Source organism: Bombus flavifrons, chromosome 9, assembly GCF_040668555.2.
Source record: "Bombus flavifrons isolate JBK064 chromosome 9, iyBomFlav1_principal, whole genome shotgun sequence".
In the NCBI taxonomy this organism is placed as follows: domain Eukaryota; kingdom Metazoa; phylum Arthropoda; class Insecta; order Hymenoptera; family Apidae; genus Bombus; species Bombus flavifrons.
This window is the reverse complement of record NC_138450.1, coordinates 10,019,413-10,567,595: the sequence shown is the minus strand read 5'-3', so window position 1 is coordinate 10,567,595 and position 548,183 is coordinate 10,019,413. Positions and strand designations below refer to the sequence as shown.

General features: G+C 40.9%; 18 protein-coding genes across 35 annotated transcripts in view; 9 read left to right on the top strand and 9 right to left on the bottom strand.

The window, feature by feature from the left end:
- Positions 1–786: 786 nt before the first annotated feature.
- Positions 787–44,263, bottom strand: DAAM (disheveled-associated activator of morphogenesis-like protein). Of its 5 annotated transcripts, none has more exons than XM_069119531.1 (12): positions 43,591–44,263; positions 13,128–13,235; positions 6,139–6,447; positions 5,825–6,049; positions 5,149–5,746; positions 4,793–5,067; positions 4,381–4,713; positions 3,819–4,294; positions 3,181–3,617; positions 2,764–2,891; positions 2,521–2,691; positions 787–2,436 (listed from the first exon to the last, which is right to left on the bottom strand). In XM_069119531.1, exons 2-12 carry the CDS (start codon positions 13,167–13,169, stop codon positions 2,170–2,172), a joined length of 3,261 nt encoding a protein of 1,086 aa, XP_068975632.1. In that variant the 5' UTR covers positions 13,170–13,235; positions 43,591–44,263; the 3' UTR covers positions 787–2,169. The 5 variants fall into 5 exon arrangements, with proteins under 5 accessions (XP_068975632.1, XP_068975631.1, XP_068975630.1 ...); XM_069119530.1 differs by lacking the exon at positions 43,591–44,263 and adding an exon at positions 33,131–33,545; XM_069119529.1 differs by lacking the exon at positions 43,591–44,263 and adding an exon at positions 15,043–15,177.
- Positions 15,292–68,511, top strand: LOC138183019 (organic solute transporter subunit alpha). 2 transcript variants are annotated; one of them, XM_069119534.1, is made up of 6 exons: positions 63,047–63,270; positions 65,144–65,339; positions 66,172–66,403; positions 66,612–66,768; positions 67,197–67,337; positions 67,668–68,511. In XM_069119534.1, the coding sequence occupies exons 1-6, from the start codon at positions 63,180–63,182 to the stop codon at positions 67,865–67,867; spliced, it is 1,017 nt and encodes a 338-aa protein (XP_068975635.1). In that variant the 5' UTR covers positions 63,047–63,179; the 3' UTR covers positions 67,868–68,511. The 2 variants fall into 2 exon arrangements, with proteins under 2 accessions (XP_068975636.1, XP_068975635.1); XM_069119535.1 differs by lacking the exons at positions 63,047–63,270; positions 65,144–65,339 and adding an exon at positions 15,292–15,788.
- On the top strand, positions 44,869–48,794 carry LOC138183020 (kinesin-like protein KIF6). The gene is made up of 13 exons (XM_069119536.1): positions 44,869–44,943; positions 45,003–45,121; positions 45,210–45,284; positions 45,367–45,409; positions 45,595–45,696; positions 45,771–45,892; positions 46,191–46,307; positions 46,363–46,494; positions 46,990–47,124; positions 47,331–47,427; positions 47,506–47,661; positions 47,736–47,958; positions 48,023–48,794. Exons 1-13 carry the CDS (start codon positions 44,878–44,880, stop codon positions 48,772–48,774), a joined length of 2,139 nt encoding a protein of 712 aa, XP_068975637.1. The 5' UTR covers positions 44,869–44,877; the 3' UTR covers positions 48,775–48,794.
- Positions 48,900–55,648, bottom strand: fs(1)N (female sterile (1) Nasrat). Its single transcript, XM_069119527.1, has 15 exons — positions 55,429–55,648; positions 54,862–55,348; positions 54,490–54,785; positions 54,112–54,416; positions 53,396–54,049; positions 53,065–53,319; positions 52,687–53,002; positions 51,293–52,621; positions 51,018–51,223; positions 50,718–50,856; positions 50,351–50,628; positions 49,906–50,271; positions 49,486–49,833; positions 49,260–49,413; positions 48,900–49,205 (listed from the first exon to the last, which is right to left on the bottom strand). The coding sequence occupies exons 1-15, from the start codon at positions 55,631–55,633 to the stop codon at positions 49,009–49,011; spliced, it is 5,535 nt and encodes a 1,844-aa protein (XP_068975628.1). The 5' UTR covers positions 55,634–55,648; the 3' UTR covers positions 48,900–49,008.
- LOC138183018 (uncharacterized) lies at positions 55,971–61,384 on the bottom strand. Its single transcript, XM_069119533.1, has 3 exons — positions 61,290–61,384; positions 57,405–59,487; positions 55,971–56,642 (listed from the first exon to the last, which is right to left on the bottom strand). The coding sequence occupies exons 1-3, from the start codon at positions 61,290–61,292 to the stop codon at positions 56,299–56,301; spliced, it is 2,430 nt and encodes an 809-aa protein (XP_068975634.1). The 5' UTR covers positions 61,293–61,384; the 3' UTR covers positions 55,971–56,298.
- Positions 68,512–80,613: 12,102 nt separating the features above from the next.
- Positions 80,614–85,920, top strand: LOC138183138 (uncharacterized). The gene is made up of 3 exons (XM_069119728.1): positions 80,614–80,992; positions 83,516–83,593; positions 84,408–85,920. Exons 1-3 carry the CDS (start codon positions 80,822–80,824, stop codon positions 85,314–85,316), a joined length of 1,158 nt encoding a protein of 385 aa, XP_068975829.1. The 5' UTR covers positions 80,614–80,821; the 3' UTR covers positions 85,317–85,920.
- An 841-nt stretch (positions 85,921–86,761) lies between these two features.
- Positions 86,762–89,807, top strand: LOC138183070 (delta-like protein C). Its single transcript, XM_069119606.1, has 7 exons — positions 86,762–86,938; positions 87,497–87,600; positions 87,718–87,874; positions 88,278–88,400; positions 88,655–88,785; positions 88,896–89,172; positions 89,257–89,807. The coding sequence occupies exons 1-7, from the start codon at positions 86,802–86,804 to the stop codon at positions 89,594–89,596; spliced, it is 1,269 nt and encodes a 422-aa protein (XP_068975707.1). The 5' UTR covers positions 86,762–86,801; the 3' UTR covers positions 89,597–89,807.
- A 12,925-nt stretch (positions 89,808–102,732) lies between these two features.
- Positions 102,733–104,079, top strand: LOC138183415 (cyclin-dependent kinase inhibitor 1C). The gene is made up of 4 exons (XM_069120288.1): positions 102,733–102,791; positions 103,053–103,277; positions 103,507–103,668; positions 103,828–104,079. Exons 1-4 carry the CDS (start codon positions 102,780–102,782, stop codon positions 103,951–103,953), a joined length of 525 nt encoding a protein of 174 aa, XP_068976389.1. The 5' UTR covers positions 102,733–102,779; the 3' UTR covers positions 103,954–104,079.
- A 5,335-nt stretch (positions 104,080–109,414) lies between these two features.
- Positions 109,415–111,471, top strand: LOC138183196 (tetra-peptide repeat homeobox protein 1). Its single transcript, XM_069119822.1, has 3 exons — positions 109,415–109,458; positions 109,778–110,035; positions 110,725–111,471. The coding sequence occupies exons 1-3, from the start codon at positions 109,447–109,449 to the stop codon at positions 111,007–111,009; spliced, it is 555 nt and encodes a 184-aa protein (XP_068975923.1). The 5' UTR covers positions 109,415–109,446; the 3' UTR covers positions 111,010–111,471.
- A 622-nt stretch (positions 111,472–112,093) lies between these two features.
- On the bottom strand, positions 112,094–113,551 carry LOC138183195 (E3 ubiquitin-protein ligase RNF12-B). Its single transcript, XM_069119821.1, has 3 exons — positions 113,534–113,551; positions 112,794–112,976; positions 112,094–112,527 (listed from the first exon to the last, which is right to left on the bottom strand). Exons 1-3 carry the CDS (start codon positions 113,549–113,551, stop codon positions 112,102–112,104), a joined length of 627 nt encoding a protein of 208 aa, XP_068975922.1. The 3' UTR covers positions 112,094–112,101.
- A 4,398-nt stretch (positions 113,552–117,949) lies between these two features.
- LOC138183253 (uncharacterized) lies at positions 117,950–120,609 on the top strand. Its single transcript, XM_069119926.1, has 6 exons — positions 117,950–118,012; positions 118,247–118,495; positions 118,644–118,724; positions 118,815–118,871; positions 118,953–119,070; positions 119,408–120,609. The coding sequence occupies exons 1-6, from the start codon at positions 117,950–117,952 to the stop codon at positions 120,607–120,609; spliced, it is 1,770 nt and encodes a 589-aa protein (XP_068976027.1).
- On the bottom strand, positions 119,164–126,272 carry Nep5 (M13 family metallopeptidase neprilysin 5). 3 transcript variants are annotated; one of them, XM_069119942.1, is made up of 17 exons: positions 126,126–126,272; positions 125,479–125,551; positions 125,244–125,341; positions 125,081–125,134; positions 124,948–125,005; positions 124,521–124,711; positions 124,201–124,438; positions 123,847–124,099; positions 123,493–123,769; positions 123,267–123,422; positions 122,896–123,131; positions 122,712–122,821; positions 122,561–122,619; positions 122,431–122,479; positions 122,171–122,357; positions 121,732–121,908; positions 119,164–121,263 (listed from the first exon to the last, which is right to left on the bottom strand). In XM_069119942.1, the coding sequence occupies exons 1-17, from the start codon at positions 126,136–126,138 to the stop codon at positions 121,090–121,092; spliced, it is 2,403 nt and encodes an 800-aa protein (XP_068976043.1). In that variant the 5' UTR covers positions 126,139–126,272; the 3' UTR covers positions 119,164–121,089. The 3 variants fall into 3 exon arrangements, with proteins under 3 accessions (XP_068976043.1, XP_068976044.1, XP_068976045.1); XM_069119943.1 differs by lacking the exons at positions 124,948–125,005; positions 125,479–125,551; positions 126,126–126,272 and having other exon boundaries at positions 125,244–125,318; XM_069119944.1 differs by lacking the exons at positions 124,948–125,005; positions 125,479–125,551; positions 126,126–126,272 and having other exon boundaries at positions 124,525–124,711; positions 125,244–125,318.
- Positions 126,273–129,374: 3,102 nt separating this feature from the next.
- Positions 129,375–134,706, bottom strand: LOC138183624 (uncharacterized). Its single transcript, XM_069120839.1, has 3 exons — positions 132,190–134,706; positions 131,929–131,988; positions 129,375–130,321 (listed from the first exon to the last, which is right to left on the bottom strand). Exons 1-3 carry the CDS (start codon positions 132,199–132,201, stop codon positions 130,097–130,099), a joined length of 297 nt encoding a protein of 98 aa, XP_068976940.1. The 5' UTR covers positions 132,202–134,706; the 3' UTR covers positions 129,375–130,096.
- Positions 134,707–135,989: 1,283 nt separating this feature from the next.
- Positions 135,990–144,452, bottom strand: LOC138183622 (NPC intracellular cholesterol transporter 2 homolog a). 2 transcript variants are annotated; one of them, XM_069120838.1, is made up of 6 exons: positions 144,399–144,452; positions 143,684–143,823; positions 142,576–142,686; positions 142,303–142,487; positions 142,139–142,222; positions 135,990–137,261 (listed from the first exon to the last, which is right to left on the bottom strand). In XM_069120838.1, exons 2-5 carry the CDS (start codon positions 143,766–143,768, stop codon positions 142,139–142,141), a joined length of 465 nt encoding a protein of 154 aa, XP_068976939.1. In that variant the 5' UTR covers positions 143,769–143,823; positions 144,399–144,452; the 3' UTR covers positions 135,990–137,261. The 2 variants fall into 2 exon arrangements, with proteins under 2 accessions (XP_068976939.1, XP_068976938.1); XM_069120837.1 differs by lacking the exon at positions 135,990–137,261 and adding an exon at positions 141,674–141,920.
- LOC138183621 (serine/threonine/tyrosine-interacting protein) lies at positions 140,646–141,664 on the top strand. Its single transcript, XM_069120836.1, has 4 exons — positions 140,646–140,723; positions 140,798–140,949; positions 141,044–141,232; positions 141,306–141,664. Exons 1-4 carry the CDS (start codon positions 140,706–140,708, stop codon positions 141,505–141,507), a joined length of 561 nt encoding a protein of 186 aa, XP_068976937.1. The 5' UTR covers positions 140,646–140,705; the 3' UTR covers positions 141,508–141,664.
- Positions 144,453–144,916: 464 nt separating the features above from the next.
- NLG-4 (neuroligin 4) lies at positions 144,917–413,961 on the bottom strand. 3 transcript variants are annotated; one of them, XM_069120833.1, is made up of 14 exons: positions 413,229–413,961; positions 357,412–357,791; positions 355,253–355,699; positions 353,907–354,082; positions 255,552–255,905; positions 251,778–252,087; positions 250,969–251,176; positions 249,460–249,714; positions 211,269–211,420; positions 191,785–191,912; positions 151,315–151,648; positions 150,702–150,965; positions 150,049–150,211; positions 144,917–148,958 (listed from the first exon to the last, which is right to left on the bottom strand). In XM_069120833.1, exons 3-14 carry the CDS (start codon positions 355,498–355,500, stop codon positions 148,809–148,811), a joined length of 2,742 nt encoding a protein of 913 aa, XP_068976934.1. In that variant the 5' UTR covers positions 355,501–355,699; positions 357,412–357,791; positions 413,229–413,961; the 3' UTR covers positions 144,917–148,808. The 3 variants fall into 3 exon arrangements, with proteins under 3 accessions (XP_068976934.1, XP_068976935.1, XP_068976936.1); XM_069120834.1 differs by having other exon boundaries at positions 211,269–211,417; XM_069120835.1 differs by lacking the exon at positions 150,049–150,211.
- An 11,243-nt stretch (positions 413,962–425,204) lies between these two features.
- Positions 425,205–482,030, bottom strand: LOC138183619 (uncharacterized). 8 transcript variants are annotated; one of them, XM_069120825.1, is made up of 14 exons: positions 481,859–482,030; positions 479,214–480,334; positions 477,075–477,317; positions 440,856–441,005; positions 438,912–439,106; positions 438,145–438,230; positions 437,353–437,549; positions 437,117–437,234; positions 436,646–436,885; positions 435,254–435,411; positions 431,509–431,624; positions 431,225–431,429; positions 429,873–430,340; positions 425,205–429,473 (listed from the first exon to the last, which is right to left on the bottom strand). In XM_069120825.1, the coding sequence occupies exons 2-14, from the start codon at positions 479,440–479,442 to the stop codon at positions 427,382–427,384; spliced, it is 4,497 nt and encodes a 1,498-aa protein (XP_068976926.1). In that variant the 5' UTR covers positions 479,443–480,334; positions 481,859–482,030; the 3' UTR covers positions 425,205–427,381. The 8 variants fall into 8 exon arrangements, with proteins under 8 accessions (XP_068976926.1, XP_068976927.1, XP_068976928.1 ...); XM_069120826.1 differs by having other exon boundaries at positions 479,214–480,233; XM_069120827.1 differs by having other exon boundaries at positions 479,214–480,160.
- Positions 482,031–492,765: 10,735 nt separating this feature from the next.
- Positions 492,766–548,183, top strand: part of Nlg3 (Neuroligin 3) — a 223,406-nt gene continuing 167,988 nt past the window's right edge. Inside the window, exon 1 of the mRNA XM_069120995.1 lies at positions 492,766–494,778. Within this exon, the coding sequence (XP_068977096.1) occupies positions 494,391–494,778 (388 nt within the window). The 5' untranslated portion in view covers positions 492,766–494,390. The remainder of the gene's footprint in view (positions 494,779–548,183) is intronic.

The window sequence follows — 548,183 nt, the reverse complement described above, 5'->3', positions numbered from 1 at the left end:
AAGGCCAACAATTACGTCTAATGATGCCCTTGGATTTTTCAGGGGACGCGTTGAACTGCACTCGATAATTCTCATTTAAAAAAACGAATTATGGGCTTCGATGTATTGTGAAATTTTTCTTCTGACGGTAATGGCACCCGATATAGAAAGTCCTTTGACGCGAAAAAATAATTAAAAGTTTATTAATTATCGCGCAGTTTGAATTTAGACAGGACGATATAAAAATAAGTCAGCGGCCTAAATTTTTAACGAATGCCCGAACATCGTTAATATGGTTAGGATTTAGTATTGAATTTTTTTTTATTTTATTTGCTTGGTTCTCTTTCTTTCGCTTTTCTTTTTTTTTTTCTTTGCCACATTTAACGTAGATTCTTCTATTCCAAGATTTGACAAGTGTTATTCGAAATAAAAATTCGTACTTCGTCACAAAAATCAGTTTCTAACTAACCGTACATAAAATAATAATTTACAGACGTCGTATAGATAATAACAATTCGTAGAAAACTATTTCCATATGCTTCATATTCGATAACATGACGACATCTATGGTACTGCAGGGAAATCGGTATTATGCTTGTCCTGCGGACATCGTATTGAAGTTCACTCTTTAGCCGTCGGTAATTTATCAGCAAACGGTATTATTTGAATCACGGAAGATTAATATCGAAAAAAGAAAAGAAAAAGACTGAAATATTTAACGAACGAAAATTGGAAGTTGTTTCAAATAAAAGAACCTTTATTTGCTCCCTGACCAATAAAAAAAAATTAAAATTAAAAAAGTGCTAGTGAAGATTTGAATTTCACGTTTATTCGGTATATTTTATATATATATATATATATTAATACATGTGACATTAAGGACGCAGTAATATATTATCGGGCTGCCGCCATCGACAAGAATAGGACATCGATACTGAATATTTACAAAAATACAAAAGCTTACAAAACATCGACTGCTATACAACGAACTCTTGTCTAATCGTTTCGCCTTCTCTGGTCTACACATCGAAAACTAACACGAATTCCATCAACGACTCGGCAATTATTAACGAGCTTCTAAATAATCTAATTAATGATTAGGTCCTTTTCTAAAATACAAAATCAGACTTGTAGGTTTCCCGAGGCTGAAATAGAGTTGCAAGTATGCAATGGCCCTCTCTGGTATGTTTCTCAGTATATAAAAAGAACACGCTGTTCTCAAAAAGCATCGAAAATTTCGGTAAGAATATTCGTCGACGTATGAAAATCGAAGTCTTTTCAAAATTGTAACAGGTCTATCGTTCTTAGGATCGCGTTGCGTTTTCTCTCTGTTCGTTACCTCTCCTTGGTCCGATCGCTACGATGTTCTTTCGTCGAAGTTTTGCAAATCACTGCCGTTAAACGCGGACTACCTTAATGAACAAACGCATAATGACTATATACAGAAAATTATCGCGTGATACCCTTGCCTGACTCGTAACACAAACGCTTTTTAACAATGTACAAACTTGCGTTCGCTCAGTTTTTCGATTTTGCAATTTTTATGCAATGTCGCTTAATTTTAATCGACGTATACGATGATAAAAACACAAAATTCTATTTGGTTATCATTATGTAAAAAAAGAGAAAGTATCGAAATTGAGTGCGCTAAAGCATCGTTAATCGTACGACGCTTTGGTCTTGTCAATTTAAAGATTGCGTTCTCACACGATTTCGTATTCCTGGATATTTCCTTGCCGTATTTCTAACGCGACATCGAACACAGTATCAGATATGTGCAGGAATAACTGCAAAAACGAAACATGAGATTCGATTGAGAATATAAGGTGTATACAATTTTCAGAATTTATGATCGAACAAACTTCACGAAACATAATGCACCAAACGAATTACGATCGGTGAATTAGGAAGACTTTAGAGATAATGAATTAAAGAGGAATTACATCCGAAGATAATACTACGTAATCGATGAAGGAATTTACGAAAAGTAAAAGTTTCGTAGTCTTCATTTTGTTATTCTATTTACACGTTTCGTACTTAACGTATCCGTTATTTCGATTCTCTCCTTTATTCCTACAGGGGAATTGATTTCCTTCAACGCAACATTCGTGTTTCCTTTCTATCACATATTGTTTAAATCGTAAAATGATTCGAACGACGTTAACGTCACTAGCAATTTCAGAAAAGATTTCAATGTCTTTCCCTGGAATCTTCTCTGTGCGCGCTGTGTCTTCGCGATTCTTGGCCGCTCGGAGTCACAGGTCTGCGCTTTGATCTTTTAAATTTCGCGATATCCTCTCCGAAAACGTCACCGGTTCGAAGAGCCGATATCAAATCATCGAATTCACCCTTATTGTCGTTCTGTCCATTGCTATTGGCTTCGTTCTTTTTGCTCAAGGAGATACTGTTCAATATTCCCTCGCGAGAATTCTTTCTTTCCATTGTCCTCTTCCGAAGCTAATATAAATTGTTTCAAAGAATAAGATTACTCAAGGATTAGCGCAGAAGAAATACAACGCGAGTATCTCGCATTTTACGTACCTCTTGTTCTTGCTTTGCTCTTCGTTCTTCTTCCTCTATCTTCTTCCTCATATTTTCCACGTCTTGTCTGGCTTCAGCTAACGCCTGTAGGAAGTTTTCAAAAATGCCAAAGAACTCGTCTGGCTGCACGCCTGCTGAATCTTCGCCAAACAGCCTCACTGCTCGGTCAAACTATTCGCAGAAATTTCAGTCAATGGGTGAAAGAAAACTTGGCAATTGTATATAACCAGTCTAGAAACTTACTCTGGTCTTCATATCTTGGAACAGATCCTCCGCTTCCGCTAACCTACATGTAGCCTGTGCCTGGAAATCTCTCATTGCTGGTAAGAACATGTCTCCTTGAAGTACTTGAGACTGACCACGGTGGAATTCTAACAAAAAGTCGATAAAATTAGAGCAATCGTAAAATATAACATTAGGTTGTCCGAGAAGTGTCTTTCTTTTACAGACGCGTCTTTTACAACGACGCATCTTTATACAAACATGAAACCTAATCTGTCGAACGTTGTGATCTTTATTTTGATAGAATAAAATCGGTCATACGTAATTCGATAAAATAATATAAAACGGGAAATGTTGTGCGTCCATTATTTTCTTATAAAACGAAAGAAACTTTTCGGACGATCTAATAGTATTAATCAAGGCAATCACGTAGCATACCTATTTCCCTTTGAACGTCCTGAAGACCATTTTTCAAATTAGCCACCTCTTTCTGCAGATCAGCCATGCTAACTCTAGCTGCGGTTCGAACATGAGGCATATCCTCCTCGATATCCAACACCTCTCTAAACCTAGACTCAAGGATTTGAACCAAATAGTGCAGCAAAGTCGTGCCTTTGGAGCAAGAAGACTTGGTATCGACTAGACGATTCAAGGAAGCTAAGCGGAAACCGCAGGCATTCCCGCGAGCATTTCCGCGATTTACGTAATTCCCTAGAGCTAAGACCAATTCCAGGAGCTTTCTAAGTCGCCGGGACCTGGCCACCTGTCGACTAGCTTCGAGCACCGCACGCATTCTCGGTGTCAATTCCGCAATGCTGGCAGCGAATTTCTTTTTGTAGTGAAGAGATCGTAATCTTTGCTCGTAATGCGGCACTCTGAAACGTGGATATCAGGAAATATCTTTTTAGAATGTCATCGAGTATTATCTGATCAAGTTTTATACCAGCGCAACGTATATACGATACTCCGTTTGTTTCGTTTGTCATAAATATTCGATTAAACGTTTGGTATGCATCGACAAAAACGTTATTTCTGGAAAAGAAAAGATCAACGATAGCAGGTATAGATCTACGTACTTGGATATTTGGTATAAGAAACAATCGGCCCTGTTCTGAAGCTCTTTCTGATGTATGTCTAAGAGAGCAGCTTCTTCAGACGATGGGATATACTTCAATAGTTGTTCAACCATGTCTATGTGCAGAATATTCTGTTGGTCCATAGAGAGGATGGTTCTAGTGATCTCGTTGTCGGACATTTTCAACTTGGACAACAAAATCGTGCAGTTCTGAGCTCTCCTCGAATCAATCACTGACATGGTCTTCTTGTTCTTCCCTAGGGTTCGCAGATCTTCGATCGAACCCTCCGCGGACACTCCGTTCTTTTGATAAGCGCAAAAGATTTTATCGATCGATTCTAGATCCATGACGTTATATAACTTCGTGTCATCGAGTTCCGACCATATAGTGCCTTGCAACTTTTGCTCCGGTATCTTCGACCAATTAAAGGACTTCAAGGGATTGCTCGGTTGAGGAACATTCTTGATTATCTCCACCTGGATACGTTTAATTCTTTTCATTATTCAATGTACTGCGGTAACTGAGAAAGCTGGCAATTGTTAAAGATCAAAGGTTATCCTACCTTCATCGGAGGAGGAGCTGCGGGCATTAGGCAAGGAGGTGGTGGAGGTGCCAAGGGTGGAGGCGGGGGCGGGGGTGGCATTGGTTTGGCTTCAACCTTCTCAAGAACCTCGTCCTCGACGATTTTAATCGTCGCTTTCGCATCGTCCGGTAAGCTTCCGGAAGCTACCAATTGTTCCAGCCTCTTCCTCTCCGATTTCTCGTTGTTTATCTGTCGAGATAGCGTCTCGACGTTGTCTTGCAATTCCGAAATCCTCTGCTTCGTCTCTATATGCATCGACGTCTCCTTCTCGAGGCGTTCTTTCACCCTTGCCAAGCTGGCCTCTATATCTTCCTAGAAAGGTAGGTCAGGTCACGGATGAGAACAAGAGCGGACAACGATCTCAATTTGGCAAGACAAGACGATAAATTACTTTCTCTTGTGTTCTTAGATCTAACTCTTGTTCCTTCTTGGCTAGTCTACTCGACATGTCGGAATTTTCTCGCTCCAACTCCTCTGCCTTCTTCCTGGCCGCCACGAGTTCTTCTTCCTTTGCGAGCAAATGAACAATTTCCTTCACGTTGATCTCAATCGGCGCAACGTCGGGATTCCTTGTGACACCTGTATCATTTCCTTCTGACTGGAGAACGATTTGTTGCACGATCCGATCGAACAGTAGCCAGTGTTGAGGATGGGAGCCATAATCGACTGGAAGTAATAGAGAAATAACAGATAAACATCTTCCTTTTCAAGCGAGTAGTACGAGAAAGTGAAAAGAAGATATCTTACGAGGTAATAGAAGACAGTGTTCCAAAAGACTCAACAAATGAGGATACGCAGCGGTATGACTGAGCTTCCTCCTCAATAAATCGAACATCGCCGTAGCGCTCTTCGTGTCCACGTGTTCCTTTTCGAACTTCCTCGCCAACTCCTTCTCGTCTTCGTTTCTCACCATTTCAAAGAAATCCAAATGCCTATCTAACGTCTCATTTTCATATTTTCTAAGCTTTTCGATAATCGGTTGAATACCGAGCATCAATAATTCGTATCTTAGGTGTAACCTAAACTCCAAAGTCACTTGACCTGGTCCATAATTCAACACCGCGTTAATGAACGACATGATCGCCGTCTTCAGAGACAGATTGTCTTTGTAGATACCGAAGTTCTTGTCCAAATCGTTTATAATACTTTGGAAACGTGTTCGTTCGGAATGATACTGCTGGAAATGTAGCATAGCTTCCAAGACTTTTCGATGACCACCTGGAACCAGGCAGACAGCACCCAGAATTTCGAGAACGGATATCTTCGTCTTGATGTTTTCAGTCGCCAGCGACTGGGATATCGTATTGATGGCAGTAGGGTGCGCCAGTACGTGTGCTCTTCCATTCTGCAAAGACGATTAGAATTTTGATAGAACTTGTTGCTTAAAAGTGTTCAGTGATCAATTATTACAACCTAATCTTACCGAATTGTTCATCAACGCCTTCAAACACCCTATCACACTTGTATGAAGGTTGCTGTTAGCTGCCTCCGCGTCCATAGTTCCAAGAACTTGTAACAGAGCATTCAATCCATCGAGTTCTATAAACCTGAGGACGAAACTATGCGGCTGCGTCCTCAAAGCGGTCTTTAGGGCTTCGGTTTGTCGCATCTGATTCGAAACTTCTTCGCCCTCTTCGGGAAAAGGACTCTGAAATTAATAAGTTCTTCATTAACACAAATATTAATTCATTAGTTATCTAGGAAATGTGCACAGATGAAAAATCGCGAAATAATTACACTAGCTATCGTCTTCAGTCTGTTGATATAATCCTCGGGATCCCCGCTCAGATCTGTAGTTCTGAGTCCACCATTCTCAAGCGTGCCGTTACCTTTCCTGGAGCAATATATCTGCCACTTTTTGTTCGCCGGAAGTGCCAGAACCGCCTGTCGGTTGGCCTGGGTCAGGTCCAGCTCGTCGACCAATTCGAGGAACATCTTGTTCAGTTCTTCCTCGGCAGGCATCGGCAGGGTGGGCGTCATTGCTTGAAGCGTGAGCGTACCCGTGTGCTCCACAACGCAATACGTGATTTCCGGTGGCTCGTCATCCTGTATATAGAAGAAACATAGCCATATTTTCAGTCAGCTGTTACAACCGCTGCTTTCATAGATAATCATTTGGTTTCCCTGCAGGCTTGTTTTTGCAGGATACGAGAGGCAAGATGATGAAGATGAAGATGATGATGATGATGATGATGATGAAAGGAGCAATAAGACGGGGAAGCAATTGTTACTTCGTTGCCGCTCAACGCGGAAGGATTTCATGGAGACGTTATTTTAATAATCGCACAGGAAATGCTAAAAATTGAGAAAAATGTCACGGAATTGGGTTCGACCTGTTTCGTTTAAACATCGCCAGATATTTTTGACTTTCCGTGAAAACCGATTGGGAACGAAGACGATCGAGGGTATGTAACCAGGTCTTGACCTTATTGAAGACGAGCCTCGGCATTAAATCGCGGAGTTGGCTGCTCGTCGAGATGCCGCTGTGAACCAACTTTACATGTGTACAGTGTGCGTGACCGTCGATCAAACACGAGACGCCTTTTATATCGAACTTGTATCAAATATTTTGCATAAAAAATATTGTCATGAACTTCGATACGCATTAATGGTATGCTATATTTATCAAATTATTACGATGTTCGAGTTATACTTTGGTCCAGTTCAACCTGTATTTGCGATCCTCGAAGGACCATTAACTTCGTGCACTGTACCATTCTCGTGCCTCTCTCGCTTGGCTCGAGCAGTCAGAACCAGAGGCAGCAAAGGTCAGGGGACCGGCTCAGGCACTGGATTCCTAAGGTACTTTCACACGTGACTAGGAAATTACCTATATTCACGTACCAGGCCGTCGATTTATTCTTCGCAAACATCATGCTACGACCGAGAATATGCGTGCCATTTAAAATATTTATCGTTCGCTGAGCAACTTCGTGCAAGCTTATGGTTCACGTGATGTATTTTTCACATATTCGTTGTGTTTGACCGTTATCACGAAGCGATAGGGAAAACTGTGTTAAGACAATAGCCAGTGCGAGAAACTAAGAATATTAGCAGTGTTAACAGTCTGTTGACAAGAGCATCATCAAACTATTTGCACCATAGTTTACATAGTCAATTCCGCATTGCTGTGGAAATGCAAAGATTTATCGTGTAGATAGCAGAAATAATTACTCGGTTTTTATTCTAAGAGCAATTTTCTCAATATAACAATCGAAATTTTCTCAATCCGCTCCCAACCAATTTCCCGATGGTCCAACGCTCAACTTCTTCAAAAGTCGCTTGCAACACCCAGCATCCCTCAATTCGTTTCAGGTTAACGCTCGCGGCGCGTTCACGCGCGATACTAGCACGTGAACGCGAAATAAGAGGAGACGCCATAAAGCGTGACACGCGACCGCCTGCCGGCACGCACACGTGAGTTTCAGCGTAAAAAGGCGAAGGAGGTCAGCCAGTTCGGAGCTGGATTCGTCGAGTTTACGCGACAGACTCCCTCCAACGGCCACCTTCCTCGTAGGACGAAAGTCTATCCACCGTGACGAATGCGTCGAGTAAATAACATGGATAGATTCCTCGGCGAAAAATCGAGATGGTAATGTATCGCTTGGCTAGGGTTTCTCCGCTTTGAGCAACGCGGTTCATACGGTGTTCACACGTAAGTAGATTTATCGTTTGAGAACTGCTGAGAAAACACGCGGTAACCTGTGACAAACTTCGTTAAACTCCTTCGTATCACAAATTTTATTGTTACTAACAAAACGATTTTCTTTACGAACTTCTTTAAACTTAATTTTCAAATTGGAAGACATATATCGTAAATCATGGTTTGCTATAAAACCTTTATCAACTACGTTGTCTTTGGTCAAACAGAAGATAGGTTTAAAGAATGTGATGTGTCACGATTACGAACGACACTCTGGGTGAAGGATCTCGGTCGATCGCTGGAAAGTCCGACATCAACGCGAATCCCAGTGTCGATCACCACCCTGCTCGTAAACGACCACGTGTTCAACGTCCGCACGTAATAAACTTTGTTATTGCACTATGTTGAGAAGATGATTATAAAATATAACCCGACGTTGTACGGAACGCAAACGACCGCTGAATGCAGTTCCGCGTCCTACCTTCTCATAAGCATATTTTTCCTCCGGCATCTCTCTGTTGTAGCTTGATAACAGGCGTAATCCGAGGCACGATCTTGGAAGCAACGTTATAACTGTATAAAGTGACCCGATTTAGCGCAACCACGTATTCATCGGCTGCACGCGATGTGATTTATAATCGGTCGGCTTGAAACGAAAGCGAAATATTATACGCGCTCGTGTCACGAACTCGTCTCGATGATAACTTCCTTGCAATTTCCAGGGATCTAACCTTAGATGAACCTTGCAATGTAACTCACCACCTAAGCACGTCGAACCAATTGATTCGAATTTACTGGCATTGCACTTGGCAAGGAAATCTATAGATTTTGTTTTTGTTTCACTGTACGGGTTGCCTTCCGGTGGAAAGGGAACACGTAAAAGTACCTCTCGCGCAGATCGTTTCAGGTTTAAGGACACCCACGCCCGCGTGGGCGAGTAGGTTGTCAACGTAACACGGAAATTAAGCGCAATGAGATTTGCAGATATGGCATACTGTCTACTCTTTATAGGTCTCGTAGCATGATCACGTGCTAATACTTGTTGAAAACTAGTTTCATCGTCGATAGATACTTTTTGTAACACACGATAGCCCAGGAAAAAATTACTCGTTGTGGTCGGAGAGGAGAATAAAATCAATATACGGTGCGGATTAGTTTGCAAATGCTGTAGGTTTTTAAAAAAAAGATTCAGAATCGTTCGAACAATCGTGATGTAATTTCGAAAGATCGCGAAAGAAAGTCATTACGCCCGTATTCTATTCTGCATCTTGAAGAAATTGCAGAAGCTTCGAAGCAAATGGAACAGATGGGCGATGGGAAACAACGTCGGCAATCGAGTTGCTCTCTGCGGATAGCACATACGCTTCTTCGGAAGCGTCGAGTTCGCAATAAACCGATGAGGTTGAAGTGGCTCGGAAGCCTGGCAAGAAATCCCCTGGGACGTGATCGCGTCAAACCCGCCGGCATTAGCATAATTTTTTCCGTTTCTCGCCGCGAATAGATCTTCAAGCGATTCTACGAACTGAATTTCTTGTCAAATGATGCTTATACGTCGCGGAACAGACGATACTCTCTCGTTCGAGTCTACTCTACAGCCTCGAAGTTCGCACGAGAAATGCCGATCTAAACATCGTGGTCGTGCGGTTGCTTACAAAGGTAATTTAAGCGTCGTAAAACCGAAAAATGTGGTCGAATTCTTCAAAACGTTACAGAAGAGTAGAAAATTGTCTAGAAACGAATCAAAAACTTGTAGCATCTGAAACAGAGAAAATGACTTGGGTAGCCTACCATTTTGCAGACGTGGAAGGAACGAAGATACCATAGATACGAAAGAATTTTAAGAAACATTTTCCCGATGCGTTTACGTTCGCCTTCGTCGCGCGTCATCCACTGCATATAACTTTAGAGGCAATCAGAAGTAGACGACTTGAACGGTAAGAAGAATGAGCGATAAAATTGTTAGTACGATCGACGAATAGCGAAGAATCCGAGACGTCAAAATGAACAACGTTGAGACATGCAAATCGAGCAGCAGGCATGCGAGTCCAATGTTCCCCTAAGAAAAAGCCCAGTGAGGAGCGCGTTTTCATCGTTTCTTACGCTTCCGTTAGCACCGCGGTAAGCGTATATATATGTAATAAATTCCAGTATCGTCGATAATTGAAAGCGTCGCCGCGAAACACGTAAAGAACGCTGTGTTCCACCAGTCACACGCGATACCGATCGTTTGTAGACTTTCCAACGCGCCGCTTGCTACCTTCTATGGCGCATTCCATCGGATCTCTCGTTCGACAGATCTGCCGCTTGAAAAAACGACTACAGAACCTTCGAGGATGCTGGAAATACGATTATGTTCACCGTAGAGTATCAGACCCCTTTTCCTCTCTGGACACGCCCTGTAGTACTACGGAACCGCTGAACAGGGTTGATCGGCATAATGGAATCTACGGGTCATAGGATTCCCTCAAGGACGACTGGATGGGAATCGCGATGGATTCCTCCTGGAAGTGGACACACGTTTCTTTTTTTTTTTTTTACTCGATTCCAAGGAACAACGATGTTATGGTCGTTCGTGAAATACGAAAGAAGTGTTCTCGAATGTGGATCTATGGATATGGAAGAATCGTCGAAAAACAAGAATACCATATACTTTCTGAGCTATTAACTTTGAGCCAAGTTTCCTCCTTGCTTTCTACAGTATGAGCATTTATGAACCGAAGAACCAGTGCCTTGAATAAGACGTCCATTATTAAATTAAAACATGAACTATGAATGAGTTCGTCATTTGTCGACGATATCTGCTATCGAGTTATCGATCCTACTTATCGCAATTGTGATATTTGAAAAATCTCTCGCTGGTATTTAATATAGGAATATAAGATGAAAAAGACGCGGATTGTTTCACAAGATTGAGGTCGATGCGTTTCTCTTTATTATAATGATTTGGGTCCTGCGTTTAATCAATTGGCCATCGTCGCTGTCGCTCTTGCGTTTAAAGTTAATTACGTTGACCGTTGTACCGTGTCAAAGAGGCGAAATAAATGCATGAGAAAGTTCACTATCTTCGACTACAGCTTCGGTCGTCACGTCTTTCTATCGCCCAAAAAAGTTACGTGTCAATTTTGTCAAGACATTCCAAGAAGATGAAGGAATAAAAAGAATTTAATAGTTTTACTTTAAAAAAAACGTAGAGACGTAAAGTTTAGTAGTGCAGCAATAAACAATATTGACAATATATTTCGTATTGCAATCTTTTCTTCTATCTTCCTTTCTATTCTTATCCTTCTACTCTATTCTAATCTATTCTTTCCTTTCTACTTTAGTTTGGAATATACCTCTTAACTATAAAGCATCATCACCGCGCGATCTTCTTGTCACAAGAAGAAACCACTTTTTAATCGATCAAAGTGCATTCGAAAGTGGTCATCTTCAAGCTTCATCGATTCTCAAAAGGAAGTTGAATTTCCTTTATCGAGGGGGACATCTGTACCGTCACGGGTCACGCAGTCAAAGACCCAGGATGTCTGGATAATTTGTATGAAGAAGATGCACCGGTTCGTGACAATGCGATCTCTCGTTCAAAGTATTTTGAACAGACATTGCACATATTTTTCGTCGTTGATTCGCGCCCACCTTGCGATGACCACTGAATTATTTATCACTTAACGGAGACAGGGAAATGTATAGTTTTGATTTCACATGGAAGCATTGGTGTCAGGATTTATTGAAAATCCTTCTTGTCAGAATTACAACGTCATTTGTCGTTGCAGCTCATACAGAATAGCAAAAATTGTCAACGACAGAATAAAAGCAACATCTTTCGTTTATGATCGTTCATTCCTACATAACAATAAGAATTATACGAATTTATGTTGCATCACAACGTAATGAGATTCGTCGATCTGAACATAATAGAACATCTCGCGCGTTGAACGCATCGAGTAACGCAGGGAATCGTTTCAGCATCTAATTTTTAGCAGCACTTCCGGCGGCTTTCCGGTTCAGAAGAGATCGTGACCGATTTATAACTCATTTATATGCCATAATTGCATGCTCGTCCAGAATGCAAAGAAGAAGCATCGAACTTTGCTAATGATCCAATCTTCAACACTTTCGATTCCGATACCGATTCGCCTTTCTCCTTCGACCAATTCCTAAGTTTCGTATCAAAATTATAGCTTAGATTCGCGTATGCGATTAATCCGATTATATGCTTATCGCGATTTAAAATTTCTTTAGACGGTGTCACGAGCTGTTTACGGAACGAAGAAAGTAACCGGTCTCTCCTCGACCAAATAGAAATCCCAGTGAAATTATACGGACACGGTCGAGAACGTTCCCTTTCGGGATCAAAAAGTCTGGGAATCTCGACGACTCGAACACGCGCTGGCAACGCACACGTGTTGCTTTTGCATTGCAGATGTCATCCGAGAATGTTTTGCATTTATGGGTGTGTGCCTGGCACGATGATTTAATACGGCATCATCTCTCTGCTCGTACGGGAATGCGACCGATCCAAACGAGTCATCTTGACGCGACGAAGCATCGTTTCGACTCTTCGGAAAAGCGCCGTCTCTACGTGTATTTTGTTCTCGTTCAAACTATTCTACCTTGACTTACGCAACTACTTCCTAATGACAATCTGCTTCGTAGAAGTTCAGGTAATCAGTTCTCGTTTGCTAGTTACCGATTCGAGCGAATAGAATGCGGAACCGCATTTGCGGTAGGCACGAAATCGATTCTCGCCCGCCGCGATCCACTAATTGTTCTCGTTCAAGCGTTTCGTTATGCTTCTATTTTCCAATTGTTTTTATTTGCAAATATTTGCGCCGTAATAATAGTACCGTTTGCAGAATGGTTAAGTAGGATTAACGAAAGATTCGTTACGCTTATAAATTGGAGAAAAGTTCTTATCGTACGCGTTTCGCCGAGAAAATATGAAACGAAACACATATAATTTTTGTTCGGCCAGCCGATAGACAGCTCATCGGCAAACTCGGACAAATTATAGGGTAACTCATAATTACTGTAAAGACTTGTTTGGTTGGATGGAGTTTCTAATTGTAGCAACTCTCGTTCTTACCTGAAGGCAACCGCAGAAAGACTTTTTCACCCGTGATGGCATCGTCTGGCAGCGACCCACGAATTCCTTCAAGGGCTGTGGACTCTTCACTGGACAGCTCGGAATCCTCTGCAAGTCAGAAAACGTCCCAATCACTTAATCGATTCGCCGATAAAATGTCACGATACTAAATTTTCCAATCGATATTCGGACAAAGAAGTTTCCTAAAAGATCGGACTTACGAGCTTTAGGAATCGCGTTTCGTCGTAAAGACGCGTCTGTCTAAAACGAAAAACATTGCCTTTCACTCGCTTTTGTCCAATATGAATTCCTACGGTACCAAACGTTATAAAAAGAACAGGTAGGGCAACTTGTTACGGAACCCGAACGTAATGCAGCTCTTGTATGACAGCGTCGTAACGATGCGATGATTGGTTTGTCATTCGTGTTACGCAAAAATTCATTCTATTCCTCATCGTAATTACGACATTTCTTTCAAATTCTAAAATTACCTAACACAGTCACAGATTTATGCTATGCACCGGTAATTAATCCAACATAAAATCACTTCACGAACACCTACTGAAAAGAATCTCGAGGTCCAACCGTCCTGTCCGGGTTCCGGGCAGGGCTCAATTTCCTCGTGTTGGTTAGTGGACGACATGCGGCTGATTCGATGATAACACTTTTATTTCTCCAACGAAGGATAGGAAGGCCGAAGGCGACGACACGGTACTGATCGTAATGGAGAGCGCAATTACTCGCGAATTTCACTTTTGCACGTTCAAAGTATGGGCGCATCAGAGCGCCGGCGAGACTGCCTCTTGGCTGATGAGCCGAAGAGTCTCGAGCCGACAACGAGGTCGAGTCAACGAAGTCCCTCTTATCGTACCGTCGAATTTCTTATCGCCACGCACGGAAAAATAAAGAACGCCGGCAATTTTTGCTAGTGGGTTATCGTGCAGGTATATATGAATATGTTTGCGGTCTCCTTCGTCAAAAAGAATTGATAAACGACCATTGTACAGAAGCAAAAATAATGTCTGGAATTCTCCGATAGAAAGTGTGCCTGTGATGTACCTTTGTAAAATTTGGAACAGTAACCTAGTGAAAGATAAGAAGCGACAACTGATTATTGACTTTTACCCGATGACTGATCGTTTTCAGCAAATGGTACAACCTTATCTCACGTCTGTTATCACGTGCTATGCCAACTGCGCGTCCCAGCAAAATGTGCCCAGACGTTGGGAAAACATCAACGGAGAAACTCGAGACGCCGAGTTGCTCGAAATTAATTATTCAGTCTCTTTTCACTCTTACTTTATTGCGTATCGATAATCTAAAAAAATGTAGCTTCTATAGTCGCAGCTACTTTTCACACTGTCGTGGAAATTTATGGCTGTGCCCACTATCCTCGTTATTGTATTTTCACGATATCATTCAACGACGAATACGAACATCTACACCTTAATACCTTTCTCTTGGAAAGCATAAACTCCGGTTAGGCTCGACGATCCAGCTAGGTTTTCTCAATTAATTCAGCAGGTCTGCGTGTGACGCATAGACGTTACCATGTAGCCGAGGACAGCATCGTTCCCTTTATTTCATGGAACAGCTGTTGCCCGAGGTAATTGTAACCTTCTATGAGCCGTTAGCTGGAGCCTCGTGTAACGAGAATGTTGTACACACATAACCGTCGTTCGCGAGTATGCGGCTACTCACGATGGTCGAGTATCGTGGCAACGTTTCGTGACGTGCAACATTATCTGCTTTGCGAAATTCATCTTCCCTCGAGCGGAACCCTTTGTGGAAATCCTATGTCACCGATGGACTCGATTCTTCCGTCATAGAAATCGCTTTCGTTTCGCGTCGTAGTTCGCGTTTCTATCGGAATGCGGGTCGATCGAAGAAATGGAAAAAATATCGACGGACTAACCTGCTAACTGCTCCGTTTGAGGAAGACTTACTGGCACGGATATGTAATACGTATGTAATGGGAATTCTTCGATAACTGATAGTTTGCCGAAGACAATATTTACGATACATACTTTCGTGAACAGACTCAGCAAGGCTACACGATTTAATCTACGCCTAAATCGTTTCCTCGTAAGACACCGAGACACGCCAGCCTGTCACGGGTTACAGATTCGCAACTGTAAATACAAATAGATCAGTGGTTCTCAAATTGCGACACGATTGTGCAGCATTAACTATTGCACGATTCAGAAATGTAAATTATATTTGATTTGACAGAATAACTCAATCATGTACAAATATCAGAGTAGACATTCGATCTAAACGAAGTGAAATCCAAGAACGGATTGTTGGAAGAATATATCGAAGATGAGACCCAATTTGTTTACATAATCGCGTCAGTGGTGCAATGAGTTTTGCAATCGCAATTTCTGAAGGAAATCATGCTCGAATAGTCGATTGAACGAAAGAAAATCGTGAAATGAATGACGAACGGTCATGTAATCGATGGCATTTGAAAGGCGCCGATTAATTCTGCGCTTCATTAATCGTCCGGATACGAGAAATGTCGTTGAGTGGGCCATAGAAGCGGACAGATTTTCACCGTAGTATGGATCGCATCCTGGATAAAAGGTGCCTCGAAAGCGCGGGTTCCGTCAATGGTCGTTTCGGCCCGCATAAAATGAGGCCTCTGCGTGCGGAGCACAGGTAAACTTTCGAGTTTCGTCTCGCGTGAATCGATGCATGGGACACGTGGTAATCATCGCCTCTTCGATTCGAAGAAACGAGGGCAATCATGGAATCCATGACTTTGTTATTACAACTATTACCATTAACTGGTAGTGGGAAATCTTGGTAGTGCCGTGGTGAGTTTACGTTAAAAATAAAGAATATTTACATTGATAAATTAAATATACAGGGATATTCGAGAAATGGGGTCAATTTGTAGATTTTACTCAAGCGAACGCAGAGACGACTGAACGAAAAGTTAAAAGGTTTAATTAAATATACTTCTTAAGCAAAACGACGCAAGCGATAGAGCCGATCTTCTATCTTATTTCGTTAAATAAAGGAGCAGCTATATGAATGTGATAGCTGAGTTTCATTGGAGAAAAAGGCGTCGTATAAGAATACAACGCTCATTGAACCGTTCAACTTTTTCTTTGGTTTTCTAGATTCAGCGTGGATAATCTAATATCTAAAAATTCGAAGCCTAACCTATTTAAATTGATCGAACGATGTACAGTTATGAACAATGGCGAGAAATGTATGTCAGCCAGATTGAAAATTGGATTCGCGCACGAAATGTCTAACAGTTGACTGGAAACAGAGTTTCCACGGCCATTTTCTCTTCTTCTCCCTCGTTCCTTTGATCGTTGCCAAAAATATACACGGCTTCTGGGAAGTAGATTCCATCTAGCGGAGGAACACGTTGGAATTCAAAAAACTCGTACAAGAATTTTCGTGCAAATGAATGAAATCGAACACTAGAGCCATTTGGACTTTGTCGTCTCTTACGAAAATAGAATGCGTGACGCTGGGAATTTATTTCATTTCGATATCATTTATAATATTGTATCGATAAAGCGGTATCGATTAATTGGGAACGTGTTATCAAACAGTTATCTCGCGATTACGTCGCTTCAACCGAAATTTATACGTTCCACCGTGAATTCCAATGCTGATTTAAGAGCTTAGAAAACAGTCGATTAAGGAATGCCTTTCGATTATGTATCACGCGCGCAATTATGACATTAACCTTAGAAGAGAAACTCGCTGGTCTGAAGATTCTAATTTCGATCGGAGTCGGGAGAGCCGCGTAGTATTTCATATGTTGATTTATATTTAGATAGGACGATGCACAAAGAGTTGAGAGCAGCTTCGAATCGGGTTATTAAACGGATGTGTCTACGTATCTCGAACCGATTGCAACGTGATTCACGTGGTGCCTAGGAGGATAAAATTGCAAGAAGCCATCGTCGCTGACATGATAATTTATCAGTGAAAATAAGACAAGCGTCAACATTTGCATGCTGCAATGATTGAGATATAAGTCTTCAAAAAACGGGGCTTTCGCCTCAAAGAAGATAAAAGATAGAATCTATATGAATATAGCGAGTTTTCATTTGTTCGATCATTAATTCGCATTTCCTAATATTTCTATTAAACAAGCTGAGCTGGTCGGACAGAAAGAGGACGAGGGAATAGCAAAACGAGCTTCGAATCTCACGGCACCGGTTATCCGGTCTCGGTAGCTATTCTTCATGACCTCCCGCCACTAGAAATCTCGACGTTAAACACTCTCGCGTGATTTGTCATCGTAGATCGCCTCGTGCATCATTCGAGAATGTTAATTGCGAACGGCTTCGTGAGACAGGCTGCACGAGATTACTCTTATTGCGCTCGATACACGCGTTCGAGGATGTACATTTTCAGAAAAGGAGAACAAAAGATACCTAAGTACGACTTAATAGAGCTAAGATCCTCCTTAGTCTCGTCATCGTCGTGTTAATCGTGTTATGATTGCTGCAATTTTGCAGCAATTCAAGGTTTGCTGAAGTGATTAAAAAACGCGGCCGATTATAATTCGAGATACGGAAATTTCCCACATTCATAGAAATGTACAGAAGAAATCGTAGGATCAAAATTGTAACAATTTGTGGAAAGTCTAAAAGCAGCTTTCCAACGCCAGAAAGGGACATAAATCCGATGATTTACGGGATGCTTGGAAAGAAAACGAACCAGAATGTTTGAGTCTAGCCTGAATTTGACAGCTTCGGTGATCGATCTACGGACACCACCAGATATTTTTGCACCGCTTTTTTTAAATGGACTACGATGTGTGTGCGAGGCGTGAAAGATAACTTAAAATGGTGACCATGTTGATGTTGATGGGAAAAAATGTTCCAGTGAAAGATTTTGGAATTTAAATCTATTCAACCAAGGTACATAGTTTCGTTTCGTTCCTCAAGGAAAACATGTTTATGGATTCGTAATAAGATATTTTCGAATGGCATTTGAATGTGAAAGTTTGTTTCTGAAATGGTAATTTCAGTAACTGTTTCCATAGACAGCTATTAGCCTAGTGGAATATTTGTTTCTGTCCGTGTGAGCGCTGTTTATGCGTTAAAATAGTCAGATCGATAAATTTCAAATTGATTGATCTTTCTACGCCAGGAAACAGAGACTCTTTATTAAGTCTTTTTATTAAGTCTCCTTATTGCTATTCACCTTTAGTTGAATGTTTCATTTCATAGCCCATAAAAATGAACGTCGGTTTGTAATAACCGGCACAATAAAACCAACACTTGTATCTGATTAAGTTTTTACGACGGAAAGCCACGAATTCCTTCCTATTACGATTAGAATACGAACAAACTAGGCCAAACTCCATTCAAGAATTCGATTGGATTCCCTTTGATAAAATAAACACGCAACAAAATTCCGTTTCTCTTCAGGAAGTAAAACACGGATTGTTCTCTCATTTCTAAGTAAGAATTCCCGGTGTCCACTCCAGAAGGATCGTGTGCAAAACAGGGAGAAAGCGAGGTCTAAAGAACCTATTCTTCTACTATGTTAAGTGATTGCGATACCCGTTCCGGATATGGAACGCATCGATCAATCGGCGCCGATAAGGGAGGGCACCCAAAAAGTTTCACTCGCCGAATATCTTCGGTGAGAGTTCGGGCTAAAGAGAGACACCTGTTCGACCGGGAGAAAGAACGAAACCGATAATTCAGCTACTTTTCAGCGACCATTGTTACATACGTTTCACCATGCTCGATTGCTTTTCCATATATGGAGATACCTGGGAACACTTTCGACTCGACATCTCGCCCTGCAAATTTCACAGTGTTCCCTCATCGAAGACAGGAATATCTCAGAGTCTGAGAAAAATCGGAAATTGGACTTCTGTACTAAAATATGATTCATAGTAAAATTGGTCGAATCATTAGGCAAGGACAACGGCCTGGCGCAAAGTATATATACGTATACATATATAATTTGCACTCGGATGCGTGCACAGAATGCGAATAGATGCGCAGCGTACGCAGCGACTTGCACAAGGAACCGTTCAGATGCGGGCTTCTTTTTCTATCTGCTTGTATAATTTTTAATTAGTCGCGGATGCGTGCGATGGTGAATGTACCTTAACGAAAATATCGCTTTTTCCTCGTTCAAGCATTCTTATAAATTGAGAGAAAAGACGAGATGATAACATTAGTTGACTTACTTAGTGCTAATTAGTCTCGTATTTTGTGAGATTTAATTACCCGTAACCGTAGCAGATTCGACAGAGACATTATATCTGAGCGACGTAAATCGATATATCTCTATAACGAGGAAATGAGTACACAATACTTCGTCTATCGTATCTTCTCCTAAGGTTCAGTCTGCGTTTTCACTTATTTATGAGGATCGTAAGAGATTCTCATAGTCTCTCTTTCGATATCAGTCGCCCCATTGTTAATAATCAGAGCCAGAGAATCGCGAGTAGGATTTCTCCTTTCGATTACGATTTCCATAATCTGCTTGTATAAATGTAACGAAAAAAGAAAATTGCTCGCGCAAATCGTCATTCTAAGGACGATTAAACCACATCAAGATTCCGCAACGCACGATTTACGACAATAGTGTAGAGCAAAATGTGTCCAAGATCGTCAAACGATTGGATTTTCAATCTTCGTGATTCATTAACATGGGCGCTTTCGAAATTTTCAAGAAAAACTGTTATGCCATATATACGACAACGTCGCAAGAGACGCAAGATTTTTAGCATGGCAGTTCATAGCAATTTAGTTATTGCTGCGGGTGATTCAGTGGTTGTAGCAGGAATCCACAAGCTTTGGGTTGGAATATGCAACTATCGAAGCGAGCCCCTGGCGATCCCGCCGGCAAAAACGATCGAGCCAGACTTAAACCAGTCGATCGTAACGAGGTAATCGCTAAACATCTAGTCAAGTTGCGTCCAAGCTGGCCAGAATGGTTCCGAAAAAAGACATAGAACGCGATCACCGACACGGATAACTACATACGTTTGCATATACGATTATGTAGCGGAGTGATTTTCCTATGAACGGTAAAATTCAATATGTAATTTCTACGACGATATCATGATCCGTACGGCTGTTTATTAATCTAGTTGAAACACGATTATCATCGAGTTGTCAATCCCTACCAGGTGAACGGGTAACTTTTAATTGACGGAAGTGAGCATCGATTTGTGGTATGCCAAGTGATTTTTCACGGTGTAAGAACCACAATCCAAGATCATCTATAGAACTTTACGTTTCCGGCTAGCTGCGGAAATGAGAACAAAAACAGTAGAAGACTTACATAGGAGCACAAGCGCAAAGGAATTTCAAGCGCAGTTTCCAAATTAAAACGATTTTCAATATCGAATTTGAAAACGAGACTGTATTTTTTACACATTCGTAAAGTTGTTTTGCTTGTTCGATTAATCATTTATATAAATATTACAACGTTGATCACAAGAACATTACCAGATTTATCTTGCCCATCTTCTCCAGCACGGTGTCCATTCTAGCTGTTGATAATGAACCACTTCCTGGAAAGGAATACCTTTCGGATTATGTCCGCAATGGGATGATGTCTTGCTCGAAGCGTAATCAATTTTTTTTCTCAGACGATCAAGATTTTTCCACAAACACTGATAAATTACGCATATCCTGTATCACGGATGGAGCTAAACCGACGCGATATGTTCCCTTAATAAAGCGGTACACAATGTTCTTGCGAGTAATTTCACCAGACTTCGATTTCATTCGCTATCACGGAGAAATCCTGCTTCTCGTCGCTTGGAAACTTCTACGAAGCCGGCTCCATGAAAGAAACCACTAATCGAATTAATTGATCACGGAGATTCTGCGGTGGAATCGGAACCCTCGTTATTCCTCCAGTCACTATTGTCTTGAGAAAAGCTTCTCATCGGATCTTTCTTTCTTTGCAAGTTATCTTAACAATCTCTGCTTGCCATTGACCAAATATTATCCCGTTTCTTTGTCACGACATCATTTCCTATTCGAAACACCAAATCGAATCGGTCTTCTTCTAGTTTTCTTCGTAATCTTTTTTCACCATGTCTCGTTAATTTAACGAGCAAGTTCAAGGACCGATTAAACAAAATAAAGCCGGGAAACGAGTTTGAGGCGCGACGTCTCGTCGTGAGCATGGAACGCGAGAGGATCGCGGCTGCGGAACCTTCTTGCTCGCGATTGTAGGTTGAACTGCCAGGTGAAAACACAACACCTCTCAACCTGCACAGGTGCACACAGAGGCCTCTCGGCTGGCCCCTGAAAGGAAGGGGGGCCTACTTGTGCTGCGGGGACTGTTCAGCACGGATACCTTAATCTTTGCTTGACCATCCGACCGATATTGTTTGACATTTTAATATGCGGAACTAACATTAGAAGAAATGAGCAAATTTCAAGAACCTTTGGAAAATTTGGTAATGGGATACTTTCAGAGATTCGCTATCCCTTGTATCGTAAAACTAGGGGAATGATTTTCTTTGAGATAAACGATTCATAGGTGTCAAAAAGCATCCGACAACTTTACGAAGAAAAGGTTTTGTTGCAATTGGCGTGCGCGATACGAAAGATAAAGCTTTTCGAAGATGATTTTATGCCCCCCTCATTTTTTCTTGGCCGCCGAGACATTGATTAAACGAAATTACATATACATGCAGTTCGCTCAATTCGATATCGGACAAAGTTAATACCAGGTTTAATGACACGCAGGTTAAAACCTTCGCGTCGATAAAGTTTTATTGCTCGACCGAATACTTTTCTCTCGGCCTAAAGCTTTCGACGCTTCGAATGGAAGAGACGTTTCGAGATAAGTTGGCCGGGATGGGCGTGAACGACCCAAATTTTACGCGACTCGGCGCTTTTGGAGTTTTTGCCTTGCTGTCATGAATGAATATTTATACGCAGCCGAATGCAAGGTAATATGTAATTTGTCAGCACGGTAAATGTACGCGGAGTTACGCGGGTTCGAGGGAAAATGCTTTATGAAGCATCAAAGATACCTTCCTAAATATCGCTTTTACTTCAAAGGAACATGTGCACGTAATTCTAAATACGAGTGGAGAACGTGCAGTACATTTAGGCTAAAATACCAACAGCTAGCAGTTCTTTCCCTTTCTTGCATTTGCTTGTGCACTTTTCGGTGATAGCTCTGTTGCCTACGAAGCAAGATCTGACCAGCTGGCCGCCATATTACGAACCTACGCGAGAAGAGACGTGTACGCAAGAAGAATTTGTAATTTTGCGATAAGTTTCCTGTTACCGCGTGATATTGTTGAGAATTCTGTAAATTCTCTATCTGTACGTCTTTTCGAAAAAGCAGAGAAGAAACGTAAAGGGTTTTTGAAAGTGCAGTCATGAAAAACGCCAGCCAAATCGGGAAATTTGCAGAGCCAAAAATGAAAACGTTGCTGGATGCAGAAAAGGTACGAAAATTGTTGGCATTTTCTCTTGGAAGTTCTGTTCGTTTCCGTGGACTTTTGGTAGTCGTGCTCGAGTACGATTGCGTGTATATTGTACTTAAACGGGCAGCAGGTGGAACAGGAGGTAAAAAGCGGCCAACCAATAGTCAGTCGTGGAAATCGCGAGAGGTGTACGCGTGCCACGTGCTTTCGAGTCACGAGAGACATAGCCTTCCACGGGCTGGAGGAAAGATTAGGGAAAAAAACAAACAGAGCTTTGTTCCTCGTTCGAATTAGGATGCTGAGGACAACGATGTAGAAAGAAATCGTCCTTGTTTGCCTGTCTGCCGACAACCTTGCAACGGAATGCATTCTCGTCTCTTCTCGCTACCGAACGACTGGTTTTTCTGCAGTAAAACGAGACGCACGAACGTGATCACCAGATTTTTTCCTGTTTCCACGGGGGAGGAGAGTTCCGCCGTCGTGCTCGATCACCGGCCTTGAGCACATTCTTCGTCGCGGTGGTCCTCCGAGTCCTGGCGACATTTCAATCGAGTTAATTCGAATCCAGTGAACGTCGAGTTTGCAAATTACGCTTTGAACACACCGCGAACTGCAGATCGAGGTTTATTGGATCCGAATTGTCGGCATCGTTCGTTTTATCGCTCGTCAAAGTGTCTCATGAGCTACGGAACGCAATGTAAATCGAATGATTTAGCATCTACATGATCATTGCGTCTTTTTACAAGATCGAGAGCAAGATCGAGAAACACAGCTTTGAATTATGACGGTCCATCTTTTTTTGAATGCTGCGATTTACACGAATCGGTATTTTTGTATATTGCTTTAACAAATACCATTTACAAAATGCTTGAAGTCGAGCTATGCCATGTTATACTCTGCGTTCTGACAATAGGAGAAAAAAGAGATAAGGAGAAAAATTTCATAGGCATATTCCATCGTTCAGGAAGACAACGCTTGTAAAGCATCGAAGAGACGAACGGTTGTAAAGTCGGCAGTATCGGCCTTGTAACCAAGAAAGAGCAGGTATGTACTTGTTCGCGGAAACGCAGCACACCGAAGGTAGAAATAGAGGAAGGTTTCTCCGGCTCGTTTTCACCGGTAATGTCGGTAACGTTGTACTGGTCTGCGCCTTTACGCGCATTCCTGCGATAACACGACCAAACGAGTCGACACGATCGATTAGCAGCAACGCCATTAACCATCGTCGGCTCGCGTAACCGAGCCTCGCATTTCCATCGATATTTGAAAAGTGTCAACCATTCGACAAAATTATACGCAAATATTGTATGTCACAACGTTTGGAACATCGAAAATATTTCGCGGGCATAGCGTATACAGAAATTTATGGTCAATGGTAGAATCTACATAAGTCTGAATGACCGATCAGAGAAATTGAAATTAGTCAGAATGATATTTACGACAAAATAGTTCGACTATATTTTAGATTTTCAATTAGACGAATCTCGTTAGTACTTTTGCGATCGATTAATATTTTTATTCGGTACTAACATTATAAGCTACGAAAAGGTATATGTATTTTTTTCGAAACCAATAATTTAAGCGAATATTTTAATTCTCAGAGGATTAAAACCAGATTAATACTCTATCGATAAAATAATTCCTTCCTTCATGTACGCGTTCCTGTGGCTCCACAATTAATGACGCAAATATCAATCATTACGACTTATTTTATCGTTCGCAGTGCAAAAGTATATGGAAGTAGAAATCGGCATCTAAATCGATATGGAATCGTTAAGAGAGTTGCTTAATGATGCCACCATATCAAACAAAAATTATTACGAATGGGAATGGCGCATTTTGCTACCTCGATTACATCGATCGTCACGATTATAGTCGCATGAGTGTTCGCATATTGCGTTTAGTATCCTTATAGACTCAATAAGAAAGAATGCTTCGCATCCATACGATACGTTTAATGCAATTGACTGCACACGTCAGGCGTAAATTGAAATAGAAAAATAGAAAAATTGAAGGTAAACACGTCCATACAAACATCTGAATACAATGAACTCTTAACGATCAGCCTAAGAGAAATTGCATTTGTCAAAGATTTTCCACGCTCACGCACCAACTGACTGACGGCAATAACCAATGCTTGTTTAAATTCACAAGCGTTCACAATTCGCTTGTGAATGCTTATTACGCGTACCTCGGTGATTTCAATGACCGCATAGACGCGCAATAAGACTTGGAAAAACATGCACAAAGCGGTGCAATGTAAAACACGATTCTAAACAATTTAACGTGGAACGTGTTACGGAAGAGTCGCATTTGAAAAGGAGATAATCTCATAAATTTCCAATCCACGTTTCACCTTCCCTTGTGCAACTTAGATGTAAAGGACCACCTACTAGAAACACGAAGCAATCGTCTTGAAACCACAATCTTAAACACGCGTGAGTGGTACAGCTTGTTACTTAAGTGGTGCACTTCACGTGCTTCAAAAGACCACCATATCCAGCCAGATAAGGCGATTTTCAAGCGGAATGCGTAACATAAACTTTTGAAAAGTAGTGCGTTGTCTTCCGGTTAATGTGTGGCCAATCTCGGTTGATGGCACCGTGTATATCGCTTAGAATTTAATTATATCTTCATTCGCTTTGCTTCCCCTATATGAATTCGAAGTTGTTCCAAGTTCTGTCTACAGCTCAACAAAGTTCTCCTTTTTCAAGTTCAGCCTTCCATTATAGGTCGATTATATACATATGTACACTCCCCCGATACATGCGTATGTATTTCGAGGTCCTAATCGGTGTCAACTACTGCACGTATCGACCTACTGAGAAAGACCCGTTAAGTTGGACCTCCCTTCCCCTCTCTTCATCTTTTTCTCTGTCTATCTTTTGACTTTTAGAACACCGAACGACTCACTCTACTACGCTGCATCATTATGCCATTTAAGCGGGAAAATCGCCAGAGTTCGCAGAACTTTAGGATGATTGTAATTTTATTTAACCTAAGTTCTTTAAGAATTCGCAAGATCGATGGCGATGCTAAATATTAATGGAAATAACGTTATTCAGTGAAATGCATTAAACGCAGAGTATTTGAGGATTTACGAGACTGAGCTACACTGTTGTATCGAGCGTGGGCGCTCAGACCGTCGCGTGGGCTCATTCAAACATTATTTCGTTATTCCATTCTCGTCTGTGCTGATTTCATGGGCACCAAACGTCCGGCCAGCCACCTTCGTGACTTTTCCCAACTATTAACCATTTTCTGCACGTTCTGGACCTTTTGTCCAACACGATGCTTCATGGATAAGATATTATAGATTTACATATGTCAAACAGACTGTTATACTGCAAAGCAAACTACCGTTACTAGTCTTCGTACTTTTGAAGTTCGCGAGAAAAGACAGTTACGTTCTAGATTATCCAGTAACATTTATACAATTCTTACGGAAGGTCATCGATTTCACAGAAACTTTGAGTGATTTCCACTGTGCTTACAACAAATCCAGAGATATTGATTATTTAAGCAAGAACTTAGGTGTACTTATGTGTATGACAACGTTCAGGGAAACACGGTCATGAAATATTAACATGAAAATCATAGCCCGCAACTCGAAAGAAAATGACTATAATAAGCGACAACGGCAGAGGAAGCGTCACAGAAATAAGTATAAAAAGCTGCTCGTAATTTCAAGATATTCGGGTCGCGAACTTAAAGGCCGATCTCGAACATTAGACGTTTCTTGCACGTTCGTTGTTTTTTGTCCGACATATCGATCACACCGATAGGTGCAATGAATTCAAAAGGGACCCATTTTCGAATAAATTAGAACAACTGATAAGGTCCTCAGTCCTATTTTACGTGGAAGAAAATTGAAAACATTCCAAGTGAGATTCCTTGACTTCAACTTTGCGGAAATATCATAAAGATTATTCGATCCTTTTACTAGTAATAACCGTGACACAGCATATATATGATGCTTGATAAAAATCGTGGCACACTGACCTCCAGTAGTATTTTAGAATAAATTTACTGGGGTCCACCGACGGTAACGGTGCCCGATTCCGATGCGGGGAACACATTTTCGATTCGATAGGCGTGCTGAAAGGTCGATCTACGAGGATCTACGTGATTGTCGCTTCGTTGCCATTGTTTTCGTGACTCGCCTTTCTGCAACCGACTTAATTACGATTTCATGACACGTAAGTCGGTGTGCAGACGACACTATTTCGTATGCACGTCCAGGAAAAGTCCGGAATATTGTTATCAAATGGCTACAACAATTTACAATAGTTGATATTTGATCCGATGAAACTAAAGCTTTTAACGAAATCTCCTTGGAGAAATCCATCTTGATTATACATAACAGAGAGGAAGTACGGTTTAAAATTCAATGCCTTTTATTCTCCTTCAAAGCCATGGACTGAAGTCCACTTCCGAGGCGTTCTTAATTAGCCTGCGAAGTCTAGTAGCCCGAAGCTCGGTCGAAAGAAATCGGAACACACGACAGCATGAAACATTTCCATGGCCGTTATTCCAGCAACATATTGCCTTTTCTCCGATTATCTTGACGAATCGTCGAACAAGGTCTTTCGTGACAGGGGTGCGCGATGCGACGGAATCTAGACCAGTTCCAGCGAGCAGATCGAAGAAAATCACACGAAAGAGACGTGTGAATATGTAGATTAATCGGTTGTTTGCGAGCAAAACCAGAGAAGGATAGGAGTGGTTCGATTCGCGCGCTACTCGATTACTCTCTTATCTATCGTAGTAGGTTAGTGGGCCGTAATTTTTGCCGCATCCTACTGCGATAAATCGTCTATCTTGACCGGCCGATTTTTCGCTTCGTTTCCTCTTGTTGCATTCTTTCATCGTTTCGAGGAGAAACGAAAATTTCACGCATGAAGGCTTACCTAAGAAGTTTAACTGGAAGGCGGTCTTTCTCTAGTACCGCGGTGTGCCGATGATAGGTTGCACCGTAAGATTAGACTAGTCGCTGATAAGCTCTTCAGGCCGTAAGTTCGCCACAGTCATGCCAATACAGCGTTATCCTCGCCGCCAAATAAGAAATAACAAACCGCATCTACCGATTCGTGTTCGGCAATGTGGAACTGGCGCGAGGAGGAACTTTCGAACTTGAGATGATAAGCTACTCTCACGGCGGGGTCGTCCATAGATCATCGTCGCGTGTTCCTCGATTTGTTCTATGTACCGTTGGACTTAAATGCCAGGGTTAAGTAACGCATACTCTCACGAGAAAAGATGAATTTACGAGTGAACGCTTACTAAATTAACTTGTTCTATCCACGGTCACGATTATCCAGACGCTCGGCGTACTTGTACACAACCACGCAATTCGCATTTATCAAGCCCACTTTCTAACACGTTTATGGAACTCGACGATATGTAAATCTCGGGCTTTATCAGAATATAGCCGAAGCATTCTTTACATTTTATAAAAATTCCTATCGTTCTTGTAAAATTACGAGCTAAAATCCTTCAGAAATTCTTCACGAAGCTCAATGCTGAAGTCATCTAATGCTTATAATCTTCTTTTTTCCTCTTTCGAAACGGAAACACCCTACTGTAAGCTAGTCTATCTCCGACTAACTTTCTTCACGGTGTTCGCACGAAATACATTCCTAATTCGCGGCTGAATCTCACTGGTGAGTCACTCGACACACACGAACAAGGACTGGTGCTCCTCGTGGGTGGAGCACGAAACCCTTAGGCCCAGACGAAATCAATAATAGCACGCCTCCGCGATATAGAACGCATAGAGACAAATTCGTCGTACAGTAAATAAGAAAGAAACGGAATGAGCAATGGTGAAATTCGAGCAGTTACCTCTAACCTCCAAGATTGATCTTCGCTTAGAACGTACTGACATCACCCTATGGTGATTCGCGATCGATCGATATTGCCTGCTCACGATTCCAGCTCAGCTCCGGAGATGATTTAATTAAAAGAACTCGAATGACAAGGGCCAGGAGTCGATAGTGTAGTATTACCTCTGTTCCCCTGTCACTGGATTGCTGCCAGTATATCCGAGCTCCTGTCGGATTAAGCGAATAGGAACAGCTGATACTCTGGCAGTGAAGCTTGCCTAGTATCGTGTTTGCGTGTTTCGAATTGGGGCTTGCTCACATCATGAGGCTATATATAATAACGAAATAATTAACTCGTGGAGAATGAACAGGTATGGGTAATCCTGCGCTCTCTGATGTTCAATGTCAGTCCATTGATTGACGTTCGACTTTCGATGTAACTGTAAATGATGAATCTATCGATATCCAGTGATGCAAGTATTTGAATAGGAATACAAATTTATTGCACGAAACGAGAGAGAGAGAGAGAGAGAGAGAAAAGTTCATTCAGACAAATCGTTGAAAGAACAGAAATCAGATAAAGAAAGATTTATATCCTTGCAACACAAGTCTTGTTTCAATAAACGAAGCCTAGCCACCAAATTCGGATAATTTCTCTGGTTAGGAAGAATCTATCGGACAATCACGGAGTCCCGTCCCTTCTTCGGATTCCCCACGACGACGACGCCACCGCGTGCAACATCTTGGCACGAGTTCAAGCATTCGTTATTCCTTGCACGCTTCACGGCTGTCCCCTCTTCATTCCGCTTCTTTGCGATGTGGCGACCAGCTAGCGACGGTCTTTTTCTTGGTTATCCGTATTTACGATTTTAGGAGACACTCACAACGACGAACGGAGATCGAAGAGAATATAAGAGAGACAATATTTCGTAAAAGAACTCGATTAAATCCCATAATTAGGCGGTATTTGCATTCTAATCGTTACTCGTTTGAGGAAGTTTACAATTCTTCGTTTTCTGTCTGAAATGTTTCTTCTTTGATTACTTTCTCAACCAAGTATTAAAGTTTTGTCGAATTTGATCCACCAAGATTTATATTACAATGTTCTGAAGACGCTTTGCTTTCACTTCGTCAGCTTTGAGATAGCTCGCAAGCTTATTTTACTTTATATTCCGTAAAAGATAGTATACCTCAAAATCTGTGAACCTGGTACTGCAGATTGGTAAACAGAGTTATACTTAACGGAAGCCATTCCCTGTTACCTAATTAATCCAATCGTTTTCTATCGGCCCGATAAAATTGTAGTAGAAGAGCGCGGTGGAAGGGAGGAACGAGTAAAATTCGGGCCTGTTCCGCATTTTGACAGGTGAAAAATTGTGAACGCATTCTTGCTTGCCGGTCTGCTTCGAAAGAAGGCACGAGCACCATCATCTTCTCTTTGTCGATGAAATAAAAAAAAAAAAGAAATAAAATAAGATTAACAAGGGAACGAAGATTGCCGTTCAAATGAGGTGGTCATTAAGGCGATTGCTTATTACTCATGCCAGCTCTTTTTGCGACATCACATTTTTCACCAGCGATTTCTTCGCGTGCTAAGAAAAAAAAAAACGGTTTACGGTATCCTGACGGGCCGAAACGATAGCGCTGTTTATGCTATCAGCTCGAGACGTTACCACTTTCACAATGTGTCTTAGACTTTAGACTGTCCAATGCCTGTAGAATGACTCAAATTAGTTCAAAGTTCGTTTTCTATAATCTCTTCCAAGTGAAGTCCAAATGAAAATTAACGAAATTTAAATAGATACCGAGCTGTTACAGCGGTCTGGTCGGATATTTAAGACGACGGGGAACAGCAAATTAGAAATAAGTTTACCGTTAGAGAGTATCCGAAGCGGCGCTCGTTCGTCGTAAAAGCAACGCGAACCTACACTTCATTAGAAGCATGGTTATTATCGTGGCACGTAAACCGATAATTTATATCGAAAAGAATCACTTCCGTGTTGCGGAACATCGTCATATTTAATTGTAACTCTTCGAGGTAAGTAGGAGCAACATTTCACGTATAGCACGTTCGTTCCACTGGTCTCGTGCCGTCAACCAAGAGAAACTCATTCATGATACATGATGCTCTTGACATTTAACGATAAAGAACGTCCAACTGTTTGCCCTCTTCACCGCTACTTCTACCTTCTGGTCGTGTTTTACCAAGCCACTCGAACATTTTCGGTAACGCCAGACCTTCAAAGGCTATGCTTTATCTCTCGTGCGATAATACTCTTATCTTGCTCGCCATCTGTCTTTTAGAGTCGCCAGAATTTCTAAATTCCATAAGAAACAGCTGTGGATAACAAACGAGTGTTTCGATCATTAATTTGCAACTTTCTTCGAGGTAGTTAGGGGCTTTAACACAGGAAGCAATAGTATTTATGAAAATTTATTCGTTTGGAATAGAAACTTGGTTTTTGTTTAAATACATAGCTATTTTGTTACAAATTTTGCATTTTCCTCGTTCTAATAACAGACATAAACTTCAGCATAGACTGAATTTTATTAATGGATAGTAACGTAGGATTAACATTTCCTCTAATGATTTGTATTTAGTTCGGAAAATAAATCGCTACGTACATCCATTTGTCTAACTTTTTATTGTTACTTTATCGTTACTTTGACACGAATGCTGCACTACTTCTTTGCCGATAATGTTCGAATCTCCTTTCCATTCCACGTATTAACCTCAAAACGTTAATTTGCAGTTAGACCTAATCACCTGAGCGATCGGGAACTGTAACAAACCTTTCTCTAATTTCCGATGTTATATGAAAATAACACGACCGACATCAGGACCAAACTCACTAATGAGAACCAGTTTCGGCATGGTAAATCCATAGGGAAACAGAGAATCAGGGTCGACATTATAAATCTATTAAACATTCATTCATCTAACCTTGACTGTGTCGAGGTGGGAAAGTGGTTTAGACAGCTAGCAAACTTGTACTTTCCACGTCGATTTCCTGAAACAAGAAAATGTGCTCCTAATAGAAGAAGCCCTCGACGACGGCTCTCGATCAAGCGCGCGTAAATGTCGATAGACGTCACGGAAAAAGGGAAGAAATTACGACAATTCAATTGCGTAAACCATGGAGGAAACGTATGACAGGTTTTTTCGACAAGCATACTCCATTGGCATTAATTGAAATCGAGATTCTGATCAGCAAAGTATAATTGACTAATTAGTTATAATTTTTTGAGTTCGGCATTGAACGAAATGCGATTAGAGTATGTTATCCTCCAATTTATAATTCAAGATCTGATTATTGTTCTCCGTTTCGAAACGGAATTTTCCGGGAGATCGACCGAACCACCGCGTCAGTCATCTGCACAACACATAGGACCCTTCCAAGGACATAGTGCGCTGAAGACTTAATGGAAGAAAGAGCACGAGATTTTAAAAAAACTACTACGAATCGTCTTACACAGATTCCACACGAAACACACAGACTTCGGCAATAACTTTCAGACATACAGTTTTCCTCTATTGCAAACACATACTCAATTATTATTTTTTATTTCCCTCTGCCGAACTTGAAACGAGTAGTAATTTTATTCAAATCGATGCACCATCCCGCAACATTTCCATTAAATTCCTGTGTCAAGATAAAATGTAGCAAACGTTGATGCTTTTTAAGCAAGGCCCGCATTTCTTCGTTCCGAAAGTTCATTTCGTAATAGCAAATCATGTGCCGGGACCGGCTAAATGACAAACGTTGTTCTAGCGATGGTTTTCGTAATATCCATGAGGGAAATGCCATTGCAATGTATGGAAAAAGAAATCGGTTTGAAATCCCGAGATACCTTGCCGACGATCTATCAGCGGTCTTCGTTTCCTGCATCGTCGAAATCAATCTGATGTCCAGTCACTTTCATTTTCATGCCTGAACACGACCCGAAGAGAGATAGCGCAAGAACGTTAATTAACGCAACATCGCATCCCCGTCATCTTCCTGGTCCTTGAGTTACGTAAAAACAAGAAGTGACTTGCAATCGACGGCGACACCACACAAAACGGAATTCCGTGTTGCACGTGTATCACGTGTCCGCGCCAACTCGACAACGCGTCAACGATACTCGCCACATCGAGAGGATCTCTGGTGGTCTAGCGGAACGCTTCGAAATGGCTCGTCTAGTGGTGTATTGCATCTGACTTGCGGTATTTTCCGGTATGACAGCATCATGAAACTCGATGATGCTTGCTAGATACAGATCGGTGACTCGTACACTTCCGAAGAGATGTTACCATCGCTAATCATACGCGATTTATTTCAGTAGCTAATTGAACCGTTTAATTCAAAAGTGATATAGATAGAAAAAGTTAATTGCTGGATAATGAAAGGAGAAAGTAAAAATTCCGTAAGAGGCCGCGTGGGCGATTCTCACTTATCTTGTTAACCACCGAGAAACTAATGAAGATACGCTTACACAATTTTTGTACAACATAGAATGAAGCTGCGGTTCGAGCTGCGATGTTAAACCAAATAGGCAAAAAATTGACTTGTACCACTTTTACATTAAGCAATTCAATTATTTCCACAATTTATATAACGATGTACAACGATATTCGCGCTTCCGGCTTGGACTCGAATCAAATTCATAATAATTTTTCGGATCGCGCCGATGAAAAAATGATCCACATCCTCCGGTCAATTGGCCGACTGCTCAACACGGATAAATTCGTCTATATTAAAAGATAGCCGACAAAGGGTGTTCACACTTACGAGTCAGCGGGAGTGGCGCTCGTGTGACGGCGCGTGCTGGTCGATCTCAGCAAACGACATCTTTTAACGTCGATTTCTATTGATCCTGTGCAGCTGATGCTTCCAATACATGTAGTTCACGCTCAAGCGTTAAATGTCCTCTCGAAACGCGCTGGAGTGCGGTTCACTTTCAACGACATCCCTCTTTGACCAGATCGAAATAGGAACGGGGAACTGCCAGAATCTGTATACACAAGATCGATCCCTTCGTCTCGCAATATAATTCCCTTGATCGGAACGAGAGAAACACGATCTTCTTTGCTACTCCACTCACTTGCACACACTATTGACAATCGATTGAACGGTATATGTTTAGTAATTACGTAAACGTTAGATCGTACGGATGATTCACGAAAATGCGCGTTCCGAGTTGGAAGATTCCACGAGGAAAGATCTCGCAATTCTCGGCAGACGCTGCTCGTCTACCACAACGGGCACGAGAGCGTCGACCACGTGGTGGAAGAAGCGAGTCTCGACACGACTCGAAGGAGTCTCCGGCGAATTCTGCGAAGTCTTTGTGTGCGTCTACAGGCACGTGTGTCTGCGTGAAAATGCGTGTTTCTCGCGTGTCACGTGGCCCTTAAGGCTGGCTCACAAGGGGCAGAAGCGTGGAGACCGAAAGCCATTGTTGTCGTCGCGTTAGCATCGGGTCTTGCTGCTACTGCCTACGCGAAAGAGTCGTCGATGGAGGGTAGTTTATGGCACGGCACCCCATAGGGGACTGGAGCCCTCGTACCATGGACCAAACATCTGCCCAAGTCCCCACCACTGGCTGCCCTACCGAACACCGCGTTTCGACCAGCCGGGTTATACCCTTCTTTTTTATGCTTTTTCCTTCGGTACGGCCCGAGTTTCTCGACGTTTTAGCCCACGCTTCTTAACCGCATGTTCGCTCGAAAATGGTAAACAGAGCGAGCGAGCAAGTGAGCGAGCGGAGTACTTGCAACCGAGCGTGTGTACACGGTGCAATTTGCGTGGCGATGCGTACTAGCTAATGCTCGCGGGAAAGGAACGCCGAGGGCAGCGATGTCGAAGCGATTAGGGCGGTTCCAGAGATGCATAATGCATACGCGTTGATGCATGCCTTCTATGATCGATTTCATGGCATTGTTTTAAGCGGGTCGCGTGTTTGTAGAGCGCAGACTGCACCACCCGAAGATACGTCTCGATCCAATGCAAATATCATAGAATCGAATAATAATAACTATTGGCCCAGCAAGGAGAATTATATAAATTGTTCGATGAGTGTGGAGTTTATTCTGATGTGAATGAACAATTTCAAACATCGAGATCTTGCCGGAAATGCAATGCTAATTTAATGCGTCACCACACCCTATGTTCCAGCGGCGTTCATGCCCCATAGCAACACCGTAATTAGGATTGTTTCACGGTTTATTAAGGACGAGTCGGCCACGCTTTTGGGTGCGCCATTTCGTGCCAACACTCCGTTCGTCGATAACGCAAAGCGTTGCCTTCCGTGAACCTGTTCGCAACTTGGAGCTATTTACTTTAAGTGTAACACACATGTAATCCGCGTGCAATATTTTTTCATTAATTACCCGCAAACATTGAACCTTATTCGTGAACAACGTTTTCGTTCCAAATAACAAATACAACCCAGGAATCGCAATATTTCTTGAGTATCTCGATTCGTGTCCGTCTTTGATTACTCTTTCAGTGATCGGTACGCGCAGCGAAAGGAAACCAACCACTAGAGTCTATTACAACAGCGTGCACGCACGCAAACGTCGCCGCGTTAATTATATGCGAGCGGAGAAAGAAAGAGTACGTAACGCGTGCATAACGATTTTGCGCGACGATCGGCACGCCGATGACGCGCGATCTAGCTGCAAATTGCAGCTGGTCGCAGGAGGGTTGGCTCTACAATTGACAGCAATTGACGACAATTAGGGACAGGAACGATGACAGTCGTGATTTCGTCGATGAACGGGACGACGCGACGCGAAGCTGTGGAACGCCTTCGGATTTAATCCATGCCTCCGACACTTTCGCTTAACGAGACCGCGCGCACTTTAATGAAAAGTGTAACTGTATTCGAATCACAGTTTCACTCGATTCAAATTATAACATAAAAACAGGATAAACGTTATAGCTAATTATCTAACGTTTCGATTATGATTAAAAATCAACTGAATAACGATTCTCTAATTGTTTAAAAAGGAGAAATCCAATGAATAAACTCAAGTTTAAAAAATAATAACCATCGCAGAGTTGTAACAAAGAAAAGAGTTTAACGAGATAATTGCAGAGCTTTTGAATGGAAATTCCACGATTTTGCTCGAAATTAAAGTATCTTTGAAAACCTGTTAAGGCATTTATGTCGATCGTTTTGCTAAAAACTGTCGTACTGACGTGGTCAAGTATAGATCATGGTTGGCGGCACAATTATTTCTGTAACTTAGAAGGAGGAAAGAGAAAAAAGACAGTGGCGTAGAGCCACTGATGGAATATCTTCATCGAATCGAGTTGTAACAAGGACATAATTTCGAACGAGACTGGATGAAGTAAGAGGCGAGACCACCGGTGTCCTTGATGCCAGTTTCTCCTAACAAGGGTTGCCGGTTGGTCTGCTGAAGTGGCTGCGCGACCAAATGAACATCCCATAAAGGGACGCGTTGAACCTTTCTGAGAAAGTCCAGTTGGGATTCCAGGGGAGGAAGAAAACCTTAGGGACGCGATATATGCGTGGCTCGATGAGGCAAAGAAGGGAGGACAGTTTTCAGGGAAGAGAAACGTCCAGCCACTCGAGACCCTCTGCATTTTCCTCTTTGAATTCACAAGAAAGCTGAAAATTATACTAATTTTTATTTAAATAATTATACAATGCTGGGAGAATGGAAAATATTTTTTAATCTCGTCGTCTTTGCGTTTTTGCCTTTGTCATTGTTATTGCACTACTGATTACGAGTGGAACTCGAAACATCAATACGTACTACATATTGATTTCTCATTCACGTGAGTCATTGTTTCGTCTCGAGAGATTTGCACACGTTCGTTTCACACCTTGAAGGGTGTTTGACGAAAAGATTAGCCGGTGCTCGTATACCTTTCTCGTCTAGTTCACAATACAAAAAGTTGCAGTTCAAACTCCGAACAAACATCTAGAACTATTGATCAAATTAAAATTAATCATAATTTCTCTTTTACACTCCCGCCTCTTCTACTAGCATTTTCACAATGGTTTTAGATTAAAAAAAGACCTGTTTGTAAATGGACAGCTGCATATATTTTTCGGTCTTTGTTCAGGGTGGTCGGAGCGTGAATCAGGATTTTAATATCCAAGTTATGCGTCGACTTTAAACTCCTTATCGTCCCTTTCCACAATGACGTCATTGTCTCGACTGGTTAAAGGCTGCGAGCTGCAGCGGCGTGTGCGCGACCGCGACTACAATATTTTGGCAGACGTCGTCGTCCGGGCCTTCTGACTCACTGAAAAGAACACTCGACCCATTATGCACCGGTCCATCCTAAAGCCTCGTGCACACGACGATGAAAAGTCACGTAAAAGCGGTGGCACGCGAGCACCAGACGCGATCGATAACTCGCATGAATGAATCACAAGACTATTACGTGCCGACCTTAACCTGGCTATATGGTTCTCATGGAATGCCGAGGAAATTCCTTTACACCTTGCCGTTGAAAGTATCATTTGTAACGATTTAATTACACGTGTAACTACCATCTTGAACAATTCGTGTGAAAACGATCGATAGAATCTTTCATGGCACCGAGGCACCGCAAATGTGGCTCAATGTCAAATAATCATTGGAGGTAACCCACTTCTATACACCCGCATCGGCCTGACCGTCGATAACATAAAAAGCGTCGTAAATCACACGAACAATTGCTCTAGTTACAACCCTATCCCATTTGTATGCCGTTGTAAATCATATTTGGTGAAGCGGTTGGTTTAACGCGATTGCATCGAATTCGCTGAATATTCATCAACGAGGATAGAATTTCACGTCGTCTCCATGACGGTATAAGCGACGATAATAGAGTAATACAAAGGGATATCGAGTCGGTGCTGTGAAAGAACCTTAAAGGTATACGATATATTCGCGTAGGGAGCTGACAGCTGTGCCCGATAGTCCACATGGCGCTCTTTGCTCTTGTCTGGATGCAGGACTATCGATTTTATCGTGTAGTTTCGCTAACGAATGGTTGGACGGACATTGATTAGAAGGCAGCAGTTTATCGCTCGATAGTTATTGACTCGTCCTGTTCCTTGCGGCTAGACTAGAACGTAAGAAGAGGAAGAAGCCTCATCCGTGCGCCGTATCCATAAGCGTTGATACTTCGATCGACCATGTCTTAACAAGTCATTTATACGCAGCTTGTCTTACGGATATTATGTATATCCGGAGTTATTATTCCATCTTCCTGTTAGGTAAAGTTGATCAAACGAAAGAATATAGAGTAAACGAAATTGTGTTTATGACTCGAGTAAAGTAAAGATCCTTAATTGAAACTTTAATGAAGCGTGCCTGATGCGTTTGCCGTTTTGCGATACACAGTCCGGCTAATGCATCAGAACGCAAGCAGAGCGTGACGAGCGCAAATCTACACGCTATACTTGTCTACTAATACGTCTGCTTCCTTGTCCAAGCCGTCAACCCAACGTGTATCGCTAACTCGCAAAGACGACGAGATTCAAGTGTTGCAGTCATATCGCAAGGTTACCAGGGGAGCAGAATCGTAATCTCAGAATGTACAATCGTTATAAATATATGGCGGAGCAGAATGTAATGATACAGAGGAGAATATTCTCTACCCTAAAATCCTCTTAAAGCTACCTTAACGAATGAACGACTACGAGCTGCAGGCGCTTTAATTGGTGCCGCGATGATGAATGGCACAGTAGACCGAGCCCCTCGTGCGCCAGCTATCTCCAACCTTAAACGACGTATCATCCGGAAATTAGAACGAAACCAAGGTTTATCGGTCGCGAACAAAATCTTCGAGTCCTAAAATTCGCTAGGATAGGCTAGCTTACAATTTGTCTGCGGTCTTCTATATGTGGCGCTCTTCTTGCCGATTATTAATGATCATTCGACCGTTTAAATTAGAACGGGACGCGGATCGTTAATTAATGACCGCGACGATAGGTTTGTAGGATGTTGATGAAGCACCAATGCTTCTCTTCGGTAGATCAAAGAGAATGTAAAGTTTAATATAGCTTGTTCCTGTTTAGGATGGACTTAAAAGTGACAAAAATGAACAAATGAATATTCACGTACGAATTAAAATTCAGGCGCGACGTGAATATCCTGCGGAGCTTTTTCATCCTATTCCATGTGACGAAAGTGTTTTTCCATATTGAATAAAAAAGTTATTTAATAACGAATTCTGTTCTAGTCGTAAATGTTGCGCAGTGGTATTAAAACGAGAAATATCTAGTGTCGAAAATATGCCTTCCGTTTTTGGAAACAAATATCGGAACTTTCACTGGCCAGAACCACAGTTGCTTACCAATGATCCTACTGTTGCATGATGCTATTGTTTCATCAACAATTGTTTCGTAATTGGTTGATGCGAACCGTGACAATACAGGTTGTTTCAGGTGTCTGCCGATTGTATTGACTTAATGAGAATATGACGAAAGTTTCCGATCTTGAGTTACAAATTAAGATACGTATTTCCCCATGGATTGTATCGATTTTAGCAAAATTCATCAAACCAGACAAACATGAAATACAGAAAATATACCTACAGTCAATGCGATATTTTACGAACATACTGTGTATATTTCGAAGCTATATTAACAATAAAGAAATTCCCAAGATGGCACACTTATGAGAGGAAACACGTGTTACGTGGTAGCTACTCTAAATATTTAGAAACCGTCTTTGCATAGGGCGGTTCATGGATAACGTTTTGTTAGGTTGCCATGGGAAAACGTTTTCTTCTTCCACGTGCTGTTTTCTCTTCGTTTTTCATATTAATTTTCCTCGAGGCCCTGTTATTTTCAATATTTTGGAGAGAAAATAATGATATTACGTATCGAGCTATTATAGTTTTATTGGTCGCCCTTAAACTTGAATCTAGATCTTGAGGATGACGTCAGAGCTATTGGAAACGGATATTAGAACTCACAGCCTTGTTAATAGAGGTACACACACGTACAGCAAGTTCCTTTGTTTCAAGTAACAGTATTCGCAGCTTCGTATCTAGCAGACTGCAGAACGTACAAAATTCAGAAACTCCTGTCGTTTTCGCCGCATGGAAAGTTCTCCAATTTCGGAAATCTAGCTAATCAAGAGGGTAAAGTACATGTAACGAATGAAATTTTCATTCAAAAATGAACAGGTTTCGGTGAAGACACACAGGTATGTCCGAAACGAATTCGCACGAAGGAGAAGGGAAATTGGGTCGCATTGGAGGATCGATTAAAAATAACAATAAATTTCGGCGTACAGCTGCATGCAGGATGCGGTGGCGGCGTTTTGAGATGTTGGCAAAGCGCTCAATAACACGCCACACTATTACGGTAACGCGTGTATGTCCAATTCGATGTACAGTTAGGTATGCGTTTGATAGCACGTTCGACTGCGCGATCGTAAAGAACAGTAAAAATCGTAATAAGTGCGCTGTGGACCGTGTACTTCTCCTTCTCGTATCGCAACCGTAATTCTCTCCCTCTCACTCCATCTCTCTCTCTCTCTTTAGCTGGGCATCGGCTACCGTACGCTGTAAGTTGCATTAAATTCTCAACGAGAGAACGCAGCCTTCACTTCGGCCAAGGGAAAAAGGAAAATCGAAAGCCGGAAGATTCCTAACGATACCGGGACTTGTTTCTTCCCCGTCACTGGATACGTCCAACGATACGTGTCGTTATCTAATGCAACTTGCACAACACTGACAGAAACACCAGAGAAACAAGCGTGAGTTGGAAATGTTAAGCTTCCGTTGGTTGTGAGTTAATAAAACTTTTTGACTGATACGCCTTCTTTCAAACCTTTGATATAGGCGAACAAAATAGAAATCGTGTTTGATATCGAGCGTGTTTAATGACTGGAACTTTCTCTATGTACGCTCACGCAGCTAATCGATGATCATGATTCGCGTAAATGTGTGTATATGTTAATTATTCGATAAAAGACCAGGTTTGTGTAAGTCGAATTGCCCGCAGAATCGTAACGAGAAAATTTCTCGCGCACCTGAATCATATCGATTATTTACAGCACTGATAAGACAAGCGAAGAGAAATGAAATATACTGAAAACTACTCGTTTACTGTGGGATTTATCTCGATTGCCAGATTAAATCAGTTTTGTCGCAATTAAAGATAAACGATAACCACCAATCGGAACGTTTGTTCCGCACGATTTCTTCCACGATATATATAAATTTCCAAGATGATTGCATTATTTGTGTTGCGTGAAAATGATTGCGATAGGCATAGATTATGGACTTAATCAGATATACAATATCGTCGTTGAAACTGCAGTAAATTTTCGATTTGATCATCTTTCGATCGGTATCATACGATATAGGAAAGATCAAAAGGCGCGTGCTGAAATGTGTACGCACTGCTGGGATAATGGTGTCCTTCTAGACGTTGTCGATGGGCCGATACAATGGCAACGGGCACGAGCCTACGTGTACAACCCGTGTAGGTAGTCACTGACATTTTAAAATGTCAGCGGGCCCCCTCGTAATGCGCTGTTTATCATTTGTGTTACTTGTGAGTCGTCCATATAGCCGATACATATACCAACATTATGGAGATTCGTTATGGAGGTGCGATTAAAATTCGTGAGCTCATTGTTTCTCTTATCACTGTATGAAATAGTCATTCTGGCTGAGCGTTGCAAAAGCTTAGAAGAAAGTTCCTTTGCTACCTTTATATTTGCATAAAATGGGATTAGGAGTCAGATTTGTTCCAAATTTGTTATTTATCTCTTTGAACGAATTTTGAATACTTCATGTAACATACTGCCTAAACATACCTGGTAAGTTATTGAACAATGAAAATGTGAAAACGTCTGAAAGAATTTAACCTTATCGCGCAGCCAACGCGAGTCGTTAATCCTGAATAACTTGCAATTCTTCTTTGTAAGAATTCAAGATTAATAATGTCTGGCTTCTTAATTCCAAGGTAGGCAGTGATTTTTACGTCGCACAAGAACCACCGAATCGAATGAAAGCGCCAGTCGAATGCGTTCGTGGGACAAAACGCACAATGAAGATTCCTTGTACGCGTTAATGAAAATTGCTGCACAGTTGCAGAGAATGCGATTGGCGTCGTGTTGGTGTACATATATGTATATGTCGTATCTCTCACAATATCAGCAATGAAATAGAGTTTACCGTGTAATTTCATCGCTTAACCAGTAACGAAAACTCCTTTCCAAACGTAAAGTGCGAAGAGACGGAGAAAGCGTGGACAAGAATTTCTTTATCTCGTCCACCTACTCGTCTCGTTCGGAGTTTTTATAGTAGTTGCGTCGCGTTGCGTAATCCCTTTCATTAACAATATATCGTTCACTGAACTCTGGCAGCGTTCGATGACTGCAACTGCAGCAACGTGTATCTATGCTATGTTTTTCAATTGGAGTAGAAGCGTATCTACCGTGCATGAAGTATTCCATAAATGACGTTGCGCTATAGCATTTAGGAGTTGACATAAATCAAGGGCTCGTAACAGGTACATATATAGTAACGCGAAAATTACTGGTGCTCGACTAACTCGAACGATTTCGATTGAAATAGTGGCCCACGGTCGTGGTCAATCCGCATAACTTTTACTCCGATGTTAATTGCGCGTGACGAATTAAATGAAACGAGATTTCAGCCGGAATAGAATAGCCTTCAAGGTGGTTCGCGGTCGCTTTTACTCACCGCTAATGAACGATCCATATTTTCCAACGTGTAACAAGATTCCGAGAAACATAAACACCTTTCCTATATTTTTCAGAGCGACGGCAATAAGAAGTGATGAAAAAAGCAGAAATTGGTCTATCGCGATCGCCTATCGTGATCACCGATCGTGAAAGACTCGGAACGATACCTTTCATACTCTCCACCGATTCTTATTACCGAGATTATACATCTATTCATTCGTTCTGATTGATGTAACGACTATAATCGTTGCTCGAATGTCGGTGTTGGTGTTGCTGAGCGTCGTTTAAATCGCCCTACTACTCTCCATCGGTTCGAGTTCTAAATTTACGACTTTCTCCAACTATGTAACGTGAACTCGAAGCATCGTTTCGATTTGTCTGTTCGCCAAAGACATTGGAATTTATATGCACGTGCTTCACACTCGATAAGATTAAGATAGCATTAATGTCCTCGTTAATCTATTCTAACGCTATTTAAAATCTCTTTCATTTTGGGACAATACGAGTTAATTATTGCAATAAGTACCTACTTTGCACGACTATAAAGCGGAATGCTTCAAAACACGATGAAATGTAGATATATTCCATTGCAAAACGGTATAATTGTATATTACGTACATCCACGTTACGTGTGTCAATTCGTCTTCTTACAGTCGTTGACATAGATTCTTTGCTTCCTTCGTCATGTAACTTTTACAACTTGCCACGTTCGCCGATGTATTATGTATCTAAACGCGTCTCGCAAGACTTGTTACCGACACTTGTCAGGAGACGTCCGTTGAACTTCGCGAAGAGTAACATTCTCTAACGACCCTGATCCTGTATGCTTAAAAGTCTCCGTTGAGTCGCACCAACTGGACTGACACAATTGACGCGGTGAATAGGGAACGCGTAAATCTTCGTTACGTAATTCCAGTTATTCGGTTACCCGTATAGCTTCGCGAAACCAGGATAGAAAGAGTCCTTTCTACCGTTCATGCGTCCAAGCGTTTGACCCCGTGAATTCTATGTACCTCGTGCATACTATCCGTTGAAACTCGGTTGATCTTTGGTCGACCGCGATCCAGGACCGTGGAGATCTGCGATGTCTCTGATTTACACGGAGTAATAAGATGCAATGACTCGTACATCTTTTCTGTTCTTCGAACAATCGTGATCGCACGATACATATATTGCATACATCATCGGCCACCCGATTATATGCATAAATCTCTTTTTTTAAGACACGTACAATTATCTGATTTATAATATCGACACAATGACAGCATTCTCTTTCGCCGATATTTGTCCTTTGGTTATATTTAAATTAATTCAAGTATCCATCGATTTGAACATCGTCCAAAGTATTCATCGCTAACCGAACTACAACTGGAATTAAGTCTATATTCGATTGTAGTTACGCAAAGGATAACTACTTGGTGAAAATGACTTCTTTAATATGATCATCGCATCAGAGATTCTTTATCGCTACTTTACCCGTTCTTACGATTCTACTCCGAATTAGCGCAATATTTATAAGATCCAAAACTGTGTCATAAAATAGTGGAATCTTACCGAGTGTTTGGCGATCCCGAAACGTCAGGATCCGCTAGTCGCGTCGGGACACGCCGATCAATAGAAGAGCAAAAGGCACATGTCCCGGTAGCTTCTCACGCGGTGCTGCTCTCGAGCTTGGTGGTCATGTCGCATGTAAATGTCGGATAATCGTTCCTCCAACGACTACCTCAGTATCGATAATCGACGATTAACCTCCCTCGTTGCTTCACCGATACATCAACGTCTTCCTTGAACTTAGACGAATCTTTCTTAATAACAACTTCTCTCTCAACTCCGGAAGTTAATGAACAGTATCGTCGGGGATGATCGTAAAGTCGATCGACATCGATGATGCACGTTGAGCTCGGCGATACGGGACAGATCGTGATCGAGCGGAAAATTCACCGATTCACTAGTCAGAGCTAGAAGTTTCCATGAAAGCGCGCGATGGGTGCGCTGCTGGTCGTCGGCGATGACGAACGATCAGACCGACGACGAGGTGCAAACAACGATTCGCATCGTGCGAAAAATCGCCAAGTTCGTCGTTGTGACGTGAACTAGCGTGTAATCGCGTGAATAGCACAGGGATAACGACGTCGAACGAAACGACAGGGATGCGAGGAACAGCGCGAAAGCCGAGAAAAGTCGGGACACTGGCCTGCCATCGGGTAGACCGACGACCCGGTGCGGCACTCTCAACGCGGCGACGCACTGCGCCGACGTCGCGACGACGACGACGTCGTCGCCTAGGCGACCACGCGACCTCTCGCTCTTCTCCTCTCTGATGGACGAAGAGGAAAAGGAGGAGGAGGAGGAGAAGGGTGTTTCGATCAATCGAACCGGTGCGACTACGTTGTTTGGCGAGATATCGATACGTCGAAAGGGAGGAAAAGACCAAGCTATGTTGCGTTGTCGGTCTTTTTCTTTTTGTCGTGGAAACACAAGCTTTCTCGCAGGTCCGCCGCTACCTTTTTGCCGACGGATGGTCCGCTTTAACGTGCAAATGCTCGCCGCTTTTGTCGGCATACTTGTCGCATTTTTATTGGTCTAGTTTCACGGCTCGATACCTCTTGACTATATCTGAAGCTTTTGGTAGCCTTGTACGTTTAGTTATTTAAATTGATTTAAATAAGAAACGCTGCACGTGTGAGAAAGTTTTTTACTATTTTCCACTTTCGAGAATTCAACAGCTTGTCACGTTTTACTTGTTTCTTTCCTGAATTGTAATACGTATCTATAGGTATTCGATAATCGATCACCTGTCATCGATTCATAGCCACAAAACTGCGGGGTTATACGAACGAGATGGTGAAAAATTCTATCAAAGTCTACGCCAGATTGAAACCAGAACAAAATCGGAAAAGCATAGTGGTAGATATCGCGATAGCAAATTGAAATTGGTTTTATAAGATGCACGTTTTCTTCCAAAGAATTATCAAGTCTTGCATCGTCCCAAAGAAAATCTCGAGGAGGATTTCTTGGTTCTAGTTTCTCCAGTCCAAAGAATAAAAGATTATCCTGACAATCGTCCCGAGTCTTGGAATTTCTCGTGAGATATTACAAAAATAACATTTTGTCATTGTCGGTAATATGTCTAAAATCTGAAGTCTAAAAATTGAAACATCTGAAACTTTCAGCTTTTTCCGAATATTTGAGGAATCCGCAACGCAAGAAGACGTGTTCGAAAGTGTTGCACGATCCGTAGTTGAAAGGTAAAAGAATCGTATCGTTCATTAATGAATTAGGATGCATTCCTCGAATATTCACTTAACTATGCAATTTCTTTTATTAAAGTGCTCTCGATGGTTACAACGGTACCATTTTCGCCTACGGCCAGGTATACCGAACAATAAATCGATAGAATCGATAAAATGTGACTCGAGTAAAACATCTATTTTCTAAAATTAAGTCGTCTATCGTTGTCATACAATTTCAAACTCGTACCACATCCTCGAACGTTCTATCCATGAAACCTCGATCGAGGCGAGCCTCTGATATGATTTTAAGTCATGAATTTTGTAGACCGCCACTGGGAAAACGTACACGATAACCGGGAGTCTGGAGAACGAATGTCGTGGTATCATACCGAGAACTTTGCAATTCCTGTTCGACGCGATACAAAAGGTTGCGTTTGTTGGCTATCAGATGTTACATAGGTACGCGCAGAGAACCCTATACCGCCCTTAAATTTTATGCAGCGACCGGAAAACGTGTACTCCATCGAGGTGGCATATCTGGAGATTTACAATGAAACCGGCTATGACCTGATAGATCGGAAGCACCAACGAGACTTCGTGGTTACGAGATTGGAAGATTTACCGTAAGTCCGGGTGACGTAAATGGTGGCCTGTCGAGTAATGCGCGAACACGGATACGAGGGTATTTCGTAAAAACCAGGGGGCCCCCCTAAAGGGAAACAACCTGCTCGACCCGACCGATCAAACATGATTCCGACAAACTTCCAATATGGAGCAATCGTGCGCAAGGTGCAACCGTGTTATCTTCATATCCTCCTTGTCTTGCGCCACGTTACGGAGGATTCTCTTTTTGTTTTACAATTAAAAGTAAGGGAGAGTACTAAAATTTCTCATCTATTGGAAACTGTGGACGCGTTTCAGACGTATCAGCATTCGAGAAGACGAGGCCGGGAAATTACACTTGAAGAATTTGACATTTTATTGCGTTAAAAACTTGGAGGATGCATTCGAATTACTTGTGCTAGGCGATCATAATCGGTAAAATAATCTCGTTATATTGTCGTATTGGAAAAAAGAATGTAATTCTTCATAGGGTTACCGCCGATACACCGATGAATCCTCAGTCATCGAGATCGCATTGCATCTTTACCATCGTAGTTTCTACGAAGAAGTTCGGCGCTGAACAATACAAGCGAGCGAAAGTACATCTCGTCGACCTAGCAGGGTTCGTATGCTTTCCTCCGTCTTGTATCGACTGAAGGTACAAGGGTTAGAGATATTACGACAATTGATCAGCTCCTAACTGAAGACAACCATTAGAAAAATTCATTTCAGTAACAAATTTTTAATTGAGCATCCTAATTAAAAAAAAAAGATTACCAGTCTTTTACATCGCTCAAGGTCATAAATTTATTTTCATAAATTGTGGGAAAGTGAGCTGGAAAAGAACACGATTAAACACACATTTGCCGACTGGTGCGTAATTGTGTAATGATATCTTTAAATTCCTTTCACAAATTACATCTCTATTCCAACAATGTTGTGGAAGTGACATTTTTGCGATTACGTACCAACATCTCAAATGCATTAAACGTTGACCTACTTGTCAGCGATAATTTTTCCTACGCGCACCATCGTGTCGTGCTTTCTCATTGCCATCTGCGCCCGTGCTGGCAAATTTTGTAACGGTAACCGATTTTTCAACGTGAGATCTCCGTAGGTCCGAACGTGTCTACAAATGCTCGATAACTGGCACCATTCTGACCGAGGCGAAGCACATTAACCTGAGCCTACATTACTTGGAACAAGTCATAGTGTGTCTGGGTCAGGAGAGCGCAGGTCACATTCCTTACAGGTGCTAAATTCACTCAGGGATTTATATCCGACAGTATAATTTTTCATCACTTAAATAATATGCGGATAGCGAATGAAATTTTATTGTTCTCTTCTGACTCACCTTTTGTTTTAAATTAGAAAATGGTTGAACTGTAGATCGTAATAAATGATAAAACATCTAGAACCCTTGTTTAATCATGGAACTTTCGTTGTTTCCATTTTTAGGAATTCCTTACTGACGTCGATTTTGAGAGACAGCTTAGGTGGAAACTGCCTGACTACTATGTTAGCGACCATAAGCCTTTGCGCTTTTAATTTAGAGGTACGACGCGATTTTTATTGCCTCATAATCACCAGCGCATTTATTTAATTGGATATACTCTTATCTCGTAATTGTCAGGAAACAGTGTCAACGTGCAGATTCGCTCAACGAGTAGCTCTCATTAGGAATGACTTGAAACTAAATTTGGAGACAGACATTCAGAGTGAAAATGCGTTACTGAGAGCGGAGAATGAGAGACTTAAGCAACAAATCAAAGCCCTGACGAGGCAAACTGTTCAGTATCTTTATCAAAAATTCAATTTAGCTTGTAAATTAGGTTTCAATTTGTTTTGATATTTCAAATGTAGATATCTGAAGAGCTTACAGCTGCAGATAAAAAAAATCTCGACCATAAGATCGGAAGCTTTTTAGAATCAAATAAACAAGTCATTTGGGATTATAATCCTAAGAAAGTAGAATATTGTTTCGAAAGTTTCAAGCGAGCTTTCGAATTGAGCAAGGATCCAAAGTGTTACCTGAAGAAACTGGAATATTATAAGGATCTGGTTATTCAAAGAGACAAAGAAATTTGTATCCTATCATAATTTTATTAATGTTTCATTATTTATCAGAAAATTTCTTAACTTTTTAACAGCATTGTTGATCGATAAAATGAAAAGGGAAAGGAATCAACGATCGACACAATTAAATGATGATAGGTTTACAACTAATAATATCGAGAACGATAATCAAAAAATGATACAAAATTCCCTAAGTAATCGTTCACCGTTGAAAAAACAAAAACGAAGACCTAAAATTAGTAATGAAACCAAACCTGATTGCAGTACTAATGTCTATGATAATGATCCGACATTGAGAAACAAGTCAATATCCATTGATACATTTATGCCAGAGTTATTGCCTTGCAACATCGTTAATTTAACTTTAAGTGATTTAACCGAGGATAAAGATCAAGCAATTGATCAGAGAACAGGTGATAAAACTGATGACACGAATCAACAGTCCTTACGCAAATCTGAAAGAGGGCAAAAAATCGTTAAGAAAAAACATAATCATAATAATCAGATAGAATCAAAAGTGAAACAGCAGAGTCCTGTTGAATTACCAAATGCGAAAGCGAAAATTGTAATTCAGGAAGCTTCATTTGTAGAGGCAGATTATTCAGCTCCAATTTATCAAAAGTTTTTAAGCTTCAGTGCTAATAATCCAGAAAACCCTTTGATTCTACAGGAAAACAAAGCAGAAAGGGATGATTTCGAGCGAAAGTCTAATACGGAGGCAAAAGACAAACAATTTGAGGATTCATTGCCTTTGACAGGGGATCCGGAAATAGACGAAGAAATCATAGCGTTCTACAAAGCGAAACGATCTGGAGGTATTTACTAGTCAGTTTTTCAAGATACTGTTTACAATATAAGAAGTCATAATAGAGTATGCAAGAATGCAGTATTATTTATCGAATATACTTATAATTGATACATACAACTAATTATAATGTAATACAGTTTTATAAAGTACGATGAATATTAATTAATTTTAACTCTCGTACATACATAGCTACAATAAATAATCTTATAAGCACTAACAACGTTTTTAATATTAATTCTTTGGCAGAAAACTTCAACGTTTCGAGCATGTTAACGTTTCCATATCTAATTTTTCGCCGTACATTTTTGCTTCCAAAATTGTTAATTTGTTTTCATAGATTAAACTCAGACAATATCGTTTCGCTAAATTAGGATACTTTCTAATCTTAAAGGTAAATAATTTATTAACGTTCAATCTTATACTATCCTTATATAGGAAGCCTTGAATACCTGAAAACAAATCTCCCCTTGTATTTATTATATGAAAAATAGTTTAATAATTACCTTTATACTCATAAATTCGAAGATTCTTCCTATTTTCAACGAAAACAAGCAGTGTTTCGATCAATCCATCGAAATTAAGTATCGTAAAGGATGTTGGTCGGTGTGCCTTTATTGTTTGAAGGATCCTTTTTCCTTTTACATCGTTATTAAAGATCTACGTAGAATATAGGAATCAAAAAATTGGAAGGCATGGTTTATTAAGTATTTTTTCGAAGATTTAACTCACAAATATACGATCCTCGCTAACATCTTTGTCATAATACAAAAACATTTCTTTCTCAAATAATCCAACTTTGAATTTCAGACTTTCTGAATTTCTAGCGTATTTCCTAAGATTTACATTGGCAGAACGATTAACGTTATATTTACTAGCATTCTTGCTAGCCAACAATATTTGATCTTTTTCGAAAATAATCTGAACATTATCATCGTCTACCAGAGACGAAAAAGGCTTCTGTATTTCCTCGTTCATACTTCTAGATGACTGCAGCCGTTCGTTTTTGTCAATTAACGTCAAAAATATGTCTTGATTTATTTTGTTACTGTCTATATCATGGCCAAGATTTAAAACGTGCTAAAATTTTTAACGAAGCATAGATAATGATATTTAATCACTTTTAGTTCCAAATATAGCACTAAAACTTACCCTAAACTTGTCATCCTTTAGCTTCCATAGATTTGTAGGACTCCTTCCACAAGAACTTGGTCCTGAAGTGAGAAAATATAGAGCTTGGTCATGTTTATAAGTGGTCCATTGTTCGACCACTCCAAAATCAGATATGTTGACGACCAACTCGAATTTTGTTCCAGTAAAAGAGTACATGCGCATGTGACAGGTAGTGTAGCTTAATATTATATAGTCGAAGTCATCCAGCTCGAAATGGTGGACGCTAACGATGTTGCTGTGAAACTTGATGACTTGCAGATAATCAAACGCATTGAACTTGTAAATTTGTTTCTCAGCGTAGCGTTTCAGCTCGCGCAAGTCCTCACACATACTATCCAGATTTGCCTAAAAAGAAAGCATAAGCGTTTGCACAAATTTTTAAATCATTAATACCTCAAAGGTTCATTGAAAATGGTTTCCATACACTTTTTTCCGCCAATACGTCGTTCATCCCTAAATGTTCCTTTGCTAAAGTATTTGACAGCTCTGTGATGTTCGTGCCGTTTAACATATCATTTCCCGATGCCCCTTTCTCAAAGTAAACGTTACCAAATACCACCCATTTACCAGAGATAAACTGTGATACTAAATTGTTGGTCGTGACCGCCACCGCTTCCCAACGAGCCGGATCTATGCCGTTCAGGTAGCCTAACACTCGAAGACTCTGATTGAGAAATATTGGTCTTTCGAATATAAAACTGCCTAGAAAAGTAAACGTTTTACAGAAAATGACTTATGTATAAAATCATTTGTCGATCATCTCCTCGAAACGTTTGTCGTCTATGTTTTACCGTTTATAGAACCCTTCGAATTCAAAGGTATAAAACTTTTCGGATCGATGCCGTTAATAATGTGAGCATTGAAATTCTGTCGAACGTGAACATTCCCACGAAAATTAAAGTGTCCTGATATTTTCTGGTCCCCAGTCATCTGAAAACAAAAATGCTATTAGCGAACTGGAGGAATTAATCATCAAATAACCTAAATAGATCTACTTGTTCCTTATAGAATCATGTCTCTTTTAAATAAAAAGATGGAATTTCCAAAAACATCCAATACATTAATAACTGATTGATTTGAAATATACATACCATAAAAGTGTTGTATTGAACCTCCTGTAAGTTTACATCATTGATTCTTCCCAAAATTTGCATTTTATCTACAGTAATATTGTCACATTTCAAAAATTCTATACTTTGTTCAGTGTCCAGCGGTATTAATAAATTCATATCCAAATGGTTGAATTTCTCTACTTGAATATCAGATTGAAAATTGACATCAGTAAACGTGGTAGTACCTGCGATCGAAAAAATACATTTTCAAAACATTTCCAGATGTAATCCAAAATAATCGGAATTCCAGTCACCTTCGATATAATTAGGTCTGTTAAGGTTTAGAACATCATGATGCAAGTCATTTACATCGATTCCCATAATAGATTTCGTTGTGAGGTTTGTCCAAACTGCAAGATCCTTTTCTATTTTTATACCATCTCTAAAAATAATTTTTGATTTAATAAAGAACGGCTTGTCTATGAAGACGACCTTTTCTTGGAATCTTTTCAGATCTATGTCATTCAATTTGTCCTGCACTATAAACGTATCATTAAAGATGACAGTGTTTTCGAACACTTTTGTGCCAGAAACTGTAAGATTATCCTTGTTGTTAAACATTATCATGGTTAAGAAGTGATCGAAATTTTTTCCCTGGATTAATCCATTCGTGTAAAGATTTTTTATAGTCACATCGTTAAGGAAGCGAACATCTCCGTGCAATTCGTAGCTATTGTTTCCTAAATGTTTGAATTTCTTTATCAGATTATAGAATGGTACATCACCGATACTTCCGGTTGTATTGAATTCTTTAAGAATTGTCACAGAACCATTGACGATAACAGGACCTGTTAACACCTGTTCTTTAAAGGGGTCTAGAATATTTTCTATGGGATGGCCATTCAAAGCGGTTGCCTCAAGTTGATGGCAAATAATTGTATCAAACATTTTATGTGCATTGATTACTATATTTGTCTCGGATTTTAAAACCGTATCAAGTACACGTTCTGAAAAATTGAAGCCATTCATTAAGTCCAAAATCGTCAAATTCTTAATGACAACATCTGACTTGAAAATCACGGTGTCGATTTCATCTTCAGTGTACAGATCCGCCAAGACATTTCCATTAAGTAACTTTGTAATAATCATTCCTGTTACTTGAAGAGAGTTTAGAGTTTTGCTTCCATTAAGAATGCTGTCTAAAGTCGCACCTAATCTATCGGTCAACAGACTGATCTCATCCAGCGACATTCCATTGATAAATGTCACGTTCAAGCGATCGGTTTCCAACTGGTCGATGGCTCCAATATTCGGAGACTCTAAATGTTTTGTGAAATTGGTGAAATCAAGACCATTAACAACCTTTGGTGTTATTTTATCCGCCAGTAATGTTTCCGTTATTAAATTTTCAAAGCTAACGTTTTGAAATATTTCGTTCACTTTCTGATTAAAGACGTCGAATGAAACGTTGTTGTTTAGTCCATCAAAAGACAACTGGTCTACAATAATTGGAGACTTAAACACAATAATCCTGTCCAAGCAATTGTTGGAATTTGTATTTTCCTTGAAGAAAGCTTTTAATTTCTTCATAGCCCCAAATGTCACATTTCCAAAAGTCACGTTCGATAGTATCTTTGTTAAATCTGAAACGATACATTGTGATTAATACACGAATATTAATTACCGATAAAAGAAAGCGAATTCATACTTGGAAAATCTTGTACTGTATCCAAAGTCGCGAATTCATCCAAAAAATGTCCATTAACCATACCGGATGTGATGGTAACATTAGATTTTATTCCGACATTCTTTAAAAATGTCTTAATCCCAGTAATTTCAATTTCCTTGTCGGTTTTTAACAATAAATCCTCTAAATTTAGTACACGTTTATTCATAAACAATGTGTCAAATGTAACATTTCCCAAAACATTTAAGTTGAAAAACATCACATCCGATGACATCTTTGAAGTTTCGTTCAACATTAATCTATCTTCCATACTAATTCCTGATATTTCGCCATCTAACTATAGTTGTAAAAAATTTGTACAATACTAGAAATACGCCTAAAACTTGACCAAAAACATACCCGGAATTCTCCATCAATTTTTACGTTCTCGAAGGTAATCTCTTCCTTTAGAATGTTGTCCTTATACAAAATTACGTAGTCTTCGAAATTTACGTCATTTAGAGTGGTTACATCTTCCAATCGTGATAGCAGCATCGAATCGAACGATTTAGTACCGGTTATAATCACGGAAGTATCACTATCCTCCAAAACATATTCTGTTGGATACAAAAGATTATTTAGGGTACCCAGCTCAAAAATATCTGAGATCAACGTCTGAAATCAATATAATTGTTACATCAAACTAAATATGCCACTTATATAAAATTGTATATCTAGCGTCAAATTTTACCCCTTGGATAATAGTATTTCCAGGAATATACATTGTTCCGTGTTTCCACACAATATTCTTCATCAATGTTGTCCAATCAATTCCATTAATCGCAGAGAAAGAGAGATTCCCGTTTACTTGAGCACGATTTATTTTATAAAAATCCACGGTACTATAATCCACTATAGAATCACCAAACTGAATATACTCGATAGGAATACCATTCACCGAATGAACTGTCAGATCTTCAGCCTCGATGGAATCAAAGACAATTGTTTCGTTAATGTCATTGATGGACAGCGCAGTTAAATTTCTCACATACAAATTACCAGTAACATTAATATTTCCAAATATCGTGAAATCCGAATCGGAAAGCGGATCCGTTAAATTGTGTTCTACGGCGTTCATCAAATTCGAATCGATTTCATCGAGTTTTCGGCTTACGTTTTTCAATTTTTCCGCGAAACTGTCTGCGTCGAATGTCAGATCTTCTTTCGTTAAAGTCGTTCCGCCTATCGTGATCGAATGATAGGTCACGTTATCAGATATAATTGCATTCGTGGCGTTTACTGTACTAACATTCCAAACTCCAGTGATTACAGGATTCCTTAAGTAACTCTTTTCGAGACGTGCCTTTGTTTCATCGAGAATCCTTTCTTGATGATTCAACGAATCCTAAACAGGTATTTCGAAGATCTGTAATTTTTAAATATTCTAAGAATGCCTACGATACCTACGTTTAACAAAGATTGCAAGATCAGCAGTCTTTCAATACTGGATTGAATCGGATGTTTCGTGTTTTTCAACTGCACGTTAAGTTTTACAATTTGATTACCCAAGATGAATCCATACTTCGGAAGTGGTGTAATCATGGATAGATCAAACTGATCAAGGATATTGTTAGGTAACGAGATTCTTTTGAAATTCAGGCCTTCCCAGGCAAGAGCGATTACTGTGGAGTTTTTCAGTTGAACCAACAACAATGACTCGTTTCTATACGTATCTACATTTACGTTTGTCACCCATGAGATTTCTGAAACATCTGTAATACACATCAATTAGTTATTCAGGGAGAGAATCGCGGTAATTCAATTCTTTATGGAATTTAGTTTTACCAAAGTTGTGCTCAGACTCTGTATTGAACTGGAATTCACCATCTACTAAGTGAAAAAGGCCAGCTTCCGGTCCAGAAGTCGCCAAAAATTGAAGATAACCGCTCTCAAAACAAACGAAGTTTTTTAAATTATACGATTCTATCGTCTGTAGGTTTTGAAAAATACGGCCCTCAGTAGTGGGTCTATATTCATAGAGCGAGATATCATTCATGCCTTGAACAGCGAGTGAACTGCTTTCATAAATAGGACATATTTGTATACCAAACGATATTGGTACAAAGAGCCTATCATGAAACCTATACCGAACGAATAATTCGGATTAAATGTATGGATTCAGCAATTATTGCAAATTTATATCGTACAAATAATTACCAAAAGTCGAAAGTATTGATTGAAAAGTCAATGATAAATCCATACACGTCGATGGATGTTTGCAATCCAGAATGTAATTCGTCGTCATTCAGCAGCAATATTTTATATGGCTTTTCATGTTCAATGAACTTCATGTCTTTTATACGTTTCTGTACTGACCACGACCAAAAGAATTGAAAAACATTTCCATCTTTTAGTCTGTACCACCGTAACATCTTTCCACTGTTCGATTCTACGCAGAAAACGACCGCAGCATCAAGCTCTGAGTGAAGGTTGATCACTCTAAACGTTAATATAGTATCTTCCAGATCAAAAATAATAGAATCATAGACAACAGCCGTATCCCGATTAAGTTTGTAAACGTAGAAGATAGATTTCTGAACCCCAAATAGATAGTTGATACCATTTACGTCTAGAGATTGCCAATTTGTCGCTGTTTCTGGTAAGTTTGTGTATTTACGAACAAAGATATCTGTCATTATGAGCTCTGGAATGAAAGGAAACTGTCGTCGGTATTTATGTTTAAAGTTATACGCGGTTCAAACAAAATAATGTCTTGTACAGTACCTTCTCTGTTCCCTGCGCCTGTATTGAATTCGTATTCCATCCAAATTAACGTTTCATTTTCAGAATTTCGTGTAATTCGTGATAAATTGATATCCGCAAATTGATGTGGAGTTTTTAAAACATGGTTGACATCCCAGCAATTTGTAATGTTCGCACAAACGAAAAGAAATAACCAAAAAGTAGGGTTATGAATTGACGGGGGCATTGTAACGTTGCGACTAGATCGAATGATCTCGGAAGGGATACTCGTAACAGTCGATCGTACGATACAAAATATTTTGATCGCGATTGAGTTCACACGCAGTGGTTCTCAGAATACAACAATATTTATATTTTACTGGGACACTAGAACGAGTTAATGATTGGAAATAAATTATGATACTATTTCAGTGATTCGTTAGCATCCATGACCTCTCTTCTTGAATAATTTATCAACCTATAGGTTTTTCTTCATTTGTACATGCTAATTGTACACTTTCACAAGTATGTAGGTCAAACACAATGTTAGTTGCTCGTTTTCTTTAGAGAAAACGTTTTATTCAACATATTATAATACAAACAACGTGCATAAATAACTACGTGTTGTAAAACCGTGTAACGTAACAATTATCCTTGATGTTTTATGAATAGATAATCAATGCATCGTACACCAAATTGTACCATTAAAAAACGTACTAACCATTTATAATTTGTTAAATCCCTTCATATCCCTTTCAACAATATATTACATTTTCCTACGTATGTACATATCGTTTAAACAAAATTAATCATTACTTTGATTTTCAAACGCATCATCAAACTTGTTATTTTCAGAATGCGACAAACAGCATGTAATTCTAAACTACGAGTAACTTCTGCTACCGTTAATGTCTAAGGCACAGTAACTGATAAGAATCTCGTTCTGTCACCAACTTTTGGCGCAAACCTCACGTTGATCTTTTCCTTGTCCTCTTCACCGACTTCGAGAAACGAATTCCAATCCACCAGGAAATAGAGACCGCTCTTCCTTCTCGGGGGTAGAGCAGTGTCAGGTTCTTTGGTCGTACCACCGAAAGACTCCTCTAATGCCATCAGGTTCGAGCTGGCCGTGGTCGACACGGTGGTAGAAGAGGAAGAGGTCTCAAGTGATATCGATGTGGCCGATTTTGATTGATCAGAAGCTGCTCTCGCTGAATCTGTCGTCATGGGAGTGCTTAAGGTGGTATCTGCCGATTCTGTTGACAAGTTCCATCATGAATTCGGGTTTAAATTTCGTTCGACGCTGTTCCGTTCGAAGTGTGAGTTGTAAGACTGAGAAATGTTGAAGTTGAGTGACGTACTCTGAGAATTGGTAGGAAACCGCATGCATTCAGATTTCAATGATAATTTGCAACAATAACATTGCAGATAAGAATGAATATTATACAATGAGATAGGATATGATGTATCGTTAAGAGTAAATGTTCCGTTAATACATGGTAACACGTGTACAATGTACACAGAATTTCTCTGTAGCATTAGTCACGAAAAAGGAACATTAGCACTCTATGTATAGAGTATTTCTCACAATTAGCAAGAAAGACGAACAAGCGAATGGAAAGTGATAGACCTCGGACCAATCTGTAGTTTTCATAGATCTTTTCCCAGCTATTCCTTTTGTGGGAAAGATCGGCTTTTCTTCTGCGCGAAAAGAAGATTTAACATAAACATAGGCTCATCAACGTTGTTAGAACAGAAAAGGAAAGCAATTAAGAACGTAGTAAAAAATGTTTTGCTATATCTTTCGAGTAAGTGAAAGATGACAAAAAGATGCATGAATACGAGTCGAAAATTTTTGGTACAGAATTAGTAGGGATCAGATAGTCAACCAGACCCTCGTCTAATTATTTTGTTATACACGTTAATTAATAGATTTCGAAGTTTCGTTAATCCCTGAACGATTTTTTGAACCCAAAACTCCGTACCACCCAAAACGTATATCATAAATTTCTTAATACCAGTCGTAATGCTCGAAGGAGAGATAGTTTGTTCCGTAGTGGTAACAGTGCTTGCTTCTTTCTCCTCTTGGTTTTCTTGCTGCCTCTTCACTTCGTTTCTGACTTGTTCGTTGTAGGTCCTGATGATCTCTTCAAGTTTCAGCGGATCTGGCCCGTCTTTTAGAATCTTTGTGGTCTGCAGCAAATCGTTCGCCACTTTTTTAACATTCTGAATGTTAGCCTTGCCCTCCTGCACCAATTTCACAGTATCCAGAAGCTCGTTGATCTTGTTTCTTTGTTCTTCGTTATCCACAGTCGCTTCGTGTGGTTTGAATACATGATACTTGGATGTCTCCGTCGATTCCATGTCTTCCATAGAATTTAACACAGTCTTGGCTAACTTTTGAGAATTAGAGATTAGGCCTATGTTCTCCAAAATCCCTCTCATGTTGTTCGGTACAGCTTCGATCACGGATCGAGCCTCCGTAGATGGTTTCACTGATTTCTGTCTTCGATTGTCATTGATGCCAAGTCCAAATTTAGCCAAGAACTCCTTCATCTCTTGATTCTTCACGCTGGAAGTAGGCAGAGGCTTGAAGTTTGTATACGAGTTCAGATTTATTGTCGTCTTCTCTGTGGTGCTGGTCGTGGGTTGGGCCAAATTCGAAGTTTCAAGACCGAATTTTTTGAACAGCAATTGAACATCCGGAGTTAGATTTTCCACGCCTTTCTTGATCTCAGATCCGGGGCTTTCAAAAGCGTTTTGGTTGACAATCGATACTGCGTCATTTCCAGCAGAAATCATACTGTGAATACTATTCAGATCTGGAACTTGTACTTTGCTCTCAAGAATATCCTTGTTCTTCTTATAAACATCTTCAACATAGCTGCTATTAGTTGGTCGTAAGCCAATCGAAGCTAACAGATCCACCACCTCTGGTCTCATTGGCATGGTGGTTGTAGTAGTACTAGTAGTAGTTGATGTTGTAGCGGCTTGACGAAATCCTGCAGAATTCAAGGAATACGTGGAACTATACTTCACTTTCGAAGACGTTTCGGTAGACATGGGTGTCACAAAAAGGGTAGTTGGTTTTTCAGAACTCGACATCAAGTTTTCCGCAGTACTGGTATCTCTCATTAAGACTTCTGGTCTTGATGTCGAAGAAACAGTAAGATGATCTTCAGGCTGTACGTTAATAGTTGGAAGAAACGGTATTTTGTCGAGTTTGGAAGGTAGAGTTGGTTTCATAATGGTACTCGGCGGTGCGTTGTAACGCCATTGACTAGATGTCAATATATTCTGATTCACTTTGGATCTTTCTAAGTCGATAGCAATTTCCTTAGAAGCTGGTTTCGTGGTAGGTTCATGGGTAACGCTGGTGCTATAAACAATTTCTAATCCAGTGTCGTTGCTTCCACTATTTCTGTAAATTGGATATTGCCTCGTGGTCGTTTTCTCAGTGGTGAACGCGTTTTTCTGAAGATTCTCCAGGTTGAAAGTAAACCTGATAGGCGTGGAATCCAGTTTCAACGATTCCTTTAAAGGCACCTTCGTACGCACTTCTGAGTACGTGTCCCTGTGATTTTTATAATGATTCTTCATGGTAGTAGATTCTTTCGAAATGGTCTTATAAGAATTACGATGTACTATTAAATTCTCGGTAACTAATCTTTCGGAATTCTCTACGTTGTTATTCTCTTTTTTCGTTTTCCCTTCGTCAGACTCGTTTTTACCATTTTCTGATATTAAAAAATCAGGAATTATCTTCGTCATTGGTGGTTTCGTGTAAAGGTCCCTTAAGTTTCCAGGTGATTCGTTAGCACTGTAAGGGAGGACAACCATTAACGCCCTTTGATACAAATCCCTGGCTTTTTCAAATTTTTCTTTGTCTTCGAATTCGTACAAGTCCTGGGACGTGATGTTTTCCAGGATATTCACTATTTCTTGTCTAGTTAGCCTGGGCAGACTGGGGTCATCGCGAACCTGTCTTTCGACTTCCTCGATCGTACGGTTGATTGAGCTCTCGATCTCGAATCTTGACGGAAGTTCATTGTCCTGGCAGTGACCTAGACTGAAGAGGAGCAGCAAACAGAAAACCGCGAACTGCGCAAACAATTATTGCATCGATTAAAGTATCATCGCTATATTATTTATTATACGAAGAATTGCAAGATGAACTACGATTAAAATTTCGAATGCCAATTGCATTCGAAGAATTAACGATTCCACGTTATTAACGCACTTTGTGGTTCGCAACTGCTTCTCGGAATAAATTTTACACGTAATCGCTGACTCGCAACGAATACAGAAATCTAGCTCATATTCGCGATCACTTGTATCATTCCTTTATTATTTAACAATTCCCTTGTTGAAAGTCAATTAATCAAAATTCTTTCTAAAACATTGTTAACATTTTTTCAATCTTCGTCGAGAATTACAATTCTGTTACAGGCCCATATAAATGATTCTTAATGAAATAATTATCGAGTTTACGTAAGATGGATATTGCTCGCGCTTTTTTCCTTCGAACATCTAGAAACGATTGCAATCAGTTGAACTCAGCACCGTGTCTCTTTCATATTCATAAAACAGCTCTCGCAAAATATCCTTGACTTATTTAGCCGATCGAGAAAGTCCAATAACCTGGTTATGTTATGCAATGTAGTACAAAAATTGTACGATTCCTGAATCTGAGAAAAATTATATAGAATGGAAAAGAAAGGTACAATTTACATGATACCGTAATCGTAATTTCCGGCAGCGCTTGTCATATCGCTGTGAGATGTAACAATTATCGAAAAAAATTACTACTATAATAGACGCTGTATTTTATAACATGCCACCGCTGTTACTTATATTATCACTAATTGTTATTAGAGGTGTTGAGCGGCCTGGAAACGTGATTTTGCTACATTCGTTCCTTTCGACTTCTAGAAAACTTTCTAGATAATTTTTTATGTGCTCGTTTCTTGAAACGACTATTATTTTCCGGCCGATTTCCGGCTAAACCGAGTTTAAAATCTCACAAAAATGGTTCAAGTATTTAGACTTCCCTGGGATTTCGTCTTCGTGCATAAAATTTAATCGGAGGAGAAACCAGGAATAACTCGAAGTTTTAAAAAACTGTACTTGCTGTATTTCCATTTCACAGCGTTATAAGTATTTCGTGTAATGGAAAAAGTATTATGTGGAGTGATTGTGTTAAGCAGTGAAATTAGACACGCTGGATGATTTACGATAATGATCTTCGAAGTCGAAAGTCACTTTCGTCTTCGATGACGTGACCCTTTTCACGCGTTAACACGAGCTTATTGATCTTGTGATTTTCACGTATGTCACTTCGAACAAACATTTCTATAAAGAATATACCGTCGTTTTCCTTTGCCATATCGAATCGCTTAAAATTTATAAACACTAACAAAGATATTTTCTAAGTGTCATCTATCTCATTTGGAATTAAATTCGAGCAATAGTAAAGTGACTGTCACGTATCACTTATTCAACTTTCAGTATTATTCCATTAATAAATTAGTAACGACATGCGAAAGTACCGTGACATACAATCGATATCTTTTTATGTAATCAAAATGAGTAATATGTTAGAATTCTCCAATGATTAAATTTAAATTTATTGATTTATTATTATCATTAGCGATATGATCATTTACTTAGATCAAGCTCGTGTAACCATGAAAGCGGGCTATTCATCAACAGCTATCAGAAAATTGTTACGAGGATCTTACTGATTCTTGTTACGATCATTAATAAATAATGTTAAATAAATATCCCATTCAAGTTCTACAGACACTCGGAAGTTTTGTACTATCAATGAATGGTGGAAACTTCGATTTTTCACAGAAATTATTTTTTTCAAACAACAACACTAGAACCGCCGAGGAACTTACCATTACGGCAACCAATCGTCTTGGCACGCAGTTGACTACTGACTGAACGACTAAGGCCTACTTTCCAACTCTCTCTCTATCTCACCCGCTTATTTTGCTTCGACTGTCCTCCTGCACGCGGCTTTGGTTCATCTATAGATCTGAACGTTGCAGGTGAACCCATCACTTGTTTTTTCCCTCCGCTTTTCGGCACCTTAAACAGTATACGACAGTGATCGAACGATGCACACGCTTTCTTCTTGTCGCTGATATGAAATAGAAAGGCTGGCTTGATCTTTCATTTTCAAGGAGAAAGAAAGTACCGGGCAAGATCGGTAGTCATGTACAATTCGGGATGAATGAATATTTTGAATCGACCGTCGTGCGCTAGTTCGCGTAAAATGGTGAATCATAAGTTTGTGACTTTTAGTAGCTTGGGAAAAGCCTTCTATGGATTTGTTGGGTGAGAGTTGTCAAGCAAAATATGATTTTAATCTACTTAAAATGATAAAAAAATTGATCGACTGAGTTTCTTCAGTAAATATATTGACATTAATAGTATACAATTATAGACTAAAATTTAATTCGTAGCTTCGATTTGAATTGTGCTTGTATATGTAAGTACTTTGTCAGTTATCCCAGATACAAAAAGTTACATATAAACATACTAATTGTAAGTCCATATATACTTTGAAAAAAGATGCTATATCGATAATATTGTTATACGACGTTACCGATTCAGTATAAAAAAAGAATATAACGTTAGTAATTGGAATTAAGATTGAATTTAGCTATTGCATTATAACCACAGACGAGACATAGAATAGTTATAATTTGATTACACAGAACTTAGTCAACGGTGATTCTACATACCACGAATGGTATATACGAAAAAATAGATGCACCATTTATCGGTAGGTTACCATGGGAGAGCTTCGTTTTAGAAAATATGCATATACCATTTGCTATAAAGATAGTTGCCTGTGTAGAAGTATGAAATATACATATTTACTATTTAACGTAAATTTATATTATTTCTGACAAATCAAACAACTCATGAATTTTCACATTTGTCAAATTAGTGACACTTCCTCATTACGACTTAATCCTGGCCTTTTTTTATATATTTTCCTTCGTTCGTTAATTAAATTATATTTATTCATTTCAAAATATTATTACATACTAATATTTATAATAATTTTGTATGTGCACGATAATATTTTATAGTAACCTGTACATTTTAAAATATGTTATATGTATATGTATTTATATTTATTTCAAATACACGTAATAATAGTTTTACATTCATTCAATGTATATAACTATCTCGTATCTTAAAGAAATCCAGAATGGATTCTCAACGCGCGGGATCCAATGTGATAATAGGTCTATTCTGTACCTGTGCCATGAGTATCCATGTATAATCTCAGCGGCTTTCACTTTCACCAGAATACGATATGTATACATTAGTACATACATGCATATGATTTCAATTTTTCAGAATTATTTAATCCGAGGTCTGGGCTCTTAATACTTACATAATCTTTGGAAAGTATGGAAAGAAGTAACAGAAAATAAACGGAAAGAGAAAAATATAAAATAATTGTGCCAAGGTGTGGTCGATGATAAGAAAGATAGATAACAAATATCGACAAAATACTGCTAAGCACAACATTATTGATTTTTCTGCCCATTCGTTGTAACAAATACAATCCAATAGAGGTAAAAGTGGGGAACTCACTCTCACTGCTCGCCAGTTAATGCGGCTTCGTCGCTCTTGCCGTTTTCAAAACTCAGTCGCGTCAGTTCACCTCTCCCGTTGACGAGTTTTACAAGTAGAAGTCCCTCGAAGAAAAAGGGATCGAAAGTGTGAGCTGAAACTGCGTTGCAAACGGCCCCCGCATTTCCAAAATGGAGATTGAATTCAACAATTTGGACAATTCCTTCAGGAACCTGAGCTGCGATCACAATTACGTGCCCTCTGCGATAGAGAACATAGAAAGTAAGTTTTTTCCCGTAAAGGTCGATCTTCTATCAATTACATAATTTTTTCTTCCTTCTAGACTGGTTGATGTTATTTAAATGTCAGTGACATTTTTCTATGTATCGATAACTATGTAATTCGCCTGACTGCTGTTTGACGTTAATTTTATATCATTAATGTCGACGATATCGACTTCCTGACATGTGAAAGTTTAAAGGAGAAACTAAAACTAAAATTTTAATTTTAAATTGCAACATTATTTTTCTGTATTTTAATATGATTTTATTGATGGAGAGAAATTACGACGATTTAGCTGAGAAGCATGACTGCATTATGGTTGTTAGCATCGTTAAAGAGTAAACCACGAAATATTCTGAAACAGTACGCAAATAACATTTTATTATAGTGTTTCAAACAATGCTTCGCGTCAAACACGAACACGTTTATGTAACAATTTTCATGAAAATAATTTTCTCTTTGTTAAATCCTGAAAAATGTCTGAATTTGTCTTTAGTCTTAGCATACAACATTTTATCGATTACTTCCAATAATTATACATATTGCAACGCTTTATTCGACCGAATTGACGTCGAACCTTTCACGTGCTCTGATCTACGGAGCATGCGCGGAAGCGATTGCGTTGGTGAAAGTTTTGCACGAGGATTGTAGTATATGTTAGGTTAAATATGTTAGTACACGGTAAACTCGGGAAACTTCCTCCTAAACGATTATTATGTATGACCTGAGTACTAACGAAGAATACTAACGAGGGTACAGATTCTTCATAGCAACAATTCATAGGACATAAATTTCAGTTTAGAAAATGTTCATCGAAATGAAGATATCCAAATAATAAATTACACAATGGAAATTAATAATGTACACACTTTCTGGAAATTACATATTTGACCAAGCCATGGGATGGTATTCACTTTCGCTAATATGAAAATAAAATCTATCGTTGATATAAAATAAATGAATAAAATTATTTCTTTCTCAATTCATGCAGTATGAATAAGAAAATGTCATTCGCACAAATATTAATTAGTCACGTTATATGGAATTAGATATTTTTTGTTGAATCTTGTCCTCCAATCAAGCTGGGGGTCGCGAGGCAATCTCCTTTTATAATTGCGATACACTGTACAGATGTAGCACTGCATCGTATGTAGAAATTTATAACACAGTACGATTCTATATTACACTTAAAGATTGCGTAACGAGTATCCTTAAACCTACTATATTTTCTAACGTATATTTCTTATATAAAAAAACCATTTTTCCTGTTTGAGAAATCACGTCCGAGAAATCATAGAAGAGAATCGTATTCCAATTTCCGAATGATAATATATCGTACACTTTACTGCGTAACGTCTCTGTAACAGCCAGTTTCTTAATCTTTATGATGCAAGAAATTCTTAAAGAAACATAAAGCTACCATCTGATATCTAACCATTTGAGTGGGAGATATTGATTGACCACGTTCTATGAGTCCATGAACTTTTTTATCTTATGTTTTTCTAACACGTCTAGCAAATCGCGTTAAAATTGCACTATCAGATGCTGCGAAAATAGAACCTAGTATTTGTAATGTGTATCCGTATCCTATTCCAGGTCAATCATCCCTGTTTATTATCTAAGTTTTATAAGCTATTATCGTTTCCATTATGATATAGCTCATATCAACTGCAATGGACAAATATGTGTAATCGTTATTATTATCATAATGCAAATAATCATCTTGAATTTCTTCTAGACGTAGAAAATTCTATTAATACTTTCGCAATTCTTTGTTTATCTGAACAAAATTTGCTGTATCTAATGGCTAGTCAGAAGCATTGTGTATTAATTTTTTATGTCATATTCTATACCTACTTTTTTCCTTTTTTAGGTTTAAATGTGTTTGGTATAGGTTTATTGAGCTTTGGTACCATACTCTCCACTATGACGCTATACTTCGCCATGGATGCTTTCCACAATATTTTCTACCAAAAGGAAACAAGATCTTACAAAACGAACAGTATTATGATCCTCTCAGTGTATCCTATAGCAAGTGTCTGTAGTCTTACAGCTCTTGGAATGCCAAGGTAAACGAGTTCATTTACCATTACACTTCTGTCCATTGAAAAATATTTAAAAATAGATAGATTTTTAAAAATATAAAAACATCTTATACTTAAAGTATCACTTGAGGCTTTGGTATAGTAATGTACGTGTATTGAAAATCGTTTTATAAGCCGAATGAAGATGATTCTTCGCACTATAAAACTATAAAATGACAATTTTTTATATCCATCTTTAAAAAACTACCAAACTCGACTTTCTCGAAGACGAAATAAATTTCCTATCAAAAATAGTTAAAAAAAACTTGAAAAGTGATAACATAACGTAACATAAAATAGGCTAATTTTAGCTGAGATCCACAATAAGATAAATCGGAACGTCCAATTAAGATAAATTTAAGATAAATCAGAAAAGAAAAAGGTGAAGACGCGATCGAATTTCGCACAAGAGACGGAACAAAGGGGTAGTACGTTTCAGACATTCTTTTAACGACCATAAAATAAAAGAGCAGTTCCGAGTCCCAGCTAATGATCTCGATTTTCCGAGATAATCCCTGCTTCGATGGCCGTGTCACACCTGCGCTGTCGATGTCTAAAATTTGATGGGTCCTCTCGATAATGCAAACGAGGCTAGGACACCGACACGAAAATTCCATCATCAGGAATGTCCATTGATATTTTCAACGTGTTTCGAACGCATTTATCACTTCGTTAGGGAAAATCTAAATTTTCAATTCGAGCGTGCTCCGGTACAGAACAAACTGCACTCTGCATTCGTGCATACAAATAATATTTGAAATGATACGCAAACTATTCTATATTCCGGCAATGCTAACAATATTTTAATTATTTCTAGGACTCAGTTGCTATCGGAAGCTGTAACTCAAATCTTTTTAACGATAGCCCTGTATCGACTGTATCTGTTACTGGTCTACATAGGACGTAAAAAGGTCACAAAGACGCCACCATTAATATTACGAGTTGGTCCCTGTTGCTGCTGGCCCTGTCTGCCCTTTCCAAATCTTGAAATGACCGACGCTAATTTGTCCTGGCTCCGACTACTAGTCCTGCAACTTCCTATTATTCAGGTTATTTCTTCTTTTCCACCTTGACTTTTTACGCTTGTGCTCGGAACCGTTCTCGTCTCGTAAAAAGTATTTGCCTGAGCTCGTCAAATGTCCATTTCTTAGTATCCACGAAGGTTTGCGATTAGCATTCGTTTTTTTAAACATCAATTAGATCATTCCGAAGAAGTGTACCAGTGTATTAACCAAAGTTTGTGTCTATTGGTTCCAGGGACTGATTTATTGCATATCTCTCTTTATGTCGATCGAAGAGCCTACTCTCGCAACGCAATATGGGATTTATCTCCAGCCATTCACAGTGATCAGCATATTTCTGGGAATATACGGACTGACTGTTACCATGAAGAGTCTACAGGAAGTCGCTCCAGGTAAAAATTGTGCATACTTAATTGAGAGGACGGCTCTCCAAGCATAATCTTTCCCTGCTATCTCTCTCCAGTGAGTGAAATTATACAGAAGGACGATTATAAAACAATTTTTAGCCATTTCTTCGAATCATATCCTTAACTTCGTGTCCCTTTGAAAAAAGCACTCCACAATTTTTAAACTCGATTTTATAAGTTGAAGTTACATGTTATAAATTGTCGGCCGTTGTGAGAAAAAACGTTAGCTTCAGTGGATACGATAATAGAACCAAAACGATTCCCTTCTTTTAAGGTTAGCAATTATCGCGTGAAAGACCACACAAGTAACTTGCGAGGGAAAGCAATTTCCAAGTTCTTGGAAAGTCCCATTGTCCCCTGCTGTCGTAGTGTTGATAGATATGCTCGTTTTTAACTTGCTGCTGATTTCATAGAGGCGAAACTACACCGCAAGACCACAGTATCCCAGATGGTTCTGCTATTTTCAAAGCTACAAGCGTTCATCGTGAAGAGCCTACCGCAAACAGGCCTATTTCCTTGCAATCCACCAATTACGCCACAAATTTACGCCAATGGTAATACTTTTTTGTATTCTTCGTCTGAAAAACCGACAATAACAAATACGCGTACAATTTTTTAATTTTTTACTAAATCGTTTAAAAAAAATCACCGCGAAACTAAAAACATGAGATACTTGCGTACAAGTTGGACACTCTACGTGTAACATTCGAATTCTAAGAAAGCGATCTTGAATATGAATTCAAATTTCCTCGACGGCGAGCAACAGCGCAACTGGTCTGAGAACACATGGAGCACGATGAAAGAACACGAGGCTCCCATAACATTTCCATACGTGAGACCAGATAAAGAAACGAGAACTGTTACTTTCTTCTGTCCGATTTCAGTTACCTACAATGCCTTGATGCTAATCGAGATGCTGTTGCTCTGCTACGCGGCAAGGTACGTTTATTACGTCGATCTGGAAAGGGAGGAAGAAACGACGGCGGTTGAGGCGACAGATCGGTCCAAAGACAAGAGCATGGAACAAGCGAACTCGACGAATAATAACGAGGCCAACAGGCAGCCATCAGCGTTGACTGCGTGAGATTTCCTCCTCGATATCAGCGACTTTACGAATTTCGTCTGTGTCATTTTTACCTACAAACTGATATTTCGTTGTTCGTATTTGCTCAGCCATTTGTTCATTAATTTCGATTGCTTACTCAAGCCACGGATATATTTGATAATTAGATTCTATTTGAAACAAATCGTGATAAAATATTAGTATATATTGTTCCGAATCTGAAAGTATAATTAGAATTTATGTAACGTGTGAATGAGATTAGATTTACAATGATGATAGTACCTGCGTGAATAAGTAACTTGTTACAAAAGATACTGATTAGTAAATAGCGTAAGATTCTTTTTTATCTATACACATCAATTATCCTAGAAGAGTTATCAAACTGCGTACTCCATTTATTGGTAATTGCTATAGCGAGTAATAGGAGCATAGGCATTCGACTATTTAGATTTGTTTATGGGCGCTTAAATTCGATTGCACAAAATGTATGACGCGTAATAACCGCGTTCTCGAAACAGATTCACGAAGAAATAGTATAATTTTCAAAGAGAAAGTTGGTCCGAGCTGGTAATCCATCTTACACAACGGCACTTTCGCGAGTTGTATCGTAAATACTTGACGTTTCAAGAGTCATCTACGTTAGGAATCTTAGGAACCGTATCAGTCGCTAAAGAAATAATACGTTGTAAAAAAGCGGGGAAAAATTCATGATCAAGTTACCAGAAGCAGAGTCCCGAATCTTGTCCAAAATTGAAGGAACCTCTTGAGCCGCGTTGCGATTTCTTCATCGCAGCGCCTTCTTAACGAGGCCTACCGCAGTCTCTACACACACGTATCGATGTCTCTACCGCGGAAGAAACAGGAGCTGTCGGCCAAAATATGAGATCAACCATACGTCGCCGTGTGCGTGAATTCAACAACCGTCGCTACGCATTATCACGTCCTACGGACGGCTGACAGATCTCAGGGGATGCTCGACCAAATGACTTGCAGCCTGCACTCACTTACGAAACGAGGTTGAAGGGTACTCGAGCGCTTTCTGGAGAGAGAAGAAGCACTTCGATGTTCTAACGCGATATTCTCCAAGAAAGAAATCGTTTAAGAAAATGTGTGTCGCTCCATTGAAACGAGACGCTAAAAGAACTTTCTGTGATACATAATTATCGTCATGTGGGTAGTCCGCTTAAAATAAGTGGTCGGGGCCTATATTTTTTAGTTTTAAAGCTATGTATTCAAAGAATTCGAATACAGGTTTCTTATTAGCTCGATGAAAGACGAGCAATCGTTGTACCCCTGCTGACAAACTCCTCTTCTATGAGAGACGAAACGTAACGTCTTCTAGACCCAGACGTTATATCAAAGAATCAATTTTCAGAGTAAGTAGATGCTCTTTCCTATAGCTGAACAAAGGCAAACCTTTTTCAAAGTTTCATTTTCACTTCAATACGTTCCTCTTGATCCTGTTTATAAATAATTTATTGTTCGTAGAGTGGCCTACGTAGAATATTGACACACGTGCAGCTGCATGAAATTCCTTCTAAAGAAGCAAAGGACTACGGTAGCTGGAGAGATAGAACCATGTTAAGTAAAAAAATCAACATTAAGAACTCCGGGTCACGCATGATGGGACTTCCTATTCAGAACGTGCATGCTGCCAATGCTTCTCTATTATATATTCTAGAAAAGTATGTTTTATCGTAGCTCTCGAATTGGAAAATGTATCGCTAATTGGATGCATTTGGTTCTATTTTGTGCTCGTTTACTTTTTAACTTATTTTGTTTATATTTTAGATTTGTGTAATTTACATAACATTTCGTAATTTTTCCAAAATATGGAATAATTTCGAAACATTATTGAAATAAAGAGACAATGTACGAAATACAGGCGATTACAATGTCAGAATAACTGCACAAAATGCATAAGTTTACTTTTTCAGAGATGAGAGAATACGACTCTTTGGATTTGTATCCAATTGCTCAAGGCGACTGAGTGGTTTTGAATTCCTCATGGTTGAACTTTGCTCTCCTCTTACAAACAGGAAATAGACTCGTGAAACCTCTTGTACGAAGATTTATCTATCAAGAAATTAAATATTGAAACAAGGTATCGTAATACGCATGTTTGGACGATTCTTAAACCTTGGGGAAGAAAGTGCGTTCAACATACACAGTTCCAGACAATTTTCTTCAAATTATTGGAACAAAAAAAAAGGGAGACTACATCTATCGGAGTTATGGATTTAAGACGGAGAGGAACTAGCAGGACGAGAGTGGCGAAACAAAGTTCGAAATTCGAAGACATCCTCGAGTCCCAAAGATCTCTCGAAAGAGACGATGTCAGAAAGAATTATCACCGGCGTGCATCAGGAAGTGTCCCATTACATTCGAAGCGGCACGGCGATTTTTCTCGTTCTACGTTTTCACCACGGACGATCGATTGTCACCAGGGTGGCGGTCCGGGTTTTCGTACTACCAACAGAAATGTAAAAGGGCCGAATATTAATATTCCGATAACGTGTCTGGACGTATCAGCCGCCTTTGTTTCGTTCCTGCTCTCTTCCTTCGCTTCTCCGGCGGAAGATGAACATCCTCGAGATAAGAAATTCCACGAAGACTTCCCTTCCACTTTATTATTCCTCGTCGCGCTCATAGGTTTTGCCGCGACTGCTTTTACCTGGCTTCGCAACTATTATTATAGGACGTGGCAAGTTTCACGATGCACCACGTACAAAGTGAAACAAGCCGCGTTTCGCTCGGTGAATCGTTACAGAGCAAGACCCTCTTGGAATTCATGATTTCGAAAGAAACGTTCCTTCCCAGATAGGCTGATGAAAGAAGGAAATTCTTGGAAAGATATCTAGGCAAAGCTTCAATCTTCTTACATGCTTTTCACTAAGGTTCAAACGTGCATCTGGTTTAATCAAGATCATAAACGATACACAAGATCTTTCTGCTGAAATACATTTCAAAAGATTACGAACGTTCAATTAGGGTTAACTTTATTTAAAACGACTAGTCTCGAGCTGGTGGTTCTGTCGCTCCATTGATCCTCTTTTGGTCGTTTGAAGCTTAGCGTAAACTTCAAATCAGTCTTTAAAATCTACACTCGTTCACGGGATCAGGAACGAGAACGAAATCAACTAATGGCAGGACGGAATCATTAAAATTAGTTAGAACGGAAATTTAATCGCGATTATCAACCACAAATCGCCTTCTTGCCAGACGGCCAGACCATAGAGCAAGCGAACATCTTAAACGAGTTCGTGAGCATGAAGGGACGTGACACACCGCTCCGAAAGTATATTGCGTGCCCCCTCATTTTTTGACCGATTTGAGGGTCTACTGCCTACCTGCAACCTGGCCCATCGAGCCTACAAAATGTTTTCTATCCCTTTCTACCCCCCCTTCTGTCCTTTCCCTTCGCCACATTTATCTGCCTGGTCTCTCCTTTTTTCCTTTTCCTTTCATCGCAGACCTTTTTCCTCGGAACCATAATCATGATCGAGCCTCGAACGTGTAATAGATTTAACCGTTTCTTTCGGGTCTCGTGGTTGTAAGTTCGGTTTAAGGGTTGAAAGAAATCCCTTTGACTTGCACGCATCTTCGATCGTGTGAATTATTAGCTTCGTTTTTTAAAGTAAAAGTTACTCTTCAGAATTTTCTTGTAAGGTGGTTTATTCGCGTGATCGACGATCTGTTATTTCATCACTCAATTACGGTGTTTCGTATCGGTTTATATAATTAAGAAACCGAAAATGTTTTTAGTCGTCGTGATGTTAATTAAAGATTCTTAAACATCCCAATAAAAACTCTTGATGAACCCTAGAGAATAATAATGAGATAGTAGAATTATATGTTTTGTAGCGTAAGAAAAACGGTCGAATTACATTTAAGTAGGGGACATCAAGGAGAGATTGGGAATCGTAGCGCCGTGATTCCGAAATTGTTGATTGGTAATCTTCGGTGAAACTAATTAAGGCGGCCGAGCTGGATCCACCGTCCAAATTGTTTTCTATGCCGGCTTCCCCTCTGTCTCGACTAGATAGCCTTGGGGATCTTTTTTAGCCGTAGAACGGCTAATGAAAAAAAACGACGCGACAAGATATTTTGCGACCTAATGAGCTGGCATAGCGACTCTTAACGTAATTATCTTTATGATTTATAATAAACGTGCACTCGTTAGTCGGATATTTCTCTCTGCGGCGCAATTTATGGATTCTTAAGAATTTTACTAGCCGCTCGTGACCACGCGAAACTGAAGCGTGTTCTGGAAATAACGGTGATTTAATTGCCGAGTTTTACGAATAACGCAGCTTCTAATGCACAGAATTCTTTTGAAGAAACCAAAATAAACTTCCACGGAGATCGAAATCTATTGTTCGTCTCTAAGTCGAATTTGTTGCGAAGTTTCTCCGATTCTCGGTAGGGAATTCCAACAAATTCGGCAGGTCTAATTTTATACACGCTGGTATAACAATGCGGCATTGTTTGCCAAGGGTGTAAAAGCCATTCGGAAGAAACTTGAAAATCATCACACAGAAGAAGACTGTTTATTTTCTTTTCTTTATCTTGCCGACTTAGTGCCTGGCAGACCCTAAGATTCCCACAAATGCTTGCAATAAGAAGGTGTTCCTTCAGAAGGCGAACCACAGTTTCTACTCAGAAAATCGCCGAAAATGTTACGTCTCCTTCAACTGTGATCACTTTAATGGCCCATAATCGCTACTTTCAGAGTATCAAAAAATTGTCGCATGCCGCCTCTTCGACGAAGAGCTCAGCCATCGTTCAGAACAGCCACTCGAGCGAAAGAGCCAGGATAAATTTTTTCTTCTTCCTGAAAGAATCGGTTGTAGAAAATTCGGCGTGGCGCGCAACAAGAATTTCCAGATCCTCGAGAAGGACGCGTGGCCATCTGTGGCGTGCGCGCGCGAGAAATCGGAAAACGCTTTTCGAGATCGTCGACATATGGCACGCGGGCCAAACTTATCTTACGGAAAAAACACGCGGAGGTGCAGCCTCCGTCGCCTGCCGAAAATGTTGCGGAGGTGGAGACGAACGAGGCGGTTGCCTCTCAGTTCCGATCCAGCGATGGATTCGACCGGCTTTCAAACGAAAATTAAGGTTCTTCTTGGGGTTAGAGAGTACCTGGACCGATTTGATGCGGATACGGTTTAGAAAAATTGTAACAGATGGTAACCTCGTTTACCTCGAGTACAACGGTCTTCGACTATTCGTAAGTTAGAATTGCTAATACGTAATTTATGCTGTAACGTAATAATTAAATTGCGGCTGCTTGTGTGAATTTATATTTTCGAATGAATACATCAATAGGAATGCAATTTATACAGAAATTTATTTTGTCTATCAAATGTCGCACTACGTTTTGGGTATTTTATGTGTCTAAATATAGTGTATATTTTGTGCATTTTCCACGTCGTTAAATTTCCTATAATTATATAAATATCCGCAATCTAGTAAGAATTATTTGATAGATACCACACATTTTTTAATGTATTTTCTCACGAACAAAGTTTGAACGCTAGGATTTTCAAGTTCCTTCTGTCGAATAAGGGTCGTTTTGGCAGGCCACTCTGGAAAACTATTCATCATTCATTTCAATGGGTTTTGAACATCGTTGTTTTCTTTTTAACTAATCAATCATGCGAGGGTGGAATTTCGAAAAGCGGCTGCAGCTAAAATTTCATAATTACTAGCATAACATCGGCAAACTAAAAGTGCAAGTACGTGATCGACCGGTTTATTTACTTCATATCCGCCGAATCTCGCGATATCGGAGATAATCGTATCAAATCGTGTCAAGTGATAATTACAAGCCTGATCACTGTGATCAAACAATTTAATTCAGAGAGTATTGATAAAAGACATCGGCTGATGAAGTGATAAACCGACGTCTAATAGAAAAAATTCTCCTTTATGTGCTCTAAATTTTCATGCCTATCAGGAAAATGATGGAAATCAAGAGTCAAAAGCAGGATGCCAGACATCCTGTGGACTTGGACGCTTTCGTAGAAGTAGAAAGATGGTAAAGACCAGATCACCGACAATCTATCATCCGAAAGTGAGCAGAAGCATCGGTGTAGGTCAAAGTGACCGTGAATTTTCGCTATTCAGTGTTCGTCTTGGGCCGGACCATTCTACCACGCGACCATATGGTCGCCGACGACGACGTGGCCCATTATTTTCTACAGGATCCTGAGCACAAGAATGGAAGGCAGGGGGCAGGGGCAGTTGGCTCTCCACGAAATTGCCCGAAAATTGGCCGCCACTTCTCTCTGTTCCCTTCGTTTTTTCCCGGATAATTTCATAATTTTAATTTGAATTTCAATGCAATACTCGCGCCCTGCCAATCACTGCGCAACAGCTTCTCCGTGTCTGAACGTCCAGCCACAAATTAATCCTTTACGCTCGAATCTCTGCTTAAAACATTATTGCACGGATTGCCATTAACGAAGTTGGTATTAAGGTAAACGCTATACCGATTTTATTATTAAACCTTGTATAATGTAGAAGTTTCACGATCAATCAAGCCACGGTATATCTCAAAACGAATGTTGTACAACATAATGGTCCGATAGAAAGTTAGCTCAACTTGTAGTTAGTTTTCAATGCTTCTTTAATTCTTAATTTTATCTCGGAATTTCTCATTCGTTTCGTTACTTGTTGTTTCTTGCGAAGGATAAAACTATTAAGGAAAGGGTAAAATAAGAAGACAAAGGGTTAAAACATTCGATAGGAGGTCGACGCTTACAGCTGTCTTCCAGCCGTTGGTCTATTTAAGTCTTTTTTTAGGCTGTTTCGCCTCTTAGCTTTCTTTCTTCGTCTATATAAAATATGCTAAACGCCCGCGGACCCGTGGCGCCCGCACAGAGCTCTCTCCCAACGCTGTTATTTACGAATTATGAATGTTGTAAGACAGAGCATGAGGATCGTGACCGGGCCAATTTTCGCCGCTTTAAGCACCGTATCCTTGATGCGACTTATATCGCCGCGACCCTTGTCGGCTCGAACGTGCCCTAGGAATTCTTAGGATAGATCGTCATTCGTCGTTGGAAATGAGTTGGTTCCTCGTCCTCTTCCCGTTGAAAGATCGCGGTTCTAATTAATTTTTTGCCGATCTGCATCCGATATATTCTGCATCAGGGCAGAGTTCAAGTCGTATAGCCAAAACAAATTGATCAAAGCAAAATATCAATATCTTTTCCACAAACGAAAGAAAAAAGATTGTTAAAGTTGAATCTTCGACAAATTTCCTGGACGGCTATCGCGGTCGAAGCAAGTTGCTTGATTACAGAAAAAAGTATCGTTCGAGCATCGCTTAATACGGAAAAAAGCCGTCGTGCGGGCAATCAAGGGCCGTGGATGCGAACGGCGTCGTTTTTGCAGCATTCGCATGCTTTTTACGAGCCACCATAGCGAAACTCTCTTTTCGACTGCAATTACCAGGCCCGGGACGAATACATGCCTGCGGTTGTTCCGCCGCGACGCGAACGAAAACGACAGGGCCACGGACCCATTGAACGAGCCGAACACGCGTGGAACCACGTGCATGCGAGATTATCGGACAATATTCTCCGTAGACCATTGTGCGCAGCAAAAAGTGACCGCGGTATAACGTAGGATGCATCGGCTACGCGACAAAAAAGAATTAATGTCGGCGGGAGGAGAACGCAGATTATAAGAAATCAACTGGAATTTCGTACCTTTTATGCCGTGAAATCACTGCTGTCTCCGAATTTTTCGTTTCACGAGGATAGACTTATGTCCTACTGGACAAATTGTAAAATTTAAATAAATAAATAAAAAAAAAAAAAAAAAACGAGGATAGACTCAGCGATGCTTTGCGAAAATGATAAAGAATTCGAAAACTACTACTACTACCTCTTGGTTATGTCGGAGAAAGTTACAGAAGGCACGGTTTTATTACAAGAGACCATAAAAGTAGAAACCACAGGGAGCTTCGAAAATTTCTTGCTGCAAAAGTTCTGAAAATCCTGAGTCAACCAGACAACAAAGACCTCCTTGGGACAAGGGTGCAAAAAGTAGCGGTCGAACCGCAGTTTTCACTTCGACCGAAAGTCAGCCGCAGTAAATTAGGTAATTGCTACCGTCACGTTCAGGAGGCAAACCGAACAAGCAGTCACTGTCGTGGCATATTCGAAACAAAGACTAAACTGCAGGATACAATGGCATGAAAAACCATTGATTTACAACGAATTGAGGAAGTCGTAGAATCGCTGGCGCCTTTTTTAGGTCCTAACCTAAATCAACACGAAAATTCCAATTTGAAGTTACTGCGGTCGTAAAACCGAGTGACAACGTCGGGTTTCACGTGATTTACGAAGAGCGCGAAGGGGAAAAAATTTTTGCCCGTGCCATGTCGAGAACGTTTCGAGCCCTTAATTGCTCGGATAACGTGCTGCCGCCCAGGTTCTCAGCGGCTGCTTCACGAGAACGACGGCAAGGGTGACGTCGTTAATTTGACGAAGGAGAAAGCGAAAAATTGATATTCGAGAAATTTTAGATACGATAAGTTTCGAAGCAACGCGACATTGACGAGACTTTTTTAATCGATTCTTATTTTCACCGCAATATTAAAATTGCACGGCGAATGTGCGATATTAAGAGCATAACATTTTCAAAATTTTATCCGAAGTGCAATCATGTACAGCATAGACGAATGCAGTAAAAGAAGTAAGAAGTAAAGTAAAGGAAGTAAGAAGGAATGCTATAGCGTTCGAAGGTTATAAATTTTGGTTTCAAGAATTTGTCAGGCTAACATATTGGCGGATACCTAGTCTCTAGAGAAGGTATCGGGCTAAATGTTCAATAGCGATTCTGAGATCCTCTGGTTACCACCTGTCCTCCTAGGGGACTCGTTTGAAGAAATCTCTTCGTTCTTCTCTTTTCATTCTGCTTGGCAGCCGGTGTGGCGAGGAAAGCCAGCGCTAATGTCACCCCGATGACAATAAAAATTTGTCGCCAGCGTAGTTGACGCGAGAACTAGCTTTGAAAGCGATTTCCTTGGGACCATGCCGGAGCTCATAGAAGCAGGACAAAGTAGCGGCCTAAATTTTCCGCCTTGCCACGTTTGTTAGCTGACAGAACGCGATTTTTTTGGATCGTGAAGAAAGATGGACACACGAAAGATGCTTTTTCGGGATAATTCTTTAGAATTTCGCGCTACGATTAAAATTAGGCGACGCTTGCCGTTGTCAACTCGATCGGAAAATTGAAAATGTCGGTCCCAGTTTCGCTGATCAACGTCCCTTACTTAGATAGTATTGTTAGGAGGCTTTGGAAGAGGAAGAGCAAACGCGGACACTCTGAAATAATATTTGAGAAAAATATTTCCTCTGGCATATGCGAGGATTAAGAGCAATGTAAGCCGAGCGAAACGAGGCGCAATATTTTTCCAGGACAGATAAGCCGCGGGTTTAACTTCACGCGCCCCGGCGTTTTACAATCCGATAGGCAAACTTCTTTTGTTATAGACCACGTTCTCTCGTTCCCTTCGAACGCGTTCGCACTTCAGTATACCATTGTGAAGCTCGAGCAATGCTCGGTAATATGACTATAATTTTCTATTGTATCACATTAAAATTTATGATACACGAACCTCGACAAGAAGGAACAGCCATTCACTTCAGAACTACGTGTTCCTATATCGTTTATCGTAAAAAGAAAATCAGCTTTTTATGAAATTCGACGACAGAGGTATAGATAGGATCTAAATCTCGACCATCACGAATATGCGTTGTCGCGATTGCGGCTTCGATTCGAATTCTCTCTAAAAGAGAACGAAACATCATCGTTCGTATTCGAAAGGACCACGTAATCTGACGGAAAATTGAGATTCACGTAATCCTTCGTGTGGAGGATTAAGAATGACAAACAATGCTCGCGAGTGTAGAAAAAGAAATCGTGCGGAAGATGTTACACGACGATAGTTGGTTGGTTGGAAAAGGTTGGTTCGTGGTCCGAGATTAGGGAAAGGAATGTTGGTCGAGACGGTTACGGATTACGGATCCTAGGAAAACATCTCGCACCTATGGTGTCGGAGAAAAATCTCCGTTGGGATTTCAAAAGTTTAGAGAATGAAAAGGCTTTAGACTTCAAACATGGATTTCTACTTTAAACAGCGGTGACCAGTGATCTATTAATGCGAAAATCTTTGAAAATATGTTTTCGTTTCTGTGTTGTCGTTAGTGTAATCCAATGCAAAATTGTTTACTCGTAGCTTTCTGACGCGATCGAGAAGTGAATGTTCCGGTGGAAAGATTGAAACATCACATTTTTATCTTAAAAACCCCGCTATAAATTTCTAACGTTTTCGTTATACAATGACACCCTCTTTTTAACGAGACGATTAATGTCATAAATTGAAATGCATTCCGAATTTTTTTCATTAGCAGGAATGCACAAGCTATGATGACAATTCAGGAGCAAGATTCCCTCGAGATTCTCCCCCGATCCATGGTCGTGTGAAAGGTTTAAATGGGTTTCGGGAATCACGTGCGACGTGTGCCGGATATATTTACCATTGAAGATTGATCACTGTGTGTCTGCCTATAATCGCTGATAAATATTTGATTCGAACGATACGGATAAGATACGAATATTCAATTGATCGTGTAATCTTGTCGTATGAAATTTTTTGTCAAGCATTAAATCGTTCTTCTGTCATTCGTAGCAAGGCTTACTCGCAATGTATACACACTGAAATTATAATTGGTTCAAAAAGAAAAAAAAGAAAAAAACGTGAGCATCTCGATAGAAGCAGTATCACGTCCGATGAGAGCCAGTGGCTCTTAAAATCAGTGCAATAATAAAAACATTGGAGCACGGCGCGGTGGACGTCGCGACGAAATCACGTCAGTCCAGGTGTGAGAAAAATTCCTAGCACAATGAAATGTCATTCTCCATTGAAGGAACGATTCGTCGACCGAATACTACCCCTAAATGGTGCCTAGATGAATGGTTCTTCTATTTGTGAGCCTTTTTCTATTGGCAACTGGCACAAACGAACGAACGCCGATCAGCGTGTTTCACAGGCAAACTCGCGCGCGAGGGATGCAACTTGGGCCTGTTTAACGTCATCGTATATTTCACCCTACAATCGGACTGCCAGACAAATACCCTTATTTGTACACATCCTGTGCATTGTGACGTGTATCGCGGGGCACCCAGGGAGCACGAGCGACTTCCGGTGAATATGTTCCACCTCCTTTTCTTTTCTCCTGTGCCTCGCCTTCTCTCTATTTCTTTCTTACTTTTTCTATTCTTTATCGGTCGACCCCGTGTGTCTCCGTAGCTACTCGCCCGCCTCTTCCTTCGCGTTCTATTTCTTGCTTCTTTTATATTCACCGAGCGAAGATGGGTGGGTGGGACAAGATCACGTACCTGCCGGATGAAAACCATATTGGACCGTTCTATGGAGGACCCTTGATAACGTATGTACATCCCTCGAATCGCTATCATTCGACACCGATTCCTTCCTTCCCGCCTCCTATTCTTTGCACGAAGCTGAACAGAGAACTAGGAAGGAAGTTGTTGTTGTGCCGTCGCGTTACTCGGATGTCGGCTAATTGCGACTAAATTTTCCTGGACATCGTGAGGATTTCGAAAATGGCCAAGTTTCTTTCTCATACCTCGAGCTCCTCACAGCTAAAAACGTTCTCGTTTTTGGGAGTTTCTTCTGAAAAATTACCGCTGGCCGGAAACGTATTCCAATAGCGATCATTTTGAGGAAAGAAAGATTTCTTAGAAAACGTTTGTTCATATAGAATTTCACGAACAGAATCGAGTTACTCTGCAAGAAAATGTTGACTCGCCAAACATCGAAGTTTTTAACAGCGCATTTCAACGATATATTATATACTATATTCGACGGAAATTGCGAATAACAGCGGAGGATATGATGGAACGCGTCCATCAGTACGTCACAAAGAGACGCGATTTCACGATCGATCGAAGGCGAAATTTAATTTGTTCCGCGAGCAGTCAATTTCGAAGCAATCTTCTTCTTCTTCCCCTTCTCTTTTGCGGAATGACGGAGGTTGCTCCTTGAAGTAGAATGGCGTTCTAGACCATATGCTGGCGACCATACGGCACGTGGATAATTACAGTGAAACGCAATGCGATTGTAATACGAGGGTGGCTCTGCACCGAGATAATATTCGCGGCGACAGATTGTGTGCAGAGCATACCAAGGGAATTCGAATCAAGGTTAATCGTACGTTTGCGAAGGAAGTACATTATTTCGATAAGCATAATGCGTTAAATATCTTCTACTTAAATTTTATAAAATTGCAAAAATAGATTTCTTCCTTGATAAGGAGATAGTTATATTTTTATCTTTATGAGATTAAGTGATTAGTTTTAGTAACGGTTATTCATACACAAGAAGGGATCATACATAAAGTCCATAAATATTACGTTATCTCTCTTTCAAGTAGAATCATCGTAAAAGAGCGAGTAAGAACGCGTGATCAAAGAGTTTCGACGAAACGAAAAATCGCAACTCTTTCCTCAATTTGGCCTACTTTTCTGCCAACGAAATAATTCGGGCAGAAGGACGATGATGCAGTATGGTCGACCATATGCTGAGGGACGGTTCCAGCCCACGGATAATTACAAGGGATGCTACGCTGCCTTCAGAGGGTAGGGGCGAGCTAAAATTCAATGGTGGGGCGCGTGGCTACATAAGGAAGGTACCGACCTCCGAAGGGTCGCAGTCTGCTCGAAATTTCGGCGGAACAGGAACCTATTTCTTTGCTCGTTAGTCACGAATAACACGCTACACTTATGTTTATTTGATTCTTTAGGTAAATTAAACATTCCATGATCTCTGTATAACTGTAATCGAGTGTTCGTTTTAAAGACGACAGTGAACTTCAAAGAAAGTGAACTAGTGAGTGAATATACATTACGGAAAAAGTGTGATTTTTATTGACCATGGAGATTACGTGGTTTCTTTTCTTCGTCTGGTGTACCACGCTTGTTACTGGATTCGATCTCGGACCGATCGTCAGAATTGCTCAGTGCAGATCGCAATGTTTGAAGAAGCATACCGTTGATGGTACCTGCGATTGGTACACGGGGCAACAACAAACTACTTGTAGCATGGTGAATAAAAATTTAAAATTTACTTATCTCGTAATTTTTCCAAAATTTAAGCTGCTGTAGTAAACTTTGTTCAAATTGTTACCATAGAATTTGCTTATTATAAAATTACCGCATATTGTTAGTTAAATATTGAAAAGTGTATGAGAAACGAATGCCCAAAGTTTTGAAAGTACCACGAGCACAATGCTGTGTATGCTCCCGTTTTCTCTCCATCCTATTCTTCTCGCCTCAAATAGTAGCGACTGGAATATTTCACGAAATTTTAGGGATCCCCGTGCATCCAACACGATACCGCCAGCTTTAACGTGACCCTCTTTCCTAGTCACCCAGAGTTCAAACACCGAAAGGCACGTCGCGTTCAAGAATTCTTTCGAAAAACCAACATTCTTCGTACGTCTTATGTTCTCGGTCTCCGAACAAACAATAAACAATCTTCGACGATATCTCGGGAATATCCAGAAATAATATATCGAGATGAAATCACACGCGTGCGAGCACGTAAGGTGACGATTCGATCGTCTGGAAATCCGATAGGGTCGTTCTACCGACTCGGTGTGACGATAAATCTTTCCCGTCGGTTTTATGGCGCGTCGTGGAAAATCATGGTGGTCCCCGATGTTCCCCACCGTCGAACGCACCCCTCTACAGGACAGACACATTGCAGATGGACAGATGGGAATCACGATCAACTCACGCACAATGCGGTGAACGGCCGCGTGTGTGCTCAGGGCGTTGCTCATTTAGTGCACAGGGGGTGTCCATTAATTTCAGAGAAATCGATGCCATCTCGCTCGTGTACACCCACAGGGAGACCCCATGACTGCCTGTGAATAAGAAAACACGCGTACACACGCCTATGCTGCGCGTGGAACATCATCGAGAACGAATCGTGAAGAGTTTGAACGCAGGAAGAGGGAGGTGACGATGATACATTCAAATTTATGCTCAGGGAACGAGAGTCCTCGAGACTCGTTTCCATAGGATACATTAGAATAACGATTCTCGGAGGAGGCGGACGCGTGGAGGTGGCTTAATGAAGGTCGCGCGCGAAGAACCCCCTCGTGAGAGAATTACGCCCGGATAATGACGACTATTCCTGCGTTGGAAATTGTTGCGCTCGCTTTGAACCGCCCTTTTCGTCAACGGTAATTGTTTTACTCCGGACAATCGGACGTGAAGGGGAAGCTGGGTGATCGACCGATTGGAAACGAGGGGACAGCGTTTTAAATTGCCGACAGGTTCAGCTCGACGTACCGAAATGTTGCGGCTTTCCAGACCCTTTGATGTTCGTGATACTCCTAAAATTTATGTAATAGAATTACGTTCAAAGGAAAATCATGCAACCGTGCATTTTTTGGCTAGACACACGAAAGTAAAATTTCTTCCTAGATCAATAGTTCGTGTAATTATATGAACAAGGAAGCGTATCGGTCGTATATCGTACATTTAATCGTAGTATTTTCGACGATGACGATTAACGGCTCCCAAGATGCGTAACTGAAGAATGTGGTCGGAGGAAATGTCATGGGGTCGCTCCATCAAATTTCATCGGATACGACGATGATTGTGCTGTTATCGAATTACAATGGGCCGGGGATCGTAAAAGCCATGTCCCCTCGTTCTGGAAATCAATGACTATCCTTCGCGAAGTGAAATAAACGGGATGAAAAAGATCCGTTATCACGTTTCATCCTCCACGCATTTGCATTTACCCGGAATTTTCATTTACGGAACAATCCGCTTTGTGGGAGGCTTACTCTTATTTCTAGCGTGTTTCTTCTAATATTATCTACTTCCTTATACATGATACGCAATGCTATTCTTCTTGGTTTCGTTTACACGAACGAACTAGAAATCATCAGAAAAAAAACAAACTATCCGAGGGAATTATCGCGAAGCTGTTGGAGGATGGTTATGTTGCTTTCTGGAGGCGTCTTTTGCACGAAGAAAGGGGACCTATAACGTTTCTACGAAACAGCCAGGCTTAGAAGGAACACATCGTGATGTAGGATAATCGGGGAGGGGGGGCAAAGCACAGGGATCTCGCTAACTCTCTCATTCTCTCTTGGAGAAGAGACGAAAAAAAAAGAATCTGGAAACAGGGCTCCACAAGAGACGGTATCCCAATAAATATGAAGACAACAACGACGGTGCCTGTTATGCCTGAAACAGGTTGGAGCTAATTCGGCCCCCCTCTCTTTTCTTCCTTCGTCTCTCTCTCTATCCACCTATCTTCCTCTCTTATACGTTCTTCCTTTTTCTTCTCTTTCCGACTGCACCTTCTTCCTTCTCCCTTGGTTCTCTCCGTGGCCGCTTAAATCGCTCGATTCAACGGTCCGGCCGCCTTTCCTTCTTCACGTTTCTTGGCTGCGTCGTCCCTCTTCATCCCCCTCGTGTACCATCGTTCCTTTTTACCCGTGCGTCCCGTGCGTGCAAGAGCTTTTTGTTCAATGCTGAAACCTCCCCCTGCCACGCTCGCTTCTTTCACGTGTGTATGTTTTTTTTCTCTCTCCTGTGTTACAGTGCTGGCAGTACTGCGAGGCCCTCGAGAACCGGTGGGAGAAGACAAGAACCATTTGCGAGGGCGACCAGTATCTACATGTAAGTAAATTTACGGGTGAAGCAATCTTTTGGATTAGGGAGATTGTACTACAGAAAGAATTTTCGGTTTCTTGAACGACATAATTCGCAAAAGGTAGACACGGGATCTCTAGTTCGATTCTGAGTTTACAATATCTCTACGAATAAACACCGGTGAAGGTATTTGTAACTTCTCGGATATTTGAACTTTTTCGAATTCAAGTCGAGTTGACAAATGTGCCAATGATCTCGACCGTGTTAAATCGTTGGAAAATTCGGATCGATCAAGCGCGAAGGAAATTTCTTACGTCGGTGTTATCTTTGAAAATTTCAAAGCTAAAGGAACAGACCAAGAAATATACAGACGAACGACGGTGAGACGAAAAGAAAGGGAACTTTCGATAAAGGGAATTCCGACGCGATCTACGGTCTAGGAAAATCCTTAGAAACGGCTACCTGTCGATTTTTACGGAAGGCTGAGTTGCTTTGTCGTGCACCGAACGAATTTAAACTCTTCGTGTATCGAGCTCCGCAGAGATACGTATCTTCTTCAAATATTTGGAAGACGGCTGACTACCATGTTTCGAAAAATCTTTAAATCCAATGCCAATAAGAACTCTTTTTTTATATGATATCCGCAAGATAAAAAGACCGTTTCCTTTAAAGAAATCGTTAATTGTTTCTCCTTTAATGCATTATTTGAAGGACAGATGTCTGAGATAGATAGTCGCTATTCGAGGAACAAAAGGTTAAAAGTCTTCTTCTGTAAAAGTTTCCTTTCTTTCAGAAAATCAACGAAAAAGAGTAAAACTAACGATATGAAAATTTCTTTCAGTGCCCAGCTTGCCAGACAGTGTGCAGTTATCGAAAAACTAGAATAGAAGAGAAGTATCTACCATCCATGTTGCCAGCACCGAGCAAGGCACCCATCATCCTGGACAGATTTGACGTTGCTGTAGTGATGCGCAAGCTTTACAAGCAATGGAGAGTTGCTGGATACTATCCAGGGGAACGTACTCCGAATCTAAGGCCGGATACCTGGATTATAGTCGCCATGGAGAACGGCATGAAGCATTACAGTTGGCAAGAATGGATTCCAAAGTTAGAATCTCTGAAAGAAGGTCCTTTGTACGAGGCAACGATCTCATGGAAGGATGTCCAGACTCAGCTTCAGAAACAGAGATCTTTAGAACAGGTCAGATTCAACAACCGTGTGAGACAATTCTTCCTAGAAAAGTACGGAGAAAAGGTACTGGCGGAGTGGAGAAGCCAGGAAGATTCTCCAATGTCCGATGAAATATTTCGAAGATTCTTCTTCAGAAGGAAAGATGATCGTTCCGATGATTTGGAAGCGGACAACACTCCTTCCACGAGCAATGCTTATAACGATAGGACCGATAAGGATCATATAGGAAACAAGGAATCTTATGTGGTTTCTTGGGAACCCGAGACTGGTGGTCTTATGGGAAATCAAGTTACGGACTCGAATTCAGCACAGATTTCTCTTTTGCCTGGGACAAAGTACCTCGTCAGGATCGCTTCGAACGACGGACCCGGTAGCTTCCCCATCGAAGTGGATACGAGGCCTAATTGCGTTCAAGCTAAAAGGATAGATCAGACGATCGAGGAATTACATCCTTGGGATATCTTCGCTGGTTGCGGTTGTGCTGCTCTTTTGATAATCATTTTCGGCTTTGTGAAGATTTTCAGGAAGGGCAAGAGCGTCGAACCTGAAGAAGTCTGAAGATTAATCCATCTTGCTTCGAAGATAGACGTTGATGAAGCATCGTCGACGATGATAACAAACTGAAGGACATGTTTGCTCTGACAGGACCAAATCCTTCTCTAGTAGATGGAGGAAACGATGTGGAAGGATAATCAGTGGATTCTCACTATTGCAATACCGACAACTGAACCCGTCGAATAGTTTTATCGTTGCGTTACACTCCAAACGGCAATACGATTTGATTAATTAACAATGTAAATTCTATGTCTGTGTAGATATAAGGTCGAATGTCTTGAAAAAGAAACACAACCGAGTTAAGTATTATGTGAAATAGTTTTTAAAGCGTGTGCATGTCGTTGTGAGTGTTACGATTCCGCAACTACGACGATTACATCTTTGTAAATGTTGACGAGGAAATGTACAAAAGATCTAGCTATTTTTTTATATGTAGTAGAATATTAATTAAATAACTTCTTGCTCAATACGCAACGAACAGACTGTAAAAAAGTTCCTAACGACGAGAAACAAAAATGGCGCAGTTTGAGGTGCCAATTTCTGTATTTATTTGTAAATAATAGCTCGGAAGCTTGTACATACATTTTAAAAAATAAATAAACTACTTCTAGAAAGAACAACGTTTCTTATTAGTACCTGGACACAAAGAAATGCTTAATAAAAAAAAACTGAATTATAGGCTACCTTTTTCTGTAAGTTACAATGTCGGTATTCGAAAGCTTACGTTTCGGCATGAGCGTTTTTCTTTTAATATCATCATGTAAATAGGATCCCAAATCCTACTTTTGTTGGAGGTCCACTTCCTTGTCTTCGGATTAAACTCGGATAACGAGGGTCCATAGGTTTTTTCGTTGAATTTAAGGGGGATTTGTCCTTCCATATCGAATGGATTTATGCTAGATTATAGGGGGAGCAAAATATTCCTGTACCTTTAGGCATACAGGAAGGAGAACTTTTTTGACGAATAAAAGAATAAAAATTCCCGTTAAATAGGATTCACAGGACATAACTTCGTTAGGTACTACCTATTAGAGGCAGTGATCTCCCAATTACTGTTCTTAAAGAAGTACGAGTCAAAGAACTGTTATTCACGACAAAGAAACGACGATCTCAGCCCGAGGGGACTTTATCCGAATCCTATAACTGTAGAAGCTTACGAATCCTCCCAAGAAAGTTCTAGGTACGTCCATTTCCTTTCCGTGACGGCGGCGAACGCGAGCTCTCAGGGGGAATGCCTCCTCTCGACTTAGTCGAAGAAGTGCATTGAACTTTCCCGAGCGAATAATAAACTCGTTGTGAGTCGACGAAAAAGTCAAACGGGGAGAGCGTCACACATGCGTACTCATACGATCTCACGCGTCCGCGAACGCGCTGCCAGCAGCACGGACACGATGAAAAAGTGTGCCGTGACCTCGAACAAGGTCCCGTTATCCAAGCCGAAGCCTTGGACGCGGTCGTCCTCAGTCTTGACTTGGAAGTCAAGCAAAGATGATACTGCTGCTCGCTTGTCTCAGTCTCTTGATCAGTCCCGGTGAACTGGGCAATCTATACAATGGGCATACAGCCAGTGTTACCACGATTTTCGGGCTCGGTGCGCTGCCTTTTGGATTCGCAGCCGGACCCAGGTATCGTCATTAAACATACTTTGATCCGTTTTACGTGATTCGATTCGTAATCAATATCCTATTTATTTTGGAGAGATTTGTTCCGGTGAAAGTCCTTCAAAATTCCTCGCAGACGATCAGTTGTATTTAAGATTATGTAAATTTTGATTTTCATCTCAGCAGGTAGAAATTAATTCGATGTGTCGAATGCTACGTTTAGAAAATTTGAATGAGAAAAGTTAATTATAGAAAATAATACGTGGCTATCGAGGATCAGATTGTAGTATCAAGTTCTCGTGTCACATGCTTAACGCATAATTACTCGGTCGTTGTCAATGTTATCTTATCTGTCAATCGTATCTGTTCCCCTTGTTATCGCTTTTTTTACTATTCCACATATTTTAAGTACCTCCATATTTCGACTTCGATTTCGAAACTAGATCCACTAAAGTGCTCATTACCAATAATAACGACATATCTTGCTTTTGGTACCATTAGAATAAATTGTATCAAATCTGTATGTATAACTTTTGTTATACATTTTAGTTAGATAAATAATTTCTTCTACTCTCCATTTAGATACGTTCCCAAATGGAAGAAGCAAGCCTGTGAGATACCTGCCTCTCAACATCCAAATTCGCACTACGTTTGTGACGAAGCCGGAGAAGTAAAGTGCTTGCCAGGTAAAAAAAGAAACATAGCGTGATGGAGTTCATCGCGGACGTTGTTAAGAAAAGCGCAATAAAAAATCAGAGATGTAGACATTTCTCTTTGTATAACCGGTGCTTTTTTTCACTTAGGATGGACTGGCGATTTGTGCGATGTGCCAATCTGTCGGAAGGGGTGTGACCCTCTTCAAGGTTACTGCCGTCGACCCGGTGAATGTCGCTGCAAATTGGGCTTTTATGGCGAGCTCTGCGACAAGTGTGTAGCTCTACCAGGATGTCAGCATGGCAGGTAATCTTTCATCAGTTTTTTTATATGTCTCGGTGAATCAAAAGAAGCAAGAACAGATGTAAGTCATCAATGAATAACGAGTTACCCGTTAACTTAATCAGATCTGCGAAGTGAATATACCAATGGAAACCGCTGCCCTTTTCCGACTCAGGTATCGATTTCTAGAGCAATATAATTTTCTATAAGCGATACGGTTGCTAATAACCGATGGATGTAGTAGTTAGTTCTAGTACTAAAGGCATGAAATAGATACCGATTTCACCACGCTCAGTGGCAAGTTTAATTCTCGTGTAACACGAAATGTCTAGTCTTTTCTACTCTCTTGAATATTGATCGTGCGGAAAAACTTACATTCAGCGGTAGAATGAATAACTGAATAACTGAAACAAATTTTCATTTTTAGTTGTAACGTAAGCTTCGAATGTTCCTGTGATCCTGGATGGAAGGGTATGTTCTGTTCGGAACCAATCTGCGCTTCCGATTGTCTGTCCAGCCAGGGATATTGTGAAAAGCCCGGAGAATGCAGGTAAGGTGCAACTCGTAATGGTTGAGTAATGAGCGGTTATCAGCGCCGGTAGCGACTGATCGAAGCAATGAAACCATCGTTTGCTCGACCCTCGTCACATTAACGTTCGTAGCTGATAATTTAGATGAAGTGTGGAAGCTACGAGATTGTTCTCCATAGTTTTCCTTCCTTTTATGCTACTTAATGGGAAAGATAATTTCTTAGTGAATCATTCGTTGCAAGAGAATCAGTCATTTGTGTACTTCCTTTTGTAGATGTCGATTAGGTTGGCAGGGACCGAAATGCAAACAATGCGCCGTTTTGCCAGGTTGCGTGCACGGAACGTGCCAGGGTCCACTCGAATGTCGCTGTGAACCAGGCTGGACTGGACTTCTCTGTCAAACTCGTAAGTTATCCGTTTTTTCTAGTCCTCGTATCTTCTCCAAGAAAGCATACATAAGTCTACTTAAACTTTCGTTTTGTTTTATGTATCTCGAACGTTTTCTCTCTGTGCAGCGGTTTGCTCGCAAGGATGCAGCCGAGAACACGGCGGTTGTCGTCGTCCGGGAACATGTAGGTGTCGCGTGGGTTGGACAGGTCCGAATTGCACCGAATGCGTCCCTTATCCTGGTTGCGTTCACGGATCCTGTAAACGGCCATGGGAGTGCCGATGCGAGCCTGGATGGGCGGGTGATCTATGCAACGAGAAGCTGACTTACTGCGACGAGCATTCAGGAATCTGTCGCAATAACGCCACTTGCATTAGCATGACCAAAGAGGATGGCAATTACAGGTGAATCCTTTGCACATTGACTTTGACAGTGACATAACTAGATCAATCGCTGACCGTAACGATAAACGTAAAACTTGTTTGCAGATGCATCTGTCCACTCGGCTATATGGGTCGTCAGTGTCAGATTAAAACGATGGTACCATCGACGGAGTTGATACCACCGATGCCAGATCAAAATCTTGATTTAGAGGCGAAACCTCAAATGATTTTGATAAAGCCAGAAATAATCGAGAAACCGCAAAGTTTAGACGAGAAAGATAAAAATAGCGTAAAAGACGAGGAGCAAACGGTTGAACCCCTTGGACCAATTGTAATCACAGATCCACCTTCTACTATCGATCCTGCTGCTACCGTAGGCAAATGGCCAACCGAGCCACCTACGGAACCATCACTCACGGAGAGAGACGATGAAAATGAGACGTAAAGAGGGGAATTATTATCGACTGTTGTTTATTTAATTATTTAATTAATTTATTTCTCAATGAGGATCGACTTATCTTAATTATATTCCTCGACAGCTAGAAAGTCTAGATGTGATCTACAAGGATTTTTTACCGCTATAAAGTGAGACATAGGATAAGCGATGTTGTACTATCGATTTGATATCCTAAATAAATATAGCTGTAGACTTTTAATTGATGAATTTTTAATTTAAATATCCGGATATAAGTTTAATAATTTTAAATTAAGAAATTCAAGTTTAACTGTATAATACAGGTTTAACTAACTTGTAACGAATCTTAGAATCTAGCTATTCGAAGTATTTCGACTTCTCAAGAAACTTCTCTGGACAGGCAAACATCAGTATCAAGAGTTCGCATTAGAGTTTCCCGTGAAAGCGACCGTCTTGCAACTTCGAAGCCAATTATTGCTTCTACTAGACGGCCATGACGTAAAGAATATGTACTTAAAGTACCACGGGTGCCCATACTGTCTTGATATATACGCATATAAACATTCCCGTGGAACGTCATGCTCGAAGGGGCATATATTCGATGTTGCACGATGCATAGTGCACTTCTCACGAGTTTTCCATCGACACACACGCTCCAGATCAGCTATCACGTAATCAACCGTCCAAGTCTCGTGTTTCTTACGTAATACGCTGCTTTAGACTCTCGGAACGTGCACCACTCCGGAGTCTAAAGAAATTCTGCATGCCGAAATGAGCGACTGTAGCTGAGGACTACGAACTTCAAACTGTCTAACTTTGGATCGATTCCGCGGGATCGTTAAACAAGTTCCAGAAGTTTTGAAGAACGATAAACTAAGTTTGAATACGAAAAAGCAACTGCGACGAATCTGTAAACTCACCAGAGAACTGCTCCGAATTGAATTAAAAACGTGCTAAAATATGTTTTTGATACGCACAAATTAAAAGTAGTCAAAATATCGTTGATTAATTAATAATAATAGAAAACAATAAAAATAATATAAAACAATTAATATATCTAAGGCTGTTCTACTATGTATTACATTCGTTTACGTTTTGCCTCACTGCGTAGCTAATCCAGGTCTGCCGATGTTGGCGTATGACTTAATCGATGCTTTAAAATCTCTATGCTTCTAATTACGATTGCATCACCTTTGAATGATTAAAGCCAAACGTATAAAGCTTTACGCAGCGACTAATTATCTCATTAACTTACAGATCGAAATATACTCGTATCTCGAAGGATCATAATTTTCACGGAACGACGGTATTTTTAACTGTAATTTCTATAATTAATTACAATAACACCGATTAGATACACGTAAGCGTAATTACAAATCAACTAAATGTCATGAGCTAAGAAAATTATTTTCTCATGATAATGGGAAAAGGAAAAGCAACTTTAGAAGGATCGCAACGTGTATTCGCAATTTGGATTACGACCTCGTTACGACGTTTTGGTTCATTTATATGCCACGCACGACTCGCCATGTATACATAGATTATGAAGCTACATTCTCTCGACCGGTTTTCACATCGAGACACACTATCGATCCATGTGTAACGTGTCGCTCGATAGACTTACTTCCTTCTTCTAGAAATATCGATCTATGAATTTCATCGAGCCTTGTTTCCGCTTCCGGGTCCTTTCTCACTGTGAACTCGCAAGTTTGTCCTCCAGTGTTAAATGTAGTAGATCTATTTCCCAATCATTGCTGGCAACGTCACTCGTGCGTTAATCGATTGAGTGAGAAGCGGATTCGAAATTGCAAAATTTGGAAATTAATAACTGGGTGCTTGAAAGTAAATACATAAGGCGTAGAATACTCTGTGGGCAATCAATCTTTTTTTACGTCACAGATCATCGTTACTTCACTTCATTTCTTTCACAGGCGAACGATCGCGCTCGCGAATTATCATATTTTGAAACGTTTTTAATGTATCAAACCTGTTTGACCCAGATTTCACGCCCGACAGCGAGGTAATCTAACTTTTTACTTAAATATTCATATGGTGTGCAACAGTGTCACATCGAAGAACTCGAATTTCACTCGTATTCAAGCACCTGAAACACGAGCGCGAACGAGTTAAGGATGCAATTAAACAGGTAAGTTGAAGAACGTAATTGCTCATTGTGACACTTCTTTATTCACCGACGTTCGTCTATCATTACTATTAGCCTCGTTTCCAGAGTATTATCATTACGCAAATACGCGATTTAATTCCAGTTCACGTACACACCATGCAAAAACTAATGAGTTCGTTTGTTCTATACATAGCCTTGATAACAGCCGCATCATTATACTCTTTTTGGTGACAGTTCAAATTGGAAGATTTGTTGTTTCTCGAATAACCTTCGTTTCGATAAATTAGGAGACGATTGAATCAGAGATCTTCCAAACTCGATGCGTCTGTTCTTGACAGATTCATTGGCCTACTGCTTGACTAAAGATTAAAAGGCGGATTAATTTCTGTTTAAGATTAATCGACGAATTTGTTCCAAGTGCTAGCTGTTACACGATCTGTTCCTTTCTCCGTTTGGAAATTCAAAGCAAGCACTGTTGGAAAAAAGAAAGGATTTCAGTTCCGCTCGTTTAATGGAATGATAGAAGCAGTTTCAGAAAAGGCGTAAATCGTCGAGCGATGACGACGCAGGCCGACGTTCCGAGAAGGACGATTATCAGAGCATGCTAAAAGACAGGCCGATCTTTGGATGTGCTTCATTAGCCACGATCAAAGAAGGATCGTACCTGCAATCCAACGATGCTGACTCAGTCGTAAAATTAGTTGACGCTAACGAAGGACGGACGCCCATAAAACTATCCGAAATTTTAAGTGGCGCTCGATTGATCCTGCAATCAAGCTTTCAACCCCTTTGCCGTGACCATTCGTGGAGAATTTTATCGCTTCTAGGTTTCCCACGTACATGCAAACATCACGAAAATATTCCAGAGTGTACAGGTGTTAAAGAGTTTTTTAATTACTCCAATCGAGGGTATAATCTATCGATCGAAGAATCAAATGAAACAAAGAGAAAGCTCAGTGTACGCTCCGCGAATGTATGAAATTCCTCAACAGGTGAAGTTGTTACTTAGTTGCAGTGATTACAAAAAAATGGAAAGGAATTTGTAATTAAGCAACCATAAATCTCATAAAGATACGCGCACACAATATAGTGTGCACAGTTGAATTGTGCAATCGAATCTGACATTAAGAATATTTATTTCTCGTTTCCTACTTCCTATCGTACAATTCATTTTTTATATGCACTTATACGGCAAGTTCAAATAGAGAAGCAAGGTAGTAGTTTCTATTGCTCGATAAATATTTTAATTTAGCTTTTATAAGGGCAGAGACGAGAGATTTATTGTCGATCGCAAAAATTTCAAAAATTGCGTACACATCGATGTGCAAGAATCGCGATACAAGAGAATATCAATAATACGAATAGATAGGTAGCGTTTGAAGCGAATCGACCCAGATCTTAATGTGCGATCAACATGACTATACGCGTTGCACCAGAAAGCGAGAAAATATGCGCAACGCGTAAAATCTTCAAGCCTTCCTCGTGTAATCGACATTCGAATCTAAACTTTGCATCGACCCACCCAATGGAATGCATGGGCAAAGCCGTTTAACAAAACACTTGAGAGAACAGCGAATAAACAAAAGGTACCGAGGAGCGTGTCTACTTCCTGGAGTTTACCAGCTGATTGCTCAACCTGAATTCGCGTCTCGCCCCCACGCTTTTGCTGAAACTTCCAACAAAATAATGCCGTAAGCATGTGGAAGACAAAGATAGTTCGTCAACGTGGTTAGTAAAAGAAAAATATATAGTCACGACACGCGCGCGGGAGCGTATAGTCTTGTGGATCGTTTTCTATAACGCGTGCTTCCAGGTGGAACGGAGAACAGGAAAAGCCACAAGATCGTTCGGGCGGAAGGGAGGGGCTCTCACGAGCGATTTCCCTTTCAATCGGTTCGCCCTTCGCCGTTCAGTTCTCGCGATCAGAAAATTCCAGATCCGCAATTGCACAAATGTGTCGGTACGCCGACGTCCGCTTTCGAGCGATCGTCAGAATAAAAATCGACCGGTTTTATTCGGTTAGGGGCCGGAAGGGACAGGGTCGACCGTTTCACCCTTTGGGTTTTCTCTTTCTTCTTCTCTTTTCTTCTCTGTCACTCTGCTCCGGGGGTCCGTTCAAACGTCCCCCCGTAAATAGAGGGCATCCGTTGAACGATCAAAGCGCAGCGTGTAATTACGTTCCAGCGAGAGCGACGTAGGTGTTAGCTCATGGGGAACAGTCGCTGTTTGTGTCGTATGCTTGAATTTTAAGTTTCACATCTGTATATTAATTTACACAAACATTCTTGCGTGATCGCGATGGAATGGAAAATATTCCAGCGAAACTTTACTAATCCTCACTTGAGAGTATACGCGAATCTTTTATAATATACATAAAGGAATTTTCTTGAAAAATTGAAAAATTAATGGATAATTGCGATTTTCAATAAAATGTTTTTATCGTGCATTTGACTCTAGTCGATAATAATCGCGATGGATATCATTCTTATTTTCTCATTGTCAGTACTGGTCGTAGAACTAGTACCGTAATCATTCTTACGCAATATCGAGCCGGTTATCGAGTCGAAGCATCTACATTACGGCACGCTGACGTTGGCTCCACAGGCACTTACTTAGATGCTCAATCCATAATGCACATCATGTACATGCATGCACCGATATGCTAGGATGCAATGTACTCTTGTAAGTAGCACGATTGCGTTTTTGTCAGGGTCGTACGAAGAAACCGCAAAGCGTATCGTGCGTAGGAATCTTTTCCTTCCTTTTCTTTCCCCGCCCTCCTTTGAATATCATCAAGTAATTAGATAAAAAACAATAAGAAGAATGTACATAAATTAATGGATTATAATCGAAAATATTATTAAAAGACTTTAGCGTAGCGAAATTAATTAGATCAATTACGTGAAACTATGGCATAGACGTAACAATGGTCAAGCTATTCATCGAGCGCATCGCGAATTCCCCGAAATCGTCGAATTTCACATGCTGGAATGAACAAGCCAACGCAATCACACGTAATAACGAGACATAGATTTCCCTTTTGATTAATCACTCCCTGCCCCCCGACAATGCGCACGATTGTAATTATTACGTAAAATAATTTCCCTTCGCCGTAAAGACAAAATAAAACCGCTGCAAATTACTTCACCGATTAGGCGAGCCGCAGTATCGATCGATTCTTATCGATCCATACAATCGCTTGAATTTCTTTGCGTCAACGTTGCAACACGATTCGGGGGGAGAACGCGACGTGTTCCTCCGTCACAGTGTTTCCTCGTTTTCGATGGACCACGACGTTTTCTATACAATGTATTAGGTTGTCCAAAAAGTGTCTTTCTTTTACAGACACATCTTTTACAACGATGCATCTTTATAGAAAAATGAAACATAATCTGTCAAACGTTGCGATCTTTATCTTGATAGAACAAAATGGATCATACGTAATTCGATAAAATAATGTAAAACGAAAAATGTTGTGCACCCATTATTTCTTTACAAAACGAAAGAAACTTTTCGGACGACCTAATGTATATCACGGCGATTCACAATTCAACATGCTATCGTTCACATCGGCTGCAGTTTTAGTCGAAACATCTGCTAAATTGGAGTCTTGTCCTTGAATCGAACCACTTTTTAGAAAAATAGAATGGATAGAAGTTACACGTTCTAAATCCTTTATTTAGATCGATCAAGGACATTAATTGAAAGGATTTACAGAGGAAAAAGTGTGAAATTACCGATGTGTCGCGCATCAGTTTTTAGCGATCACGATATTCTTTAACGACGTGTCCCCGACAATATTTACTTTAATGTGATCCGATGTAAAAAACAATGTTGGCGATAAAATATGTTCGTAATCTACGCTCAGTAAAATCAGCAATGCGTTTCATAATCAGCTGGGCGTAATTACGAACGGAAAGCATGTAAAATTGTACCGGTTGCCTTCATCTTGTAGAATTATCGAGTTATTGAATTTAATGGTAACCGAGAGGGTAATTTCAAGCCACTTTATGATAATTTTCAGCGTCGAAATAGATCGGACTAACGATACATTGTATCTCCGGTTTAAGACTGCGTTCACGTAAATCTTCCTGTACTTAAAATTTCTCCTATTCACAAAATCTTGAAAGTAATCACGTGTTTTCGCAATTTTTCTACTCCTAAGCGCTAAGTAAATAAATTGCCGTTACATTCTTTTCGAAAGGCACATAAATCTTCGTCGTAAAACGTCGAGGCATTCGAACGAAGCATTCTCCGCTTCGGCATCGTGTGTTCGTAAAAGTAACAGGCTATCCGAGACAGTTTGCCGCACTCTAGACATCGTTTACTCGGAAAGCAGCTCTTATTGTGAATTGCTGGTCACACGGTTTGCATGCATGCACCTCCTGCCACGGCTTACCATCGACTTGCAAACGATTAACGTGCATGGTCGCTTCTGTTCCTCGCCTGCCTGGTGTACACTGCGATTGCCGCATACCCTTCACTGGATTCCAATCGGATGCAGTTCGTGCGGGATATCGTTCCGTGAGATCACGATCGTTTCGTAGAGATATCGCGGTCAATAATGATCTTAAAAGGAAAAAGGATGTAATTGGCTTCCGTTGAACGTTAAGCCATTGTTGTGATACTATTCGACCGTCGTCGATTAGGTTCTCAGGTAGATTCGAAAGTTTGGAAGCTCACGTGAAATTTTCGATCTGATATTTCATTTATACGGTATAGCATATAGCATATCATTGGTACGCGTGGAACTGTCGACTATACGAGTTACCATTTATTATGATAATAACCGACCTACATTTGGTTTATCGGAGGTCAGGAACATGAATATGAATGTTGCGCTTCGATGCGTGTAAAACATTGCACGCGTTTCTTTCGCGTGCCACCACGAACGATGAAAATTATAAGCACGCTTGTCACCGCTGTTATCATCGGCCAGTTGTTCCGTCAAGCGAGTTATATACCTGATAATTATACAGTTATGTATACAGCGCGCCAGTTTCGTGTCTATTGCCATCTACCTTCGATGAATCCACAGGCCTATCCATGTTTGTCCGAGAGAATCGAATGGAAACATCGTTAGAAGCGGTTGGCTGCAGTTGCACAAGCAACACCTTATTTGAGTATCGAACGAGATATGTCGATGCTCGTGCAGATTTTTCTGCCGATCGCTCTTACGAAAGCGACGGAACACGACTGCGTAAAGTCGAAGAGAAACCAAGTTATTAGCTTCCCGGTTAGATATGCAAAACTTCGTGCCGAGAAACACGTATGTATCTACTACTTGCGAACTTTCGTGCCTCGATAAACTATGTTGTAACGGTATAAAATTAATTAATCCCGAGCTTTAGAAGAGAGAATTTCTACGATGAACGCAAGATCGCCACATTGATCACACAAAATGACTACTGTAGCAGAATAATAAGTGGATGAATTCCAAACGTTCTGCTCGAGATAAGTCTTCACCTTTCCGATTTAATCGAGGTTCGATCGCGAAATGGAACGAGGCAGATCATTAGCCAGGCTAACGATTTCAATCTCAGACACCGCGGGATAATCGTGCAAGCGTGACTGATCTACTCGCATATCCCTTGTCGTTTAGTATAATTAGCTCGCGTTAAAAGCTATTCAGTCTCGTAAACCTCCCAGCCTCCAATGATTCACTTACGTCGTAAACTTCTAACGTTTAAACGACATTCGTCGTTCATTAGGTAATATTAATAATGAGTCGTGAAGAGGAAAGGTAAAACGATAATTTGTAACAACCGTAATTTTACGACATAGCCAAACGAGTATTTTATGAGAGTATTACCTCTAGAAAACCGCATAGAACAACTGCAAACCGCAATAAACTTTGAGCTTATAGAAATTATTCAGTATTCGTAGATATAGGTCAATAGGTCGAATATCGTACAGAAAATCATAAAATGCATAGAACGAGATAGGAAATAGAAACTAGGAATTTATGCACGATGCTCCTTTTACGATCATAACTCGTGTGGTTAATCTTATAGATTTCGCGAAGATTGATTGTTACGTGCCTATCATTTCGTTCCAGTCACAAGGTAACATTTGCGCGATGTTTGATATATAATTTACTCATACTCTTATGTCTAAACACTGTTCTCAATTCCACTAGTTCGTATTCATTAACTAAAATTCCAAATATATCTTTTGTTTTTTAAACGAAATATGTAATAAATGTTCGCTTTACGAATCTCTGCTACGGTTTATAAAAAGAAAAGATCTCAATGTGCGCTTTCATCGAATTGACATTGATCTTGGAGAAGTACAAATATTCAATCCAAACAATTATCGTCTTTTTCCATCGGCTGACTCGTATCCGGCGGCAAGTCAAGATCATGTAATCCAGCAAGACGGGAATTACCAGCGGCTCGAAACGCCCGCGGCGCCTCTTCGTGGCTTGTATAACTAATCTTCACGGTCTGTGACCTACCGCAAGAAGGTCTTTGCCATGGTCGATTTGAATTAGCGCTTGGCTAGTAGCCCCAGTTAACCTTGCTATTGTTCCTTGCTATTGCTGGTGACCCTCCCGTCTAGAAAATAAAGTCGTCAACTGGTTCTAACTTATAACTGACTATCGAGCTATGATAAAAGTCGCGTGCCGCTTGATCGATCGACAACCTCGAATACCATGCCGTGCTATGTGTGTCACATCTGACATTAGGACATTAGTACGATCGGTGCATAATCGAGATCAGCATGCAAGTGATGTATTTAGAGAAACTGGTCTGTGATTGAAAATAATCGATGTTTTAGAAATATTCAAAATTTTGATTCGAAAATGGATGATATCCTAAATTGCTGATTTCGAAAATACTTTAATACGTAATGTGTTCAAAATTGAATGTATATGCGTACGTCTGAATTAACGCACCGTCGATGAAAGTTAAATACGGTCATTTTATGAATAATGGTCTGTGGGAACAATTTATGGCAACCGTAATTGCTTGGAAGCTTGTTACGCCTCTGACGTAATCGTCTATGACTAACGTTAAGGGTTCCTTTCGCACATGAACTGCATCTTATCTATAAATACGTTGTCCGAATGTTTCGACGGCCTATTGAAATGGGTGTGTACGGTCGCAGTAAGATTTCTCACGTATCGTGTATCACGTACCGTACCGTACCGGTGTACAATTACGTCAGCGCGTTTTGTCGCATATCTGTCGATTGTTTTGCATAATAATACATTTATTGGAAAGGACGACTTGTATTCTGCTTCTTTCACGCGCCACATTCTTCTCCAAAACTCACTTCAAAATAAAAAGCTTCAAAATAAAATTACTGCTTGATCGTCCTGTTTTTGAAAAGACAATTATTACGCATTAGTCATCACTTAGCATTTGTCAATGTACTTTTTCGACTTTCACCGTTTGAACCTTACTAAACATGTGACGCAGCTATAAAACCAGTTTCACGAAACTTTTGAAATCTCTATGACTCAACAAAGTAACACGTACCGAAATTGCTTGTTTCACGCGTGGATATTATCAGATGTTTCATTGATTTTTATGGCTGTTTGTTCAGCAAGGAATACTCTTCTTGCGAATAACGAACAGGAATAGTAATTTTAATAATCTTAATTCACTTAGTATAATAAACGGCTAAGGAGTCCCGATCCACCTTTACTCGCATATTACTTTGGCTTACGTAAGGCGGATCTTGATAGCAGTACGGCACAGTTACCATTTTCACCGGGCGTATTATTGGCGGAAAGTGAGAGCTGAAAAAGGATCAACAGGAATTCATCCTTCCATTCTTCTGCTCGCCTGACACCCTCTCATGTTTTATCCTGCCTTTTTATGTCTTTCTTTTAGAACGTACTCGAAAAAAGATCGGAGGTGTAGATCGACTTACAGCCTGTTTAATACTCCGGTTTTTATATCCTTATTGGTATCGCACGACAGCCGAAAGGTGTCACACATAAATGAAGGAGAAAGAAGGAATTGCTTAATCCGCGATACCGGAATAATCATTACGGTTGTTGATTCTATACCAATTACAAAACAGGTTGAACAGTTACAAGGAATTGCAACCATGCTGCATACGAAATGACACAACACGAAGGAAACCGGAGGCTGTGCAACTCTGTGTAATTAAACAACCGCGTATGTTCCATAGAATACGAATTATGAGAGATTATAGATGATAAAAAGTAGATATCGTGTATACGAATTAATACAAGCGTGTACAATGTACTTTATATTATGTATACTTAGAAAATCATTTAGGAAAAATTTTCATGTGAAAATGAGACATTGAAGCTATAGGGCATGGGGTATGGATCGAAATTTCAAAAATTACGAATTTCAGCTTGCATCGTTTAGCTCAAAGATGAGATTAAAACAAACACTCTGCACTTGACAGACGACAAACTTGGTTTCATTCGCCTCACCGAATGATACGATCTTTCGCTCCAATCGAAATATGTAACACGCAAGAAAAGCTGGAGGCACGGCTCTACAGAAGTCAATACGTCTGACGTCAGTAAAACGTGTCCGATATTGAAATCTCAAACTCGTTTTCTCGATCGATGGGTGAACTGCTCACTACATTAAGTCAACACGGAAACGATATACGATAAAAGTACGGTTACGCAAATTATTGTATAGATTTTGAATGTAATATGTAATATCGTTGCAGCGGGCTTGTTCGAGATTTAGGAGGAATTCACTATCGACAAGCGTGAGTCACAGGAGAACCAGCTATGTGAAGAATTTTGTAATAAGGAACATGTCCCCACCGTGCATTGTAATAACTCAGGATACGTTTGCTAGGATCCGATAGGTCGATAGAATACTTAGAATTACGATTAAATGTGGTAGATAATTTAAATTTTCATGGAACAAGTCAGCTAGTCGAAATGCAATGCTACTGCAAATTATTGTATTACGTAAACACGATTCATACAGTAATTAAAAGTCTATGAATATTAATAGCCGATATTACTTATAGGAATATTAATCAACATACTTTGTCTCTGAATTAAAAGAGGGAAATTGAGAAATAATATGTTCGTGACAGTGAGTGAGAGAATACATAATTCAAAACAGAAAACGGAACAACAGCACATAAGAAGTATCCTCGAGAAATGAGTAAAAGCTATTGAATAGCAGGCATGATTATTTGTTCAACAAGCAGGGAATGACGTAGATTGACAGAACGAGTGGTAACTGATTCTGATTTGCGTTTCATTTATGTCAAAGAAATCGTTTGTGAAACGACGATTTGCGGTACAAATCGACGAGATCGTGACTGATAATAATCCACCTGTTTCGTTCTTAATCAACCACGCAGGTGTCTGAAATACTTTTGTATATTACATTACGCTTTCTAAGTTTCGGGTCACTAGTGATGAACTTTTATTTTTTTTTTTTCTCGCCGTTTTGAAATATATCGTGTTACACATCACGCAGCTGGCTATAAGAAACGATGACGAACGAATATAAAATTCTAAAATTTCGTGTCGACGATAAAATTGTCGTGTTTTACCGCTGGTCATGCTGGAACTGGGTTTAAATTAAACTGTCTGTAGCGGGGCTGATACAATCAGGGTATTGATGAATAGACAGGCAGTCACAAAGTATGCCATACGAGCAATATTTATTTGAAATTTGTTTTAAGAGTTAGTTAAGATAGTGAAAACTAATTGATGAATCATTTCTGTCACTCGGTTACGATATTTCTTTCGATTGCGATCGATTCGATTTATATTTCTGATAATTTCACGATCAATTATTTGACAAGTCAATGAATGAAATATACAAGAATCAAGATTCAATAGTATAATAATTTGTTATTAATTTTTACATTAACAATTGTACAGTGACAGCTGAAATAAATATTCATCAAATATCGTTGTGAAATATTACATGGTTTAGCGCACGTTAATCATAATTCCCAGAATAATAATTACTCAAATCAAATTTCTTATTTACTTTCCAGAGAATATTTTTACAAAACGATTAATGCAGCATTGATTCTTATTTTAAATTACTACTTTCCGCTCACTTGGTTGAAAGTATCAAAATCTTATCGGAAAATAGAAATAAAATTCACACAGATTATACGTATACATAGACAAAATTGTGGCGAGACTGGAAAATTGCATACAAATTGGGAAACGAAATTAGGAAATATCTCTATTGCTAGTAGAGATTTCTGAACGTAAAATTTTCCTGTTTCACCAGCTACTACTCGTTATTCTGCCCAACTATATTGCGTAATTACGTAACGATTTTCTACATGTACCTCCGATTTTATGCAATTAATTGCAACATTAATTGCAGCCGATCGATTAGCCGTCAAATACTGTGTGTTCACAAAGGTGACAGTTTCTATTTAACAGTCTCTTATTTCGTATTTCCTCGATTAAGGATTTTTTCGACGATTCCGTTCAAGGATAGAATCACGAATTCAGTGAATAACAACATTCTCTAGTTTCTGGCTTTTAATCACTTGAGTCGATCGACTTGATTCAACTTTGTTCTATTCTTACCGATTCGAAGCGTTTCTCGAGAAAAGAAGAACCATCAACTAGGTACAAGAAATAGATGATACATTTTTCACAATGCGCACGAGTATTTGTCGCGAACGAACCCAAATGCGAGCAAGATTTGCCACGATCTATAGCCGAAAAAGATCCAAATTCTCAGGTGTCTCACGTTCGCGCGTTTCCTCCGATCGATATGCCACAGACTCTGAGTCTTCTCGTTAGAGTCACGGAGCTAGGTCGAAAATGTATGCGCGCATATATACATATCTGCATAAAGTGCCCGCGTTCTATTTACTAGCCCCGGTTGGCGCACGTTTGGCGTGTTATACAACTCCCTGTGCACATTATGTATTATAATGTGTAACGGTATGTGGCTGTACAGTGAGTAAATAGTATATAGTAGGTGTGGCGATAGCGCACCGAACGGCCATTGGCTTTTCATTGGCGGGGTGTACGCGTGAAATGAAAGTGAATTCCCTATATAAAGGGTGGTTTTCCTCCAATGCAACAGAACCAATTTAATTTACCAGTCAAGACGCACTAGCCAAAGTAATAGCCAATCGTTTACCATGAGGGCCCTGGTACGTTTCACTCCAACTCCGTGTTGACTTAAAGTTCGTCTCTTTTTGTGATCTCGAGAATATTCAGTGCTCGTAGTTACACGTAGTTTTTGTGAGCTTTTAGTGAAAATGCGGTCTCGAGCGTCTCGAAAAAGAAATTTGTCTTGGAGAAGTTATGGTCCTACTTAAATCTCGCGAGGGTCTTAAATCTCGTTAACGATTGATGTCTCGGTATAGAAACAATTTTGGCCAATCGATCATATTGCATTTTTCATTCTTAAGGTATTCGTGATGCTGATCTCCGTGGCGTTCGCCGAAGACAAAACGGTCCAGAAGCGTGGTCTGCTCGGTTTGGGCTATGGTGGTTTGGGACATGGTGGGGGCCTGCTCGGTGGTGAATTGGGACATGGCAGTGTTGCGGTCGCCATTCAAGAAAAGCCTGTCGCTGTTCCAGTTCCAGTCCCAAAACCATACCCTGTCGCTGTTGACAGGCCAGTCCCCGTAAAGGTGAGGAAATTGTCCGAGAAGAGTCTTTGTTCGTGTTACAAATCTATTATTATAAAGCTTAACATGCTTTATTAACTCTTTCTATTACACTGTTGCGTTTCCAGAGATTCTACTATTCGATTAAAAACCAAGTTCCATGAATATCAGCGTTAAATGAGATTAGAATTAAATATCTGTATCAAGACGAAAGGTTCAACCAGTATCGTGTATGACACTATGTTTTCCTCAGGTACCAGTTGCGGTCCCACATCCAGTCCCAGTGGCGGTTCCAGTACCCCAGCCATACCCAGTAGTGCAAACCAAGACGATCGCGGTTCCAGTCGAAAAACCAGTCCCAGTCACGGTTCCAGTTAAGGTTCCTGTAGCCGTGCCCGCCCCATACCCCGTCAAGGTAAGCTAAAGGAACCAATTCTTTCGACTTCCTCCATAATTTCATTAATTAGCCGCGATCCGAATATGGTAAAGCTTTTATTAAATTTAATTTTCGAGTTTCCTTTTGGGTCACACTTTAAAAGCTTTCCTTCATCCTCTATTTACTGTTTACTTGCAGGTACCAGTGGCTCACCCCGTTCCAGTCGCGGTTCCCAAGGCTGTTCCAGTCGTCGTTCCACAGCCAGTTCTCGTTAAAGAACAAGTCCCAGTCCTTGTTAAAGGATACGGTTTGGGACACTACTAGACGAATTTTCCTTTCAATCTGCCACCCTTCCATTCCCACCTAACCACTTCCGCAGCATCGCAAAAGACATTATGACGAGAGCAGTACGAAAACACATTCTGCTTCGTAGTTGACACGAATCATGCAATAAACTGATTTTATAAATGTTTTTTAAAGTAACGTTTTGTTATTTCATTTTGACCGAACCATTTCTTCGATCTTTGACGTTGATTAATGCATTTTGCATGTTGATTGTCGAGTCATCTATTACGAAATATATTTACCACACGCGGATTGCAACGCTTGGTAATTTCATATTTGCTTAGGAATTATCGATACATTACGTGCTCGTATTACTACGTCAATTAGCATCAAGTTTTTGCCATCGCAAAGGCGAACGGCTGAGCTTCTGTTTCCTTGAAAAGAGTATAGCTACTATAAATTATTAACTAATATAATAAACTGAAATTGGCGTGTGACGTAAATTACGCAACAAAACAGAGATACTTGAAATCTATGGAGGGTAGCATCGATGGCGTGAAGACCTCGACCGATCGTAAAATTATTGGCTGACTGCTGCCGTGTCGCATTAATGACTAGGAATTTCTGCGGTATTAATTATCTGCGTATAAAACGTTTCGACACTTCCTTGCGCGACAGCCCATTACTATACTTTTATGAGCGTTATCTGATTCACCATTGTATAGAAACTACCCACGAGTTGGCGATGTTCCCAAACCGAACCTTGACTGCGATTTCGCGCGGTCTGGGAACCTCCCTTACCCTAATTTTCAAGATCTCACGATGTTCACGGAATGCAGGTCAAGCGGTGAACTTTCCTTTGGATTTCTATCTATCTCTATCTATATATAGAAGACAGTTTTTTTATATATTAAACTAACAAAAGGCTACAGAAAATTTTCCAAGAAAGCGACATGCTAATGAAATGCCTCCATCAAATGAATTCCTGCCCTTTATGGTAGGTTATTTCCCCGAATTGTTTGCAATTGCTTGTAATAACTTGTAAAATATTTTAGAGCGTATTTTCTGCTTTCGATTGCATCCGTCGTCCCATTTTCCGAATTTTGCTTCACTGCTTCGCTCTTACTGAAAGGATATGTACAAAACTATACACTTCTTATTCATTACGCACAGATATATCCTCATATAAGAAAACGGCATTAAAAACGCAGATACTTCAGTTTATGTCTCATAATGCACTATTCATCCCCGTTCACTTCTAAAGAACGCATGCGAATAGTTATTAATTTTTAGAAAGTACTTCGTTGTGCCAATCATTATCTGCTTCATACATACCGATCAGGTTACAACATCTCTTAATTAACGTGATCCTTAATTGTCGACCTTGCCACGTGGACGTTACATATTTTTCTAGATCCATGTAAATCCAATGATGGAAGTAATAAAAATTGAAATGTTATTTCCTCGGTTAACATTTGATGTTTATCGGCGAAATTTGCAAATACACGTTGTTTCATTGAGTCATTCTGGAAGATTTATTCCAACTCTTGAATTAGTCAACCATGTCTCCATGAACTATTATGGAAGAAATATTCGACAGGGTATCACATAGACTGAGTACCATCTGGTTCTTTATCTTCTGTCATACATTATGGACCGAACATTAAACTTTCATTGATGGTAGGTTATTCAACGACTTGAGAACGTGCAACTCTGTGTATTATCACATACTAAACGATTACACAATATTTTTTTTAATGTCACGCTTAGAGCATCAAAACTCGAGTAACATCGTAATTATGTAAGGGCTATTCCGTTCTCTATACGAAAGTTAGCGCGAAAGCAAAAACAACCTCGAAACGAGTTTTTTACGCAGCGTGCGTGTCGCTTGAATATCAGGTTAAATTCCTCTTGTCTGATTAATTTCGTTCATCTCCGGGTAGAAAACTACGTTCACTTTATGAAAGGAATTCTTGATGTTTGGTAGATAAAATTTAACAAAATTTGATAGATTTTTCTAAAAATACATTATGCAATCTACACGTTATTTATATCAAATTTTTATATCAAACTTTTCGATAGAAATTTATATGTTGCAGTAAAAATTGATTTTGACAAAGTTTGGACATTAATCAATCCTCTTCTTCGCGTCGCTCTTTTTTGCAACTTTGAGTAATATTTTATAGGATAACGTTACAATAATAAATCTGCGTGTTTCATCTAGTCTCCATGTTACATAAAAAAGTCATCGATATATTTCGAGAATTAATTATTTCTTCATCCTTTGGCAGCAAACGTGTTCTTCACAATATTTCTCGCGATATTCCTGTGCGATTATTTCACAAGGAAATAATTTTTATAAATCGACCTTCTCCATTATTAATGTATTCGTGTTGCAAACTTGAGCGACATTTCGCAGTTCTGGAGTACGAAAATACGTTGTGAAATGTTAGAGTGCTATTTATACGACTATATCTTTTGCCTAGAAAGCTGTACAAAAATTACGATTTACACACAGTATAAAATCAGTTCAGACTTGTTAAAATCAAGTGAATAACGACGTGTCCAAATCTGTATACATTAACGTAAGGATATCGCATAGAAATGTTTTGCTTAACATTTAAGGGATCAAGGATGATTCCCTTAAAAAGAAAGCCAACAATCGAAGTCCGATCAGAGAATAAAACCAGTTCATCGGTATTTAGCTATTTCGAAATTTCTTGTCGATTGGCCAATAAGATAATCCCCTTTATGGAAGTAGTTTTTGGCGTTTCAATTTCGACGACATATCGACATCGAGGACGGAAACAAAGTTTACTTTCTTTTTGGATAGAATACATGAGTGAAATCCAGTGCCATTCTGTCATGTAATAACGGAACGATCATGCTCATTTTCATGACAATAAACGGTTTGGTCGGTGTCGTAGATCGTTACGATACGAGACCAACATAATTCGTACGTGAAACTTTTGGTATGTTTCTACACGCGATCGGTCAGTCGCGCAATCGTTCCGTTCCCTTTTGCCCACTTAAAATGGAACAAATTGGTCGCTTTTCAGGTGTACGGCCAGCAATAAAGATTTATACCTGGTGATACGCGTTCAAGTTGTATTTGTAACACAGCGGTAAAACGTATTTGCTACTTTATTACTTTCCTTCATTCGCAATTACCATGCGTTTTCATACTAGACAAAATCAATTTTCCAGTTCGAAAGTTATCGATGAATTGTTGTTGAAGTTCGAGAAAATGTCCGATCATGTAGAGTCCTTATTGAGGATATCTTTTTACCTGATACTACTTTCGGAATCACCATATAAACTGTTGATCCATAAACGTAAGAACAATCACAGAACCTGTTAGGGTAAACGTAGCGAAATTCGAATATGGAATTTTCGTTGGTTGGTTGCGATTGTGTAATCGCGAGGAACAAGCCCATCTCGAGCGCGTAACAAACGGACCGTGGAGGTTTGTATGCTGAAAAGAAGGGAAAAGGACAAAGCCAGTTTGCGGTGTCGAAACCTACCGAGAAGCGATTTATGCAACGAACGACGTGCGTATTCCTCCGTGAAGATTCGTACCGTCTCGTACCTTCGAAAATTGAATTTCTATCCGATCCAGTTGCATACGTCGCGTCGTAGTTACGAATCAAGATTGATGTTTCGACGAATGTCAGCCGATTGAAACGCACTGATTCTGCTGAGAATGTCTTTCACTGGAAATACTAGAATGCTTAACATTAAAAGATTAGTATCCTCTTTCCCACAACTCTGCACTAATTGTAAGAGTATCGTTCGAAAATACAGCGCGCACACAGATTTTTTCAGGTGAAGGTACGGCAGAGCCACGCTCACTGCTTAGACGAAATAAGTCATTGCGATGATCAATTAACATTGTTGCAGGCGCTACAGACCTTGTAACACTAAACATCTTATCTGCGTAGCGCTTCCAAGGGGTTAGAAAAATCTACTTATTCCGATCAAGGTAATGAATCATCGACGTTAACAGTACAAAATAACAATCGGTCTAATAAGAACAAGGTAAACGAGAGGGACTACGCTGTTCAGAATCTCAGCGGATTATGTGGCTGGTATGCGATGTCTCCGAACAAAGCGGTCCAGAGGGTTCTTCTGCATAAATTTCCTACGAGCGAACCCTTTTTTCTTCTCCTGTTTAATACTGTCTTGCCATTTATAACAGGCCAACATTCTTGCCAAGGAGGATCGTCGATGTAGTTCGAAATGTCAAGCGCAAAAATTTGAAATTCATCAAGTCGGACAACAGTTATCAATTATGAGATAGACAGTTTCATCGAAATTTTATCATCGTAGAAACGTAGATTAGGATCGCATCGAGCAGCAATTTGCATTTAATTTGAAATGTACCATAGACAATTCGTGGACAAAAGTTTGATTAGACGTTGATCGTATATTGATTGATTTTTGTTAAGATAAATGTGTGTTTATCAGAAACAAGAAAATTCGATTATTATGGAAACTGCTTGAGTTAATTAAACGATTTGCATTTTCGGGATGATACCTATCCAACACGGGTATCGTTCATTTATTTCAGGAAAAAAACACGATCGTAACATGCCTAAAAAAAAAATTATTCAGACACTTGATCACGCTAAACGTATTTTTGGTCCACCTTGATATTTCCTACCTTATTGCTTATCTTGAAGAACATTTCGATGTTTTTTATTACACTGCGTCATTTTATTTGCATAACGATTAAACTCGTAACGAAGTATATCGAGATAAAACCAGAAATAGCGATCCTAATCTTTTTTCGATGCAGTATTTTATTTAGAGTATCAAATCCATACTTATGTCATACATATTATACTGCGCTGTTTACAACGATGTTAACGTAACAATCACTTGCCACGTTATAGTTTCCCAGAGATCATTTTGCACAAGCGGCCACGTAAATGTCGAACATTCCATGAAACCACAAAAAATTCGGTCACTTTCTGAAATGGTAGCATTCAGTTCCAAAGGAAAGGGAAACGCATTTCCCGCGGTCGAATTATTTCAAGAATTTTGCACTCGTGAGGTCTTCCTAAAGATAAAATTAAATTTCCAAAAATCTTGTCGCCTTTCCTCATTTTTTCCCCCGATGTCAGGGATGTTCCGGTAGTATATGTGTGAGAACAACTTCATATCGAATGTACCAGAAAGAGGAAAACTTTTTGCAAGTGATTAATGACAGCTTAACGCTCCAAAATATAATTAAGAAAAAACTCAACAAAATATTGCAATAAAGTATTAATCTGAATTGGTGAAGGGGGCCATAATGTATCTTTCACAAAAAGCGAGCGGAAAGAGCTTTGCCTTGGATTGCTTTTCGGAGACCTCTATTTGCCCCCACGCCCAATTTCTTCTCACCGTTTCTGTAGGCCCGACACTGCCTACCACCTCCGACCTGCTCAAGGGTTCGTCGTGGTCGTCACACCGTATAAAAGCAGAGAATCTTCTTGGTATCTCATCAGTCGCAAAACAACGACGAACCAACTCCAACAGCGCAGTACCATGAACGCTAAGGTGAGCAATTGAACATCTTGGCAGTCTGACGATCTTGAGGATCAGTCTCTGTTGACGATCAAGACCGAGTTTACCCAGCAGCAGTTGAGACGACTTGGTTTTTTCGTTGAAACAAAACTATCCTATACTTTTCAAAATTGAATTCATCAAGATTAATCGAGATTATTTTTCAAATAGAGACTGTTCTGTTATTAGTGATACACTACGGTTAAAACATAAGCATTATGGTTAAAACAAAGTTCTGTGCTATTAAGTGATTTTGTCGCGTCATGAGGAGTGATTCTCTTTTCTTAGAATTTGATTATTATCTTTCTTTCAGCTCATCATCATCTTTGCCTTCTTGGCGGTAGCCTTCGCCGAAGAACAGGCTGCAGGCGAAACAAAAAAAGACAAACGAGGAATCTATGGATTGGGATATGGTGGTGGTAGTTATGGTGGTTATAGTGGTGGTTACGGCGGTGGTTACGGCGGTGGTGTGCCAGTCGGCCAAGTATCCGTCTTAACCAGGGAAGTTCCAGTTCCAGTGCCACATCCAGTAGCTGTTCCCGTTGAGAGACAAGTTCCTGTCCCAGTTAGGGTAAAGATCTGCATTTCTTTGGTTCACTCATTACCAACCGGTCGAGTATAGGAACGAACACAAGTGTTCCAATATCTTAACTTATATCGTGAAAGCTCTGGAAAAATAAAACGTAACATAGATAGGGAAATTTTTATGTCGTCGCAGCATGAAATCGAGAGCGATAGGATCTTTTACGGAAGCTTTCCGACCGATTTGCATAACAGATTAAATTTGATGCGCGTTTCTATCGAAATCAAGTCAACTAGTATAAACGAGAACCTCGAGGACTTCGAGCTCCCAATCACGCTCTATTTATCACGGAATATCTGTTCGCATGATTGGCAGTCAGCGCCTTCATCATCGGACGTTAATTAACGTTTCAATGTAAATGTGTGCTAGGATTTCGTAAGCCAAGAATAATCTCACACGTGCATGCTGGCTTTCTTAGAAAACTTTGTAAATCAAACGGCTTCATTTTACGTGCATTCCTCGATCGATTATGTTACTTTTGCTAATCGTATGTACATGTATAATACAGAATTGCAACAATCTATGCGATCAATCATTTTGAGCTAACTTCTATTTAAGAAAATATCAAAATTTTATGATAAATTTGATGAAAGTACATCATCGATGTGTCCCTTGTGGACACAATGAAGGATCATTGAACGTTGCTCATCTAACCATTGACATGTTCTTTTCTTCAGGTACCAGTAGCCGTCCCAGTCGATCGTCCGTATCCCGTTCACGTCCCGAAACCCTACCCAGTACCAGTGACCAAGCACGTGCCAATCCCAGTTGACAGGCCAGTCCCTGTTCCAGTTAGCGTACCAGTCAGCGTACCAGTCAAGGTCCCAGTACCAGCTCCATATGCCGTTCCAGTCGTGAAACAGATTCCAGTGCCGATCGCACAACCTACAGTGGTCGTTGAGAAATACAACAACGGATGGCCAAGCCATGGTAGTTACCCTTCTGGCTACTCCTCCTGGTAAACATCAATTCTTTTCGCGGACTCGAGGGAGCTAGCTTCGGTCATCGAAATAAGGATATCGTTGCTTAAAACCCGAGCAACTGTAGGATTCCATTGCTGACAGAGAAATTCCGTGCTACGATTCTCCTCAAGATCGAACGAACGAAGAACTCTTGAAGCAAACCCGTGAACATCGATTTCACGTGTTATTTACTTTATCGAAATTTTATTTTGGATCTCGGTGTATCTACGATGACACGAAGATTGGTTCCTTTGGATAATGGAACGATTAGTAATCCATTCCGAGTGTCCTTAATTGTCAGATATGATTCAGCGGACTTCTTCGTGAAATGAATAAATGCAATTGAGCGTCTCACTTCTGTGACGTCAGATGTAATTGTTCTATCGCGATGTAATTAGTTCTCTTTTCCTCTGTATATGTAATTCGACGCTTATTTTACATCATAGAAATAATAAATTTCTCTTTTCGTATTAAAACGAGTAATGTTTCTTTTAAACTCCTTAATACCTAAAAAAAAAAATATACCTGTAAAAATGTATTACGGAAATAGTGCTTCCAGCTCAATTTCCTGATACAAGAAATAGGAATTGAATTCCGCGGTAGTTGCAATTGAATGACCAATTATAGATACTTGGCGCTAGATCTGAACGATCCCTTCGCTATACTTGGATCGAACATGAGCGATTTTTCATGCTCGGAATAGATCGGAAATGATCTAGGCATCAGATATAGATCATGCAGACACTGAACCAGTCGTGTGACTCATCAAACCGTAACACGATAGTTCACTTTCCATTTTATCGAAGCGTGAAAGATCGCTCGACGTCGTAGCCGAGACATTTTTCTCGGATACCGTTCAACCATAACTGTGCTACTTCGATTATTCTTTCGAGAGGTAGTTAATCGAAGTAATACGATAGCCGGGGTTAGAAGGATCTGTAACTACGATACCGTGGGTTTACGAAATATAAAGTTTTATTAAAAAAATGTAGCAAAAGATAAACAGCGACAACAAGAACAAACTACAAACAGAAACTTAACGAATCAGGCATAATAGTACAGCGTATGTACAACTGAAATTGCAAAGAGCATTCAATGATGCGAATTATAATCAGGTTGGGAGGGTTGGAAGTGTCCTCCTTGTCCATCTTGATCGTGCCCTTGTTGATTCACCGTGTAAGAGCTGTAGCTTTCAGGTTCGTGGCCTCCATGACCTTCGGAATCATATCCACCAACTCCGCCACCGATGCCACCCTCGGAATGGCTACTCGCCTGATATGGAATCGGGTGTGGTACTGGGTAGAAGACAGGCTTATTCACTGTTACCGGATGAGGAACTGGAATCGGTTGTGGTACCGGGACAGCCTTTGGCACCACCACCGGTATTTGCTGATGAATCGGAACCGGAACCGGCTTGGATACCTCGACTGGCACGTGTTCCGGGACTTTCACTAGCTTCGTATACGGAACTGCGATAGGATGGTTTACTGGCACCGGAACAGGTATATGATGGGGTACCTATGAAAGAGAAAGGAATTCTAGATCAACGAAACCACCTATAGAGAGGATCAATCGGTTTCTGATTTTGCGGGAAGAAACAAGATCGTTTAGTTCGTGGTTTGAAAAAAGAGTTGGATATATTGATTTGAAGTTCACAGTATGGGCTACATGATCGAATAATTTTAGTGTTTTTCGACTGCTTGTTAAGATTAATATGTATGTTTATGTTTAAAAATTGATGATAAAGTTAATAAAAAAGACTGTTACGTTTTGAGAAAAAATACCTTGACTGGATAAGGGACTGGCACTTTGACAACTGCAGTCTTTGTGACTTTGATGATCTTCGTCGGTATTTCCTTCAGATGAACCGATTGAGAGATAAGCTTTGGTTCACTGACAAGACCATGACCTTCCAGGGATGAAAAATGAGAGGCTCTCGTGGCGGCCACAGTCAAAGTGAATAAGAACTGCAAATATGTGATCGCGATTAAAGTTCATCGAACCGTGTTCGATTTTGATTATAAAAAAATGCTTAAAAACGAAAAATGCCTTTCATCTTTTAATCTTTCTATAAAGATAAAAATTGGGCAAACATTTTTCTATATTAGTCGATTATTGTTAACACAAGTGAACGGTACAGTGGGAACAACTTTCACTCCAACTGTATTTTACACAATACAGAACCGTAAATATCGATATATAATCTGCGTATACCAGTGAGCAATGCATTTCAAGCCAGAGGATTTGCAGTACTTTCTCCCAGATCTCTCTCGAGTAATCACTTTTGGGACGCACGCCCAGTTTGACAGAAAAATGAAAAGGATCAAGCCAAGAGTTGAACAGTTACACTTTATAGCCCTGACTCCCTTTAATTCACTGGAATTCACCTTCACAAGATGGCAATAAAAATGAAAATGATATAAAATCGGTATATCACAATGGCCAATCTGCAGATCCGAGATTTCCTTGATACATCGACGATTTATGGTCTTAGCGATACGTTAGTTGTCGATGATGAACTTACTATTCGCCACATTGTCATCCGGTTCGTAGGTGTAAGCAGATAGGTGTTTCCGATGGGACGAGTCACACTGACAATTGCACTACCAGCACTTGCTTATATACGAGGACCTTCACCGTCACCGATTCACGAAGAAAGCACTCTCTTTCCGACTGGCTTACGTTCTCCAATCTTGTCTCCGCTTCTCCCCTTTTTTCCTTACTCTTCTCGTGGCGTTCCGTGAGTTCGATGACCGCTGCTACGTCCGGTCTCCCTCGACGAGCATTACGCTTGATTTCAAGTGCAATTGAAATCGATCCTCTCCGAATGCGCATCCTCCATCAATCGAAATGGAATTCCTGGTTTCGTAACTGACCTCGTCAAGCAGCTTCTCTCGTTGATGATTCAATACCTTTGTCCATTAATTTCTTCTTCGCATTGAAGAATAAATGGCGACGAGTCCATTGAGAACCACCGTATTACGCTCTTTCATCGCATGCTGGTTACTGTAATCTTTCTTTCAAATAATTACCTGACAACAGTTTCAGCGTGTAAATTATACGGTCTTCGGAGCTCGTTAGTATCGCGTGTGATATGTACAATCATACGTGATCGAAAGTTTCATACGATCTTGCGCTATGACATTTTGTTGTGGTCATTATGATTGTTTTAAAAATCAAAATTCAATTAGAAAATTCAAGTGTATGTATACGATACTTATTGACTGACAACTACCGTTCACCTTTTAGATTTAAAATTATATTCGATCGACTTTCTAGATCTGTAGAGAATACTACAATTCATTGAAGAGCTAGAAATGTTATTAAATATGTTTCGTTGCAGATATATATCCACTGTATATAAATTCCAGAGTATTAATCGATTAAGTAAATATACTTTGAAAGCGATTTCAATTCGGCTATCTAATCTCGCTATGCAAAATGTTTTCACGCGTCGCTAAATCGTACAATCGTCTTTCGGATTTCCTCTATGAGTCTTCCGAGACGAGGAGATCGTATTAGGTAGTAGTACTTCCTACGCGAACTCGTAGTGTAATTTCCTGCTGTAAAAATGGTGAGAGTAATCGACAATTCTGATATGTGAACCGCGCGAGGCGATTCACGGCTGAAGGAGAGAACGGTGAAAGGATTATCAAAGACTAAAAGAACGTCCAAAGTAAAAGGACTAATCTGGATCATCTGGTTCTTTCTACGCTCGCGCCGCGCTGTATCTGTTCGCATGCATTCGTGCGAGGAAAGGACTTGCTGTCTTTACTTATCTATAAAATAAAGCGAGGCTATGTTATACAAGTAACAAGATACTGCTACAGCATGTCACAATCTATTGAAGATTGTATTAATTGGACCTCCCATACACAGTTAAACTTTTCTTATATATGTAAATTTTTACCTTTTTCCTAACACACTTCTTTTTCCTTCATTCATCGCTTGAAATAAAGTCTTATTTGATAATTGGATTATTCGTGGCATGGATGCGTCATAGTAAGCACATTAAAATGTATATGTTTCCAATCTAAAAACAAAAGTATCGGTGCCAGCCGTATAGTCTTCTGGCAAGGGTAGTAAAAACCGGTTCAGTACAAAAGCAAAAGTAAAATCATTATCCGCTCAGCCCTTTCTCCTCTCACTTTCGAAGAAAACTGGTGATCTCGTATCGAAATCAAGTATCTATTGGCTACATTTCGTGCAGAACATGTACTATATATCTACCTTTAACACGTAATTAAATTCCGCATCAATTTTTGATGTAGTGGGACATTAGCAAGTAGCAGAGCACAAAAACTATATCGTGTAATTTTTATTTTGTTCGTCTTTCAGGAGAAAGGCAGAAAGTGGCAAAAGGTGTAAAACGAAAATAGCCTCTCGAAAGAGTGCCTCGTGAGAGGAGAAGCACTCATGTCTGACATATAAATCGACTGTAGAATCGAATCGAATCGAATCGAATTTCGTTTTATCTATCACGATATAACTATTTTCTATCAACTTTCTTGTATTAAAGAACAAAGTAGAATGATTGCTAACAGAAATAATTGTCAACTAGGGTGCATGAACTTAATACCCGAAGTATGTCAGATACGATATCGAATCTCATACGCTAGAATGAAATCACTTGGAAATTTGATCCACCGCAAGAACCTACTTCCACTTTGTTGCTCAAAATGCAAAATAAATTAAAGCAGAATCAGAAAAATGACAAGAGAGAAGGGGACTCCATAGTTTTCTGCGGTAGTTGGGTGAAACGCCAATTGATACGGATGGAAGATAATCAGGATAATTAGAGCGCGAGCTTGATAGCCTTTCCTTCCGTAACTCGCCGGAGAAGTGAGTTTATTATAACCAATACATATAAACGAACATATAATATACTCTCGTTTAGTAAGTTCGTGTATTTGCATGTGCTGCCAAGTTTGCCGGTAATATATCGTATATACCTTCACTTTCACCGTAATTCACTGTGCAATTCCCTCCTAAATCATCTTTAACCTTGAAAATGTTATAGTAAATTTTCACTTAAAAAAGGAAAAAATTTCTTTGCATAATTTCGTGATTTTCATAAAGACGCTGATGCAGCTTTTATGGACTTAAGCGAGTGGTTTTCTTTGACTCCTAACTACTAGTTTACCGTTTAGTTTATCTCCTGCGAAAGAAATCTACATACAGGCAACATTCTTGGTTCTCAGAGGATACTTTCAAGTTCTAACAACAGATAGAGCCACCATGTTATTAGGCGAGAAACTCAATTTCTACTGCTACAATATTTATGCATCCAAAGCTTTCAGAGACTTGACGCGCGAAATTCAAACTTAACAATATGTAAACGACATTTACACAAGAAATTCGTCTTTAGAAAAAGCTGAAAGAATAATTCAACAACCCGCAAAAAAATTTATTATACTGCTTTTTATTGTCTGTGTAAAAAGTAGCCGAATGTTGTTGGCATTTCTTAAAAAAAATTTAAAAAATTATAACTGTAGAAAATAAGTAAAACTAATTGTCGACTAAAATTTATACAAAGATTGTTATACAATTAAATTTCTAACAGATCAGGATTTCTTAATATGCGCGTCCCACGAGTTGTTTGTTATGCAATTAATGCAATACCAGTGTTTTTATATTATCCTGTTGATAAGTCCATTCATCACATAGAAACAGGCCTATTCAGGTATGGCCAAGATATTATAGGTGTGGACAGTGGAATCCTCGCTTCCCAAGGTTACAAATCCATCCATTAGCCGTTTGAGCCATAAACAAAAAAGAAGCAAATCTCTTAGCAAAAGCACAAAAATATAATGAAAGAATTCAAAATTACAATGCAGGTTAATGTAGGACGATACAATTCATATGCAATCAGCAAAATTAACAAGAAATATTACACTAAGATTATTCGAATAGTTAAGTGGAACGACAATTATTATGATTAAACAAATATGTAAATGAAAAATAGTGCGATGGAGAAAATAATCAAGAGAGATGTGTTTTATTTACAAAGAAATTTCTATGAACGTGTCTTTTCAAGGTTAAGAAATTTTCACTAATTAAAATAAATAATTGAATGCAAATTAACTGCACAGTTATTTCTATTACCTCCAGGAACATTACACACAGAACTAAATTTTTTTGAACATAAAAAATTAAAAATCTTTACAACACAGTCTTCTACAAGATCAGCTTGTGTGATAATGGTACGAAATTTACTCTGTCGTCAGAGTCGTAAAATTCTGCATAAAATCGTTTTTGTTCTCTGGAAAAAAAAGAATTATAAGAATCTTAATAATGCGTCTTCTGCATTTGGAAAGTTATAAAACATTGTGATGTAAGATACCTGTCAGATATGTATATTAAAATACGAAGTTGTCGCGAACTTAACGTTCGATCAGAGGGATTAATACGAATTATTTAAAGTTCGTTGACAACGGTCCATTAAATCTTACAAAAGTCTGACGTTCGTTATCCGAATATTTTAAAAGCTTCCACTTCTTTTAACGATAATGCTTCTTTTAACGCTTGATAATGGGTGTACACGCGTTCACGGAATGTCGATAAGAAAGAAAGAGAAAAAGATTGAAAAAGTAAAAGGAGAGACCAAAGTTGAGAAAGGAAACGTATAGAGATTTGCATAAATCATCCTCCGTTCCTATGGTGTTCGCTTAAATATTGAGAGTAAAGACTGTGGGCGCGAAAAGAAGGGGGAGAAGAAGAACACCAACACTGAAACAAAGTTGGAAGTTCTGGTTCGTGTTTCGTGTCACCAACACAGTAGAGGATTTATTCAAGAAACATTTTGTCCACGGCGATCATCTCCCTGACGCAGGCCTTCAAAAGAAGTCAATTAAAAAATCTAGTTCTTCCAATGCCATCGGATTGCGAAATAAACTGGAGGGAGCATCGGCCGAGTATAAAAGGTCGAAATATCTTTGGGATGATACTCGACTCCTCATTCAAACATCACACGGCTAACATGAGGCTCCTGCTCATCGCTCTGGTAAGGATCCTCTTTTATTGTTCCCTTAAAATACCATTCATAGAGATCTGTGTAATCAGATATGTATTACGTAAAGTATATTGTTTAAATTTTGTATCTTCCAATTCATAGTTTTCATTTCGATACAATTTATTGAACATTAATTCACAGTTGAGTATTCATAAATGATCATATTTAATGTTGCATATCCAGCTTTGAAATTGGAAAAATATGTCAAAATCAAAAATATTTCAGATTTGCCTGGCGGCTTCTTCAGCTTTGTCGTTGCCAAAGCAAAAGAGGAATATCCTACCTGGTGATCCACGTTATGGAACCGATCATCATCATCATCACGAGAACGTAGTAGAAGACGCAAGATCCCTTGGTGACTCTTATGCCCAGATACCACAGACCGTCTATGGACCTCCTGGATATCAACCAGGTGTTCCCTTAAACAATGAGTACTTGTCACCAGTCAGTGATGTCAACACACATTCCGCACCGGTACTGTCTTATGGAGTTCCTGATACTGTTCATGTAACTCAAATAAACTTAATAGAGGATAGAATAATAGAAAATTGTAGTTGAAGAATTCGTATACAGAATTACTTTCAATGATAGAAATTAATTTATAAATTATGTTTCTATTTAGGTTCCTGAAGCGATTAATACCTACGTGGTACCAGAGGGAACGGTATCAACCACGGTTTCGGTGCCTGTTGAAGGAGTCAAGGTACATACATACATATATATACTATAACATATGTATACAATTTTTAACTTTTACAAAATATCGTATCGTCCAATTGTTATAATTTTGTAGACAGCGACTGCTATACCGCCTGCAACTTCTTATGGAACTCCGGAAAGTAATGTTAAGGTATATCGATATTCTCTATAATCTGTTCGTCTCAACAATTACTTTGTTTTGATAATGCACGTCTAATCTAAAAATTTTCAGAGCACAGTGAGAACTGGAGCCACTTCCCAAGTGAAATCTACAGTCACAAATGTAAAGAACGGAGCCCATGATGTATCTCCATCAACTGTGAATGTTGAACATGCACCTGTCGTAAAAGGTAAACACTCTTGTAAACTAGATATTTCTTTAAAGTTAAAGTATACGATAACACACTGAAGAAATATTTTTGGTGATGTTACGTAATCCGAATTTTAAAATATCGCGGTAAATCGTCAGTAACATGACATATAGCTATATATATATTTTGCATCCTGAATAATTTATGAACCAAACATTTTAAAGATGTTTCTTTGGAAATAAATGATACATATCTTCCACAGTTAAGATATAATATAAATTTTAAGTTATTGGAAAATTATCGTGTTTCAACGTCGTCAAGTTTTAAATTTGCTGATTCTAATTAATCGTAATTGATTGTGACTTTTTGATTGCAGAGGTTAAACATTTTACTGGTAGAGTGCAAGCTCCCGCCTCGGTTACAACAACCATAAGGAAAAATGTTTTTGGCAACGGTCTGCTAACTGAAACATTACCCAACACATACACCTCTTACGGAGGAGTCGTCCACGTGCCCCGCTATGACGTTTCTTCCCATGTTCCTTCCATTCTTTATTCGCCAGGATTCAGTTCCTTTGACACTGTTTCAACTGGATACAGTAGACTTAATCCTGTAGCATCTGATAATCAGGGTCTAAATTTAGATGTTCCTCTACCTCTTTCATTTAAACTCCAAGTCAGTAAAAATGCTCCAAACACCTATTCTTTTCCACAACCTGCCGAGTTTCCTACAACATATCACGTTCCACATTCGCTTACACACGTTGTGCATCATACACAGCCTGTAAACACCTTGTACTCCTCACCTTCTCTCTCCTCCGTGGAATCGCTTTCTCCAGCGCAGCATGTATCTTCCGTGGAAACTTTAACTCCTCTGCGATCAGCTCACACTGTGGATACTTTCGCGCCAGTGCAATCCGTAGAAACCTTGTCACCGCTGCACTTGGTGCATACCGTAGAATCCGTGAAGTCGGTGGAAACCACGCCAATCCAACATACCGTGCACTCTGTTCAATCTGTGCCATCGGTGAAAACCGTGGGAACTCTAACACCAGTTGAACATACTGTGGATCCAGTGCAATCTGTAGAGACGGTATCAACGGTACGTCCTCTGGAATCCGTAGAGACCGTGACGTTGCATCCATTGAAGTCAGTGGAAATCGTGTCACCATCGCAACCAGTAGAATCTTATCATACGGTATCCGAAGTAGTTAAAACCAATACACCTGTGGTTCACAGTCACGTTCAGACACAGAAGGGAGCGATAAGCGATTTTTTCCAAAATCTTAACATCTCGTTGCCCTCGTTTCCCTCGTTGGCCTCGTTTCCCTCGCTGCCCTCTTTCCCTTCGTCCTCTTCCTTCTTCGCCTTTACTAATTCCCCCGCAAGCTCAACAACCGTAGTCCCATTAGTGGAAACATCTACCCCATCCAGCACCTTTTTGGCTAGCGCTTATAACCAGGAAAGTGTCAACGTCGATACTTCGTTATTACACAATGATAACCTAGTGAAAAGTGTTGTTACATCGAGTAACGAGTACGTTCAACCCACGGATGCCAAAGGTGGATACATTTATTAAAAGTACGTTGCAAATGTTTTCTGTCATGAAATATAACAAAAGCGTTGGATGAGATGTCCGTGTCGTACGAAGTAGAGTTAAGTTGTAGTTGAGAGGTCTAACGCGTTGGAAAAGTATTGTCTTGAATGATCGTACGCAATAACTAACGGAGGATTCCTAAGTGCAAACCTTAAATTTCTGATCGCCTGAGATAAACATTTAGTTAACACATGAATGTAAAACACGAATACATGACTATTATAAGTAAATAAAATTCTTTTATTATAAACACGGAGTTGTTTTATCACAACGTTGTCATTTTTCAACAATTGCTCTATACTTTAATACACTTGTCACTGAAACTACTTGTCTTGGTTACATTATTTGTTACAATCGATCGTATTAGTTAAGATAATAGACAAGTATAAAAGTTTGATTATTTTGGGGGAAGAAGATTCAGAAAATTCCTATGAAAATAACTTTGTTCGAAGAACTATGTCATTACCACAATCTGCATTTTTCTGAAGGATTCATGTTTGATCCCACAGGACATTTCCATGCTTCGCTGAATTCCTTTGAATTCCTGAGAACCCCGAGAAGTCTCACGTGTCCAGGACAATGGGAATCTTGTAATATCCATTTCAAAGATTTTGGTGTGTAGGATTCGCACCAAACCTAAGTAGGAAAAATATTTTAGAAAGCAGAATAAATTAAATATTATACGTATAATGAAGCATCTATACAAAATATGAGATAAACTATACATTAATTAGAAATATGCAATTTAGAAATATGTTAAGTAACGCTAAACAATATAATCATCTGAGAGTCGTTTACTGTTAATTTCACATCTCACAAATTATTTAAAAAATTGCAGAACTTCCTTCAAATAACTAATTTAAATTACATGCGACGAACGTCATTAATATTCACTGTAGATTGCTTAATTCATCCAAAAAATAGATTTTTCTAACGTTGATGTAATTTACATATTTTTCAAAACGTTTGTCCTTATTCTTTAGAATGTTTTAAACATTCCTATTTCAATGCTATATTTTAACTGTTCTAAGCAAGTTCACTGTGAAAGGATTAAAGTCCAGGTTACGTAACCTTCGATAAAACATATTTGAATCAGCATCTTACGTGTGCGAAACCGAGGAAAACAAGTTGTTCGTGAGTAAGGTGAGTGAATCCCGGAAGAAAAGGCTCTTGACCGTGCCTGGCCTTCCATCTTCCGTAAGCGACAACAGCCTCTCTGAGACCTCCATTATCGGCTATATTTTCGCCCAATGTACGTTCACCATCTATATAATCTTCTACCTGTTCGAACAAATACGTGATCGATCCTATCGTTATCTTTATAAACCAATACATATAAAGTGGGAATAAGATCAAATACCAATAAGGTCAAGATTTTTGTCAGAGTCAAAAGGATTCAAGTCGAGAGACGAGAAGGTAAAAGGCTCACACAGCCTAAATTAGTTATAAAATAGCGTAACTTTGAATTTCATCCACCATGGTGTTTTGAGAATGTTTTTAAATTTGAATAAGTAATACGGACGAAAATAAATTTTGTCCTTACTTCAGCTTCATAATAGGTGTTATAATGATGTATAAAACATTCAGTCTTTTCAGTGTATTTTACAATAGTTTCATTGGTCCACCATTGCCTCACGTTTCCATTGCTATCGTAGTGTCTTCCACTGTTGTCGAATCCGTGAGTTAACTCGTGACCGAGCACTGTTCCGATGGCACCGTAATTCAGAGATCTGAAATCAAGAAATCCATTTAGAAAAACTAATTATTAATAATTATCTCTCACGATGATAATATTGTTCTTACTCGAGACCCAGTTCGTAAAAAGGGAATTGAAGAATTCCCGCTGGTATAGCTGCATGCGTATTAGAAAAGCGATATAAATATAATTAAACGTTAGATAAGTTAAGCTATAATGATCTGGGGAATTACGTACTTATATGATTAAATTGATAGGTATGAAATGCATTTACGTCTGTCGGATCAGTCGCCCAGCTAAAAAATAAAGAAAATAGAGATTATTCCACAAAATTGTTCTACGTGCTTACTTCATGATGTTCATTTGTGTAATAAAATACAATTCTTACTACGACATGTTGTTATAATTAATATCGTGGATGCATTCCAACTCAGACAAGGACATCAACCGAACAATTTGAATTATATTGTTCAAATATTCCGTTTCCGCGAGATCTATCTGAAAATATACAAATTAATTTTATTGCCACCGTACCTATGCTCGAGCAATTAAACTAACAATAAATTTCTTACGCCTTCGTAATATTCGTTAAGCACTTTTTCATCGAACAACCAATCTGGAAAGCCAACTTGAGATTCCATTTTCCTGTTTTTCTCTATCGTGGCCATTTTTGTCTGCCGATCCATCCAATCGGTGCGCGAAACCATCGAGGCGAAAGCTTGTTTTATGTCGTCCAGCATTTCAAACACCTTCTTGCCCTTGTTTTCGTGAAAGGATGGATCCACGAACAACCATGAGACCGCCATTCCTAGATTATACCAGGCTTTGATGAAAGGCCGACGAGTTTCGTAAGAATTTCGAATACCTTGCGCCTTTTAGCCGATACAGGTTCTACCTCTACATATATAGATCCAGTCTCAAAATAAAATTGTATTAGACTAACCCATCAATTCGTTAACCGCAGACGCACAAAGCAGAGACTTCGATTCACCGATTTCGACACTAGTTACTGCCCTGGTATAATCTAGCCAAATTTTCCTTAAATTGTCGGATGAATGAGGTACAACTATGTCTACGATTACCCACCAAATGTAGCTCTCTAACACAGCAAGATAATTGTTAAGTAAGTTAATCGATTCTCAACAAAAGCTGATAATTTTTTAGTTTACCTAATTCTTCTTCTTCGGTAAGAGCCAGCATTAGAGCAATTTCCTTCATGTATTCCAAATCACCTACTAATATCTTATCTGTCTTATTCAAGTCTAAAGTGTCAATATCCTTGAAAACTAGCTCAATGAACGGTCGCCATAATGGTTTGGGCGTAAGTGTCGAATTAACTTCCAACACGTACTCGTCAGTCAACTTCTGAAGATCGTCTACCAGCATATAATCATCATCGGTTGGTTCATTTTCCCAAATGCTTTGATTGCTTTCCATACGAGATATCTGCAACGAAGTAATGCTTTTAACTACCAATTATCACATTATTGATACATGCAATATCGTTATTCGAATGTACTGACGTAATGAAAAATGCTAGTTAAATCGTAAAGCGTGTCGACTACATCCTCCAGCTCTTCCTTGTAGGGGAATGATGATTCATTCTTTAAGGAGCAAGTATCAAGAGTTCCATTATTCACGATTTGCTTAATTACGTCGCTCATGTACATCATCTCTGCCTTCATCAGCTTACTCATCATTACCATATCCTCTTCGTTGTCCAGCTTCCGGAAGCGTGACCTGATCGTATGCAGTCGTTTCTCAAGCTCCTTATCGCTGTCGATTAAAAAATCCAATTATGGAATTGTATTTATGTGCAGCGATTCAAATATCTGAATCATATATTAACTGTTTAAAATAAGTAATAAAAAATATACTTGGGTAACGGATTTGTCATAATCGGTGTATCGAACAGCATGACATTATTACTGGTGTTTCGAGGATCAGGAATAATGTCGAAACCGAAAAACACATCTTTTCCCAGAACTTTCTTCACCCTGGCTATTTGTTCGATATAACCGCTTGTCTTCTTCGTAAGCCCCGCAGGAATCGAAGGTAAATTGAGCTCCTCCAATAACTCGAACAACGGCGCAAGTCCCAGTTCATTATTCGCGTCTGAAGTTAAAGCATAGGACGATCTACATTATTTTAATTGTCTTACGAAGATACAAAATAATTTAAGAAACTGATAACGTACGCACGTCCATGCAGCTGTTGTACAATATCTTTGCCTGTGACACTGCCCATGGTACATCACTGTTTGTGGTGTTATCTCGCAAGAGTTCTCTTATTTTCCTGTACATTCTTTCTCTACGCTCGTCGAACCATGAATTCGTCAAACTTTTATCTGGTATAGGATGTTCGTCTGACCATTTTCCACATACGTATCTGTAAAAGCAAGAAACGCTATAAACACATAGATAGATATTATATCGAAAAAAATGAACCGATTAAGTATTTTGCAAATTATGCATGCAAACTTGAACTCATTGTCACTGTACTTGTTGCCAACGAGGGGTGAATCGTATTGTAACCGTGACTGTACGACATTGAAAACTAACTTTGTAACTTTGAGACAGGCTATAGACTGAGTGTATCATTGTTTTTCAAACTAGAGTACTTACTTATAAAAATCGTCACAAGGATCTACAGAAGTATCCATAGATTCCTTCAAACTAGCAGCTAGTGGAACAACGATTTCATAGAATCTTTTTCAATTTTAATTAAAATATAGCATAATATTGATTATTTTCTCACCTATGCGAACGCAATTTTCAGTTTCGCAAAGTTCCACCGGTCTGTAGGTTGCATCTGCAAAAAGAATTAATACAAAGAATTAATCAATAAAAACAAGAAGCATATACACAGATTTGGATAAAACTATGTGGAAGATAATAATCTGAAGGTAAACATTACTTACAAAGTATAATAAACACCAGGGCCACTATAACGGCTAAAGCCATCAGGAGGAACAATATAATCATCGTTAAATACGATACGTACCGTCGTTTCTTTAAGCTGAAAAAAGATAGTAAATCTAATTGGCAGGCTTGAATTAACAGCTTCCTCGCGGACTGTTTGATGCATGTAATAATACGATTTAATGAGCAAGCGAGTTGAGACAACCGGCAGACGTCAATCTCGCAATCACTTACTAGGCGTGCCTGGATCTTATCGGTACCAGGTTCTGGTTGCTGGCGATCGTGTAAATCGAATTTACTTCATCTTCTGGAAAAAAAATAATAGTATTACATATATCTGTTAAATTGAAGAAAGGATAACGATGGAAACAGGTGTCGCTGTGAAAAAGAATACGTAGATAAAGTTTTATTTCCGTATTTAAGTAGTTAAGATTAAATTATCGCATTTTTACTCGAATGAGTCAACTCGACGTCGATACGGACGAATACTTTTAATTTCAAACCTCGTTACCTTATCAGTTAAAACGTTTCGACAATTATCTTAGTAATTTCTTACAATGGCTTAAAAATTTTTTACAATTCAAAAGATTCATTGTAAAAAAGATTAATAAAGATTGATAAAAAAGTAATTCAAAAGATTCATTACTTGTATATTAATTATTTATTTGAAGGAAATTAATAGAACGACAGAGACATTTACATATGTATATCGCGATGGACACTTCCTTCGAGCCCATTACATCAGTATACAACTTAACATTAAACGACTACGAAGGGATGAAGTACTACTAGGGAAGTTAAAATAGACTATAGCGAGTTAAAATAGGGATGCACAGTTATCAGTGGAAGCTACAATGAATAAATAGTATAAATATACTCACTGCGCTCGTTCATGGTGAATGGCCCAGTGACCGGATCGAACTGACGACACTGAACAACCTCGAGGGACAACGGGGGCTGTCCATACGTTCACATTTTCCTGCTTTGCCAGTGGTTCTCGTTACGTCGAACAACTCGTCTATTTTCACCTGTGCCGTTGTTACATTCACCCCAACCACGTGTCTTGCTCCATTAAAACGGTACTTCGCACATGCTACTTCTTCTTGCTACTTCTCTTAGCTATATCCTCGTAAAGCTTTAATGAAGTTTCCTTGTCGTAGATTTTGTAAACGATCGAATATTTTGTAGACTACGAAACGATTCGCTTAGGTTAAGCCAATGGTTATGCGCTCTAGGCATGAACTTGAACTGGAATATGCAATTGTTAATTAAAAATTAATCCAAGTCTCGTTGCAAAGAAAATATTGTGTCCAATTTAATCGCACTTGCACCTCTACACTGTGAAGATCGAAAGCAATCGTGAGATTATTATTTAAAATAGCCAAACTATTCGGCCTTCGACACAGTTGACGTATGCAGAGTTTATCACTAAAATATGTAGGTATTTCCTTGAAGTGCATGATCGATAATCGCCATCGTTCATGTGTCGAAGACTCTTCTCAAGGTTTATTTCTCATTACAGAAGGAATTGCTACCCTTCCCACTCTGTGGGAAACATAGTGCCTAAATTGGTTTGTCTTGAACAAACAATGGCACCGTGCAAAATTGAATGGTTTATACATGAAATATCTATATACATTAGGAAATCCTATTTACGTAAATAACATTTCGCTAGAACGATCACCTCAGCCTCAGGCTCGCAATATTATCGTTTGTTTCTTAATGAAGATAACAAGATGTAATTACAATTAAATATTCGTTTTATAATTTCATTACGCAGTATGTATCGGTGATATAACATTTTTCTATCTGTGTTGGAACAGTTGTGTTATGGAGAGAAAGTAAAGACTGTGTAAGGCATATATATTCCATTATTCATTCGCGAAATTGCTAAATAGCGTTCATTCTAAATGGTACTCGTATTACCTAGCAAAATTGATGCATCGTATAAAAAGAAATCAATTACTATGATTGGAAGTTATTTCACTTGCATTAAAAAAAATTCTTTATATATATGTTCGACAGAATAGAAAGTGCCAGTACAAATGGTGGGTAGTTTTATTAGATATGAAAGACGTAACTCGGCATTCGGTCTAAATACAAAGTAGGCTGATAGTAATCAGTGACAAAAAAATTAAAACGCTATCTGAGTGATCGGCATCGTTCCTGTCGTGACTATCTAGTTATTGAAATAACATAATCGATGTCCTGTATGGAAGTAGGTAACGTTTGTCCATTACACGGCAGAATGTAGAACATCGAATGTAGAACAATATTTGATGATCTCTCCTAAAATCGTGTGAAATCAAAAGTAGATTATCGGTAGAAACGTTGTTTGTTTGCGCATCAATTAATACCAACTAATCTTAAAGCTGAATTAAAACATTTCTCGCTTTTCAAGTTGCACGCAAGTATGTAATAAATCTGCCTCCAGGTAACAAGGTATACTTTGGACGTTTCTAAGACATATAGGTAATGCCTCGGAGGTATCCAGCAAAAAAATCATGAACTGTATTACGCGCAAAAAGAATTTGCACTGAATTGCAATGACATGGAGCGCCTCGGGGAATCGCTGGAAGCAGTTTCGTTGTGAACTAGAATTCCCGCGATATTTTTCCCTCTCGATTTCATACGACGCGGCGGCACGACGCGTCTCAAACGGTACTTGACATACTCGTTAAGTGTAATTAACATTTCAGCGATACGATATGTGATTCCAAAAAAAGGTGCTTCGAGGAATTGTGATTTTTCGAATGCAGGTCGAGGAGAACGGCTGTTATGCTTTGTTTTTAATTTATCCTTGGTGATCAACGAAGCAATTGAGTAGAAAAAAAAAAATTGAACGCAAAATGTACTATTTTCCCAGAACTGGGTTTGATCGCGAAATTCCACGTAAAGGAAGTGTACGTCTAAAATCGAACAATAGAATTACCCTAGCGTTCTTTTCTGCGTACCGAAGTGTTACCAGGATTACGTAAGAATCATTTTTTACGCGTAACGTAATTAGAAGCACAGCTAAACCCTTCCGTCTGTATACTCGCCTCAGAGTAGAAAATTCGAGTAAAAAGTTGTGGCATAATTATGCTAAATTACGAGTGCCATGTCATTTACGTAACGCAGTGAAATACAGACTACAACACGAAGATCGATGGAACACTTATGATCAATATATACGGAAATGAGAGAGCATTGTAATTCAATAGCACAGTATTGCTACGCGACCAGGCTCTTTTCCGATTCGCTTATGTGAAAATGCTGTATATGATAATAATCAGAAAATTTCTCCTGTACAACTTTCCGATTCGTATCGGCATAAAAATTGGGATTAAAAATCGACTTGATGAATGATAATTTGCGCTTGCTGCGAATTTCGCAGGACTCGCGAAATTCTACGATGAATTTTATTAGATCCGAAACGTTCTAACGATCGTGTTTCATGTCCTTCCTCTTTCTTTTTGACCTGCGACTGCTGCATCGAATTAGAACGATTTACGATTCGTGGCGCTTTCTCGTTGCGTAATTCTTACGGTGCAGTCTCTTGAGCGCTTCTTAGCTGTCAGAAGCGTGTAAGAAGGCTGTAAACTAAAGAAATTGCCGAAATTATCATAGCGATTATTTTCAAGAAATTTGTGTACAAATAAACAGCACGCTTTCGTTTATTCTAAACAGAGCGTAATACAAGATTCAGTATTTTTTATCTTTATTCGAATCTCTTTCAAAGATTATTATGATGAGATCAAGACATCATGGCAAAGTCTTGCACAACTAATTAAAAAAACTTTTGTTCAAATTTCGAAAGTTTATACGATCGATTTGACTTGCTGGTCTTCTGACACGATACACTGTGAAAATAATAGTAGCAGGTTGAACGTTTTTGTTTGGACGAGTCGTTACCCTGGCGACATTAGATTGATTTGTATCATGGAGCTTCCGGGTCGCGTTCATGTGCCAGGCTTAAGACCGCTTTGTTATCATGCACTGATAATACCAATGTACTAAAATAGGAGAAAAAACATTGAAACTGTGAAAATATAAATAAAAGCAGCTTTAACGTTCTATGAGTAAAGAACTTTGTCAAATATAGAGGAAGAGGAAATAAACGAATGAAAAAGATTACAGCAGATTTTTTTATCACAAGACATAAAAATTAACTTTTATTAGAAAATAAATAAAAGTGTTGTTGCAAAAGTATGGTAGGGGAAGGGATGGGTGGTAGGCGGAAAGAAGAGAAGAAAATATACAGTGAAGGCTCCGATGTCGTGATGTCTTCTTCAATATCACATGCCGCACAAGAATTTCGACGCGTCCAGAAACAAAAGGTAGAGTTAACAAGGAAAGGGCAGATACAGGAAGTGAGTCTGTAAGAAAGTCGCTGCGCTCGTGTAATCGTGTATCGTGTGGTTGCTCTATGAGGATAAAAAATAAGTAAACTTTTTTTAAGATTGGGTGCCTGGTCTGAGGTCTTCGGGTGGTCCAAAACGCTCGCCGATCCTGAGGGCGTCGATTTTCGTGATCTTCGAACGATTTGCAAGCTCGATGTTCTTCGTCCGTGATTAATCGCTGGATAATACTGATTAGTTTTCTGACTCCCCTTATCCCGAATGAATACAGTGCGATTGATCTTGGAGAGCTAGTTCCTCTAGGATGAAGAACTCGTGCGTTGCTGTGACTACCATCGACGTGGATGCTTCAAATGTATATCGTCTCAAGCTTCTTTCCCACCAGGACAATTTCGATGTTGGCCATGGTTATCGTTGTTTGTAAAGCGTCGCTACTCCAGATGCACCTCAGGACGGCTCATCCAGGATGGATCACCCTGGACCAGCGAGTTCAGTTGGTGCCATGCGGAAATTTAATCCCAGGGGTGATGGGAGACGGGAGCCTTGACGACTTTGATTTGGGGCTCCACGTACGATTCAACGCCGATGAGATGTGGCTGCACGATCTTAGGTCCGTGGTATGGGATCTTCACAGTCTGAACATGTGGGATTTTAATGTTGAGGGGTTGGGGGTGTGGGGCCGGAATCGACGCTTGTTGCGGGATCTGGAGCACTTGGTGCACTTCCGGAGCATGAACCTGTGGGAATTTTTTCGGATGTTAATCGATTATCTAATAAATATATAAATTCTATTAGAAATTTCTACCACGAAGATTTCCCTTCAGGAAATATTTTCTTTTCCGGTCTTTTGTCTATTGAAGAAAAAGTTAGCACATAATATAGAGTAACCGATTTTTAATGAATTATGGATAAATAATAAATGTTTAAGAAACATGGAAGTCATTAAACGCGTCCATGATTGCCATGGATGTAAGAACTGGAGCAAGTAGAAAATCAGCAACAGTGAATTCAAGCGATTCGTTACGAGGAACAGTTGCATAAGGGGTTACGAATCACTTGTTAGTATTGTAGTTCAACTGCAGTTTCGTTACAAAGTTTATAGATCCATTGAGTAACGAATAATTAAATTGGACGACCAAGATCCGATTACGTTCCCTGATTGACTGGAAAGCCAAGTTACGTGACTCGTAACTAGTGGTCTGCTTTAAACGATCCATTAGACGTGGAAAATGAGAAGTTATCGATGATGCGGTAGTAATTTCGATCGAATGGTCAAGCTAGTCAGAAATTATGATGATGAAGGAAAGCAGTCTACACAGACTGATTCTGAGAATGAATTTGCGAAACACAAAGTGAAGGGTTTCTGTTAAGACTGATAAGGTATTCCAAAATTATTGATACTTCCAGGTGAATGGTAGAAGTGATGTTTGTGAAAGTAGCTTTGAACGGAATTAAATACATGTAAGTTATTTGTAATACTGTTGAGATGTTACACGTTCAACGAAGAGTTTCTCCTACTAACTTGTGTTAACTTCCAACATGATATTAATCTTATAGTATCTCTATCGTTACCTGAGGCGCAGATACCTTGACTAACGGTGCTGCAGCAACCTTAACATACGAAGGTTGAGCGACCTTAACGTACGAAGGTGCTGGCCATGGTGCAGGTGCTGGCCAAGCTTCAGGTGCTGGCCATGGTTGTGACACCTATGTGTTTCAAAAATCAGGATTTCGTTTCAATTTATCTACTGTTCAAACCTCGATATGGAAACTTGGTTACGTTTGGTTACTTTCCACCGAGCAAGTCCAATTCCTCGGTTAACGAAGATCGATGCTGGAAAATGCATCGTACGAACGAACAAAAGTCTCCGGAAAATTAGATTACCAGTAAATGAACGAAAAGAAAGAAACGTGAAAATAGGTGCTGAAGAGAATACGTTAAATCAATGACGCGATCGTTGAAGGATTTTTTCTTGACTTGGATCGATCACGGCCCAAGTTTCGTCCAGTAACATTTGGACGTCGTTGAGTTAAGAAAAATGTTAAAATTGTAGAGGTAAGATGAGTACTAACAATTTCGTTATCGAACACTGTCCTGATAGTAATGGTTGGAAGACAGTATTCGTAGAAGTTGCTTATCTCAAAGTGTTAAGGAGAAGATTAAAGTGTCGAACGTTTTAGGAAAGTGTTACGTTTTAATAATCCGATCCAACAGTATAGAACATTTTCTAGCATTAAACGTAACAAATTATTAGAAGATTATTTCAGAACGTGCAGTACCATACTTCGATTTACAAACTCTCAGTCGGATTAACAGTTTCCAGAAATTTCTGGCTTCACTTACCGGTGCATGAATGTATCCAGGGTAGGCACTGGCGACGGCCATAACGGCGAAGAGAACAATCTGCAATTACAAAAAAATTAACTCAATATTTTTATGGAAATCGAATAACGTCTTATATACTTAGAGAACTAAAGTTAGAGAATACGAACACCCTCTGAGCAGAGGCAGAGTTTAAGTTCAAAATTAAGATGGCGCAAAATGGATGAAGTACGAGTCTCAGACATACAATGAGAGACTCGTTCGTAACTGGTAGAAACTTACAACGAACTTCATTGTAGGCGATTTTTCTTGTGCAGTACACGGGAAACACTACGTATCTGAGGGGCGACGCGGTATGCTTTTATAGCGGTGCCCTGCCCAGGCCCAGGGAACTAAGATGAGGCGGGGGTACAACGATTGCATTGCATACAGACCCCTTTCACCAATAGCGATCGACCCTTTCAGACCCCTTATTCGGTGCTCCACTGATCGCAGATACGTTCCACTTCCGTCAACTGCGATGACACCCTAGAAGATTTTAATTCTGTGTCCTTACCAGAGAAAGCTTTTGGAAAAAATCGAAATGTTCGCGTAGGATTGACCTGATTCGCTGTAGAACGACGGTACGTACATTCGTCGATGGAGAGAAAGAAACGTGATTTTAGATCAACACCCATCGTGATTTCGTATACCTGCCCTTCTACGATTATGAATTATCATTTCTTCAATTTATTAATTAGTCATCCTGCGTTGCTTATCTACGTACTTTGAAGGGAATATTTATAGAAAAAGAAACATAATAATTTATATCGTCATCTTTTAAATCTTGATAGAGTTTCGCCATATCATGTACATATTACAATGTCATGTCAATCATCTCGAAACAGCGATGGCGATAGACAGAATTGCACAACGAAAAATTAAGCACGACTTCCGGCTAAATTGACGTAACACGAATTACAACGAGGCTTCGTCGAGTACTTTATGAAATTTTCCGCTAAAATTTTACCTCTTCCTCGCAAATTCATTCTTCTCATCGACGTGCTTCGATACCTTTCAACGATATGAATTTATTATCGGTTCCTAACAATGTGATAGTTGTCGCAAGAAAGCAACAGTGGCTTCATGGTTCCACTGCTCAGCATTACGTTGTTTTCACGAAAAACTCAGTTGGGTCAAGTTAAAAAATCATTATATGTACGCCAGCAATGGAAAAGATTTAAGATGAATCAGAAAAACAAGAAGGTGAACAGTCGTTTTATCGTTCTTAGTTCATAGCAGATATTATACCAACGCGAAGTTAAATCCTGTCGCGTGTTTTTCTAACACGCCACGCTGAATTAAATTCGGCCACGAAAAATAAAATAGAAATGCTCAGTATTGTAAAGTTGAGTAAGCAACAATTAGTCATTGATCATAATTCTATGCTGCTTGTATTGGTGCATATAAACAATGTAAGGCGCGGTGACGCAACTTTGTACGATACATAATATAGTAAAAGTCTGAAGCATTTTAAAATTTGAATCTATTCTTAATCGCAGGTATCGAGCGTTACGATCGAATATTAATATAAAATCGTGGAAAGAAAAGAATCGTTACTATTGCTAAATCGATCTACTATTACGGCAAAGCGAAATTCCTTCTATACGTTTTTGATCCGCAGAATATTATGCAATTGTAACTGGAAATAATATAGGGAGCGAGACAAAGTAAAATTCTGTTTCAATTTTCATCTCTCCCACTCTATTTATCCCAATTATTCCTCGCGTCGCTAATAGGTTGGATTTTACGACTCGCCAATTTCGTAAGCGGTGTAAACGCCAACTTTCTGTAACGTAACAAGTCACTGGAGTCCAAGTAAAGTCGTAAATGCATCTAGTTCTTGGTTGTGCGTTTATATTGTTTAAATTGTATCTATTCTAAGAAAAAATTAACATTTTATGCTGAATCTTTCTCCAAGTAAAAAGACTCCCCTCCATTTCTTTCGTAACTTAAAATTTCTTACTTATTTTCTATGTTATACTACCATAATATACTCGCGATACTTGTCATTCTGTCGATCTGATGTATTTTCGAAACGATGGACAAAAAGCTAAGCCATATCTATTTTACCGAAGATGTCAACCTTAGAACTCGCGAACATTCTCCTATGTGATCTTCAGACACGAAGGTTGCAACGTTTCGCGAAGTTTCCACCTTGGCATGGTTTCTCTAAAGCGACTTTTCTTAATACCTTTGGCCTGCTCGATTTCCTTATCGAGAAAACTGGCCGCCCTTTACATGGGAGTGCGCCGGACAGTTGGTCAATCTTTCGCCAAGCTGGAAAACGTTTTGTCCCGTGCGTTGATCACTGAAGATTCCCGATAGAATTCCAACTCGACTAAACGTTTCTTACGATAACGAGGAACATTTAAGAAGAAAAAAAAAAGGAATAATTTAAGCTATTAAAGTGCATGATTTTGGTTATTACAGAGAAAAAAGATTTTTAAACGAAAAGCCAGCTGGAACGCATTGCTCGTAACAGCAATTATTACGTCTCAAGTACATTGATAATGAAAATTCTCAACCTTTTGCTCGCAATAAGGCGTGCGTTACTCGGGAATAACACACGATTCTCAGGCTTTATTTATTGTTAGCAGACTAGCTCATTGAATATAAACTGTGTTAATTTAAGATAAACGAATCAAAGCCTGGCCAGAAACAATTTAGTTAAACATGAAATGCAACATCTACTCAGGTATAAAGTGCAACAAAATATTCGTAGAATAAAATCACCGGCTAGCAAGGGTATGCTTTGTTAAATATTCTGTGTGAATCTGTCTATGTTTCCGTACGCTAATCGTCCCTGGAAAATATTTTTTTTCGATCGATTGGCAATCACGCGGGAACGGCCGACCGTCTACCAGTCGCCACTCGAACTTTTACGCAATTTCTGCGTATTACATTCGTTGTTTTTGAGCGTGTGCCGCTACAGAGACTAAAGACAACCCTGCATGAACGTTAGCGCACTCGCAGAAGCGCTTAGAGAATCTGGAAAGTTTAACGATTCCCGTTATTCTTTGGCGACTATCCCGATTTAATTTTGACTAAAGATGAAGCATTTGGACGCTGTGGTTTATGGTTCTATGAACGTACAATATCAAGCTTGAAAACTTTGCAGGAACAATGATTATTTTATGCATATCTCTTCTCTTTTCTATTTTCCGAAAAATTTCTCCAACGTACATCTCGCCATTTTCTCTGTTCGATTCCTATTAAACCTGAATATCATTAGAAAATATTGAGAATTTGTATTGGATCTAGGACTTAGATAAATGTATCAATTCCCATGATAAATTCTCTGAATGATTGAAGGCATCGTTATGCTTCGTTTCCTGATCTATTTCAAAGAGAAATTAAGTAACAACTTTTTCTGGTTTACAAAGGCTATGCCATGAGCAACACCACATCGAAAATGAATATTCCACTAGTGCAGATCGAGTGGATCGAGCTCAATTACTTGCTAATGAGCCAGACTAGCGTAACACGATCGTTTATGCAGTTACGTTTTATTAGAGACTTCGTTTACTCAGTCGATGTCCTCCAGAATTCTAAAATTGTCTGCAAACTAAATCGGCGTATAAGATACCAATTGTCTCCAAGTAAGTCTTCCATTTACAAAAACTTGATTGTAATTTGTTAATTAATTTCCTTGTAGAGCCATACAATAGCGCGAAAAGAAACGCTTGCTCGAAAAGATTCACGCTCCGTCGAGCGGACAGAAATCCGAAATACGTCTCAAGTTTTCCATAGTGTTGTAGTCGAATCACGAAAAACGATCTAACGTCGTGATTAGCGGTTCAGCAACGCCGGTCACCGGTACACGGGGAAACCGAACCATCGAGGAAGCTCCGTGCGCCAACGAATTAAGCAATCCACTCTGTTACAGATAAACTCGCTCGACCGCTACAGATTATGAGTCAGAGAAATTAAAGCGATCCAGACGTTTGCTGTTCAGATTATATCTATTTACTTAAAAATTGCTGCGCCGGTTATTAATCTTACCGTCTGAATTGTAATTTAAGGCATAATCACAACAGAAGTTACACAAGTTAGATTGATGATTATTAAGAAAATACGAGCAGTATAGCAAGTTACACTGTTTACATTGTTAGTATTCTATTTCCCTCGTACAATGAATTCGCTGTTGATAATAAATTCGGTAGGCGTATGATTAATGACTGATGCGACGTAATTAATCATAGTTACGTTTCTTTAAATTAAGAAAACGAATTACAATCTTCGACATCTCTGCTTAAAAGACAAAAAGATTTTGGGCTCTTACACCGTATCTAAACTTTTCTTCTTCAGTAGCAAAGTTACACAAAACGTAGTGCGCGGCACGCTTTTTCTAAATTGTACGTTCTCACCGGACGAGGCGATTGGAAAAGGTGAATCATACTTCGATCGTGGCGAGCGATAGAAATTCGTGCTAACTTCTCCTCCCCTGAATACGTGAAATATCAATTTGTTCGGAACTTCTTGCCAAAGTGAATGCTTTTTAAACTTCGCTGCAACAATTAGAGAGCAGTGATGAAATCGAACGATAAGCAATAACCGTACGACCGACCGAGAAACGCGTTGAAATCGGAACCTAGGGGAATTTGCATAGGCTAAAAATTGCATATATATACATATAATTTAAATCATATCACGAGACTCGTTAACAAATTGATTTACACGAGACAAATCGTGTACATGCTCGATTATAAATGTGCTAAATATACACTTAACGTCTACGAATAAATAATATACTGTGGTTTATTATCGTTAACACCTCGTATAAAACATAAATACGTTAATCTTTCACGGCTATGTTCGAGTCTGTAATAAATTGTTTGTTCTGTTGGGTACTCTCCGCAATTTAATCTTGTACATAACGAAAACGATAACAAATTTCTTATGCCAGGAAGAGTAAGCGAATATTGGTAATCTGTTGCATCTGCTACAAAGTGAAAATACTCATGAAAATACTTGTCTTCTTTCACCGGAAGAACGGGACGCGATAAATCATCATGACACGATGCATACGTGACGCGTTAGCAGCAGTTGGATAGATCGTAATACTGAGAGTTAAGGTGGTCGTTTCTAATACATTCCCTCGGTGCATTTTTCTTCTCGGTGGATTGCTGAATTTGTCCTCGTGAACCTCGATCGCTCCCGATCGACGAATGGCAGAATGTGATTTCTTGTTGCTTCGGTGATCGCGTTTCTTGACGTTCGCAAAGTGGACATTGCCGAAGGGGCAACGTACCGGGTGACCTGACAATTAGGACTTGCCGGATTGGTTCTCGAAATAATAAGACTTGTTTTTCCTAGAATAGACGAGAAAAACGGTGGAGCGGTTAAGTCGCTTATAGAGTTCTAATAGCTTTGAATTGAAAGAATTAAACAGGAGAAAGAAGAAGGAAAAGATAATTTATTTCAAGTTGATAATAATGAAATTGGATATCTACCAAGGAAAATTCACGACTAGAATCGCAGTAATACAATTGCCCGGTTTTATTGACATGAAAATAATATAATTATTGGGCAACTTGAGACTGAACGGAATTCAAGGAATAGCAAAACACTATTCCCAATTTCTCTACATTCCTAGGCAATTATATGGAGCGGAGCCTCGAGGGGGGGAAGGGGGGCACGCACCGAGTGAACCAATAGATCCGTGTGAGTATCTCACAAGAAAGAAAAATGGAGAATCGGTACTATTCGTTGTGTGAAAATTTCTGTGAGAGAAAACGATTTTAGGATTCTTTTGGTGCGTTCACGTGCAAATAACCCAAAGTTAATTTCGAAGGGAAGAATGATGAAAACGAAAAATACAAATGACATCTCACCATCGGGAAGTCAAATTTATTACGCATGGTGATCGTTGGTTCTGTGTGTCCAACGCATGCCTAGTGCTCCAGATTCGCGAACCATGGCTAGTGATTGCAACAATCTCGGTGCTGATGCCCTGAGGGCAATACGGATTCCCATATCTGCGAGCGCTCAACACGCCAACAAGCTTAGAAAGTAAACTTCTATGCAGCAGGACTACGCCGTCGGCAGTTGCCTGCTTAATTATTTAATTATACGGACCACAGAGGCGGCAACCATGTTGCCGAGGAGAGCAAAGATCTAACAACCCCTATTTAGTGTAACGTGATGCTAGGCGAGAAGAGATATTTTAAAGTATCTTGTGATTCTGGATTCTGGACCAAAAAGAGTTTGAAATTCACTTGTATAACGTATGCTAGTGTTATAGCCTGAAACATCGTAATTTTTCGTTGAAAAAGAGAACGAAACGAAGGCGAAAGTTGCATAAATTTCATAATTATCGACTGGAAAGCGATGGAAACAGTGAAGTATATTAAGGAAAACAGCATTTGCTTATTTGGGAAATTAAGCACCTAATGTTTCGTAATACCGTCCTATATTATGGAAACTATTATCCTGTACACATAATTTGTTTTTCCTATTTATAGTTTATCGACAATTAAATCTTCTAATGTTGCGTGACCATGACAAAGTGGATTCTATCAGCGTAATTCTGCACTGCACTGTAACGATAAACGATAGATATCCGTAGAATGGCACCATTCTTCGACAGATCAAGGTCAAGTTGTCTCTGCAATTTATTATCTACAAGAAACTACAATGTACAACCAAAGAATTCATGTTACGTTAACATATTTCGTTATATCAACGCCTCAAGCAATTGCTTCGTGTATCCTATCAAATTTCCAAGCATTCAAGCAACTCCAAGCATCTTTCAACTCTGCATATTTAACGCTGTCAATGTTCAGTCTTATAGTCACAGAAATTAGAAAACCAACAAGTGGATTTACATCCTACGAAAATTACCCCCAATTTACTATGACAGCCATCTTTTAAAGATTTCATTGCCATAATTAATGCTTAAAGTTTTAAGAAACTACGATAGAATGAGTCTGCAATGTAATATCTTATAGGGAGACAATGATCATGTTGGACACCTCCAATTTCATGATAAGAATGGCCCAAGACATTAAATTAAAGCACGTATATATTCACACCTTATTATTCGTTACATCAATTATAATTCGTGACCAGCGCGTTACGAAATAATGGTCAGTCAAGCTGCGAAAGGCGAAGATCTGCTGATCAATATTTACGCACTTGGTTAACGTAACAGTTCGCGCAAATGGCTATTTTCCACGGAAGCACGGGCACCGACGCGTCTATGAAATCTATCAAGTGTTCCGGTAAAACGCGTATCGAGCACGCACACAGAATTGCGGACTGATGCCGCTACATGCATAGACTTTCATCGCGAAAGCGTGGCGATAGTTATAGAAAATTGTATTACGTCCCGGAAGAAAATACGCGCAGGTTACCGCAACAGGGAATCGGTGCCTCGTAAAATCTTGTATTAAACAGTTCGTAACTAAATTGCGTTGCCCAGCTCGTGTTCGTGGCCGAAAGCATACCGTTTCCCTTTTCTTTGTAGAACGGGAAATCTTTCTGCTACGCAATTCGGCTAACGATATCGTAGTTGCGCTATTTCTGAAGCGATTTTAATCTAATTTCCTCCAAACTCTTATCGTAATACATATCTTAAAATTAAAAAATAATCCCTCATATATTGCACTTGTTCTTGTAGAACGGTATTAAACTTATCTCATATTACAATAATTATTAGAATTGTAACATATAAAAATGACTAATTGATGAATAAGATAACTAATAGTATTACGACGTACAAAAAAATAGATTATGATTAATAATACTTTATTAAAAATCAAACATCCACCATTTTTAGAAAGTATCATTAAATTTTTCCTAAAAAGCATAATAAGACAATATATACGAATTTTTATATAGATTTAGTATAAAATTAATTCTTGCAAAATCATACAACAATTCAACATTTACAAAGAAGCGTAGATAGTAAAATTAATTTTTCTATTTCCGGAAATCAACATCAACTAAATAATTTCTTTGGATTTTCTTAAGACAAAAGAATGATTATTTTATTTACTTCTAACTTATTTTATATAGCATAGCTTCTACTACTTTGCAATACATTCTTCTTAAATTTTCTAATAGTAAAAAGAGATATAGAAATGTAATATAATTTGGATATTCTACACTGGAGGACGCCTTAGTAGCTCACTATATTACAAATGGCCACCGCCATCATATAGAAACAATATCGAGATCGCGGGAAAAAGCATATCATATTTCTTATTTTCTAATCTACAGTCGAAATTTTTACACGTTTAGTGCGCAAAATTAGTGCTATGCTGTCTCTAGACAATAATGAATCTCATCAGGACAAGGTACACGGCTTGTAATATCGATTTTAAATTGTTATAAAAAATGCATTCTCTGAATTGTAGGTTATATTATTTGTTATTGACATATTTTTTCTTTTTGTATATTTTCAAATATGCAACATTTTTATGTTTTTTCAGTTTTCGTGCGAGCTGGTAAAGCTAATGTTGAGATTATGCTTATAATGTTGAGATTGTGTTTTATGCATATTTCTTGTTTATATCTTTGCATTTGACATTTCTGTTAGTACTATTAAAAATAAATCTCGCTTGTAGTAGTTCGGATTTTTATTTATTGATAAACTTACCTTCTTGCAATACTTTGTATGTTGTGAGCTATAACAATTAACTATAAGAGACTGAAGAAAGAGTATTTTATAGGAAGCCACAAAAGGATTTGACGACTTTCCAAGGATACCTTCTTACATTAAAAGAGAAAAATCAAGTGAATGGACGTATACAATGAGAAGGGATATGCAGGTATATCAAGTGTAAATATTATCAAAAAATACATAAAAAATATATAGTTTAAATTAATAGTTATTCTACATTAGGAAGTGATACCTGGGTTATATCTTGGCCCATATAGTGCAGCTATCAAATCGCAACTACCATCTTTATTACAATCTGGCATAACACATATAATATGTGTTAGGCAAGACATAGAAGCAAATTTTATAAAGCCCAACTTTCCGGATAAATTCAAGTATGTAACATTTATGACTTGATATAAGTAATTAACTAGTAAAATTGTTTCGAAAATGATTAATATATCAAAATAATTCATACCAATATCACAGGTATCTTGTTTTGAATATTGCTGATACAGCAACAGAAAATATTATTCAACATTTTCACAAGGTAAGAACATTTATTGATGAAGCTTTGAACTCTGGAGGTCGAGTCTTAGTACATGGTAATGCTGGAATATCAAGATCTGCAGCATTAGTTTTAGCATATCTTATGGAAAAATATGGACTCTCCCAAACGTAAATTCCTATTTTTTTTCTTCTGTTCGTCTTTGTTATTAAAAAAATTATTGAAAGAGTATGATCTTTTTAGACGTGCATATGCGATTGTACAACAAAGAAGGTTTTGTATAAATCCTAATGAAGGTTTCATGGCACAACTGAGAGAATATGAGCCAATATATCAAGCACAGCAAACATCAAGACATAGTTTATTGACACAAAGAATCAAAAGAACTATCCATCAAATGGATACTGAAAAAACAGAGGATAAATGTGACAGAATGGACAGTTGATGTTTCTTTAGTAAATGCTAAAGTTACCAAAAGGCATACTCTAAATTAAATAAAAAAAAATAAACTTCATAAAAAGTAACGTTTCTTTACTTCGTCGTGTTTTGAAAAATACCTAAACATATGGGTATCTAATAAAATCAGGAGTCATATTATTTAATTTCTAATATAATATATAGAAATTAAAAATTTATTGCAATATGATTATCTTTGTATTAGATAAAACAATTATTTATCTAGACAAACAAAATACTACAGATTTAAACATTTCTCTTTTTAAACTAATTTATAACAACACAGATTTTAAACAATTTTTTTTACATAAATCCCCACTACTAACCTTACTTTTTATTTACTCAGCATTTAAGTTTGTAGCACATTATGTATTTAAAAAAAAATATATTCGCTTTTTGTTGCTGCAATATGATATTATATTTTTACGTTGCCAATGTTCTAATTTCAATAAAAATTGTATGAAACTTTTTTTTATCATGTATATTAAGATAATTCAAATTACAAAACATAGAAAATTAAATTTTTTACTCTTATATTTTATATATATTTCATACAACTTTTGTAATGTGTATATTTTTCTTCAAAACTAGAATTACAATAGATTCTGGATTAATATTACCTATTTGATTCGTGCTGGAATTAATATGCAAATAATATCTTCATTGTTCTCATCTTTGAGTTGCCACTTTACGGTAACACTGACCTGTAATTTAATGATTTATAGAATTGACCAATAATGTATTTGCAGCAAATATAGTTTAATAAACTGTCACTCTATAGTACCTTAGGATAGGATTTTAGCACCAGTAACGTATTTTTATAGTGAAATGTGGCATCACCCTTCTTTAAGGGACATTTAATGCCAGAATCAGGAGTTTGACAAGCATCTGCATTTGGCAATGGAAAAGGTATAGGAACATCCATCACAATACCATGCACAACTGCATTAACTTTTGAAACATCTTTATCTGCAAAATTATGTTTAATTTTTTAACTGTTTTGTGTTTGAAAGCAAACAGACAAAAAGAAATAGACATCTTATGTGAACATACTAACCAACTGTAAAATCGATATTAATTGTTGCATTTGTATTTGGTATTAAATCACATACAGATTTATTCATATCACAGTCCAGAGTTACAGACGTAAATTTTCCCACTTTCGAGCCTGTATGAAGAAAATTGTATTATCAATAATTGTTATCATCTCACAAACATATTCTTACACTGTTTCGAATGAAAGTCGTTTGCTCTTATTTATACACGTATATAAAACTATGTTGATAATTTTATTTATTATGATTAGTCATATGTACACCGTTTATGTAAACAAAGTTTCACATTGACAATTATAGAGAAGTTGTAGCCTCATGACTTTGAATTTCTGAGACAAGAATTTCCGCCATTTTTACGATCATATATTATTACATCAATTGTATGCTACTTAACCGATAATTAAGTGGTGTTCTATTCAGTAAAGTGTGTTTTCTTAAAATGAAATAATTTTACATTTATTTGTGGTAATTCTAAACTGTAAGAAAACAGCCGTTAGTGACTTAAACTTGCAGTTTTATTAAATCGTCCTTAACACGAATAAAAATGAAACTGAAATGTAATTATAATATATCATAAGATCAGCACGGTTTTAGACCACGAAACTTAAATGATAAAATATCTAACGCATGATTTTTGGACTTATTTGAATTATCTTCATAATAAAAATGATCAAAACAAAGAAATCTTATCGGTTATCAATCATGATTGTGTGCGTATGTTTTGTTTATTTATTCAAATACTGTATCTATATCGCTACAGAAAAAATAGTTTTATTATTAAAATAAACAACAACTTCAATTATTGTTCTGTATCTATAAAGTACTTTATAATATTGCTAAGATAATCAACGAATAGTATTGAAATGTATATTCAACTGATTTATTATAACAATCATGTTTTCCTTCAGTTCTTTTTTATATGTCACTGATAACCGATACAGCACAACAAAGCTAATTATATACAGCACGTTATCAACAAGATGTTGTTTTAATTTGTGAAAAACAGAAATACTATTGTTTGTAACTTCTACGTGCTTCTTTTGTCGCAATACTGTACTTCTTATCGGGGAAAAAATATTCATAATTAAAAGTAGTGAAATCGAAACTTACCACAATCATCGATATCGAGGGCTTGACACGTTGGTGAGAAACTCAGGTAACATAGGACAAGAATTATAGCAATCCTTCGATACATGTTGTTCGTTTGGAGTCCGCGCAGCTATTAAACTCGTTGTACGTTGTACGGAGCTCTATATCGAAACAAACATTAGCCTGCTATTCTCAGCAGACATCACGTCACTCACGCTGTTCTTACATTACGTACATATCTTACGCATCAAATTACTACCACCTACGTCTAATGATAAGTGTGGTATACAATCATATCGGGAACAATTTTAGATATATGTATATGTAGATGTACCACATTTAATGTTATGATTTGTACTTTGCATATTGCATTAAAGTTTAGTACTGGCATTTAATTAGAAATCTGAGCAAAGAGATCTTACTCAATATATCAGTGCTCAATTGTTATTTAACTATAGAAATATTAACTATAGTATTAATAATATTTGGGGATGTAATATGCACAATTGCAAACGGAAAGAATTATATATATGGTACTGTTTAAATGAACTGAATTGTCGAAACTGAATTCGTATGGGAATAATTTGTACGAAGACGAGTTCGGATGCACGATTATAAAATATTCTGTCCTTATTTTTTATTTCATAATTAATATTAATTCCAATCACAACTAATGGTAACTTTATTCTATGCTAAATTGGTAACGGAGTGACGCGGAAATGATAAAGACGCTTACGATGTATGTAGGGCAATGTTGGGGCCAAGAAACCCTGATGCGCCATCTCCGTGTGTCTGCGAAGACAAAGACATCGTGTCCAGCGTGCGACAAAAACATGCACGCGCGTCTACATACACATAGAGACGCTTGCCAACTTTAGTCGTGAGATAAATCCTCGTCAGTGGATAAATATGTATGTACATGTATTAAATTACCTACTGTTAATAAGTTTTCAACTCAGTATTTTATCATATGAAAACGCTCTGATTTTTCTCAAGGTCGGTATTTCAGAATGTGAGATACGAAATCTCGTATAATGTCAAGTCTATCGTATATTTAGTCAATGCTAATGTTGACCCAGTCAAACGGAAAACAAGGAACAATCTTTTCATGTAATGTTTCTTGACTGTAATTTATGTCAATGAAAAACATTAAAAACTACACTTAAAAGTTCCCATTACGTTATTTAACTCATTAAAAATTAACAAGATTTGAATAAAACGTGTATAACTTCTGGGAAAAATATTTAACACATACAATTAATATCACCATGTATTTTGTTATATATTTACAATTTGATAACAGAAACGTTAAACATAACAGACAGCCTTGCCTTCGACCGAAAGATTTGTTTCATGCATTTTTCGATGGAACGCGAGGCCAGCTAAAAATCACATAAATATAATAATATTCGCCATAATAAATTCATTACAATCCATAATATGTGTATTTAATATATGTTATTTAAATTTCCTTAAACATCTGCTTAACCAGCTCACTATCTCTTCCCGTTGTTATTCTTTCCATTACCGATCATGGTTTCTTCTTAATTAAGTCTACTATTACTCGCTTCTTCTTTAGTCTTATATTCGGATTGTCCATACTTAATGATATTTATTACGTAACTTTTTCACGAAATTCCGCAAGTCATCTTAAAAAAGACTTTATTCGGTATAATGAACTTTATTTCCTGTTTCTATTCATTCACGATGATGCTGAAAATGACCGATAAATTTTTCAATCGTATCATACAACTTGGCAAGAACATCGTACACATCCTTTGATTTATTTTATTTTAATTGCTTAATTGTATGTACAAAAAACTTTGATTTTCTTTTTTTCATATTAACACGTACTCTTTTTTTTAAGCTCGGCCTTCATGTGGTGGTTCCATAAAAACAAGATTCTAAGTGGCTTAACCATGGAAACTTCCTTTAACGCGTTCACTGGGTGCCTGGGTAATGTTCGTGATTTGAACATTTAAAAATGTTTCGCAAATTTTGATTCCATTTGTCGTATAAATAGTAATAGAAATAAATATATAATTTCGCTTTTGATTTGATTAAGGACAGCTTGATTAGTTGACAACAGTGAAAGTGTTAAATTCTGTTCAGTGGTTAACTCTTTGAAGCATATTCTTTGAATGTTCTTACGTTGCATAAAGTGAGGTGTTATTGAAAACTGTATAACATTTACTAATTATGGCATCGAAAAATGTATCTAACGGTGAATCAGTAAGTATAATAAAAGTTGCTTACATATTAGTACAGATTAGAGTTTTATATTCAAAAATTTATTTTTTGGTTGGTTATAACGGATCGACAAAAATTTATTAACAAATTACTTAAGAAAGTTTTTTAGTTTCTTTTTTATAATTTTACAATAACGTCTATATGATACACTCGTCGCATGATAATGACTTTTGAGCATTTAGAACAATGTAAAATAGATGATTAGGGTAAAATGGTGCTTCAAAGAATCAAGTCACATTGGAGTAACAGTCTCTTTTATTCGAACCGACCGACGAAATTCTGTTTTTACGTGAATTTACGTGTCCAGTGGCAGTGTGTTATACACGATAACGGTGATGTTAATTTTTATGTTACATCTATACGTATTTCTTTATTTTTACAAAAACATCACGTACACTTTGAATCCAATACGAATCGACTAATTTCTTTTATGATTTTTTTCTCTTTTAATGATTTAGCATTCTAGGGATCTTTAATTACATCCACTTTCATAGTGTACAGTTTAACACGCATGTTGATTCGTAGTTTCGTAAACTATACGGCCCGATTTACATTAGCGATTTAGTTACCTGTGATTACCGCTACTGTACAGCTTGATTTGCTCTACCGACTTAGCCATGTTGTAATTAAATGTTATGCAATGGCTTCTCTGATTATGAGATGCTGAATGAAATATCACATTCGAACATAGCTCGAACTGTAATCGAATTATCATAAAATGACAGAAATTGTTTCAATTTTCTTCAGAGCTAGATTGCCGTATCCTAATAACGAATCATTTGTTAAATCTTCTTTCTAAATAGGAAAATAAGAATATTTTTCTCTATATCGTAACTAGGTAATTAAAATTTGAATAGGTGTAAATCGAGCCTTTTTCACGTGATCATTTTTCGTTCAATTTCCCTTCTCTTTCTGTATTTTTCTTTTTTTTCTTTTTTGTCAATAGTATACGTGGTAGTTCGAGTGAAATGAAATCTTCTCTCTGGAAGATTTCTCAATGTTACCAAAAGCGTAAAAAAGATGGTAATTACCCACACTCCATTTCACAAACGTTCATCGTCGGAACGGCATGTTTCGAAAGCATCGCTCAGTCAGTTTGTTTTTCTTTCGTGAAATGGAATCGTTTCGAATTACGGTATTACAATAATTAATGGGACGAGGTTGAACGATATTGTTCATTGACGATCGAAGCTTTTGATTGACGAAAGAGAATTCATTATATCAATATATGTAAATCCAGATATTTCAATTCCATTTTTGTGCTTGAACCGAAGGAACGGCGATCTCTTTTGATTTTTCAATATTATTTTCATATACATATTGAATTAAAAACATTGTTATGAAGAACTTTGTACTTGAAGCATTTAATGGTAGTGTGGTGATTTCGGTTGTTCAATACTGTCCGCTTTTCCATATATTTCTTCATGAAATTTTATAAAAATTGATGCTTAACGATAATCTCCTTGTACTATGGTATATAAATTATGATACTTAAAATTCGTATAATTTTAATCGATGATATTAACATCGAAATGAAATATCTCAGAGATTATAATAGCAAAAGATGGACGGCCCATTGTGTCGTATGTGTCAATAAGGTATCTGTTATCTTAAATCAAAGACAGAAATTCGAATTAATTTAACGTTCGATTAATCTGTAGTATTTCCATACTTTACAATAATATCGTATTTAGAAATTCTTTGATCAATCAAAAGCAAAATCGAGTCGATTCGTCGTCGAACGCATTTTTTACAATGATGATTTGAGCGCTAATGATCTCGCACACTTACACTTTGTAACGTTTACAGTCAATTGTAGGAAGAATAAAATGAAAAACAGAATGGGAAAACGATTGAAACGGACGATCAAACTGTACGGGACACGAATACATGTCTTCTTAGAAAGTAGCAAACATGTTTGGCTTTCACTTATGGTATAAATTCACTTTTTTGTCTTTTTATTTCATTAAATATATACAAGGAACATCTAACATCGTAGTGGATAGCGTTTTATACACGAGTCTCCATGATCGATTTCTGCTTTGAGCGTCTCTCTCCTCTCGTAATACGTAGAATTCATTATTACTGACTAGCTAGCTGAATGTACTCATTTGATTTCATTATGGAACGATTCCTTCTTCTTTGATTGAAGTACGATCAATCATAAAAAAAAGTCGTCAATCTTATTTTCATGATCTTTGGGTATCGGAAATTTCCATTATACTCACGATTTATCTATCATTATCAATCACGATAAGGTTCTGGTATCCGTCGAAACACACGATTCAAGATTTTTCTTTTCATTTCGTTCGTCTAAAGGAATTTAAAGAGAAATCTACTCGATAAAATTCAGTTTCGAATCTCCCCTATTCGCACCTTATCTTGCAGTTCCTATATAAATGTCCTTATAAAACTTTCGATAATCTTCATTCTTTTAATCTTGTCACAATTTCATCATTTGAATTAGTTCCTCGAAAATTCCCACGAAGCCGCATTTTCTTTCTTCGAATTTCACGAGTACCTTTAACTCTTCTTCGTCGACGAATACCGGATTCTTCTCTTCCCTATATTCTTCGAATGTTCCTTTAATTTCAAGAAAAAGCTGCATTTACTGCCCCCCTCCGTTGGTTTTTGTAGCGCGTCGTCGTCAACTGGACGATGGAAATGGAAAACGGTACAAGCTTTCAGGCCAGGTACCAGTCGAGCGTTGTTCGCTGGAATTTCGATGGAATATTCCTAAAAGAATTTTTCCTCAGAGTGTTGTTTCGAGTATATCGAATTCATAGGATAGAACTTGACTGGCATTGACGAGACGCTGTATTTTTGATGTTATTTAGAGCAACGTCGATGCCGTGAGAACGTCCGGCACGACTGGCTTCGGAGGGGGGTCCAAACATCACACTCTCATCTCACTCATCGTAGCTTGGGACACACGACTCGATACGGTGGCATTCTGCAACAGGGGCTGGTTCTCGGGAGGACTCTTTGCTCGGGGGGGTGGTGGGGCTCTTGGTACTGTCAGATGTATGGATCCGTTTGGTGGACCCTAAAATTTCAAAATAGCGTTAGAAAGGAGAAATTTAAATACTTTCTATTATTGCTAGACGATTGAGTCTAACCAATATTTCATACGTGGAATATTTGTAAGTTTAGGTAATTTGCACGGTAAGAACGAAAGGACCATTTTGATATTTTCTTAGGAAATAAAGCGATTTAGCGGAGCAACTTAATTATCGAGCATGAAAGACCAAAAGATGTTGCGATGTACTGTAAAAAATAAACGTCACATTTTGTATGTCGAACTAATTTTTAATTCGATCGTCACCTCTGTGAGAACGCCAGGAAATTTCGCTTCGTTAATTCGCAGCATGTCTTTCAGGAAGGTTCTAGAGCTTTCCAAAGGAAATTGAAATTTTCGGCGCAAAAAGAAACGAAAATCGAAATAAGTATGAAGGAAAAAGACGAAAGTTGGAGATTCGTTTTAATGAAGTTTGTCGCCGTCGTCATCTCCACCAAATCTACGGAAATTCGCTAACAGGATAAAAGGGATGGTACCATCCGCCGTCAAAATAATCACCGCGCCGTGGAACGTCAAGAAGAAGCTTCCCCGTTGTAAATTTCACCTGGTCAGACTTTAGCAGTTTTAAAAGCTCCTTAATAAGATTATGAATGGAGCTTCCAAAGGTCGTAGCTCGTTAAAACAGCGGAAGTTTCTTAAATCAACATGGTGAGTACAGAGGTCCTCGTTCTTAACGTCGTGAACAAATTCGCTGTTTCTGGTTGATGGATATTACGAGATATTCCGTTTGTAATATATCTTCTACGTTCTTTCCAAGACAAAATAGTTGATATTGAACATCGTGTTTAAATTTTGTTCGATGCGACGTCTAGATTGTCTTGATTATGGTGCAAGAAGGGTTTTATCTTGTTTGAAGAGAAATTTCGTACATGAGTAGGGCAATTTTTGGGAACGGTGTACAAATGAAATAAATGGAATCCAATAGAGTAATAAAAAGAGATTAGTACAAAAACAAGGAGAGGTATGGAATTTTTGATTGACGATGGAATTTTATGAGACTCCATTCCTCTATCTAATTGCGATACGCAAACGTTGGAGTAAAATGACTGACTCTCACTTGGGTTTGTGCATTCATGTCCTGTATGACGGAAGCTCGGGGAAGAGTGGCATGCTGTTGCTGATGTTGCTTTTGATAATGGTGTTGATGAGGCAACGTGTGAGTTCCCTGGCCCTGTTGGAGAAGCGTGTTGGGATCGTTCGGAGGGCCTTTCATAACGTTCCTGGAACGACGATCGATCGTTACGAGCTTCGTAACAGTTACGGATTATACGTAATTATTGGTCAACTGAATGCGTCGCTACATTAACGTCGAACAAGAATCATGCAATAGGGTGTATTGGGGGAAAAGGTGGCCATCGATGATATAAATACGAAAGGGTAATATGAGAAGCTTATTTACAAGATGAAACGACGATAAAATGACGGATGGTATAATTTCTGATTTGATTACAAATTATTACAAACAAGGGATAGTAAGAGTATCGTTTAACATTAGGAAGTTTATGTGAGCATTGGGGCAAATATCATTAACGAATTTATGACCACCTTTTCATTAATCTCCTACATTGTGTCTTTAATAATTTCATTTACACCATCTGGTTAAAACTAAATTAACTTTGGTACAATTTCGTACTTTCGGACCCTGTTTTGTGAATATATTTGCAGTTAGCGAGAAAAATCCATGTTACAAAGCTTTAAAAGAAACTATACCTTCTCAGCATTTCGTTCTCGACATCGACGATAACTTGACCGCTTCCGGGGAAATGAGAATGCGGCGGAGGCGGTTGTTTGAGCTCGGAGAAACCTCGTGGTCCGCACTGTTGATTTAACATTTGTTGCTGCTGAAGACTTTTTACCTCGAGTCTTGTTTTGTCTCTTTGATAGTAAACTCCCGCAAAAATCAGCACGTTCAAAATCAGTAAACTGCATCCGATCGCGATTGTCACGCTCAAAGCTGTAGAGTATGCAGCGTACCTATAGAAAGAATAAATTATTTACTTCTTATTATTCAACCAGATTTCATTATTTCTACTTTATTCGCACTTAAAACTTGAATACTCTCGTTTGATAAAGAAATTACGCATAGTTAACGTTAGTTCTGAAATCTCAGAAGAAAACGAACCGAGAAATTTTTCTCAACTAGGGAAGCAGCTGTTTTATAGTAGCTGGTAAAAATAAGAAAGACATGCTTTTATAATTGAGCAATTCTGGCTATCCGGTTTAGCAAATGCATAGACGATGTTCCAAAGATGTAAAGACAAGGAGTAGCACAGCAAGGTACTTTATTAATGTTTTCATTACGTTGAAATTGCTTATTACGCACCCAGCTGCATCCAGGCTGGCCAGAGTGTCTGTACTGGCGTTATGAACGTTCTGCAAATTCGTGCTCTGAATGTAGCTAACACACGTGGCAGCATTGTAGTCTGTGGTGGTTGGTGGTTCGGTGGTGATGTTCTTCCTTCTGAATTCTTCGCTAATCCTGCTCAGAGGATCCGGTCTCACCGAGCCATCGTACAGGCTAGGGTCCGAGTGTCCACGAAATAGATTGTGCCTGGAATCCACATCTTCCATTCCAGCTCGATGGAGTTCCGGAACCAGGCGAAGCCAAACAGACAACTGATGAGCTCTGTAATGATTCTTCATCTTTGGCCTCATACCTGAAAAAATAGGAGAGAAGTATAAAATTTTTATAAATAATTACGAAGAGTTTTTACGAGTAAAGATAGACGGGAAGTAGAATCTTTTCCATTAAAGAAATCAATTGTTTCTTTTCCTCGTAATTTCTCGATCTTCGTCTTTTTTTCGTTTTTAATAGCATTTAATTGCTTTTAATAGCAAAAGATTCTGGAATTTATTGTTTACTTTTATATTTTAAGGGCTAATATCTCTCCATCAGTTCGATGGCTGATAAAATATGAATGACGCTTATGACGTCGTGAGTTAGTTGTACCGATGGTCCTTTAAACAGTTTTGAAAGACTTCTCGTGTACAATGCCATTAACGGCGCGCAAAACGAGCATCGGTACGCTTCATAAAGCGTGCTTTATTAAAAAAGTTTTAGAAATCGTCTGATCGAAATCTTTATTGCTTTCGTTGTATTTAACATTCTGAAATCTCCGACTAGCAATGAAGATTTCTTCTACGAGGAGTTCTTCTATTCTATACGTTACAGTCGAAATTATCGGTTCAATGAGAAGCGCTTTTCAAGAAAAGATTTTAGTTCCAACCTTGTGAATGCTGGAAAAACCGCGTACGAGTTTCGTGAAAATTTCATTCGAATATAAAGACATTTCAACCGGGCGTGTCAGAGTTGAAGAGTTCCTTTCTGCTCTGCTTTTCTTTTTTCTTTCTCCCCGTTAGTATAAGTAAAGAACATTTCTTCGCTTAAAAATCCTACTTCTCAACTCGGAGATGAAGCAATGCCTTCGTATAATTTAGCAATGGTTTTGCTACGTTACGAAAATTGACTGGTTTAAAGAGAAAAATTCAAAGATTTTAAGATTCTGAAATGTACACGACTAGCTAAATAATTCTATCGTTCGATACGGCGAGAACTGTGGTGTAGATACCACAGATCCGTTAGATTTCGATGTCGCATCTGCTTTTGATGTTCTGGATACGAGCGGTTGTATAGTAGTTGTCGCGGTTCCGTTGCCGATTCTCTGTGACGGTGAACAGTGTCGAAAGATTGAACCGTTATTCGATCCTCCAACGGCTGGACACGGACATATGCCAGGTGTCATGGTCAAATGGGGACGCGCGATATCAGCCGGAAATTTGGAAATTGCTAGAAAGGTTACGGATAGAACCTGGTGAAATTGCGATCGGCATTGGGGAAACGTTAATTAGATTCGATTTTTTGCGGAAAGGACGGTTCAAAGCAGAAGTACGAGTAATTAAAGCGGAACATGACCGACAAATTTATCATTGTCGGGAACGAGAGAAGGACCGGCGTGTGACAGCGTACGCGCATAAAACAATGAAATTAATGAAAATAATTCTCTACTTGCGTACGAAGTTCTATGTTATATATTATTCGCTAAAATGATAATAGAAAATTTTGAGGAATTCTGGAAACCTATTTTTATATTTTCACTTGTATAAATGAGTTTGATGCTCCTTCCTGAATTGCCGCTATTACAATGCGTTTTCATGGCGCGTCTCTTTGAATTATCAAACGTATCCTCGCAACGGTGAAAGAACATATGCGAAGTTTCGGTCCCAATTAAACGCGAAAATAAATTATTAACACAAGCAAAACGGATTAAACGCAATTGAAAATTTATTCACGTGCTAAGCTAGAATAATCCCGGCTGTCCAACGGAAATGCAATCAAACAAAGACTAATGTGAATCCTTCGTTTTATTCGATGCTTGATCGAATTAACTCGACAATCCACTACGTTTTTATACTACATTTTATACGCGCGCAATTTTATGCGTTTTTAACTGGACACGCCTCCATCGAGCGATATGACTTAAATCTCCATGGGCAATTGGCAATTTCACATTAGATTCCGCGTACACAAGAATTTACTGTTATTAAACTGTTTAAGTTACGAACGTAGCTGCATGCCAAATAGGACGAGTTCGCTTAGCACGGAGAAGCCGGAAACAGATGCGAGAAATAATATTGGGTGTAGTTGTTGCGCCGCGTTTCTCCGTGACATTCGATTTCCGGTATTGCACGCGTCAAGATGCTTGATACTTAGAAGTCTGGATCATCGGCAATCCACTAGACACGGGATAGGAAAAATGAATTTCTTTGAGCTTAATACCGTGTAGTTTGCGACACGTGGCTCGAAATTTGGCTCTTCCACACGAGATATTGGATGGTAGAAATATGTGAAAATGAAACTCGCGCTTGACTATCGAGCAAAATCTATTCTACAAAGAAACAAAGCATCGTTGAAATATCAATGTCAACTACGATAAAATTCGTTCGGAGGTGATTCAAAGCAAAACACGATAGCGACGAAATTCGTTGAACGGTGAATTCGACTGATAATTAATCTTCTTAGATTTTTTCACATGACGCAACAACTGCGGTCGTTTGAAAATTGAGATTCACGGTCTCGTGAATATTTTGGATTTGTCGCGAGAAATTCGCGTGCTTCCATGAGAGCGACGACGCGGCGCTTCTTTTTCCGTCGGTTATCATCCGATACAGTTGACTGTTCCCGAGTGATAACGACCGACTGGACGTTTCGTTCGAACCGTGTACGTCTGATCACCGATAAAATTCATTTTTGTTCCGTGTACTCTACGGCTGATCGAATTGTGTGTATCGTTACGACTCGAAGAAGCTGTAAATCGATTCGATTTATGATATCTCTATGTTAGAGATGGTTTACGATACGATTTTCTCTCTACGCTTGATTTCTTACGAGACCTTGACAGTTGTTTCTGGACACAGGATAGTTGTCTCACGATTAATGTATTGATTCACCGTGAAGGTTTCTGTCGGTCTAATGTCTAAGCGCTTGATCCTTAAAATCTCTTAAAAACACGAGGTGGATATTATTATTAAACGTGTTGGTTGGTTTATTAAGGAGACGAGTGATGAAATTGTAATAGTCAATTGTATTAAAATCACTTTAAGTACAAGTATAAAGATAGTACATATATGCCGGTCGTAATCGTCGCTCGCTCAATGCTACTGTTCAACTCTACGCTCGGTATTTGACTGTATGACTCGCTATATTGATTCGCTATAATGACTGTCCTAGAGAGCACGTTCGTCTATTTGTATCAACCGGTGGTATTATAAAAAGTGCAAATGTAACTCTGGTTGATGATTACAAATAACGGCGATAATGTTTTGTTCGAAGTTTGTTTACCTTTGAACCTAGCAAACCAAAACAACGTTGGTATTCCAAGGCGCAATAATGTGCTTTCGTTGACTCATGTGCTGCTACAAACATATGCATGCTCATTTAATGATAGGTCAAGATTATTCGGTGACACACCAAGATAATTGCAAGATTTTTACGAGGTTCCTCCAAGACCATTCCAAGATTATTCAAAGTTTATGTAAATATCGTTGAATATCAGAATTCGTAACAGTAGTTTTATGCATAAGATTCTTTTTTCTCGAGTTGCTAGGAGCGTTCTCTAAAGAGCGGAACTACGTGTTACCTGGAAAGCACCGCGATTCGAATACTTGAGATAAGTTTAATGTGATTTATTGCAAATCGAACGTGCTAACCGCACTTAAATATTGATGTATGCGGTGTCAGAAATTCTGGCCGCGCGAGAGCTTCTAGAAATTGGTCTCTCTGTATGGGTAGTCACGAGACCGACCATTCCGTATCCTCGGGATGTTTGACAACGAGTTCCGTAGATCGGGAATGGCAAACGCTTTCATGCGAGGATTTCCGTTCCTCTAATAGTATCGAACTTATCACGAGAGCATGGAAACCCGTGTAGTACGAGGTAGAAGAAGAAAAGCAGGAAATGAATTTGCGCACATTTTCGCCATCACGTGAAAACGTTTTGACGCTTTCTTTTTCTCATTTCCCATCAGCCGATTCATCGAATTTCGATCCGTTCAGCGACCTCCTTCGGATACTCTGGATTGTCTCTCGACACATTTTCCACGCTCCACCGCATATGGAACATGGCATTCTATGATATTCTCCAAGTTCGACTCAGACTTGCTGATTTCTCTGTGCTGTGGTACCTAAGAAGTATTATATCCTTTCCTTTGAATCGACGCTTTTAAAACTGCTCTAGAGGATTATTACACGAAGTAGTAAGTTTACTTGAATTTGTATCTCTTTTTTTTTTTTTTTATTTGCTCGACTAAATGGAATAGAGAATTCTTTGCAATTTTCAGAGTTCTTTAGAGTTACTTATTGAGATAACTCGGTTCCTCGAGTAAGAACGAAACTCTGGATGAAACTCTAGTTCTAAATTCACGTTGACGCGAACTAGTCTCTGATGAGGAGACACTTTAGTCGACAAAGTAATCCGGGAAACCCCGTATATGTCGTGGACACGCACGTATATATCCAGACCTAACGACTTATTCTTTTAAGACGCGCTAAAACTTCTGAAGGACGTCTTTCCTCCGCAGACGCTATATTCTCTTGACTTTTCGAGAGTGTGCCTCACCCAGAAATATCCCGATGCTGGCTTCACAAAATAAAACGAATAGAAACCCAACGCAGTAGATAAGCCATGACGTAAACGTCAACACATATCTCATAAAAATTTTCTGCTTCTGTCGTGATGCGCATCATCTTTTCGTTCTTTTCTTCCCTCCCCCTTCCCCTTAACTTTTACAGTTTTCGTTCCGCATTTCAGGTAGCAGCTTCTCGAATTCTCCTCTTCCAATCTTTCTTCGAGTTTCGTGCTCTTTTTACTCATCGATAGCTTTTTAAATCCTTGCCAGAAAAAGGAATAAAAGAAGTTGCTTGATATTCTTTATACACTCGTCACAGCCATACTCGATCAACGCGACCGGAAACAGCTAGATTTCTTTCGAGTAACACCGTGTCTCAGTATAAAATAAATCCGTTCTTTCTTTTCCCGGGTAACTTCTCTGACATAGCGTATCGTAGAATACGCGAATCGCGAGAACCATCCTTTTCTACCAATTAATGGAATCGGACGTCGGTTCAGTTCTTCAATTTTCACGAATTTTCTTTGTCATAATCCCAACAGAGACCATTACAGGAATTATAATTTTGCTCATACACGGTAGGATCGGACGTTCTTGTTGACTTTCTTCTATGTGTTTTTCCTCTTTCCTCTTTTCAGGAAGAAATTTCGTACGAGTAAAACGGATTGAAGCAAAGCGGATGAACGGAAAATTAGAAATAGGTTTGTTAGTTACATAGTGCATTTGTGTTATTTTCAGAACTATGGCTTTGAAGTTGGAACAACTCAGAAATATGGTTTTATATTTGACCTTTCAAAGGTTGGTGTGATTTGCTTTTTTCTTTGAGACGGGCAGTACTTCCTCTTGATTTAAACCCGTGAAACATTTTATTTGCGAGTATAGTCGGTTTGCATCAGGATCGGTTGGAAAACAAACAATATTTCTCTTGGATCGAGTTCGTATAATCTCGATCTTCTGCCGGTGAACATTTTTTCGAATTCTTTTGTAGATCGAGGAACTGCAATTTTTTTCAGGATTCATGTTTTCCATCTGTAATATTGGCGATATTAAATTCCCTCGAAACGCACGAGGCCAGATTCCACTTCAACTTCGTCATATTGTATCCACGATATCTCGGATCTTTCTCTCAATTCACAATGCGTTTTACATTATCCGATGAATTTTTTAAATCGCCATCGTTTCCGTGTTTAATTCATGCGTCTTTATTAAATTCGACCCAGCTGCTAAAGAACGGCCCCGAGTTTCGTCCGTTAATTAAACGAGATCGCGCTCTCGCGTTCTTCCACGAATACTACCAGACGTTTGAAATATGATTTCCCTTGGAGAGACGTCTGTCCTCGTTGAGAACGGGTCTCATCACTGCGATCGCATTCAGAAAGGGTCCTCCTATATCTCGATGAGAATGCAAGTTTTCTTTCCTTTGGCCAGGTTCGAAGAGCCGCCAAAAGCAAGGAAACAACCTTACGCGTCGCATGATCTTGGAATTAGATTTCCATATCGATGCCTCGCTGGAAATCTCGAGACCGTTCGCTGGATTTCGAATCTTTCGCAAAGGATCCTCGTTTTCCATTATTCTCTCCATGTAACGTTCTCTCGGCTGGTGTTTTTCGTTCGCGCAGCCGTACAAAGCTGTTCTCCTCCGTTGGGGCGTTACAAAACGAAACGAAACACCGTCAGAAATAGGTCCTCGAACGCACTTTTCCGGTCTTGTCTGCGAGGTTACGAGCCTTCGATATTAGATTGTTGTTAAGATTTGCTGCAGTGGATTGACTTTATGACGCGCGCGTGACTTTTTCGCCCACCAGCAGATTTAAGATCGTCGTGTGTGCAAACGAGTGTTGCGTTAGCACGGTGTTCGCGTTTATAGCCGATGCAGAGGTAGAGAAGTTGGAAATTCGAAGCGGGACCCGACTGTGTCGTAAATCCACGGGAACGTGCGCGGAACGTATGCGAATTTTAGATGGCTGCCACGGAAATCTTCGTTATTCTTTAGATCAATGCGCCCCCGTTGGTAATATCTTATTTTCAGAGGAATATTATTAGTGAAATATCGAAAATCATTAGATTCCATTACCTATTACCTTCAGGTATATAGGAATTGGTAACAAGTTCGCAATTTCCAAGCGTTTACCTGTTCTTCGTCTATAGATAGGAATTCGTATCGAAATTGGTTCGACCCCGTTAGGTTTTCTTTCCACGATGTTTCCCCGCGATTAAACTTGTGGCCAGCAAAGCGACGGAAATTGATACAACGAGATTGTTCCTCGCGAGCCATCGGGTGCCAGCGTCGTCGACCAATGGGAGTCTGCCGGCTGGCAATGCCACGGCTTCCGGCAGAATTATTGTCGGAGTTGTTGCTATTAACGGAAATGCGGAACTACGAAACCATAGAAGCCGAGAGCCGTAGAATCGTCCTCGAAATCCGTGAAAGCGGTTACACGACGCCAAACGACCGTCTACTCGCAAATTGCATTCGCCTTTGTCCTGCTCTCTGTCGTTTCGTCATAATCGTCTCTTTTCTCCTGTTTCCTTTTCACCGTGTTTCTTTTATAGTTCTGTTTTCCCTAGTCACGTTAAGCCCACTGAACTACATATTCCGATAATTGTATAACCGTTTTAGCTTTTATGCAATTTTTCATAGCATTTCACGGCCGATAGCTACTCGCAGAAAGAGAAGCGAATATTCGCGAATACTTTCAGAGAACATAGATTCTGATTTATGTCATAAAGCACGATCGCAGCTTATCATTGATTGATAGCTTTAATTTTCGCTATCGAACAGGTTCGTAGATGCTTTTGAATTTTATTTTTAAAAGATCCAATAAATTGTATTGGATTTTTGCTTGTATATTTTACAAATGTTGTAGAAATGTTTAGAACGGATCTTCACTGTCACGTCACATTAAAATAGCGTTTGACGACTTACGAAAATGAAGGATGATACGAATAATCTAGAAATCGAACGCTGAACCAGTTCTACTTCTACGTCGCACTGCATGCCGTAGAACCGGCCGTGTGTGTGTTAAATGACAATGATGCTTGAAACTATCAGCGCTAGGCGCCATTAAGAAAAAGTGTTTCAGTAGTGAAATATAAAAGAGACGTAGACTACGCTTTTCCTAAGTCGTCGTTCCTAAGTTTTTCGCATTTCCAGAATCTTTAGCAATCACGGCGATCCAGTTGCGCGAAAACTCGAAAAATCGAGTTCTTTATCAACGTGTTCTATGCTGCACGGGTCCACGCTGGCAATCCACTTCGATAATTCGCTTCAATTTTATCGCTCGGATCTAAAGTTTCATTGAAATTCTCGAATATTTTTAAAACGTGTTAAAAGTTAAATAAAAAATTCCTATCGCGATGAAATCTTGATTTGTCTTAAAAGGAATTTCTGAGAGAAGTTTCTTCGAGGGAAAAAGGGAGAAAGAAGATAGAAAAAGGATGGAAGGATCTGATCCACTTATTTACTCGCGGCCATTCTATTAAGCGTCGTTCGTTGCGGGACAACCGATCTGCTCGCTCGCAACATCGTCACGTAGCCGGTGGTTCGCATTTGTGGTAATTGTCGAGGTAGTCTCAGGGTCATAGGGATGGCCCGAATCTCACAGATCTGGAATCCTACGATATCACATGTCCCTCGTTTCACCTTTATCCTCATTTTGCCCTTTCCCTTGTCTATTGTCCTTTTGTCGACCACCTTAAATGTCGTCTGCTTCTTTATATTATTCTTCGTACGTTCCAATTTTCTTTTTTTTTTTTTTTGATAAATAGACACGACGCGAAGTTACTTACCGTCACCTACTTACCGTTTAATGAAAAAATTCAGCAATTTTTACAATCGAATCGATCGATTTTACTTAAAATCATCGGATAAATACATAAACAGACGGATCGAAGGATCAAAACCGAACAGCCGATTTATGTGTCGTCGCATACTCTTCAACTCACGTCTAGCGATTTGATTTGTGTTCGTGCCAATTTGCTCCCGGGAACGGGATAAGCTTGCCCACCGAGGGGATTGCTGATGCCAGTATCGTGACTCAGGAATGACTTCCTACGGTGAATCCAAAAGCAGGAAGGATGTGAAGGAATGAAGGAGGGTAATGGAACCCTTGGGGATGCCCGGATCGCCTTCCACGCGCCTGATAGGAAGACAGTTTCTTGCCTTTGCCTCGAAATTCTACGCTTCGCTTGTGTGCAATAATCGTAATCGAGTGACCTCTGGTGACAAAAATCAATGCTGCAAAAAGGAACGAAACGCCAATGACAATCTCTTTTCCCTCTTCCTGTAGTCCGTGAGGAGAACGTGAAATTGTTTCGTCGGAATAGTAATCGGGTTTGATGGGAGCAGTTTCCGTTTTAATCTGTGACCGTCGTTAAAGTTACGAGTCTTCCTGACGCGTGATCGTCGTCCAGTTTTCACCGGAGCTAACTCCTTGACCCGATTCTCATTTTCTCTCCCCTTTGCTCTGCCACCTATTTAGATTTCTTGAGCGTTGAAATTGTGTACTCGTTGTCACGCGTCGATCGTCGTTCGACTTCTAAACCGATTTAGCTGACCTGGTTCTTTTCGCTTTTCGCTGACTCTATTGTCCTCTTTATTCTTAAATAGACGCAACTTTCCCTTAAGAATCAATCATATCTTAGGTCGTGATGTACCGAGCTTTCGTTTCTTAATTTTCGAGGATCTTTAAATTGTTACAGAGAGTTTGCAATTTCTTCTTCTGCAGCATTTCATTCTTTAGACTTTTCTAACGATAGCCATGCTGCGTTCTTAATCCGTTCATCTTTCATCTTGATTTCTATTATACGATGGAGAAGAATTCCACGCTGTGGAACGCAGAGGAGCTAGCTAAACTCATGGACCACTAATTCGTGGTTTTTGGGGCGGACGCGACTCGCTACTTCTCTAATTAGAAGTCTCTTTTCCCGACTTCCTCGACTAAGTCGTGTATCCTCTCTGTTAGAAATCCTTCTGACGTCTTATTGCACCAGTTTTCGTGCTGAAGCAAGGCCACACCGAGGGAAACGTCGAGGATGCAACGTCCAGCGTGTTATTTAATTATTATTATTACGTGCTGTTCGAACGGAATTCTTATCGCGATGACGGTACAGCTCTCGTAACATGTTACGCTTGTGATAATTTGGAAAAATTAAATGTGATACCGGGGACAAGCACGCCGTTTCTCGTTTCTTTCATCGTTGTCTGCAATTACTTTTCTCTCTTTTTCTTTTTCTTCTGCACCGGTTCCTTACCTTTCTTCCAGTTACCAGTGCAATGAATTTCTCGCGGCTCACGAGTATTCTCCGGCAAACCATAACGAGGAAAGTTCCGTACGAGATAACTTAAAGAGGATAATACAGCCCCTGAAACGATTCTATCCATCTCGTGGAAAGCTCATGGTGGATTATTGGCGTGTGAATACGCAAACGAATCTTTATATCCTTTTCCTCTTCCAAGAATATATCATGGAAAGAGGGTGCCCTGCCTCTTTTTTCGTTTCAGGTAATTTCGAGTCTCGAAAATGGGACATATTGATCGCGTTACTTATATTTCACCCTACACGATTATTCCTTCACGACTATTTATTTTCAATTTATCATCGTGGGATGCTATTTTTCCACAAATCGAATTGTTTAGCGATAACAAGCTTTCTCTTGTTTTGTTTTTGTCCGTTTTGTTTTTTCTCTGCCGAACATAGAGTTTCGGCTCAACTTTCAGTGCAATTAAGGAATACTATGTCGTTTTTTTTATTCGGGACACGTTGAATCGATGTGGTCTTAATGGACGCCCTATCCGTCCAGCTTGGAAACGTAAGGGGGATTTATTTCTCGGCTTCTGCGTGATTTCATCTGAAGCCATTAGCACCGAGCAGGAACGGTGTGTAAACATGTTATTCGAATTCCGTCTTCATATCCGTTTTCAGGCGACGCCGCTTACTTCTCAGAAGTGTTACTTCACAGGTTAACAAGAGAGAAGAGAAGGAACGGGCGAGAGAAACGGAGGAGAAAGGTCCCCGCTAAAGATGTTGGAAACGGGGAAACGTCGAGTCAAATTAGTATGACTTGGCGCGGTGAAAATGAGAAAATAGGAGAAGAGGAAGATGGAGGATGACAGACTTGGCCTGAAGTGGAGAAGCTTGATAGAGCTGATTCCAATTCGTATTGAATTAGTCGGGGATTACGGATCCTGGGACTTCCTACCCTTGACGCTTGGTCGTCTGTAAAGGCACTTAGATTACCGGTTCTGCTGTCTGTTAATATTCCATCTTGTTGAATCTGTCCAAACGTGTTTTCGTTCTGAAATTCGACAGGGATTTCGTCCGTTGGCTTCTGAATTTTAAAGTCGATTAATCTTTCTTTTAGCGGTTGATCGTAGTTTATTCAAAACGTTATCCGAAATTTGATTAAAAATTACATAGGAAGAAGTAACGTCTAGACGTTGCTCTTTAATATCCTCGATAATTTGTGCGAAATTTTCCTCTCTTCTCTATTATGCATTTATTAATCTTCTCCGTGGATCCGTCTTTTCCAATTCCAAGATTTTTCAAACCGAGATAATCAAACTAATAGATCGGAGCAAGATAATCGACACTCGCGTTCAATTAGGCAGGGAATGGTGTTAATTTCCGCCATGGAACTCGGTGTTGCGAAACACGAGAAACGGGTGCGATATAGCCCATCAATGCGAAAATCCTTTGGTTCTGATAGGGCAGGGTATGGAATGACGAGAGACAGGAAGAATACTCGTATTCTCAGAGATCACCCGACAGAATCCCGTTTAGGTAGGAAATAGCTTCCCTTGTCGACGACACGGTTCTTGATCGTTCTTGTATCGAATTCAGTATCGTTGGCTCGCCAAGCTGAGCAAAGGTATCGAAGAATAATCGATCCACTTCTCAACGTTATCGTTGCTGAGATTGCCAAAAGCCTCTGCCAATATCGTTTACAAATTAACGCACATTCTCATAGTTTAGAACCGAGAGTTCCAACTACCATAGCTTAGTTTCGCATACGAAAAGAATTTTAAGATGACATTTTATGATTTTTTGTACTCTCGTTTAAGTAACGACCGATTTAGTTTGACTTGGTCCCGATTTTTCGAAGTACAAAGATGTAAGTTTTTTGGTTTGTATATCCAGGGAACAGCAAATATATTTGCTGGAAGTATAATAAATGAAAGGAGGTCATAGTAAATGAAAGAATGGTCGAGAAGAAAGGTAACAAGTATTAAAAGAAGAAACTAACGTTGACGTAGTCGTAATGTTAGTTGCGTTAGTTGTCTAAATTGTTAATCGGTAAACTAGTGTCGCAACTATTGCGACCGGTAGGTCGAAAGAGTAGTACTCTCAGGTAAAAAGGTGAAGCAGGGTCGAGGCCTCTATTAGCATCGTTGGCTCGGTGTATTTACATTTAGATCGAAAAATGATTTATCGCGTGTAGCCCGTTATCAGGTGTTCTACTATCCAAGAGGCCTATGAAATATTCATATCCTTTTCACGTGGCCACTCATAAAATTTTTCGCGCCCCTCTTCGCCTCTCGCTGAATTTATGGCCGGGTGATTCGGTGCTCGTACGCGGCCAGCCTCTGATTCCGGCCAATCTGGATGATTAATTAGATTCGGCTTGAGGGAATCCGCGAATATTTGGAAAACGCTTGTTGCGACGCATCTGTGACTTTATTAGGCAATCGGTCGTCGGTGAGTTGGTTAACGAATTCAAGGATACTTTGGTACAGTGTGTAACTTTAATTATTTACTGCATGTGTAACCGTATCGCGAATCAGAGTCAGAATCAGAAAGAAAGATTTTAAGATAGCAGATAGACGCCTATCGGATCTTTTCATCGTTTCGTTTGATAAGAAATTCCAAGCATGTGATTTGTAACTGCACGTAACATAAAGCAGGCGACGACGAGTATCTTCGTCGCGGAATAACCATCGCGAAATAATCATCGCCCGAGGTGCGCGATTATGTCTGTCGAAGGTATCATCGTTATTCCATAGAACTGCGTCGAACAAATGAGTAATAGAACGCCGTGGAAGGCGTCGAGAACTGTAGAGGAGATAGAAGAGCTGGAATGTTAAGAAACGACGACGAGATACGAAGGTTGGGGAGTTGCCGTCTGAGATAGCGGAAGATAAGTCGTGTGAAGGGTGAAGGAACGAGAAGAAGGGAGAGAATAGCGAAGAAGACGCGAGGAGCCGAGTGATAGCGATGCTTCGAGAGAATACTAGGGAAACGGGTGAAGACGACAAAGAGCGACGAAGATGGCTGCAAGAGTGGCGATGGGTGTTAGAGACTGAACCGATAGGGGAAGAAAAGGGTAGAGGAGGGGGATCGAGAGACAAATTTACTTAGGTAGCTATAGGAGGGGAAGGAGAGAAACGAACGCGGGACAAGGAATAGTTGCGAAAGAATTTCTTATTAGATTGGAAATTGAAATAAACTCTCGACAGAAGTTCGAACCTACTTCACGGCTACAATGACAATCGTCTTCTTTCTCGTCGTCGTCGTTTTTCGTCGTCGGATGCTCGATTGCGCGAGGCGAGGATCGATTTTCTTAACCGTGGAACATACCAGTGAATTCACGGGAAGTAATTGCATACCGAAACTACACGATCCCTTTTCGAATCGATGAAATCTCCGAGCTTTCCCCGTCTGTTGTTGGATTTTACCGTCGATTTTCTTTGCACCGCGAGACGTGTATAGGAGAACTCATTAACGTAAAAGTAACGTTGAAACGAGCTGGTTTTCCTGGCTTTTAACCACTTCTGTTCCTGCATTCTAGGAAAACCGTTAGTCAACCTGTGATTTTGGTCAAACTTTTTCTATTTTCGCGTAAACCCTTTTCTAAATCAGAACATAAAAAAGACCTGAGTCTTCAAACTGTTAAGAAATTCAGCAACTATTACATAGATGGATAGTCGGCCATCGGATAAGTGAAGGATTTTGAAGGGTGGTTTGCAAAAATAAGATAGAAGCAGTGTAGTCGATTTTTGACTCACTATTATTGAGTCACCACAACTTTCGTGCTAAGTTTTCTTTTCCCTTTCTAAGTCAATGCTTTCTTTCATTTTTACGTTTAAAATACAGTTACTACGAGCCAGCCAACTCGATAAACTCGTTGACCAAGTTTTTACCGCACCTGCTGACACTGGAAAAGTGTTTTTCAATTAAGATTCTGTTTCTCTTTTCTTTCGATAGAGTTTGACGTCTAATTTTACTGCAGATCTATGACGCAACATGGTATATTCCAATGTTGCAAGAAAATTACATCGTTTTACGCATTTAACAGTTCCATGCTTCGTATATCGATTACATTCGAAAGTGGCTCAAGTAAAAACGACGATCTCTTTGATACAGGAACATAATGTACCGGATATCTTCTTTCAATTTACCAATAGATAGACGTATATGCCTCGAAAATTCGAGTCTAACAGGACATCGTTGCACCGCCTCATGAAATTTTAACGACACGCTCGCGATCTCATTCGACCTCTCGGGCGTTCGATTTCTTCCAATTCCATATGTTTAATAGTACGACACATTTCATACAGTTATATATGTGTTACCTTATACAAGATATATACAAAATACTTCGATACAAAGAAATATTTTGATTCTGCACTCGTCAAGTAAAACTCGCTAAAAGCGAATATAGATTAAGAACGAGGGAAAACGTATTCACTACCGAGGGTTCTTTTATTCTCTGTCGTTTCGGAGATGCTTATACTTCTTGCAAAGGGCTTAAAACAGAGGGAGATACTGTTATTTGTCACTTTCTCTTTCCGCGGATTTGGCGTCTCTTATCCGTGAAATCACTGTCTAAATGGGGAAAAAGTAGATGGAGCTTTGACGGTGATTCGCTTAAACGAGACGAGTCAAGAGGGGAAGTCTTATCGGTGAAAGCTGAAGTGTCCATAATTTTGTCCGGAATTATCGGCGGCTTCGAACGAGAAAAATTGTTGCACCCATTGAACAAAGTATATTCGTGACGAATGTCTTCTAGATGCTGGCTTGATATTGCTTTGCTTTAATTTACTTTCTTACTCGACGAATCTTTAATAAATCCACCAATTAATTCGTCCTGGAATTCCACGAGTTTTTATTAACATTATAATGAAATTCGTTCTCACAGCATCGGATGTTTAATTAGAGCGTATTTTAAAGTATTTTCATGACGATGATACGCCAAAATCATTTCGTAAATATCTTACACATGTCGAGAGGATGTTGGAATTATTGCTGCGTCGACGGTCGGGGCATCAACCTGCATATCGAGTACCGATCGGGAAAAGACTAAGTATCTGACCTATTTTCGTATATTAAGATTCATCAAAATCGTAGAAATTTCTATGTCAAGGTGGTAATAGCATGTTTGTACGACTAAGTTTACGAAGAAAATATTTACGCGATACTCTTCTTCTGTTACATACCGTTCGAATCGTGGGATTACACGGAAGGATTTTACCATCTCATCGCGGAATGTAAACTCGTATTAACTTTCGAAAAGCGTTGCTGCTACGACAATTATTTCTTAAGAACAACCAGCTAAGCTGTGAGTTATGCTTAACCAAAACCGCATTTCCCGGTTGAATTCCACTTGCTAGATTTTGCTCTGTTCGTTAGATTCGATAGCAATTACTTTGCCCCAACGTTCCTCGGTAATCTCGAGACTGCAACTGTTATGTTAAATATTCCTATTCCAACACAGTCGACTGTAATTGCAAAACCTTTCTAAAGTCAACGAAGCTCGAGACAAACAGAGAGATATAATTTTTACCTTTGCCAATTGGTGTTTTCCAGTAGAAAATTCTCCCACTTTCACGCGTTTCGCGCGATAATGTTCTAGACATCGCTTTTCGATATCGTCGTGTATATCTCAACACTTTCTATTTGTTGTCGATGACCGAGAAATTCGCGGAATTCGCATTAGTAAAATCTTCTCTTTGGATCGGACATTCGAACTAATTGAAATAAGCCTCCCCTACGCTGGGCCAAATATCTTCGATATCCAATAACGTCTGTCGGCAGTATGTGTCGCTTATTCAGAATGCCGGTCGCGTGAATATCATCGTAAAGACCGATTACGAAGGCGAGCATCATCCAGTCCGTTGTAATAGGAAAGTCGAGCATCGATTTGCGGATTTTACCAGGTTCGTTGAATTCGGCTTGCAATTAGTGGCCTCGACCCGGGAATTCATCGACACGAATTCCTGCACGTTCTTCTCCCAAGGATTCGATTCTCGTCCAATAATCACGCGCTGGTTTTGCCGTGTGTTGGGCCGCACATAAATCAACCGCGAGAGAGAAGGGGAGAGTGTTCTCCCGTGAATTGAAGCGAGCGGGCAGCAACCACGCGATTACAGACCGCGTTTGGATCAAGTGAACCGTATCGTGGCCAGAATTTTCCGATCGTCGTTTAATTATAAAATTTAAACGAATCCCTGCTGGCCGATGCCACCGACAAATTCGTCCCACTTTTCGTTTTTCAGCTACCATCCTTTTTTTCCTTCCACATTCTCAGGTTGTATCATCGAGGCATAAGTTTGTCTCGCGTCTATCGCAACAGATAACTTTTACAATCGAATGGATTCGTGTTTTCATCGATGTTGCAAAGTAACCATGCAAATTCTTCTTAGCAAAATGTTCGACTATCGCAAAGGATAATTCAGAATCTAGGCACACAGGGTGAACGTACAAAGTAAACGACCAAACAAACGCAAAATAAGGAGGATAAGCTGGATTATGTCGCGACAAAGAGGGCGGTGGGAGACGATTAGACTCGAATATACCGTTCTAACCGTCGGCAACGTTACGAGAGTGGAAATTCCGGATAGGTAGGAAATGGACCGTACGCTTGGTCCCTCTTGTTCCTGTTTTAAGCCACCGCGGTTATACGCAGTCGGAATCTCGATGTTCCACGAGGACGTCGTCCGTTATGACCGTGCCAGTGAAATCGTATTTCTAACGTGGTCGTTTCTTGTCACCATTCAAGTGCGGCTTCCGTAACGACATATATGGCGGCATGGCTGCGGTCGAGATAACCAGAAAGTATCGCCGGCAGACTTGGAATTACGCGAAGTAGGGCTTCCGTGTCTTTTCTGGGCGTCGATCTTTCTTACTACACCTTTACTCGCTTGGAAATTTATTGTATTTGCCGGCCATTTTTATTCTTCGTCAGCCACCGTCTTTGCGTCCTTATCGACACCACTAAATTATATATATGGGTTCAAAAAGCGTCGCATGTTATTAAAGAGACTTTGTGGGGGACAGATATTATGCCGTGATAAGCGAGAATGGATTTTTCTACGTGGAATATTCCAAAGCCTAAGAATTTTAAGCTGTACGCTTATCTGTATGTGTTCAATTTTTTCCACGAAGAATATTCGATGCGATCTGCAGATTTATAATTGTCGGTTTTCACGTGACAGTGAATTATGCGATTTGAATTGTTTGGAAAGTTGCATTTGTTACTGCATGTATTATAATTGATACAAGAAGGATGTTAAAGAGTTTCGACCGGTGGTGTTGCTGGCAGTGATCGAGCAGTCTTTGTCGCTGGAATTTACGAAACGTGCACGCCAGCTTACATAACAAATTATCCAAGTAATAGTTTAATATCTTACTCGAGGAAGAGGAAACAGGCGGACAGTCACGCGTTCCTCTACTACCGAGTTTTCCTCCTGGGGAGGAACAGCAAAGGGATTCGTTATAACATCAGGAACTTCTGTAGCTTTAATTAACTGGATTTATATCACGTAACTGTACTAACGTTTAATATAGTTTAGTTTAATTCGACCGCAATTCTTCCGGGATACTTTTCTACAGCAGGGAGAAAAGCGTTACACCTAACTTTCTGTGTAAATGGGGGAAGCACGAAGTTCGTTAGGCGGGTGGGAAAACTAATTCCAGCCGCCCCTTAACTTTCGTATTTTTTTGCTTCTCCGACGCTAAGGGAAATAATTCGTCCGTAACTCGACGGCTCCGTTTCGAACGTTTCACCTTGTCGTTTATTTTACACTGAAGTCGATTTAACATCTTCTTGAAAAAAGAAAAAGAACATTAACGGTATTGCTTCCACAAAAAGAATAAAAAAAAATCATCCGATTATTCAACCATGCTGTAATCCACTCTGGATCTTAGCTGCTCATCATTTCCATAGATAAATTAAACAGTTTATGAATAATTGCCGGACGAGTTGCAGGCTAACGAGTTAGTTATGGTAATACTTTAATGCTTCCTAGTGTAGTGAAGCAGAAACTTTCTTGCAAGTCAACGAAGAAGGTCTCCTTGGTGCGACGACAAAGGGGTTGCTGTGTTGTGTTATACGCGATCGCGCGCTTAACTATCGCAATATCGACGGACACGTAGCGTGCCTAACTTACGGTTATTCCCATTTCGTCGACACCCTCCGGTTACGGAAAAGCGATATTAATATCGGATGTAAGCCCCTTCCTGCATTCAAAGGGCCGCACGGCTCGCTGTCGAGCCCATGTAAGACGATTATCGCCAAGCCCACCATATCGGTAACTCGCTAATAATGTTAAAGACATGGAATATACAATTAAGCTTCGTCTACGTCGGTGAATGTCGTCGAGGTGTTTGATAATCTGCTGCCCTGACACCCCTTTTGACGTTTTCTAAATATATTTTTCAACGAGATCGTGTTAGAATAATGAAAGAGAATTACGAACTTCGCTCGACTGCGACCCTGATACACGATAAGAAATTATAGATCATTGTATATTCAGTTTTCAATATGTTTTATGTATAATTTCTGGCGTAATTTTATACATAATTGCACTTTGAAATATGTTTTTTGAATTTCTAATTTTTCTCTGGCTCTCGAAATAAAATTTCGCCGAATACAAGAGGCTTTAGAAGCCATTTTTCAGTCAAAATCACAGATGAATATTCTTGTGTATTTTTCGTTGAAATCCAGGGGATGACTTCGGACGAAGCTTTTCTGTTTTTGACAACTGTACAAGAAGGGGGAATGAAAATCTCTGTGGTTATTTTAAGCTGATTGAATTCTTTGTTGATAATGGATCGATGTGGAATGTTGGAATGAATACTTTTCGTTTGCGCAAATTATATAGTCAAGTTCTCTTGTTCTCTTGGTTAGAAACTGACATAAACTTCGTTGTTGCTTTTCGAACAATTTTAGGTACAAAATAGCGATCGGCCAGCAAAAATTCGCAAGAATTTTGATAGAAAATAATTCGTCCATCGTTGTTGCTTTAATCGGTTTTTCATTGTTTTAGTAACTTTAATTATACACGATTTTTATCTGATTTTATTCGCATTTAATGGAGTTATCGACGAAGGAATTATGTTTCAGCAGTGAATAAACGAATAATGTAAATAAACCAGTTGGTATGGATAAAACAGGAAGTATAAACAAATAAACAATTAAAGTAAATGAATAAACAGGGAAGATAAACAAATGTATCAGTGTAAAACAAGTATAGTATAAATAATTGAAAATGTAGACAAACACGGTATAAACATAATAGATAAATAATAAAAATAATAATTGTCGAAAATGAAGATTTCGGCTTGCGATTGCTTATTATATCTTCCTGGTAGTAAAATTTCTCATTTTTAAGTCACGACGTGGGTCGTCAATGGCACATGTAAAAGTTATGCAAAAACACAAAAACGCTCTAACTAACAAATCGCCAATGGTTTAGAATAAACAACAACGAACGACTTGTTTCAATTATTTTCCAACAAAAGTATTGGATACAATTTTAATTCGTTGCTCGTTTGCGACAAAGCTCATCTCGGGCAGACTTCATTTTCAATGCTCGCGTATTTCCAGCAAAATATCCTTGTCATCATCTCATTCCTCGTTTATGCAACATTCTCTGTTGTTCGAACCAAGCGCTATGTTTTTAATTTCGAATAAAAAACGCGTGTAGGTACTGCATCGACAGCTCCGCGAGGGAAACACAATTTTAATTAACTCATTAAAGCAGACAACATGCCAGCGACAGTTTGTTTGTTAAATTCGTTCTTTTTTGTACTTTGGAAAATTACGTAAATATCGTCCCGCGCTTACGGCGTTCCTCAGTTGCTGGCATTCATCATTCTGCTGAATTTTTTTAATCCCTTACTTTTGAAATCCTCTCCGTCTTTTCTCTCTTTAAATTCTCTCAACATCCCGTTAGAACTTCTCACATGTTTTTATAAACTATCCACTAGAGATGCAATCGATTGGCATAGGTGTCTCTAAACTCCACTTCGATTGTTCTTAGATTCAATCTTATTAAATCTTTGTGATTGATTATTTAATAAAATTTCTATCGCTGAGACAATTGATCCGGATGATATTTACAACGAATCTCTATAGTCTTCCTAAATGTATTTATTCAGGTTCCGTACAAACTGGATGCCGCTGTTTATTCGGAGTTGCTGGCGGAAAGTGATGAATCCACATTACACATCGGGACATTCCATTATTTCCGGCGCGACCACCGCGACAAACGAATGGTCCGGTGGTCGGGTGTGTCCCAGTTAATCATGGTATTACCGTGACGGAACGCCGCTAATGCGACGCCAATTTGCCGTTAAGAATTAATGCGCCCGCGGCTTGGCTTAGCGGTCGTTATAGGGAAAACTCGTCGTGTCCGCGTCAACGAGAATAAAGTCATGACGAAGGGTTTTCGCGCCTCTCCGCCTGGAAGTAATTAAGATTACATTGTCGGCTGAACGTCCGACGTCCGGACATTCAACGTCGGGAATTAAAAAACGCGTTATGCTTTCTGGAGTTCAGCTGCAGCTGGCGCGCTTCGAATTTTAATAATCGACCCACGCAAACTAGAGAGCGCTCACACAGGGGTGGGATGTAGAGAAAATGAAGAATTTCGAAATTGTTCTAAATCAACGACGTTGATAAATTTTAAGAAATTATTTATTCTAATTAGGGAATTTCCTAAATGCTGTTCTCTGAGGGATCTTTATTTTTTAAGCGTCTGTCAAAAACTTACTATCGATTCGATGGATCATAGATTTTTTGAATAAAGTTTTTATTCACGGCATAATACTGATAACACTTCCATGTTTAAATAGCACGATCTATCTCCCCGAATAGTTGTAGACGATTAATTTACGTTAGATCAGCGAGTATCTGTTCAAGTCTAACTACACCTACTATGGTTTACGTTGCGAAAAGTTGCCTGGTCCAGTGGAGGATAAAGCTGTGTGTATTGAGCTGTGAAATTCGAGACTCGAGATCGAACAGATGTGTCTCTCTCTCGAATCGAACCGATTTCGCGCTCTGCCATGACGAACTTTTCGTTCAAGCTCGAGCATTCCGTAGAGTAACCCTTTTTCGTGGGTAAACTCAAACGATCGAACATATTTGTCCAGGAAGTTCTTTTGTAATTTAAAAATTGAATGGGAAAATAAAGAAGCTGATAATGGGTTGCGTTAACTTGCAGTAGAATTTCAGAATACGTGATTTAAGTATCGATGTGCGCGGTAGCGAGTGTCGGGGATGCTTTTTCAGCACCACCTTGTTAGCACAAGCTCGCGTCGCGAAAGTTTGACGTTCTTTCGCCTCTGACGGCTAATAAGCTCAACAGTGGAAAGTTCTAGTGGCTTTCGATTCTAGCGAGTCAGAACGTCTGCCAAGTTTTTAAATCTACTCGTCTTGTTGCTTTGCCACATTGTGTACACTTGTTATACACTTTCGTTGAAACGATCGTTTGCAAATGAAACGACACACGAAACTAGTAACAAAATCTATTAATGTCACAGCATCTATTTTATAATTGACAAATTTTGTGGGGTTTAGATCCCTTGACTTTGTCTTTCAAAATTTTATTTCGCTACGATTGACGTGTTTAACATTCGACGTGTATACTCGTTATCGTGTGATTTGAACTACGCATCACGTAAAGGATTTTTGAAACTAAATTCCGCAGTTAACAGGTTAGACATTTAGCAAATTTTGTTACCTGATAGTATAAGATGAAAAGGCTAGGTCAATGATTACGATCAACGATCTTTTTATTGGGATTATTATAAAGATTAATTCTTTGGCAAACTTGCATATTAAGTTTCAGGCGAAGGGAAATGGTGTATTGTTGGAATTATGGATAAAATTTGACTCTGCCAGGATTAAGGATTTCCCGAGGTGAAATGAATATTGGATGAGACGGTCGGACACTAACTCGGTTAAATGTCTCAAATGAAAATATGTCTCTTCAGACCCGTCGCTCTACTTGAAATTTCTTTTAAGTGGAAATCGATACCTACGCACTTCGTCGACCCTATCACTCTCAAAAGCGATTATCAGCTTCGTCGAATCTTAAATATTCCAAGAAACAAAAAAAAAAAAGACTGCATTATAAAACTTGCTAATCGCGGCTCAATCATCGAAAGAAAAGAAAGACGGAAAGTTAAATTCTCTCTGGGATGAATAAATAATTAACCTCTATCTTTGCCACAAAGTGCCTTAAAATTCCAATATTCTGTCATTTGCTCAACTTCTCGTTAGTTATGTCATCGAGAAACACCAAAAGTCAAAATTTCCCAATTCTAAACGATCGGCTTTCAATTCGAGACGTTAAAGATTAAACCGTTCGAATTAAATCGCGGATAGTTAAGGCAGGCTGATGAACGCGTTTCCATCACCCTTTACGATCAGCCCTGTCTCTCTGCGGCGTGTTTCGAGTTTATGTAATGCACGCGGCGGTTGCGTATTCCAACCGTGTACGTGAATACAGTTCGGGCATAAATTAACTGGACACTAGTCTGTCTGTGTGTGTTGGTGTTGGCGATGGAGCAGTGTGCGTGAACCGGTTACACGGATCCTCCGGCGTACGTTCGAAATAATTTCATAGAGCGCGCGTGTATGTCTAGCTAAATCGCTACTTTGCCGCCTGCCATTTGTGTCAATTGTTGTTGTACGATTGGCAAGATTATTCAATTTATCCTCTGACATTTCGTGTCTACCAAATTTCTGCCCTTGATGACGAGAGTAATTCTCGACTGACTATGGCTCTTGAATTTGCCGTAATAGGTAGGTAGGTGGGTACCATCTGTTTCGTAAATCCTCTTGATAAATATATACTCTTAATAAATATAAACTTCTAATTCGTATACAAGCACAGGGATGTACAGCTTCATAAACCTGTCACGGCTAATGTTGAACAATTTAGGAAGGGATAGATCTGCAATTTGGTAATTGCTTTTCTTGCAACAAGACATCCGTACCTCGGGAGACCATGCGTCAGAGAGGAGCCTGTAGGACAGAGAGCTGTTTGCTTAAACGCGCTATACCTAACGTTACCTATTGTCGTTCGTGTACGCGCAATAATTCTGCGTGTCAAGTCTCTGCGTATGTGTTCGTGGATTAACCTCCCCCGCGTACTCGGCTGTTCGTTCTACGCTCACATGATCTACGGGATCCGTTGTATTTATTCGTGGCAATGCCCGTCAATTACGAGCCATAAATTTCTGTTTACGTGTATGTATTTGTAACGACGCGGTCGTATAATCCCCATGGGACAGAATTAGCGGCAATAAGTTCACTCTCAATTTCGTTAACGCGACAGCATGCAGAGACCCACGTTTGCCGAGCAAATTGTATCTTAATCGCCGAACGTTACAATTAGGAATGGGGACCAGAAATGAACAGGCATATTCATTGTTTCCGATAGTCACCGTTTTAATTATAATCACGCTAAATGATTTTCAAACGCCACGAGCATTTTAACATCCAAGTTTTGGTAAATTTGATTTCAATTCTGGTTACTATCGGTGTTCAAAGTATTTTTGTTGATTCAGTCCATCGTCTCGTATCTTCTACTCGCAGTCTAGTTTATTCGGCTTATTCGATTTGAATATTGCAAGCAAAATTTAAAATGTTTTCAACATTCTATAATGAACTCTTCGATTATCAAAATCAAGTTTGTAGTTGTTGAAGTGGTCACCACTTATAAGAAAACTCTACATCTGGTCTTTTTAGTTTCTCAAGCACTGAAGCAATCGACAGCGCGTAGACAAAAGACTGCGACGAAGTCAGACCATAAACAGTAGACAGGCGACGTTGGCTTCGGGGTTTTCAGTTATTGGGTAACACAGCTAGCGTGCGGATCTGGACCAGCTCAAATTGTATTCTTACTTATAATTACACTTATATTTAAATATATTTTCTGCCTTACAATTTATCCACTAGTTTTCTCTGATTACACATTGAATAACCTCAACAGTAGTAACTAACCGGACAACGCAAAAATAAAATGAATAAAATTGCGTTATTTTCCTGTCATGCAATGCAACTTACTTGGTGCAGACTACCATACGTTGCTGCTTCGTCGGCTGAACGAAACCCGATCTGTATATGAAACCTTTAGCGTGTATCTACTTCGTAAGGGAACGTAACTTGCGATAGCACCAAGTTAACGTGCAAGTAGAAAATCGGATCGCTTTTCGGATTCGTTTATTCGCTGTATTTCTCACAACATGCGAGTAGTAACGTGCCGTCAACCAGCAGCTGCTTTAACTTTCCTGTATAAAAATAAAGATAAATTGCATGCGTCATGTTGAAAAGAGTTCGCCCGTATCTTCAGTTTCTCGAGTGTTTATGAGGCGGTATCAAGTTTAAGTTCAAACTGACGTAACTTCACCGCAAAGTTCTCGCGAAGCTGGTGCAGCGAACTGCAGCTGGGCTCGAATCGAGCACAAGAATGTGTTCGTTTTGTTCCTGTATCAGCGAACTTTCGTTTTTGGCTTTTTCATAAATTTCGTAATGACAGTTTCAGTTAGAGATTGGCTTAACTTTACACGAAGAGAATAGATAAGCGAAGAGAATAGAGAAGAAATAAGCGAATTAGTTTATTAATTACTTAAAACATACGACTTTGAAATATTTTGCTGCTTCATTGAATTTATACTGGGACACTCAATGTCGAGCGAAAATATAATTCATGCCAGGGGAGCACTTTCTCGTACTATGAATTATGTTTACGGCTACAAGCTACCAGGGGTGCGCGTTGAACTGTTAAAACCTGCCTGCTAATAATTTCCAAGCGCAACAATTATACCTCTAACTCTCATTGTATTCCCCTACCGCCACGCTGCTCTTCTATCAGTAAATCGCCCGAAATAATTATACGTAGGGTGTATGTACATAAAATGGAAATAAAATGGCATACGAAAAACCAAAATTTTAGCACTGTAGCGGCACATGAGTCAATGGAAGATTTGAATCGGGAGAGACTCATATTATTGTGTCTTGGAATACCGACGTTGTTTTGGTTTGCTAGGTTCTAAGGTAAACGAACTCCGGACAAAATATTTGTTGAGAATTGTGGATCTTAATCGTCGAAATAAATGTATAGGAACACTTAGATTATGCTTAGAATTGATATCAAAATAGTTTCAGATTTACTTAATATGCGATTTACAAGATCTTCGTCGATATACATTTGTACGCGTCTCAGCACTCTCTTTGGCTCACTATTTTCTATACCACACTACTAACAGAACAGTTGTATTCATCTGTTTTACGAGACGCTGTGCACGCACATACTTCCACTCACCCATACTCATATATGTGTGTCACTACTACGCTGCTAATCTAGTGTAGCACACAAAATTACACGTATCTCAATAATATTATTGCAGTTATTTGTTATCGTCAATCGGAGTTATATTTGAACATTTTATAATAACACCTGTCGATACAAATAGACGAATATGCTCTCTAGGACAGTCATACATTATTTCTGTAATTGTACTTACAGTGATTTGAATATAATTGACTATTACAATTTTATCACTCGTCTCTTTATTAAATAAACCAACACGTTTAATATCCACCTCAGCACCAATAACTTCAATTCGTAATCTAGTCAATTCCATTACTTAAAAATAATGTTTAATATACCTTCCATTTCACTATTAAGCGATTTCATCGAGACTCCCCATTTTACCGTTCGTTTTGATCTGATTGACCATAAAAAAGGGAAATAGGAAGGCGTGGCAAGAGAAGTGGATTGATCGGGAAACAGCAATCGAGCCGAGATAATACGATGCCATCGCAATTTGGTGCCGGTGCTCTATTCACTTGTTTCTCGTCCTCTCACGCTGGTTGTCGTAATGTGCCCAGGTTCCCACGTGCATTAGTTTCATCCCTGTTAAGAGGATGTGTACGTACGAGAGGGTGGTCGAAGTCTAAGCTTGGAAAGGAACTGTTCTCAACTACTTGTGCACCGGAATTTGCCTCGTGAGTCCGTGTTTGTCGAGGAACCTCTAACATCCTTTCATCTTTGGTGGAAGTTCCTTGTTTTTAGGGGTTGAACATCGAAAACGAGGTCTACCGATACTTGTAACATCTTTGTAGCTTCACCGGTTTAAGGGACTCTCGATATATACCTGCAGTTTGGTACTTGCAGCAGTTCCTAAAATGAGAGGAAAACTTTTGCTTGAGGATGACGGAACACCTCTAGCATCGTCTGCTCGGAAAGAAATTCGTCGGATGAGATTATTAATATTTGATCAGCGAGAAAAGTTTGTTTTGAGTTTGATGCGGGCCTCTAGTTGAATTTCTGAAAGAATTTTCTTTGACGTTATCGTGAAAATCAGAGGGTTCGTCGATTTAAAACATCTCTAAAGATATTTATCAACGGGTCTCTTCATTAACGAGAAAACCTTATTGTTGAATTCAATTTCGTTCGCTTCATTTTTATTTTTCACTCTCCTTTTCACTGTTAAATGCACTCGAAATAGTAAAGGCTAGGGTACTTTGTTATCTCGGTAAGGACTCACGATGCATGACACCACATTATTACACCTGTAAATCCATCACGTGGGGAACAAACTGGATTTCAAGAAGAGCGGTTGGAGCAACGAATAGCGCTCATAATTTGCTAAATGGACTCCTGGTAACATTGATGCTTTACGAGCACGTGTTGTCTCCGGTCGACATCTTTTTAAGGCTGATGTACGATACTGATGCTTGCAGCGTCTCAGGACACGTCAAGCCATAAAATGTGCACACCATAAAAAAAGGGAAAAATGTACCTGTCACGGTAATGGTGCAATCACATGTAAAAGGCGTTAAAGCTCACTTTTGGAAAAAAATGTGAAACGTGTTCTCTTCTTTTTAAAGTAACGCTGCTTCTGCGTAATATGGTACCAAAATTTATGTTAAAGGCTGAAATGCAACTACTTTAAACGCTGCTGGAGTCCACCATGCTTGTGTCAAAATTGACAATGCGACACTGGCTAAGTTGACCTGACCCATCCCCTCACCCTTTAGGAGAAGGAGCCGCTTTATAGTAACACCCACGTGTCACAGACTCTCAGGAAGTAATCGCCTACACCGTGTGTATGGGACAAACTCAATCGAAGCAAGTTAAATAAGCAAACCAATAGTACAAAGAATCCCCTCCTGATCTTTGATAGCGGCAAAAAGATACGGAGCAGACCGCTCCAATGGAAAACGTCGCAACTGCAAGAGAGGAAAGAAGAATCTTTAGATACAAAGATCCACCACTGCGTGAAGAGGAGATGAAGTCCATCCATCACCATATCTACGATACAAACTCTCCTCCCTCCTCTCTCCTTCCTTTGTGTCAAAAGTATAGGTCTGCTAGGTAAGCCTTACTGAAGAGTCTTACTAGCAGATCTCGGACAAAACACTTCTTCTTCTTCTTATTTATCAGCCCTACATCCTCCTGCTCTATTTGGTTGTTGTTTGTTATTTACGATTCAGCAGCTGTGAAACCACATATGGGCAAGATGATTTTACGCAGAAAGCAGCGGTTGATGTAATTGAAGAATGAGCCATTATCTTGGAAGCACCCGTTCGAGGAAGGATTGATTGCGATGAGTTTTAATAATCGTTCACCCAGGTCTAAATAGTCGTTAATTGAGGCCGCAGGTGTGTTGTCGTCGAGCTCAAGTTACTTTTCATAGACAATGTTGAACCGTATCGAAATGTCGTCGACTAGTTTTCGATATGACATTCAGAGGTTGATGTGGAGATATGTCGCGGTACTGGTGCTTTTTCTTCTCATTTAGACGTCGTGGAAGAAAAATCGGACGAAAACTGGGAAGAAAAATCGGACGAAAACTGGGAAGAAAAATCGGGTGCCGGGATTTGAACCTGGGGGTCCTGAACGTTCGTAACCAAGGGCGGTAACCACTGTTCTGCCATCATCCTGGTTATAGTTTGCTGTCGAGTGCCGCTACAAGGTGTTTGCTTTGCTGGCCGGACCGTTCGTATTCGTCGAGCAGTTTTGACACGGACTGGAATTGGTTGTTCAGATTGCTTTGCTCCCGAAGCAAGGAGGTGATTTCTTTTGCGTTTGCCATTGTTACAGTTGAAGATTTTATGGGCATGCTTCGCGACGAATGTACTTCGTTAACGAAGGTGACACTCGTGATGCGTGATCGATGATTCCCGATGCGGAGTTGTTCCGGCTGCAAGTTGTAGCTCGTTACTGTGCAGCGGAATATTGTTGGCGTGTGCCTCGCGAGGAAGGTGATCCTTTCCGAAGGTGACACTCGTGTTGTTGTGAGACTGAAGTTGATGGAACTCGTTATGCTGATGATTGTCCAGCTGCGACGGGAGACTGCGTGGTTGCGTTCCTCGACAAACGGGTTATACCTCTTCGAAGGTGACGGCCGCTGACGTCACTGACTTCGCTGTAGTGGAAAAGCTTCCGCTGCTGGTTGTAATGGATTTACGTGGCACTGTATGGTGGTGGATGTCACTGGTGTGTACACTTTTCACATGACACGTAATCCGGATCGAAGGATCAAAATGCTCAACCGTTCGCGGAGAGACGAAGGGCGCCAACGGGAGTCGTAAATTCCCGTTACGATTATATAATCGGCGCCACAAAGTGATCGATCCCCCGTTCCGTTTATATTTCGATAATAGAGGTGGTTGAACTGATTATAACACTGGATTAACAGGTTACAATATACACCTTGTTCCAACAACTTGTAGACACGATACTTACGCTCGGTGCGTATAAATATAAGTTAACTAGATGACTGATCTAAGGGTGGAAAACCAGTCAAGAGATGTTGACTGAACTGAGGATGATGAACCAATGACAAACTCTTGCTGGGTGTTGGTTGCTCCACCACCGATCGCTTACAGGTAGAAATGATCGTTGAACATGGGAAAAAACCGACATTCTCATTTTCTACCTGACCATAAGGAACGTCTCGACTTGAATATATTTTATAACGATTAAGGACACTAACGGTCCTAACGCTTAGTTTTATTAGAATTCCTTAGCCTTATTGCGGTCCGATTAATTATATTTGCACAGGTAGTGGCCGCCTCGACCGAGAGATGGATTCTGGGTTACATAAAGAGTCAACGGACGTAACAAAAGCAATGTTGATATTACAACCGAAGATAATAGCTTCAAATCTTCGACGACGGATATTTATTAATTATCCATTTTTGTCAGCCCCGACACAATGCGTATTATGCCATTGTTGCACACATTTTCGGTGGAAGCTTAGAGCGAGGATATTTCGGAGAATAAGAGAGGAGAAATTCTTGGCTTCGAATCGACGAGACAATGAGATTGTAAAGGGGCACGTAGTGGATAAACGATATTTCGACGCCGGAGGCGGTAGACGCGATCCCTTGAATATAAAACGTATAGATGAAATTATTATTTCACCTTGCACGACGTAGTCAACCCTCGAAGAATCGCAGTCTTACAATTTCTTCTTTATTGCGCTGATTACTCGTTAGCTTGATCTTTGCAGAACAAAGAACATCAACGCGAGAGTTTGCCACGCGTTTCAGAAATTTCTTCGTTCCAGAGGAGAGAAAGGAAGCAAACAACGCGAAAGCTATTGGCCGGTAAAAGCAGTGGCATTGGAATTTACGTGTTACTCGTGAAACGTCAGCCTGAAGGTGGCCAAATACATCGTTGACGCTAGAGAACAACGCAGAAATAGGACGGGCCGTTTCGAGGAAGAGAGATCGGCCGCCTATACAACGGATGGAGACGTGGTTGGATAAAGCGTGTCGGAGCAAGGGAGGGAACACGTAGTAATTCACCAGAGCACGTATGCGTAGCCTAAGTGATACTACGTGACGATTTATGTTGGTGCATACGCGCGCGTGATGTTTGGCTAATATTCACAGTTACGGTTCGTCGTTGTACCCGAAATCGACGCGATAAAAGTGCGTAAATTTTGAAAGAACGAAGGGAGCTAGTCTCGAACGTTCTTCCTTTTCTACTAGATTTATTTAAATATTCATGCGTTACGTAATGTTTGGATAAGGAATAATTTATTATTTAAAATAAATACAACGATTTCTGTGCATTTATATGTATATAAACTTGCGATTTATTATTTTATCAATATCCATTGCAGCGATTCATGCGAATAGAGGCAGAAAATCAAACTTCGAGTCGAACAGCGTGTTAATGTGAATTCATGCAACAGTTGACGAACGATTTGCATACAGTGTAGTCATAAGAATTTATTTATTTGATATACGCGCGAGTTCACACCCACTAAAGGGATAAATAAAAAATTGTTTTCGTAAACTATAGTAGAAGAGTTGTTTAATTCTGGAAAATATCTATTGGGATTGAATATTTATGGATTTATTCAGAATAATTGATAACCCCAGTAGAAACGATTGACGCACAAACTTTCATCGTGTGCCATGTCGGTATTGAATAATACGCAAACGATTTGTCGACGGATTAATTAAAGTAATTCGAATGGAAATCAGAGGGAATCGAGGCCACAGCCGAAACTGCGACGCGGCCCTTCAGCAACAACCCTTCTTTTTGGAACTTCTTTACTTATGCCTGGGATTAAAGGCAGCAAGTCGAGTTAGTATTGGTAACTGAGCAAGAGTGCGCTGCCAGAGACTATCGCAAACCTATAAAGCGCTAAACACCAACTCCTCTATCTCTCCCATCGAACTTTCGAAGCTTCGAGATTTTGCTTTTACCGAGATTAGTTGAACTACCAGCCGAAAAGCTACCGTCGGCAAACTCGCTAATTTATTACGAACTATCAAAGATGACACGCATGAATTTTCTCGCCAGGGCACCACTTTCTTGCTTCAGAATCTTAAGAAATTTCAGACATATCGTGTAACTCGGAACAATCTTTCCGTTCATTGAATCTTTCATGCTGATAAAATTTTAAAATTGCTGATAAATCGCTTCTAACTCTGACGCGATTTATTAAACAGTTTTATGCGAAATGAACTGCATAATTTACGTTATATTATACCGCTATTACAATGTGGTAAGAGCTGTCATGTACAGTGCGAGAGTTCGCCATTTATCGAAATATATGAAACGACGTGTGATCTATAGCTGCTTGCCGAGATGGTGCCGAGATACACATGCGCGTCGCAAAGACATCGACAGTTGGAATTATGCTACGGAAGTATATAAATCTCTCTCTTCTTTTTCATCATGTGTGTCTTTTCTTTTCTGAATCGTATATGCCCTTTATGAACGAATACTACGTACAAAAGTTTATATATCAAGAACCATAAAGCTAAAGCAATGTTTTATCAAAGCCTGCATTCCTGTAGTCAAATCAAATATTCTACTCGTACTCTACGATTATAATAACATAATAAATCCATATTAAGTATCGAGAGAAGCGTGCGAGACTCGGGATGGGAAATGCAAATTCGATCGAGGAACAATCTTTGCCTGTATGTTAGCTCGTCGGGAAAGTTCGTCGATTTGGTAGACGTTGTAAACCATGTGCCAACAGACGTGAAACTTACGCGTCCTGGCGACAACTTTCTTAGAGCGTCGTATCGTGCGACGCTGCGCGGTGCCGTACCGCGACGCGCTATGCGCTTGGACGACAATGTTTGTTACCTGAAAAAGTTTCAGCGCTCGTGAAGCTGGTATCGTCGTCGTTGTCCTGACCTGCCGGAATATATTCCTACGCTAGGATAAAGAGGAACGAAGCATGGTCTTACATGTATCTATATCAGTCTCCTCTCGGATCCGCGTAATGGATTCAACTACAAAGTGCGAGGAGGAAAGTTTGGCGAAACTTCCCTCCGGTCGATGTGAGAGGCCAACGAAACTTTCTACTGGTAATCAGCAAAATAAATCTGGAAAGCCGAGATAGAATGGAGGAATTAACGAATTTCTGCCTTACAGTACGTTGTCGAACAATTCTCGCAAAGTCCGTTTGTACGATGTTTATCGATTGTGTCTTTGAGAATTCACGATTTTACGATTACTATTAATCGTGACTGGGTTTTCTATTATCTCAGAAGGAAATTATAACGCGTGATAAAGGTTTTTGCTTAACGACGTATCGATCGTTAATCACTTTCTTCTAAACTTCTCGTCCTCAATCTCATATAGATACATATCTTATATATCTTATAGCTCGTTAGCAGACAAATTTGTTCAATATGATTCAAAGTAAACGCCCGCAGTAAACTTAGTCGGTTGAGAGTTTAAATTAGTTTTTCACCGGCAAACACGCACAATAGTGTGTAACACAATCAAACTTTCGACAAATTTGTTTTCCGACGTCGCGATGACCCGCTTTAATTTATGAGATTAAACAGGTCGCTGTAGCGAGCCTCTCGAAAGTTCAATACCGAAGTTTCATCGAAATCACATTCTTGATACGCCCAGTCGTGGTATCTCGCCGCTCTTTCGTTGACAGTTTTATCGAACAAAATAATTATTTTCGCGAGATTCGAGCCATGTAGAATGTTGTTTGCAGCAAATTCGTCATAATTGGCATGCAAAAGCATTTACATTCGACAAAATTTTGCCTCATTTTGCTATCGTACTCTCAAAAAAGTTATATACATATTTTCCATTATTCGATGGTCCTTGCTGTTACAAATAATATGATAAAAGATGTCAATAAATCTGGGTAACGTTTAGTTTCCTCCAAGCTAAATTACACTTTGATGGAAAGTTTCGACTGAATTTGCCACCACCTACGGAAGAGAGGGGAGGGCAGTTTCGAGAAATACGTTGAGCAGAGTTTGAGTGCAATTAAATTTTACTTTGATTCGTTCCTAGGCTACTCCCCGCTCGTTGTTCAATGAACGTTCAAGGAAATGAACTTGTACAATTTCCCTTATTTCCCCTGCATTATGACGCCGCGCCGGTGTTCGCACTAATACGAACGTTTATTCATAGCGAGAACTATTAATAATTTTCACAGCAGTGGCTGCACCCACTAAATTAATAACCGTATTTTAATTAAAACGTATGCCGCATTTCTGTAACGAAAACGCAATGTGCCTCGAGACGAGGTGAACACATTTGTAGTGTTTTTATACTCTGAATCCTTTACGACCATGATAAACAAGGACTTCTGGCTACTTGTGTTCTTAACATTGGAAAAGTACCGACATTTTAATAATGAATTTGTTACAACTGCGAATTAATTCACTTTCGATCGTCGATGGCAATGAAGCAAGAATTTTAATACTCAAAGCAAAATATTCATTGTGATTATTTTGTAATTGCACCGTTTGTAGTTTTTTAGTTTTATGAAATTCTCAGTATTGTTTATTTTATAAGGAGAATCGAATCTTGGAAATCACGTAATTAACTTTCGCTGATACGCGAATAGACTTTATCGTCGAGCCCGCCGTTGTATTTTTCACCGAGACTGAGGAATGTTTAATAAAAGCTCGAATATAAATCGACGGCGTCGAACGACGAGAAACTGTATCGTGGCTCGCGTTGGCCGTTATCGTTAATCAGAGTTCACGATACCACCCTTGATAACAAAAGCCGCAGGCATGATCGAGCAATTCGATAACGCTTTCATTTATAATTCGCGTAGATGAGAATTGTTTCGTTGGTTACCGGTTTGAAAAAAAATTTCGTTTTGTAATATAGTCGAGTATAGATCCGAATTTCATAAATTTCACGAATACACACGATAACATTGGAAGAGACCTAAAGGTTGGCGACAACATGTCGATTTTCAGCCTTGGCTCCTTGCCTTGAATGATCGGTCAGCCCATACATCTTATTCCCTAGCCATTCTTCAAAAATGGCGCCACCAAGCGTTCGTGCCATAAATTCGACCCTCGGAGATAAAACTCGTGGTAGTAGCTTGTCATAAGTCGAAGATTATTGCTAGATGCGTCCAATGTTAAAAAAGATTATGAACGATCGGTTCTGGATTTTTATCGTGCTGTTGTATCATGAACGTGACCAAAAGTCTTTTAAATTTGCATCAACAACTTCTGATAGTGCGATCTGCTTAAAAGATTTTAATAAAGCTATAGCATATGTATACAGAGATGTACACAAAGAGATTTTTTTACTGGAAAGACAGCAAAGCAGAATTCGTTACTTATTTAGTAGTTATGCGTGCACAACTTCCTTGGTCATGAACATAAAGAAATGTGGGCTGTCACAGTTTTTAATTAGATGTAAACGTTCAACCGGCAGAGTTGCGAATTTTAATAACACGTCGCAGCCGCTGCTCTTTTTCAGCTTTCACATTGCTACTGGGCAATGGCCGCGCCTCCGTTTCTGTCCGGAGAACACTTCATTTCCGAATCCGTGTTCGTAGAATTCGGGCTCGTAAATCCAACCAAACGAAAAGAAGACAGGGGAGTGAAGCGGTGAACGAACAAAAGCGTCTTACGAAATGCACGATTTTTCTCTTCTCCTACGATATATTCTCCACTCCGTAAACCCTTTCCTCTTCCCCCACCTTTTTTTCCAAAAAAAAAAAAAAAAGAAAATGGTTCAACCACACCAGATATTATCTCCTTAAATTGCGTTTTGTGCAAATGTACCGTGGCGCGATATAACTACGTAATTTTGGATTCATGACAAGCGATTATCGACTTCCGGTGAGTTCCACCGGTTCAGGAGGAACTCTCACTTCGTAAAAGCTCGACGAAGAGCCGGGGAAGTAGCGTTGCGGAAGATGGTTTGCAGTGAAGTTACGTTTAACGAACCTTCACCGCGCCGTTTCACCGGCTTCCGCTATAACGCTGGGTCTTAAGCTCTTTTTCCGCCTTCCGGTGAGCCGTTAGCTGGCTTCACGGAAACCGGTTGTTTGCGAGACGATGCCGATGGATTGACTTCTCCGCGTCGTTTCTCATTCGATCTCTGCGCATCTACCTGGAAGAGTGTCGGTAGTTAAAAAGTATCGCGATCTTGGCCGATCCTTTTGCGATGCGAGCAAACGTCGGTTTGCTGGACGTATTTATGGCAAGAATCGTAAAACGTAGACGCGCGTTTTTACGGTTACGATGGTACAACGGAAGCGAAGGAAACGACGAAATAACGACTAGTTTTGTCGTTGCGCATCTTTCCGAATTGCATGCGCAATTCATCCGAGGTTTGGCTGTAATAATCCTTAAAGTTCATGTCTTATACCAGTACTTGGGGTAGCCGACGAAGTAATTAAAATTCCTAGAATTCAAGAACTCAAGGGAAATTTAGAACTTACATGCTAAATTTGTAAAATTCCACGACGACGAGTCTCACGATTTCTCGGACTATAACAGTTTCGAATGGAGGAATTTTCAAGCTATAGCGCGATACAAACTTTCATAACGCGTATCCATTTTTACCAGTGTTATATTTTCACGCATATTCGCTGATTTTAAAATAATAAATAACGGATTATAAAACTTTACAGCCATAGATAGTTTTCACGCATTCAATCACAGAGTGTCAATCATTCGTGTATCACTATCGAAACGTGCCAAACGCGAATTCTCTTTCATTTCATATATCTATCATATTATTCAAGCGCACGTCGGGTTCATAGCATCGACGATAAGATGATTTATTCGAGCCTGATGTATAACATTCGCGAAAGGTGAACACGCTGATCGATTTGTAGCTGCTTCATCGTAGGTGAATTATTTTTCTCGATACTTTTGCAACCAGGCAGTGGAAATTTTAAATCCATTTTAAGCGCCTGAATGTTTCACGGGAAAATACCAAGGGGATGTTTACATATGCAACGTTGCTGCTAGTCCTTTGCTATTTCTTTCGTGAAATATCCTATAAACGTCTAATGCATATTCTATGCTGCCGTCGTTTTCCTCTACTTCTTTTAATCCTCCCCCATACTCAAGTAATTTCATCTTCAAATGGTTTGTTGATATACTTTCATACTCTTCAATCGAAACTTTCCCCCATATGCTGAAGTGAAAATATGATTAGTTCTCATCAACTCTATTTCCCTGTCTGATATAACTTTGCTCCACAAACTGCTATAATTCCCAAAATATTATTTATCGATATATCATCGAGCAAGGGTATTGGAGAATACGTTCCATGGAGAAAATCAGCATTTTTTGATCTATAGGTTCAAGTGGAGTTACGGAAGAAGAAGAGCAGGAAGAGGGACATGGTCACAGTCAAAGCGATTCAGTCGAACTATGCATATCGTGTTTGCCCACATTATCTATTTCAGTTTATATTCTTTTCACTTGCGCATAAATTTGTTTTAATTTCCAGTATTTTGCAACCAATATTTTAATATTACGCATTACGTATCTGTATTTCAACTAGTTTACTTTTATCGTTAGAAAATAGAATTTTTAGTAAACTATTATGCGCTCTGCGTATCTCCAGGAATTATTTTCACTTTGCGCGAAGCTTGCTGTAAAGTAGATCCTTTAAACGGTAAGAAAGTTTCAACTTCGGATATCTTTGCCAGACCTCCATTTTCTATTTCTCTTTTTTCCTCCACTTCTGCATCTTCTTCGCAACTTACCATGAGAAGACGCTTCGAACGAGGAAGACTACAACAACAATGCGGCGGATTGTACAGATGCAGCAAATGTGTTGGCGTGTAGTTTGCAAACAGGCGAGTTTGGGCGGCGTTGCCTTGCAGCTGCGGCACACGACACCCCCATTACGCGATCGCGTGCACGACACCCCCGTTGAGAGACCGGTAACTGCGATTTCGAAACAACGTGTTTGTGTTCGGACACGGTTAGATGCATGCGGTCCCGAATGCGGAACGACATCGCCTGACAAACTGTTCGAACGGCTAGAAGTGGTTTAGATCTTATCGTAGTCCGGAATCTTCGGAAAGTTTAGTTGCATCAAAGTACAATGGTCTATCGTATACTTTCGAGAAACGTTTTAAACATTTACAGATGGTAGAAGATAAACCGTAAATAGAATCTGCAGAAGAAGAACGAAAGAGTTACTTTAAAATGATTATACGTGCAAAGGTAAATTAATGTACCATTTTGGCGTTTCTCTCTTGGCACTTGCCTTTTGAAGTTATTTCTCTATTCATATTTGACCGAAGAAGATGTGTACAAAATCGCAAGTTCTTGGAAATTCGCATCGCCAATGCTTAAGGGAGTTTGCTTACGTGCGGTGGGTGCAGAGGATGGAAAACGGGTGGGACGTGTACTACAAGTAAATTATAGCGACCGAATGTTGTTTTAGTCCTGCGGTTGATTCTGGGTGTGTGCGAGCGACGGGGCTACTGTTGGTACCTTAATCGATGGCGAAACGGGATATGTTTGTATCGAAGATAAGGGTTGGTCACGTGGAACGAAGATTTATACAGGTTACTGCTTTGTACAAAGTTGCTGGCTGGATTCAATTATCGATAGGAACGCTTTTAAAGTATCGATAAAAACGTAATCGACGACTTTCAAAAACGTTCTACATTTGAGGTGTTTTTAATCAAAATTTTACTCTGAGAAGGAAAGAGTACGATGACGTTTGGTACTTTGACCAATTTCTCGGAGAGTTAATTAAGTCCCGGGATTAAGAAAGCTTACTCCGCTTCGTTTGTATTTGTATTAATATAGCGAAAGAATATCGATTAATATATATTACACGTCAGACATACACGTCAAGGAGCGAACTGGTTAAAATATCTCATTCGCGTGAAAATTAATCGTGACATCAATTCCAAACGGAAGAATCTTTCTACCCTTCTTAAACTGCTGTAACTCAACAAGCTCATCCGACACAACGTTTCACGGTCCCTAAACAACGTCGTCATCCCCTTTATGGAACTAAATTAATTAGCTTGTGTCTGTAGGAAAACAAAGTTACCTACAGAGATGTGGTTTCTCTGGACCGAGAAGAGGGTTGTTTCCTCCCTGGTTGGCTGGTAACGAAGAGGCCAGTGACTTGAGATCCAAACCGAGCTCATTCGGCCAGATAAGAAAGACAAAGGAAAAAAATTAATGGTCCTCCCTTTCCGGTCCATTTTCACGGCCCATTTTTCACGGATCGCGCTCTACAAGGATCGTGGGAACAGCTACGGAATGTGGACTATTGCTTCACAGTGATTTTTCACTACTCCCTGAGAAATGGTAACTGCAACCATGTCCCGCCGTGTCTCGCTGACTCCTACCTATGTCCCTGCCGCGCCCACCGATTCTTTAGCCGATACCGAGCAGCCAGTGAATCGTTCGGGAACTACCGCACCGGTGATCTGTTTCGCCGCTCGTGTCGCTGATCGAAAAGATTCTATTCTCTTTTTAGCGTGGTACACGAAGAATAGTCTCTCGGTCGATCTACTCGAGAAGTCGCTCTTTTTACACTGACGCGCGCCACCGCACCTTATACGTCAACTTTCTTGGAATTTCTCTTTTATTCCTTTTTCCTTTTCGAGTATCGAAACTATTTGCTCCTATTTGTTCGAAACTTGGTTTGTTAGAGACGTCTAAACTAATTAAAGTTTCTCGCCAATAATCTTCGTTTTTCACGGATATATACGATATACCTCTCTATGTAAAATGACAAGGCTTATGAAAGATAGTTTCCAGTTAGTTTAAACCGCAGCCGAACGCCTAAAGTGGCTGGACATGATCAAAGATCTATGAACGATGCGTAGCCGGGTGATAATAAAGTTCGGGCTCGTCGCACTCGTTGACGAGTCTCGAAATTTTGATAATATCGTTAATAGCGGGAGCCTGGTTAATTAGCGCCTAATGAATTTCAAATGACGGGGGTTAACGATAATAATAAATTATACGTGATAGGGTATCGAAGCCGATGGCCGGCGCTGCGGTTAAGCAACAGTCGGTACGATTACGCTGGTCCAACTATTGATCACTCATTAATGAAACGATCGTCTGATACGTTCGCCGAGTTTCTACCGCGCTCAAGTATCATACACCGCTGGCACACACTTGACAGCTCAATATTTCACCGTGGTCGTCCGGCCTCGATACAGTACCGAGGACGATTACATCAACCCGTTATTACTGGCAGGATATGCGAATCGGTCAGGACTAATATTAATCTCGACCTGAATAATGCACGGTTTAATCACATCTGACGACCACGATACTAATTTCGAAAGATCTTTTCAATTTTCTTTTCGGATCTCTTAGATCGTTCTCATTGTCAGTGACAAAATTCGCTCCGAGAACGAGGCAATCTTACTCGATAAATCAAGCGAAATGTTCAATTTCTTTTGACTAATGTCTTCCACGTGTAAACAGAAAAATTCATGGCTATAAGAAGTACCGTGCCCTTCTTCTTGCCTCTCGAATTCCCATCAATAGATTTGAAAGAGCGTATGAAGGTGTTCGTTCATGAGGAATACAATAAGAATCCAATACGACGAATATAGATACGTTTCTCTTTTTTTATCAACTCTATCATGTCACGTAGACGCGGAATTCCGTGAAAAGATGTTCCTGGAAACTGGGAAAACGTGGAAAGCCAGGGAATTCGTTCACGGAAGGACGATCGTGGCTGAGCGAATCTTCATCCACTGAAAAAGGCTCTTCCTTTCCAACCTTGTACACGTGTTGTGGCAGTTTCATCCCTTTGATAACGAATTTTCGCTATTTCACCGGGTGAATGCATCGCTCTAATGATTTCATTAAACGAATGTTCGTGGTCAGTTATTTACAGAGAGAGTTTATTTCTCGTTTCAGCTACACCTGTCGGAATATCATTTTTGTTCCAATTCGCTACACATCCGCGTGCGTTCCTTTTGAACCGTGATGCTCGTTGTATCAAGCGAATCGCTGCCATGAAACACTCCTAATTAGCTTAATTAGTGCTTTCACATTGCCTTGAAATGCTAATGGAATTATGCTGGCGTTCATCTTTACGTTACGAGGCAAAAAACGCGGCGCGTGGAGTAGGGGGAAAAAAGATAAAAAGATCGGCAGAGAGAGAGAGAGAGAGAGAGAGAGAGAGAGAGAGAGAGAGAGAGAGAGAGAGGAGAAAAGCGTAAACGGGGAGGGAATGGATGGAAGAGTGAAAGAGGAAAGAAACGGCGGGGAAAAAGGCCGCAAATTCTTTTCCAGGTCAAAGGGTTCCTTTCACGTCATCTGCCGTGTGCTCGAGAGCCGCTGAAAATAAAAACGATCTCGCGAAACGTCTTTTCCCTCTCGGCTCTTTCCAAGCTGGACAAGCGAGCCACGAACCCCGTTTCCACAGGGGGTACTTCATTTTTCCATTGCGATGGAAACATGCCTCTGGCGGCTAACCCCTTGATTTCACGTTAATTCGACTCGCACATGATTCATGAGCCACGTATTACGGGTCTTCTAACTGAAATCATATAGCGAAAGTGCCGTAGAGCACTGTGCGCCCGCCCGATGAAGCTACCCTCTAATTAGATGGTCAAAAGAAAAATGCAAGCGTCGTAAAATTCGCGTAACAGGATCTCAGTGACTCGAGTGATTTGAGGACTTCAGGTGTTCAGTGACTTACCGATCTCCAAGTATTTCTGGTGCACTGGATCGTATTGATCCCACGTCAAGCTCCGGAAACGGCTTTTCTCCCGGCTGGCGAGCAGAAGCGTATCGTTTCGACTGTGGTGATCGATCACGTTCGGGTTCCTGCAAGGAAAGCGTAAATCGTTGTTTAGATACGTACGTATGCACATGGAGACTTGTTCGAATAGCCCGATCGCAGTTCCACCGACTGCTGCTCAGTCGTATTTCACTCTGCTTTCTCTTCGTATTCGAAAGATATTCTCTACGTGTCCTATTACTATTCCTCACAATTCATTTACGTAAATTTCAAGTGATCTATTTGACAAATGGAATCTTACATAAATCTAGGATGTCTTCCAGCAGTGGAATGTTCAACCTTCAAAGTATCCTTTTTTTAATACAGCTACGCTATTTTCAGGATATGTCCATTTATTCGGCGGAAGTGCCTTTGCTTTAAGTAATAATGATTCTATACAGCGTTTTGTTTCATTTTTATACGTTATTTTATAGAAACGGACAGAGATCAAAATGCAACGTTTATATCAACGGTATTATTTAGATAATTAACTGGAAGCAACGTGTTTGTGCCGATAGCAGTGAATAGATCGAATAATATACTCTCTATCGATGTCTCTTTATCATACTAGCAAAGACAGATCGAAGCTTCCTAAGCTGTATGGTTTGTCTCAAATAGCATGCTTGTCACGTTATGCGATGATGACCAAACTAATCGAAGCGCAGTCTCCGGTTGTCGATACTCGTTAACCTTTCCGGGAAATGAATGGCTTCGAAGGAGGCGCGTCCAATCCGCAGGCATCGACGAATTAACGCAACAAGTAGCGAATCGAAAGTGAATTAAGCCGCGAGCCGCGACGTGCGCTTTGTTCGCGCGTTTCCAGTCCGGCCACGGACAGGCTGGAAGAACACGGCCACGGAATTCAGAATGTGGTCGGCGATTCGCTTACCAGGATTCGGGACACGATCACGGCATAATTCACTATCGAGAACTTTGCTTGTCCGTGGTTCCGTGCATACAAGAGAGGGGTCGTTGTCCCGTATTGCGACATCGGTTCAATTACGTGGTTACTTTATCCTGTTTTCTGCAGGTAATACGCAATCAAGCTGTTGTTTACAGGAACAGTACACGCGCTTCTGCATCCTTTGACGACACTTGAATTTTTCATGGGAATCGAATCGAGATACCGAAGGTCGATTAGATTTTTTCCTTTGATATACGGTTAGTGATTTTTGAAATCAAAAACTATGAGAAATCATGTTGAATTGCGCGATATTGTTAAAAATAGCTGTAAAAGTGTTGCGATAGGATACTGAAAATATAAAAAAGGATGTCGCAAGAATATTAAAATAAAAAATAATTACAAGATGATCGTAAAAAATGTCAGTTTGCAGGAGAGATTTTTATTCGGCAATGTCACACGGATGGCACTAAAGTGATTCGAAAGCTGAAAGAGACGTAGGTGCACGAAACATATAGCTGCTCGTGTCTCGCGACCTTTTCTGCCTCTAGGGAGGCAGATCTCGGTGTCAACCGATGGAGAACAAACATGCTCTTTTTACGAGCGAGAAAACATGCGGTGAGAGCTTCAGTTTGCCAGCGAGAATTCGATTTTTTCCGACAAGACATATGAAAACCTCGCTTTAAGACAGCTTCCGAACACCGAAAATTCGGGAAAAAATGGTAAACATTGAAAACGCTGTGTGAAAAACGATCCACAAAATTCACAAAGCTCTCAAATCGTTGGAAACAATACGACCGATAGGGAAAGCTGACTGGTCCCATCAACGATGAAAAATCATCCCCTTTTTCGTCGAACGTAATTTTTCAAAGAAAACCGTGCGGTTATCCGGTAACGAATAGCAGCGCTAGAAAAAAAAAATTGGATCCCGCATCGAGGTGGTCGGACTTTTCGCGAAGCGGAATTTAATCGACGGAACCAATTGACCGAATTCTATGACGCGCTATGCCGCTTCAAAAAACCATCGATCCGAGTATTCCGCGGCGATAATGGGGAACTGTGGCTGCGTATTATTCGGCCGGACGATTCCGCGAGATTTATAGCTGGGCAGGGGATAAATGTTAAATTTCGTGACGCTTGATTTTGAAGCGGTTTGATGAATCGCTCTCCCAGGCGGCAAAATATTTTCCTGTTTGGCGTATAATCGCGGAAATTGGTCTCGTGGGTTCGCGTGCTAGCGGGAGAATCGCACGCAGAATGATCAGAAACGTAAAATATATCGGTCAAGAACTCTGTTCGAGTTGCCTCGGATGTCTCTGGACGCCGCTGGATCAGCCTCATCGCTCGTAAAACATTTAGGAAAGATCCCAAAATATTAGGTAGTCCTTTGTTTGCAGACCTCATTTAGGATTACGGTGAATTTTAACGAATTTAAAGGAGAAAAAGTAAAGCTGGAGGTGTGTAAAGGTCCCTCTGAATCTGGCAGAGAAAGAATCTCCTATCTGCTTTAATTCTGTAATTAAAGAGGTAAATGGTAATTCTCGGACGCCCCAATTGTGCTACTTGCGTTTAAAGCACCAAGTCCCTGACCCGTTTTCAGCTGAAGTATCTTGAACAGAAGTTCCAACAGGCCAATGTATAGTCACGAATTCGGATTTAGTGGATCAAGTGCTTAAAGAGGCGCGTATCGTGCTGGGATCGAGAAGGAGGTGCAGGCGTCATCGTATTAATTTCCTCGACGGTACAATGCCTAGCAAAAAGGACCTTTCGATCACGAAGATCCTCGTTGAACATAATAATTAGAACAAACTGTCTATAGGTGCAACAGGGAACTTGTTTGAAGTAGATTAAGGCAATAAGGCAGAGAGAATCTGTCTATGTTCAGACAATAGTCAGATGAAAATTTCAACAGTAGTGTTGTTGTTTTCTAGCCGCAGTTAAATTACCGTAAATTATCACGAAATGTGAATACAAAGCGCTACTTTACGCCTAAGCTCTTAGACGAATACAATGGAGACATCCTCGAGTTTCAAAAGCTGTTCGCGAATGCTCGAGTGAAATTGCGCTTATACTATATGTGTCCTTCCTTTCTGTTCACGACTTCGTAAGCATCCAGTGCAACAATCTGCGTGCAGTGTATCCGACACATAGAGACAGGCAAACGGATAACCGAATGAATAGATCACGTAATCGTGCGGGAGAGTAACGATTAAATGGAAATGCTGCACAATCCAAAAGCTGTGATCCAAATTCCGCGGTATGGTTGCATTTTCGCCAAAGAGATGTTCAACGTGATTTCCTGTTTCCCCCTTTCGTGATTTTACATGTCGGAGCTGATCGATTCCATGCATCAAGGATCGATACTACGCGATGCTAAGACCCTACATTTCAGTCTCTGCTTCAATGTATCGTGTCGAATCTCTGTGATCACTCCGATAGCGAATTCAGACAGGTAAGACAGTGTGCAGCTGTTCCTTATTAGACAAACGCAACGTAGTCAGCTTCAAAGGTAATGAAGCAAAGTGGGAGTGTCTCTACGGTAGAGTAAATGTAAGATAGTATCGGTATAACGTAGGATGGGGTTAGTGTATCATCAGACAACGAGTATACCACACGCTACACGTATATAAGTACATTGTTCTTGTCGTAAGAAGAATGGCGCGAAAAAGAGTAACAGATTGAACCTAAGCTTAACAGTTACACGCGCGTTTCCACGTTTACCATTTATTACGGACTTTAGTCGAAAATATGTGTGACTTCGAAGTGCAAAAAGGTCCTTGAATTCTTTCGTCGACTATTTTTCAACGTATTCTGTCGCAACAGTGTAACAAACTGAATGAGAATTCGAGGTAAGCACGGCACGTGGAAAGCCGTCCCCGTTTTCTTTTCCTCGTTTTCGTTCGCTGTTTAAAGCGCACTTTTATCCGTTTCAACCGAGCGGACGCTCGCCTCCTGACTACCGCCACAAACTTTTCGCACAGCCAGAACAAAAAAATGCTACTCCCCGAGACAAGAACTCTACCAGAAATGGCGGTTCAGTTATAACTTTGCGGTGAGTTAATGTAAACGTTAACGAAGTGCAGAACTTGCGATGAACAAAAAGTCGAAGTTCACGGATATACCGATAAGGGGAAATTTAAGATTTCAGCTTGAAGAATGGCAAGGTTGCGGCTTATGAAATAAAACCATGGATATCTATAAGTTTTTGTGTAAACATCGTTCTTTTCGCATGAAATAGATTAAGAAATTAGCAACTTCTCCCTATGCTCAATTTTCATGCCGTTAATTATACTGTCTAGAAGATCTTTATTCTATTATTATTATTAATCTGAATATCATTGAATCGTTGTACAAAACGAAATCTGGCAAGTTCGATAGCCGATTTGGCGATGATCCAAAGGATTCAAAGCTGTGATGGCTTCAAGATTGGCCCGGCGGTGAGTGAATAGGCAGCCGTAGGAAAGTTGGCAAGCGATTCCAGTCAGCCGACACCTCTCCTCGAGACTTTTTTCATGTTGATTGTAACTTCGTAGGTGTGTAGCTGTCAGCTTGTTCCTCGTAAGCTGATGGGATTCGGTTAGACGTGACAAGCTTGTTTCAGCATTCGCACTTCTTCAGCTTCGCGATCAAATTCACGCGAAGAGGCGTTAATGCAAGTCTAGATCGGATATTAAATGTAGTTTGTTCTAGTTTAGTACAAATGAAATTTGGTGACTTTACCAAGATCCTAGAGCACGATCCATGTAGAGATTTGTAAAAAAATTTAAATCGGCTCCTACTAGGAAGGATAAAAGTAACTTGTGATCGTTTGATCGTGCATTGATCTATTTCGTTCATCCTAAGTGCAAATTCCCTTTAGAATCCGTTTATTGTTTATGTGAGATAGAACGTATATAGTCTTCTATAATTTTATATTATACAAAGTAACCTGTATCCAACGTCATTGTTTCAACGTTACTCATAATAATCAGCATTCATGATTATGGCTGTCGCACTATCGTAAAAGCGCTTTTCATTTCCTCTAGAAGCAAATCGTTGATTCGCCACCAGGTGAATGAGCAAGCAAATCCAAGCATATTTAATCACAGATAAATTTCATCGTATGAACCGCTCTCTATTATCCGCGAATTAATGACATCGAACGGACAAAGTTTCATTTCCCAAATGTACAGTATGGATCGCGACAGAATTCCAGGAAGCTTGTCTTTTCATCTAGCGGAAGTGTGAAATGCCGCGGCTACAGGACCATCTCGTCCAACGAGCGAATTATTTTGATTAAAATTGCTTCGCGATTGATCGCACACCATCGATTCCGGTAACGAACGATTTTCCACCGGTAATCCCAGTCCACTGTGCTGCGATTTCATTCAACGAGCCACTTCTTCTATTTCCTTTTTCAATCACTTCCGCTTTCCGCCAAGATAGAAACTATTTGTTATTCAATGGCGCGAAGGAGACAACGAATACGACTTGACAGTGGAAAAAATAGACCGATTGTCTGAAATTTTGTTGAAAGATCGCGGAGCAAGTAAAGCTGCGTGTACGAAGAAAAAATGTCGAAAGTCCGGCATTTCTGTCGCTGGAAAGCTATGCATTCTGTCGTAATTACAAGCACTAAATCAACGTTATAACTTGCTACGACGGTTTGCCTCCCCCTCAATTTCGCCTTCTCTTTCCCAGCGTGTCGTTAGCACATTCTTGGCCGCCGCACTGCAGAATTTCCTGCTGATACTGGCGAAAAAGCTTCATATTCGGGCTTAACACCCGCTTTACGATGCCACGAACATCGGATGGGGACAGTTCCATCCCTTCCTAGGCTAACCCGTTTCACGCATACATCTTGAAATTGTACCAGCCATTGCAAACGAAACATGCTGGAATATTCTTCTTTCGACAATTTTTCGATCTTCATTGTTCCATGGCGACCTCAGCGCTGTTAAAATTGCTGGTTTCATAGAGTTTTGGAACGACCGATATCCTTCTCTATGACTCAGGTTACTTCATTAATTCTTTGGTTTCTAACTCTTCTAAGTTTGTCCCGTTTTCTTTTATTTTATGGTTCTCTTCCTTCTGCGTACAACTTGATTTTTGCACAGAAGAGAATCCCAGGCATATAATAGATGCTAATGATAATCTGTTCTACAGATCTTCCAAGTTTAGAGTCAAAACTGTCGTGTCACAAAGAAACTCTGACCAAAGTTTGCGCTGATCTAAGAAGGTCCACTTTTCTTTATTAATCCCGCAAGGGAATTGAAGCCACTTTTAAGGTTTTTAGTATATGGAATCCACGTTAATTAGACCTTCGCCAGATTAATGAAAACGCTAGAGTTTGACACGGAAAAGAAGACCGTGACCCCTCCAGGTGGCTTTAACAACCCACCTTCATTTCTTTCTTCGTTTGCCGGGCTCACAATAATTATGGTAGTCGTACGATCGCGTTCCCAACTCTCTTCCCCATTCCCTGTGTTTCAACCTCGCTACGAAGGGTTGCTTCGTGGTCGTTGGAAGATAGGTGGTGGCGGGTCGAGTTTTAGTCCGGGAGAATATTAAAGTTTGCTCATTAACCGCTGATGCATTGCCCCCGTCCACCCCCACGGACAACGACACGCAGCTCTAAGAAAGAGGGCCGACCCTTTTCTCGCGGCAACGCCGCCGCTTTACAAAACGAATGTTGGTCGACGCGTGCCGGCAATTTAATTAAACAGATATTGATTCTACGTCGGAGACCTGAATGAATATTTCCGTTACAAAAATAGTTTTAATAAATTGCCTGATAGGCGGTTGGAATTTAGTACATGAAAGTAGCGAAGATATATTTGTCTTGTTTTCTATCGAAGGTTATTCCTAAAAAAAAAAAAGAATTGCTCTACAGATAAAATTACAGGAAACATCGCAATCGAATAATTTCCGATAGCAAGGAAATTAATTCAACAGCGAACGCGTAATACGAAATCAGTCGAGGAAACGCTAATGATTCCCAGGTGAAAAGGTAAAGGGCGGAATTCCAGAACGGACTGGTGTCGCTAATGCGGTCGTCACATCGTCAGTTTCATAACGCGAAACGTGGTCACAAAATCTGCTCGGTTTCCGTTTACGAAATGCGTTTAGAGAACGATAACGCAACAGCGGGCGGTACGAAGCTCAATTACGCGCTACCTGGATCTGTGTGCACCGTAAATTGCTATCAACGGTTTCGTGTACGCGGTAAAATTGTCTCGACCAGCTCTACATCGTTCCGAAGAAAATGTCCCATAAAATTTGCATGTTTTTCTATAGTAGGATTTCGGAAACTCCGTTTAATTTAAAAGGTAACGCATCGTGGTACTTATAGTATTTTATAGCCTGTTAATGTTACAGCAATGATCGCACTTGCGCGCTTGCTAGGGTTAATAATGGAATTCACGCGTCGCTGAACAACCGGACCCGCTGATTTATTATTGAATTAACCCATTCATTTGCGCGCCATCGATGCGGAATTCCCGGCTACTGTTGTACTGGTACGCGTGAAATTTCAAACTTTGCAGAAGCGTTTAGCAATCTTGCGACATCTACGAACAGAAAAACGTCGCTGATAGTAATCGAACGACGCGCTCAATGGACATCGAAATAATATCGTGCCCATTAACCATGGAGCTTTTGCAGTTCTAAATCGTACACTCACAAGCCGATAGAACACGGAATTAATCGAATTCCCGTTGCTATTGAACGTCACTGAAACGATATGCGTAAAATCGTTAAATTTAGAGAATGATATTCGGACATGGGTTATCGTGATTGAGTTAATTAAATTTCTATAAAACTTCAAATTTTTCTGTTTTTTAAGTACCGATTACATTTCATTTCGTATATATTCGCCGAGATTTTCACGATATCGGATGGTTGCAAGGGTTTTGCGATATCCGTAGCAATCAGTGACTGTTACGATTCTTAACGGAAAGCCTTGTTAACTAGGTACACAGCGTAATTACCCCTTTGTCACGCGCATGTAAACCTTGAAGGGGTAGCTATTGGCTAGTCATCGTTAAATGTTTCGCTTCGCGTAATTAGTAACATTTAGATTCGAGCAAAGTTGCCGATAGCACGGCACGGTAAAACTTTGTTGTCTCTTATTGGAGCGTTATTTGCAATTTAAACGACACAGCTAATGGACGCGGAGCACGTAATAAGTCGCATGTTACGATCGAGCCATCTGGCGTGTGTCGTGCCACCGGTGCCGAATTCGTTGCACGAAATCACGTGCTCGTTCTCACAATGTTCGGTCAATTGTCAATTAACTTACGATATAATGGCATCTAATGTTGGCGATAGATCGAATTAAGAATTATACGACTGCGAAAGAAAGTACTTTTAAAAGATCGCTCTATCCATTTTCTCAATATATCTGTTATATGCTTCTTATCCAAACGATCTATGTACTTCTAGGAATATTTTAAAAAATTCTTTTCGATTTTTGACATTTTACATCATTGGTAGCAAATTCATGACATATTGCTCGCCCTGCAAGGAATTTCTTTATCCACCGGAATTATCGAGATCTCGTCCTTCCCTTCCTTTTTCTACGAGCCGATCTCAGCTTCTCTTCGTCGCTCGCGCGGTAACCTCGTAGCATCTATTGATTCGCTTTCTCTGTACCGCCCTGTGCCACCCCTCGATCCATCCATCCATTATGCATACCGCAAGAGAGGAAGGCCCATCTAACCGCCGACTTACCTGTTGCAAGCTACGGTAGAGAGGGGTTTGCGGAATTCCCAAAGAACATTTGGTGCTCCGTGTAAAGGACTCAGGCACAAAGCTGTGAAGAAATTATACTCTCCGATGCTCGCGATTGAAGATTTAACCGGATAGTTTATGCAATCTGACTGAACTTTTAAGTCCGGTAAATTGGCTCTATTTGAATATTTCGTAGCAAGACACGAGTAAATCATTACGTATAATAGCACTTTTCATATATTCTTCGATTCTATGCTTCATCGTCCACTTTTTTCCATCCTGTATTTTTTACATGATTACTAACACAGCATTGCATGAAGCAACAATTCCGTGGCTCCAGACTGTAACCCTATATTCTTTCTTAAGTTTGTATGCTTATTTCCTTTCCTCGATGAAGTTCCTTCCTCTTGTTAAAATCTCTGCACTTTTCCGCCACTTTTTTCGTCACGTTTCGTCTCTTCTTCACACTCCTCTGCTAGTATCTGTTTTGCTCTAGCTACTTTTACTTTACGATGCTGCTTCCGGAGAGTCAAGAAAATGATATAAACTGATGCGGCAAACTTTTCCGGAAACCGGTATCGCCGCTGAGTATTCCACGCTTCCAAGTTTCGCCAATAATCTTCTCTCTAGTCGCGACTCTTTGCTAGGTTGAGGTAGTATCAGTACTTACAGTATATCTTATAAAAATCTTGTAAACCAGATTTGTCGGGTTTACAACCGAGGAAAGGCAAGCGAATAATTTTCCAACTGCTATTTAGCAAATATTACTTCTGTAATGTACTTTCTCGTATTTTTCACAAATTGCCTCACAACAAAGTCTAAACTCGTCAATTTCTACCGTATTGCCTCCTAAATCATCAAACTGCGATAATTTCGTGGCAATTTGCTTTTCGTCTCGGTGAGAATCGCGCATGACCAGCTGGCACGGCATTAACGACCGGCCAGCGGCGAGTCCATGGTAAATAGACGTATAGGATACGGTGCCTGTAAACAATAATTTAGCATAATCGCGCGGACTAAACGTTACGGCGGCCCAATAACCGCGAACGTGGCAATCGCAAACAGTGTCGCGGCACTGGCGTACTTTACTCTCGTAATCCGCTGGCAAACACAGTATAATACAGACATACGTGACAACGACCCCTCGAAACTGTCCTTAATGCCTTTCGCCCTGCGCTTCCGAGAACAGCGTAGGGTAAGACCTGTATTAAAGCTTTCGATCTTCCTGACCTTCGAAGAATGGAGATTATTCTTCTGGTTTTACGGTGCAATTACGTGTAGAATCGATCGTAATAGAATCCGTGGGGGTTGATTTTTCGAAGGCGAAATTGGTAGGTCTCGACGAGGGCGGTTTCCGTGGTAATAAAAGAAAATTATGCTTTTACTCCGACACGTGGTTTCTGTTGACTTTCTTCCGTCGCTTGGTTTTCTTTCTCCCTTTCTCCTATTCTCCTTTTCTTTTTCCTCCGTCTGCCTTTCCTCTTACGACTTCACTTTCTTCGATCCCTCTTTTTCTTTCTTCTCTTCCTCTTTCTCCTGTATATCCAATGCAGAGCAACAACTACATGGACATCTAGTAGACATATCGCAACTATTCTTCGTTGACAAGCTTCGTTGACGACGTGCCTGTTCGAAAATATTTATAACAGAGCGTCTGCAGAGTATTATACCTGAATATTTCTTCATTCTTAGTATTCATTATCGAGCAACGTATTCTTCTCGTTTCATCGAACAATTACTGTTAGTCAACACGCAAAGTAATCGTCGTTAATGATCAGCTGTGTTTAAACATCGTAAATCCAGTGATAGGTGTTAGAATCAATGTCGTTGTCCATTAAAGCTGAACCATGCAATAAATAACGCGGAGGAGCGCACTTAAAACTTTGCAATCGCATTAGCACGTTACGGGACAAGGTTAATTTCATCGGTCATCCCTCCCCTCAACCCATTCCCACCCCATCCCTGCCGTGAGCAATTATAGCCCCTTTGATATCTCCAGATAATAGCTTATTATACGGTAACGTTGTTCGGCCGCGTACACGGGCTCACAAATTTCAAATACCTACGATATCGATTTCGTATTTATTATCGCTCTACTGGTAACGTAGTTTATCATAATTTACGGCAAATAGGGCCGACCCCATGCCATCACACGTCGTAATTCAGCCCTGACTGACGCTAACTCCGTGGGATTATCCCTTCTGCCCACCTGGATTCACCTCGTCACGCTGGCCTTCCTGGACCATGCTGGTTTAGTCGGTATTTTTTTCTTCTCCCTCGTCATCCTCTATTCCGTGTAATTGACAGAGATGATGGATCCGTCATACTTTCGTTGATCCTTTGTTACTTGTGATAACTTGTTCACGAATTATCTTATGTCATTGAATCTCTCTTTCCTACTTCCTTACAAGTGACAGCTTTGCTCCTCGATAACTTCGACCAATGTCTTGTCGAAACTTCCGTCCTATCAAACACAGTCGAGTTTTATAAATCACCCGAGAAACTAAGAACTGCTGATACAGGCTCGATGAAGGAAGCACATCGTATCCAGCAAATAAAATTCAGTTTACCAGCTATCTCTGTTATCGTATGGCAATTTGTATCTCCCCTCTGTAGATTACGAAGAATTCGCGCAAGATTTTCGCACCCGCTCGCTGGCGGTTACAGACACTGGTTTTATCACTGTACGTATGGTAATGGAGGGACGAGGGGATGAGAGGGAATGAAAGTTTCTTGCCAATAATGGAAATGGAGAGCGCATTCAAATAGAGATTGCACCGTGTGGTAGATTGCTGGGACGTGGTACAAAGCTCGGCCAGACGACGTGGATGCTCTTCTCTTCGTCCAGAGACTTTTTCTCCTCTCAAAGAGAAAGAGCCGGGTCCCAGAATAAGGCTTTTGTCAAGGTTATGTCTCGAAACTCGTTCGAGCAAATTTCTCGCTCAGGGACGATGTCTCTCTTGTGCATGTTCCCCGTCTTCTTTTTCTTCTTCTTTTCGTTCCCGTTCTCTGTGCTTTTTCTTCTTCACAGAGGAGACAAAGTTCCTCTGGAAACAGTATCGATAATGTTTGGAGTGCGTTTCAACATCATTGTAAAAACAAGGTTAGATAAGGACAGTTTCGTAGCGAAGATTACGATCGAAATATTATGCTTAATTCGGATAAAGAAGTTTCTTTAGAAAATACTGCATACGATCTTTATCGTTTGACTAGCGCGAAAAAACGCGGAACGACGTCGAGCACGAGCGTTTCTTCCAGTCGATTCGACGCAAAATTACATTTTCTCTAGGGAGCTCGTCTTCGCTGATCGAAACTCCTGGTCACTCGGCTTGGTGAGAAATATACGCGAAAGAGAAAGAGACTGATGGTAATTTCTCGCGTGTCGTCCGGAGAAATCGGACGCTGAGCTCGATCGTACCATGGACGATAAAGTTAGCTAAGGTTACACGTGACTGATCCTTGAATCGACAGTTTACTGGTTTCCCTTCGGTTTTTCCCTCCAACCGCCCTCCTACTCTTCCTTTTCTTCTTTCCTTTATCCTTCTGAAAAGAGAATGAAAAGGAGGACAGAATCGAGGAAACCGGAAACTGGACGAAGCATCGGCTTAAATCGTTTCCAGAGCAAGTAGTAACAGGCCGTGTACGTCGAACACAACGAACGACTTTCTCGAAGTGGAAAGTCATAGGGTTGCGAAACTCCTCCATTTGCCTGGGAGTCATAGACGGAGAGAGAAGAAAGGGACGGGATCGAGGTTGGATGGAGCAAGAATCATGGATTGAAATTTACTCGGAAAGTTTGCCACCGAGGCGCTCCTTGCTTCCGAGCAAAAACCGGAACGGAAGTAAATATGTCACGCTCGATTCGCGCTCGAGTAGCTGGCCAAGAGAGGGTCGTCTAGAGCTCCATTTTTTTCTTCTACGCTAGTTCTTTGCCTTCTTTTTTCCACGAAGAATGCACGAGTACCCCCTGTGTATTCTGTCTTGAAAATCGAGTCACTGTGGAGAAGAGTACCATGGGAAGTCCACTTTTCTCGTTCTTGCTTGCCTCGTCGAGTGTTTAGTCCACAATGCAACCGGGGTCAACAGAAGAATATTATCGTGCAATAATGATTTTAAACGATATCGCGACGGTAACTTTAATTTACGCTGTTGGACATTGTTGGAAACATTTTTTCCAACCGCATGGTACACGTTGCGACATAATTTGCTCGTTCTCGATCGGGATTAAACGATATCTACGATAGTACAGCGATCTACTAAATAAAACAAAATGCATCGTGGTCGCGATAAAAAGCAATTTCAAAAGCGAATCCGCGCGGTTCATCCCGGCATGTGCATGAAAGATAGCCGGATTGCCGGAAATCGAAATTTCGTTATCTCTTTGTTCGCAAACCGCTGTCCTGGATAACTCCATTCGGTCTAGTCCGTTTAAATGCTAATTTTATTTAGATATTACACAAACAACCAGGCCTCTGATGTGTTTGTATTTGTCCTCGTTTAGTTCATGATTAACGATAAGAGTAAGAATCATACTCGCGTTCTAATAGGTAATAGGAGTAATTTTCGTACGACTTTATCAGAAACGATCTTGTTTTCGTGATACCGAATAGTGTCTTTCATGAAAATCAAGCAATATTCTCAGAATTCTTCATCTTTTCCAATAAATATAAGATGGTGGATGAAATCTTCATCGTAATTGCATCTTATCTTAAATATTTAGCTTTCATACCAATAGCGAATTACTTATCCATCGTTTGTAACGATGCAATATGTAAAGAAAGAGGATTCGATTGAAAAATGACTTTTATAGGCTAAATCGATCCTGTCACGGAAAAGTAAGTTCAGAAATCAGTTTGCGCTTGACTCGGAAGAGGTCGATTTTTCGTGTGAAAATCGTGCTTGTGTGCATAATCCGACACTCTGGCCCTATAAGCGACGAAACGTCGACTATTTTCTGCTCGTTAATTAAACGAACGATCAAAAAGTAGTGGATGGAACGAGTGGATGCTCGTTTCCAGGCCGAATTAGCAATCACTGCGTGCTGATTGCGAGTCGAATCAAATCTGGTTCGAAGCGGAATTCGGACGCGTGCCCTTTCACCCGCGGCCAGGTGATTTTAATTGCTCCCCAGCGGGAAAAGCGAGGAAGAGGAGGGTAAAAAAAGCAGAGAATCCAGATCATGGGATTTAACGATCCGAAATGTACGTTTGCGAAGACGTACTTTGTTCTGACACGCACTCATCCTCGATCGAAACAGTCACGCGATTAGTTCGTATTATTTTAGTACCGTCCATTTTACGATTTTCTGGCAGTTTATTCATTTACCAAAGGAATACGGAAAGCTAGAAAATTGGTACTATTGAAATTTGATATAAAATATCTTCGTTGAATAAAAGGCGAACATAACATGTTTTCCGCAACTGGAATAGAAAAGAAATATGTGTAAACGTGCTATTGACCGTTTGAGTTCAATATTTCGGCTATATCTTTGCCTCCGCAAAAGCTTTAATCGATCTTCTGTATCCAATGAAAATCGGGCCGCTTTCATCGCGATAAATCGATCGTTTATTTTGGGCGGGTCGCTACGGTGTGCAAAAATTACGAGTCGTCGATAGGATTATTCGGGAACACGAATTCGATGGGACACAAAATATCAGACGTAAGGTTTAGCCCGGTTGAATTCAATGTATCGTGTTATCCGTTAATCGGGCTTTAGCCCGTGTCAGCTGCATTTTATGTTTTACAGGGGCGAAAAAGGGAAACAGATAGAAAAGGATCCGTCTTCTATATCTAGTCTTCGTCGTTTCCTTCGAAAAGCAATTTCTATCGAATCTTCTGTGGATATCTTAGAAATCTATCACTCGGAAAATCTTTCCTACGCTTCCAACAAGCAAAATGCACATTCCAAATTTCTTCGAATAGAAAGATCTCGGAATCCCATTAAATTCTCGAAATCCATCACCAAGTATTTCCAGATTCGTCCAGGCCCCGCGTAGATAATCGCGAATGAGGAAAAAGATATTCTTTCGCTGCGTAAAACATTCCGCTCATCGATATTCCATTTGCAATGTTCGACGTCACGTTCGACCACGCAGATGGTCTATGAGAGAAGGATCAGCTACGTTGGCACGATCGTGTCGCACACCGGAAACAGCACATTTGGTCGAACACTCCTTTACGAGGAAGTCATCCAATTTTCCTATAATCCTCGGCAGCTTCTTCCCCGGAGACTGGTCCGCGGCCTGGTACACAGGTTGAAAACGAAACTCTTCGTCCTTATCGTTTCTCCTTCTCCGGAATCCCCAAGATCCGGTAATAATACATGAACACAGAACATCAGTCGTGGTGAACGAATTGAAATTTTCATCATCCGCTCTCCATCTGTATTCTTGATGTGGTTTTAATGTAAAATACCCATCTCGAGTCGCTTTCAGTAGACAATAGACTCTTTTCGTCGATTGCGATACAGCGTTTGAAATATTCTTACGGAAGATGGAAGGTTCCTGTTAAGGGTCGTATAATACTTGATCATATTGTATCAAAGGCTACCTCGGATTTGATAACTGACTTATCTGGATATTAGGTTTAACAAGGGATCGTTCGAGCTTTCGGACAGGAGTTTCCACGTTTCCAGAGAAGATGTTTCTTTAGGATCTAATAAAGCAAACATCTGAAACGCAAGTTTCCGCTGATCAACTTCAGTGATATTAATTTCGTGAAATAGTAAGGGAGCGAAATAATTTTCTATTTGCCTTAGGGGTACGCAGTAGATAATCTGTATTATTCCAAGCCAGACTCGATTTGTTCCGTAGTTCCACGCGAATTTCCACAGATTTCCCCTGAACGTCATCTAAGCGAGTTCCTTTAAAACGAAAAACCAGCCGACCGCGGAAAATATCGACCGTCGGATGAAAGATAGCCACGCGAGAGTACAGAATCTACGAATTCACTCCCCGCCGTGCAATACTCGGGGAAAATCGCCCCTATTTCACTTGTACCGCGCTTTGTCGATCGTTAGAGGCACGATCATAGATCGCTACCACCGCAAACGAAAATCGTATTACCGCGTATCAATTCACGACATTACTGCCTGGCCACGGGTGTGCTTGTACACGCGCACAGACGAAAAAGGTGTCTATGTGCTTCGGGGATGTATCGACAAAGTGAAATTTACGTCCCCCGAAGCGAGAGCCGCACTGAAATATTATCGGTTTGCTTCGAGCTCGCGTTTGCATATTCATGCGTGGTTGGTCGACAAGGAGGGAAAAAACTATAAAGTGGCAAAGGGGAAAAAAAGAGAGGGGAAATGATAGAAACGAAAACAGAGAAACTGTAGAACGAGAAAGGGCGTGATAAAGAGACAAAAGAGGATACGGAAGAACTTGACGGGCTACAGAAAAATATAGAAAAACGGAGTCTCAGAAGACCTTGGAGAGAAGCATATAGCGGTAGAAACCGAAATAGAGAAACATAGCGGGCAAGAATGTGAACGCGGTGATTTCAGAGAGAAGAGTAAACAAGAATTTAGTGAAATGAAGAAAAATACAGAGAAGAGAAACACGAGGAAGAGTGGTAAGAGCAACGAGATACAGGGAGAACTACACGAGGTCCCGGACAGAAAAATAGAGATGGGACAATGGTTGACATGGAAATAGAAAAAATGCGGTAGAAGAGCGAGTATAAAGAGAAAAAAAGATATAAAAGGAGCTGAATTTTCGCACGCGTCGTCAATGACTTGCCAGTTGCACAGACAAATCTACTCTTTTCATTCTTTCGGTTTATTTAGAGATGTAGCATATACGTACGCTGTGGTAAAAGGCTGAATCATCGTTGCCGAAAAATGTCATTGTCCCCTGCGTAGAAACGTCTACGTGATGCATTAACAGGGTTAAAAAGAATATTTCTACGCGAGAATATTTATACGAAATGGGACGGCGAAAAATGGCGCGCGTTAGAAGAACATTAGTCACTCATGTGAATAGTGAATCAGACGATTGGAAAAATGGCTCGTTGTTTTGTAGCCACTTTATGAGTTTATTCATGCATAGCACTGTTGAAGAAAAATTTCAGCAAGGAATGCGAGATATTTCAGCAAAGTCTGTGTTCTTTATGGAAGATGTTTGAGGGTACAATAGTTCTACCCTTGTATTATATTTTTCTTAACGGCGAACATACGTGGTACTTTCATTAGATGAGCAAGACTTTGTGGAATTCGTATAAAACTATGCGGAAATTTGATATGTAAAAGATGCAAGAGAGAGGCGAATTTGATGAAAAGGGAAGGTAAAGTACCAACAATTTAACAAAGCAACACTATTGCTCCTTTGACCGTGATTAATTATATAGAAAAATCTAGAATGCTAGTAATTTAACAAGTAATTTGAAGTTTTGTTACGTGTTTCTTCCAAGAAGAAATTTCACAGTTCTGTTAAAATTTGATTGTTGCTGACTGTGAAACAAAAAACGTTTCCAGACATCTGTGTCACGTTGGGAAACCTGCAACATTGTAGTGGCCAGAGTATCACGTAGGATTCCCATGTACGTGGCTGTATCTAAACTCGTAATCGAAATTACTTCTTGTTATTGTACGTCTTCTTGCCGCAGAGAACGTGCTGACGAACATGCACCGGTTATGCGATTAATTGTTATTCGATACTTATGTCCAATAAATGCAATTTCCAATAGTTTTCGAACATTTATGGCATTTCTCCAATTTTACGACTGTTTTCGTTGCATATAACGAGTTTCCATGTAGCTAACGTAAGAATTCTAACAATGAAGAATTCAGAGAGATGGAAATGAATGTTGAAATGAAATGATTTAATTAATAATTGTCGGAATGTTCGAATGGTAGGTAAAAAGTTTTAAATCGTTATTGCACATTTCTTTGGATCACGAGGACTTCTTTGAACTAGCGACGAAAAATCGAGGTGGTACTCGTGAAAAGAATGGTTTGGTAGAAAATTGACACAGTTCCCTGCGACGAATGTAAAATACAAAAGAAAGAATATTAACGCGGACTCATTAAGTGGAAGCACTCGGAAGGAAGGCAGCTTCCTGTTTAATGTTTTAATCGCAACCTTAAAGCTCACGAAGAGCAGACTTTAGAAGTCGGTCACCGTCATAAAAAATTACTATTCATTTTTTAAAAGCTTCGGTTGATCAGGAAGTACCAACAGGCTTTAATTAACGGAGACCGTGCCACGAAAAATATTGGCCCTGTTTCGAATCGAGATAGACTGACGAAAGCGTGATTCAATTTCGTAAAATACAACCTGGTCAACTATAACGAATCGAATATTTAAAAACTCGGTGGAATGAAATCAATCGAACTGAAATCAATGGTGTCCGATGGTGCAAACCGCAAAACCAACAGCAAAAATAACAATAATTATAGCCGCGTGAACGTTTCGAAGCGGAAGAAAACAGGGAAAAAGATTCAGTCGGCGTAAACGTGTGTTCGATGTCCAGGTAAATTCTCAATTACACTCATAAATGTTGCATTGCGACCTTTTTGAATATGTAAGCGTGTCCATATCGTAGTTTTGCTCGACTGTTATCGATTTGTATCTGTTGATCTTGTATCAATTTCGCACCGGATAAAGATGCGGTAATAAAAATATAATTCATTCGTAAAACACGATCGTGGGAACTCGGCGATATAACATCACGGGAAATACAATTTTTTTCATTCGTAAATTTAAATTCCATACTTTCATTTTTCCACGAGATAAACCTATATTTCAACTCTCGGAAAACAGAAAAAAAAGCGTTGGGTTTTTCCAATTTTGCACAAACCTTTGTAAACCACTGGCATATATCAAAGAACCACTTTAAAATCCCTTGTATTTAATTTTGCGATTGAAAAATGCCTTGAATCTCGATGCGCTAGCCGCCGGTATGAAGAGTGAATTGCGCCCTCGGCGTTCGCTGTTCTTCGTTAATCCGTAAATTTGAATATCGTCAATCCGTGGCTCGATCAGAAATTCGGCGCAAGCGTAGAATGCCGCCGCTGCGATGGTATTTGAAAAATATTTTCGCACTAATCCTCGGCCTCGTCTGTTCCCTCTCTGTCATCGTCCGGCATACTTCGTTTCTTTTTGCTCTTCGGCCCACATCGTTCATGAATATGGAAAATCAGACCTTTCGGTGACGCGATCCGCATCTCTCTCTCACCTTTTTCCGCATTTTTTTTTTTTTTTTTTCGTTCGTCCCACGGATCGCAAATTGATTCCGCGCAAGTGGTGCCACGTCGCTGTTGATTCAAAAGGTGAAAGAATTAGTTTGCATTGGGGCCCGCTCTCAGATCAAAATTCAACCATCGCTGAATGGTCGCCGTCGTGGAGAAGAAATTGATTATTTTCGCGCGGTTCACCTGAGGTTAAGGAAATAATATCTACGACAGCTTTGTCACGACATTCCAAACAGAAGAGTTCGGAGAATCACTTACCGCTGCATCGATGATTTTTCATTTTCATGTCCCAAAGTTTCGCTATTTTATCTTCCGAGAGTTATTCCGAACAAAAATGGGAATTCTTACGTACAAACGTTCTAAAAGAAAAAGTAATACTTTCCAAGCTGAAAGTCGGTTTTGTTCAACAGGATCTTAAAGATCGAAGTCGTATTAAAATTTTTACTTGTAAGACGATTTCTTATCTCGTGTTCAAATAGAAAGATATCAGTAATGAAAATGCCAAGCATCCTTAGCTAATCAGTTTGATGTTCATAAGAAAAAACGTAGGGTCGATAGGTAGAACTAGCACTTCAACCATCGATCAAGAACTCTACTCACCCAGTTCTGACAAAGTTGGCGAAGTACTGTAGGATGCTCTCGGAGAGTGCTACTTCAGATCTGGTGTAGTTTCTGGGGAAGTGACCGAAACCGTCCACCAACGGTGCTCCGAAGACGAATGGTAATTCCTCGCCATGGACAGAGCCCATCTTCTGAAAGCAAAAACGAACGGAACTGGTTAAGTTCACTCTTCAATGAAACATCGACGAACTTTCATCTCAATCGCAGTAGACATTGGTCGCATGATAATTGAAAGATATAGGTTAGCTTGTATTTCAAGAAGGAACATAAATAGAAAGCTATTACTTGGAATCTAACTTTGAATTTGCGAATAAAGAGCATGTTTAAACCACCCTGGTGACCCATTTCTCATCGCACACCCAACTTGCAGAATCCCAATGCCACAACCTTTCCGTAAGCCAGAAACTACAGCTACTCGTCGCGTTTCCTCGCTGCTTGGCAATTATTCGCTCGATGGAGAAATCTACGAGGCAGTAATGCGTTGCTTATCGGCCCCAGGAGGGATTTACGAAACGGTAGACCGGATTCTGCCACAGCCTCGATCACGTTGGATACGTCAGCTGCCGGTAATTCAATTTCTTCGGGCTTCGAGCCCTTTCGCCTGGAATTACCGACACCCATCTCAGCCCTTTCGGGCCATTGCAGGATGAAACAACGAGTCGTATGATATCTAAAAGGGACGTGTAACGCCTCCACTGATACCATTTTCTAGTAACGGAAAGACCGAACGTTGTGAGAAAGAGTAGCTGAGTTGGTAACAATTCTAAAGGGATATACTTTGATATATCTTAAGTTTTCTGGAATTTGTATTTGTAGGAACGAGCAGATTTTCAAGACAGAATTTCTCTCGGTTATTCGCTATCGCCGATTACAAGATAATTAGTAGAGATTTTGGGAGGAGAAGTGATTCGGTAGATAGAATAGGGTCTTGTCTGACTAGATACGGATTTGTACTACTTGGTACTTAGAAACTTACACTTAATTAATCTCGTAGCTCGCTATCCACGATCATTATTACATCATTCAGTTAGCAGTTAGGTATGTATAAAATTAAAATACATCCTTATTAATGGCTCCTCGTTCTTTCATAATCTCAACTCAATGACTTCGTTAAAAAAAAGGGGGTGGGGTGGGGAAGACATCGCTCCTTCATCGTCGGTCGTTAATTTCATCAATTGCCTACTATGTTTTCTTCCGAATGAGGGTAGGATTTTCGAAAGAGCCAAATTACACGGTTGACGAACAATTAGCGTTGCTAAAGACCAGCTACACTCATTCTTGGACAATGTTGCCCCTCGATCGGCAGTCTTAATGGACGATTAACGTGAATCACGACCGACAGTGAATTCCTTCGTTAACGACGCCGATTTTCTGTGGCTCTGGCGTTTCCTATTATGCTCGTTAATCCGACAAATCACCCGATTTTCATTTCTCCGCTCCTTCGTCCTTATTGTTATCGACCATGACGTAGGGTCCATCTTAAACACGTTCCGTTCTTCCTCCATCCTCTTCTTGTCCTCTTTGCGTTTCTTTCTTTTTTTTTTTTATTAGCGCCATTAACAAGAAGATTGTTTTACTGCCAGAATTGTATTCTCGCCTTAATAAAGTGAAGTACCAGCCATAAAACTGCTCTTACTAAATTGCTGTTTCTCCACTTTTCACTTGAATCAAGAATGCTCTTACAATAAACTAACTTACAATAGCTTGCTCTTACAATAAACTAACAATCTAATCATGGACCTAACGACTCAAGATGGAAACCGTTCAAACGCGATGGAACTCGTTTTTCACGAACGTTAGGGAAACAGTCGAAAAATGAAATTTTTACTCCTCCCTAGAGAAGCTGGCCATCCATTAAAAACAAAGCAACGGCGAATGGGACGGATTAAATTTTGTTCGCTGCGGAAAATTGCTTTTTTGTCGACCATTGGTTGCCGCTACGGCGACCGACCGCTGGAAAATAGTTTCAGCTTCGTGGAAATGAAGTTCGTGGCCGCAGTTTCTGGTTCGCCGACAATCGGTTCGCGTTTTCGGCAGCGGCGTGCCAAACTTTCCGCCTGCTCCAACCGGAAGATACGCCTTTCTGATTGCGACAGGGTAAATAAGCAGCCAGAGAAGAAATTACTTCACGCTGTTGGTTGGTCGAGGAAAAGTTGCTCTTTCTATGACCCTTCGAAAAAAGTTTCACGTGCGCAACTTTCATTGCGAAACGTTTTACGATCGGCGAACTTGGTTTGCAAGATTACAGTTACTACGAATGCATAGAAGCGTTTCTTTCATTGAAACGAATAAGCACGCAATTTGCTAAACTAAGACTAGATTGTTTCTCTGTTTCTTAGCGCCCCACGATTTTTAATCCTTCCTTGCTTTCGTAAATACCAGGATGAATAATTCATTAGTTTTCGAGGACTATTGCGTTAGGACAATCAAGCAAATAACCATCGGTTAGAGGACGAGCGAGATAGCGATCTGCCAAAGAAAGGACATCGATCACGGCTTCTCAGGATTCCTCAGCCCGATATATTGCCTAATGAAATTAATGTTATCCAGAGAATTGTGGCTTCTAGTCAACGCTTGCGGAAACCGGCTTGCGAAACAATTTCGATTCGAGTTCAGTGCCGAATGGAACAGTGACGAATACTCGACACGGACTTCTCAGCGTATGGCTATTTTGAATTCAGCTACAGCTATTTCTCTGCTGCGTCTTAAGGGAAATTTAATAGCGAGGTTAGTTGATTTCCTCGACTAATTTCGATAAATGACCCATCAGTTCAATTGTACTGGCGCAAGTATTGGAACCTGGAAGATTTTGCTACATGCGATTGGATAAAATGATACGATTCAAGGCTACTATACTTAGTATTCGAAAAATCGATGGTGAAGTGCCACTTAAAATATGTGGTCAAATGTTTACATATATTACTGAAGAAATAGAATAACATCGTGGCTAATCATACGTCCAGTGTATTGTGTCTTGATTTTTAATTTTCAAGATTATTCATTTGGAAAAAGTCACGCGTTTGAAATAATTTGATGAGACATCGGATGATATAAGTGGAATAATTTCTAGCTCAAACAACACTAGCAACGTCGATTAAAATTATCAGCTCTCCGGTCCCTCAAGCTTTGACTATTTAAATGCATGCACAGTCGGATGAAGTCGAATTCCTTGAACGATACTAAAAAGTCGTTCGCTAAGGACACAGGTTAGAGATCGTTTGGAGGAATAACATCTGATAGAACGATACATTCCTATACGTGGATTACTTTAACGAAGTCCTGCTGCATTTGTAAAAGAATCCTGATTAAATCCAGAAGATTTAACGATAGCTCGATCCGATAGTTCTCCTTTTCGAAAAGAAGTACGCCAATTTCGAACAGCGAGCAACGGAGCGAAAGAGCGAAAGAGCGAAAGAGCGAAAGAGCGAAAGAGCGAAAGAGCGAAAGAGCGAAAGAACGAACGAGCGAAAGAGCGGAAGAGCGAAAGAGCGAAAGAGCGGAAGAGCGAAAGAGCGAAAGAGCGAAAGAGCGGCGGCTTAGGTAAATAAGACTGGGCATGAAGACTGTCGGAAATAAGCTTAATAAAATAACGAGTTGATACCAGACGAGCCCGGATCTGTTCCGCTTCTCGGATCCACCGTTTTAAAGAGGTCACTGCAATGCACGTAACAGCTGGCTTTCCACTTCACCGACTGGTCCATGTCTTAATTGAGGATTTTTGCATTCCGTTGAGTGTGTCTCTGTGAAGATCCTTTATTCTAGCCGCGTTGCTACGATAATTGACTCGATTCGTTGAAAATAGAGAATCAATGTTTGCAAATCTCATGAAAGTGAGACACGAGTTACAGAAAAAGAAAATATTAATTGAAAGTGACAAACGTTAAAAAATTTTTTTTATTCTCCAAGTAGGATCGTTTAAGACAATGAGATTTCCAGCAACCAGTTTCGTGATTTCCTAGAGAAGGAAAGAATTTCGCACGAAAGCAGGAAAAATTCGCCTCGTTCTTTATTCGTACGTAACGGATGAGGAATTTCCTTGTAGCACTCTGCTCTGACTTTCGAGATCAATTATTCTCGGCTCCGAAGGAAGGCGAAAGGAACAGAATAAAAAGCCACCAGTCCTTTTTAAATCAAGCAAAAAGTTTCGTGCCTCGGCGCAGAATTATTCCCGGAGATGGACCAGCGACAAAAGGGAGAATCGGTTAAACTCAGTCCGGAGATCTATTGTCGTCTTCAACGTCTAGATTCTCATCTTTTTCTTTCGTTTCTCTTTAGAAAATGTACTTCATATACGTGGTACTATCGTACGTTCAATAACGTCCAAGAGAGTTCAGTTTCCAGCAAGCAGTCAAGCTCACGTATCACGTATCACGTTAAAATTGAATTGACAGATAATGAACAGAAATATCCCTGATGTGGATTTAATTTATAAATATTTTAACTGAGAAGCGTATCTCATGATATTTCTTTCCATACTGAAATGCTATAAGCTTGTAGCTTAAGTAAAGTATTGCCCGGACAAACAAAGAAATAAAATGGAATGGCACGAAGTTGAGCGGTTGTGCGAGTAGAACAGGAACATACATGATCAGACCAAGCGGCGCACCAGAGTTTTAATGGACATTTCGTGACGACACAATTATTTTAAATCAATTAAATTTCAATGAAACTGTATAGATGAAATTTTAATATATAGAAAGTTCTCGGAACTTATATGAAATATAGTATAATATATTTAAAATATCTGTTTAGGTATTTAAATCATTTTGTGACTGGTGAAATTAATTATTTAAAGAGAAATTATTTATTCAAACATTACATTGCACATTCTAATTTTCTGCTTCACCATGGAACCAGCAACTGCGAAATTTAAAGACGGAGGATCGACACAGCTGTACCTGTATTTTAATTCTCACTGAAAATTCACAATGTTCAATTCGTGGAATCGACTCACACCGATTACGGGGTTGGTTCCCACGACGCGTAACGTCATCACGTTGCACCACATAGTCAGGGACAGACGATTTCCCCTGCGACGTCGTGTGTTTCTCGTTTGTTTCGTAGGCAACACTGGTACAGCCTGGACGTAGCGAAATTCTCGAGTGAAAGTTACATCATAATGGCCCAAGTTCGTCCACGCCCAAGAAGCGTTCCGCGAATATTATGTCGGGAATGAAGAGACGTCGGGAGGTGCATCGTGACGCTTTTGTAACGAGGTCGAGTTTAATGACGGGGAAGCAACGACCGCCACGACGCGCGCCACGACGACATAGAAACGCAAATTTCGCATATTATTTTCAAACCGTTCTCACCCTGTAACGGCTTATTTTCTTTTTCTAATTGTTTAACCGCGAAATTAACTTTCGCATATTTTAAATTCATTTTTCTTCGTGCTTCGAAGCCGAACTTCGTTAATGAAACATCTTAAACTTCATTGCATTTTCACAGAAATACCGCAACATGTACAAGTTCACAAAATTTCACTCCCATGTTTGTTCATTAGTCGACAAATAGTGGCGTTAAGCGTACAGCCTGCAACGATAGCTCGTCGCTTAATCGCTGAGGGAAAGTTACGTAATGTAAGTCGGTGGATTCGTCTGGCAGAGTGTTCGGTTAATACTCGCGATACGAAGGAAAGGAGCTTCCCGCGTTGTCTTCGTAACTGTGCTGTAAGTTCAGCAACTGTATGAACAGCCAATGCAATTGTCGCCGAAAACCCCGGCGGACTGCTCAAGCTACTCCGCGCGATACGTTAACGCACTATCTCCCGAACACCTTCCTTTTCCGAATAAAACGGACTGTTCCGGTTGTCTGTGAAATTTTGTCGCTATATATTTTATCTATTTTAATCGTCTTAGAAATGTCGTTCTCACATATTCTTAAACTGTCAGAGTTCTGAAAAAACAAAATATTAATTAAAAAGTTTTTGCAACGGTTTATTTCTGGTTTATTCGTGGCGCGATGTGAAATTAATTAAGGATTAGTCTTTCCTGAGTTGTATGTAGAAACTTTAATAGGTTTTGTTTTACTCGCATAACACACACATGTTTGTATTTTGTAGTTGGAATCCGCAACAAAATTGTATTAGCTGTTAATAAAAGAAGCAGAAAACAATATCACAGCACCTAGAAAAGATCCGACTAAAGACACGAAAGAATGAAATAAATTGGCCTGAATTTCGCCTCATTTGTCGTGAGGAACGCGTGAACGTGAAATATACTGGTGTAAATGCACCGAACGCGATGGTGACGTGCTGTTTCGAAAGGCAGCGAATAGACATTGGTCGGTACCGTGCTGGTTCGTTCCAAGCGTTAATTACCGTACCATCTAATTTAGATTAATTCATCATATTTTAATCTCCGAGCTGCGCTCGCATTTCACGCGAAATCATAACGCGACAATGCCTTCGTCGTTCCGCGTTTGCATTATCGATTGTTAATTACTCGCCAGCATTTCTGATTTTCCACACTATATGAACCTTCGCTTGTTTCGAGAGTCAATGAGAATTCAAAAAGTTCACCACCGATTCCAGAGACGCGAATTCGATTGCAATTTTTGCTCTCTCCGAGGAACAAACGAACAACGACAAAAGAGTAATGAACAATGAATCGACGATGAATGCGTTATACCGTTCGAGAAATTGGTCGGACAAGCGTTAATTAAGTAAGTGAATAATGGGTCGATTGAAAATAGTAGAAGGTTGGCTTGCGCATTCCTAACCGTGTATTGCGTCTTTCGCAAGCGTTCCATTTTTTTAGCAACTATACAATTGTATCGAATAAAAAAATCGGAGAAAATTACATAAAAGTATTTTAAGAAGATAACTTCTAACAGGGGGGTAAGTAACGCATAAATTATTTCATTTAAATTCCTTTCAATAACGAATACATGTAAATGGGTCTGCAGGATAGAACGAGGTACAAAATAAGATAGGTAAAAGTCCGATAATTGGCTGAACAAGTACACCAATTAACGAGAAAGCGAGATAATGAGCCGTCAAGTGGTGGAACAACTGAAAAATTGGATAATAGTTCATCGATCAAATTTGTTGAGCTAAATGAATCGGCAATATGCAAATTGACTAATTTCGAGCAGTATGGCTCGTTGAATAAATAATCTGTCGATCGAGTACTAAAAGGCACGAATTGTGTTTAAACAGCTCGACGAGAAAAAAAAAGAAAAACCGTACGATTTCCACGGTAATACATTCGACACAAAGTTGTGGACAAGGTTCGTAGGAACGAAGGTTAAAGCAATCCCAGACTCTTGCTGGTTTTATTTGCTATTATTTCATCGTGTCTTCACCACGGATAGCACAGCGTTTCTCTAGTCCTTAAGTGTGTTAGGTCGGTAAACAGGAGCGTTTTATCGGCCAATAGAACCCGCGAAACTACCCTTGGGGTGATTCCCACGTCGGATCCGGCCGGCTCTTGCTGTTTTATTACGCGGTCAAAGCGATTTTAAATCACCCCTGGGACGCTCTAGTGCCGTTGAAAGGTTTCGTTGTCTTTAGCCTCTTGGTGAAGTAAGACGAAACCCTTAGTTTCTGTAAGGAATCTGGGTCACGATGGCTGGCAATCTTTAATAATTCCCTTATAACGGATTTTCTGACGACTCTTTGTTCCAGACGACGTCACGATTCACGAAAATCCGATTCCTACACCATCGATATAAATTTGAGAAAGATATTATCGATTAAATGCTGCATTGGTATTAAAAGCTCTTCACTTTTCTAGCGTTTCATCGAAGAAGTTAATTAAATAAAGATGGAAAATAAATTAAGGTAAAAGAATGAACAGCTCGTTAAAATTCATCAACCGTAAGATCTTTCATAGACTAATTATACTGGTTCGAGATTTAATTAAATTTATTAGAGAATATCCGATATTGAATTATATGTTCGAATCCTGACTGTCATCAATATGATCATACACGTTCGTCAAATTTTTCTGATATTTGACTCCTAGAGTTTCACGCCATTCGATGACTCTCACGATATCGCAAATTCCCGAAAGATCTTCCCGCTTTTCTTCTTGAGTCGGGGTTTTCAGGTCAACCAAGTTTTGTCGCCCGCGAAGACTAGCCTTTAATGGTACGTTGAGCTTTCGTGTTTCTCGATTCGATTGAATTTCTTCTCTCTCTTTTCCCGTCCGAGTTTCCGTTGGAACAGCTTCGATCTCCATTTTGTGGATCATTACCCTTTTCGTGATGCCGTGTTCAGACAGTCGAGAGACATGGGATTTCCTTAAGCTCGTTACCTTCTCACTCTTGGTTACGATTGTTACAGGAAACATCGTTTTGTCGAAACCTTTCGAAACCTTTTGCTATTGTAAATCATTAACGTGATAGTCCTTCATCTTTGCCGTAAAGCATTTCGATGAAAAGTCGCTGAACCCTTCGAAGTCTCTAAGGCAGGCTGCGACAACCAAATAACTTTCCATTTTCTAGAAATAACCTCTCCTAGAAGGATAAAACTGTTCCAAACAATTCGAGAGCTTTTGAAACAATCGAAAAACCTCTACAACCGCTGAAAGATTCTGTGCAATCCGCGTAAAGGGACAAAGTTCTCACCCTCTTCTCGCGGAACAAAGGTACTCTGATGTCAAACAATTTCACGAAATGACAATTTATTGAATCCAACAACGTCCAGCCTTGGCATGGAAATACTTGAAAATATTGTACACCATTTATCGAACGTATCTCTTAGCATTTCTCCATAGCTTTTCTGTATTTCGTCCTTTCTTAATTCATTTAATTTGTTTTTTATTCCAAGTTAGCAGCTATTAATGATTAGACATTTTTGTTACTTCAGTAACCTTTAACGAACTATAAAGCAACTTCGCTATCATCGACGATTAAGTTTGGACGAGGAAATGTCTTCAGTCAGCAGCCATCTTTCCACAGTTCCCCATAATCGACGCTTCATTACTTTGGAGATCGTCAACGGCGAAGAAAAGATCATCTGCGACAAATCCCTTCCTTCCGCGTATTACACAGATCTTTCTTACGTTATCATTCTCCTGAATTCTTTCCTACAGGAATTTAATTCAGCGACGATCATCTTCGTCGCGTAATACCGAACTAATCTTGCAGAAAACGGCGCAGAAGCCGCGAACAACAAACAGCTCGAACAGTTTCAATCTTTCAAGTCGTAGTTCACGAAGAAGGCGAGATCCTTCCTTCGAATGGCGTACCTATCTGGCTTTTCGCAAAATTGAAGGCGTCTCGCGGTGGGCCAATTGAAAAACCGGTACAAGCGGTGCTGTGTCCGGACTTTTCCATTTAAATTTAAATCCGTGGCGGTGCGAGCGCGGGTCAACGCGCTCGTACTATGCCGTGCAATAGGAAACCTCGTTGCTGAAGCGGCTAGAAAATGCGGGGGAAATTGGCAGCCGGGTAAAGTCGCGCTACCGAATCACGAGAGCGTCGCTGAACGAGAATTGTTTAACGACTAGGGGATTTCTTTTGATGAAAATTCGAAAGAGGCGAAAGTTACTATTGTTAGATGATCTTTCTTAACCTCAGTGTAGCATAGTGAACTTCTACATTCCGTGGGCATTTTTGTTTCAGCTGCTTCAAGAAGCTGGCTGTTTTTCATTATTCACGCTTTCTGATACGAAAGAAACTAACGTTATTCGATCGTAGATCTGAACTTTCTTCTAATGATTTGTATGTTAATAAAATTATGTTTGTCAAACTCTATCTCTAATATCTTTCATGACATGGGTTTACTTTTAAATTCAAAATCCAGTAAAGGTATGTCGACATCGCTTCGATATAGACGATTTTAACATACAGAAAGAAATGCAAATTCTGTCCTAATCAAAGTGCAAATTAACTTTAACACGGGCCAGCCTAGGGAACGTGAATACCGCTTTCTCGTTTCGATCATTACCCTGCTCGTTTTCTTCGGGAAAGCTGCCCGTTCGTCGACGCATTAAAGTCTCGCATAATCGGATGCCAGCAGGCTTAACTGATCAGTGTCCATTACACGCTTCCAAAGGAGTAATCCGAGCAAAGTCAGCCATTATCGTTCACCGCGTTCTCGTTCTGTTTCGCTAAAGAGCTGCGAGCAGCTACTTATCGAGCGTTTTACAGACATTCCAACGAATGCGCGTGTTGCTTACAAAGCTACCTGCCCTGGTGGATGCTATAGTTATACGTTGCTATTTCCTCGCAAAAGCGAATTTTTTTTATGGATTTATGCAGCGTATTGCCCAGGTTGAATTTCCCGTTTTGTTCTCGATTCTAATCCAGCTTAGTTGACCCATTTTTGTGGCTGAATATGCAAATTTTTAGCTTGGCTTAGACCCCGAAACGTGGAAGTTTCTCATAACGAGCGGTTTCGATAGTATACTAGACATTACAATTGTTCAGTTTGAAAGAAACGTTCAACTTATTATCGTAAGTAGTTATCTTTTCAAAAAAGAGAGATAGATAATCGGAATAACGAATGGAGCAATCGGCTCGATCGTTTCCGTGCTTTCAAGTTTTCGCCGAAGCTCAAGTTTCTAGTTCGCGGGGTAATTAACAAACAGCGTTCTTATTCAAAGTGTAAAACATCGCAAGGTCGATTGTAGCTGCGTGTAGCACACGGCCCGTATGTTCTTGCAACTTACGACGTGGCATTTAGAATGCAATTCTGCTGGAACGACGCTTCTTGCTTAGGAATGCGTTGCCAGGTAATTGCAGCATTAAACTGTCTAATTCTAAACACTGTTTTAGATCCCATTTCCATTTTACGCCATTGTAAAGTCTTTGGAAGATGTATTTAATTATAGACCTGCTGCAATTAGCTTTGCAATTCCACACGATTTTTCCTCTATCGATCACAGCAATTTCATAACTGAAATCTTCATAGTCAGATATGCCAATTCTGTATTATACATGTACGAAATATTGATTAAATATACGGAAATATATTGACGAAATATGATTCGAGTAAATTGTTTTGAAATTGTCGATGTTCATTTCTGCCCGGAAAAACTTAATTTCATAAAACGACGGAAAAATTTAATTCCAGCTATTGTTTCAATTCGTCAACAGTAAATTGACCGATCGTGCTTGCAGTCGTGTGTTATTTAAAATCAATTTACTACTTACTCCTTTTCCGCATGGCTCGCGCTAAATAGAAACGGTTAGAATTAATCGAATTGATTAATCAATCTGAAACATTAATTCATTTGATTAAAACGTGAAAAAACGAACGATAATCTTTATGTAAAATTACTCACGTTGATTTCCTATTCGTTCTGAAACATCGATGACATTTAATCTTCACAAGTACGTCATATTTTATACCAAATTCGCATTTTACAAGCATTTCCTTGTCCTGCGAAATCTATATTAAAACGTTATACGCTCAAATTCTTCTGCAATTTCTGTTTCCCAATTTCAGCTTAATTTAATGTACAGACATCTGTAGTATTTTGCATATAGCGTTCTGAACTGCTGAACCTTCTCTTACCCCATACAAATGTAGAATCGTATAGTATTTTTCTTAAAGCAGAATTCGTGATTTGTGATAAAAAGTTGCGGCAAAAAATTAATGGATTTTTCTTTCGATGTTTAAGGAGAGAAAGTCTTAAAGTCATTTAATCTAGCGGCTTATAAGGTGAATGAAAGAGGAAATGACCACGTGCTCCACGTATACGACAGACGAACGAAAGGTTGCCGTAAGTGGCTATTACAAGAGCTCATAGCCTCGTTCTCGAACGTATGATCGAGTCCGGTGATTCGATTTCATTGGCGATTCGCCATGAAACTCGAAACGAACTCGCGACATCCGATTTACTTAGTATTGCCTTCGCATCCTTTGGCTTCGTTCCGCCTCTTGCAATTTTGTTTCGTCTTCCGGTGGATAAATGAATCGTAAATCCCTTTTCCGTTACCCTCCTCTTTCGTTCATTTTCCGCCTGTATACATTTATTATGAATTTAATATTCATATATATCGTTGTATATATCTACTCCGTGTGTTTACGTCTTCGTTTGAATAATTACGACGATACGAATGAACATGTCACACACGACAACGAGTAACCGCATACACGAGCAACGAAACATCCATCTTCAAGTTTACGATTATCAGGAAACAGTTTTAAGGCTATCGCAAAGCGGCTTATGCTTTGTGCAGAGGATTGTGGAACGTAGCGAAGTAATTTGTTTTCATGAAATATATGCACCGTAGACCGATTATGCATGCGCTTTACACAGCAACAGGTATGTTAGTCTCCAAATAATGCAGGTGGAAAACCCAACTCACCGGCGGTTCAAACGAATCTCATTTTCTCGCGTTCCTTTCTGCTGGGATTATCGTTGTCGATCTACAGTATTACATTCTCGGCCACGTTGCCGTTGGAAATTGCAACGTGCAAATGAAACGTCACTGCTAATTCGTAATTTGTTATAGAGTGAAATTTTTATCGAGAAACCATCGGGGAAGCATTGCTCATCGAGTCTGTTATTAGATATCAGTAGATATTATTTATTACTCATATTGAAAATATGAATCTTAACGAAGAAACGACAAATTTCCTTCGTCACGATATTCTCTGATTATTCTTATAGAACAGATATCAAATATTGCATCATAAAATCCGACTAACTTACATCTATGAAACTTGAACGTGTCTTCGTTCTAAATTATTCAGTGACGCTTGATATCCTCTTCAATTAATCTAACGAGGAATCAATTTCAAGCCTGGTAAGAGCATGAAGGAATGCCTCCAGATGGTCGAATGAGTCAAAGAACGGATGAAACAGCGGTAAAATCGTCCGTACAATTTCGTCTTGGATAGTTTTAATTAAATAATGATTCGTTTCCCTCTCGTTTCTAACATTTTCTCGATTACTCGCCACAGTTCTGATAATGAAGTTTCTCGAAGGAATATTTTCGTCATTGTAACGTCATCGATCACGTGCCAACCAAAAATGGAATCGAAAGAAGAAGTCGAGAACGGAATCGCCTGCGGCTTTCAGGAGGAATCGAAGAAATTCATTTGCTCGCGACCGATCTGATACTCCAGGCTCTAAGGCGAGATCTTATTTCAAGTTAAAAAGGAAAAGAAAAGAAAAAAGAAATTTCACGCAGAAAAGCGAGAAGGAATCCGAATCTTCTTCGAGAATTCGGAGACAAACTAGATATGGTCGTACACTCGTTCCATTGCTTTTTCCCAAGATTATTTGAAACTTGTACGTCTCGTGATCTATACCACGAAAAAGTTTCCTCTTCTGCCCAAGAAAGAAATTTTAATGCAATACCACTACGCTAGCGTAGCATTGCCGTGTTTGGAAAGTCGACTGAGTGTATAATGTTGCTTTATACAGGGTGAGGCACGTAAAACAGGTCATCTGAATATCTCGGCTGTTATTGGTGATAGAAAAAAAAATATCAGATGAAACTTGCACGATGTCGCGATACACAAATCATTACACAAATCATAGATGGACGGATCTAGATGGAACGTAAAAATCTTCATTATTCCATTGAAAAAAACGAAGTTGACTTTCATATGACGTCTACGCTAATAAGAAACTATTTACATCGAATTACACACTCCTTCACACCACGTGTAAATTTGGTTTGACATATCTGTTTCTATCACCGATAACAACCGAGATATTCGGATGACTTGTTTTAGTTACATCACCCTATATATGTACGTATCTAGCTGTTTCCATCTTTTTTACAGGAATTCTTACTCTGGAAGAGAGAATCTACATAAAATCCAAAGATTTACAAAAATGCACATTTTACGATCCATTAAAAGATTTCCACGTACAATGACATTTCCGTCATACTCGTTGAATAGAGGCCAGTTTCACACAATGAAGATCGTCGCATCCTTTCCAAACGATGTTCCCCTTGGAGAAATGTATCTCACAGCGTGGAGAACCGGAGCAAATATTTCTTTTATGCAAAACCGATTTAACGTGCTCTCTCGCGAGTTTCAGTGGCGGCGACGAAATGATATATCGGCCGTGAGCACGTTCGCAAGAAGAGAAAGCAAACAAATACGAACCGAACGCGTAATGTCAGTAGCGTTCATATTTGTTCCTCTCTCCATTTCTGGAACTCATGCGACCACCTATCTCATATTTCCGTTTTGCACTGCCCCGGGCCAGTTAGTTTGCATCTGTCATTTCAGAGACAGCCTTGCGAACCTTACGCGCGAAATTGATAGTTATTGAAGTCCTGTGAAATTGATGGTTATTTGGAGTTGCCTCTGTTTGATCGTCGCGACCCAACATCGCCGTTTTTTCAACCAAACTGTTGGATCATGAATTTTAGCGGCTTTCGATCGCTTTATGGCTGAAATATTCTGTGAGGAACAGGTCGGTTCTCTTGTTTAGCTAATAGACTATGTAAGTGTTGTTTTAATCTTTACAGTTTGTGTAAAGAACGTGCAATACAAGGGCTTATCAAAGCCCAAAGCAATTATCGAGATTTAGACAACATTTCAAGTCACTTTACACCGATACCTGGCAAACATTCAAATTACAAACAAGCTTCGAAACATTAGAGCGTGTCTCACGACGTGCACGGGAATAGATGTACCGAAAAGGGTAATAGGATTTTCCAAGACGGTTCATACGCTTCTCAACCTAGCGAAGCGTATTATCGCATTTAATTGTCAAAGAAAATCTTGAGTCAGCCCCGCAAGAAACATCTACGCGCGAGCAAAACTGTTTGAGAGGCTTAGGTTCGCTGAATGTCGCTTTCTCCTTGTTTCGCTTTGTTTCATTATCCGGAAGTGTGTTTTACCCTTTCCCTTGGTCCTGAATCAGTTAACACTAATATATGACATGGAATATTTTTACGAAGTTCACCGTCAAACATGTTTTCGATCTACGACAAATTGAACATTTGATCACATGCAGATGTCGAGTGCTTTACGCCTTCTTGATGTTTCGTAGTAGCGATATCTTCTTTAGCTATTTGTAAGAATATAGTGTTTCGAGTTAGAGAATGAAATTGCAATCATTGCACGAGTAGCCTGCAAGTTTATCACGTGCTATTACAATATCGCCTACCTCTCTTTTGGATACTCATTGCAATAGGAACATGATAGACTTTAATTGAAATGTTATCCTGTAAGTCGTGTAATGGGGCCCCTTCTACCAATGAGATCCAATTAGTTGGCCGTTTATTGAATTAAATGGCGAAGCAGTTCCATTATCTCACACACGGGAGTTACATATTGTAAGCGCATTATGTACAGAATAGCCTGGTTATAACCTGATTATTTTATAACATTTTAACATTATCTACAAGAAGCCAAATATCGACAGTAATTACTTTTAATTCATTAGAGCTCTCTCTTGTTTACTTATTCACACTCTATCTGTTTAGCCCACACATACTATTACGTTATAACATCCGTTAAACATTCTCTTAAATATAATAAAATTGACTATTCAAAATAAAATATGCATGAAACAATTAAGATAATGGAATGAATGTACATTATACGTACGTTGCTTTTATATGAGAAAGAAAGAACAAGATAGAACGGCGAATTATTTATCTCCTGCATGAGATCGTTTTCGCGTTTTTTCATCGCGGCCGCGATAATCGTTATCAGAAGGTGATGCGAGAGTTTCTCAAAGTGATTGGTCGTGGAAAGAAAACCACGAGAAAAGTTATCCTTGGTCAGAAAATTTGGAGCTCGCAGGGAAAGTCCCTGCCTTGAATTGGTGAGAGCTCTCCGGGAAAAGACTCTTGTAATCCACGGCTAAAGTGAAAATTGACGTTGCGAATGGAGCCCATTTATTTTCTAACAGAAACGAAATTCGACTGGAAGACCGTTCCGGAAGATTTGCCAAACCCTTCTTATTGATATCGTCGATCTATAGCCGAAATGTACGAGGAAGAAAGTATTTTGGCTTTTCTTCACTGCATTTAGAAGTTGATCGAAGTTCGTTTGGCAACTCGGTACCTTTTTCTCGTTTGGAAACATTTTTTTCGAATGCATCTTTTAGTTCCCATTCGTAAATTTCATTGTGGATATAGCACACTGGAAAGCGTAAATTTATGCTCGATGCTATTGAAACGGCAGGTAATGCGCGCAATTGAAGGGAAAGCGATCCACTCGGTTCCAATTTGAACAAAGAGAAAAACCGTGTAAGCTCGAATCAAATCACGTTGAATCGACCGGCCAAATGAAATTCCAACGAATCCTGGCGAAATCGACGGAATGTCGTTGCTATAAAGGACCAATAAATTTTTTCCAAGGGCATTTCGTGAGAATGTATCGTATATTGGACGTGAAAAACACTGTTTCGACATGCCAATTATTTCTACCCAAAAAATCGCCAGAATCGTCATTGTGATACAATGAATGCAATCAAAGAGGAGAAGCGAAAACACAGAGTTTGTTTCTAATGCTATATACAAGCAGTCCCAGGACACGGTTTCAACAACGTTCAATTTAAGATTTTTTAGCTAAATTGTTTTAATATCGTTTAAATATCTGTTTTACTTAACATCTATGGTAATTAGTGATGATATTAATGCCATAACTCATAGTATATTGTAGTGTAAGTCGTCGTAAAATGTAAGTAACTGCGAAAAACAGATTTCCGCTATCAATCTATTATCCTCATCTATTTCTTTGAGAATACAAATTTTCAATTCGACATAATTCTTCATTCGATTTCATATGACATAAACTGAGGAAGCGCTCGAAATTATTAACCAGTGAGTAAATATTAGACATCAGTAATTAATATTATAATTATTGTTGTAATCGTTTACAAGTTAGTCTTTCGATAAATCTAGACATTTCCCGGGGGTATGTTTCTCATAACGGATATTCATGATTGGCAATAATGATACACCGACATTCCAGTTATTTATCCAGAACGCGTATAATTATGCATGACTTTTACCTATAATTTCATCTGCGATATAAATACTCCTACAATTTTGATGAGTGAATCGCGACTGTGTGGCAATCAATATCGGGATCAATGCAATTCTGACGGTACTAAAACAATGCCAGACTAAATATATCCTGTTAAATATGATAACAAACTTCACCATTTCCATTACTTTCAGATTTATTCTTCTCCTCTTCATTCGTTATTTCCATTTGTGCTCTTAAAAAAAGATATATAGAAGTAATATAGAAATAAACCGTGATCGTGTAAGGCATACGAAACTGTCAGGCAACAATGCCCTGTTAGAGGCCACACACCTCGCTTTACAATATCGAGTATCTACAACGAATGTTAATCTAACATCATTTTGCGTTAAGTCGACATAAAATCGATCAACGCCGATTGCCACAGTTGCAGCACGCGATTAAGTCAAGAGTTCGTTTGTTCTCCTACGGGAGACGCGCAAACGCAAATTTAATTTCCCAAGATTAATACCCAGCCATATTGCGAACGTATCCCTGCCGCATCCATTTCTTTATTTTCCATCCTATCTCCGGAAAATAACAGTCTGTTGCCTGTTCGTTTAACGATGCAGAGTTTTAAACTCATTTCAAAGTTTACTTCATCCAGTCTGTACACGTAAGTTCGTTTGTAGTAATCCCATATCAAAGCTTGGAATCGTTCGGTCGGCAGGTATCTGGAGGCCGTCGACCGGATGCGTTGTCTCTCGACGAGTCACACGCGCAATTCCGCCTCGCGGTCTCGCATCAGGGAGATTCACTCGTCCGTTGATATTTCAATTATTAAGCATGGACACGATCCTGCGAAGTCATCAGCCTGTGGATCATTAGACCAACCGATATTTCGATAATGAAAAGGGATTCTGATTGGGCATTCGCTGTATACCGTGACGAGTAACGCTTCTCTGAGCGGCTTAATATACCATAAATGTTTGAAATTTCTTGATTGGAAATACTATTTTCTTGGTCTGGTTGGCTTTTTTAATGCGAGAGTGTTGATTTTTATCTATGCTTATAATAGGCGTAAAAAATACAAGAGGAAATCGATATTGAAACATTCAGAAACTGCAACAAGTGTGTAGTAACTTATTTGGTAAATAATCCGCGAATATTTCATCTGGGTGAAAGTTTAAACAAACTGCCAGAGCTTCGTGAAAATAATGGGAAAGCGAAACGGAAACAAAGTTACTCGTCCGCAGTGACAGCAAATTATTACGAGTCCTCGACTCACAAAAAGCCACGCGAAACATGGCTGCAGGGTTACGCGTGTTGCAAGCATTCGCTATTCATTGTTCGACAAAAAAATAACCGACATAAAGTCTCTTTCCCGTCGACGAATACGCGATTGATTTCAATTTATCGTGTGATTGAACAATAACCATAATATTATATTATATTTCGAATCTCTTATAAAGCAAGCAGTTGTGAGGTCGTTTGAAAAGATCAGTTGAAAATCTCGTGTTCAATTGATTTTCGCTTTTATAACATTATCTCTCACGATATTCTGCAAATCTTTAAATTTCTTCTTTGTTTCCAACTTTCGGTACGTACAATATCAAAGTATTTTTTAAACATAATTATATCGTATTGAATTATTTCGTGCATCATTGGTTATACCTTGAATAATAATTATAATTCAAATTCACCGACTCGACAATAATTTTTCACATCTTACATAGTTGAGATTAATATTATAAATATTAGTTGCAACAACAAGATACCAGAAACCTACTCAAAAAATGATAAGATATAATTATGGAATTTTTCTAAACAGCACTACACATGAAACGAGTTACTATGGATTACGTCGCTTAAGATTTCAACAGCGTCAGCTGTTCTGCAATAATGCTGAACAACGAAATACAGTATCTAGCAGAAACTATACTTCTACAACAAAAACAACACAATATTTCTATGAATATAGTGGACGCTGCATTCTGTACGCTTTGTATCGTAGCTAACATTCGACTGGGCGATGAAACTTTGTAAAAAAGCATTTCAACTGCGAATCAAAACAACTGCGCTTCATGTAGTGTACATATTGCATGACAGATCCACTGTCAATAAAACGCGCGACAATAGACACCAAACGCTTTGAAATGAAACAGAGAAATATCTATGGGGAGAAAAATAAGTGACTATAATTACGTAAATGGTATATCTCAGTTTAAGTATAATAGCGTAAATAAAAGTTTTAGAATGTAGATTGTAATATATTGAAATTTCGATGAATGGTTCACACGGTATGTGAATAAATAAAATATTGCATTAGGAGAATTCTGCCAGTTCATCAAATATGTATATAATGGATCAAAAGTATCGGAAAAATATATGACTTTATGTTCTATAATTTATAACATATTCCCGAAACCGCAAATAGCAAAAACAGGTATTTACATTTCAATAAAATATTGTGCATATTTCACCAATAGTTAATATTACAAACATACAATAACGTAAATATAGTCAGCTGTATGTGTTACACGTCATACTTCAGTATACATTCATTCTTTGCAAAAACCCGCTGTGCTCTGGGAACAGCAATAATTTTGTAATATTGAATATAGAATTGGCGTAATTTAATACGTACCATAGCACATAGACCACCAGTGACCCATTACATGTATTACTGGGTAACTTTAGTATCAATTTAATCATGTACTAAAACAAGAAATATTCAGAAGCGTCTTATTAACACGAAAGACATTAATTGCATTCATATAATTAATAATACTTGACTACTAATACCCGATCCTTACTAGTAATAACAAATAATCTAAAATTCAATTAACAAAAAATTCTGTTTTTCAAAGTTGTTCACATTCTGAAATTACAATGACCAATGCATGCAAAGAAATACATTACCATCCGAAGAAACTTTATATCGTGAAATTCATTTTTCAAGAAAAAATACACAATCTTACAGTAGCTGTCAAATAGGCGACAACTGTCCGCAGAGGAACATAATTATACCGTGTAGCAGCAAATCGATTTGCAAGGGAAGACTTAATCGCACATACGAGGGGAGAATAAAATTATGGTAAATTCTATGGCTGGCGTTTTCATAAAAATTTCTCCCTACCGACGACACTGTAACCAACACGTGTACCAATCTCCTACGACTGGTGTTCGTGGTAAAAGTATAATAACCCGGCGTATATTGCCTAGCCGAGGAGAATAACGGGGAATTCAAGGTGTTACGTGCACCGCGCAATCCATATTTATCTTATGTATCTCGATTATAATAAGCGTCTACGAGGGCAACGAAAAACTCGAGGAAAATATTTTTCGACCGGCCAGCAACAGTCGATCTCTCAGTCGTATTTTGACTGAAATGGACTTCTACGAGACTATCATTATCAGATACTATCGCTCGCTATTGATCTTTGTTGGTCGTATTTTTCGTATGGCCGATGTAAACTAGATTTATTAATTTCTTTACTAATTAGAAAATCTTTACTTTCCACGAATTTGTTAAGCAAAAGAGAAAGATCGATCTATCAAAAAGCTACCACCTCACCGACGTCGATTGAAATACGTGAAATTTGTTGTCAAGATCATTATTATGAATAATTTTTCCCATACGTTTAATGGACACCCTATTTCAGTTTTCAAGTTATATATAAAGGTATGTTCGGTAGATATCGCATGAAGTGTACTATCGATGTGTTATCTTCCAATAAATTTTAACGGGGCGTGTTAATATCTATCTATTAATATCCAATATCTATCTAATATCTATATCAATGTATATGATAATAAGAATCCCAGCCCACGTAACCGGGCCGCTTAGAGTCTGTATAAATGGGCGATTTAAATCGTTACGTAAAAAGTGACGTTGAAAAACGGAGAAATGTCGAGTTATCCTCATATGGCGTGTGCCCCATCAGTAAAATTGTCTAATGTACAATTTTGTATAAAATGTAGAAAGAAGATACATATGTGATACCAAACATACTTTAGTGTAGCTCGAGAACTAAAATAGAGCACCCATTCTATATATAGAGAAAAGCTGTTCAAACTTGATGACATATTTCAAGCTTATCGAAATGCAAGGAGGTGGCTTTTCGATAGGTTCACCAAGAACAATTTAATGAATTCCTTGTTTTTCGCATTCAAACATTCAGCTACTGTGGATACTGGTATTCGGCTCCAGTGAAGAGTCAAAAGTCGTTGCTATTCCTTATGCATAGACATACACTATAGGACGAATATAGAAAATACCTAACGAAATGTACACGATAGTAAGCCACTTTATAAAAAGAAACTTAACAAAAATGAAAAAAACTTGAAAAAAAATCTTGACATCAATTAAGTTACCAACAGCTAATTAAATGAAAAAAATTTTCATTAAAGATGATACAAATTGGATTCTCCTACTTCGTATTTATATATTCTATACAAGAATAACCAAGGGGAAATTGAATGTGATCGTTCATCCAGCGAAATGATCTTCACGCTATCGTGAATTGTCGTAAACAGAATAGTGAAGTATAGTTGTAGCAGCTCGATACCGTGGACTAATTAAACCGAGGATATTGCGTAACTGTAATTACGTCCTAATTGTACGCGTTCTACACTGATACTGTACGATTTTGTCACGCACCGTGTTGTATTTCGTAACCACAATGCTTGTTGCGTTCGTAGTACGCGATTATCGTGTGTACTGTGCGTGTTCTACGAGATGCACGGATTCACACTACCGGAAGAAGACATTGTTACTTTGTTACGGGGATTCGCTATCACTGTTTTAATTGACACCAATTAAACGTCTGATGGTATGAAACCGGTATTATCGTTTTCATCGTTGCACTTGTATCTCGATAATGCGACAGTATCGGGAACTGTCTAGCGCCAACGAAAATTTGCAATTGATAAAAATTTGCATATTATAAAGAAAAGATTCAATCTGGTTTCTTTCAGTGAATGAACATTTTTTCAAGATTTTATATGTGCAGTTTCTTTTACAGCAAATGAGATCATAAAGTTTACGTATTTTTTACAACACAGAAAGGACGTGATTTGCATACTTCTAAAGTTCATGCACGCGCTGCTGCCGGAAGTGAACTATCTGTACTATCATCGATTGGTTAATAAGGCGACACGAAGTATTCTCGTATAACGAAGTTAGAAAAACCTATCTCTAAAGATAGCTATAACAATTTCAACAAATAACAAAAGTTTTGTTTCTCTATACGTATTTGAATTTGAAGGCTGATTAAGAAAAATTGCATTCAATATTCATACAATTTTTTAATTACAAAGAACAGTAAATTTTTCATTTCGATAATTGGGAAATTATAATAAAATTGATTTATATAATTAAAAAGTATCGTAGTTAATGTAAAGAAAGTATAGAAGATATCATGCCTGGAAATTGCATTAATCTTAGCGAAATGTTATTTCTGATCCGTTTCATTGAAGTACGATTGATAGCTGCAATCCAGTTCGTTTATTCGGTTGATGAAACATTGTAAACTGATTTCGCTGTGCAAATGCTGCGTTTACACGTACCTATATATTTTTTTTCTTTTTTTATTCATGCTTCGTGTCGCACCTCTCACGGTGTTCAAATTTGATCAATTGTACTGTAATCGAATTGTTTATATAACATAGTATTTTTTTTTTAACAACTTCATAAAAATAGAATTTTTATGAAACTTTCTTCTTCGTGCAGTTCTTTTCACAATTGGTTTGAATAACTAATATATTTACACAAATTTCAGGAATTCCGATTTTAAACATTTAACAAGTAATATTTTTTTTTTTACTTTATAAACCATAAATATAGGTAACCATATAAACTACGTGATATTATGTCCTTACTTTATATATATTATGCATCATTATACAGAGTGAGCGAATAAAGAGTATTATCTAAAATAACTGGTTACCTGCTGGTTTTAACGAGAGAACGTTTTAAACAAATTATGTTACATTTCAAGGGAATCATCGGATGGATGCAATTTTATTCTTGTACATCTTATATTTTCCGAGATATCAGGGTGACCTTTCGCTTTTTAAAATGGTATTGTATATTCTTTATAGCATTAGTCGATCCAGCCAGACATTCTCTACAAAAAGGTCTTAGAAAATATAAAATAATAGAAAATAAAATTGCATCCATTCGACGAGTCCCTCGAAGTGTAATATAATTCATTCAAGACGTTTTTCGATAAAACCAATAGGTAACGAGCTATTTTAGATTTCAGACAGTACTTTTTATTGGCTCACCCTGTATATGTATATGTAACGTGAATGTATATATTTTGTGACACAGTTTCTTTAACGACTTTTAAAAAGTTTAAACTTTCAGCCTGTACTCGACATGATAATGGAAACCAAATGGTAATTTTGTTCGCATATGCATATATATATATAAAACACGAACAAAAGTATTGGCATACTCTTTAAAACAGAATAACTTTCTTACAATTGGACCAAACGGTTGCAATTTTTTTTTTAGAAGTTGGAAGGATTAGTTTATTGAATGACGTGCAAAAAAAATTTTGAACAAATTGAAATTGATCGGAATTGCGAAAAAAAAAGAACAGTAAAGGCCACCTTTTACAACATTTTTATCTGAGCCTGAAATGAAAATTTAAAAAGTACACTTTATACATTTATGTTAATTGTATACATGATGAAAATTTCGTCGAAATCGGTTTATGCAGAAACAAGCAACAGGCATCGAAAGATGAATAAAAATGTAAATTTATTACAGTTATAGGTCGAAAGTCGCAAAAAAACTGCGATTTTTATCATTTTTAACCGTTTGTAGCTTACAGCAACATTTATCGATTTTAATATAATTTGAAACTAACATAAATCCACAAAGCATGCTTTTTACATTTTCATTACAGGCTCAAATAAAAATGCTGTAAAAGGTAACCTTTACTGTTTTTCAGCGATTCCGATCAATTTCAATTTGTTCAAAACTTTGTTACGAGCCATTTGCTAAACTAATACTTCTAACTCCGGGGAAAAAAAGATTCGAGTCGTTTGATCCAATTTTAGAAAAGTTACTCTGTTTTAAAAAGCGCTGCAATACTTTCGTTCGTGACTGTATGTATACAGTATATTGCATGCAATTACAATAAACGAGCTACGTTATAAACGGGATGAATAATTTGTAATATACTGTTGTGGATGAAAGTGGGGCACATAATTCGTTTATCGCTGAAATAACTGTATTAACTTTCTTTGAGTTTCGACTGTAAGTTACATGCTGCTATAATTACACATTGTAAATGTGACTCCAAAACAAATGAAAGTTATTATCTTTATATCACATTTCGTATTATAAGTCCCGTTGCACATACGTGTATTCCGCAGTTCTTATAGAATAGAATAATCGTTTCTGTAAAATTGAATTCTTATTCAGGAAGAGCTATCAAAAAATATCGATGATCGATAAATCAAACGATATGACTGATCGTGACAGTCATTTCCACACAATCACGGGTCAGTGCGCAGCATTCATAATGTTTAATCGTGAATACAGAATTATCATGTCCATCTCACTTGCTTTTGTCGTTAGCATTAATATTCATTTAAGAGTCTTTTATAAACGAAATTAATACAAATAGCCAGTCGTTCTTGCACGATGCAATTATCGTAAAACGAATACGTATATTTCATACTGTAACATTAATGATGAAACAGACTTTTCGTGTAGTCACGTGTATTACAACCATTAATCAATTTAATCCTATAATTTTCCTCTCGTAATCGTCCCTGCTGCTCGGATTTCAATTAATTGAAGCTGATATAATAAACTTTACATTGTTGAATTTAAATACAAAGTAAGAAACAAGATAATAGTTTTGACTCCTTCTTGGAGTGGAATTTAATAAAGACTAGAGCAGTCTACGTGTTAGATGCACCAACTATGAGCGTTAAAAGTCGACTAAGGATTAGAGTACGCTCACTTAATTACGTATCTCTTTGACCAACAACACAACGTCACTATAGGAACATCACTCCATTAAACGAGAGAAATTAAATAAAACTTCCATGATTTTTCAGCCTTGAGCCTTTCTAATAAGTAGGCTAGAGACGGAAAGTTTAGGAAATATTTTTTCGTTCACATAGTTATGGTTGAAATTGTGTTATGAACGTTGGAAATAGCAGGCTATATATTATTAAATAAACAACTGAGAAATTACAAGCCAAAAGTGAAAAACTGTAGGAAACGTGTTAAGCTTCATTTGTTATCTCGTATAAATTCCGAGATGCGATGAACTTTTTCGCAACTCACTGTTTCATTCTAAAATCGAAGATATGATGTTCCAATTACCAACTCCTTTCGCAGGTATGGTTTCTTATTTTTCTTTTTCTCTTTAGAAACTTCAACTTTTAAATTAGCCTTGTATTTCGTGTCTGCGTTTAACATACATATATGTTAATATACGCAATTTAGAAATTTATACGTAATATAGTTATTTAACAAATCTGCTACATTTCGTAAAGTGCAATTAGCAAAATTAGCCTGAACCTGTTCATATTTAGTCAGAAGAAGTATGTACTTCATTAAAGTAAAACGGACGTATAGTCGGGGAAAGGGATGTAGAGTATAAAATCTTACGTTAGGCGAACATTAGGCCATTTGTGCTGGGGAGCACGAGGTGGCTGCGGGTTTTCAGGGCGTAGGACCACGCCCTGGGAAACCCCGATGAATCTGATGTTCTCCTATAGCCGGACGGTGACTGGTCGGCGCCTTTGGCCCCCGCCAGTTTGCCGATCCGGTGCGGAGAACCTCGGAGAAGTTGGTGGGCCCGTATCCGCCAAGACCACTCACCTCACCTTCTCGTGGGGCTCCCCGTCACCCTGCACCGGCCTTGACCGGGGCAGGGTGCGAAAGAGTGAGTGGCACCAGGATGGAAACCCTTGTTGACGACCTCGGCAATCTTATACAATTACAATTTAACAATGGATAAGAAAACGAACCTAAAAATCGTTTACGGTGCAGGGGAGGGATACCCCAGTACCGGCGCAGCCGCGGGTTGTAAAGCGGGCCCCGCTGCGTCGTCATCGAGCAACCGTGGCCGTCCGGGGGTGAGCCGCCAGGCCCCTGGACGCGCTCATGCGTCTGGCGAAGGGGACTCGCGAACTGGGGAGTCCCGTAGAGGGTTGGAGGAACCCGACGTTTTGGCTATCGGCCCAGGACCTTCGCGGACTGGGATGCGGCGGCACCGCGGGGGCGGCGGGGGGTTGAGATCCGACGACGAAATGTCGTCATGCTCTTCCTATTCGACCGTCGCGGGCACACTCGGCAAGCGGTCGTACCGCAGGATTGCCGAGTCTACAGAAAACATCGCCTCAGCCGCCAACGGCCGCGGCGGAGGCGCGGGACGTCGCACACGGCGGGGGGACGCGCCCGCGGGGGATCCCGACTCCGCGCTGCTTCCGGCTCCCGGTAAAAGGAAGAAGAGGGGCGTGAGGCGCAGGACGGATATCGACACCGATACCGACGCCGAGGCTGTCACCGTGGTCGCCGCCGCCGCCGCCTCTACCATCCGCGGCGGTGCCGACGGCGGCGACGGCATGCGGAGGGACGAAGCGAGGACCGGGCCGGTCGGCAAACAAGCGACCGGGAAAGAAGCGGAACCGACCCACGATCGGGAAGAGGAGGACGTCGCATACCTGCGAAGGAGGGTGCGTTTTCTGGAGGAAGAGGTCAGTCGTCTCCAAGAAACGGTGGAACGGCTGACCAGGGATCGCGCGGAGAGGACAGCCAAAGTTGGTAACACCGACGGCAAAGGACAAGAGGTGGGGATCACCTCTACGAGGAGGACGAAAGAAAATGCTCCTCGGGCCGCAGCGGGAATGGCCATGGGTCCCCCTCCCCCACCTCCCCAACACCCCTGGTCAGCGTCGTGCCGTCTCCGCTGTCCCGACGGGTCGGGGAGTACACGTGATGCACGAAAAACGCTTACCGAGGGAACGGATAGATTCGGTGGCTCAGGACCTCGAGACCCACTAGAAGATTTCAAGATCCTGATCCTCCGCAAGTTGGAGGAATGTCGGCAAAAAGTACTGCCAGCGGCGGCAATTCCCCCGGCCACGGATACTGGAGTCGCCACAGGAATCGTACAAGCACGATCGCGGTCGGCGAGGGACGCCTCGCGGTCGACTATGGAGTCGTCGGCCGACGAGGCAGGATTCACTACTGTGGTAAGAGGAAGAAGAGGTAGAGCGAGGCGGAAGAACAGGAAGCCCACGGTGCAACCTCTTTCAACGGTCCATGCGCCGACCGAGGACGCAAGAACCAAGAGAAGGGTATTATCGTCTCTTCCGACGTCGACATCGCGAATAGGAGCCTTGGCGCCCTGGACGGCGACCAGAAGCAGCGTAACGAGGACAAGGACTTTCGCGGAGGCGGCCGCTCGGCCACCGGTGCGCCCCCGCACGGGAAGGGAATCCATGCGAGCAGCAGGCAGCGGCAATGGACTCGGAGCTATCGGGGCAGGAGGGAAACGCAACGCTAGCGGGCGGGACGCGCACAGCGAGAAAGTGCCGGACCTTCCCCGACCCCCACGGTGTGCCGCGGTATCGCTCACCGTGAGGGACGGCTCGGGCTTCACATACAAGGACGCGATGTCAGTGGTGAAGAGAGAAGTCAAGCTCTCCGAACTCGACATCACGGAGTTAAGACCGAGGAGGACGATCACGGGGGCGCTGCTGTTCGAAATCCCAGGCCAGGACGCTGGAAGTAAAGCATCACGACTGGCCGAGCGGATGGCGGCCACGCTGAAAGATTTGCCCGCCAAGGTAACCGTCCCGCGAAGGACGGCCGAACTAAGAGTGACCGGACTGGAGGACTCGGTCACCGCAGAGGAGGTGGCAGCCGCCGTTGCTGAGGCCGGGGGCTGCCACGCCGACGAGGTCAACGTGGGTGTTATACGTTCCGCCCCTCGGGGCCTCGGGTCGGTATGGCTACGCTGCCCGCTAACAGCGGCCAGGAGAATCAGCAGAGGAAGAGATGCTGGACCAGGAGGTAGGATCAACATAGGTTGGTCAGCGGCGAGGGTTTCCCCTCTCCCTGCGCGCCGACTCCAATGCTTCAGGTGCATGGAGTCGGGTCACGTGCGCCGGGACTGCACATCGACGGCCGACCGGTCAGAGCGCTGCTACCGGTGCGGGGCGGAAGGACATCGCGCCAGGGACTGCTCGGCGCGAGTACCCACGTGTCCGGTGTGCGCGGACCTGGGACTGCCCGCGTCGCACCGTATGGGATCACCGGCATGCAAGCCGCCTGCCCGTAGGAGGAGGGCCGCACAGGAAGCAAGGACCGTTCCAGGCGACGGTGGGGATGCGGCGACGAGGAAAGAAAGAATACCGCCGCCAACTGACCCCACGAAGGACGGAAGAGAGGATGGCGAAGTCAGATACAACGACTGCGAGGGGAACGGCCCGGAGGAGGCTATGGAGACGGAGCCTTCCCCAACGTGAGCGGAAGAAGAGGAGGAGGACAACTGCTCCTGCAGTGCAATCTTAACCGCTCCCGCCGTGCTCAGGACTTAATGTTTCAGAGCTTGACGGAGCGGCGGATTGCTCTGGCGGCAGTGGCTGAGCCATACTGCATTCCCGACGCGTCGCGAGGCGCTGGAGATCTGACCGGCTCGGTCGCCATATTCTGGACTGGAATTGCGGGAAGTCCTTCCTGCTCGGTAATTGAGCGCGGACGGGGCTTCGTGGCCGTGAAATGGGGCGACCTGGCCGTGGTAGCCATCTACGTGTCGCCCAACATCAGCCAGGCAGAATACGCCTCCTTTCTGGACGGACTCGCGGCTTGCACGAGACGTTTGGGCGCCTGCCCGTCACTGGTCCTCGGGGACTTCAACGCCCACTCAACGGCGTGGGGCTCCCGCCGGACCAACAGAAGGGGGCGCGATGTACAGGATTGGGCGGCCGCACTCGACCTTCGACTTATGAACCGGGGGTCGTCCAGCACGTGCGTGGCGTGGCGGGGCGAGTCCATAGTGGACCTCACATGGGCAAACCCCGCCGCATCCCGCCGCGTTTCCGGTTGGGAGGTCTCCCCGGAGGAGACCCTCTCGGACCATCTCTACATCGTGATGGAGGTGGCGGTTGGCGGCGCGACGGGCTACCGTTCGTCGGATGCGCGCGGGCCTACCGGCCCACCGGGAAGGAGAAGAAAATTCCCGCGATGGGCGGTGACGCGGCGCGACGAGGACTTCATGGCGGCGGCCGCTATAGCCGTGGCTTGGTTAGAAGAATCCCCGACCGAGGAGGACGCGGAAGCAGGAGCGACCCGGCTGAGACGCGACATGCACGCGATCTGTGATTCGTGTATGCCGCGGTCTGGAACGCCGCGCCGCGCCGGCGCTGTGTACTGGTGGTCCGAGGAGATCGCTCGTCTCCGCGAGGCGTGTATCCACGCTCGGCGCCAATACACCAGATCCCGCCGTAGACGGCGGGAGGACGAAGGCACAGTGGCTCGCCTGTACGAGGCCTACCGCGAAGCGCGGAGGCCCCTCCAACGAGCCATCAAGGAGGCGAAGAGGCGGGCCTGGAACGAGCTTCTGGCCAGCCTCGACTCTGATCCCTGGGGGCGTCCTTACAAGATGGTATTGAACAAACTCCGTCCATGGGCGCCTCCCTTAACGGAGAGCATGGACCCTCGGTTCCTGGAGGAGGTCGTCGGCACCCTGTTTCCGGGAGCAGCGAATGAGGGAGTGGGCACCTTTACCAAAGAGGAGGAGCAGGAATCCCAGCCGCTGGAAGAGGAACCACGGGTCACTGCGGGGAGTTGGAGCCCGGAATCGAGGGTCACCGAGGAAGAACTGGCCAGGGCCGTCGAGAGGATCGGAGCGCGGAAAGCTCCGGGTCCTGATGGAGTCCCGGCCCGCCTGTGGAGGGACGTCGCCGGGGTCTTGGCCCCGAGACTAATGCGTCTGTTCGACGGATGCCTGTCTCGAGGTGAATTCCCTACTTCGTGGAAGGAGGGGCGGATGGTCCTACTGCCGAAGCCGGGGCGCTCTCCAGACTCGCCTTCCGCCTTCCGGCCGGTGTGCCTTTTGGACGAGGCGGGCAAGCTGCTGGAGAGAGTGATAGCTGCCCGCCTGGAGTCGCATTTGTCCCGGAGCGTGCCCGGGTTGCACGATGGCCAGTTCGGTTTCCGGAGGGGGCGGTCTACGACCGACGCTATCGCCCGTGTCCGCTCCCTTGTCGAGGGGGCCGAGCGGCGTGGTTACGTGGCGTTGGCCGTATCGCTGGACGTGGTCAACGCCTTCAACAGCATCCCGTGGGACAGAATATGCCGGGCCCTCGAATTTCATCGCGTACCCGCGTATCTGCGGGATGTGGTCCGGGCTTTCCTCCGGGACCGGAGTATCGTCTACACCGTCCGGGGAGGGGGGGTGACCGGGAGGGCTGTACACCGCGGGGTCCCGCAAGGTTCGGTGTTGGGCCCGTTGCTGTGGAACATCGCGTACGACGCGGTGCTTCGGACGCCGATGCCTCCGAACTCGGCGCTGACGTGCTACGCCGACGACACGTTGGTGCTGGTCTGGGGCACGGCATGGGGTAGAACCGTCCGCCTGGCGGAGCTGGCGGTGGCCTGCGTGGTCGCCGAAATCAAGCGATTGGGACTGAGGGTGTCCCCTGAGAAGTCCGAGGCAATGTGGTTTTGCCGCAAGGCCGATCACGGGACGCCCCCAGCGGGTTACCGCCTGAGGTTGGAAGGGACTGAGATCGGGGTCGGGACCAGCATGAAGTATCTGGGCCTGACCCTCGACAGCCACTGGACCTTCGGCGTTCACTTCGAGCGCCTGGCGCCGTCCGTCGAGGCGACGGCGAACGCCTTAGGACGTCTGCTGCCTCGGCTGGGCGGGCCCGGCGTCGGGGTGCGCCGGCTGTACGCCGGCGTGGTGCGATCGAGGCTCCTCTACGGGGCTCCGGTCTGGGCGGAGGACCTGATGACCAATCGTCGCAGTCTCCTAGTAGTCAGGAGACTGCACAGGACAGTGGCCATCAGGATAGCGAGGGGCTTCCGCACCATTTCGGCGGCGGCGGCAGCGGTGCTCGCCGGATTTCCCCCGTTCGAATTGCAGGCCCTGAGGTGCCGTGAGATTTATCTCCACACTCGGGGTCTGTCGGACGGGGCGGGCCCGGGGGGCGCCGACGTCGGGGTTCGGGCTCGGCGAACTTTGCTCGACAGATGGCGCGCCAGCCTCGACACGAGAGCGGGTGCGCCGGGGATAAGAGTCCTCGGGGCCGTCCTTCCAAACTGGGACGTTTGGTTGGACGGCGGCGGGCCTCCCCTGACCTACAGGGTGACGCAGGTGCTCACCGGACACGGTTGCTTCGGTGAGTATCTGCACCGAATCGGGAAGGAGGCGACCGCGCGCTGCCACCACTGCGATGCGAGTGTGGATTCGGCGCAGCACACGCTGGAATACTGCCCGGCGTGGGCGCGGCCGCGCCACGACCTCATCGTGGAAATCGGCGGGGATCTTTCGCCTCCGGTGATTTTCGAAGCACTGTTGACAAACGAGAGAAGGAGGAGGGCCGTGACCTCCTTCTGTGAACAGGTCATGCTTCGAAAAGAGGCTGCGGAGAGGGTGAGGGTGCGGTACTCTCACCCTGAAAGGAACGACCGGCGAGGGCGCGGCAGGGGTCATGGACGCGCTTCGGTGAGAAGCACTAGGTCCGCCGCGTCCCCCGGCGGGGTACAAACTTAGGCGCTGGCAGCTCAGCGCCCCCGGGGCCGCAGAGCAGCCCGGTAGGGGAACCGGACTGCCTGGCACGGCGGCCCCGGCGACGATGCGCGGTGTGACGTGGCCGCACACCGCTTCACTATGTGACGTATTGAGCGCGGAGGGGGGCCCGGTGTATCGCTTACACCGGTTCCCGGGCCCCTCTCGATCGCAGCCGTGACGGTCATCGTGGAGGTTTTAGTCGGTTGGAGTCCGGCACTACCACGCCGCTTTTCCCCAGAAGCGACCTGGTGTCCGCGCGGATTTCCTCCACGTTAAACAAAAAAAAAAAAAAAAAAAAAAAAAAAAAAGGCCATTTGTGCTAGAACTTTGGCAAGAATGGGACCAAGTGTAAGTACTACTACTTGCTGTTCACACCATTTACCATCACCCTTATTTCTTCTTTAAGATAGGGAAGAAGATTCTGTATACAGTTGTCATCAACCGCACTTCCACAGGGTTAAATATGCTGCGGTCCCGAATTTTTATATTTCAATCACGCTCTTGTTTTAACCAGCAACAAAATCTTTAATATTATGAAATGAAATTTCACACACGTGCATAAAAGAAATTCGTTGACAATAAAAAGACGCGATTGGTTCTAAAATGATGCAAAGAACGCAACAGTGTTAAATAAGACAGGCGTGTTGAAGTCACACAACTTTAATCCATCAATTATTTACGTTAAGTGAAATTGACACCGTTTTCTTCCTGTTTCAACTTCGTGTTTCACTTTGGTCAGATTTTTGGTCTTCGAAATATCGTTAAATAAAAACACTTGAAGTTCCGACTGTTACGTTATCGTTATTCTTGTCGTATTCCTGCACCTCACACTCGTACATCGCCACTGACCTATCGCAAACACGCTACCTATCTATTGGTCACTGACAAACATGGAATCTGCATATTTTTACTATCCCTACTTTTACTACGATTCCCACAGAAAAATGTCGGTCAATGGGTTAACTGTCACTTATTAATCTGCACGTTCAAATGCTGCGATTTAAAATGTCATAACGAAATGAAATAAAAAGGGAGGTAAAGAGAATCTTTTAAGGCACGTGATCCAAACCAGAATCGAGGTAATTATTATGAAGATTTGGTATCCTTTATATTATCTGTAAGATGACAATTGCTTTTCATATATCTTCCACTCAACAAATTTTCGACGTTTTCACGTACAGCTAACTTATTACGTTTCTAAGATATATAACCTTAAGAGACAATAATTTCACGTAAATGATCCATGTTTGAACTATTTGATGTTAATGACGTAAGTTAGTATCGCATTCGAATTACTGTGCGTATTCATATGGTTTGTACATTCGAGTGTTTTATGCAACTGCAATATTACAACACGACAGAGCGAAGACTAACGAGACATTGACGCTTCGTAAATTCTAGTTCATTAATTCCGTAACGTCACTATCTCACGCTCCAACATTCGAGTACCTCATTTATTCCGCAATACATCATTCCATGTTCCCCTTCAGCATAATCTGTTTCATTTCACAAAACTTTAGCATCTCATTTATTCGTATTCGCTAAATTTCAATGCTTTATCGCTCTCTGAATTCATGTACGCACGAACATAAATTTTCTGTTTTCAATTTCATCCTGATTTATGACATTCTTTCGTTATGATTTTGCAAATGTTGCGATTGCACTCTTACTGTTTTCCAGCATAGACGCCGTCACCTTGATAACATCAGCGTGAACGTAGTATTATTCTGTAATGAAATCTACAGAACCGTTATTCCACTTGAAGGAGAATACTTTCTTCCATCAGAAGTACTTTTATCCAATTTTGCTTTGCATGTTATTCTGATCGTGACGATATATTTCGCTGCCATCGACTGGATTTTGCATGCAATTCTCGCGTAAATATGAAAAATTTGATCGATCATAAATATCGACAAATTAATGACATCTCCTGGGACTATTTCAAGCATAGATTCAAACGGCTGTCTAACGACGCCTCAGGCAGTTTCTCGAGCAAAGACATCTTGGTAAATTGGAACTGCAGATTTTATGAGCGGCTAGTCCGTTGCATCGAATATTACGTACGAGCCATGGGATTAGATTGGGATACTTTCTGCGAGCGTATGGAAAATTTGCTGTTCAATACTAATACCATCGTTTAATTCATGTTCTACATTCGTGCAGCAAATGTACGAGAGTTATGGTTTCAGAGTTTAAATTATTTCTCTCGATATTCATGCTGGTGATCTAACTTTATCGCATAAGTTTCATGCAAATCCTTCTACCTCTCTTTTATAAAATGTTCACTTCCCCTTCAATAATTTGTATTAACACATTGTGATCATTATATCACCATAAAGGACTTCTGTATAACTTTCCCAAATAAACCAACAATTTCGATATAGCACGACTTCCATTTGATTCCAGGAGCAGGAGCACGCGTTGCTGATTAACGATTGAACGATGAAGCGCAATCAACAAACTTTGCAGTTTATATGCAGAGATATTTGCGTTTCGCGTTGCTGATTCATGCACAGAGTACTGCGGATGTAACAATTCAAACAACGGTTGCGCAACTGTTAACGGCGACGTGTATAATATGCAGCAGAATGCTTAAGATGCGCTCGATGTTTGCGCCTTTTTGACAAATTAACGCCAGTGAAAAGCGAGAACGAACTTGTCATTTCGGCGATTCACGTCTCCGCGTACCCAGTCATGGTGTTTTTGCATATCTATTCGCCGGTTGACGGACACGAACGGAGAAAACTCGTATCTCTCTCCTTATCAGACGTAAATATATTCGTCCTTCTCTCTCTCTTTTTATCTCTTCCTTTTTCTTTCCCTCGCCATTGTGAAATGTTGCACTCAATTTGTCACCTTCTTATACCCCATGTATCATTCCCGTTTTCAAAGCACGTTTTGTCGTGTTCCTCAACCGCTGTCGTAATGACGATACAGTTGCGGAAATTATAGCGGGACGGTTACCGAAAAATAATTTATATCTTTTTCTTCTACCGATAATTTTTTTTAGTACTTGTAAAATAATTTTTTTAGTACTTTTTTACAATTTGGGAAAATTGTTTTCATGGAAATGCAATTAACGGAATTATTCATATATAAATGAAAGGATCCAATCCGAAGTTCGTAGTCAGACGCTTATTCTACTGCATAAGTTTAACGCTAAGGCGATTCTTGCCTAATCATAAATAAACGTACGTCATAAATAAACGTAAAAATAAATAAACGTGATAGAATAAAATTATAAATACGAAATAAAAGAATCATCGAAACAGTCCGACCCTTGTTTGAAGACTTCGGCAAATGATTTTATCAATTTCAACCTATAAAGGTGCGTGCGACAAAAATGTGGAACCCAGCAGAATTCAATTAGTTTTTGTTAAACAAACAGCACAGCTTCAGTAACTTAAAAACAATCGATTCGTCCGATTCATTTACGGTATTTACGAGAATATACGTTCGTCTCTCGGTACCGTTTAAACAGCGCTTTTATTTGAGTGTACACGTTCGAAATAATAAATGATTGCACCGAGCGTAAATGTATCGAGCCGACAATTTTGCAGGTATTACGAAAGCTGGTACATGGCGCCGGCGCGAACGCAAAAACTCCCGGTGCTGCTGTTGCAGAAATGTATGGAGCCTAGCCGTTTATCAATCGCTAATCTTATCACCGCATCGCTGCAAATCTTTGCCACGGTAAAATTCGTTACCAACCCGTTATAAATCTGACCCGTATCTCAAAAGGGAGACCGTGCTGGATCTATCTCGCGTGCCTATTTTCTCTTTTGATCAACAAACGATCTACGAACGAGATCGAACACGATCTTCCGCGACCCAATGAAAATTTTACGCTACTTTTAGTTTTAAAAGATAGGAAGACATTCCGAGTTTCCCTCAATGAAATAATTGCAAAAAAAAGAAAAAAAAAAAAAAAAGGAAAGTAACGAAAATTTCAACTCATATGAACATATGCGACAATGGGTCCAAAGTCGATCCAGTTCGGATTCTACGGTACCGCATTATTGATCTGGCAATATTTTCTATTCAAGATCGTTCAAACGTCGATATCTTACTTCTGTGAAACACTGACACGGTCATCCAGAATAGGAGTCGACGTTAAATCGGAAATTGCAACAGTCACTCGTAGCGAATGATTTACCGGATGTCAGATATCTTTTGCGTTACAGTCGGCTAAATTAAGTTTCACTTTAATAAACGCATTCGCCGGCATCGTCCGTTATGTACCTCCGTCTACTTGTCCATGGATATAAAATTCAGTAGAGAAAGAGTGGAAGAAACAGAAAAATAATTTGTTGGAGAACAAGCTACGCTATCTGCCTATAATTCATAGTATTTTTTGTTTTTATCATTTTACCTATAGCATTTTAATACGATGTTTATGTCTTACGCTCGAATTTAGAAACATCATATTATATCGAGATATTTTCATCTAATAAATCAATGATTGGAGACGATACAAAAAAAAAGATCGTATAATGGCAACATTTTGGTCAGCACTCCAATCTGCCACTTGTCGATACAAGAGGAAAACCGTTGGTACAGTATTTATTTTCCCAACCCTTCTTTCATACGTGTAGCTTGAACGAATGTGAGTTCCTTTTTCAGCTCTCGCTTTTACGATTAAAAGTAATTTGAGGTACAATTTCTAGAGAGATAAAATAATATTATTTGACTTAATTACTGATGCGTAAGATAAAACGAACGAAAAGGAAAAGAGAAAATTGAAAATCAAAATAGCTGAATAAAATGTTTTCACTGATATTAACTGAGATCGTATTGTAATTCATAATTATTTTCAGTGGTAATTAGATGCTCGTGAAAAGAAATTTATTAAGAAGAAACGAGCAATTTTGTCAACGAATTTATTAATTTAAGTAGGAATTAATTAAATCTCATTAGACGAAAATTAATTTATTAAACAAAGAACACGTATCTCATGGCTCTTCGAGCTGCCGGAGCACGTTAAACGCCATTAGATCGTGCTAAGGAACGTTAACGAAATAAACATTTTAGAGATGTACGCAACATAAGGTGGAATCATTGATTTTCATTCATATAGATAAAAGGAATAAAAGGAATTTTTAGAAAATTAACATTTATCGTTTGTTTAAATTATTAATTATAGATAATGTAGACATTCCATTCTCCTTCGCGTGAAAAGCAAATGACACAAGAGACAATTTAACAAAATATAAATTAAATCATTATCACTGCAGTGACTGCTTGTGTTCTATCATAATTTCAGTTTTTTCAACAATTGAGAGAAACGTCGGGCGTGCGATAAACAAATGGAAATTAATTCCGTTGAACACACTGTTAATTAAAAATGGTTTGCTTATAAATTGTACTCGAGTTTACAATGGTTGCACATTGATTTAATTATATGTCCTTAATATCGCAAATTAATTACGAGGGTACGTTAGATTGAAGCTTCGTTTATACGTTCTTTAGTACTCGATATAAGCTGTCGAAAATCTAGCAACCACAAACAACAAACAAAAGCTTAATTTTCGCAACTGTCATTTCAAGCAGCGAAATTTCACCACCACAAGCATATAGCGGTGAAACATAGCATGTGAAATCGTTTCATCGTTCATCGTCGCCATCTCTATGCTTTATCTTATGTCTGCGACTACTACGATAGAACGAGAACTTTTTTCATATCCTGAGGAATGAAACGAATGAGCTCGCTAGATAATTTGCCAGATTCTTTCGCGAAGCAACGCTGAGGCGTGGCATATTAAATTTTGAAGCGACGTAAGTTACACAACAGCACGATGATCGCAATGGCGCCTTGTAGTTTCATCTCGAGCTACGAAATGCAAAGTGAATATACAATGTCAAGCCTATTTATCTCTTCAACTTATATATTTTAATACTTTTTTTTTACAACATTTTAATTAAATTTTAATTTAATTTTAATTTCGCGAGAAAATATTTCGACCATAATTTTATTGGATCAGTTGAAAATTTATCGAGCACCAGGTAAATCGCAAGATATGAACAGCGCGTATAGTTCGGTCGTAGCAATCGAGTTATTAATGGTGTTACGCGGGTTTAATTTATCCACGATATGGAAAGGAAGTGCGCGAGCGCAGATGCGTTTCGAATCTAATTATCTCCTAAAGTTGTGCGCTTTATAATACCATGTTAAATAGTTTATGATCGTATATGCGTATGCGAATATGAATGGCTTATCGAGTCGTTATCGATAATTCGCGGATAACACGAAACAAAAAGTATTCTCTAACAAAGGTGAATTAAATGAGATTTCAATAGCAAAAGACAATAAGCTCTTTACTATTTAGTTTCGTCTCAATTTAACGAATGAATTTCTCAGCTTGTTTGATTCCACAGTTTCTTATGGCATTCGCCGATCGAAAAAAAGGCGTACAAACAATTAATACCTGTATAAGTCTATACCTGTTTGTCTCTTATACCTATACGCGTTTTCTTTAATCCCCTGTGCATTTTATCACAGCTTGTTGAAAGTTTTCGAAAGCATAAAATATTAACCACTTACCTGAGGATAGTCTCCATCCTTCATCTGATAATCGAACACGTAGAAGTAGGTTTTAGGCAGCGGTTCCTTCTCGCTTTCCGGAATCGGTGCGATATGAGGATTATTCGGTTTCTTCGTGTGTCTTAGAGTAAATAGGTCGCCAGTTTGCACTAATGGCGCCACGAATTGAGCGTCGCTTAGTGCTTGGACACAGGCGTCCTTTGTATTCACTGGATGCTGCACCGTACGTTCCCAATCGGTGTATTCATTCACCACCTGATTCATCAATCAATAATAATAATATGAAAAAGGATGTAAAATTAGAACGCCGTTGATTTCAAAGTTAATACATTAGTATTCTATTGCATTTGCGGCACAGCAACATTTCAAATCGTAATCGCAGTCAAAAAGATATCTTCTATGTAAAAGCTAAACACAATTGGAAAGTTCTCTCCTTGCATTTCGTTTATAATATACAAAAATTACCAACGACTTTTATGAATGGTAAAAAAATGCAGTATCGTATTCGAAAGCCTTTGCGAAACGCATTCTATATTTGTTGCTGGATAGTATTCTTTTCTTTTTTTGTTACAGCAGTGCAACGCGATGTTTTTCGGAGGAAACCCGATTCTTTTTGTTATTTTCACAAATATCACAAATTCAACTGGACCAGTTTAGAAACGTTTCTATGGCAACAGAAACATTTCCCTTCAACATGTATTATTTTTCCATATTGGAACCATATTTTGCATCGTATAATTTTCAACGTGTTGATTCGTTCGACGATTGAATTTACAAAAATTTGGCTTGAAACGTGAAATAGACTAAAAAAGAGATCAAATTTTTCAACAGATATTTACCATCAATATTTTCACAAAACCATAAATATAGCGACGTGTTGGAATTTTCCACGCTAAAATTTGTCTCGAGCCCTCACATCGCTCGATACCGAATTTCGTCGCACAGTTAGCACGCCACCCGTAAGTGGATAACAATTTATGATTACGAATAATCAGACAAGTGTACGCGATATACTTTTTGGACAGGGCTGGATGGTAGTTTCGCCACGAATGTGCAACGAATTATTCCCAGAGAGCGCTATGAAAATACACGCGAAATGGCCGTGAAATAATCTTCGGAATCGTTGGCTTATCGGAATATATGAAAAATGAACGATCACGAACCGTTAAACGCTTAATCGCGTATGCAAAATTGTTACGACCTTGCCTATAGGTCTTTTTATCCTTACTTTTTTATCACTGAATTTGAAGTGTAATTATAATAATAGAACGATTAATGAATAAGTCGATTACCATGCGATTAGAAGAAGAAATATCTATAAGTAATTTAGGCGAGTACGAATTTCAAATAAACCATTATAATTGTAGAAAACAGGAGATAAATACAAGCCGGATTTCTCAATTTTTAAAAGCGATTTTAAAATTCAATCAAGAAAAACGAATTTATTCTTCTACCACGTAATCTTGAATTGATTTATCACAGTCGGTTTAATTATTAAAATCCACGTACCGTGTAAAATATTTCCGTGAGATGATACACGTACGCGTTCCTCACGTATGTCCTAATGATCCTGTCTCTCCTCTCACCCTCGAACCCTTGTTGTACGTCCTTCTCCGCGAATTTCCATAGTGCTTCGCTGGTAGTTACGCCAAATAACAAATCGTATTTGTTATTACTCGTGATCGGAGCACCGTGTTCAGCTTTCTTCGGCAGTGGCCTGCAACAAAATGAATTTATGTACCTTCTATGTACCTCTTTTATCTTTTCCTTCGTTGTATTTAGTTACGTGTGTTAACATTTATGTGTTTCAGCGACGTCATTTTTAATAACATTACGGTCCGACGTAAAGTTTTCCGTTCATCGTTACGTCCAACGTTCGCAAAAAGGAAAAAAGTTGCACTGAACGCCTTGCGACACTGTTCCAACTGTTAGACATCGAATATGCTAATGGACTTTGTAGTACTAGCCTGGGTCATTTACAATCGCGTTAATGAATCGTACTATAATGTCTACGGTGAACTTAGCTGGTTTCACATCTGCTTTACATTTAATGAAGGGGGACGTTGATAAAATTCTGAGATGAAAAACGAAGACGTTCGTCCCTCTCATAATTGAAATATGCTATCGGTACTCTGGTACAAGTTCTTCCAGAAGTTGGTCAAGTAAAAAATGATAAGATGTTCATTATTAATTAATATCCATTAAAAATTTTTGAGAATGTTGGTAAAGCGAGGAAAAATATTGTAATTTTATAATAATGTAAAATCTTTGCAAATATGTTACTTTTTTGCTTTCAAAAGAGAATAATTGTTTCCTACCCGAATCCTTGGAACTCCGGACCCATGTAGGACAGCAAATCTTTTTGAAAGTCTGCCTTGATGACTACACCGTCCACGCTGGGTCCAAATGCACTCAAAAATGTCGGTGGTTGAATGTCAACCAGCATCAGCTCTTCTAGGCTTCGGTCTCGGAGACAGTCAACAATTAGTTCGTTGTCTTTGAGCAGATCCTCGGGGATCGAGCAATTAACTGCCCTGGCAAGTCTCAAAGCGTAAGAAACAGGATCGTCGACAACTGCCCACGACGACAAAGCGCTGCCTGATAATAGGATAGCTCTCTTGAATAAACCTATATACAGAAATTTAGTATGTTCGTTTAATGGTGCTGCAGTATATAAGAAACTATTATATAATACAAAACCCATTCGAGCAATCTTTGAATACAAATTTTTGATAAGATAAAAAAATGTATTACTATTATTTTTTAACGCTTATTCAACCCTTTAATATCTTTTAACGTAATTATTATTCAATGACAATCTTTGACGTCTCGATAAATTCTATGGAAGTCTTTTTATAGAGAAAAATTTCTTTTAGCTCCATTTGGAAGTGGAGCATATCTTTTCTTTGCGTCTCCTGTTTTTAGCATCTCTGTGAGAGAAATATTGAAAATAATCGAAGGAATGGCGCTTTCCCCAGACGATCGTATATATATTAAACGAGCACATTCTAACCACGGCTACGGGAAAGAAAATTCTAGAAAAAGAGAACATTTTCGAAGAGAAGCTCGTTTCTGCTTTTTCTTCTACCATGAAAAACAACGGGGCAACATTTCTCTTGCCGTCTACCCTTTGAAAATCTACTTTTACAAGCGAAAAGAAATCAAGTTGTAACAAGAAATAGCCGTGAGATGCTTTGATCTTTCTTTATAGCCTGGGATATCTAGGAAACGTTTTCAAAGTGTCTATTCGAAGAGACAACTTTAATTTATCGAACTTTTCAAATTTTAGGTTAATACCTGTGGCTCTAAATTAATCCTTTTAGGAACTAATAACGTCTAGAAAAACTTCGCAATAAATGTTGCGTTGATTTACTGAAATTCGTTAATTTTCCCCAACATTGTTACACGAACAGTACATGGAAAATTAATTTAGAAAAGAACGATATCGAGGTAAAGAAACTTAGATAATGACAAAATTGCTATTATATCGTAAGGATGTAGTGTGCCGATGTAGGGCACGGAACTATAAATTACAACGAGCTTTTTTTGTAGACGCGCCACGGAGATGGGCGTTAAGGAGGAAACTTGTTACAGTCTGGAACAAAGGAGATGGAAATTACATCAGAAAGAACGATATCGTACGAATAACAAGCGCGTTGCGCTGGTTGTACTTATCGACGACTGTCACGTAGCAAGGATAATTGAGCTACCATTCCGTTCTCGTCTCGGTTTCGAATGCAAAAGGCTCTAGAAATTTCCGAAGAAGATACACTATTGGTAAAAGAATCGTTTATGTATAATATATTTTATCGCATTGCAGGTGATAACACAATTCTTGTAATTTGTGTAACACTAAACGAAATGGATAAATAGATGCTCTGTGTTTAAAACATTTCAATCGAGAATAGAATGCCTTTATCGCTCCGATTTCGATCTAAACGATAGCAAACGACACGATTAGACAACCAATGTAAGACTTCAGAAGAACGTAAGATTACAAACCTTCTACCCATCTACAACGATCCAATTGCAAGAACAAAGCTGTTTCGTTAACTTCTAAAGCCATTGCCTCAATTATACGCCTTCTGCTGGCCATCTTCGAGACCGACAATTTATCAAGACAGATTTATACCAGCAATTTCCGGCGGCCTGTATTCGGGAAGCCCCATCGACGTAACCGTCGGAGCAATATCGGTCGGGAATCGGCAAGGCTAAGCGAGAAATTCCAGTCTGACAGGCTGGAACGTTCGTTGGAAAAAAGACGAGATGGAAAAACGAACCCAAAGAAACACAGAGCCAGATCGTGGACGTTCCGCGGCCTCATAAAAGCAGGAAGTATTTTCCAATAGCACGTGAGAATACCCGTGACCACTGGGGAAGAAGAACGATATTTCACGCGCATAATATCGCGAGAATTTCTCCTTCCATCGTTTTCTACTTTTCAGCCTATTACGCTTTATCCCGTGTAACCATTTCTCGTTTCATCGTTGGTCGAGGAAGGACCGTTAACAGTTAATGGAACCACGTGAAAACTACTAGAACGAAGATAAAAGGGGAAACAAATGATATTGATAGCTGTATCATTTATATTCCAGCGTTTTTACACTCTCTTGCAAATTGACAATCGCAAAAGTTTTTTTAGAATTTTTGCACATTGCTTTCCAGATTATTCGTTTCTGTAATCTACCGTTTCTTGTCCCTTTCCCACCCTGTTTTCGCGTGGAGAGTGCTTCAGTTTCTCTGATGAAAATTATCTTATCTTCGACACTCTCCTCTTCAAGAATGATACAGGTGGTTGGCAAAGATAAGGGAAGAATTTATCGGAGATATGTGAAGAATTAAGGATGAGAAAAACAGACGAGCGATCCGATAAGATTGTAAACCCTGGATAACTCGGTGCCAACTAACAGCCGAACCATCGAAACGTAACATTCAGCCATCAAAGATTCGTATACTCTGTTATATTCTATTCTCTTAATATGTAATTTTAGAAGATTTTACCGTTACGAATACAGAAGTTATTCATATATTTCATATCTGTTATTCGATTTTTATAAGAGATTATTTGTGAAGGTTTAGGATATAAAACTCCTTACGATATGGCGGAGAACCAAATTTTTTTACCCGCATTTCGATAGAAACGGATATTGAAAGATTTAAGTAGTATAAGTCTGCCACGGATCAGACAACCGTGTCGCGTTACTTATATCTGGTATTCTAACTACTCGGAAACTTCTATCAAAATTATTTCTAAGTAATATAAATCGATATTAACTTTATTTCTACTTCTTTCTCTTGGGTGTGTTGAGTATTACGAACAAGAGGAGCAAGAAGCAATCGATCTTTGGAATTGCATCTTGAGAAACGTCCGAGCTTCAACGTCGATCAGAAACCAGTTCGACACACATAAGCTCGTTTCCTTCTGAATTCTTCTCGAGAGTCTCGTTAGCGGTTCGTTCCACGATCGAAGGAATCACCGAGAAGTATTGGATTCTCCCATTGAAGAAGAAGAGGCTTCGCGACCGTCGCCGTCTCGTTATTTATGGCATAACGATTTTTCTTTACTCTTTGCGCACATTCGACCAGAATATCGTAGCTCTGGTTAATTGTTTCGGCACAATCGGCGCGTACAAACAAAATTATGAACGAGACAACGATGTATAGAATTCAATGGAACTGAGAAAAACCGTAAGGAAGATGTAAAAATGGTTTCGTGCCTTTAGTAACGTAGAATGAGAAACTGGACTTTTATCATGTTACGCGCGAACTTTTCCAAGTTCGTTGAGATTCGTTGAGATTACTTGGCGAAAGTCACAGTCGATCGAATAAACTTCAAACTTGAGAATAAGGGAGAGAGGAACGGCGAAATTAAACGTATTCTTGGTAAGCCTGATTTTTTATTGATCTTTCAATTTTAGAGAGAATTTCTTCAGAATTTATTCTATATAATTCGTTTCGCCTGTGGTTGAAAACTTAGTGAGATATTAAAGACGGTTTATGAAGCGTTACATTGTGAATCAATCGTTTATTTGAATGATTTATATGCCAGAAACGCGGAGCATATTGTCAACAGAGAGAAAAAGATTACTCACCACGCATGACCGTCGGGCTGATGGCGAGAAAATGAACACAGGCGGCCCCAGTCCCTTGACCCATCAGCGTCACGTTGTTGGGATCGCCGCCAAACAGAGCAATGTGCTCTTTGACCCACTGAAGCGCCGCGATCTGATCCATCAGCCCATAATTCGCGACCCTCGCCTTGGTCTGAGGCGCCATGTTGGCGTTGAGAAAACCAAGCACGCCCAACCGGTAGTTCATCGTTACGATCACTTGGTCCGTGTAGCTGGCTAGTACACTGCCATCGTACGGATTTCCGCTGCCCCAGTCGTAGCTCTCCCCGTGGATATACAGCACTACCGGATGCTTTCTACTATTGTCTGCCATGCCTGTGTACAGAAACGTATCTTTTATCGTTTCCTTCCATATAAAAAAATGTGTAAAAGATATCCAAATGAGAAATAGAGACATCTCCGAGCCAGCTTGGAGATCTTCTTTTACCCAAGAATAATCTCTCCCTTTCATCTTTATTCATGCAATATACCATAGCACGCGTCGAATCCGATAACCGACATCGACGCGACGTAGCGACTAAAATATTAACAGTGTGCCGTCAGTCGATGTTTGGCAAACAATCGTCGAAGGAAAACGTTGCAGGCAACTCTGAACTCTCGTTCCGTTCAAGGTCCGTCGCAGCCTTTGTTCCCTTATCGTCGTCTCGTCTCGCTGAAGGTACAGCCCCGAGCAACGAAGGACGCAACGAAGAGTGGAGAGAATCGGAGGGTTGAAAGGGGATAGAAGTATGATGGCATTGTTCACAGCGAAGTCTGTCAGCGATTTACGGTTACGCCAGAGAAGAGAAGAGAAGAGAAAGAGAAGAGAAAGAGAAGAGAAAGGGAGAGAGAGAGAAAAAGAGAGAGACGCGACACTGGGAAAATTAACCTTGCGACAGAGAATGCTGGGCGTGACGAAACGTTCCAGCGGAAATGATGGCCCGCTAATGCTTCTTTGCTATTGTCGCGTGCTTCTGTATGACAGCTGGCCGCGCTCTAGGCACCGTGAACTGCGACATGTGTCGATTCGTACGCGGGATCGCGTGAAACGCGCTTGGCCGACAGAATGTAACGAGAAAACGCGTTGGCTAGCACAAACGGCAGACTTTTGATTAGAGCCGGAATGTTTTACTGGAACGCGTCTCGTGATTGGATGCAAACCCGCAGGGAACTGCAGGAGTCACTCGATCGTTCTTCTATATTGCAGAAATTCGTAGTTGATTCGATATTTGTAGAGAATTGTAATTGGGATGAGAAGATCAGTAAGAGGGAAAATTGCTTCTATCGTGATTTCTTTGAGACAAAATACAGTTGACAGTACGATTTAATTGTGTGGCTATTATAAATTACAGAAGAGCAGAATGACAGTAGTGCGAGTCAATCGTAAGATTAGCTCCTCTAATCTCGCTCGTAACTATTCAATATTTGCGTTCATCAGCAATCACATTTTCCTGCATTATGCACTGACTATTTAGCCAACGATGAAATTACCAGAACCGGTGAACAACTGGTCAATACAGCATGAACTACCAAATACCGCTTAAATTAACACGGTACATATTTCGATGTTGTATAAGCTCGAGGCTTTGATCGATTTTATCGAAAAGGAAGAATTCCAGTGGTTCGCCTATATCCTATAGCGGAACACCGACCCCTATTCGAGCGACAATATCAACGTCCACGAGAAACGGGCAAGGAAGGAAGCGTTAAAGAAAGCAGCACGTGAACGACCCTCGTCGAAACAAAGACCGATGTTGACCGTATGTCTGGTCCTATAGAAAAGTTGCAGCCAGGGCTAAAGAGAGGCTTGCAGAGCCGAGACGAGGCAGGGATGGTTGGCAAAAGGGATTCAAGTCTCGGTCTTCGACTCACGCTTCAGAAAATATAAAGTCTGGGACAGTTCGTCGCTCCGAGCGCTTGAATAACCGTGAAGGGCTTTAATTTTAACCCAAAGATTGCTGGTTTAATGTATTTTCATTTCCATTTTGCTCTGTTCCATAATTAATGCCAATTTATTTTATGCGAGTACCCGAGTAATTTTCTGAAATATTGATGCTGTATAATTTAAGGTATTCTAGACACGAAGATTGGCTTTTGCTACATGAATACTCGAGCGTTGAATAAATTGCCACCAGGCGAAATGAGAAACCAAGGTTGCAATTTTCATTTGGCATTCCTATTTTTAATACCTCTCCGTCACCGAGGCGAAAGATGTAAATTCACCACCCGTCAAATTTTCCATTTCCTATGAACAAACACCAGTTATTGAACACATTACACTCTTTTCTGCCTCCCCATATTTCCTTCGGTAATATCCCGTAGCTATATCTATCTGACATTCTATAAATAGAAACGTGTATTACGTCGCAAGAGAAAAGTGAATATCGCAGTAACTTTTTGCAGCCTGTTCCAATCATACCTAGCTCCTCCGCTCCCTTCGTTTCTTCACTCTAACAAGTTTTTCCAGATACTATTTCGTTAACTTTAACCGACTTCTTCCCTCTGTTATCTTTCAGTTTTAATTATTCTTAAGACTCATTTCTAGCGACGTACTGTTATATATTACCGAAACCCGGAGCTTGAAAGCTTTTATGAAGGACCGAAGGAAAAGAACGACGACGATAAGGAAAATTAGAAAGGGTCTGCGCAATGAAATCTAGAAACCGTGGAATTGTAATCAGAAAGGGCTAACGCTTGGACCTCGCTGTAAAATTCATAATTATCGATCTCGTCCCTTTTAGACAAAACAGATGAATTAAAAAAACATCAATCTTCCTCTACCAACAGCGATCAGTTTGATTTTTAATAACTGCGATCCTTTTCTCGAACGATTTTTCTCTTTGCGATTAGTTATCTTTTTCCTCGGTCCCTTTTGACACACAATCATGTCCGAGGTTTTTTTTAATTCGAAAGCTGTCGCGTGTCGGTTTCCTCTACCGAATTCCGCCCGTTTAATGGCACGCAGTCAGCCAATAAACCGCGTCGCAATTCTCGCGAGAGCTGGCTCAAAGGGGATGACGCTCGGTTTAGCCTCGAATACCCGTGATGCATGCACAGGCTACGTCGAAAAAGCGGTCCGCGGGTGCATTGTGTTGCGGCCAGTGCAATAATGCGGTGGCCCGCGTCCAACCCCTTCTCTAGTTCCACCCTCTACTCTGTCCCAGTGAAATTAAATTGCTGGCTGCGCTTAAGTAGCGACCCCTTCACTGTTCCCAGCGCAAATCTGGTTACTCGCTTTTTCGAAGGGATTCCGGAGATTCGTAGGAATATTTTGAGCGTTAAGGGTGGATTTAAAGCCTGTTAACCCTTGAGGACCGCGTGTCGATAAAATTTGACGATGAAAAGTAAGTACGTAACGAAGAACTACAGAGAAGTAATATTTCTTGGAACAATTTGGTGTTTAATGGTTTCTGCAATAGTTTTTTTTGGGGGGGGGGGTATATTTTTGTGATTATGAATTGATTAGTTTTGCCCTGTTCTATTTTTCACGACATTACTAAAGTTTTGCTTAAATTCAATCATAAAACCACGAAATATCTGACACTCCTAATTCAGCTGTCTGACTATCTACAGACAGATCTACTTAAAGTTGGACCACAAAACCGAAGCGCCGGAGATCTACAGAGATACACGCAGTCGCGTAAAAAGCTCGAACAACATCGAGAAACAATTCTCCACGATGTTTACTTTCATCCCATCCCGCATTGTTCACATTCTGGAGCATCGGCCCGTTTCATTTCCGGCAGATTTTCCTTCCATTACTTTCTCATCGCACTCGTACAAACTCCTTAACTCGTTTCTGCAGAACTTTTTCCTTTTCCTCGCCACATCCCCGCCGATCGCCTCCTCCCATCTCTCGTGCCGTATTTCTACCGTTTCTGAAATTATCCCAGGATCTTAATCAAGTAAGTACTTCGTTCCGAAAAGCGGAGTTGCCGAGAGGCGTTTAGCCGGGTTTCTTCGCAATAGTTGACGCACATCTCGTATAAACATCCAGTTTATTAATGCAACTTACACATTTTTCACAATTGTATGCATTTCAAAGTACTCTTTCGTTTGGACTTCGATTACTAAAGGAGAACTGTTGATTTCTTTACAAATCGCTGTTATGTCTTCGATATTGAATTAATTTTCTGACGGCGACAAATTTGTGTAGATTGTTTCTGATTCGATACGAATGAAATGTGGTCTCCCTATCCAACTATCCGTCTCCTCTAAGCCCATATCCATTAATCTCTTTCTGTTACTCTGTCAGGTCAGATAGTTAAAGAACAGTATCTTGCTGTGGGTAACCTGGCTCATTGATAACCATTACACAAGGGACCGAAGGGAAGAAAAAAGAAAAAGACGAAGGGTTTCATTGGAAGAAGAGAACCACGGGATCGTGTGGGAAGACAGAACCGAGCTTTCCTAACTGGCCTTTGTCATCCACTGACAAAAGACAAATAACTCGCCTTTCATCTTGCCACCTACGGAACCGCAAAAAGCCATTCCGAGTTTCGCTTCATTCCGGACGCCGGACGCCGGACGTCCTCTGGATTTCGTTCTTCCTCCACGAAAGTCCGAAAACTGGGACAAGTTAAAAGCGGTTTTCACGGGCCGCGTAGACACAGGGACAAACGAACGTGTGGGCAGGTCGTTCGAGGCCTCCAAAATACGTTCGGTTGCCTTTGAACGGCGCCATTCGAGTGACTCGTCTTACACACGCGATCCCATTCGACGTTTTCGACGGTTTCTTTCGTTCGGATTGCCTCCTGTCTTTTGTTCCACGTTTGTTAGAACCTTTGTGGAATGGTCAACTTTCATCGTTGCTTTCTTTCTTCTGGTTCTAGGCTAGCGCGAGTCTTCGTTACAGAATAACCGAGCGAGAAATGAAACGAGTGAGAAATTCTTATTTTAGTGGAGCAGCATAATACAAAGACGGTGTAACACGGATAAGAAATGGAAGAATGAAGATCTTAGTTTGAATTCATCGGTATTTTCTGAGATATTTGCATTTAATTTAGATTTGGTGCAGTCCTCTGTTACGTAACAAGGATAGTGCGATTATCCTTTTTCGTGGTTACACGGTTGCAATTTAACTGCGATTAGAAAACGTCGTTTAAGTCTATTACATATTTTGGGAAAGTTTAACTTTTGATCGATTACCTTGTATTGGGTGTCGACACTTTCATTTCAGCTAAACCCTTTAATCTTCAAACATAGCTGGACAACACTTCCTTGTTACAAAACGGTTTCTTCTTCATTCGATGGATAAACTGCCAGGAACGAGGCCCGCGGGGAACAGAGCTTGAAAGAAATATTTCCTGGTCGTAAAGAAATTTGCTAACTGAAGTAGCTCGGCAGCTTGCGAGACGGCCAGGAACGCCCAGCCATGCTTCCGGTCCAACGGACTCCATCAAAAGCACCAGCGTCTTCCTCTTCTTTCGTTCTCTATCTTCCGTTCTCTAGTCGCTCTTCTTTGGCCCGGTCGCAGGCAAGTAGTGTTGCATATTTGATGAGACGTTTCACGGAGTCCTTTCAGCCGGCAAGTTCGCCGGTATTAGCATAGTAAACATGGATTTACGTTATGCCTATGCATTCGCGCGGGGATCAGGCGAACTTAGGCGTGTGCTCGCGCTGCGACTTTCGCGAACTATTCTCTGGCACGTACACGGTTGGCCTCGGTTGTCGCCGACCGGATTTCGCCTCTTCCACTTTGCTAACTTTCTTTTTATCGCTTTGCTTCATGCCTCGCTGTCGAGTTAGTTGATTTATTTTAATCTTTCTAGTTTCTCTCGTCCTTCGTCACGCATATCTACCTCGTATTTAGAGAAATATAGAGATTTGATCAGTATACTAATTAACTGGATTTTGGATTTACGTTTCATTTCAATTGTTGTATCATTGATGTATCTCTACGCAGCTAATTAATATCGAACTAATATCTCGTTGGTATTTGAACAATATCGTTGAATCGATTGCTAGGTGTTCGTGTTCTATACGCAGAACGTGATATTTTACCTAATTATAATTAATATTACAATAGAAGCTCTCATTTTACTGCAGAAAAATGAAAGTAGGTAGAACGAAAGTAGGATACGTTGTAATTTGCCCAAGTTATCAAACGATTAAAGGATATAATAGCGAAAAATTCAAGAAATTTTTGCCAGAAGGGACTTGTACGAATTTTACTCGAATCTCGTCAATCTCTCTTGCAGTAGACATTAAGGAGGTAAAAAAGCAGCTTCCATACGGGGCAGTTTAATTTCTCATTTGCACGGAACTACAACAATGTCTGCATACGGTAGCAATCGGGCGAGACATCGTCTCCATAGTGTCTTTATCCTTGATTGGATGCTGGCCCGAATCGATGCGCTTCGCTCTGTCTGTCCTCTTCCCTTTGAATTCCCTTACTTCCTCGCGTTCAACCTCCTTGAAACTATGTACACGGAGTTACACGTATTTACACGCCCTGTTCGAGCATCAGGTTTCGCACGCTTGCTCCTGCGCATAACCAGGAACGCGAGCACCGATAAAATTAATCTGTTTTTGGTGGAATGACGATTTACTCGGAGAAGGTGCTTCGTGGTTGGATTGAGTTAAAGCGAGATCGTTGTTCCAGCTACAGACGTAGGTAGACAGAGAATTGAGTCAGAGGGAACAATAGTCTGAGCACTTTGACGCGTTTCAAAGTGTGTGAGTTAGTTAAACATTCTGTGAAGTAGATGTTTGCAAAATTTACAATTACCTTTGTGCAGCGCTTGAGTTAAGGCGGGCAAAGTTAAATTAATTAACGAATAGATGAACATTTTACCGAGACGTTTCGAAGTCGCTTTGCGTGTTTCAATAGGAAATTAAACCATTCCGTTGCAAATTAAAAATTGGGTTCATTTGATCGGGTTAATTGAAATCTTAAGTATTTCTGCGAGTCTCTTAGTAGCTCCAAAATTATTATTTTGATTACGGAAGGTATTAAACCTGAATATATAAACTATATTTTGCTATCTGAATATGTACGTATACATAGGGTCATATACAGAGAAATCTTGTACAAGTATCTGCACGACTAAACGGCCAACCCTCCTATCTTCTACATATCTCTCGTGGAGCTATTTGCATCCTGCATCTTTCGAAGATAATCGAAATCGATCCGCATCGTAAATGGCGAACTTTCGCTAACAGATATCCGCTATACTTGGCGGATGAATGGAACGATTACCTTACTTTGCAAGAAAGGGATAAAAGACCCGTTTAATTTGAGTATGTTCAAATTATCGATGATAGAATTATTCAAATGAATAATAATGCTAATATACATATAAGAATAACCATTTTGTCAGTTATTAATTGGTTCACTTACTTTTTACTAGACCCGTTAAAGCATTTTCAGCTGCAACAGATATGTCAAAGGACGCGAAACAAAAACGTGCTATAAACGATCAGTTTTTGATACAGGGCCGACAGTGTGGTTTACCAAAGGGGTGAAACTTGGCAAGCCGACCGCGACCAGGCAGAGTCTCACTTAATCGAGGTCGCGTAATTTAAGTTAAGCAAGTCGTAAAGCTCGATTCGTAATTACATGCATCCGTTATGCACCAACACCGGGCCATATTCGTACGTACGTGCGTAATCGAAAATCGTTTAATGGCAGGAACCAATGGCCGTTTGCCCCGCTAAATTGTTTCGGCTTCGTCGTGCTTTCTTTATTTTCTCTCGCACGCGCGCCTTTCTTTTCTTTTTCCTCTTGCCAGCAGTCGTAGCGGATATTGGAATCGTTCGAAATTTAATTGAAGCTACACCGATGCACAAATCCACGTTATATTTCCGCTATCTATTTGCCTCTCTACGTGTCTCTCTTCTCTTTTATTTATACGAGCTTTTACCCGGTTTCGTCCAAAAATAATTCGGTCTTAGCTTTTAATTTAACCATTGAATCACAATTACGCGTAAAATATTTTCACAGGTATTTTAATCACGGGATATTTTCGTTTCGAAAGCGGAGCATTGGCAAAAAACGCTCGCACAAAGAGAACGGGCGGTTAGTGACTTGGCCTGAAGGCAGCGAATGGCTATCGATGATACACGCGATCACGCATCGATATCTGTAACAGACAGCTTTTCTGTTACAACGCTTTCGATTATTAAATTGTTCATCGGTACCGCCGGACGATGCCAATTAAAGTGCGTGCTTGTGTGAGTAACGATAGTTAGATAACAGGCTCCTAGTAATATGGAAATATGGATAATGCGATTAAATATTTACAGGTTCGTGTCTGGTCGAATACGTTTTACAGATAATTGGAGAAAAAATGACTCGATGGAAAAAATTAGATTTGTGATCGATCAAGGCGTTCGAAATTCGTTTTAAAAGATTACCGAGGGATAAAAAAAGCTATGAGCTTGTTCTTTCGTTCCATTTATTTTCATCTACGAATCTGCAGATATTTGGTAACTTGGAAGAAAATTTGCACGTTCAGATTCAGTATGTATGTTGACAATATAAAATTGGACAATATTATGCAACAGAACTTGCATATCTGAGACAAACTGAGAGTGTTCGATCTCAACTACGTCTGCGTCGAATCTTACACGCGTGAGAAGTCACAGCTGGTTACATACAAATCTATCTAACTAGTCTGTTGTTTCTAATGCTCCCCTCACTAAAATTTATTCCGCAAACTCGGAAAACACACCTTCTGGCAATTGTCAATTGTTTCGCCCTCCATGTATCCCACTGGTTGCACTCTGTCGAAAGCACCGCTTCCGGTGAATTTCTTGATACTTTGTTTAACTGTGTTCAACACTTGTATACTGCCTGATGCCTTCTTCTTCGGAGAACTATCGTTGCTAACTTTACTCAGCATCGTAGTTTCGATGTCAGCGGACGTTCCAAATTTTTTAAATCGTGTTTCAGCGATTCGAATGCGAACAATACTCGGGAAAGGAAACTCGAAAAATAAAACTACAAAACGTCTTGGTTCGAAAAAGAAAACTTTAGGCTCTGTACGATGACGACGAACGTAAATTGAAATAGTTGATCTGATGTAAAACGATGTAAAACTCTTAATCGATCACGGCATTCTTGCGTGAAATATCAAATACGCGAGCTATAGCGTTTGAAAGAAGTTAATATTATCAACTACCAGTATTATCGAATCATCAATGTTTCTTTTACAATATCCTTTGTATCGTTAGAGGACAAAGGTGGGTGAGACTTTGCACTAGAAAATTCTATTGTACCTCGTTTAACTTTAACAATTGCGCAGAGAAACCCGTGGTCCTTTTAAAGGAACGATAAAATAATAAAGGGTTATCGCAGCAGTGTTTCGAAAAAAATTCAAGAACAGAAATGTTGAAACGCGAACGAGGAAAGTTTCGCTGTGACAATGAAACGAAAGGAACGCACACGGGTGGCCGGATTGCCAAGGCACGTTTCGAGTGCCAAACCTCAGGCTTGGCCGGGCTTATGCGCGTGGAACGCCGCAGCTGGCTAAATCCGAATCCGCCTAACCGCTACGTGCGCCTCTCTTCGCTCGTTAAATGTCCCGCAGAGCGAGCCGTAAGGCGGCCATCGGCCCGAATCCGCTGGAGGCGTGCTCGTGCTGCCTCCTCTCAACTTCGTTTCTCTGTGTTTAAGCGAGTTAAGCCGTTCTCCTCTTGATTCGTAGCGTTCCGTGTTGCAACGAGCGACGAGAATCGGTGATTCAGCGTGTTCACGCGCTAGGATTAAACAGAGTTTGGCTAATAATCCACTTCTAATTACAAGTTTCTTCGGTTTTCCTTGTCATTAAGCAATTTCGCGAATGTTTGTAAATCGTGGTCATGAATTTTGATGGGAGGAAGTGCTGCTTTTTATGAGCATGAATCTTCGATTTTCTTATCGTTGGAAGGTTTTGACAGGTACGTAGGAGAAAAGAGTGTTCAATAAGTAATGACTAGATGAAAGGCTTTTTCTTCGAGAGCATGCTGAAGTAAGATAATGATAGCTCAAGTAATAGGATTCTTTTGTGCTCCGAGACCCCGATCTTCCTATACCTCGATATCGTCAGACATTGTTATAGCATAATTTTCAATAGTCGGTGATTAATTTTCGAGATACAGACGGAAGAAGCGAAGGCTGAAGTACGAAATAAAGTTCGGATGTTCAATTTTTTTTTTCTTCTTGATAATGCGACTGGAAGATTTCACAGCATTTTTTAATTAAAGTCTTTTGAAGGAACTTGAAAACAAAATATGAAATCGAATGGTCAACGAGAATTTCCCACGTGACATTTTATTAAAGCCGTGGCGCAATAACTGGGCATCAGATGGTGGGCTGGCAAGATTCGTTCTCGCGGTGTAAATTGTCTGCTGTACCTTCTTTTTTCTTTTTTTTTTTTTTTTTCTAAAAGGAACGCACCCATGGGATCGTCAGGCAACAGTCGTAATTCCAATAGAAGTTCAATTCCATCGGATTGTTACGTTTTTATGCTCGATTACTCGGTAACCGTTCAGGCATCGATGCGTTTCCTATAGATGCAGGATAGTGCGCCCGCTCATACTCACAGAGATATCGTACGGTAACATCGTGGACGATAAATCAATTAGCTGACTTTCAATGCCATGAAACCGCGAAACTGCACCTCCAAGAGAACACTCAAAAGGTAGACAAAAAAATGGGCAAGGTGTGGATATCGATTTATCGTCCGGTCAGCGGTTTGTTAAATTTTTTTTGCTCAAAGTGGTCGCGTTTCTCTCTGTTCAACTGTTATGGACTTTCTATGCACATTCGATTGGTTATTTTTATGACTTTCAAGTCCACTTATTGGCAAACGCCTCGCGTACGAGTTCCTTTTAATCCAGGTAAAAGTTTCGTGCTTGAAAATTGCGTTTGCAAACGAGATTACGTCTATATATATATATCTTAATACAAATCGACGAATGACATCATTCTTCAGTCTTCGATAGTAGAAGAGCAACGCCAGCAGTGTCCGCTGTTAATATATATTTGTATACGAGATTAACAATTCGATGGTTTCAACATCGTAGAGATTAAGTTATTCCCGTCATCTTTGAGCTTAAACTACGATCGCTGAGTGTGTTAAGATGTGTGGTCGGTTTTAATTAACTTTGTAATTACAGTTTAGATACGTTCCATCTAATCTGGCTAGCATACATTACCACATTGCACGATGGTGACTATAGTTACCAGCATAACTATAGTAGGTGTTAAATAAACGCAGAATCTCTTGTTGCTTTGTCATTCCACCCATATATCACGAATAATAGGGATGAATAACTAAAGTTTTGAAGGCGATTTTTCTGAACACAGCGCTGCAAGAAAATGCACGGCAGAATTATTCGAAAACTGCGTGCTTCGACTGTAATTCACTTTGGAACTGCGAGCAATTTCGATAAATCACCAGGCAATACCATCCTTCCTCGCTTCAAGCCGCCTTGTGTGTTTGAAACACTTTCACGTTATTTCTTCTGCGTGCTAAGGAAGAAATGCGGCAGAGAGAGAACGAAATTTGGGAAGAAACGACGACGAGGGACAGCGAAGGAGAACAAGGATCGCTAAAGCACACAACTTGCGTCTCCAGCTTAGAAAACCACCTTGCCGCTGGTTTTATAGGAGACTTAACCTCGTCAAGGTCTTAACTAAAAGCGTCACGTACTGACGTGGGCGCGAAGGAAAAATACTGCTCGTGTTCTTTATCGTTTTAGGCTGTCATAAAACAAACGCCTTCTTCGTGTCAACCTTAGACGATATACACCCCTTTGACTATTTAATGAATAGAATAAGAATAATTGTCTTTGAATCTTTTTTATGTCCAGATTTCATTAACGTGACGTGTAGAGAATGGTGGATAAATTGGCTCGGTCTTTTGGTTCTGAAGGTTCAATTAAAGAACAAAAAGTGGGTTATGAACAATTTCCGCAGCACAAGTACCTACGGCTCATTAAAATACACGGTACAATAGAAAATGGCCCCCACATAGTACAAGGTTGGTAATTAATTCCTAATCGACCTCGCAAAATCGATTTCGAATTTTACTCGACTCTCGAACTGCACCTAGTCGACTATTCCAAAGTTAATTAGTCAAGATCGATGTAGATGACCAGAATTGATTATACTCGTATTAACACAATGCCAGACTTCGACGTCGGGACCAAAAGCCGGCCTTGTTAACTTCCTAAAACAGTTCTCTTATACCTAGCTTTACGATACAATTAATTTTATTGTTACAGCACAAACTTATCAATAAACTTCGCGGAAGAAGTACGTTCGTCGTTTCTCAAAAACATTTTACTCAAAGTACTCGAGTCTCTACGTATATTTTTTATAATCGCGAAAAAATCAATGTCCGATGGCATGAGGACAATCGTGCTGAAAAAAGGAAAACCGCCCGCTCCAAAGGAAAACCGCTAGAGTGTTCTTCTCGTAGCCGTTCTTTCGATAGAAAGAGGGACGCGATAAGATCGAGTATTGTTGAGCTTTCAGACAATTCTTTGCTTACAGAGGTTCGCTGGAAGTCTCCTGTTAGCCAACCAGGACGATGCTTCGACTGTTCTCTTCCTGCCTCGTCCTTTCTCCACGATAAAATGGAATTATGGCGGAAAGATTGTCGAGTGTGACTTCAAACAGAAGCTACTATATCTCTGCCAGGCTAGACAAGCGAAACTGCTACTTCTTCGTTGTTGTACGTGGTTCACCAAAGAGTTTGCTGGCCAACAAATCGAGTGTTCGACTGGTTTGCTACAGTTTAGATTACGATGGCAGAAAGGTATCTTGTTTTCGTAGTCTATGATAATTATTTCTCTTTTTAACAGGATGCTGAATAATCTTTTCGTTAAAGAAGAGGATCAATTTATAACGAATATAATTTGCAAGTGAATATTTGACGTCGAAGTAGATATATAAATCACGCAAAATAGAAATTGTTACGTAATGATTCATCCACAAAGGCGTTATTCATTTGCTTCATAAAACGTTTTAAGTTATTGCGAAAATTCTGGAATGTGAATGAACTTTCATTCGCTATAGAGACAAGAGACACGAAATGTAAAGAGATAAAGAAGAGCACGAAGTAAGATTAAAAGCGTTTCGTTCATACCCTCACCGGAAAGAGATAATCGCTATTTAACCTGAAACGCGCACAAAGCTTTAATATTCATTACGAGGAGATTCAGCGAGGGTGACGAACGTACAAACGTTCGCCAACAGGAAAAGTCGTCGAATAAAAGCGATGCAACGAGAACCAATAACGAGCAAATATTAATTAAACTAATCCTCGCTCGTATTGAAACAAACAATTGTGAATATGACGTTATACAGTATCGGTCAAAAGTTTCGATTGGAACGTCAAACGTTTGACGAAGTGGTCAAGTATTTCTAAATAACATTTTCTCTAGAAAGTTCCCTTGCCTTCTTCAGTTGCAATTTTTAATATGTGTGTGCGTGTTTCTTTTAAAAAAGTGTCATCTAAAATCACATGGTACTGTAATGAATGTAAACTGCATAAAAATATACGGAGTAATGCATATATGCTTATATACGTCTCGAGTATACAAAAATTTTCATGCAAATAAGTTTCTGTTTGCCAAGAAAATAAGAGAATAAGAAAGAATAAGAAGAAAACGAGAACTAAAATAGCAGACGTATTTTAAAATAATATTTCCATGTACGATCTGTTTCAAATTATTTGACTTCAATCTACGATCACTCGATAGTCCGGTACAATCCATTCTACTTTTTCAGCTACGAGGTACAAAGTTTTGACAGATATTGTTGGAAACGTATATATGTACATGGGTACGCGTGACAAGGCTGTTCCATTCTGTATCGTAACGAATCGCGTCCAAGAATAATTCGACGAAAGCAACGTTGGAATTGATTCATCGACAGAGAATTGATAATGGCTGAGAATAAAGGCCGAGCGGAATAATTAAAACGTGCGGGTACGGCAGAGCTCTCTGGTCACAGGGCTTAATGCGAGTCGAAAGCTTTTGTTTCGGATCTAAATCAACCGGAAAAAAGAGAAATGTAGAAGCATTAACGGTCAGAGACTAAAGAGGAATCGATTGAAACGATAATCTCCTGTGGACCGATGTTAGCTAATCTTTCGTAGAAATCAAAGGAATAGATAGATTAATGGTTAGCAAGACAAAGGCAATCGATGGAACGAAGACATTTATTTCTGACATAAAAGGTGGAATAAGTTTCACGAAATTACACGGTTGGCGGCATGTACTCTCTCGATCGACACCGCAAACCCCATCGGAACATAGCATGGGAAATAGCGTTAGCTTGGCTTTGCTTTATTGTAACATCGACGTTACAGTGTTAATGGAGTTAAAAGTAATTATCGGCCCCGCCAAGTACGCGACGTATTACGTTACGTCTCCGCATTTCTCCTCGCGATTTCATGAGAAATTTTGACGAAATTTTGACCACATGGTGCTCGCGTAATGCAGTTGTGCATAAAATAATACCATAAACGTTCGAATTTGGACGATTCCCGATTCTTCACCAGGTGCAACGTACCATTTTATGAGGAGAATATAACACATATGCCTATAGATATATACGATTTATGAGTTTCAGACGAGATCATGCACATGCAAAGAGATGGCATATGAGAAGGTTTTATCACCTAACGCCTCGCCCTCGAGACCCGTAAATATGTTATTGCGACGATGGGGTGACATGTTCTCCCCTTTTACGGCATGCATTCTTTTTCGGCTTGAAATATTTGGAAATAATTTGCTCATCAACGTATCTCGACGTTCTGAATATTATACAAGTAAATAAATTAAATATTGCAAGAGTGAATAGCTTTCTATACGCATAGAATTGCGCATTAAGCGCGTAAAAATTAAGCTGAGAAAAAACATTCATCCAGAAGTCATTAGTAACACTTCGTCCAACGTTTCAGTAGTATAACTTGCCACTGGTCAAACGGGCCTGAGCAAAGCGCAAGGGCCGCTGAAACCGTGTGACAGCCAACGGAGCTCGTTAAACGCGCTTGTCCAAAACTTCCTAGCGAGCAATTCCAGCGGGCAGACGTTGAAAAATTCCTTTGGTCAAGGCGGATTACAGGCAAAAACGCGACAAGACAGAGCGAAAGCGAGAGAAAGAGAGAGTTTCGTGCGCAGAATGGCAAATAAGACGAAGCAGTCCGTCCAGGCGTTGGCAATCGAGGGCTGCAGCAAATAAATAGGGGCAACGAGACGACAGCCGCGAATAAAAAGTGGCGCTCGCAATCAAAACAGCCGTGGCGCGAAATGAAATCAGCGGACCAGCCAACGAATGCAAATTTGTACCGGGAAAGTTCTGTAAATTGATTACTGAATTATTTATCGAGGCTCCTTTCTTCCATTTCCGATTCTCCCTTTTCGTATTTCGTAGAAAGTCCCATCGTTCACGATAGTCCGTTATCTTTGTGGACTAAAATTCGACCGAATTCCTTTGATCAAAGTTCCGAAGACACGTGTTCCATCGGTATATATTCTGTTAAAGTGGTCACCACTTCTAAGAAAACTCTACATCTGGCCTTTTTAGTTTTCTCAAGCACTGAAGCCATCGACAGCGTATAGATAAAAGACTGGGACGTAGGCAGACCATAGACAGTTGACAGGCGACGACGGCTTCGGGGTTTTCAGTTATAGGGTAACACTGCTAGCGTACGGATCTGGACCAGCTCAAATTATATTCCTACTTGTACTTACACTTCTGTATAAAAGTATATTGTCCACCTTACAATTTATCCACTCGTTTCTCTGTTTATACATCTAATAACCTCAACATATTCTGATCGTGACAAAGTACGTTTCCGCATATACAATGTACTTTATTGTGGTTAAAGAAAGCGATATTGCCTGAGTTTCTTCGACGCAGAGAAATCGTTTCGAAGAGTAGAGGTTGATCAATTTCTCAATTTTATTCGATTATCCGTGTGACGATGAAAGCATCGAATTCACGCCGTTGCGAACTATATCCTTCGACTCCATGGACAGAATTTCCCTAACTACGACGCCATAGAACCCGATATTTGATTAACGCGAGCCATAACATATCTCAGTAAATCGGTGAAACGCTCGATAACGAACACATTTCAATTACGATCGTGTCCACCTGAAATGTAAATGAAAGTGTAATAGCTGTGTTTGCCTCTGCAGCTGGTCAACAATATTTAAAGAGTTAAACAATCGTTAATACAAAACGTGTCTGCAAAGATCTGTATGACTTGACTTTCTCTTAAATTTCAAAACTTTTATCCCGTCATTCTATTACGCAAAATAGTTATGATTCAATTTTTGCGTTATTGTCGCGCGAAAGTCAGCCAAGTTATAAAGTTTCGCAACCGAACCGAAGACGAAGAGAAATAATCGTAGGAGAGAAATTATGTCAGATTTTACTTAACTGGAATGCCATTAATTTTAAGCCATCGGGCATTCATGGCGGCAATTATCCACACGTACAAAAACACCGAGAAAAACAGAATGAGATTTATTCCCGCTCGTTTAAAACTCATCTCTCTTTTCCCTCGGTAAATTATCCATCGGTGCTTTTTGCATTTCATTCATCATGTTGTATCCTGCTTGCAATTTTATTTCGCGTATTCCGTTTAATTTTGTTTAATATAAGACGCAAATAGAATTACGGATAATCTTCTGTTTCAAGTTGTCCGAGATCAATTCCTCGAAAGAAATTAACGTAGCCCTGGATATTTCACAATTACGGAATTCTCCACGTCGCTTCTCCCCATGGGATATGGATCAGATATTACGTAACACTGAATAAACAAACAAAATATCGAACTGTTTTACTTTACATTATTAAACAGTTGGCTGCAACAGTTTCATACCTGTTTAATCTCCACGTGTTTTTAGTTTCCTCGTTTACATACATGGAATGCATAACTTCTTCGTAGATAATTCATATGTACGCAAATTAGGCGTAAATTTCCTATCAGAAGAGAGTTTCACCACTCGCAAACGTTACCTTCTCAACAAAACTCGACTGGAAATCGATTGTCCGTCAGCACATTTCGGTATATCTCGGTTGAAGTTCGACAAGCATACGTAGCAATTTGCTGTCTTGAATGTAATACCAGCTTGGAGAGGCAAGACTCTGCGGCTTTCCATAAGCGTATTGCTAGTTGGACCAGCTTGCATTACACTGATAATCCGCGGAATACTTGCGAGTTCATAATCGAGTCATCTGGCCCAGGGATCTGGAGGGTGTTAATCCGGAATTACAGCCTACTTGGCTTATTTTCCCGATCGCATATCAGGATTCTTACCATTTTCCGTCGTTTTATACGATTACGCTCAGCATGGCTATGCGCTATTGCAAACACAGACTGAATAAAAGCGCATATCTACTTAAGATTCTTTAATATCGTTCTTCAAACAGAATGACTATTGCGTTGTGCAAACAGACGATGGATAATGTTCCGTGTAATCATCTGCAGAGATTGCCGCTTTGGTATCCTAATTGTTTCGAAGCTAAATGCGTGACGAAACGTACGAAAATAGAACGTTACCATGCAGCTGCCTTTCATGTCGCGCACGCGCTGCCGTTTTTCTTTCCTCTCCTCCCTCATCGCTGCTTTTGTTCCGTCGTTTTAACTTTGAGATATGCGATGCAAACAATCGAGCCGCTTCATCGAGGCCTAGCATATACCACCGTTTCGATTACGGGCACAATTGTTTATTGTACGGGCTGCAATAATTGTTTCAAGCATTCGTATCTAGCGCCTGCACTCTTTTTCTGCCGGAATCCGACCCGCTTCAGATTCGAAAACGTTTTGAATTCCACGCGTGTATCGCACGAAGGCTCGCGATTCCCTGCGAAAAGCACGGCTGAATTCAATAGGTTTGTTTCCAGCCTCGTTTTGTTAAATTTTCATCCCATACTTCCCAATCTGTTCCATTTTACGAATCCACTGTTGCAGACTTAAGAGAATTTTTCAAGTGTCAGAGAGCACGGATTCCCTGACAATTTTAGAAGTTTTGGAGAGCCTGGAAATAATTCGCGGAATAATATGCGGCCACGAATTCATTGTTCCTCTTGTATAATGAAAAATATCTTTGAATAGTTCGTTAAAGAAAGAAATCACGTTATATTTGCGAAACTCGCGGTCCAATAATCAAAGCGTGACAATCGGTACTACGTTGGTCTGATTGCGCGACTATTTCCTTCTTTCTGCCAAGTAAATCGCATCAGAGACTACCCTCGTTCTCGCTTATTGTTCCATTCTTGGGAAGGAACGTCGAGTCGTCACTGAAGCGTTGTGCTCGCGAGCTCGTCGCGCGCGTTTGCCTTCGCTTGGCGAACTGTCAAAAACAAAGATTCGTTTGTTCGTATCGGTGTAGAGGATGCAACTTCTGTCGAAAGGGGACGAGACAGAAGGAAAAGGAGACAGAGCAGCGGACGTAAAAAGCCATGCGGACGAAGAATGGCCTGAAAAGGATCGAGTTTCATGGAGACGCGTCAGTGCGAATAATGATAAAGACGAGAACGGTAGGACTTGCTCGTTGCGAAAATGAAAACTGAGACAGACGAGAGAGGCTGAAACGGAGAATAGAACTTTATTTCGAAGAAACAAACGCGTGACTCTTGAACTAGAGAATAATCGAATTTTCCTAGGTTCTCTAAGATAATGTGTCCTTTTCTTACCTCTCGATATTCTCCTGATTTATCTAGTTTGCAGAGTTTCCTCTGAAAGAATTAAGTTAAATCTGAAAGAATTTGATAGCAGATTGACACGATACATTGTATCGTGCCAGACACAGAAAACAGAGAACGAAAGAATCGTCCTGATCTAAAAGAATGCTCTCGCGACAAAGCTAGATGGAAGTAGGAAAAATGTTAGGGACATGGTTTGAAAGAGTCCAGCCGGAAATAAAGAATAATAAAGCCGGGTAACGAGCAGTGTATAGACGGTGTAAAAGCAAAAATACTAAGGTGAAAGGAAGACGAGGGGAACTTGACTGACTTAAAAGCACTAAACACTGATTTCAACTTAACCCTGAGATACAAGCGGCCACCTTACGACAGGCGTGTGCTTCTCAACGCCCTTGAGTGCGTCCAACCTCGAAGAAACTGAAAACGAGCCACGTGTCCTACTAACGAAACCTCAGAACGTTCCTCTTCGCTTTTCACCCATTTTCCTCGGGGATATCTCTTCGTTTACGTTAACCTATTGCTCCCTTTATAGCGCCATTGTAACTACCAGGTCCAGATTAGACGGGATGGATTCCGATGTGAACAAGATAAAAGCTTTTTGAGATTCAATGTTGATGGAACTCTGGGGAAAAGAACGATCCAAATTACTTCAAATCTGTTTCAAAGTCGCGATAAATGATTTTTGATAAGGAAGTGTTTCTCGAACCAGAAACGATTATAGGGCTATCATTTAGTTTAGTAGTCTGTTGCGTTAAACTTATGAATGATTCTAGATTCGCCCTTGTAATTTTCCAGTCCTAGAGTTTGAAATATATTACAAGAAATGGTATGCCCTGTCTTATTTTCGGTCCTGTTTTTTTATGACTTTCGCGATCTTTCGATGCCAACATCTATAAAAATCGTAAAAAGTTTCTGAACAGGAACAATGCGCGAAAGGAACAGCAGAAGTGACAAGTTCACAACTGAGAGGCAGGTGAGCAAGAACATGGGGCTGGAAGAAGAAGCTCGGTTTCAACGAGGAGCATGGAAAGACAATGCACAGAAGAAGTCATGCTCGCGGGGAGAAAGAGATCGAAAGGAAGCCGTGACAATGGTATAAAAACGAGAGAACTGTTTCGTTTGCTTTCTTTTGCGTGGTTACTTTTGTCCTCCAGCAGTAACCGTGCCACGAACTTATCAGCCAGAGTTGAAGGTACGAAAGGATGCTGAAGTTTTCGAACATTTCTGCGAGAACTTTGCTGTAATTGCCTGTACAGCCTTAATTGTCCCGTCTCAGCAGCATTTTCACTATTATTGGGAGACAATTCGGAAAATCCCCGTTTCTTTCAAAGAGAAGTTAGATTTATGTATACACCGAGGATTCTTTCTCGCTATCTTCTCAGAGAAGGTTTAAGAAAAAGTTTAACGTAGAAAGTTACGGTCTGTTGAGCCTTGACAAAGGGGATATTCGAAATCAAGATCAGAGGGCTAGGTCGAATTAAACCTGTGCTTTACACTTCAGTTCTTCGGCTCGTTTTCCTTCTTTACATCCAGGAATACCGTCTCTCTGCAGAGAAGCATTAAAATCACGATCCAACGAACTGTGTAGGAGGATACCTCAAGTAAGATAAAGAAAAAAAAAAAAAAGAAAAGAAAGGAAAGTGGAAGAGGAAGGAACGAAACAGAATCAAATGCCAGGTCGAGTAGAAAATGTGTCTTGCCTTTCAATTTCTTTCAGAACCCGCCCACTGCTTCAAGAAACGTCCCACCAGAGTTCGAAAGAGAGCTTCGGCGAAGAATCTAAAACGAAGGTAGCAACGGGTGAGCATAGCGCTTTTCTCGGGCCATCGACGAGAACGTTAACGAAGGAAAGAGCCCGAAACCCCTAATTCGAGACAATAGAAGAGCAAACCTTCGGTCAAAGAGAAGGTCTCATGAAATCCTAATTAAAAGCGTGCACCAACCTCGATTCTTCCACTAAAGGGATCTTTGTTATTCGGTCCACGATCAAAACGTTCCAGTTTTCCAGTTACGCTCGTACATCTGCACAGACTCGACGAGAAAATTCGTGCGGTTCACCTCCGGATTCCTTGATTTTCCGATATATTGCTACCTTGAACGACTGTGTCAAATAACGAACATGATGAAGCTAATAATGGTGAAACGAGCTAAGTCTAATTTACTCGAGCTGCACGGACAGCAGGAGGTCGATCGAAAGAAGGATTACCGGGCACGTGTTCCAAGTAAAACGTGCGAGCGCCCAAACGGTTGACGTAGCGACGTTTCCTCGTTACCGAGCACCGACCGGCAATAACGTGAAACGAGCGCAGGGCTAGATCAACGAGAAAGCCTGGAGAACGTCCGCACGGTCGCGGCGGCAGAGATTTGTTGCTCGTCGTAAATCGGATCACGCCAGGACTAACGATTTTGTCGATACCCAAAGAGCGTTTCCGGGTCCGCCGTTCGACCGTAACCAACTTCGTATCGGGATTTAGCTTTATATGGTAGCCACCGATCGATCGGACCAGCGTACGATTTCCCGCGTAAAAATCTGCACCCGGCTTTCCCTCTGTATCAAAACGAACTAGCCACTGGCTTTTTCGAGTCAGTTTGGGAATATTTGAAAGAGTGGAAAGTGATTTATTGAAACTGAGACGGATGAACGAATCATAAAAGCCATTCGAGTTGAAGTGATGTACTACGTCGTTCAAATAGCTAGAAAAGTACAACAATATCGAGATACAATAATTATTATTTGCTAGGAAAAAGGACTAGACATCGTTGACAGGAACGTAATTCGTTAAACTCCCTACACTCGCTGGATTCCGGTCTCTAAAAGTCAGTTGTTTATCCATGATCCAATTCACCAACCAATTCTTGGAATTTCCTCGAAATTCTTCAACGTATCCAACCCTCGAATCCTCGCAATTCCTTTTAAAACACTTCAACCGGAATTCACGATACCATGAGATCAGCACGATCATTTGGTGGAATTTTATGAAAAAAAGAAGCAGAAAAACCTACGCGACGTTGATTAAAAACTGATACACCCCGACCATAGGGCTTCCAGACATAAAGGGGCTACGTGAATCGAGAAAAAAGAAAGATTTTCCAGGCAGTTTCATGGTCGTTGCCTGTTCGAGGAAAGATTTCGCACAAGGAAAGAAGAACGAGGGACTGGAAGTTCGTAACAAAAAGTTTTCCAGAGCTACATTAAAAGATTACCTCCGTCCCCTCATGGATAAAAGGGTGATCGTGCGGGTCTTTTAAAGAGTCCACCGTAATCCCTTCTGACGTGGAAAATTTATCACTCGCCGTTCTTTTACTGAAACGCTGTCCGTTTTGTTATTAATCGTGTTTACCTTAATACGTTAAACAGCAGTTTCAATTACAGTTATATAGATAAAACCTTTCTTCTAACTTCGAAAATGAAACATTCTCTCTATTTCTCTCTCTCTCTCTTTTTCTCTCTCGTGAAAAGTATTATATATTTCGAAGCCATTACGCTATCAACCCTGATCAGAGATCCGAGGTTGAACATTTTCTTGTTTCTCGGTTCTTCGGAATTAAGATCTTGCGGTTAGACCAGGCGAGACACGCTAATAGCAGCTAAATAGCGGCTAGATAACGGACAAAATTTAAATTTTTATCCCTCTTCTTGCGATTCTTCTGGGCATCCGTGTGAAAGAACTACGTGGAGGGGGCCGGTTTTATGAAAATTAAAGGTTGCCCTCCGAGTGAGTTATGCATGACGGCTGCCCGGTATAATCTAACGCTTCGTACTTGCTGCAGCCCCAGAAACATTCCCATGGAGGTTTCCTTAGTTTCTAGAGAATGTTCTGAAACTCTGGAGAAAGAAATTTTGTGCCTGGACAAACTGGATGATATTAAGGCAATTCTGTAAATTTAATTTGCTATGACTTAAACAGATCCTTGATTAAAGCGTAACTTCCCCTTTTTCAGAAGTTCGAGTCTCAGTTTTTGGCATACCGCGCATACGGACGCAAGAAAAGTTTGTTCCAGTTACAGGAACATTTGACCAGTCCTGCGACAGAATGGAGTGTGCAATCGCAAATAACGTAATTGCAGATTAATAAATGTACGGGAAGGGGATAATGGGGGGATAATTAAATTCCAGATTACTAATCTGTTATCGTCTCCATGCTGCTTACAGATTTTAGCTACGTATCACTAAATGCTTGTCCCCTAATCCAAATAATTCCACAAAAATTCCATATGAACTGTTAAATTAAATAGCATATTCGGAGAACAATTCATTCGTTCGATTTAGTTATATATACGTTGAAGTGTTGTATTTTATTTTTCGAGAAATGGTATTAATAAAATTCTCATATTACTGCAATAAAATATGGATAATATTTCCCCATTATAGGAAGACAGAATTACCGTTGAAAAACGAACGAAGATCGCAATACCGCAAATCAGAGAATCTGTAAATCAAAGCTACTATCGCTTCCGTCGCGAAATCACTTCACCAAGTTATTTTATTACGTTATTTTCACGACAGTTTCGCTTGTAATAAAAAATTTACCCCCGCAAGAAACTACCGACAAAAAAAAAAAAAAAAGAATAAAAATAAAAGAACGCTTGTCAGTCATTCAGCAGCTACAGTACATTGAAAACGCGACGTTAAAAACGCAGCGCTTCTACGGAGAAACATTGCGTGGGGTGACATGGCTTTCCATTTGACAATAAATTTTAACGGTACTGTCAACTGTCGAATAAAGATTTCAATTACATGACGCGAGAGTTTGGCGACACCGAAAATATCGGCGATTAGTTTTATTTCGCAAAATTAGCGATGCGACCATAGCAATATCGCATCCTGTTGTTTCATTCCGTCCTATACGGAAGGATAATAGAAACCACACCGAACGCTATTGTCGAACTGTCTCCCGGAACTTATTTTAATGTTTCCTTCCTGATGTATCAGAATAGAAAAAAAATTAACCATGGTGATAGGTACTAGAAATATTTATCTATAATCGTGCAAACGAATATAAAGTTTATTAGAAACTTTATTAGAAGTCAGAGTGTATTTGAATGTCATAGATAGGAGCGTGTAGACAACGATTTGCGAAGAAAGGTGTGACGGTGTAAGTTCCTGAAATACAAGTGGTGCTTCGAGTGACAGAAAGTATAGGCGCATGTGTGTGAAAGATCCAGAGTTAGGTGCGACAAAAGAGAGCGAGCGAAGGATCCTTGCGAGCGTAGAAAGTTGAATTTGGTGTCATCGAGTTGCAGAGGGTTTGCAATTTAAAGTGCAATTTAAGGTTTATGGTGTATTCTAGTTAAGAAAAAAGTCAGAAGACTTGGATATGGTTGTCAATGGATATGGGTGAAGGACTTTTTGAAGTTTATTAATCAATCTTATTATATTCACGAAGAATTTTATATAAGGAGTAATATTTTTATCAAAAAGAATAAACTATATACATATCTAAATTTTGTTTCCTTATACGTATATTTTTATTACTTTCATCTGACAAATTTTTATTTTACAAGTTAAAGGGTGTACATCATTCATAATAATCCATTCGTTGGAAGCTAATTCGAAAAATGTAAGGCGATAAAGCGTGTACGAGAGGCACTTACTTTATTAAACTTACTTTTTTTACGATTGCAGTAAAGAGAAAAAATATTGATTCGCAAACACTCTTTCGTCCCGTTAGAATTTAAATTGTAAAAGGAATTATGCTTTAAAGCAAAAGCTGCCGTCAACATCGAAATTCCCCTTTTATGAAATTCTTCATCCACAAGGGTGTATTTGTAACGCGTCGCAAATGAAGATTTACAAATGTCCCGGGTATTCGCGCTCGCGCCAGCTTTAAACTTTTCCGGTATCAATAAAATTAAAATAAACCAAAGGCCCTTTTACGTGCAGAGAAACGTGCAAAATTAAAACAACGATTCGTTGAAATTGCACGCATGAATAAACGCAAGTACAAAAAAAGAGTTTAACCATGAAAGCTGAAAACTTTTATGAAAGCTTCAACGGTAGAATTGTGGCCGCAAATCTCTCTGTTTTGCTAAATTCTAGTTTATCGTTACATATATGTTGCAATATATGCTCTGTATACGCATGCGTGCGTGCCTTTGTCTAGCTATGTGTGTGTGTATTTTTTACAAAATGAAATTAATATACCAGAACAATTGCATGCGTGTATCTCGTGTTTTTCTGCAGGAAAATACTATTTTTCAGCAATGTCACTTTAATTCTACGGAAATAACTACAGCTATGAATCACACTACATAGTAGCAAAAAACAACTTGCCAGAAATTCAACAAATAATCTAGTAATATTTATATCAAATCAAGAATTCACAGGATGGAATCTACAGAAATATCTGTGTCAACAATGGTATATTGTATGAAAGGAACCTGTTGCAAGAACGCTCATCTGCGGAATTAACCGCCAACTCCGTTATATCATCTACAAAAACATTCATCAAAGAGGAGAGGCCATTTAATGCAGTCCAAAAGCTATTACGGCCTTAACACTTTCGATAATGGGGCTGTCGTTCTTGGAAACGATCGAGTCCGTCTCGAAATTGTTTCTCGTCAAAGGAAGCACGCGAAATCGCACAATTATGTATCGCCCGGGAACAGATAACTTCTAAAATCTCCGCTTCTGGTTGCGTGAAGAGTTAAGCGATTCGAGGAGACAAATTTATAGACGGCGTATGGATTCCACACGTCGATAATCGCGGATGCACATCCGGTGGATGGTCGAAAATCATTTTATCGTCGATCAGCGCAACGAGCCTAAGCGACGGCCGAGAGCCGATAATCGAAACACGATCAGTCCTTTCACCGATTCACCGTCGAAGCGTGACGAAATTGAATTTGCATCGGAGCGCTCTGAGAAGCTTTTCGAAGTTTCTAGCTTACGGGAAATTTAACTACGATACGCGTGCGATTAACGCGCCGGAACCGTGACGGAAATCACGATTCGTCCGGCGTGAACCGTCTTTGCAAGAATTTAATTTTTCAAGATTTTGAGATTTTTTAGATCTTTCGAACACTCTTCTAGAACCTATATCCCTACAGCCTTTTAAATTGTTCGGAATTACGAGAATTCCCATGGCTTATAGATTTTTCGAATTTTTCAGATTCCTCGGGTGCATTCAATTTGCCAGAATTTCTAAATATTTCAAAGTCTCTGCATCCTCTAGATTTTCAAGGCTTCATACGTGCCATTAGGTTATCGCTAAATACTTTATATTTAATCCTTATAATCTATGATTTATTTTCATTCAACGTAACGAATCGAATGCCTTGATTGAAACTTGAAATTTGCGACACTCTAGTACGAAATAGAGGAAGCTTGGAAGTTTATTAGAGCAGGATATTGAAACAACAAAATTCCGATATATATGGAAGACAAAGAACTCTCGACTGCATCGCAACAAAGACACAACGCGACGCTTCTATCTATTCGTTCATACTTCACTCGATACAGCCGCAAGTAAATCAGGTGCACGCGCGTGAAACGCGACATAGCGAGCTAGTGGGTGTGCGGTCCAAGTCGAATCCGCTGGAAATAACGCGGGAATAAAAACGCTATTTACGAGGACCGGGCCGAGAACGGGAAGCCACACTATGAATTACACGTGCCATGCGACAATGGATCCTTTTTTTCGTTAACTTCCTGCCGGTGCTTCTACGCCGCCAGCCAGCAGAATTCCGTCCAATTTTTCTCCATTCAGTTCCTAACAATCGGTCGGCACCGGGATTGCGCCGCGAAAGATCGAGCGGAATTCGATCGTCATTCGAGTCACGGCATACATAACGATCCTGCGCGCTTTCATGCGTTCCCTTCTCGAATCCTTGCTGGTAGTTTGGACAACCGGCGCAAACGGACACGAGAAAAATATGCGATTGGAAGAGTAATACACGGGATCCTCTAAGGGATCAGTATTCCTTTTGTTTCATGATGAATTCGTAGATGTGAAATTGCTTTTCGTGAAAAGACTATTGAGATCTTGCTTTGTTTCATTCGATACAGAATTGATTATAATTAACGTTCTAAGGATTTGCATATATTTTCCCCTCCTGTATCGTTTTCCTAATTACTTCACTTTAGAGATAACATTCAATTATTTTTTTTTTTTTAATTAAACTCCTTTCTACAAACTTTTCTCGTTGTCGAAATAAAGTATCTTTGATAGTGTAATGCGCAAAGTGGTCACGAGATTGTCGGTTTTTCAAGCATACTAATTGCTTGCACGCGAACCCTGATTATCCACGCGATTTCGACGGAACACGGAGGAAATTATGAAGACGTGCAGCCAAGTCAGATCCTGGCTTTCGCCTTCCTCTTTCCGACTGGTCATTAATTAAGACGCTCGCGCGCAATTACTCTGACAGTGCCAGGGTTAGAAAACGACGTACTCGGCCGCATCTGAGAACAAATTTCTCATCGCTTCCATTGAGATACCGGAAAGTCTCGTAAAGCAGATCGAATATACGGTAACGCGTTTATGGTTCATACGACTTCGATAAAGTTCCATCTCGTGTTCGCGTGATCCTGTACCATGTTACGACTATTAGAGTTACTAAATGTTAAAGCTTTAAAAGATGTTAAAGTACTTATAAACGTTATAGTAAGTGTATTTTCAGGAAATCGGCAGCCATTAAAGATAGTGTTCCAAACGCTGAAATAAAAATAGTATCAATGAATCACTCAGATATTTTTCTGCTACGACAATACAAGCTAAAGCGTTTAAGTAGAGTATTCAGTCGCAGAAGGTTCGTTCGCATCGTCATTAATTACACGTTCATAATCCGCGGTGACTGTTTCGCCGATTAACCCATTTTCCTTTCATCAATACACCGTCAATCTTTTACTTAATCGACTGAAATATAAAAAGAAAGAGTCGAGTGTTCTTCCGTTAAAACATTTCCCGGTGATTCCTAATATTTTCACGTTATACTATACCAAGAATTAAATTCAGCAACCGTTGACCCGATTCTATTATATTAAATTACACGTTCCCCGCCATGTACTTTAAAACGACGATGCGAACTCGGACGAGAGTAAGTTATGGAATTATCGAACATCGTCCGTTTCCGGCTAAGTGTCCGTGAAGTGTTTGGATTTCCATTCCATAATGGAGATTAGGCAGCCGTTTGGTATTGTTCCAAACAATCCCGATGACGCCGGTGCTCTACTCTAACCGTCATTGTCGTTTCGTTTCCGGTTTCGCCTCGTTATGATTGCCCGCATTGCGACAGAGATCCAACGAACAATCCTGTACAATTTACTTTTCGAACAAGGCTCTGTATATTTTTTCGTGTAGTCGATTTCCTATCTCTCTTCTAAAGGATGCTACTGAAAGTTCAAAAGTCCCTATTCGCGGCAAATGGTTCTTTTACATCAGTTTTATTCAAGATCATTTTTTCTTCGTGTATTATATATAACATCATAACCCAAGTTTATAATACATCGGGCAAAATTTACGATTCGGACCATTTGCAGGGCGATTTCTACGAACCTGTTGCGAAAACTCCTAAAGCATCGATAGACCGACAACACAACAGCCAATAAAAAGGTATTTTTACGACAGCTTTCACTTTGAAGGAAGTTCGAAACTGCCTCGGTAATCCTGGCAAGCGAGCACACGGAAAGCGTAGGATTGCGGCCATCACAAGCCAGCAATTAAACATTCTCGCTTAATGCAGTCTGGCTTAGTGTTAAGCCGCCTCGTTGCTAATTGGAATTTGAGAGTTACGACTCAAAGAATCGTCCATCCGATGTTTCGCAAAGACCGTTTCCACGCAATGTAACTTTTCTCCTTTCTTTTTCTTCTTTCGTTTTCTCTCGCTGTTTATATCGAATACTAAAGTGCGATCTTTCGTTCGACGAAACGTTTAATCAATCACAAACAACGAGATGATTTTTTAGTGTTAAGACGTTAAAAATTTTGATGCAGAGAAATATTTTGTAAGGACGTTATGAGGCAACGTATAGGACGTCAGAGAAATTAACACCGATTCAGTAGGAAGGAAGATAACTGATCCTGTTTATCAGATACATCGGCACTCACGGATTTATGGATGCACATCGACGTGTGACGTCTCCAACTATTGCTCTCCTTGATGGATGACATAACCGGTGAATGGATACTAATTGTCTGTATAGTCTTCGCATTGATGTCTTCCACGATGGCCGAAGCTTAATTGCGGTACGATTATAGCAATTATCGTCATTGCTGGTCACTCCATCCAGGGAACATTAACTTGAATTTGCAAGACAAATAACAAAAATTCAGCGGATTAAATTTTTTTATTAAATATGGAACTACAATTATGAAAGTAAAAAGAACACTGTCGTTGACAAATTTTTATTTTGCAATTTATCGAAGCTTGGTCGGAACTAGAATTTCTCAAGCTTCTCGTTCGTAATTTCCCATTTGAAACTGGTGTGAATGTGTTCAGATAACAACGACTATCGCATCGTCTCTAATTAGCGCTCGACGAACTTTTCGTTCGTCGAGCAGCGAGTTGTCATCGCAACGGGCAGCAATGTCACAATTAAGCTCGTCATATCTGGAATTAACAAACGTTTCTGTCGCTTCTGAAAGTGGAACAAATTTGTTCGATCCGTTTGACACACGTGAGTGGAAGGAACGTGCGAAGAAATTGCGAGAGACGTCAAAATGTGACTGAATAGTGCCTTGGGGTATAGTTTGTCGAAGACCAGCGATCCTTTATCATCTGTGAAAGACACTCCTGTGGGTTCCAAGTCTACTGGTAGAAACTAACCACAATTTTGTCTCTGTCCTTTTATTTCTTGGGATTTTGTTACTATCGGAGATCATTTTTTTTTTTTATTCAACCATTGTCTAACTATTATATATTTGTAAAGACAATATTTGGAAAAAATATCTAATATATTGGACAAACTAGAAGCGGAACGGAAACAATTTCGCTCATTCAAGAAATATCTTTCTCTACTGATGTACAGGAAATATTTATAGAATATTCGGAAGGAAACGACTACCAGAGGGAAGCTTCATGTAAATTCAAATATCCTGCGTCTGAGCTGCTACTTTCGAGAAATAGGAGAGGTAAACAAACCGAGAGAACAAAACTGCTCATCTTCGATTCCCTGTACAGGAAATAGCGTTTGTAGTTGATGATTATATACAGTAGATATCTTTTGGAAATTCCAATTGATAATTTCGCAGACGCATCCATAAAACACATGTACCGGAGCTTTATACGAAATTGTTGAACAACTCCAGGACGATGTTTTCTTCAATCGTGTATTAATTATATTGCATCAGTTTGTGCTGTATTAATCAGGTACAAAGAAACAGGATGCAGAAAATCAGGAACAAGGAAATTGCTCGCGTCGATGAAGAATATTATTCTAGCCCCAAACTGGAACGAAGATCATCGAGCGTGCATGGGAAATAAAATAACAAAAATCTAGATGGAGATGAGGAACCGATTCTATCGTTAGCTGACTCGCCAAGACCTTAGAATTTGTTCCTTTCATATTCAGCTATTATTTGACGGAAACTGGGAGTGGGGGGTGGAAGAAGAGAGAAGGAGGAACCGTTGGAATTTCCGAGCGAGTCGCCACAACGGTGCTCGCAAGAAGGATCTCATTAACCCGATTGGGAAAGCAGGAGAAGAACGCTTTGATTTCTCAGTCTCCCTCTTCCTTTGTACCGGGTCAATACGAAAGATGTGCTAGAAAACGTATTTCGTCCCGCTTTTCTATCTTTCCCTTTTTTATATATATTTTTTTTTTAGTTTATCTTTCTCTAAGCCTTTAGCTTTTACTCTCGCCCCGATTTCCATCGAACTTTTTTCTGACAAAGAATTTGTCATTATGATTATCGATTTGACATTATGTTTTTCAGCTATGGAATTTAGGTGGCGATTCCATTCCTTTAAGTTTGTACGTTATGTCGTTACGTTGCGATATACTTGTTGCTTATGTTTGAAGAGTTATTAATCAGAGTCAACTGTGATATTCACGTACACAAAATTTCACTGAGCAGCTTACTGAATTTACTGACTTTGCTTGTGAAATTTTGCTTGAAAGAAGGAAATATAATTTTGAACAATGCAAGAATAAATTGCGTTTGCTAGCTTCATATCTTCGAAAACTCGTTAGTACATTCGTGTACAGTGATTAGTTTCACATTCACGAATGAATCGATCATTTTCTATCAACACCGGTTCAGAGTGGTGTTTGATCAATTCATCGACCAAGGGTTAGTATTCACTTTGGTGAACTATGCGCCCAGACGAAATCGTATTCCCAATATAATTTGCATGAAACACGACTAAGACGAGGGTCAAGTTTACACCGTAGTCTCTGGAATTTAGTCAGAAGAATCGATTTTTCTATCTAGTGCTTTCGATCGCGGTCAACGTATTAACCACGCACTTCATACCATCAGAATCGATATTTTATTAGTTTCCTTTTAGAAGGCTGAGAAATCATCTAGATTTCTACTCGTCTCTTCCAAGTAAAATATCGTTTTAAATTTTATTCTTTGTGTTATAGACTTTGACTGCATCACTTACGTTACCATTTACGAATGGTATCTACGTCGTTTAATAATTACTCATCTGATTTAGATAATGCATTTTACAGTTCGTACCTTTTTAACGCTAAATATTCATCATTGCCTTGCGACATCAAGTCTGTGTCTGTCAACTTGAGTGCCCTCTCAACGATATATCACACAGCATACACGTACCTATGTTATCGTTCATGGATGTTTGGACGCTTTGATCGATTTATAGCAACAGTATATGAATTTTGCGAGAAAAACTTTAAAACAATAAATAACGTATCGCCCACTGTATGGACTTCGCTTCTTTCTATAATTACGTTTCAAATGATTTTATTCTTTTCTATAACGTTATCTGAATTCCATTCGCCAGATGTTAAACTTCGAAGTAACAGACGTGTTCGAGAAAATCGACACTCGCAAGACACGCGATCGAAGAGACCGTTTTCGAGTCGGTGACCGTATTGGCGACGAACCGGTGACGTGACGAAGATTAAATGGCACGTATTGAACGGGGAATCTTTTTACTTCGAGGCCAGGGATCTCCTTCGCTACAATGGACCTGATTCCAAGCTTACATCGATCTGCTTCTTGTCGCACGCTACGGCACAGCTTCCGTCCGCGGAACTCAGCCCAAAAGTTATTCATCTGGAAACCGATTCCTTGTCGGTTGTCCGTGACTGAACTTGCTCTTCATTCTGGACCGAATTAAATTACGATAGCGGATCATTCACGAATGAGACGATAAACAGGCTGAGCGTGAATCAAGTTTGTTTGCTACAGATACGTGCTTCAAGAAAAATCGTATTTCTCATCGTTATATTTAAACAAATTACATTGAATCTCTTAAAGTTGGCAATCTACTAAGGCCACTTAGAATTCATTGACTGATCGATAAAAATCGGATCCAAGTTAAACCTCTCGAAAGCTTTACTTCGTCAACGTCGACGGGCGCTGTAAACTTTCGACGATCGTTCACGACCTCCTTGAAAGGATACACTTTCCGTCAATCGTGTCATCAAACATCGAACAGCAGCGGGATTAGGTAATCGCAAAGTTGTAGCATACGAAACGACGATCCACAGGTTAATCGATTAATTAATACTTAATTATAAGACGTTCGTGCATATATACCATACGTAGTCGAAGATACTCGTTTTGCTAGTTGTACTCGTTGAGAATCCGCAAACGTTACGAATATGTCGAAAGTTCGCGAAAGAGAGAATGGAGAAACGGTGGAACAAATTGTACCGACGACCAGGCATCCGTATTTACCAAGAACTCCTGCTGTTTCCACAGTTTACTTAACGGTGCATCAGAACAGGACGTAGAACCCGCCAATGATTTACAAAAGGAACTGTATACCGCTCGTTCCATTAGCTTTTGTCGCTAAACTATATTTTTGTGTGTGTCATTTATTTACAATTGCGTTCCTTTTGTTTTCGTGTGAATTTCCATTTGATTTTCCACACCCTATCAAAGAGTCACGATTACTTTCTCCGACGTTATATTTTGAAAAACAATCAAGCATAGTGATCGATCGTAATGTTTTATCGTATGAATGGGAAAGATACGGAAATGAACGGCCGCGCAGATTTTCGAATTACAGTGAATTGTTTTCGATCACCCACGGGACACCAAGCGTAGAGATTTTTCGAATCGTATCAGGGCAGCGTTCCAAACATTCCATATACAGATTTCATGCATCGAATTTGCCAGTCGGTGGCACTGCAAAATATAAACGACGGACACGAATACCCTTACAATCCTCTTTTTCTGGTTTATGTTTCGACGAAAAATTAACGTATCTTGCAATGCAGTTTTGTTATAATTCTTGTCAGTTTCGTTTCAAAATTGATATTCCAATAATTTCCATAATAAAGCAGACCCTCTTTAACGAGAATGTATTATCAAAACGTGTTAAATATTCATTCTGCTAACGATATTTTCCCTCGTTTCGTTGCTGTATTACGGGTTAGCGTACTAAATACGAATTAGTGGCACTGTTGTAAATCATTTTAATTAAAGAAACTATAATTCACAAATGTCACATACAGCGGCGTAAATTAATAATTTTCACGGTGGAAAATAAAAGTCGATATTATTTTCGTGCTTCTTGTCGTAATACTGTGCAGCGACAAGGCGTCTTATTAAAAGCAAACGGATGTCAATAATTCAGAGCAAAGTGCATTGTAAAATGGCGACATGCTGTGCAAAGATTTTAAATTTTTTAGCTTGTATCCTGGCTGCTATTCGATAAAAGATTTCACACGGTAGATTTTTTTCTACGAAGGAGAAACATTTCTTTCTTGAACGACAAATGTACGCAACTTTACATCGTCCCTCCATGTTTCGTAAATATTCGCCAAGTATTTATTCACAGGAGTAAAGAGTTACTCGAGCGTTAAAAATTATTTTTAGCAATTTGAAAATGAATTATATATCTTTTATCTTTTCTTTATTTAAATACAAATTTCGAAATTACAAATTTCGTAGAGTGTAACAAGTTTTACTTGAAACAAAGACAGACAAATTATGAGAAGGGAAAATAGCGCAAGCTAGTTCATTTATCTCATTCAGTGTATGAACTTCGTGACGGTCCACTTAATTAAAATTCAAAACGCGCTGCTCCAAAATCTACGCGTTTCCCTTTCCTCAATGATCTGTTTTCTCTTAGTTTGTTGCACTTTCTTCGTGTGTTTTGTCGCGATGAAGGTCCAAGTTCGCTGCTTTTAACCCATTAACTGGTAAGTTTGAGGAAAAACAAGAACAAGCGGTTGTTTCCCGAAAGAACAGCGTTTCATTGTTTGCTCTGGCCCTGACCGAGGACCGACCAACTTTCTTCCCGAGGTTATTGCAATCATCTCCTTAGAAATTATTCATCGAGGAAGAAACCTCGGTTGTTTCGTATGAAAACCTAATTTCCCTTTATCAACAACGAAAGAACTAACCTGATTACGGAGATTTCGATTTACTTATTCGACAAACCGAAGCAATTTACTGAATTATTAATCATTTTTATAGAAAGTTCGCCTTCTGTTTCTGCGTAATGACAGAATAAAACGACGACACGTAACAACACGTCGCCGTTTTTATGGTGTGATATTAATAAAAGCTGGACCGAAAAACAAAAAACAAAAAAAGAAAAGAGAAACAAAAAGTGTGGAATGAATTCAAAAAGGAAAGAGAAAGGGGAAAAATTGTTCCACGGGCGTGATTTTTTCCCATTCTGTTCGAACGTCTACGGCGTTGAACGACGAAGCGACGTGGCGTTTAATAAAAGTGACATCGCGTAGGGGTGGAAATGAAAGCGCGCGAAACGCGTCGGGACCGCGCTGCTTTCATTTAACGGGGACCCGAGCATCGTCATCGAGAAGAAAGGAGGAAAGAATTTACGGTAGTTTGAAAGCTATGTCATCGGTTGAATTTCATTTTTCTAGCTACACCGTCCTCTCCGACTGGAAGTTCTTCATTTCTCCTCAAAGCAATTCACAAAACAAAATATTATTTTATTAGTCTTCATCTTACATGATATATTTATACATTATTAATTTTATAGCTAAATATTTGAATCCGCTTTAAAATGTGCTCAGCTTTTAATTTTCCAATGATTTTGTTTTCGATATTTTACATTATGTTAATATAAATTAAGTACTAAATGCATCGCTTCAGTGAATGTTTCGAGTAGCAAAATGAAATAGCGAAGCATTAACGATTGTTGAGTGCTTCGCTGAATATTTCTCGATAAATAACAAGCAGCACGGTGTGGAGCAAATTTCTCGACGATTAATGACTTCAGACGGAGATATTGATGAATTTACCGCTTTCGAGCCTCGCGAAATCATGAACACGATCGGCAGCTGTATTCGCAACGATTCTGCACGATGATTAATATCGTGTCACCGGAATAACAAGTCGGTCCTTTCGCCTCAATTTCTTCCAGAAAATGGATGGTCGATGTGTTGGTGGATTACCTAATGATTTAGTTCTGCCTCTTACGAAAAATCTTCGAATAAATCGGATTTTCTAATTACTAATAGCTGTCTATCGACATTATCGTACATTTGGGTAGAATATTCTGACAGGAGCAGGTTTCAAATTCCTTTTTGTAACGTAACGAAGAAGCTCTTGCAATAATATGAGAAAAGTATCGAAGATACCAGACGAAGATATTTTTCACTTTATTTTGCCATCTTTTCTTCCAATTTTTACGCAAATATAACATTAATACGAGAAAACTAAAAGGATCTGTATCAATCTTCGTTGCATCTTTTCTATCTATTTTCTTAGTTCCTGGACGATTTTTACTTTCTCTACACCTCTCAAGATTATTACCATTTACTTATCTTGACAGACCATTTACTTATCTTTGCTATTCTTTTCAGAATCTTTTTCATTAACCATCATCTTATCTACGACTTCCACGATTCATCCTACCATTTATTGCTCCACTTTTCTTTCTATCTCTGAACGTCAATTAAAGGCGACCATACATCGAAGCAAGATCAAGAAGAGATAAACACGAAGGGAACATTATCCACGCTTTCCTTCAGTCACATTTCACACATGGGAAGGTATCACGGTAAGCAAGAAAGAGAGGATAGAAACGGAGAAAGATCAATCACAGGAAGAGGATAAGAGCATCATGGCTTACAACTTAATTCCGCTAGAATGTGACGGCCCTAGCGCTAGTGAACTCCTACCTTCCCATTCTATCTATTTTCGGATTAGACCAACGTCACGTCGATCTCGTTTGTTCGCGTCGATTCATGATTCATCCATCTAGCTTGGTTCGCCTTAAAGATTACTACTTTGATTTTTAAATTCTTTCAGAAATTTTCTACCAGCAATGCTTCTTAAAATTTACTAATATTCAATTTCAAGGAAAATACTTGTTTATTTTGTATTGCTTTATTCGCGGAGTCTCACGCTCAAACGTAAAGGAAGAACGTGCAAACTCATTCCTCGTCGCAGAAAGCGTTACATGCACACAGGCTATCGATTTTTCGACTCTAGTCGCACGAAATAAAAAAAAAAAAAAAAAAAAAAAAAAAAAAACGGGAGTACGCGCATATTCATGAAGATGCACGACACACAAACAAGAACATTGATGAAAATTCAGCGACAGTTAGTAAAGAGACCACCACAAAAGAAGAAAGGAATGAAAAATATATTCGAAGTAGATCGTGATCGAAAACGATCGTGTTGGTCACGAACGTGAGAATCTTTCGATCAGCCGGTGTCAGCTAGTTTGTATTGATCGCTTGTATTAAGCGGACGTATGTCGGTGTTACACACCGTGTTACGATTAGCATACGTATTTACTCGGAGATTTTTCTTTTGCGGACGTCCGTGTTAATCATGGGTGGTCTGGGATACTTTGAAATTAATCAAGTACGTATTTGTAATGAAACGCAATTTTTTTAAATATCGATATACCAGTGGCTGAAAAATATTGAAGAGTAGAAAATTACATGATCTGTGTTATAACTATGATTAGTTATATCAACATTATTAACTTATATTAGAACATTATTAGCGTAGGTTACCAGTGCAGTTTGTCATACGATTAGTTTACGGTACTTTGTGTGTAATTTGAGTCACGTCGGAGTCATTATTGTAATTGATTTGGTTCGTGGTTTACTAAGGACTACTGTATCATGATTTAGATCACGTTATGGTTTACGATGTTACGATCCAAATCATGTGATGAACTACAGTGTAATAATACGGATCCTACCATGGTTTGACACCGCACACTACGACTTGTCTCGCGTCATGGGTTATAGTAGGTTACTCCATGAATCAACATGATGCAATTCCAACTGCGTTATAGATGGAGTATTGTAATTGGAATGACGTTTCGCTTTATAGTATTGTAAATCACACTAGGATCTTAATTCTGGTTAATAGCTAAGAGAACGGATGCAAACTGCATCTCTCATCTGATTATCTCTTTGTTGTAGCTGTCTAAAAACTGAAACTTAACACGCACTTTCAAAGTTATTAAAAACCAGCAGCCATTTCCACTGTTACCAGTTGCTTATCACTATGGCAGCTAGACAAAGATTTCTTTCCTCTTGCTTTATTCTCTAGCAAAAAGTTACCACAACATTATCTTCCTTTTTAAAATTTATTTCGTCGATAAACCCTGAGAGAGAAGGGTGGACGAGTGTAATCGCCTTCGAAGATCTCTCTTGCTCGCATTAACGCTCTACATGGACGTTTTCCGTGTATACGACTGAGGGTCAAAGGGGAGTAAGAGGAAAAAACCGGTGAAAGAAAGTCAGGAAAGAGCAGAATCGCGGGATTTTCGCGAGAAAGGTAAACGCGACGGCGTCGACGCTGTAAATTTCTCATCTTTCCGAGCAGGGTGGAGGTGAATGGCGAGAAAGAGAGAGACGGCAAGAAAAAAATCATAAATTGGACACGGTCGGGGCCTTTTTCACATGTAAATTTCCCAGGAACAAAAGTGCTGGCCGAATGATATAGTGTCGCGGGCGGATTTTTGTTTTGCTCGTTCGGGACTCGTCTTCGCTAGCCCGACCAGCTCTCTAGCGTTTCTTCGTCGTCGTAGCAGTCGCTTTTTGTTTCTCGTTTAAGCGCCATTCATGTTTAAATCGACTAAAGTGGCGAGGCGAACGGAAGGAAGCACATTAAATTTACATTTTCAACGAATTCACGCTTTTAAGAATTAAACAGGATGTTTGATTTAGTTATTTGGTAGCTGATAAATAACACAGATAAATTACTCTTTCGATATTCAGACGCTCGTGTTAAGTCACAATCTTTTAACGAAATTCTTCCCTTCCAATTTTTTAAATGCCCTTTGCTGATTCTCGATAATTTCATCTTATCGATAAGTCAAAAGAATTAACGAAAAGGAGTTGCGCATGCTACGTATTTACAAAAATTTTGGTAATCCTTCATTTTCAACAGCTCGTGTTCAAGCACTTTTTATTCCGTTTAACGAGCGATATGTGACCACCAGTGAAATATTAATTCATTTCACGCACGGCCCATTAACTCAGCCGAACGTGCGGCCGCGTGTCCTGCAATTACGAGCGCATCCGCCGGAACAGAAGAGGCGAAACAACCATGCGAAATAATAACCGTTCGTGCGAAATGCGACGATTCTCGTCCCAAAATTCCCTAGCCCGCGAACCAGGTCGTCCGTGCGACGGTTCTCGAGGTAGAATCAACCTTCCGACTAATTACGGAAGTTGCACCATCGATTTTGAACAATCTTTCCGGAGATTACAGTCGACGAGGGACACAAAGCGATCATTAAATCACCTCTGACGCGATAAATCGAACTGCATCTGGAATTCCAATTGTTCTACTCACTTTTTCTAACATTTGTCAATCGTTGAATTTTTTTTACAACAATGTAGCTTTAGCTAGATTCCTTTTTATCCTCGAATCAACTATAATCTCAAGATTCGATAGCATGAATTTCCCCATGAGACGGTGTATCAAAAATTCCTTCGTATTCGTTTTACTTCTCTAAAGGATATCATCAAACACCACTTATTACCGATGATTTTTAAGAAAAACGAATAATTTCTCAGCGATCGATCTCGACGCTATGATCCTACGTTGAAAAAATCGCATCGTCGATGAAAATCGCTGGGAACGTAAATGATTATCCATAGGTGAGTAAATTGCGCGATCGCGTGCGAGAATATCGGGGTAACTCGGGCAAAGCGTCGGGGACTTGTCCAAAAGGTGGCTAAGAATCGCTGGAAACGGAATGATACAATAACTTTTTTCCCCTTTGGTCCACGCGCAAATAAACGATGCGCAATGGCGCCTCTGGGACACATTTATTCCAACCCCTTCCGAAATTTATCCGCATCCGGGCACAGTTCGCAAGAATGCTCTTTCGTTTTCTTGTTTTTTATTGCGTTGCTCAGCGTTGTTTCAACGTTCTCTTCGCTGTCCTGCCCGTACATCGACTTTCGGCTGGAAAAATGCTCTCGTCCTAAGTCCAGAAACAAATCCAGTCTTTGTAGAAATTCCTATTAATCCAACAAAAAGTTCTTCGAATAATTTAGAGTTAGATCGTCGTAGATTTTTTTCATATACGTTCTCGATGACGAGCTGTTCGATTTTTATATCAGGTAAATTTCTCAATTGGCTGAGTGGCAGCAACAGCGAATTAAAGAATCAGGTCGGCGCCTCCCACAAAATGTCAGTGATTCGATCGTTTACTTGTACGTAACCGGCTATTTCGTTACTTTATTATACCAGATAGGACCAATAGCCAGCAATCTGTTTAAAATTATCTGATACGTTGTTTTGCTAGTAATTTAAAAGTAATTTTGTCAGGATTTGCAATGTATATAACTGCCTTTTATTGTTCGTTCTTCTTTTATCCTGCATCTATTCGTTTCGGCTTTTATAAAAATATTACCCTTTTTTAGATTCAATTAAATTGAACACTATTATTTATGAAGCAAAGCAGAGAAAGCTCATAGATTTATCAATAGAATTCTGTCAATTAACGTTTTGAAATTTGCATTTACAGGAAGGATTCCATTTTTGTCCAATTTTATATCTCGTCGAATGTAAACTGATGCGATTTAGAAAAGCCGATGAAACCGCGCGGCGAAAAATTTTCAATCTCCTTGACAATGGCTGCTGTATGAGGCCACGAACGAGCACATTTGCCCAAGCTGTCGCCATTCGATTCGGCATCGCGAGTGCATTGAAACAACGAATATTCGAATCAGGAATCGTCGCATAATTAACCGACAAAACGATGGTTTCGCGTTTTGTTAGATATTACGATCCTTTAGAATTTATCGAACCTTTGTCATGAAATTTCGCAAGTGGTTAAAATGGTTGTTTGAACTGATTCTATTGAAACGCGATTTTGTCATATTATTCTGATTCAATCATGCTTCTATCACGATTTGAGAAAGGAATACTTGTCGGATCACGGTCGAATAATTGTTGAAATACGATAGCGCGAATTAAAACCTCCTGCTATAATTAATTTAAACGCTCGTAGTAAACTCTAATTTGTAATATTTAAATTTTTAATAAAATCTAACATTTTAAATGCAGAATTCTTAAATAACATCAGAAAGATTTGTCTTGTTAATTATAAAACAATAGATCATTGAACATCGTACAATCAGTCAGCGAACGATCGACGTCAAACATTAGCGGTGATTGGTAGAGAGCAATAGCAGTTTCCAATCACCAATGGGATACAAATGAATGCTCATCAATGCCTCATCGAGTACTTAATCTCGTGAGCGCGACCCTTTCTTTAGCATAGTGTCTCAAAAGAATAATTCGAGCTTAAACTAAGCAAATGAATGAATTTCTCTACGAGGTTCTTGGGTAATTAGTTTTCCTCTCAAAGAATTATGATGAACCACGCATGTACCTTCTGCATGATGTATAAGTTAAAGGTTAATTCATTACCTGATTACATTTTCGCTCTTTGATCTTGTGGTTATATAAATTATCCTAATTGTAATTTAATTTTTCTCAACCCTTCCATAATATTCGTTGTTTAATACTTCACGATATTATCGCGGTCCTTTTGTCTTATTCCATCGCGTTTTTAACTTTTACTTTGAACACATTATCCTCCTTCTCCCCTTTCTCTTGCGTTCTCTCTACTTTTCTTTTATTTCTCTTATTTTCCTCCACTTTTTATTATTTTATTATTTTTTCCTTCTTATTATTTCCCGTTTCTTAAAAATCAATCTTCTCGTGTCATAACATCTTACAGTGCGTAATTGTAGTAATACTTATACTTTTACATTATTTTTAACTTTTTTATTATCGACCAACCTTACGATGTGCCTGTTTAAAAGTATTTATGAAAAGATTTAGCAGATATCTGACAGATCTGTCATGATCTTTACGGTATTAATAATCTCGTTCGCACTTGTATCAACCGTTCGAAGAACTTGCAACGGTAATTGGCTGGAACATGGAGAAGGATCGGCCAACAACATTCTCTAGGTAACTGAAACGATCGAACGTAATTCGTAGGGCTTAGCCAGGCGTATCGTCGCGTAATCGGCTATCGATAAGTCGTGAAAATGGCGAGCACCCCGTACAACTAAACAGCGAACTTTCGAGAGGCAAACGATTGGAGGAAACTCGAAAATCGCTTCAAGAACTTCGAAAGATCTTCGTGGAACAGCGGAAAGTGATTCTGGACCTGGTAGAAACTTGTTTAAAATGTCTCGGTGATTTTCGATTGGCCCAAGCACCGTCGTTACGATTCCACGCAACGCTGCCAGTTAAAAACTGGTCGAACGGATCTCGGTATAAACGAAAAATAATATTAATCGAGCAATGTGCAGCGATGAATAAGTTACGTTCATGAATAATTCCGTGGTAATTTTACGTGGCGGCCAACGTGATACACACCGGGGCCAGCCCGTTGGAACAGATATCGCCAGTCATAACAGGAGACCGCCGTCGACAAATTGTTTCAATAATCGATATCAACAGACCATGGTTCATGCTATAACGATACTGGTCTTGTCTACCTGTTCTTCCGTGTGGAATCGCTTTTCCAAGGAATCGAACGAATCGATCTCGTCGATTATCTCGTGGGACACGTTCTGTTCCAATCAATAAAAATAGATAGGACGATTCAGCTACGGAGATCGCTGTATTACAGATCATCGCAATTTTCGTTACTTGTTTTCGTAAGCTAATGACAATTTTCAGATTTTTAAATCTCTCCTATGCCATCAGCCAATAGAACATCGTTTGCCCAAGTTCCGAAGGTTTGTTCTCTTCGATCTAACTAGTCCTCTCTTACTTGTTTCCAGCGACGCACACCCTGTAACGTTGAATTTATTAAACAAAATCTTTCCTGGCTACGAATCAAAACCAGATAGCAATTGAACAATCTCGATAGAAATTGAATAATTTTCAGCCGAAGCAATCTTTGAAACGCAATGTACTTCCTACGAACCTCGAAGTTGGCCCAAGAACTTGTAGTAGGAGAAATTTCTTCGAGTAACTCGTGGAAGAGCAAGAAACAACGAAGCAACCGTTCCAAGACAAATAATCGGCTCTTTTGAAGGAGACATTTACGGGATGTCCGCTTAATAAATATTGTCAAATTTCCAAAGTTGAGAAACAAAATTAAGGAAAGCAGATAAACGTCCAACCTGTCAGTGACCATATCCCGACCATCTTCAAACGCTAAAATGAACTTCCGGATATTGTTATTTATCCAGTTTCCTCCAGCAACACGCACATCGTTTTCTACAACATCGATATTCCGAAACTGTATTACCGCCAGACGAAACTTACTACTTCTTTTTGTATTCTTCTTCCTCTTTGTTGTGGCATCGATGTCTATCCCGCCGCAAGACATCGTCACACAGAATAGCGATGAGGCTGCGATTTAAAATTAAGATTTTCCAATTACGTCGCGATTTCAGTGGAAACTAGAAGCCAGACGGGTTGAACATGCGGTCAATAACGCGGGAATATTTATTTACGCGATTTACATGTTATATAACCGGGCCGGACTGTCGTGAATATCAATCGATGCTCGAAGAAACTTGGCAGAAATGTCGATCGTCGAGCTTATGAAAGAGTACATCCATTGAGCACTGGTGTATAATGAGTTTCTTAATAAATCTTCCTCGACGTCGAAAGCTTTAATGACACGCAGTCTCGATTCATTAGGAAGTTTCTGTTGCGAAATCCATTACCGCTTCTCGTCAGGATTTATGTTTCTTTTTTTCCTCCTTTTTTCTTCCTGAAGTTCCTAGAATTTGATGGATCACAAACACGATCTAGATTTAAGATAAAATATATCGAGCCTCTCGCGAATTTTTACACGTGCGTATCTTGAAATTTGTATTTTAGTAAAATTCCGTATATAAAGAACAACGAATGTGATCATGAAATTGTCGCGGGCGAGGAACGTCCGCGATATCGGTTTATAAAATTTTATTAACAACAGGCAGCAGCTAAAAATCATGGACGATCGATGTTTCGATATCGAAGACATGTCCTTTGCATCGGCGGCATTTTGTTTCCGACTTTCCGCGCGTTAATTACGTCGTTAGCAATCTTCTTCCCTGCTGTTGTGTCTCGAATGTCGCTCGTTTATCGTCACTCGACGCCCCGCGTGATTAGTACTTTCATTCGCGGGCTTCGTTGAAATAGCGCCGCCCAGGAAAAGATCGATAGCGGTATCGATCGATCCCGCTGACAAATTACCCCGTTCGTTCGAATTAATAATGGTCGGTGGAAATTTAGTTGGTGGATTAAAAGAGCGGATCTGCTATAAACAACTGAAAAAAGCACCTGTGAAACAGAACGGGGAAATTTTAAATTCGAATTTTAGAATAACTGAGCTGTAACCTATTTAACCTATATACGTCAGACATGGCGATGTTGGTTGAATATGAAATTTCTTCAACATTAATGAAAATAATCCTTCAGATTCGACAATTTAATGCTCTGTTAAGTACTTCGTTTGCTTTGTATAATAGAATTATTTGCGCAGAATATCGTAGAATAAGGAAATTCGTGGAATAATTTCTCTTCTTGCGTTCGTCTTCTACTTATTTAAATGCACATTACACCGAAATTTCCTAGATATTCTCAGGTTCCTTGACTCAGAATCAATTAACTTAGTGGTTAACCAAAAACGTAGAACACTATGCAAAACACCGAGCAAACACCGCGCATGAAGTTGAGTGAATACAGCTGCATGCCGTTGCACCGAAAATTCTCTTTCTTGCCACTGGATTTCGTATTCCCCGCCGTTACACGCCAGCCTCCGTGTATATGGCGGGTTGGAACATCGAGATTGCGGGAAACTGGTGTCTAGGGAAAACGAAACGTGATAGGGATATATAAGAAACGTGGAAAATCTTACGAACGTACTTTACCCTAAAATTCTACTGTAAACCGTTGTGACACCGACGATTTACGATGTCGCGATCGATTTTACAAACCTTCCAATTGCAAGCGATCGCTATCGCAATTTCCGTGTTTAATACTATAACCGTGTGTCGCGTGATTTGTTATTTATATAGTCGAATTATATACATATATATCTTTTATTTCGCATAAAAAAATATACGAGACTATTATGCGCAATTTATTAAAAAATTACTTGGAAACGTTGAACGAAAGGCAGAATTGCAAGCCCCGGCATCGTATTTTATTACGTTGTACTCGGTCGAAGTTTCCATTATATATACACAATGCAGATAATTCTAATTTCCTGTAGCACGCGACCAGCTGCTTACGCGGAAACGTTTCTAAACGCGCGGCCGCGTCTAATTACGGAAGCGAGCAAACTCGAGGCGGCCTCGGGAAACTCTTGTTTCCGGCAGACGAACAACTAGAAGAGAGAGAAAGAAAAATCGTCGAAGCAAGGGGCGAAAGACGGCGAAGAAGCCTTTTGTAGGTCAGGGTGCTGTGTAACCCCGTTCAACTTACCAAACCCCGCTTCCTTCTGTTTATTCTTTAAGCAGCATTAACGAAAGCATTCTCGTAAATCAAGTCTGTTTTTTGTTTTCGTATTTTTCAGCCCGTTAATCGACCAACTGGAATACTTGCTACTTTCCGTAACATCTTAGTGTCTAATTTAATTAGTTTCATTTAAATGGCCGATTTAGTCCGACCTTGAAAATTTAAGACGACAATAAGCTTATGTCTGTGTGAACTTTCCATTTAATTCGTGTAGAAAAAGTATCGGAACCTGTCCAGCTAAATTTAGCACGCTTTTGCCTCCCGCCACGTTTACGTACGAGAAATATATAATTAAATAGGATCCATTTAATTTTAATAGGATCCATGGCTCGATTTAACGCTAGTCCGCTATGTAACCATCCGAAGCTCGTTTCAACTTTCTCCGAAATAAAACTAAAGCACGACAAAGAGACCCGTAATAGATTATCACAATCCAGAGCAAACCGTCCAACCCGTAATGTTCATTCTTCTCGTTCTTTCGGTAGAGCAGACACCGGGAGGTGGCAGCGTATGAAAACCGCAGAGCGTCGAGGCTTGAACCCGTGGAACATTCACCTCGTTTCGCCTCCACGGGTCGTCGTCTTAAGAATGACTGCCACTTAAGTGGCTCGGGAGTCGGGAAAGCGCGGAGGAAAATGTCGGAACGACCAGAGAAGAAAAAAGAGACGACGAAAAGGATGGTGAGACACACAAGGGAACAGAGGGATGAGGGAGCGATGATCTCGCAGGGAAGACGAATAACCTGCCGAGGTGCACCGTCGACGAACGCTAGGAAGATCACCTCCGGAACTTTTCTATTACGACCGAATGACGTATAAGGGAACGCACAGCAACAGTGCGTCCAAGCGGATTTTACGGCGGTTGTCGGGAAAAAAATAGCACAGGGTTTGTTGCTTCGTGATTTAGTTCTATACCTAATCTGCGTTCTTTGAACGACAAACACCACTCGCAACAAATAGACGAACAGCTTTCTCGTTTTGTTACGTGTTATTTCGCTAATTAAATTTTCACACTAAATTCGTTGCAGTTTGTACATCGACTGGTAAATTCTTGATCTCGCGAAAATTCGAAGAATGCCATTGCAAAATTCTCTACTGTGAATACACTATCGCTTTACCACCGCCGGAAATACCGTTTCCCCCATGAATCGCAGAAACACGTAGAAAAGGTGTTGGTGAACACACAGAGGATGGAACAGAGTTATGATCGGAATGTTGTAATTCATCGAGATCGGATCGGATTCAGACGGAACCGGGGGGCGTTAGCAATCGCGGCCCGGTAATCTCAAGCCATTAACTGTCCACCGATATACCGGTTCCCTTAATCGACAGCCCTGTGACTCCCGTGATCAATAGTGCGCGCGGCAATCGAGCTCTAATTTCTGGGGACGCGGCACCGCCAGTTTCTGCGGTAATGCCCATAATGCTTCGCTGATTGTGCTTAAACTGTCGTTTAACAAGCTATACGGATATCGATCATTTCCGACTATCAACGATTCCTGCGTCACTACTTCCCTTTTTCCCTATTATTGACTTCGTATCTCTTTTTTCTTTTTATGAAAATTTCACCGCCTGTTGAAACGTTATAAAAGTTTGAAAATTTTGGATACTCGGAAATTACAATATAGTATCGAATTTAACGATTTCTGCCAGTCGTCTTATCTCGAAACTAGCTCGTTGTCTCTGGATTTTCTTAGCACAAAGCGTCTGCGAAGACCAGCTGTCCCGTTGGAACGCGTTTCTCGGAGAACTTGTGAACCAGTGGAAGCCAACTACGAGAGCATATCAGTATAGTTCGTTCTAAGAAGGGGTAATAGTTCAGAGTAAACTATCCTGGGTAATCGTAGCCGATGAAAAGGAACATTAACCGGAGAACAAGTAACGAGAACACACGAAACGCTCGGATGGCTAGATGACGTAAAGTGTAACTGTATAACCGTAACTGTAACCGCCACTTATCTCGGGGTAGTCAGCAGTAATTGGAAACGGGACACCAGCTTGGATGTGGCGGGACTGCGACGAAACTGTCGCGCGATTTGTAGCAGGGTCACGCGTGCGATTCCATCCACCCAGCCGGTTAGCCAGTGAAATTAATCATCAGGGATGGATTAAGCCGCGCCTCACGCCTCGCTGGAATTTTGCAGCTTTCCTAGCTGGCTAACCGGTTAGATTCGATACGTGACGGAACGATTTACGCGAAAGATAATCGCGGATAATTCTTAAAAAACGAAAAAATTATCAGAAAATGTATTTTTTGTATCTTCTTTAGGGTGATGTTACGACGAGTCGAAGTGTTAATTTGGTATTACGTTGGAAATGGTCTTGAATTACGATACGAACCTGTGAAAGATACAAATTCGATAGCAAGATGCTCACATCGTGACGACAGCAAAGTGGAACGCAACGGAGGTGCGATAACAGAGCAGTGGTAACACGGTAGATAGATGAGGACATAGTGGTGGAAAGATGACAGGGGGACAGAGGTATGTGCTGGTATCGCGATAGCAGTGTAAAGTGAAGCTACATGGCGAAACATGACAGAGTAAGAGTAGCAGAGTGACAACGCGGAAGGCGAAGAGTTTACGAATGGAAGAAACAGTTAATTATTGGCTTCTGGTAAAACTGCTTTTTCTGTAAAAATCGACAAGCAAAAATTGGATATTTTTTTTTTTTGCAGTTAACTAGCGAATTTACGTTAATTGGATGATTTTTATTTATGTCTGACAGTTGCACACAGTTCGAAACTTTTCTTCAGCCTTTACACACACTGAAGGACAACGTCACAGTTCTATTATTTATGGTGGAAAATGACAAATTAACGTAGAGATTGCTTCATTTGTCTACGGATGACGCGTGGTTGACGTGATCGATATATCCATAACATTTAATCTTCCGGCCGGATATATCGATAACATTTAAGCGAAGCGAGCGATTTCTCTTCCCTTCTTTGACGCGATGTGAAAAAGGGAAGCAAGGCTCGTTCGAGAGAAAATCAATTAGGAACAGAATTTTAGCGGATATAATAAAGGGAGAACACTTCCGATACGTTTGAGAAAAATTTTGTATTAAAGGAGACGAATGAATTCGGACAAAAGGCAGATTTATACGATGACTGAATTGAACGTCGACGTACATTTCAAATAATTAAGAATCTTTCATCTGCGTAATAGACATTAATTAACGAAGAGCAATCGACGAATTAATTAATTGAAAATGAAGTTGAAAACGTAATTATTCTTATCGAAAAATGATCTGAGATCTAGATATTAATTACAAAGGGAAATGAATTCCGACTACCCAATCTTTACCTAATACTTTCTACTTTTTAGAAATTGATAAAATATTGAAATTAAAATAAAACGTATTTGATTTTTCACGTGTTTCAGATTGATTTTTTCACGTATTTGAGATCGAATTGGAGGGTGTCACCAGTTTTTCAATTTCACCGCCAGTGTTATCGTTTATTTAGGAACGAACGTGTTTGCTACGTGCACGTCTCCAAGATGAGATAACGTTACGTAAATGTTATCATAGAATTTTCTCATCGTAATTCACGGCCTCTGATATTTTGTCTCAATTGCAGTTGGTCCCTCAGAAACCGCCCCCGGTGGTAAATATGCATTTAACTACGAGTAGGATCTGCCTTCGATGTTGCTCTTCTACGAGTTTGGATATGCGACAACGAAATAACGTAACGCGTTGATGGGGTCGCGGCCACACGTGTAAACAGACCACGAAATTCAGTGGCATCGACGATGCTCGAATTAGAATAGTGTATCGTGATACTCTTGGGAAAATAACTACCGTGGCGGAATATACCATGAAGGGTAATTTGAGAAGTAGATTTGGTTGCTTGCTATACTAATACTGAATTATAATAAAGTAAATGATTTGGTTAATACTTCAAAAGAAGTAAATGGTAAAAAATCTGAAATTTCGAGAAGCGCGCGATAAAATCCAGATACTGTAAAGTGTAGAGGAGCCTATTTGAAATCTAGTTAATTAAAGGAAAATTTTAATCCGAGCTTGTGTTGAAAATAAGGAAATGGAACTTAACGAACGTTAATGGCTGCAGTACTGTGCGATTTAAAAGTATCCAAAATTTTCTAACTCATTATCTACTATGACAGCTACGTCGAGTTATTTAGAACGGTGAACTCGGTTGAAAGAACAGGATGGAAAAATCGTAAAGTTACACCTTCTACTCTTTCAGCTTTTGGCATTTAGTTGTCAGCCAAGTGGACGAAATTTTTTGTGCAGCATCATCTTCCCTCATTTTTTACACGTATTTCTGTTTCAAAGCGTAATTTCAAGGGAAATGGAATCATGCTAATAAGTGGACTAATGCGACCGCTCAAAGCGAGGGATGAGCAGTCTCCTCCATCCCCATCCACCCTCTTTGTTCGCTGCACAGGCTGCATGTAGCTCGAGGCGTGTCTGACAGGGTGAAAGCCTCCGTTACCCGTTACCCAACACTCTGTCGCCGCTTATTTGTGTTACGCGATACTTGCCGCATGTTAATTAGCAGATATGGTTAACAGATATGCGAACCATGCCAGCCACTCCCTTCATCTTATTCCTTCTCTCAGTCACAGGAGAACATCGGGATAACGTATTCCAGAAACGATCCACGACGAAAAAAATGGCTCTCGTTTGCAAGTCTGTTACGTGTTTGAGAACGAGCCTAGCGACTGCAGTAAAGAGAATATTGAATTTTGCGACTTCATCGAACAAACAAAGTACAACGTTTTGGAAGAAGTTTAAGTTCCAACGAATGACTATTAGAAGACATACGGATTCTTTCTTTTTACAAATCACAATCTTCGTATTGATTTCTGCGAATGGAAATAGTCGATCTCAACTTTGATACAGAGTTCAAAGAGCACTTCTTTCGAAGTTTCGAAAGACTTTTTTCTAAACGCTATCTCGAAACTCGTTGTTCACTGTGAATGACAAAGACATCGGAACGTGTGCGAAATTTTGTTACATGGATCGTGTTGGACAAATATTGTTCCTGTTTGAAACGTTAGTGTCTTTAAAATGCGCCAAACAATATAAAAATTTGAGAGATAAAGAGAATTTTTAATTGACACATAGATGGGCGATTTAAAGATACGCACGTTGCTGTTCAATACAGTTGCGTGTGCGGATCAACTATCGATCGTGGAAGGCAAATGAGTAATTTGTGGAAATCCCGTGGAAATTCATCGAATTAATCAACTGGACTGACGAAGGTTTATTTGGCTCTCGTGGTGTATTTTTCACGAGCCTTATCTCGAAGCCATTCATTTTGTCCACGCTCCATTATCGACAAACGCAACGAACCAGGGCGTGTCGTTCGAGACTTGAACGCTGTGCGGATATCGTCGCAATTAAGACTCTGCGTGATCTTTTGTAATAACGATAGTGAGGTCCGTAGATCAAGGAATTATCGCTGAATCACCGTAATTAGGCAATGTTTGTCTTTAATTTACGAGCACGCTTTTGATGTCGCGAGGCGAACGATAACGCAATGAAAATTATTAAATAAATATATTTAGTTAAGAAAAGTAAGATAAGCATTTTTCTGGTTTTCTACAGGCGCATAACGCCAGACCAAATACGACGACTCATTCGCCAATCACTTAGACCCTTAATGGAACACCCTAATGGAACCTTCTGATCTCATCGTTCTAGAATTATCTTAACTTGATAGAAAGGTTTCTAATCTCGCTTATCGTTTTCAAATCGCCAAGATTAACCGGCGGAATATCAAGAAAGGTCTGGAAAAACGAGAAAAGGATAGAAAAGGGAACAAATTGTGGTAAAAACTGGACAAGGATAGCGGAAACAAGTTTAAGGGAAAATGAAAAAGAAACGTCGACGAATCGAGTCGATTGTAAAAGACGCGCAGTGAGCGAGCGTAGGTCGGAAGACACATTGTAAAGTATAACAATGCAACCGGAAGCTAGGAGGTACGCTAAGAGTGTCCCTGCGAGTTTCGACCGCTATCTCGCGATTTATTGCTCAAACCATTTGTGCCGTCTTATTTAACTTCCGGTTTCCAATAGCAGGACCCTGGGCTTGATTTACCGGCGATGCTCGTTGGCGACCTCGCTTATTAAACTTCTGGCTACGTGAGAATTCCGCTCGCGATAACGCTCTGAGAAATCGTAAGCATGCGACTGCTTGCGAGATTTCGCTTCTGTGTTAAAATCCAGAAGGCGTTCAGGTGGTCCAATTCGTTTCACCGGAAAGTCAATTTAAAAGGACGACCGTTTATGTTCAATTGACTTTTTATCTTCGAAGAACACTTAGCAGCGAAGAGTCGATTTCATCTACCCCTCGATCACCTTACTCGCTAAAAGATAGCGCCAGAAATTACAAGAGTATAAAGAACGAGCAGTTATGAGGTTGATGAGTGGATGTGAATCGAGCAATCGAACGTTCAATCTTCGTGGACTCTCTGCGAGAAATGACTCGTTTCAAAAGTCATTCTTCCAGTTATATTATCATCGAAGGTACTTCTATCGGCTGTAAACGGGCGTCGAGTATCGAACGACGTCTATTCAACGAGCCTTTGTTCTCTTCTTCCTTCGTTTTATGCATCCAACAGGAGTCTTCGGTGTGAAAGCGGTCCGAGCGTATCGATACACTTGTTGAAGCTCTTATATCGCGATATTAAATCAAATTGCATTCAGATATTGTAATATTCGTCAAGATCGATAAAAACTTTGAGAAATCTTTTAGCGTGCTTCATTATGGCAGATAAAAACGTCGTGAAAAGAGTAGGCAAGAGTTATCGTGATCGGAAACTTTGCGAATCGATCACTGAAAATGTGCAAGTTCGACCGAAGATCGGCATCGATGTACGACCTATACGACAAAACAGCCAACTTCAGGAAAGCGTCCGTATTTCTACGTGACGTGCATTCTTCGAACTGAAGTGCCGCATTCCGCTTGAGAGGAGGCCGGAAAAGGATGAATCGACGCGTACACGACCGCCATCGTCTCGTCGCGGTAGCGTCGTGCGAACGAGCGAACAACCGTTCATACGTTCCGCACGGCGTGCATGACGAATGGCTGGAAAAAGCTCGCCTGGAAACCGAGTGACAGGATGCAAAGTTATGGATACCGCCACCCACCGAATTCCGACTACGCGGGGAATCCGTGCTGTTTTCTTCCCTCTCTCTCTTCCCCCTCTCTTTCTATGTATGTTCCTCTTCTTCCTCTCAGTATATCTACTGTCTGGCTATCCTGTTCCTCTTCCTCCACTGTCTTCCTCTACTCGTCTATTGCTTACTGCACAACGCGTTTTCCTCCTCCTCCGAGCTTCTATTCTTCGCTCGCAATTCCACCTGCAACGAACCTGCACCTGGTACGCTTAACAAGCCCGGAAACTGCTAGCGCTAAGCTGGGCTTTCCCCTAAACCCCATCGTCCTTCTTCTACGGCTCGTCATTTGTCCTATTCCGGCGTCGTCTCTTTCCGGTTTCCTATATAGTACAGCCTCCTCCTCCTCTCCTTCGCGAAGCGCGTTCCGCTCTAGCTACTCAACGCACTTCCATTGTGTACGTCGTTGTTCCAGGATTAATTCTTCGGCGGAATTAGAGGATCAGGCGGTCTCCGGGCGCGTGTTCAGAGCGATTGATGGAATTAACGTGATTCTCCTATAGTTTGAGGTTTCGGGAAAGCTTTATTAGGGGGTGGTTTGTTGCAATTGGACGGCGCAATGGGGGAGGCGATGTTGCCGGTGGCTTTGACTCGTTTCCAAGTTGTTGAAATTTATTATTTTTGCTATCGTTACGCGACAATAGTAATGTGTAATTTTGCAGCAAATGTACATTGCGTTTTGGAAGAAATTTATAGAGGAACGTACTCTCGTTGATGGTAACTTCAAATACTCATCTATTTAAATTTATTTGCATTTTTCCCTTAAATATATACCAGAAAAATGTAGCAATGTATATTTTTAGAATTGGAAGTAACGGAATTGTTCAATTCCTTATCTACAAAAATTCCAAAGAATTTTTTATTTCAAAGAGGAGAAAAGAAAAGCTACGAAAAAAGGGTAGATGGAAAGAGAACGTATCACTGTATATACTGATGGACAGGCGTCGATTTGTGTCGAAATAAAACCTGGAAACGATGAAAACTGAACTGAGATACGCGGAGATCGAACTCGACTATACTTACAGACTTTTTTAATAAGTTTTGGTAAGAAAATTAATTTAATTATGTTGATATGAAAACATCTCCTTCATCGTAGGAAAGATATCTTTTAATAGTTTCACGAAGGAAAAAGCTGGCCAAGAAATGATTATATTTTATAGATCTCTCCAGAGCACGCTAATCAACTTAAGTGCTCATTTTTCCGCCTGTTCTCGATTGCGGTGTGCCGCTAACGAGCACCATTAAAGAGGTTAGCTAAATGAAAAATCTTAATTACGCTTTGTTACGGCATTGTGTTCGCTGTGGATTTAATGGTCTTAATCGCAATCAACAAAAAGCACTTTTGAACGTTTGACTTTTCGCGATTAAATATCGCAACGATCGAATTCTTTTTATCGTCCCTGTGCAACAATGTCTTAATAGAATTTGCAAAGTCGTTAGTGACACGATATAAATTATAGCAATATATTTCACGCTATTAAACAATTTCCCTTCGCTGAGAATGAATGTGCGAGTCACAAATCGAGCAGAATTTTCTTTCGATTCACGACCGAGTCGAAGGATAACGACCCTTACATGGAGAATTAAATGTTGTACTCCATCGATTAGGTTTAATCTACGCTGATAAATGTAGACAAGGAAGCTTAGCTTAAATCTTGGCTTTAAGACCATGTCTCCTGACCTTTTAACGATATTGATTCGACGATATTCCTCCAACGTTGAGATTCCTAAACGATTATTTGCATTAGTAAAACACAGAACACAAATATACAGTTCGCTAACCGCTTTTCAGGACAAATTCTATCAGGTCGTGTTATCTTCAAACGAATGCGGAACGGATATGAATTTAGAAAAAACATCTAAGGAAAAGAGAAATAAGTTTAGACGATTGTGTGCCGCAGTTACAGCTGGTTAAAATCAGTTAGCTCCTTTGCAACTCACTTGGGGTTAGCGATTGTCACCTGCCTGAATTTTCGTCGCGGTTAGCGCACTCTGTACGTGGTGCAATTTTAAATGGAAAACGCTTTACGATGTTGCATGATTAACGCACAAGCTATTACAAGGCGCGTCGTCCTTCAACTCTCTCAGCACATAATCGCGAAAACTAGAGGCAAAAGGGAGACGCATGCGTGCCACGAGTATCGTATCGATGATTATCGTCAACGCTGGTAATGAAAGCTGAAAGTCAGAAACCGAAAACGCTAATAGCGCCGAATTGGAGAACCCTTTGAGCTTCAGTTAAATGGTTAGCTGTATTGACGTTGAAATTAGATGGTCCGACACACACCAGGCAGAATCTTTTATCATACTACTTATTTCTAAGAAAGAATTACAAATTATTTTCTATAGTGCTCTTAATGCGATTTGTGGTATTGGCGTTCTCAACTGTTTTTTCCACGTTTCTGTAACTTGTTGGAAAATAAAGAAATAGAAGTGCCTTCGATCGAAACTTTTCTCCCAAGATACTACAACGAGAACACGGTTTTTACGCTCAACATCCATTCTGACCAGATTTCCAATCAATGCCCACGTATTCTTCAATCTTCGAAAACATCAAGCAAAAAGAGTAAAGAGGAATATCGTACCAAACAGTCAGAGGAAAATAGGAATATGTACTATTGTTTCTATCGATAAATTCATAACGTATTTTCAATAATTCCAGATTCAACGAAATATAACATTATTAGTGTCTAATCACACTTTGAATCTTCGTAATCTTTTTAAACCGATTACGACTAAAGACAATTAAGTTGGAAGAAAAGGTGCAGATAAAAGATTTCTATACCAAAATCTCACTCATCATTTTCGATTATTTACGATTTTCCTGGAAATTTCAAAAAATTCCAACATTCGTCAGAGGTACGATGAGAATGGAATTTTTTGGAGAACGAAACTCAAAGTAACCAGTCTCGTGTGGCTAATAAGTAATGTAACAACGTGTACGTCAAACGTATTGCGTGAACGTACAAACGTCTATCGTGCGGCTGTTGACAGAATAGAACAGTTCAAGACTAATTGCCACACGTTGGATCACACGTTTCATCGACGAAAGGTACTAGGAATAGTACATACTGCGTATTTAGCTCCTCGATCGATTTATTGCAAAACAATAATCATCGTCGAGAGCACAGCATCTGAGAACGTATTCGTCGATGAAACGTCTACTTTTCTACCCGTTTGTTCGATAACCGATACCGTTCGTCCGATACTTAAGCAAGAAACAATCGTTGAGTGGTGTGAGAACGTTGATATGAGGCGGTTAGAACATTTTTATCGACGGTGCTTGATCTTTGAAAGAGATGCGTCGCAGTGGCTTTATAGACATTGCAGCTGACTATGATATACCTGGATTCTTTCACGTAACGGCTGCCAATTCTAAAATCACAGTCCATGCTTTCTACAGAATATTCTAAGAACATCCACGGAAAACGCAGATTTATAGGACACGCCAGATAACGTGGACAAAAAGTCCGTACGCTGATGGAATGATGGAATGACGAAGCTCTCTTTGAGCTTAGGGGAGGTTGAAAGAGGAAAAAATCGGTGATACAATCCCGACGATCCTCGTTGGTCAACCGAACGATACACTGGGTCGTAAATCACGAATCAGTGGCGATTGGTCTTAATTTCCTACGACTACGTGTCCTGAAAGTCAATTCCTGGCGACAACTGTCTCTGGAATGAGGAAACGTGGCCGCAGGAACTTGATTCTTCGAAAATTACCGCTTTCTTCGAAAGAAACGTTAGCGCCTTGTCAAATCAACGGAACTTTGAAGACAACGAACCCATTATAGATAGATTTTCGTCGTTTATCGACGACCAAACTTATTCTTCGTTTGGATGATAAATTGGATTACAGAAATATTCGCGAAGGACACACTCTAACAAAGTTTAACATAACGCGTAAGTTATGGACTCGAGGACCCTTTCTCGACCCTTCTTTCAAGAGATTACAAAGAGTCTCTACTTTCCAAGATAAATTGTCGATCCTTGAAAGATGGTTGAAAAAATTTTCAAAACCACTTGCCGATTCACAAAAAGGGAGAAATTGTGTCAAGGGGAGTCCAGCGCAAATCAAATGGTGCCAGATATTGCTGGCAGATCAGATGGAAGCGAACATACAGAGGTTCCCGGCAAAAGCACACACCCTGTTAGGACTATCGACAGAGAACCCTAGTTGCCCGGAAGGTATTTTCTCACCTACATTCCAACACCGTTGCTGTGAAAATATTTGACCACGTTTTAGGAAAATTTCGCGACCTGGAAACAGCCGGCCACCTGGTACAGTTTATTTCACCTTGTTGTAAAATTCAATGCAGGACAGGACGAGATTCTTATCCGATTCCTTGGAAACAAATTTTATGCTATAGTTCTTTTCTCGTACATCGATACTTCGAATAGTGTTACTTCTATGCGATTCGATTACTGCAATTGGCCATGTGAAATCATAATTTATGCTATAATCGACCATGCAAGAGAATTTTAACTCGATACGTTTTGCCATTCAAAATATTGAGTCAAAGAGTTAAACTCGAGTCGGTATGTAATCGACGCTCGTTTCAGAAAGGAACACGGCAGTACTTGATCGAATTTCGGAATGCTGTTTACGTACCTAGCATTCTATCTGCCCTTTGTAAACTGACATTTTCGTTTCTCCAACTCAAACAATGGGGATGGTGCACGCTAGGAGTGCAGCAAGGCTGGTCATCTTGAAAATGGTCGGAAATAGGGTATTAGTTTCCCTTTGCTGAACTATCCTTTTGGTACGGACGATCGATGTTTCGCAAACGAGACCTGATGTTTTGTTAACAATCGACTCGATTGTACGATGCAACACGTAAAAATATTTGACTGACCTCGGGACTACCATCGCCACAGCTCGTTCTAACCACCGAATACTTTATCTGCTTGAATTCCCATTCGCGTTTAAAAAGAGTATTAAGTCTTTACATGAATCGTGAACTGACTTTATTAAACTTATTTTCAGGTAATTCTAAAGAGACTGAATAGTTTGCGCTTGTATTAAACTGTAATATGTAATGTAAAATTATTGATTACGAGTCTCATTTCTGTTTCATCGAGAAACGTTACATAAATATTTGACGAAAGCAGTGAAGAGCTTGCGCTTCGTGAGATATACGTCGTCGTTCATAGACGAAAGAGCGTTTACCTACTAACTGTTTCACACTTCTTTCATAGGAATCAAGCGTAAACGAAACAAAGATTATGATTCGTTCCAATCAATATGAACACCAGCCGCGGTAAAAATTCATAAGGACTGAGGTAAGCCACAGCGAAACGGAAAAAGATTCGTATAATCCCGGACGCGGTCTTAGGAATTAAGACGGAGAAGCTTATCTCGCGAGGCTTGGACCGGAGAGAGCTGGCTTTTTACTGGAGATCGTCAACCCCTTTTATCCGACATCTTCCACTTTCAGCTAGCATTCACCTGCTGTGCCACGCTCGAGAGGAATATTCGAGTGAATCCAGAACGGTCGAAGCCTTGGTGTAGAGAAAAGAGTTATCTTGCTCCTCGTTCCCTTTAAATGCTACTGCCTCGTTCAGAAACTCTCGTGACGGTCTTGCTTTTCAGAATAAACTTAATTTCTTTGGCTCTGGCGATGCCAAAGGAACGCGCCACGACCAACTTTTGCCGATCCACCTTCAGACATTTGGAAAAGATAGATTTCGATAGCGAAACGCGAGAAATTAAGAGTAATCTGAATTTAATGAGCGGTTTGTCGGATTCGTTGTAGTTAGTAAACGCAAAGGAAACTTGAATTTATACGCTTCGTTCATAAATTTACACCGTTCGTGAGTTTTCGCTATTGACATTGAAATATGGAGGTATTGAATCGAAATAAACCTCACGGTTCTTTCACTCGAAAATGTAGAATCGATTGGATTACTAATTTTAAAGGGATCAACGCAATTTTATTAACAGCCACACAGTCTTTAGATCGTATTTCATGCGCTGTGAAATTTTACGATCATGTATCACTTAGTAGACGCGAAAGAATGACCGGTTACGCAAAATCAATGGGAAAAAAGAGCCGAGCAATAAAAATGGAATTTATGTTCTTTATTAATCGACAGACAGCTTTATGGATTAGTTGAGTTAACTTCTATTCATGGACGTCCGAATAGAATAATCCCTACTTTTTCATAAATGAAACTTTCCAACCTTTGAACTTACTGCTGAATTTAGAAAATGAAATAGTTCATAAGAGTAAGGGATGGTTACAAAGAAACGAGGAAGTAACTAACGGACTATGTACAGAGAGCAAGATTATAAAAGAGACCAAACGAGACGAGATCCGAGCTTTCCAAGCTATATCCTTGTCTGCGAATACCATTAACGTAAATAGTTTTCTTCAAAAGGGAATAGACACTCCACGATAGTCATAGAAGCGGAAGAAACATGAAAATCGAAACAAATTCAAGAAAGGAAGTCGATGGCAAGGTTTCTTGCTTGAAACGTCGAATACCTCTTACCGCGTGCCTCGATGAGATGACAGCAGTATAGCGTTTTGAGATAAGCTGCTAGCAAATACGGATGTCTGAACTCTGTCCCAGTGAAACCAAGGATCTTAGTACAAGGAACGTCTTGGGAAAGGTTCAAGAACAGCGAGGAAAGAGACTTTACCTGTATAGTGGCCAAGAACATGTTTGAAAGAAAATAAAATCACATTCGAGACGGGTCCCGGATATTCTTCTCTATTGGAGGGAACAAATTCCAGCGTTTCAGCAACGCTCTGCAAACCGACATTATTATTCCGTTCGATTGGAGCAGCGAATCACGCTCTAACAAGATTAAAGTTAAGTCACCCTCGATTCCGATTCCGATTCCGCTTTTCTCCTTCGACTTGAACAAAATATCCAAATGCTATTTATACGGACGAACAAAAGGAAATATTAAGAATATATCTCAACTAGAAGTAACTCACTTTCAAATATCCTTTGATGTTTCCAGAACGATATACTTTTCCTTCGGTTGCTCGTTGAACCACACCATGTGTTTTTCAAAAAAGAGTTTCAATGAAAGAAGTTTCACCAAAAAGTTGTTTCTCTCGTACTATTTAATTTACAAGTTTTTAAGAATGAATAAAAGCGAAGAATTATCGCCCCTTAAAGGGAGATTTCTTCATAATTCACCTACTGTGATCAAATCGTAGTTAAGTGTTTGTTGGTTCAGAGAAGGATCTAAGTTGCAGGCAGCCTCTTCTTGTCCCAGGAGAACCAACGACGCCTTGGTTGGGACTTCGTTACCCTCTGTTAGGCTCTAGTAGTGTCTAACTTGGATTTTGGTTATCCCTGGGAGTAGTCGGTGCGTGTCCGCTTTGGTCGTAGCCAGGTCTTGGTTAGATCTCCCTCAGGCATTGGCAGGGACTCTGCTAAGTTCCAGTTAATTCAAAGTTAATCAACATTATTTTGCAGCGCTGGCTCGGTATAGGATACGCGGGTTATCGCCCGCTAAGTTTGGATTTTGTCATTAATCAAGACAAACAATTTGAGCAGAAACCTTTGGCTAACGCTATTATAAGAAACTTCCGCGCGCTTGCTTATTTCTGAATATTGATCAGAATACCGAAAGCTGTTAGCATAGAATTCAGACAATTTCCTCAACATATAATAGCTCATTTTTCATCGTATCTCATAGAATCTGTATAAAATCCCCTTGTGGAAATACAACGGACAATCAGATCGTTCAATTGGTCAGATATTAAAAATTGACCAGAATAAATAATTAAATCAGAAGCAGGTGGTTCCACGCAATCTTGTTTGCGCGAGTCTCCAGAGAATCGTAGTATACGTCGGAATATAAAGTGATCGTTTTACAGTCGTGGACGCGCAGCCCTGCCTGACGATCAGTCTTCCTTGACACGTCATATATCGCAAACCAGTGAAGTGTGTGGCTAACGATAATCCAAACTGAAAGAATAAATTCGCTCTTTTGCAAATAATTAGTTACTCGCCCCATCGAGCGTTCGAATAACCAACAGTTATTAAGGGATGATTCACACTGGCGCTCACGGTACGATCAGATCACATCGAGTCAAGCATCGGTCAAAATCGTTTACACGTAATGCAACGAAAGCATTCACAGTATGCAGGTGGTTCGATCGAATCAAATGAAAATCTCTTGACCGGTGCCTGATATGACGTAAACTGACCGTACCGTGATCGCTAGTCTGAATCAAGCTTCATGCTGACTCCTTTGCGTCAACGTACTTTCGTTCGAGGACAATTTGTCACGTTCTGATCTATTAAAGCAAGTGTTATCGCAATCAGTGCTACCATATCGTGCGTGTACGAGGTTTCTATTGCCTATTCAATTTCTCAAGACTTTAATCAATTAATTGGACGGAAAATTGTCCACAGCAAGGGAAGAGTCATATTTCACTCTGATAAATTGTAATTGCTTTAGACCGGAGACATGCTTAACAACCAGTACTAAGGGTTAATGATAAACAGTTGGGGTAGCACGCGTTTTTACGCCAAATAGGATTTGACAGGAAGTTCCGCGCTCTTAGATAGCGAAAGGCTCTCCGGAAACTTTCCCATGCACTTCACCGCGCGCGATTCGTGTTTTCATCGCGAAACTTGGGTAATTGAGAACTTTGTACTTTATAACTGTCCATCATAACGTCTCAACACTCTTGTAATAGCCAGCAGGCAGTTTTGTCGCGTGCGCGCGTATGAACGTAGTTTTATTCGCAGCGAACTTTCTCCGAGTATTTTCTAGGAGAGATCGGAAAAAGAGTACTCGGAGCCGAGTAAGTACTAAAACCTATTCTGAGATTTGAAACCATAGCCAACCTCCGTGGCTGACACCTCGTGAAACTCTCGTTAATTTTAGAACTGACAAGCGCTTCTAGAATAACGAGTACTTACATACATCTCTGATATGAAAAAAGACACCGAGATTTTGTATCATTCGTTAAATTATTCGTTTGAAAAATGTCAGAAAGTCAGAAATTTATGATATTTGTACGTTGGAAATTTTAGTATTTTGTACATCGTAAATAGTACTCTTTACTGAAATAATATCGTCACGATATTTATACGATATCGCATACAATTTCGTGGACATAGTTTCGCGGAATATTCCTCGTTAAACGGGTGAGTATCATCGGAGGCCATATGTATGTAAAATATAATACACCCACGGGGTGCGATCCTGGCATGTACAAAACGACAAACTTCCAGGCGTTTCCGATTTTCCCCTGGCATGCTGTCGTCGATGCTTTGCCGCGATACGGCTGAATTAAACGGTGATAAAGGTCGACGATAGTCTGCCTCGCGATGAATAATTCAACAGGAAAGTAGATGCTGGAGAATTTCTTTCTTAAAGCCCTTAAGCGGGCGAACGTCGCACGGGTTTTGTTGAAAATGAGAAGCTGCGAGATTGAAATTTGCTGAGTACTTTACCACTAATGCGTCTAATAAGGACCATCTAAAATATCATCGATCGGAAAAGAACGATTGCCAGCAGATAAACTCAATAATAAATGAAATCTAATATAAAGTTTCTATCGTAGATTTCAAGCTTCTGTATCAAACTAAAATTTAGTAACATAATAGTCTCTATTCGATATTAATCGTTCCAAAGAATCGTTTATCCGTGAGTATGATAGTAGATACTTTGCGTAAAGGTAAACCAGTATTGGATCGAATTCTATAGACATATAAAATTCTAGACCTTATTCTTGTCTGTGGCAGTGTGCTTGCAGATTCCAATCTAAAGCGTCACAACCCGGGATCAAAGTCTTTACGAGTTCGTCATTCGTCCTGGTGAAAACGCGATCGTAAAAAAGATATTTCGAGGGCTGCCTTCACAGTGAGTGCTTGCCAGCTTCCTGATTCTATACAGGCCAGTCTAACATTTTTTTTTTATTAAAATAATACACAGATAGGCGCTACTCGACAGTAATTTTATCTTGAACCGAATTTTTCAAGAGAGAGAATGGAACTATAATAGATTAGTGATAACGAAAGAAGAGCCGATTATCAAAGGTTGCAAAGCTCTTGAAGTGCTTGATGCGATGTAGAGTGCTCTCGTATACTTTGAGCTCGATGAGGAAGTCTCAAAAAGCCTCGAGAAAGCAAAAAGTCTTTGCTAGATATCTGAAAAGTCTGCGGTCTTCGAAAGTCGCGCATCTTGCGAACATCGCCGTCTATTAGAAGAAATCTTGAACCGTATTAGCGCGTGTGGTTCGAGAAAATTAGAAGACTATCGAAATATACGAACTTACGTTATATTTTTCTGTAGCTTTATATAAACATGCAAAGCGATTAGACTTACGAAAAACGAATAAATGCAGACTATATTCGTCGGTATGTTTCCGCAGCGACATTTCGTTTCAGAGAACTCAATTTCGCTTGGAAAATAGGCGGTGCGACAGAACAAATGGTTGAGCCGCCCTGGATGTCGCCTAATAAATCGCTCGCATGGAGCACCGTACTTTTTCGCCTTCTTTTATCTGCTACATGCACCCTACAATTTTTCTCCTTCTCGTTACTTCAGTTTCATATATGAATAGAATTCCCCACCTTATTACATTCGCAGGGTTGTGACTCTAAACTGAATAAAAAATTTATTTAAAAGGGAAAATGATCAGCTAGCAAGACGTCCACATTTTTTCTACTAAAGTTGATTGTTCGTCGGTTCGATTACGTGCTGGATGCTACAAAATTCTATTCATTTATGACCCATTTACTTGATATCATATACGTAAGCGATACTGTGAATCCACTTGAAAACACATAAATAGATAATCCCACTGTAGTATTATTCGCGGGGTAAATAATCGGCAGAGGCGAGAAGCAATCGAGAAGAGGCTAAAAGCAATTCCTTGCTACGGCCTCACTTTCCCCGTGTCTTTATTATCTTCCGTGCCTGCTTTCCACGCGTTCTCCTCCACGATTATCGACTCGTAAACGTTACCCAAGCCGGGCACCCGGATTTCTTGGATTTCAACGATTCTTTTTACGAATCAAGTTGTTTTGTGGCCTGTATTGTAAGGCTTTTTCCACCATGCAAATTGTTATCGAAGTTCTTCGATTTATTTTCGGTCTGGCAATTGAGTACTCCGAGAAAGTTTCTTGATTGATTTATCTCGGCTCGTTAAGGCATTTCGTTTGTCGAGAAATAGTTGAATAATGTGGAGGGACTGTTTGTTCATTCGAATACTCTTGCACGCGACGTGTCGGTATTGAGCAACTGGAATACAAATTGTAAATTAATTTAAGTTACTGGAAAAGTAGATAATTCCGTACAATAGAACTCGTCACCACGAGTTTCCAGTCACGCTGGAAGGTCGTAAATTTGAATTAAAATTCTCTCTTGCTCTCACCGAAGTTTGGTATTTCTTAATTATTTAAAGAGGCACTACCATCCAGTTGCTGCTTCTTCGCTATACCGACGATACGTGCACGGATGAAGGTAAATGCGTTTCTCTTACAATACATACTTTCAAGTATAATACAGATAGATAAAAAGTATACACCTTTTTAGATAATATCGAAAAAATGTACAACTACATAATTCGTTACTGAAATCAGCGAGATCATTTTCGTTCCACGCAATTCCCAAACCCGCACCACGCTGTATCCAAACATTCGTTCGAATTTCGTCCTTCCTCCGAATGTTTCATAGCACTCGCCGCGTGTCCCGGAATTCGTAGAAACTCATCGAGCAAAAAACGCTTAGGAACGTAAGAGAAGACGTGTGAAAGGGTCAAACGCTTCGGCCAGAAATCCTGAGACCCCCTGACGATCTCCGCGTGCCAGCAAGAAGCCAGCGGAAACGCAGAGTCTGCAAGCACGCAGGGGAGAGACGCCAGAGAAACCAATACGAGGAACAAAGAGGAAAAAAAAGAAGCAAGAGTAGAAGAGACTGCCGGAGTAGAAGGCGAAAAAGGAGTAGGAGCAAAACGATGAAACGAGGCACAAGCTGGTGGGGTTGAGGGCACGCAAGATCTGATGGTAGTCGGATAAACGGATGGAGGTAATTTTCTACGGTAGCTCAACTGCTACCATTTTCTCCTTTTTTCCCTTTCTCTCTCTCCTATTCTTTTGCCTCGCCCTTCCTCCTCCGCCTTCTCCCGAAGGAAAAGGAGGAGCAGTCGTGAATGTCGCGAGTGGAATTTCTCGAGCATCACCGCTACCTCCCTCGTCCAATTTCGTTGCCTATCCTCTCTTCGTCCGTTCCAAAGGCTGCACGTCTCACAGAAGAACGGCCACTTCGAGACACTATGCTATCTTCACGCGTAACCGCGTATACATGTGACAAAAACGAGGTAATAGCATATAATAGCCCGTGGCATTGCCGGGACGAGCTGTTTCTTAGCGGATTTCTGTTGTCTTCCACACCCCTTTTAGTTTCTCCGGAGGAATGGAAAGAGCGACAATACGTGCACGATCGAGAGAAACGTTGAAATGTAATTGATCACGCCCTCCTCCCTGATCCCGTGACGACTACGAGAAACGAAGGTTTCTTGGGGATCGTTAAGGATTTTATTTCGCTAACCTGAATCGCTGACCGTGTCCACGCGAACACTGTTGTTCGTTGTGTTGGTGGTGTTGGCAGCTGCAAAGGAGTGCTTTGTACTCGAAATCGTTTTGCTCTTCGTGGAAAGAATGTGGATCGAAATGTTAGAAATTCAAGTTGGAGTTGTAAGTGTTTGACCCATTTTTGCAATTAAGCGAACAGATTATGTTGGGAAACAGAAGAATCACGGAAGTATGAAAGAAATGGCAAAAAGTGGAATAGCTCTTTAAAATCCCAATGGCCCTTAATTGGAGACCGTTGGAAATATTACTGCTTTCTTTCTTAATTTTCGACACCAGTACGCGAACACGGACGTCCTAACGACCCAGTGTTAAAAATTTAACGAACAATTTGCCGCGTGAAGTTACGGAAGAACGAGCTGGTAACCGAAGTTGCAAAAAGCACTTACGCTTTTAAGAGAGTTTCTTGCATCATAAATGCCTCCTACCTGCCCGTTAAAGTATCGTTCTCAAATTCTCGATTTAATCGCCCGAAAATTACCCGTTTCTCCTTTTACATTGTTATTTCGTACAAAGTGCGATTAATTGACTCCAGTGTATGCATTTATATCATAATACAGATAATACTATCCACACATTGTTGATGTGGTCGTTGCATTAGTCGCTTAATTGCTTTATACCCGCTACTTAACGCGTACTTCGTACAAATAATGGTAATAGTTATATGACTTCCATAACTTGGTATCTTATAGACTAATTAATTTTTTAATCTCTAGATTAATTAAATCACTACAATAATTCACGAGTTATACACAACTTTGCATACGTAAGAGGCGACTGTAAAATCGCGGTACATCTTGAAAGAAGGTAATTTCTTATGTAACAGTAAGTGAAAGATATTACTAACGTTACTTTCTTTCACACTTTCAAGATTGCATCCAACCATAAATATTTTAATTGCTCTAATAATATACGAAATATTTGAAAACACTGACCTTAATATTACAGAGAGATTCTTGCTCGACGTATCAAACACACGCGTCATTACTGTTTTATTTTATACTCTTGCATCACCGAAATGATTCGTGCTACTTCCACGTACGAAATAATTCTTCCCAGTTGTATTACGACTTCGGAACTACCGCGTATATTCTGTGTGCACCAGTAATTATTCAGGAAAAGATGTATATTAGAGTGTCAAGATTCGAAAGCCATTTCCACGTGATTATATTACACTGACCCTAATGAGGTACCCCTACTTTACATTCACTTTCCTATATATTTATACATACGAATTTGTTTTCTATATGCCCTTTAAAAGTTACAAGTGTCATTTACCATATTTAACCTCGTTGCTATATTCCTGTACTAACGTTCTCGCTAATTCTGTAGTAACAAATAGCTACATCGTTTTAAGGCACCTAAAGGATGTAGCGTTGAAAATATTTTTGTGGCATTTTTATAGCCATTATAAAGAAGGAAAATAAATTAATTCGATATTCCACGGTCAATTAACATAAACTTCTCACAAAGCAGCAGTTTCTGTTCGCGACTGGAACGCGAACGTACGGCGCGACGTATCGATTTCCCGCGGATATACGCCGAATGCGAATGGTCTTTCTTGCTCGGCCGTATTTTGTATTCGCCGGATTCGACCGCGGCTGCTTAGAAATTCGAATACCAGTGCGCGCTACGAAAAATAAGGCGATCTACCCTTCGATTGATTTATACCTGACATATTTATGCGTTCATCCCCTTACGTGTATTCGTCGAACGCATCGGATTAAATTAAAAACAGCACGGATCGCTGCTACTGAATAATATTCGACCGGTTGGGAAACGTTTCGTGCGCCGTAAAAAGATTAACATAAAGGACTGTGCTCGTTCAGATGCGAGTTCTCTGAATCGTGGCACACGATACGATTTAGTACGAATAAGGGTTTCTTGCGATTTGTAAAAAAGAAAGCAAGGAAGAACCGCACTGTTCAAAATTCCAAAGTTTCTTTCCTGATTTCTATATTAAAGCCATCTCACGTAGGATCTAGATGCATGGGAAACCAACACCGAGCAGATATCTTTTCCATTGCGTATCAAATGAAACGGAAAAGATGACGATTCGTCTTCGAATAACTGTAATTACGTGTCGCCTGGACGAGCAAAAGCAACGACCCATTCGCTTCTGCTGGGAGATAAACTGCGGGAAATGCTGGCGAATACTCCGTCGGTCCGGTAGACGCATTCTTCCCGGCGGAAAAGCGAGGCGGCACAGCGATTCGCAAGCTCCGCTTGGGATTTCATTTCGTGCAATTTGGACGGGCGTGGCGGCCCGTGGAAGCTTGATAATGCGCCACCGACTCGGTCCCGGTGAAAAGAACAAGGGAGGATCAAGGGTAGCACGGTTAACGTGGCAAAGAGAAGGACGGGGGCCGGTTGGCTGGCGCCGCCGGATGGAAGCTTAGCATGAAAAATGTCTGGATGATCCGCGACCGCTAAAGAAAAATTATATCTTAAGCTGTTCCTCGCATACGTGTCTTTTACGGGCAACATCCAGCCTCCATCAGAGCATCAGGAAACTATTCCTCGCTCATTTCCAAATGGAGCATATGATACAGAACAATTCTAAATTATTAATGGTGTTCATTCTTCAACCTTGGTTCGTTCGTACCACGAAGTTATTATAATTGCAAATTCATAAATATCCAAGGAGAACGAAATTGCTATGGCGAGACATCAATGGAACGTCGATGCGTTCAAACACATTTCGAACAATATTCATACTGTCCATTGGGGAGAAAACGAAGTAGAAGAATAACAAGAAATGGATATCTTGGATATCCGTGGTGCGGATGAAAAAGTTTGAACGTTTGATCGTTTGTTTAAACGTTTTCGTATCGAGGATCGTTGTATCAAGCTGCTTGGTCGAAATGGATTTCACCAGCGGCGCTATTGTATCGATAATGGTGGCGTCCTCGTAACTATTTTATTGAGCCAATTTGAACGACGTAACCCGTCGTAACGAGTGACAGCGCACGCAAATCCGCCGCTATCTACATTTTGACACGGTTGTCGCCGCGATAACGCCGTTCGTTCCCTCTCCTCCCGCGGGCTATCGAAACCCAGCGACATTTCCGCCAATTCCGACGTTCGTCGGCTGGTTCCAAGTCTATTTACTCTTGTTTCTGCCTTTTTGTTTTTTTATTTTTTTTATTTTTTTTTTTTTTTCGTCATCGACAATTCTGATACGAGATGAAATATGTTCTCTGCTGTACGAATATCGAACACGAAATTCCAAATTTTTGGATTGGTTTACCAATGTTAAAATCAAACTTCTATGTACGTTGAATTTTTATACGAAATTTCGATAGATTCAAACTCGATATTTTTATTACTAGAAGTTTAATTAATTATTCTTCGTAATAAGTAGCGAACATGGTTCTCGAACTCAGAATACGATCATCGACACATTTGACGATGAAGCAGCTTCAATTTCCAACCGTTTTACGAGCAACATTATCATATTCATCACTTTGCCTGCTGTTTAATCCTGTCTTCCGTGTCAAACCGGTGTTACTGCATCCATAATAATCCCCAAGGATCGTAGTCGTAAACGAAGCCACCAACTGTTTAATAGTTTTAGATACAGCATCTTTGAGTTGTCTCTGGCTCAGAAGCCAGCTTTCCCAACTGGTTAGAAACGCAGCCCTATATGCCATCGGGATATCAATCAACCAATAACCAGTCAACTAATCCAGGAATCAGTTACAATACCATCAGCTTGTGTCTATCTGTTTTGACTATAGAATCCTAACTCATCGATCGTACGTCGAAGAAGATTTGCGGTTTCAACTTAGATCCCTTTGGATACACTGGATACACTGATTTGTTAAGCTGCAATCATAATTATTGGAGGAAATATTAGTTTAGAGGCATGAAACGAACGGAATGGAATGCTAAAATTCTCAAACTCGTCGAAACCGGATGCTACGCGACTCGACTCGCTACGAGGACGAACGATTCAAGGTAGATGCTAAAAATGAATTCAATGGCTCGTCCGGATTAACCCGATTCCAGGCTAGAGGCGAAGCCGCTCGTTTCGTTCGGCCATTCAATTTAGCTTCACGCAAATACCAGCTACTGGGGCTTGGAACAGAGGAACAAGGGGGTGGCCCAGGCCACACGAAATTATGTTTGCATGTCCCTTTTGGCCCGTGTTCGAGAGATCTGCCTTCTTGGCCGTGCATACGAGAAGCTTTCGTCCAATCGCTAGAACTCGTTATTTGCCCCACGATTCGTCAGAAAGCTCGAAAGAGAATTTTACTCCAATTTTGGGGATTCTTATTCGTTCGTCCACGACGAAACTAGCGCAATGAATACAGTTAATTTAATCTACTAAAATAGACTTCATTGGTAATGGAAAGCACTGATGGTTTTAAATTTCATGGGAAATGAGATAGATTAAACAGAGAACTAGTAATGGATTCAAAGTTAAACACAAGTAGGTTCGAACATTCCCTTTTAAGTAGTCTCGAACCTAAATGCAACAGAATTTAAACCTGTCGTGAGGATTAAAATCGTAACTACTATAAAAACAAAGTTTAATCGTAACTAGAAAATTAACAAGTATTTGCGAAATTATCTGAATTCTTTGACCAATTTTTGAAAGGAGAAGGAGAAGAGAGGTTGCAATGTCATGCGAGTACCACGGAAACGGCGTTCTCCTGGGGCGCCAGAACCGAGTTCCGTTGGCGTCTCGTAAATTCTAAGAAAATTTATAGTAGTTTCTGGTGTTACTCTTAGAGTTTGGTCAGGAGCGCCTCGACGACTGCAACTGTCTAACTTCTCGAGCGATTTACCGTCATGTGCCTAAATAGCCAATAAAATGGCAGACTGTTAACTGACCTGTACCACTGCAAAAGGACATTTTACACTTTCTGATATCCCTGCCGTTATGAATTTTCTTTCTCCAATAATATTTCATAACGATCGTATCAAGAAGTATCATATTATGCAGTTTGATAATCGAGGCAATTACAAAGCAATTATTTATTACGTAACTCGTTTAATAGGTTACTTTAAACTTCGATGCAATGCAACTAATTTTCAAATGCATATCTACGCAGCAATAGGACAAGTTTGCTGAAAACGATTTTTCTGAAAAGGAACTCGATGCGTTCGATGTTGCGAAACATGGTAGAAGATTCTCGTTAGGTAGGAAAAAGGACCTGGGTGGGCTGTCGTCGCAAAGTAATTACGCCGTTGCGTGACGGCTACAAGTTCGTAATGGCGTAAGTTTCCGTCCCTATCTAAGACGAACGGGAGCTTCGGTTCGAGTTAACTTGTAATTAGACATGTCGTACGGTTTACCGACACAAGATACCGTTTCTCGTCGTTCGAGCTCGTTCAAGCTTTGCGCCGCTTCTTTGCTTTCTCTCTGCCGATCTTAAGTCTTGCGTTTACTTCGAAGGCAATTTACGTTTCCACAAATTTCACCGGCTTCCCTCAATCATAATTAGTTATTCTATATTCTGTCAATCTTCTGAAGCATTGCACTCGATACCTATGCATGTCGGTAACTTCGATTTCTGCGTAGAAGTTCGATGAAGGAAAACAGCTGGAGAAGCGAAGGTAGCCTCATCGATAATTAACGTTCACATCCACCTAGCAGTCTCGGTATCGATTTATCGTTAAGGGTAAATGGCGTGAACGTGGCGAAACTCGAGACGACACGGCGTTATACGTCGAAGAAATAAATTGCGACGCGAACATACTTATCATAACGAGAATCCGATAACGCTGCTGTATTTCTTGTATCACGGTAGAATGCGCTGGTTACCACGATAATCCGGAATTCTTCAAGGTCTACTGTGCAATACCAGATAGACAACTGTGTCGGTACTTTTTCGAGAATTCTTGGAATTTGTTCATTTCGGTAGATTTCTACAGATTTCAAAATATGCGTTAGGATTAAACCTGAATGCTTTTCCGTCACATTACTGCGAATTCAAGTAAGGTAAGTTTCTACATGTCTACGTAAGAAAATGCAAAAATCGCGCAAGGTTTTTGAGCGACAAACGAATGGGTCTTCCAGTGGTCACCATAAATTTCGATTTCTGAGCAAGTTTGCGAGCAAAAATTTTGTACCGCAAATCCTCTTAGCTTATAATGACGGTTAATGAAAACGAATGCACACCCTGAATCGCGCTAACGTCCCATTTAACGATATACAAATGTAATGCGCGTATTTCACCACTCACTCTTACTGACCTCGGCTTTGTTCTGGGCTCTGGTAAAGAAAGAAAGGGAGTAAAACGTGATGAGTTCTAAATGTTTCGTTTCTATTTTCTTTCGTAAAGAGCGCGGTTTAACGAAGCGCGGAGAAATGAAGTAACTTTCGTTAGAATTTTAATCTTCCCTTTCTATTTTTCCATTTTACGTCATTTCATACCTTATCTTTAATGTCCCACATCAATCTCTCTCAAATTCCTAATTTTCTATTTTCCATTGCTTATTTAAACTCCTTTCCGCTTTCTCATCTTTAATAATACGATGTAATCGGAATTTGACGAAACCTTGAGTTCCATTCAATTTACCTTTAGCCTGGTCGTTCTATCTACGAACCGCTATCAGTCGCGTTTAACGATGAAAGAAAATCCATTTAACGCCTGAGCTCAGCCGACGCACTAAACATTATAGAAGTTATTGTACGGCTCGTTTCAATGCATGGCGCTCTGCTTTCGTCGTACAACCGATATCGAGATCGATGGTTAAGGACGCAGAAACTTCTCGTTGGTACCATTAATTAAAAAAGAAAAATGTGAAATCTCTCTACTAAAGAATGCTGTCTTTTTAAGGAACGTAGAAACGCGAAGTCTCCGAGTCTCGTGTGTTGGAGAACGTAAAAGCTCTCTCGCTCTCCTGTGTTTTCTTTAAATTCATCCATGCCTTTGATATCGTTCTACGTCATTCGATTGCAATGGAAATAGAATTGAATCCGCGTCACGTCGCTTCCATAGCTCCAAGTCAAGCTTTACACCACTTTTTCCATGTGCTATTTCACGTTACAAAAGTAATGCGTCTGGTTCAGAGAGGTACTGATGGATGAAACATGCAAGATTGATACTGTAATTTTTTATATAAAAATTGAAGCCTGCTCGCAGACTCACTCCCAATCCCGATAGAAAGCTAAATATCGAATTCTATATTTTTTTTCGTTAGTAAAACACGTCGCAACGATAAAGAAATTTTAACGACAGAAGTCTATGTCATGGAAACACGCAAGAATTCTCTGTGCCGTTTGAATATTCCATCTAATCCCATTCAAGACGATCACGACGTATTATTTTCCTTCGTTCGTGATTCTACATGTAAAGAACAGCTCGTAATAGCAAAAGGAAGTCGTTACTGAAATTCTGAGAAAAATGCCAGGAAACTTTCCCATCGGACAAAGGTTACCGATAATGCCGGTGTCGTTACAACACGGTTCTGCCGCCGAAAAAGTTGAATCCGAAAAAGAAATATCGAAGCCGCTCGATTGGCCATCGAATCCGATAAAACCATGCTGCGTTGATTTCGTCCATTCCTTTTTCATAGATATGCCCCTCCCCTTTTTTTTAGTAGCGTTCAACGGATAGTACTTTTTTTCGGCGCAGAATTTTTGGATGTTGCATTTTTCCGTCGTCCCATTTCCTGTCGCTTTTCAGCCGAAGACGGTTCACGTTCATCCATTTGTCGTCCTATGAATTCCATCGATTCACCATTGGTCGGGTCACTCACCCTCCGTGTCTGTTTCCAATTTCTTTTCTTTTTTTTTTTATTTTTTAGACAGGTTGAAATATTTTCATACTTCTCACTTTATTTTACATCTATGACGCATCTTCGTAAAGTCTTGTGCATCCGGATTAAAAATTTTCGATTTATTTCTTTCGTGGTCAGCGGATTTTACAGATGGCGTGACTACTCCGACCAATGACCTGGTCGATGACCACTTACGACATCGAAGATGACGGGATATGTGTTCGATTCCTGGTAAACGTCGGTTCGTTATCGATTGTTCAGGAAATATGCACAGTGATCCGGCAAGAGGCAACGGTCGTTCGACGTTTATTGCGAAATTATACAGCCGTGAACAAAACTATAATTTCGCTATTCCATCTCTTCTGGATGTCCAGGTAGTGCAATTCCATCGAAACGATCTCTGTAGAACGGTGATGGGCACAGAAGGGTGAAACGAGGAGGGAAATTCACCAGGCATAAAGTAAATGTCGACGATAACAAAGTTTTACGGCACATCGACCGTTTCTGAATCTACAATTGCAGCCAGCTCGATTCCGCGGTTTCTTATGCATTGCTCTCTAAAAGTAGCGTTTTTACAGCCTGTCAGAGTCTATAAATCCGAATAAAAGCTCGCACATTGTTCACCACGCAATATATTGTTAGTTATCGAACTATATGCCAAGAATGGTATTAGGATGACCAAGGAATACTACTGTAACGCAACACATTTTCGCTTTGTCGAGCTTTCCGTTAGTTATAAGGTATCGTTGAATATTTCCTCGGTTTATTGACACTTGTTACGAAACGAAGAAGTTACCCTTTTTTAAAACTACATAGCGGATGAATTTAACCGCTTATAAATCAGTCAGACACTAGTCAGAATATCGTTCTGAATTTTCACTATTCGGCGGAATCTGTATTTTTATCGTCATACCAGACACTCGGTAACTGAAGAAGGAGGAAGAAGAATAGAAAAAGAAAGGCAGCTTGAAGCGTAGCCGGCGTGGCGAGAGTAGCACTTCTTAGCTACCATAATGAACGCGTCGAGGGTCATAAAAGCGATGCCACTACAATTTACGTTGTCTGGACGGTGTCAACGTCCAACGTGGGAATACTTCACACGAACCACAGGTGAATCTACATTAGACGTCTGCGTTTCGACAACACGATCATCTTTTCGGAAAGCAAAAATGTTACGTACATCCGCATATTCTTCTACGTTGTAGCTCGAAACATCTATAAAATATCTTCAAACGTTACCGAACATTCAAGCACAGCAGAAGAACGATTTCTCCTTAAAGTTTCTCGATTCGATTGAACTTTACACGATCGTAGCGGCAATAAAGGAAGTTGGTCCGCTTGCCTCTGAGGTTAAGCACACGAATTCCGTTGACACGCGATGAAATTTCTCCGCTCGACTGCCAGTCCAGCTCTTTTCCTCGATGGTGAAAAGATAAATAAACTTTTCTCCGGTTAGGAAAGTTGCGCGGTTAATTCGATTTTGCGTTGGTTATTCTCTTTCTCCTTTGTCAACACTCGAAAACCGACCGAAACTCGGGAAAAGTATTCCCATAACCGATAACCGTGTCACAGAGTTGGCCAAAGAGATCTCGAACCGAACTAACCCTCAAAAACAACTCCAGAGAACCTTTCTTCCCTTTTTTTTCTCTTCGTCCGAGCTATTTTCAATGGCCCCAAGTGATCCTCTCGTTCGAATAAACGTCCACGAAAATTAATGTACAGAGAAAGAGAGAGAGAGAGAGAGAGCAAGCTGCCTTTTTCGATCGTCCGACTCAATTTCTGTATTTGTTTGAAAAAAGTCAAAATAGAATCACTCCAGGAGAATCGATCTGTAGAAAGCGAAAAGGTATTCTCTATCTCGATACGTGTCTCGAATCATTTTAACGTTCGATGCTCGCTCAAGAATATAATTTCAAATTTAACGTTGGTCGAAGCACAGATTGGTTGGATGCGGTTCTCGTGAAATCGGGACGATTGATTTCCATTTTCTTCGGCATGAAGACGACGACAGGCCGGCAACATTGATTCATCGCGAGCTGTCCTTTGTTACAGGAATCGCGACGCGATTGGCTGGTAGCTGGGATTCGTCGAACGAAAATCGAACGCTAATTGTCACCGTTCGATCCTTCGCGCGGTTAATTAGCAAAGCGAGTTCGACGAGCGTACCACAGTCGTCGATAACGAGGGAAAACGACGTTGGTTGACGCCCGACTACACAATACCAAGCTTCGTTTGCCCGTTTAGCGGCGGCACGCTCTTACCGGAAAAAATATCGATAGTCGGTTCTACGTTTCTCAATTTCCTGTCTGCTATTTATCAAAGTACAATATGATATAAATGTAGCGCACCGCAATCGCTACTTTCGTTGTATAAAAAGTTAATACATTATTTACAGGCACTTTGAACGATTTACTGTGTTTCAATTAGCAAGGAAACAAGATTTAAATAGAAACAGCGAAACAACCAGCCGGCAACTACAGTCAAACGCAAACTGTGCCGAAAAGCGTTCTGAAAACGGAGGTCGCCGAACGAATTCGACCGAATTTCCGGCGCGTCCCACGTTAATTATCGTAATTACGTTTTATCGACAACGAGATGGCACATTGAGCGGAAATTATTGTCTCACTTTTTGCGACGCGACGCGACGGCGACGGACGCGTCGTGTCTGTTAATTGCGGCCGACGAAAATTACTCCAACATAATTCGATCGGTTTAATGCATATTACCGGAACAGCTGCCTCTTTTGCATTCGTGGAACCTGTCGTATGCAGACTGCGCTATAAATCTTCTATGATACCGTCGAATCCGTTGTTTTTTTCTTTTTTTTTTTACTGAGACGTTTTATATCGTGTTACAGAGAGTAAAGCTGCTAAGATTATATACATCGATACAGCAAAACTCTAGATAGGAGACAATCAACGGAGTGAAATTAGGGTGGCTCTAGAATCGTTACTTCCTATTTCTCCGTTTCCATTTCATCGTTTTCCATTGCCTCATTTCCGATTTCAATGTTTCCTGTGCCGGCAGTGTCTATTTTCCTAGTTTCAACGTCTGCGATACGAGGTTGTTCGCGTTGAATTTCTTCCGAATTCTCTTCGAATTTCTCTTTAAATCCCTTCCAATCTTTCACTTCGAGTTACTTCCGAATCCTTCTCCTTGGCTTCTCTCATTTTTTTATTCTTTCTCCGCGAAACTCAACCACCTAGTGAATTATCCTTCACCGACAATCTCGATCGCGCATTGAAAATCACGCGAGGCTTCCACGAGTATCATAGATATACCACTAATCGTATTACATCGAATCGTAACAATTCGTTCGTAGATTTGCGCTTAATTTTGTGCGCGATTACGCAAGCGCGTGTATCAGTAGATACGATGCACACACAATAATACTAAAACGGAAATGCAATATTTGCTATCGAACGGTGTATCATATAGACTATGCATTCACCAACGATTAAAGTTGACCCGGCGCTTCTGTTCGTGGAAACGAAGCTCGATAACTTTGGCCGGCGACCGATCGTGCGATACACACTGATCGAACTGCGGGACAAATGAGTCTGGTGTCATTCACGGCTTCAAGCGAATCTACCAATCTCGATGGCGCCGCTGCAATCGTGGAGTACATTCCTGACGATTCACGCTCTTTTGATGTGTGATCGATCGTAGTGGGTCATTGATTGAAAACTTAAGAGGCACTTGACCCAGCCACCGGATATTCCGATGAAACGTAGCAAGTCTATTCTAATGCTATCCCCTTTAACGATTAACACCATTTTTTATAAAATCTCCAGCTTTCTTAGGACGAATATTTCAACCTTTTTGTGATATTTCATTCAGCTAAAAACTTCCATTAGAAAGGTATTAAACTATCTGAAATTTGAATTAACCTCATTCTCAAACCTATTGCGATATTTCCGCGAAGTCGACTCGCTAGAAACAGCGTAGCTTCCTCTTTAAAACTCTCTTTATCTCCCGGTGATGCGACTTCCCGTTGTCGAAATATCGCCGTCCAAAGGAAACCGTAATTTTGACCGTTTCGTTATTGCTCTCCTTTTCGCGCGCTCGTTTCTCTTTCTCTTTCTCTTTCTTGCACGGCTGCACTGACCTGCCCCACGCTCGCGTGAATGGTGGGAGGTCAGGGAGAGACGCTGACTCGGCGTCTTTTTACTACTACTACTTTGACGTACGCATTTCGTGGAAAAAATTTAGGTCATGGCGCTTCCGGGTACTCGGAGCACTGCGTACATTTTAAGCGAACGCTTTGGAGATCCATATCTCGGGAACCATTCGAGATATCGGGATGAAACAAAGCGCGCTTTAAAGGCCACACCTTTCCCTATCTTCTGCGGCTTTTTCCACGAAAATCGCTGCTGCTGCTATTTCAGCATTTTTGTTAAACCGGCAACTTATTGTTAGACCGACAGTGACTTCAGAATATTGAAGTTTTCTTTGAAATATTTATTCCAAGATGTACGTCTCTCGTGGAAGATATTCTAATTCAGATTATATACAGGGTGGTTGGTAATTGGTGGTACAAGCGGAAAGGGGATGATTCTACGCGAAAAAAGAAGTCGAAAATATAGAATAAAAATTTTTTTTTAATTTTTTTTTTAATTTTTCCATCGAGACAGCGATCTACAGTGAGATCCGCTATAACGTACCGCACGCGTACCGAGCGAAAATTCAAAGTCGTTTTTCTCGAAAACAAAGCCTCAAACGAAAAATTTTTATTCTATATTTTCGACTTCTTTTTTCACGTACAATCACCCCCTTTCCGCTTGTACCACCAGTTACCAAGCACCCTGTATATTATATAGTTTATAATATACATTTATCAGGAACGGGTTATGATTATTGTCTCTAAAAGACACGACAAAGTGAAGGAAAATAAAGGTGGAACGAATCGAAGATCGGCCTAATGATCCTGTCTGATAAAAAACATGTCGATATAGTCAAATAGCATCGTCCAGGTAGACGGAACACCGACTAGCAGAGTACGAAACGGTACGGTGCAGAGGATTACAATGTCGATACGATGGTTGAAATCGACTGCTGGAGATACTGAAAATACGGTGCAAGGAGGATGGTTTTACGGATCCTCAAGTGGTCACTGGAGATTCTATTTTCCAAAGGAAATTTATCCTTTCAAGACCTAAGTTGTTTCCTTCCATGGGTTCCGTTGTTGGTAATTTGAAACTGATACATCTTATGCTATGTTTCTTGCCGAAACCATATACTTCAATAAAACAAGGATAGAAAAGAATAATTAAATATTTAATGTCTAATTGAGAAATATTTAAACGAATGCTGTTGTTTATTGATTTAAAACAAATAATTTGATCATCTTTTCAGCTAAATATCAATTACTGCTATTATTAAGCACGAAATTTAATTTACTGAATAACAGCAAAATATTTTTCCATTAGCACTTGGAGTGAGAATCACCTGGAGTGGAGCAGTTGGCAGTATTTTTCTATCGCATAAACGAAATGAATATGATTCGCTTTCACCTGAAGGTACACGTTTGTATGATACTTACACAACGATAAATATAAATCATCGCACATCGTGGATACTACGCCAACGTAGTCAGAAAATACATGAAATAATCAACTCGAGTATTAAAAAGTACGGGCAAAAAGTACACTTTTGTGAAATTACAGTTTTTCAGTAACGTATTATTGAAAAATTCCAATGGAATATTATATTCGCGGTTCCATAATGAACGACATCGTAGCCTCCGAAATGTATTTTATATCTCTTATACTATATACTCATAAAACTTGTCATTCGATCGATTCGAGAATTCCTACCATTAAATCTTCGAGAAATACGACGTGTCTTGCTAAAAGATTATTAAAAAATTCCTTCGTTCCTCGATGATTTGTATCGAACCTACGCACTTCTACTATCGAACTACTATCGAACAAGATACGATAGAATATCTTTCTAACCGAACAAGAAATAGCTTATCCTCTCCTTTGCTTCTTCTGTATTTCCATGGCAAATAAAATAAAATAACACGCATTATAAGAGTAAAATTACACGTTCTGTCGATAGACCTCTATTTTGAAATTCCTTCGTAGCAAGCACTAACATAATCCTGAAAAACGAAAACTTGCAATTTCAACAAAAATTCTTGACTTTAGCGTAGATTTTCATCGCGACGAAGGTAGAGGAGGAAGGAAGGAGCGTGCACGAGGATCGGTGCGACATAGCTATCCCTAACCAAGGTAGTAGCGCAGGCTGGTTCAAATATAACTACAAACACGTGTGTATACAACAGCTGTAATTCGATCCTCGGGAGAATAACTTCGTTACACGAAGCCCGGCAAGTCGGCCCGCCGGATGGGAAGTGTCTGCTTCCGGATGCAACCTTCCAATTTCATTTCCTGACAGCGTCGCGCGTCCTATCTTCGTGCCGAATGACGCGAAAATGGATTTTTAAATCGTACCCCAACGAAACGGTCCGCTTCTTATCGGTGAGTTCAGTTTGCGAAGGCGAAGTCAAGAAACGCTTTTTAGGTACATCAAGTTTGGGCTCATTTTCGCAAGTTACTATGGTTACAGCGGAGATACGAAATACGAGAAACGCATGGAAAATACACGAATAATTGTGCTTATTACTTCTGAACCATGCTAGGTAAACGAAGAATATTCCTTAATACAGAAATCTATTTTATTCGTTTCGAAATCAAAGTCAACTGAATGATAATTCACTTAACTTGCGAGATAGCTCATGCTTCTACACACGATAAACGATTATCAAACTACATGACTAACCTTCGTCCTATAACTTGCCATTAGCCACGAAAAGTGGCTGAACACTCATAGAGGAGTACTGTCAACACGAGTGCCAGAAGAATTACTAGGAGCCTCTCATTAAGAGCCACTCAAGAAGCCACCGGAGGACCAGAATCTTGTCGAGTCTCACGAGGCACCTCAATCTCCTTAACTCGTCTGAATTCGGCCAAGGGAAGTATAATTCCCAGGCAAGAAGCAAGGAATCGTCACGTCATTTCGGCTAGGTCCTAATTACGTTTCTGTTTCCAGCGATAGAACCGTTAGAGAGCGGTTATTTCGTGGGACAAGATGAAAACGTTAAAGGACATTCATCTAAGGAATCCTTACTACCTTTCTCAAGAAACTAATCCCTGCAGTCTAACCAGTCACTTTCCCGCTTCTTCTTCGTTCATTTTTCTTGCATTCGAGCTCAGAACGCTGGAAAATCAGGCCATCTGCTCGGGATAGTTATATCCATGGCACATCTCCACCATTTTCGATCTTCTGGCTGTGAAAACTTTCATTCCGCTACGAACTATGACACATTTCCTTTTCTTAAATTTCCGATAGAGAGCGCCGGAAGAGGCAACATCGCTAATTTAAATTAATTGACGCAGTATGTATATCTTTTCTATTGTATTCGTCCTTCGATCGTTATCTTGGAGAATTGCGCGATCGATGCAAAGGATAGAGAAATTAAAATTAAAAGAGTTGAATATCTTACGGAAAATACACGAGCAAGGGTTCATCCTCGCACGATGAAATGGAGATGAACCATTAACGTTCTCGTTGGAACAGCAAAATGACTAGAAATGTGCTGCAATAATACAGTTATCGTGACCAAGGGAATCGAGTTAGCTATGGTCGGTTCCACTTTCATTCCGTCGCACTTGACTTGCTCCATGGAACGTTCTAAAAATGTTCGATGCGCGATTAAAAGTTTCCGCGGCTTACGACCCACCACATGTAGCGCAATTTACCATCGAGTGAAATGTTTCAATACAAATAAACAGTACGCGAAACACAAATGAGGAAATATCAACAAACGAGAAAATTATATTGATCGAGGCAAGTAAAATTCTTCACTGTATTACACGTAGCTACCGTAAGCTTGACCATTGTAAAAACGACGAACAAAAAGGAAAGGCAACAAAAGAGGAGATGACTCCATAGCAAAAGACGCGATCGAACAGAGAAACTGGGAAGGTGTGGATATCGCTGCAACGATTTTATAATATATCGTGACGTAGCTTGCAATATCGTGAATTTTATGTGGCAGCATTCATGCCCGCCACAAAGAACGAGCCGACGAAGCGTGTGAGTTCGCGCGTGATCACACCCCCAGAAACATTCTCCGTAACTCGTTCCAACGAGGGGTTTATAACCCCTTGCGACCAAACAGAGATAGAAAGAAAGCAGAAAATCCAAGCCGAGAGAGACAGATTAATATCTGGTCGCTTTAGTCGCTCGCTGATGAGTAAGGGAATGATAAAAAGCGTGAAAAAATAAACAACGACCGGAGGGGTTGAAAGTGCAGGCGAGGATCCGGTAAACGTAAACGGCTGCTTCTCTTCTTCTACCGACATTTAATATTTCCCTTCTCTCTGTCGGCTTCGTCAATTATGCGCCAGCAAACAGAATTTCTGCCGGAAGGGTGACGACGTCGCGCGTAAACGCTTCTCGCACGAAGATGGTAGATTTCAAAAGGTTCGTTTCCCATCATTGTTCCTCTTCCATCGATTTTCGCCAATTGATCTTTTTCTTCCCTTCAATTTCTTCTTGATCTACATCTCGTTTTCTTAGAATAGCTAAAAGATATCTTTAAAATCGTGTCTGATGACTGCTCTATATATGAGGTTGTCCGGAAAGTGTCTTTCTTCTACAGACACGTCTTTTACAGCAACGCATCTTTATACAAACATGAAACCTGATCTGTCGAACGTTGTGATCTTTAGTTCGATAGGACAAAATGGATCATACGTAATTCGATAAAATAATATAAAACGGAAAATGTTGTGCATCCTTTATTTTCTTATAAAACGAAAGAAACTTATCGGACGACCTAATACTAAACGTATTGCGAAGAAAGACGACAGGAATAACGAAATGTTTCGGCACAAATTAAAGCAGACACGTTGCACCGTCTCGTGTTCGAAATGAAACTTATCCGGTGGACGTAGTTCGGCCGGCAAGGGTTTCTAGAAATTGGAAGATTTTCTTGTAGAGGCAAAGCAAACACTCCGGGTACGCCGGTGCAAAGGGACCTTTTAATTAAAGGGGTCGTCTCTTAAAATAACGCGATAAAGGACCGGAGCTTTTCTATTCAGGCCGACGAAATAAATTCAGCCGTGTGTTTGCCAGTGAGAAGAAATTTTCGTGCCTCCTTCGCTCGGATTAATTTAATTACCGTCACTACCAGATTTCCGCCGTTCTAAATCGGTCACCATCGATCCGTTTGAGGAAAAAAAAAAAAGAAAAAAAGAGAAAAAAAACGGGCGTTGATCGGTGTTAAAGCAGAAATTCCGAGATTTTACTCGATTATTAACATATTACGTATTCCTTTTCAATTTCCAGCGATGTGGATGAAATGATATAAGCCGGTTGAACAATTTGTTACGCGCTGTTACGTGTACTTTGGCAGGAACGTAAAACTACATTTGCGAGGATTTTACTCGAGTCACGTTGTAAAAAACGGGACAATTAGCAGCAAGGGCCTATAGTGTACGGGGGGAGAAAAAGATTCTATCGCGTTGAAATTGCAACGAGTCAATACTCTTCTCCGGCGTGTTCTCTCGTTCCTGCGCCACGACGTCAGATTCCTCGTCTGGAAAATAACCGTTTCTCTTTCCACTTGTTCCTTTATTCCGTCTCATTCGTGCCAAGAGAAGGAAATCATACCTCGCCGAACGTATTTTACCCCTTAGTAACGAAAGATATATTTCGGTGTGGGAGAAGAAGGATAAAGGTAGAGGTAAGTAAAATCCGAGGGTGAACATGAACGTTAAGGTGGCAAGATCGTGGCAGAAATAAATTGAGGAAACCGGGCACCGATATTTAATTCGAATAGGAAATTCTAGAAGGAATTGCTCTCAGGGAAGGTTTCAGCAGTGTGACATAACCAGTAGCGAAGCTCGATAAATCGGCTGGCGTATCGAAGTAACGCAAGTAAATAGATAAATCGTTGCTCCGAAGAGTTGATGCTTAAGCAAAGAGCAATCGAATGGGATGTCCGAAGGTGTGGGTATTGAAATGGCAAAGCCAACACGTATGCTCCAGTGGAACTCAATTACTCGGTCGATGTAGCGAAATTTAATTCAGAGTCACGCGTTCTACTGGCGAAACTCAATCAAATGGTCGTCTCAGCCAAGTAACGAGGTTAAAGCAATGATTGCGGTCGAACGACGTAGCTGGACGATTTGAACATTAAAATATTGAATTTTGATCGTGGGTTTGACGAGTCGTAGTGGTGTAGGTCAGCCGGATAGTGATCGGGATCGAGTATCGCGACTCAAAGCAACGTTTAATCTAGGAACTGATATTATTCGGTAGTAAATTACGTGCAAAGGGCGTACGACGCGTCGATATGGCACTGGCGATTGGTAGACGAGCCCAACTAATAAAGTTTAATCGATAGGAGCTGTGCTATAGCAATCACGTTCAAGTAACGAAGCGTGATGGATGAACGGACACAAGCTGCAGAGGTGGAACACGTATCACAGCTAAACAACGATGTAACAAAGCATTTTAGAATATTATAGGCTATACGATGCGGTATATGTACCTATATAGGAAACTGCATTCAACGGCAGATATTGCTCAAAGTAGAAAGGGTGTTATAATATTTCGTATTAATATTTTCTGAATATTTTCCATAAAGTTCTAAAGCGGTATAAAACGTCTGTTATAATTTTAATAAGCGAAGGATAAGTTTTTAGAGCTTTGCTTTTAATTTAATTGTATTTTATTGGCTTAGGGCATTATATCAAACTGTTCATGAGTAACACGCAGTAACTAAATCGTACCGACGACGATACGCAAGAAATTAAGGTAGTAGTACGAATGCAACGAGGAAATAGAATATAAAAATTCTAATTACGCATTAGAGCATTTCTGTTGTCCCATTTGTACTCTGTCAAGAACAGGATCAAAAGTAACTACTAAGAGCTTCTTTACTTTGTCTCTCTATCTGCTTTTACTTCTTGTCTTTCTTTTCCTCTTTTATTCTCTATATTCTTTTCTTACTTCCGTCCATTTCTATCTCTTTCCTCGCTTTGTGCTTCCATTCTTTCCTTTCTTGTTTCCTTCCTCTCCTCTCTCCATTACTTCTCACGTGCTCCTTTTTTCTGCTCGTTTCCCTTTCCTTCTTTGCCCTCCCTAGTCCTGTCGTCCTTCTTTCCTCTCTCTTTTCTTTCTACGTCTACCACTGTCTCTGCTCTACGGTATCCTTCGCATTAACGCAATATTAGTGTGTTTCTGGTAAAGAATGTATTAAAACGTACATAATATACATATGTCTACGTCCAGCTCCCCTCTGAGAGCTAAATAAATTTAGTGTATCATACTAAATTTGATCTCTTTGTCGAGATACTCTTTGTCGAGAAGTTTACGATGTGGATGTTTAGAAATACAAATATTTATGAGAAGATTTCGCACGTATCTGTCAGATCAATCGCGACTCTCCACAGGGTTTAGGACAAGCATGCTCGAAAACTCGATAAATTTCTGACACAGCGACTGTTTCGTCGGTAACAAATGGATTTTTGCTCTTTTCACGACCGATAGGAGCTCCGCCCTTCTCACTGGTGCTCAGTACTTACGTGCGAATACTCGCCGCAACCGATCCCACTTGTCTCCCTCCCCCCTGGTTCTGCGCTTGACTCTGAAATACGGAACTACTACCACACCTCTCTCTTACGGCATAACTTTTGTCCAAGGGCGAACTGATTTCGTTATCCGTTATCTAAAATATTCACTAGAAATCGTTCGTAAGGAAATCCTGATCGACTTCGTGTATTTTTTGACTAATGTACTTTCTGCGAAGTCGCGCGACGAAAATTAACCAGCGGTGGTTGGTTTAATCGGTTGCTACAGCGATGGACGTTACAAGGCGAAGAAAGCAGCGAGTCAAAACTTTTTCACCACTCTTTTAAGTACTCGAAACAGTTGCCAACACGGTACAGTGCCACCGGGTCTCCGCCACTTTGAAAAGGGCGGGGGTGGAAACGCCGGTAGAATAAGACGGGAGCGGCAGGAAGGCACAAAACAAAGTGCAAGGAGTCTAGGACGCTGCTGCAAGGCTATTGGTAGAGGGCTTTCTGGACCGGCTGTCTGGCGGAGAGGCGGCGAAAGGAGACCGGCTGCTTTGAGGAGGGTGCAAAAGCGAGAGAAATTGTCGGTAAAATGTCCTGTTGCCTCCGCGTTCTGCGGTTTCTGGCTGCCAAACGGTCGACTTCAACGTCTATGTCTCGATAAGTCTGTCGACGGGTGTTTCTAACTTTGATAATTAGTAGCGCGATTACCGAACGGAATGACGGCGACCACAGGCAATGACATTAAGCGGATGAAAAAAGTTAATCAATGCTTCTGTTAATGCCCCTGAAGCGGTTTTTCCGATTAACAATGAATTCGCATCAGGAATCGATGCGATTAACGAATTACGTAGTTGGATTGTAATGAATTATTCTACGAGGCAAAAGCGTACATGTTGTTAAACATTTAAACAAATTAATTGTTTATTCAATCCGATAATTTAAGAAATTGTTTACGACGGGCACGAAAGCAGTCGCTGCAATATTTTTCAATGTCGGTAGAATTTAATAGGTACTGTTCTTGGTTGCGCGTTGGGGCGTAGCCAAAGAGAACCGATCGCTGCTGCCAAAGATACTACTGCTTGAAAATTGGAAGTCTGGAACTTATCGTTTTATTTACATCGTTCACATTGTTTCAACGAGCATTATTCAAATTCCTTTCTTCCGGGAGCTGACGGCGACGCGATGGAACGTGTCCGCCAATAGGAACGAGAAGAAAGGAAATTTACATTGTAACGTTTGCCACAATACTGCATGATTGATAGCACGTAGTACAATAAAATGAGGCAGACTGTCGTATATTAATAGAATTCCGATTTAATTATTGAGCTTGTTTAAACTTTTAGATTTTATTGGAACATTGAAAAATTTGCAAATACAAATACACGAGCCAATAATTTTCTAGGCAATTTAATTTTACGTCGACAAAGATGCACCGTTCCAATTAGAGGGAGAAATTCTTTTTCCAAGGCCCTAATTTATGGTGCCGCCTAAAACGAACAATAAGGCTGGACAACACCGCACGCAAAGATTTCGATTCTGTCGAGACGTGCATTGAATTCCTGCCATTGAAAGTACACATGTGCCAACCAGAAAGCATCTCGTGTACGTTAAGACGTGTCCCTTCAGCGTCAGAGAGGGCTATAAATTTGAAGCTCCCGTGGGCTGGACGTCATGGACGATTTTAACGCGAGGCAAGCTTGCCGCCCTTGTGAAACTGGGATTTTCTTTTGTGGCTGTGACAACATATATCAGTAAATAAGTGGCTGACGTGACCGGACGCGCTTCCCTTCCACGTGCACGGTATCAAACCAAGCGAAATACGAGGCACGTATGCCTGGAGACGTTGCTAAAGCGCACAGCGGCGTGACTTCTTTCCGCGAAGAGGCAGAAACTTTACCTTCCGCCCAAGATCTTGTTGTATCCCTTAGTTTGATCGTCGCTGCCTTTATGAATTTATAGTACATTCTCGGAATGTCGATTAATGGTACTTTATAGCGCAACTATATTGGATAACTCTTTACATTCCGACCAGGTTTCATATCGCCATCAGATCGGTTGATCTTCCTTCTTAAACTTCCATAACTCACTTATTTCGAGTCCTATTGGTTAATCCAAGTACCCGAACGCACTTAATATTCATCCAGGAACGCGAACAATTCCGACCTCTTGCCTGCAGCTAGTAATTTCGAATTCGGTTCTCGAAACACCACAAAACGCGCAGGCTTTCTTATCCTAATTAAGCGCATTTCTCCAGTGGGCGAACATTTTCCAGAATAAAAACATCGGCAAACAACGGTATTCTATATTACGTTCGTTATAGCATTTCAAGAAACAACAGAGTCCGGTCTCGATCCGCGAAAACAAAAACTGAATTCACAATACCAGTCGGACCGCGTAATGCGTCGGAACAACGAAGCGCATTCGCAATTTACGCGGCGTCGAAGCGGTCGCTGTTCATACCGGAAGAAACCTCGCGTTTCCCCAACTGCAACATCTCTCTCTCTCTCTCTCTCTCTCTCTCTCTCTCTCTCTCCAAGATCGATATTCCAACAAGTAAAACCTGTATCTTCCTCAGCTAGGAAAAGTAAAAAAACGAGACTGTCCGACTCTGGAGAAAAACTCGGAACCTCGATTCGACCTGGAAAACTTGATTGATCGAGTGAGAATCCATGGATAGCCGGAAATGTTCCTAGAATGATGAAACGTTCTAACAATGGTAGTTCGATCAATCCGATCAGAAGACGAAGAACTTTAAATTGTCTGGATGAGACGAAGTTTCATTCCCCAGTATATGGAAGTTAGTTTGCATCGTCGTTCCTTGTTTCGTCTAGCGAAAACGGTACAGTAAGAAGACATCGCGACGAACTGGTGAAAATGAAAACGAAGCAAGACGGTCCACGAACGCCTGTCAACGATGGCTCATTGTCTCTGCTAGCGCGCTTTTATCGTTGCTCTTCTGGGTTAACCGACTGACTGCTTGGACAACGCTGTTCTTGTCTCACTGATATCGTTGATAGAAAAGCGACGATGAAAGAGCGATACACGTGAACTGATGTCCAGAACAGATTTGGTCGCTGTGGGTAGAATCAAAGCAAGCTCGTAATTGTCCCTTCTATTCGTTCACCAAGCGTTTGGCGAGAGATAATCGTATTTTACGTTTACACTAAATTCGACGAAACCAGAATATAGCAAAAACTGCGAAATCTCCGATCAGTTGGCTGTATGTGCGTTCGATGCTTTAGGTAGATGGTAAAGCAGCCCCAAAAGAATTTGAGTGCATAGTTCTTTGATTTCGAGAAACTGATTTTATATCTTACTTTATAAGTTCTTTCGACGTTAATATTACGTGTCTTTTAATATTAAATTTTTACAATTCATTTTGAGAAATATTTGATTGTTTTTATTTATCATAATAATCCTGTATATTGTTACAATTTTGTATGTAGAAAGTGTAATAAGAACGTTTAAAACGTAGGAAATTGCTACACCAAGGACATAATTTCTCGATTAGTCTCTCGAAAACAAAGGGTCCTTCACTCAAATCCTTTTGGCTTGTCTTACCATCGGCATAAAACGTCGAATGCACGTACAGCTAATTCATTCGAGATTTCGCAGTTCTTGCTATCTCCTCGTAAGTACGATTACAATTCTCGATAGAGGCGTTCGTCTCTCATTTACACGAAGATATGAAACAGAAAGGGATATTTCCAGCAGACGAGAGGGGCTGTGATCTCCTTGCAATTTTACATCCCTCTTCTGTCTGGTGAGAGCGTTCAACCCTCCTTCGACCCCGACAGTCCTCGACCCCTCTTCGTTGCTCACGTCCGAGTGCCTGCGCGCCATCGGCGATATCGTTCTTTTTTCAATTTTCACGCTTACATCCCCTAGTGCCTGGCACTTTCGTTTCTCCTACGATGTTTCTCACTCAATTTCGTGCTCTTTTTGCCCCATATCAGAGTCGTTCACTTATACCGGCAAAACGGTACGGTAGGTATCTTTATAGCATATGTAACAAAAATTTAATCCGAAATGTGTTTGAGATTCTGTCGACGAGACAACGCGCGAAACGTAAGTGAATATGAAATTATAATCGTGTCGCGTGTTAATTTTAATTATCTACGAGATCACAGCATTTTTCTTTTTACATTGACGCGATTGGCGAGCTCCGAACGTTAAATGTTATCACGAGACAATTTCGCCACTCTGACAGCCCATTATACACCGTAACGAGGAAACATTAAAACATTAAAATAAAAATATCGGTTTTAATTTGTCGTATCATTTTCTCATGTTTGCCTGTAAAACAAAGATGAACGTTCGTTAAACTCCATGCACACCGACATTAAATCGACCAGACACGAATGGCAAACTTTCCTCTATTTTGGAATTTCCGTGCTTTTGTTATCGTATCTCTTCAAACTGATTAACTTAGGAGCTAACGTAACAAAATCATAAGATTAATTAACAGTACTGCAAACGTTCGTCGTATAGAATTCCATCACCTTCCAGAACAAATTAAATTAAATTTCACGTAATCGATTCCACGGTTTCAGTTTCCACGAGACGTCCACGCAATGCGTATAAATATAGTCTGTACAAATTTTGAATACCAAATTACGAATTGTGCGACGCGACGTTCCATAAAAGTCTCGGGAACGAAATTCTGTCCTACTTTTGCGTTGGAAAAATATGCACCACCCTAACCACCTACCCCCGAAATCCGAGGTCGCGTTTCAATTGAACAACCCTTTACACGATGCGCGTGCAACGGGACATATAGTCTGAATGCACAGCCTGGCTGGGTCTCTTTTTCACCGGACAAACCGGGACGCGATTGTTTTATGCGCGCGACACTCTCGTTGCGTTGTTTCGGAGGAGGCGGACATTTGCATACGTGGCTGGTGGCGCATCAAACGGATCGTACGAACTGGCGTATCGTTTACACGAGCTTACGTACCGGTCTCCAATCGTGTTTGGACGTGAATTTCTCTGCCACCACGAGGAACGATCGTAGCCGAGAATATTCTACGATGCAATAAAAGCAAACGATACGAAAATTAATGCCACCACTATAATTTATCGGTATCTGATAAGAGCATTAACGGTGATTTATGAATTTTTCAAGAACAGGAAGATACCGAGTTTCCTAACTCTGCAGAGCTCTTTAAATAATTTTAGAAAAATTCCTTTGGAAGAAAATATAAAGTACGGATAGCTTATTTTTATTTTAAAAGCGTCCTGGGTTATTTTCTTGCAGTTTATGGTGTTAAAGATTTAACAACACCCTCGTGGCGACGTTAAATCAATATTCCTGGTTCGTATCGGGTCAACACGAACCGCCCTTGCGAACTTAAAATATCCAGTATTTACCACCCTCCGGTTACTACTTGTATACCGTACCCTAGCCTAACCATAATTCACCTTTCAACTACTTAAACTTTTTCCCCGACCAATAAACACACATTCTTCTATGGGTCTAGTCGATGGCATACTCAATGGCTAAGCCGGGGATTGAAACACCTTTGTCGATACAAGAGTACAAATTTGAGGGATTGTAGTTCAAGCTGGTTACGTGTAACGAGGTCTCGATCCTTCAGTCTCTCGAAGAAATTCGATTATCGAGCGAGAGAAATAATAACGACTTATCTTCGCGAGGACTTCCACCTGTCGCGACGTGCAATCGAAGCTGTAGTTTGCGAACGTTGTCTCTCTCGTATGAAAGCTACGTAACTCCTGCAGAATTTTGAGATTAATTTTGCGGAATTTCCAGTCATTTCCTATTAGTTTCTACAATAATTTCGACATTAACTGAGTTTACTAAAAGAGTATAAAGAATACGGCGTTTTTGCGCGAAACACTAATTTTAAATAGCGAAAATTGTATTGCCAACAACAGACGTTTACTTAAATAACGAAACGCACAATTTATTTTAATTAATTCACGATCAGAGCAAGCGTCGTGTTAACGAGATTCGAAGGAATGCCGACGTAAAAGAGCAGCGAGGGTGACGAAGTTATGAATGCAGCGATGGTTAAACACGCTGCTGCGACGAAAATACTGCGTTCTACTTGAGTTATGGCGCTATTAGGGCGCGAATGATTGCGTACGGCCACAAGTTTCCGACTGGCGTGTAATTAAGAGCCGACGATCGAGGTTTCGGTTTCGAAGAGGCGGAGATTCGTTAGGGAGACCGCGTGATTGATTGCTGTGCACTTGCTACCCCTCGTTTCCTTCTGTCTTTTATTTCACTTGGTCCATGCCGATGCTTCGATACTATATTCGATCCAATCTCAATACTATAATTCCAATGCTATACTCAATTTTCGTATCGCTCACTACAATATCGTATCGATGGGTAGACGTTGAAAATGTCGCACGATAAAGCGAAAAGAATTTCGTTATTCAAAACTCTCTGCTCTATCCAAGAAGAAAGTAAAAGATTCAACGTTTAGATATTTCAGAGTGTAGAACATTCGAGGTAATGTAACGATTGCAGGAAAAACTAACCTTGTTCGGAAAAAATTCATTGGTATTCGCAGTGATTTACATAACAGTCATACTTGGAATATCTTTCAATTTATTCGAGTTTTCATGATTTTATTCCTCTCGTAAAAGCTCCGTAGCAGGCAAAACAAAGTTCCGCCGGAAGAATTTCTTGCACGGCTCACCGCGTCACTATAACTCTCACGATCGACGGATCCAGCGTGCTTTTACCGTGCTGCTCTTAATCAAAATGTCGAATCTTTTTCCCCATATGTTCGACGGGGGCCAAGTGGCCGTCGAAAGGCCGCGATTCTGAACAATTCCGTGGAAGTTCAGTTTTAGACAATCGAGAAGGAAGGAGAGGCATCGCGTAACGGTCGATAGCATTCTATTCCCGCTGGCCATAATTCAGCCGGACGGCCGACAAAGTTCTCCAACTTAGATTAGCGATTCAATTTAGTCCGACGATAAATCATCTTCAAAATCGTTTTTTAATCGGGACAACGTGTAACTTGCAAGGCGACGACCGGTCCTTTTTAGCTTCTGTCTTCCCATCGTTTATGTCAGTCCTTTGATTAGTCGATTTCGCTAATTTAATAACGACAGACAAAAGATATTTTCTGCAGATGGATGTCGAAGATTTGGAAAGCTGCTTTCGTTTGATGCAAGCCGAGTTAGAGACAATTTGCTTTGTAAATCCTAATTGTGTTGTATCCTACAGAGATGAAATTGTATTCCGCTTTGTACAATCGCGACGTAAACAACTATAGCAGCGTTGAAACTCGTACGCACAAAGGAAACAATTTTCAGTGGATAGACAAAATGATAAAATCTCCAAAACGTAGCAGCATCCCGTTTATATTTGCATTATGTTCTTCATTTAGTCGCTAATATTAAAATATTAATGTAGCTCTCGTCGTTCATTTCAAAATTGAAGTTTAAAGTGGCAACGAGTAATTCCGACTGATCTTCAATTTTAGGAAGCACAGAAGAGCAAGAAGAAGTTGTAATAGGAAAGTGGCGTTCCCGCGACGTCCTCGTATATACGTTTATCTATTCGTAATGCTGGCTGACGATGCTATCGATCGCAGAAACAACCAGCTCGTAATTACTAGTTCGCTTCTACTTACCAGCTAAATCGCCACGATAATTCTCGGCTGTCGTTCGCGACCATATAGTCGCGCGACCGGGTTTTCACCTAAGTGGATCATCAACGTACCGAGTTTTGCGTTGCCGACGATCGTCTCGCTGATCTGTAAACTGGAGAGCAACTTCGAAACCGGTGAAATTTTCATTTCTGGAAAATCCGAATTGGTTTCGAGGGAAACGAGGAGCAATTCTCTGAATAAGATTAATTATTTTTGAAAGCTATTTCGCCTCTTTTCTATTGTCGAAAAGAAATTACTAATTTTCACATGAAAAATGGAGAAATAATGTTTCAAATAAGCGTATTTCCAGATCAAAATTGGAATGTAGATTGAACAAATCCTCAACTTGAACGGGAGCGAGTGATCATGTCACGAAGTAAGTTACAAGGTTCAAACCAGTATGTATAGTAGAAATTACAGTAATATCAGCGAACAATCATTTTTTCACTGCTCCGACGAATTCAGCGAGTTCCTTATAAGAATACGTCAGTCGGTTTTGATTCGTTTGCAGACTCGATATTTTCCGCTGCGGCAACCAGGCAGATAGTAATTTCAAGAATTTATATTACGCCGGCAGCAGAATAGAGACGCGTCGTGTTTTCCTTTTTGATGGGAAAAACGCAAAGAGAGAAAAAATAAAGAAGAAAAGCTGTGAGTTCGATATAAAATAATATATGTTGGTTCGACTGACGATTTTCAGTGAGAAAAGAGTGTAAGAGCAGCGAAAAGGTACAAGTTAAGAAGGCAACGAGGGTAGCGTTTCTTTGTGAAACGTAATTCGTATTCCAAGTATGAGGTAACCGTTCACCTGCCGCCAGTTGCAGCTCTTTGATGTCTTCCTTTCCACTCGGCTTCCACTCTTTTTTCTCTCATTAAGCATTAGTACGTGTCATGAGACGCTCTTTTGCTGCGTGATTAATTAAAACGACATCTTCGCAGGCTAATGAGCCTGCATCGTTCTGCATGGTCAACATTTTATGTACAACATACGCGTCTACGATTTACTTTCGATGAACGCGAAGGAAATAAAACGATTTACGTCTTAATATTTGAATTTTCTACAGTTCGAGCTTCCAAAGTTCCAAAAACTTCGTAGAAATAGCACCCAAGAAACCTCACCATACTGAATTTTTCCTTTATCAAACTTTCTCCAACCCGTCTCCCGCAGCAATAAATCCATCCCCGGCTTTCCTAAACCCAAAGACCATTCTCCACCTTCGTTCGTAGCGAAAGAGCGAGAGCCAGTTGCGAGGAACCGCGCGAGAAATACAAATGGTGCTTGATCATCGTTGGGTATTAGGTGGATCCTGGATCAGCGATATAAAAGGTCGTGCCCCGAAAGGAACAGGGGAAGTCACTTTATCTTTCATTCAGCCTGGTCGAACAAATAATTTCACGGGCGACGGCCCTCAAAGAAATTCATGCCTGGCAACCGGCTATTTCGGATCGACGATTCGAACGAACCCCGACTACTTGCGGATTCGATTATTAGTCGACGCGGGTGGGAAAACTTGCCACCTTCTTCTTTCACAGTTCCAAGTCGCAATGTCTCGCCGAGAGACCCATGGGATTAGGCGTCCGTGTGATTGCCAGTCTCTTTCCTCGTTTTCTTCGATCCGTTTAACGTTCCATCTTTCTCTATACTCGGATAGAATGTTCTGAAACGAAGAGAAACGAGCGGCCGTGCATTAAGCGAGCTCGAACTTTCACCCGGTCTTCCATTAAGCTAAAGTCTCGAATACGATACCGGGGAAACAATAGAAGCTACCCCGAGTGTCTTTCGGTGTCGCGAATACTCCGTATGATAGTTCGAAAGTGTTCGATTGTAGCTTTTATAGAAGAAAGTTAATAAAATGCTAAACGAATAAAGAAAAAGGGCTTCAGTTTTGATAGATATTAAATCGTAAATGTGCGTAGCTGGTTTCAAATGTTCCAAGATGAGAAATTTAACGGTGTGAAGATTTTATGCAAATTCTGGACCTTTCGAGACCCCTTTCTGCATAAATGATCGCATTAAACAAATACGATTAACCGTCGAACGTTGCTTAATGCCTGGAAATAATTAATTCCGGATTGTGGATTTATTCTGTCAGAAATTGGAAATTGTACTCTCAGAAATTACGGCTTTTGACTCAATGGGGAAAGTTTGTGAAAAGAAGGCGACAGATGGAGGTAATATTAAATAATGTCGTTTCCCCGATAATTAATTGCCGCTACGTTTTATTCATTACGCCAGACCTAACACGAAAGTCAACGATTCATGGGCGTTAAATTATTTTCGAAGAAGGGGCTGTCTTGATGGAAAAACGAATCGTCGTTATTAGAGCCGTCCTACATCACATTCTACAGAAAATTTTGTTTTATGACGTGATGTGCGTTGAACGAACCGTGGAACTTGTTAGCCGGCCAATCTCGCGAATAATGAATAGTCGACGAAATTGATTTAACACCTCCGCCGCGTTGCGAACGCTCAAACTCGAAGAGTTGAAAAGAACATTTCCAAAATGGAAAATCGATCCGGACTCGTTTTTCTTATTTGGATTAAAACAATTCGTGATTTTGTTGCGCCGTGAATCGAAAAGGCGAATGGTATTTTTTTTAAATCAGTCGCGTAAAACGAAGGAATGGATATTGAATGGGGAGAAAACAATCGGTCTAAGTAATCAGAGCACTTCATTAGAGAGCACCTTCCGATCAGACTCTATAATAGACGACTAATACAGTTGATCGATCAAAGAAAGAAAGAAAGAAAGCCACGGAACCTTTATCTTTACTCTCCAATCAGGCCACTTTAAATCACTAACGCGCTCTCCTTTCTTTCAATTCAATTGATCGGAATAACGCTAAAGTAGTTAATCCAAAACACGAGAAACGAGGGAACACAGTTTAATCAGAATTTCAGCTCGCGAACTAAATATTCAATGCGAAGAACACGATCAAACTCATCTGGATCTTCAAGTAGATTCCGCTCGATGGTAGATCAACCGTAAAACCGGTTCAGTTCAAAAGAATACAAGCCAAGCTCCGACGAGAATTGAAAGTCAGCCAAGTTGAATTCGAAAGTTCGCGTAAAAGACGAGCCGTGTAAAATATTCAGGAATTTCTCCGGTTGCTCTCACGTTTGACGGCTCCACCACTTTCCACTGTCTTACAATTTCATCTCAATGTCTTCTTCTTCTCTCTCTCTCTCTCTCTCTCTCTCTCTTCTATATTGATACGCATATCGAAGAAGCCTGCAACGCGAACGTTTCTCAGAATGGACGATGCAATGACCGTAGTCGTCAAAATTGTCCGATCGGTGAAAATTATAATTTTCGTAATTAGGTCGATTCCAAATTTGTAAAAATAAGTGACGCTATCGATACATCGTTTCGCGATATATATTACGTATTAGGAGATACGAGAGGCTGAAAGTTCGCGTCAAATACATGATAACTATTGCAAGAAACTCAATAAAGAAGCAGCCAGGGTTCTAGTGTGCGAACGGGTTACGCTGTCTTGACGGAAACGAACGTACCGTCTGCTACCGCGTTCCAGGGGCGTTGACGTTCACGTTTTCTTAACACCTGCGTTACCAGTCACGTCATTGGGTGCCGGTTTACGAGCGTCCTGGTTCGAGACTTTCCTTTTACAGACCTGACAGTCAATACTTTGAATGCAGATCTGCGAGTAGCTTTTCTACCGCCATTCTGTCGTATTCGATATAAAAGCAGTCATTTATCGATTTCATTTTCCATTTGCTGATAATCTATGAACAGGCATTCTGCTAATTGGACGACAAGATGTCGAACAACCCACAAGACGTATCCAGTGTCGGAAGATCATGAGATTCTAGACACGCGTAGTCCAGCTTCAAGCCACTAAACACGTGTAATGCTTAAGCAGCGTCTTCCCGACCTCTGACAGAATCTATTCGCGGTTCGATAATTCCCCTTGTCGCCACTAGCAACGTTAATCATGTTCAGTGGAGTCAAGCGTTCAAAGACTATGATCAGTCTAACGAGCGAACCGTTACTCTTTGTCACCTTCCCGTAAAAATGAAATTTTGCCAACAGTAAAGCAAGCAAAGGGAGCAAGAAGAAGCAACCGGCATACGCGTAAAGAAGAGAATTTCATAAACAGTGATAACGATAAAATTATCCTTGTGTTTGCGAGCTGCGTGAATCCACTGGCTAGCCAGGATGCATCTTTTATATGGATTGCGGCGCGCGGCGTAACCAGAGCGGAATGTTAAAAGCTTACAGCGACGGCTCTTTCGCTGTCACTAAATTTCCCAGCGATCTGTATGCACGGTCCTGTTTGTAAACAGCCCGTGCATCGCTGCTGCATTATTAAACGGCAGCTGGATCGGAAATTGTTTCAGTGCTGCGCGCCTCGTTGCACGAACCGTCGCTTGACCATCTTGCTGAAGTTACGAGATTAGGTTTATGCATTACTCCATCGTTCGCGTTTTAGGGGTAGTCGACGATACAGAGGTTACTGCCTTTGTTTGTAGCCCTACCCTCTCGCAGTGGTATTAAACACATACAGAATTATGTATTAGCAAAGTCGAGGGATTCATTTCTTGCGCGCGTGCTGTTTCAGTTAAGGAAATTTTTAGTAAAAATTGAATTCTTAACGATTTCGTTTCACATATGAGAACGTTGTTGAATAGATGCTGCGAAGCAGCTGGCGCTTAAATTATTTTTCGATCGCAGAACCATAAGTGGTGGCGACAGGATCGAGCACATCCGCGACAGTTTCGCATTCTGGACAGTTGCCCCGACAGCAGGTAGTCACGCTCGCGCGCAGACTTGCAGAGTAGCGTGTTCTGGTTTCCTATTCCGGCTTACATTTACGTCTGTACGATGTTTCATTGTCGAAACGCGAACGTGCAACCCGCGATACACGAAAGAGATGAAAACGGTTTGACCCGAATCTCGTAGCAAGGGGTTGGATCGGGGAATTGCTAGACCATTCGACTACACGATTTTTTGACAAGTACAACGAAGCTCGTCCGTCGAAGCATCGTGTCTCGTCCTTCGGATCGACGCTAAGCCACGTTGATTTATTCGCGAGAGGTATAAAGCTGTTCCCGACAAAAGCCCTAACTTGTTTTGCTTGGGCGACGATATAATTTGTTGGGTGGTTAATTACGGAATATGGCTCGTGCTGGCGACGGTTTACAAACTAGTTGTTTAACAATTAAACAGGTTTCAGAGCTATTTGCAGCGTGTTTGAAGCACGAGTAATTTCGAATAACGAACGTTACACAATGTCCAAACTCGAACGTATTAGTATTTCAATAGAAGGCGATATTGACAGATTGTCGTAGGCTGGTTACTTACTTTTTAATAAACGATTTAATAACATTCTTCTACTATCATCGATAAACCTATTCGCTCGGCGACACATCAACAACAGTACACGAACAATCAGAATGAAAAAGTGACGTATTTCTACGTTATTGTCTTAACACCTTAATCCTTCTCTTTTTTCGCTCTTTTCTCCAAGTTAGAGAGCCGTAAACGCGTACGCGTCACGCGTATTTCGCAAAAATATGTCGCAGCATTCCCGACGCTTTTGCCGTTCAATTTCCGGCCCGGGAGAGGTTGCAAGAAAAACGGGGTACACGAGGGTAGGTTGAGAGCGAGTTTAAGGCGCGGCGAAAAAGTAAAATTTCCTATTTCCCAGGCAACACGTCATGATGCATTATTATTGAAACCGTTCCTTTTCCCTACTCGTTGCGCGTGGCACCAGAGAAATACGTAACATTGCGCGGGAAACTTAAAGGGAAGGGCTCGAGACGCAAAAAAGGGGGTCGCTAACATACAGCCTGATGTTTTACACTTTCATACGAAAATGAAATTGCAAATTGCAAATCCTCTTACGCCGTTTCGTTTGCGTTACTTACAAACCTTTAGCAATAGCTATACGCTTAAGTAACTGATAAATTAATTTAACGAATAACTTCGTGACTATTCAGTAACGAGAAAAGAGTTTCCAAGCATTTTTAAGGGAATCGTGATACCTTCGTTAAAAATAAGATAGTAGGACGACGTTCTTCGAAGAATTAATTTGCGATAGCTACCAACCATCTTTCGAACGAAATTTCTCTGCCTGGAGAGGTGGAATCGATGAAAGGCTAAGCCTTGAAAATGAGGTATGTAAAGTTACGTTGAACACGCCTGCTGGAATCTAGTTTTATGTGTTTTTATCATGTTTACTGATACCGCGCGAGGGTGGATGGTAGGAACAAGCTCAGAAAGTTACAACATCAGAGAGGCAACATCGAGCTACTTGGGTATTCAACATCGACAAGTATGCTTAATATTAAAACGTTGCGTTCGTTTACGATAGTTTCGCGCATAAAGTGGATTTCCAGGGTCTCCGGTTCATTTACAATTTCTTTTGCTCCCGTTGACCGAGAGGCGTGCGCGTATTTTCGTTCGAGCCGATGAATATCTTCGCTTCAAACGCTAATTTGTTGCAAAAAGAATCAGAGTGAAAGTCATATTCGCCTATGGTCGTCATCTTTCTTTAGAAATCTGCTAGCCACGAGACAATGATTCATTACGAATCACTGTTCAGTCAAGTTTTTCATCCCATCTACTAACTGTCGTATTATCGAACCAGTCGGATTATAATTCCACTTCGAATCAAATCCAACGATTCCCTATAGAATTCCTGCTAATCATGTCAATTTACCAGATTGTAAAAGACACCATACATACGTTAATAACAAAATGATTTCACTTTTGCAATCACGCAATCAGGTTTCCGCATTCCATATTTCCCTCAACGTCGTTACGACAAGCTCTCCGATAGTTGTTCAATTATTTATATCCCGCTCTATACATTCTGCCTGAACTCCGAGGCAAATCTCAACTCTTTCAGGTCGAAAGCTCGATCTTGCGACCCCGTTAAGCCATTCGAATATCGAGGCCATTAATTTTCCTAACGGCAGAGAACGTGTAAAATTACTCACCCACAGCCGGTGCGTAAATGTTCAAATAGAGACAATCCTCGCTTTGATTCCGCAGATGAGGTAGCAACCTCTTCAAGTATTCCAGCCGTCCTTTTGGCATACGCTCCAACGCTTCTTGCTCATTTGAAATGTCGGGTAGCTTTTGAGGGCAGACAGGACTGACCGAGTCCGATAATCTGCAAAAGAGAATTTGTTTTATTCAACTCGAATCGAACGCTCGGACACCTTACTCTCCGATGAATTCGCCATCTAATGGATAATCTGATCGTTAATTCTGTTTCCTTTCTGGAGTAGAAAATTGAGAAAAGTTAGCGCAGGTACCTGATAAAGTGATATTATCAGGAAAAGGAAGTCTTCTAGAAAAGTTCAAATTAAATTTTTGATTCAGTCAAGAAGTCTGTGAGCTTGAGCATTCGAAAAAATGTGGTTTGCGAATATTCTCTTCTCGACAACCAGCTCCCAAGTACTCCGCGCTGAGTTAATTATGTGTTCCGAGTGTATTGCGTTACGAGTACCTTTGTCCCCTAGATCGTAATGTATGGAGATTAAGGTCGTGTATAATTGTGTTTCCGTTTTTGCTTCGCTGGCAGTGAGAGGAGCAGGAAGAGGGGAGAGGAAGGTGGTCGGGGAAGAAAGAGCGAGAGTTGTTGGAAACGAAGGGATCGCTAGTTCTGTCGGAAATTCTAAAGCCTGTATTCGAGAATTTTGGGGAACGGTGGCTCGCGAATTTCACATTTTTTTCCCCTGACATTTTGAAAATCACTGGTAGAAGCACAAAGAATTGTTTCGTCAACGTTTACATAAATTTTCGTTGGATAAATTTTTAACCAACTCCTATGAAACAGCTGGTCGATGTGTATGGAAGGATATACGAATACAAGGCCAAATACTTGGGCGAATTTCAAAGGAGCTGTTTGGCATAACTTTGCGGGAAATATGCCGATGAAATACGTCGAAGGACACCAGGATTAAAGGGATTTTGATTTCCGGAATGTCCCTCCGAAATTTATTCTTTTGTCAAAATTTGTTGCTTCCTTCGGATATTAATGCAACAAGAGGAAAACTCGAGTTTGCAGAAACAAAAAATCGCGAACGTTCGAACTTGTATTCTTAATGATCCAATTATCATTTCGAATTCCAGAATTATGTAAACCTCTAGTGTATCGCCATCGTGAGAACTATGCCTCTATCCTTTCGTTATACATCCACAACATTATTTACCAATCTCTATCAAACCTTTGCTACACTGTTGTTCTTCGAAGAGGTGAATGGACAAGAGGATCGAGGTATAGTTCGAAAGATAGCGTAAATATGGCTAGTGCGAGTAAATTTTTCTCTTTGCTTACCTGACTCCTTCCCACGGGCTAGGCGCCTTAGTCGGTGAAAATCTGTTACCCCCGATCGGAGGGGTGGCGTATGGTATTCCGAGATAGACGTCGATTGGCTTGAGGAACTTGGCGTTCTCGAAGGAGCGTATGACCCCCTGCACCTCGCCGTACCGTGTCTGAACGATCCGTGGATTGAGCTTGCTCTTGATCGAGAGCGAGAGGGTGGGCGGCGCAATCAGACAGACGAGAATCAGGAAGAGTTCCATCTTGCTCCTCTCCGTCCCTACCCCCGCGCGTCACCGCCACGATTACCCTGTGCGACCACGCGCGCGCGCACAGACACACACAGTCGCACGCGGCTCCTCGCAATCGCTATCGATCACCTGTTCCCGTGACGATCGCTCTTCATTTAGGCCTGTTCAAGCGCTAACTGCGCGCCACCTTGACGCAAGCTTGCGGTTTTCCCTGAAATTTCAGTAGCAACCGGTTCAGACGGCAACTCGGCTTGCCCCGTGTCCTCTACTTTACATCTACCGACTGTGCCGAATATCGCACACCTTCGCAAGTTGCAACGAATAATTAGCGGCTCTTCTAGTTTTACACGTTGTGAGTTTTGAATGAAATATGCGATAGGAACGAACGAGGGAACGGGATCTCTGGTCGCGAAGGGAGGTCCCTTCTCTTTGCCTTTTTTATAAAAATTTGATCGCGAAGTAAAACGTTTTGCAACAGGTGATTCAATGGTGATTCTTTAAATAAAAAATGAATAAAAGTTCGTTAGTAGAATTTAATTGGTGATCACGAAGTTTGCAACCGCGTCAAATTGTGGGATCGACAGTACCGTTTCTGCCACAACCTGGGCAGAAAAATAATTCCGCAGAAGTACGCTATTCATCTCGCTTCGGGGCCGTTGGTTTTAAATTCTCATCTCGTGCAGGAAATTTTCATCGTTTCTTGATACTAGATAAAGTGGAACGACTAGCGGGGATACGTGCGTGTGCAGACGAAGGGCATTCTTTATGGAAATGGTGAATATCCGAAGCGGAACGCTCAAATTGACGTCGAATAAAGGTCGCACAAATAATCATCGATGACTTTGCTTGAGATTCTGAAACGATTCACGAAATGGATTGGAAGAGAGAAAGAAATGTGCCACCGTTTTCTGAGAAAAACGCGAAATTACGAGGCAGCGTTTCCTTGCGTTTCGAACTCGTTCTTGCCCTGGCTACGTAACGATGTCCCAATTTCGACGTTGCTATTTCTCCAAGATAAGGGAAGATATCATTGAAAAAGTAAATGTGGAGAATAGCTTCGATATTTTTAATACACATGCCGAACCACTAATTGAACGATCTTAATTCCTGTTGATAGCTATGAATATTTAACACGGTCGTAAATCAGACGGAAATCAATCTGATATCGATCGAGCCACGAGTCTAAGAGGTTCGATAAGACGGCGGAAAGTGGCCCGGAGCGAAGATAGGCCGAGCGTACTCGTACATGGAACCATTATGGAAATCAGTACTTATCAGCCTCGGGAAGAAGCAAAAGAGGGAAGGGAGAGAGAGAGAGAGAAGAAAAGGGAAGAGAGGACTGGAGTTTAGTGTCGTCTAACTGGATCACGCGCTCTTCGTCATTCGCAGACTCGCACTGAGAAGCAGGAAGAAGGAGATAAGCTGTTTCAGGCGAACGGCTTTTGCTTATCAGTGGCGCTCGAATCTTTTCCCAAGAATCTATCTGAAAGATTTTCGACCGTACCGTAGGATATCGAGAAGCCCTAGGGAACGAGCCCGGGGATTTCGGAAATGGCATCATCGAATTCGATCATCGTTTCTGCATAGCTGAAGTTTGCGGCTCGCAATAGTATAGGTCAACGCTTTCGTCGACTTGCTCCAATGTATGTAGCTCCTATTTATACATACAGTTTATGTTATTCTGTTTGAAGTTAAAGCGTCGTTATTTGGTCAAGAATGTCTGAAAGTAACTTTTAATTAAGAAATCTCTGCAAGCTTATTTGCAGTTACAAGAATGGAAGATTGTCGCAGATAATACCGAAAGTTAGCAGATTCTACTAGCAATTCGCTGAATTTCGTATTCTTTCGTTGGAAAAGACACAGAGAAGGGATATCAACGGGAAATTGGTGGATCCGGGTTTTTGCTGACGTCGAAACACTTACCATTAGACCCGATCATCGACTTTAATTAACCTCCTGGTTAGAATAGCAGCAACAGCAAGGCGAGCACCGACTCAAGCCTACGAATCCTCCTTCGGCATTTTTGCCACTGAGTGTAACACGTTGCGATCGATCGCTTAATTTCTTAGCTCCATTTCTTACCGATTTCTACGCGCGTGACACCGCTCGAGGCGGATGGGGGTCGCGAAAACACCGATACGTCGCGATATGGGATTTCATTTATACTTTTGTAGAAAGTTTTCTTGCACGATCCTCAAAACCTCGACAACCGATGCTCTTCCTTTCTAATATTACGTCGATTCGTTGAACAAATTTGGGGGTAGAAGACGGAGGCAGCTGTTTCTCTAGGTACGCAGCGAGTTCTGAAACAGAAAAATCAATACGGTTATTAACAAAAATTAAAGCAAGTATACGCAGCGGGTTTGTCTGCAGAAAAAAATGAAGACTTCTCGTTTTAACGAGAAAGACAATGAAATGAAACGATTGGTTTTCTATCGAAATCGAGCTAACCAACGAAGTTGAACATCGATATTGTATAGCCAAGTCGCAAGCTTAACGGAAGATCTGTAATACAAATGCTCCGTTCCAACAGAGGTAATCCACTTGAGAAGATGGTTGAGCAATTATCATTCTACCAGGTACTGTTGTTACATCGATCGTGACATGAATTTACGAAAGCTGAATACACGTAGTGTGTTAATGTAGACGAAACGATGTAATAAACGTTTCAAGAGACACACACCAAGTAAAACGATCCTTAACTATCTCTTTACGTTCTACCGTTTTTGAAAAAGAGCTTAACGAGCGAACAAGTTTCTTCTTTCGAACGTGTTCATGAATATCGCAAACGTGACTTTTTTTTTTCTTTTTTCACGTCAAGCAATTTCTTCGCACAACTTGATGGAACTGGGTCATTCGATAATTCCAATTAGCTCGATTTAATATTCTCTTGAATCGTCATTCTTGCAATCGATCCGTTTGGGCCAATTTCGAGAAAACCTTCACCGCTAGGAGGCACAAGATAAAACTCGGATCAAACCCGAGCGATCGCGTTCTTTCTATTGTTTCGCTCGATCCACTACTATTCCGATACGCAAACGTGCTTTCCACGCGGGAAGAATGGAAGACGCGTTCTCGTAAGGCCGACAACGGGGCGCAGTTTCGCGTTCAATTAGCGCCGTTAAGCAGACTAATCGAGGGAGTCAAGCCGCGCGCTACTAACAGCCACCCCTGGTATATCTATACCTAGCTCCACAGTCGATTAGACAACTACCCAATAAGTGACTGCACGACGCGGATATTATCAGGCTGCCGAGGGCAAATGACGGCAGGAGGCTGCGCTTGTAACCGTAACTGTGTGGTTCTGGCTGCATAGAGAGATATACATGCAAGTGAAATCGAGTGTCTGATAAGTGAATCCGACTGAAATGTAGAAATATCGTGGAGAAAATTATTCGAAATATCTTTCCTGTTATTGACTCTAACACAATCGGCGAGAAACATTCGGTGGTTCACAAAATCCAAAGGATTTTTATCCTTGAATTTTGGTTTGTCCCGGTAGTGGAACGAGTCAGGAACGAGAACATCTTTTTAAAAACGTTGCGAAAGTAGAGAAAGAAAAAGAGAAGGTGGAAGCAAATTTTCGCGTGTGGTCAAACAACCAGAGAAGCAGGTAGCTCATTAACCACGCCACACTCCATTACGTCGCTGATTATTCCAAGCGAGGATAACCCAGACGTGTAGTCCACTCGTTCGCATACCAAGCGACCAGGCGCGTCACACGCTCGCGCTACGTGCTCGCACGTTGACGCGCGAGTTGCGTGACAGCGTTCCTCTCTGCTCGTGCACACATAAGCACACATGGACGAGTACGTATACGGACAGACAGGCAGATGGTTAACAGAGCTTCCCAACTACTGCCTGTGGCCGATAGACTATTTGAGTTTGCCAAGTAGTAATAATTGTTTCTAGCGGGCAACGTAGTCCAGATGATAGGCGAATACGGCATAGTCTTGTACTTCGCTCCAGGCGGTATTGCTGACGTAGCTGTTTAGTCCAATGCGTATCGACCCCAACACATGAAATTTTAGACACAGTTTTGTCCCCCGCGTTCCTTGGGTAGTTTAATCGAATTCTTGGTCGTTCATCCGGTATCGGTAGAAGGAAAATTATTTTCCAGAAAATTCGATAGCTTTTAACGTATTTTCTGCGTGAAGAATTTTGATAGCTTCAAATATAACGTATAGATTTTTAGATTTATGGTATAAGAATAATATATACGAGTATAGTATTAATGATACAGTAGCATTTCTACGTACAATTCTTAAGATCTGTACATATTTTGGATCACTTGCTTGCAATTTAATATGTTCAATGCCTCGATGATATTTATCATGTCGTTAGTAATTATTCAATTACAACATTATGGTACGTATATATTAATGACTGTACGCGTGCACGTATAAGTATTAAATGACATTGATTAAGAAACGAACAGCTTTATCAGGGATTACGTTTACGTTGAAAACACCGTGAACTCAAATGCTCCCATTATACTCGTTGTTTTTTTGTACTGACCCTCGACCGATACTCGATCATAGGATAAACATTTTTTCCAGTCACCGAGCGACGTCTGACCGTAGCCTGGATGCTTTCACTGGGGCCATCGATCATCGTCTGTCCACGTACATGTTTATTCTACTGTGACGCCGACATCAACCTCAAAGCTTTCGTATCTACGATGCCCCGAATAAACTAGGCCATGCAAGGTAATTAAAGGAGCCGAAGAAGCAAACACGAGGAACATAACTTTGCAGATCAATCGGACATTTCAAATTTCATTTTGTCCGCGTGATTTAACACGATACAGTGCTTACGTAAAAGATTCGGCGAATTTTGGAAAATGTCAAATCGACGACTGAATCGATTCAAAAGGTGAAAGCTCTGTAGTCCATCTTTCAACCGGCAAATGCCAGCTTCTAGATAGTCAATTTCGACCCTATTGTACGCGAAATATGGCAGCAAGTTGCGTACGCCTACCTCGCACGGTCGGGAAACCGCAATCTCTATTTTTCAACTGGTGAACAGATCGATTTGGCAAAAAATATACTTCCTCGACGAAGCATTCTCTCCTTCTCAACAAGGCAGCTTGACGCGCTGTCAATTTTACATCACGACTTTGTTCGGCTTGACTGTTTCCGTCGACACTTAGTCTACCGTTGGGAAATTTCAATGGCGTTGACTCGACAATCGTGAACAGAATTGACAGATATTTTCTTCCAACTTAAGATCAAAGGCAATAAATTTAGAATCGAAGTAAAATCACCGAGGGAAGAAAATTAATTAATTAATAATCTTGCTGTATTTCGATGCGAAGAATATGAAAACTATACGAAATGAACGGAAGCAGCAGAATTAAGAATGGGAACAAAGAGACGACAGTTCCTGCGCTCCATTTATTGACTACTGCACTAAAAATAGTTTCGCTAAGGGAGGTATCGTGTACCCGTTGCATTCTTTTGGACTTTTCACGGTACTTGTGCCGGAAAATCTTAGCTTCGTCGACTTCTTATCCGGCATCGCCGGTATACAGTAAAACTGTGCGCACGTGAGTGCAAGGAGTTGAGTTCGAAAGGAGTTGCAGCTGGAAACTACGCCGCGTAACGACGAGCCCGAACAATAGCCACCGACAGTCTATGTCGATCACGTCAGCTCCGCGGAATGGACTTTTCTGCTTTCTCTTGTCGTCCAAGAGGTCGTCTGAACAGCCGACATCGAATCGATATTCCACGCCGCGTAACAATCGAATTCTGAAGGGAATCCCATCCTCTGACTATTCGTTGTCGTTTTCTGGTCTTTCCTTCGCTGCTTCTTCCGTCTCACTGATCGGTTTTATGGGTACTGCAGCAGATTCTTTCATTTCCTATGCAGTAGTGCAATAGTAGTTTCAGGTAAGCCTCGTTGGAATAATTATGAGGCACGAATTTGTGAAAAAAATTAGGACTTTTGGTTGCACGAGAAATGTATAGATAGTAATTGATCTTAACAGATATATTTTTCACACAGAAATTCTTGTATTTGTTGGAAATGTACGATGTGTCTATAGCTGAAGAAGCATGTAAGTAGTTCGAGTCAATAAATGGCGCTGCATAAGCATTCATAGTGAATCAATCAAAGCTGAACGACTTCGAATAAGTAATATTCACCATTCAATAGCGTTTTCGTAAAAAAAAAAAAAAAAATAGACGCCGAACTTCTGGGATGAATTAATGAAGACCTGTGAAGATGGAACTGCGGTATTATCCGAGTATTATGAAAGTATTCTAATAAGGTAAGAAAAATTGGCGAAATAAACGAATGGTCATCGATCATCCGTGACGTCTAAGTTTCATCCGCAACTCAAATGAATCGGTATTATCTTCATTTTTCACGAGGAGAGCAGCATGATCTATGCAATGCTGGAAATTTAATTGGAAAACTTTCGCCGGGGAACTCCCATCTTGAATTCAACGACGTTTCGAATGGAAGTGCGTGAAAATTTTTGTTGATAGACGGCTCGACAGATCGTTCCTTCGTTTGGATATCTCTTTTCTGTTACGCGGAAGACAGTAGACATGCCACTTGCGTGCCAGAAAAATGAAAGAAGCTACCGAAGGGAGTAAAAGAAAGAAAAATTGCCAGAGTAGAAAAAGAGAAATAGAAAAACCCTAGAAGGTGAAAAGTTGCAGATTTCGCAAACAGTTAAAGTAGATGACAGAAGTGCAATGGTAAAAGAAGGAAAGTAAGTAGTTCAAAAAATACGAAGCTCGAAAAGGCTGGAAAGCCGTGCATCTGTAAATGAAATTTCTCGTCGCCACATGTCGCTCTAGCAATAATCGATAAAAACGGTTGATTCGATTCTCGGAGCGAGTATTCACGCCCGTTTCTAGCTAATAAACGATTGGGCTCGTGTCTGGTCGACCAGGCTAATTACCGCATCAACGATACTTGCTGTCTCGAATTTGCTAAATTTCTAATTGCATTTACCGAAATTTCGCAAGCAGACTTTCCACGTTCGACGAGCACGAAAGGCCACGCAAGCTAGCAAATGCAATTTACCGCTTTGACAGTTAGTCTGTCCGGTCAAAGTAAGCTGGAGCATGGAAACCATGTTCAGACTTGCGAATCCGTAACATTATCTAGACAATGCCATTAATCAGACAACTTTCTTTCGCCCAGGAAAACGTACTCGTTTTGTTGGTCGGATAAAAGATGGATGCCCACTTTTTAATTAACAGAAACCATATTCTTCTGTTTTAATTGGACAAAAAGCATGACTTTATGGATATACCGAGGATAATTATGACAAACTATTTTACCGGAAAAATTGATTTACGAAGGAAGCGATATATTCAGTCGATCGATTAACTATCAAGCGTGATAAAAGAAACGGTCGCACGTAGGTAGCTGGTTTATTTTATGGATCGTCGAATACGTTTTTTTCCCTAATCAGTCTGCTCTCGCAGAATAATTGACTCGCGTTTGCACAAAAAACGTCTGACAGCCGTTCCTCAACGATAAATGACCTATCAGCATGCAGGACTCGCGTAAAATTTCACGTCAGCGTTCCTCTGGCTCGGAATTATTTTTAGGGCGAATGCAACGAACGCGCCGTGTCTTTGATTTACCTCGTTATCGTTAATTGACGCAATTTTTTCGTCCACCTTCCAGCTTTCTGACTTTTACTAACATTGTTGGATTATTACGAGACAATAATTGACGAAAGATAGCGAGTACTCGAGTCGTTTCAAGATCAGACTTTGCGCGACAGAAATGCTTGCAATAAATTACTCGGAAAAAGAATAGCTTCTTAAAGAGAAACAGTTACGACTGTAATTACGAACGAAGAAATTATTATTGAGAGTATTACCTATTCCAACGTATAATTTTAAATTGTGTATTTTAATGGCCGTTCGCCATGAAATGTACACATCTGCAGCAAGGCCGCCGTAAAGCACAACTTGGCCAAACTCGATTAGTATGCAATCTGATAAATGAACGACGTGCAAACTTCTAAGTACCTGGAAGCCTCGAAATCCAAGTAAATTGCAGGTAAACGTCAATGCAATAACGATGATTGATGCGAACCTAGTTTGCTGATTAAAAGCTTGGACACCGTTAATGAACCGAACCACAATTCGTGCTTTTGACAATTTCAATCTGTCACTGAACCGTGTCATAAAGTTGCAATTTCTTTTACTTGCTCGCTACTTTCTCGCAATAAGTCGGATTTTGTATCACAGTAATATTATTTATGAAACTGTCCAATATTTTGTTTGTCTTGAACCATCGTTGTATATACGTCAACAGGTATATTGAAATCTTTCGAAGCCATTTTTTACGCGACTGGCTGGAAAAACAACGAAAACAACGGACGCCAAGCGTCACAGAAGAAGAGACACCGATGACAGGACAGCAAACAAGTGGCAGATTAATTTCGGCTGACAGTTTAATTGGGCCGGGTCGGATTAAACGCGCGGAAGGGCCAGCTGGACATTTTTCACGGCCAGCCGAATAAATAGAACCGTTCTGACGGACAGACGAGTTCTCGTCACAACGGAATTTCAATTTTCACCATCGTCGACGCGCAGAAACCAATAACAAAAAAAAAAAAATGCGGGAAAAATACCGCATGTACATAAAGGCGAAGAAAAATACAAGCAAGAAAAACAATCGTAGTATGTAGGCCGTTTCGTGAGCTGCAACGAACGTTATTTCCCTTCAACGGTGATTTCGAAGAAAAGGCAAAACTGCCGAAAAACGACGAAGACTAACGCGGTCTGATCGGATCCTTAGGATTTCACACGTCTCTGGAAATCTGTCTGATGTGGATTTCTAACCCTCCGTCGTGCCATACCAGTCTGGCCTCTTTCTCCGCGTTGAAAGACGGTTTTTGAACAGGCAGGGGATGAAGAGGAAGGGGCTGAAGGCCGAACAACCCCGAGGAAACGCCGAGAAAAGTGAAAACGAAGAGATAGGAAGGAAAGAATATGGAGGAAAGATAATATTCTTGGCTGTGCAATAACACTGCCGGACCGTATCCATTCCAACCAGCAGTTTCAGAGGGAGTAGGTGGTGCCTGGACACCTGACAACGGCTCGAAAGTTCGTCGTTATTGTTCTGCGAATTGGATTTGCCGGGCTTACGAGCAGGAAGCTAGCTCTCTTGAAAATCTGCCGGTCGTACGGGGTCCGCCATCCTCGTTTCCGGGCTAAGAATGTTCTCAATTGCCGTCACGGGACTCTCTAGATGGGTGGCCATCCCTCCACTCTTCTTAAAAACTTCCAGCCAGTCCTTGCGGCGGCATAAGTTTCTTCTTTCCTCGAATTAAATTGTCGTCGCAACTCCGATTCGCAGAATTGGAAGAAATTGCTGGAATATTCCTCGTGTAGACGATTCGTTCACGGATTCGTGACGTTTAAGAGGGGAATGAGCGTTTCCGGTTGGATGTAAGATTGTTTGTTGTTTGTTGTAGAAAGAGGGAGAGAGAGAGAGATATCGAAGGATAATATTTGAGGTGTCTTAATTTAAGACCGCCCAAGGTTTGCGATTTTATCCCCCATGGACTGCAACTTCTGTTCTTAAATTCATTTGGCACTGTTGATTTTCGCGAATGTTCGGTCCAATGGAAAATTATGCGGCCCCGTTTCTTCTCATAAGAAGGTAAACCTTCGCTCGAGCATTTCGTGCCAAGAAAAACTATGCAAACATTTCTATATTTCTCTATTCTATATTCCATATAATGAGCTCTCACGCGTTTTACAGTTTTTCGATACTACACTGTGCTGAATTTTCTAGCAGATCTTTTGTATTTTAAATCATTTGCTCGTAGTATATAAAACTGCTCGTAGTATCTACTGAGAAATTTAGTTCTTTTATTCATTAGTTACGATCCGAACTAAAACTGAATTATATATAGCGAATTACGTGTAGATTATCAATATATTTCGGTATAAATCACCGATATGATTCAGCCACGAGCAGAATTCATTCATACCTAGAGAATATCCCTAAAAACTGCCTTTCTCTCAAAGAATCTCTATTACTTCCACGCGGAAGCGCAGAAACATCTCTCTCCTTACTTCCGTTCAGCTGTTTCGGACTCCACCCACCGATTTTCACACGAAAGAATCTCGGCTGTCTGCATATTCTTCCTTGCGATAAGGGGAAACACGCTCGAAATGGCGGCGTCGAGGTTGGTTGCAAGTGTGTTCGTGAAAAAATGTGAGAGGCCAAGCTGAAACCGGCATCTACAGCTGGAATAGAGGAAACGGTTTTTCCGTGGCTCGTTGCTTCATGGTTATGGTCACTGGATATCGTAGTTTCTGCAACAGATGCGTCCGACTGCGCCGTCTCGGTTTTCGTCGAACCGCGAACCGATATTCCGAGCAGCACGCCGGAAACCGGATCAACGGTTCGTCGACGAGAAACTCTAACAGAGAAGGGGATGAACTTCCTCCGCAATCTCCCCAGTTGGCGTTGAAGGACAATAAAGCGCAACAGTCGAGATAGGTTTTTTCTATAATGAAGTCGAATCGTTGATATAAAAGAACTTCTACCTTATAAGCGTATTTAATCTGATTCTCGTGGATCATAGACATTTTGGTACGAGAAGATGAGTGTTTGTAAATTTGTATTATCGTTTAACTTTCCAAAGATATCCGGCTCGCTTCGAACATCTCTTCCTTGAAAGCCGACTTAAAGAATAAAATCGACGACAGAGAGAGAGAGAGAGAGAGAGAGAGAGAGGGAGAGTAGGCAAGCATTTCAAGCATTTCATGAACCAGATCGAGAAGAAGAAATCACCGAAGGCAGCGCGTGTCGCTTCGAAATCCCGTACGCAAGAGGAATAAACGAGGACATAGGCCAGAAGATAGCCAGACGAACGAATCGGGTTGTCGAAACGTTAATTAAATAGCTGGGAGTAGAAAAAGAACGCAAGGTTAGTGTACATGACGGCGCGTTTAATTTAAAGCAGGAAAAATCAGCAGTGTTCTGTAGCTAGCATCTAATTAAGTCGAACCGCGCCACTACTGCTCCTTTTCACTTTGTTTTTCACTTCGTGCCCGGTCAGAGTCACGGACAAAGACCAGAGCCGACGCTTTGTTTTGCACAAAGGCCGAACCAGGCTGTTAGGAAAAATCATGGAGAAATGTAATAAATCGCGTGATTAATTAAGCCACGCTCGCCCCTAGGCTCGTGACGCTCGCCCGCGGCCCATTCTTAACGCAAGCTGCACGCTCGAACGAGCGCATCTCGTCGCCGCGGTCGCGCCACGCCGTACCGAAACGCCGTCCATTATTTAGCAGCGAATACCCAGGGAAAAACAACAGCTCGCTGAACTATTAATAACCCAACCGATGGCTGCAGCCATTGTTACGCCTCGAATTTTCCTGATAGGCATCGCAAATTCAGGCTCAGGATATGCTTCATCTTTTCGCGAATAGTGTCGCTGCGATCTATTTGGAGTTAATTAGCTCTGTAAGCTAGAATGCTTATCTATGTGTTTGGTACAGTTTATTTGGAGAATTTGCAGTTTGGCAGAGTTTATTGCGTTTCCGGATTTAGGTTAAAATAGGATAAGTCCGAATTAAGCGTAGAATATGTAGTTGAGTATTGCTTATTTCACGTGTGATGTAACAGCTACGGAATAACAGGAGATTATTTATTGTAACATAGTACAATAACGAATTTATTAGATCGCATAACGCTTTGCCGTTTCATTCTCTATTTTATAAGCTGATTAACGGATGTACAGCAAGTAAGATTAATTTACACGGGGTTTCTTCAATTAGAATCGAGCGTGGAAATTCATATTTCACAAACCTCTAGACTCCGTTTCGTTCCTGATTCTAAGTTTTCATCATGTACGTTTCAGCTTCGACACAGTTTGTGTTTCTGGTTAATTGCAGCCTGAATATTACACAGGAGACGCAGTTTTTCGTCGCTTATTTTATTTCCCTGTGGTTCTTTGACAGAACGTAACGTCAACGTACGTAATGTTTGCTTGACATACTTATTATACGCGGCATAATTAGAAAACATGTACGCCAGGCAAACGTTTCATTTATCAGGGATAATCCTATCCCTTTGGGGCACTAAATTTAAAATCTTGGTGTGTAATAACCATGTCGATAATCCAATAATCCATCAGCAAATTGCCGTAATTCCAACGTTATTCAACGTTCACTGGCCATAAAAGGTTTTTCCTAGAATAAGAAAGTCGAACACCTGTCAACTCGACTTTAACTTCGACTTTACAGTACATTATATGTTACATATATTACACGTTATGGTACATATATTACATATTAATGAAAAGTACTTAAACTCAATAGAGAATCGAATTCCTTTTTTAAAGGAGCAATAACGTTAACTTAATTACGATCCTGCAGACAATAAAGCTCTCTGAGGAAAGCAACAACGTCAAGGTTTTTCAGACTTTCGTGGGAGTTGCTCCCTTAGGAGCGCCCTTCTCGCGTACGTGACTCTGCGTCGTGTCTCGCGAGTTTTCTCTCTTTTCGACACAAGAAACGAAGACTCGGCACGACTGTGGACACGCGAGCGTGCCTATATTTCCCCTAATGAGCCGGGAAGATTGCCCGTCTAGTGGCCACTCGCTTATTTACACGAAGCAGGGATAGACGAGTTCCATTCTGCGTGTTCTGACGCACGAAACAAGTTTCATTTTCTTTTCTTCCCTATTTTTATAAAACAGTCTGTACAATTTCTTCTAATAGATATTTTCGTCAGCTACAGTACGAAGTCGATCGATTTTGCTAAACTATTTTTCTTTCTCTTTCTTTTTCCGCCATCCGTTTTCCATTTTCCTCGATCAAAGACTACATTTTTTAACACGGTCGATAGTATTTCTGTAGAAAAAATTATTGTTCGAGTAAAACGTGTAAACCGTTTTGCTCGTGGAAGATATAGTCTCGTTCGCCTTGTCCCGTTTCGATTATAAATCGGATTAAACGTTATTCCGCGAGGCAATTTTCCTCGGCACGCGCGAGTCTGCGCTTTTTGCAGAAACTGGCTTTAGTCGTAACAGGCTTGAGCCATAGTTGCGTCGCTGCATTATCGGGATCTATCCCAGATGCGCTTAATTGATCGTTAGCAGCACGGTAATTACTTCGAATTAACTTCCAGTTACTCGTTCAAAGGACACTGCAGAAGGGAACTCTCGTTGTCGACGTACGCTGAATTTGATTAAAAAATTTGCAACAAAAGCGCTTAAGCACGTGGAAAAATTCATCCAATACCCAACATTCACATCATCAAAAGCCTTCATAGTGCAATCGTGAGTCTATATTTCGTGTGTAATTGAATCGCAAAACGAATGGCGAATATCATAATGTTCGCCGTGTCTGTCGAGCATATCTGTGTCGAGCCTCGATTAGTTTCGAGAATCGCTGTATCCACTACCGAGCACACTCTGCGGTCGACACGTCGGTCTCGGGACACGACTGCGATTCGGATATTCGAGTCTGGTCGCGATAGCGCGACGTCCGTTCGAGTACATCCTGCGATGGACCGGTTATCGAAATCTTTAATATAAACCGCCGGACATCGGTCGAAATACGTCTGTCGTGTCGACAACTGTTTCACTGGAAAATAAGTCTGCGACTTATCTCGCCGTGCGGAAAATGTTCTAAAACGAGATGATTTCGCAGAACGCTGCTCCATCGGATCTTTCGACGTTGTGAAATTGTAAAAGTTGCGCAAAACGTTGAGGGATATTCAAGTCGACATTGAAATTTCTCATGATTAACGAGAGAAAGTAGAACTAATCCATACGTGTAATATATTTGATACGCAGATTAAGTTCTGTCGCTCCATGATATCCATTAAACGCAATGAATTACTAAGACGACAGAGAATCATTGAGATTAATCTTTGAACGATTCGTTTGAAACGCATTGAGATCTCATTTCCTTCGACGATTCCATCGATTCAACGAGATTGTACTCAATTGTCGAGTGAAGATCCTTTATTAGATGATTAAAAATTTCTTGGAGACCGAGGCTATTCATTCCTATGGAAACAATCCGATGTATTTAGAGGATGGTAGACAAACGGTCTTCATTCCGAGCAATCGGCTCTCTGAGTCGCGTGCAGCAGCATATCGATCGTGGTTCGATCAAAAGACACCCACGGTTAACGATACATCTTGCGTGCTTGCACGCGATCGCCTGAATCAATTTCAATGAAGCGCACGTTCAAATTTAATTAAGTTCTTGCCGGTTGTTGCAATGAATTCAATCTCCTTCTTGGACGGGCCACGAACAAGCGGATCTCGAGGCCAGAGGAACTCGTTCCCTCGATATCGAGCTGAATCTTCAGTAGTCTCTGTTTCTAATTTAAGTTTCAAGCTGGGATTGTTGAATGGATATTTTATTCAAGAAAATAAGAGAGGAGTACGGATTCGAATTTGAAATATGTTTCCATGTTTTCGCGAATATCTCGTGCTGGCACGCAAAAGAGCTTATTGATCAAACTGAAGGAGCGCGGGGGCCATATCAACCGTGACAATTCAAATCGTTCGCGAGCTTTCCTTTCAAGAATATCTATCTGAATATCTTTCAAGAATATGTATCTTATGATACATGCATAAGCTTTCTCTATATTTCATAAAAAATAAAATGGGAAAATTTTGCAGAATAGAGAAATTCGGTGGAAAATTAATCTTTTTACCGACAATGAGAAATAACTGTGGAAACGATGTCTCTTGCTTCTGTTATCGCACAGCGGAAATAAGGAAAACGAGGCGCGGGAAACGTTGAATTTTGTCGCGTTGTCGTTCTACTTGTATATAAGCCGCGTAAAATAAATAAAGAGAGCGTCGCAAGACTCGTACATGCGGAATGATAAGAGCGACGGAAAGTGAATCGGTGGCAGAAGACCTTTTGCATAAAGCCCCTGCCACTTTGCATATCTCCCCATCGTGGCGTGTTTGCGTCCTGATTTTAAGCGAGAGATTTGCAGAACAGTCCTTCGTCTGCACCATCTTCTTTATTTTTGCCCTCAGCCTTCCGTTTTTTGTCCCTTCTGTCTTTTGTCCTTACTTTTGTTTCCATGGCCCACCAACGGCCTTATTTCTTATTCTTTAGAACCGGAACGGGTCTACCACGCGCAGGTATCAGATTGTAAAACGGTACGGCCGTTCGTCGTTTCATTTTCTTTATAGCACGCGTATTGCAGTATTGTAATATCCGCGGGAGCAACAGGGGATCTTGGAAACCCCCTGTGGTGGCGGAATACGAACCCACCACGCGTTCAAACAAAGTAGGTTCTCGTTCATTCTTGTTTCCATGCCGCAACATTTCCTTTTCGCAAATACTACTGGCTACATCGTGGGTAATTAATAATTATCTGTTTGATGGTACAGAAAAGTCGCGCGTTGGGTAGTAATTAAAATGACCACAGAGTGCAACTACTGTCTGCGAGATGCGGTACCTTTTAGATACTACAAAGTAAGAAGTATGTGCGTTTCATAATTCAGAAAGTTAAGGTGTTTGTAATTATTTTTAAAGTATTCGTTTACTCGATATACCATATCTTGGTCTTTTTTACGGACAATTATTGAAAGATGTTGAAAACGTTGCCAGAAAGACGAATAAAGATTAATTCCGTATTGAAAATAAAATATTCTCGTTCTACACTACGTCAGTGTGGGTTTTTAATTACAAGCCGGCGATCAATGAACAAACAGGAGGCTCGTAAAACCACTTCCGTCCAGCGGAAGAAAGTTTTCAGGGGCGAGTTTCTAGTTGCGGTATTCAGACTGCAGCTTATTCATTCCCAGACATTCACACGGCTAATTTTATGCTCGGCACAATATCTCGGATTTAATTAGCCACTCGAACGAGAGAGTGGAAACAAGATGCTCCCTTTCCGGACGGAGAGCTGCAACTGATGCGCATGTAATTGCCATCTCGCAAATTCTTGTGCGTCCCTGCTCTTTCTCAACGTCTACGACGAGATCTTCCACACCAGCAAAAATTCTTACGAATTGATAGAAGAATCGTGTATTCTTCATCTTTGAAATCACTGTTCATACTGCTCGTATATACGTTAAATAGATCCTCCAAAGATCTTTTTCTAAATTGCTCTATTTTGTCATTCTAGGACAACGAGCGCGAACGAATTTCAAGTTGTACAGTCTGTCGTGACAAACGTGTATTACCGTTCTGCATATCGACTGACACGGGTAAATAATATCGCCGAGCTGGCTTCAATCGCGTAATTTATTCTTTTGTGCCAGCGATCGGGGACAATGCAACGAAACTCTCGTATCCTGGGTCGCGTTTGTTTGTCGCTGCGCGAAAGGAAACGACCAACAGGGTAGCGACAAAAAAAATAATAGGTCGCTGGTACGACAACCGGAAACTCGTTTCAAACGCGTAAGCTCTCGCACAGGAGAACACTGACCATTGTTCGACACAACGCATTATCGCTATCGTTAATTACGTCGCGGTCAAACCGACGATTTTTGTGTTGTTAATCGCAAGAAACGGCAGAATCAAGCCGCTGAAAATCAACTGAATTTATGAGAGAACACGTTGAATTGAAACGCATTGTAAATCTAGTCTTAATACGGTTGGCAGAAGGAAAGTATATAGAGAAGTTTCTAGCGGAAGATTGATGGAGAGAAGAATCGAGAATACTGTTGGAACAAGGTTCGCGTTTCTTTAAACGGAGTCGACAGATTCTTTTTAGCGTGTATCGGAGAGTATCGGTAAACGAATCGTTCGTTCGTGTGTTGGACAAGGATGACAAGTTCGACTGTACAGAAGGGATCCGCTGACGGTTTGATAAACGTGATTCGTAGCCAAGTGAAATGCGATTTGTAGCCGAGAGAAACGCGGGTCCAAATAGGCATTCTATCAATGAACGCGAAATTTTGAGCACGGCACGAGCGGCTGATAGAGCGCGCAGCGTGAAATTTCAATTAAATGTGATCAGAGCTTGGAAGTACCTGGTAATAAGCAACCGCAGAATCAAAGGGCTAAACGATTCCACTGGATGGCGTCCATGAAACTCTTTGATTCGGATATTCAACGCTCCGACAATGGCGACTGTACCATGGAAAAGGTATCGATGGAAAGGAAAAAATAAACAGTTACTATCGTCCAATGATCCACACCAGTTGATGAATTTGTCAAGTGAAAACGTACTCAATGCTGTGGAAATAACGTTTAAAGCCAGCGTGGCTACGAAAACAGCAACTGGCAGTGCGAAAAAATGAGCAAAAATATGGTCATCGATTTTCGACTAATCCGAAAAAGGAAAAAAAAAAAGAAAATGGATAAAAATACGAGAAAAGAAGTAACGCGTGGAACATCGAATTCCATTGCGTTACCTGTTTGCTAATGCAATTCCCACGCCATCAGAGATGCGGCATTATTGATTCGCAGTTGACACAACAGTAGTATCGGTAACAATGACGATACGTAAAGGATATACCTCTGTAAACTGGGTGAATTCGCGCGCACAAGCAAGTGGAATGCGTATCTCTTGTAAATTCGAATAACTCGGCCATAAAATTTACGGTGATCTCGTTTCGCGTATTCGGCTATCGGGTATTCGCTGATTAATAGTTCTGCTGATAAGAGTGCCTTGTAATTCAATATATGTTCGACAGCCGGTCCGTATCACGGCGCGTATCGATCGCTTTCACAATTTGCTCGAAAGATTACGACACTTAAACGCTGTTCAAAGTTGTTTTCAACGATCGTGCTTGACAGTCTGATTATAAAATACGCCAGCTAGTCGTTGGCGTCGTTAACGAATCGCGTTCTATTTGTCAATAATTGGTCTATTTGTTGCTGATTCAACGACAAATTTTTTTTAATCAATTTCCCAATGAACGGAAATTGTAAACTCGATGAAAATCGCGTAGATTTTTGACGAGTTAATTGTATCTGACTATTAACAGACTATTTTCACATCGTCGTTTCTAAACGAGGTTTCTAGGTTCCGATGTAGAACCTTTAGAAACCTTCAGAAACCTATTGATTTCTATTTATTTATCAAATACGCAATTTACTCGAAAAATAGACTACATACGCCTTCTGGGTAAAATATCATTATTTTATCTTCGGCTACAAAAATTATTATATTCCTTCTTTCCACTTTTTATCAGCTACTTTTCTCTCTACACAAATAGCGACGATTTATTCAAACAATGCCAGCATCCCTCGAGCATCAGTCAAGGTAGTAGATACTGCGTCATCATTGACGCATAACTTACCTCACTCGTTGAACCAAGAAATCTCTCCTTCGCCAGAACGGTCGTCCAATCTAAACGTCACCGCGAAAAAATATTACAGCAATTTCCGGAACGCTGTAAAAACCTTCGGAAGAATTTCTATTCAACCGTTCCCTGACCCATCTGACTATTCCCTTACGCGTAAGATCCGTGAACGTAATCCGACAAGGGGTAGATGACGTGGTATGGGCGCGGCTGACCAAAACGTAATTTATATTCAACCAGAAACGCCGGTCATTTGGATCGGGCTTCTGTTTCGCGCTGCTAATATCACGGCCAAACATCAGTGTGGCATTTACATGTTAAGCATTCAAATCGCTTATACCCTTCCGCATGGTCTCACCCAATCGCCTCTTTTCAGCATCGGCCGTACTATTTGATGCGTTTCTAAATTCTTTCGACAAACGCAATAATACGATGCGTGTGTGTTGGATATCGATGAACCCCGGAGTGAGATCAAGCGTGCATTAAATGTTCTTCAATGTAATTAATGGGAAATTTTAGATAACGCATCAGAAATCGGCGGATTTATCGAATAAACGTGTTTTAGGTTAATTAGAGCTCTAACTGAAATCCGATACCAGAATTGAACAGAATCCGGCTGTAATTTTGTTTAATACCTTGCAATTAGGTTCGATTATTTCGTCGACTTTTCTCGGAGCTTGGAAATAGAGAAATCGTAGGTTTTCACCGACTAATTGTATCTGGTCGTGTAAGACGATTCTCTTTGCTATAAAATTTCGTTCATTCGCGCAAAGTAAAATATCCTAGATGAGAATCAGATAACACGACAACCGAGATAACCGGGGGCTCATGTTTGAACAAGTAGGATGAAGCTAGTCCCTGGTGCGCCCTTCAAAACATTCGAGCCCAGTTTCCAGCTAAATCAGCCTCTACAGCCGGGCAGGTCCAGTTTTCGCGCGTTATTATTAATATTACTATCAGTCCACATCAGGCTGGTTTAAATTATTCCAAGCTTCAGCTTTTGTCCTCCTATGAGATCTGCATTACGTTGAAATCCCTATCCGACCCCTGAAGCATAATTATATTGACTTTATACCATTGTACAGGACTAACCTGTTTCCCTGCCGACGTGTATGCGTGCATCCGGATAGCACGCATAACGGATATCCGTACGAATATATACATACAAGAGCAACGTAACGAGATATCCGATCCATTGTCGGATAAAAAGGATATTGCTCGCGTAATGGAACTACTATGGCCACGATGCAACATTCTCTGATGTGAAAAATTATTTGGGGGCGGGATGGGAGCAGGGGCTTTTGTTACATTAAAAGGGTCGGGATAATTTTTGAAACGCTTCCATTCACTTTTCCGAACCACTTGCGTGTTTATGTATAAAAAAAAAAGGAAAGGATTGCACAGATTCGTCAATTATATCGCACTTCTAGGAGTTCGAAGAGGCAAGTCGAATCAAATTAAAAAACTCTCGAACAAATCTTACGGTTCTTTATGCGGCTTCTTTCAAACGGTGCGATTGTTCTACTTGTAGGGCACCAACACGCTGTCTTGTTCTACTTCTTCCTGAGCAGAGATCGTCGTCAAGTAGTTTGTGACTGTTAGAACGAATAATTGTACTTCCTTTAACAATCAACGAGCCTAATGGAATTTCAGTAAAAGCTTTCGTAAGATGATGGACCATCATGTTGCACGTGTCAGGATAAATTTTATTCTTCCGCGAACATTGTGCGTATCCGGTAGCTGGACTAACGTTGTTGCATCGTCGTGAAACGAAAATGACCGTGAAAAATGCAACGATGCGTTCGACTTTATTTAAAAGATAGCTCGTTAAAAGAAACTTTTCACCGAGTACGGTCTGATGATTAATTTCACTTGTATTTTATTTCATAGATACTGTCGTTTGGTCGTTTATCTTCTTCGATTCGTTATATTTTTCACTCAACATTTGCCTCTTTCTAGACGCTTATTTTTCACGGACAGCTTACGATATTCCGTCATATTCTATGAAATATCCAACAAATGCGTGATTTATTTGATTAGAAAATAGAAACCTGCCGATACGCTCCGGCAGGAAATTGCATATCGAAAAAAAATTGTTTTCCATAAATATCTCCAACCAATGGAATATCACTATTTCCCGCAGAACGACCAGCTACCCCTAAACCAACCGATTGATATTCATTATCAACTCTGGCCGATAAGGGACGATACATAATCTATAAACACTTAATACTCGACGAAAATACCGTTTTAATGGTGAACGTTCGTCGGCGTTAATCGGCAGCCAGCCGGTGCTCTATTATATCCTAATCGATATCATCCCTCTTCCGGAGTACAGCAGCCTCTCGCGCACGCCAAATTAGCGCGCGAAAGAATTGTACCACGTACACTGTACACGGACCACCCCTCATCATCGTCTCCACGATAATATTCGAAATGACTGCGTCGAACTCTCCCCTTTTATCCTGTTTCACAACGTAGAAGGGGACCACCCTTTTCAGACGGTTTAATCTCGCGTGGAAAATGTGTTCGTGCGCGTGTGCGCACGGCGTATTACACGGTCGCCACGAGGTATCTATACTTCGTCGATAGGATGTATGGCGCGCAGAACGTTACGAGCAGTTGCCCCAATTTATCCCACTTTTTTGTGCCGAGAGCTTTTCAGCTTTTTTTCTCTTTCTACTCCTAGCCCCTCGTCCCACTCCCTTTGCTCTCCGATGTTCCGTGGCCGTTGGCTTTTTACTCCATCTCAGCCGGTACTTTTAAGTGCACGTACAGTTTAGTGCACTCTGACCGCGCCAAGCAACACCGATGCGGGAGACATTTTTATTGCCGCGGCTTAGCGAATGTGTTGCCGATAAATGTTTCATTCCGGGTGACTAATGCCGTACATATATGTGCACATATCCATACACCTCGCAGCACCAGGATTAATAAAATATTCACGACAAATTCGTTCTTGCTGTGAACGATACTATAGATCCATTATCGCGATCAACGTGGGGATCGAAAGAAGAGCTCGTTACACGTAAGCCCGCTGTTCAATTCTTACGATCAGGAGTATCGCTGTCTCGTTTAGTCACGATAGGAACTTCAATTTACCTGTTGCCTTCGCTAGCTCTTAGGACGCTTTGAGTACCTCTAACAAGTCAGCGAAGCGAGTTCCGATCCTCGTTTATGGATGTTTAATTAAACGCCGTCGTAAATATCAATTTTACGAACTTCTCAATCTACCTATTCCCAACATAATTTCTCGTTAATCCTTCAAAAATATACAACGCGGGTACTTTATTCTATAAAGAAAATAAATCTAATCTACTAATGCAATCTAAATTGCAAAGGAGTCTTAAACAATAGAGCAACACATCCACTTTCCATGCTAGAGGCATCGGACCTCGCACAGAACACGGAGGGTGTTGGCTGATCGAAAGCAGGGGCCTGGCCTTTGAGGATGGCGACGCGACTTTGATTTCGTTGCCTCGAATAAAAAACAGGGACTTTGTAGCCTGTCACTGGTAATCAATGGGTGGGCAGCCTTTGCAAGTTTAACGAGAGACATGGCCACGCGTCATGTATTTCTTCTCCGACCATTTGGCCTTTTTCGATCGGCGTCCCTCGTTTCGCCGCGTGTTCGCCTCGCCTCTGCGTAAGTCTCGAATCACGTTCACCCCTTCCCTCTCCGCAGATTCCTGTTTCGCTTTCACGTTTGCTGTGTTCGTTTGATTAGTCACCGGCCCTCTATTCGGGTATTTGGTTGCTGTGTTCTGTTTTTACTACGTCCTCTGCGACCCGGAGAATACATTCCACGATACGATTCATTCCGTTCTAATCTCTTCTATACATCCTCGTTAATGACGTATGATATCCTCCGAGCTTTAATTATTTTTCTAGCGGCCTCCTATAGATTGAACAAGCTCGTGATTTAGGAAAGAATCACAAAAAGTTCTGGCGCCATGTAACTAACTCCACAAGTTACTTTCTATTTGCCTTAACATATTAATTAGTTCGTTAGTAAATTCCTTCGTTGTAAAGTACATGCTTTATATAGCTGACGACACGTGTATGTCAATGGAACGTCTAAGGGTAGCTCGATTCCATCGAGTCTCTCCTTTGTTACACAAAGGACGCGAACCTAAGTTCCGAATAGTTCGAATCCCTTTCTCTCTGCTCTTGGAACGGTTACGCGTAGCATCGAGTAACTAATTGGACAACTATCGTATTCAAAATGACTATAAATTATTGGAACAAAGCGTGGCACAATGAGAACCGAAGAAGGAAACGTTTAAAATAGAAAGTAAAGTCCTCTACGTTGAGTCTGCTTGAAAAAAATGTTTAATGAATTGCGAGTTGCTGGAATAGTCGGTGATTGTGTAGGAAAGATAAAAGAAAGGAAGAAAAGAGGTAATCGTGGGAGATTAAGAATAGAGTCGATATTCGCGACGTTGAATTTTCAAGAGCACAGTGTCGTTTATGCGTTCCGACTGAGCGGTGTTTGCGGTGTCTTTTGATTCTCGTTTGACGTCATCGATTTGCACCGGCGCAACAATGCCGGGACGCGTGTCTCCCGTAAACTGACGCTCGATCTCCCAGCGGTAAGATCGGTTTGCTGGGAAAAGGCTGGAAAACTGATTTTATCAAAGCTTCGCAAACGAAAGTCTGATTACGCATAATTCGCATTGTAGCATTGAACAGTGTTTCAGAGAAATCCGCGTGAACTCTGAATGCGTCGTTCAATGATAAAGCAATGGGAATTCTTGACAGTCCGTTTAAGTTATTTCAACGGGGAAAACATCCAAGCAACGAATAATTGCGATATTCTCCACGTAATAACTACTGGGACTTTGAAAAGAGTTTCGCGTCCTTGGGCATCGAGGGGCTTAACAATGCTTAATCTTTCAAACTCAACGTCACTGTTCAACAAATACCACTCGCCTTTTGAGATATCGTTATCGTTAAAACGCACTGTTTAAGAGAAACTGCAAGTTCTCACGGTTCGTTCGCGAGTTGACCAAACTGTGGCGTCGCAGTGGTTTGATATTTATTGTCCGTACAGGAAGGACGATTGCAAAATGGCCACGGCTTTCCTTCTTTACGATCTAAGTTAGCATCGCGTTTCGGAGTTGTAAACGTCGGCCAAGGAGAAAAAGCGCGACATTACTTTAATTCTGACCAACTTTGCCGGTCGTTAAGGCGGCTCTTGCGATCGTTGCGTCACAGTCACCGGAAGTGGCGAACGTTGCTTTTAATCTCACGACTTGCGGTTTTTATTATCAGCCACGAGAACGTTCTTCGTTGCTTCTTCGATGAAATTTCTTCATCTCAGTGTCGATGTGCCATTTTAGTTCTGAAACTCGCGGTGAAATTAAATATCGATTATTTCCAGCAAGGAATCAAGTGAAACACGTCGAGCTTTCATTTGTTATGGAACTCGATATAGAGGAAACTAGCAGTTTCAGCGCGTCCAATGCTAATTAGCTTGGAGAAGAAGCGTCTGGGCGGAGCTTAGTTTTTTGCAGTTGGTAATCGAAGCTGTAGGAGATAATGATTTTCGTTTGTGCGCTGTTACTTCAATTTCCCATCTTAATTCCGCCTTAAACCCTTCATCTTTATCCTTCTTACGAAACAAAGTTTCGAAACGAAGAAAGGAGCGCCGGATACTTTAGTACCGATTATCTCAACTTCGACGGGGATGGAAGGCTTGTTTGGAGCTTACTCCAGTCGCGATTCGGTCCTCTGATTTCTGTAATTAAGTCTGCTACAATTCGACGGCGTTAAAACACCTCGCGTTTAGTAAAAATCTGGATATCAAAACTTACAAATCCTCGCTTTCTTCGTATTGTACCAAAGCAAATCTCTCTGCGATTCGTTCAAACAAAAACCGCGCGTCTACTTGTACTTGCAGCGAAAAAGAAGCGAGAAGATATTTGTTGCATATATATAAAGGAAAACCCCTAAGCTCCAGTGGATTCAACGTGTCGACAAGCTAGTCGTGAAGTTATTTATCGTGTTATGCATACGGTAAAGGAGAACTGGGGTTAGCCCGTTTTGTCAAGTACGCCAGCAGATTCCTTTATTTGAGAAGAACTTTGGAGCCAACAAAGAATGGCACGTGTGCCAACCTTCCGGCTAAATTCCATAATGGAGAAATTTTTCAGTAGCCAGTTGCTAAGCAACCAACTTATTATTCATTTCGACGTCATTTTCTCGCAAATTGCGCTCCTAAACCGGAGCCATCCGTGTGAACTGAGGCCCGACGAGTCAGACTCGTTCGAATGGAAAATCTTCATCCTTCGAGGCATTAATGTCGTCTGGCCAGTTTCTCGTTTCCACGAACGGAAGAAAACCGCAGAGAACCAACTGTTCGGTACTTCGGTTCGAAATTCCGCGTAATTACATCGACTTCAATTCGCTAATGAGGAATCTTCGGCGCGGAACATTCTGATTCCGTTGAAACTGCGTTCCATTTCATCGCTCGAATCCGGAGCTGTTATTTTTAACCGATTATAACACAACAACTTCATGTAGTTCACGTAGTTCGTTCACGGAAATCCTTCGACTTGTAATCAGCGTGGAAACTAACGAGCACCCTTCAACGTCGTAGTCTTTGATAACTCGCGAATCGTGTTCTTTAAGTTTACTGGACGTATTCTCCATCTGAACAACGAGCTCGCAATCTCTTCGTGAAGTGACCATAATTCGAGAAGCCTCGAAGAAAACCGCAAGAGCTGCGCCAAGTAGCTGTTATATCCACTTTCGTGAAGCAAATTATACTAACTACGGACCTACTTTTAGATCAATATTGCTAAAAGAAACTTGGCAGGCAGTATTAACGCGGGAACAATGAAAAATTGATGCAGTTTCTACTCTTCGCGTCAGTTTACCGTCGACAGCCTCGTGTCATAGCGTAAAATAACCGAACGGACTATGAAATCCCCGTCAGAATTACCGCTTATCCTGTCCGTAAATCAGCCGTCGATTGGTCGTAGCGATTCGCCGTGCCTTTGTCGTTGTGCTCGTAATAAGGAACTTGATATCTTTTATCAAAGTACCCGAGGGAAATGAGCGCGTCACGGCTTTGCGAGTGAAGAAGCACAGAAAAAAGCAGGCTACCCGGGGGGACTGGGGTTGGAAAAGTAGTAGAAAGACAGGGGACGGGGAGGGGGCAGACGGAGTGCACGCGAGATTGCAATTTAATCAATCTGTGCCCGAGGTTGTGTGCACCAGTCGACAACGGTCACTGTTCGATCGTGTAGCCTTCGTTCAGTAGGCTTTGGCGCGAAGTGTCAAAGAAGACGACGCGCATATCGCCAATTAGTGTGCTCGCCGTTTATCGATCATCCGATCGATGATTGGGTTATATTCAGCGAACGTGTTTCGCCTCGACTGAGATGAATTTCACGCGCACGCACGCACGCTCTCGTTACGTCGCCGTCGTCATCGTCATCGTCGTGTCGGGTTCATTAATCGCGACCGAACGTATGTACTCGCTTGGTTCGGTGTTTCGTATGCAAGCTTTGAAATATCTGGGCTATGACGAGATTCCAGACGAAACGAACAGCGATTGTCTTCGCCGTAGCCTGTGTACACGTGCAAGCAACGCAACGCGCAGCACGACCAGCTGTAATTACGACGCGAACGTGTCTGACAGGATAGAAATTATTCGACAAATTTCACACAAGCTTCGAGGCTGATGGAACGAAACGTTGATAAAGACTATGTTATTTTGATCGAATGTTGGCGAATTTTAAACCGGTTACGAACCCTGAGTTTGTCAGTTTCTATCAACGCTAGAATGAACGAAGTAATCTTGCGAATAATACCAACATATGTATATCGGAAAGGAAGTACAGGGGTTGCCACGGAGACGCATTATTACGCAACGGAAGCTTTCCCGTCTGCTTCTAGCTTCGAATTATAGTTCCTCGAGCTATTGCACACAGTATCAAAATAATACTTAAAAACAGATAGAGTCTAGTAACTAAATCGATATTTTATAATTATAAATAATAATCCAAAACTCGGTATGTTGGATTCGATCTGGACGATGGTTAACGATGCACGCTGCCCACTCGTAAACTCCTCCAGTTTCTTGGTCCTTGTTCATGCGCAAAGGACGATCAGAGACCTGCGAATGAGTCCGATGGGAGTACGTTGAAATAGATTAGTCAGCGATGCGCGGTTGCGATTGCCTTTCTTCGCACAGCAAACTTTGCCAGCGCAACATGCGTCCTCCCGCGCCGTGAATACGTAATGTACGAGCAATTTACGGCAGTTCGACGTTATCTTTCCTGCATGCACGCGTGCATTATGCACGTAGAATGGCGCGCCACGACCGATTCCCCTCGGGCACGGTGATCCACCGACCCACTTCGCATTTAACCCTCGTTTCGTCGGTTTCGCTGCCTATTTCCGACGTGATCGTCAGCCAGAAACCTCATCGTTGAAGCTTCTGCCACGATTCTTCGACAGCTGAAAACGGAGAAATGGTAACGAGCAAGAAGAAATCGTTTTTTAAAGAGCTGATCACCTTCAGCACTTCTTGGAATGGATTCGTTCTTACAAAAAATTTAGCTTAGAACTTCAAAAGATAAGGTCGAACGTCTAACGTGTTAGGGTTGAACCTTGGGACGCCGGGGCCGTTATTGTAAAAAACAAAAGTAAAGAAACGAGGGAGAAATCGTTTTCCAATCTGTCTTTGGTCGTGAGCAAAATTCAAATCACCAGGGAAACGTGGACGAGCGCCAAGCAGCTTATTCAAATGTATCGGCTAAACGTTTGCATTGATTAAAAACCACCAGTCAGGGTAGGGAGATGACTGTCATTAGCATCGAAGCAGCCGTTCGGATTAAAAGTAACTGTGTGTTCCACGTCGGTGAATCGTTCTGGTCTCGTACAAGAAAGGGAAATCGTTAGGCGGGATGGTCGTTAGCGTGAGTTTTTCCGTTCGACCGAGGGGGTAAACCAACCCCTCAACTTCGCAGTCGTCTCGCTATTTCCCGGCGAAATCTCGTTCTCTTCTTTCTACAAAGCCGACAAGCTGACTTAAATGGTGAGAAAAGTTCGAGGTATGGTACGCGTGAAAACATGGTTTTTTTGCTCCGCAGAGTAATTTGAATCCGAGAGAAATTGAATCGAAACATCGTCGCTGAATAATAAATGAAACAAGTTTATCTATCGAAATGGGAAAATGCTCTTTCGAGATTAATTCTCCGTGACGACACAAAGTGGCGATTCATTTCCTTCTAATCGTATCAACGACTACTACTACAAACAAACCTAATTCCGTGGACGAAAATTGCTTCTGGCGCACTTTTTTTCATCTTTTATGATCGCGATACCTCTCGAAATTTTACGTACAGTGGACAACTCATCGCAGGAAAAGTTAAACGATCGCTCAACATCGACTAAATTGTATTCACCCGTCGTTGTTACCGTGAAATTCGCCCCGTTCTTGTTCCGGCATTCATTTTTAGATTCTCTCGATTTTCTCTCTTAATGGTGCCATCGGAGGTTGTTCACACGAGAGGTGAATATCCATCCGTCGTCAGCCGGGAAAAGGATATTCAGGCATTAAGTATGTAATAATTAGACGAGTTTTATCGCACTCCTCTTCGTCGAGGTGCACAAGGATACTTTAATGTCCGTTTAACCATCTAATTAATGCTGTCCGAGCGTTGGACTTACGGTTCGTTGTTCCTTCAACACTCGAGGGACCCTTAAGTTAAAGTTGGAATAATTTAGCGGCGGCATTTCTACGCGAAAGATTGGCCATTTTCATTGGCGAAAAATTAATTAATGTATCGAAATTAATTAAAAAGGTTAGAAGTTGGCCAAGTTAGAAAGCGAAGCGGACGTATGGAAAGATTTGTTCACGAGCGATCGATGAAACGTTTCAGCAAGTATTTTTGTGGAAAGCAACGTTAACTTCATTCGATGGACGAGAAGGAAGTATGCAACGAGACCGGCACTTTCGGCGCTCGCGTCAAACTTGGTAATTATGAAAGTTTGCGGCATGGAATTCTTGGACGAAGAAGCTTGAATCTTGAATTACTTCCGAGGCCGATGATGTTATCTCTTCCGCAATGCCGCTGAATGATCAACTATTTACATGTTCTCTCTTTTCCGATGAGATTCGCGATGTGAACGCGCTGACGCGATAGGACGACGTTAGCTTGTAATTAACTTGTCAGAACTAGACCCACGATTGTATCGGGGAATCGTGCAATTTAACCAAAACTAGAGGTGGTAGCTCTTAATTTATTCTGATCTTGGTTCTAATCTTAATCTCGCTTTTAACCTAAAGTAGTTTCCCTCTCTCCAACTGCGGCAAGATGTATGTGGATCGCACGAGGAAATTACTAGGAATTTTATAGTCCACTTCCTAATTTTGACGGATCTGGTACTCTTATTAAAGAAATATACTAGCATTGAAATGTTAAGAAAAATATATATATATATAGCGAAGCTATCCAAGGGAAAATCTGCAGCAAAGTAGAAAAATTCGATTAATTTCGAAGAGAGATAGCTACTTATAAACTACCGAGGGTTCATCGATCGATATAAGAATGTTTTTAACATAGTTCGATCACCTATATATACTTGGATATTTAATCAGCGGTATCATTAAGTGATCCAGCTCGTTAATCGCACTAAAACTTCTGGGAAACTTATCACATTTTCGACGAACTCGACGTTCTCGATGAAGAAGTATTCAGGTTAGTTGATATATTAACATCATCCATCGTCATCGAGATGCTTCGAGGAAATCGACATTTTTCAATAAACAGAATCGTCTCGAACGAAATAAGAATTTCTGTAGCTTTATTGAAAAACAAGACAGCGTACTTTCGAATATACTTGGAGCGTTTCATGCACTTTGGCGAACATCGTTTGTGGCATCGTAAAAGAGGGGAAACTATTCCTATCAATTGCTCCGGCCGCCCTTTCGTAGGAAGTAACAACGTTGAGAGTAATCGGTGCACTGCAGTCACTCGACGCTTCACCCTCGTTATTTTTATGCGAGAGTGCTTTGCGAAACATGCTCCCCCGTGTCCTGTACAGGCTCAACCCATAAAAAGGCCACGTAGAACCGATCACCCATTCATTTTCGAGCGTAGTCGTCAGTCACGTACGGAGGCTGACCGACAAAGCGATATCGATTAGATCACGCTCCGTAAGTCCGTATCAGCTGTGGGCGGTCGGTTATATCCATAAACAGGTCGGCGTACTTTCTTCGAGTTCAAGAAAAAAAAGAGAAATATTTTAACCGGTAACCTGGGAGGCCTTTGCTTCGTACGTCGATTCAGAATAGCACGACGTCCCGTTGCTCGCCGTTATTTATAAAAGTGAGATAAAAATTGCAGTGGCGTTCACGGCATCCGGTGTATTTAAAAGTCTCTTTTACATGGTCTTTTACGTAATAAGAGACGTTGCCTTTTTACAGAGTTTTTCTTCCTTTAAAAATAAATTTTTATCATTTTTTCATAGATTCCAAATAGGTAACAATAACGAGAATATAATATTAACATTTAGAAATCTATTAATTAATATTTAGCACTGTAAGCGATCGGATAGTAGATCGCTTAACGGTAATCTCTCAAATGTTCTGCTATCTATTAATGTTAATGTCGATACATAACTTTTACAAATACTTCGAAGCCTCGTCATCTTTAGCAGATAATTTATCGCTTCAAACAGCGTTATTTCATTATATCCTTCGTACATTCTCGCTGTCGATGACAGCTGAAGGAACATCATCCCCAGACACGCGAACAACGTCGAACAGTGACAACCCTTCAGCGTGCAACTACCACGAACTCAACGAACGGCATTCTCTCAATCAGTAGAATAGTCGGCGCTGTGTCAGGCACGCGCAAACACGCCCATCGCCTCTGCACAATGAATTATATGAGGCCGCTGATCTCCTTCCACGAAGCCTCGGGCTGAGCCACATCCATAAACCATTCACGGTGTTTCGCTAGAACGGCCGGATAACGCGGCAGCGGACTATGAGGGTGAGATTCGACTGAGTGCATCGTCGATTGAACGCACGACCAATCGATCAATCAACGTTAAACGATCGTCAAACGGTAGCTCCTTGCTTGGCAAGATTTGCACGTGCCAACAAGTGCCCGCACCTCCTGCTTAATGATTGGTCAAATACGCGAGCTGCATTCTTCACCGACAATTGTATTCTGACGAATTCGGACATGTATACATAAAACGTACATTTATACGTTTAGAACGTCAACCGAGTAAGTTCAGGAAATTTGCAATAGATAAAGCAATTAGGCGCGAACATTCAAATTACATGGTCCATTGAAAAACATATCTCTCAATGTCACGATGATGTAACATTGTTCGTCTCGAAGGAACTGACATCGATGCAACACTTTCCTCGATCCAAAATCTCGAAAGAAAAAAGAAACAGCGTCGAACGTATACACACGCGAATCGTTTCACGGCTGAACGAGTGGCAACGAAAAGAGCGCATCGATCACAGGCCACCGATAATGAACAGGGTATGCGGGTCAAATTTTCCATTCGGTTAATTATCTGGGTGACGACGATATTCTGGCTCTCGGTATTGGCCCGCAGACAAAAGCGTATACCCAACAGCCAGAGCATGGGATAAACACTAAGATCGGGTCGTGTTATTGGTCGCAACAATGATGCCAGTAGTTACAGAAACGTTGAGATTGAAGCAAGTTCTATCTCTTTTCTTTCTATTTGTTTCTACGATAAATTAGCAAGGAACTGAGAATATACATTTAGAAAAAAAGATCTTTCAACTCGGCAAACCTTAGAAATTCATTCGAATACACAGCATATAGAAAGCGGAATATAAGAGCACTTTCTGCATTCGTTATTATAGATATATATGTATAGTGCACATAGCACAGTACAGAAGAGACCGTACAAAAAATCTGGATTCGCGGAATGTCAAAGTGCAAACATCAAAGAAGTCTCGATTAAACGTCTTCGTAGCAGAAGTTTCACGCATTCTTTTCAAACATTACAAAAGAAGAGAGAGACAAAAGCTCGTTGCCGGAAAGTCAGCGGTGAAACGCGAACGAAAAAATAAAAAGAGATGGGAGCGGCCCGGACCCAACAAAAGCGGGTTAATTTGGTAGCAGCGCGAACCATGTCGCGTGCAGTCGCGTTGTAGCGTGAATACTGTTCCGTCCCCGTGACTAGTCTACAATTTTTTCAAGCTCGTCGCTGCAACGACGTGCACCAACACCCTTCACCCCGTACATGGAACTCGTTCGTAACAAGCGTAAGCTCGGAGAGCTACACGATACGCGTTTGCAAATGGAGTGAACAACGCCGCCGGGAAATATTGAAAAAATCTTCCGGCCCAGATAGCCAATGTGTACACGCGTCGTCGAGAATCGTTTATCTATGTGCACGTCGTCCGAGAAATACACCCCGCCTGGGTTTTCAGTTCGTTAAAGCCAGTAATTCTTAATATCGGCGCGTGCAATAGTCATAGCAGCTAAACTAGTTACTTCGAACTTCGAGATTGAAAGTTTTCTACTTTACTAATTAAAATCCAAAAATTATTTTTTCTCTCACTTTTCTCGTCAGAACTGACGGTAAAATCAAGTAAAAACTTACCTGATCCTCGATCGTTTGGTAATAAATTTAGGAGAGCTGTTACAGCAGACGAAATGTGGCCAAAGTTACTACGAAGCACATGATGTTACGGGATCAGCTGTGGCTTCAGACCTGTGTTCAATCAAGACCCGACGATTTCAAAATGAAATCACCATCGGCAATTTTCGCGTGCGCCAACCGATTGAGCTTGCCAGCACACCGATTCCCCGGCTGCTCGAATACAGCATCGATACTCAAAGCAGCCAGTAGCACGCAACCCTCCGCCGAATTTCATTACCGTTTCCTAGCAGCGGACGTTTGTTTCCCGTCGTTCAGACGTCTCCATTTTCAAAGACGCCACGATTGGATCGATGCCGATACGCCCAAATGAGTTTACTGAAATATTCAATTTGCCATTTTCTTCGAAAGATTCGCAAATAAAATGTTAATCTCGAATAATAAATTGTTTCCTCGACTAGCTTTTAGATTAGCGACGAAGGTTTAGCTCTTCGCTTTTATTTCTCCAGACGTGTAATTTCAATTTCTTCTTCGATGACCACGAAAACCAACGTCTATAAATATCGAAGCTAGTCCAAGTTCGAGCATACGGTAGCTTTTCTGCCAATGGAAAACTTTTCTGACGAGGTGAATCGTGTTGCTCTTGCCTTGAAATAGATAACTCTGGGAGTGCAGAAGAATAACGTTGAAAGAAAACAAACGAGCGAAATTTATAGATTCACGTAAAAAAAAAAATATTCGGGCAATTAGAAATGAAGAGGATTTATAAGGAAATTCAGTCAAAATTGTACGTCCCCGAGAGCAACAGTAGTATAATTTTCCACCCTCCAAATTCCCAAGAAATCGATAATCCGATAGGTTATCGCAATATTTCACGAACATCGTTTCCCTTCCCTTCCAGGAAGCTTTACCCAGTAAAGTCAGTAAACCTTAGCGATCGTGCCCCGTGCTATTTCAAATGGACATATAAAATTTCGCTGGAACTTCGCTACATAAAAATCAAAAGTCTGTCCGAACGTCTGCTGATACTACTCGCTACTGTCACTTCAGCTCGAGGGTGTACCTTCCTTCCTTCCCTTATGCTTCAACTTTCATCTCAGTATCATTGTTTATCTTCGCCTCGTTTTCATTAATTTTATTTGCGACCATTTCATCTATCATCGATTTCTTGTATTATTTTAACAGTAAATTGCAGCAGTTGTATTAATTTCAATTTGCGGATAAACAGATGATAAAATACTTTAATTATTTTGGTTGTATAAATTCATATTTTGCTCGCATGTTGTGTGGTATTAATTTAGCAACTAATAGCTACGAAAACTATCCTTTTGGGGATCAAAATCCATGATCGCTTTTTGGGTCAATGGGTGCGACGCTATCTATGTTCATGCATACGCAATACGTAACGCGCAGAAGTATTACCATCGAGCGAATCTGACACGTGTATAGAATTTTCGTCGTTCAGAAAACCGAAGAATTCGTATGTACGTCTCAAAGACCTTTTGAAAATTAAGCTCTTGAAAAGCCTCAATCTCCGTGAACACCGATATTGGGGTTTCAACGAAAACTCGTTAACGGATCCAAGTTTTCTCAGGTATGTGCGCATATAGCGGTCTTTTTATTACCTTTTTCTGCTTTTTTTTTTTAAAGCTCGTCCCTGTCCTGTTTGAAAATTCTTTTCAAGGTCTCTATCTTTTTCCAACTCGTCGCAGCCTATTAACTTTTTGCAAGCCACCGAAGCCGGAGAAATTTTTGCAAAATCCGGCTCGTCTGGCTTCCGCCTGGTCGACGAACAGAGGACCAGACGGATCGATAACGTGTAGGCCGTATGCAACAAAACGCTTCACCCTTTGCGATCGGTGAAAGTTCCAACGGGAATGTTCCAGCCGACTGACCGGCAAATTTTTTAATCGTTCGTTTGTTCATCGTGAAACTTCGTAACAGCAATTTACGTTGCTGAATCCTCGTGTCGCGCTCTCTCCATCGACGCGTATCGAGTGCTGTTAGTTTTGATACCGTGCAATCGATTTTACAACGCTCGTGAACAATTACCAGAGTCCCCGTGCTTGTACGAGTAAGTTAACCAACGTTTCTAAGTGGCGTTTGTATTACTAAAAGATAGAGATTCTCGGAAAATGCAATCGTTCGATATAACGCTATAGATCGTACTCTGTTCTTCGCTAGTAATTCTATGGTGCTATATGATAAATTATATTTATGATCATGTGACGTACCAAAACCCACAAATTAAACCTTGTACGAGGAAAAATGGAAAACATTTTGCAAATCAAAGTGCAATTATTGCAGAGAGATATTGTAGATGATCCTGAAACCGAAAAGAAAAACTAGAATGGAAAGGAAAAGCACGAAGGAAAGGGCACACGTTACAGAACATACAGCATATGAGTCCGAAGGAGAACTTGGAGAGTTTGGTCGGAAATACCGGCGAATTAGTGCAGAAACTTTTCAAGCCTGAAAGTCATTTCGAATATTGGATTTGATCTCTCATCGCGACGTCCAGGCTACAACTTTCCCAAGCAATATTCTATCGAATTACCGTGCGCTCCCAATCGGCAAGGTGCTCGTCATGATGCATTGGAATTAGGTAGAAAGTCGTTCTCTGCAAAAGCGACCTGTCTCACTCGGGATTTATTTGATTCGTAGCTCGAATCGATTGTTTCGTTTGATATTCTCCTGTGGCGTTTCCTTTTTCACTTCCTTAATTCTCTTATATTTCCGAACGAAATAAGACTATATGCATAGAAGTTATTCTAATCTTATACTCGAAAATCATCGCAGCTATTATTTAAAAGCTGAATGCAATTTAATAGAAAATTTTGTGCTACGTGAGCTACAGTATGGACATAGAGATAAAAATTTAAATTTGGATCGAACAAAATCCAGCCTCTGTCTCTGTTACGTATGGATTACATTTGAATTAGATTCAGATTAGATTTGGTTTAGGTTTGATCTAGGGATGAACGTAGCGTTAAATCCAAATAGGGTCAAGATCTAGGCCTGCATCTGTGTCTCAGTTAGGCCTCGACTAGGTTTCAGTTAGGTTTACTACGAAATTAACAGATTATTGCAAACGATAGGTCTGTCGTGTCCCTACTTCTTTGGTCTAAAAATATTCTTTCCAATCGATATGGAAATTTCAGAACCTTAAGCTTACGATTTCTTTGGCAGAATAGTTTCACCGGAAATTCTTTATATTCGCTGTACTGCGATTCGAATATTATGGCTTAGCTTCGCGAAAATTCAACTGTTTCCCCCTCGATTCCGATGTTTACACTGGATTTCTGACGCATCACAAATGTAACATGCATATGCGTACTTAGTAATCGTCGAGCAGCGTCATCTTTCATGGATAACGGTAATACGACATTAGAGATTTATTTCAAATAAATATCTGTACCTTTATATCCTCACTATTCTTCATGTATTACGGCAAAAGTTTCGATTCATCATCGAAATCAATCTTGACAAGCAACGGTTACTTTCCAGATCAAGAATTTGTCCTAATTAGCATCATGGAGCTATTTAAACTAAGAATTATTTTAATCTGCACGCGGTTACAACTAGGTCTAAGTTCAGGAAGAAATTCTTACTTTGATATATTGCAAAACACTCTACTTCCCAATACCTCACATTCGATATACGCATATTTTATCCTAATGTTGTAATCCTGATAAAACTTGGTCCGAAGCGAAGGACAATTTTCGCATTTCTCTTTCAAACTTCTGAAGCAACATTCATCCGGAATCTTATTAGCATTTTTACATGATTCGCGTTTTTCAGTAGCGGATAGAAATGAGTAGCCGAAAGCGAACCGCTGGCTAAACAGTAGGTGGTCGCTTGGGCCGGTTGTTACACCAACTTCCGGCATTATCTAAATTACTTTGTACTCGACCGTGCAGAAATTATAGCAGATATCGCAGAGTTTCGACATTAGAGCGCGGCCTCAATGGAACAGTGGCCTGAGACGATAAAGATGCGGCTAATTCCATTCTGGCTCTTTCCGAAAGATCCTACCGTTCAACTGCCGCATTTCGAGTACCAGTTACGTGGCGAATCTTCTTCGTGGAGATAATGTCACGGAATTGTTTCGCCTGCGGTGTTCACGTAGATAATTAAAATGATTTTACGCAGGGGAACTGGCCATGGGCACTCTTTAATTAATGCATGTTACTCTAACACGGAAGTATCCACACGACCGGACTTTATTGTATCCGTCGAACATGAACATTGCTTGCGGCGAAAATTTCGATCAATTTGCACTCACCAATTAACAACTCCAATTACTGGTCACGATAATGTCGAAACGTCAGGATGTTCCTAAACCAAAGGCACACGTGTATAACACAGAACGTTTGTTAAAGTCCGCAAGTGATTTTGAAGGTTTAGTTGAATGAAAATCTGCACATACGTGTCGACTAAAACTATTCCTCAAAGACCTCTTAAGATCTTGGAACCGTGCGAATGATAGGCCGTATTCGATACTCTCAACTATGAAACTATGTATATGCTTTCACAAGATTATTTATAGATTACGATGGAAATTAAACGAGTTATAATTAAAAAGTATAAGGGACCCAGGTTTCCTTCGCAAAGGACCATAACTCTTCGCAGGGTTGTAACACGGTGGTAACAGCCGTATCGATCGGCTCACCTTGTCAAGGGGGTCTCGAAAAATTGCGCGAGAAAGAACGTCCCTCCTCGTCCTTCGAGTAGACGGATACGCGAGAGATCGAATAGGTGGGTCGGCTGAAAGGAACGAACACGAAAAGATGAAGGGGAGAAACAGGGGAGGGGGTCGGGGCAGGACAAAAAACATGGAGGAAAAGTAGAAAAAGCCCGGATGAAATATGGGTGAGGAGAGTCCGGAATGGAGGTGGTGGAGGTGGCGAGCAATGCTAAGGCAATATCACAGTCGACTAGCGACGGCCCGAACCGGCATACTAAGCGAGTTGGAGTGATTTTTAAAACAGAAGACGGGACGCCCGCGGGAATCTTAAATAACCGTCGCGGCTGGGCAGAGGGAAGAGTGGCGGCCGAAGGGATGAGACCGAGGAAAAGAAATCGCAACGTCGTCGAGGAATATTCGAGCAAACGACCGCGACGGGAAGAGTGACAGGCCGGGAAATTGGGAAATTGAACCTGAACCCTTTTATCGAATGCGAATGCCACCCGAGATACTGAAGCCTCTCTCGCGTTGCCGCGCCTCGATTCTCAATGCACTCGAACCGGGATTCGACTGGCATCACCCCTCTCCCGTAGCTTGGCTTCACGATTGTTCGTTGGTTCAATTAAATGGTATTTTAGGAAATTCTTTGTACTTCCTATGACTTCGAGGAACAATCAGCGCCGCGAAGTTATTTTTTTTTGTTGTATGGTTTCTTGAATATATTTGAATATACTATTTGATCAACCTGTATCTTTGTGGCCTCGAATTTGTCCCAACGTGCTGATATTTTGCAATAATGTATGGATCTGAGATTTAACTGTAGTAGAAAGGGTTGAGTTAGACATGGATTACCTATCAAGTTTGGGTTAAGTTTAAGCCCGGATAAGCTTTACGAGGTATTAGTTCCGCTATTAAGTTCGGTGTATTCATACGGACTAGGATATACACAGGTCTCCCCGAGATGCTCAGATGTATGGCTGCCAGGCAGCGCAGTAGAATTTTAAATATCGGCGGTGAAACCGTATAGAGCTGGGGCTGACATGGTGAAATGATGGTTAAGAATTCAAAACATGGGAAAATATACGGAAACGCGGTACACGGCCATAAAATACAGGAGTAGCGTGGTACAACTGAAAAATGATGCATCAAAAAGTATGAAAAATTCTAGTTTCGAGAGAGTTGCAATACAATTTACGGGACACGAAATTTGAAAAGTTAATGTTTCCACGTCGTCAAGCGAAAATGTTTGAAAATCCGTCGCGTCCGCGGCAAAAAATTCGCAAGTGAAATTGCTAAAATGTTCCAGCTCGTTAAAAAAAACTACAATGTGTGTTCTCTATGACGATAATTAATGTTCCAAGAATCGCAGCGAATAATAATATCGTAATTGGAATATCAGTGTTCTCTGGAATCTCAGATACCCATAAATTGATTTAACAATATTTAATCGTCGATCTCTTGATATCTGCGTTTATTATCACAAAAGATTCTATGATCTTTCTCATTTATTCTGTTCCATCGGATGCACAGTTAAGGATCCTTGGAAAATTGCAATCGCTGGCGATGGACGTCTTTGAAATTCCTCCAAGGGTTTCCAATTCCCTTGGAAGACACGTCTTGGCAATTTTTCCTCGATGAGGACAGAGTTTCGAACGAATTTTCGGTATCCGGCTTCTTCACTTGTCAACGCCTTATCCCTTCGTATCCCCTGTCCCTGGATCTTCGGAATCGTGGCAGATTTTAAATTTTCATATAATCCAGAAAACTCGTTGTCTCGTCCTGATGAAGTTTCGTTCGATAGAGTTTCTGAAATAGGACAGTACGATTCAAATTTTCCAAGAAGCTACACCGATCAATTCACTTTTCTATGTATCTACGAAGTGTCTTTGCTTCGTAACCTTTAATTAGATGTGACTTTTCGAAAGCACGTTGGGCGAGTTCGTTAATTGCATTGGAAAGTGTGAAATTGTCAAGAAAATTATGCGCAAGCAATCGATCGGAAACATGAACAAGTAAGCGGGAAACGCAAACAAATAACCAGGTTATGTAAATCAACAATTCCAGAGTATAAACAGACGGACGAAAAAAGTTAACAAACCCATGGAACAAAAAAGTGTAAATATTTTGCATTATGTACGCTCGAAATCATTCGTCTGAAGATACATCATTGTCTAACATAATCAAAAAGTATAAGAGAAGGGAACATGGTAAGATACAACGCGAACTAGACGTCTCTGAAAGAATTCAATTAGAACGAAGAAAGTTGTCGAGAAAACTCACTTACGCTATACCATTTTTCCGACTTACATACAAAGAACGGAGTTTCCCGCGATAGTTTCAACGTTTTTCCACCTTCGACTCTTACAAGTTGCCTGTTTCTTGTATCTCGACACGCATAACTTTTAAAAAGCTACTCTAATCGAATCGGTTAGGTGGTTGTTGACGATTCAAACTTCGTTCGACTCGTGCCATCGTTGTCATCGATTAGCTGCGTGACTCCTATTTTCGTAACATACGCTATCGCCTTTCGAAGGGACTTGCCCGAAACAACGTCGTACATCCGAAAAACTAAAGTAATAAAAGCCACAGGATACTTTTCTGTGGGATGGAACTTTCGTGAAACCAACGACTCATCAATCTCCCTTAATAATTAAAAAACTTTGATGCATGGGATATCTTCTTAATATCTGATAATCAATTGTGACGCATTTCCAGCATTCAACCTATTAATTAAACGACCTTTGCGCTACTCCAAGTTATTTATTATTTTACAATTCATGCAGAATGTAAGTCTATTTTTTACACTGTTAAGAAAGATCTATTGCGATCCTTTGACTTTTCCAAGTAATTCTATGCACCTACGATCTCCGTAGAAAGGGCTTCCGTTACCGCATGACACCACAATGTTACGCAATTGTTCCATTTCAGGAAGTAAAAGTTCAAAGGATACGGATGAAACCCATAGCAAGGTATCATTTAACCATAATTGATTCACGATAGACGTTCGATATATTTTTACAGCCGACCAAGCTACGTTGCAATTTTTCATTTCAATCTCACACTCAACTAACATTTCCATCAACGCTGTACAAAAGAGGAAACAAGAATCAACCTATCTTCGATCGAAAGCAACTTCCAAACCCCGCCCCATCTCTCTCTACGTGACTACACGCGCGAGCTGATCGCGCTGATTCGCGCGTGAACGAGCTGCAAGCGTAACCGTTGCTGAATTTCAACGAAGATCCGGCGTCGTCGCTTCGGATCCGGCGTTGGCTCGCGATGAACAAGCGCAGGATGCTCTGTTTTTAGGCGGCCAGTCGTTTCCTCGACTTTCGTCCGGGGCACGTAATGGCCTGGATGCGGCGCATTCGCGTATTCCAACCAGTCGGTTCTCCTATCAGCTCCGACCGTCACGCGTCAGGAATTGCAAATTAGATTCGAGCGATTTACTCCGAGCGTCTAACACGGAGACGTAGAATCTAAGGTAGCCCAGGCCCGAGGTATCGCTCGCGTCCTCTCTTCCCTGTATCCGCGTTAGATTCCACGGATTCCACGATGATTGTTCAGAGGGCGAGAGACGCGACGCCAGCTAAACCGGAAATTTTACTTATTTCCCTTAGAATTGTTTGAAAGAAACGATCGGAAAAGAACATCAGGAGAAAACGGTCACAATTGCCTAGAGGAAGGTTTTGAAATTTTAATTTGCCTGCAGCAGGTATTCAAAAATCGTTTTTCATTTTCAATTTCGTATTTCATTTCAAGAATAACAGAGTTAACTTATGATCTACCATTACATAGTTTGCCGAAATAAACACACGTGTCTTGTATGGTACAATTTCCGAGGTGAAGTATTAGGACCTTTAATCTTCGAATGGCCGAATAGCAATCGTTGTTGTTGTTTGCAGCCGGTCAGTTGAAATATCAGAGAGAAGGGGATAGCTAGACCGAATGCCGTTCAAATTGCAGCCATTACCCCGATTGGAGTCACTTCGGATATTTCCGTGTTTTTGTAAGATTCAAGAGTCGACTACCAACATACGAAACGCAGTGAAGTTCGAAGACCTACGCTCTTAAAATTCCATCGTAGCTTTTTGTTCCCGAAACTCGTCAGAAACTACAAACGTTTTCTCTCATTTTTGCCATAGACTCTGTAAAAATCTCCCAACGAGTAACGCGCTACTAATTACGCAAAGGTAATTTGGGATCTCGTTAATTTTTCCTAACAAAAACTATGTGGTAGGAAACAAGAGCTGTAGGTGGAATCGAGAAGAGATATATGACGAGCACTGCGACCGATAATTTTTATATCAAAAAGTATTTGTAAGAACTACCATCGCTAAGAGCAGCGCAATCTTGTACCGGTAGACAAAATTGGTTTACTTCGCGTCTTGGAATTAACTTTCCTTTTAAATAAAGTGAGATTTTAGCGCGTCGAAGAAATGGCTCGTAGGAAACTCGATCTTCTTCATCTTCTTCGATGACTACTCGGCTGTACTTTTTAGTCCCCATTGCCACCATTCCGAAGCATGTAGTTCCTTTCCGTCAACTAGTAGTTTATCGATCACCGCATCGAAGCGTCGCGAAACTACAAATGAGTTTACCCTGCAACTCTCGCAAGAAGGAAAAGAAGATTGATCGAGCGCCTGACCTACGCACTGTCGATTCAATTGGTCGCAGAGCCTTCTAGTAATAAATCATCGAGCCGCGACATGTCGCGGAACGACTCGTACGAGGCATGTTCTTTATCCGCTCAAAATCGGCCGGAATAGAACAAGGCGCATGGTTCAACCCGAAGATCGTGACAGCTTTGGTGAAAAGCTTTAGAAGGATGATGGACGTTCGTGTTATTTATAATCGGGCCAATCGATAACGATGAATCTCGAGTTAAAAAAGACGGGAAAATCATTTTGCACCGATGCAGCATCAAATGAAAAATATATTTCTCGTTGTGCCTTAAAAATAATTGTAGCGACAAGGAATTGTTTTCAATTCGTTTTAACAGTTCCATGTCATTTGAAGAATGGCTTTAAAACGCGTGCAACGTTAGCTGGCTTCTGGCATCGAAATTTATTGCACGATTGAAAGGAATTTTTCGATCAAACGTAGCATTAGTTAGAGTTTCCTGTACCGTTTCCTCTCATTATCGTTCTAGCATGCCGTAACCACTACTAATGCGCTATAAAGCAAATTTAATTAGCTTTTCCGATTCATCGATTAATATTACGTTAATTCTATGTTAATATGGTTGAAAACATAGATTAACAAGTACACATAGCGTGTAAGGAATTATATAATACAATTAGATATTGATCAAACGTTATCTACCTAGACGCTTGCACGCAAACTCTACTAAATACTCAGTAGTACAAACAGATACTAATTAGACAAACATTGGAATATTCACTCTGCACCTAATTTCTCACGTATCTGTCTTTGCCCAACGTTAGTTTTTATTACACCGATAAAGCGTGACTGTGTCAATTGAAAATTATTTCCTATATACGTGTCAGTCGACAAGTTTCCCTATTACTTGCTCATCTTCAGTGACAATGGGGAAACAGAAAGTGCGATTCAACCACACGTTACGTATATCTCAGGACGTTTTGGATGGACAGGAATGTAGCAACTCACGTTCCTTGCTTGCATTCCAGAAGCAGGAATGTCTCGGCTTGAGTCGCGAGATGTAAAATAGGAAATGAAGTAAACTTTCGCACAAACAGAGGAATAGAACGTCGAAATTCAAGTTCCGCGACAGGATTCTTTTTTTTAATTCGCCTGCGTTTTCCACGTCTTCGTGGTCCAAAATCTCGTTTCTCAGCGACGCGTTACAGAAAAGCGATGGGATTTAAAATGTATGAGCCACACCGCACGAAGCGATATTTTATTCAAAAACCCGAGCGACGCCAGGAACACGTCACCAGGTATTAGGATTCGATAATACGGCCGTGAAGCGTTTTTAACACTGGCGTAAAAGCCAGGGGAAGAGAGGGTTTTGCGCGGACCTCGTTTATTATGGGCGCGGCTCGTGCAAGGAGCGGTTCCGCAATTTCAGCGTTGCTCCTAACGAAATTCGGAGCTTAAGAACGAAATCCAATTTGGCCATTTGAGCATGAAGCGAGGCCGCGAACCACTCCGCCTTAATGCGATTTGCGATATCGCGCGCAGTTTATGGTAAGATAGTCGGCGTCCTTTCGCGATTAGAAGAAAACACTAAGGGAAGACCATAAGGGCGACAAGTTTCCTCGATAATTCCATTCTATTTTTGTATTTTTGCCTTAAGATCGTCATACGTAATATTACAAAATACAATGGTAATATCTGAAAAAAAAAACTAACGTCATTTTCCAGCAGAAAGATCAAACACGAAGTTCTTTCTCACCGGTTAAAGAATTCTTACTATTTCAATTCGCATTTCCATTTCTATATCTTCCTCTAACCGGTCGTTCTAACGAAGTGGTGGTTTCAATTTTGGGGGAAAATCCACCGCCAAGCGGTAACCACCCCAATAAAGAAAACTCTCGCCCTCCCCCTCGGTCTCGTGTCGCTCGATTATTCACGCCAGTTGATCCCAGAATTACACGGACTCCCGAATAAATTTCCGGCGAATACGTAACGAGGATTCGGCCTTTCGCTGCCGATAGAGCCATGAATTTCTGCGCAAATAGCCGCTTATTATCAAAGAGGATCATCGTCGGGCGATAGGGCCGATGCAAGGAACACCGATGCAACACGCTTCGCTTGTGCAACGTGTTTCTGGCCAGCTAACTTTGTTACCCGATCAAACAAAACGTGTAATGCGATGTTAAATCGTGCGGTTCGATCGATCGGATCGCGCGTTGCGCCTTGTAATCGGAACAGTTCTTGTACTGTCAGGAGAATACATATAGAAGCTTATGATTATCATAATTGTCAATAAATCAAGCTTTAACAGTCCAGCGTTTTTCTTCCACAGAAATCATCACCGTTTTTTGCTCTTTTTCGCTCTAATTAAACGTTCAAATCGTCGCGCGACCAGCCGAGTTAATAACTCGAACAAGAAGTTTACTCCATAGCTTCATAAAAAGCACATAAATGTTCCAATTTCCTAGCTATCGCGGTAATCCATCTCGCCGTTTATATTATCAACTCTCTAAGGAATAAACATCGGTAACCGCGTTTAAGGTGGGAAAATTGCGCTGAAGAAACACGGGAGATGGCAAATGTACAGACGGTACAAAGGGGGTAAACGAGAAACGAAAGTGAAACGCACGAGATTCCAAACGGTTTGCCGCAAAAGAAACGAGAGCGCGAGCTCAGTGGATTTTCTGTCACACAATTCCTACTTTTGCTAGAGTCGAGCAAGTATGCAAGTTCTCGCGTTAATTAGAAAATACAGCAAACGGCGAAAGGTCGGGATGGCGTCGAATCACGGATCGTCTGGTCAAAGGGAAAGAATTCTGAGCGTCGGTATGCCAGAACTATCCGGCGGTGAATTAAAATACTTGGCAAACGACGAACGTTTACCCTGCGCATCTGTCCGCTCGAACTTTTCAGCGAATGGAAATTCGCAAATCATTCTGACCAGCTGCTGGCGAAAGTATCGGAAAAGAAGAAGGAAAGACACGAAAAATATGAGAAATATCTAGAGTATCTGGCGAGTGAGTTACAGATTCACTTGCTTTGACTCCGCGTACGATCACAAAACTCATGGCTGTTCGACGTTTGGTCCCTAGCCTTCATCCAATTTTCGCTCCCAATATTGCTTCTAATTCACGACGATCTTCAAGTTTGCAGTTGCTAGTGATGCATGAATAATCCAATAATTCACCTCAGAAAACTGGGTTATCGCACGACATTCTCGTCGGAAAGATTTCGTGTTGCGTTGATCGTTATTAGATGAGAGAACGATTCGAAATAATGCTCTGATTTAAATCACTCTTATCAACACCGAGAACATTCTATTCCTGGACATTTTCAAACAAAAGAATAACTCCAGAATTACATACGCGAGCAAAAGACAAAAGGTAGCAAGCAACGCGAGAAAATCGAGCGAGTAGGTACGTTAAACCAGATTACGTGTTCCACGAGCAGATTACAGTCGTCGTGTCCGTTGGATTTATTAAGCAGCGTCATATATATTCGGCTGTCAGACTAGTGTGGTCCACGAACTGAAGAATCGCTATTTCCGATGACGAAAGAGGACAATCGCTACTAGACGTGCACACAATCGGCTGGATACTCCAGAGGAGCGCAAAAAATGGTGGCTGGCATCGATCAAACCTAGCTTCACGCTGTGATAAAGTACCTAAAACGAACATAGCTCTTCGCGATAACTTCTGCGAACGTAGGAGAGGCGGGCTGACAGAGAGGTACAAGACGATGAAGACTGCACCCGTCACGTGTAATTGCGATTCGATTAGAAGCGTAAATCACCGATCTTCGTTGCGGTAACTGACCTCAGCGGTTCCTACTCTTAGCTTCGTTCTCGATCGCCATTTATAAAGTTATACGAACAATGGCGAAATTGATGAAGAGTGAGAACAACTATGTAATAAGATTGGTAATAAACTCGAATATATCAAGACTGGAATACATTTGTACGAGCCAGACAGAAAATAGATGAATCTAGACGATACCAGTATTTAAAAAAGATGTTGAACATTTCTAAGTGTTCCTAATTTTATCAATGTACTGAACGTGATGTTTAACAACGTTTTTATCACTTTGTATAATTACCTACGAGCAACCGCTCACTAAGTTAATTCCTAAGATAAGATAGATGTATGGATCAGGCCCAAGGGGAAACTCCATGTCTACTGATTACCGATGTGCCGATAAACCAGGCTACCGGTTTATGGCATGTCGTTACTATCGAGTGTGCAGAAGCGAGAACCTAACAAATTATCCGGCTCGCGAACGTGCGAATTCGACAGCCATAAATAATTTCAAAATCTCCACTTCCAGCTTCGACGAGACCCAGTAGACGGTGTAATGATTATTTAGAAATTTTCAAAAATAGCAATATCTGACGTCCATGTCGTAAATCCGAGTAACTTAATCGTAGAGATCTAACAAAATATCTTCAACGACAGGTAAAATAGAAATATAAAGAAATAGCACGTTATCGTACGTACAACGCAATTTCAAGTAACACCGATCCGTCTGGGACCAACAATTTTTCTTTGCTATCAAACGCGTCGCTCAAAACGTGGGAGCCCAGCACATAATTCCCATGATTCTCAAACAATCCATCACCGACAACCTTCTTACCCCAAACATTCTACTTTCGTTAGCCGGGCATTTTTTTCATTATCCCTTTTGGAGCACGGAACTCGCGAGTTGATCGCATAATGCAAACTTACGCTTTAATCTCAGTCTTGGTCTAAAGCTTCCGGACGGTAATCCTGGAACGACATGGAAATATGAACTCGTAAAGCTATTGAGCAACCGACCGGAAACGGACGGCCATGTAGGTGTGTAGCGGAGCTCGGGACAAGGGGCCACTAATGCTCCTGCGAAGATTTATCGTCACACGCCGCTGGGAATGTTACGTAAGGTTAAGCTCAGGGTCGAGGCGTTAGGATTCGACCTCACCCAGCGATCCCAATGGCGTTGCACTCGTGTAAATCCCAACAAGCCGCTTCTCTTTACAATTATATCACGCAAACAGTCTACGAACTTTGGAAAACGGCATTTTCATCTTTACGTCAGTTACAATGTGACTTTTGGTTTGTAAATCATCACGGACTTACAGAGTTTAAATTACACCGGACCGGCTAACTAATCCGGAAACTAAGTACTGCAACACGTTACTAAGCACGCCGTAATTATCTCGAGTTGGAATTTTACTTGGTTGGCAAATTTCATGTACTGACAGTAGAAGTTATTCGAATTACGCTACTCTGTAGAAATATTTTTAGAACGAATGTTTCGCAGTAGACGAGTAATTCGTGATCGTTTTATTTAATAAATAAATCTCTTACATGGCCCCTTACGTTAAGTATCCTTCGCGATACGATTAAAGTCTCTCCTATTCTATTCTCGTACTAATCAAACTTATCGTCTTATGCATTACGCAGTATACATTACCATCTTCTTCAGTCGCATGGAACGGTGGTCTGGACACAAACTCCAAGGATTACCTGGACCGTGTTACGTAAACGTTGGTCAGGGAACAAGACGGTCGGAGCCGAGTCAGGGACTTATGCCTAACTAATCATTGCTTTGGCGATTAAAGCGGAGACACGATCGAGGAATGCGAACTCTCCTGATGATTCTCCAACGGGTAGCTCCGTGAGCGAACTTGGCCGCCGCGCAACCGACCGCAGATCCGCTCTTCCGTAAAGTTTGCATCAAACGGGTGCTCTAGCTGGCCAGAGCATCGACGAAACTCAGCCTGTGAACTCTCCTAATGTCGTTTACACGTCTGCCTGTGGAGGTTTTTCAGGCCACAAACAAACAGAGTCCACTAGCCAAACAAGGAGGAAGAAGGAGGAGATGTAGCGGCAGTAGCAAGGCAGAGAGAAAGAGAGAAGGAAAAGGGAAAAAGCGAACTGGCTAATTACAGAGACTTCTCTGTTCGGGCTACTAAATTTGAAGCAAAGCTGGCGCGTTGGAGCGGACTAATTGTAGTGTGAATGATTTACCGCCATCTATGGCTGGTCTTCTTACAAAATTGCCGAACCAGGTATCACGGCTTTATGCTCCTGTGATCATCGCGAGTTGGAAAGTTGACGGACCAGTTCGTTTTCTCTCAAAGTAATCGAAGAAACGGGCAAAGTTACAGATTGAATTGCTGATTGAACTAAAACGTACAATAAACGCGAATGTTGGATAATATTTGTTTAACGTAGACAGACGATGATATCGAAGGTTTGTTTTCGGAAGTGTAATAATACAACGCTTCGTACGAGGTTCGTTTAAAGAGCGCATCATTCTCTCCTCTTAAATATAAATCATATGATAGAGTGCAACGTTACACCGCTGTTTCACCTGCAAGTGTGTTACGCGTCGATCGAAATACTTAAGATAGTACATATAGCACATTATAGCGCGTAAAGCAAACGGAACGAATACGAAATCTGCATCGATCCAACGCACAAGTACATATTCGTCCGTTTAAATAATTTTATCGGTTGTTCAGGTAGCAGAAACGAGAATCAGAAACTACGTTGCAGGTGTTCATGTCGAAGAGAAAAATCTGACAAAAACAATAATACGGGAAAACCGTACGAACGCCAGGAACAGATATAAGCTGCCTATTAAATCCAGCTTTGAGTCTGAAACTACCAAAAACTAGTCATCGATAAAAACTGCACGATATCTCCATCGTGCTGCCCCATAAACTAATTGCCAAACAATTGTATCTTTATATACATTGGTGTTAATCAGTGTTGCGAAAAAACCAAAGCAGAACTTTTGCATGCTAAACTTCCTGCCGTGTACACGTTCAACTTTCGACACAGATCTCGATAGATTCAAGTTTCGATTTTACGTCCCGAGAGAATTCGGCTGTCCCGTTTATCGCGGTTCACCGTCACCACGTATTTCGCATTATGGTCGATCCCGGCTGCCTGCCACCGGAAACCTGACGATTTAAATTTAAACGAGTCCGCCATGATGCGTGCGTGCGTCTCGTTCAACCGCTCCTCGTTTGTGGTAAGATTATTCGCCACTTGTTTCATGGATCATTATATGCGTTTTCGAGTTCAGAAAAGCGAAAACCGAGTAGCCTTCAAACCGCTCTACCGCGCGTTGAATTGCCCTTTCAGTTCGGTTGTAGTGGAACGAAAACGATTCAATTTCTGAATTTTGAATGTGCAATTTTTCATCTAAACTGTTTCTCGACCAAAACTAGGGAAATTCGGCATCGATTACTGCTCATAACCTGCCATCTTAGAGCAAGCTTCGCACCCTTGATAAAGATCATAGGTGATACTTCTATTAAAAAGTACGCCTTTTTCATAGAACCATTCGCTTGAAGATGCGATAATAATATCGACTTTCAGCACACTATGAGCTCTCAGTCTGTTTATAAAAAAGGCACCATGACGCAATTAAGGGATAATAATATTTCCATCGACAGTTTCTTTGAAGTTAAATCTACGCTGAAGCAATAAGCGATATACGCAAGGAATCGACGACCGTATGCATTATTCGACCGCAAATCACGCGCATTCTAGACATCCTCGGCAAACCGCAGCTGGGGCGTTAATTTTACTATTATAACACTTCTATGGAAGGCGGTGGAATCCCATCTCTGGTAAGCGGTATGCGCTTGCCGGAGAACGAAGCTGCCAACGACAGAAGTCGATCTGTCCCGACGTTTCAGGTAGAATACTGATAAAGGAATTATCTCGGCGATATTCTATAGCGCGGTACACCTACGACATCATTTCTTATAATACCACCCCGTTGATCCCTCCAAGTGCAAAGGTAAGATGTTTTTGCCAGCTGAATTCTTCACAACACGCTCGAAATCCTTGCGGAAAGCTGTTTAAGTTGTAACCCCTGGCTGAGCCTAGTAACTGTTTGATGCGAGGAAATTGCGAATAGGATTTTAGAGGTGGATTCCTTAACATATTTCCTTTGCCCTCATACTTAACTATCTTTTTATCTTTCTTTTCGATAATGCATTACTCTAAAAAATAATACGACAGGTAGGTCAGTGGGCACAACTCCCCTCTAACAATATTCAAGCGTTAATATTCACCGAGAATTTGGTAATTCGTTAGAGTGCGCGGTCACGACATCGTAAAGACGACGGGGAGGCTCGTAAACATTGGCGAATTCATTTTCCCTGTTATTCCCTCATACATATTCGATGGTCTAAGTGAAGGGACAGGCGGCGCGACGGGGATTATGCAAAAGTAGATATTCGCACGTCGTTCATACAGTCGATCTCGCGATCGTAGGACCCTCAAACCTCCGCACAGACGCGTATGTGCTGGTAATCGTTTAATGACGTTAAACGCCGTTCCATGATCCGTATTCAATTAGCGCTAATTCCGCTGGCGAATAAATTTGTGTACAGCTTTTAACAACCAGCGCGCGCTTGTTCCAAACAGGAAGACGGACAAAAGCGATATAACATATTAGGTACTATAATTAATTCGTACCGTTATAATCTATAACGCATCGATGCTAATGTCATTACCTAGTTGGAAATAGATATCTTGAACATGGTAAAAAATTGTTACGTTGGTCGACAGGCGGAATCACTGATTAGCGAGGGCTGTTAATCAGCTGCATGATGACTATTAAATTATGCTCAGGGGTAGCGTATTCGAGCATTCCTTGCGTGTAATTAACACGAAGCACTGAGCATTTCGGAAACTCAGTCTGTACCGAATACTCGAATCAATGCATCCCCTACTTATTCATTTCCTTTAATCAAAGACAGCAGCCTGCGAATGTTCTATGTAGTGAAACACGTTCGCTCTCAAAGGATTAATTTCCCTGCGATTATCCATGCTCCAAAGGATCTTTCATTCGCACGTATATATTGTAGTAATCCTTGGCGAAAAAAATGTATTTTATCTAGTCGATAGATGTAAATTTGTAAGAAATCTTCTTAATTAAGCAGATGCCAACTCCTCCCAGCTGGTTTATCATCTACACGTTTTCCAATTCCAAACTGCCCACTGCAACGAGCAATTTGCATCTTAAGAAGCCACGGTTGACAGGTATTCCCCTGGAAGGTATAATTCATCTTCCTTTCGCTGACAAAATTTGTTAGTAGAAACGTCGCCGTAGAGTTTCGGCCGAGTTCACAAAGATCCAGTCGCGCAACAATCATCACAGAAAGAGAGACGACAGTCCCTTCTATGCCGTTGCTTGATGCAAGACGAGGACGGACGCATTGTGTTGAAATGCCCGTTCCCAGGGATTGGTCCGAAAGGAGCTTACTACGTGTACGCAGACGCGGCACGCCAGGTCAGTTCCGCATGGCGGATAGACGCTGGATTTATTGCTTTTGTCGCGGAAATCCCTATGGCACAAAGGCTTGGAAAAATTGCGGGATGACGCGACACACCTAAAGGAACACCGACCGGCCTTTCTTTCTTCCCGGATGATGCATTGGAAATTAGTGGATGTCGCAAATTCCTGCCCGTTGTTTTGTCGTAAAATCTTGTACAGCGGAATCCGCGAGCATAGATCAAATTTCAAAACGAAGAATTAATAGAATTGCACGGAGAATCTCGTGTTCTACTTTGAAGAATCAAGGTGGTCGAACTTGAAGCTCGAGTATGTATCTCGAGCGTGCACCAGCATCCTCTCCATCCCTAACATCACGACAGAGAAACAATTCCATCGTAAATATCAATGACTAGAGATTGCGCAAACACGCGGTCCATCAGAATTCATCGGCATCAGAATACTCCCTGTTTCGCTGTCTCGCTCATTCTCTCTCTGTTTCCGTCTACTCGTAGAAGATAGGATCGAGGACATTTCCGAGATGTTCTCGAAAATCACCGGAGTATCTTGAGGCCGATGCTAATGCCCTGATGCGACATCTGCACCCTCGAGACGTCACGCAGATATGTCGAGTATCTCCTGGACATTACTGCATATATGCGACGGCAGACATTTCGCGGCCGGAGCAAGAACAGCAGGAACAAGTGGAAGCTCGAGTGTCGGATGGGGGATAGAGGTTGGTGGGAGGACAGGAACGTGTTATTGCACGGCGAAGAACTCATCAACGTGTTCCAGGCCGCGTGTTCGTGCTCGTTCGTGTGCACGTAGACCAGGGCTAAGCACAAAGGCATCAGCCAGCTCGTCGAACCGCTCGCGAACTGAAAATCCATGTGGCTGTGAGAGATGTATATAGATAGGAAGCTACCGGTTACGTGTTCATCCTCTTCCTGTCTTTCTCTGCTATATGTGTATGTACATTGTACATTCTATGCAACAGCCGTATCTTAGTCTCTTCACCGACGAGGAGCGTTATCGCCCACTTAAGGCAATTTACTTCTCGGATCACTTGCCAAAAGCGAAAGGAGCCGAACGATCGATGCCACCTGAGAGACGAATTCTGAGTTATCTTCTATATCAAAGGCATTTGAAAACGTTCCTGGTGATCTTTCACTTTAACCATATACTCTACACTCCACCTGGCTACTTCTACTGCCACGCTATGTTTGCTACCCCTTTCCGTAGTAGAGACGCCCGGTGATTTTAACTAACAGCAACTTAACTCGAATAATAATTCTCTCTGCAAGCAGTCACGTGTAACTATCTCTCGATTCGTTTCTTTTTCCAAAATATCCGACTCGAAAGGTCGAAATGGATCTTCTTATCAATGGATCTTCCCTTAAAATCGAAGATATTAAAGAGCCACGTGGATTCGGTTTCCACCAGACGTCTATTATTTTCAATTGACATAGTAGAGAACGAGCGAACAATGACTTTTCCTATTCTCTCGTACAGAGAAGAAAAGACAAATTAGACGGCATCTATTTTTTTAGCACACAAAACTGAGCACGATATATCGACTGCACTCTGTTTCGGAAATCACCACTTTATCAGAGATCAACATCGAATTCGAACCTTTATTCGTTTACGACACCAGATTTCTACGAAGAAACATGAAACTCTGGGAGTACTCGATATTTATCAATCTATGAAAACTTTTGAAATATTACTAGAAGATAAACTAGAATAGCAACCGGAAAAATTGTAGACGTCAAACTTTTCCATTTCTTTCGAAAGGTCTATAGAATTCGTCTATTCAATGGAAAATTCGTGAAACGTCTCGACATTGGTGCAAGATGTGCTGGATTAAATGTTCCATCCAGTTCTGTAGTCTCTATGAGAGACGATCGCTGATTTATAGAAAAAGTTGCCGGATTGCTCGAAAGCTTATTTGGTGGGGTGCTTCGAAAGCTGCAAGAGGACTTTGCCGGAGCTCGATGACCCGCGTTCAAGAAAAGTTTGTCGCACGGAAGAGCCTCAAAACTGTTCCAGGTTCTCCACTACGGAATTCGAGGGTCAGCGATCGAAACACAAAGACCATAAGATCGATGCAGTGCCGAAAATTTTACGATTTAATTTCCATCGGTCGTGACACGCGATAGTTCTATTCGTGACTTCCAGCTAACATGGCAACTGGCCAAACGCAAAATGCACGAAATGACGTGGCACCATCGCTCTTTCTCTCTTCGTCTCCCGGTGAAAAATGTTTCGTTTTACGGTCTAACTTTAGATCACCGTTTAAGCAACATATCGTGAACACGACCGCTGAAAGCTCTGACGATTTCTGGCCGATCGAACTTGGCAAAACACTGTAGCAAAACCCATCTACTCTCCTCCCGTCCGTTCCTAGAATTGTTTTACTCTGATTGTTGCATGAACATTTAGGGACCAAATGTTTTTCGACGTTTATCGACAACTCACGAATGATGAAGCTTTGAGAAATGCAATTTTCCAGAGAGAAGAGATTTTAATTACGACGACGATAAACTACGAGATTTTTACACATTCCATGTGTCAGAAGTATGAAATTTGTTTCGTAAATCCAGCACAGCAGGAAATTATTCGCTTGAAATCGTTATTCCGTTTGTATATAGTAATATAAAGTACTTTTGAAAACGTTATATTCGTTTTGGGCATCGTTGTCTATTAACCAAAATGGGTAGAATGGATTCCACGATCGAGGGAGCACATCGAAATCACGAGAACGATCTTCCACTAACCGGTTGGCGGCGAGTTACGATCGATGGAACAGTAAAAATAATCTCTCGCCACGCGGAAAGCGAGAGACGAGATAGCGACAGGTATGGCGAGAAAAATAGAAAAACAGAGGAACAGGGGAATGGCCCATAGCGTTGAAATTTTAAAGCGACCGGGGAACCAACGACGAGGTCATAAACTTTCATTCCGATTTGGTAGTGGTAGCGAAAGGTGAAAAATTACCGACTGTACTCAACTCTTTGTCTGCCGATTCGTTTCGCACAGTAGAACTTGATCGAGTTCGATTTGAATCGAATCCAGCACTTTAAACATTGGTGAGAAATCGTCCTATCGATTTGAATTTAAATGCTCGATATGATGCTTCCATGATTCGAAATCGAAATTTCACGATTTCAGACGAGTTTCGACAAAATTTCTCAACTTTTGATACTACCAGTTCGTTCATACACAATGTTCATTTTAATAGCTTTTGCGATCGTACGCGATGATCACGTTGAACCCGCCCGTTTAATCGTCGTAAATGATGGCGTGAGTCCAATGGCGATTTCGACGATAGAACAAAATTTCTCCTGTCTACGTATAGAGAACGGCTCATTTATCTTCGACGACACACGGTGGAGCATGGATTACGTGCTTCGAATGCTTACGATCCCTTCTATCGGGGATCTCGTTGGGAAAGTGCCGCAATATTCTCCGGTGTATGTTAAACTTTAGAAAACAGGCAACCTAGAAGAGCAGATTTCAATATCTATCGTTGAGACATCGATGGAACAAGAAGTGTTCGAGTAGCGAAGCTTACATGTAGATATGCATCGATTTAAGTGACATTCCGCTCGAACAGACACAAAATATGATTAAAAACGAGGAAATACGGTACTTAACGGAAGGATTAACTGGTATCTTGATGCTGGCTTGAGTATTCTAATCGCGAGGTTTATCGATTGTAGAGGGATTCGATGGTCTAGTGGTCTACCGATAGAGATGTACAATTATCGAGGACTCTAAGGTTGAAGCGGTGTAGTCATCAAGTGCTTCGTGACTGAATATTGCAGTTAGTTGAAAGTTCTAATTGCGGCGTATTATCCACTTTGAGAACTCTAATTGCATTTCCTGCTACTGCAGCTTCTGAAGATTCTTTCTGCTTCGATTGCCGAAACATCGAGTACCCTTTCATGACGATTTTCAAAAGTGTTATTACTAATTATGTGCTTAATTATCGCGATACTTCAATAACCAAATAACCGAGTCTGCCAGTCAAACTTTCAGCGAAATTCAACAAAACTCTACCAATTCATCCTGTACTTCATATTCGTTATTCGATTCGCATAACTTCATTTATATTCCATTGTGCGTTTAAATTCCAAGATCCTCGAATCCTTCTAAACTACGAACTGAATAAAGCTTACCATAGGTTGGTATACACACAAACCGCAAGTTTTGATGAAATGCGTCTCTCCAACGATGACTCGAGTAACTCGAGTTCCTACGTCTCGTAGAATCGAGACACGAGCATGCGTCTCAACGACAAGACCGAAGACGAACTGCCTCTTTGACTTTGCTCTCTCTAACCTTTCTTTGATGGCTGCTTCACGACTTCGTTCTCCTGAAACGGATTGCTTCTCGCCACATAATCATACCCCAGGCTTGTTCCTTTCATTGCCGCCTCCGCTCCGATATTGATTCAACATCCCCTTTGTTTTGTTTGATCTAATACCAGCCAGCGTGAACGCGAGACTTAACTTTCCGGCCCAATACACTACCCCTCGAAAGATATTGCGTCTGTATCAATATCCAGTTCTGATAGCGAACGGTTGGGATATACCAGTGGGAATATTCCCCCGATATATCGTGCCGATATTTGTCCTACGTTTTATCTAAATTGACGTCTCAAGCGACGTTTTTGCTGGTTTTGGTACTACCGTTAAAAACAAGCGAATTACTGCGAATTTTTAAACGAACGAATCAAACCGTATAGGAATCAGCTTACTGTGCGGTTTAACAAGATTCCCGATATTACTTTCTATTTTTCGAGAACATAGTGTTTATCGAGTTCTATGTGTATCTACATACGCATAGAAATACATTAGTGATATCAACTGTTGAATAATGTAATTAAAATAATTCCATGTGCAATTACGAATATTCTGAACGTATCATTTCATTTCGGTAACCCTTCCAATGTATATGGAATATTAAATATGTCTTTTAAATATTACATTACATTGGGTAAATTAATGGATTTCAATTCGGGCATATGTAACCATGTTTGTTGTAACAGAGATTCATCCGGTATGCAAATATAAGCAACCACAAAAATATAAATATTTGTCGAGACCATGCGCCGTATCTCGTCGATCAAGTATGTGGCTGAATATCCAAATAAAAAACTGTATCGAATCCATGCGTATTTCGTGTTTTCAAAGGAATGTCTTCTACGATAAATTCGAGAGATTCTTAAACTGTGTCCTGAACAACTGCAGTGGTTGACGTTTCTCACATTTTCAGATGTTAACGTTCCGAAACGGACAAATCGTTGTGTATATTTGTCGACAAATGTTTGGCATACATTTATAACTCGGATGAAAACTTGCAACTTCCCATCGAATGCTCGACGTAGTCGACTTTTAATTTAGGATGTTTCACGTTCTAATGAGGCGAATCATAAGCAGAGTATAAGTTTAATACCTCGATCGTGGAGTTCTCGATATCGATACGAAGTATTGATACACTTGAATGATTAATCAGAATGAATCATGCATCAATCAAATATGAGATATTAAACGTTTCGCTACCAATTATTCCAAGCTTCATAGCAATTGTTCAATATTTCACATAACATTGATTATAAATTAAAGCATGTAATGGAATCCGAATCAGCGATATAAACTAAACTGAATGAATTTTGGACAAACCTACACGGAAAAATACTACCGTGTTTTATAACGAAACGTTGCAATTTCGGAGAATCCTGGTTCGAGCTTGCGACTATGACATTCGGTACATCTCTACCAATCGAATGTCTGACTAAATTTTCAGTAGACGATGCTGCATCGAATTCGACTCGATTTCGCGTTTCGATTCGACTATACAGCACAAGGAATCTAAGTCGAACTCCTCTTATGTGTGTAGTTACACAGAAATACGGTTGTATTTCCCCGAATCTAGTTAACAAAATTTGCCGATGCAACATGCACCATAAACTACACATATCTATAAAATGTAAATAGCGAGATTCAATTCACTTGCACGAATCTAATATCGGGAAAGCTAACAATTGCTAGCAACAATTTTTGCAACTGGTAACAATACAATAAGTAATATCGTTCGACCATTGAACGCTAGCTTCGAGCGTCTGCCTTGTCGCATACCGAAAGCATCCACTTCGTACTTTCTTTCTTCCCGCTTTACCAAGTAAGCGACATCGAAATTCTTCACGTCGAAAAGTTTCCGGCGCGAGTAATTAAGACCTTACAGGCGTGTAATGGCCGCATAAATCGGCCGGCCGTAACTTGTAATCCACTTTCGAGTTCGCGAGGAACATCGCGCCACCACCGCCACCTCCGCCGCGTTACACGTAAATTTCCCTGCCGGTTTATGCAAATTATTGATGGAACCCGGGGCTAATACATTGTCGCGCGTGCAACCGGAACCGCCGACGAACTCACACATTTATACAAGGGGAAAGGGGGCAGGGAAGGAGGGAGGGAGAGGTCTGGGTGTCGATACATTTTCCGAAGGAATTACGAAAGCTCGCCTTCTTCCCCTTCCATTTAAATACCGCATAATAGCCCGATAAATAAACATCGCGCGATACCATAGCTTCGCAGACCGTGCGAAATTTATTTTCGACCGAGCTGGATCGAAAATACGACGCCAAAGGGGATGAGATCTGGAATAGAGCTTGTATGGGTTGCGATCGCGGGACCGATGATAAATGGAAATATTACCAGATATAATATACTATCGTGTTGAAAACTGGTAAAATATGATTTTCGGTTTATCCCCTGTAAAAAACACGTGTAGAATATGATTAACTGATCGAGTATATGATAAAATATCATAGGCGCTCGGACTAAATCCCTCTTTATTTGAAACACACTGTATACACGTGTATGTGTATAGAACGACAAACAATCAAAAAAATTCTGATAACCGCTCTAGAAGTAATGAGTAGACATCTGATCAAAGAGTCGCAAGAGCGAATGGTAAAAAATATCGATGGTAAGACCGTTCGATGTATAGGCATAATTCTCGAATCTCAAGCGGCCCAGCAAAATCAGTTTCACGCAGACGCGCCGAAACTTGAACGCGAACGAGTCTCCGAGGCCGAATCCATCACTGTCAGCGATCCGATTGCATTAGAGAGACCGCGGGGCGGACGATCAATTCCGAAACATTCTTACCGTGTACCAAGTACTACTCCGAATACCGTACGAGCGATCGGGCGTTTCTGCTAATTAACCTGCGCACCTAGTAGGCTATCGAATCTACCACCACAAATGTAGAATCACTTTGTTGTCTCAGACTCACCTTCAGATGCTCACGATGCTAGCTCCGCCGTGTCTGCACTATACAACACATATACACACGAGGAAGCGGGGTATGGTTGCACGAAGCACGCGATCCACGAGATTCCAATGTCGAAGGGTAGATCGAAGCTATGTTTTCGATACTCTTGTCGACTGTTGCTGAACGATTCGTGCTTGATTTGCATAAATGCTTCGTCGCCACGACACTGTTTCTCGGTTCCCGCTACGCGAATCACAGCTTCACGAAAATTATCACACGACACTGATGACCAACAAGCGAACACAATCACCGAGCGAGAGCAGCTCTATATATACATGTACATATGTATATATGTGACGAGCGTGTCACGTTGTCGTTCCACGATAGCCGGATTGTTCACTGTTCGCGCGAGTAACTCTATCGTTTGATCCAGCCTCTGCTGCCAATGAGAAGAACGTTTCCGGCTTGAACAACAGCCTCGAGTGGATCAAACGTCATCTCGTTGCAGAAACCCGTGCATCGTTCCGTCACGTTATTGCCGATACGTACGCGACGTGTCGCCGCGATCTGTCTCCGCGACAGTACACGATATCCGACTGAAATATTTCGAAAAGTAACACCGATATGCGCAAGACGAGGGATATATGAACACTGTGGCACACCGAGGAAACACGGACACGGAAACAACAAGCCAGGTAACGCGGTACACAACACGTAACGTCGCCTCGAAGCTCACGAGACGGACTACGGTACGAGAATGAGAAGGTCTGCGAGCATTCGCGCATCGCGACGCCAGAGACACCACACTATCCCCAGCGAGGCGAAGCGCGCCACGGTCGATTCTGCGGTTCCCACCTACCGACCGAACTGTACCTACCCTTCCTTATAGCGGTTCTTTTAATTTATGTTACACATTTGCCTTTTTTTTGCCAGCCATTTATTTTCGATGATCTTCCTAATTTCGTTTCAAGTTTTTCGGACAGGAAGAGAAATTCCGTTATGATTCTTGAAAACTTCGCACCGCTATATTTTTCAGTTTCCATTTTCGGTTAGGATCAGTTTAGCATACATCCATGTAGTGTAAATATTTACTAGCTATTGAAAGTTATATATATATATATATATATATATATATATATATATATATATATCCTTTGAATTCTATTCATTTTGCGTATGTTGAAAGTAACTGTTTGGATTGAACATACGATGATAGCAAGGATAATTACGTTTTAACCCATACAATTTTTCGTATCTGCTAAAGTTCTAGAGGAAGCAGTTTAGTGCAATCCATTGACATCTTTGAAACAGGATGAAATATTCAAAAAAAGTACAAAAATCAGTCTTGGATAGTGAAACATCGGCAAAGCTGATCGAATCGCGCCGCGCAGACTCCACTAGAGGAGAGACGGCTGGTATTGATTCAGTTCTACCAACGGAAGGATACTTTTTGGTAACTTTGTCGTATATCTAGGGACACTAATACGAAACACTTACAGATTGAAGTTCTTCAAATAAAGTTCAATCGATTTTCTTGCATAAATTTTACAAAAGGTACTCTTTTTGATTAGAAAAGCTGAAAGTAGCTTGATAAGTAGATCTACGTTCGGATCATTAATTAACTTGTTCTATTGGAATCAATGGTTCAATGTACTGTGAAGGTACCCAAGAATCGTGGTTAATATGCCAGAGGTGTATTATTTTGAGCTAGGCCGATTCTTTTAGATCGAAAGTAATTCGAAGAATCTATCTTGTGTCTAGAATCTAAAAAATAAGGTACTTTTCAACAAATTTTTACAGGAAATTTAAAACGTCAAACGCATATCTTTCGATACAAAGAATTATCAGCCGTCCAGTGGAAAATTAAAGTGAAAAGTTTTATTAGCCGGAAAGTTCAATGAATGAAAGTTTGCTGCAACTTCCCATAGAAGTTCCTTTAAATGCTGTTCCTTATCACGAATTCTTGTGTCGGCTGGAGTTACGATGGGTTTCAACGACGAAGGGGAACCGAGACAGTTTAAACGTTTCCTCATTCAACATGGCGCTGTTTTGCGCGATCACGGCGCGTGAATTTACCAAATCTCAAGGAAATATACACGACAAAGGCAACCAGATGTTGGTAAAGAAACCGCAACTTCGTCGCCTTTCCCCTCTGGTAGTTTTGTTGAACTCGCACCGGATTAAAATTTCATAGATTCAAGGCAGATTTCAATTTTTGATTGCTCCTCTTACAGCTCGGTTTTTCGTCCACACGTAGCATGACACAAAGGCGTAGTCTGCTAACTTTCCAAGGCTCACGGTTGTCTCTTAAGTTATCAAACTAAACTTCCTCCTTGCTAAAGCACGAGACCAAAGAACACTTAACCGCGGAGATTTTAACCAGGAATTTAAAACAATTACAACTTTCAAGTAATTTTAAATTTCCTTTATAAACCCCTTTTTAATATAATAAAATGCCCCAAGTGAATTTATCCATCATGCTCCAACTACACCCTGAATCTATCCGGTGATTTAAATTTCTTAAAAAGTCGTAGTCTCTCGCTACGCGTACAGTATGTTCGAAAAAAACCTTCGATACGACCCATTTTTCCAACTTTTGGTTCCCACCTTTTGGTTCCCACCTGGGGTTTCTAGGAAGAAGCTGCATCTCTGGCAGAAGTTGAAAAATCCCGTCTAATATAGAAGGACTGCTAGATGGCATTCGTGCGTCTTTCGAACGAAAGAAATAACGAAGTATTGTGGTGGCATTTGGGCTGCGATTCCTACCCACTTTCAGCGAGTTTCTGTCTGCTGTTGTCTACGGAAAAAACCGCGTATCTTGTGGTTTTCTTTATCAAAATCCGTGGTCTTTGCTGAAAGGAAGATTCAAGCGGCAACGGCCTTTAGTCGTCTCATGTTTTCGATGAATCTTCTCTTCTTTCCTTTGCATTTTTCTTTTGCTCTTTTTATATCGCATTGACGTTATCATCATTTTATGCGAATCGAAGAAACTTTCAAGAAGATACGAGATATATCCGTGTTACAAGAGCTAAAAATTAATGGCCGAGGAAAAAGTTCCATGATTAATACTTGGATATTAATACGTGTACATATTCATAATGACGCTGCCAAACCTCCGGATGGATCCAGTTAGCTGACGAGGACCTGCATGGCAGTCGACGCGAAATCATTTTGTGAAACTAGCAAACAACTCACGTGTTGGTGTCAGTTTTTTAAACTCATTCCAACGGTAGTTCCCGTGGCCGAATTGTTGGGACGTAGAGACGCGCCGGCTGGTTCAACTTCCGATCGACATCTCGGCGCACGGTCTTCTCGGGAGAATCTGAACTTACTACTTAGTTCTTGGTCATCTGCGAACACCTGTACCCGTAGTATTTTAATTAAACGCGTCGTCTATATCTTTGTCTGATCGATAAACAACAATTGCTCGTCGGTGAGAAAAGGTAACACTCTTCTCTCATTGTTGCCATATTCCTTGCAGCTTCCATCATTGTTCGTCCAACGGAAACAACATGGAGGTGTAACTTAAACGCGTTAAACAACAACTGCACGAAATCCAGGTCTTTATGGAGTTCACACATGGAACTTATTTTTATTCGTTGGGGAAGAGCATATATACACATGGCTTTTACATAGAAAAATTGTAAATGACGTCTTCCTTTATAATATCTAGCCCATTTTCATTTTGTTATTAGTTAGCGAGTATGGTCTCTGATATAAATAGTTATAAAATTTCTACCAAGATATTTTATCTTATTAACTTTCTACATCGCATACGTTGTTTTGCGCGTTTAATATACTATTAAATTCGTACACGTTGTACAGAAATTCGATTTATATTATTTAGATTACTAAAGTTTATGTTTTCCTGAAATCAAATACCTTCTATGTTTATTTTAGCTAGCCATTTGATAATTTCAAAAGGTAGCATTCTCTTTATACACTAAAACGAAGTAGCGATCGCGAGGATTAGAATTATCCGAAGAGTAAGGGTTTCACAGGGAATCACGGGAAACGAAGTCGACGTTCCGAACGTCGAACGGCCGCGGTTTAACGAGAGAAATCCTTGGGGATGTGTTCCGGAAAGGTGAGTCGTGGTCATCGAGCTCCTGGTACGGGATCAGTACAACGAAGGACGTGGCAGAAAGAAAAAGAAGACTAGCAGCACTACGACCACGAAGAAGAAGAAGAAGAAGAAGAAGCGCGTAAAGCTGACACGAGAAGACGGGCAACAGGAAGCTTTCGGCTACAGCCAGCCCACAATAATCCCCTCCCGGAAGATGAATCACCCTGTCGACCGTCTCTCAAGATACGCTGATGGCGAGATAGAAGCAACTGAAAGAAGGTGTCTGGCTTCAGAAACAGCTGCTGCCACTACCTAACGTAAACTCTTTGTGTTGGACGCGAAATTCAGCAACAGTAGCAACAGCAATCTCCAAAGTCCGAAGAAAATAAATGAAAACGCAGCGTGAGATTCAATTTAGAGGGGCGAAGGTGAAACAAGACGTAAGGCAGAGGGTGTAGGTAGAACGAAAGGTACCTCTGCGAAAGAATAGTATCTGACCGACTGTCAACTACTAGCCAAGTAATTCCGCTTCTACTACCGACCCGTTGAAAGCTCACTCGCCAGCGTTCATGTAATATAATTAAATGAAATTGCGCACCACTACCTCCTTTGAGTTCACTTGGTCAGCTACATGGAGCTTCTTCATCCGCTGTAAATAATTCTAGAACGAGTACGCTACAGCTGCATTTTGAGAGAAATTTTGAGGAGTGAAAAGCGTGATCGATATAGAAATTTGAGAGAATAATGTCCAGGAACCGATTAAATCGATAAACGGAAATAATAGGTGGTCCTTAATGTTTGATTTTCTATTGTTTGTTAGTATACGGACTTCATTTATTTTATAGGTTCTCCATTCGTTTCGTCATATTACATTTTTAATCATAAATAATTCTTTTGCATAATGAAGCAGGAATTCTGGGAAACATGCGTTCAAACAGTGTTCTTTTTATATAATACAATTCATACTCTGTCGAAGTCAAAGGGATAATAACAAAGGGAATGAGAGCGTAAAAAAATGAAACAGACGGGAAATAGTTAAGAGAATGTTCATTTGTAATATTCTCTCGAATGGACTTTCGTAATCCAATTTCTTGCAAAATAAGCCATAACCTATAGAAATTAATGTAATAATCAATTACTTGCAAAACAAATTACTGCAACTCTTTCGTCATTCTCGTTCTGCACATTACGTGAAATTGTACTTAATTTCACATTCGACGTTGTAGCTATTCATCTCTAAAAAAAAAATGTTGACTAGCTTACCGGAGATACGGGAAAGCTAATGTCCTAGGGAGAAATGTACGAAACCCCAGAGAAAAGGGATTTGCGTGTAGTAACGGACTGGGGGAGTGACAGCAACGTTGTACGCGGCTCTTGTATCCGCTGCCAAAGTGGAAATAGAATGAAACACGAGGGCTCCGATTCGACACAAACAACTAAATAGAAATTTGTAACGAACGGCCAGCAAGGGAGGCGGAATGAAACAGAAACGAAAGCAAGCTTGCCGATGATTCAGATACGTAAGCTAGTTTTGGTAACGAGCAAAGGAAAAACGTGGATCTCTAACAAGCATCCCTTTTTCTCTGTCAACCTACAACAAGGTATCAGCCTGATCGTTAGCACTGCTTGCACTAAATGTATAAAGATGCTTCTACTCGTAAATTTATAGTAGCTTGCATGTTTATTATTTCAAAATTCTTTCATCTTCTCACATAAATTCGACAGATCTGTATTGAAATTTCTAACGTTGTTTTTTCGTTTCAATCGTATTTATTAGAAATTTAAGTACTCTATGAAAATTAAATTTCCCGGGATATAACGTTTTAACGAATTTATCCTCCTTTTTTTCTACCGGGAAGCTTTCAAGTTGTTAGTATTGAAGAAATCCCCGAGAAATCGTGCGAATTTTCAATTTCTTCCGCTCTAAAAAAACAGGATTTTCATCGCACGGAGGAAGCCGTGGATAAAGGGGGGTTGGCAAAAGGCGTCCCGATGAAATTCAAAGTTTACCAAGCGACGGGATTACAGCAGGAGGAACATTAGCTTGGCTCCCAGCATCGCCACATTGCTGGCCGAGTCACCGCGATGAAAATATTGCTGGAGATTTCATTATAGATAGACGACGACCGTGTCTCCAGAATTGCCGCGTCGCGTTCTTTCGTCTACTTCTTTTTGTCTGCCACTTTTTTTGCCGTCTACCCGTTTCAGTCTCTCCTTCCGTAGGCCGCTCCATCATTCGCCATAAGAGTGATTTTCGGCGTTCTGTATTAATTACCTATCGAAAGAACCACTGGAATGTCGACGATGGAAAAGAAACACCCACGCCGTTACAATCCGCGGAATTCTAACCGATAAACGGAATCTTGTTGTCCCGTTTCGTGTAATTTACGCCTCACGAGATCCTGGAATTTCACCGCCAGTTGGAAGGGAAGATTTTTGCGGCAAATCGGAACGTTTTAGGTTCAGCGGTAATCGTTGGGATGATCGATGAGTTTTCGCCGATTATCCACCGGTCTCGTCGCATTTCAGTTATCCAGGGTATCTTTATGTGTTGTAATTTGGTGTAATTTATTGCTGCTTCTTTTGAACTTTGATACATTTATAATAATTTGACAGCCGTTTACGTTTCTTTTCATTAGGCCAATCCTCCTTTCTTCCACTGCCAATGAATTCATTCCGTCCGGTTTCTTCTTTTACAGGGTTTCAATTTATTCGAGTTTTATCGAGCGATCACGCAGAATTCTTAAATTCCGAACAAAGAAATTGGTGCGACTGGTCGTACGACAAGCGAGCTCCCGCCATTTCGTAAATTAGCGGTCGTGAAAATTTTATTTGGGTTTTGACCTTACGGTAGCATTCTCAGATACGATCTCGTATAACTCGACACTCAAATGGTACTTACCCTTGGCAAGATAAGACATACTTTTACGAGGCAGCCAGATCGGCAGCGAAACGTAAAAGCACGAAGTGAAGAAACTGTCCATTCCCTGAGCCTGAAGGAAATTTAATTTACGAACAAGATCCATTCCGTCATGTTTAAACATGAGTCGGACGCGCGAGAAAGATCATCCGCCCATGAAGGGCAAAAATAAATTCCAGAGAAAGTTAACGACTGGAAGTTAAAGAAGAAGACTGCCGGTCGCTCGAAAAGGACAGCTATGATTCTTTGTAAGCTCTAAATATTAGGGTCTTCAATTTCTACGGTCGCTGTAATCGAATCGGGAAACCACGAAGCAAGTTGGTACATCTGCCAACCTCAAATTTTAATATAAATACGCCCCAAAATGAAGGTTGTCAACATGGTGTATGAAAAACGAAGAATAATTATTACTTACGGATTATCCTTCTGTCTCACATTCCCAAGCGATTAAAAATAAATTCAGCAAAGCAACAAGAACCTATTTCGTGGTTAATGACTCAAGGGACTGAATTGACACGTGCACGATTCGCAACGTATACTCGCCTTGATCTCCCTGTGATATACAGCGAGTACCGAGATGCGATAACGTAGTCGATCGATATATGTAGATCTTACCGTCTGGCTTTTGAATACACGTAATCGATATTACCTAATTAGCGAAGGTAATTTCAGCGAGCGATTGAACGACAAAGGTGATATAGGTGAACGCAGGAGGGCGAGAAAAGAAACGAAACGTTCAAAAACGTAGCGTTTTCATGATTTACAAACAGGTCGGGTCGTTTAGTGGCGAGCACCGAACTGCTACGCCTCACAGATGCGTTTAATCACTCGAATATCCGATAATCGATATTTCCTGTGGATATGTCGTTGGAAACACCGGTCGGAATGCTATTGCGAGGTCGCAAGGTTCTCTGGCGATCGAGCCGCGAACAGTGTCGTCGGAACGCTCGTTCCTTTCGTTCTCTTTCTTACCGCCACCCGCTTTTCAACACGCGAAAATAATCGGCTGCGAAAATAGAAAGTTCCAACGAGAAATTGAACGGCCGAAAATGTCTGGTTACTTGCTTTTCTGATATACCCCTGTGGCGGATGTTTACCGAAACTTTTGCTTGAATTTCTATTCTTTAAGCTCGAAAATTGCGCCAGGTGAGATCGAATTCAAATTACATTCTAACTTTTTAGCCTGTAAGGAAAATAGCTTTATTTTTGGAACGTTTAATTTTAAATGCAAAGTCATCGATGAATGTGCAAAGGACAGCTAGAAGCACAGCTGTTTGAATCTCAACAGCGGCAAAGCTTCTGGTTGAACTTTCTGAAAATGAGCCCCTTGAAACTATCTTCCTTGAATCCATTCCGCTTTCCTCCTCCGTGTCTGCGAAATTACATCCCGTAGCAATCGAGACACAAATGATTAACGACGTATCACCACCAACAGGAAACCGCGTACATCCTGGTGATCTCACGTATTCACGGAGAAATTGATCACGAAGCACGTACCACCGATGTCGTTCGCCGTGAAAGAAATCACGAAATTCTGTCGATAGAAGCCAGCGTTGGCGTTTGCTCGTCGTGGTTTTCGAGTATTTTTCCATGAACGCAAACCTCTGACTGCCATCGTCGACGATATTTCTCGACTGGCACTCGAACTATGGCTGATTAAACAGAGTTCAGCCCCTTTCGATGCGTTCCCTTTGAAATCTAATTAATCTGACATCGCGCACGATCGTTACCGCGGACAGTTAGGTAGTCTAACTAGCAAGTAGCCGGCATTGTCTCGACAACAATGGATATCTCTTGAAGCAGAAGCGGAGACAGAGGCCTGTTCTATGGCCAGCCGACCGGTACAAATTTATTAATTGGCTCAGCCTCGAAGGCTGGGAATTAGACTACCACTACTCTCACCGAACCCGCTACGGGACACGATAACGAGAGGTCGATCTACTACAGGACTATTTAGAGGCTGATTTGCACTTCGAGGGCGCTGATTATACTGCAGAATGATTTTAATAGATCCCCTTCACGCGGTCAGGCAGCCTTGAAATGGATTTCCTGAAGCACGCTTGTCTCCTCTCTTGTGATTTGCCCTATTTACATAGTAGTACGAAATTATTTCACTATGAAATTGAAGTTATTCGAAGAACGAATTATATTTTGACATGGAATTTTCGTATAGAACTGAAGCATAAGAAAATGGTGCTCGCGTTATTTATTTATTTACTTGTTTATTTATTTACATATGGGTATAAATATACATATGAAGGAAAAACCCTTTGGAATAACCCGTAATACTTGAGACTGAATTCAGCTTACAAATGTCGGATTTTACAAACGGAAGCTAATAGATTATGGATTCGAATTTCGAATTTCTAAAACTTGGGCAGGTTGTACCCGAATTAAGGCATCATCGATATATACGAGGCAGAACCATCCGTAGATTTATGGATTCTTTCGTAACGTGACGCTACTCAAAGTCTCGATTCCGAATAGAACCAACTACTTCGAACGACATTTGTTTTCTTATGAATAATTCGAGCAACCAGAACACCGGGAATAATTCATGATACGTGTCTTCCATGTCAACCTAAGAACGTTATGGATTTATAGGAGAATCCGGAAACTTGCTCGTCTCGTGGTAAAGATTCCTCAGCTTGCGCGCTTTTTTCCACGCTCTCGTTCTTTTTGTAAACGCGCTCCGACATCGTAACTGCGGCTAAGGATCTAAAGTATAATTCTACGAGGTAGAATTTCTAGAATCCCATCGCGAGAATCAAGCCTCGACTCTAAAAACCACGATCGCTCTGATACCTCTTCTTTCCCCGCGTCATTCTACCGTTGAACGTTTATCAGCCACGAAACTGCATCGTACATCACGTGGACGATGGGTCGCGTGTTCGTCCAGCTGACTGGACGACAGTTCCGCGATGTCACACCCACGATATAAGCACTCGTTGCCACTAATCCGCCCCCGTCAGGCGAAAGGCCAAGAGTTGTCTTGCAATTACGGCTTTCCAAACTGCTGCGCCCAGAGGCTACGTTACGCTGCACCGTAACTAATGCTTGGTAATCGTTCGGTTCAGTTCTCGCCGTCTCCTGTTTCTCTGTTTCCAAACTCTCCGCCCATTCCGAGTGGTGGCTTCACTGTCAACCCGTACCCTCGAATTGTTCAGCTATTTGCTAGCAAGCAAGGCGAACGAACGGATGCATCCCTCATTATCGGATCGTTTGTCGCGGCTGCACCTGGCTCTCTCGGTTTCCCGCTACTCGACGCACGGTTTTTATATCTCATTGACTCGCAAAAGTGTGGAGTAGAGTTATTAGAATTCTGGCACGGATGACGAGTAGAGCGACGATTTCAGTTGCTCCAGTTACTTCTTCTCGGAGTGAGACATTTGTTCGTGGAAAGAGACAGTGTGATCACGCTAGTAGTAACTACGTTTAGCATTGAATGTCATTTAACTTCGTGATTTTTAGCGCGCGTTGTATTCTATATCGTTCTTTATGTAAAATGAAGTTTGTTTCGAAATTTATTTAGGACGGAGAAAAGCCTGCGATATTACAGAAGATATGTATATAACGAAACAATGATACTTCAACCAACCTTTGTGCAATCTGTATGTTATTTTCGGAAATAGACATTCTATTTTATTTGTTTACGACTACAATCATCTTTATTTTTATATCTTCCTTTTAGAATAAAATGTGTCGGAACAAAATATTAAACTGTTGAAAACATTCTCGCGATATTTTGAAAAGTGTCTAGAAAATTTGTTTATCTAGTCAAGCATTCCGGATCGCCGGTTCCTTCTTTTAGCCGACAGCGTTATCGTTTGTAAATGATTTAACAACAGTAACGGTGACAAGCGTTTTTTCACCGTTTCCGCTTGAAATTTGCCAATTTCAAGCCAGCAGCCCGGAGCACATGCATATCCGCGTGTGCAAACATCGAAGCCGAAGAAGCCGGGAGCGAATCGAATGTGAAACGACGTTTAGCAATGCAAATTGGCCCGATGCAGCCACTAGATATATTTTCCCGATGTACGTTCGCGCGTACGTGTGCGACTTACATGCGCGTGAACCTTCGAGACTAGCAGAAGCGCCATTTCGGCAATCGATATCGCGTTTCCTTTGATGTATCGCAAGCCGCGAATACAATTCCGTTTAATTTGCAAAGGCCTACGAAACTCAATAATCCAATTCGACAGCGTTTAACTTTCCTTGCATGGTCAGAAACTGGTTACTCGTCGATACTCGTTATGACGATCGATTGGATTACCTCTTTTAATGTACTCGAAGTAACTTTTTGGAAGGAAAGATGAGTCCTCTGTTCTTTGTCGAACTAAAGGTACTTTAACTATGCGCTATCAGTAAGCAGAAACTTGTCTCGTGAAAGCCACGTGGCCCCTTCCATTAAACGTCCAGCGAATTTATCAAATCCGCGCCATTACACCGGCCGGCAAATCGAGAGTTCATCCCCGACAGTCCCGAGACCCCGAACTTGCTATTCTATCGACGCACCAAACTTTCGTCGGTTACTCTTCGATGCTTTACAACTGCAGCTGTATGTCTCATAGTAAACAATCGATAACTATGACGTCGATAATTTTAAAATACATATCCCAGAGAGGAAATACAGAGACAGAGACGAAAGGGTTTTTTTTTTTTTGAAAGAAAAATTAAGTGAACTATGCAGGTGACTGACTTGGAAATGGAGGAAGGATAAAAACACGCGTCTATTACCAACATATTGTGCATAAAAAGAGCGGACGAGACAGGATGAAATTTTACGTGATAAACAACTGGGAATTCTCAGATTCCATGGGATTCTGCATAAAAAGCGTAAATCGCGGGATATAAATCAAGACCAACGTACTTCTTTCCTTATTAAAGGCTATCTTTCTTTTGCGTATATCAATTATCAATAAAAAAAAAAAAAAAAAAACAAAAGTGGACAAATCTTAGGGATAAAACTAAGAATGGAATCGTATCTATTAACGTTCTTCATTTTTCGCTGCGAAACGATCGTTCAACTGTTTTTACGCATTACGGAACACCATTCACGATTGTGTAACTCTCACGTCGTTCCTTCGAAAGGTACAGGTTGGATCTTTGGAAAAATATCCGCGAATTTTACCACCACCTCGTCGTATATATCTTCTGGACAAATATGACAAAGAGATATTTGCACCGTTCGTGCGGTAAAGGACCCTTAAAACATCACCAATTCACTTGTATTTCATTGTTTCAACAGCAATACACATTTTATGACACAATATTCTCGCGTGCGCAGCCAGGACGATATTTCAATCGAGCATCGCTGGTAGCGTACATCGCTTTATCGATCGATTTCTTTTTTAACATAGAAAAAATCTACATACAAAATAAAAAGGGAAATACGAATTGTATTAGCCTCGGATATATATATAAAAAAAATGATGTGAACAAAATTAATACGAGAGACCAATGTTCAATGGTAATTGTTCGATGTTCAATTGTTCAACTGTTCAATCTTCCACACGTGTATTTAATTTTTTGTCATGCAGATATTATATTATTACGATTCTTTAGGATGTTCCAGCCTATAGGAAGCGACCAAGTTGCAGACATGTGACTGGAATAAGAATTGAAAATGCAAACACTTACTGGCGATACTTCACGTTGGATTCGTTCGCGAAACATTTGTTTTTAGCTATTGTCAAGGATGTTGTCGCAATTGGTCAGACAGAAGTGGCACCGCGTGTAATCAGGGGGAAAGCCGGAATGAAATGAACTTTTCTTTATCGGTCGGCAGGGAAATCGCATTACTCTGGTAGAACTTGGAGAATCAATTCGATTCACAAACGTACACGGTGTTACAACGATTTGGGGTATGAGTGGTGAAGTCGGTAGCCGTTTTCACGTCGTTTCCAACCCCCGTTCCCCTTTCCACCAAGCCCTTACTTCAGACAGCTTCCACCTCCCGGCAACGCTCTGTGACTTATAGACTTTGTTTTACTTAATAATAAAGTTCCGGTGGATAAAGGTAAAGTTGCAAGATAAATGGTACGCCAGCCGCGTACTGAAAAATGATAACCAGAGACTCGCCGCGACACTCCTCTCAGGGAAACACTTTCAGCCCACGTTGCTCCGCTAGAAAAGTATGAAAATCGTTTATTTCAGCTTCGTGTACATGTTAGACCGAGCGAACAAGACGTTCGATAACGTGGTAAAAAAGAAGGAATTATTTAAACGAGAATCAGGTAAGAACGGGAATCTAGATAAAAAGAGAAAAATGATCTTTCAACATTAAAAAGAAAACAGTAGGATTAAAAAAATAATCGAAGGTAAGCAGCATTTAGCATACAGATACGTAACTAAGGTACATATAATCTTAAATTGTAATTGCTAAATTTTAATTAAACATTAAGTAGCGATGTTTGAGAGAAAATTTTAATAATGTTTGAATTCTGAAAGAACAACCTACGAGAGAAATAGGAATGTCGGTTATACAATGAACGATTCTATGTAAAAATAAGGTCGTTAAACAGCTGCGGTTAGAAAAGAGTATCACATCCGAAGAATTTGTTTAAAATTCGCTGGTTTGTCTTTCATCCAGTAGCAAAAGATTCAGGCGAACTAAAGTCTGCTCTGATAATTGGTAATATTACTGAAAATAGTACAAAAAGATTGTATCTACTACAGAAATCATATTATTTAAACATTAAAATACTAGAAATCATATATCTAAAGTATGAAAAAGATTTGCAGATCATTTCGTTGTACTAAAATCCATTATTATACTGGGCATTCGTTGTGCCACTACGGAAACTAATTAAGAACCTCGATCACAATTTCATTAGCTTCCCTTTATCTTTCCACTCGACACTCGGCATTTCATATCGGCTGGCCTGCTCGTAACTCAAGGGATTCGAACCTCAAACGACATCTTATCGCACTCACTTTCAATTTTATAGTCCCCAAGCTTTACCAAAGTCGTTCTTCTTTCTCCACCATGTTTAAAATTCTTTTCCAAAATTGTATGTCCAGTTAAACCAAAAATAATTGTTGTCCCTTCTCTGTTTCAACCATCATCACAGAATTACAGCTTCAAGCGGACCATCAGATTACCGATTCCAAACGCATAGTGCTACTCAGTTGAAAATACGTAGCTGAAGTTTAACAATAGTACATGAAGCACGCGATAGACGCTTCCTACTTCCTGTTCACCGGCTTCTTTTTGATCGTGCCCGTATTCAAGGCTCCGTTGCTCGACTCTGTGCTCGAACACTTCTCGCTCTCTTTCCGTTGTAACATCGGAATGCTCGACTTCCCATCGCAAGCTACGGACACGTTCACCACTTTTCCGCTGGCCACTGCCTCCACCCTGTGCACGATTTCCGTTTTCTCAGGATACGAGGAGATGGGTGGCCTCTCGATTTCGCCCGAAGGCTCTTCCTTGCGCCTGGAAAACGATGGAATCCTCGTGATCTTCGGTTTCTCTTTTAGAGGTGGCTTCTCCCTCTGCTCCGCTAGCTTGTCCCTATCGATGCTCTGACAACTTTGTTCCGGAGGTGGAATGGCAGACACTTTAGGAATATTTCTGTGATCCCTGGTCCTCTGCAAACTGGACGTAGGTTTGATGATAATTTTGGGTTGCTTCATGTTCGAGGACGAAACCTTGGTATCCCTCGCCGTAATTATTATTCGCGGTTCTTTCCGTTCTTGGCTCGCGATATTTGATAATTTTGAATCGGGAGACGAACACGAAGTTAACGAATCTGATTGCAATTGTTCCATCGAGCTCATATTAGATCTGCTGGACGTGTTCGAGTCTAACGGAGTACCGAATTTAATTTCTCGGTCCAATTTTTCATCGGATGTGGCGTCTGCTAGATTCACCACGATTTGACTCAAGTTCTGATTCGCCTGTCCCAGAAGATTCCCAACTCTAGGCGTGATAACGATTCTTGGTTCTATTGCGGGGATCCTGGTGTCCCAGTTCGAGCCTCCAAATTGAGCCTGTTTGTTCATTTCTCTGCCAGTGATTCTTGGTTCCGACAACGCCGTCACTATACAAGTATCGTTTCCAGAGGGAGATGATTTGTACCAGTTGGGATTGCCGATCCCGGCCTCCAGCAGAGCAATGGGATTCCCTATGTCCTTGTCCACGCTGTGGGAGGTCGGTTGAATCGTTTCGTTAACGGAACACACGGGATTCGAATAAATAGTGTCGACGCTTCCGCCGGCTTGCGTTCTAGTCCTATCTATCCTATCATCCAAAGAGTCGATGATACTCGGATCGGAATTGTTCTTCGTTGTATAGTCTTGTCTTCTGAGCAACGGACCAACGTGGAGATTAGTAATGACAGATTCCGGCTCCTGCTGACTCTCGTTCTCCTCTGCAAACTCGAGGCTCTTAGAAGGACCAAATATCCTTGGGGGAGGCTGAGGTGGCTGATGAGAGGACGAATGCGATCCACTTCTATAATCCTTCAACGAACCGACGTGCTGCTTGGACGCAAACAAGCTACTGGGCGCTGGAAGGGACCGTCTTTTCTCGATGTCTGGCAGAACTTTGGGATAGTTTCTGCGCTTGATCGTCCTCAGGGCTTCCTCCGGGCTGACGCATTCCCTCTCTACCGTAGGCTCCCTACAGGTTACGTTTATATCACAGCTTGGTGGACTGTTGGCGCCGAATGTAGTTAACTTTGGTCCCATCTTCATGTAAATTTCCTCGCTCTGATCCACGGTCGATCCGTCAGGATTCACTGCCAGCTCGGGACGAGGTAAGCGGGATTTCAATTTTGGGTTAATCTTCGCGTAAAGACTGCTAGCGCTGCCAGAATCGGATTCGTATATCCTGGGTGTGGAGAAATTCGGCTTCACGCTCTTCAACACGTTTTCCATTGGTAACGGATCGCTCTTCGAGTGATGATGCTCTATGACAACCACTTGAGGAGCTGTCTGTAACTGGCTGAGATCGACTATAGGATAGTCGATGTTCTTGTTGAACGAATCGTCCGGTTTGACGCCCTTTGCTAGCTCGATAGGCACCTGGTTCAGGATCGATTCGGTTCTTGTCGCGGGTGTGGCATCAACGGCTACGGAGACCTTTGGGACCTTTGATTTCTTGCCAGGACGTACGACCAGCGCTGGATCTTTGTCGTAGATCGGCTCCTCTTTCCTTTCTTTCGATAGTTCTTCTTCTAATCTTTTCTTCTCCACTTCTTGTTGTTTCGTTAGCTTGTCCTGATGCTCCTTTTGCAAGGTTTCTCGCGTTTTCCTTAGAAACCTGGGGGAACACCTTTTCGAACACAAATATACAAACATTTGATAAATAGAAAAATCGATGCTTCCGTAAGGAAGATTTTATGAATCACGGGCCGTGCACGAAGAAAAGAAACTTTTCAATGAAACAATTTTTCAAAACTTTCGCGTCCGATCGATTTTTGCGAGACGAGTAAAACAGTTGGCTAAGCAAATTTCGACGATGTGGAATCGAAGATCGAAAACAATCGTGACCGTAGCAGTAATTTCGATGAATCAGCTCGCGTCTCATAGCGGCGAAGTCTTTAAGTGAAATCGTTGATTGGATCATCAACTGTTCGACGAATTTCTAAGAACACTCTTACTCGAGTCGACGCCATTGTCAAACTATCCAAAGAAGCTGTTTCTAATTGATTCGTTGGTCGAAACTACCTACCTGTGCACGATCTCTTGTTGTATCCACTCCCTAACCTTGACGTGAGTATCAATAGTGGATCCAGAGTTCTGTCTAGACAATTTCGATCGTCTACCAAAGTTCGAGTTGTTGTCGTACGCCTTGTCGTTCTTTATCACGTCGTTCAGATCCGGCTTACTGTCGCTCTTGTAACCGAGCTCTCTATAGTGGTTCTCGAACTTGTCCGATTTCGCTCGTTTCGAATCCTCTCTCTGACTAACGCGTCTTTTCACTCCAGTCCCTTTAGCTTTCGCATCGTGTTTCTTGCAATACAAGTAGACGAACGCCGTGAAATTGATTAACAAGAACACCACTCCAAAACCGATCACCATAGTGATTGTAGAGGAACTTTTTGGCGTGCTTGGCTGTGGAATCGCTTCTTCGTCCGATTGCGGGGAAGTTGTAGTGTCTGCAGTAGTTGATGGTTCGTAGCGATCGTCTGCCTTAAATCTAAGGGATAAAAGGCTTATTTGCTTTGTTGCGGAGATAAATCACGAGAAAAGGAAACGTTAATTTTTATCGCAGTATCAGGGACATGTGCAAGTGCGAAAGTTTCGGGAACTGCAGGTGTCTGCACGGAAGCTTTCATCACGGGAAAGGGTAAAGTTGTATCGTTCCATGAGTATACGCGAGTTTAGATCGGAGTTAGTTAGGTAGTTTCTCAGATTTGTACGGCCTTGTACAGATATTCATAGACAGGATTGCGAGTAATTCGATAAGGTGTTAGAATTTAAGCGGTTACTTGTTCGCAGGAATTCAATCATAGCTTTCGTTTGTTTGTCGAAAGTGAGGGTCTTCCGATAGGTTGCTTGCTTTCAGGATGTTAATGAATTATGCCTTCTAGTTCGAAGTGAAATTAAAACTTTGAATAAACGAATGTTTCGCCTCATTGTACGCAAGTTTGAATGAATTCTATTCAACGGGTATAATACAGACAATTTAAGCGGCCCGAAACAAGCAAGAAAGCAGGCGCGATGGCGTGCAAGTGACGTTTCATTAATGTTTAGCACACGGTTGAAAAACAGTCCCGAGATACCGCTTTGTATAATGCGGTACGAAAATGAATATGTCTAATTTTTCAATTGACATTCGCGTTGAATTTTTAACGAGAAAAACGCCGGATATAAACACGCGTGTCACCGGTAGAAATTTTTACGATTAAAGGATTGTCAGTCGTTAACACGCCTGATAATTGAACGATGTATTGCGTACACGAAAATCTTCACGGTTGTGGATTTATTATTCCTAAAAGAGTATTCATCAGATATCTACCTCGTATGGAACAAACTTGAAATTCAAATTATTCCTTCTTAATCCAAATCCTCGTTACAAACCTGGAACCATAGCTGTCATATTCCGTACTTGCATTTGCATACTTTCCGATCCCATCCGCGATGTCGAGAATCTGCGGTCTTGGTCCTTTAGGTCGAATCGGCAAAGGTGTGCCTTTGCCAGGAGGACGAAGCAGGTAGGGTACGTCTTCGTTCCAGAATTGCATCTCTGCAGACCGGTAGTGCCTACCCGTACTCGGTGGAATCGCTATGTTAATTTACACTTCGTGTATTCGTCGTAACAACCATCAGCGTGATTCATCAACAAGACAGCCTTGTGGACTTACTAAGATTAAGGTAGGTCTGATTTTGAGGTTCGTACTCGGGCCAATCGATATCGTATTGGCGCCATTCCTTCGGTCCATCCGTCAAGTAAGGATACCGCTTTGCAATGTTCGGGTTCCTAATTTGCGAACAGTAAACAATTGGAAAAGTCTTGAAGCAAAAGAAAAACAAAATTCTTTAATTTGTATAAAAACAAGATTCTCTGATTTCCAAGGATGAATCGTTTGTTTGCTTTTCGTATGTTTTTTGCCCGTTTATTTACATTTCTTAAATCGTTCGTTTATATACTCTGAGTGATTTGTTTACATTTCTCAATTGTTTGTTTACATCGACTCTATCAGTTTTGAACGTAAAAACACACCCTTCCACACGGTTTTTCTGCTTCCCCTAAACAACGAAGCACAGTACTGCCTCGAAGCTTGCTACATTTTCAAGAAACAGAGCGTAGAATAAAATATGGAAGCGTACAAAGGTGCCCCCTGTTGTAAAGCACTTTTATCAACGAGATTACAAGCTCGTCGGTCGTTCTCGCGGCTCAATCGGAATCGAATTTCAGAATGAAAACCAAAATTGCGATTTCGCGATGTTTTCAATAAAGTTCCGGCAAGAACCGTTCCAGGTAGCATTTCCAGGCCCTCCTGCTCCGACGCGCGCGAAATGATATCGTATATCCACGCTCGGATATCGGAAAAGCAGTCCAATATCGAAATTTTGATACACGGTAACTCTACTCCGTTTCTGTTACGCGATACTCGCGCGTTCGAAGGAACTTCTGCCTAGAACGAGTATCTCAAAGGGAAAGAGAGAGTGTGTGTGTGAGAGAGAGAGAGAGAGAGAGGAAGCCATTCTCCGGCCAGCGAACACCATGATCCCTGTCCCGAAACGACTATGAGCGCAATTTTACCGTTCACAGTCGAACGTTCCTTTCTTCTACGATTTCTACGCGAACATAAAATTCAACCAGATCGAAACTGACGATCTAAACGAAACGTCATTGACAGCTGGGGAAATATTTTCTCAAATGTGAACTAACTCACTGATCAGGAACGAAATTCAAACTGCATCGATCATCCCTGTCTGGGAGCGAAATTGTCAGACTTTTTCAAGGATCGTTTCTCTAGAATTCATTTCTCTTTATTGGCTATAACATAAGGTAAAGACGCACCACGCCCTTCGTTTATATATTGTACGCATGGGTGCAACCATCGCAGGTGTATTCTTCCAAGGAGGCGTGACACGGTGTCACGCGCAATATCGATCAGCCGCTGTCACAAGCCGTGTGGAACACACGTGGCGTCTACTTCGGCCGCCGCCGCCGCCGCCGCCACTGCCACCGCCACCGCCACCGCGTGCATTAAACAACTTTGTTTCGCTTAATTGGATCGACCCAGTTCCTCCTGATTCACCGCCGTGTCGCGATGCATATGCATTTCTGTCCCGGCAAAAAAGTCTCCGGTTGGCAGCAGAAAATCGGGGATAAAGGAATGCGGGAAGTTTTGACACAAACGAATCACGCTGATCGAAATGAACTATCTCTTCCGTATGTATATAAAACGATGATCCTGGAATCGAATAGCTCAACCAGTTGCAGAGAGCGTATTATCGATTTGGTCGATTGTTTGTTGTTTCGAAGGAAGTCGAACAATCGTACAATATGATATCTACATACAGGATCGTCGATACGAGAACACCGATAGGATCGACGAGACGAACAAAAAGGATGACTCGCAGACGATATTGCCGGTAGAGTTCGTTTCCGAAAATTATCTCCTGACGCGTGCGATGAAATACGAGAGAAATTTCGTGCTTTCGAAGATAAAACAGTCGAGTCGATTGGCCCAGCCCGTGGTAAAACGCCCCGCACCTCCTCTGCTTGAAATGAAATGTGTCATTAATTTGTATATATAGGTAATTTACTTGTATGAAGAAAATTAAAATGACCGACATATGGGATCGTTAATTCAGCAATAACCGGTGTCAGAATAACGAGGGTCAAATTACAGGCAGCCAATTTTATCGAAAGGAACAGGATCGTTGTTGCATTATTTCAGTCCGACCTTCCATTTCCACTGTATAACAATTTTTAGTTATTCTCGAGCGATCGTTCTGTCTGAATTCGTTCTGTGCGACTATGTCCGACAAAAACACGCTTCTTTCGAACGCACCAAGTATACAATTTCTAACAAATTGCACAATTGGAAACAAATTCTCCGAATTTGGAACTTTCATGGGATCGATCGCACCTCGGTACACCTATCTTCCAAACGCGGTAATCTACATTCTCTTCGAAGTTTTCTGAAATTAGAAACAGTTCTCTCAAAATTATACTGCGAACGATCAATAAAACGGAAAGATCGATCATCCGCCAATGCTTAAAGCCGCCCAATTTCCACGATACTTTGCCCATCATTGAATATGCACATACTCCGATCCTAATATTCTGGTCCTTGCTAAACGCACTAAACGGTTAAAAGTATGCCACTCCTTTTTCACACGCAGGCTTCGCGATGAGTTACAGAACAACACGTACGCATAGTAAATAACAGAAACGATCGAACGAGGCTCGCAACTACTCCATTTAACCTACGTTTTAATTATCGCGCCCCATTTAACCGGTGCACGTTTTAGTCATCGTGATTTACGATCTACGGATTGAACCCTCTATCCCGGAGCAACTCTACCGAAAAGATGAACGGAACATTTTATGATTCTTCGTTCCACGATTCCAGCGACCATTCTCAAAAGGATGGAAATTTTGGAAATTTACTTTTAACGTTGTCCCGGATTCAATTTCTATTGCGAAAATTATATTATTTTTCGATTACCACGTTTCGAAAAATCCAGCTTCGAATAGGTATGATACCTCTCGGATTTTTGGCAAACCGTTGAAAACAGTGAAAATGGAAATTCGTGGACGGTCATTGCTCGACGCAAGCTGTTTATGCTGTCATCGGTTGAAATTAGCGAAGCCCCCGTCGTGCTCGATTCCATTATTAAATAATAAATTCGAAAGCGGACATGGAAGCATCGCATTTTATTTATCTATGGCATTCCTCCACTCCCTCGCCCCTCGACTTCACTTTGACTGGCTTTACGGTAAATCTCACGGAATTTTATACAAATAATCGGAACATCACGCGGCGATGCACTACTACGGGATAGAACTGCGAGGCTTTCATCCAGCTCTGGAAATTCATTATCAACCGACCAATGGAAAATAGACTGACGCGCTTTCAAACATGATTTTCAATTATACGCGTTACTGAATATTTATGTTTAACCATTTCCCGATATTACTCTCGCTGGTGAGACTTGTAATTATTTTTCCAAATAGATTTAACCACGACCATGTTAAATCTCCCTGATGCTCGTTTCTCGTGTCGTGAATCGCAACGGTCGTTTCGGCGATTGCTGAGAAGCATAATTCCCGGTGGGAATCTTATGCCGTTAAATTTTACTCGACAGTAGGGAAAATCTCTATGAAAACTGTGCCAAGTTAAAATGGCCAGGCGCTGGACCATCTTTCGTAGCAAAGGGTAGAACGATCGAAAGATTTCTTTTGGATACATCCGGCAGTAATGTACGTTCGCCGTAAAGAAGACAACGCATAGAGATCAGAGAATAAGAGAGAAAATGGAAAATAGCGGATCTACTTAAACCCTTTCAACGATACCGAGCCTAAAGGCAATAATTCGGATTTTGTTATACAACGTACACGTAACATCGCGCAACCTAGAAGCAACTTACCCCACGTAGGCGAAGCTGCACCACCAGTTCATCATTGCTTCGGAGAAGAGAGTTTCACCGATATTGTATCGGCGACGCTGGTCGTATTTGCTCCCATCGAGAGGCACGCCCAGAACATAGGGCAGCTCCTCGCCGTGCACGGTACACTGACGTTGTTGCTGCGAACATACAAGAGCGCTTGGTTCGATATACTTTGCCGGCCGGCAACAAAGTTTCGTCAAAATTTCGCGGTCCAGAAGAACGGTCAAGAGGGGGCCTCTCTACGAAACCGCAGCCATTGTTATTAACTTCCGCTTCTCTGCGTTGTGCTTTAACTCCATCGACCCCATTGTTATTCTATATTCCGGTTGATCGATACTCTTCGATAAGCCCGTTCTTTCTGGACGATCGCGGTCAATGATCGTTGAGTATATATATATTGCAGATTCCAGACATCGAGGGCAGTGAGTCTTCCTTTTCGTAGAACGTAAGAAGGTCGATTTCCGAACAAATTGCACGTGCCCGCTCATTCGATGGATAAGGGTCAAAGTATTTTTCTGCGAGGAATTCTAATTTTTTACATTTTTTACGATTAATCGAGATAGGTTTGGCGAATCGGTTGATTTATCGCCGGTTTCGCTAGCGCGGTGGCAAGAACGACGACGCGATGAATTTCCTGTGGAGAACGTCTCGCAGTCTGGGGTCTATCGTTCGTAAATCCCGCATCCAACGGAAGGGAGCCAAGCCTGTAAGCTGTAGCTGAAAAGCAGAAACGTTGTTACATTCGGTTTAACGACACTGGTCGGTCACTGTACTCTCGGACAGAGCGTAACAGGCCGACACGCAGCGCCGATAAAAATAGTTGGACGGCGTCCAAATGGGTCTCGTAGCCGGGATTTTTCTCCCCGTTTGCGCACGACCGACCAACGAACAGTCAGTAGGTCACGCTGCCTGTTTCCGCCAAGGAATCCGCTGCGCCACGCGCTTGCTGCGAGAAAATGAATAAAATGCAAAGTACACCGTCTAATCGTACGTGCTGCAGTTTTCACGAGGAGAACAGCCTCGGCGGATTTATGCGCCTCCTTAATATTTCTGCCAGCTTCTTGATTCTTGACCTGGCTGAATTTGTCAAGCTAGACACACCGATGCGCCATTATCGCGCGCTTTTCCAGCCCGTGGCGTGAATCTTTTATCAAATTGCTATTGCACGAAGTTTTATTCGACTTTATGAAAACGGTCTGATCGTCAGTCACGGAGGATTCACTCAGGCCACGTGTATCCGAGGCAAAAGAACGTAGAACTCGAACGAAGCGAATTCAACGAAGAGATTTAGAGGCGTTCGTCATTTTTAAGCGACATGAGCGTATATTCGCGGTATGCTAACTCTGAAAGTGTTCCCAAGGACGTACTTACGCCGGAGTACTCCTGCATCGCTTTCGGATGCGAGAAGATGTACATGTAGCTCTTTGGATTTGCCCTCGAATGTAAATTCGCGGTCATTATTAATGGCGCGACGGTACCGCTGTCGGATAGAGCATCCAGAACGAGATCCCGATTCTTCAGCGTGTAGTCGTTCGTAAAGCCGGCCGAGAAATCGCCGTATTGTTCCAGAATCTTCGACAGAATTAGTTCCGCTTCCAGTTCGTGCGTCGCCTGCCGACCAAGAAATATCGCGTCACTTTGTTATTCGCGCGTCGGCTGAATCTCGCCGGATTCAATATCGGTCTGTATACAAATATTCCTACCCGAAATTCCGCCCCTCGATGTTCGCGCGTGCCAATTTCATTGCCAATAAATCGCGATCGATTTCAAATCGCGATCGAATTCTACTTGACAAACGAGGAAATTGAAAAAAAGAAAACAGATTGACGATTCGACAATTACCTTGGCATATTCTCGTAAAACTTCATCTCTCTGCACATCCACCATTCCGTGCAACAACGCTATCGGTGACAGAATGTGAAACTTCTCTGATTCCGTCACGCCATACATCAGGTCAAACCTGTTCGACAGATTCGATCTTCAAATGGTTCTTCTTCGTGCAGATTGTATAAAAACAAAACGTGTATTTTCTACGAACTAGTAGCAGATTGATTTCTGCATTTCTTGGAATATCCTACCTGCCAAATAGTTCAGAATTTTTCATCAAATTCAAAGGCTTGTCCGGGATAACCACGTTGTCGATCAGCGGCGCGAATGCCGGGACGTAATTCGGCTTGTGGATTTTCACGTTCAGCAATGTGCTTACGTCTTGGCTACGTAAACACAACGCCAGGTCATTGTCGGTCGTGGTGGGACAATTGAGGGCGTGCGCCACCTGAAAAATCATTCGAGCCATCTCTCAACGACTCGCAATGAACGTTCCCTGTGTCTGCTAGAATCGTAGCTGCACGTCGCGATGATGAAAAACGATATTTCCTTCTTTGTTAGTTCCAATCGCAACCGCCACCTTCCATCCTTCTATTTTCGAGTAGAAACGGGGCGATCGTACATGTATGGAACACGACTCGTTTGCCCCTAGCAGGGAACACGATATCGATCTTCTGTCGACAAGATGTCAGGTACGAATTCGAACGTTCCTTTCGCCACGAGTCAAATGTAGGTCCGTGCACAGAGTACTGTCATACTTTCACTTTTCACACCTAACGTTCGACGGTTAAAATTTTACACTGAATAGCCTTTCGGCTAAACTAAGATGCAAATTTTTCATGATAAGGTACCAGAAACGTTTGAATAACGATCACGTATGTACGAGTCATACGAATTAGGTTCAAGAGATATAACGTGTTGTTGGTAGCAGTTAAATAAATATCCAAATAAATACATCGTATCTTAATAGAAAGAAATTACGAGCAGAAAATTGTTGATGCATCGGCTTTCATTTTGCGTATCATCAAGATTAATGAATCTACCTGTTTGGTGATTTGTAGGGGTGCTTTTCCGATAGCATCAGCGCTTAACGCTGATCCGGACATCAATATAGCCCGTTTGAAGAGACCTGCGAAAGATGGAAAGACGATTAATGATCCAACTCTCTTGAGATCAAGCCAGTAGCTACTTGTACGCGTGAAATGTTAAGTTTTTCATTCTATAGTATAATTATCGATCGAACATCACGGTACTATTCCCCCCGGCTTATATCGCCGTTGAAAAATGATTGTAGTCTCCATTTTCTCCTGCCATTTCTTGTTTACAAGGGTTATTCTTTCCATCGGCGACTTTAAAAAGAAAGACACGAGCCTTCGAGCAAAGTACAAACTTCCAGAATCGCGAGTCCATCGCAATTTTTAATGATATTCGAAAGAAGAGATCGAAACGTTTGACCATAAACGTTTCTTTCACTTATGAGATTCACGCGCGTCAAATCGTCGAGTTTTAGTCGAACGGGCGTTTCATTTTCTTGAACGAGTCGTATCCTTGTAAGAAATTACGTTTTCGAAATAATCTGCGCAATTTCATAAGAAATTACATCTTTTCCTTAGGTTCGTCACGAACTTGGCTTCTTCGATCGACTCCTAAAAGCGATACTTAAAGTTTGCATTTCTAAAATCGAAGCCTGTGCACGACGGTCTTATCGATTTCACGAAAATGGAGGTTACGTGTTTTTTCCGTGAAAGTATTCTCTTAATATTCAGGCATCGCAAAAGTCGCAAACACGCGACACCGCAGTAACCGTTACCTTTCTTATTAGCCACCGGGCTGATAAGGAGTAGGTTAGCAAAAATGGCACCAGTACCATGGCCGACGAGCGTAATGCTGTTCGGATCGCCACCAAAATCAGCGATGTTCTCTCGCAGCCAAAGTAGCGCCGCTATTTGATCCAGCAACCCGAAATTGCTCGTCGTATCGTCCCTGATCCCGGGTCTCAAGAAACCTGCAACCAAGTGTTCACGGTTGAACGAATAACATACAATCATTTTCCCTAATATCGGACTTACTGAACTTTATCATTCTTCCGTATATTCTTTAAAACTAATATTTAAAATTTAATATGGAACGATTCACCGTAATCAATCTTGTAATTGCAACAACAAAAAAGATCTTACGTAGGTTTCTTTTACACAGCGAATAATTTTTATCCAGGCGAGAAAAGAAAAAAGCCAGCTTTTACTCTACAAGGCCTACAGCCTGCACCAAGACATCAACTCGGGACGTAAAACTGGTTGGCACAACGTGCTCTTTTTTTTTGTTCACGGGAGCCTGCTCGTTATCCATATTTTTCCCCCGTTGTTTTGCAAAAGGCTGAAGTTATCCGGACCTCTCGCGAGCCAACTGTAGCCGACTACGGACCAACGGGAAGAGGGTGAAGTTAACTAAGCGCCTTCCCAGCACTTTAACCTAATTTATGATTATGGTTTCGCGGCTGCTTCTTCGTTTTTTCCTTCCCTCTACCTTTTTTTTTCCTTTCCTTTGCCCCTTCCACGCTTTAACTCTCATCCCACTTGTCGGATGTGGCGGCGCAGCTCGCGCCACCGACGTCCATCCATTTGCAATGCGCGCGCGGAGGTTGCGTTATCATTTTAGGGCAAAGGATAGGCGGAAGCTCCTCGTTGCGAATACCCAGCTGCAGCCGGTAAGGCCGGAAGGGGTTGGAAAAAATAGAGCAGACCACAGGAAAAACGGCGACGATCGATGGAAGTTTCGGGGGCAAAAGAGCCGCTTTTGTCTCGCTCTTTTCTAAGAGAAAAATTGTTTTTTTTCTCCCTTGAAAATGATCTCGAAACTTTTATACCCGCCATTCGTTTCACCTTCGCGACTTCTTGCTTTCGTGCAACGAATTCCTTATTTTTATCGAAAACAGATAGATCTTCGTCGAGCAACAAATTTGAACCATTTATACAATAACAGATATTTAACTATTAGAAGTTACACATTGAACAATTGAATCGTTAGTAGCGATTTTCGTATATCGTAACATAAAAAGCGATATAAAAATTCGCAGGGAGTATAAAAAGTTCGAGTACCTCGAGTTCCAAGAGCGAGTCGGCTTTGCGTTGTTTATACGAGCGGACGGATTGCAAAAGATATCAGGAGACGATAGCGGTTGTCCCGGTGCGCGATGACGGATCGATAGACAGTCACACGGGAAGAAGGTAGAAATAAAAAGGAATTGGTCGAAGATCAAAAAGCCGCTGGCGTAGCGAAGCACGAACGTTAATGAAGCAGAATTCCTGATTTCATGCAACGCTGCCGCTGGCGGCGCTCGGCAAGATTTCATAAATTCGTATCGAGGCGATGCGATGGCGCGGGACTTTCTCGCATAGTTCTCTCAGACGTTTCATATCCAGAACGATCCAATTCGATTTCATGTGACCCACGCCTCCTATTTCCACCCAGTATCTTCTGATCTCATCTGCCTTTCAGATGAATCCATCGTGAAAACACAGCAACGCGGGAATACTTGACTCGTACTACTAGCAACGAGTAAGTAGTATAATCGTACTACAGGAAGACCGTACGTCGGAAATATGATTCATCTAAGGTAACTTACAAGGAAGATTACAGCTTTGACATTTTCTTACATACGTGTTATATTTTCGAAGAACCGAATTCGTTAAAAGATAGTGAATTACATAAGTACATAGGTTAGTCTGACTCTAAGCATTAAGTCTGCATAACTTACCTAGAATGCCTAGGCGAAAGTTGATAGTGACAAAGACGATGTTACCATAAGATGCCAATATAGTACCGTCGTAGAGGTTGCCGCTATTCCATTCAAAGCTCTCTCCGTGAATGAACACCATCACGGGATACTTCCGCAGAGTCTTCTGACCTGAGGACAAAAGGGTGTAAGGTATTAATGTCGGCGGAGGAAGATGAACGTTTGCTGTGCTCTTTTAGTTAGCGTACTTATTTTACAATGTTTCATAAAGGCGCGAAATAAATCAAGCGACATTATAATGCAAAATACATTTGGAAATACTTTCTGGCCAAGCATAGTAATGCATTTAGCTGGTAATTACGATGGAAAAACGATATCGTCCGTAAGCGGAATACACAAAAGCGCAACGTTAATTGATCCATCGATATTGTATAAAGCCAATGGTGTACGCGAATGACGGATTAATGCAGAAATAAATTTTTATGCGTTGACCAAAGATGCAGCTACGACTGAATAACCAGGCGGATCGTATCATAAATTCATATCATAAATTAGTTCACTCGGGAACCGAATAAAGCGTAGATTGATAATTTTTTATCCACGCTCCGCGTATTCGAAGAAATCGATCGAATAATTCAGGAAATTTTCCTCAACGTCGTAATAATTTTTCTTGGATATCGAGGAAAAAAGAACAACGAAATTTAGCAAAAGGAAGAAAGAACTATGAACGCGTGGAATAAACGACGAACAAGATGATCCGTATCGCTTATTGATAACGCTATCCCGCGTAAATTACAATTGTTACAAGGGCGTGTCCCTACCGATTCCATGTTTTTTCATGCGAGAGTTTCCTTGATTTACATCGCTCGAAAAATTATCAGCGGAGTTTGCCTGACGATGGTACACGCGTGAGTCGGGTCAGTTGCAAAATTTATCACACCTCACCCCCTGGTCGAGCCTGTTCGTGAACTATTCACTCTGAGTTTTCGGTATTAGGGTATCTATAAATTCTTCTCCCCCATCCTGTAGACGACGTAGTTTCCTTTTAGCGAACGATCCACAAATTAGACCAGAACGAACACTGGCTCGACCGCCCTCCCCAACCCACCTTTACGAGCGGTCGAGATTTATCGAGGAATCTGTTTTACACGATTTCAGTTTCCGTCGCGCGACCAACTTCGCGCTGACATTTGAACACCGCTCCAATCCAGCCGGAATTAAATCATACGCGTCTCCTTGAAAGCCGAAGATTAATTGTCTTTGAAAGTAAATATACTTTACTTTCGTCCCCTGTTCGCTTTACCAACACGTCGCTCGACGAACAATTATAGTACGACTGGCGAGCGAAGGTAAGTTTCCTCTGTAAACCCGCATCAACAGCAACTCTTACCGTATCCGCTCTAACCTCATCCGCTTTCCACAGATAAACGTTCTTTCGAAAGCGGGCAGAAATCGCTGCTTCCGTAATTTCCGTCGGAAGACACGGAACTTCCGTGTCACTTTTTTTTTCCTTACGAGGAGAAGAAACGATGGCGATGGTTGCGCACGTGTTCAATCTCTTTTTAAGTTCGTTTACAAAGCAGGTAGGAGAAAATTGGGCTTTAGTAGGTACTATCCCCGGAAGCAGATATTGGTAATCCTTTGTTCAATATATCGCCACGGTGACCGAATTTGTTACGCTAATGCGTATACCGTTGTATATCTTCCCTGGCAGCTAACCGAAACTGCCGACAGTAGCGGGAAAAATATGGCGAGCAAACGGGCAAGAAACGGATGGAGCAAGAAAGCGGATGGGGATGATCAGCAACGAGCTGACGAGCTGTTAACGCGTTTATGGACTGTCAACAACGTATCGCGTTCTTCGAGGCCGCAAATTGAATCCGCTCAACCTGCCCCGAGGGCTGAAACGACACGTTTATACGAGATTTTTCCCCCACGACTAACTTTACGGGTCACGTCATAATTATTTGTATTGTTATACGAGTTCCAGCAGCTCGGTATTCAAGGAAACGAACTTGGAAAATTGCTGCCTTCGGTGATATATCTTTCCGACGAAATAATAATGGACGGAAGAGTAGAATAATTATTCCCGTACTACAGGGATTTAATTTATTACTTTCATATCTCGTTTGTTCACCCTCGTTAGAAATAATTAATACGCAAGACCTAGTCTTACGTGAGTGGTATTAAAAAAATATACAAGCCCATTGTTATCTCAGAGTCAGCCCGTGTAATACAAAAACCGTCGCGTTTTTGTTGCATTCTGGTTCGCGGCGTGTTCGGTGTACCGTAGTCCAATTGAATAAAATTTCAGAGGCCATCGTTTTTGCCTGGTTGTAAGCACCGACCCTGCTGGTTATTGTGTCGCAAAAGAATCCTCGTGAACGAGCACGTTATGAGTCGAAAAAATTCGGCCGTTCTATCCTCCGCGAGATTCTTTCGGCCAACTTCGTTTTCGGTGAACACGCATATACCACCCTCGTTTACGGCGCAGAATCGTCGAGCAAACGAGCAGAGGAGAGGAGAGAGAGCACGGACAATAGGAATATCGAAATTATCGCGGCGCTAGTGCGCGTTACTTCCGCAAAGAATCCATTGATTCAGCGGACTGCGCGGGGCGCATTTTCACCGAGGCCATCTCACAGGAGTAAAAAGGCGACGGAAAATAGGTCGATGCGATCATACGAAAACCACTCGTGCAATAATAAATGCCCCGTATGGCTACTTCCATAAGATCGTATCGACCTATTTTTCCTTTTTTTTTTTTTGTCGTCTTTGCCTTCAGATATACATGTGCAATGGCGTTAAAAGAAGGCCCGTGTACGATATCGGAGCGTCCCATTTACAATCGATACTGCATCGTCCATCTAGCAAAATTATAGGCGCGAGAATGTGCAAACGAATCTTCGCGAACTAAATGACCACTATCGAACAGGGTTGTCTTAGACGACGCATTCTTAAAGCTTCAATGCACGTGCAAAGAATCGTAGAAAATGAACGAGCCATCGGCCAAGTAGGGTGAATTCCACTCACGAATGAAACTGTGGTTAGGAAATTTCCATAAAAATTAAAAGGTGAATCGTTGGGCTGTACATGAAATTGACGTATAACGGATCACGCCTGGGGATATGTTCATCTTTGGTCGGTGGATGTGCGCGCTTGGAAATCGAACCGGTCGCTATAAATCAATTGACGCGAATCTATGTCCTAATAAAAGGAGCAACGGGGTCGATGGTGCGGCGAGTAAAAAGATATCATGTGGTGCACTTTACGCTGCGGCGATATAATGCAACCTGTACTGTGTGCACCGAACATATTGTTATTAAACTTGGCCAGTCAACGATAATGTTACAATATTTGCGACGACAGTGTCGACTGACCCAACTTTTCTGATATCCAACGACCTAATGAAAATACCACGTACCGGAGAACTAGGCGTTGCTCGATCAGCTTTACTGATTTTCTGTGAAACACGAATATTTTCTAGATCCTCTTACGATACTGGGGGTTCTTTGTTTCGAGCCAAAGTAAGCAACTTTTGTAACGTTCGATACAATATCAGCAAGGGACTTTGAAACAATCGTGGCAGAGTTCGTGAAACTGGAATCTGTGAACGTATTTCTTATCCAATGGCAGTGTACCGTCACTGACCATCGTTGAGTTCCTCCGTAATCGACGATCATTGCGCATCATCGGAATAATTTACAGGTCCAATACCACTAACTGGAACAAGTCTACGGCGTTTATACATAAAACAAATCAACGTTCGATTTACGAGCGAACCCCTTTACGATATCAGCGAACTGGTTCGGGGGTGGTTTTTACCGCGACGTAATCATTTTTATCGGTCCCGCGGCCCCGTCGTTCCTGACCGGCGTCGGATAAATATTTATGGCCGTCCCGTATAGCGTTCGGGCGTCGATGCCCTCGTAACTCAACCCCCGTACGGCCGATTTCTTTTTATGGCCGCCGCCAGGCGACGAGTTACAGCTCCGTTGAATTTACGGGTGCCGCCCCGCTTTAATCCAGCCCTGTAATTGCCGACGGCCTCGAAACGCAACGAATCTCGTGTCTGGTTCGAGGTCGACGACATCTACCAACATCGCCGTTTCGTGCAGACAGAAACGATTCGAGGGTGGCTTTTGACAGACCGAAACAATATCTGGAGGGGGTGGCAAACGAGCACGTTTCGCCACCTCGTGGTCAGATCGCGAAACTTTCCTCGACGGGGGTTGCTACGCCCTCGACTAGATGTCGGTACGCATCGTATTTTCGTAGGATTCGACAAACATCCTTCTATCAATATCATCAAATTGATTTCTAGGATGAATAATGCGAGCTGGCGCCCTTCGTCTGACAACGGTATTGGAAAGCGTGAATGATATTGCTACCCCCGATTACACCTGCAAGTAGCAAGAATTTCTTCGACGGTAGATATCGATTCTTTGAATCGGAGGAATGACTGCAGAGTGAACTTTACAGGGCACCGATAGTTATATAGCAAGTCTGGTAAATAATTGGAAACCATTTGGTTCTGAAACGACTGATGTAACTTTCAACTGGTACAGCTTATTGGAGTCTAACGAAGAAAATGCTTCTGTATAAGGGAACGTCTTAAAAAAGTATTTCGCGAATTTCTAGTTGAAAACGATCGTGGAAATTAATCTACTTATTCCTAAGGACGACATCAAGGATACAATACAGAGTTTCCACAATAGGAGAATGGGATTTACAGAAAACCCTTGGGAGTTGTTTTCTGCATACCACACTACGAAATAAATTCCATTTGAATCGCGATAAAACGACATGGCATTCGCGATAGATATGTTTCTTCGAGTATGAAACTTTTTTTCTCTCGAGTAGCTTCGACAATGATCTACAAAAAGGAGGTTGAGAATTAAACGATAATGTTCAAGCATTGTTGTAACCATTTATACTGGCGTTTCGTAAATTTCTTACAAGAGGAGATCGCAAAGGCTAGCGAGAAAAAAATAGAGGAAAAAATTTAATATGCAAGTGTACGCAAATACCTTTTGCCGTTACAAATTTATACTTAAAGGTATCCTAGGCAGGCGCGGTGCTCATTTGCATGGAAAACGGGCGATTTTGACAGGTCAAAAGACCTCGTTATAGAGGCTTGTTCAGTTAATGGATTAACTTTACGCCCAAGGGAAGACAGGGTACATGATGAGGCTGGGTTATTTTCACGCGCGCGTTTTATTGGTCGCCTCGCTATGCGTGTATCCGTTCGGCGTGTATTGAAAAATACAAACGAGCTAATTAACTAATTAGATCGGCGGTACCCAGATGCGCCAGCGATGCGCTGAACGGTAATTGTAAAACACGGATTAACGTTAGCTCGTGGGAACGACTGGAAAAACAACATTGTCGTTTTTCCGAGATCTCGTCCTTTTTTGCATCCTTGCCGTTTCGATGTAAAACGATTCCGAGGTTTTGCGGTGGCTGGAAACTGCCATACAAAATCGTTTAAACCTGTGTGCGGTGTACATTATTGACTCGTACTACTGGCGCGGTGTTTAAGTAGTACAAGTAAATTGCGAACGTATCTAGCACGTCACTGCATAGACCGATACAGTTTTTTTTTACAATTATCTCTGCGATACTTTAAGCTTTTTAATCACTACTCTTCAGTTGTTATTGTTGTCGATTCTCCAAAATTTCTTCGTTCATCCCTCTTATCTCTTTCACGAAGAGATCGATTCGGAGAAGGAGAATTGGTTAAGTATACGCGTTTCGAACATTCTGTTTCGATATGAATTTATAGTTGTCACGTTTTGCCAAGCAACAGCTACTTTCACGAGCTTTCTCCGATCATTGGGTCGTTCGAAGTAGACAAAGTGCAAACTCATGTCGTCCGCTTTATACGGCCAACCGTGCCGTGAAAATCCAGAAGAACGAAGAATATGGTCGAACAATTGCTGCAAAATGGGGTAACACAACGAGACCTGCGTTTCCAACCCCCGTATCAGTCACCCCTGTGTGGAGAAGCTCTCGCGGTTCGTTGCTTGTTACCTAAGCAAGTTCACGGACGTAACAGGGGAACGTTAATCGAGCATGAAACGGCTCAACGCTATAACTGTATCACAGTAGTGTGTGCTTGAGTAATATTATGGTTATGGGACTACAAAGTTCCACCGTGCCGCGGTACTTCTGAGTTTTAAGGGTGGTAATGTCGAGCAAAGTTAGATGCCAGTATACACACTCTGCTGTAGTCCCATTTCTACATCGGAGCATGGCGTTGTTCCATCAAATGATCATACTACTTGAAGCATAGTGGGTGTTAACTACATTATTGCGTTATTGAATTTTTTATCCTCCCCTTTAGAGGAGGACAAGAATTTGTCCCCTGCGATTCCACTATGCCGTACTAAAAATATTTTCTCTACTTCTTCCACTCATTCTCTCATCTAATTCGTACACTATGTTTGTCGGGAGTTTGTACCGAGGTAAATTTACATTCTCATACGAAAAACAGATTCAAAAGCCCCAACAGGGGATTCGATCCGGGGACATTCTCGGCCGCAGACGAGTATGCTACCTATTGTGTCAACCTCTGGTCGGGGAAACAAATGTCTTCAGACGCTACTTGAGCATCGTGGACGCATTGTGAAATACAAGCGAGCTGTGTTTCAATTGCAAAAGACGGTCCGGACGCGTAATAAGGTTACGTTCTCCACGGTCCAGAAGGCGAGCAACGTCAGAGGTAAAAAGAATTCTCTCCAAGATGCGGTCCTTTTTTTTCTTCTTCTTCTTCTTCCACTGTACCCTTCTACCGCGCCGTAGAGAGGGATGCTACAGACGGCTCTGTACGAACGCAACCGTCGTATTACATTCGTCGTCCGCATTTTCATCTCAAAGAATTATGACTCCTTTGAAGGTTTCTCGACCATTCACTTTGGAGCCTCTGGAAATCCGTCGTTATTCGACTTCGCATACGAGTCGACCGGATGCTGTGCATCTTTTATACAGATCCGTATGCACCTTCGAGTAACTACCGATTCTATGAGAGCCCGTGCCTTGCCACGCCAGAAACAGACGTTTCCCCGTTTCGAGTAGATATGCCCTGGTTGACCCACGTATTCGCTTCGTCGAGAAAATATATTGCGCGAGACGGGATGCGACTAGAGAGTTTCAGCGCTTTTCCTCGCTTTGGCGCGAAAGGAGATGAAATCGGTCGTGATTCCGTATACATTCGATTGACAGAAACTCGTATTGAAAATTATGGAAATTTAGAAGGGATATTCGATATCACGATGATTAAATACAAACAAGAGGCAAGGTACAAATAACTGGCTATCTCCGTTAGTGTTTAGCAAATTCTACGGCTTCTAGGTTAGACGTACAGGCCACTGTTGCAAATCGATTCGCATTGAAGATCTCAGCAAAGTCGAGAAAGAAGGAAGCGGAGAATTGACGCAACCGTCTAGTACTTTCCTCTCCTTTCTTTCTTATCTTCAAACCGAACGGCAAGAAAACAGAACCGTGAGAGATCCGAATGTTCGATACGAACGTTGCGGTGTAGATACATGGTCCGGCAAAGCCTTCCATTATCCTGGTCGACGCCATTCAATCCATGGTACACGTATCCCGATGTATTTCGCGGAGCGTCTCGGCTAGATAAAGCGACGCGTCGCTCCTCCAGCGTCGCTCGGCTGTCCATAAACAGATCCGTTTATCAGTTTCCTGGTGATAAACTCACCAGGCAGACGAGAGGATCCGTCACCATCTAAACATTTACTTTGCAGTCCCTCTTTTAAGACGGAAAACCAAGAAAGGAGAAAACAACATACCGGAATCTCGGAAGAGTGGAGCTTAAGCAGAGGATCCGAAAGTTCGAAGTTCAAAGGTTTCTTAGGTGTGGTTTTCGGATTATCCTGGAAAGTTTCAAGTCCAGGCGTTAGGATTTATCCTCGAAATATCGCGCGCTTCTTTCTGGTACGGTTGCTACAGCTATTATAGAGGACTAAAGGTGCGAAGATGACAGGATGCTAGGCAATAATGCTCGAAATGTCAGTTTCAACTCTCCCTTCGCCCCTGTCACACCTGGCGACGTCTCCACTTTGAAAAACTGCGACAAAGTGGAGGTGATCCGTGCGCGGTGCTTCATCCCTTTCGTCTCCTCGTTTCGGTGCAATCCTCCATTTCCAGGTTGCAGAGTTATTGTTTTCAAGCGTCTCGACGTCAACGTCACAGGCGAAAAGTAACAAGCAAACAAGGCCGCCGCTTTCTTTTTTCGCGGATCTGAGAGAGAGAGAGAGGAACAGAGGGGGAGAAAATAAGAGAGAGAGAGAGAGAGAGAAACGAATCTAAACGCGCGAGCGCCACAGATGCAAAAAGGCACTGACGTTTCCCTAACGATGCGGACGATTAACGTTTATTCGACGAATAATGAGAATTGCATGCATAATGAAGCGACGCACGAAAGAAGTTGACGGTCCATTGCTCGTTTTTCTATCGATATTCCGGAACAATGCGAAGGAATGGAGGCTAGGAATAGCCTGCCGCCCGACGATGAAGACCTTTTTATACCATTTATTTGTCGATTTCAAATGTTCCTTATCCTTTGTCCTAAACGTCGAACTATTCTGAGAGAATTCGAAAATTTATTTTCGCCCTATCGTCGAATGGCGTTTCCGATGAAATATTTTCAATATCCATCGACCAGTCTTCAAGGATTCTCACCATCGTTCTTGGGCACGAATGATTCACTTTGACATTTGGCGAGCTTTTCCTTCCATTCGTCACATTCATCGGCTCCAGAACATGCATTAATTTTATTTACAATGTGGCTCCGACTACATCGATAAACACTAAATTTAATACTACAAACTACATATCACTTAGAAACTAAATATTGTTTTCCTTACTGGATTTCAACGAATTTCACGTACATGGAAGTAAACGATTTCACGGAAAGAAGTTTCGCTCACTGTCCGTTTTTTGCACCGCGCGTTTCCCAGCCTGAGAGAAATAAAAGGCTATTGTAACATAGTTGTGAAAAATTTGTGCGAATGTACGCACACTCCAACCGTTGGATTTATATACCTTTGGAACTTTAAATATTTAGAGGAGCATGGTACATGTTCGACGAAATTTTTCCGAATATCGTGGTTTCTCGGTCGAGGAAGTAGTCCGAGCTGTTGAACAACATTTTTGTTCTAACGGAAATTTTATTATACCGAGTTCCCTTTGCGTACTGAGAAAATACGCGGTAGAATTCCAGTTTTTACTTCGGTTTCTCCATAACCAATTAAATGCCGAATGCGTACAAATTCACAACCTATTGTAAAGAAAAAGTCCCGATGAAATATCTTTTCGATAAGTGTTACGAAATGCAAACTGATAATACTACTAATTGTAGAAACACCTACCACGTGTTAAATTGATTTAAATTTCGATATAACACTTTTGTTTTTTACCCGATTCATCCCAATCACGCAACGGCCAATTTGCCGTCACATTAAGGAACATAGATGCAATTTCTAATTCAATTTAATTACATCTTCTGGATTACAAAAGATTATCTAAAGCTACTTGTTGATCCAAGAACTTCTCCGTACCGAATACCTGAGAAGGGAACGGGCTATAGGCAAGCTACGAGACAAAAGCTTTTAATCTGATCCTTTATCAATTTTCATAGTTGACGACTTGAATTTTGTAAGGCTACCATGCCTGATTACTTAAAAAGGGTATCAAATTTGCATGGGCTAGAGAAGTATGTTATTAGATAACGTCGTTTCCTAGCAATTTTCTCAGCGACAGTCGTTAGCTTTCCTTTTAATTAAGTTTGTAGCACAATCGGAACCATAGCGAGGACCGAACAGACGCGGTAATCGTTGATCGAGGCTGAACTCCAGCACGTTCTAACCCCTTACACCCGCTGGAATGTCAGTGAAATGGCAACGATGCTGGCAAACCTAATAATGAGCGGTATTATTAAGCGCAATAACGTTTTTAGATTGCCCGTTTAAATGCATGAAGCGAGCAACTCGCACGCGCATCCAAGTTATCCGATATTACGGTAGCGGAAGGTATTGCCCTGTGTCGGGATAGATATATTTACGCGTACGCCAGCGACCAAGCAGCAGTACGATAACCGGACTGTCCTTTCTAAAGCGGAGCTTAAAAGCTTTTCCACCGCGTACGCCGGAAAAAGCTCCCACAGTCGTAAACGCTACGAGGTGACCACGACTTTCGGCGAATACTGATGCTACCGCTTTCCTGCAGAAATTCTTGCCAGCTTCGTGCCAGCCCGAATCCTATGTCCGACGCCATGCGTCGCGACTCTCCTCGACGTTGGAATTTCTTCGCGACTGGACCACGAATTCCCCTTACTTGAAATCGATGTCACATGGGACTTGGTTTTCAGGGCGTGGTTTTATAAATAGAGAGGGATATTGTTCGATGTTGAAGCGCTGAGAGATTTACATCGACACGAGAATTTCTTCATTAACATACGTTTCTTTATTAACCACGAATAGTTGTTTGGGAAATGTGAAAAATAAAAAATATAGTTTAAAATTGATGCACTATGAATCGAAGGAAGTATGCTTGTACCAAAAAGTTTTGCATCGTATTGGTAACAGCCATTTATCCTGTAATATATATTATATGTATTAATTGCTCATGTTAAATATAAATCCATTTTGTAATATTATACTGTTTTTTTATACTTATTTTGTAAACTTTCTTCTGTCCGTCACTGTATGTAGAGGAGTACTTTATTCGAGTTCATCATTCGAATAAAATTTTGTCTTTGTCGAAATTTGCTTATGTAATTTCAAATGAGAAGTTATCATGTTTCATATTATTTTACAGCTGGGCTGCAGTAAAACTCGGTAATTTTGACTGGAAATAATACATCTTCACGTGTGTAATATTGTCATAATTGAACGTTCCAAGCAGTTGACAAATTAAGGCGGCTTCGCACTGTACAAGCAACGCGTTTCGCTTAATAAATGAAGCTAATTAAACGAAAAACAAAACGGTCGACCCACGTTGTTCACCGTGACTATTAATTACCTCGAACCTGGGGTCATTATAAAATTTTGCTGCGACATACAAAAATTCATCGCGCGAATCGTGTCTCTTGGCTATTCTCGTGTAAAAAATTGCTCTTAATACTTGATACTTAGAATCTTAATTCGCAAATTAATAATTCGAATACGGGCAATGTGCAAACTGGCAAAGATATAGCTTTGATCATTTATAATAGTTCGCAATAAATTTTAACCACGTAAACGCAAATCCTATGATTCAGTTTAAGAATAGCTTTTTTCCCTCTTAGACAGGTACAAGGAGGTTCAATGGTACGAATTCGATACCACGATGATCACGAGAGCGATTTCTATCGTACCCTCGACTTGATCCGCATCCAAATTAGTCGATCTTCGTGAATGCGTTAATTATGCAAGTCGAACAGCAAGTGGTTGCCGTTGACTCGGCGCAGACCGGTCGATTAACTGAGCGATACTCGATCAACAGGGATGACAAGTGGGGAAAGCTCGAAAGCTTGTTAAAATCCGGCTTATCGAAAATCGCGACGAATTCATTGGCGTTATTTCCAGTACGTAGCCGGCGCCTAGACGCGTGATCTATTTCGTCGGAAGTGGTGGCGATCGATTAGCAGAAAATATATAGCGATTGACGTGACGCGGTAGGTGCATCGCTCAACCGATTGTAACGGTATCGGCTCGTAATTTCGGAAAACGACGCTCTAGGCAACGCCACCGCTACTAATACAAACAACCGGGACACCGGTACACGCTCGCCCGTTCGAAATTGTCGGCCCATCCTCTCCAACGCCCGATTGCTCACCCGAATGCGCTCTAACCATTTCCCCCTTTGATTCCCTCCTTCGTTCTCTTCCTGCTTCATACAGTATGGTTAAAGGCTTTGGTTCTTGAAATTGACGTTCAAGGTTCCTAAGCGTATTTGATAAATATTTCATAGAATTTCGTCTTCATCTAAAAATCGATACAACGAATGCTATTTCGCAATTTTCTATTCTACGTGCCACATGAATTTGCCAGCTCCTCTGTACGAGATTACGGAGCTGTCCTTCCCCGTAAACTACAAGCTACCAACGTAGACACACTTTGGCGTTCCGTGTAATTTCATCAGCGCAGCTGTAATTTGCCGGACTACTTGTCACGCTCGAACATTCCACCCTATTTCTAACCAACCGCGTATGTCCGCCCTCGAAAAACCGCCAACGGAACGATCAACACGAGTGGAAATCGCCATGGGACCAGAGTCATGGAATTCTCGTATTCGTTACAACGTACTTTGCAATTTACAGAGGTTGGCGTTTCAACTATAGGAACTTTATTTCTCCAATGATCGCTGTCATAACGATTCGCTTTCTCGGATACTACTAATATTACTGTACAAGCTTAGATTAATATATGTTATTTTGTTCAATTTTTCCAAACGTTATGACATTTATCTTGCACGTTAATGTATAAGCGAAATTCTTAATACATCGAGCACGAAAAACAGATTGAACAGGTCCACAATTCCACTTCTAAATATTCGACGGTACGATTGGTACCTGGATAATGATCGCGTCCGGCCTCTCGCTTTACCCTTCGTTCGTTATGGCGCATCGTCGTGAATGAATTAACGGTGCAATTAATCAAACGCACCGAATAATGAGCGTGCAATGTTACAGCGTTCCAGCGAGCTCGAACGAGTGGACAAGCCTCTGACGGTGCTCGCGATCGCGTGTTAATACCGGCCACGAGAGAGTAAACCGAAACGGTTCGCGACGCATATAATGACATTTCGATAGATCCACGTTATTAATGAGCTTCGACGTTATTTACTTTGCCAAGTAACACCGGCCCGTAGTGCGCCATATTCTTGCCCTTGTTCGCGCACGATGATTCCTCCCGTTTCGTTGATCAATGAAATTGCGTTATCGACTTCATCTGATCCATTACGCGATGATAAGCATATCGTCGAATTAATACTCGTCGTGGGACATTGGCAATTGCCTGCTAATTGTAAGCCATTTCGATCCTTGATCTTTCTAGATGATTGATTAATCGCGTTTGAAAAATGTTATTAATTTTGTAAAACGTGGAAACCATGATTGCGGAATCGATAGTTTTATGTTTCTGATCGTTACAGAAAATGGAATGGTCTGTGGTGAATGAATGAATAAAAAAAATGAAAAAAACATAAACTAAAAAACAAAATAAAAGAATATCTACCATTGAACACGCTTTGTCCGAAACCCGTTTTATTGGAATAAAAAAAACGAGCACGTTCATGGAAGCTGCTTAAAAAAACCGATTGATCCTGTTCACTGTCAATTGACAAATTGAAGAATTTTCTGTATGATTTCTCCGCGAAGTAGACACGATCGTTAGCGTTGTTCGCGCTAAATTTACTAAAGAGAGGAAAAAATATACGGGGGAAAATCTGAGCCGCTCATTACGGCGGAAAAAGAATAATAATAGGAGAAAATTCACGCATCGCCACATAATGACCGAAATAGAATTCGAAATCATAGCCAATAGATCTTCAGCATCGTCGATAAATCGCAATACCTTTCGTCCATTGATCTCGTTCCCAGCGATATTTCATCGTGTTTCGATTTTTCACCGATCATAATCGTTTGAATTCACGGAAACTCGAATAAAAGTTCCTAATGCAACCATTTCACGGTAGCATCCAATAATTTTGCAGATTCACTAGCTATATTTCGCGAAAATCCCCTCGAAACATGTCCGATGGGAATGTGCTACTATCGTTGGACTTGACGCGCCGTGATAATTACGAGTCACTGGAATTTGTTTATCCGCGAAGATTTAATATTTTTTTCGATAGGTTTACCAGTAGGAAAAATATAATTTTAATGAATTATGTGTCTGCTTCGATAACATTTCAGAGGAGAATAAAGAAGCGGAAATACAATGGCATTACAAATGATAAAATTAGCATCATAAGCGGTTGAGTAGTCAACTATGCGGCGCCGACTTTCTGAACGCATATTTGATATTTATGGAGGGCGATGTCTCGTCGAAGTAAAAGCGTGCTACTTTGCAAAATTTCAAAGTCCCATCATCCCTCCTGGGTGGCCTAGTACAAAAGTTCCAGATAGCGAGTTTTCCATTTCTAGTAACGTCGCCTTTCGTTTTTCGTTGCACGATATGAAAACCGAATTTGTTCTTTCGTTGTTAAACGAAAACAGAGAAAAAGAAAGGAGACATAGATTTTAGGGATGGCACAACACGAATCTCGGTGATCGATAATTTGAAAATAATTACTGTCATCCACGATATATTTTCGACTCTCTCAACATCGCACGTGCATAATTGTACCGAGATTGAACTTGTTGGCGTGGAAATGTCAGTAACACGTTACCTGGTATCAGCGTGGGATATACAAGAAACGATGACGTCAGCCAAACACAGGAAGGCGAGGCGGTGGATAAAGGGGTGGCGACCCATTTTTTCATTTTGCGACAGGGTCTTAAAGAATACGGGAGGATTGTAAAATCTGCGGCCTCCGAACTTCTTTCTCCAGTTTCTTCGTTTTTTCTCTTCTATTTTCTGCAGCCAGAATTTCGATACGTTGCAGCAGCTTTGGGCGAATTCGGATTCAGAGCAACGCTTCCCAAATGTACGAATCTTGGCGTGTGAGGTTTTCTACGCGTTTTATTCTCTATCGCGATTTGCATTCCTGTTGCTCTGGTTTTTACGGCACCGCGGTGGAGCAGGGAATTGGATCCGTAACGAAGGAAACGAGGAGAAATATTTAATGGTACGGTCTTGTATTTTATTTTACAATCGTGTTGCGAGTATTTCGCATGATACAACATCCCTTGAGAAACACGAATTTGAACGATATTACGAAATACTTTTCAAATAAAATAATAATACTTAATAAAGTTGACCTAAAGATAAAATGTGACGTACGTTTCATAATATACATACACGCGATGATAACAAGCTTGAGTAACACTATTTGAGCAGAGCGTGAAAACGTAAATAGCCAGGCGTTCATCTCCTAAAATTAACTAAAGAGTCAATGTACACAATTCACCATTTTATACATGTGTCTTATATGTTAGTCGCATAGGTAAACGTTTATGTGGAACATATACATAGGCGAGACTTCGCATCCGAAATAACACGTTACTTGTAAACGGCTCGCGGATATTACCCGAAGTCTGTCTGAGTGAAGAAAAGCCAGCGAAGCTGCGCGCGTATTTTACCCAGCTAGGCCATGTGGAAAACGATTGACGTCACGAAGAGTTGACGCTATCATTCGAACCGTTATTCGACCCGTTACACCGCGAAGAAAAGAAAACTGTTTCTCCACCAAAGGGAACAGATTGAATGCCACGAAAATTATCATCGATCCAATAAGCAGCCGACCTCGATGCTCGCGAGCCCAAAGCTTCCCACTCAAACGACGAACACGCGAATTCATTTATTTGCCGCCTTTCGAATCGATCTGGTCTGAAACGAGGTAGGCACATTCCACCGCGCCGTGGAAATTCAACGTTTCGCAACGTCTGAAGTAAGAAGTAACATTGGATGGATGCGGAGAGAAACGCTGGCTGGTTTCGATGAAACTATTTCCTGTGTTAAGGCATGAAGTAGTTGAATTTCCGTTTCAGTATGTGAGTTCGCTAAGATAAGCTGAAATATCAGCAACCTTCGTATCGTTCTATATGATTTTTATGGGATTCCTCGAAAATGTACAACTATCCCTTCGGAAGGAAGTACTTCGTAGTATCGTGGGAACAGGATAAGCTAAATAAATTTCAGAGATTTCAAGTCGGTATTTATTCGCGGGAAATTACGAACAGATAATCGGTCGATAACGATTAGTCGATTTTAGTCGACAAAGGATCGATCGGCCAATGATGTTTGTCTTGTAAGTTCTAAACAGGAACGTACGATCCAATATTTCCGGCAATTTCGCTCGACAACGTTTCAATAGATGTGGCCGATTTATTCCCGTGATATTTTCCCGGAATGCAATAGCTTGAAAATATTCACGATGAAATAAGAAACGGCGTGGTTCGCTCACGAGGCTAACCGACTCGCTTTTGTACCGTGCGAACCAGGTTCGGCCAGGTTGTGAGTTATGATACGAAATAGCCCGTGAAACGACAAGTCGTAAACTTTTAATAACACGCTCCTGAACGAACGTCTCGTGTTTCCGTTTGTCTTGAGATCATACATAGTCCCCGCAACGTCGGGCTGCTAATTCCGGTTGTTACTTTCGCCGGAACATCGTCATTTTTTCGGACAAAGACTGATGATTTATATCAGAGCACTGCTTTTCTGTGCAAGGACGAAGAACTTCGAGATCTTTTAGGAACTTCGAAAATTTCTCGGAAAATTTCTTGCGATCTTAATTACAGAATCGTAGAATTAAATTACTAAATATTCCGTATTATCTTCCTTTTATTCCTATTTCCGATCCTCATCCAGCTTATTTCAATTCTTCTTTTTCCTCTAATCACCAATTACGCTAAATATTCCTTTTTCTTCAACGGATGAACGTAATCCTGCTTCAAGCATCGACATTGTCTGAATCGAATTACGTCAACTAATGCATGCGTTCCGCGACAATACGTTGTTAATAAGAACAAAAAAATATTTCAAACACAGAGATCTCTTTTGTTTCGACGCGAATTAAGCGTATCGTTTGAATAACTTCCGCTGTTCCGTCCTCTTCTTTCACTTCTTTTCGTTCTTAAAGCTCCTTTCTAGGGCGTAACGGGTAACTTAATTTACAGACGGATTCAACGAACGACGGGATATCGGACTAAGAGGGAATAATTAAATGGAAAGCAGCTACTCGACGAATGGAAATACCTTTCAAGGAATGGGTATCACCGTTGGGGAGACGCGTACGCCCACTTGTCCCGCTACTCTTGATTACTCTTCGTTATCTTTGTACAGAGATCTGGAATCGAGGACTGACCCGTACTCAGACTCACTCTTCAAAACTCAGAAGGAAGTCGACGAACGGACCGCGAATATTTGTCGAGCGTTTCGCCTAACGTGTCGCTCTTCTAATGATCCCCGTTCTTCGTTTGTTCCGTGACAGAGCAGACGGCTGTTAATGATTCTTTTCACAGAAGAGGATATCTTCGAGGATTATTCCGTCTCAGGTAGAACTTTGAGAAAGAAGAAGATGGATATATGGAAGATATTTTGAGTTCGTTAACGACATTTGTTTCTACGTCGAAATGCCACTTCTTATCTGTAATTTAGAATAAATAATTACCAACGAAATAATTCAACAGCGCATATTAATAATTTAACGAGTGGTATTCACGAAACCGTAATTCAGCATGCGAGGGAGGAGCACTCGCATTGCAGCGACTGTATAGCCGAAGTTACGAGATAAGTACAGGTCTTTGTATACTAAATTACGTCTCGCTGTAACAGTCTCAAACCTACGGTTATTCACCACCGCAATTTTCTATAAGGAACATTCGTTGCAGTGCGGCACTTGTTCTAGGCTGTCGCTTATGAATATGGTAACATAGGAAAGATGACGAATGCGACAAATTTGCTCGTACTTTATCACTCGGCGCTTTCAAATTTACATAGCTATACAGACACCTAATCTCTATCTAACTTAAACGTCTCTGTAAGCCGACTCTTTGGTAGGAATAGTCTTATCCACGCAATGTCTCCGTAAAGCAAATTTAGCAAGCACAATATTAAACTATCGAGCCGTAGCAGAGTCGATAAACATCTTCAGACGAGTTTCCACGTCGATGGAATAATTAAGGATTCATTAAGCTGGCCATTGTTCGAAGCACGTAGAGAGGAAGACGGCTCGAATTTTCAACGACACCCGTCAGCATCATCGACGCCATTGAAGAACGACACCACTTGAAACTGCGGGGACTTTAGCTGTTTGCTGCAAGCTGCTGAGTACGTAGTGCCCCTGAATGCGCGCGCGAGTGTGAACACGGCGCTCATTTCACCGACAGCATAGCCTCACGGAAATACCATGCTTGTGCCATGGAGTGTCGCGTGGAGAGAAGTTACGGGGCCGCATTACGCGACGTAAAGCCTACCGCAAGTGCGGCAATTAGTCGTAGCTGCGAGCGTTTGAATTTCTCCGCCGATTTCTTTACCAACCTCGCTACGATTTCAACGCTCTTTGCGCAGTTCCTGCGGTCTACGTTTGCGGGAACGCGCCGAGGATCCGTTTCAAGATTAACGCATTTTCTCGCTCTTTCTTAATATTTATAATATTCGGTACATTCGGTATTCCGTGTAGATGAATTCGCGTGAAGTTCAAGGAAATTGTAATAAAAAAAATTAGAAACGAATTATGTTAAAGAGAAGAAGAAATAGGTAGTCGACGATGGGAGTTGTGTCTCTGTTTTATGCATTAGACTCCCAGTCACATAAGTACGGTATAAATTGAATTTGTAGAATTTGTAACTTCGTTTATGTTTTCAGATATAGTAAGGTCTTTGTGCAAGCTTCGTATCATGGACGTTTCGTGAATCTTCGCTCGGTGGAAATTCTCAAAGCAATCGGAAGTTTACTGGGCGAGACGTGCAGCGTGCTCCGTTATAAATTAGCGTTTCCAGATGGAAGCGAGCCGCAAGTTTCGCTGCGCAATAATTAAGCTCGACCAGTGTGCAACGAGAATTCGACGCGCGTTGCACGATCCGCTGAATCCATCGTATGTCCTTCCGCGCAAGGCATTTCTGCCAGCTGGCCAAGTAACGGGATGTGACCAGCTGCGCCGTTTAGAAATTCGGTATCAACCGTGAAAACGTTTCAGCAATATCGGTGATTGAATATCAGCGACCGCTATTAATCCTTCGCGATCCTATGCAGGCAAAGCCGGTGTTGATATGCGAAAATACGCGTAAAAAAAGTAATCCAATGGATGTGTGTGTGTACAATGATCCTAAAGTACGTCTACCATTTTAATTTACATTTCCTTGATTTGTTTACATTTTCAGGTTGTTTGTTTATATTTGCAATTTATTTATTTCTACGAAATTCGAGAATATTTAAAAAAGCATGGTACATTTCTAAAAATGTAAAAGCTAACCGAATGCAAATACCGTGGAAAGTAGTCTTTTACTTGATACGGAAGCATCGTTCTGAAGTTTCATTTTCTTAATCCCTAACGTTTTAAATAAAAAAATAAACGGAGCCTTGAAGGAGATGAAACTCAGAGTGTTTATTCCTTGGATAAAATTAGGGAACGGGAGAAGCGTTCAAGGAAGTCCTGCAAGGCAATGTTGTTCTCTGTTTCACGACAGGAATGACTGTAACCACAGTATACAAGAAGAAATAAAAAATTTGATTAAGCCTGTAAAAGTTTCCACGAGAAACACAAAAATTACTAAAAACTGTAGGGGATCCATATAACGCGAATAAAATAGGAGGCAAGGATACGAGCGCCATCCTGTAACCGTCTCCCGTGTTTATGGAAGCCGACGTAACTCCGATATTGGTACAACAATTGCTTTGTTTCTTGGTGTCGAAGAACACAGCATCGGGCTGTGAACAATACGATCGCAGAGATAATAGTAAAAACTCTTGGGTGATAAACCAACGAAACTCGTACAATCCATCGATCGCGTTTTAAACCAGTCATAAACTATTTGCGCTCACCTCGTTTCTTGCAGTTTTGGGGAATTGCAATTTTTCCCATGTATGCTTAAGACATCCTTGCTACATAAAACTGAAGGTTTTTCCTTCCTTTCGTTGCTACCTTCTTGCTAGTCTTTGCTATGGAAATTTTTCATTGCTACATGTCTGCCATCATGCATCTTCGTGCGCGTCCTTTTTCCTTCTCTTTCTATATTTTACTCGGAAATCCTTCCGTCAGCGCACCTGGTCCCCCTTTCTTGTTGCTTGGCAATCGATTTCTAACGTAATCCTTCTTATTTCGTTGTTTTTCACAATTTACTCTTTCGCAACTCGTCTTATCGCTTACTTTCTTCTGCCCCTTCATATCCCTTCCATAGGGAAATTACATCGTTCTCCTGTGAGAACCAATTATCCAGGAACCAGCGTGTGCAGTAGGTTTATGAAAGGGAACCCTGAAAAAGTCACGTGTTACCCCCATGGGATAATTAATTATCTATTACAAACGATCGATTAATTGTAGCCACGATCCCAGGCGCAATAAATATTCTGGTAGATAGATCCAGGAGATCGAAGGGAGTCGTTAATCACGATAAACCGAATTGTTGGATAGAAAGAGGCTCGGAGCAGCTGACCAGTAGCGGCTGATTCCACTGTCTGCCGCAATAGTTTCGTTCGTCATTAAACATGATACACACAGCGAGAGATGGAAAATGTCACTGACAAATATCGTACGCGTTTGTTAATAACAGTTCCGTACATTACGCACTGTGAATTATATGAAATTTACAGAAACAAAAATACATTTAACGTCGAAGAGTTTCATGAAAAAATATTTTTTGTATCACTGAATTACATTGTCCCTTGTTATTATCTTTGATATAAGATGAAATGAAAAATAGCAAATAATCGTTAAATCGTACAATCCTGAAAATCATATTGTAAAGAATTCTTGAGAATTGCATCTATTTTTTTCATCATATTCGAATCTCTTCGTGTTACCAGATACGCGCTCTGTTTGCGAAAGGTATATTCCCTTGAGTCGCATAGAATGATAAGAAAGAAATTTCACGTGAAATGCGTGGAACGCGTGCGATCAGTTCGAACGTTGTATTTTTCAGCGTGCTGCACGGTAAATCATCGCGGGGCACCACCTGGCTTCTTAATGGGTCGCCATATATTTCCCGGCAATAAGTGGTCAGCCCTTATCTGTGCTTGATGTACGGCCAAAAAAGCTGTGTGCTTCGAATTGTTCGCGTTTTCCGAATAAGGAACAATATAAAACAGCCTTGTACGCGAATAATTCATTTTCGTGGCCGTCTTCGTCTCGAGTTCTCTTTCAATATTGCAAATGCGATAGCAAAAATGTTGCTTGCAAAGTGAATTCAATTACAGAGGTCGAGACATATGTTGGACTAGAAACCAAATTTTGTGTTCGGAAAAAATTCTCCGAACATTTAAACATTTAACATTTTTTAAACATTTTTTTCGATTAGAAATGTTTAAATAAAGCGATAAGCTCAAAATATATTACACCGTAGTTTGAAACATTTTTACCGTCACTTTCCAAAATTTTTGTTCAAGAAATACGTCGGAGTAACAAAGGAATGAGAAACGCAAGGAAATTTCATTGCAGTTGACTCGACGACCGCGATACAATGATCCTGTCCAAAACAGAAATCGTGATGTTGCAGCAATACGAAATGAATTTTATCGATTAAAACAGATTCTATGGCTAATGTGGGAAATTACTGTTTACACTATCTGCCTGATAACTATTGGGCAAACATTACACAAATGCTACTGTACCAATCGATGTATTGTTCAACGGGAAGTCGCAACGCAGATTCGATAGCAACGTTGCGAATTGTTCAAAAGGTGAATCGACGAGATATGTTACGGTAATTTTCCCTGGGATAGAACCCTTCCCTTGATCTTCGTGACTCGCTATTAATCCGCGTAGTAAATTTTGATAATCGATGAATTCCTTCTTGGTAATGTTCCGCTTGTTATGAAAGCGCAAAATTTGAAGTCGTTAGCCGGATTGGAGTAACGAATGGTTTTAATAAAATTGGACGCTGTTTCGGATAATGTGTGCGACTCTCTTTCGGGATATAACGTTCGCTCGTAATTCTTTTAATATTGGAGCGTCGGCGATCAATATCGGCCGGCAAAAATACTCCGTTTTCATAATAAACAAAAATGACAATATGAATTAAACGGGGAATTTTTTAACTCAAATAAATTGAACATTAATAAATTTCAAGAAATTAGTAATGAACACCTCCGACTTCCGAGAGATACGTCGTTACATTTACCAGTATCACGAATACACGAATAGCTCGTAATTCCTCCGAATAAATTCAAAGAGAAAAGGAGCGCGATTGCGCGTACCGTTCAAAGCGGTATTGCCGCGATTACAAGCTGCAAGCCGCAGATTCTTGCATTGTTCGAACCCGTAGCGAACAACGCCAGGCCTCGGTTAGTTGGTCATTAAGCGAGCAACCTTTCGATCTTCTCTGTTATCTGGCGTACAAATATCATCGAGCAGGAATATGTCCCGCGAAAGGGGTTAAACAAATGCCCCTGAAACTTCTGTAAGATTTTATCGAGCGAACGAGTGAACGAGCGGCTGAGGGAGACGTGTAGCCAGAAACTGGTTCAGGCTATGGAAGGCGAGACGGAGCAGCCAAGAGTTGGCGTACGACGAAGAGAAGAAACGAGAAACGGAGTGAACCAGAGCACGTGGAGAGAGCAGACTTCCGAAAGAGGGACAAAGAGAGGGCGCACTGTTAGTAAAATAATAGGAACTTTATCTGGAAGTCTGCGAGTTCGCTCGGAAACAATTATATGGGGGGGCCAGGCCAGAAGTAAGGTTACCGGGAAAGCAAGCGGAAGTGAAATAGGAGGGAAATAGTGGGCCAGAAGGTGGTACGAATGGAGAGAAACGCGGTCAAAGAAGGAGAGAGGGGAAGAAGGACGAGGAAAGAAAGGGGATAGATATTTATATTCATTAGAAAGTAAGAAGTCGGACTGGGGCGCAGTTACAGCCTGGAAATGCTTAATGGGGGTTTACACCCGCGGCGTTTTGCTACTGGCCGGCTATCTGCACGAACCGACGAGTGTCCGTCCTCGTTTTGGATCAATTTCTAGTGTTTCCATAATTTTCCATCGTAGCGCTTACTCGTTAGAATTACTTGGAGCGATGGTACGGTCCTCCGTAAACGACATTCTTATGTTACGCTTTGCGTTTAATACAACGTATGATGTCACGCTCTAAAAGAATTTATTTATTGATTGGAACAAATAACTTTATCTTTACGGTCGAGTTGAGCGTTAATGCGATTTATTTAAATCGGAGATCAAATCAGTGTTTTACTTTAAAATTGTAAACGGTGATATCGGAGTTCTTTCGTTCATGAATCATCCCCCCAGATCCTTCGATCCTCCGAAACGACCGGCAAGAAGTTGCGAAGTCCCTTGATCCGAAGTAGAAGTTTCGAGACATCTATTAGCGAGATTGAAAACTTCCGTTTCGTCGTCGTACATTACGATTTTCCTACGAGCGAAACTGAAGGTAAAAGAGAAACGTGGAGACCAGAGGTGGATGACGGCCAGCGAAAACGCGTGGCTAATGGCTTCCCGTAACCGTCAACTGAGCATCGATTAACATTCCCTGTTTTTTCTCCTCTACTCTCATCACTTTTCCCAACTCCCTTCCAATCGGATTTCTCTTCACTTACATTTCGATGCTGTCGCGCGGAATTTTAGCCAACAGAGGCTTACTCGTTCGAATTTGTTGTGTTCGCGTGCAAACGTTTTATTGGACAGGGGTTACGTCGGTTTCCGACTAGACTACATACGTGTATCGCTTGCCACGTGTACGCGCTACGGGGGATACACTAGTTAAATTGCCACTCTTCGTGAAAATTCGACAATGTCGTTTCAGAATTGACGTGTTCGATGAATATGTCGATAAGTCTGGCGGGAACTTAACGAAGACGTTGATTTCGTTTTTGTTCTAGCTATCCCCTCGTCGTTTTGAATTGTACTACGCAAATTTTATGAAACAAACGTTCTCTCAACAAAATTACTGTGGAGAAGCATACTCTCGTTCTTCGAATTAGAATTTAATCAGGCAGCAAGCAATGAATCAAAGTTAAGTCGCCACTTTGTTGCGCAAGTCTGAGCAAGAATAAATGACGATTTAGCTGCAGGGTTCCAAATAACTTTCTTGTTACGCAAATCTGCATTAGGTAAGTAATTTCAGATGCTCGTGAACTTGCAGCGATATCACGAATCAAAGAAAAGAGGAGCATAAAATCTAAGAACGCTAATCTATCTGAATGTAAGTGAAAATACCGTCGAAATAATGTTCTTTCTACTTTCGAAGGGGTTAACTTTCTCGTGAAATTCACAGCTTCTGTTTTTTCGCCAGGAAATTGAATCTCCCGTCTGAGAGATTGTTTCAGCGAACTACGGTAGAAATGTTTTCCAAGTTTCAAGACCTAATGAGAAACCAGACACGGACTTTTTAATGGTTTGCTGCTCGATGTGCTGTATTATTATTGGAATTGTAACCAGTCGAACTTTTATCTCCACATCATCCTTCCCTTTAGTCGAGGTTCTTGAGTATTTGTATCTGCAGTAATTCATAAAACGAGTCTTCCAAAAATGACAAACGATCCAAACAATTTGTTACGAAATTTAATTTGTGTATAATAAAAAAGTAGCAAAACAGATACATAATACGAAGAGAGAATTTAATTTGTGCGTAATAAAAAAATAGCAAAACAGATAGATAATACGAAGAGAGTAGAAAACTTGAGCTGCTATTTCTGTAAATATAGTGGACAGTTACTATAATCAACGAAACGAACTATGATCGTGAAAAAAAGAAACGATTCAAAGATTTTCAGACGCGAACGAGGTTACTCCTCGTGTCATTTACCTCGACAAACGATTTACGTTTCGAAGCCACGCCGATTTATCGATCCTCCGTCGACAATGATGCGATCCATACCGCCGTTTCCGGTAGCGTTCGCATGGAAAGCTACGTCGTTCGTCCCGAATAGATACCTCATGAATTTACAGCGGACTCCGAAACGACTCGATCGCTTCGCGAAACACCGCCTTACAACCAATCTTCGTTGAATTGCTGCGATTTGTAAACGATAAGGGATCCTTCCGAGGACGATACCTTCTGCCACCGACGAATTGTCTTATGGATGTTGCGGGCAAGAGTGATTCTTATCGAGGAAACGAATTTCGCGGTAGACGTTGTATGCTTCCGATTCTAACATTGAGAATGAGACGACGAGATCACGTGAGATACGTGCTCTCGTGTATATTTGTGGATATGAAATGGTATTGTTTAATTTAGAAAAGGCGAAGAAGATTTCACGTCTATTTAAAAAGGCAAATACCATGACTCGTTGGAGATGGTTCGATGGTCTGAATTTCTCAAATATTTATGGAAATCGAAGAGTGGTAGAAATTAAATAGTTTAAACGCTTCGTGCGGGTGATTGGTGGTAATCGAACTGACGATAATTCACAGAATTAATTTTGCTCAATATTTGTAAAATTAATGTTTTTAATTTACTCAATATTTTTGATATCAATGCTCTTAATTTACGCGATATCTTTAATATTGATATTTTCATATTCAGTATAATTGATATTATATATACAATAATTGTTATTATAATTTAATATAATTTAATTAATATTTGCTCAATATTCGATGAAATTTTCTAGAAAGTTCGTTATCGGTATCTCACATCGTATAGTCAAACGATTCTCAAGCAGTTAAAGGATGTACCGCTGAAACAAATAAGTTAATTGCCTAATTAGAATTGTATAGAGATTGATATTTGCACGAAAATGTCGACGGCAGGCTCGATCGAACGTACAGAATTTATCTAACGGGAACCGCGACTGATTCCATTATGAACGCGTCCATCATGTGCAATTGCTTGTCCGATTTCCGATCGAGATAGAACGGTAAGCAAACGTTGAAACGGCCGAATCAGTTCGAGTCTTGAAGGAATCAATAGACGGCCAACGGTCCCCGAGGCAATCGGCGAGACACTAAACGTTCCTCGAATCCTCTTAAAAACTATTCCCATTGACTTGCGATTGTTTCAGCGTGAATAACTGTCATCGCGAATCCATTGATTTCTACAGACGATCGTTTCACATACAACTCATCTAATTCCTTATCGGACAGATATCATCGTCGTTTGAAGTTTGCCGTTTCCGGAAAAGATAAAAATTCAAAGGAATTTCTCGAATGCGAGCTTTCGAGGAAGCAACACCGGAGAAAGATCAACCAAAAGGATAATCTGGCGTTTAATGCGAAAATTAATCCTTGGCTGGACACGTAGAGCAAAATTATCAGGATGCTCACGTCCCAATTCCTTACGCGATTCTCGACGGCAGTATAACCACGGGTAAACACGGCCAACCGAATGAACGGATATTCATAGTGGGCAGCGTTATCGGAGAGAGGCTTCTTCGACGTGGCCACGCTTCGAGACTTCCATAATGATGAACGGAAATCCGTGGCATGCACGACCGATATGTTACTGTTCGCCATCACGGCGTCTGTTAGCTCTTAGATAGGCTGTGAGCAGCAGTTGCACGCTCCGGCGCTGTTCCTCCATATTAAGTGGAGAACCCGGAACGAACAAAATTTCTGTTACTCCTTCGTCGCGTCGCGTCGTGGTGATTTGTTTCGATAAAATCGTGGCACTGAAAGATACTTAAGATTATCAGATCTACGATTGAAATGGAGAATGATGCGAGAGATTGATAAGTCGAATACGAGAATTCTATTTGCGTAAGCTCTTGTTTCGACTGTTTGTATCTATCACATGAACCTCGTCTTTCAGACTAATTTTATATGGTTAACCTTTCCTCTTTCTAAGCTATAAATTACCCTATGGCTTGCTTTCTCGCATCCAGCAACTCTGGGCTCCAGGGTTACGAAGTGTTAAAACCATTAATTAGTCAGTTAGATAAAAGTGAAATGTCTTTATTTCGCATTTTAATATAAAGAAGAGGACATGTTAAAAAATTCAAGCTTTTTCTTATAACGTTTCATAGAACCTCTTCCCATAGAATTTTCATAGTTCGTAAACACCGTCTACACCGCTCTACACCGCTCTACACCGCATAGTCTGCGTAGTTTAATTTAAAATAAAGTGGTCTTTGTACTTTACTATGAGGTTGTTCCTTCGAGAAGGGATTTTTACAATCGGTACATCGTTTATCATGCAAAACTCACCAATTACTCGGACGTGATTTTCACAAGTACGAGCATTAACAATGCGTCCTGTCCTCAGGCGGCACAGTTTGTTAAGTCGAACTTGAATAAATCACCGTTAATGGCCGTTCGACGGCCTACGCGGCCGAGGTTAACACGACTTTTAATTTTCCAGCTTGTCTGCGATTCTTTAACGTAATTACGCGTTCCATTGGGAAAACCATTTGAGGTAATTACGTGGCTTGACTCGTTCGCGAACACGACTGGATACCGTGATACATTACCAGCCCGATGCTTTTAATCGACTGTTTAATAATTCTACGTCTCGTGATTTCGTGATGACGGTACATGTTTTTAATATGAACGCAAATGAATCGCGTACACACCTAAGGCCGCGGCGCTACAATTCAATCTACGAAAACCACCGGGATTTTAATCAACGTGAAACACTTCTGATTAATGCGCCTCACGCTGCACCGTGGTGCACGATCCGTCGCGACCTTGAAAAACTAGGTTGCTGACTTCATCTCGATTCGAATGAAAATGGAAAGAACAACAATAAGAAAACATACTAGCCAAACGAGAACGGGTTCAGTTTCGAATGGTTTGATTAAATGTTTCACGTCGCAACACCGACAGCCGAGAATCCCAACTGTGTATATCTATCGCTTTTGTGAATCCACTGCAACTGTGACTTCAATCGCCTCAAAACGACGAATTGCCTGTTTATTCATGAGCAAAATATACGGTGTTTCGTTGATGATTCGCGAATCCATTACCAAGGATCAAAGACAATGAAACGAAGCTGATATCGTGATATCCCTTGGCAAGGGGCACCATGATAGTATGGAAAACAATTTGGATACATGCGCCACGCATAATGATGTAACTGATTACACGACGAGGCAGGATAGGTGAAAACCGGCCACTGTATATAGTGCGCGTTAATCTCGATGGACTGCGCCAGCCAGAGCATGGACACGCTTGTTTACCGAGTAACGATTAACTACAGAGATAGGGAATGCAAATAGCCGCGAATCCCGGCGGGCGTTTGGTTTCACCGGCTGGCCCGTGGATGTCGTCGGGTTCGTCGTGTGTTCCATCCTCCAAGACGCTTGCGACGGCAACTCTCGACGGTACTCTGGGAAATTACTATTACCGGTTAATGAGCTGCACCGGCTAACGTGCAATTTAGTTAACGAGCGTTTTAAAGAAACCTGATTCTTCCAGCCAAAGTTACGTTGTTCCGTCTATTCGACATAAGAAACAATTTAGTTTCAACACTTTCGACTTTTACAACAATTTTTAATCAAACCCCACGGAAGTATCTGGATGCGCGTATAGCAGTGAAAGTAACTCCGCTTTATATTTCAACGCTTGAGAGAAAGTTATTCGAAGCAATAGAAAAATTCTGTAGTCTATCCACAGGGTGGACGACATCGAAATTACAGAAACGCGTGGTCGAGGACAAAAGTTTCGGCTCGCAAGAAGCAACAATGACAAGAGATGGAGTAGGGCGGGTAGAGTATTGTCAGCCAGCGAGAGAAACGCGGCTGGAGCGCGTCGTTTATTTTAAGTTCTTTCAAACTCTCCGGCGCACTCGCCGGGAAAGGAAGAAGGCGTCAGTGGCGAAGAAACGGAGGGGCGTAGAGGTTCGTTGCACGAGAGGCGGAGTGCGGAGGTGGTGGTACAAAGGAAGAGAAAAAGGGGGAAAGGAAAGAAAGGTCAGCCACCGGGCGAGAGAGCAGAGGTATCATGCTGGAAATAGAGCAAAGAAAGAGCGGAAGAAGGAAGGGAGATCGGCCCTGCTCTTCGAACCATTAGACAAATTTTATATATAGCAGCTGAAAGCTCATTCGTTTTTTCTGCGCATCGTTACCGACTATTGGTCTAGCTATCCCATCGTAATAATCGATCGTTTTAAGCTTCTCCACAGCTTCTTATCGAACCCGACGAAATGCACAGTTCTTGAATTCGAGAATTTCTCAAATTTCGACCCATCCCTTCGTGCGAACTTCCACGTCAGAGAATTTTAAAAATATTTTCACTTTCCTGGCTCTATCTGTCCCACGATGTTCGACCCCCATAGTTTCGTACAGACAACACGAAGCCTGAAGGTAACAGCTTTTTCCTCGAAGCGTCGAAATTCACGACACGTATGCGCGCCAAAAATGGCCGCCTGTAAATACGCGCGCGTTACTCGCGTCGTGGGTGAAAGAGCACGTTGTAACAAGGAAGGACGTCGTAACGAAAACAACTTTCACGGCACGAACCATTAGACTTTTAAGGGACGCGTGCAGGCATCTTGCGACACTCGACGACGCGACGAGACGCACGGCTTCCTCGCTTAACAAAGCCAATTTCCGGCCCGATCCCATAACGCCACTAACGGGACCAACTTCATGGCGATCTGAAATTCTTCGTGAACGTTGCTCCCTGTGTAATTCTTTCTTTATTTTCTGACATCGTGTTACTGTGAACGCAGCATACCGGCAAGTGGAACGAGGCCGTTCTTGATCAACTAGGCAAACAATGACGAAATAGTCGAGTTTCGTTTGTTCTTGAAATCGATAGCATGTTTTCCTTTTAACGTTCTAACTTCTATTTTATCGTGGAAGATTTATAATCGTATGCCTATACAAACAATTTATAAACAATACGTTCACAGGTAGCGAATGATTTATTTATTATCCACAGGTATCTTTTAATACAGCGTGTGGCTTCTCTATCCCCAATAAAGTAAAATACTACGTGAATTTATTTATGCTCAAAGATGATGAACGAGTGCATTATAGAAGTATGCGAATATTATTGGCCGAGCGCTTTATCTACCGCGGCAAGTTTCATTTTGTCCGGATCGGCGTGATATATGAACGTCTGTCCTACTGTGGATTTTCAATTCCCGCTCGAGGAGCCTCAGGTTTTTGATCTATTTGAACAGGATCTCCTCTATCTCTTCTTGAGACGAATCGTTGAAAGACATTGTGAAAATTTTCAAGCACATTGGATAGGTATGTTACGACGTATCGCCACAGCACGAAATAAAACTGTTCGACAAACATACTTTTCCATCGGTTTTATTCCGTTATCTCGCGTATCTAAATACGTTCAAGGCGATTCCTGAAAGAACTTACGCTGATAAAACGTTTGATTTACTTAGTTTCTACGAAGGAGATAGGCACGTTAACGTACTACAAAGGAAGAGTAACGGAAGCGTGGTATCGGAAAGAACATCTGAAATCAGAGAATTCGAATTAATTTAATCGGACGGAAAATACAGTCAGACTGTGGCTAGCTCGTATGTAGAAACTTATCTTGCCATTTGAACGAGGGCAAACGGAAGCTTTGAATTTCCACGAGATTTCCTCTTTCAGGCTCGCGATTTTGTCAAACAGAACGAACGACTCGTTCGAAACGTTTTCAGCGTGATGGACATGCAACACCATGAAAGATCTCTCTGGTCCCTTGTAAATTTAATATTGACGTTCCGTTGCACGCTGAAAATCACGTTGGAAATCCCCGTGCATAGGGAATAAACGGAGGTGGCTGGAAAATAGGGGTTGGTAGATGCTTGAACGGCCACTATTCTCCTCTTCTGTCGTTCGACCCTCTTCCAAACCCCCAACCCCGCGTCGACGTCGCGACTGCAGATATGACAAACGCACGTGGGCCCTGAAACCCATATGCACTGATAACGACGTTATCGGCCCGACATGGAGCACACCGTGTTATTCGCGATACGAGAACGCGCACCGACGCAACCTGGTAAAACGCCATCCATTATCCACACAGACTGATTTACTATTAATTAGTTAGTATCGACGGCGGCAAGACAGACGTGAAATTTCATTCGTAACGATGCGTCGCGAGGTGGCATCCCTTTTTCGAAGCAAGCTACATTAATCAGTAAATGTTACTGATTTCATATGGATGGTCAATTAGTCGCGAAGTATGGGGCTAAATTGACATTTTATCATAGGTTAACTCGTATGAAAGAGGGATGGAAGTGTTCGATAATTCATTGACACTTTGAAATATCTTCAAATTTCTTTAGCTATTGACTGAACACGGTTTCACCGTTAAACAAGAAGATAGACATTTCTTAAATAACGAGGATTAACATTTATGGATGATGAAAATCCTGGCAAACAGGTTTGTCAAAGAAATGCTAGTTTTAGTACACCGTAAGTAATAACCGAAAGTACAAGAAAAAAAGAAAAGAGGAGAAGTCTCGGAGAAGAAGAAGATAGAAAGAGTGCGCGTTTCAGCAAGTTCTTTTGGTGTCGGATTAAGCGCCGTACAAAAGAAATTGAACTTTTTTTTGTGTGCTAGAAGCTCGCGGGAACGAAGCTGCACAAAAGCTTCGAGACAGCCGAGTGCTACTCGAGCACACGTTTCCCTCTCGGATCATCCTCGACCTCAAAACTCCGATACATCCGCGGACAAACGATCGTCCTAGGTGCTCTGATTAATACTTATGGTAGACTTAAACATTTGCTTTAGACTACTGTATAATTGACAACCTAAGAAAGGTACCAATAAAGAATCCACTTTTTCAGCATTCAGATTCGCGTGTTAATATAGTAAAAAGGAAATGAGATTCTTATGACACGGTTAATCTATCGAAAAGGCAATAGGCACGATTTCCAAGCGTATAAAAGGATCAAAGTACATGTGGAGTAGCAAGGAAACGAAATTTGTCAGAGCATTGGCGACGCCTTAAAGTCCCCGACTCCGATTACGAGATTACGGGACTCCGATACTCCGACGCCGGACAAAGGGGATCAGCGAGCGGCAAGGATTAAGGCCAACGAAGAAATTGAATTTGTCGGAAATCCGTAAACGTGAAGGGAATCGACCGGATCGACGTGTTTCCGGCCGCGCACCTGACACTATTCTTCGAAACTCCTACGGTCAGCCTCGGCCTCTTTTTCGTGAGGTGTTAAGGAACGAAATCGTATCAGCAAGGAATGGAGAACTGTGCTTCTTTATCCGAGGATATTTCCGCTACGACGTACATTTTAAAAGCTTCGTGACGTAGTATGTTGAAAATCGAACGGTTATGATTGAAACCATAGTGCATCAAGTGCACAATACGTGCCCTCACCTACGAAGCACAGTTTTATCTTCCTTAAAGGTCACTAAAGAGTGACGAGTTTCTATAAACGGCAACGGAGTTCAGATGTAATCGTAAGAACGCCCAAAAGAGGAAATAATGTTGCATTATTTTTCAGGCCTGTGAGCTTCAGAGGAAAGGTATTTGACAAAACGCACGAATTCCATCGCTTGATAAACAAACGTAGAAAGAAAGGCAGCCACGGCCACTAATTCCCGTTGACGTGATATCGGATCGAACGAGATTTTTGCTATTCCAACAGCGTGATCTCTACGTGGCAGCGTTTGGCGGCGGATAATGCGTTTCCATATTCAAAGGAAACTCCGAACACTGTTTCCGGCGAGGGCGGAGGGCGAATACGTGGCTTGCGGATGAAGTCCGCGTTATTCGCCGGTCGGAACGAAGTTACTCGTAAAAATTAGTGTCTTTCGTTGCTGGTTAAAGCGAAAACGTGAGCAGTGGGAAAGAGTGACGAGAATCGTGTACGAAATTCACGTGGAAAAACCTACTGCCAGCGTCATACGAACTGCTGCCTCGAAATGGTCGCGAGTCATTATATCGATGAAGTGAAATAGAGGATGGAGAAAAAAAGGGAGACGTATCGGCTATACAACCTGTGTGGCCAAACGTGATTCGCGTGGTTCGTTTAGTTTCTGAAATGCTACCAGGTCCTGATGTAGTGGGAAAATTTGGTTAGACATTTATTTTTTGATCCTACGGTTTTTATTGGTCACGGCCCCGGTTTCTTTTTTCAAGCTTTCTGTACGAAATTTCATTGCGACGAAAATTTCCAGAAATTCTACTAAAAATTTCTATCGTACCATCCACATCTAACGATCCTTTCTTTCAATCTTTTGAAAGGTCGGACATTCGAAGGAAACCTATGACATATTATCGTTTCTTTTTCCTATGGGTAGTATCATAGACCTTAACAACAAGGTTAATCACCGTAGGAAGGAAGTAGGATATATATAAGCGTCAAGTGATACGAGTAGAGACTTTTTTGAAAGAGACGTTTCATTGAAAAAGCGCTACCCTTGTACACTCTACACGCTTCTAGATGAATCATCTGGTGTATGAAAGCCAGAATAGAGACTGTAACATGTTGGTAACACGAGGAAATCGTGGAATAGCAGTAGCAGCAGGCTACCAATACTGGTGTCGGTTTTCATTTTAAAGGTGCCGCGTGTCGCTGTAAATTTCATCCACCAGGCTAAAATTTATCTGACCGAACCCCGCGGATCGGGCATTAATGAATTTCCCGATATTTTCAAGGGCCGTGGGGTGCCTATCGTCGAGACGCGAGTCCGCTCTTTCAGAGCGGCTTTCTCTACCATCCTTCCCACTCCAGCGTCGGTTCCAGTATTTAAGAGGGCGTATATATCTTCCCGAGAACAGCCCCTCTAACCCATGGCCGGACGGTTCCAATTTATTTGCAACGGCGGCGCATCTTTCATCGGCCTTTTCGTATTTTCTCGAACGGATCCGCAAGTTCTTCGTTGTTTTACTTCTTTCGCGAAACCATCGAGATACGGCAAGAGAGAAATTGAAATTAGAAATGATTTTCAATGGAATATTTCTCAAGTATTATCGGATACTAGAAAATCTAATTGTACTCGTGAAATTACCGATCTGTTGAAGGATTTCTTTCGCAAACTATGATCGTGTTTCACGATTCAGGTGGAAACAAATATGGAGAAGCATGATTTCCAAGTCAAATTCGGGGCTCTTTAAAATCACGATCCCGCGTTCATTAGCCCCTGGCTGCGACAGATAACGGGTATAATTTATGATCCCTTATTACGAAACTCCAGCATCCCAACGAACGAAGCTTTCTTCCGGAACGGTTGATAAACATGTTTGGCTCTGGTTGAAAATTACTTAGCCGCAGACTTCAAACAACTTCCCTTTCAATTCGTTCATTATTCCACAGGTTAATTTATTTCCAGCCAATCAGGAAGATGTATCTTCCCCATCTATTTGCATAGATCCTCCACAATCTTCCACGTAATCTTCCTTGGCATTCTCAACGTGGAGAAGATTGGAGAATTTTTAAAAAGAGGGAAGATGCTTAAATTCACCAATATAATCCCACGATAACCACATTATCTTTATTCGACTGTCATCAGGGGGAGAAGTTCAGTGCAAACGGACAATAATATTTGCACGTCGACGCAAAACACACCTTGCCTTAGTTCATTTTTAAGCTTATCTATGATACGAACAGACTGAATTTAGAGAGAAAGGGTCTGAAACACCGCAGTGATGCTAAGGAGGAACAAGAGGGAGAGTATCTCTAGTAATCCCCGAGGGAATAATCGATGCCGTACTCCGCGTTTTTCTCCCCTTAATTAACGGCTCGTCGCAAACGCGAGAGATTACTTTTAATTAGCTTTTCGAACAGGCTAAGTACGGGGAACGGATGAATTCGCCGAACGCGCATCAACGTGTTCTGCGCAATTATACGTCAGTCGTTTCTTATGATTACTTTTCGTTTTGGATTCATTCATCGATCGCGAATAAACGTGTTCATCGTTATACGTTCTCTGTATCAAGGACTCCATTTTCGTTTGACCACTAATTCCACGTTAAACCCGTGCTTCATGGTTTTTATTTTCAGCAACAGAAAATTAGGAATAGATTCGTAAAAATTCACGTCATGGAAGAAAATGAAAAAAAGAAATATTATCATTGTACTTCTCTAAGGAAACTTTCCTCTTACTCTTTTTTTTCTTGATTCTGCAAAAAATATTCTACTTTTATCTTCGCTAACAATCAAATCGGAATTCTTCTCGTGCAAAGCTTTTCGGTATGTTGCACCAACAATGTGTCCTCTGGCGCGTATCCATGATACTACAGCAAAGGACATTCAACTTTAAGAAAACAGGAAATCCAATATGAAGTTCAAAGCGGAACGACTGGCAGCTACTTCCTTTATCGTAAATTTTAATATCGCACTTGTAACGGAATTCGAGCTCGTAGAAAATTGAATGTTACTTCTTATTTTATCGAAAGAAGACAGTTTACGATCGATTCTAAAAGAACGGTTGTTACATTCGATAGTAGGTACGTATATAATGTATAATAGAGATAGGGCAATTTTGCAAAATATTCCGATGTTTCGCGTGCGTTCGATTCGTTCCGGCGAAAACAACGCATCCATTTGATGCATCTGCTGCGCCTCTGAATGCGACAAAATTGTCGACAAAAGGTATCGTCTGAATGCGCGTGTTTCGTGTAACCAGTCCACTGGACAATAACGGAAACTATGGTCAGTCCAGTGGAAACGTTGTATGGTGGCGGCTTTTTTTTTTTAATAAACCGAAAAACGTGTATCCACCGCAATTAAGATCCATAACCATTTTTATAAAAAAAAAAGACGTAGAAATTGGAAGAATTCGAGCTTTGATGAACTTTGAATATCTAGAAATTTCGGAAATATTCGATAACGAAGGTTGATATGGTATTTCAAATATGCCAAAGCATATTTACGGCTGTGCCAGACTACTTTTACAACGCAGTAAAAGCTACTTCGAAACCCAATTTTGAGGAATCAGTGAAAAGATATTTGATTTTATTACTTTTCCCTCAAAAGTTACTGGAAGATGATAAAATCGTAACGGTTCCTTTATCCCAGTACGAGATATCGGGCGTTTTTCGCAAATTTACTGTTCGGCGAGGTTAATTGCCAGAGGTAAATTAGACGTGATTAAAGAAAACAGGATGTGAGTAGATTCGGAATCTCGCCACGGAGAGAGTTAAACATGGACTCGAAATTAGGGTAGCCCGAAAGTAGATGAAACGCGGCTAAAAGTACCCTGTTCTCTAATTGTCTTTTAGGTAAAGACTTTCTCTATACAGAACACTCCGCCCCTCTTATTTTCTTGGCAAAGCGTCAAGAATAAAACGGCTCGGATCACTGTTTACCGTCACGAAATTTCTCCCTTTTTTACACGGTGGATATCCATGCAGTTTACAGTATTATCGGTCACGAATCTTCCTTTAGCGTCGTCTAACAGCCATAACCGAGGATCATAAACCACGGTAAAGCGAAAAATATACTATTCGACGTCGTAAATCCTAAGCTGATCCGCTAAATTGACGTCGTAATACTTGATTAATCGTAGAGAGTGAAGAAATTTTGTTGACTTCTTTATTATCGTTGCTTTCCAATCGTGGAAAAAATAATTTTTTAAATAATAAAATAATTCATTTCAATTCACTTACCTTCGGGTTGATGGGGTGTGTAGATGTTAAGGTAAAGGCAGTCCTCGCTTTGGTTCGTCAGGTGCGGTAGTAGTTTCTTTAGGTACTCGTATCTAACCGGTTTCACCTCGTCTCGCAGGTTTGGCAGCGTTTGAGGGCACACAGGTGCAAAGTCTTGAAATTGTCTTGAACCGCGCCATGGTTCCGGTGATCTTGGAGGAGAAAACCTCAAGGATTCGACTGGTGGTTCTGCATATGGCACTCCTGAAACATTAAGTTGCTTATGATTAGTTTAAGAAGCGTAGCTTGTTTCGAGTGACTAGTATCGAGTTTTACATATTTGAGGAGTTGAAGTTCTTTCGTTTCGGATCGAGTTAGATATAAATTATTCGTCGAATATCAATTTGAATAAAAAATTTACATGAAAACTTAAATGAAAAAGTTTAAATTCCAAAACCCAAATTGAGAAGTTTAAATTAGAAAGTTTTACTTAGGGAGTACGAAATAGTACGTCGAAACATACGTTGGAATTCTTATTATTAAACGAAGGAATAATGTAGTAGCTGATCTCTAGGACGAATCATCGCGACGCGATAATCAGCGTAAAGTTTTATTACGCCGTGAGTAGATCGATTAAATTGATCCCGTTCGTCCGGCGGTCGATGTTAACACGCTCCAGCCTGGCAGTAAGGATCACGGCTGATCCATTTTACCCTATTTCCGTGTAAATTGGATTGCCAGGCCACTGGCTTTACCGCATAAAATATTAAATCGCTCAGCTGAGCAAGTACAAATCGAAAAGTCTGATTGCAAACATCTCGGATTTAAAACCTGTGATCACAACGATTGACGATTTTTTGCGTTTAACCTAACAACCGGAATAAAATTTCCTTGAAACTAAAAGTAATTAAAATACTTTTCGCAGGTATTTTTATTCATACCGAATTAGTCCACATTTGCATTAACCTAGTCCATATGCATTCGCACATTTCCTTGTGCTAACACGATACTATTTACATAAAGATAATGTCGTTCGACAACTTTGTTTCGAACGTTTTAGACACATTTCACTATGTCTAAATTTATCGTAGTCTCAGAAGGCATACAAACCTCGTTTTGTTAATAGGTTCTAAAGAACTGAAATGCGCTTCCTCTACTACTTATTTGACATTCCCCATCCCAATTTGAAGACTCTGGAGACTGTAACCTGTCCTTAATTTATCCTACACTCCCTCAGTGCCATTCCATGCTCAAACGGAACCGTTTGCACACGCGGGAACGCTCAAGAATCGAGTAGCCGATGCCAAGGAATGTCAGAGGATCTCGGGGAACTCAAGAAGGTACGAACCCCGCTCGATTCCGCTTTGCCAGCTAATGTGCACGCGTGCACGAGACCAAGAACCATAGACGAGGAGCGCTTATTCCCGGAATAGCCTGCGCGCTTCTCGTTTTGAAACCTTTGAGGTATCGGGATCCTCGTAGCGCGAATACATCGCAACTAATATTGCAGAGACCTAAAGAGAAAGAGAGAGAGGGGGAGAGAGAGAAAGACAGAGAAATGAGAAGCTGATGCAGCTGTGAACAAACTTTCACCCTCTGGCTGAAGTTCGCCGTATCAGCAGCCGGAAACTGAAATCGCGCCGGTCTCTGTGTTATCGTTACCCGCCGTCTGGCAGGCTTCGATCCGTCACACGATTGGCCTCGAAACTTTGAGATTTCCTATATGCTATGTTAAACGATGATTGTATACGGATTCCAACAATCGAGATTGACCCCTTGCCGCATGCAAGTTACCTCTGTTAGTTCATTTTTCCGAATTTTTAAGTTCCCGTGATTTATGGAGAAATTTCGGTATTAATTAGAAACAGGTGAGTGAGAATTATGTGTTATTTTAGATTTTGCGATGATCAATACTGTTACAGCGTTACGCGATATGTGTTATTAGCATGCTGTGTAATACAGCAGCATTTTTCATCCTTGTTTCCAACATGCATAAAGGAAATGTAGTTAATTATTGCTGTTGTTTGGCAATAAATATCGTTAACTGGAACATGACATATGTTTAATTTATGTCTTTAAACGAAATTAATTTACTGAGTATATTGTATAACCGACGATGTATTTATATACACGAAAATTATTTTCAGCTATAAATCTCACCCCGAAAAACATCGACGGGCTGCAGATCGTAGGTGGTCCTCGGCTGTACCACGATTCCACGTAAGCGGCCCTGCTTAACGCGCACCTCTCTCGTCCGTTCCGGAAGATCAGGAAGTCTAGAGTAGCCGTATTGCGGTATAGTGTCGTAAAAACTGCGATGTTCCGTGAGGATCTGAGTACAGGCCAGCAACACGAGTCCCAACAGCTCCAGTCGCAACATTCTCGACATTTGTTCGATCGGTGGACAGCCGGAAACCGTAGCAATGAATTTTCGCCGGTCCACCTTCGGGCTCGGCTGCCTTTCGACCGAGTCACGCAGCTCGGAACTGGTTCTCGGAGTAAAAATAATTTTTCAACGTTTCAGCTACTTCCGCTCTTGCACCGGATGCGAGGGGAGACTCCCGGTTGGTTGTCGACTTCTCTAGGACTCGAATATTCACGTTGCTTTCGAAAGGATGCGAAATCAGCTGCGTTTCGATATGTACGTTGTATATGTACGTTGACCGCTCCTGATCGTTATTTCATATTTTCACTAATATTTAAACTCTGCGCTTCCAACGAAATTGTCTTTAATAACACAGAATTAATTACGGTTCACTTAATCAAGAAAAATATTTTGGTGTTGAAGTTAAACTACAACGCCTGCAATACAGTGAAAGGCACGTATCATGTACAGAACTTTTACTCGATATGAAGATTTCTTGGCTTAAGATCCTACACCATTGTACTCGTACGATGAATATCCTGAAGAGACGAGGTAAAATAGAACTAAAACTCTTCGGTTTTATAGCTCGTGACGACTTTCCCTTTGGGCCGCTACAACTTCAGATATATTTGACAGGCTATGAAACAGACGCGGTGTCGGTTTCGTCGGCTACGTCGCACTGTCTGACGGCGATTATAAGGCAAGAAAAGGTTCGCTCCACGCTGTCCTCCAGTGGGATATTCTTGGGTCGAACGAGGGTGAACGCACGTACGTGATAAGAGAGAAAGAGAGAGTTGGAGAGCGCTCTATTTTCGCTTCAAATAGAACGATTCTGCTGTTGGTAAACTTTGCACACGTTCACGCCAGAACTCGCAATTCCCTGCAGTTTCTTTCAAAAATCTTCTTCTACGGATAACTTACGGAGCTGTCGTTTTAAACTAGAAGTCCTTTCGGAACGATACTTCCTCGAACAGGGATTGTAGCATTTGTGGATTCAAATAATAAGCGGAATAGTGAAATGCAGAAATAAAGCTGTATTCGCGATTATATTAGTGTCACCCTGCTACAATCCGTAAAAGATTCCTTTTTGAACACGCTATACATTTCTCAGTTATATTGCTCTGTGAAATGTTTACAGGCACAAATCTTTACGCGGCACGTATTCAATTGCGTTCTACGAATCGGTAGTATAAATATTTATTCGATCTCTAATCAGTAAACGCGTATCATTCATAACGGTATCGCTTAACAGATTCATCGCAACACCGGCGTGCATTCAGTAACACGCAAAAGGTTCATAGTTATTCTACGGGTATATGAAAAGTTATTTAAAACTATGAAAGAGACGTCTTAAATGCAATTGGAGGTTGTTACTAATTGTACGGACTGAGCTGTACATTTTTATCCTCGAAACAGAACGTTGCTTCTATTAGCAACAATTAATGCAAAAAATTAATTACAGGAAAGTGAGGAAGAACAGTGACGCAGTGGAAGGAGTGGAAGCGCAGCTTGGGAAAGGTTTCAATTTACCCCATTCATCGGACTTACAAAGCTGTCGAAACAGCGCGAATGATTTCTACGGTGCGAAAATCATTTGGTGAAATTTACGAGAAAAAACGCGGCACGTGCACGCAGCAAACCGGATTACGCGGCGTGAAATAAAACCGAGGGCAGCTTTAACGCCCACTTAAAAGCGGCGGATAGCGCGCGCGCGCGCGCGCGTTAAATTATGAATACCCGTAATTTGCATCGTGGTTGATTGTCGACTGAGTAACGCGACCCTTCTTTCTTCTTTTCATCCTCTTTCTTTGTCATTTTAGTTTTCTTTATTTTATTTCTTAATTGAACCACTAGCTTTCAGACCTTCGTGACGTGTTTTCCTAATATTTGAACTTGAATCCGCATGAAAGTTTTCCTCTGACGAAATAGCGTGGTACCAGCGTGCCATTAGAGAAATATAGTCAGCAGATGAATCTGAACTATTCTTCGATTTTTAAATTGATTTTTAAGAGTTTAGAATTTAGCATGAATTTATGATAAGAAACTATACTAGGGATTTCACGTTTGATGTTTGTAGAATGATTAAAGGTGCTTAAGAGAAAGCAAACGTTGCTTTCGTCGAGGATGTTGAACTTTTGGCTGCCCTTGCGTGCCTCGAGCAATGTGGATATTCTTGGACCACGCTGTACCCAACCACAGCCTTTCGGCGTTGCTTGAGTAATGGAACGAGGCGGGGAATCGTGTTGATCCACGTAAATTGCGTCGTTAAACGTTTATAATAATTTTTTACGTAAAGTTATACCGGTGGACGATAAATTCTTGATGAAGGAAGTAAAAAAACTTAATAACCGCCATTGCGTTCACCCATGTTTCGACCTTAAAATTACAAAATGTATATCCTACGAAGCACTTAATTTAAATAACTACGATCACTATTTACCTAAGCTAGAAAAAAATATCGAACAAGCACTTGAGATAACGATACACTTTCAGACGAAGTAGATTTCTTTTTGTTGTAATTTGTTCTCCTCTAATTGTCACCCGGAAACATCAAGCCATACGTCGCGACGTAGATTTTGCGTGTACGCGTGGTCGATTTTGCCTCGATGGAACTCGCGAGTGGACTGAGTCGTAAGTGCTAAAATTAAATCGAGAACGCGTTGAGAAGGAAGCGCCGCCGGGCGGTCGCCTTACAAGCTGAAACTTTTATTTTTGGGAGAACGTTTCGTGATCGTTTGCAAACTTTCCTTCTCGAAATCCCGTTTGAAAGAAAACTTTCCGTGCGCAAAACTTCCGCAGCCAGAGTTCTCCACGATTTCCACACATCGAATGTCTTTATCTTGCTATGATCTGCAAGACAGACCCTGCCTGTCTGTCTGATCGAGAGTAATTTAATTTAACTTAACAGACGGCAAAGATTCCTCCTTTTGAATTACAACTAGCAAGGACAGAGTTAATCGTCCCGTGTTTAACAGAATTAGCATATAGGGAAGTGTACTCGCTAAATGAAACAGCTGTTATCTGAAACTCGCTGTTTATCGAGATTAAGATGATTGCATTAATCTCAGAGTTGGATTAGTTGTCATAAAATTTAGTCTATTCTAAATGAAAGCCATATCTAAATCAGCGACTACTTATCGAAGAAAATTGTACACAAAACAAACACGTAGAACGATTTGCAAACGTTTTAAACTCGATAAACATTGTTTGAAGTGTGATGCTCCTGCGCGCAAGCAGATTAAAAAACTTCATCGGAGAATTACTTTGCACATACACAAGTCGAGCCACTGTTCCTCGCATGTAACGACGTGTTAAAGCAACGATAAGAAGGCTTTGAGAGGCGTCCTCGAGGCATGAGGCGTTCTCCGATGAGTGGCTCCTCTTCAGGAACACCTCATTCACGTTAATGAACTTACTTCGTGAGCTAGGGACGAGCAAGACCAACGAAAGTGCATGACTTCTCCACGAGAACAAAGGTTTCGGATGAATTTTACGAAGTACCTCGTCAAATTGCCTGTGTGTCTGAAAGCGATCGATCATTCTTTCTCTCGTCTTAATGAAACGATTAAATTTGGCATTTTCAAACAAATGAAAACGAAAAGTAGCGAGTGTCCTACATCTTAAGCGACATTATTTTAATCTAGAGTTATCAGCTCTTATTGATAAATGAAGACTTTATGGTTAGGTTATTTCTCAAGGTATTGTTAACATTGTATTCATGACGAGTATTAAGTCGAAGCAATCTCTGCGACTTTCAATATTTTCCAGCTAATTCGTCCAATCCTACGTATGGGAGAACAGGATGCATTGTTTCCCAGCTTGTCGATAAAGGAAAACGAACCAGTAAAATACGAAGATATATACAGGTTTGTAGCGTATAAACAGTCCACTAGCGATACATTCTAATCCCAGGAGGATCAAGCCATCTCGGAATATGTCTCCCTCATTCTTAGAGCTCATATATGATTTTATAGGGCAAACGTTTTCTCTGCTTATGGCCACGAGAATCGATTTATATAGCGAATTAATCATTTTCATTTGAAATTTACGTTGAGTTTTATCTGGTCGAAGATTATAAAAGAAGCGTTCGTTCAATGAACTAGTATTATATCGGGATCAAACTTTAATTAACCATTCATTGCACAAGTTTTCCTTGATCGAGTTGAAAAGTTTATCGACTAAAGCCAAAGTTCTTTTAAACAGTCAACGATTTAAATTGCTGTTTCCTGAACAAAAGATCGGGTTTCGTTTTCCAGAGGATTGGATAGGATAGAATCTACAGTCCACTAGCAAACAGATTCATCTGGCAGAATAAATAAATATTTCGCGCCTCTTCTCAAAGCAAAATCTCGTTGCGGATATTCCGTCTCTTTACCCGGCAGCAATCTCTAAACCTGTTTATCACCAACCACGGGTCTAGTAAAAAAGTAGAAGAGGATGGAGTTAAATGAGTGTTATTTAAATCAAAACTCACAAGTTCGCGACTCGAAGAGGTGAAATACAAGTAAATGGTGGATAGAAAGTTATCGTAATTTCCATAGGGATAATAAAAGTAACGGAAAATTAAACAAAGAAGATGTGCGCTTTAAACTAAATTATTTTTTGATATTGGACTTTTAAAGTATATACGATTCAAGATATATGATTCAAAGGATATTTTAACATCTGTTTTTCAGTTTAAAAAATCGAAAAGCGTATACCCATTTTTCAACGTAGATTTTCTGCGAAGGCAACGTCATCGTGGAGACGTGACGCTGATTTAAATTTTGTTTGCGCGAAAAATTACCAAAGAAATAGCGAAAGCTGGCCCAATAATGCTGCGATTTTGCATCCGAACAACGAGAACCGGATCAACGACTAATCCCAAGTTCCTCAGAAGAAACTGTCGAACAAAATACTTGACAATATTAATCCGTTCTCAAAGAAAAATTACAAAACAACTACACAGCATCGTTTACGGTACCAATAAACCAACCTTGAAATCAGTTCACTACCCTCATCTCCTCTTGGAATATCCTAAAATATCCGATTATCCGATATCTTCGAGTGTCCGACAGAGACGGAAAAAACTCGAGAGGCGAGGTCTGGGTTGGAAGTCGTTAGTTTGCCCTCTAAGTTCGTCGAACGAGACGAAATCCGTTCCTGTATCATTCCTTCAACCGCTACGGTATCGATTTTCTTTTTTCTCGTTGATATCTAGGGACGAATTAATCACGAGCGAGAAGTCCAACACGGAAGATCCTCGGTGGCCTCTCGATATATCGTAAATACCATCGAGATTCGTCGCAAGGGGGAAGCAAAGGAGGCGTTTTCGTGGATGGGTGGACCATCAAGAAGATCGAAGATGGATGAAGAATATTCGTGGAGAGAAAACCGTAGGAATGTGACGCGATAATACGTGATCAAGCTATAGAGCATTCAAATCCACCGAATCGATGTTTAATATTGACAAGGCACGCAAGTTTTTTAGGCTATGGTAAAATTGGACCAACAAAAAAGGGGGACCTCGTACTGTGTTATCGTATCCAAACCTCTAGCGTGTTATACTTTACCCACTTTGCAAGATTCCGCGCATCGATAACCACCGTCCTGACGTTCCTCTGCCTCGTCTAACACTCGAGCTATTTTTCTTCAGAATCTACCGAATTCTCTTTCCATTCTGTTTATGCTGAATTTTGTTTCAATAATAAAAATAAAAAGGAAATTAACCAAGAATTAATAACTATTTCACGAGTACGATATTCTTCTTTTTTTTTTTTACATTCTTTAAAATGTATTATTATTCCATGTTAACGTTCGTAATTTGGTTTAAATTTCCACCAAAAAGATTTCCTCCGTTTTAATATACCCTCGAGCAACGAGTGTAGTAGAAACCTCACTCTTAATACTTAAGCGACTTTGACACGGCGGAGCAGATGATATGAAGTTTCATCAGCAGGATTGGCGTACGTGGCGGCAGAATTTCATTTAAATTTCATTTAAATTCAACGTATCGCGTTCGAGATAAAGAATGTAATCTGTCTATAATGCCGAAAGTTACATGGATCGTCCGACCTCTAATATCCTCCTTTTGAGAGAAAGTGAATTATGCAGCAGCCACTGTACTAAGGTTGTCTCCACGACGCTCATGAAATTTGGTACCGTATTGTAGAAGTCATAGAATAGCATGTCATAGATTATCGGCCAACGAATTCTTCTCCTTTTAGTAAAAAAAAAGTATAATACCAGGTTTTTACTGATTTGGATCTTTTTTTTTTTTATAATAGTTCAGGCTATGGTTATAGTGAACAGATATTCGGACGGAAGTGCCATTCTGACGGATGTAACGTCTGAAAACTGCGATACATACACTCATAAAAATCTATATAGATATTTGATTACATTGACGTATCGAGTACGTCAGAATGTCAATTTGTTCAAATAAGCATCCGCTGTAACTGTAGGCTTATGCACTTCGATACATCCGTACATTGAACTTTCATACGAAAATATACTACTCTATTTAGCTATGTTCTTGATTGTCTGTTATATGAAACATACTATGGAAGTATTATTTAATTCCATCAATTTGCAATAAATTACATTCCAACAATGCCATGTACAAACAATAGCCAAGCGTTAAAACAGTTTCGATTCGGTCGGCAAATTAACCAAAAGCCCACAACTGATAGGATTTCAAGGTCCATGCGATTGGAGGCGCAGCAAGCGTGCATCAAGTAATCGTATTTCATTTAGTCAATCGATGGTGAACCAACAGGACAATGGGATCGTAGTTGAATTTTAAAGCTGATTGAAGCTCGTCCAATGAAGAATCATTACATTTCCGGAACATTTGTTTATTCTCAAGTGCCATGTGCAATCCTCTCTCAGCACTGCACTCGTCTCTCTAATTACTCGTAATCAGGCGATAATATTTGAACATCAAGGATGAAAATTTTTTAAAATGACGTATGACATATGATTAATATCGTACGAAGTATTGTTGCTTTGAATTAATTTGTCAACAAAGAACCGACGGTTTCTCTCTGAAGCACTTTTCCCCTTCTATTCCTGAAAAGAAAACGGAAAGAAGCAAGGGAGGGATTTGTCATTTGAGGGATTTCATGGATTAGCCGTATCCCGTAGTTTTCTGCCACGACCCCTTTTTCCCGTAACAGCTATCGCTTTAGTATGCTGGATATACATATACACTGTTCCAAGTACACCGAAACCCGGTTATCCTTATTCTATATTTGTGTCGCCACGTCGTAGATAATCCCCAGGGCATTTTACAGGTGTTACATTATTTTCTGTCGCTCGGTGAGAAAGGTTTTCGTTGCAACTGATGATTGTTCATTCCTTAAGTAACTTTTTCCTTTGATTTCGATGTTTATTTTTTATTTTATTTACTTAAAGGTTTTCGAGAAAACGCAATTGAAATAAATCAGAAAGGAATACTTTTAAAAGAATTATAATTATATATATCAGACAGTAGTGAAAGAAAAAGTGTGATAAATGTATACTTTTTAACGCGATATGAAAGGGAGGAAGACGTTTGTTTCGCGTTGAAAAGTTCACCGATATCAATGGAATATCGCGAATCCAGAAAAAGGTTCAGTAATCGATTTGTATCGGGCTAACCTTCCATCACGAGCACCGTGTACGAACAAGTCCAGATGCGATAACTGGGCAGAAATAGTGAAAGCCAGTAGGTATACGTAACAGGTAGTATTGAACGGCGAATGAAAGGAAGAAGAAAGGCTTTCATGGGCGGCGGATTTTTCCGGGATTAGCTAGATCTCCTCGTATTATTCGTCGTACAACTACCCAGTAGACTGCTCCTCGCGATAATAGTTCCGACGTTAACCGTTCCTTCGTTTTTCTCTTTTTGCCATTCTACGAATTCAAGTTTGAGTTCCATTTACACGTATTCTCTCTTGCAGCAAACAGAGCTCGATACAGAAATACTAGAAAACCAGCGAAGATGAATTGGAAGTAATTTCTGTTACCAAAGAAACTCGTTCAAAACTACAGTTTTCTGATTTAAACTTGATCAATATGTGGGAACATGGGTAGAAATACGGTGGATGGAAGGAAAGAACAACTAAAGGGAAGAAATTTCATTTACGATTGTACACTCCCGTCGTTAAAGGAAGGTACCGAATGTGTTTTCATAACTTAAGAACAGCCCGGGGGGTAATCGTTTTAAGGAAAACACTGCCATAAAGAACAAGAATATCGCTTCTCTCGATACAAGTGAACGATGTTACGTGGGTCGGCAAACAATTTTCGAAAAATATGTCTTTGGGTTTTTCATTATCTTTTTATTACAATTATTTACCTTGCTTTCTTCGAGAAAGACATCAAGAACTATAGAATCTAAGCTGTCGTTGCTTCACATCGAATGTGATCTATCTTATAAGCAGAACGAAGACAAATTTTAACGCTAGACGAAACGACCGCCAAAACATGAACTGTCTCGCAACATTTTGATGGATTACGTGGATATTATCTAGAGATGCGCGAAAGTTTGTTCCTTCGATCGTTACGAAGCTTCTGTCGAAGCTAATCATGGATCATGTTTTCCAACTTGTCAAAATCTTCTTTCCCCTTCTACACCCTTTTACCCTTCATCTCGTTAGAATAGTTGGTCCCCGTGATTCGAACATTCAAGCCAGAAAATTCGTGATGGAACACGACTATAAAGGAATTTCGCATGTTTCCAAAAAAATCGAACTCCTGAATCTACTATTTATATTGCAATTAGTTTTCTGGCCAAAGAGATTTCGGATCAAACCTGCGGAACTAAATCGGAGAAATTGCGAATGAACGGTAAATCATGAATACGTTCTGAGCAATTTCGCAATTGAATCCAACGAAAGGAAGTTTCTTTCGTTGGCCAAACCATTCGACCTCCTTCCCATTTACTCGAACTTCGAGTGCTTCGATGGTCTATTATCCTGGTTATGTATTGTAAACGTTGAAGAGTTGTACTACAGGTGGTAAGATTTCTACGTTTGAATTTGCGACGTGGGTAAAGAATGATTCTGGAAGGAATAAAGAATTGCTGTTTCGCTCGATATTTTCGTTGCAACCGATGAGGTCACGTTGAGTACTGAATCCGACGACGATAAACTGGCTTCGGAAGGAGGGACCAGTTTCGTGTACGTGTTTCCTCCACGTCGCTTGCTGAATTTTGACAAATTTATGAGGCAGCCCAGAGACGCGGTCCGATTGAACGCACGCGACGAAATTAATTCATGCACGCCGCATAAAGGGCAGCCGTTCGTCGACAGAAAAATTTGTGATGGACGGGCGTGGTAAGTTGGGATGACAGATTAGTCGTACAAAGGGACGAACAATGATGGCAAGCATGACGCGATATATCGTTTCCCGAAAGTCGATTAATTATCCCGAAACTTTGATGTTTTTAAGACCGAAAACAAGTTACCAGCGTTTAGAGCATTACATACCCAACCAACGAATCATTCCGCGAAGTGGTTCATTCGTCAGAAAAAGAAGAGAGTAACCGGAGAAGCATCATATGGATCGAAGCAAGCATTTTCTTTCCCATTCTTCTTTTCCATTCTTCTTTTACAACTTTCTACATCGTTGAAGCAGCAATCGAAGATCCATCGAATTTTATTAATCATCAAACTAGCTGCAAGATGACGATGGGCAGATTTGAAGAAGCGTTAAACTGGAATCGATCGGAGGACGTACAAAATGTCTGAACCAAGAAAGTGTCGTAAAGTACTATGTATCCGTTCCTAAGGCAGATCCTTTATGTTTATGGAAGGGCATCGCTATCCTAGAGTGAATCTAGTTCAGATGAATTCTTTTCCGCGTAATATTCATCTTCCAGGCTACTATAAATAGGTAATAGAAATGAATAAGTTATATCGTTTTGAATTCATCGGAAGATCTGATGACGCGTGCCTCGTGGATTGTGATTATGTCATTGATAACGCTATTTCGTTCACTTCTTGTCCCTTCTTCTCCGTTAAACTGTACTTTCTCTTCGTTGAAGGGAATTTTTTACATTCTTCCGTATCTTCCACGTCTTTTTTTTTTATTTTCTTCGTCACTCAGTTTAATATCTCTTAGGTATCGATTCTTAATAAAAATTTTACGAGCTCCTTTAGTTGCTTCACTTCCCCAACGAGCTCGATTGATCATCAGGTAGCATCGATCGGATTCTCGTCATAATCAGCTAATAAATCGGGTGTAGAACGTGAAACGAGACTCCGCAGAGCATCGTTCGTTGCAAGTTTCGTTGATCCGGGTCGACTGGTGTGTCGTTATGGATTGCAATCACGGAAATGGCGCGCGTTCCTGTCGGCTGCACGCCTTTTATGCGACATTCGTTCGCACGACGTCCGTAAAAACCATGTTTCCGGCTTTGAGCAGCCTCCATGACAGGGTTGCTCGCTAATCGACGTAAAAGGACACTGTCAGACACGCCAACTTTTCCATTTGTTAGCGCGTTAAGAAACAGAATTAATTTAGAGAGATATGTAACCAAAACTATCTAAATTTAATTAACAACGTTTTATAAATAAAAGCTGTATAACATTCGATACTTTTTGCCTAGACTGTACATGGTAAACTGCGGTCAGGAGTTTACTTTTACGGGGGCTATAATTTTTAGTGGTGTGAAAACTGTACGCCCCGTATTCACCAGGTCGAAGTACAATATAAAATTTATTACGGAAACGTGAGAGTAAAGGGATAAAATATATCTTAGTAGAGACACTTGAAAAACATTTCACCCCTACTTTGATCTAACATCGAGCAAATACTAATCATTTATGGTCAAAATGAGATTAAATGATTTCTAACGTTGCTAAATTAAGAACAGTAACCCATTCAATCGTAGAGAATGCGATAAAAACGCCGATTTTTTCCGATAATAAATGCATTTTTTTATCTCATCTATATCTACATCTGCAAACAAATACCGTCAGACGATACTCTGTAAACACTATACTTTATATCGTAGCTAAATCGCTATCGGTGTCGTTTGAGGCGATTTTGAGAAAGTTGATCCTCCGAGACAACGTCTTACGAGTGGAAGCTTAATTGAATTACGCACTGCTTTCGACAAGCAACGACACGCAGACTTGCAACGCCCCTATGATTAGGCGGAGCAAGTGGGAAAGGCTGACGTTAGCCTTAGGATACGAGTTAATAGCATCGGCAAAGTTGACGCACCAGAACGCCGCCGTGTCGGGGAGCGATGTTAAATGCATTTCGCGCCTTCATGCCCGGAAGAATTAAGTCGGTAATTCATGAAGGGTCGTCCAACAGCTACTCACGGCCTCGTTATCTCTACGTTAAGTAAACTACATCGTACGGGATGCCTACGCTTTTGTGATAACACCCTTGAACAACAATAGACCGACAAAATTATGTATACTAACCGCTCCAACTTTCATCGATGAACGGGTATTCTACTCTTTTTTATAGGAATCGAATCAGTATTTTCTTCGTTTTAGTAATTATTTAATTGAAAGTTTAAAGTAGAATTTCGAGTTTTGATAGTTATTCCGTGACTGAGTGTCATTAAAATTTTTGTACTTTTATAGGACTGCTTTTGAAACGATAAATTAGTTTTCGACCAGTCTCATAGGGTCACGATCTTGTACAAAAATCACTATATCATATCGCAGAATTTAGATCAAAATTACAAAATATTATATGAGAATGTAATTACTCTTCCTTGCGCGAATAAATTCATCATATTTTTTGCACAGTTACACCGTTCCATAACTCGAGGCTTATCTAAAACGTGTCAGCGAAGTTCTGCGTGTCGTCGGTGGTTCATTCGACACGCATCCGGGTCAAAAAGCTTGGGATGTTCTGCTTTTAAAGGGAAGCTTAGAATGCATCGAAGTTTGTTAACGAGTATAGCTACGCAGACTGAACTATAAAGACGAGGCGGTGTTGTACATCGCAAAACTTTACGAAGAAACCGACCGCGCTTTTAGTCATTCTTCTCTGAAATTCTCGTTAAAAAGTTTCCCCCGTGCTGAGGTGGTTAGCTGATATTCCAATTTCGTTCCGTGCATACAGCTTCCTTTTTTCTCCCCTCGTTCGAGATGATCCGCGTAAGAGCGTGATTTACAGGAATCCGTGTACATACACGTGTACGATCAACTTTTTGATATGGACCCTCTTCGAGAATGGACTCCAGAACCTTACTCGCAAATGTTTGATACGATAAAGTAACTGAAGATGAAACGATAAAAATAAACATAAAGTTTCAAGTTATACGATCAAAATTGCTCCAAACATTTTCTCCCCTTTCGATACTTCGCTGTCAATAAAGTTTTTGGCTTTAAGCTTAGAAATAGCTACACAGTTCGACTACAAAAGCTACAAAATTTTGATCGAAATTCATACTGTCTCGCAGCACCGATATCGAATGCTGCATTTTGGGAATATATGTGCGTGGATCTATTATTAGGCATAGACAGAGAGATTGAAAGCACTAAAGCGGCCTGTTGTCGATACACGTTCGACGTTACCTCGTTAACGGGAGATAGCCATTGTTCCGTTGCATTAAACGTCTACCTAACTGCATGGCAATCGATCTTTCTTTCGTTTCGAACTGCACGATATTCGACAATTTGACACGAAAGTGAGAAAACCGAAGGACACGACTAGCCTACCGTGAACATAAAAAGAAAGCGTAAAGAAAATTGTAGCAGTAAAATATGAGGCAAGGAATTGCTTTCATCAGGGAAGGAATAGAGTGGTGAATTGGGCTCATAGGGCACTACACAATCCTGTTTGCAATATGATCAACGATAGCACACAGATTATACCAGTAACGTACAAGCTTTTAGATGGATTCAGTTATTCTGGTTCGGCTTATCAAAAGCATACTTCAACGTGAAAATGATTGTAACGTCTGTTTGTTTAATCTTGCTTGATGGCGTAGGCAAAACCGACGCTATAACCTCCATTGTTATGTATTTTTATCAAATCCATTACCATTTTTTCGATGATATTAATGCAAAAATAAGCTTACTTACGTTAGTGTTGTGTTATTTCGTTTCTGCAACCACTTCATCGCGATATTGGAACAGAAACTATCTAGGTAATCGTAATTGTGTCACGTTTTGTACACACGGCGATTTGATCATAACTTGAGCGGTCGCGATAGGTTAAGTCGGTTTGTTGTGAAAGTACCAAAATTCATACTCGCGAAATTGAGACACGAACCAAATTTCTCAAGTCGATATCAATGTCATCTGCTATATCGACGTGTCCGCGGACTTCCGCCCATGTCGCGAGCGGTGTGGGCAGCGTATGCGCGGGGCATGCGCAGCTCCGTGCGAGCAACATCGCCTGACGCCAGTCTGTCCGAGGATCAAGTAACGGAAAGATCGGCTCCTCTGGTCCAGCGGAGTTCGCGTCCGCGTCTCGCGTCCTTTTCCTTCTAATGCATGATCCTCGCGATCTATCTGTGGATTGGATCGCATTACGCGGCCACCACGTGACGAAGGAATCACCACATGACTCCAGGAAGTGTGAAGTGCGTGAAGAGAGTGTTCTCGGTCCAGTGTTGTCGCGTGTGTCATTCCGAGGCAAATTCCGGCCGAATCGAAGGGACTGCGTGCATTCGTACGATTTACATTATCTATCGTTGCTCGTTAAAAACAAGGGACGAGATCTGTTACCACTAAATACTTGCGAACTGCCTCTGAACTGGTCCAGTACGGCGTAAGAGGGACGTAAACCAGGTGATCGCAGGGGTGAACAGTGCATGTAGACGCAAGTTGTCTGACCGAGGCAGTCTGTTGGTTAGGACACAATGGAACGACACGTCGTTTGACAGTGATTCGGTGTGAAATTTTCGTCAACCGTTAGTGATCGATCGAAGTTCGTGTCTTTGGATGGTGGTTCACTGAAGTTGCTCGGATTATGAAATGTCCATATTAGATAGTGATTTTCTAGAACAATAACGTTTTATTCTATACCAAGTTATTGCCAAATGCTTTTTGCACAATTCCGTGAAAGACAGATATATACGAGAAACAGAGAGGGGATGTCCGCGTAAAAGCGGAAGAAGAAAATTTGAGAAGCTGCAGTCCGTCCAAAGGAAAGGAAAGAGAAAGGGAATAGAGAAGAGCAGTAAAACGGTGGACGTAATTCGACGGCATCCGGTGCCTTGCTTCCTCTATTCGCTCTGGCGAGCTAGGTCATAAGAATGAAGCGAACCGGTAAACATCGGAGCCGTGGCTTTCTCTTGGGCATCATTAGGGCGAGCGCTTTTTATTTGTACCGCCATATCAAGCATGCTATCAAGAACGAGATCGTCTTTTTGTAACTCTCACGATATTTTTAAAATGATCTGGGCCATTGCTCTGAAACGACGAACTACCCTTCTCGAAGTTTAATCCAGTTGTGTTGTCGTGTCGACGCAATTAGGACACCATTTTCGAGATACCATCGAAAAATCGTGTCAGGCATAACAGACGAAAAAAAAGTGTGCTGTGCGAACTCGCCGTATTTACCTTTCATAACGCTGACTCGGGGATGTCTTTGGTCGTGTGTTGACTGCTCATGAAAGGTCGTCAGCAGGTTTTCCCAGAAGGATAGACAAACAACGTTGAACGTGAAAAGAGACTCGGTTTGAATTGACAAACTCGTTCATCTTTCAGCGATAATAACATCTAACGGATCTCTGAAAGCCTAAGAATGAGATGAATGTACTTCGAGGAGCAATTAAACGTCGTAAAGAATAAACGAACCCTTTGGGTTGTACGTTTTGAACATTGTGGAATTCGTTTCGACGCCGATCGCCTACTGATGCATCCTGGACGCGCACCTGGTCCTCGTGGCGACGAGGTGGGCACGATCGCGCGCGTTCCAGCCTCCGGGGGCGGGTAGAAGTTCTAGGGGGAAATGAAATCGTTGGTCGAGCTCGAGTGATCGCGAAAGGGAGCAGGCGTGGAGACGGGGTTTCAAGGGCGCGAACGAAGATGACGTCGTCGATCCTGGCGCTGCTCGGCCTAATCCTGGCGACCGCCAGCGCCGAGCTCAGCTCGAGGATCGTCAGGACAAAGTATGGGGAACTATCGGGCGTTATCGTGACCCTCGATCGGCACCTCGAGGGCGTCGAGGTGTACCGTGGCGTTCCGTACGCGTCGCCGCCGATCGGCTCGTTGCGTTTTATGCCCCCTGTCAGCAGTGCGCTTTGGCACGGCGTTAAGGTGGCCGATAAATTCGGGCCTGTTTGCCCGCAAAGGCTGCCCGAGCTTACCGACAAAATGCCGAAAGGTAGAGTCGAGTACTTGAGGAGGCTGCTGCCCTACCTAAAGAACCAGAGCGAGGATTGTCTGTACCTAAACATTTACGCACCGGTTCAAGGTAAGATACACAATTCTTTCAAATCACTTTGAATATCGGTACGAGATCTGTTATTAATACTTCCGTGGCCGTTCGTGTACTTTATATTTATAATTTGCTTATAATTTAGGAAAAGTTAATTGAATTTGTTTGTTCTTACATTTATTTCCTGCGGTACTATTTTACATTAAGTCGCATAATACGAAAGAATTTATTTTGAGCATACCTTAGCTCGTATATTAGTTAAGACAGTTGTAGCATAGATTAATTTCCTTACACTTTCTTTGAGATATTGAAGATACGTTATTTAGTATATTATCTATATGTGATTCAATTTTTGGAGAGTCTATCATTATCGAAGTAGATATATTCATCTTCAAAGTTGGGATTTTTAACACGTAATTCCTATAGTAAGCCGCTGCGAAAATGACTTTTTGATTAATTACAGAAAAAATTATAAACTTGTTAAAAAACTAGCATGCTGCGTAAAACGTAACCCTCTTTTAGCCGTTTTCAAATAAAAGTAACGTGAAGTATGTAATTTCGGCGTCCGAGTCTTCAGCGTTACAGTCTATGTAAATATTATAATATGAAGTTACCGTTGTGTCCATTTCTGAATTGTTCATTATAAAGTATATTATAAAATATATACAACCGACAAATTTTTTCCTAAGAGAATATGACTTTTGAGTCTCGGCATGCTCTACTTTCAAGGTATATTGTCGCGCTACAAATATCTTAAGCACAGTCAAATATATAGCGCGATGAAAGAGTTAGCTTGTATCAAAGATATTTCTTCGAAGAAAATATTTTGCTTGGTTTATCATCCTTCGGACTTTTTACTATCCAAAATTTCGCGATTTTCTCGTCAATCTAATCGAGACATCTTTTATTGGTTCACGATGGATCAAAGTATCCTTCCTTCGAGTATCCATGTCCGCTTCCGGTTAGAGTTTACAGATTTCTTTGTGCCGCGCAGATGTATGCTTTTACCACTTCATCGAAACACCCACGAAACTCCGAATAAAATGAATGGAAATAGAATGAATGTATGGTTCATATATTTACCTTCCGCAGAAATTCATTTGAGAACAGTTCCCTGGCTCCTTTTTTACGAGTGATTTCGGACGGTCGCTGGAGCATCCAACGGTATAATTTATTACCAGAATAATTCGCTTTGAACATTTTGTTCGGAATATTTGAAATTCTGGCTGTGTCTGTAGATCGTTATTATGGAAAAATCGGGCACTAGTCTAGGCATGTTCAGATTTGCGCATCCCTTTTCTCCCATTTTTCGCGTTTTCATTTCTAACGGCACGGCTCTTTGTGCTCGACGACTGCGACGGGACCTTTTCGAACGGCAGAAATATGCGCCGATTCTTCAACGGCCTTTCATCGATGCCCTGTCGTTGTCAAAGGATTTTCATGCGTCTAGGTGAGTGACATGGATTAATTTCGATACAGAAAAGACAGGAGAGGATAAAAAGAGAAACACGAAAAGCGGGAAAAATTTCTTTGCCTTCGCGAGGATATTAGTGTTCGATTAGGAAATGAATATGCGTTTGTTTGATGCACGTGAACGAATATCATTGCGATGTACTATTATATCAGAGATAATCGATCAGTCACTCCTACCTTTAACTTTTTCATTTGGTTCTACGATGTTTATTCGGGGAAAAATGTAACCGGAAATAAATCTCGAAGTGACAGAGACAAAGAATAAATTAATACTGGAATAGAGTTGAGTCTCCGACATTTCTGATAAACTTTTTAAGCTTCTAGGATTTTGAACTTTTACTAGTTAATCGATAAATGAAACGGTAAAAATAACAGGTTACGCGTCAATCAAATGTCTAAAACTTTATTTATAACCTCTGGAATATTGAAATGTCGTGCCAACTTTTCGATTATTCGCATTTAAAAGTATTTCATTAAAATAACGCAACGATATGTTATTAGAAAAGGATCAGTCGAATAATGCGCGAGCAAATCTTCTGTTTCTAATTCAGCTCCCGTGGTGTTCATGGGGAAAAAGTTGTCAACGAGAGCTGGCCGCGTACGTTCCAGGGGTTCTGCTTCAACTCGGTTGAATATAATAGTAGTATTTCAGAATAATAACCCTGCAGCGAGCCATTGTCCGGCCAGTGCAAACAAAGAATCCATGAAAACGACCATTAATTTGCCGATTTGAATGGGAAGTGTTATTTTACAGCCGGGTGTTCGCTTCTCATAAATCGTTTTGCAACCGTGGAATTCACCTGATCACCCTACCTCCCTCCCCCCTCCATCATTGCAATTCATCCCCTTATCTTGCTCGTGCTCGAAACCCTCATGCCACTGATTTTTTGTATTTCACCAATAACTCGATTGTTGATACACAGAATTGTTACAGAATTATTACGCGTACAGTATCAGTTTTCATCTCAATACGTAACTAACACAATTTTCTATAGCTTCAAAATTCAATAACGCAAGTATCTTTTCAATTTTCGGCACAGCTCGTGTCCTCTGTCAATTTCAGTTTATTTCATAGCTTTTATACGAAGTTCTTAATTAAAAGGAACCTAGAACAAACTACGTATATCGACTATTATAAAATCCAGTAGGTACGGTCAGTTTTATTCCCAGCATCCATCTATTCTTCGCCTCGGTACCTTCTGTAAATCGCTAGCTAAGCGTCTCCGAACTCGTTGAAAAACAAATGTAGGAGTGCATTTGCATCTCCGTTGAAATGGTGGACCGACAATCTCGCCGGTTAGTCGATTCACGAGGGCGCGCGCGCGCCAATGCGCAAACGCTGGCCCGTCGAGGTTGCGCCATGCCGAAACTATTCTGTTCAATTCCGCTCCTACCCGCTTATTTTTACCGTTCACGATACTTACACGTAATCCTCGGTACGATACGTGTTTGCAGATCGCTTCAACTGGCCGAAAACGCGCTGGTCAGGTGTGTATCTATGTATATATACACACGTGGAAGCCAACACGTTCCGGGCATTTGTTTCGTAGGATTCGCCAGGCGGTTTCTATCTTCCACGGCGTTTCTCCCAGCTTCGCTTATCGCTTACCGGCTACTGGAGTGAAAAACGACGCGAACCTTTCACAGCGAAGTGCCTTTGCCATCCTGACGTTGGATCCCTTACCAGGGAAACAGCGCCGTTTACTTTTCACTATGAACAACACTGGCCACCGGAAATTTCAGGGATCCGTTGGCTCTTTTTCTTTGATTCCGAGAAGCCTCAGAGATTCGGTAATCGATATAGTCGGCGAGGCAGAATGCAATTTTCCAACGAGAGATACGTAATTGCGTGTGAAATTGTTGGAAGAGCTTTTGACTAGGGCGTCTGAGTATACACGGTCCTATACTACTTAAAAATGTACGGCCACATTTATACGTTATCAGAGCTATAATTTTTATTTGTATAATTTCGTTCACTAGTTCAGAGTTTGTGTACTACGCTTCGTTATCTCCTATAATACGTTTTATAAAATTTAATGCAATTTCTAAGTATTATTCAATAGAAATACTTAAAGTTTTCCTTCGGTATGGCTCAATCTTGCGACAACAGATAATCGCGACAAGGTTAATTCAGTTGTTAATTAAAATCTCTTCTTGTGACGAAAGGCTGCTCGATCAATTTTTAATCTTATGTAAATTGGTTCTGTTATGAAAACAGAAAGGGATATAGGGTTGACTAACCTAATGTCCGTCATGTTCACGGCAGAGGGAGGGGAAAGGCAACAGGATGTTGCGCGATAGTCCAGATAGTACGATTAATATACAAGCAGAATTAATTAGCATGGCACGCGAGATACGAGACAAGGGAGAAAGAGAGAGGGCACGTAAAGCGGAGGGAACGATGGAGAATCGTTGAGTTTTTCTTTGGAAGGCGGCTTTAATGCAAGCCCCTTTAATCCGCCTCGACGTTGCGGCGCGCAACACATCCAAAGGGGAAGGTTGCGCTCGCGTATTCACGTAATTTCTTGATCGAGGAAGAGAAATTGTATTTAAATGGACCATGCAAATCTGTGGCAAGTCCGTGGCGTTGCCGCATTACGTACACCGTAGAATCTTGTTATGCTAATTCACAGCAACGTTTCGCGTTTCCTTCTGGCGCTCGCCCGGGAAACGATTGCTCGATTCTTGCTAAGGATTCTACAGCTGTTCAATCGATTCTTTGGTTATGTATAGTAAAGAATTGTATAAATCCTTCGAAATACAGAATACTTTGGTGTATTGGAATTTAAATATAAGAAAGATTCTTTAAGTTAGTAAGGAAGATTTAATTGAATACTGTGTAATTGATTATATAATCTTTGGCATCGTCAAGTAGACTGGTCGATCATAATTCATACGATATCCTTTGGTTAGAAAGAACTGCGAGTCTCGGTAATCGAATGATAAAATTGGTCGGTATGCGGATTTTATAGATGCAATCATCGACGTGCATGACGGCTGATGAGTGTAAAGATGAAGGCGTGGTCAACCTCGTAAACGGTCTTACACGCCACAACTAATTATGAAATTTAATTAAAGCGCTAACTCTTGTACGCGTGCGGCTTTTGAAGGTACAGAACCAACGCTACTATTTAGCAGAGCACTAATTCAGCCTTCATTTATCTGCCAGTGTAGGAAATTAGAGGAACAAAGAGAGAAACGACACTAACAGAGGCAGACGACGTCTTACCACTTTGCGCTCTAACCGCGTAGCGTCGTTGAGCTTTGCATTTTTTGGCACGTTACACGCCGGTTGCACGCCACGCGTTGTGCTGACCTAAGAAAAATAGGTCCACTTCAGCCTGCATCGCGTAAATGCTTGGCAGGCTGGAAAGGTTAGAATCTAGGGAGCACGTGGTTGCCTTTATGAAAAAATATTTCTAGAATGTAATTTCAACGTAAACTGCATTATCCAAAAAGCAGTAATTGAGGTCTTACTCTTTGATTCCTTAGGAATTGTAAGCACGAAGCTTGTCTTTCTATATATTTTGATATGCCGTATGTAGTATATTGTGGTATTTATGGTAGGCAATGGAACGATTTATGGTATCTGTTTTACGACTAAAAAGCTTTGCGAAAATATTATCTGTCATATCCTTTTCTTCTTGCTCATCCTGAAGATGTGATAGCACGTTTCCGGTGTTCGTCTCGCGGTCAGAAATAGAGAGGAAACGTAACGGTATTTTAGGGATCACGATCGGATGGAATTCAGGGAATAACATCGAAGCAAGAGAGGCAAAGAAAACATGTGCCTCCGCGAGTCGAAGTTGTGGTAGGACTTTTCAATTTCGACGGGGAGAACTCGTTCCAAAGGAATAACGTTGCTCCTTTTGACGTTGCTGGGCAAAGTGTTGGGGCTAGGCGGGAATCCTGTTGCGCGTCGCTATATATCGGATCATCCGGATAATAGATTTGCCGAGGGTAAACTCCGCGGAATTTTTGTCTCCTGTTTTCGCCGATGTGGCTGGAAAATTTAAAGAAAGCAGCCAACCGTAGTGCTTCTTATCAGGGTGCCGGAATTTCGGCAATGAAAATTAATATTTCAGTTGAAGTTTGTACGTTACTACGATTGAAAAGGGAGAAATATTGTACAAGTTGAGGCTAACATTTTAAAAAGATCAGGATGAGTTATGAGTATTTTCATCGTGAATGAATTTATCTTACAAAACTTGCTCGATAACGTCTAAATAAATAAAACAGAGATTAATGCGACGAAGCGATACAATATTAAAATGCCGAGCGCTGTAAATAGAATTGGATCGATGCTGGTCAGACACAGTTAACGAATGTGCATGGTACGCGGAGAAAACTTCACTTGCAAAATATGAAACGTCCTAAAGTTTCGTTATATTCGCGGAATAATTTCTCATATTTCCCCTGTCGAGTACAAATACGAAAGAAAAATAGTAGGAAAATGTAGAAGATAAACTTTTCTTATGTTAGCAGATTTTAACGTGAGATTAACATTTATTTTTGCATTTTAATCATGAATATCAAACGCTTTTAACTCGGTTTCAAATGACAACCACAAGAGAACTCTTGATGGATGATCGATGACCAGTCTTCTAGATTATGAAATACTGGAGAACATTCACCGTTCATCGCAGTATCATAAATTTCATTCGACCTGTGCAGCATTTTTTGGAAGCTCACGTGCTTCCTCGTACGCAGATCAAAAGGATACCGGAAAAGCATCAAACCCGATAACGATGTCCGCAATTCGAACAATACAGTGGCAACCGTAAATCGATCGCGTCGAAGGAATAGCCGCGCGAATACGTGACCTCTGAAACAATTGAAAAACATGCATTAAACATGCCAGCATGATGATTTATGGATGCCAATGCAGCGAACGTTTCGCCCTCCACCCACATTTCGTTTCTTGTCAGCGTTATATCTCACCTGAACGTGAAATAGCGAAAGATTCCCGTTTATACGTTCCTTGGAAGCATCATACTTTATTTAATCCACCAAGCCTGGCGATCAATATCCTATTACACCGTCAATAATTTCGCCAATTATCAAAAAAAGAATTAAAACGTTCGGTGATAGAATTGCTTATTTGTAATTTTTCGTTCTGATATCAAAAGCAGTTCTCGTTTGTATTGTGTAACGAAACTTGAGATTGCAAGAGACGCTGTTAAAGAGGTTGGGTCGCGTTTACTGCAAAAGCCGGAATAGTTATCGAACAAGTTGCAACATTTCCCGACAATGGGCGGAAAATTCAGGAAGTTATTATCGTCTGCAGCCGAGAGTCTTCCTAGGTACGTTGCCTAATTCCTCGACCACCCATTATGATATTAACCGGTGACGTTTCGCGATAAACTCTCGCCTTGATTTCTTGTATTACTGGCATTGTGATTTAGGAATATATTTTGCTAAGCCGAGCTATAGGAATGCAAAACTACGGTGAAAAACATGATGGATAAGAAAAGGCATTATGTCGGTGCAATAAATGATTTTTTGAAAACAACGAAGTATACAAGAAAATGTCAATTATAGAGTTACAGGCATGTGAATCTAAGGAATAATTGAAAGGCATTGTAAATCGTGTGAATTCCAGTCGAGATGCTTCTCTTACCGAGCAAGACTCTCCATGGGCCAATCATCCAACGAGGCTTGATGGAGCTGTCAGCTGCAGAATTGGAGGTGAATAGTCTGTAATGGATTTCACTAGGAGAACCGGTCGTAGCTGAAAGCGTGAAAAGAGTATCGGACAGATAAATATTTAAATTGGTCGAACACCTAACTGCGCGAACCGGCAAATGGCAGGAACAGCTAGCCTACTTTTCAAATGCGCACGATTCGTTTATTTAAGGAAATTGTTTAAAGGGCATGCGATGCAAAACCGAAAATCGATAGTTTCCAGAGTGCTTTTTCTATTATAATTTATTAAGGTGCAGAAATAATCTGATTATATGTATAAGATGCAGGCGAGAAGCATTCTCTTTCCAAAAGAATTCGATCGACCATTAATCACAATCAACGCAAAAAACCCGAGGAATAATGCGCCCGAAGGTTTCAAGCTCGTAAATCCGCGAGAGAAAAGAGTGGACGTGTCGCTGCTAGACAAACTTCTTTAGCTAGCGATATTCGGTTTGACACGGAATTATCGACAGATTAAGGTATTCCGAGACGTCGACGTTGTTGTCTTTCCACCACCAAAGTGCTTTAGAAGTCAGCTTACACGTCAAACCTCTGAACTTATCTTTCTAAAGAATATACGGTTTCGTGGCACGAACTATTAAGCTCGATTAGCTTTTCCTCTCGCGTTCTACATTTTTTATATATTTCAGAGAGAATCGTGTTTTACGAGGTATTGGTCTTGCTGAACTTGCGAATCCTCGGCAAAATTTTATGGATCTAATTAACCGATTACTTTTCCCTTCGTTTTTATACTTTCTGGGTTACTATAATAAATCAGTGATATTAATATGCCTTAGAAAACTTGTTCGCGATAAATGAAACGTGTATACACGTATTAAAAGAGCCAAACTATGAGAGTATACTTATCGCGTCGACAACATGAAACGGTGCGCATACTAAAGGGATTACGCGACCTACAAGAGTCTGATATTGCAGAAGGACCGGCTTACGTGAAAGTGGCGGCTTGATCATGACGAAGAAGTTGTTGTCGTTTCTGGGGCACGTTACACGAGCTAACTGGAAAATAATAAGCGCAACTTGAGCGTCGCCAGAAATTGATCGTAAGCAGCGTGGAGGTGCACGATGATTTATCACTACCGAAAGATTAACGGGTTGACGCAAGGATTGCTCACGTTACTCCACTCGAAAACTGATTTATCGATGGTTTGAGGGTGAATCGCGTATTTCTATGCGTTTGCTGCGTAGCTAAAATTGGTACGAGTGTTCGATCAAAATTTTCATTTGAGATACGTTTCTTTCTCTTTGTTCGTAATTCTCGTAAGGAAGAGAATGAAATGTGTTATCTGTTCAACTATATGTGTCACCACCGTTTCTGTTTGCTTTCTTCAACCACATTTACTATATTCTACATAGAGGTTACCTCAAATAAACGACGCTCCAAAAGTCTTCTTCCTGAGAATTAATATCAGATCGAAATTTATAGCTGGCTGGCATTCTTGGCCCAAGAACTATACATTCTAAAGTTCTTGCGGAATCGTTCAGTTTCCCGTCCTCCGTTACTAATAGCAGTTAATTTCCGCGACTTAACCGCCACTAATCCAGCTTGCGAAGTTTTGGTGCTTCTTCGAGAAAGGAGCAAAATATCTATTCGTGATTTTCCACACGTAACAATAGTTAAATATATTCTTGAACAATATAATTGATTCAGCAAGCCACAGCAATTATTCAAGTTGAAGAACTTAAATGTCAAGCTTACCGTATCTGTTATAATATAACCGATCGTATAATAACCTTGAAAGTTCAGGCTTTGTCGAGCTGTCACATGTAACAACATTTTTAAATAGGATAAAGGCTAAACACGCGACCAACGATGCCAGCTTATTGATTTTATAACAGTCGATGAATGGTTATTGCTTGCGTGTAAGAGACGCGATACGTCGTCACGAGTCGTTCCGTTATCGAAATAGAAATCTTCAAATAATTGCATTCTAAATATCTCAAATTATATAAATTTGAGAAAGAAAAAGTCTAAAAAATATAACCACGATATAGAACGACCTTCTGTCCTTGCATTATGTTGTGGTTGACTGATGGAGGAACGAGTGGATGAATTTGTAATAGAAAAATATATTGAAATAAGCACAAGTACAGGTGTACTGTATGCTGATCTAGATCCTCACTCTTTCAGTGTTACAATACAATAGGAAGAACGATAAGGAGCACGTTCATGTATTTATAGCAAAGGACATTACCAAATAGTTAACCTTGGTGTGTAGCTCTAGCTGAAAGCTACAAGAAACAGCAATACAAATGTACTTATAGATCTTTTGTTTCTAGACCTTGTAATCCAAAACAAAAATTATATTCAAGGACACAATAATATGGACCTCTTCTTATTTTGGATTCTTTTCACTAAATTCTATTCTTTTCGTAACAGCGGTCTCCAGGTCACGGATATACAAAAGAAAAGGTGTCGAGTTTTTCTCGAAGTAATTACTCCAACACATTTTAGTACATACAGATATACACAGATTAAGCTACTTTGCTTTTTCAAAGCGTGTACCATTTTCCTTCGTTGACTTTAATCTCTTCGTCGTTCTTCGTTAACGAAGCGTCCTTTACAACGTATCGCAGCACGTAACAGCGCGCGCGTCGCCTTCGACGAGTTTTATGATTACACGAAGCTCATCGCGATATCTGCACGCCTCGGGCGCGCAATCTCCTTGCTAGGAGCTCTTCTTCAGAGCAACCACTCGACGATTTATTACGTCGTTCCGGCCGTTCTCTTCCTTTCCCAGCCGGTTATGCGTACCCGAAAAGGAATTCTTATCCCACTGGAAAGTTAGATTCTGGTGAATCGTTGACGCGCGCGTTTCTCTGGTCAAATTTGTTTCTATCACTTGTTTTTCAGCCAAGGGTAATAAAATGTTTGACCCGCGACATAGTTTACTTCAAGCGTTAAAGGAACACTGCGCTCCACAGAATTTTTCTACCGTTCTTTATATTATACTTTCTCTTTTTATCTTTGAAACTTAGGGTTGCATTACTTTTGTGTCACTCTGTATGAAAAGCACTGGGGAAGGAAGAGACAAAGACCTGGAGTGCCGCTCGAGTTTGGTCACATTTTTAATCCGACCAAACTTTTTGAATTACGGCTAGGTCGCGTGGAAAGGGATGGAAGAAGGAGGGCATAAGGCGTCGACCAGGGTAGCGTAGCGCGCGAACGGAGAAAATTTGCAGGAAAAAAGATTATATTCCTGACCGTAATGGTTCCTACTCGCTTCGAGTCTTAGGAGTTCTCTCGAGCCGGGAACAGTCATTAAAAAAGACTTTCCAGCGAACCAGGTAGACCGGCGAATGGTCGAATGAAATCGCCGCGGGACAAGCCGGAAATGGTGGACGCTGTGAAAAAAAGTCGCGAAGGAATTCTTTGCACGAGCCTTCTTTCTCTTTCCGCCGCCTCGGCTGCTTCCCGTTCCTGTCTTTGTCCATTCTCGCCGTTTTCTATCCAGTTTTCCTCTCTGTTTCGGCCTTGATCCCCAGCGAACGCCGCAGCTGTTGGTTTATACGCAGGCTTACCGCGACCACGACAAAAATAATTGCGGCGGCGTTAAATCGCGCACCGAAACGTTTCCTCCGGGAAAGTCTTGATCTCGACTGTTGCGATTAACGCGTTTCCCGACCGCGTCGCGTTTTCTACTCCGGCACGTTCGTCGGTTTTACGAGTCTTGTGGCTGTAGAGTACTGGTTGCGTGAACCAAACACTACGAACGATACCAGGATTGTCCCCTCGTTCGGTGTGGGTCGTAAATAACGTACAGTCGTGTGGAAATATTTTCTGATGTTCAAAATTTGAGAATCTTTCTACGATATTTAATCAATATCCCGAGCGTGAGCAAAGACCGATAGTCATCTCAATTTTTTACCGCAATACGCATTGGCTTTGACATTGTCCACGGCGGTCGTCACAACTCGCTACGTTACTTTACGGAAGTGAATAAATTGCAAGCGATTTAAATTCTATATTACTATTAAGATTATCTTAAAATCGAGAATGATTTTGTGCCACTAATTGTATAATAATGGATCGAAAACTGCACAAAATTCCGATGGAACAAGCGATCGAAGGACGAGAGAGGTTCGAATCGTTAACAAAGGGTTTAACGACGCAATAATTGGCGGTACGCGTGAGGGCATAGCGATGCTCTAAGCTGTAAGGGCTGCGGCGTGATTCAACAATAGCTTGGTTACTGCCGGCGACGATGCTCTTTCTCGTTAATCTCGTAAAACGTGCCGTGGCTTAAAAGGAAGACAATAAAATCCGCCTGCCGTACTCGTTACTCTCTCCTCTAATGAAATAACAATGACTATTATCGTCTCTTATTACTGCACCACCGTTCGTCGCCTTAGAAGGACGCTCGGTGAAGATCGATACTTCCTGTGATCGGCATGATTCACTCTATTCTTGAATCGAACTCACGCGAAAATTCATTACGATTCTTGCAACGGAAATGCCTATTTTTCTTCAGATTACATAATTTGCTGGTAAATATCGCTGTTAGCGATAAATTCTAAATTCCGTTAGGTGTCGCCCAAAGCAAGTTGAAATAAACAAAAAAACTGCCGGCTGGTCAGCCACGAATTAGCTTAAACGACCACCGATTAATCTTGCATGGGCCCGTTGGGAGATGGGGAAACAAGGCGACAAGGCCGTAGTTCGTTCGGCTGCTAGCCGTAGCTACTTAATGCTCGATCTCTCGGGACTAGTGTAACCCGTTGCACCGCATTCGGACTCGTCCTTTACCCACGGACTCACCGAAGGGACGTGACCACCGTCCCGAGATGCGGAATTCTTGGGAAAACTACTTTATTACCGCTTACCCTGTTTATCAGCTTGTAATTTCTCTTAATTGCTAACTGAAAGTCCACCGGAAGATGATTTCTCTTTGTTACGCTTCACTGACATTCGGTCAAAGAACAATAAAAAAGTCTTGTGGAAATTGTTCATCGAATTTTCGATTTGACCGAGGAAATTGCAGAGGTTTTCCTCTCGGGGGCAATCGTGAAATAGAAAAGAAATTGCGAGATTCTTTTTCCAATTTCTCTCTTTGTTTTTATCGCTATATAGATGAAAGAAGTACTAAGAGATAAAAGAAACTAACCATGTCTCTTTGCAACAGTTTTTCCTTCTATTTCTCAATGCGTCGTTATTTATTAACATAACATCAGGGATCCATCTACACGCTGAGCTCCAGTAATCAAGTTTACCAATTTTGTTACATTATTTAACCCAAATTGCCGAAGGAACTCTACAGGATTGCATCGTGTGTTTAATGTTCACCGAAGCGCGCAGCGATGATCGTAGCAAGCTGGACGTATCCCAACCACGCCACTATGAGTCTCGTAAGGAAACTTGGCAAAAAGCTATTTTGCTTGCAGCGCAACGCTAAGCTGAGAGTAGCTGTAACGTTAAGTAGCTGCTGGGGCTTTCGTAACTAGCCCATGGTGACGCCATCTCATTTTCAATTGTTTTTGGTTTACCTGGCCATTTCCCTTTGGCTATTTCTGACTCTACCCTTATTATTCAATCACAAAAGATTATTTTTCGTCGGCGTAAAGATCGTTACGTGTACGAGTAATCAAAAGTTACAAGATATCTTTCCAATGTTTCAACAAGGTCCTTAAACTTGGGAAAAGTTTAAAATGAAACCTACATCGCTTGAAACTCGAGGAAAAAGAGCCATTCGATATTCTGCATTCTTTCGTCGCAAGATGTTTTCGAAAATACGATTCGCTAAGTGTGCCAAGTACAGTCAGGTTTCATATCGGCGGAATTTTTATTCTGAATAGAAGCCACTGCCTCGTGAATGACAATAGGGGATATAATTCGTCGAGTATTTCGCATTTCATTCACGTTAAAAAATGCTTCCTCTTCTTTCCCGATTTTTCTTTGCTGCTGATCGCCTGAGGCGTCGATTCCACTTAATCCATCGATCGAGATTTCATCTCTGTACTTTGAAAGGCGATTAGAGAGTCTGAGCTTCCACTTTCGCGACGCCTCGGGCAGATCCGAAGGCTTGTCTTTGTTGTTGCTGCCGCTGTCTTAGCCATCGAGCAACATCGATTTAAATAATCGCTTTTTTTTTCTCATGACCTAGCCGCGAGCAAAATCTTTGCGCAGTCGAAAGTAAATTCATATTGCAATCAAGTTTTAAAACCAAGCTATCGATCATCTGAACTAATTAAACTTCTGAAAAACAAACAATTTTTCCAACCGTATTACATCGCTGTTCCATTATTCAGTACTCTAATTCCCGAAGAAGCTTTTACTTCACACATTTGTTAATATCATATCCATCTGTTACACTCAATCAATTATTCTCTTTCATTGTAGTCAATTAGTCTCATACATTATTTTACATTTATTTCAGAAATTCACAGTGAGTTGCGAAAGTTGTTCGAAAACTCTGTAGGTAATCGCACCCTGCAGCGTTCTTTGTTAGTTCATCCCCCAACATCAAAATTCGAGCTCCGAAATCGAGCATCGCACAATTTCCAAAGGGCAGAGCGGCCCATAAACTCCCTTCCATAACGGTGCAAATTCTACTTTAACCACCGGCGCTCTTTTTTCCTTTGGAATCTCGCTTTATCGAAATAACAATTATTCGGCGGGTTTGCGGAATTGAATAAATTTCTACAACGTATCTCTATGGATAGCACGCGCGATCCCCACGCACAATGAACAGCCGTTAATTTGCCGTAAATCGAATCCTCTATTCAGGCTGGAGTTCAGAGAAAAACAAACGCAGGAATTACAAAGTACCGGCATCGCGAATCGAGCGTGATACATTAGCGGGCAGCTGTTTTGTTTGCGGTACGTGGTCATTGTTCCGCGAATTAACGCTGTACTCGAGAGCCCTCCGCAGGGACAAGAGCCAGGCTAGTGCGTGAGCAAATGCGAAATTATTCGCGCAAAAGCGACTCGCGGCGCTGATTTTTCAATCAAGCCCGCCGGATAATTCTGGCGTGCATAAAGGATCGTTGGACGTTACGCGGACGTGCGCTCGCTCCAGGCCATTTCCACCATTGATATCCGTTAACTCCAACAACGCTCTTTATTCTTTCAATTATGCGCCCGTTCCATGTGAATTATACTAGACTACCAGTATGGTTTTCTTGGTTGTCTACCTCGAAAGCATGGCGAGAATCGCCAAATATGTAAATCGATACGAATGATATTTTCTTTAATTCTTCGTGAAAATGATATAAATTCGATGAAATAAAGCGTTGTATTTCTTGCTATTTTTTCTCTTGTTGGTGGAAATAAAAGTAAAAAATTCGTTTTGCGGAGGTTCTCGTTTCCATTTGGAAGATGAAGGATGTATGGAATAATTTAACCAAGAGGCAGAAATAATTCTTACCCGGTCCAGCTTCGTTTCGCTGTGGGGCCACAGTGTCTGTTTTACAGGCGTCCCGCGAACGTTTTAAACCCCGCTTGTGGATTTATCGCTGTCCCTTCTTGCCCTTTCATTCTTCTCGTCTCTGTGCCAGTAAGGAGAAGGATGGGCTCTGCCGTTGGCAAAAAGTTCCGACGTTAAGTGTGTCTGACGTTGCTCTCTTGTTTCCCCTTTATTGCGTATAATACTCTGCTTTCCTATATCACTCTGTTTCTGCTATTCTTCTCTGTCCACCACCTTCTGGTCGATATACCGCCTTCCTTCGAATTATCATGGAAACTCAAATGGAGATTAATATAGGAAATCGATCGATCGCTTTAACGATAATATTTTCAAAGTATAAATTGGAGTAGTTTGATGGTAACGAAGAAATTTCGAGCCACAGAGGTAGAGACAACGGTCGAAAATCTGACCGATTGTTGCGAGCATGTTTTCAGCTCGGGAAACGATTTAGTCGCAAAGTAATTAAGATTCAACTTCAACCAATTTCGCTGTTGCGCTGACGCGCCTTGCTCCCAGCAGATTGTTTGCCGGGGTAAATTACAACCTGCGGGTTGCATCCAAAAATTACCATTGATCCTACAATCATTTGGACATTTCTTCGATACTTTATCTCTTGTTTTTTTTTCTTTTTATTATTACCAGCCAATCTATATTCTGTCGTATTTTTCATAGCTTCGAGGAAAACCGTTATTGATACCAATTCCGCAGAAACTTTCCAATTAAGAGCTGCATCCAGCGCTGCGAACACTTTTCAAAAGAAGTCTCGTAAGAAAAAGGGAAAAAATTATCGCTCAGGAACAGAACGTACGTACAATTATTGTATGTACACAATGGCCCAGTTTCCCGTGTCTCGCGGCGCAGAATGCTTCCAATACGGGCTAGCCTCTAATAGCGCAACGGTGCAATACTTAGATGGGTCGAACTGGTCTGCACATTTCCGGCCGACGACTAAGCCAAAAGCGTTACAGCAGCCAACGTTGCAGCAAGAAACGAGGTCGGAATGGAAGCGGGGGAATAGAGCATGTACGGAGACGAATGGAGGGAGAGAGAAAGACCGGTGTATGCGACTCGTTACCTCGATTTTCAACGAGCTGCACAACCGTAGCTTGTCATACCGACAGAATCATTTGTTCGTTCGTTCGTTCCTGTGATCTAGCGGCACTCTACCTTACGCGATATCCGCGCAATAACGCGCTAATGTAAACTCCCGGAAGACGAAAAAAACGAAAAGGTACCCTATAGTTCACTAGGTCGATAGGGAGTTTATATATAACTGGAAAGCCAGCTATGCATGGATTCTGATGGAAGAATCTCTTCTTAAATAAGTTCCAAGTTTAAAACTTTCAAAACCAAGCTTAATAATTCGCTACCTAAATGTTTTATCGAAAATTGTAGTAGGAATGAAACGCAATCTAAAGCTAAGTAAAAGCTCCGAATAAAATGTTCAGCGTTTCAAGTAGTTAAATCCCTTCGACGATCGCCACCGTTTACGACATTCCCCTTGGATCAACCGCTGAGGAATCTTAATTGAGCGTTCACAGCTTGTTGGAAATTGGATCTTATCGTTCGTCTCGGGTACGTATTATCCGTGGTCCGCGCCTTGCCACGATGGGCACCACGAATAAGCATTTTAACGGGCAAAGTTTCAGCTATTCATCGGCAAGTGGCTTTTGTTCGTCACCCTGGCCGAATCGATAATCTATAAACGGTCAACCAACCGGTTCGCGCCCTCGACGTTGGCCGCTTTTCGCGACATCGGCTCGCCCGCTGTCGTTTGTTGTGGTGCAGACGAGATGATCGATTATCTTCGTGCATAACTGTTCCAGTTGGCATTCAAATGGTTAGATGTTAAAGTCCGTCCGTCTAACCTTGTGTCCTGGATCCAACGTGTTATAATATCTTCGCGACACGTCTTCGTGCTTTTCTCGTTTGTCTTTCTTTCTTTGCGGAATCTTATAATGTTTCTTAGACGAACTTAGACTGTTCTTCGAATACGATTTCTGCTGGTCTAGCTTGTAAAAGGGTGAAAATAACGATTTCACTGTTATTTGTCCTATACCGTGATATCGCATACTGCTGCAAATTTTAAGAATTTGACGAGAAAAACATTTGTATCAAGGTGTATGAACAAATAATGAACAGGTAATCACAAAGATACAGAGAACGCGTAAGTAGATATGGTCTGCCTATAACAAAGCGCTGGCGTACTCGTTGTAATAACTTCCAGAGCTTCGTTTAGCTTTGGATACGCATGAAATGTTGCGTCGTATATCGATTCTATAGTGCAATATATATCAAGTAGCGCATATACAACAGCGACGCAGACAAAATGAAAAGTTTAAGCTTATAACATACGAAGCTTCGTTGCGAACTTAGTTGAAGCTCTTCTATAAAATATCTGTTATTCCGAGCATCGCGTACTGTGAAAGTCTTATCACGTGCTGTAAATGCAGTCCTTAAACCGGCTTAAGAGCTCGTACAGACAGTCCGTTAATGTTTAATAATGGCCAGAGGTGTGACTATAATTCCAAGTAATAAAGTCGATACCACGGGCTGAAGAACGATAACGTCCGGCAATTAACTTTGCCTAACTCGATAACGTTTTCTCTAAGACAAAATTTGAACTCGTTCCCAGACTTTGAAATTGCATTTTATACTGTCCTTATTTTGTAATTGGTAATTTAGTAAACTCGATGACAAACATTTGTAATTTTTCCCAGTTCCATTAACCGTAAACAGGAAGCCACGGAAAGTGAGTAAATTGCTTTTTAATAGAGTTGGACAGCGCCTTAAGTAATTATAATCGAAATTGTATAAATTGGATTTTAAACCTCGCGTTCAATGTATGTCAAAGCACGTGCTCGTTTATTAATACAGATACGTTCGAAATTCGCTGGATCGATCAGGAATGGAAACTCGAGTGTTTAATGAGTACCGATTGTTTATAACGTTGTTTATCAGCCGGCCTTGTCGACCGTATTCCAGTTTTATTCATCCCATAAATTGTATCTACTAGTTCGCGTCCGTGCTATCTGACAAGCAATTAATGTAAACGCGTGGCGTGGCTTGCCCCGGCGTCGTTAACGAGCAGGCATTCGTTTGAAATAACGCGACGACGAGCGAGCTCGCCTGATGAAACGATTTTCCATAAAAAGCAGGCTTCATCCTTGAACGAAAGTATATAAAGAAACTTGACGAAAAATAAGCAATTCAAAGCGTATTGAACGTTTCAGTCATCGAAAGGGTCTTTTTGGTTATCCTAGCAATTTCGGCGATTCATAGTTAACGCAAATAAATAAAGGATGGAATAGCTGGCATGTATGCAAACTCGAAAATATTGGTCTACAAGAGCAACCAAAAAATGGACATGTCACTCAGGACTACGTCACTCGTAGCAATATTTAAATTAAACTCTCACTGTTAGCCGGCACAGAATGGCTTTCATAAAATAACATCGAAGGTGTGAAAAACAACGAACGTACAGCTGAAATCGGCTGCTTCATCCGCCGCTGTTTACTACACCAACGACCCATCTTTCGAAACGAACAAACAACCGTGCTCGTTGTACACGCCCGTGAATGTCGATCCTCCGGTTAATGTCCGGATCGATAGGGCGGAATCGAGGACTACGCTGGCCATCGTTAAATTTTGCACGCCAATAACGCGACCGCCCTAGAGACATGGTATTCCGATAAAAAGGCGATACATGACACTATATAACGGTACCGGACCTGGCGCACTTTATCGCCAGCGTGAGAGGCGTCTGTATGTTCAAATCGAGCACAGGGAAATGAATTATCAATTTTTCTGTCGCTGTTGTCCATTACGATTCTTGCTTTCGTGTTTCTTTATTTCTTCATTTTTTTAGTTCGTTAAAAAAAAAAAAAAAAAAAAACAATACCGAGAACCCATCTGTGAAGTAGAAATGACGATGACCATTGGTGGCACGATTTAGGATATTCAGAGCTTATTAAGGGACAATTAACACACACACAATTGGGAGGGAAAAATAACAATAAAAGAGACAGAGTTCGTTTAGCTTTAACTAGAAGCCAATTATCTCCATTTTCGACTGCAAACAGACTCTCTTTTGTATTTAGAATCGCCAGTAGATTATCGAGATGCTAGCTACGGAATTTATTTCAAGATTTTTAATTCGCGAAAGTAATGGCTGGTCCGATTAGAGCTGAAATATGTTGTCGCGGCTGTTGTTTCCGTAACGAGGGAGCGCTGTGTGCATCGTGAACGCGCATGGACCCCGTAAATGTCGCAGTTGCTGCGATCACGCGTAGGTATTGCCTTATAAATTTCTACCTCGTAGCAAAAAATTTGGCGTACTTAAAATTTTACTCGCTCTCTTCCTTTTAATGCGTTTCACGAGTTAAGAGTTACTAAGAATACAGAAGTCAATAATGTTTTCAATTTCTTACGAATTGCTACATATACGGAGACTTGTTACAACTTTGTTCCAATTCCCAGCTTAGAGGCATTAAATTTTAGTTTCACAAGTGAAGTTTGTTAGAAGTTCGACTTCAGAGAATATCACGACGAAACTGCGACGATCATGGATTTGAATAAAATCCCCGTGTCACGTTCGTCGCAAAATGTATTCAAAATGTTGCAACAGGCGTTGGAACAATTCTGAAATTTACTTTGGTCCGCATGTGGCCGGAAGGATAACGCGAATAACCCGTTGCGCTCGCGATTCACGAAATTCAGGCCTGTTCTTTTTTTTTCCGTCCCTCGTCACTACCACCACGACCCTGTGTCTCTGTTTTTCGAAAGCGAGAATTAATTTGGTCCCGCGTACATTTCCGCGATGAAAAGAGAGCGAAGAACGGCGAGGCTTTGTTTAAAATGATGTGTGCGTTACGTGACAAAGGGTAAAAAATATTTTCCGAAGTGAAATGGATAAAAAGAAGTAGTAAAAGGAAAACAAAAGGGCTAGGTGTATAGTTATTGCGGACGCATAGCCGCGTTGTCAAGTAAGATTGACGGGGTCATGAATTTCTCTCTTTTATCGCGAAGGAGTGTATTTTAATTAACTGCACGTAATAAACTTTTATTAGCTTCAATTAAATACTACACCGATCAAGGAGTAGCATTTTCTAGTAATTAAAAGTTCCTTTTCTAATGATCGTTCAAGGCTGCAACGCCCATTCGAAGAGGCCAAGAATAAGTTTGTTATGTCGTAGCTTAAAAAAGAAGAGCTTGGCCAAAGGAAACACATCGAGAATGTCGTTGCACCCTGTCGAGAGGGAAGTTCGTCGTTGAGGCATGACATTTCCGATCGATTCCTCCCTTCGATTAAATCCAGCCGTTGCTGGATAGTTTTGCTGTGCGCTAACGGTCCCTGTCAAACTTCCGAATCGCCGCAGCGGCGAAATTTAGGGCGCAAACATTGGCTCCGTGGCGAGCAGCAGCGCACCACCCACGATAAACGTCGGTCCGGGTTTAAGTTTTGAATTTATAGAGTTAGTCGGCAGTTGCCCACTGGTTCGGGATTCTCTTCTTAGCGCGCTATTGACTTTGAAGACTCCGACGTTGCTTGGAGAACGTCACGTTCCTTCGTCGTGGATTTCTCCATTCGCTCGTGTGTTTGACTTGTCGACGACGCGCGGATGGCTCATAATATAGTAGTTCTTAGAGCAGTTAGCAATAGTCTGCGCTGAAACAAAGAAATACACTGAATTAAGTTCAATTCGTTGTGTGTGATCAATAAATGTCGAATCTGGTGTATCATTTGCATACGTATGTCCGTTCGGTAATTCAGACACTCTTAGTACGTCTTTTGTTCTAATTTTCAACGCTGCGGCAATCTTTAAAATAGTATAACTTCAGCCAATCTTTTTTATAATTACATAGACAGAAAATGAACGTATATCAGATAAATAACGAGAGAGTCTCTACCAGAAATAGGATAAAATTCTCGCAAATTCAAAGCATGAAAGTTCCAGTACCTTTCGAAATTTCTCTCGTAATCCATCCGGTGCTAAATTCAAACGCATCTACATTTTTACCATATGCATGTTATCCGAATTTTTCTATGCTCAAAGTATGAAATACCATTTCTAGTGGCGGTCATAATTTTAATGTAATGAGAAACTAAAATGGCAAGTCATAACAGAGATTAAAATAGTATTCCGTTACTCGTTTGAAACATGTATCGTATTTCGGACTAGGGTTTTAGCGGAAGCCACGCCGCCGTAGCTTATGAAATATTCGATCCAGCTTGTACCCGCTGTTTCGCGATACGATTTCATTTCAGGCTATCCTGAGTTGCGCATGACACGATACGAGCGTTACATTTCGTTTGACAAACACTATATCCATGCCGCCGATTCATTACCTCAACGGATCTTTCTGCTTTTTGATCGAAAATGTATAATTAGCTCTTTCACATTTTACATTTGCGACGTGCTAAAAATTCGAATAAGTGCGGCCACCGTTTAAGGGTTTCCTTGAGAGTAGAAACGCGACAAGAGAGATAAGGAACAGGCAAGCGCGGATATTAAGGAAACTCATGGATTATGGGACCGATTAGCCGCAATTAGATAGGCGGTCACGACTAAAAAGGTTCGCGTACGACTATCTCGTTGTAGCGACGATCGACGTGTTTTATCTCGTTCCCGCGAAGGCGGTGCCCTCGGATAAGAAAGTTTCTTGAAAAACTGCGAAACTTGACTTTTCCCTAGGACGAAGGAGGCTGTAACAAGTGGAATAAGGCAAGACGTTCGAGCGAAACTTCTTCCTTACAAATGGGTAACGCTCTTTGCCCGACCGTCGAATCGTTTCGCCGTGAGGCGAGAAGTTTTTTTTATATTTAAATGGGGAACAGGGCGGGAAATGCAAACGAAACGGCGGAACGCGCCGAGTCTGAAATCCGCTCGTTGGACGAAAGCGAAAATTCGAGGATAGCGACGTTCGCTATTGCGTGTTTACGGCAACATGAAATAAACCGCGAAGTTAAGAATGCAAACGGCCGAGGAAAAATTGTTGTCGTGGAATTCTTTTAAGTACGTCGAGGAAGCCGTTTGACTTTTTAATGAATTTACCGGTACATTGTTTTAAACATTTTTTTTTTTTTTTTTATTTACCCGGGCAACTTTCCTGTGGAATAATTCTCCGAGCAACTTTGTACGCGACGATCGTGGAAGAATGATGTAGCGACGTTGCTGGTTTGAAAAAGAAGCGGTAAAGTCGTTTACAAGAGAATAGAGAGTGAGTAGTCTATAGTCAGACGCTACAGACTCGATTCTCCTCTAACTCTTACGGTATTTACATCTCCTAGTGCGTACTTCTACGCTTGTGTTAATACTTTCGTTTTTCAAAAACATTTTATTATCGTTTAAACCTCTAAATAAACGACTAGTGGCTTTTAAGGTAATAGTAAGTTAAAGCAAGCAGAGCATGCAAGAATCTAAAAACTATCGACTGGGTAAATAAATCTATGCGAAGGAAAGGACAGAAAACGTGGGAAATCAGTATCGGCGTTCCGCGTTTCCGGTGACAGCTGCGACGGGAATTTATTTCGCTTCAAAAAGTTCCTTTCACCGATGCGATGGTCCAGAAACTAATGGCGGGACCCAAGTTTGCCATTTCCTGACTGCCAACGAAAGGGGTGGAGGGATTGAAGGTAGCAGAAATTGCTCGCATCTATTCCCTCTTTAAATCACTTTCGGTGGATTGCTTATAATTCTATCGACGATAAATTCCGACTCGCTGACGGTTTAGTTAACGAGAAAACGAACTCGCGAGCATGTGTTGCGCATCGCAGAATTAATAACGTATTGCAGCTTCTCACCTAGCCCCCTTCTCATATTTATTTCCACGCTTCTTTACACTCTTCTTCGTTTGCCGACCTGAAGCGAGTGGCAATGCCAGTATTTATCGCGCGTTATCGATTCGCGTACCTTGAAAATGTTGTTACTCGAATTATCGACATTTGTTTACTTCGAATTTCCGACATTTGGCGAGATACAAATATCTGTTGGCAACAATTGGTTCAATTTTATTTCGTCCCAGTTCATTTTATTCGACGTATTATTTCCAACTGTTCGTTTGACGAGTAATTATTTAATATACACAAACGGGACACGAGCTACTCTCGGTCGAAAACGATTAATTATTTTATTAATCATCTGTGTCATGCTGCATCCTTTGCAAATAATTCAACATTTTTCGCCATCAGTCACCGTAAGGAAGAACCATCGGGAAGGTTTCGAATACCCCGGAGACTCTGACTGAAAGCGAACAAAGACAAATCCTGCGAGAGCCAGATTGCAGACGCGCCCGTCAGAGCTTTCTTTCTCCGTGTTCACGGGTTAATACATATATCTTAGCGCAGTAGGAAGAAAGTTTTTCTTTCGCGTAGCAACCCAACCAAGACAGACTGCAAAGCTGTCGGAATCCTGACGGGTTACGGAGCCCAGAAACACTTTATGACGGCCTTAAACGGCGCAAGGAACTCACTTCTCGCGATCACGAGACGTGCAACCGCAATTTCCACCGCATCGATATCGATAAACCGGCGCATCCAGTGAACTTCCTCTGTTATTTTATCGGCCTTCGCTTCTCTCGCTACATTTTAGCTCGTGTACGACGTTGGAGTATTTCTAAGTTCATTAATCCTAAATTTTCCAACATATCTTTTTCCAATTCTCTCGACCGATTGATTAATTAATCTTTTTCAAGCGCATATGAATTTCACGAAAAATATTTTGTATTTAAAGACATAATCCTAAATTGCTGTTGAAAGAGGATCCAACAAAACCGTAATGTATTAAAAAAATGGCACTCGTTCTTTACACATCAGAGCGGTGCTCAAACCGCAATTTATTTCCGACAATTTTTCCATTTAAGCCCACCGAGCTCAGGCAAGCTTGGACCAAGTCGAGCGAGGGAATTCCATTCTTTTTTCTTCTCACGAAGCAACTAATGTTCCCCTCGATTTTAGGGGCGTCACGGCAGAGAAGGGTGTCGTTAGCGCGTCCCATCGTGAAATTTCGTCGCATTATTCCGTCGTGGTTCACCGCGATAAATCATTCCTAGTTGGGCTCGTCAACTACGCGTCGCCACGCCTTCGGGATTTTTCCATCGCGGAACGACGACGCTCTCACGCTTCTCCCTTTGTTCACGGATCTCGCGCGATTACGACAAGGTCCTGGCGAAACACGGTTATCGAGAATCGTGAAATACAAACGACGGTAGCAGAGAGACCGGCTGATCGTAAAACACGTGGTATTTTTGGTCGCGTTTCAGATACACAAACGCTTTGATAAAGGGACATACGGATCTGAGTCGCGCGGGAAATTAACTGCTTTCCGGACAGCAGGAAAAAATATTTTCTAGCTTCCTTCCCTCCGTTAATGTATTCGGATTCACAGCGAAACAACGACGTTGTGTTCGCCGGCAGTTATTTATGTTTGCGTATGTTTGTGTATCGCGTACATGTGCGTGGAGAGGAGGGTGGGTACATAGAAATTATGCCGCAGCCATTTTAAATGCGACGCCTTTAATTTGCTGCATCCTTAATCGACGAACAGAGGGCGTTCCTCGCTTGGACGGGAAATAATTATACGAATATCCCGGGAGCAATTTGCGCATCGATCAACAACTTCGAGGCAATGCACGTGACGTTCATGTCAGTGTCCATAATTAATTTCTCCAGTAATCGATGACCAACTAATTAAAATATATGTCTCATTCTCTTCCGCGACTTTATGTTATCGATACGTTTGATTATTTCTACGGATCGATCAAACCTCCCCACTGTTACTATCCAACGTTTGAAATAATAATAACCAAGATGCAGTACACTTTCGGTTTACGCAACTGATAATAAAAATGTATTCACCAGCTTCATCCTTCGATGCGCTAAACATCAATTAGTTCGTTCCTTACTTCCCCAATCAAAGCAGCAATCTCGAACGAAGGAGATTTACTACAGTTTGCTCTCTCTCCAATAATTTGCTTGCCAGCACACCTTTCGGAGAAGCAATTTTGCTTTCGCTTAATTATCAAATAATCCCCGAGAGTGCTTGGATAACAGGAAACTTCTATTTACTAACTTCCAACTGCCAGATGTTGCCGAGCTGTGAACGAGCAAGCTTGCCGACTAAACGGAACGGAAGCTCGAAATCCTTCCCTTTTCGAATTTTCTTTCACAGTCTGTTCGTGGCCGTGCAGGTAAGCTCCGAAGGGAGCCGCGTTCCAAGCGAACGTCGGAAATTGTCAACTTTGTCGTTTCTACTCGAACATATGACCAAGAACTCGTGCGCTGCGATACCGTATGCCGGTCCCACGACGGAAGTCGACGCCTGAATAAATCGTAAAACCTTCAGCAACATCTTGGTATTCCGGTGCCCTGCGCATCCGCCAACGTTCCAGCACTTCGTTTCGAGATTCCTCCCTGGAAAACGTCGCGATGTAAATTATGCTATCGGTATCCTGCTGAAACTCCAGTCAACGTGCGTGAGATCGTTGCGCGTAATTACGGCGAGAATTTGGCAGATTGGCGACATTGCCGATGTCTAGGATTTCCAGCGTAGCTGCATAATCCAGAGCGAACGAATTTTTTGTATTCCGAAGGAAATTGTTAACGAAGTAGGTGTGTAGGTCGTGAATAAACTTGGACGTTCTTGTACATATTTTGACAACATGATTTTCACTTGACAATTTATCGCTTATTTATTTATTTGTACAATGAAAGTATTCAAACGTTTGCCAATTTCAGTGATCAGTAGTATAGATCAATAATTGTTGGTGCATCGAATTTTCCTGCCAAAATTGCCGAAATTTCTTTCACGATATTAAAATAATAACAATGTACAGTCTGAATTCCGTCAGTGCGTGTCATTTCGATCCATATGACGTTATTTTTTCAAAAACAAGAAACTCGATAGAGCCCAGGAAACATCCCGATTATATTTCTTTTGAATCTATGGACTGCAGACATAAATCATTAAATGACATTGAAACGAACAGTATTTGATACAAAAGTCTACGAAATTTCGGCCAACTGCAATGCAATTGGTAATTTTATTATACCCGTGCGCATCGTACGCAACGTTGTTATCCGAAGCCAATTATCAAGGGTAGGATGGATGTTTCAAACCACAAATATTGAGGATTATAGCTACTTTCGTCTCCTCTTTGTTCGGAGTTATCCTGCTTGTCGGCGCGTTGCAACAAACAAACAACGTTCGTTGCTAAGGCCCTTGGATAATACCCGGATCTATTGTGTTCGATACTCTACCGTTCCAGATATTCATTAGCTTCCGCAGACTTTTCATCAAAGATTTAACTAGGCTTTGGAAACATTTGCGTTACGGTAACAGCAAATTCTCCTCTTTAGAATGAAAGAGAGAAAGATTAAAGTTATTTTTAAGCCATTGGGAACAATAAACCCATAGATGAGCAATTTGCATATGAAAAGATGAAACAGGATAAATTATATTCCTTTTATAAGAATTATAAAATTATAAAAATCACACTCCATTGCTGTATAAGAGCGCAGTTTTAAAATTCAATTTGTTATCAATTAATCCCGCATCAGAACTATGTTGATACGCAGACTGATATTAATCAAGTTAAATCAACGTAATAACTGAATTAACATTATTCGTTCCTTACGTAACATTTTCATCGAACAGAAAATTCGGAGACATGAATTTTCTCTTCCGTAGAATTTTCTCTATAAACAGTTAACACAAATGTGGCCGACTGGTATCGTACAAGATGAAAATTTCAGGTAACAGGCGACCCGCCTTATTTCCCTCGCGTCCTGCCAGCTCGGAACCAGCAGCTTTTCATTCATAATATCCCGTATTCTTTTATGCCGCTCGTAAATGTGTAACATGGCCTTGTCTCTTGCCCAGCGAGAAATTTATGCGGTCAATCCCTCTTCGTGCGAACCATACGTTTCTACTCGACGATCGAGATGTTCCACCGCTCGTGTCGATGCATAAGTTCGCCAGAACAAACGTCTTCAGCCGCTGAAATGGCTTGTACCTTGCATTATTATTCAAAAATCTAATTGCGTTTGAAGTTCCCTCCCTTCTTTGGCGCTTGAACATTTCCTTGCTGCATAGCTTGCTTTCGAGAAAATTTATTCAGTACCGGGAGTGCAATTTTGAGCGGATGTATGCAAACGATAGGAAGAATTAGTTAAGAATATTCCAAGTAATTTATTGAAGGATATTTAGCAAGACGATATTCATTTCGACATCCATTTTGATATTGTCCCCCAACAATAGCAGGCAAGAGAAAATTAAATGTAGTACGGAGCTACGTGGTACGATGACCATGTTTCAATCTGACCCGTTAAAGTTCTCTCATTTGTTGAAAATTATCGAGGACATTCTCCGTGATGAACTCTATCTGTCGTGCAAGATAAAGAAGTTTCATTATGTCGGAAAGTCGTTCAACCTGCTATCAACTTGCTTTCACGTTTCAATGATCCTCGGATATCAAACATATTCCAAGAGATTGCCGAGTAATTGAAAATTTTCGATGGCAAATCTGTTGCAAAATCAAGATTCAGACAGAAATCCTTCGAAAAGACGTTTCGGGCTACTCGGTTGACGATGGGACGAGGGTGAAGTAATTTTCACCAGCTCAAAGGGCAAAGGTTCTTAGTTCCCAGTCTATCGGTTCTTTCAACTGGTAGACCCTTTCATTCGTAATAGAATCGGAGTAGGAAGCATCGATGATGGAGTTACGAAAAGAATCGTGTCGCTTAGACTAGACGATAATAAAATGTCGATTAACGCCAAGTTCCTATTCCTTTCGTTTCGTTCCATAGAGATTCGCGAAGAATGGGAGGTGATTTTGAGAGTGTTCGATTGGCTGCAGACTCGGATTGTGCTTACGGGAGAAACTCGAAAACGATCGCACGAAACGCGTAGGCTGAGGTTAAAAATGCGACGAATATGGGTCTATTGTTCGATCCAATCGTCGCTGGAACCAATTCCGCGACGAACATTCGCGACGGTTTCGTGCTGGGATATCTTAGGACTCAATGCTGCGGGTGTAAACAGGAAACTGTGCTTGAAACTCGATTGTTGTAAGAATCGTGAGTATTGTTTTCTTGTAAATTCAGTAAATCTCGGTACTTTCCTCGGAATTGTCGAGCGTGCATATGTAATTCGTAGATTCACTCGAGAGAAAACAATTCCAAGTATAACTTCATTCTGCCGAAGAGTATCGAGTTCTGATGGGTTTCCATCCCTAAAAGTTTTCTTCGTCGCCTAAAACCTCTAGCCACACGAAACATCAACCGGGTAAAGTGGAAAGTATGGTCCCATACCGACAATTACGCCACTTCCAAATAGATCCTCTCCGCTTAGAACGTAAGTCTTCGGTCACGTTGCCTCGCACGCCTTTTTTTTACGAGGGTTCAAGGGACAGCGGCATTTTTCGTCCTGTTCAAGGACCAACCCATCGCGAAAACTCGTAAAGACGTTGCTGAAAAGCTTCCCCATCGCTGTTCGCGGTCATGTTCGTTGCCCTGAAGTTCATCTCTCGTTGAAGCGGCCGTAATTCGAGTTAATGGCCGTCGACGAAGAAAACCTACCGCCACGACTGATCTCCGTCTGAAACATTGCATCCCTTTGCCCCCCACAACCCATGACTCGCCCGAGGAACGGAATAGGGGGCTGATTAATCGTCTTCTCGGCGAAACTTGAGCGAAATCAATGGGCCACGCGCAAATCCCGAGAAGCTGACGATCGTTTACCCTCGAATAAAGGAACGAATGGCTATTTGGGAATGAAGGGTATGCATGGGGAAAGAGTGGTAAAGATAGGAATAATAACGTGACTTATTTGGCATCTAGAGAATAGCGAAATCGCTGTTTGGTATTTGAAATGCGAGTTCATTTCTACATGATTCTTCAACTCTAGCGGAACTATTGAGAATTGTGGATCTTTGAAGCCGAAATAATGTTATAGGAACACTAAATTTACACTAACGATTCATATTAAAATAGTAATATATTTGTTTCATGGACGATTCCTTACATATTCATCGATACATACTTGCACGCGTCTCACCACTTTCTTCCATACCCGACTCTTAACCGACTGACTAGTTTACAGTCATCTGTTTTTCGGGACGCCGTGCACACACATACCTCCACACATCGACACTCACATACAAATATCTCTACTACGCATTTAACTCAGTCCAGCACAGAAAATTACACATATCTCAACAGGAACAATAAATAAAGGAATAGTAAATACGTGGTTTGTGCATTGAACGATAACTTAATAATAAAATGTTTTGTAATTTGAGGTTTATAACGATTACAGTGCATGCGAAGCAAACTTTAACCGCGCTTTTTGCGAGCTGTCAAATTTTAGGCCAATATAATTAATATTATTCATTCGGACGAAGCCGCTTATTTAACGTGCAAACAATTGAATGGGATCGATCGTTCCTCGTTTAATCTGCCTCACGATCAGCCGAATATGATCACGTCCGTTGATAACTTTACCGTTTTATCAGTCGTCTATCGCGGAGGTCGGGTAAGCCGCGTAAATTACGTAAGAACGAAAATAGAAGAGTTCATGTGAGCGCGACGGTGGTTCGTTCAAGCGGTCTTCTTAATTGCGCCACCATTTGAATTTAAATTACCCGAGAGAATGTATGTGTCTGTGTGTGCGTATATATGTGTGTGTGTAAGAGAGAGAGAGAGAGAGAGAGAGAGAGAGAGAGAAGCTGAGCGGTAGGGAAACCATCGTTTCCTAGGCGTACCCTAACGTATCATCGTTACACGTATTTCTCGATAATTTGCGCCAGACGTGGAAGTATCGATTCACCGCTGGAATTATCTCGATAACGTACCACCTCGCCGTTCTTGACGTTTCGTTTAAAATTCCGCTCGGATATCTTGCAGCAAAGATGAAAAATTATTAGCTTTTTCTTCTTTTGTGAGCTAGGGAAAACGGAAGTGAGGAATTGTACCGGAGTTCTGAGGTCTATATCGTGTTCGTGTTGAATAGAACGAGAATTCGTGTGGGAAAAATTGATCACGCAGACGAAACTCGAATCTTCTTTAGAGTCTCCCGGTAATAAGTAAGATTTCGAGATTAGAGATTAGGATTTTAGTATTGAAATGAAGTAGATTTGAAGCTTCTGTAAAAGGATATGCGTTCCAAAATTTCTTTCAAATGGTATCATACGTTTTACGAAATCAGAACTCACATCGTTTTACGTTAACTTCTTATAAAAGTGCAAACTCACTTTACATTTTACACCGACTTGTAGATTTAACAATAAGATGCGCGATTCCTCTTCTATTTCTCGATCAATTAACTTTCTCCTGACTTGGTCGTACGACTAACGTTGCAACTGCATGGGGATTTAACTGAAAAGCCCTCGACATCGGACGTAAAATTGCGTGCTCGAGGAACAAAGGCGGGAAGAATCGCACCAGCGTGAAAAATCTTGGTTGTCGCCAGTAATCGTGGTTAGAGGAGTCGCGAAAGTGACGTCGCCACGCTAATTAGTTCCGGCAACGACGGAAAAATGTTGCAATTACGTCGGACGCCGGTGTGCCATGCAAAGGGAACCTGCCCGGTCATGACAGCTTGGCCAGCGATAAATTTCGAGGCCGTAATCGCGACACTGGAACTGCCTTTGCGACGATTTCCTCACAAACTAACCGGAATAAAAGCGACCCACTGGGACAACTGTACTTCCGAGGTGCGAATCTCTATCGTCTCGAGGAAGAGTCGACTCTGCAAATAGTCGTTGCTTAAAGATTACCGTTACTCGATCAGAGATAGTTTAACGCGATTTTAAATCGATCTTTCACCAAACGAAAATCTCTAGGAATCCGTATGTCGCTATCCTGACGTGTCTTGATCGTGAACTACTAATTTCATTTATCTTGAAAACGATAGGTACCTTTGAAATACTCCTTATTAATTTAAAACAATAAACAAATTGTTTCATCAACAGACAGAAATTGGAGATGGAAAGTAATTATTGAGAATTAGATTATGACGTTGGAGTTCGAAAAGACAAAGAAATTTTTTCAGGAAAAATGTTTCAGGATAGAAATTTCGTTTCCTTCAAAGTTTCACGGTAGATCGTCCGCATTTAGACAGCAGGTAAGCGCAGAACTTCATTGTTTTCACGGGAAAAGAAGAACGTTCCAAACTTACACGGAACTTCTAACTTTCTCGCTAAATGGATTTCCAGCCTGGAAACCATTAACCCGTATTATTTTTCTTTCGGACTGTTCGTGTCGCGGAAAAACGCTGGAGTCCGAGGTGCATCTATAAATGAATCGATTTATCGAGAAACCGTCCTTCGCGTTGCGCGCACCTAGAGCCATTCGTTGCTTCCTGTCTCCATTCAAACGTTAAATTGCGGTGATTGCGTTCGAAAAATTTACCAGCGTCGTGCAGACGGGAAATTCCGGACGCGGCATGCGGCATGGACTACCTTCCATTTTCCAATTTGCCCGGAGAAACAACGGATGAACTTCTAAATCAGAGAAAATTTCGTTTAAATCCTTGAAGCTCGAACGAATAGTACGAGAGCGATGCGAGTAGAAGTTCGATCGATTTAAATTTTCAAAAACGTTACATCCGCATCTCGCAAATAATACAAAATATTCAATTTTGTATGCATATGTCGCAGTATCATGTTGTAAAATTCCGAATTCCACGGTCAAAGTTCCTCGACCTAACCTAAGCCTATCCCTGTCGACGAGGACAAGATTACAAGCTCAACACGGTTGAAACTCGAATCGATTCGAGACCGAAAATCTGTGTCGGTTCTCGAGGGAGTCGGGAAGAATTGATAGGAGGCAGAAGCCACAAAGCTTTCGTGTCGTTGTCGCGAGAAGCACGAGAGGCGATCTCAAAGGATATCTCCGCCCGTATCGTCGCCATTAACGAAATTCATTTTTATCGAATTGGACGTGGACCAAAAGCGACGCTGGTGAATCGATCGTTTGGCGCATAAACACGTTCGGTAAACAGGAAAGATGCTGATAGTAAGGATATCATGCATCGTTTACCGATGCAACGTGTAATTTTCCCGTGGAAACATAGTCGGTCGCGATAATCATCTAGCTTGATAACGTTTTATCGCTAATTACCGACTGCCGGCCGAGAAACTCGCGATAATTACGCAGTCAAACAATCCGAAGTATGCGAGCGCGCAAATTAGATGACACAGAACGTCAATTTATTCCCCGTTACAATGGCCCTGTTATACAATTACACGAAATTGATGATAATATACAGCGTAGAAGCGTGCGAGCACAGCCAAGAGCCCGATGTAACTTCGATCGTTAATTACGCTTGTTCTGGCGACTAGAAAAGTTTCTATCGCCGTTCCTCGAATCACGATTATAGTCAACGAGGTACGAAGACTGCGTGGAAAGGGAAAACAGAGAGAAAGAAGGCGGAGGAGAGAGCGAAGAAAGTTGGTTAACTCGATGGACAGGAAGTTATTGGATTGCTTGTTCATTGCGTCTTTTGATGCCATCCGCTGTGTATACTTCGATCTGGAATTCTAAATAAAGCGATGCTCTTGAATAATTTCTTCCTTTCCGTGGCACCGCTATAGGAGAACTTTCTTATCCTTCTGAATTCTATCCAGGTCGTCGATCTTCTCTCGTTTACCTCTGTATAATTTCAGTTTGTTGCATCATCGCTTCCTTTATCGATAGGAAAATGGAAAATTCTAGGATAATTCGTATTATGTATTTTACCGAACTGTTACGTAGTTGATCAAGACGGATTAAAACTCTCAATCATAGCAATTTGAAAACCGATCAAAATTTCAATTGATCCAAAATCGGTCTACTGTCTATTGTCTACTGTCCTGCTCGTCGCGACATTCGTTTTATTCGATCTCGGTTTTTTCTCTGAAAAAAAGAGCTCGATCGAAATAGACAGCTGGATACGACGAATGAGGCGAATCTATCCATCAATCAAACCCTCGGAAGTCGAATAACAATATCTAAGTCGGAAAATATACGAAACGCGGTCGCGTACACGAGCTTATACGTACAACAATAAAGTCCTATTATTCGACTGGCTATTCGCCGTGCGCGTGGTCCGTGGTTTGTGTTCAACCTCTATTGGCCAACGGCCAAAAGATTTTTGATATTTTTTGGCAACAACTCGTACTGCATATAACCGGCTAAAATGTTTCTCTGTCTGTTCCCTTTTCCTTGCTCTTTCTCTCTCTCTCTCTCTCTCTCTCTCTCTCTCTCTCTTCTACGCTGCTTCGTTCTTCCGGTTCGTTCGTTATATTCCCTTTCGCGGTCTGTCCTCCGTGTCTTTCTCTCTGTTTCTTTCCCCGTGGCTCCGTTGCTCCATTAACATTTCACGGTGCTTCTTTTTTCGGTGGTCGGTTTCGCCGGTGTAGCTTCCTCCCGTGTGCGTACCCGTCTCTTTCGACAATCAGCCAGGCCAAAGAGCGTATCCCGTGTACTTGGTTCACGGCTACGTATACATATATCTCACGAAACACACGTGTCCAGCTGAAAAATTAATTGCTCGCGACGGAATTTTCCCGTTAAAGCCTCGTGCCGTCGTCTGACTTTTCTTTTCTTTTCTTTTTCTTTTTTTTTTGAAACAGTGATTTCTCGGTGAAGAAACTGCGACGAAATGAAATTAAAAGACAGTTTTATTGAATTCTCTCGATTCGGCGATCTGCTCTTGGAAATTAGAAGAGGATCGCTGAAATTTCCTCGAACGAAGACGTTCGTTCGTGTAATATCTCACAATATCGATGAATTTTTTTACGATAAGAACGAAAGACTGTCGAGGAAGAAGCTCCGTATCGATCACTCTCTTTACCGGGAGATATGACACGATGTCAGATTCACGGAATTCTAAAGAGAAATTGTATTCACGGGACGGATCGTATTACGCGATAGGACAGGAAAGGTGGAGTTATTCGAAGCATTTTGCCGTTATTTTGCGTGATACAGGGGAAATATCAGCAGGCGAATTCCGCGAGAATAGGTGCACGAACAAAAATGTCGATTTCTCGGCGCGAATCGACCCGACTACTAGATGTTACCGAATAAAAGCGAATGTATGTCGCGTTCGTGACATCGAAAGAAGAACCTCGGACGGAATATATTCATTTTCTGGAATAATTCGACTATTCCGGAACAAACGGTGGCCAATACGCCGGGAATTCGCTGGAATTCGAGGACGTTCCGGGAATTGCTTCTTTTCTCGACCAACGTGTTGGTTCCCCGTTTAAATTTACACCGTGAGAATCCGTCGATTCATCGATTCGAAAGTTTCTCGTCGGTCTACGCTCGGAAATTAATGGTGAAAGTGCTTGAGGTACAAATAAACAAGTGGCACAACGATGAATCAAACGAATGAAACTTTCGACAAGTTAATAGACGCGTTAACACTATCGGATGTCGGTGCTCGAATTAACCCAAATACGTCCGAATTTCTCCTCAAATAATATTATTTTTTCCTCTGTTTAGTGCCTGAACCGAATGTGCTCGATCTTTGAGTTACTGTCTGTTATTTATTTGTGATTCTGATCGAGGGAACAAGAGAACAACGTTAAAAACGTCGTCATAAATCGCAAAATAAAATTATCTTACAGTTATCCGTCGGAATTGATGATGCACATTCTGGGCCGAGATATATGATAACGGTAAAAAGTGTAAATTAATTAAGATCAATGGTTCGAACACGAAACGACGCCAGCAATACGATTTCATCTTTAATTTGCATTTTTTCCATGTCTTTTCCTGGTTCTCCAAGATGCTTGACGCATCACCGAGAAATGTTCCTGGAGCACGTACACCTGACGTCTCCGTGGGCGGATTACATCGGAATTCCTCTGTTTCGCGGCGTATTCTATAGTCCTGGTAGCCACTCGCGCGCACTATGAAAAGGGGAAAGATTGGAAATCCTTCGGCGCCGAGAGTATTGCGAATCTGAAAACCGGAGAGAGGACGCGTGACACGTGTCAAGAATACGCGAGAACTACTACGCGACAGACAGAGAGAAACAGACAACCCCTCTTTCCATTTCCCCTGTTCCTCTTCATTCCACCGTTTTTCTTTGTCTTTTATACGTCGGTTGAAGGATAACTTGGTCTGAAAACATCTTGCTTGCGTGAATAATTGCGAATTGAAAATATCTGGTAAATTTATTTTCACGAAAATCCGAAAAGAACTTTCCTCGCGGAGAATAAGAGTTCACTATACCTCTAACACCCCAGCGGCTAAACAAGTAACGAGGTAAACTGTTCCTCGAGGCAATTACCACCTATTTCGTCGGTAGAGGAAGGGACGATTCCCTTTAGATCGCTTGTTGTGGAAAGGTGGTGCGATTAAGAAGAAAAAATTGGCCGGCTGGGAGGTTAACGCGTTCCCTTCTTGGTCTACCTAATCCCTCTTCGACCGAGCTCGCGTTAAATACGCCGTCGTTCGTCGTTCCCCGGCAAACGATCCATTCTGCTCGAGGGCTCGCGAAAATCGAAGCGGAAACGACGCTGGGCCCCGCTGTTTCGACCGAGACGAATCTCACACTCGGCTGATAATCGATTTTCGCGTTAGCAGCCAACTGGTGGGGTAGAAAAGGGTGGCTCGCGTGTGCTAAACGGCTCAGAAGTTTCCCTTAATAAATTCTCACGTGAATCCTGCACCCTGGCGGACGATACCTTTTCGAGAGAAGAGGAAAGTTTGATTCTGCGAAATCTCTTAGTTGAGAAAATCGTAACGTTGAGGAAAAAGTCGTGGTCGAGCAGATTGAGAAAGTACCAGCTACCTTGCTTAAGCTTTTGCGGTTTCTCCGTTCACGCTGTCTCCTCGGATACTTTTAAGTACGCGGCAACTGCCGGCTTCGCCACGGAATTATAAACAGTTAATGTTCTCTGTCACGGAGCTAATGAGATATTAGCTCTGTCAGTTAACGAGATATAGAACTGCGAGGTTGATAATTGGGAAAATTTCTTTGAATGCTGTGACTCGTTGAAAAATATAAGCAAGTTGCTGCATGTTTAAAGTAATAACGCGGATGTCGTGGATAAATTACGGAAACTAATTTTGCAAACTGTTGCATTACACAGAAATGACGTAGAAAGTTGAATCCGTAATAGTTACCAACGATACAATTAGCGGGCTATTCAAAGTTTCAGCTATTGTTGCGCTTAACCTAAATTATTATATATCTGTTCGTTACATTCAATCAATGCCGATCGCCGGCTGCAAATCCTAACTCAATTTAATACATAAACATAAATACGATCGGAAATTCGGGAAATATTAATTCAATGTTACAGTTGCAAATGTTTTGAAGCTGGTATAGTTCAATGGAATCAGGGCGAGAAGGGACGATACGCTGATAAATGAATACGCGAAGAATATCCTTTGATATGTTCTCGTAAATTTGTAATCACAGTTACTCGGCATTATTCCTAATTTTTTACACGCATCTCAAAGAATCGCAATGCGAGGAACATGAACGAGTTCCTCTCGGATTACGTTTCAAAAGGACGTTAATCAAAATTCCAAGCGTTAATTTCGCAGAGAAGCTCTTTGCACTTGCAATTTATAAACCATTTTCAGCAATACCTAATTACTCTTCTTCCAGTGAAAAGCGATCCCTTCTCGCTCTTGAAACGCAGATCTCGTTGCAAATCGAATCGATTTTCCCTCGAACCGCAGCTTCGTTCGCAAATACATCAAATTCACCGCAAATAAACTATCGTGTTTCAGGATAAAGGACTTCAAACGCTCGCAATTAGACCCGTCCAGATGAAATATGTATGGATCGGCCTTCGAAACGCAACACGCCTCGATTCTGTAAAGTTTTTTCTAAATAGCTCGTTGTCCGTAAATCACGTGCCAACAAATTTTGCGGATTTTCCATGTCAAAATTTCTCCACAAATAGCTACCATAAATAGCTTCGTTTCGTCGTTAGAGATAATTAACTCTATTAGACGTTCTTTCGTCGTTCAAAGAAATCCTAATGTTCACAAAGCTTCAGACACGATCTCGATAACCATAGCGATCTGGGAATTTTAAGGTCGTTTTATTTTGGATACCAAATTTCGATCGACTGTGTTGCGAACAAAGACAGCGTGAAAGGGAGCTGAACTTGTAGCAAGTAAGAGAACTCGGTTGCACACATGCACCAAACGACTACGACTAACAATAAGAGCGTGCATCTGCCTGGAAAAGGTGACGAGATTGTGCGGCGGCAGGTACATTCAGGCTTTCTTCGCTGCGTCTTTTATATTGACATTCTCGGGATTTTCCTCCGCAAATTTTCGTGCAACGAAATCCGGCCGTCACACTGGCAAAATTACAGCAAAACATTTCTGCGAAACAAATTCGTAGACAGATTCGTTGCTCCGAGTGACGCGCTATCGAAACAGATATATCGTATCATTCGTGAGAATTTTCAATGATCAAATAACAGCCAATGATCGGAGAATGTGCAGGAAAGTTATAATTCTGAGAGCAAGCTGATTAATTGAAACGTCCTTTCTTCCTGATAATGTTGTATTATCTCGCAAAAGTGGAAAATTCATGATTTGTTTTACGAATACGTAATTAAAGCAGGATATAGAAGAAGTAATCTAAACCGCAAGCAACATAAATTGCCTGATAATAAAAAAATGAAATTTTAAACGGCAATAATCATTACTCACAGTCTCTCGAAACGATGGTATGCTGTATTTTAATATACGTATAGATTCAGTATGAATGTAGATTGGTTGCGTGAATTCACAGTGATTAATAAACGGCACGGGCGGTCTCTCTTTCCCGTGCTTCGCCAATAAATAAACTAATAAAATCGCAGGTGCAACGCGATATCGTTTACGTAAGCGGTGACGCGTTTCGGGTGCGCGATCGCAATTTCGCGGAGCTGAAGATCATTTTAATAAATTTGAGCCTCATGCAATATTCAACGAGCCTAATTGCACTCGCGAGCCACTTCAGCTTTCGGTGGATGGAAATAACCACATTCTTGAAAAAGGAAAAAAAAGAACAGTCAACTTAAACGTGAAAGATATAAAATGTAAATATTATACCAAAGCTTAACGATTTGCTTAACGATTTGCTTAACGATTTTAAAGAAAACGAGCCCATTTCTCGAACGAGGCTCATTCCCTGTGTTTACTAATATTCTCATAATCATAATCTATCTTAATAAACAATCAACAATGAGCTTTGATCGTTGTCTTCAACATTTTACGTCAACACTTGTAACAGAAGAGTTTTATGTCAGAGCAGTTCGTAAAATGACACTTCGCTTCGTTTATCGCATTCATTGAAACACATGGGGAAAAAATATAGCTATCAGTAACGAAATAGAAAGATACTGCTGGTCAATGTTATCGAGTCAATGCTTTTCTTCAAAAAGTCTGTATCGTTGCGAACCGCATACTTAGAGTTGCTTAAATTTAAAATCTCTTAAAAAGCCATTCCCTTTTTTTGGAATTTTCTTCGTTGCTCCACTCTGCGCCAATTAATTCAGAACTCAGCAGCCAATAAACTGAAAAAGTGTGCTGATCTTTCGGCCACTTCTAAACAAAAGTCGAAATGACAAAGCTTTGATAAGCGAGAGCACTAGATAGCGGAATAACGTATCGCACAACGAGATTCATAACTCGACGACCTATGTCCTATCGTTCAGACTTGAGCTTTATTTAAATCGCAAATGATGCGTTGTTCCGCCTAGGGGCAGGTGTTCGCAGCATGTGTTTCTCCGAACAAAATTAACTTTTTCTCACACGGCATTCGTATTCGACGTGAATTGCATAGCGTGCTCGTCGACGGCCTAGTTATTTATTCCCGGTCTCGTCGCCACGAATTATTCGTCATCCCGAGCTGCACGAGTATTTTTAAATTTGCACCCTGGCGAGGTACGTGCTCGTTATTAGAGGAATAAGGGTGGAATTGTGCCGACCCGGGGCTACTGCGATGAATAAGTCTTACCACGATATTGATTTTCTCGTATGCTTTTTTAAAATCATTCATAATACATATCACGTAAAATGTTTGCTCGACAAACTTACGTTATTTTCGTTCCATTCGCTGTTTAAACATTTCTAAAGCATCACGTTTCCTAACCCTTTTATCTGTAAAAACAGCGAGTACCTTCGCAAGATATACTGCGAAATAAGGGATCAACAATTATCTTTTTCCCGGAAAGAAACCTGTTCAAACCTCGACGAAACGAGGTCCAAGGAATGCTAGCCGCGCAAGCGGGACGCATTATGAAACTTAAACAGCCATAATCCCTACTAACGAGCCCTTATTACCACAAAAAGAGCAACTACAGTTTTGTTGCCACTAGGGTGCAGTTTGTACACCGACGGATATTTCAATAGGGGCTCACCTTTGGGGTCGCGATGGCTTCCGAGACGCATTTGTCGAGCAGGACACACAATCCGGGCGGCCGTTTGTGAAAAGTGGTCGTTGATGTCTGTGTGTATCTCTTCATGGCTGTCGGCATTGATAAGTCTCTCTGGTCCGGGGACGGGATTGCACCCTATTCACCACGGCTTACCAACCTCTGCATCTCTCATAAGTATTCTGTTCCATGTTCGAGAGAGCGGCACAATTTTACGACGAAATTGTCGTACTTTTCACCCTGTTAAATCTTTGTGAATGTTCACGACGACTGCAGTAATGGTTAATGAAGCAAATGATCGATCGAAGCGGGTAGAATCTGCGGCTAGAGGTTGAGTGTCCGTTAATGGAAATTTCTGGACTAGATTCTAATAGACACAATTTTGCTGAAGATGCCGATTCTCTTGCTAGTTTGACGTCATCGCGATTTCCCCTAAGACTATTATCGATGTTTCAACGTGGCTGACTAGAGAAAGGATTGTTCGCCCGTGACTGTAATTTGTCTGGTTCGTCGTTGTTATAATAGTTTCCTTCCCTCGGTCCTTTTGCTTGTTCTCGAACTATTGTCGTCGTCGCGACTCCATCTCGGGCCAAGAGCATTTGTTTCCGCCGTTATTTACGAAAACAATAATTCGTTTGTCACATCGACGCTATTTACTTGCGTTTCGTAAGGTGTAACAAACTCGATCCAGAAGCGAAACACTTCGTCGATCTTTGCTCTCTTTCCTTCCGATCGATACGAGGAAGCACGAATCGTCTTAACGCTGATAGAGCGCCTATCCGAAAGAAAATGAGAAGAGCTGATAGACCGACCGATAGCCAGCGGATTCGACGAATACGAGCTGGGAAAATAACGAGGAATTCAGGGAGACGGGTGGAACGTGACGAGACAGCCACGGCTTACAGTTTTCCACGGTGGGTGTCGCGTCTAAATTCGCCGACGGATTTGACGGAGAGCCCGGAACTTCTTCCTCGACCGAGTGTTCCCGTATCCCGCGGGATTAAGGCGACATAGCTTCGCGTAGATCCGGCAGTTTTCTCTGGAACAAAATTTCCCGTCCTCTACGGTAAAACGATGAAACCGTTGTTTGGCCTCTGTCATGTAACTCGATCTTTCGATACGCTATTGCCATTATCAAGCGATATGCTATCCGATACTATTCGAGATGATAATTAACATAACGCCTTCTGCAGCGTGTAATCATCGGGCAATGTTCATATAGAGCTAATAATTATCGCCAGCCGGAATAATCGATTACATTCGAGAACGAATGGATGAACAGGATGTTTATAACGTGATCCTTACTTTGTTTCGTGTTTTGTGTTTATGGTTTTGGTTTGTCCCGTAATTTGCAGCACTGCACGATGATATATACCTATATTTTGTATTATTGGAAACCGTAATTTCATTAAGATGCCATAAAATACATTATACGTTAATATTTTGTAAAAGAGCTTATCAGTGAGTGCAATGCGAATCATTGTAAATCCATCAATTTGTTTGGTTCGTTAATTGTACGTTGAATTTAATCCATATTTTGTGCTTTTCCTGCCCTTTCGTGTGATCTATAATGAACTGAATATAAGATAATTATAACCTAAAATGTTCTCAACGAAGAATTTCGTTGCTTAAGATACTGAAAATAAAGAACAGCTACCATAAAAGTACCTCGCAAAAGGGTAAAAACAATGGAAATTAATGCTACGAAACGGAGAAGCGAATTTCATTAGCGAAAAAAATCTAGGAGAGAAGTTAATGGCAAAGACGACAAGCGAGAGAACTGTTACCAATAGAGTAGCAGGCTATCGAAATAGAATATGTTAAGACATGCTGGAAATATACCGATCAGATATCGAATTATAATAGGAAGGTCGCAATTGAATATAAAGTTCAGTCGGATCAGACACGATACGCGTATCCATTCGCGAAGGTTAATGGACCACAGACCGATCCGATTTCCTTGTTCGCTTTTCCTCGAGTGTTTCTTCTCCTGTGGTGGCGGATTAATTCTTTCCAGTCTCCTTTTCAGAAAAGGTTCTTAATTTTCCGTGTGATTTCCACCAGAGAAGTACGCAAAAGAGAAAGAGACAACGACTTTCCATTCGAACATTCCCATTTTAATTATCGTTGGGCTCGTTTCATAAGGGTTTCAATTAATTTCCTTGATCGCCTTTACAAGGCACTGGTAATTATTTAATTCTCATTTATCGATTCGACTTTTTGTTCCGCGGCTAAGGAAACTGTAATACCACACCGGAGGAATGTCGGATCCGCCGGTGCAATTAGTCTCCAGCTCGGCAATTAAAACAATTTCTGCTCGCCTTTTCTTGTATCGCTTTTCGATCCGGTGACTCTTTCTCGATTAACGCCCACGGACGAAAGTTTCTCGTTAAATCGATCGACTCTATACTCGTCGTTCTGTGAAATGACTTCTGTTTTCTTACCAGACTTTCCGTTTCCTTACCTGCACTCTGGTGTTTTGTGAGAAAACCGGAGAGTAGATGTCGAGGTGACAAAATCTAATGCAAAACATTTGTCGATATTATCACGTTTCACGTTTCTGAATACTTCTAAAGTTTCTTTTTTCAAAGGTACTAAGCGGATACGAAAATATTATCGCGTTTGTTACGACACGAGAATTCACTGACAATCGCAAGCTTAGAAAAATCCTGCGAAAATCAAGAGAAATCATAGCGATGAAATAAGAAATTCTTATAAAATACACCGAGGTAAAATTGGCAACGAGATGCTCGACGGAAAGCAACCCCTCGAAAGGAGGAAATAAACGCGAGACAAATGATAGAACAACAGGCGTTACTTGTCTACGTATATCCACCACTCCTTTCCACGAAATTTAACGTATTAAGTCTCGTACCGAATACATTCTCTTCCGAGTACCGAGATTTCGTGACCCGACGTCCTTTCCGGGACGATTCAACTTTCTTTCGCGGCAAATGAAATTAGGACGTTGCACAAGAGTGTCGTTAGATTTCATCCAATTCTGTGGAATTGTTCTCTCAACTCGAAGTTTCGTACGACGAAAGCGAACGTCTTCTTACTCGCAGCACGAATAACGACTGCGACAACTATACGTTAAACGGAGCAGTGAAAGATTGAATGAAAACTAATTACCAACTGATTACCAGCTGATAGCCACTTGACTGCATCGCTGGCTGACTGCCAGTTTACTGCCAACTGTTTAGCAGCTTGCACAGTCGGCTCTTTGGATATCGATTTCTCACCCCGTCTCGCAGCTGCAGACAGTGTTAATGTCGCAGCATTCTACGTTGTCAGGACGTCGACTTGCTCTTCAACGAGCAGACAAGTCGACAAACATTTCTAGATGTATACGCGCGAGTTCGAAGTGTCGCTCATCGTTCTACTCATCGTTTCACGAGAATTCAGCAGAGAAGTATTTCATTTATCAGACGTGTTCGCAGATCTGGCTGTGAACGATTTATTTGCCAGTTCGAGGGAACCAGTCTACGATGGGAGTACGATCGGCAACGCGGAAGAGTCTAATGAAGAAACATCCAGAAACTTGTATCCGGTGCAAACTTGCGACGTGTTGTAATAGGCGCCTCGTACTGGCTACGCGAGAGTCGAACAAAGTTGCGGTGTAAGCTCCTTGCTGTTGAAAGTTTGAACTTAGTCGGTCGTGGAAGCGATGGGTGGGAACCTAGTGTCGAGAGTTTCCAACGATAATCGACATTTGTTTAAATAATTTCTACTTCATTATCCAGCTGATCTAAGGAGTCTGGATTAGCTGAAGCGGAAGAAAATTCTCGCTATTCAGATATTCAATTGGCTTCTTATTCCCTGATGAAGATAAACCATGAAAAGCAACCAAACGAACGTTCCGAAGAGACGTTTCTTACAAATAAAAGAGGAAAGGAAAAAAGATTACTTTCTTTTTGCTTCGTCTCGCCGCGCTCGACAATCTTATCAAAACGACTATCATCAATTATTATTACCTCGAAAGCGTCGCGGTTTATGCTCGACGACGTTTCGTGTCATCAGCAACACAGCGACAGCTTCCGCCGCGTTCTAAGTGACTTTTACGAGGGTGGTCGCGGAAATTTTACGGTAGTGTACAGGCTAGACCTGTTATAGCGGCCACATTCGAGTCAACGCAGCGATAAATCGTCGGGTCTGACGCGATTTTACAGGACACGGTTGTGCCTGGTCATTGCCCTTGCTTGCTACCAGGGGAATATCTCGCAGCTTTCGCATATCATATAATAACAGAGTTAAAGAGTGATGTGATATCAACCAACAAAGAATAATTTTTTCAGTCAAGTATATAAACGTTTCCATTGGATAGTTGCAGCTGTTCTAGTCTTTTAATCAGGCTAATAGACGTTACGAAGATGATGCTCACGAATCGACAAAATCCACTGTCTCGATCGTATATCTCGGTCAAACCAAGCGCAGTGTTAATCGTTCACGCGCTCATAGGCATAACGTTACTCGCTACAGACGATTTGTCACCGGAGCTCGCGACACTTCGTCGAGCAGCCTTCGACGTAAACCGTCGAACAATCGCGAATCCAGCTCGATAACGCCGATCCAGAGGGGGTGACCACCCCCGTTTCTCGAGCGTAAAACTCGGTCAGACCGATCTTTATTGCTGAAGTGAAGATCGACGCGTCGCTGTGGATATTATTGGAAACGGGTCGATTCCCTGCAGGGTTTGTCGCTTTGTTTTTTCTTTTAATTTCATCGCTCACCGACCGTCCTATCCCTCAAAAACTATGGCTTGAACGATTACGGGGGTGGAACGGACAAGTTTTGGCAGCTGACAAAATGAGTTAAGTATGTTGTCGCTGAGACGCGGCACGAGATTGGCAACAATAAGGCAAAGATTCGGAAGGAGAATTTAGAAAAAGGAAGCAAGAGATTCTTCGAACAAAGAGCGCGATCCGCTCGTACTCCGAACGTATCGTCGAAGATTGAATTTCAGTGATTACGCGCGTTTACGGCCACGTTCCTCGGAATGCTATCAAAGGATAATTACATCCGTCGCACGAAGCAAGGGATTTCCGAAATGACATAATATTCGCTGTACGGATCGTCGAAACAGTAACATCGCAGAGGATATACAGCTCAAGTGATCAGCTAATTTCAGCAAGTGAGGATGTAAGTTGTAACGCGGTATGAAATGGTTTTGTAAAGCAGGGATCGTTAACGCCCACGGAGCAACGCGTTAATAAACGAGCGTCGACACGTTGCCGTTATTTGCGAACTGGAGTATTCGTTAACGCGCGTTATAATTACGCGGAAAATTTGCGTCGTTGCAAACGCGGCCGCGATTTCCAACCGCTCGTCCGATGAATATTTAATATCGTGTCATTGGTGCTCGTCGTCGCGGTGTCGCTAATTAAGATGGATTTATCTCGACCATCGATTTAATGACACCGATATCGATCATGGCGGTGAGCGTTTTGTTCTGTCACGGGAAACTGATCAGGAGATAACGATTGAAGCGCCATTGTGCGAAGGATTTTTGTTTTACATCCTCGGTAAATAAGTAGGAACGTGAATAATAATCTTCGTTAGATAGAACGCAGTTCTTGCAACATAATTGCACGGAGTATAATTGAGTACTTTATGCGGAGAATACGGTAGGACTATACCCGAAAATCAGCCATGTCGTGTGCTCAACAATGTAGTTAGAACAGTTATAACGATACAGTTGTACGATATTCTGCCAGATAGAAATATCTTTGCTGAAGTAAGTAAATCTTCTTAAGCAAAACCAGACCTCTCCAACCAGACAACCAGCGAAACGATGATTTCGTCCCTGTTACGAGAACATATATCCAAGACGCTATATTTAAATGATTCTACATAATATCCCATAAACCATGCGCCGTTGTATAATGCACGCCGTCATGCTACGTACTTATCGTTTCCAAGGAAGTAACTTTAAGGAAAGCTTTCGTATCCGCAGCCGGTCGTTAGCCCCATCTTCCAGTCGCGACTGTTTACAATAAGTCAATCGTGAGCCCTGCAGCTGTTCATAGGAGAGAAATCTTCGAAGGCGCGGAGAAAGTTTCCCGGTTAAGGTGAAAATTCTTTCGGCTATGAGAGAATACATTTAGGAACAAACTCGATGAACCCCAGCGTTCAGAAATCGTAATCGTGCTTCATTAACTGGCATAATTTGTCGATCGAGTCCAAGGAACGTTATATTTTCCTAAAGCTTTCCAATCATATAATTTCTGTAACAAAAGTATCCCAATTCGAAGGAAGTCAGTTTTGTTATTCAGACGAGAAACATTATCGATTCGAGAAACACGTAATCGAAATAAGAAAATGAAAAGAGCATGTTGCTGCTGCGATTAATTATTCAATGCACCAATGAAATGACAGAATCAAGGGAAGTTCGTTCATCGTTCATTTATAGAAACTTCTTCCGTATTTACCAAGTAGCGACGGCGTTGCCTGGTCTTCGCAAGTTCTTGCCAGGCCGAAGAAAGTTGCCGGGAACAACACGCGCCCGTGCAAATTGTGGATTCGTGTTTTCGACGATTCCGTTCCACTGCAAAGTATTTTTCCTTGTTCCAAACTTCTCACCGCCCCTGGCTTCGAACATTTAATATCGGCGCGGTTGCGTACAATCCGCGGCTGCGATACTCTGTCAGCTTCGGTTCCCAACGACACACAACGAACTGCTAAAAATTCCGAGAGAAATCAGATCGTAAAACCGTAGAAACCGGTGCCTTATAGCGTATAAACAGTTACTAACGGTAATGCCTAATTAGCTGGTGGAACTTAACGGAAAAGTTGTCAGTTAATCCAGGAACAGGAGGCGAGAGGATAATTCCAAAGGATTAATCCACGTAGCGTACAAAAGCGCCTTTTTCGCTACTGGCCAATCTCGCTTACGCATGAACAGAGCTTTCAGCTCGGTCGAAGGGCAAAAAGTCCGGATTAGCCGAAGGGGTAGCGCAACGGAGAGTTGCAGGTGCATTTGGCAAATCAAATTACGGAAGCTTTCGCCTTGGCGGTCGTATAAGCTGGATAAAGTACGCCGAGGTGGCGCACACGGATAATGCAGTTGGCTCGGTGTTATGGGGATTCGTTAAATTTAATTCTCCTGATACATCGTGTCGACGCGGTACCGTGTGGCCGCCGTGTATAATTCCGCTCGTGAGATGCAGGACTACGTAAACATTTGCCCAAAGCGTCGATCTTTGTGCGTTGCGTTAACGCAGTTCTCCTTAGGACGCGTACATCGTAAAATCGTTCGTCGCTGAGCGAGACGCGAGGTGCGAGATCCGACCAACTACCATGAACTTTCCACCTCCGGTTTCTTTCTCTTTTGAAAAACCGGCTGAAACGAGAAACGTTCGTACTGCGATGACGAGCGTGACACGCTCGGGGCGAGCGATAATGACGAGCCGCGTTTCGGCGCAGATTGCTTCGACTTTGCGCCACGGTGTTTCGCGATCGACTTCTGTGCTGTCGGTTCAGAGAGAAAGGGAAAGATTGAAACTCCAGCCGGATTGTCGCAATATCGTAGTCGTACTTTCTCCAAGTACAGCAGAGTTTGTGACGAGGATTCACAGGATATCTCGCCTGCTAAATAAGGTTGACGAATGCTCACGGTTAACCGGATTGGGCAATTCATTTGAATCCAAGCGGACTTCGGTAGACGAAAGTAAAACAATAGTGGAAGACTGACAACAATTGGATCGATCTGACTATCCGAACCTTTCACGATGATGTACCGATAGTAATCGAATATGGAACATCGAAATCGTGAAAGAAAGATCTCGTTGGCAGAAATTTCGAATTGCCATCAACGTGGCTGAATTAATTCGAATTTCACGAACATAGTTTTCATTTTTATTATATCTTTTTCAAAAATTCTTGCTAAACCACTAATCAGAATTACGTACAAGACTACAAATCTAAATTTTACTACCTACGATTACAATAATGTTAAATTAACGTGTTGCTATTAAGCAAAGTAAACAATAAATAACGATAATAATAATAATTTAAACGTCGATATAATAGTATTTTGTTTAGCATCCGTGCAATTATCAATTTCCAATTATTCGTGGATTTCACAGAATAAAACTATTAAGCTGGTAACCGACAATTACCGGTCTCCATCACCGAGAATCTCGAAGACGAAGGTTCACCGCAGATCACATACGTGGCTGCAATCCAAACTCAACGATCCTAATTACATCGTTGCCGGCTCGGTGACGATGATTGTGTGAAACCCGCGTCGTAGACGCGACGTGGGATTGCGATACGCGTTTCTCTCACCATTGATCCACCGGAACAATGCCAGTGTAAAAGCGAACGGTGGTGAACGAAGGGGGTGAAACGGGCGAGGTGAACGGGGTAGAAAGACAAAAGGAGGGGTTGTGTGTAAATCGGGAGAAAAGAGGAGACCATACGCAAGGGCAGAGAGAAGAGAAACTCGGTAATGCAGTCAGACTTCGAAATGCGGTAAGCGACAGGATACAAAGGACGTTTTCCTCGCATTCTTGTCTCAATTTTACTCCTTCCAGCAGGTAGATTATACTCTCTCGACCATCGAAGCAATTTCGATAGCAAACCACAAGAATTCCTAATGTATTCTCCTTATAGTGGAATCTGGAAAGAAAATCCCCTAATCGCGACGATGTTGATGAAATAATCGTCGTTAGGAAGCTGTGATCCTGTGGAGATGTTGCAAATTAACGAGTACAAGAACTCGTGTTTCGATTGTTGTCAGTTCTCGACTCGACGTTGCATTATGGAAGAAGAAATAATAAGACACTCGATCCACGATGCGATAGGAAGTCGCACAATCGATTCAATTTATTACCAGTATGGGGACGTATCAAGTAACACGGAGTCCAACGAGACTGCACCTAATAAAAGAAGTCCTGTTTGTTATAACGAAGATATAAAATATCTAATATGGGTATAATGAACCGTCAAAATGTCATGGAACTGAAACAAATCCGTTGCACCGCATTCGTTTAACATGATGTAGCGGATGCTTTCGTCCACATTTGGAACATTTTTTGGTCATAATGTTTTTCCGTAAAGTGAACGAATAAAGATGTTGGTTGGGCAAATATGGACAAATCGTGGACGATCATATCCTATTTAAAAATCAATAAAAACCTCGATGGAGGCGCTGAAGTCAAACTTTTTAATTTGATCGTACCTTCTGTTTGGAAAGTGGACCGACGGAAATTTTGATTGGACAAATGTGGACAAATCGTGGACGTTCATATTTCGCTTACAAACCAATGAAAAGTGTTCAGGGGAGGGCTAGCGACAAATTTTTTAATTCGATCGTAACTTGTTTTTGAAAAATGAATAAACGAAAATTTTGGTTGAACAAATATGGAGAAATCGTGGGCAAACGAACACTGTTTGTATTTTATAAAAGTTTACACTTTCAGATAACAATTTTGCAGACTTTATTCCAGCTGCCTCCTCTATGCGTATTCCCGAGAAAGCTCAGTTATTTTGCATTACAAATAAAATAAATTCGATATAAACGCAGGCGCAGATTTAATTAATTCTTTGATGATCAAAGGAATCGAACGAATGCAATAATAATGTAATCAAGCACTCCATACAGATTTTTAAATTTTATTTAATATTTAATCAGCTCATAAAACACGCATTTAATGTAAAGTGAAACGAATCCCCTTACGAGTCTCGTAAACTTACGTATCCTGGTAAAAGAAATGTATAATTTTTTTTGTTCCAAAATACTCCCATTGTTTTTTTTTTTTTTTGTTTTTTGTTCGATCGTTTATCTTGATGAGTTCTTATTGAAAGAACGACATAAGACATATGTAAGTTCGAAGACGTAAGCGTAGATGAAGAAGAAATAACGAGTATTTCTTCAACTTCGTGAAAATAACTCGATGGCGTTTGTAATTGGAACTGTTCTTCCAAGATCAATCGCTTGACAACGATCCACGTAACTGAGATAACAATCAAGCAGCTACTTGGCGCGCTAGATCTCCCGGGATTAATCCGCTGGATGATATTACGAAGAAAAATCCTTTGATAAAGTTAGAAACTAGTCGAACGTGCACCCGGTGGACCCGGATTATTGATATAACGAACGTTCCATTGTACGAAAGTAAACCTCGAAATAAGACGATGTTAGATATAATTCTAAATTACTTCGTTGTTATCCGAAGTAATCGAGAACGTACGTATTGGACGATAAAACTTCGATAGAGAAAGCATTGAAATTATTTCCACAAATTGCGGCGTCCTAGGTTACGTGATTTGTTATGTTTCGTTTGACATCTCAAACAATAAAAAAGTATCAGATGAGGAGAGAAAACAATGGCTGGCAAACGGTCATTAGTACGTTTTAAAGTGTCGCTGGACCTCGTCAACGGCATCGTTCCCATCATCGCGCCTGAAGTTTTTCCGCTACGAAACGTGGGAATAAATTCGCGAGAAGGGCGAACGCCGGATGTCCGTTCTTCGTAATAAACTACAGCATGCCGCTCCGGAAATATTTCCGTCTACATTCAGCGGCGACGCCGGAAAACAGCCGCGTCCGCGCGCGAAAAACAAACAGCGGTTGGAAAGAGTTAGTCGACGGTCGAAAATTTCCCCTGTCGCCGTTAAATTATGCCGGCCACACTTCAAACGTCCTTGTCGCCATGACATTCATTGTCAACGCCTTCTTTTTTTCACGTCTTTCTTCGTTTTTTCTCGCCGCTTTAGACTTTGTTTTTTCACCAACGCGCTTTTATTCCCCACCGGAGAACCTACGCGAATTTCCTTTTTCTATGGCGCCTTTTTCCGCCGTTTGCCATTCTTTCCCTGTTGTGCACACAAGCCGGCCGGAAAACGGGCAACGGAAAAAAAAAAGAAATGGAAGAAAGAATTCTCGAGTCGTTATATTCGCTCGGTTATCGGAATGATTAATCGCGGCTTGTCCCAGAGTTTTTCTCTTTTATCTGTTCTGTCGAGTTTTGTCGTTTGGTTTTGAAATTGTCAAAAACGCGCGCGATGTTTGCTCGCAATAGCCGGTCCCGTTATTTATACAATCTATATTTGACGACACGTCTGGTTGACAGCCGAATTTCGCCAATGGAGATAGCGTTGGTTTATTCGTTTGCTTAGAAAATTTCTCCCGGGATACAAGCCAACCGTGGAAATTACAGAGTAATTTCATTCGTTTTCTGTTGCCTGAGGGATGTATTTATTACATATACACTGTTTCTCGACAGTGGAATGGTATACGAGAAAATAAAAATGGAACTCGCGTGAACCGACCGCCCGAGGATCGAAAGAAACACCCGTGGAAGCGGACCATTCATTCCTTTAGCAACTTACCAGACAGTCGTTGGTTTTTCCAGTGCGAAGAAATAAAATTCCTGTAAAAAGCAAAGTGCGAGCTCTTTCCCCTGCGAAGAACGTTCCTCGCGTCTTGGCGTTCCTTGCATCGCGCAAGGAGAAGTAGAAAAGGGAATGCAACTATTCCAAGAGAAGAAGCAGACTAATCTCGGTTGTGAGATAGTTGAAGAAAAGCATTAAAAATGAGAGCTACGAGTCTGTTGACGTCATTTTAAATTTCTAAGTTTCCGCTTTCAACGTGCTCAGTCTTCGTCCTGCTCTATCAAAAGCGAAATATTACATCTTGAGGAATTCTAATAATTTTCGTCTTACTACAAATTTCAGTGAAGGATGTTTTAATTAAATTTCAAAGCTGACCAGCTAACATGAAACTAAATTTCTTCTAGACAGTAAGCATAGAAATTGTGCAAATTAGCAAGTTCCTGGTAAAACAAAAAATGGATATTTATTAAACAGCCGCACTAAACGGTAATTTTGCTTTTTACGAAGCGATTACGATAGCAAATTCGAAATCCGAGATATCGCTCGATTCTACCTGCGTATACGATTTTCCTCCTAAGAAACGTTAGAAAAACGAGTTATTTTGCGAGCAACAGTAACCACTGCTGTCTCGTTCTTTGTACCATTATTGGTGTCCTCGTATCCAACGTAATAACAGGATATTCCCGTTAATATTGCTATTTCTCTTTTGTTTCAGGTAAGAGTAACAAAATTGAACCGAGATCGTCGCTGGCAAACGATAAATGTTTTCTACTGGTTATTGTACAGGTATTTGAGAACACTTCAAAATTCTGTCGATATATGTATTTTATTTACTGTCATGTATTTACTAAACGTTCGCAAAACGATGACTTTTCGTTACACCAGCGAAATATAGGAACGCACGCAGATCGTTGTTCGATTAGAAAGCTAACGAACTTTTCCCATTCGTATTATACGTATGCAGTTTATGTTAAAATACGTGTACAATATTAGTTTTGATTTTTGAACATGGAGGATCGGTGTGTTCGGCGATACTCGAGCGGCAAATCATGCCGAACCACGGTTCAATAGCTGGTCAGGAAACAGCGATCATGAATATTTTAGTGTATTGCATAATGCATCGGTGGTGCGTTATTCGTCATCCCGCGTTATTACTGCGGCTCGCGAGGGTATACACGTTGCGATTCGCACGCGTCGATGCGCATCCCGCGTGCACCGATGCATCGAACATTGAAACCGGTCTTCGGAAACAGAACACATTCCATTTCTCTCTAAATTCTATATCGCGCTTCTTCGAAGATTCTTCGTGAATGAAAACAATCGACCGTGGTGGTTTTTAACCACTTTCGTGCTAACTACTTTCATCCTTATTCATACTACCGCTGTTACGCTAGATTACAGTATCGCGTTTCGCGAAACCTTCCAAGGATTACTTGTTACCTCATGTTACAGCGAGAATATATGATACTCGTCACAGACTATGTTTTAACGTGTAATATGTTTATGTATAGAATTCTCTTAATATGGCAAACTTGCATTATTTACCGCATTCGCGTACATTGTGCGGTTGATCCGTGGCTGGCCAGGGTGTATTACTTTGAAACCGAATCCCGGAAAAGGATGAGAAATATTACACGAATCTCGTGCCGTTTATCTCGTTTCTCGATCTTTATTATTTTGTTACTCGTTTCGCTTAGAATTTTGATACGCTCTTGCACCGTCGACGACGCACACATTCGCCATCCACTCACGCACAACAGGAGAGAGCTCTCCCAGGAGTCCTTTAAATTTTTTTAGCTTTACTTCATCTCTACGGATTTGCGATGATGCCTGATGCGCGCGTGGTATCGATTAACCGGATTTTTTACGCTTGTTCCGTAGCATGTGGGAATTTTTATTTTTAATTTCGTCTTTCTTTCTTTTTTTTTTTTTTTTTGTTCAATATTTTTGTAAAAAACGCTCTCTTTCTTTTTCATTGCGCTCGCTGGAACCAGCGCGCTACATCAAATACCTATTATTGCAAAATTTTTTACTACAATGTTTAAAATCTCATTCGCTGTCAAGTAACTCTTTAGAGAGAGAGGGAGAGTATTTTCTACGCTGTTTATTACTTTTTTGCTAACTAAATTTTACTTTTTCCAATTCATCATTGTTATATGTAGTCACTATATTCTATTCAAAGGATAAAAAGCCTGGAAAAATTAGACGTTATCCACAGAGAATAGAGCTTGTTATCACTGGCACAATCAGAATCTCTCTACAATGGGATCCGTTTTATTCATTTAAATTCAATTTACTTCAAAGAGATTAAAATCAGGTCACGAAGTTTCAACGTCCTATGTCCACATTACGAAATACGACAGTTTTCGCCCAGCTCGGACACAACAAAATTCTCATACAATACAAATGCTGTCGCGTTTAAAATGTTTTTACTCTTCGAATCATCAACGAGTAACGAGCGTGTTACGCTCAGACGGAGTGGCATAGCCCTTAAATTCTCACGGTCGGGCAACATCATCGTGGGACGTTTCGCGTCGACGAAAAATCGACTCGACCGAGCGAACTAAGGTCGACGACGAGGAAAGATGTAGAACACGCGTCTCGATCTATACTCGTGAACTGTTGCTTTCCCAGTAGATAGGAAGGTGAAAAAACGAAGCTGCGACGAAACAAATGCAAGTCGACCGGGCGAACGTTTTCCTCGATTTCTTGCCGCGGAAGTGAGTCGCCGATGAAATATCTTCGCGGCGGCCAACGAAATGGATACGCTCGCCGCGGGAACTCTGCTCGTAGCGTGGATGGAGCTGCGCGATCGCGCGTCTTCCGGTATGCTCTTGGGAAATAATAAAAAGAAGCTTTTCCCGTATCCTGTGATCAGGCAGCTGCGCTCTCAAACATGATTGTTTTAGTTAGTTGGAGCCTGGAATCCACTCGACCTCGCTGGAACACGATGAATTACTGCGTTTCAACGGCGACGTGTCTGTCAGTTGCGTGCGTAGAACGAATTTATTTTTATAACGATAGTAGTTTATGGAGAGTAGGTAGAAGGAGGTATAACTAAGTAGAAGCGGTATAACGCGGTCGTAGATTGATGCTTGAGAAGGAGATATTCTTTGGTAGCATCACTCGGGATCGTACGCGCGC

Bases quoted from the DNA above. Each gene is read 5' to 3' on its own strand.
- DAAM (XM_069119528.1), bottom strand. From the start codon at position 13,770: ATGTCGTCCACTAACCAACACGAGGAAATTGAGCCCTGCCCGGAACCC. The intron at 13,236-13,689 runs GTAGGTGTTCGT...TCTGACTTGCAG, and splicing joins GGACCTCGAGATTCTTTTCA to AGGATTCCGAGCTGTCCAGT. The intron at 2,692-2,763 runs GTAAGTTTCTAG...TTCTGCGAATAG, and splicing joins TCCAAGATATGAAGACCAGA to TTTGACCGAGCAGTGAGGCT.
- LOC138183020 (XM_069119536.1), top strand. From the start codon at position 44,878: ATGGTGAAAAATTCTATCAAAGTCTACGCCAGATTGAAACCAGAACAA. The intron at 44,944-45,002 runs GTAGATATCGCG...TTTCTTCCAAAG, and splicing joins AAAATCGGAAAAGCATAGTG to AATTATCAAGTCTTGCATCG. The intron at 47,125-47,330 runs GTGCTAAATTCA...TTCCATTTTTAG, and splicing joins GCAGGTCACATTCCTTACAG to GAATTCCTTACTGACGTCGA.
- LOC138183018 (XM_069119533.1), bottom strand. The intron at 56,643-57,404 runs GTATTAAGAAAT...ACTTGTCAACAG, and splicing joins TCCTTCGAGCATTACGACTG to AATCGGCAGATACCACCTTA.
- LOC138183019 (XM_069119534.1), top strand. From the start codon at position 63,180: ATGGAGATTGAATTCAACAATTTGGACAATTCCTTCAGGAACCTGAGC. The intron at 65,340-66,171 runs GTAAACGAGTTC...AATTATTTCTAG, and splicing joins ACAGCTCTTGGAATGCCAAG to GACTCAGTTGCTATCGGAAG. The intron at 66,404-66,611 runs GTTATTTCTTCT...TATTGGTTCCAG, and splicing joins TGCAACTTCCTATTATTCAG to GGACTGATTTATTGCATATC.
- LOC138183138 (XM_069119728.1), top strand. From the start codon at position 80,822: ATGGAGATTACGTGGTTTCTTTTCTTCGTCTGGTGTACCACGCTTGTT. The intron at 80,993-83,515 runs GTGAATAAAAAT...CCTGTGTTACAG, and splicing joins AACAAACTACTTGTAGCATG to TGCTGGCAGTACTGCGAGGC. The intron at 83,594-84,407 runs GTAAGTAAATTT...AATTTCTTTCAG, and splicing joins AGGGCGACCAGTATCTACAT to TGCCCAGCTTGCCAGACAGT.
- LOC138183070 (XM_069119606.1), top strand. From the start codon at position 86,802: ATGATACTGCTGCTCGCTTGTCTCAGTCTCTTGATCAGTCCCGGTGAA. The intron at 86,939-87,496 runs GTATCGTCATTA...CTCTCCATTTAG, and splicing joins GGATTCGCAGCCGGACCCAG to ATACGTTCCCAAATGGAAGA. The intron at 89,173-89,256 runs GTGAATCCTTTG...ACTTGTTTGCAG, and splicing joins AAAGAGGATGGCAATTACAG to ATGCATCTGTCCACTCGGCT.
- LOC138183415 (XM_069120288.1), top strand. The intron at 103,278-103,506 runs GTGAGGAAATTG...TGTTTTCCTCAG, and splicing joins ACAGGCCAGTCCCCGTAAAG to GTACCAGTTGCGGTCCCACA. The intron at 103,669-103,827 runs GTAAGCTAAAGG...GTTTACTTGCAG, and splicing joins CCGCCCCATACCCCGTCAAG to GTACCAGTGGCTCACCCCGT.
- LOC138183196 (XM_069119822.1), top strand. The intron at 110,036-110,724 runs GTAAAGATCTGC...TCTTTTCTTCAG, and splicing joins AAGTTCCTGTCCCAGTTAGG to GTACCAGTAGCCGTCCCAGT.
- LOC138183195 (XM_069119821.1), bottom strand. The intron at 112,528-112,793 runs GTATTTTTTCTC...TCTCTTTCATAG, and splicing joins CAGTCCCTTATCCAGTCAAG to GTACCCCATCATATACCTGT.
- LOC138183253 (XM_069119926.1), top strand. From the start codon at position 117,950: ATGATACTCGACTCCTCATTCAAACATCACACGGCTAACATGAGGCTC. The intron at 118,013-118,246 runs GTAAGGATCCTC...AAAATATTTCAG, and splicing joins GGCTCCTGCTCATCGCTCTG to ATTTGCCTGGCGGCTTCTTC. The intron at 118,872-118,952 runs GTATATCGATAT...AAAAATTTTCAG, and splicing joins CTCCGGAAAGTAATGTTAAG to AGCACAGTGAGAACTGGAGC.
- Nep5 (XM_069119942.1), bottom strand. The intron at 125,135-125,243 runs GTAAGTAATGTT...TTCTTTTTGCAG, and splicing joins CCTGGTGTTTATTATACTTT to ATGCAACCTACAGACCGGTG. The intron at 124,100-124,200 runs GTATATTTTTTA...TTTAATCGACAG, and splicing joins ATGACAAATCCGTTACCCAA to CGATAAGGAGCTTGAGAAAC.
- LOC138183624 (XM_069120839.1), bottom strand. The intron at 130,322-131,928 runs GTAAGTGAAGCC...AAATTCCCACAG, and splicing joins CTGGATACATTCATGCACCG to GTTCATGCTCCGGAAGTGCA.
- LOC138183621 (XM_069120836.1), top strand. The intron at 140,950-141,043 runs GTATGTAACATT...CCAATATCACAG, and splicing joins AACTTTCCGGATAAATTCAA to GTATCTTGTTTTGAATATTG. The intron at 141,233-141,305 runs GTAAATTCCTAT...TGATCTTTTTAG, and splicing joins AAATATGGACTCTCCCAAAC to ACGTGCATATGCGATTGTAC.
- LOC138183622 (XM_069120838.1), bottom strand. From the start codon at position 143,768: ATGTATCGAAGGATTGCTATAATTCTTGTCCTATGTTACCTGAGTTTC. The intron at 142,687-143,683 runs GTAAGTTTCGAT...TTCTTCATACAG, and splicing joins CCTCGATATCGATGATTGTG to GCTCGAAAGTGGGAAAATTT. The intron at 142,488-142,575 runs GTTAGTATGTTC...ATAATTTTGCAG, and splicing joins TAATATCGATTTTACAGTTG to ATAAAGATGTTTCAAAAGTT.
- NLG-4 (XM_069120833.1), bottom strand. From the start codon at position 355,500: ATGGAACTCTTCCTGATTCTCGTCTGTCTGATTGCGCCGCCCACCCTC. The intron at 255,906-353,906 runs GTGAGTAATTTT...TTCTGTACACAG, and splicing joins CATTTACGCACCGGCTGTGG to GCATGGCAGACAATAGTAGA. The intron at 211,421-249,459 runs GTAAGTGGTTAA...TTTTGCTTTCAG, and splicing joins AGGATGGAGACTATCCTCAG to AAGATGGGCTCTGTCCATGG.
- LOC138183619 (XM_069120825.1), bottom strand. From the start codon at position 479,442: ATGTCGAGAATGTTGCGACTGGAGCTGTTGGGACTCGTGTTGCTGGCC. The intron at 431,430-431,508 runs GTAAGTCCACAA...AAATTAACATAG, and splicing joins TCAGACCTACCTTAATCTTA to CGATTCCACCGAGTACGGGT. The intron at 430,341-431,224 runs GTTTGTAACGAG...TTTATCCCTTAG, and splicing joins TATGACAGCTATGGTTCCAG to ATTTAAGGCAGACGATCGCT.